The sequence below is a fragment of the Condylostylus longicornis genome, unplaced genomic scaffold (assembly GCF_029603195.1).
Source record: "Condylostylus longicornis isolate FDR11 unplaced genomic scaffold, ASM2960319v2 ptg000077l, whole genome shotgun sequence".
Lineage (NCBI taxonomy): Eukaryota > Metazoa > Arthropoda > Insecta > Diptera > Dolichopodidae > Condylostylus > Condylostylus longicornis.
The window spans coordinates 956,519-1,492,345 of record NW_026578045.1 but is presented as its reverse complement, the minus strand read 5'-3'; the positions used below and the strand labels follow the sequence as shown (position 1 = coordinate 1,492,345).

Genomic DNA, 535,827 nt, shown 5'->3' with positions numbered 1-535,827 from the left:
GCTATTTTTGTTATATAATACTAAATATATATACTGTTATTTTTATTGAGATATAATTGTTGTTGTTATTGCCATTTTATACATACATAGATTTTATAGTAAATGAATATAGGTCTTGTATTATCCTTTAATTCCTATAATATATTTTTCTATACATTGAAAAATTGAATAATGTACAACAATATATTCCAGTTGTTTTTTTTAAAAAAAACTATGAATCAATGATCTAAAAATAAAATTAAATTCTGGGGCTAAATATACTTAATTTAGTAAAATAGTTGGAAAAATATTTTTGTTCCAGGAGAAAACATTTTAGCGTCAGGAATATTCTATTAATAACGCTAATTTTAATTGATTTACTCCCTATTGATGATAACGTTAGTATTACAATTAGTTTTGTAACAAATACTGTTAATGATGCGGTAGTAAATTTTATTTATTGGCGATAGTAAATAATATTGTATTATAATTTTATATTTGAGAGAGAAATGTACTGCTATAAAAAATTTAAAATAATTTCTCTCATATTATAAAATAATATTGGTGTATTATATTAATGTGTTAATAATTAAATTGAGAGATAAGAGAATAGTAATGTTTTCAAAATAATATTGTTTAGACATTTAGTATGCGAAAGAGCATTAGCTTTGATTAGATACTAAAACTAAATTAGTATTGTTAGACATTGCATCAATAATAATTTCGTAATGAGGGTAGTTCCACTATAAAAATTAGAAATACTATTATTAACACAACGAAATTGAGGCTGTCATTCACATAATCGCTTAAAAATTCTAATATTTTTTGCCTACATTATTAATTTTATTCTACAAAATATAAAAAATTTAAATAACACTCTTCTAACAGGTGCTGATTATCGTTGAGATCATATACCACTTCATCTGTCTATTTTAGAATTTATATTTCTAAATCACCTCATTTATTTATCTAATTAAATTATTATAGACTTCAAAAGTGTTAACAGTTTAACCAGCAAAACTGAAAAATTCTAAAAATCCTGAATTTCCGATATTCTAGCAGAAATTTGTGAATAACTCAAAATAAACAAGAAATCTCTGAACATTAACCTATACAAAAAAAAAATTTTAAAAGGAAAAGGAAACCCTTTAATTTTTTTTTTTGCTGTTTTTTGATCCCATGTCGCTGTTTTCTTTGTTGAAAGTGCGCGGTTAGGCTTTCAATAATTTTCACTTTTTCCTCTTCTTCACTATATCTAGGACATATCTAATACATGTATAAAGACATATTCCGTTTTATCAGCTCAAATTCTAAAAAAAAAAAGAAAAAAAAGATCAGAATTTTTTTTTTTTTTGAATCACAGTTCACTTGATTTAAATAGTGCTTTTATTTTTTATCCTCTATATATTTTTGGTTCAATGACGTACCTATATTCTACCTATATACCTATATATGTACATACATCTATTTATATGATATTCGATGATTCGATCTGGTATATTTTGATATACTTTTCATACTCTTGTTGTTTTTATGTTTCATTTATAGTTTTTTTTTTGCCCTGACTGACACAAATGTTCATCGTCATGAAGGTTTTTACATTCCTCTCTTCAGCATTTCCTTCATTCCATCGATGTCATAATATTATCTGTTCTCTTCTTTTATGTTATATAGGAATAGGAAGAATGATTATACAAAAACAAGAAAAAAAAAAGAAAACAAAAATATTTCTAGTTTTCTCGTGGAATTTTTTTCAAAGAAAAAAATTGATATTCAATTTTTTTTTTTGGATTTTGTTTTCTTCTTCTTCTTTTACTAATTAGAAAAACGGTCCAATAAAGTTGAAAAGAAAAAAAAAAAACAACAAAACAAAAAATATATTTTTTTTTTCATTTTCGAAAATTTTTTTTATTTTCTTATTTTGTTTTATTTTATTTTACGAAAAATTCCTGATATGCCGATGATAATTCCAATGTTTTTGAATGTAACAAGAAAAATAATAACAAAAAAAATATTAAAAATCGTTAGATTATTCGATTTACAAGAAAAAGAAAAATTAAAAAATATTCAAACCATGTTATCCAAATTTTTTTTTTTGTTTTTTCTTAATTTCAAACTGAAAAATTATCATATAAAAATGCTATAAATGAAATTTAATTGGTACATACATATATTTTAATTTAAAGAGATTTGAATGGCGAACTTAAAGGTCTAGCAAGATTAGGATTTTTTTTTAAAGTTGATTTTTAAATTATATTAAGAAATTTTCATGATTACGTTAAATAATATAATTTCAATATTGATACAATTAAAGTAAAATAAAAATTTTCAATTACTCAAATTTGCTATTACGTACTTTACTCTCAAACTTTTCATTCTCTCTTTATTTAACTGTTTAATATTGTTTCTGTTCGAGTTTTTTATCATTTTAAAGCTTATTCCCGATTTAAATAACAATCGCGTGGAGTTGTGGGTAATTACCCACAGTATGGGTAATTACAATCTCGTTTTACCCACATCAGCAAAAGTCCCATTTAAGAAAAATAATTACTCTTGGTATAATTTTACACAAAAAAGTAATTAGATTAGGGTAATTACACTAAAAAGGAGTAGAAAATGAAACGCTAAGAATTTGAAGTTAAAATTACTACGAACACAATATTAATACGAGTAAATAAAATAATTTGATAATTCATGCTTTTCTGTAAAAAACTATTTTGACAAATAAAACCAAACATTGTATTTGATATAAGAATCTCTAAATTTTGTTTTGAAAGCATAAGAGAAAAGAGGGCTATTTCCTTCAAATTTGAGAATGATTTTGTTCCTTGACTATATACATTTAATCTATGATTAAGACACAACAAATTCTATAAATAATAAAGATCACAAAAATTTTGAAATTAAAATTTTAAACCCAAAATTCGTAAATTTTGACTAATATTAGTATTCATATCTGAAAACAAATTCAAATATAGCATATGTTCTAATTAAATGACTATGTTCTAATCTTTCTCACATGAAAGCTCATATAAAAATATAGGTAATCATGAATTAAAACTGACTTACATATTCTTGAATATAAAATAATTAAATAAATATCTTTAAACTGTACAAAATTCCAATAATCGTAAATAATAAGGAAATTAAATAATAATTTTTGATTTTAATTTCTACAAACACACATTTGTAGACATACAATTTTAATTTTTGAATATCAAAGAATAAAAATAATAAAGAATTCAATTTGTAAAATAAATATTCAACCGTAAATTTTAGAATCAAAATTTTTGATATCAAAAAGAAGAATATTTTATTTAACTTAAGGCTAATAATTGATCAAAAATTTTTTTTGTAATATGATGTAGGTAATAATACATACGTGCGTACATACATTCAAAGTTAAAATTTTAGGATCATTATTTTAATAAGAAGAAGAAAACAAGAGAAATATAAAAATTTTTTTTCATCCCTTATCTATTTAAGATATGGAAATCAAGAGAAGTCATGCTGACAAAATAATATTTCTATTTTTAAAAAATCAAAACTATTCATACCCAAATTGCTTTCATATTTTACATTATATACTTTTTATTCATGTAAGTATAAGTATGCATATTTTGTATAGATGATAATGTACGAGTATATAGTTATGTACACATTTGCACATGTGAGCATATTAAATTTATTTCATTGGAATAGTTTCATATCAATTTTTGGAAAAATCTATGAAAATTTTGTTTTAATGATTCAATAAAATGATGTTGTATACATACAAATTTATACATATAGTTCTATAATATAATCATATATAACATGTAATATCTACTTATTTGCTTAATAGTTAAAAATATATGTATAGGTAATTTATTTATATGGCAAAATACATAAAAAGTATTATAAAAAACATTGACTTTACAGAAGTTTATAATAAGATTTTAATATTTAATTTTAATATAACAGTGGTGTGATCTATAGAAAATATTTAACATCATGTTAATATTTTTAATTTAAAATTAAAAATAATTTGGAAATATTGAAATATGCTTGTTATATCTATTAAGATTAAATTATTCATAATAAAATTATGCATGTATTCGAAATTTTAGGCAAGTTCAAATTTTAAAAATTTACAAAAAGGACATTATTACAAGGTTCAATTATACTGCTATTATATTGCTATTCTTACAATAATTGTTAGTTGTCTTGAGAGTTTTTATAGTGTTATAGCAAATCGTAAAAATATTCAACTCAAATACAGTCAGTGAGCTGACATTGCCACTATATGTCCCTCAACCTAATCCTAATATTAATTTTGTAATATTTTAAATAATATATTTTACGCGAATATAAAATACACAATATGACAAATTATGAATAAAATTTTATTGACTTAAGCAGGTGTTCCCACTATATTCGGCAGAGGATTCAAGTAAATAATATTCTTATTTCGCTCTTTAATCATAAATGAATCTAAAAGTGAATTAAAATTTAAGAAAATATCTAAATGTAGCTAAGGAACTGTAGATAGCTAATTAAATTTTTAAAATAAAATTTTCATTACAAAATTATTGGAGAAAAAAAAGTAACTTTTATTTTGCAACCCCTGAAATTGAAGTTAATGTGAAATATAATAGTATACACACACACATATATATACATACATAAATATTTATATGCATAAGGATATTTTACATGTTAAGAAGAAAGGATAAACGTTTTATGGTCTAAAATTATTATTTTTTTTTTTTTGTATTTATTTTTTTGTTATTAACTGTTGTTACTTTGATATTTTTTTCCCCTAAAGTAAAAACTGTAATGGAGAGATTTTCTAATAAAGATGAGAATATTATTATTGGATATTCATCATCATCATTATCTATCTCTTTCTCTCTCTTAGTGAATATATATCGAAAAGTACCAGAAAAGAAGAAGAACGAAAAAAAAAAAAAAAAATTATAAAAAAACAAAAATTACACAAAATAAGTTTTGAAAATATCCTTTGGCACAATATACTTAATAACAATCAAAGGATGAAGACCTTTTTCTTTCCTCCCTTCCAATCTCTCTCTCTCTCTCCCCCACTCTCTCTCACTGATTCTCTGAAATTTTTTTTCATATTATTACAACGTTGTTATATAAAATATTTTCTGAAATATTTATATACTTGTACAGTATGTACAATTATTGTGTATAAAAAATTCATGTGCATAATATTGTTATGTTTGTGTGTACGTTTATGTGAGGTATATGTAAGAGTACTTTCATTAATCGAAAAAATATACAAAATATTTATGTACTCAAAATATTGAACTGAGATTTGTTGTATATAAACTTGTATCGAACTATATTGGTTAATATTTTTAATAAGTTGTCTAAAATTTAAGGATACGATTATAACAATGCCATTTGTTTATGGCAAAAGTAATATTAGAATGCAATTATTTTATTATTTTCTAAATATTTTTAAAGAACTATTATTGTATTTGAGATATTTGTTCTATTTAATGGAGCTTGTTATGAAAATACAAGGTCTCTGTAGAATTATACATGTCTATAATTGCCGCGCTTATTACTTAGTAATTTATTGTTCATATTCACATTAAATAATACCATAACTCACGTACGCCCGATTATTGAAATATATTCCACCTTATCATCTATTTAATTACCTATTTAATTAATTTGTAGGTTTATAAATGTTATTTTGAAATTAAATTTTGGAAGAAGAGGTATAGTATTATAGGACAGGCATAATAGTCATAATTATTTTAAGCTGCAACAACATTTTTCATTATTATTGAAATTTTAGAATTTAAATTATATCTTTCATTAATTACTAACTGTTGCGTCGAATATTATGGCGAGCAGTACAACTTTAAACACCCCACTTTTCCTAGAAGATAACACGAATAATATCAATTTCACTATTGATACAAGCACTAATTTGTTAATAAATTCCAATGCCTCAGGTTCTGTTGTTATCATAAGGACTTACAGTTCTAAAATTGTACAACAAAATTTGAGATTTTGTCGGAATTTATTGAAATTTATTTTATTAAAAAAGTTATGTCTCTGGTATGGTATTGCAAAAAATAAACATCTCATTTAAAGATTTACGCTGTCATTCAGTGTTAATTTGAGCTGTATACAAAAATTCTATTTATTTTCAATTCTGGAGCTCTTGATTCGTAAATTATTGTGCAAAATATTTTACCAATTTTTAATTAGAATTTAATTTTTACCATTATTCTTGCTCCCATAAGACATTTCCAAAAGATTTCTTTTAGCTAGCCAGACGAAAACAAAATATTTTCTACATTGCGCCTTAAAGTTGGCAATATTCTTAATTTTTTTTTCATATCATCAAATTAACAAATACAAAAACATAATAAATATTTTATATTGGAAATAAGTGTGAGTGAATATTACCAAAAGAAAAAAAATAAAAAAAGAAACAAAAAATTAAAGAAAAACAAAAAAAAAAAAAAAAGAAAAACAAAAGATTTATGTATTTAGAAAATTTTTGCTTAATTTTAATTTTTTTTTCTTGTTTTTCTTTTCTTAAATTCTCTAATTTGAAAAAGAGAAAAATTCCTAAATATATTAAACAAATTGTTTTAAAAGGAGCTGCTGATTCCTTGGAAAAACTTGTACCAAAAAAAAAAATTTTTTTTTTGCAGAATTTTTTATTTTTGTTTTCTGTCTTTTTGTAAAAGGCAAAATTGTATTATTAATAATTTTGTAATAAATTACAAACAAAACAAAAAAAATAAGAAAAAAAATTATAACAAAAAAAAAATGAATACTTTTTTCAAGTTTTTCAAGTATTTAAAAGATTTTTATTTACGGTAGATTAAATTATTATAAAAAAGAAAAAGAAAAACAAAAAAAAAACAAAAAATACTTAAAAATCAGTACAATAAATAAGAAAAACAAAAAACTTATCAAATATGAATTTATTGACTAAAAACAAAAAAAAAACAAAATAGAAGAAAATTTATTGAAAAAATTGTTTGGAAAAAGTTTAAAAGTTTCTCTCCTTAGACTTTGATTGGATTTTGTAATTTTTTTTTTTCCAAAAATTTATAAAACAAAATATTTTTTTTTAATAAAAAGAAAAAACCATTTTATTTTTTAGTCTAATAAAATAATATTGAAAAGAATAAATTAAATTATTGCATATTTTTAGGGAAAAATTAATTTTGATTTTCATATTAATTTTTAATATTAAATTCCTTACAAATATTCCATTTTGTTACAAAGGATAATTAATTGTATCGCTTACATTTATTGGTTAAGTGAGTAAAGAAAATTATTTATTGAGGGAAATTAATTACAGTAAAACTTTCATTTAATTAAACGTTTAAATCCTAATAATTTTTTTGTAATATAGAAAGGCTCGTAGAGTAAAAAATTAAATTAAGAAGCCAATTTTTCTGATGACACAATAATATTGTTCTATAAATAAAAAAATTTGTATTAAAATAAATACATAGGGGTTAATTTAATGGAAGTTTTACTGTATTAATTGTATTGTAAAAATTTCGCCAAGAAAAATTATATAAAATACTACGAATGCTCATAAAATTGAAATTGTGAGGGGTGAAATTGAAAGAATAGTTAAATTTTTGGACATTTTTAGTGAAATAAGATTTACTGTTCACGTTTAACGATTTTCATTAACTGTTCTTGACTGGTTTTAAATTATCTTGGGTTAAAATTATAAATACTGGTTTTGTTTTGTCATTTTGAAAATATAAGAAATTTCCATTTAATTATTAATATTTTTCTTATAATTTTATTTTATTTGCATACTTTTAGGGAAGTAATTATCATATCATATTGCTTGATACGCTGTAACTAAATATTTATAAATTTAATACTGCTAAGAAAGAATTACGTAGTCTCTGACATTGCATACATATAGATCTGATAATCATTTTCTCATCGTATATAATTATCTAATCGCAATTCTTACCAATTATAATCCCGAAAATTAGCATTAGTAGCCAACAATCCTGTGTTCCAAAATTTCTATTGTGAATATATTAAATTAAATTTTTGCAGTTTTCTTAACCAATTTTTTTTTTGAAAATTAATAGACGAGCTACATGTTATTATCTATTAATAATATATACACTTATCTATTAATAATATTATTCAAGCTTAACGTTTTATAATTTAATTTTTTCTTGTGTCTAAAACAAAAAACAAAAATTGAAAGGGAAATAAAAATATACGAGCGAGACGAAGTTAAAAAATCTCTCTAAAAATTAATTTTAAAATTTAATAAAATGATATCATCTGCAATTTAATTTTTTTGCTCCTTGTAAAAATAAATATTTTCTTACATTTGCACAATAAAAAACAAAAAACCAAGAAAACCCCAAAAGAATCACAATTCACCTTCAAAATCGTATTGTGTGCCATTATGTTCAGACAAAAGCAATTACTTTATTTCTTTATTTTTTACATTTTTCAGTAATAGCAATAAATTTTTTTTTTTACTTTTAACTCTACTCACATTGTAGGTATGCTTTTTTTTTCTAACATTAATTTTTTTTTCTTCTCTCTATTTTTACATATTTTCACGATCTCTCAATTCTTTTATACCACCATTTTAGTTCTGGTTTGGGAATATTTTTTCTTCTTAAATATTTTTTCAAATTGTTTGAACAGCATGAATTTTTTATACTAAGTTAAAATCTTGTAACGGATAAGCAATCTGAAGATCTAAAAATAAATTATTACCTTTTTTTTTAACATATTCAATTTAATAATCTCTTGGTATACTATAAATAAAAGTTAAATCTTTCATTATCCTTTTGGATATCTAGAATGAGAAATTTTTGGGTAAAAGAAGAAAACTGCAAGGTTTTCTATGAAGAAAAAATTTTATTTTATTTACGACCGGGATCTCGAAAAATTTGCAAATTTAATTCCAAAATTTGTGTGACCAATAAGTGAGTAACTAATTAGTTTTTTGCTTTTTGAAACATCAAGTGTCATATAGCTGTTGGTTGCAATTAAATTTCCTGAAAATTTTGCATTTGCATATTAGTATATTAGAATACAGTATATTTTTAGTACTCTTGGAAATATTGTGGTACTTGGAAATATTGTGGGTGCACAAGAAAAGTAATTTATCCCCAAAATATCCAAATACATTTAATATTTAAAATTTCAAATAAAGTTTCTTTTTATTAAAATTTTCAGATTTGATTAGATGAAAATGATTTGGTATGCCCTGTATGTTTTCAATATGTTCCACAATTGTTTAATTAAAGGCCAGTATTTCTAATGTTTTTTTCATCTATTTTTGAAATTTTAATTTTATAGAATATTTTCATATTCAACGAACATTGCAATATCTTTGAAAACAGTATAGAGGAATAAGTTTTTTAATTGTAAAATAAAAATTATGAAAATAATTTTAAAAAAAAAAATTTGACCAAATTTTAGAATATTTCACATTTTCTTTTCATTATCTTTCAAAATCATCGTCAATCTTACGAAATTTCGAATAAAACTAAAAAAAATTGGTAAAGCTATTTATTCCAATTGCATTGATATTTGTATGAGATGAAATTTTTTTAAACGATACAATCAAATAACCACAAAATTAACTGGAAACTCAAGATAAGAAATTAGAAAGAAATATTGAAAAAAAAATTATATTAATGATAATAGAAGACAGATTAATGTCAAAATGTTAACAAGGATTAGAGAACACAATAATAAAAATTAGGTATGGGACGACGAAGAGAATGAAATTAATTTATTGTAATTAATTACAAGAGAGGAAAACGGGTTGCAGCAACGACTATACCTTTTAAAAATTATAATGATCAGCATATTTATGGGTGGCAAGATTTATAAATTTTAATGATTTTAATTTAATTTACCAATATCAAATTAAATTAAAATAAATTTTAATAATATTCAGAAGCTTGAAAATATCAGTCCCTAAAAGTATGCAATTTTTTTTTAATAAATATATTCTTTTCTTTAATTTTATTTCGATTACTAAAATATGCTTCATATTCAAACTTATTGGATACCAAAATGATCAATTAAGTTACAAATAATGTCTTAATAACTATTTTAAACAATTTCTTGCAATAATTAAATGAAAACTCATTCAAACAAATAAAAATTTAATATTTTATTTTATTATAAAATATTCAATTAAATTTTGTTATATTTTTCCATTTTTAAGATTCAATGCTCTTTTTTTAACATTTTTTTAGACAATTAATCAAAACATTTTACGGTAGTTTCGTCTTCTACTTAGTAAACGTATTAACGAACAAAACTGGTTCATGATTATCTATGATATCGTGCATTAGATCTATTCTCTTCCCAGGAGCGAAGTAGGATAAATCAAAAATACCAAAAAATTTGCAACTTTTCTATTATATCAAGAGACAAAAACAAATAAAAGAAAGTAATTTTTTTTTAAAAAATTCAAAAGTAAAAGCAAAATTAAGGGAATTTGGTACAGTATGGCCCAGATGTTATCAAAATTTTTCATAACACTTAATTAAATTTTAAGTAATAAAAAATACAAAATTAATATAATATAAATTTTTTTGAATAGCAATACCTTTGAGACTATTTTAACACCCATAAACAATAATAATCGTTTTTTTATACCAAATAGACATATGAAAAGGATGCCATTAAACATCTATAGGCAATAATTTTCTTTAAACTGAATTTTGCTATTTTGTAGTTTCTTTCTAAAAATATTCTAAAATAAAAATAATACAAAAAATTAGAAAAGGGCAATAAAGCAAAAATTGCAAAAAAAAAATAGCAAAGCACTAATAAACTAATTTGAAAGAAAAAGGAGAAAAAGAAAGAGAAATTCAAAAAAAAAACAAGAATAATAGAACAAAATTCTTTTAAAAATAGTTTTGCCCTAAAAAATGAGTTTTGCCTTATGATAAGAATTTTTTCTTTTATTTTTGAATATTTCGTTTTTGTGTTTTTTTTTCTTCATTTCTGTTACAAGGTCACCATCATAATAATGGTGTATAATATAACACATAACAATAATTTATGCATATATACTATTAACACTTACACATACATAATACGTTTAAAATATTTCATAAGAACGACACTAACTGAATATATAAAACAAAAAAAAAAATAAAAGACAGAAGATCCTGAATTTTCTTTTAATATTACATGTGTACTCCTGTCTTCTTATAAAAAATATCCTTAGATGACAGAATCAGAAAAACAATAAAAAAAACTTAAACATAAATTAAAATAACAAAAAAGAAAAACGGAGAATAAGCACGACAAATATATGAAATTCAACCTAAAAATAACAGTAATTTTATTTTTTTTTTTTTAAGAGAGCGAGAACAATAAAGAAGAAATCAAACCGTTAACAATTACGTGACATTTTTTTTGTCGTTCTATTAATATTTTCCTCTTTTCTTCCTATTTTCATCTTTAATTTTCTTATTCGCACTATTCTTTTTTATGTTGTATATATATCAAATGTTAAATGGCGCCCGATCTTGGACCTGCATGTATCAGCACTTTTGTTTGCCTGTTTTTTTTTTTATATTACACCAACTATTTTATATATCCGTTCTTTTTAGTTTACCGTTTATTTTTAGTTTTGTTTTATTATTTTTTCTTATGTTTTTTTTTCATTTTCCTTTTTCATTCTATTACTAATGCACCGTTATAATTTGACATTTTAACATTTCCAGGGTCATCAAAAAATATAATTTTTTCTTCTTTTCTTTTGTTCTCCTTTTTACTTTCTTATTTCTTCATATTTGGCACAAAAATATCAAGAAAAGAAGAATAAGACGAAAAAAAAAGAAGCAGAGAAGCAAACAATATTAAAACCGTATAATAATATCCTAACGGTCCACTTAATTTCAACAAAGAAAGATTTTCTACCTAAGCATAAAATAAAACGGGATCAAATAAAAAAAAAATCATACAAATGTCGTGTACATGTATGTGTTTATATAATTTGTTTTTTTTTTTTGTAAAAAATATAAGAGAATCACGAAAGACCAAAAATACAAAAAACAAAAAAAGAAATGGTGGCTAAACTGAAAACAAAATAACAATAAAATTTTAGCAATTTTATTTTATTTTATAATGTTCGTCACCATCTCTCCTCTCACTTTTCTCAAAAAACGAGAAAAAATTAAAAAAAAAACAAAGAGAGATTTGTTCAATCACCCATACTTTGTTAATCGTTCTCCATATTTGTTTTTTTTTTTTTTCATTTCAACACTATATTCGCCTACAACCGCATTCAATTCAACATTTCTTTTTCTTCTCCTCTCTTGCTCTCTCTCTCACTCTGTTTTCCGTTTTAGTAATGCGATAATATTTTTCTACTGTTTTCTCTTCTTTTTTTTATTATAATATTTTTTTTTTTTTGGATTTGTTTGTAATTTTATTTTTAATATTTTTTATTTAGGTTTTTTTTTTTGTTTTATTTGTTATTGTTAGCAGCAATAATTTTTTATATTGTTATAACATCCTGTTATCCTGTTAAAGTCCTTAATCTGGTTAACAATTTTTAAATCATAATGAAAGAGATAAAAGAAACTGATAAATAGAGTAGAATTAAATAAAGGAATGAGTGAGGCAAACAAAATACAAGAGAAGAGACAGAAAGAGGAAAAATAATAATAATAATAATAAGATGAAAATAAAAAAATAATATAAAAATTAAAATAAAATATGAAAGAAAAAAATATTAATGAGATAACGAACATGATAACGGTAAAAAAATTACGAAAAAAAAATTTTATTTTTATTATTTTTCCTAAATGTTGGTTTTTTATTTTTTTTATTTTTTATATTGTCATTACAAAAAAATGAAAAAAAAAATAGACCAAAAATAATAACAATAATGAATAAAGAAAAGAAAAACTATACAGAAGTTGGTAGAATAGAGAAGAAATAAAGAGAGAGAGGCAGAAACGGAGACAAAAATGGGGGGGTGGATAGGTAATGTAAGAAGTAAAAAACTTATAGAATTAAAGATTATCTTAAGATTTTGGGCCGAAAGGATAAATTATAGAATATCCTTAAAGCATAGTATAATAAAATTTTGTTTTTGCAATAAACAAGATTTTGGTACCTAAAATTCTTTATGAAAGAATATTATTATAAGGTATAGAGGAATAAAAACAAATTATTAAAAAAAAATTGCTTACCTATAATCACAAAAAATACAATAAATAATATTGTTTTCCAATTTTAAGAATTTCTTTAACAAAATATTATTATTATTGTTATACCAAAGAAAAGGAAACCAAATGAATGGCATAAGTTTTGAATTATTATAGAAAATTTAAAAGAAAATCATAAGAAAAATTTAAAGAAAGGATCGAAAGGATTTGTCTTTATTTTCCTTTTATTTTTATTTTTAAAATAATTTGCGAGCAGAACTGGCAGGAACTTTTATATTAGAGTACAAATTTATTTATTAAGCACCATTTATATTAAAATTTTTTGCTACCAATTTTGTAGGTTCCTGTTTCTTAAAAAAATTAAATTATTAATGATAACCAAAACAATACAAATAATCTGAATTTCAGAATTTAATTAAATTTTTTGAGATATTCCCGAGAGTCATACATTAAATATAAGGTTGCTAATCAAAACTGCTTAAGTCAATTTTTTGTTCTTTTTGAGTTTATTTCAAATTCGAATTCTTCATAGTTTAATCTATGTCCTGTTAAAATTTCATTAATCTATCTCGATTATTTACCCCAAAATTATTAGAAAAATTGTTGAGATTTTCAATACAAAAATTCTATAAAAAGCGAAATTTTAATTTGAAATTTGATTTGCTGAAATTTAATTTGAAAATTGTTTTTTTTTTTTTCTAGATGAATCAATATTAACAAAAACACTATTTTATTTAATGAATTGTTATGAATTTCTTATTGAAAGGCAAACATTCATAAGCTCTATTATTTTAATGTACTTAGGCATTATCGAATTAATTTTCAGAACAAAATCAAATATCAAAAACTAAAACTTCTTTTAAATTTTTTTTTTATGTTAACAATGTATAGAATTTACAAAAAAAAAGGAAATATCAATAGTTTAAGGGATAAAAAAAGGGGTAAAGGATAAAATTTCAAAAAGGATAATATTTCTATTGAAATTAATTTTTTTTTTCTCCTCTTAACCTATTATGCATATACGGTTGAAAATTATACTTCCGGAAAGGAAAATTAAATTTTTAATTTGAAATCATACAAAGAATCAAAAAAAATAACAACAAAAATAACTTTCCTTGTTATTTGACATTATCCCTTTTTTCCTTTTTAAAGAAAATTGAGAAATTATTTTGCAGAATAAGAAAAAAAATTGTTAATAGGAAAGGTTTTTTTTTAAATTGATTATAATTTTCGATTTCCTTTATAGTGTCGCCAATATTAGAAGGAACATAAAGAATTTTTCAATAAAAAGTCTATTATTTCACAAAACAAATTTATAATATTATAATGTGTAGGTTAATATAATTGGTATTTAATCCTAAAAATCGATGGAAATTTAATATTAATATTATTGTATTCCGTTTTTTAAATTTTATTATTAGTAGCAAAAATTAAAGTTTTTAATATTATTTCAATTCATTTAATAAATATTAGGTTTCAAATATTAAATATCACATACCCAATTCCAAATGTTAACATTTTAAGTCTATCTCTGACATTTTGAGCGTTGAAAATTCATTTTAATAAAATTTGCTTTTAATAAATTAATAGCTCTTCACTAGAATTAGGTAATTTCATTAAAATTCATTAGATAATTTTAAGCGAGAGATCAGATTTAAAAAATTTCGAAAATTTAAGATTGCTTTATTAATTTGATCATAAAAATTTTGTGATGACAAGGCAAACAATTTAATAATTCAGTCTGTTATATTCAACAGGCAAATCAAAAAGCTTGTTATGATTTTTATGGAAATTGCCATTTCAATTTATAAAATTCAGATTGCATTATTTTTATATAGCTTTGTTAGATCGTATCATTATTTTCCTAAGAAAATTTCAAAGAAGGATGAATATGATTTTGTAATAAATTGCTATGAACAATATTGTACAAGATTTTAAATCTTAAAAGTAAATCTTGAAATAAATTTATTAAGAAAAAGAAACAAGCATTTTAAGAAGGATTTTAAATATTTTCTCTTTTTTAATTTGCAATTTAATTAAAATCTCAAATTAAATTTTCAAACTCACAATTTGAAAATTTTTTGAAAAATTCTTAATTACCACAACATTTACCACAATATTTTTTAAAAATTAAATTTAAGTGTTTAAAATTTCATAATTTTTTTTTTTTAAATTAATAATTTTCCAAAATCCTTAATATTCGAAACCATGCAACAAAATTCAATTTGATTTTTAATTTTTTAAAAATGAATAATTTTTTTGAAAATTTTCACAGATTTTTCTTTAATTGTTTTTTTTTAAAGACGATTTTTAATGAATTTTTTTTGAAAATTTAATAATTTTTTGATACCAATAATTTAATTTTGCAATACCAGTAGAATTTTCAATTCACATTTTTTTCTAAAATTTTATGTGAAAATAATTTTCATTGGTCAACGTTGCATATTTTTATTAATTGGTATAATTTTTATTAATTACATGGTATGTCTTAAAAATTCTAAAATATTTTGCATTTATTGTACTCGTAATTTAAATAAATAATATGCTTATTTTTTGTAAAATTTTTAAGAATAATTTAGGAACAAAAAATATGATTTCAAACCGGATTTTAATTTGTGGGAGAACATTTAATTTTTTTTTTATGTTTTTTTCGAAAAATAAATCATTTCTTTCCTACTCTTTTCATAATATTTTCAATATTTTTGTTGAAGTCTTTTCCGTTTCCATACGGAAATTAAAATACATATTGCATGTATGCCTATGATTTCAAGGAATAATATGCATAATTTTGAAAAATCTCTATAGTAAATATTGTCATAATTTTCATAAAATTATAGAAACATTGGAAAAATATGAAACAATAAGAGTTTTTGAAAAAAAAACAAAAATTGTGTATTTAAATAAAAATGTCCTTAAACATTGTTATGCGGTAAATTGGAAACCACAAAAATTACGAAAATTTTACAAAATGTATTTTGGAAAGGAAGTAATTAAAAAATTTTTTGAAAATTTTTTATATAATTTTCCATTTTTTTAGAAAATATTAAAAGGACATTTATGTATGTTAATGAAGGATATTTTGTAATTTGAAAATATGAAATTTAATTTTTTTTTTGATTAATATTTTTTTAAAAATTATTATTGGTTATAAGTGTTAGGATATAATTTAAAATTCTATAAGATAGAAGAATGGCATATAGATAAGTTGTTATAATTAAAATAATATTCTACAGAAGAAAAAGCTTTAAGACTATTAAATAAGGAAGTAAATAACAAAGGAAATTATATAGGACTTATGGAAATTGTCCGAAAAATATGAAAGACCATATTGAAATGCTCATAGTTTTCTTGAAAAAACATTGCTGGTTTATATTCATCTTACAATCTGCTCATAGAGGCCAAGGAGTTTTGAAATATCTGTAAGTAAAAGCAATAATTAACTAGAATATTTAGAGACAAAAAGATAATTATTTAAAAGATTGGAAATATATTTAACAGTAAACATTTACGGGACTTGTAGATTCCTTAAGTTACTCAAATTAAATAAAATCTGTAAATCTCAACGAGTAGTTCACCAGCAATTTTTTATTTAATGGAAAATCGTCTTTCCATAATTATTTGGTTTACAGGCCGATAGAATGATATTATTACCAAAAACATTTACGTAAAATTTAAGTATGCTTTACTGTTTTTGAGAAATAACCAAACAAATATTGAGTTATTTTCGGATTTTGGTCAGTTATTAGAATGAATGCTTCTATAACACCCAAAATCAATAGAGTTCATGCCAAACTATATGTAATAGAATATTTGAAAATTTGATTCGGTCAGTTTAATGCATTTTTATATCACCACTAGAACGGACAGGCTGATAAATGGGCAAGAAAATGGTTAAGTCAGTTTCAAATTCGGACTCAGATTATATTGATTATTTTCTTAATAAATCGCCTTAGTTTTAAACTTCATTAATAATCATGTCAAATTCTCTTATATTCATGAAAAATTCTAAAATATTGATTAAATTTGAATCAAAAATTTTCTCTTAAAGCTCATATTTTCGAATAATATTTAATATTTTTAAAACAGCATTTAATTATATAACAAAACTCACATCGAAATTACGTCATTCTAAAAAAAAAAAAATCTACTCTTCCTTAAATTTCACAAAGAAATTTTAAATTCTTTAAAAAGAACAAGAAGAAAAAAAAAATCACTTTAAAACTGTTATATTATTTTCTCTTCAATGTAATACGTAATGAGAATTGATTCATTACTTTTGATATAATATTTTCATTAAAAAAACAAAAATTTTTTTTCTATTTTTTTCCCATTGCATACAACTAGGAGTAACTATACATAATATAGTTTAAAATAAAAAAACCCACGTACCAATTATAAGTATTCATTTGAGTATTGTATAAAATTGAAGTTATTATATGAGAAAAAAGAAAAAAAAAAAACAACAAAATCTGAATAAATATGTACTTGATGTTATTCTGGAGTACTCTTAGAAAAATTCTCAAACGTACATACATACATACGTACGTACATTTATTTTGTATCAATTTAACCAATTCCATATGGTAGAAATTTTCCGATTTTGTTTTTTTGTTATTTTCACTTTATTTTTATGAAGAGGCAACCAGCAGAGGAGAAAAAAAAAATATTGTTAGAGAAAACCAACCAAACCAAAAAGTAAAAATGGATAAAATTGTGGATAGAAATGTTCTTTTTTTTTTTCTAATTTGGTTAATGTTTTTTTTTCTCTTTTTTTTTTTTTAAATTATCTGATTATTTTTATTTTAATAATTTTGTTGTTGTTGCTTCTATTTTGTTTTTCTTTTCCTATTTTTTTATTCTAAAGAATCCTGTTACGGAAACTAACACACTAACATATTTACATAATATTTTTTTTTTATATAATATTTTTTAACCACATATAAGAATGTGCATACACAGTCTAACATATTATATGTCATATTTACAATAAAAATACAAACTAAATAGAAAAAAAAAAAATTTCTATACTGCGTATAGAATTTTTATATTATATAATATATAGGATAAATAAAATGGGGCAAAAAAATGTTATAATAAAAAAGTATAAAATAAGATTTTATTTTATATCTATCTCTTTTACTCTAATTCATAATCTTAATAAAGAAAATATCCTGGAAAAATTATAATGGTATATATGTATATAGAAAAATAATAATAATGACAATATGTTACATTTATCAAAATAATAATAATAATAACATTATTATAAATGTACTTATGTATCGTATCTAGGTAATGAGTGACTCTTAAATTAATCGGAATTAAATGAAAAGTACAATTATGATTTTAAGAATTTTAATGTGAATTTTAATGCAAATAATAGTTCATTATGTATTAATTAAACTGAAACTAAAATGAATATTGTAAAATTTGCGATTTATTAACTGGAAAATACACTTGATAATATTTTGTAATCAAAGTATATAGGTTTATTGGGAATCTGACTATACCAATAGGCTTATTGTGAATATACACGAATTTGAGATACACTTACGGCAAATGTTAGGGCTGCTCAATGTTGAACAGCATATAAAATGACATCTCTTCCTTTTGTTGAAAAAATATACAAAAATTACTAGCACTAAACATTACAACGTTTGCAAATGACTGTTGATCCAATGTAGAAAAGCGAAAATCAGATCGACAATATTTGTGCATTCTAAAATGCACCTACATGCTTTAAAATTTAATTCAATAACTTAACTCATATCTCATTACTGAATTTAGTTTAGACACAAACCTTTTAATTTCCATAAAATTCCCATTAGATCTTTTGCATTTCCTAATTTATTCTGATTTATTAACAATTTCAATAATTTCTTCTTAATTTTTCCCATAAATCCAGGAGAAATTGTTACCCTTTTTCTCATGAAAAAATTGTAAAATTAAAATGTGACACCTTATTTTTTAATATTAATGAATAACACATTTGATATTTTAACCCTATTATGCTTTATTGGAGTTCCTATGTTATAATACTCTGCTTATAGTTTGACATTTCTATATTAAAGAAAATCTAAATGTATAAAGAAAATAGGGAAATTTTTGATTTTTTTTTCTTTTCTCATAATGAAATAACTGACTGACTGACATACATTCTCACATTATTACTTATAATAATAATATCTGCCTATTATTTTATTCCTAGTTTTTTTTTTTTTGTCATATTATTTTTTTCCACCTAGCTATACAATATTGTTTTTCCTAACAAATTTTAAAGAGATTTGAGAGAGATAGAGAGTAAAGACAAAAAAAAAGCAAAATTAAAATGACATAACGAAAGGAAGAGCACAAAAAAAAAAAACAATAATAGCAAGAACAGGAAAGGGAATATAAGATTATCAGAGAATAGGATTCTTGTTAAAGAGCACATAAGAGGAGCACATACATAAACAGTAAAATTCACAATAGAACAAAAAAAACAAGCGATTTGTGTATGAACGAAACATAAAATATCATTATAATTATATAGAATGTAGGTTACCTAAATAATACGTCCTATGTAAATATTATAATGCGTATGTATGTGTGTGCATATATGTATATTTGTGGATACGCGAACGTATGAACGTAATATTATTATTCAAAATATCATTATTATAATATGAGTGAATCTAAAATATAACAACAAAAATTTTATCCTAATAATTTTAATATATAACAATCATAAGGATAATGTTATATTTTTTTTTTATTTTATATTGTTGTTGAAATAAAATTCTTGCGTTTATACACATATATGCATAATAATATTTTCTTTGTTTAAAATATTTTTATGACTCTATTACAATATAACTTAGAATATTTCAAGAGTTACCATTACAATTAGAGTGATTTCAAATGATTGTTAACCTTAAAAATATTGATTGTAGCGAATATTATAGTATGCTATTATAATTCATATGTTTTATTAGATTTAAACAAATTATTCAAACAAATATTATTTATTTAACAAACAGTTTAATTGAAATTTTATTAGTTTTCTGAAGAAATTATTAATTTATAAAATAAGAAATTTATTTCTGAAATAAATTATTTTATGCCGCCAGTTTTATTACCGCCAATTCTTAAATTTTTTTTATATTGGAACGATAGGAAACACATTGTGAATTCTAAGAAAATTCTCACTAAACTCTGAAATATATTATTTATTTCAAATTTAGTAGGAATTAAATTAAAAATTACTTACGAATAAATTAACAATTTTTGGGATCTTCCTAATCTAATAAAGAGTTTCTGAAAAATACATATCTTGTATAGCTTGGAAATAAAATTTTTTAGAAATTTTTTTATATGAAAATTAAAGTTTTTATTTTACCTAGGCACTATTACCATTTAAGTGATGTCCCAATAGATATACACGATATTAAATGTGTTTATTATGCTACTAAATGTAGGTACTTCATATTTTCGAATTTCTAACATATTAACACCATATACATTTTCAATTAGAATTTAAAATATAATAAAGTACACTGAAATAAGAATATTACATAGTAAACTTCCAACTCAGTGAAAACTAAAATTATTTCAATCGAATTTGAATTCGATTGTTGCAAGCATTTTCAAGCAAGAATTTATCACCATAATTTCTGAAATTATTAAAAATTTCGAGCTACATTTCCTCTTGAATTTAATTTAATTAAAAAAAAAGCATAACAGTATTTATAGTAATTAAAATTTTACAAAGAAACAAATAAGAATTATTATAAAATTTTAATTAATTAAAGAAACAGACAAAATCCATTTTCATTAATTTTAAATTTCATTTATGCGGTAACTCTTAATCCACTTATGGATTATATAATATATATATCATGCAATATAATTGTATAATATGTATGTAAATATTATATTCATATATTTTAATGATATAAATGATGATGGTGTCTATTGAATATTCCACTTCTCTTCATATATTATTATTTGGAATTTTGCTGGGTTTCTACATCGGAAATATTTTTTTAAAATAATATTCCTTTCGTATATATGTATGTAGCTATTTTCTCCTTTAATTTATAAAAATAAAAATAAAAACAAAATCAAGTATTTTTACACATATTCCCATACATGGGTATCAAGGATATATGTATATATCTACGTGCACATAGGTCTATATAGATTTGAAATTTAAAATTTTATTTTATATTTTTTACACGTGTTTTCATGTTGTACTCGTAGTCTCTTTTCTCTTATATCACAAAAATAAAATACAATTATAAGAATTTTTTCGAATAAATATTTTTTGTGTTCGCATATGCCAACGAAAGTGGTGATAATTAAATAATATTTTTGTTTTTTTTTTTTGTATTTTTTGTATGGTAATAATTACAACTGTTTAATTTAAAAGTAAATGAAAATTTTATTCAAAATTTTTTTTTATTTTAATCAGGATTAAGCAGACAATATTTTTATTTTTTTGATAATATTTGTTTCATCCCCTCCATATTTATTGTTGTTTGGTAAACGTGACCGGTGTAACATGTTAATCGCAAACCAATTAGTGCAGAAATATGCCGTTTTGATACCACTACCCAGTGATCACCAAGTCGCCATTATTTTCGTGTACTATTGCATGCCAATCATTAATATCTTTCAATTACACTTGCTCTACCCTACGTGACCAGTCTGGCCCGGCCAAAACTAGGATACTCGCCAAAATAGTGAAAAATAATCTTCATCTTGTTCATTTTCCGGTACCTCTGACACATCGTATTGAAAGACAATCCAAGCCTATCTGTATGCCTCCCAATGAAATTTCCAGTGTAGACTACTATTAGAGGAGACAGTGAAAAAGAATGTATCTTATAGTATTCAAAATTTTTTTTTGGAAAACGTAGGAGAATCAAATCCAAAATTTTATTTACGTTCAAAATTATTAGTTCATTGTTAAGAAAGAAATGCAAATATCCAAATCAAAATTCAAAAAATTTATTTCAAAATATAATTTATATACCCTTCTATTGTAATTTAAATTACTCATATTACATACAGGAATAGTTACAGAAGAAAACAAGAAAAAAAAAGTCCAAGGACATTTTAACATTATATGAAAAATATATTTTGTAATTGAGTGACCTAAAAAAAAAAAATTTTCATGTATAAAAAGTAAAATTTCTACAAAAATCTATTCTTATACGGAGAAAAAAACTAAAATAAAAATTGTGATCCTTTTCTTTTAAAATAGTATCCTTGTTATATTTCCTCTAATTTGTACTTAGTCACAATAACATATTATTACAAACAGTATGTATGTGTATAATGTAGGACGCAGGCAGGACGCATTTTATTAAAATATTCTCTAAAAGTGAACAAAAAGAAAGTAAAAAGGAAGCAAAAAACATGAAGTTTTTTCCCTCTATTATTTTTATTCGCTTTACTTTTTATGTCCTATTTTCATGTTTGTTTGTTTGTTTGTTTGTTTCCTCAAAAACTGTAATTTGAATCATCTGTGTTCTTCGAAAATCTTCTTCATATATTCTTCAATTTTTATGCCCGAATTCTCATTTTTCCTATTTTTTGTTAACATTTCAAAAAAGAACTTCTTATAATATTCTTGCTCTAAAAAATTATTCCTGCGAAAATTTTATTATAAAAGATAATAATAAAATAAAAATTAGCAGAAACAAAAAATAAAAATAAAAGACACTAATAAAAACATGAAGGCGGGTATCAAATTATCAAGGATTTTCAACTTTATTTTTATTATATTTCTTTCTGCCTTTCTTTACATTTTTATTACAAACTTAAAAATTATTCTGTCATCTTTAGGACGGACGTCTATGCAATATGGAACAAAATCTTAAATCATAATGGCGTTTATATTGCTTTGTTGGATATTGCATCATTGCTTGTTTTTAAATTTTTACAAATTATAGAATTTCAACTTGAATTTAAACGTCTTAGGGTAGTTATCGAGGGTTAAAGAGAAAATCATATTGAAAAAATTCTGTCTGATAATTTTCCATAATAGCTTCAACAAAAGCATTAAAGTTAGAGCAGTGTCTTGCACGTAACTTTGTTTTTTTAGTTAGTAGATCTCTAACAATGGTAAGATCAATAGGTCATATTAGTCTTACCGTTATTAAATGCTTGAAATCATTTTGAATTCGTAGATAGAAAATTTCTTATTTTTTTTATAAAAACGCTATTTTGATCCCAGGAAACTGCGCTTTAATTTTTCTTTTCAATGCTCTAAAATATGCCTGCACAAAATTTCTATATTTTACATACGGTTTGACAGTTCATTTGATCGTAAAGCCGTAAGCTTTTTGAGAATTTACAGAGATTTATAAAATTTTCAATTGATTATTAATTAATTTTGTAAAATCCTTCTTAACATTTTTTTTTATTAAAAGTTCAGCTTAAAAGGTCTAGCGTAACCAGAATTTAAAGAATTTCATAAAGTTCTCATTTTATGATGTAATATTAAGAGTATAATAATATTAAGAGAAATAATCATAATATTAAGAGTATCTATTCCCTCGTGTAGCCTGTACTCTCGCAATTTTTATACGTAAATTGCAAAAAACGGGAATTACTCCATAAACAATCTCAACATTACAAAAAAATTATAACACTTCAAAATTAATTATTTAATATAATTTTATATGCATATACTTTGTATTAAAATTAATTTTAATTCATTTATGAAATTAATTTCATTTACAAGAACAAATATAAAATATTTTCTTCATATCATTTACAATTTAATTTTCTCTGCTATAATTGTCATTTTGATTGCTACTAAATGTAAAATGTTAAAGCTATAATAATTTTGTTATCACAATATTTACAATGACAATATCACACATATTAACATAATAAAATCCATACAACCTATTAGAGTACAATAATTTACAATAACGTATAATCCTTAAAAAATACAAAAAAAAAATAATAAACGCAAAGACGAAAAATATTTTCGTATTTTTTCGTGAAAATGAAAAACAATTTTTTTTTTGTTCCATACTCTTGATGTCTTTCTTTTCTTTTTTTTTTTTTATGAAACATATCAGGTGTTTTTTATTATATTAAGAGAAGATATTAAAATGTTAGCATATAATAAAAATGTAGGTGAAAAGAAGATGTTAATAATAATAGGTGTTAAAGATTTGATAATAAACAGAAAAATGAGGATAATATTGTGCTCTAAGGGGGTTAGAGGAAAATAGAAAATGTTCATAGAATTTAAACATTATAAAAAGCAAAAAAATAAAATAAAAAAGAAAAATGTTTTAATCAAAATGATCTCAAATTCATTGTAAAAGTTGTTAAAGATTTTATATTAGTAACACTTACGTATATAGATGATAATATCCTTGGCATTTTACCCTCCTTATTTTTTTTTTTCTGGAAATTACTATAATTATGTTAAAATGTGATAAAACGTGCATTGAATACACTATTATTAATGGTTATATAATAAGATAATATAGAAGATTTTCTCTTTATTGTAAATATTTTATTAATATTTTTGATAATAAAAAAAAAATATTTATGTAATTAAAATATGAAAATCATTGGAAAAATTTATTTGATTTTTTTTAATAAAATTTGATTGTAATCAAAAAATTTTTATTATTTTTTATTTGTATATTTTTGTAATTCTTAGAATATTTGTCTAGATTTTAGTTAACAATAATTATTTATTTTGTACACAAATTGCTAAGAAATAACAACAAACAAAAATTCTATCTGCAAATATAAATTCAATTGACTTGTGTATTAAGCAAATGTAGGGTAATTTGTGTAGGGTAATTAATTACAACTCCAATGCTATAAAAAAATATTATTTGCAGTGAAATGCAGTGTCAAACACATAAATTGAAAACTTACTAGCTTCAAAATCCAAAATCACTATTTAAAATGTGAACTTCATTAAAAAATTGGAATAGCAAAAAATTTAAAAATTTTTGTACAAAATACTTTACTCGTATATTTTATATAGAAGCTTTTAAACCATTACAGGTCTTACATTAAAAACTTCAATTTCCACTAATACCCCAAACTCATTTCCCTGAAATCTTCTAAAATCTTATATTTATTTTGGTTTTTGAATAAATTCAAGTGACTTTATGTAATTTCATTTTAATTTCAAAGAATTTATTTCATTTCGTAAATAAAATCTTAATTCTTCACGCAATACATTTACAATTTTACGCACTGATTTTATTAATTCGACTACCCATATCCTTAAGAAGAAAAAAAATTATAATCAAAAATGGGACATAAAACAGAAAAGTACTAGAAAACACAACAGATCCCCACAATTATAACTTATAAAAGATAATCGAAAAAAATAAATAAAAAAAAAAGAGAGTACAAGAACAAAAAACCAAAAAAACTCTCTTTTAATAGTTTATCCACAACTTGATATTAACAACATTTTCTTATGAAAATACCAGATTTTTATTATTATTATTTTTTTCTCTCTCTTTTTTTTCTCTTATATAAAAATTACCGTATAGGAAATATTGTTACGTTCAAATGTCGTTTCTTAATTACTAAAATAAAGTGTACCAGTATACAAAACCAGCATGCATACCCCTAAAAGTATGCAATATAATTTTTTTTTCCAAAAGAATAAATTATTCGGAAAAAAATTCTTATAATACTCAAACACAACATAGAATAAAGAATACTCTTGCCAGATGTTAACAACTTCAAAAACGAAATAATAGTTTCAGTAGGTATGGCTAATAACATTGAAAATCCATTCATGATTCTATTCATAATTACCATATGGCACGCCATAGTTCAAAATTTTATAAATTAGTAACATTATTGCACACATTAAAACTAACCTATGAACACAAACTATTACAGAAAAGAATAATTCTTAACAATCTGAATTTTCTTTAAATTTTAGTCCTTCCTCCAATGTCTTTAAAACTATTTATTTAAAACATATTTTTCGTTCTTTATTTTCACAATATTTCCAAGAATATTTTACTCAAATATGAATAACAGTCCCATTTCTTGTTATATTATGCGTCGGACGACAATTGTCATATTAATTCTATCCTATATTTACAATAAAAATATGACCTAATTTTAGTTTCTTAGCTTACACTTTCATTTTCTTCAAATTAGATGCTATCATTTTTAGTATAAAATAAGAAAAAAAAAAATTCTTTTCTAATTTTTTTTTCTCTTTGTCATATATAATATGTCTTGTATTTATTCCATTCTCCTGTTTTCATTTTACGCAAGGACACAATATAAATTGAGTACAAAAAAAAAATATAAGAAAATTTATTTTTTTTTTTTTTAAGATTATGAATTTCCGCACAATAGAATGAGACAAATCGTATTTATTGTTATAATGTATAATAAGTAAAAAAGAAAAATAAAACAAAACGCAAAGGATATTCAGAATAAGAAGAAAAATAATAAGAAGAAAATTATATTCTCCTGTTAACATGGAGGATAACCGAACATTTAAAAATAAGATTATTTTCCTTTCACATAGCTTTTATACAAAAAAAAAAAAACAAAAAACGATTAGGAAAATTTTCTATAATTTCTATATGTATCTATTTTTGTCCTGCTTCATAGTCCCGTTTCGTATTTTTATTTTGTCTTATTAAAAACTTAAGCATTTGAAAAGCAAAAGAAAAAAAAAGAAGAAAGAGAATATTAACAGTACACAAATAAAAAAAAAATCCTATCTTTATTATTCTCAGTTTTTTTTTTGTTTCTCTTATTTTTATTATAATTTTCTTTTTTTCATAATTAAGGATAGAGAGAAGTTGTAAAAATAAAAAGGAATATGAAAATAACATGAGAAATAAAAAAGAACTGTCGGAAAAGATGAAAACTTAAATATGAAACTAGAAATTTGTTTTTGGGGTGACCACTGATGGGATTTATTTGTCTTTATACTTAACATAATATTCTAAATAATATAAAAAGGAATAAAATAATAATTTCTGTATGCAATTAATTGAAATGAAAATTTAAAAGGAAAATTGAACACAGGCATTAAATATTATAAAGGAATGTAAAAATATGATAATTATTCTCTTTGCAAATTCTTAAATCGGTTAATGCATTAGAAACGAGCCATAAATATGAAAGTATTTGCCCATAAGTATGCAATTAAATTTTCTTTGTTATGTAGAAATAATTCGATTTTAAGTCATAAGGTCTTGTCATCAACATTTGTATAATTAAATGAAAATTTAAATAAAATTTATTAATATGAAATTTATGTCATTTCTCCTAAACGTATGCAATGAGGTTTTATATTTTTTTAAATGTTTATTGCAATTTATATGGTAATTTATCATTTTTGTTTTGAAATATTTGCAACGATTTTCGTGCTAAGTTGTAAATTCTCTAATATGGAATAAATATACAGGAATTTCCTTTTGAGGAAAGGTTTAGGGTCTTAGGAGACTATTTTATTGATGAATCTCTAGTTTATATCACAAAAAGTTTAGAGAAAAAAATTATATGAATTTTTAGTTTTTCTTTTTTTCTGTTTTACGAGTATTTAATTAAAATAAATTATTTCTGTATAATTTTTTTTTTCCTGAAACAAATGAATAAAATCTTCAGAGCAATGCTTGCAGAAATTATAGAATGACTTGTCTATTAAAAATGAACATTATGATTTTTTTTTTCAAAGTTCAATAATTGAAAATATTTTTACGATAATAGGAATTCTAATTTTATTTGAAGATGAATGATGTAAAAAATTTTGAATAAATAATATTGCATACTTTTAGGGGTATTCATATTGGTATTGTACACTGATACACTTTATTTCAGCAATTAAAACGCATCTTCAAATAAAATTAGAATTACTTAAACGAATTTTATTTTTAAAGAACTTTTTGTTTTTACTGAAATAAGGTGTAGAAACTGTAGGAATTGAAATTTAGAATATATCGCTATTATTTAATTTCCCTAAAAGTATGCAACGAAATTTTCCTTCTCATCAAATTATTGCCTTTCCACTCGTACTTAAAAATTTAATGTTTTCTCTGTAAATAATTTGATTAAACCCCTATATGAATACAAGTTGAATAAATTGTTTTCACCACGGTATTAATCATCACGATTAAATACAAATGACTAACACTAGTCAGAGAACTCATTTTATCTCATATTTTTTTTGGTTAATGTAGTGTTACCTACCCTATAGAAGTGAAATAATTAAGACTATTTAAAAAAATATTAATTAAATTTGATTTCTTCTAAAAAAAAAATCTACTTTTTGTACCGAATTTACCATTTTGTTTTTTTACTTTTTATTATTAATTCAAGAATTTTCCATATTTTAAATTTTATGCTTCAAACATATTATTTTTAAATATAAATTTAAAAAATAAAATATTGAAAACAAATAAAAATGAATAATAAATTTTAGAAATAATATAAAAAATATTTTGAAGTGGAAAACTTGACAATATTTTTTTTTTCTTTTGATTCAAAGAATTTATTTTTCAATTTAAAAGAGATACTGTTAACTTTTATGTTAAAATTTTTTTTTATATCGTAAATTGAAAAGAAATTCTCTTTCTCTTTTTGATTTTAATAGTATTTACTATTGCTGTGTTCTAATGAGAAAAAATAAAAATGAAAAATGAAAATAAAAAAATTTTATAAAGTGAAACGAGAATAATTTCTTTTATGTTCGTTTTTTTTTTATAAATAGAAAGAGTATTTTTTGCATTGCATATAATAAAACTGAAGATAAAAGATAAAAATTATCTAGAATAATAAAAAGATCTCATATAATTTCAAGTAAATTTTATTGTAGTTTTTGTTTAAATATTTTTTAAAATAAATTTTTAACCAAAAATTTTACATTCAAGCCTTAATAAGAAGATCCTTACGTATATCTATAGCATATATCCTTATATATATCCCACACAAATAAAAAATATTCAAACCCTTATTACTCTATATACATTGACTACATTTTAGGTCACTGTTTTTTAATGTAATTGAAGTTTTTATTACTATAGTATGAAAATTATAAACCAAAATGTCGCCTTATTTATTATTATACTCCAAAGGATTCAATGAAATAAAACAAAAATTAACAGTAAATTTTCTTAAAATACACAAATATAGTATAACTGGTAGTATTCAAAAACAAAGAGAAAATTAAATTTAATTTGATGAATTGAAAATGGTGTTAAAGAAAATAACATTCTAGCCAGATATATAAAAATTTTTTTCATTACAATTTTTATATCATTAAATTTTATAAATCAAGAAAAACAAAAATAATAGAGTTCTGGGCTTAATTTAATATACCAATTCGCTTTAAATTAAATGAAACCAAATTAGAAAAGTTTTATTGTATTTTCTTATTTACTAGAGATTTAAAAAAATTTTACATATTTTCGGAATAAAATGATACTTTTGTGACCAAACGTAAAATTTTTATAATTGCAGGACTAACACGAAATAATATGAAAAATTACAATTATTCAAAATAAAATTAAATTTTGTGGAGTTCTGATTAAGTATGACGAAAATTTCGATAATATTCATAAGGAAATTATAATTACTATGCATAGATTTTATTTTGTTATACTCATAAATATTTTTGATTAATTTCGAATGTGAACAGAATAAAAAATATTGATCAGAACGTGATTTTCATTATGTATGATACTAGAGCCCTATTTACACATTTACTCATAGCGCAAACTATGATTTTTTAACAATACGGAGTTGTGTTAATCGACAAATGACTTTTGATATTCAAGCAGTTGAGTGTAGTAAATCTGTAATACAAAGAGAAGACTACTTTATAATGGTTTATGAAAATCAAATTATAATTTCGGGATAATATTAAAATTAAGTTAAATAATTAATAAATTAAGCTTGATTATGGATGGCAATTTTTGGAATTTATTAAAGCTATTTGGGTAAATCACCTAAAAACTTTAAAATAACAGTTTCCTTATAGTTTTCAGTAAAATATTGTTATAAAAATTTTATGTTAAGGTAATATTAATATTTCTGTTGATTATTCTGTTGATTACTCTAAAAATTAAATATTCATATAAAAAATTCTTACACTCCTGTACCTATATTTTCAATTTACCTTTATCGAATATCATACAATTTAGTTGCATAGTAAATAAGAATATTTACATTTAAAATATTTTTAGTACATGAATTCTATTATATTTTAATTAAAATATCAAATATGGAGACTTTAATTTCTAATTAAGAAACTAAGCATTTATTTCGAAACTAAATGATATCCAATTACTATTTAAATGGACATTCAAATTAAATATAGAAAATGTTTGATTTAAAAATTAAATGTTTAAAAATTAAAGGTACTCGTATGTACACAATATTCTCGTTTGTTTTTTTTTTTTTTTTTTTTTTCCTTTGTTCACTCCTAGAAGGAGCATAGGGCTAGTGCATGATTTCTCATGCAATAGTTTCATAGCGTCATAGAGTTTAACTAGGTAGGTGACTAGCCTGCCGTAGTTTTTTATTTATATTAATTATTTGAGGTTATTAATATTTACTGTTTATTTTTCTTAGTCTTTAGTATCGAATATTATGAATATTTGAAAATTACTTGTATAATATTTATTAGTATTGCATATTAAGTTATAATAATATTGAATATAATTTTTATAGTGACCTGACCGGGGTTTGAACCCGAGACCCTTCGGTTAAAGGACCCGTGCCACAACCACTGCACCAATGGTCAGATATTCTCGTTTGTTTACTTAAATAAAAAATTTTTTTTATATCTTCCAAAAAAAAATTCTCTGCACTTCTTTCTCTCCCTTCTCTCTCCTCCCTTCTTTCTCCTCCTTTCTCTTTCCCGCCTTCTCTCATCTCATGAATTCTTTTTCTACTTATTTTTAGCTTCTTCTCTTTTCTTTTTGTTTTACTATTATCCTTCTTTATTTCATTGTCCTAATAATTACCATCATAATTATGATAAAATATTGTATTTTCTAATAAATGTCTTCATCATCTTTTGTTCAAATAATCTTCAATGACGTAAAGTTATTATGTTTGTATGCATGTATTTAGAATGTTTATTTATGAACCTGTGTAATTACTGTATACATAAGCTAATATATATGTATATACATAAGATTGAAAATGACGCACAAGATAAAAGGACTTAAAATGAAAAAAAATTACATAGAATAAATTGCATAAATTTCTTTTTTACAAACATATACATACATACATTTAGCTTGTAGGTACGTAGGTACGTTATGTAAAAGTGTAGATACTAAAAGTGGAGTGATTATTTTATATTATTAACAAAAAAAAGTAGAAAAATTTTTTTGTAAAATGTTGTTAATGCACGAAATCCTTTTAAAGTCTTACTTAAAAAAAAAAAAAACCAACCAAGAAATGAAAAATGTGAAAATAAAAATTTTCTAAGAAAAAAAAAAAGAGAGTGTTCTGTTTCACTCTGGACCAGAATGGATGAAATATTTTTCAAAATGAAGATTTTGATCCTAATATCTTTTCGAGGGTTTTAAGAATGCTCTTGCAATTTTAATTGAATATAAGGTAATTGAAGAGAATATTTAAAAATTTTTGGTGGTTAAAAAAAAAAATGTCTAACTCGAATTTTGTAGTTTTCTAGTTTATTGTTAATTCGAATTTTAAATAGTCGCCTCTATAGTCAGACGAATTTTGGATAGTATATTTCAATTAGATTCGAAGTTATGGGCAAAAATTTATAAGAACATTGCATTTATTTCGGAAAATAAAAGTTTTAATTTTAAATTCTGTTTTAATTAAATTTTAATAAAAGTTTTAATTGAGAAATTCATTATAAATCTACTCAAATAATAGTTTCGTATTGATCACCCTATAATCCGAGAAAATTTGATAGTTTTACCTAATTTAGTTTAGAAGCTATAATAGAAAAATATAGAAAAACTTCAGTCTTATTTTAAAATTTAACTTTAACTTTAACATTAATTCATTGAAAACACGTTGATTCGTCTTAGCAAATTTTATTCTTAAAATCTCTTAGTATTTGTAATTCTTGACCCAATAGCATTAAAATTCTTATTTAAAAAATTTCAATTGCAAAATTTTACTGAGATACTTTGTATATAAGACGTGGCTAAATATTTTTCTTTTCTTTTTTTTCAAAAACAAAAAAATTAGATGAAAAATAAAAAAAAAAAAACAAATATTAAAAGTATAATTGAAAGTCTAGAGTAATAAAACACTTGAAATTTACGTCATTGAAAACAAAAATAAAAAGAGAAACATAAAATAAAAAGAAAAACATAAGGACAAGATAAAGAAAGCAGTAAGAATAAAGAGAAGGGAAGGGACGAGATTACATAGGTATAGAAAGATTCACCTAATGTAGAGGGATAAAAGAGGGCAGAAAGTGAGCAAGAATAATAAAAAAAAAATTAAGAAAATGTACACGTTTTTTTTTTTCAAAATGAAAAATTTTTGTGCATGAAAAATTGAAAATATCATTAGAGTTTTCAATTTTCCTTACTTAAAAGGAAAAATTAAAAAAAAAAATTTTTTCATAATAGTGAACAATTTTATTTTATGAAGGTTTTTTTTTTTTCTATGACAATAACAATGTGGTCAAAATACATTACAAATTTTGTTCAACATAGTTCTAAATTTTAATATTTTTGTAATACTAAAAAAACTTAAAAACACAAAGAAATTATCAGTTCGAATTGAGCGCTTTTTTATTTTACGAGCATTTTCAAAATATTGAATAGAAATGGAATATAGCCATCTTATTGCTGTGTACAGCAATAAAACCAGCTTTTTCTTATGAAAAATATTATTTTTTCCAAGTTTCCTTTTAAGATTTAGTAAATTAAATTCTTTTTTAAGAATTCTGAACAACGCAATAATATTTTGATTTTCAACAAATATGGAGAGCGTGAAGGGTAGAATTAAAATAATTTAATAAATTAGGATTTGAACTAAATATCGAAAATTAAATTTTACTAAAATTTTGTTCAAATTTTAATAAAATTTTACGAATATATAAAAAATTATCTGTTGTACAAACTCAGTTGTAAAATTCTTTAGGAGACAGGCTTTTTAAAAAAAATTATTTAAAACTTTCGTTTTTCTCATATAAAAAAATTTTTTTTTGTCCCAATATTTTTAAACTCATGGTTCTTTCATTCCAGTTTTCCTAAAAAGAATAAGAATTTTATAAACTGTTGTAGGCATTATAAAATTATGTAATACGAATTAATACATTGGTACCCCTAAAATTATGCAATATAAATATAAATATTATTTTGTAATTAGCTCTATAAATGTATGAGAGAGAAATTTTGTATTTGTGTAAATTTTAAATTTTTTTCTCACAAAATCATTTCTTCAGAATAACTCTCTTCATTAGTTATACAGATTGTGTGTTGTGCAAACTTCTATTCAGCAATAAATATTGTCAGCTATCAACCAACATGGGATACAAATTTCATTTATTACAACTTTAAAATGGAAAATATAACAGTAAAACTATTACGATAAAACAAAAACCAATTTATTATTTTATTTTATGATAATGAAATTCAAACTCTATTTTTAATGAATAATTAAAATATTTTAATGTTATAATTGCTATATTTAAATATTTGATGAAAATATGGTAGAGTTTTTCTAATACACAAATTATATTGTTATACATCTCAAAATATTTTCCACATAAAATTAATATTAATATGGAAACGTTGAATTTTTTCCTCCCTATTATAACCTCGCAGCAATACTCATATAAAATAATTTTTTAACACGAATTCAATGTTTTTGAAATACGTCGTAAATTTTTATGGTTAAAATTTTTTTTTTGGTATGTTATACCAATTACATTCATAATAATATGTAAGAATATAATATATTAAAATGCACAAACAACAAAAACCAAAAAAAAAATAAACCCTAAACACACAGAATCATCAACATAACCTTGAACAAAAATAAACATACAAAAGGAATCTTTTTTAAAATATCATAAAAATCATAATAACAACAACAACAATAGCAATAATAATAACAACAATAATAATAATAAAAGTAGTAAAGCAGTAGTAGTTGAATAACAATTACAATAACAATAACAACAACAAAAAAATATCACATAAATAAAAGGATTCTTCTTAGATTTTCATTTGAACGATTCTATGCTCTTCTCAATGTTTTCTCCTTTTTTCTTGTTATTATATTTTTTTTTTTACCGTTAACATTTTTATTTCTTTTAAATTTTTTCTCTTTTTCTACTTTTTCATCTTAACTTTTTTCAATTCTTTTTTTTTTATTATTGTTGCTTTTCTTACTCTTTTTCTCTTGTTAAAAAAAAAAAAAAAGAACTTGTATTTCGAATTTTCTCAGATTTTCACTTCTTTTGTTTTGTTTTTTTGCCTTTTTTTTTATAAATTGTAGTTTTGTTTCTTTCTTTCTTTTGTTTACCTTAAATTTTTTTTCTCTCACTCTCTCTTCATTTATTTTCTTTTCTTTTATTTTCATTTCTATTGTTTTTCATGGCTGCATTTTAATGCAACACTTACGATAATTTCTTGTTTTTAAAGTGAGAACAATTGAAATTAGGGAGCACAAGAATACACAATTGAAAATGAAACAAAAAGAAATGACACAAAAGTAAAATGTAAAAAAAAAAAATGAAAAGACAAAAAAAAAAGACTTCAATAATAAAAATATTAAAATAATTGTAAAAGAAAAACAAGAAACGCATATAAGAACAAAAGTTTTTTGTATCTTAAATTAAAAAAAAAAGAAATTGTTAAAAATTGTTGTAGAATTGAAAAAACTTAAGCAGAGCATTAAAATAACAAATAGAAACAAGAAAGAGAAGAGAAGAGAAGAAGAAATCACAACAAAGAAAGAACTCATTGACTAAAGTATTACATTATTGTTGTTGTTATTATTGTTATTGTTATTATTGTTATTATTGTTATAAATTTTTTTTTTTACTAAATGATTTCAGGCTGAGTTCGCATTTTTAATGGGCCTCTATATGCTTAACAATATCTATATATATATATATATATACATATATCATAATAATAATTATTAATTGTCTTTAAGGATAGGACAACCTTGAAATGAACTATAAGAACTTTAGAAATATTATATATCCGCCATGTACGTATAAGTTAAATATTATTTTCATTGAAGGGGTGGATGATATTTTTATATGATTTATATAATTCCATATAAATCATATCACGATTATATGGTACAGTCTATATAAAAATATCTACTATTCGAGTAATAAAGTTTTAAAAAATTTTTTTCAACTACAAATATAATATTCAATTGCAAATCTGAGAAATAGATGACGAGAATTTCATATTCTGTCTCGGTTTTTAATTAAAAAACAAAACCAATTCTATATCAACTCCAAACTTTTAATATACATGAATTTTAAAGTATAGAGCACATTAGTTTTAATTTAAATTTGCATCATAATTTCTTTGTAATCTCCAGTATATTAGATGGTATTTAAAAATATTTGAATTGAAAAAATCTTAAAGTCATTAGTAATAAAATTATTCCTTAGCGGAAGCTTTAATAAAAATATTCTATTTTTTTTTTCATACTAATTTTTTTTTGTAATTTATTCTTGTTACATTTTGGCAATCACTAATCTTCCGTTATTAACAATTAAAAAGAAAATTAACAATTTTATTAAACCTACTATTTTTCTTTAATTGTAATAATTTAAACTCTTGGTGAAAGTTCTTAGTGAAAGTTCTAAAAAAATTTTTATTTATTTAATGCAAAAAAAGAAATAACAAAGAGAAATTCAGTATCAAAAAAAAAATCGGTCAAATTTAGGTTAAACTCAAAGCAATCAACTATAAAAAAAAACCCACAAGAGAATACCAAAGAAAAACAGAAATTGCATTCACAATTTTCATTCTATATTTAATGGTAAGGTTTTGTTATTCTCTTACTAAAACTCAAATGAAAACAATTGAAAAAGACTAAGTACATTTTGCTCTTGCTTTTTCTTGTTGCCCTTTTTTTTTGTTATATTTAGTATTAATGCCAAACCATTCATTTTAATAGTTACATTTCATTTAGATATGAAAAACAAGAAAATATAAAAATAATAAAGGAAATTTTTACTTTACAAAGATATCAAAAAAAAAAAAAAACATAAAACTTATCTACTTTGTGTAAAAGTGAAAGTAAAATACTCTTATAAAAATTACTTAAATTAATCCCCCCTCTCTAGCCATTTTAAAATAATCTGGCAAGATTTATTATGAGTAGTGGTAAATAATTTAGCTTTGACTTATAATTATTGTTAGTCTCTTACAAATATGTCCGATTTTTCCTGTCTCAAAATCATATTGCAAGTAATTTGCTCTTCTCTTATAAAAAAATCATAAAATTTATTATAATATGAAATTAAATATTATAATAATTTTTAATTAATTAAAATTTTCATTTTTTTTTTCTATTTTCAGGTATGTCTCATTAATATTATTCAACTTTTTTGACATAGATGACTGGGTAAAGCAAATATTTTTTAAAAATTATTTCTAATTTCAACTATTTATAATTAATATTTTAACTCTATTAATAAAATAATGGTATCTGACCATTGGTGCAGTGGTTATGGCACCGGTCCTTTAACCGAAGGGTCTCGGGTTCAAACCCCGGTCAGGTCACTATAAAAATTATATTCAATATTATTATAACTTAATATACAATACTAATAAAAATATTATACAAGTATTTTTCAAATATTCCTAATATTCGATATTAAAAAAAAACTAAGAAAATTAAATAGTAAATATTAATAACCTTAAATAATTAATATATAAATAAAAACTACGGCAGGCTAGTCACCTACCTAGTTAAACCCTATGACGCTATGAAACTAGTGCATGAAAAATCATGCACTAGCCCTATGCTTCTTCTAGGAGTGAACAAAGGAAAAAAAAAAAAATAAATAAAATAATGGTATAAGAGTTATCAATAATATTATATAAATTATTTTAGGAGAATTCTATAATTTAAGAATAATATGGGAATTAAAAATTCTAATTAATAAGAGAAATTAAATTGTAATATTACATTTGTGTTAAGTAAGAGATTTTGATAATGCAGAGAAAATTAAAAATTTTGTTAATGAAGAGAAGATTAAGAACATTATTTTTAACGAGACATATAAGTTCTCTTTTTATAGTAAAAACAAAAAGAATTTGTTAAGAGATGTTTTTGACTGATCTTATTTCTCTGAAATTTCCTTTTCTAATGGTTTTCTCACATTATAATTATTACCGTTGGTTTTTCTGTACTGAATCACTCAAATATATGAGAACAAAGTTAATATATCATTTATATCTTTGTTATATCATGTAGTATAAAATTAATTTAATTAACTACAATTAAAAATATTTTCATTAATTAAAATTTTTTATTATTCTCACTAATTTTTGCTTGAGTAGTAGTAAAATAACGCGATTAAAGCAAAAATATTTCCTTATAATTTTCTTGTAATTATCAAAAATCACAAATTTAATGTAAAACTGAAGCATAAAATTTAAATCAAAAATTTTATTATTATTTTATTCTTCTTCTTATTATTACGTACCTACGTTTTATAACCAAAATGAAAATAAACAAAAAAAAAAACATATTTTTAATCTCTCAAAATAACATTTCCCACGACATAAACCAAAAAAAAAAAAAACGTGTTGAATTAAAAAAAAAAAATGTAACACAAATTTAATTTATCATTTTAGTAAATTTTCTCTGGGATTTTAATAGGTTTACCTCTACTCTATGCTATATTTAACCTTTCTGGCACTCTCAAAAAAATATTTTTTTTTATATTGTGTTGTTGTTGTATCGTGTTGTAACCAAATATATAGAATTTTATAAATAATCTCATTTTATTATATACAACAACACAATACACATTCATAAATATATTTATTTATTAAAATAAAAATGCAAATAATATCGGGTTTTTTTTTTAAATTTGAGAAAAAAGAACCGAGAAACAACAACAAAACAAAAATCCAGTTACCCCAAATGAAATTCTCATGGGTCAAAATGTTGACAAAACTTTTTATTGGTTATAATTTTACAGAGAGTGTACACAAAAACCGAGCGAAACAAAAGACAAAGTTTCAAAATACAAAAAAAAAAAATATTTTTGTTCAGAACTTTTTTCGTTTATTTATTTGTAACTCCATTTTTCGATCTCAATTATTGCTAACATCCACACAAAACACAAAGAAAAAAAAAAAATTTTTTAACCTTTTCTTTTTCACCCTTACCTTCATCATTGATGTTAGCATAACGAAAAAATAAAAAAAAATTACAACAACATAAAATGGCTGCTGTTACCCATAAATAATTTAAACTTATGAAAAATTTTTACCATTTTAACGATGTCACGGGTATAATTTTTTGATATTGTTTAAATTAAACAACAGTGTAAATTACTCAATGTAACAGTTTAACAGTTTTCTCTTTTTTGTACTAGATTATGTTTAAATATTTTTATTTTTGTCTATATACAATAAAGTCGCGATTACTGGCACAACAAAAAAAATTTCAAATAATTTTTTTACTATTACTTAGGAGTAATTGGCATTATTAATTGGTAGTAAGCCAATTATTTTCAATATTCTAGAAGAAACAGAGTATTGCACCAAAAAATATTCAATTGATCTTATAACTATGCAATCTGATTTTTTAATTCATTTTTGCTCTGATAAAAGCTAAATCCCATTAAAAATGAATGATTTCACTCAATTAATATTAAATAATAAAATGTTAAATTAAAAATTTTAGTACTTAGGTCAAAACAATTACAAATTTATTCCATATTATTTTTATACAAAAATGAATTCTAAATTCGTAATATTTTTTCTAAAAAAGGTAGCTAATACATTATTTCTAACTCGGAATGCTTTTTTAATGGGAAAACAAGAAATCCGAATATGCAATCAAATCAAGTCAGGACAACAGACTAGACTGTAGATTGTAGATTTTTAAGGGAACCGAATGAGACACAAAGATTTTGAATCACCGCATTCATTCACGGGGTTATCTACCGCAGCCCATGCTGCCTATAAAATCCCCGTGCCCTCTGCCTATGCTTCTGCCTATAATATTCCCGTTCAAAGAATAAACCTTGAGATATCTCCAAACGAATTGGACAGCAGTTTCCGAACGCATAAGAAACCTCGTCCAAAACGAATTGCGAAGCCGGACAGGTGCGCATGGTGGTTTCGTCTTTATCTCCGCAAAATCTGTTACAGCGAGGAATCCGATTTTCCAAGCCTATTCACGGTGGAAAGGCAGGACAGCCTAACTTTTTATTTTTGTTTTAATAATCATTTTTCTTATAACAACCTTAAATATGACATATTATTTTTTAGTTAGTAAATAGAATCATAGACCTAGAAATATGTTCGGAGAATACAAAAAGGAATTCTAATAATTTCATTTCTGTTTTTCTGTTTTTTTTTTTATTAGCGCACGTTCTTCATTTTGTTAATTAACCATAAAGTGTTTTCAAGGGAGATTTTTTATTCTTTTTCTCTTTTTCTCCTTTTGTTCTTTCTTATTTTCCTGTTATAGTTATTTTTATTATTATTATTTCTTCTGTTGTTTTTGTTGTTATTGTTGAAAATTTTAGATAACAAGGAAGTTTTTATAATTCCCGTCATTATTTCAGAATAAAGATATAAAATGAAATAATAATCATCAGGAAGAAAAAAAAATATAAGAAAATTGTAACAAAAAAAAAAGGAGATGTACATGAAAATTTTAGAGGAATTCCCAAAGGAAGAAATTTTCTCTTATTACGACTTTATTTTCATTTTGTCGTTTTACTTTAATTTTATTTTTTTTTTTTTTGTCTTCAGTATTTTATTGTTGTTGTTTTGGGAACAAACCCTAATTAGCAATATTTTTACACGAAAATAAAAATTAAATAGAAACTTTTTCAAATGTTTTTTAGGTATTTATTTTTATTGGTATTTTTTTTTGAAACACAATAGTAATGATATCAAAAATGAAAGCAAAAAAAAAACAAGAAAACATTTATATTTTTAAAGTTTTTAATAATTACTTGTCAACAATAAAATAAAAGAGAGACACAAAGAAAATTTTAAATAAATTTTGGAACCTATTTGACTTTTCAAAATATAATTTTAAAAATTTATCTGTAATAGAGGCTTAAAATAAGATTATGAAGTTAGTAGAACTCAAAATTTCAGTGGAATGACCTTGTTTATTTTTTTTTGGGAAATTTCTCATTTTTTTAATAGTATTTTATGATTTTCAGTATTGAATATTAATTTCGCGCGAAATAATGTCTTAGCAATCAATATCATATTTCTTTTTTTTGTTTAAATGATGTAGGTAGTGTTCTTTAATAAGAATTCTTAAATATAGTTAAAATTATGGAAAATTTTAGAAATAATGTGAAAAATAATATTTTCGTGTTAAAAACTTTGAATAAGCTTCTATTGGAATTATACACAATTAAACTACATTTAATAATTTAAATTGAAAAGAGAAATTAGCTATTTGAAATAATTAAATTAAAAATTGCCTTCTTCTAGGCTTAAATGCAAGCATATTAATTTTCAATAAAAAATTAAATTTTTTTAAAATACACGCTTACAATTCTATTCAAACTTTGGAGCTAGAATATTACTTAGCGTTATAAAACTGAATTCAATTTTTAGTTATCAATCAATTGAACATCTAAAATTTTATTGAATAATTTGTGCTCTTTTCATTTTCCTTAATAAAAAATCAACAATTCAAATGAAGGACACCATTCTTCTCATTCTTCAAAACTTATTCCCATATAATTGGGCTCGTTTCTGCTACTTCTGAGAATCTCCTGTCCTTGGTTGTTGTTTCTTCTATGTTCGTTCTTTCATGTGCCTGTTAACTATGCTTTGGCATGTCGATGTTGGTCTTCCTCTTTTCTTTTCTGGACGGTAATATTAACGGACTACTGGACAATGTGGTTTTCATTTCTTCTCATGACGTGAACATACCACTTTAATCCTTTTTCAACAAGTTTTTCCCGGATGAGGGTACCGCGTAGATGTTCGTTTTTAACTTTGTCCATTTCTGTTACACCATACCCGCCTATCTTAACATTTTGATTTCGGAAACGTGTAATTTTTGTTGGTGCGACTTGCTTGATGTCCAACATTTTTCGCCGGTCTTCTGCACTTTTGTATATTTTTCTCTTGAATTTTGCTGGGATCTTCTTAAAAAATTAAGAACACCATTATAATTAATATAATTTCAATTTTTATATTGCTTCACTACTTCATCCATTATTATTTTAACAATATTTTATAATAAATTTCTATTATATAATAAATTATACAAAATATTAATATAATAATGGATTTGTCTGAAGGAAACTATATATTTCAACTTTTATACGCTTTCATTTCTCTTAATTTTGAAGAATGATAAAATATACTGTTGACTTCTTCTTAATTATTTAGTAATAAAATTCTTTCTATTGTTACGTTAAAAAGTTTATATAAATAAAAAGAAATAAATATTCAAAAAAGTATAGAAAATTCAAAGGATCTAAAATATGCTCCTTAATGGGTCATTCAACATTCTTAAAAGGTCATTTCTAATATATACTTAATTTTATTATCAAAGAATATTTATTATTATTATTTTTTTTTTTTCTGTTCTTCTTCTCTTCTGTCTCCTTATATAAATATTTTATTAAATGCCCTTTTTATATTCAAGTATTTTATTATTAAATTAATATAAAGTGAAAAAAAAAAAATGGAGAAGAGAGAAAAAAAAATATTATTACAACCCTAATTGTGTTGATTTGACAAAACAAAATCTTCTCTCTCTTCTCTTGTCCTGGTATTCTCTCTCTTTAATAATTACTATCACCGCTATTATTATTTCTTTTATATTCAGAAGGTACTCTTTTTTTTTGTATTATCGGACAAAGAGAAAATTGTATTTATAAGCTGGTAACTTTTGATATTTTATAAGTGTTGGTTTGGAATTACTTTTAATAATTTATTGTTGAGAAGAATATTTATTTGACGTAATCCATCCAGTTATAGGTAATTTGAGCTGTAGATCGAAATGTTTTATAATTTAATATTTAATAAAAGAGAAATTGAATAACCTTATAGCAGTACAAAATTCATATTCATTGGAATATTTTTCAAATTGTTATTGTGCTCAGTTAAGTTTTCTTTAAAAAGTTAACTACATTTGCGGAGAATAAGTAAAATTTCCACTCATACAGAGAATTATATTGCTACTTGTTATGGAGAGATTTTTAAATAACAGAGAGATTTCCATGTTTTAGGAATGGATTTATTGTTAATAGGAATAGATTCATATAGTTAAACTTGATTCATTTACGCTAGAAATCCATTCTCTACTCTTATTACATTATTTATCAAAATATTTCACTATTCTAACATATTATTTCTAAATTTTTTACTTGTTCATGTTAACGAAACTTCACTGTATCTATACAATATTCTTTCTTTACAGACTATATTAATAAAAATATATATTCAATAATAAATTAATGCTGCACGATCGTTGTAAAAAAAAAAAATAATCAACTATAAAACAATAAAGCAAGCAATAAAATAAAAATAATGTACAATTTTGAACACATGTATGAACACTTAAATAACACAAAATAATAGTATATTTAACATTATACTTTGTATGTATGTTTATATACTATAAGAAATCCATCTAAGTGAAATATTATTATGTACAACAATGTGTACGTTTAACAAGTCAAAAAAAAAATTTTTTTTTTGTTTTTTTCCCAAAAAAATTATTGGAATATTACTTGGACGTGTACAAACTATACAACACCAATATAACATTTATATAAAAATAATAAAAGGACGCGACTTGTTTATTTAAAGATTATATAAAAATTACTTTATATAACACAATATTAATAACATCGACACAACATGCTATATAAACATTTGATTAAAAAAAAAAAACAAAAAAGGACAAACACAGAAGATAATCAGTAAAAATAAAAAAAAAAACCAAATAAGAAAGGAGAAAGTAACAAATTAATTTACCCATTTAAGTAAGTTAAGAATTATAACGTTTAGGCAATAGGGGTCAGTTCTTGAATAATAATTTTTTCCAATTATTTTCTTTATTCTTCTCTTTATATTTTTTTATTAAATAAAATGTATTCTCTTATAATTTTTCACACATGTTTGTTTGTACATACATATATGAGACTTTGTAAAGAATAAAAATCATAAAAAGTATTAAAAAGGAAATTATTTACAAAAATTTCCTTCTGAAGAAAAAGAAAACGTTAAAGATTTTTAATGAAAAAACGTGAGTTAATTCAACAGTAAAATTACCGAATAAATTCTTTTAATATAACATTAAAAATGTACTCGTATAACATTATGTAAATACCAAATATAACCCCAACTACATTATATCTGTAATGTAGAAAAGAATATTCCTTTAACTGTAGAAAGAAATGAAATATGAATTTGTTTATAAAATTTAATTAGTTTAATTAATGTTAAAATATCACTCACTAAATTCAATATTCAAAAGAAGGACTCTAAGAAAAATAAAATAATAACAGTTTTAAAGTTTGTTTACTAAACTCTCTTTTCTCTTTTCCTGTTATTACAGAAATACCCAGCAAATTGTAATACTTTCTCAACGAAGAAAGTACTTCGAAGACAGCACATATACAATCCACACAATCAAACATTTCATAGCTTTAAATGAATTCAAACATGTTGGACATAGTTCGATTTAAAAAAAGGAATTCGTTTAAGCTGTCCAAGTCCAAGGACAAAGTTAATTTCCAAGGAATTAGTGCAAGAGTTGTGAGACTGTACTAAAAGAGACCACCTTTCTTATTTCGAAAACGATTAATTAATTTTATTGCTCCATATACTTAATTGTATAATATTAGAAAGATATTCGATTTGTTTTCATATTTTTCAAACAATTCATAGACTCCAACTAACAACAGTTGTAAGTCGTTTTCAGTCATATAAAATTCTCATATTTTCAAATATTACACCTTGGTAATTTTTTTTCTAAAATATAATGATTATTGTGGTGAATTGATATATACTATACCACAACCATAATAATATTTCTATTCATAATATAAAATTTTTCGTTCTAAAAAAAAAAAACAGCCTAAGTCCATTTTTCAGAAAAATAGAGTTTTTACCATATTTAAATTCTTCATACTTAAAACTATATTCATGCAAAATTTGATTCAATTCGGGTAATGCTAGAATGGTCAAATTAAATTTTTATTTACAGTTTACATAAATCTCATTTTTGAGTAGATATACATGTACTAGTCTTAACAAGACTTAAGTCGTAGTTGACAACAATTTTTATTACAAATTAAAAACCTTCGTAATTTTTAAGAAGGAAAATTTAAAAATCCTTTAATAACCAATAAAAATATTTTAATCTGACACTAAAATTTTCTCTTTAAATTTTTTTTTCTATATATTCTACTAATCATCTTTAAAATGGTAATCAAAACATTAAATATCCTTTTTTCTTTAAAATTTATTTTTATAACATTGCCCTTTCTTTTATTACACTCATTCATTTTTTTTTTGGTGTACATTTCTTTTTTATCTTTAACTTAATTTTAATAAGATTTTCTCTTTTATAAAATCTTTATTATTATTGTCCTTTGAATAATATTTATGGTATAATCTGATGACCATACCCCCATTGTAGCTAACGTATATGAAAAAATATTATTTCTTTCTTAAGATGTTCAATGTTTTTTTCTGCAATATTTTTTATTGGTATTTATCCTTAAAAGAATCTAATTATATTTCAATGTATAGGGTCTCTATACTATATGATTTTGATTCTTTATAAAACTCAAAATTATTCAAAATTGTACAATTTACCTTATTATTATAACAATTATTTAAATAAATTAGCGCATTATAGTTCACTTTAATTGAAGTTGGGCAATATCTGATTTTCCAAATATTATTTAAGAATACTTACCGTTTAGTATAATATTGCTTAAAAATCTCGTTTACATCTCTCTCGGAAATGGATTATAACAACTAAGCCAGCTCTGAATATAACAGTTTTTATTGTATGAAATATACGAATGAGGTAGTCAACTGGATCCAAGAAAAATACACTACAAACAATATTATTTTAAATATTTTTAATTTTTTTTTATTCCACTTAAAAAATAAATTACCGAACTTAACTAAAATAATACCAAAATCTTTAATAATATAAAATGTATTTTTGATACACATTTAAACACATACACGAAATACAGAGAATAAAAATAAAAAACTAAAAGGATATTATCTCTGTTACTAAAAGGATATTGAAGACAACAAAAAACCATACTAAGAATTTTAAAAGTAAAATAAAAATAAGAATGTATTTATAAAGAAAAATATCTTCTACGGTTGGGGAGAAAAGATCATAAAACTAGACAAAGGTTTGATTTAAATTTAGTTTAAGATTGCAGTCTTAGAGAGAAAAAAAAACCAGCGAATCAATATAAAAAGGGGAGCAGATACTTAAGAAATTCAACCAATTTATGTACTCTTTCTTTTTAAGAAACATTTTATTTTTTCATTTCATATTCTTTTATTTTACTATAAACTCGAGAGAAGAGTGGGAAATTTAAGAAAATTTTATTTTTGGAAAGTAGAATATGAAATGAAGTGTAAAATGTTCTTCATAAGAAATTATTCAAACCTCCCGCCTTGAATTAGAAGTGAGGAATAGGAATGAGAATGAGCCAAAAAATATCTCCAATCTTACACAGCTACAATAAGATTTACATTTAATACGAACATTTACACACACATTTGTGTTAAAGTCATAAAAAACTCTTAAGCATCTGAGACTAACATAAAAAATAAGAAAAGGAAAATTTTTTATTTTCGCATTTTTTGTTTTTTTTTTTTTTTTGTTGTTTCTTGATTCCCAATAAATTGAAATTAAACACAAGGGAGAAAAATATTAAGTTGAGTTGAAATTTTCTACAAAATAACCAAATAAGAGAAAGCAAAATAAAAAAAAAAAACAACAAAATTTCTTTATGTTATTTATTAAGTATACAAACAGATAATATTATCCACATTGTATCTAAGTACATACATACATTCATACAAGTATTGAATATAAAATAGACCACCAATAATAATTTAAATAATATCAAAGAAGAAATCCCATTTTGTTGAAAGCTCTTTTCTACAAAATGAATACAATGCGAAAAAAAAGAGAAACAACAATAAACAAAAAAAAATTACTCAAACATCTCTCTTAATTTATTGCTCTTACTAAAAGGATCGGTTCAATGTTGATTTTGTTTTTTTTTTTGTTTCTTTTGATTTTCTTTATTTATGTTATTGCAATATATTTTTAATAGGTTCCATTTTTAGCACAATATTGTTCAATTTTTTTTTATTCTATGGGAATATTATTTTTCTTTTATTGCTTTTCAGTAGAAATACTCACAAATATTTTTTCCCCACTGTGGGTTATACATTATTAAAAGGCTGGTCTATACGTAAATAATTTTCTCTTATTTGACAGAATTTCTCTTTTTGCTGTTCGAAAATTTTAAATAATAATTTATTAATAGTAATCAAATTACATAATGAACAATATTATAAATTTATAGTGAATTGTAGATTAAAAATTTTTTATTAATTTCAAAAATCTTTTTCGTAATTTCAAATCGTAGAAGCTAAATTTAAATTTGAACAAACTACAATATTCATCAGACTAAAATAAGAAAAATTAAATTTTTGAATAATCCCGCTGATTTTTGTTATGATTTTAATCAATAAAAATTAAAATATTTAGAATGAATTGCCTGTAATATTATTCATTACCGAATAACAGAGTACAATGTATAGGATTTTCCTCACGAATTTTTTAATATATTGAACTTAGCAAGCTACATTATGAAGAGCAATCATAAAATTAGGACTATAATTGCTTAAGTTGCTTAAATATTAATTTTATTATTGAATATTTACTCTTACTTGAATTTATTTAAATTCTTCCTGAATCTTGAATCAATTTTAGTACTTTAATACAAATTAAGAGCATAAATTAGTTGATAATATTCGTACAATACACACTTTTAATAATTTTACTCAAATCAAGTTAATATAGTAAATTTTTTTATAAAAACACTAGCGGAAAATTCATTCAAATTGTTATACGCCCTTGCCGCACTGTTAAAGCTTTAATACACTGTATTATTTTTGTAATAATTTTTCAAAGATTTCAAAAAGAGAAATCAAATGAGTTTTCAACAAACAAGTTTTTCCAATTAATTAACATTAAATAAAGTTTTCATATTTTTACTTTAATTAAACCTTAAAAATAATCTCAAGTTATTTATTTTTATAACTCATTAATAAAATGCTATTAATTACGATATTTCAATTCAAAAATAATATTTTTTTCGGTTTTTACAATTCTTTAATTTTCTCTTTCAATTTTAATAAAATAGAAATGTATTGATAGCTCTAAGTTGTATAATAGTTTCTTTTTTTTTGTTTTAATGTAATACAAAAAATGGGATTCATAGTGTTAAAGAACCTATGGAAAAGTATATTTTTTAATCCAATTCTGTTTTATACTCTTATCAGTTCTTTTTTTGTTCATTTGTTATGTTTTATTCTTTACCACAAAATTATATTTTCCTTTCAAAACAATGTAATTCAAACGATGAAAATGTAAGAAAAATATATTCGAATCAATTCAATGGTTTGGAAAGTAGCACTTTTTCTTTAAGCATTTTTTTTTTTTTGTAAAACAACGCTCCATTTTTTCTGAAAATTTTGTTTTTTATTTAGCTAGCTAGCTGGCAAGAATATAAAAAATATTTGAATTTTTAAAAAAATTGCATACTTGTGGGGGAAGAACAATCATTTAAAAAATTTTACATGTTGGTAGAATTCAGTGAGTAAAAATTAATAATTATATTTTTGAATGACAAATATTTACCATTAGCTTCTTACTTTTATAGAAATTCAGAAAAATTGTATTTGTGATTTGGAAATATCAGATAATAATTAAAAAATAAACCTTCCAAAAAGAATAGGCTTTTTGCAAAGGTTTATTTTTGTATGAAATTTCTGCTTTTAATCTAAAAGGGCGAAATTTTGTAAATTGATACATGAGCAGGCGGGCTGAGTGAAATTAAAAAGCATTTCTTTTTTCAATTGCACTGGAAAAGAGCTTAAAATTAAAATAAAATTGAGGAAGAAAGAAATGATTTTTGTTTCTCAATTTTTTTTTTTTAATCAATAAAAGTAATTTTTGTATAAAAGGATATATTCGAATACAATAATAATTTTTTATGAAAAACTCTATTTAAAATGAGTTTTTGTTTAAAAAAAAAAAAAAATAGGAAAGAAAAAGAGAATCTCCGATTAAAGCATTCAAATTCAACTAAAAACAAAATAAAAACAAAGATCTCAAAACCAGACATAAAACTGTGAATTGTCTCAGGGCGCTCTTTATTCTTCCACATTTTTAATTTTCTTTTGTTTTTCTCTTCAATTTTAATTCAAATTGTTTTTCTTTTTTTTTGTATTTTCTTTCTCCAAGAGTGTTTATAATAAGAGTGCAATCTGCAATTGATTGAAGGAAAAAATTTTCTGTTTTTTTTTTTCTATTTCTCATTTTGTCTTTCCAGTATAATTAATTTTCATTTCCTCCATAGAATTCAAGAACATGAATAATTTCTGTTTAAAATATCTTGATTAAATTTGAATAATTTTTTATACAAAATTATGACAATTTTTTAAAATCTTTAAAATAGAAAATATTTACGAGTACTAAAAAAAATTAATATAATTTTGAGGACTTATAATGTTAAAAAGTTATAATGTTAAAAATTAATTTGGTTTTCTTACGAACTGTAAACATGTTGCTCGGAATTTAAAAAAAAATTCTCTTATATACTCTGTTTCAGCGTATAGTCCACTTTACTCTTTCACTCACTCTGTTATTTCGCTCTTTTATTTTAAAATAAAAATTTCAGAGAATATTGTTATTATTAATAATAAATATGCAATTAAAATATTAAAAATTTTCAAATTTAAAAATAATCATTAAATTTTTCTAATTTATTTTTAATTAACAAAATATTAAGATGAACAAATTGGTACTATAAATAATACTTTTAAAATTTTTTATATTTTAAATTAATTTAAACCTAAAACAAGTCAGAAAATTATTAAAAATAGAAAATTTTCACATATATTAAATATTATATAGAAATTCCTTGAAATTCCGCATTAGAAATGCGAAAACCAATAATTCTAATGTAGTATAAATTACAATAATAAATGCACTGGTTGTAAGTAAGAGTTGAATACGTATAACTGCGAAATACTAAATTTTAAAGAATATGCCAAATTATATTATACCCCTATGAAATTCTTCCCGAACTCAAATATTATATATATATCATATTTCTTTTAAAAATTGTGCTGATCTATTCATATACAACATTTATAAGCAAAAATATTATTCTATCTCATCTCTATTTTAACCATATTTACAAATTTTTAGAAAATTCATTGTTATCCTCTTACCGTTTTATTTCCCAATTTTTGTTATTTTATTATTCTTGTAAATATTATTATAATATATAAGGAAAGTATATCCTACCATATAAACTGTAATACTGCATATAAAATCACAAAAAACTTGTGTTGCAATATCAGTAAATTGATACGCAATGAAATGAAAAAAAAAAGAGGAAAAATGAAAATATTTGTGCGTCTACATTAATCTTCTTGCAAGCATAACATTATTACAGCAGTATATATTATGCATATGTGTACAAAATATACTCACATATATAATAGCTATAATGCCATGAATGTAACTATACTGATTTTTCCATATTTTGTGTGAAATTTTTCATATTTTTTCAACAAAGAACACATTTAACAATATCTAAGTATATTCATTTGGCGTATATGTATGTATAATAAATGAATTATTTTCTAAGCCACAATATATGCTTTGTACTATGTACATATAATGTACATACTTTATGCGTTTTAAAAAAAAGTACTTATGCAGATATAAAAAAAAAAAAATTCTGGGATCTTAAAAGTAAATATAAAAGTATGGTAAAAGAAAACAAACACTTAAAATAAATTTTTGATTTTAAAAAAGGATTTTTTTTTTGTTCTGTTTTTTCTGATTATATCTTTGTTCTTTTCAGCGTTTTTAGATACTAGAATATTGTACTTAAACTATGCAAACATACTTGTATTGAAATAAAAATTTTTTTTTCTTCTTGTGGTATACAGCAATTATTAGTGCATATACAGAAAAATACAAATAATTTTATAACAAAATTTTATAAAATTGCATACTTATAGGAGTACCTCCTAACCTTCTGATACTATTATACAAAAATGTTGAGTACTTTGAATAGCATTAAAAAAGAAATGCATTTTTGTTTTTGAAAAATGTTTGAAAAGAAAAACTCAAAGTTGATTTTTAAAAGTTGGGAAAAGAGAAAAAAAATTATAATAATATTGACAAAGTTTTATTTACAATTTATTTTAGCTCTTGAAAAAGAAAATCTTTATTCTATAACTTTGAGAATACAACGTCATTTTATAAACAAAATTGGATAGCTTAATTCAGAAAAATTGTTTTTCTCTTTTTGCTGTTTTTGTTAATTTACTTGCTTTTGTGAGCCAATATGTTAAAATTAAACAATTAAAAACTCATTTACTGAACTTGCAAATAATAAAAATAATATTGGACATAAATAACATATAACCGCAAATAAATAGACGACCTAATTGAAGGAAAAATTTTAAGCAGAAAAATGTAGTTAACATTTTTTTTCATGTCAAATTGAAATAAAACCAAATCGTTTCCTTCAAACCTCTGTAGCTCAGTTGGTAGAGTGTCTGCCGGTAGAGAAAACAGTAAGTCAGTAGTTTGTGTCCAGTTCGATAAGAGAAACCAACAGCAAACCAACAGTTCCGCAGTTGCGTGAAGGAATTTCGATTATTATTCAGAGGAAAACTTTTATTCCCCATATTTTTCCAATAAAAACTTGTCTTGTAATATTAAAGAGAAAATTTCCCCTTTTTTTTGGACTAAGATTAATATTTTACATATTATTATTCATTTTTTAGTTAAAAAAAATGTGCTTCAATTTCAAACTTGCTTTTTTTTTGCAAGTTTTTGAAAAATTTTATACAATTTTTGTTAGAACTTTAATGAGCAACTATAATTTTAACAAGTAAATAATAAATTGCATATTTATATAATGGGAAAATTTTCATTTAAATTAATAATAAATTTACTTGTATGCCAGGTTAATAAAATATTCTTAAAGAATTTATGTAAAATTCACATTTATAGAAAATAAATTTATGGAATTAAAAAAATAAGATTTTTTGAAAAATTTTTTTTAAAAAATTATTTTGCATTTAAATGCAATTGAATTTTCAAAAATTAGAAAATAAATGAAAATTCTTACAGAACAGCTGAAATTCTTATTAAAAACTACTGAAATTTTTCAAAGATTTTTGAGAACTAGGCACCATATTCCTATCACTATATATAAGATTGTTTATTAAAAATTTTTGATTTAAATCATATTACTTTTAAGAAATTTCATTTTAGTTCCCCATTTTTTACAAAAGAAAAATAAAAATTTTTACTGAATTATCGAAATCTTGCTCTTATTTTTACTCTTAGCGTATTTCTTAGCAATCTTATGAAATTTAAGTATGTACCTTCAAAATAAAAATTTTTTTTTTTAAATCAGTATCATCTATATTATTATAAGAAAACCACTTATCTTCTATGACTTCATACACAAATCAATAATCATCAATTTTCCTTTGACTTTATATAGAGAATAAGGATAAAATATTAAATAGGAAAATAAAATTTTCATTTTAATATTATAAAAATAAATAAGTAAATATTTTCTTTTACTGTCATTATGTTTGCAATTTAACAAAACTATATTGTCAATTTATAAATAATAAGTATTGGAATGTGTACAAGGAAGAAATATTATATTGGATATGAGATTGAAAAAAATTATTTAAGAAAACTTTATATTCTATTTATAATAATTTCCAATTTATGGGGTAGTTTTTCTTTTCAAATAGAATTTACTTTATATTAAATAAATACATACAATTTAAATATTATTTTATTTATCAATAAATAATATCTTAACCTAAATTTTCTAATAGAGCATGTTTATAATATAAAGAGAAATAATTTTGTTCCATTTCTGAAAGAATTCCTTCAATTCAAAGTGTAATATTGTATAAGAAAGTCAAATATTATTTGTGTCATTTACTTAAAAATTATTGATAGACTCATTCATCATAATATTATTTCGATTATATTATTGAATTCTTTTCTTATTTATTTTGGAAAATTTTTTTGAAATTTTTGAGTTGATTTACAAAATTTTAGTATAATTTTTTTCAGTTTATATAGAAATTCTATAAGAAATTTTCAATTAAAATTACGTGTAAGAATTAATTCATAAAATTTCCAAATTTTTCCTGAATCTGTCATAATATTTTTTTAAATTATTGAGCTCTTGAGCAACATTTAAAAAATATAGATGTATAACAGTTTTAAAATTATTGCAATTCAAAATGGTATTTTAAATTAATAAAATATAGAAATATTTTTACATGTCAGTTGCTAAAATGTAACAAATTTTATGTTTTTAATATTAAAATGCCATCGACAAAACAATAAAATATTTTTAATATTTTTGACAGATTTTTTGAATATTACAACTTTTTCCCTAAAAATATCAAATATAAGTTATGTCAAAAATTTTCAATTAGAATTATTTGAATAAAATATAATATTTTAGTCAGCCTCCTCTCTTGTACATAATATTATTGCCTTTCATACATTTCATAAATTGCCTTTCATACATTTTGTTGTATTCTCTATAATATACTCATATCAAACATGTACAATACAAAAATAATACAACATGTTTCATTAACAGACATTTCTGTTTTGTGAACTTTTGTCAAAAAATTTTTAACTTTCAAACTTTTAAAATTTTTTTGTTTTTTGATTTTTCAAAAATTAAAAGATGGCAAAGTTTTCTCAAAAATATTTTGCTTTACACATTTCTGACACATTTTCCACTTCAACTTATGAAAATAATAATACAAAAAAAAAAAACAATATTTAGAAATTTATTAAGAAGTTTTGAATGTCCTTTATAAAACGTGTACTTTTGTTTTATTTCAACTTATCATTTTTGGAAAATTCTGAAAATGTGCAATATGGTACCCCTCCCCCACTCTATGTCTAAATTGATATTAAACTATTTTTTTAATACAAAAATATTAAAGAAGTTTTGAAGTAGCTGTAATCTTCATGACCTTTTTATAATTTTTGCAACTACAAGATTTTACGTGCCTAAACCGTAAAATAATGGATTTATCGTAATTTTATAATGATTCGCAATTGTACTTTTGCGTGCGATTCGCTTCCTATCTAATACTGAAACATATTTCAAGAGGTACATGTTATGAGGAATTGCAAAACTCAAATATTCGTCTGTCTAAATCTAAAATACAAAAAAAAAAGCATAAAACTTTAATAACTTAAACTGTTTAGAACTCAAAAAATATTAAGATTATGAAAAAAATCTGATAAAAGCCGAGTTACCAGTTTTGTAACACTATTTATATATGAAAAATTACTATGAAATGGGGATGTTTCAGTTTGAAAATTAAAATGGCCAAAATAAAATGTCTATTTTGAATAAAAATTCAAATTATTTGATATAGAATCAAAAATACCTGCTTGGAACTCAAATATTTTACAAAAAAAATTATCAAATAAAGGATATGCGTCTTTCGAGAACATAAGCTTGTGAAAAATTCTCTGAGAGCAGTTTAAAAATGTCTAAGATGCAAGATATGCGGAAAGTGAACACACAAATAAATAAATTTTGATTTCAAACACAAAATATACTAACCATAGGCAGCACATAATTACCTCATAATGCAAATAAGGTATAATTATTAAATAAATTAAAAATTTAACAATTGAATTTACAAAATAAACAAAAATTATATTATTTTTTGAAAATTAATTTAATTATAGCAAAAATCCCACCTTTCAGTTTGAATTAAGAAAGGAAAAATTCCATTAATTTTAAAAATTCCATCTTTTTCATAATATCAAATATTGCTACTTCTGTTTCCTTTTTAATAGAAAATCTCGTTGGACACGCGTTCAAAATTTCACTTTTTCTTTTCTTTGAAATTTTTACTAACACTTTTCATTATTCGATATTATGAAAAAAATATTTTTTATTAATTTTCTATTAAAAAGGAGTGTTCAATGTTTAATTTCTCGTTAAAAAAAGAAAGTGATCACATCCTGACATTTAAAATATTTATTAATATTTTTACAATAATAAATTTTTATAAGTAAAAATATGTATGTATATCTATATAGTGTCAAATTAAAAATATATACATACATACACACAATCGTTTAATAATATTTTTATTTAATAAAAAAAAAAAATCTTTTTTTTCTTTATCAAACCACCCGAATATTCACAAAATATTTTTATTTTATTTTGGAAAAATAATAATAATTTTAATAAAAGAATAAAAAAAAAATAACAGCAAAATATCACAGCGAATATGAGATGAAGACACAGGATAAAAATGGTAAAAGAAAAAAAGGATTTCAGTTTTTTTTTTTTCAATATTCAATTTTTCTATAAGTAATTTTTTTTTTTCAATTATATTCTTGTATATTCATTCGTTCTATTATTTAAATGGAGTCCTTATAGAGTACATATATTGGTACATAACATAATATGTAGGTATAAATAGAGAGATCCTTTTATTGAGTACAATTTTTTTTTTTTTTTTGCGTTTCTCTCTTTTTTTTTTTATTATTATTTTTGATTTGAAATTTATTTATTTATTTAGATTTCTTTATGTTTTTTTTTTCTTCTCTTTTATTTTTTTTTTTTTGTTCTTATTTTTTTATTTTTTCTGAATTGTATAATAATAAAAATATAAAGTTAGTAAAAAAAAAATAATAGAAGTAAAAGAGCAGAGAGTATAGAGCAATATAATATCGTCAAAAAAAGAAAAAAGAAACAAGAACAAGAAGACGAGAATGAGGAAGAAAAAACACAATAACGAAAATAAAAGCAAGAGAGAAAAAAAAAATCCCATAAATAACTCACAATAGAAAAAGGCAATTTTTATTTATTTTCATTTTATTTTTCCCCAATTTTTTTTTTTTTTTGCGAAGATAAAAATTAGTTAGGTAATTTATTACATATATGCATATATAATTATATACATATTATAAATGCATGTATGTACATATGTGATGAAAATGTATAAATAAATATTCGGAATTTTTATAATATTAGCGGTGGTGAATTGTGTTAATTTGATTACCAACCTGTATAGTTAACAAAAAATATTTTATTAGTAATCAAAATTATGGTACTTAATATAAGTAAAAATTTATTGCATCCTTAACATATGCAATTGGTTAAAATTTTTGATGGATGTAATTTTCAAATAAATTTTGCAATTTTAAAGAATAAAGAGCAAAAGTAAAATTTTAATAATAATATTCGTGTTCCTAGAATGCACAGAAAAAATAAACCATGTTGTATGAATAGAATAAAACCGCTACAAATGAAAAATATGTTAAAAATGTGATGTTAAATGGTAGTATTGATGAATGTCAGTGATGTTAAAATTTTCATTTGTTATATTTTGAACTAATTAGGCCAATTTTGCTATAGTATTTGTACATATTTATAAAACTAGTGTTCAATATAAGATTAATTTTAAGTTTTAATTGAAAACTTCTTAATCGCCAAGAAATTTGTTCCTTATTTTGAATAATTCAATAATCTATAATTTCCTTAAATTACCATATATCTTAAAATAAAGATTTCTGTAATCAAAATATACTTAATATCGTAAAAAAATTTGAATTTTTAATATCGTAAAATATTTTAAATTAAAAATTATATAATATACGAGTACGATATTAGATAAACGACAGTGTTATTTTTTTTTTTTTTGGCATAATAATATTTTGATTAAGAATTTTTCTAAATTTAAATAAAAATTTGCGAGGCATTTAAATCGATTAATTCATGTAAAATTGTTGTTGAAATTATTAATTTGAAAATATTTATATAAGTGTACGAAATATACAAGAAAAATCAACAAAAACTGGAAAAATATTGCTGCTAAGCAAATTAAAATTATACAAGTACTAATTATTATATTTTTCTGGAAAAATTTTTAAGGAGAATCAAAAAATCAAGTGAACTCAATATTAATTATTTTTTCACTAATCTTTAAAAGATTATTTATTTTCACTCTAGGCCCTATAATACCATTCTGATTACATAACATTTAAAATTTCCATAAATTTGGCAACTCTATATAAATATTTTTAAAAATAAGAATAACAATATACCATAATTTATATATATATATACACATAGTACATATAAATAACAACAATAGATTGTGGGTTAAAACATTATTAAAATTAGATTTTTATTCAATAGAAGATATTGATGGGCGATTCAAAAGTACAAAAATTGATTATAACTACTACTATTACTACTACTATCATAATAAAATTGAAAATATCAGAAATTCAACAACAATAATAACAACTACTACATATAATAAAAATAAAATTCCCTGCCCCAATATATACATATATATATCACATACATATACACACTCAAATTTGTATAGTGAAACAAAACTTTGAATGATATATTTTATATTTTATATGAAAAAAAAAAAAAACAAAAATAAATTTAGAGGAACCGGATGTATTATTAGTACAGTAGGATAAATAATACCAAATTCATATTAAATACAAATATAATCAAATATATATCAATGTATACATATATATATAGAAAATATAGCAAAGTTTTATTATGTAAGCGAATATAAATCTTGATTTGATCTATAATAGGAAACACATTTATTTTCAATCTATTGATATTTATAAAAGAAATAAAAAATAAAACAAAATTTATTTATGAGAAAATTGTTTGAAATAAATAAATATTAAAAAAAAAAAAATAAAAATAACAAAAAAAAAAAGCAATCCAAATTCATTTTGAATTGAATTTAATAGTTTTATACGGAATAACCAAACAATTACACCCCGAATAATATACAGATTTTTTTTTCTCCCATAATAAATATAATTTATTGTATAGTGAAGTAAAGAACCGGAAGGATATGCCTTTGTTATGAATCCTTAATGAAAATTTTATCTATATTTACAATATAAATTGATATTTTAGTGGTGGGGAGGAAGGAAGAAAACAGAAATTATAATTTATTTATAATTTCAAATATATTTTCAATTTAGTTTTTCAGATATTTTTGTTATATTTTCTGCACCCTTCCTAAAATTGGGAAAAAATCAAAAATGAGATTATTGATATTATTATATTTGTGCGTCTCTTGCTGCTGCGGCATTCAAGTAAGGCAATTGAAATAATGCTCGCAAATATATTAAATCAAAAACGTAATTTCTATATTATAACAAAAATAATATTCATATTATGGTTCCTGCAATAATCACTCTCTTATCCATTCTTAATCTATTTAAAAATTATTTAGAATAAAGATTGAATTATATAAGAGTGTATTCTAGATTGAATAAAGATTGAATTATATAAGAGTGTATTCTTATATAATTCAATCTTTATGAATAGTATGAATAATATAAAATGAAAATCATTACTTTACTAAAAATATTAGATATCCCCTAAAAGTATGCAAAATTATAAATTTATGATAAGAAAACAATATCAACACATCTTGAAAATGATAACATTATTTTCATTTTTTCAACTTAAAACTAAAGTTCGATACTTAAAATTATTAAAAGGAAATGTGCTTTTCTACAATATTCTATGGGTTTGGGTATTTGATATAAAATTTTTAGTTTTATATAAAACTTTCGCAATATTTTCATTCTAAATTTAATTCTAAATTCGATTAGATTCCATAAATTTTTGAAAATAAATTGATTTTAAAATTCAAAATTTTTCCTATATATAGCCTAGCTAGCTACTTATTCATTTTATTAATTTTTTTATTTTATATTTTAAACTTGATTTATTATCCATTAATTTTAAAGTTCTGTTAAAAAAAAAAATTTTTCTTTTTTTGATTTTGAAAAATTATTTTAATAAAATTATGTCAATAAATCAAATTTAATAAATCAAAAAATAATTAGTTCTATAGTAATTTTTCGAAATTTTTTTATATAAATTTGTGTACTATATTGAGAGGATTTAAATTTAAGAACTTGTTTAAGAATTTAAGAAACTTTTACAATCAAAATATTAGCTGCACAAAAATCTTAAACAAATGGTAAAACTAAAAAGAGTGAATAAGAGAGTTGCCTGACAACAATGTAATTTTTTAGAGACCACTGTCATGATATTGCGGTTTTTACTTTAGCGATTAATATTTATCGAAATCTATACAGGGTAGTTGTGTGAGATTGCAATTATTTAAAATTTATATAGAATAAATTTGATTTGTTTTTGATGAAAATTTTAATATACTAAATGTTTTTTAACAATCCTTACAACACGCAAATTAATCGTAAATATTTTACATCGAATTTTCTCCCAGTTATTTCAAAAATAAATTGCGCTCAGATTCTCGCTCAATATTAAAATTTTACAACTTTTTCAGTAAAACCAATTGAATATCGGAACAAGAGTTTTATTTGGCTGAAAAACACAAAATTTTAATAAATCATACTATTTCTATACAAGTAAATAACAGACAAAAAGAAAATTCTCTGAAATCGAAAAAAAATTTTTGAGTGTAGACTATGGTGAGACGCCATATATATACATCTTACCCCAAATACAATTTGCCATTACAAAATCATCCTGCACACTTCACAAAGAATATTAGATATTTTTAATCTTTAAACTTATTCAATTATACACTTTATGTATGTATCCATTTCGCACAAAATATTTCAAATTCATTCCATATCAATCAAAATATTTACTGATTACCATAGGAAACCAATAATTATTTTTATACATTTTTATCTTACATTATACAAAATGTGAGCAATATCATTAATAAAATTCTCTAAATTATATAAATAACATGTATATATATATATAATAATAATCATGTGTTTCTCAATTCAAATTCGTCCATATCATCTTTATCTCTAAGGACAATAATTATAAAATAGAATACAATAAAGAAAAAAAAAAAACAAAAATTGTAATAATAAAAGTCAAAGAGGCGTAAAATTTCAAGAGTTCTACATTACATAATATTATTATTATTTTTATTATTATACATACATAATAATAACATTATGTTATCATCTATTTAAAATATTATCTATATATACATACTATATACGTAGGCATATCACATATGTCTATATAATTACGAGTATATTGGTTATATAAATTTTTTATATAGAGTTGATAAAGTCAAGTATAAAAGTCAGTAATTAAATCAAGAGATAGAAATAATTTTATAAAAAAAAAATTTATATATCTACGTATATATAAATAAAATATAATGTGCCTACATTATGTATGTATGTATGTATGATATAAAAATTCTAATGATAAAGTCCTGTAAACCATTTACTTTATTAAAAACTTTTTACCATATAATTGAGATAAGTGATAAAACTCGTGCTAAAATTATATATTCCATGTCCTTTACAGGATTCTACTATATATTTTTATTCTATAAAATATGGGGTGTTAAAATTGTTTGAAATTTGAAACAAAAATTTTCGGAAAATAATACTCGTAATACAGAGATACGAAATTTCCAAATCTCTTGAGATTTTCTAAATTTTTTCTTATTACGTAAAGGTTCGCATTCTTCTAACCGAATTACATATTAATCAATATAATAAAGTAATATCCTTGCTCAATATAATTTCACGCACTATTTTGGTCTTACTTTCTGCTAAAGTTTTTAGAAATAAATTATTTTAGAAGTACCCTTCATTTTATACCAATTTATATATAAAGTACTCATTATGCTATGCCATACATATAATATTTCGAGATTAATATTTCAAAATTGTATATTTGTAAAGCAAAGTCAAATATCTCAACGAAATTTTGGACAAATATATGAAATTTATAGCCTGTGCACTAATTCTAGTCACCAATGCAATTTTCGAAGCCTATCGCACATGGAAAATGTTTTCTTATTATATACTATGTCAGTTACAATATCAAAATGTAGATATATTAATGGCATGGATGACAATAATAGAGATAGTTATACCTAATACACAGTTATACTACGTATAATAACCACCAATTTTCAATATTAAATCTTTTAAAACACCCTATACATATTCTTAAAATATTACAATATTAAAATAACTGTTATACATATTATATGATATCTAAATGTAAATATACTAAAAATTAATGTATAATAAAAATTGAATAGGTTAATATAGCTATACTAGAAAAATAATCATAATATTATTCATTAAAATTAAATATTATTGTTTGAATATAAAAAGAATAAAATTTATTTTAATATTGCATATTTATAGGATTAAATTATATAGGAGAAAAATAAAAACAAAAAATTACAAATTGTATAACAGAAAATAAAAACAAAAATTGATTTAATATGAAAAAATAACAAAAAATTTTTATTTTTCCTTTTGTTATAGAGAGAAAATAAATTCAATATAATTAAATTAACTTTTAACAAAATGAAGAGAAAAAGCAAAAAGAATACGAAATAAAATAAAATAAAATTTATTTTATTTACTATAATGGTTACCACAGAATAAAACATGTTTAGATGTTCACGTAAAATAAATTATATTCTCTATATAGATAGTTGTACATACAGCCATTTTTATATAATAAAGAATTAATTAGAAAATTAACTAAAATTACTTTCCATTTTCATAATGGTTTTTAATACCACAAGAGGGTATTAAAAATACCCTCTTCATACAAAATATTATATTTGTATATATAACTTTATATACCATGTGTATAACACATAAAATTAAATAAAACTCATAATAAAATTTTCATCTCAAGTGATTATTTTATTGAAATAAATTTTTAGGATCTTATACATGCGGCAAATATTATGTATAATGCTTATAATTTTTATTATACATATAGTGTTATTCGTATACCAATTTATATAAAATATTATTTATGTATTTAGATTTTAATATTTTAATAATTATAGACCACTCATGAGATTATTATAAAAATATTAATAAAATTTATTTTTATTTCACAAAAAAAAAATTTATCATGAAAATATTTCTATAATAATTTTATTATATTTAATTTGAAGAGAATTTTCTTAATTAAAATAAACTTGAAGAAAATTATTTAATTATTTTTATTTTATAACAATATTCTGCGTAAATAATTATTTTTATTTAATTTATTAATAATTAATGGACAAGAAGTTAATTTTAGAAAATTAAATTTAAATATATGACCAAATACAATTATATTAATAAAGTAAAGATTTTTAATTTATTGTAGCGTTGTAGCACTTAATTTATTATTAAGAGTTTGCTTATTATAATTATTATTATAGAAATAAATTCCCAAAACAATCTCTCGTAATTAATTACCTACAGAAATAATATAAAATTTTTGAGAGATTAATAATAATAATGAACTAACAGAAATAATATAAAATTGAGAGATCAATAATAATAATAATAAACTCAGAGAGAGAGAGTAATAATATTATGTAAATGTAGAACAGTAGTTCTGTAAATGTACTATAATTAATTTTATGACAGTACTATGTATTTTTTTAATAAAATTCAGGAAATACGAAAATATTATTAATAATTAAATTAAATGGAGGAGTCCTTGACATGACTTTTATATTTTTTATTGGAACAAGCATATTTTGTTGTAATTTTCTTCTGTATTAAAAATTATTTTTGTGTTTTGATTTGCAGCATAATAATTTCAGTATGCAATTGAATACTATAGTTACTACTTGAACCTTATTAAACCATGATAGTACCATATATAAACAGATTACAAGGCAATGTAAGTGTTGTGTATTAAAAATTTTTTTTGCATAATACTTTTATTAATTTATATTTATTGATTTTACTAGATTGTTCGTAATTTTGAAAACCTTTAAAAATTAAAAAATTATCCAGGAACTTTATTGTACTGTTCAAAAACTATTTAAAGCTAAAAAATTATGTACAAAAGTACTTGAAAAAAATAATATTTAAATAATTTGTAATCTTTTTCAAATACATCAAAAACTTTAAATCGGATTTAAACTTTATAAAATAGAAATAAAATTTTATTTAAATAGGTACAAACTAATTTTTATTAAAAATTTCAATATTCAAGTGTATAAATTCATTATTTAAATTTTAGATTATATACCAAACAAAATTTTAAAATCTTGTAATTCTTTTAAAATTATTTTAAAAATTCATCAATATTTTATTAAATTTATTATAAAAATCTGATCAATATTGAATTAATTTAAAATATAAAATAACTTCATAATCGGATAATCAATAAATTTTGTTCTAATTCTTAATTTTTATTTTAATATCTTATTATAAGCTTATTATTATTTATTTTTTTATAAATTTAATTAAAACATATAAGTGGTGTAAGTAATTTATTAAAATTTTGGCTTCTATAGGACAATAGGACTTTTTTTCATAATGATTTCGGTGTATACAATGTAGATATCCTTATTTTAATACACTAGAATAAAAATCAAAAATCACAACTGATGATGTCGTGTATAATTCTTTATTAATGTGTAAAATATCCCCTATTTTTCCAAAACTCCAAAGTATTGTATTTCTCCAACACATTTTTTATACAATATTCAATTAGAAATTAAAATGATAAATTAAATAGTATCCCGGCCCGCGTATATAAGCAAATCAAATTAAAATAAGTAAATTATAATTGTACATGTAGAACTAGATTAATATTGCATATACTTAGTATAAAATTTAGAATAAGATTATTAAAATTTTACTTGTCAGATTAAAATAGGATTTCGATATTTTAAATATTCTATTTTTTTTTTTTTTTTGCATAATTACATCCATTCTCTCTCTCTCTCTCTCTTTCACACTCTTTCTCTATTCTAATCAGATTGATTTCTATATAGATTGGAAATGAAAAAAGGATTTTTAAATATACTTAGCATTTTTGTTTTTGTTACTTTACATTAAAAATGTATAAAAGAAAATCAGTGTAAAAATTCATGTAAGAAATAATAATTAATGCAAATCTATATAAACTGTTATACAATAATATGCAAAATAAATGAATGTAAAATATTTTTTTTAATTTTTTTTTAGCTCTATGTCAATTTCAATTAAGGACATTTTCTTTATTTATTTTGAAAAACTTTAATTAAGACAATTTTAATTAAAATAAAAATAAATTTGAATAATAGCTTTGATTTTTAATGATTATATCGATGTAATTTTTAATTAATTTGAAATTTAAATGAAATTTTTGAATTCAATGCAGTGTGCAAATAATTTTATATAGGTGTATATCGTACTTACAAACTGTATTAGTAAGAAATATTGAAAATTTTAAATATTTACATTTTCAAAGTCTTTATTAATTCGATTTTGTTTCACTAAAATATGAATATGAAGGTATCTTTAGTAGCAAATTAATAGACAGTAATTTTATTAAAATCTTTATTAATTATTATATATAATGTACAATATACGAGTATGTATTATGGTGAGAGAAATTAATGCTATGTGGTGAATATGATGTTGCACCGTTAAATAGAAAGAGAATTCTCATATCTATCATTCTATCATATCCGGTGTATCATCTTATTCTGTATAACACATTCAATTTTTTACTTTAAATATATAAATGCTACAAATAACAAAATATAAATACCAAAAATTTGCGTTTTACGATTTTTAAAATTTTTCATGTAATCTGTACTCAGCTTATTAAATTTTTTAATTAAACTTTTAAAAAATCACTTAAAAACGCTCTACGTATTTTTAATAGTTTAATCACAAAATACGTCAACATTTACGAAATATTTAATTAACCTTTCGAGTTCATACTTATTTTTTTGGAGATGTTGAATGCACATATGTAACATTTTGGTTTCTTGCCGTTAAATTTGCATAAAAAGCGCTTAATTTTTTATTTTTTAATAGATCTGTGTAATAAAAACACTTACAGTTTCTTCTATTCTCAAATTTTTTGCATTTACTCTTGAGAGTTGAAAGTAAACTAATTATGTAATTTACAAACGACCTCATTTTTAAAATATTGCTGGACAAAAGTGGAATTTGTGTGAACTCAAAAAGTTAATAGCCTACAATAATTCTCTTTTAAAATCATTATAGTATACAGTATGGTAATACCTATTATAAAATTAAATTCTGTTACACTATTGTTATTAAAGACCTTCATTATAAAACACATAGATTAATAATTTATTAATAAATATTTTTTTCATAATTGTGATCCTTATTAAATATTAAAATTTTATTTATTGTTATTGTTATTATTATTGTTATTGCTTAATAACAAATTATTCTAATAATTAAATTATTAATCAATTAAAATTTTGTAATAATTATTTTTATTACCATTATTATATTTCTGTTTCATTTTTGTTGTAATTCCCTGTGTTGATAATATTTTATCGCATCCTAGAGATTTAATTTCCAAAATTAATATCATACACAATTATTATTATTATTCAAGGGACAACAGAATTAAAAATTTTAAATTATGCTAATTGAATATTGACTATTTTAAATGAATTATTTTTATTTTTAATTGAAAATAATATACAAAAAAAAAATTTTTAATAATTTAATTAACATTTTTGATTTTCTGATTATTTTTTTTTTTTTTGCTTAATAATTCATAAAATAATTGTTGAAAAAAAAACATAGAGAACAGATATGATCTCAAAATTTATTTTTATTTATTTAATTTTATTTTATTATCTACTTGTTTTCAATTAAAATCATCATAAAAAATTAATAATATTATGCGATGAAAAAATATTCAAGTGTAAGCAAATTAAAAAAAAAAAAACATAAACAAGAAAATTTATTTTAGTATTTCTGTTTTTTATTAGGTACAATTTCCATCTACCCACAGTCACAAATATAAAAGGATATTTCAGTTTTAAACCAAATATTTTTGGTAATTTGGTAATTTTCGGAAATTGTTTTTAATGGAAACTTAAAATATTTTGAAATTAAATTGTTATTACTTAAATTACTGACTTGTGGTTTGATATGAGCTGAAAAAACTCATATTATTCTTTCAGTAATTTTGAATATAGTAAAAATTGACATTTTCCTAAGTAAAACAGTTTCAAATTGGTTCTAGATTAAAAAAAATACCATTTTGAAATCTCATTGAACAGAACAGTCTTAATTTTTATTCTCTCTTCTATCTGTTGGAGCCAGTGTTTGTCACCTTTTCTTGCTCAATTTACAATTAATTGTTCAAAAATTCCCATTTTCAAATTCTCGTTTCAAATCTTTTTTTTCTCATATAATTTCCCTTTAAGAAATTTAATTGGTCACAAATAAAAAAGGAAATTAAATAAAGTAAATTGGAGAAATTAAAATTTCAATTTAATTTCCCAAAATTTTTGGCCTTTTTCCCATTTTCTCTTCACAATTTCAAAATTCCCTCAAAATGGGAAATTTCCCACAATTTGGCAATACTGGTTGAGGCATCATTAAACTTTTTATGACGAATATTTTCTAGAGAAATTTCAGCACAAAAATTTTTTTTTCTCCATAATTTTATTTTTTTTTAGTTTTTGTGTTTCCCTGCAGTTTGAAAGCTAATGTATAGTTTTATGTACTAATCTTAGAATTTGGTAAACTTTGTGAAACTATTAATGCTTAAGTTACAATAGTTATAGTTCACTTTCATTCTAAGGTTATAGCAGAGCAAACTTTCTAACAGTATAAACTTAATTTTCTTGTATAAACTTAAAAAAATTTACCAATTTTCAATTCTTCAAATGGACAAACCCCTTCTTCCTCTTTAGTGCTTCTATTTGTTTGTTTTTTGTAAGTATAGAAAAAGGATATACGTGTTTGTTATCCGCACCCAAATAGATTTATAATAAAAAAAATACTTTTCTAGAGCTATCTGTATATACGCATATTATATTTGTATAGAAGTAATAGCAATAAAAATAAAGAGACAATGAACTTAAATTGTCTGTCAACAATTTGTATTTGCACATAAATAAAGTAAAAAAAAACAAAAACATACAAATAAATCTAAAAAAGAGTAAATAGAAATTTTGCCCATATTTTATTAAAATGGGAGTGGTTTCCTGAATATAGTTCAATACCGTAATAAATGGTTATTGAATTCAATTCAGAAATTAATCTTTAAGTTTAAATCGGCTGCCTTTATTTTTAAAAGGTGGATTCGATTATTTATATACATGAAGCTTATTGTATCACATTTAGTGCAACAGCATTTAATATATTAAAAATCATCATTTACTACCTCTATTCTGTGATCATTACGCCATCATTAGGCGCATAATTACAAGTGGAATATTTAAGCCACCCGGTTCTCTTGTGGAATCTATCTAAATCCACAATCTACGAATCTTCAATATCACCTCCAATCTTCTCAAATTTCCTCTGTCCAACGTGACCACTCTGACCCTGACCTGAGCTACACACTCGGAGTTATATTGAAAAATAGTCGCCTTCATGTCCATTTTCCGGAAATTATGATAGTTCAGCGTTATAAAGAGCACTCTCCCATGCAGACTCTCGTCAGGCAGACAATACCTCCTCGAGACAATGAAAGGGTTAATTTTTATAATAAATTCACCTTTTTTATTTTTTCCTTCAGGTTATCGCTCTAACATTTTGTGTAACAACTTTATTACCAGTGAAAATTTATAATTTTTTTTATTACCTACTATTAAAATCAGTTATTAAAAATCTAGTACCTACAAAATATTTCCATCAAAAATATGAATACGAAACTATCAAAATAAAAAAATCTTTTAACAATAATTTTTTTCCATTTTATTGGTTTTCAATTCTGTAAAGAAAAGAATTCGTTTTCAATCGTTTCAATTACACTGAAATTTTTCAATGCCTAGGAGCACATGCACACACAATTACATTATTGAACAAAATGTAATGGATAGCAATAAAAAAAAAAAGAGAAACACAAAACGAAAACAAAAAAAGAGAAGTTTTAAAAATTTTTAATGTTATCGCTACTTTTTTCTCTTTATTTATTTTTTAAGCCTAATTTTCTCTTTCACCAAACCAATTTGTTTTCATATCTTTTCAGTCTTGTCGTCGTCCCAAATAAAAAAAAAAACAAAAATTTTTTCTGCTGATTTGAAAAATTTAGAAAGACGCAAACCAATTATGAAATTTTTTTTTTTTTTTTTGTTTTAATAATTTTTATCTTTTAGTCTGCTTTTATCATAATTGAAACAAAAGAAGAAAAAAGAGGAGAAAATGAAAAATGTTAAAAAGCAAAAAAAAAATTATTATTGGAAAATTTTTAAAAACATTACAAAAATCAAGGAAAGGAAGACGTTTTTGGTAGGGTGGTGGGTGCGAGAGGGTGGACGGGGATCAATGAATCGATATTTTGAGTTTGGGAGTAACGAAACATCTATGATTTTAAAACAAATATAATTTAGAAAAGAACACCCAAAAAAATAATACAAAAATCAGAGCGAAAAAAAAATATTCTTATGTAGAAACCTATAAAATTTAAAAGGTTTTGACAGTCTTGTTAATCGATTTTAGCAATTTTTTTTTTTTCAATTTTTCACGTTGTTTTTTCCCTAATATTTTTTTCTTTATGATTGTGTTGCTGATTTTTCCTTTTCTTTTTTTTTACTTATTCTATTATGTACATATTTTTTTTTTAATTTTTTAAGGTAGCCAATGAATATTACTAAAAAATTATCAGTTCAATCGAAAGTTCCTAGAGTGGTCCTTAACTTACGCTTAAAATTCAAGACATTCCAAAGCAATTTTATAGTACAAATCTGTGATATAACTAAAAATAGCTTGATTTATAGAATTGATCCTAAGAAAAATTAAAAATTATGTGAGTTCTAATTAAAATAATCCCAAAATTTTCAATTTCCCGAGAGAATAATATTAAACAGAATAAATTTTTGAGAAACTGAAATTCAAATTATCAAAAAAATAATCGGGCCCTATCGGAAACAATGTGTATTAAGAAAATTACTCTCCCATCCATTACTGGGAAATATTTTAGAAATTTTCAATTACAATTTTGTTACTTTTTCAAATATAATTCTTCTATATGTGCAATCAAATTGTATTTAATCAAAGCTTCTAGCTAAACAACATTGCCAAGCTTCAAGTGAAAACTTCAAATAATATTATTTTCACTCACATAATGCACTCAAATAATAGATTTTTGTGATACCTAAAAATTGCTCCATACACTTTGCATAATTCAAGTAACAGAATTTCTAATCCAACTATAAATGTACTCCCACCTCCTTATACGTAATACGGCAACCTTATTATATTGTTAAAAATTTTTTTCCCTTTTTTCCTTTTATCTATATTCCGCAGGATATCACGTTGTTTATACCGTTTAGTTAAAAGAAAAAGGAAAAAAAGGATAAATTAAATTGAGGAAAAATATTATAGAGAATGAATGAATATTGAAATCGAAAAATAATAGAAAATAATAAGGAAAAGAAAAGCATAAAAAAAAAAGTTTCACGACACGTCACAAAATATTCTAAGGTTTTGTGGAAACGAAAGAAAAACGGGCAACAAAAACATGAAAAAGTGGCAAAAACAATAAAGTAAACTTTTCTTGTTCAAACAACAGAAAGAGAAAAAAAAAATTTCCACTTTTAGTTCCAGTTTTTCCAATTTTCAATTTTTTTTTTTCTTTTAACAATACATAAATTTTTCGTGTGCCAATTGTACGAGTGAAACTTTTCCTGGCAAGCCAGTAAAATTGTAAATACTAGGGATTGCTAAAGTAAAGTGAAAATTTTTTTTTCTTTGCAATTTTCCTTAATTTTTTTTTTTTAAATATTTTTTTCTCTGATTAAATATTCCACACTAATTCAGTGTGTTCTTCTTGATTTTTTTTTCCCCCTAACTTCAAATTAAATTTTCAATGTTTTTGTCTAATTTTTTTGTTTGTTTTCTTATTTTTATCAGGTTGTTCTCTTCATTTCATTGTTTTTTTTGCTCTTAACTTCAATTATAAAGTTTCTTTTTTTTTTCCTGTTTTAATTTAACGAAAGAAAATTTAATAAAAAGAAAAGAATATCAAATTAAGTGCTGCAAATTTTTCGTGTTCATTGAAGAACCTGAACTATTGTCTAAATATGGGGGGAGAGGTTCTATGCAAATCGCTAATGCGCCAAGGGTAATGTTGGTAATTAATGGAATATTAAAATTATATAGAGTTTTTATATACTAAACAATAATTTTGGAGTCCTAGTTTCAAAAATTGTTTTTAAAAACTCAAAACTGATATTTACATTATTATAGTAGCATTTTAAAGTAATACGGTTTGGTATGTCAAAATCACACATAATACGAATATTATAAGCTCATATTCGAACAGTTTTAAATAATTTTCTAGCACAATTTATTAAAATTAAACTAGATTCAATTAATCAATCTAAAATTTCAATCCAAATATTAAGGTTAAACTCCTTAATGATAAGGCAGAAATGAAATAGAGTTCGATGTAAAGAGAGTATAGGATTAGAAGAGAGCGATTTAAAGTTCAAAGAGAATATAGAATGCTTTAGAAAGAGCCTTAAGTTGCCACACAAAAACTGCTGTTTTTAAAAACTTAAAATTAAACAAAATCTATATTTTACCGCAGGTTCTTATGAAATAGAAGATCAACGAACACATAAAAAATTTGAAAACAAAAAAAAAATTCTCAAAGTCTAATTATTTTTAGTATTCGATAAAAATTTTTTTACTCTTTATAATGAAAATATATATCAATAGTGTACGTTAGCCTTTCATAAAATGATTAGACGAAAAAAAAAAAACAAAAAATTTTTATTACTTCATAAAAAACCAAAAAAAAAAAAATTTCTGAATTTTTTCAAAAATGTTTGTATAAAAAGATAAAAGTACTTTTTAAATTAATTTGAAATCGGGTACCTAGCTGTAATAGTTTTGAGAAAATGCAAATAAAAAAAAAAGTAAGAGAGTAAAAGTAATTTTTAAAAAAATTTCCGTGATTTTTCTCTACCGATTTCTTCCCTCAATTCTCTGTTTTGGTACATCATTTCTCCTGCTTCTTCCGAGTAAAGGAAGAGAAGAAATTTCAATATAGTCAAATATTTAAATAGAGTAAAAACACCATATTTACATAAAATTTTGATTACTTAAAGAGAAAAATTAAAGAGAAAATATTTAATATTGTGATTTCTTTTTTCCCTTAATTTTTAGTTTTTCTTTAAATCAATCAAAAAAAACTATTCAAATGTTTGAGTTTAAAATTATTTTTTTATTGAAAAATTTAATTTAAAATCGGGAACATCAATTAATTTTTAGAATATTTAAAACTAATCTAAGAATATATGAACAAAAATAATTTTTCAAAATTAAAATCAAGAAATTAAATATTATTCTTTCGCACATTATTTAAAAGAGAGTATTTTGGTTAATTTCAGTAACTGCAATAATAATAATTAATTTGACCAATTTTATAAGCGAAATTATACTTCAAGGCTGTAACATAAAAGTAGGCGAATAAAGGACTATATTACACGTGTTTGAAAATTTGAAATTGTTTATAACTTCCAAATCAAGGATTATTTAAATATCACCTACATTATAATAATTATCCTGAAAAATTTTCTTCTGAATAACAACGAACAGCAGAAAGTTTCTTGAACTTACACAGTAAAAAAATATCACGGTAACAAAATTCACAGTAATAATAATTTAAAAATTAATTCGACGGTGAAAATTCTATAATGTCTTCTTATTATTCTACTTATTCTAATTAATTACCATAATCGATTTTTTTTAGCATAATTGATTTCTATAATAAAATTCAATGAAAAGCCTAAGCTTCTTTGTCAAAATTTCCAAGAACTCATTTATAAAATATTTTTCTTTAAAAATTCTTTAAAAATTATTAATAAAAAATATTCAATAAATTTTTAAGAAAAATTTTTTTTGAAAAATAAATTTAAAACAATTCGCAATTTCCAAAATAAAAAAAGTAAAAACAATAAAAAAGGAAAATTTTTAAAAACAATAAAATAAAACAATTTTTTGCTTTCAAAACTTTTTTTATTTTAAAAGAAGTCGCGAGGCACTTTAGAGTGTAAAATAAAATTAAGAAATGAAAATAAAATTTGTATATTCCTTGTTTGTAATGAAAATGTGTACTTAAAAAATTTGGCTAGCCATTTAAATTTAAAATTTTCTTTTATTTTGCCAAAATTTTTTTTAAAATACAAAATTTTCTATATGAAAATTTCTAAAATAAATAAGAATCTTGTCAAAAAAATTAATGAAGACAATATATTTAATCAAATTACGAAACTCATCGTAAGCGAGGACATAAACCAAAACGGACAAGAAATAAGAGAGCAGGCATTTTCTAGAATTCGTAATTTATTTCAACCTGTTTCAGCCTTGAATAATATTAAGACGTAAATTAAATATACACAATAGAATATACTGTAATAATAAATATAATAATTCTATAGAAAACTCCTCATAACAGGGAACAGCAACTCTTGAGCTGTGGAAAAATTAATTTATAGTACAGTACAAATATATTTTTGGTCTACAAATACTCTAATGCAAAATTTATGTGATTTTTAGTGTTTATAACACGAAATGTATGACTTTCTTTCAGTTATGGATCCCTCGGGAATTCCATTAAATAATTTTAAATAGATTTCCATTAAATTCTAGGAACATTTTAGAGCAGAGATAACATTTGAGGGAGAACATATTTTGTAAATTACAAATTATAAGACAACATTCGCAGCAAGAAACTAAGCCTAAAACTTGTTGTATAAAATATTAATAATTAGATTTAAATTGTGAACATTCTCAGAAACTGTGCAAGATTTGTTTTATTCTTATCATAATTTATTTTCTCTTTAACTCCATTTCCTACCTACTTCTTTTACAACCTCATTATTCTTTATTCTCTATATACGATTTCCTTTTAATTTTATTTTTTTAAAGAAAAGTTTCTTAAAAAATTCCATTTAAAATTTCGTGCTCAAAGATAACATTAAAAAAAAATACAAAGTTTCGGGTAGACACCAAAAACCAATGAAAAACTAACCAAAAGGGTGGCAAACAAACGATTAAAGCACTCAATACACAGTATAAGGTAGAAGTTTTTCACTCAAGATCAAACTTATATTCCACTCAAAAACAAAAGTATTATTATTAAAAGGGTGGTGAAAAAAATTATTAACCGGACGTAGTTAATTATTATATAATGTATGCTTAAGGATTCATTCTGTTAAAAAGTCCTTACAGCAAAAAACAAAAAAAAACCCTTATATAAATTCAAAGGAAAAATTTTTTTGTTTTGTTTTGTTTTGTTTTTCGAATTTTACGCAATATAAAAGAAAAATATTACAGAAACATCAAAGGATAAAGTAATAAAACAAAAATAAAGAACAAAAATATTTTTGATTCCAATAATATTCAAGGTAACTTTAACCCCAGGTGTTATATCTTAAGTTAAGAAAATTATAAGGAATACATAGCTATTAAAAATTAAGAAATTCTTAAAGGAGTAAAGTTTTTTAAAAGTTTTTTTTTTCTTTTAATTATTAAAATTTCCCTTTTGAGACAGTAAATAATTTTTCTTTTTTTTTTTAATTTGAGAAAAATTTTTAAAACCTATTTATAACTACTTATAAACCAAACACCAACGCACTTATAGGTTTAGGCACATTTCCAAAAAAATAAAAAAAACAACAAGTGCTTATCAATTCTAAATTATTTAACTGTTTGTCCGTCAGTTCACTTGTTTTTAAAATCTTCAAATCATTGTAGGCAGATAGATCTTAGTCCACACGTTATGAGGCGCTAGAACAATACTCTTACTATTATCCTTTATTTCATTCAAGTTATAGCTTCTTTGAATACTTTGGAAATTTAAATTTCGGGCAGGTTAGTGAGCTCATATATGATTAAATTTAAATCTAAAGCAAAAATTTTAGATTTATTCCTCATATAGTAAAACATTTCAAATTAATTTCAGGCTGCTAATTTAAATCTTGGAGTTAAAAGTTATTTTATAATTATTCGCTATATTTGGAAGAGATATTTTTCCAACAAAGTGACTCGAGTTACTCTTAAATTCTTTAAATTCAAAGATACCAATAAATATTTTATTTAATGAAAATAATATTTTTTTGTAACTCCAGCTCTGCCAGGTTTAATTACCTTATATAACTTGTAATATGACAATTTTTTGTCCCTAATATTTTTCCGACACCATAATCTTCATCAAAGCAAAATTTCAATAACAATCGTCTTCTTATCAAAAAGTATACTGTTTAACCTTTTCAGAAATTTCATTTTTATGTTACCCCTAAATTTATGCAATTTTTTATGATAATAAGAAAATGTTTTTCGTTATTTAAACGACTTAAAAAATAAAATGTGCTGTTTTGCATTCCAAATTTTATAGATCGGCTACATTTTTAAATTAAGAACTTTTAATTTTCCTACCAAAACAACAATTTTAAATTTTTTTTTTTATTAAATTACTAAAAAAGAATTTTTATTATTTGAAGTTTAATTTTCATAATATATTTCAAAGGTGATTTGCCAAAATGCCCAGAATTATCCTTTAAAAATACCACAATTATTAAAAGTTTAACAAGTTTTAAAAGCAGAATTTTAACCTCAAGTTATGGTTTTTTTTTCTACTTTAGCAAATATTTTATTTTTGTATATTTAGTTATTTACAGATTATCATATCTAGATATAGACCTATGTCGATTAGGTTAAATTCAATAAAAAAAATTATTTCTACAAGGCCTGTTTAGGCGTTTGTATAACATGTACAATACTTAACCGCGTATTTATTTTTAAAAACAAAAATTCAATTAAAGACTATAATTTCAAAATTGTTAGTTAAAATATATCTAAGACATACATATATACCTATAGACATAAGTTTTATACTTGAATAGAAATTTGATTAAAAAAAAAAAAAATTTGTATATTGCCTTTTGATGTTTTTAATATACAATAAAATTTTTGATTAAAATATTAAGTAGCTAGCCTAGTCCTTGAAATTTTTTAATTAAATATTTTATTTAAACAAAAATGTATATTAGTAATCAGACTACATAAAAATATTAAATTACAAATTGATACTTGAAGTTCTGATTCAAATTTTTTAATTAAAACTAAATTAATATTAATAATATCACCTAGAGTATACGAAAATAGAAAGTCGAAAACAGAAAATATTAGTAAAAATTATATTGCTGTTTAATTTTGAAACAAAAGTTATTCAATATTATTAAATATAATCATAAAAATTCTCTATAATTCTTGAATAACATAGATAACAAAAGCACAATCATGGTAATTAAATACTTTGTAATGCAAACTTTAAGGTGAGATACCCTTCTCTATAGATTTTATATTAGGAAAATAATGGGACGAACTTTATTGAATGTTGGAATGTCTACGAGTAGAACACAAATTCCGGTGGCGAAATAAATCAGTTTGTATAATATTTTTAATACAATTCCTTAAGAAATGTCACCGGATTCTTGCTTAGTATGATATAATTGTAAGTGTATTAGTTTGGGGCTCAATAATAAATAATTTGCCTCCGTTTAGGGCCGATTAATTAAAAATACAAAGAAATATACAAAGAAATCAAAGAAATCTCACCTTTATTGTGAAAATAGAACCAAAACGGTGAGCGGTAACGGCACACGATTTCCTTCTTTAAGTAAGAACAAGAGCGGAACAGCAAAAACAAATGAATAGTATTTTGAATATAATGTCACACACACATGGAAACACATAATGTCAAAAAAAAAACCAGCAGCCGTGAAATAGAAAAATTTAGGCTATAATTTATCTTGATTCTGGATAGCCCAATTTAAATATGTGTATTCTATACATAATTCTGACATTTCTCTGCGAAAAATCGCTCTTATTCTGTTTTCAATTTTAAGAGGAAAAATATGTTCAAGAAAATTTAGGAAACAATAGGAAAATTATATAAAATTGATATTAGCCTTGTTTTTTTATATTAACCCTTCGTAAAATGGTGGTTTTTGTTTTCAAATAAACAAAATATGTTAAATTAGATCAATGCAATCTGGTCTGTTAATATAAATACTAAAAGCGCTGTAATTTTATTCCAAACATTAAAATTCATTCATATAACATTAAAAAATTACACGATTATTTTTTTGTTAATTAAAAAGAAAATTATTGAAACCATGTTGTTATAAATCCCTATTATTATTTTAATAACAATTTGTTTCTTCAATTAATTTTAATTAAAGGTTTTTAAATTACATTATTTTGAATAAATTATCAGCAACATTTCCAACTATTATGAAAAACTATAAAATATTTTTTGTTATTTCTGAGTAACAATAACAATTTTTCATTACTAAATATTCAAAATTTAAAAATAATAAAATATTTTGCATACTTTTAGGGGAATGATAAATTTTACTATCGAATTTTATTTTCGTAATAATTATTTTACATGTAATTTAGAAAACAATGCTTAATAGGGGGGGAAATTTTTTGAAATAACCAGCAATAAGTTGTTTTTTTTCCTCCTTTCTTTTTATTTGTGCTCATAAATTCCAATAACCATACAATAATGCTTTGAAAAAAAAAATTTGGCTCATTAATTTGAAAATAAATTCTATGAAATTTCTTCTATTAAAAATTATTTGTTTTTTCCTTTTCATGCAATCGTATGAGCGTGCAATGTAAATTTCTTCTTAATTCCCAAATGTTTTTCTATATCCCATTGTATATTTGACCATCATATGTGATTTCATGTAATAAAATTCTATTCTTTATAAAAATTTTACTTCGTATACAAATGCAATATAATTTCTCTGTAATATAAGTAAAAACATATATGATGGATACAAGACTATGCAATGAACAAAATGCTGTGGCAGCGAAATATTTCGGAAATTTTCTAATGGCATAACAGCAAAATATTTTTATATTCATTATGCGAAACGCATATCTATTATCTACGCATAGATATGCGGTCAAAAAATTATCTTTAGAGTGTAGAATACGAGTGAGTATACTTACATATTTTGTTTTGTTATTTTTGTATATCCAGGATACACACAATAATTTGAAATCATTAAACATTAGAAAAAGGAGCATAAAATCTATATATTGTGTGCAACTAATCGGTCTGCGTATATATGTTTTTCCTAAACATATTGCCTATTTTTGGTGTAGAATTTTAAACTTTGTAAACAAATACAATATTTATAATTATATTTACTTATATTTATGCGATGCCATTATTATTTTAACTTAAAAACAAATTTTGGAATTTTGTTTTTGTAATAATTTGAAAGGAAATAAAATGATTTCAGAATAATAATGTAAAATCATAATAATAAATTTACAAAAAAAAAGAACAAAATGTATGCATATTCTACATTACAATACTTAAGTTCTCATATATTGTTTAAGAGGTTAAATTTTAAAATCCAGAACAGTGAAACATCTTTTACTCAAACTCTCTCTATCTTTGACTTAAAATTTAAAGGGTTTAAGTTGAAAATTCACACGACAAAAATTTTGTATTTAATTTTCTCTTGAAATATTTTATATGGGGGATATCAGAAGCAAAATGGCCTAACCGTCACTACCAATATTTTTGGTTTTTTGTTAGAAATTTATATAAATTTAGGTCCCAAATTTCATTTTATAGACAAAAAAAATACTGCTAGTTGGCCTACCCAAAATTTAATTTTTTCTAGTGAAAAATTCGGCCTAACCCACATATAGTGGAAAAAATTTTGAAAGTGAGGCTTAGGGCTCTTTGCTTCTGAGCCCCTCATATATAGTTTCGTCTTTTTAATATTTTGATATCTAAGATATAAAACAGCCTATCGGATAAACAGTTGTATTAGTCGCGGAAAGAAAATTGTTTTCATATATGTATAACAACTAGTGGAAATAAAAAAATAAAATGGAGAAAATGTCAAAAAAATGTTAAAATTTTTAAATACGTTTGAATTGAATGACAAGCTGTTTTTCTCAAAAATTTAATAGAGAGAACAAAAGAGTTTATTGGAAAGTGAGAATTTAGAATTTATAAAAAATTTGTAGTAATCTCTTCATACATAGCTAAAATATTTTTTACTTAAATATTTTTGTGTTTAATTTCGAACTAATTTTGAGTACTTATTACAATTTGATTGTTAGAGATCACTGTAGTTTTACTGTACCATATTGTATCCAGATTTCTTAAAATAACAATATGTTTATATTGATCGGCAAAAATTCTCAATTTATTGCTATTATTATTTAAAATACACAAATACGTACATAGTATACAATACAAAATGTAAATTATCGTCGCGTATTAAAATCTTATTGTTTATCCATCCATACTCGTATAATAACAATGATAAACATAATAATAACAATAATAATAATAATAAAAATTAGAATGATTTCAAATTTATTGTTATTGCACATTGATTGCACTAAATTTCATATATCTAGTTGGTAAGTAATACCATCGTACAATAAACTTATATTGTGCCACAATAATAATTGTAACTACATAAAATATTATAAAAGAAAATTAGAATTCTCTTTGTTAAATAACAACAATAAAAACAAAAAATTTCGAAAATTTTGGGGTGTTTTCATTAAAAATTTTACTTCTTTTGAAATGTAAATTTTTATATGTTTTTCAATTTCATAAGAAAGATAATCCTGTACTTAATATCTATTTACAATAGTTTATTATATACGATTAATTTATGCATAATATACGGAGTGTTTCAATTTTAAATAAATTCTTAAATTAAACCTAATGATTAAGAAATATTTTTGCATTATTTTTATATTACAATACTAATAGTGTAGCGGATTTCAAGATATTAGAATCTATTCAGTTCATTATAACACATCTGATGTATATTGTAAAAAATTTGAAAAAAATTTTCGACTATACAACCGTACAAAAGATGGTCCCGATAATTTAAACCAAATACTGTGTAAAAATTGTAAAAGGTCGATAGATAGATTACACTTGCCCTTCTTTTTCAATACATTAGATATTGCAGCTTTGACTGCTTTTATAATTAATTTAGAATCAAAAAAATAAATTATCACCGTAAATTAATTCAAAACCTTTCAGACATGTTATCCAGATGGACACGAATCTGCTAGGTTTCGGCACAAAGATATTGCTGTTTATTCTAAAAACATCATTCCAGTAGGAAAAGATACGGAAAATGCTATAAGCCTTTTCGCAGTCAGCATTATTCAGTTTAAAATTCGTATTGCAGAAGCTAAATAGAACAAATTAATATTAAATCTTACCAGAGAATTTATAATATTATTTATTTTTAAGCAAAATATAAATTCATTGAAAATTTTCAGGCGCTTTCAATAATACACTTAATATAGAATTGCAATTCACTTAGATCGGAAATGCCTTGTAAACAAATCAAATTATGGTATAATCCAATAAATATTTTTAAAGAATTTATATAATTTTCAATTGTATTTTCTAAAATTCTTTGAAAAATAAATTTACATTATTACTTTGAATTGAGATTTACATTATATATGAGATTTAAGTGCTATATGTATAGTAGGACCAGGAATAATTGAATTTTTATTAAACTTTTGGTAAAAATATTGCTTTTTATATGAAGAATATGTTAAATAAAATTTATATTGCATACAGTAATTTTGCACCATTATATTTGAATAATTATGCAGTAAGACATATAAATAATTATATAGCTAATCAAATAAACCTTAAAAACATTTTTTTAATTTAAATTATTAATTAAAAATTTATTGTTTATTTCGAATCTAAAAATTCCTATGATTATTATTACTATCATAATTCTTACCATTATAATTCTTAACTTAATTATTATAGGTTAATATAATTACAAAATTTATAATAACTATTATACTTACTTACATATTTTTTTTTAATTAAATTTAATTAAAAATCGTGTAGCTGTAGACGATTTCAAAACAAAAATACTTTACCATATATGATTTTATTAGATTAATGATAATGTTCTTATATAACTTAAGAATGAATGAAAATAATTATAAAAATGTTAAAATGGATTTATGCAATCTGCAAGTGTATATTTTGTATGTAGTCTTTATTAGATTGAGAGTTGAATATAATAAGGATTTCGTTTTCATATAAAAATAATAAATTTCATTATAAGTAGTGGTAAATGCATAGTGATACTATGTGATTATTTCCTTAAATAGGTAGCCTTCTGAATAGGAAAATTTAAATAACTGTTATACGTAAGACATGTAAATTTGATTTCAATTTCAATTTTCCATTTTAATTTTAAATTTTTAAATACCCTTCATCAGTAAGGAATTAAGTTTTATCACAATTATTATAATTCTGTCTATGCAATTTGAATTTTGCAATTTGAATTGAAACTATGAATTTTCTAAATTTTGTAAATTGGAATCAGTTTTTTTCACTTATAAAATTAAAAATATTGAATTGGTACTGTTGATTTGAATTCTATGAAATAAAATTTTTTTGAAATTTTTGAAAAAAATAAGCCATAATTATTAATTTTTTAATCCTACAAATTAATAAACAATAAAGAAAGTGTTAAATAATTAGAGCCCATAATTAATTTTTGTAATTTGTAAATACTTGAAAAACGTTATTACAATGGTGGTGTCAATAAATTATACCCAATTTTCAGAGGGTCTATAGTTGTACCCGCTATGCTATTATTTAATATTTCACCAAAAAAAAAACTCTTTCATCATGAACTAAATTTATAAAAATATTGCCTATTTTTAGGCTTAACTATTAAAATCAATTTCCAATATCATGTGATATCAAATAATTTTTGAATTACTACACTCAAAGAAAAATTTAAAATAACAAATAAATTTCAAATTATTTCCTTAAAATATAAAAAAAAAAAGACAAAAAAATCAAAGCAAAATTATTTTGTGAGAAACATAAAAAAAATTTAATATTAAAGCAACAATAAAACTCATAAAACGCCTTAATCAACTCAAAATTTAATTGAAAGAAAAAAAAATTTCTATGCGTAATAAAATAAAGAAGAAGCCGACGAAGAAATTGAAGTTGGTTTGAATTGTAGAAGACAAGAACGAAAATTTATGTTCAATATTACTAAAAAGACAATAATAAAATTCACAATAAATAAAAAGAAAATAATTCAGAATTTCTTCTTTTTTTTATTAAGGATAATAATTTTGTGTGCTCTATTAAAAATAAAGAAAATAAGAAAACTTTTCCAACTGTTTCTCATTTATTATTGAAACAAAAAATTTTTATTATATTAGAGAATAAAAGATGCAACGCATAAAGCATATTGGTATTCGCTATGCCTACAGTTATCATCAATTACAAAAAAAAAAACATAACAACAGAACGCATTAAAATCGAAAAAAAAAATAAACAGGAACAATATTTTTTCATTGCCAATAAAATCATTACCATAATATTTGACTTTTTGTGCGATAATATCGAAAAAATTGCGTTTACGACTTTTAACCTAATTTTCAAGTATGTTGTCTTGTTTTCTTTAACATTTCTGCAGGATTTCTGCCTCTTTTTTGTTAATTTTATCTCTTCTTGAATTTATTTATATACTTTAATCCTTTTGAATATTATAGATTTTTGTTGAGTTTTCCAATACATAAAAAAAAAATTTTATAATATGATTGCATCCTTTTCATTCATTCATTCAATTTTATATGGTCCATACTTCCGAATTATCTAAAATTTTGAGTTTCTTTTTTATTTTTAAGGAGTAAACTCTGGAAAGAAAATAAGAACAATAAATTTTATAATAATTTTATTTATTTGCATGTGTGTGTATGCTCTTAAAGAAGAAAGACTTTCGTTTTATTTATTTGAATTTGTTTTGTTTTCCTTTTGTTTCTTATGTTATTTTTCATCCTATCCCATCATTATTATCATTTTCATAATAATCATCATCATTATCATCACCATCATCAATACCATTATTTTTTTTACAAGGATATAAATCGAAAAGGACTCTCTATATATATTGTACTTTATTTTTAGATTTTATGATCTGAAATAATTTCGTGAATTGCAATTGAAGCAAAAAAATGTATGTATAAAAAAAATAATAATAAGGAATAGTCAAAGGATAAATAAAATAAGGAATAGTCAAAGGATATGTATGGAACGTATCTATTTATTATATGTAAAGTCAATTTGACTCTTTACAATATTCTCACATACAATACATACAGTATAGTTTTTGGAAAATAGTTACTGAAATTTATTTCCAAAATTTTATTTCGACCCGGACTTATAATTCAATGAAATGTCATTTTCATGCAATATCGTTTTAAATTTTTTTTTTGAAATAAAAAATTCCCAAAGTCATTTTTCAAATCAAAATTTTTTGACTGTTTTTGATTCATTTTGAAATTTTTATTTGAATTCGATTTAAAAATTTACTAAACACATATAAGTGTACTAAACACATATAAGAGCAATAATTAATGTTATATTGTTAGTTACTAAAATTAAAAAGGTTCTCGTTTACATATTGTATTTGGATAATAATATAATTATGAATTCACAAAGAAATTTCATTCCATATTGCGATCTCGAGGATGTTCAACACTAAATGGTACACTCGAAAATTTGATTTTGCACAAAAATATGTATGAAACTTAAAAACAGTATTTAACACCAATGATGATCATATTATAAATTTCATTAGTTCTTTGTAATGAGTACACTATATTGGCACTGTCAGTCATTATGACCAAGCATTTGCAGTTATAAGCAAAAATATAAACATTTTATTAATAATTCAAGTATAAGGGATAATAACTCAAGAAGGAGGGCCGAAAAACCAAAATGTCATCAAGTATTAAATTGTACATTTAGACTCATTATATCACAACATTGTATTGGGAGTACCATCGAGTCTCCTTTACCTTATTTACATTTTATATAATTTTAATTGTTTCTTAATTTCGGAATTCTAACTCCATTTTTGTCTAATTTTATTTTTAATGATATAAATTCAATTCAAATTATTGAATCTTTACTGTGCGCCAAAATTACCTATTATTTTCTTAAAATTAAATTTTTTTTAAGATTCTTTTCAAAAATATTCAAATTTTTAAACTGAATGAAGAATACATATAATTTCATTATAGAAGAACAGCTATAAAATTTGGTTTCCTTGAGGCCATTAGTGCATCTATTCAAAATTTCATTTCAGAAAAATTTAGTTGACCTCATCTTAAAAACCAAATGTTATATTGCTTGTATTCTTCAACACCTTCTCCTTATTAATTCAATAGAAACCTACAATAATTCATTTATTACCTCAGGTTTGAATGGAAAAATTAAAATTTATTTGGAAAATTCTGCCCCATATACAACTCATATATATTAAAAATTTTCACCACTACTAATCAATTTCACAAATTTTCCATCATAATAATAAAATGACAATTTAATTTTCATTCTATTTTAATATTTTAAAATATTCTATGTAAATTGTATTTTTATATTGTATTTATTATTTATTTAATTTTATTGTACAAATTTAAATACATATAAGTTTATTTTATTGCAAATAAAATAATTTTTATAGTAAGTAAGTAAATATGTAAGTACCTAAAGCTATTTATGATGATTATAAAAAAAACGATGAGTTAAAATACCTCATAAATGTGGGTGATCTCTAACTTATATGTATATGAAATGACATAATTTATTAAATAAATATTTTAATTTTAAGGGTTGCCATGTATATTAAAATTAAAAATAATATATTGTGTAAATTAGAGCAAATGAAAGCTGTAGGTGGTTTAGAATCGACATTAATAATGTAAAAATTGAGTAAAAAATTGTATTTCTTGAAAATTTTATTAAAACACAATAATATTGTTTTGCATATGGCTATACATAATTCGGCAAGGAATATGTATTCAAAATTACGAAAATTACTGAATCAAGTTAGAAATTTTAAACGAGTTAAAATCATAATTAAATTTAACGAAAAATTTTCCATTTACTAACAATTTCGATAAAATAATTTTTGCATTGCATTTTTCGGTATAGTCAAACAAAATATTTTCAAACTTTATTTCTTCTATCAATCACTGTTTAATTAATTTTTTTGATGACAATTTGTATAACAGTTTCATATTTGCCATTATACATTGAATCTAAACGCTTTAACACACCAAATTCTAATCATATCAGAAAAAAAAACTAGATAATAATGATTTCCATTGCTCAAATGTTAATATTTCAACCTTTGCACCAGGTATTAGGATCAATCGTGAGGGACAATTTATTATGATTCATATAATTAAAATTCTGGCATGTAAATTTTTTCGCAGCTATTCTTTTTTACTGCGACATATCGGAATTCTCGATTTATTATCAAATATTTCAGATATCATAATTCTAAATTTTTTTTTTTATGCATATTATTTCATTTTCTAGCAATAAGTACTGGAACTGGCAGACCAGGATATGAATGAAATTTTAAATATGATAATATAAAAAACCACATATATGCATAAATATGTGGAAATTCATGAATTTTACAAAAATAAAAATGTGGGAGACACAAGAGAGAAAAGTCAGGAGAAAATAATATAGGAATTTAAAAGGGTGTGATAAAATTTTATAAATAAAGTCATGAAATATAGTAAAATTTTTAAAATATTTTTTAAATAACACTCAAAAAAAAATTCAAAGTACATATGAACGTAGTACGTACTAAATTATTATGAAAAAAAAATTGGAAAAAACGGGAAGCAAAATTTTCTTCATATTTTCATCTTTTTTATTTTCCATAGGGAAAACGTGATATTTTTATTTTTATTTACAGAAAAAAAAATTTTTTTAAATTGTAAATAAAATATTACATTAAAAATTTATGAATATTATTTGTAAAAACAAAAAATAACAAAAAAAAATAATACAAAAAGACCAACAACCCTTTCAATTTTTTGTAAAAGAAGAGAAAAAAAACAACATAACAAAATTCACTTTATTAAAATATACGAAATGCCATAGGGCAAAACATTTAACACGCTTGTACATTATAAAACTGATTCCAACCCCCCTCTTTGTTATACCTCTCTAAACCAAAAATTCTAATATGATTTTTTGTATGCTATCATATAACATTAATGTAGAGGCTCTCTATTAAATTTATAATAATGTTCTCCTTTTATTTTATTTGATTTTACAATAAATAATGTGTTTTGTTCTACTATTTTAATATACTTAAAAAAAGTTTATGTCATAGGGTGATTCAATATTTTTAATTGAATATCTTCTTCACAATAAATTACAAAGAAGATTTTGTTTACTTTTCCTGCAGCAGTAACTATATTAGTGGTGAATTTACCAATTTAAGACGGCATTACAGGCAATATTTCTGTTGAAGTAAGAGACACACGGCTTCAAAATTTTCTATTTCCATTTCAATGTAAACTCCCAATTATATTACAATTTATTGTAATTCGTTGGATACATTTAATGAAATCTTTCCAAATTTAGCGAAAAGAGTAAATTTCCCTAAGGAAATATTGGTATTCATTAATAATATTAACCAGCCAATTATCACATAAGCTAGTAATTTTTTAATTATTAGATGTAATTTTTTGGCTGTAACACGGGAAATTTCAGCTAAATTTTAAATTTTAATTTATTTTAAGTAATTTTTTTGAATAATTTTATCGAATCACCTTGGACATTATGAAAATACGACGAAATTTAAGCAATTTTTTAAAGGCTTTATAATGGGATTTCCAGTTAGAAAGTCAAAGAATATTGCTTAATCTTAAAATTTAGAGGTTTTTTTATGAAATTTTCTTAATGTCCTGGAATTTCAAAAGAGAAACTTATTTTAAAATAATGAAAATATCAAAATTTTCTTAATTGCCCAATAAAATCATTCTTTTATTTTAAATATAAGGAACCTGTAAAAACGCATAGGGTAACAGCAACATATCCAAAATATGTTTAAATGTTTTTATAATTTCAAATAAGGGCCATAATTTTAGACTATTTCAATATCATATCAAATAATTTCAATTATAAAAATTGAATAACATTGTTTTTATTTTCGCCACATGTTCATAAAAATATTATTTAATATTGTAATATAAATACATCATATACACACATATGTATATACATATATAATTTGGAAACAATAAATTTTAATAAATAAAAATATATTTGTCATAATTTTCTAAAATATTCGAACGTGATATTTTGAAATAGTCGGTAATAATTTATTTATAAAATTCGTTTCATCTCATTTTTTTCTTTTTTACTAAAATACCATTGGGAACATTGTATACATTATTGTAATTTAGAAAATGTTATACATATATATATATACATGAATAAAATATGTATAAGTATATGGAAAAATTTATAATATTTTCGCGGAAATAAAAGAAGCATATAGGCAGGCAGCTAAATGTTATATAATACGAAATATGGTACGGGTATATGCAAGGAAATTTTCATTTATTATGAGAAATATTATTTCAAACATATTATAAAATCTGTTAGATGTATGATTAAGTGTGACAAGGAAATAAGGGAAATGACCAATTTTTCATAAATATTTAATGTTCATAATATATATTTATAAATAAATATTCATATGTAGGGTTGTAAGTGAAAGTTTATGAAAATTTCCCCCATATTTCAAATATTTTATAATTTATGTTTAACATACACAAGTTTTACATATTATATTAAAGAGTAAAAAAAAATGAATTTTTTTAGGATAACAGCATAGTAACATATTGAGCTTAAAATGCTTATGTTATTAAATTTAAATTCCTGAAAAGTTTAGACTTCGGAAAACCCTTACCAATAACAATATTAAAATAACTAGAATTAGAATTTTTAGTGCGGCCAATAATTCACTGATCACTATGTTTGTTGATTTTAATAAAAAAATATTTTAAAATTGTAAACATTTTGGAAAACAATTAAGTACAATGAACAAAACAATTTGCTTGTTATTGAAAATAGCTTCTTCGCTGTAAGTGTAGTAAAATATTTGAAACTTAATGATATTTTAAAAAAAGTTCTTCTTCTTAATTTCTTCATTTTGAAAATTTTTTACATAATGTTATATTAACCCTTTCGTTACGGCCTTCTAGCAAGTACTTTCCGATTTAACAAAACATTTTAAAATATTTCAGCTCCGAATAAGGGATTAGAGTGAATACCCTGGTAGAAATATGCACATATATGTACCCCAGCAGTGCGTACCAAAATTGAAAATAAATTGGCAATAAATTCCCTATGACAAAAAACTCAAATAAATTCTTTATTATTTTCTCAGTTAATATAAAAACTTATCAGTTATCAGTAAGTTTCGGTGGCTCATACAAATCATCACTTGCATCTGAAAAACAACTTAAGTTTGTTCCATCATTATCATCTTCACATATATCACTCACAAATTTATTCACATTCATAATAGTAAAATTATTAGTAAAATTACTAGTAAAATATTGCTGATACGCACATGTACTACGAGTAAATTAACACAATTATTCGTAGAAAAAACAGTAATTTTTATAATTGCCCTAACTGGAATATAAAAAAAAAAATATTTACCAATAATAAACGACGTTCATATATTATTTTGCACTCTTGAAATACTTTATTTTAATATTATTTATTTTATTATTGATAAAAATGAGTAATGTTCAACCTCTTCAAGATATACACTATACAACTTTTATGATTTCAAGGCAACTTGCCTTTACAGCTGTTTATTAAATGGGGAATTCACTTCATATTTGATTTGACTTAAATTTCAAAAAGTTATGGTAAACATTCCTGTCAGCTGTACGGAAAGGGTTAAATTTATTTATATGTAACTTCATTTTTCTATAGAAGATTACATATAGTGAGTAACATATAATAAATGTAAATATACATTTAAAAATAATTACATATAATGCATTATAATATAATGTGCCTAAAGAATTTTATAAAACTTTTTCCTTTAAAACTCTTTTCGTTTTATTTTTTTTATTTTAAAAAATATGGTTATTGTATATAATATCATATGATTATTATTATATTATATACATTACAAATATATTATATATAAGTATAATGTATACATGATAGCAATTAACATTATTATATATAGTATTAATTAATTCACTTCTTATACACTAATCCTTTAATTGTTGAAAATAAATGCATATGCTTTTACTTAAATTTCATATAATGTAATCCATACATGTTACATACATACATATATATGTACGCATATACTATATAGAAAAATTTACTTTATAAAAATGTAAAAAAAAAATTAATTCATGTATATAATAATGTAGATAATGTTCTAAGTAATTGTATAAGAATTAAAATGAAAAAGAAAAAAAAAATTAATCTTTATTAAAGTAATAAAAAAAAAAAAAGAATTTTTTAAGCCTATTTTATTCAAGGATCTTTTATATTCATTTTAGATATCCTTATAATTAAAAAAAAAAAATTAATTTTCCACTGTTTTTTTTTCACTTATTTTTATTTAATGTTTCTGATGCAAAACATATGCTTATATTCGAAAGGCATATTTTCTTACAAATTTAATATTAAAGAGAAAAATTATTAAAAAATCTTTAAACTCAAAAATTAAATATTTTCATATTGAATATTTTTCGTTAACATTTTAAAATTATAATATTTTCCAGAAATAAATCATTTCACAATTTGTAAATCAAAAGGGTAGCCATTTATTTTTTATTACAATAAAATTCAATTAATCTCAATAACTACTTTCATCACATAAAATTACCGACTACCGTTGAATTTTTGAAATTAATTTTCTCTCTCTAAAAAAAAAAAATTGGAATAAAATTACTTTGACCATTAATTCTCTGTAATATTGTGAGAGCATTCTTATAATTTTCTCCATAGTCTTTTCACTTTTAACAAAAATGATAAATTTAAAATATTATGTAGTTTTGAGTTTTTCATAATAGTGTTACTGTTAATACTTATTGCTTACTCAATTTTTTTCCAAAATATTCTTACTCATTTTACCAGTTTTTGATGATGTTTTTATCATACTTGAAATAATCAATTTTTGAGAAATTTCCCATATATATTACACTACCAACATAATATTCTTCTCTATTATTATATTTTTCTCTCATTTATTAATATAATATATTATAATTTCCTGATTAAATTGAATTAATTTTTAAATAAAATCTGTAAACAAAAAATAATATTAATTAAATTTTAAATATTAATTAATTTTTTTTGTTTTGTTGGAATTTATTTACAGATATCTGATGATGATCGAATGAGTTTAACGACTGCCGTCTCTGACGAAGATGACGGGGAAAGTGTCATGGCGTCACCATATAAAGCAAAAGCAACCGGAACAGCTGCATCATCATTTAATTGTACTGGTGCTGTACGTAAAGCTGGGTAAGTTATTTCATATACATATATAATTTCTTCGTAATTACCAGTCCAATTTATTGTGACATTTTTGCGAAAAAACATAATTATAATTTTGGATTTTTTTAAATTTCAAAAAATTTAATGAATTTTATATTAAATTTAAAAGAAAATTTAATATAGATCCTATATATACCACAACAAAAATTACAATTCAATTTACAGAAGATATTTATTTGTATTATTGTATACCCTTCAAGAGATTTGTTATTAAAAATTCTTATTAACAATATTGCTCATTTCCGCTAAAAGAAAATCGAATTTTCTTCGCTAAAATGCCTTATACACAAATTATCTACCAGAATCTTGAAAATTTTTTTGCTCTTAAATTAAAATTAAAAAAAAATTTCATTAACAATTTTTAAAAATGCCAAGATTTAAGGACTATACTCTGATATTTAAAATTTTGTTTTTTAAAAAACCACAATAATTCATCATTCTACACAAGTGATTAGAAGCTCATTTTTAATTAAATTTAATTATTTTCATACTCTATCTTTTAAATACACTTGTGTACTTGTAATAGTTATGGCAGGAGCATGATCACAATGCTTGCGATAATGTCTTTTGTACACTTGTGCTTTCCACGTATAATTTTGCTTTTTTCATAATTACATAACATGAAAAAAATCTAAAACCTTTCCCCTCTTCCAGAATAATAAATTAATGTTGCTCTTTTTGTTATTTATGAAATAAAAAATTTAATTAAATAAAAAAAAATTTTTTTTTTTTAATTTTAAAAGATTTTTTAAATTGAAAGGACAATATAAAACTTTCTTCTTACATAATATTTATGCATGCGTATATTCGCAATGTTTAAAAAAAATGAAAGATGAAACAAAAAAAAAAAAGAAAAATCTTAAATTAAATAAATTAATTAATTTTCTTTTTAGTTCCTTATTAAAACTCGTTACTTACAATTATTTTGAATATAATTTATAATATACAGTGGTGGAATATGAAAATTTTACATTATCAAAATTTTTTTTTTATATGAAAAATTTAGTTGATATCCCCTAGGACTACTAGAGCAACTAAAAATATGCAAAATGCATTTATTAATGTTATCTGACCAAAATTGGAAATTAAATTGAACAATTCAAAGCAATTAAAACAATTTTACTCACAATATTTTAATTAACTTCTTCGAAAACACCCTAAAAATTTTAAGTAATTTTCATTTGATATTTCTTTTATTAAAACTCAGTGCTTTGCGTCAAATTTAACATAATTCGGCAATTTGAAAAAATGAAGAAATTTTTGCTTTCCAACATGTGCCATGGAAAAATTTCCTCAGAATACAACCAAAAACTTCTAAGCAAACTATAATTAATAATCTAAGTAAAAAAATAATTAATCCATGTTATAACATGGAATCTTGAAGAAGATCTGGAATATTTATGAAACTGCTTGTAATTGAATTCAATAATGAATTTTGTGCTTTGGCAAAGTCCGTTTCAAATGATCACACAAAAGTTCAGTCTCTTAAATAAAAACGCCTCCCTCCAAAATGTCTCACAACTATCATGCTCAGAAGAATCGAACCCTAAACTCTTCTTTCACAATACATAAACTGTCTCTATAACATCACAATTCCTCATTCGTAATTATTTAACATTACTGTATATCATACTATTCTTATGATAAAATCAAAGGCAAAAAAAAATTATTAAATTTCATTCATAAGAAAAAGAAAACAAAACAAGAAAAAAAATAATAATATATTGCCATACAAATTATCCTTCGCTCCCGATTTCTAGCTATCAAAAAAAAAATTTTTTTTTTTAAACAAATAGAGAAAATAATAAAGGAAAAACACAAGAAAAACCAAAAAATAAACAAAAACAAAATTCAAAATCAGCAATTAAATTGGGTTAAAATAAATATTTTAATTTATATGTGTGTTTGTATGTAAATGACGTTTTCTTAACAAAAAATTTTTCACAAAGCAAAAGAAACAAATAACAGAATAAAATCCTTTCTAAACAAGAAGGATAATAATAACAAAAATAACAAGAAAATTCTCTTTATTTCTCACAATTTTACTTTATTTTTTTCTCATTTTTCTTCTTTTTTATTTTAAATTTTCATTCTTGTTTAATTAAAAATTTTCAATTTCCATAAAACAAGAAGAATAACGAAAAAAATAACAATAATAACTATAAAAGTATAAGTAATCTTCTTTTTTTTTGCCTGTTTTTTTTCCTGTTCGTCTTATTTTTTTTTTATCCCTTTAATCCTTATAAATATATTTTTTACGCGCCTTTTGATATCTTAAATATAATAATAAAAAAAAAACAAAAATCCTTTGAAAAACAAAAAGAAAACAATGTTTTTTTTTTCATAATTTTCTTGTCTTTTCACCATTTTATCCTTTTTGTACAGGATATTTGGAAAAATAAAGCAGAAACTTAACACCTCTTGTATATAGAGAGAGAAAATAGCTAAGAAAATATTAACAATTATACACAACTACACAACCAAAAATTATAATAATATTAAATTTATAAAAACTAAATACCGAAAAGGACCTTACGTATTCCAGCATCATAAAAAATATTTCTACTTTAAGGACCTTACGTATTCCACCATCACAAAAATAATATTTCTACTTTAAAATTTTGTTTTGTTCTCTTTGTTTAATATTATTGTTGTTGTGTTGTGAACCTTTAAGACCCTCAATTAGCAAATAAAGCACACCCTCTTCGTTTTTAAAATGTTTTAAATTTTTTTTCGTTTTAATTTTTATTTTATAAATTTACTTTGGTATTAAAAAATCGAGTTCTCTTGGTTTTAAAACAAAAGTTTTTTTAAAGGATTTTTGGGAAAATTTGTGTTCTTCATTTTTATATAAAAATACTAAAAATATCCCCGTACGGGTATATTCAACAATTTGTGTATTAAAGGCAATAACAAAAATTTCTTCAATTTCATTTAAATCCAAAATTAATAACCAAGAAATTAAATAAATATCGTGAGCGTCTTAAACATGATTGCTAAGATTTTCTTTACAATATTATAAAGAGGTTTTGATCAGTTTTCAATTTACAGAGGAAATTCTCTCAGAAATTTTTGAACATGTGTAGTATCAAATTAAGCCCCAGCAAAATGCTTTCAATTCTGTTAATAATTTTGTTCAATAAAAATATTATTAATTTTATTGTTAGGCAGAGCGTTAATGCTGTCTTGTAAAGAAACATTCAAGGAAGAGAAAATGTTTTGCTTTGATTTTTTGTAATTGAGAATATTAAAAAATATTTTCATTTATTATGAGAGATCGTTCTTAATATCTCCATTAAATTTTCTCAAATACTTGAGAATTTTATGATTAAAATTAAAATTCTAGTCGTAATCAGAAAAACAAAATATTACTCCTGTTAGTTCTAGATTATTTGAGTAATTTAATTTTTTGAAATCCAAAATACAATTGAAATGTTTTAGTATAATTCAAATGAAATATAAAAAATTTCTTAATCAAATTTACTGTTTACCACAATTAATATATTGAGTTCACTATTATATCAAAATATCTACTCTAAAACTCAAATTATTTATAGCTTCAAAGCCATAGATTTTTTTCCATTTCACACCATGTTAATTAACTGAAACTTAAATCAAATAGTAACTTTCATAACACAAGTCATCATAAATATTCATGAAAAAAATTTTTAATAGAGAATTCTTAAATGTAAGAAACTTGTATGAATTAAGAGCTCGACTAATTCATACACTAATGAGTTGCATATATTAAGCATAAGAATTAATTTGAATACAAAAATTTTTCAAAAACATTTTATTTAATTAAACTTTTTGCTCTTGAATTTAACCATCTTCTTTATGATTTTTCAAAAAATCAAATCTAGTTATAAATATTATACAATATAGTTTATGTTATGTACAAAATATTATAAGTATACATACATGCATATTCCATATATCCTGTAAAAGGAAAATGGAAAAACGGGAAAATCGTAACTTTCATTTCTTATTATAAAACTTAATCATTTTTTTTTGTTTTCCTTTTCATTTTATTTTTATTATTATTTTTCTTTATTCAATGTTATTTTTTCCTTACATATATTTTGGTTATGTTTTTTGAAAAAAAGAAATTTTACTGACTTATTTAAATTAACTTTTGGACTTTATTAAACAAAACAGAAAAAGAAAAGGAAGTACAATAATTTACGCTCATATAAATCGAGAACAATTCCCGTATCTCCTTTGAATTCATTTTATTTTTTCTCTTCTTTTATTTTTCATTTTTGCCCCTTTTAAAAAGTTCCCTATTAATTTTCTGCACAGTATTATTATAAGATTTTTATTAAGACCTTTTAGTTAGTATACTCGTATTTAAATGTTTTCGCTCTTTTACATCATGAAAACTCTATTATCTTTTTTCCCTCTTATTTTATTTTTATACTTCTCTTTTCATTCTCCTAAAATCATCTCATTATAATTATAGTGATTTTAGAATACTGTTATATATTATTATACATTTATACAGTTCGGCAGATCAGAGTCGCTCGCAGAGTAAAAATTACATCTGTAAAAAAGGTTATAGAGAAGGGAATCACTTAAAAATTCATATAAGAGTGAGATAGTTTATATACATTTATTAATAATAAATTAATAGTTAGATATCAGCTGATATTCAGTTGATGAGATATAATTGCTGAGACAAATTATTACCCTTATTGTGCGTATAACTAGTACCCTAGATATTAAAAAGAACATAAAAAGAATTGAATATGACCGTTTTTAAAATGAATTTGCATTGAATGATATGGAGTTTAAGTGGCTTCCTTTGAATAAGAGTTTGATCTTTTCAATATCGACGCTTTCACGAGAGGGGCGCAAACACACCTCTTCTTGGGCAAGAGCCCTTTTGCGAAATTCGACCACACATGATTCGAGGAAAATTAATGAAAGATATGGGAAGATGGCGTTCAGAGCTCTGGGGGGATCTTCCAGGGCTTCGACAGGCTAAGGAGCTTCTTGGAAATTATGACCAGGGACGGTTCGGGAAAATAATAAGGCTCACATTAGAAGGCTTGGCCTAGAAAGTGAAGATGTCCATTCCATATTCTAAGGAATCCTTTATGAAATTCATTTTTCTGGTAGTCGTATTTTGTCCATTATCGGAATATAAAAACCACGTCTGTCTCGATATTGTTTGTAAATTCTACTATCTATTTCTATTTAAAACATGGCACGGATTTCATCTGGAGGCATCTTTATACTTACCTACAACTCTTTTAATATCTTTTTTTTAGATCTCAAAATTCTTATATTTTAAACAACTTTCTAAGTTTTTGTTTTTTATTTTATATTTTTTAACACAGTCTCTCCTTAAATATCATAAAGTATAACATTTATTTACTGCAAGAGTAAAAACAAGAAAAAAAAAATTAAATATATTTTTTAACTTTTCCTTTTTGAAAAATTATTATAAACTTTTGTTTTATTTATTCATTTTTGTGTTTGTTTTGTTTTAATATTCTCCACCTGTTTGTATCCTGCAACCTGTTTATAAAATGAAAAGGATTCATACATTTTTTTTTTAGTTTCTTCCTTTCATTTAACATTTTTATTTACTTTACTTTAGTATTTACACTTTTACTTCTATAATATTATAAAAATTATATAATTTACATATATTATTAAAATTTTTGTTATATAACTTATTGTATATTTTAAATTTTCTATTATTTTTTTTTTTTTTTGTTTCTTGTGTTCCAGATTTTTATCAGTTAAAAAATGGTTATTGCGTAAAAAACATCAAATTGAATTGGCTAGAAAACGTGGCTGGAAAGGTTATTGGGTATGTTTAAAAGGTACAACATTATTATTTTATCCATGCGATTCACGTGAAGGTAGATCTGTTGAAGCAGCACCAAAACATTTAATTATTGTTGATGGTGCTATTATGCAACCAATACCAGAGCATCCAAAACGTGATTATATATTTTGTTTAAGTACAGCATTCGGTGATGCATACCTATTTCAAGCACCATGTCAGGTAAGTGTTATATTTAAATATAAGTGTTATACACATATATAAAAAATATTATAATTGAATGCATTTAAATTGAATTATAAATTAAAAATAAAAATATTATGTAATTTTTATTTTTAAATGCATATAGGTATTTTTATTTTTATAAATATTTATATATAGAGAATTATATAACACATATAATTAAAAAAAAAATTTAATTAAAAATTTATTATTAAAAAAAAAAGAGAGGAAAACCTTGATAAAAGTTGGTAATAACGAAAATATTAAAATTTATACAAGTGTATAAAGGAAATTGAAAACTTTATTTAAAATTTTCAACAATATTGGTGATAGATTTTGTTTTTGTATAGGTACTGTAGATTTTTAAGTGATTATTAATTTATTTTTTGTTATACAGATTTAATAAAAATTTTTTTTTTATAATTTCTAAAAGGTACTTAATAAAAAATATACTTGGAGTTTACAATTATTTTTTAAGTTTTTAAAATTTATTTTTTGTATGGAAAAAATTGGAAATTCTGCTTTTAGCTGCGACTATGAGTGAATTTGGAGAAGGTTTTTCCAAAAAAAATTGTATAAAATTCAATATGCAGGAATAGGCAGAGCAAATGTAAAAAATTTTTTAATACTAAGAGTTGGTCTAGGGGTGTAGTAATAATTTTCATTTATATTAAATTGCAAATATAGTGAAAAGTCTATGTTGTAGCACGAGCTTTCTTAGATTTATAGATATTTTATCAAACGGTTATACTCTTAGCGAAAATATATTCTGTTTCTGGCATTTTTTGTAATTTATTTGTGCTAACAAATTGTTCTAATAAATTTTTCGGACGAATTGAAATCTTTGTCTTTCTGTACTCCACATAGACTTTAAGATAAGACTTAATTTTTAAGATTTTCGGGAGCCTTAAAAACTCCTATTTTAACCACAAATGACCATTTAATAAATGTCTTCTTAAACTTACTAAAATTTTAAATATTTTTTTCGGAATCCCTTCATTTCTGGATCTATGACAGAGAAGTGATTTGAGAAAATACTTCCGGAATAAATTTTCACCAAAGACTTTACAACAATGGGGTTCAACAACGTCCCAATTACCTGGTTATCACATGTTTTGACTCTTAATACAAGTATTTTTTTTCTTTGCTTTGCAAAAGATTGAAAATTTGTTTTTTTTTCGTTACACCTTCCAAACTGACAAGCCTTTTGATTATTTTTCAATAAAATTTATGCCACATTTCATTTAGTTATTGTAATTACACGACATATTTAGTGTTAATTCATTATAAGCTTGCTTATCTACTTTTAATTCTATTATTTGAGTTAAAAAATAAGAAATAAATTGCTGGGAATAATTTAAGCGATGTATTGAGCCAAACTGAGAACAATAAGGCATCCATTATAATTCAGCATTAACTACATATTCCCCCTGCCCCCCCCCCCCCCCCCCTCACCCTAAAAAATTTCATTATAAGCAGCTTTCAAATTTCATTATAATACATATTTTGTATATACATATAAAATGTAGACATAATAATATTATATAACAAATATAATATATTCTGCATACATACATGCATTTTACTGTTCTGCACGGAGTACAAAAAAATGTCCTTCATAAAACTACACGTTTATTATTATTTTTTTTTTGGTTCAAACAGCTATGTAGCTAAAGTCATTGTATTAAAATATTTTGCTTTAAAAATTATTTGAGTAAGATTTGAAAAAGGAAAGGCAAAAAAATTATAATATAAATATCATATTTTTTTAAAATATAAAACACACTCACCTATACATACAACCGTATATGTATAAAAAATATTGCATTCTTCTGAATTTCAGCATCTTATTCTTTTTATCCAATACATACAATTCTTGAATTTGCCTTCCCTTTTTAACTCTCGCTATATAAAATACCATGCAGAATTTTTCTGTGTGACAAAAAATTTGCTATACAAATAATTCTAAACCAATTATTAAAAAGGACGAAAAAAAAATTGAAATTATTATTCCATAATAAATACAGTTATTTAAAATATTATGTTTTTTTTATATTTTGTTTTTTTTTTTTTATTCGAAAAAGGACATTTTTGCATTTTACAATGCCAACATTTTTTTCTTCTTTTTTTTTTAAATAAATGCATATAAATTTAATAAAAATAAAATTTAAATATAATAAATGTGTGTGTGTATGGCTGTGTTTTTGTTGATAAAAATTTATGAAATATTATCAAGGATATTTTTTTTTCAAGAATTTTTGGGTTTTTTTTTTTAATTGGTGTGTGTAGGTAGGTAGGTATTGGTTGAATTGGTATTGCATTTAAAAAATGTGTCGGTATCTGCGATAATGTAGTGAAAAATTGAAAGAAATATGAATTGGTAAAATTTACCGTTAATCCAAATGCCAATTGATAAAATATTATATATAGAGGAAGAATCAGCTTTTTATTTACTTCTGAGGAGGATTAAATATTTACATTTTTCTTAATTTAATGAAAACTCTCATTCTAGAGCAAACAAAATCTCTCCTTAACACAGCAAATGTAATCCGAAAATTATATTTAGTATGCGAAATACTTATTTTGGGGGAAATTCAATATTCTTTGAAAAAAAAAAATTTCCAACTACTTTTTCTTAACCTTTACTTAATTTATAATTACATGTTACCAACCAATTACATATGTTTATTTCATGTGAAGTAGAAACTCTATTCCTGATCATAAATATTTAGGAAGACCAAGTTTACGCCGCCAAAACTTTGTTGTAAATTGACAAATCTTTTATTTTCAATATACAAATATTTTAAATTCAAAACTTCAACTGTAATCATAGCAAAATCATGATATTATTTAAGGTGTGCCCCTAAAAGTATGCAAAATTAAAATTAATTATAATTATATATTACTAAAAAATTTAACGAGTTTTATGTCATACACATACATATTCGGCTCACACAATATATTTTATCAAAATAATTTGATATTCTCACAAATTACATAAAAAAAATATATAATACATAAATATGCATATGCACGTATATACGTAATACCAGAGCCCTAAACTTGCATATTCATATCTGCATAATATGTATGTACAACAAACTAATAATAACAAAAAAAAAAAATAAAAATAAAAATGAATTCGTAGGGGTATAGCCTTCAAAGTAAGGATAAATTTATTCTATAGCAAAATACGAAAGAAAGCAAAAATGAAAAAAAAAAATCAAAAAATAAAAAGAAATCTGAAAAGGTCTCTCTAGTCTAAATTATTATATTGCATAATTTTTCCCTTAAGTTATCTTTATTCAGTGGCATTTTTATGTATATTCGTTCACATGTATATATAGAAGTATGCACATTATATGTGTGCTTATAATGCAAGGTATTGCAAAAGAAAATATAGGTAAAACTTATAGTATTTAGTTATTCAGTTGCATATTTTAAATAGCTGCACTCATAACATACATATAAATAAGAAAAATGAACATATGTTTCAAGTTTAGACTTTAAAAAAAATTTTTTTCTATAATATTAAGAGTATATAGCTACATACATTAAGAATTATAACAGATAGGGTGAATAATATTGGCGCACAGTTAAACAAATATTTTTTTATATCCATGTAAATCGTGCACATTGTACCTATATGGATGTACTAAGAATTAATATGGTAGTAAAAAAAATATATGGGTTAAAATAATTTGTTTGGAAAAAATTTTTGATTTTTTGAATTTATAAAATATAGGAAAAGAAATATGGGAATAAGAAGGGGTTAAAACAATCCATAGCTGGTTGCAGTTACCACGAGGGAGATGATTCCCTGCTCATATCTCTTTTTGGAAATCCACAATGTACAATCAGGGTTCAAATGTTAATATACTAAAAAAAACATGGTAGTAGAGTTCTATTAGGACAATAATAATAAAGCCAGTGATTATTATTGAATTTATTATTTTAAATAGTTTAAATTATTTGAAAATATAATATTTTTCAATAGAATATCAATTACTTAAAATGCAAACTAAAAAATCTACTGCGTGCCTTCGTCACCTATTGAATATTCACAAATATTTGTCAGGAATGCTATGATATCAAGATGAAGAAGCATGTGGGTCATGCCAACTGCGAAATCCACGCTTTGGTTTCGACAAGGAGACATACTTTGAGAAGATTGCGAGAGCCCTAGAAGAGGTGTGCTGTGACTTATCCCAAATTCAATAACTATATAATTTATATAGTATGTGGTTCCCTGTCTATAGTACTCTATACCCATATATTTATTCCTTTATGGTGGTTCTTGAACAAGCTGACTTATTTTTTTTAAAATCAATTACTTTATGTTCTTAATTATAGCTAAATAATTTTTGGATATTATAATTTGAGTGTTATAAATTGCAGTTGGATTTTATAAATTACGTTTTTGGGTACATGTTCGTTTATAGCATTGCTATAAAATTTTTAACCTTTGATCGAATTTTTGTATAGTTATACCAATTAATATAATTTGATTTAATCCTCATCATTCACTCACAATTTATTTTAGAATATTTTATACATATATATATATTATATAGGATTTTAGATAAATTTTAATGTAAATTAAAAATTTTTATTTCTAAATCTTAAAAAAATGTAATGCAGATATACGGCAAGATTTACATATACCAATTTTTTTATTAAATATATTAGAAATTATTTTTCAATTTTTTATTCGTATAGTTATTTGGATTATTTAACCAATAACAGTATCCTTGCCTTTGTACATAATCATAAATTTATATATGATTGTATATTTATATTGTACATACATGTATACACAAAATAATAATAATAACAACATAATCTTAAATATATTCAACATTCATTGTCATATACATTACAAATTTGTATGCAATTCAAAAATAATATGCATTACCTATATAATATTGTGTAGTATATGAAAGCGTATATGACAAGGATAAAAATATAAAGAAAAAAGTAGAACATTGCCCGCAGATATTAAAGCGTTTTTGAAAAAAAAAACATCCAGCATGTTAGTTTTTCTTTTCTTTTTTCTCTATCCAGTTGCTCTGCTCTATTCATTCATTCATTTTTAAATTTTTTAAGGCTTAAACATATTAATATAAATAAAAATACGTGTAAAGAAAACCTCGCCCTTCAGGATACGAAAAACAAAAAAGAAAGCAAAAACAAAAAATAAACAAGCAATGAATTTTCCTTTCTCTTGTTGTTTTTTTGGGGGGTTCAAAACTCATATACAAAACTATAATATTACGGTTATGTAAAAAAATTTTGTAAGCCTGTGATATAAAACAAGAAAAATTTCAATAGATAGATAGATGAAATTAAAAAAAAAAAAAAAATCATAATGCCCTCTGGTTACCATGTACAAGCATATTATTATGCTCTCATACATGTAAGTGAAAAAATATTGAACTGAAAAAATAATGACAAAATATGAAATGAGCTATACACAAAAACAAGTTGAAAAAGCTAAAAGTAAAACGAGGAAAAAAAGGACACACAAGAATCAAAAGTAATGGTTTAAAAAATTTGTATTTTTGTAATTATCGCATATAACACAAAACATTGGACATTGAACAAAACAAAATTCAATCAAAATAAAATAGAGAAAACAAAAATAAGAAAAATAGAGCAAAAATGTGTTACAAAAGACTTCCTTCGCAGTTATACAATATGTCAGTAGTTTTCCTTTTTCCCATTTTTTATTTTTGTTTTATTTTTTTGGAAAATGTTGTATGAAATATTTTTTTCCCCCAACCAAGCATTCATAGAGTTTTCAATGTTTTTTATTTTGTTTACAATTACTAAAACAAGAAAATAATAAATGTGTGTGTGTTTATGCTTGCGAATATTTAATCTAAATTAATCTGATTTTTAGTACAAGCAGAAGTAAAAGCGTTAAAATTAGAGAATTATAATATTGAAAGGCAGATATATTTAAAGTTATTCGTTCAGATATTTTATTCTCTTAATTATTATTCAAAGTAGGAGTCAACATGAATAGATTTGACTCTTACTAAAAAATCTAAATCACCAGACCTCACAATTTATCAACAAAAATTAGGCTTATATGTACATTTTATATTCGCTGTACATAAAAATCTGAAATTTTCCAAAAATTTTCACAATATTCACAACCCACATATTCATAATTTTAAAATTGTTGTCGTTTTCCCAAATTATTATTTAGAAACGGAATGACAGTCTACGAAATGAGAAACAAGGAGATCGATCATATTCCTACATTAGTTAAGCTACCAAATTCCTGACCTACTGTCCGAAAATATTATATGTTATATGAGCGCTTATGATTTTTGTTACATTTTTTCTTGTGTACATTCAAAAAAATATGCTGGGTAAATATAAAAATCGCTACCATTTAACATGGCATTTTTTTCTCTTATCTTATTGGAATACTCAAGGGAAACCCTGTATTCAATTGAAATGCCCTAAAAAATTCAAGAAAGCAAGAAGATAATATTTAAAATTCTCAATGTAAATGCTTTTAATATTACTAAATATAAACTATGATAAATATTTTTTTAAATTTTTACTAAATTAAGTGAATTGCTAAATGTCTTTGTTCTGCTCTTTGAAAAAAAATTAACTAGTGTTCTTTTCCAGTTCTAAGAATTGACAACCAAATTTAGAGGACATAAAATTTTGCAACTAAAATTTATATACGATATTCTAATGAAGACACTCTAAAAAAATTCGTTCTAAGAAACACAGAAACAAAAAACTTTTTCACTAACTTTTCAAGCCAAAATTTATTTATTAAGATTTTTAAAAGTTTATTAATAATGTTTAATTGGTGGTTGATTTTGTAACCTTCATTTTGTTATATAGTATTTGTATACTACGTATATAATATTTGTATGTGATCGCAAGGATACAAAATACAAATTGCACAAAAGATAAAATTTTTTACTAATTGCACAAAGCAGTTAGTACACACAGAAAATATTAAAACATGAGAGAAAATATAAAAACAAAGTCAAAAAAAAAAAAATGTAGGTTAAATGAAAAGCAGAAAAAAAAAAGAGAACGGCATAAAAAGAAGAGAAAGATTGCATTCTTTTGATTAATTTTTTTTTTCTGTGTTTTCTCTTTTTTGCAAAAATAAAAGCATAGCCGGTCAACAAAATAAAAAAGTAAAATAATAATAAATAATTTTTATATTATTAAAAAAAAAAACAAAAAAAAAGAGGTTCTAATTAAAAGAGCGAATTTTTTTTTTTTTCATTAATCACAGGATCACAAGACTCAAAAAAAGTAAAATAGCGATAATAATGCTTTAAAATTAATGATGAGTAAATTTCGTTTAATTAAATAATGCTTACCTATATCGTACACTCAGCAATAGTGCTGAAAATATGGTACCGAAAGATCTCTAATTCAAATTTTGGCAGGGCTGAGAGAAAATTTATCCAATATTGTTTGGTTTATTATCAAAACTTAGAAATATAGGTGAAAGTTAATAATATTTTAAAAAATAAATACAAAATAAGAAATTTCCCACCATAAATGCCCACAATATTTAAAATTACATTAAGCGTTCTTCCGAAAACTACATATTATATCCACTCAGATCAGTGACTGCAAAAAGCCATAGACGACTCATGTCCTATAATTACGTGATTCTCATTTTCACATAAAAAAAACTGCACAATTCTACAGAATGTGTTCAATAATAAAATTATTTTTTAAATAGAAAATCTTAATGTAAACAAAATATCAAAAAAAAATAATTTTTTTACGTATAAAATTTAGGTGTGTATGATAATACAAGCTGGAGACCTTACTATATAATTCGATTTTTTTAAAATGATTTTCAGAATGATTTGCAGAAATGGAAACGTTTTTTACCATACAAATTGATTATTGCTTTAATACCGAACATGAAGATCAAATTACATAATAAAGCCCCAGGAAAAAATATTTCTAATTTAATAATTTTTAAGATCTATAACCCATAACATTGTAATAGAGTAAACTCAATTAAAAAACATTCTAGTTCTTAATCATTTGAATTATAATCAATCATATTATAAGGCTACAATTAGAATTATGGTTTCAATAATGAAATTTCACTACTATAGGACACTACAATTTATATATTATGTCGCGCTTATAAGTTTTAAATAAATAGAAGAACGTTTTCTCTCTCTTATATATACGAGATTTTATTGCTTCCGAATAAAACTTGTATACAATTGTATAACTTTTCTAATTATAATAACGAATTTATCTTTTTTATAATTTAAAGTCCTTAAAGGATATACGGTTTACATCATAAATAATAAAAATATTATATATGTATATTTATATTATAATTTTCTAGAGTTTAACTTTTATTAGATTTTTACTTTTATTGCTTTTTTTTTTGTCATTTTTGTAACTCTTTTCCACCTAATTCTAGGTAGATAATTTAGTTTTCTAATAAATTTATTCAAGTCACACACCTAGTTTTCTATATTATTCTAATTTTGTACCTGTAAATTAATGTACGTATACCTGTAAACTTTATGATATAATGCGCCTTGTTTCCGTTTTTAATAATAAAAACAAAAAGAGGCGAAAAAAAAATCAAATGAAAAAAACTTATGAGTAAATTAGAAATGAGCTATGAAAATACCCGTATGAATAACAATTTTTTTTTTTTAACACAACAAAAAATAAATTGCTTTATTAAGGAAAATGATAGTAGTGTTTTAGAGAAGAGAAAAAAATTTAACATTGTCTTGCCATAAATTTGATTAGAATTTAAAGTAATTAATTTTAACCCTTTAAGCCCTAAAAATGTATATATTGTGTTCAAAATTATCGAAATTTTTTTGGTATAAATTAAAATGAGTCAGCTAACACTACAAAACTGCTTGAAATAAAACATAATTGCGATATTTAGGGCGAAACAATGTAGGAAACAGCAAATTTTCTACATTTTATATTGTAAAATGTAATGTAAATGTACAATATAAAATGTAAACAATGAAAATAAAGAACGTCAACAATCACTTTCCTTAATAAAACAATTAAAGACAACCGAACAACAATATCAAAACGATGACATAGTGTGGAGCTATTATTTCATTCTCATTTCTGTTTACACAATCAAAACTTACTCAACTCGTTCCTCTCTTAATACTTTTATTGCTATTATTAATTTTTCTCTCTTTTGTTTCATTCTCTTAGAATTCTCTTAGAACTTTTAATTACCTTCTATTACTTTTTATTCTTAAAAATTTTTAATTATTTTAAAATTTTCGAAATTTCTTTAATTTCGCGTTTGGTCACTCCTCATCACAAATATTTTTAGTACATCTATAGGAACTTCAGCACAAACGTGTTTAAATTGACTAAATTAACTTTAAAAGCTCGACCCTGAGCATAAATGATACAATATCCTAATATCATTTTTATGTAGGTAACATATAAGTGTGAGACCAAATTTGTGACATGGCAGTGCAGAAATAAATTTTATGTAATGTATACAAAATAATGGTATACACAAATTCTTAACAGGAAGGAAAAATTATATTTTTCTTTTTAACACCAAATTTAAATTTTATACTAAATGTTATCTAAGTAGTTAGTAGAAGGAACCGGAACTAAAATAATAAATGAAAAGAACAAAATGGTCTAAAATAAAAATAAAGGACACAATATTTTTTTTCCTTCTGTTTTTGTTCTTTTGTTTGTTTTGTTATATAATAAAACTAAATTGAAAATTTTATGTAGTTTTTCCTCGTTTTCCTTATAATTTTTTGTATCTTTTAATTTCCTGTAATGTAAACAATAATTTTCTGATTTTATTTTTATTTTTGCCTCCATAAAATGTATGTATTCGAAATTTTCAGGATATTCATGATAACAGCATAGTAGAAGAAAATTTGAAAGAAATTTTAATCAAATTGTCATTTTTTTCTGTGTATGTTTTTCTTATTATACAACAATAATTTTCGTTTCCTTATTTTTCTATAATTTGTAACTTTAACGTATACGTGTTAATTTATTAGGCTAGTAAAATGTATGTATGAAATTTCGAAAAGGATATCATAAATAAGTAGGTAGACATGTTTTTAGTAATCATAACAATTAAGACAACCCTCTTAAATTGATAAACTACAGCAGCCTTTTAAATTAACAAGATTTAAAATATACAAAATTTATAATTTAGTTTAAAAAATAATTAAATATCCTTGAAAATTTTTAAAATCTCACAAATACGTTATGTACGTAGATTAATAATTATAACAAAATTTTCTTTAGTTATACTAGAATTTTTGGAGCCAAAAATGAATTTGAAATTTAAAGGATTTGCGTATTACAATAGGTGTCATAGTTTTGAGATTTTATAAGCCAATATCACAACACATTGGTCACAAAATAAAATGCTTTATATTTATGTATAAATAAATAGAGATTGATCCTAATATTGTTTTGCCAGTTTGGTTGACAACTCTTTTGTTTGACCATTCCAAATAAGATCCTTGTCATTAATAAATTATCCCTAAATACTTCAATTCATCTATTTTTTCCAATATTTCTCCATTATACTTGACAGTTACTTTTACCTTATTTAACAAAACTATTGTTTTCTTTTCATTAACACTTACCGTTAATTTATGTGAATTCATCCCAGGTTTTTATCATTTCCATATCACTATTGAAATTTTTTTTTAAATTTGTAGAAAATTATCTACATTATGGTATAGACCATAAATATGTCATAAATATAGACAAATTGTTTTTCTATAATAACTTGTATTTTGTAGAAGCTGTTGGCATTGCACGAAAACAAAGAAGGACCATCTTCTTTGTATAACATTTTATTCCAAATTATTTCTTGAACTTGTATACTTTCCACACTAGGTATACTATTGCTTATTTGCGAAGTGAGTTTGAAACCAATTTTACTCCCTGCCTTCAACTCGACATCCAAATAGCATTCTCACCAAAATACTCTTAAATCAAAGAATCAAAAGCTCTCGCTAGATTAAAGAATACTATATCAACTTTCTCTTTTTTGCTTACATCTCTATTATTGAAATATTATAACACTTCCCATTATTACGAAAAAAAATTTTCTTACCTTTAAAGTTAAAAATTCTCCTTCCCATTGGCAACATTTAAATTTTTTTTTTTTAAATTTCAAAAATATTTCATATGATTTTTAAATGATTACACATTTCTAACATATTATAGATTCAAGCAAAAAATAAAATTATCCTTTAAGGTAGGAAAAAAAAATTTCTTTACACAAAATGTCAATTCAAATACATAGAAAAGCCGCAATAATACAGGAAAAAAATAACATTTATGCATGTATTCTTTAACATGTTTATCTTGAAGATTATATTTTTGTACATACTTGTTTTTTTTTTTTCAAATAAAAATTACATTACCCAAAAAAAAAAATTTAATCCTGTATAGCTATATAGAATATTTTTCCTTAAAAAATTTTAATATTCTTGCATTTTTCCTCTTCCAAAAAAAAAAAACAAAATATTTTTACATTTGTAAAATTTTTTGTTATATTTTTTTTTTTATTCAAGTCTCAGTATCATGTACCTAACATGTACTTATATTTTTCGTTTACATAGAAAACATTATTATTGAGTTGTTAACTGATAAAATATTCATATAAAATGGTATACCACATACATATACATACATACATGCAAATATATTAACTACTAAAAATCTATTACAAAAATTGTATAACATATACAACATAATTTTAAGCTTAACACAACACTAACAATTTACATTACATTACAATAACATAGGATTTCTTCATTACATCTTACTCTCCATCACAAAATCACAACTCTACTCACTCTCTCTCCAACTTTTCAGAGCAAATATTATGCATGTAAATGAGTTTAAAGATTGATAATAATATGAGAACGAGAATTTCTCAATCCCAATAAAATATTAGCGCAATAAAATTTACAAAAAAAAAATTTCAGAATTGAAAATGATTTTTAAATATAACAACAACAAAATAAATAGAAAGAAAAACAAAAAAATGAAATGAACAACTTATTTTACTATTAGCATAATATTAAAAGTCTATTGTCATTAATATATTTCTCTAGAAACACTACAAAATATATGCATACGTATACATAGGTTAGGTAATGGCAATACCATAACCATCCGGTACCATAAAAATCCGGTCTTTTCCTATTCCGACTTTTTCAACCTGGCTCTAATGGATGGGAATTTCCCGGCCAAGGCTCTTAGTATTTACACTAAGAAAGTCAGTAGCTAGCCGGACATGATCACAGCGCACATGCTACAACAGTTTTCTCCATTTTTTCGTCACAGCAACTCTTACCGACATCGTTTGCAAGGTGGCTCATTCTCCTGGTGTATTTATCAATAAAACTGTGTCCGTTTATCGTCTAAATTTACGCCCAGCTTATTCATTTAATTTTACACCTTATAACCATTCTTAAAATTTCGCACACAAACGAACATAATTACTAATATTCTGTTAATTTGATTATGTGGTTACGAGTATACAGTATTATTGAAAAGTATTTTTATTATGGAATGTAAAATTTCGGAATAGATTGTAATATTCAGAAAATTAGAAAATTTTGAAAAAATAATCCATTATGTCAAGCAACACGACTGACAGTTTCTATACACTTTAATGGGATACTTTTGCCCGCATCAAGCAAATATTTTACTAAAAATTAACCAGATTTAATACAAAATTATTAAGTATGTACCACTAAAATAAAATCACAATGCAATCAAATAATGTGCTGACATCAAATTTTTCATAATTCAATTTTGAATTCATTCAATTCTATTATAAAAATTTTCTTAATCCTTAATTTTTCATATACACATTGACATAGGTGTATGATTATCATGTTATAAATGATGATGAATAAATTTACAATTTATATACATATTATGTATATCAGAAAAAACAAAATGGTATATAGGCACCTTATTTTTTTTTTTTTTTTGGAATATATGCGAAATCTATAATTTTACAAAATAAGAAAAATTTTTTTTACACAACATTTATCATAGCATGTAAATTTTTTTGCTCTTCTTTTATTATATTTATTCTTGTTCTTTTTCTTCTACTACTTAGATTTTTTTTAACAAAAAAGAAAAACAATAACAAGTTTTCAAGGTATACGCATACAATATGTCTTCACATTTCAATATACGTACATAAACATACTTACGTTATGTTATAATAATATTATTGTACACATATCCTTTTTATTAGAAATGAAAATTCTTAATTCTTTTTCATTACTCTTAGATATATGTTAGGTATATTGAATGAGTATACTGAGCAAAAACAGAAAAAACAGAAATGGAGTAAAAATAAGCTTAAGGCACACCGGGTTATTTCACAAAAAAAAAAAAACACACACACAATATTTCTCACATTATTTGAATATATAACAGGATTTTTACATAAATTTTAAAAGTATATCTAGTATATTGCATATATTAATACAAAAATGTATATACAATATAATAATATTGCATAATAGGTATATATATATATACGTGTATATCCTATATATACATATATAGGATAACATTGACATGTGGAAATGTTTACAAATTTCTTTTTTGTATTTGCACATTTTATAAATGTACAGAGGCGCAATACTCTCTGTATATACCCCTCTATAATATATTCATATATTTTACGAAAATTTTAACATTCTTACCTAAAACTACAATATTGGATTTATATAAGTTTGGTATATAATGTAGGTATGTACGTATATGAAAAAAAAAATTTTAGATTTTTAAAACCTTAGATTTTTTATTTTTTAAAAATAGAAGTAGGATTTTTTTTTTTTTTTTGTATTTTCCATTTTTCAGTAACAACATGCTGATTTTTAACAATTTTGTTTATTGTGCTCACTCTTTCTCTCACATAATTTTTATATACTAACTTGTAACTTTCAAGTTTTTTTTTTTTTTCTATTTTTGTTATTTTTTATGCTTTTTCTCTGCTTTTTAGTTCAAGGATAATACGACATATACTAGTAAAGGATTAAAATTTTGTTCTTGTTATTGTTTTTTTTTTTTTTGATACAAGAGATATACACAAAAATTTAAAAATAATAAAAGAAACATGAAAAAATACAATATTATATTTTGTTTGTTTGTATGTATGTGTATATATATACAGTGTATATTCATTATCCTTGATACCTTCCAGCATTTTTAGCGCTGTTTTACTTATAATATTTATTGAGGTTAGTTTTTTTTTTTTTCAAAAGACAAAAAAAAAAATGAAAACTAAAATGTTGTATGTAAAAATCCGACGGAATAATACAACGTGAGAAGAAAAATAACAAAACAAAAAATAACAAAAAAAAACAGAAAATCAAAATGCAGAGAAAATTATAACAGAAAAGGATTTTTGTTTTTTCTTGTTATTTTTTTTTTTTTTTTGAAAATATTTTTACAATAACAATGATTATAACAAAGCTATACTACTGCTACAAAAAAAAAAAATAAATTTATATCTGAAAAGAATAATAATGTTTTGACATATTTTGTTTTTTTTTGTTCTGATTTTTAATTTTTTTTGTAACACAATATCCTAGAATGTTGTTTTCATTTTATTTTTTCTGATTTTTACTAAGAATTCTAAAAATATAAATCAGGTTTTGTTTTTGTTATTGTTTTTTTATTTCTTTTTCTCTCTTACTCTACTCTCTACTAGTAACTACTACTACTAACTACTATATTACTGCTTGCTCTATATTAATTTAAATGCTCTTTGTTAATTCGTGTGACTTCTCTTATTTAGATAAAAAAAAAAATTTGGAGTACGAGTATAACAACGAAAACACAAAAAAAAAATTAATTTAAAAACCAGGACATTTGTAATAACAAAAGCATAAATATAATATTGTTTTTGTTATTGTTCGTATATACGTGAGTATGTTTGTGTTTTAAAGGATATTTTGATTCAAAAAACATATACTTAGTATGAATGTATATGTATATTATTTTTAAGCCAACACCCGTTTTATTATTTTAATATTATAATAGATTTTAAAGGAATTTTTTTCAAAAATAATATTTTATCTATAATATTTTTACAATATTGAATTGAAAATTGGAAAAAAAAAAACATGTTGCGTAAAACAAAAAATTAAAAAAAAAAAAATATTCGTGTGCAAACAGTGTTGCTAAGGTCTCTCAATAATAGCAGTTTAATTTGATAATTTTCTAACCTAAAAACTATTAATAATGGCCATAATTTAAAAACCAAACCAAATAATTTCTTTCAATATTTTAAATCAATTAAGAATAAAGTTGGGTCATACTTCAAGCAATCTTCCACATTATTTATTTAAATTAAATTTATTTATGATAGACCAAATTATATATAAAAATATTGCATATATTTAGGATGAGAAGAAAAAAACTGTTGAAAGAAGCATTAATATATTGATTGAATTGAACAGATAAGCAAGTGAATTATGAAAAATTATTACATATTTGGATTTTCACAATATTTACCGTTAGCATTCTGCATTTATAGAAATTTGGAAATATAAGCTATACTGCGGTAGAAGAAATTCATTACTACTTTTATGCATAGTGCTTTCATTAAAATAAATAGTAAAAAAAAAGTAACATTTTTTTGATTTTTTCAAGTGCTATAGTTTTTAAAATGGCGAACAGATACATAAAAAATTTTCTTCTGCGGAAATAAAGTTGAAGCAGAGATCTATTTATATATAAAATGCGTTCACGAATGAAAGGACTGACAAGCGGACTAACAGATAGAAGAACGGAATAAACCCTTTTTTTTTAAATTGGAAAAAACGTGATTGGACCAAAAAATTTAATTTTTATTAAATTTAAAGTTATACAGCTGAGTATTTTTTTTTTTAAATAATTTAGAATTATCTAAGATCACTTATTTTTACTCAAAATATTATGATTTGCAAACTACAAATCAGATTATTGAGAAGTACCTATTATATAATACTGCTCATACGATTAATATTAGCATTGAATTTCATTTAAATTATAGGCCAATATTTTGTTATTACCAGCTCATTATATTATTACAATAAACAATGAATCAATAAAATAACAAAAAATTACCCTATTATTTTATTTAAACCAATTTAAATAATTTACCTTTAGTTTCCCTTAAAAATTGATAGTTCGCTTTCCAGATTTGTATTAAACTATAATTTTAAATTTAAAAGTTACTAATATAATAATATAATTCTCTCTATAATTCCATTTATTTTATTCAAATTAGAAATAAAATGTAGAAAAAAAAATAAATAAAATTTACCCTATTGATTCCATTCAAATAATATACACCCTTTTTGTTTTTACAGGTTGAATTAGAAAATTGGGTAAATAGTATTCATAGTGCTTGTGCAGCAGCATTTGCTCGACATCGTGGTAAAACTGGTACATTACATCTGTTACAAGAGGAAATATTTCGATTGGAAAAAGCTATTGAATCGGTAAGTCGGAAAAATAATTTTTTTAAAATATTTTTTTTTTTCAATCAAAAAAAAATCCTTTCGTATTAAATATTAATATTTTTTAAATTTTCTACATATGCTTACTGTATAATATTTTGAACATCATTATGTTATTATACACATATAAAAAATATTGAAAAATACTAAAAATATTGATAAATCTTGTAATATAATTATATTACAAAAACTACAAATATTGTGTTGCAATTTGTTTTTTAATAAAAATAAAAGGAGAACAAACAGAGTTTATCCTGTTAACTTTGTGTGATACCCGTACGAATAAAATAATTTTAAGAGTTGTATTTTAATTACCATACTGTTTCGTCTGATCTTCTTTCCATATATGTTATATAGTGCTATTATAATCATCATATGTTGCAGTTTCCACAAAAACTCATATTATTTGAAAGATATTAACTGAAAATAATATCTATTTTATGCAAATTTTATACTGCACTATAATTTCAATAGTTTTCTGTAAGATGTGATCAAATGAATATTGAACTTGTAGGGTAGCTACCACAAGGAATCAAAAAATTTTTAACAACTTCTATCATACACAACAGATTCAATAATATATTTGCTTGCGGAAAGTTTCTGTATTATATCTTCAATAATTTCTGGAAAAATATAGTCAAATAACATTTAAAATTATAAGGCAGATACCTACCAAACCACTATCGCAATCACATCCAATTCAAATAAAATTTCGAGCATTTACTATTACAAATCATTTTTGAAAATTTTATTGAACGTAACACAATTAATTTTTGAATTATCGTTGGAACGGACGAATAGACAGGTAGACATGATTAAATCAATTTTATTCTTAGTTTTACAAACAATAAGGTAAATTAATAATACCCTTCATATACACGTTCGTATGCGTATAAAAATGGGGTTAAAATTTTTTATACTACGCAATTGAATTGAATCCCAATTATAAAATTTGTAAAAATAATCTGAATAAATTAAATAATATTATGCACTTATATCTATTATATAATATTATATAATTATTAAAAAAAAAATAACATAATATTTTTATAAAATAATTAAATTAAATAAAATAATTTTAATATTATTACAAATTTATTTCCTAAAAACCACTTTAATATTGAAATAAAAAGCAAGAAAAATACGAACAAATTACTGAAAAAATCCTCTTATAAAACACCCATTTAATATTTTAATAAAATAAAAATTATTTTATTATTATTGAATTTGTAATAATATTATATAAAATATATATATATATATATATATATATATATATATACTATATAATACTTGTATGTCGCGATTGTTTATATTTCAATTACTTAAAATTCTAAATTTGTATTGAAATAGTGAACATTATAGTCTATTCAATATTTTCAATATATTGCTAAATTTAATATTATTATAGATATCAGAAAAAAAATATATATAAAAATATAAAAATAAATTGAAAAACACTTAATAAAATCGATTTTTCATTAATGTTATTTAATATTATTTTCCGGATATATTCCAATAAAATAGTAATGTAATATTTTTTTTTTCCTTGAATTAATATTGACAATATCTATACACTTAAATACCTATACACTTAAAGTGGAGTAGATTTTATAATTTTAGTGTTACCAGATTATCTAAGTAATTGAAAATTTTCTATTTTTAATGTTATTTAATTAAATTTACGATATTTTATTGTAAAAGCATAATTTAATAAATTTTTATTATAATTTATTTTAAATTTATTACTATTGAAGTCCAGTCCCTCCTACAGAGTTTATTTGAGCCCAGTCGCTGCGCCCAGTTTATTTGAGCGACTCACAATTAAACTATATAATTGTTAGTTTAGTAATTCAATTGGATTTGGATTGGATGAATTGTTAGTACTCGTAGTAATTAGAACTGGACAAAAATAAAATTTAAATTTAAAAAGAAAAAAAAAAAATTCTTCTATTATTCTAGACACAAGTAATTTGAATGTTAATTTTTAATTATAGCAATCCACTCTAACCTATACTTAAATAAAATTCATAATTTGTTTTTCAAAATTTGTAAATGTTATTCAAATGTTATTAAATCCTGTATACGAGCAGGTCGAACCCACCAAAAAATACTGTAGAAGAATTAATTCTGATATTTATTGCACCATAATAGTTAGGTAGTTATGCAGATTATTATTACGCACAATGTTAAAATTTGATGTTAATATTATTGCTTGTGGTTAAAAGCCAATCTACTATTTATCAGAAGTTCGATGAGGTTATTGGTTAAGAAAGTAGTTTTAGCCGGTTAGCATTATTAATATACTTATAGCAATAATCTGTAAGCATTTAAGTAACTATAAGTGTGGCAACAAATTTTTTGCTATGTAAGGCGTATAAAAAAATATTGTTTGATTAAAAATTAATTCCTAAAATAAATTAGTAAAAAATACTTTAAATTTACTTAAATTTTTAAACTTTACACGGCCCATAAATTGTACTTAATGCAATATGTAAAATTGAAAAATAAACATGTTTTATAAAAATCTTCTATCTGCCACCACATAACTATCGTATGGGTCGGCATCTAAATTTTGTACCTTTAAGTACAATTTTTAAATTTCATATTTTATAACCAACATTCAGAATTTTTTTTAATAATTTTAAATATATAAGCTATATTGTAAATATATACTGGATCGAATATTTTCTTTTCCACATTATCCTCTCCAAAAATTTTATAACATCACTAGAAGCTTCGTGTGCCTCTTATCCTTTCAACCCCCGCTTATTATTCTTACTTTTTTTAGAAGAAATTTAATATTTCTTCTTCTTCTTATTCTTCTTCTTCTTTCATCTTTGATATTCATTTCAATTTATATTTTTATTTTTTTCTGTTTTGCTTTTTGTTTTTCCTCTTTCGTAATCATTTTCATTTCGACCTTTAAGGTCATTGGAGCTAAAAGAAAAAAAAACAACAAAAAAATTATACAAAAATTAAAAAAAAAAAATCTCAGAATATCTAAAAACAAAAAAAAAATATTGGAAACAAAAAAGGGAGAAAAAATTAAAAGAAGCAAAAAATAATAAAATATCAAATTCTCACCTTTTACCTTTTAAGACATAAGTATAGTTAATGGGTATGCCTATTTATAATAAAAAAAAAAAATAAAACAAAATGAAAGAAAAAAAAAAATTTATAAATATGACCTTGCTCATTTAAATGTGCCTACACCTTAAGACACCTACTAAATGAAATGACAATACAAAAATATTATAATAAAAGATGGTATACTCAAATGATTCTCTAAAAATCTGTATAATACCCTATGTATAATATTAATTGATTAGCTAAGTACTGCTAAGTTGAAAAAGTGCCTATAATACAATTATATAAACGTACACCTATATTAAAAGTTCTTTCATATATTAAAAAATAATTTTATCATCTTGAAATTATTTAAATTGAAATATATGGCAATTGATAGTTGAATTGTTATACGAGTATTCAAATTATTATGACTCACAGCTTATAGTCTTAAAAATAATTAAAAATTAACTAACGCCGAAAGGAATTGATTCAGTATAAGGTTATATTGAAGAAAATCTGTATATCCTAAGAGAGAAAATAATGACGATACTAAAGTGGTATATAAATACTATAACCAACTCCAAAATAGAATTTCTTACTTTATAACATCTTTAACAATATTAATGCTTTCCCACCGAAATTTTCATAATGAAATCGCCTTATCGTACTTGTACAGCAATACTCAACACATTTTGTCGCATAAGTTCCATTAAATCCAGTTCACATTTCCCAATTAAATTTCTTAAATTCTTTATAACGTCCTGACACATCATAAACTTTTTTAAATCCAGTTCAATTTCTTCAATTAAATTACAAATCTTCTGCTACAACAACGACTATCAGTAATAAAACAAGTCCATGAATGAGTATCCTATGTAGATTAACAAAAATATTTTTAAAACATTTTAGTTATTACAATTGGAATAACAAATACGATACAAATTTGATCCACTGAATTCTGCAAAAAACAAGAAAACAAGAAAAATAAATAAGAATAAATATTCATAAGGTTAAAGGAAGCAGTATAGAGAACAAAATGAAAACAGGTGTATATACATCAAAACCTTATTTCTTCCGGTATATGAGTTAACAAAAATTTTATATACAAAAAAAAAGAAAAAAACAACGTGGAAAGCACAAAAATCAATAAAAGAAAATTACATTCCAATAATTTTTATTCCTTTAAGGATCTTCTATATATATGTATAAAAAAAAAAATTGAATTTTTTAAGAAAGGAAGATGAAAAATAAAAACAAAAAAAAAATCCAAACCTTTTAGTAAAATTATTAAGAATTGAAACGCACCTAAGTTACCCATCTTCATTTTGATTCTCTCATTTTACTTCCTCTTAACAGATTTCGGAATTTTATGATGTGAAAAATTTTCCTCAAAAAAAAAACAACAAAAAAAGAATAATAAAACAAAGTAATACATTTAGAAAAATTTCAAAAAGGGTGATTCAATTTAATTTTTTTGTTTTACCTTAAAAACTTAGCCTATACCTAGCTAACACAGTTTGTCAAATTTTTGGCTCTATTGTATGATATTTGAATTAGAATTGCAAATTTGGAGACTTGGTTTCAAATTTTTTCCAAGATTATCAAAATTGCTATAAACAGAATCGGTATTAAAATTAAACAATTCTAAAGTAATCTAATGCGCATACAAAGAGTCGAAATACGATCCCGGGGGAGAAAAATTTTTAACATAATCTTTTTATACAGTATTCGACCAGGATAATATTTAGCTAAATTTCAGCTGTAATTATAAGTAATTAAATTTCAATTGAAAATTTTTTTAATTGAATTTGACTACCACTGGTCATTCCATTAAACGGTAAGACCTGAAAACGTTAATTATTTAAAATAAGTTACGAAAACGACCGAATTTGAAATAATCTCGTTCTGCTGCACTAAATAATTTTAATCTAAATCAATTAAAATGTTCATGTATGTGAAATTAAAAAAAAAATGGTCTTATTCATTATTTTTTTCTATCAAAAAATTTTCTTCATTACGGTACTTACTAAAATAATCCAATTTTTTTCTTGTTTTCATTCATAACTTTTCCTGTAGATGTCATACAGTCATGAAATTTCGTCCGAATTCAGTTTTCAGCTTCAGCTATATGAAGCGTTCAAAAACTCATTTCTTTTAAATTTGTCGCTTTGTACATTTTCTCTGCTAGATAACCGATAATATTTTTTATGGATTTTATATTTTTTATATTCTAGCCATTATACTTAAAACTATATACTTAAGATATTGTAGGCTGACAGTGGCAATATGATCATAACTAGAATTAGAATAAGAAAGAATAAAAACAAAATATGAAAAATATTTTATGAATTCTGTGACATATTCTTAATGATCTGCTAAGAGAAAAGCAAATCTATATATACAAATATATATATATAAGTATAAAATATTATAAAATTACAGGAATTTAATGTAGTCATGCATGAAAAACTTGAAATTATCATAAATTTTCAAAAAAAAAAAAAAAATTTGCTACGTCTGATATCAAAATATACAAAAATACTTACAAAAATTCTCAAGAACTTTTGTCCCAATTTATTTTAGATTTCTTTCTTGATTTTGTTATCATTATTATTATTATTGTTTATTATTATGATTTTGTGTTTTTTTTTTTAATAATTCTAGAAGGAAAATTAAACGAAGCGGAAAACATGCCATGTGAAGGAAATTTTCTTGATTTTCTTCTCTTTTTTTTTTTTGTGTATTTTCATTTGTTTGTTCCTTTATTTGTTTGCATTTCACCTATTTTAGAAAATGAGTAGAAAATGTACTTAAAAATTGAATATAAAATTCGAAAAAATAAGTAATTCAGGAGGAGAAAGAAAAAAAAATCTTACCTATCTCACAAATTACTAAGATACGTTTCCTATTTCCTCTTAAATGACGATGAAGACGAAAAATGAGTAGATAAGAAAATATAGAAGAAACAAAAATAAGGTTTCCATTTTTTTTTTATTTTATTTATGTTTCCGTTTTGTTTCTTTTTTTTGTTTTATGATGATTTTCGTAAATTCATTTAATAATTTGATTGCACCACATTAATTTTTCGATTTAAGAATATCATTTTTGTTTTGTTTTTTTTTTTTCATTTTATTATTACTGCCATACCATTAATTTGATATAGAAGCAAACATTGTTTTTGGACAAATAATTATGTATACAGGGTGAAAATGTAATGTGATATAATCACTTGGGGGGCGGAAAAGTGAAATAATTTTATTGAAAAAATCGTTCCTAGTGGGGAAAGCCACAATTGAATTAACCCAGTTGAAAATTGTTGGCTTCGACAAAACGTGTATGGAAGGCAATTTAATGAAAAAAATTGTTCCTCGTGAGGAAGCCCGCAATTGAATAATTAACCCCAAAATTTTCAGTTGAAAATTTTTGGTTCTGACAAAAAGTGTATGGAAGTCGAAACAAAAAAATTTCAACCGAAAAATTTTGGATTTTCTAGGATAAATTTAGTTTGCGGCCACGGCCCCCCCACAGTAACGATATTTTTCCTAAAATAGACCCACTTTCCTGCCCCTAAGAAATTGTACCATGTTACAGATTTAACCTGCATATAGGCATGTAGCTATTGTAACTGTTCCCATTAAAAAATTTTGGAAATCTTAACATAAAAGCGTATAACAGTTGCATATTCTTATACAATTTTCAAAAAATAATATTCTTTTCGTTGTTTAAACCCATTTCCTTATAAACTAAAAGGGAAATCTGTAGAATCATTTATAAAAATAAGTAAATAGAATCGCTTTGGATAAATAATTTTATTCAATTTTTATTTTAAATGAATAATTTTTGTCTAAAAATTGAAATGAGAAAGTAAATTCTTCTTTTTAATATATTAAATTTTTCCTCCTAATGTTTATCATACATATATTCCTAATATTCTTAATTCAAAATTTTCGTTATTCTAATTTCCTAGTAATAATTTACTCTTTTCAATTTAACAAGTGTTATTCTCCATTCTTATTTCAATTTTATAGCTTACTCCTAAGCTTAAAATATAAAAATTCAAAAATATTGGATATATTATATTAGTTTTCTCCAAATAGCAATATATGAAATTCAGTCAACATCTGAAGGGAATAATGATAAGATTACCTAAATTATCTAAATACTCCTAGGGCAGGCTAGTCATCTACCTAATTAAACCTCTATGGCACAATGAAATTGTGGCATGACTGTCTATAATTCCATGCATTAGCCCCATGCTCCTCCTAAGATAAAGAAGAAAAAAATTTAATGCTATATTTTAAACTCTTTATAAAATCCAAAATATTTTGTATTCTGAATGTTACAGATAATAAATAATCTAAAAGGCACTCTTACGACAAACAAATAAAAATACAACAAATAAAAAAAACATGATTTCTTAATTTTAAATTTAATGAACAATATATTACTCGTGTTACACTTACAAAAATCTTATGTAACTAAGAATTAAAGAAGATTATTTCTATATTATCGCATGTAAGTTTTATTTGACAAATAATAAAATATAAGAATGAAGATATTTTTTTAAACTAATTTAAAACAAAGTTTTGAAATCCTACTAAATATAACTACTTACATGAATTTCAAAATATAAAACTTTTTACAGCATATATGAACTTTAATTCTTACAGCATATGAACTTTAATACTTTCCCTATCTCATAATTTCATATAGTTTAAATATGCAAAATACGAGTATTATTTAAAAAGAAGAATTTAACTTATAAATTTTTGTTAATTCCGCAAAACAAAAATGAATCTGACGCTATAATCAACGCAAACAAATATTTTGCTTCCAAAATTTAAATGTGTTATATGTGCACGATGCAATATCACCTTATAATTATCATTATTTAAAATTTTAATACACCTGCTATTGGGGCAAATTTTTATTTCTAGAGTTTTTACCATATATATACGCAATTTTTTAAATAACTTTTTCATAAAATTCATATACTCGTAAAATATTTTGCATTTTAGAACTCTTTAAAAATTAATTTGCATTTAATATTAAATAAAGTGTGACACCTCTTATGACACACATACATAAAATTCACTTTGTTCTCACTGGTGTAAATGAGGAATTATTCTAAAAAAAAATATTTATAATATTGCGTAAGTGTAATTTTTAATGTCTAGGGAAATATTATAGTATTTTTTTTTATGATCATATATATTTCAGACTCAATAAATTAAAAAAAAAATAAAGGGAAAAAAGGCAAATTCCTCAAGTATTTCTTTAAATAAAATAAAAATATTTTCGATTAAATAAATTAAATTCTTAAAAATATAATATTATTTATTTTTACAAATTGGAAGTGTATTTCATGTATTAAAATTATTAAAATATAATTGTTGGGGTCGCAGTATATTACATTTTTATTTATACACTTTTTGCAATAGTTATCAATCGTGCATTTCTCACACTGTTGTCATTTTCGGCTACAAATTACAAAATCAGAAATATTTTCAAAGTTAGAATAAATTGAGTATCTCAAGGTAAAATAAAGTGTGAAACAATTTTGAAACAAACTACAAATGTGTTATTTATAGCAACTGAATTTCTCTATCTCTTACGGCACTGCGATAGGTTGTTGTCCGATAGACACAAATGTGTCCATTATATAACCGTTCAAAATTTTCTAACTCCTGTAGGCTATTGTCTCGAGTGATTCTGAGCCTGTTCTATCAATTTTTTTTCATTTTTTTACTTTTTCATAATAAAATTAAATTGATTCTATATCAATGCCATTTTTAATGGTCATTCTTTTTGTTTAAATTGCTATTATAATTGCCGAGACAAATAATATTCTTTACATCATTTTCCTGAATCATCTGAAGTTCTTTATTTACATGATTTCTTCCAATTTCAAAATATAATCAATATTATGCTAAGTGGTATTCCAATACCTCTTGTGTTATAAAAATATTATTTTCTCATTGATAGCCTTAAATTCTCTCGATTACCTAAGCTTCCCAATATCTAATTAAAAAAATTAATACTAAGAATTAGAATTAAAATCAAATTAATTGAGAATATTAAAATAATGGGATTATGCTGTACCATGGACTTAAATTCATGTTATATACCTATATATTTTTATAATTATTAGAACATTCGTGTTATATTTTTGTATTTGCAACATTTATCCACAATAATTCCGAAAAATTAATTGAATAATAAATTTTAATACTTGATATTAAATGAAATTTTCAGAATAGAGCAATTTCTGGTTGGCAGAATTTTGCACCGCATACAGCAATAATAACCCTCATTAAAGAACACTACGAGTACAATAAAAATAAACTAAAACTATTGAAATTGTAAAAATGAATTTAATGATACTCGTATTATAAAACATAAGCTTATGACTCAAATTTAGTAAAATTTTCAGAATTGATCTATGAATAAGCTTGGCTTAATCCACCTTAATCTAAATCGCATATGTAGCGATAATAGTTCCCATCAACTCCACTCACGACAAAACTATATATTGAATTTATGAAAACTAAATAGAATTTTAATCAAATCTAAATAAAAATCTTTGAAAAAATCATTAAATTTATTTTGTTTTATTTCGAAATTTTGAAAAAAATAGAAAAACTTCATTTAATATTTTTTTCTCTATATTTTATTTAACCTTAATTTTTTCTTTTGTTTTTATTATTTTTTTGTTTTCATATATGTATTCCATATAATAAATAATATACGTTTTTTTTTTAATAGTTATTCAAGTACTTTTTATGCTATTCGTGTTCTCATGAGAATTGCATTTTCATTCTTTTCTTAATAATAAAAAAAAAACAAAACAAACACACACACAAACAAACAAAAAGCGAAAACAAAGAAAATTCCTAAGATAAAAACAGTTACCTCCACTTACCATTATTTTTTCTTATATTTTTTTTTTTTATTTTAAAAACTTTTAAGTAAAATGAAAATCTTAAATTATGATTGCAATCATAATTTTCAAAATATACAAGGGAAAATAGTAGTAGAGAACAAAAAATAAACAGTAAGGATTAAAGAAAATGAGAAAATACAAAAACAAAAACAAAAATAACAAAAAATTCAGTAGCGTGTATAACATCAACATAATCACAATACACACATTTATTATTTTAAAATGCATATAATGAACAGCATACTTACCTATATCATACAATAAATATGAATACAAACAATATTATTTCATCCACTCCTTTTTTATATACAGCTGATGTCAACTTTTACACATATGTACATAACGTATATTAAGAATATGTTATGTATAAAATATCATTATTATAAATGCATATTATTATTTTTTGAGACCCCAAACAAATAATTTTACCCAGAAACAAAAAAAAAATGCATGTCCTTTTTAAATGCATATGTACATTATGATACGGAAATTTATGAATCTTATAATATATAAGTATAAATCAAGGATTCTCAAATAGGCGACCACGACCCCATGTATGAAGAGAATAAAAATGGTCATTTTTAGTATGATAAATTCAATAGTATAGGTAAGAGTAAATATTAAATATTAACACAAAAATTTTACAATCAAACAAGAAGGGGAGAGGGTGAATCACGAAATCATTTCCTATTAATTATTTTTGTGGTCGCATTATCATGAATTTTGGAGAAACGCTGACACAAATTATAAGTGGTGTTACTATATCATAACAGTTTATATAAATAGTAGCTGAAATAAAAGAGAGAAAATGAAATATAAACAAAAAAAAAAAATATTGTTAACATAGTTATTTATTATTATTATTGTTATTATTATTATTATATTCTGTATATTGTCCTTTTTAATTTTTGGAGCGAACAAAAATATTTTAAGTAGCATTTTATATTACGAGCATTATGACATATATTCTTTGTTTTCTCTTTTTTTTTTGTAAATTTTAGTTAAACGCATTTCTAATTGAAATTTACAGAATATGCTTACGTAATAAAATGTCCTTTTGAAAGAAAACGTATAGCTATTCTTAAAATGTTTTTTTTTTTTTTGTAATAAATAGTTAGGCAATGAAGAATAGAAAAAAAATTTTCTTTAAATATATTTTTTTCTCTGTTCTTAAGAACAAAATGTTAGTAGCGTTACACTCCTTTTCGCTGTTAATTCAACTGTTAGCTGTTAATATTTGAATGTTAAGACAATAATTCTAAAAATAATAATAATTCATTAAATTCTGTTGTAAAACGACCATTTTTGATTAAAAATCATTCTGAACATAAGGGTCTGATATCTAAGATCGTCTTCAGTTAAACTTATATAAATGGTGTTTATTAAAAATATGCAGATCTAACATAAATCTAAATTTTCCCAGCAGTACAATATTTTACTTATTGGATTAATACCATCAGTTTTATTAGAAATAAATGATTCAATAACAGTTATTAATAATAAATAATTAATTTTAAATTAATAATATATGAGTTTATTGACTCCAGACTAATTTTTAGTTGTGAAATCGTATACTCAATAAAGTAATAAGAGAAATAGTACTATTTGATTTCTTAAATCGCTATTAATTTGTAATACAGAGTAAAATCTTCGTATTGTTGTTTAAATTGGTTTAACTTGTATGAACTAAAGGATTAGATCCTTTTGCAATTTATTAATGTTGTGGATGCTTATTAAATTTAATTACAAATGCCATTACAAAACTGCTAAATTATATCACATTAAGTATATGGAAATTCAGCTAATTTTGAAATTTAAGTAATATAAACAATATAATTTAAACTCATTACATTTATAATCAATTTTAATAGCATATTTTCATTCATAAATAATATTATTTAAATTAGATTTTAATCATATTACAATTCTAAATAATCACAATAAATATTGTAATCCTAAACTAGGTAATATAAAACTTCAACCACAATATTATAATAATTCTAATTCGGAGAATTGTTAAATACAATTAAAAGAATTTAGAAACTTATAATTATAAAAGGTGTTTAAATAATAGCATTACGAGTATGACACTATTTTTTATTTCCATATTTAATTGCTATAGAATTTATTAATATCACACGATATATTCTAAAATTTGACATATGACAGTCTTATTGGTTGAATTTATAAAATAATGGTTACATGAACTGTAATAAAATAAATTTTCATGATAATAATATGTTATTGCATTCATATAATATAATTAATAGAACACTTATTTTTTATTATAACCTGATTTAATGTAATAAAATCGTGAATATTATTAAAATGTAAATATTTATAATAATTTATATAGGTTATATTTTAATAATAGTTTAACATAAAATTTTATTTTAATTGGATTTGAATTTTATTATAAATTATAATAGAATTTTTTCATTTAAAAATATGGGCTCATAATACCTAATTCGCACCTTAAGAATAATACCACTAAAATTCTAAATTTATATAGTTTAGAGTAAAATGCGTTGAAAATTACGATATTTTTATGTATGGGAAATAGAAAATCGAAGAAATTAATTATTTTGTTTTATATTGGTATTTGTTCTTAAAGTTCCATTGCAATATTCAGTAATAAAAATAATATAATTTATTTTAATAAATGTATGATTACAAAATTTTGAACTATTGCAGTTTAAATCTCAATTTCTTTCAACAAAATTCGTGTAAATCGAAATTTTGTTACAACTAACTTAAGAAAACCGTGTACTATTTCAATATGTCACAGTATTTAATTAAAATATTTTTTAAATTAGGATGATATGGTAAAATATCGAGATATTGAATTTAATAAAAAACATATACTCTTAAAAAAATGCATAAAAACTGAACTCGGCAAATTTTGAATAAAAGTGGTAATTTTTTATAATATTCTTACGTGATTTTCAGTTATTAGTTAAAAAAATTAACAAAATTTGCATCCAAATATGGAATCGAACTAAAAATTTAACAATTTTGAGATATTACGTTATTATTCTCAAGGTGTGCTATGTACATTAACGTATATGTATAGTAAATAAAAAAAATTAAATTTCTTTTGCGTGACTTTTGCAATAAAATGCATTTCATCTAATTGTTATAGCAAATATGCACGCAAAAATCCTTTCATTTCAAAAGAAATTATTTAAATACTTTGGTTTTTAGGTTAAATATTAGATTGTATTTTATTTTAACATTTTAATTATATAAAATTATCATAATATTAAGATTAGAACGAAAACATGATATTTAAGATTAAAATATTAAAAAAAATTGAAATAAATTATTATTACAATATAGAAGCAAGCGCTCACATGCAATAGAAATTTTTTTTACATACTAAACTTTTGTTTTACATACTAAACTAGATTGTATTGAATTAAAATATTAAATTTTAAATTTAATATTCGTACAATAATAATTCTTAATGTTCATGCGTTTTTAAAAAAAATTATAGAAAATAAAAAATTATGAGTACAAAACACCACAAAGACTAACAAGAAAATCTGAAGGACTTTTTAGAAAATTTTTTATTTATTTGTTTTTTTTTGTTATTATTCAAATATAATTTTAAAATTTAATATTTTACATAAATAATTTTTAGGCCACAATTTTCTTTTTGTTTAATGTTCTTTTCTAAGAACAATTTAAAAAAAAAATAAAGGAAAATGCTGTTTACATGTGCTTTAAATATAACCATACGTATACCTTTAGTAAATCTATTTTTTTCCCAAATTTTAGTATGAAATATTATAAAAATTCTTAAAAATCTTAAACGTTTTTCATTGGTCTAACCTTTTGTGTTTATTTAGAATTTAGATGATTTTCCAAATTGTAAGCGAAATATGGGATTTTCTGAATAATCGCATTAATGAAATTCATTTTTTACTCACAAATATCACTTTAATTTTCTTGTGGGAAGTTACTTCATGTGGGAATACAAAAAATAAATCGGTAGTAAGTAAATTTTAAGCAGAAACAATATTTTAAGTTTTTTAAAAAATCCAAGTTTCTACCCTTTAAATTTAGTACCCGTATTTTCTGAAGAAAAATTTATTACTGCCTTAAAATCAGAATTATTTTATAATATCGTTGACTGAGTTCTGAAACGGCTCATACGCCAAAAATTTAAAGCCGAGAAAATACAATTTTAATTTCAGATCAATTAAAAAATTCTTAAATATTCAATTATATTAGAGCAATTAATTCCTAATTTTTAATTAATAGAAAAATAGAAATTTATGAAATCGAAAGAATATATTTTGGGAAATATGCAAATTATGACCAATATTGTTTAATTTTTTAATTTCGCAAAACGAAAATTTTTATAATGTAAAAACTTTAAAAATTAAATATTTCTTTATAACAAAAAAAAACAAAATTAACTCATACAATAGCGAAATAGTAACATAACATGATACCTTCACAAAAATTATATTAATATAATTAAATTTTTTAACTATATTTATGTAAGTTAAGTAAAGCTCTAAAACTTAATATAAATTTGCAAAATCAAAAATATGAGATGAGGAATTCAAATATCTCAATTATAAAAAGACGTAGAAGGCTATGGGTTGGATCGAAAGAAAGAGAATTTTTCAAAACGAATGAATGTATTAATAAGCAAAAAATAGAGAAAATGGCGTATGACTACTTTCAGAACTCAGTCGACGATAATTTAGTTAATCATTTGAAAAAAAAAAAAATAATTAAATGACTATATAAAACAATAAAATTCTTGAATTTCGTGATCTTATTTTCTTAAATATTTTCAATTATTATGCACATATGCGCCTAGTAGGTATGCAATACAAACTTTAGTACTTTAAGTACCTATAAACATAAAAATTCTATTTTTCTTTTGCGATTACAATTAAAATTATTTCTCTTGAATTTTCAAATTAAACTCTTGTGAAAAAGCTAAAATTTTAGTGCTAAATTCTTTAAGAAATAATTGACTCAATTTTTTGATAAAAAAAAAGAAAAGAAAAATATTTTATATAGTTATGAATTACATTTCTAAATTAAAATTAAAATAAACTGAAACCCATAAAATTCACTTGAAAATTTAAAATTAATTTTTTTACTCTTTTTTTACTTTTATGAATTAAAGAGAATACTTATTTTTCTTTACTCAAATATTGCTCTCAGAGATCAAAATATTCCACATTTTTTTTTTCTAAATTATACCAGCAAAAAATATAAGAACGTTATCCCGTGAAAAACCTTAGAAAAAATAAAAATGAAAAAATTTTTTAAATTTAATTAATGTTACTTGTTTAGTTTTTTTTTTTTCATTATTATTATTTTTACAAAAGTTTATTAAACAACCCATATAAACTAAAATCAAACAATCAACTAGCCAACTATTCAACCAATTAAAACTAAATGTGAATACATACATAGTGTAAGTATAAAGAAACGAGAAGTAAATAAATACACAGAGAGAGACAGAGTGAGAGAGAGAGAGAAAACAAAAAGCATGGAATAAAAACAAAATGAGCAATAAACGATTTGATTAATTTCTTTTGAAACAACTTCAATAACTAATTTTCTCCTTATAAACATACAAACATACTCACATATACAAGTATAAATTATTTTGTTTAAGGACTTTTTATAGTTATTAAACAATATTTTTCATTATATTGTTTTGTTTTTACTTTATATGCGGTTGGATAAGAATTTCAAAAGAAATCGAAAGTCTCTCTCCCTTATATAAGACAAAAAAACAAAAAATTACAAAAGAAAAAGGAAAAATTTGAAATATAAGAAAATGGGAAACTTTTTTTTTTTTTTTTAAGAAATGAAACAGATGCCAACATAATAAATAAAATTTTCATTTGAAATAATCTGAAAATAATTTCAAGTTGAACAAGAGTGAAGGAAAAAGAGAAAAACTTAAGAGTTTTTATATACAACCATTGTATTTAATTTTTTTTCTCTTCCTTTTTTTTTTTGCAATTTAACGAATAATATTTATAGTTTTTTTTTTTTTTTTTGTATATAATGCGATAATTTCTCCTATATATCCTTTTGTATATTATTGTAGAAATTAATCATTAATGTTGTGTATAAGAATATAATGAGAATTATTTTTTTTTGTGTGCTCAGAAGATAAATCAAATTAAAAAACTTTATATAAGAATAAAAATTAAAAGAAATTGTACTTTTTATAATTTCTTTTTTATATTATAAGAGTAAGAGCACTAAAATACAAAATAATTTCCAATAAATATAAAAAGGAACAAAACAATAATAAGATTATAATTGTTATACTTTATTCAAGACCATTGACTAAATCAAATTAAATGCTTAATATTAAAGAAAATCAAAAATAAAAAAAAAAAACCCAAAACAAAATGTAAGAATAAATTAAAAAGAAAACATGCAGCGGTCACATAATTTTCTCTTATTAACTGTTAAATATTTAATGTTTAAAGTAAAAGGAATCATCTGTTACCTCTAATAAAATAAAAAGTTCAAAAACCGAGAATGGCAAAAAAAAAAAAAAAGAAATCAAAAATAAATGTTAAAATTCTTCAATCACCATTAACAATTGAAATTGTTTAAGAACTCATAAAAATGAATAAAACCCTAATATATCACAAACTATAGTAATCAGCTCAGTGATAAAATACAAAAAGAATTGGTACACCATATAACAGAATTCCAAATGGCAAATTGAAACTCCTATGTATACGTTTATGGTGCTGATTTCAATGCTAATCTAAAACTATTGTTTTACTCACACATTTTACCTACAATTTGAGAAAATTTTGATGTGAAAACGATTTCAATTTCATTGAAAATTTAAAATGAATTAAATTAAATGAAATCTATTTGTCATGAGGCAAAATCCATGAACAATAAGCTTGTTTATATAATTAGGTAGTAAAGTATAGTTGACACAAATATTGCAATTTAATTTTCATATCATACTCATTTATGGGTTGCTTATAATTGTATCTTGAATTGTAAGACACAATTTTTCAAGAAAATTATGAAATGACAAGTAAAATGTATTTGATTAGTTTCTTTAAGCACTTCGAATTAAGAATTTATTTGAAGGACATTAATAACACTTCTGATATGTTATGGAAACGGACATTATTGTAAATATTAAAATCCGTAAATGCAACTTACTATAGAGCAAAGGGTAATAATAATAATATGTGAAGAATCTTTTATTTAATACAAAAATATTAATTATGATTTAAATGAGAGACTTAATTCGAAATAGAACAGTTTCTGAACAATTTTATGTTATTTTAAATTGTTGCCAAAAAATTACAAAAAATTTTTTTTTTTTTGAATAACTAAAATTTTTCGTACAATGAACTTAAATATTAATAAAAAAATCGATATGCTTTTCTACTTTATGATTTAAAATCATTTTATTAATAATTTCTTTAAATATTTAATACAGTATTTCCCTTAAATTATTTTTCTTCTAAACGACTCACTTACTCGCACTTATATAAGATTTATTTTATAATGAAAAATTTTATTTTTTTCGTTTTTTTGTTGTTGTGCGTTTTATTTATATTCAGTCGCGTTTTATAGTGCATAACAAAACAAGAATAATATACCATATTTAACATTTGAGTAAGTAAGCAAGTAAGCAGAACAAAACCAAAGTATATAAAAGCAAGTAAACAAAATTAAGAGAAAAACAAAAACTATATAAGAAAAAAAAATAAAATAATGTTTTTTTTTTTTCTTAAAAAACTTTATAAAAATTTTTGTTTTTGTAAAAAAAAGATGCAATAGAGTAGCGCACATACAACAACAAAAATATTAGAAAATTTCTATAGTTTACAATAATAAACAAAACTATATTATGGTTGGTAAGCGAACAGAACGATGGTATAAAGGACGAAGGGAAATGTAAGAGAAGAGAGAAGAAGAATACGCCGAAAGTAATACACAAAATAAGCAAAAAAAAAATTATTTTTATTAGAAAACTTTAGGTTTTCTTAACATTTTTTTTTTGCTTTCTTTCTTCACTCATTTTGTTATAATATCATTATAAAAGTTTTTTTTTCTTGTTTTTGGGTAAGAAGAAAATTAAAACTAAAAATAAGCTAAAAAGAAGCTCTATCGCACTTTTCTCTTATTTTATTCACTAGTTTTATAATACCATGTATAATATTATGTTTGTTACTATATCGGTTCATTATTATAAAAATGTATTTTATAAACATTTGTGTAACATAATAGTATACACTCACATATACATAGACAATAAAAATGTTGTAAAGTCAACAAAACAAGTTGAAATAAACTTTTGATAAGAAATAGTTTTTTTTTTTTGTTTTTACCCTTCATCTGATAATATATTACCGTATACATGTATGTTAATATATAATTACCTATACAAAAGCAATATACAGCGCTTCAAACTCAAACACATTTCTATTAGAAATTAAATCCTTTATTTTAATAGATTATAGTCCATAATAGTTTGTCTTCGGAAAACTCATTCATTGAACCTTAAATTTTATAAATTTGGGAAAAAAATTTAAATGAAAATTTTTAATAAATTTAGAATTGGAAGGCACTCTGCTCAATATTAATAATTATAATGAGAATATGTATCAAGTACGTTATCATAATAATGATAATATGAATCTGTAATAAGAAATTAAAGAAATAATATCGTATATGTTAAGAATTACTAATTTTTTGACTGATTATTCGTCGAATAAATTATGGTTCCCTCCCAGTTTTTATAGCCTAACTCCCAGCCATTTTATAGCCTAAGACTAAAGGAATAAATAATCAATACTTACCAGTATTTTTTCCTAATAAATGACCATAACATTTTTATAATGAAAAAAAAAACACTTGATTAAATTTTAGTCTGCAGCAGCAAAATTAATACTCAGTTTACAAAACTACTTTAAACTTTTCTGTTCTAATAATTTTGGGCTAATATCGTAGTAAAATAATCATTTATTGGAATTATTTGAATAGCACTCATGTTATTGTAACGGCAATCCTTTAATATCTTGTATTAAATTACCAGTTTTCTTATACCCCGCATGCATACAACAATATTAGAAAGTATTTAATATGTTATGCATTTTCCAAAATATGTGTAAATTAAAAATTTTACCAAACAACGTAATTTAACAAACCAGAAAAAAAAAATATTTTAAAACTAAAAACATTAAAAATAATAATAAAAACAATAAAAAAATTAAAATACGAAAGGAAGAGAAAAATGAAATTTTTTTTTCCACGAAAAACGTTTCTACTTACAAAACTCAGACAGTTTTCAAAATTAATTTAGCTATAATAACATGACGTAAGGATATATGTAGGTATATACAAAGGTACATACAACTATGTACTTATAAACTAAATTCTTTTTTTTATACAAAACATGAATTTGATGAAGAAACTAAAGTTTTACTAACTAAAAAAAAAAATAGCAGTCAAACGAGAAGAAAATTAAACAAAAAAAAAAAAACAGAGCAAAATAAAAATAGCTTTAACGGTAAAAGAGAAAGCAAAATAGCGGATAATTTTTTAAAAGAAATTTTTTTTAATATTTTTTTGGATTTCTTATTTTTCTTCTCAACGGAATAACTCTTTTGGAAACAAAAATCTAAGTGTTGATTAAGGATTAAGATTTTTTATTTGTTCAATAAAATTATTAATGTTTTTTGTTTTATTTATTAAACAACAAAATTACAGAAGAAATGAATTGAATTTTAACACCCCACAAACGGGGAAATTTATTCTATAACGAGAGTTTAATTAGAGGTTTCTAAATATATTCGATTAAATTGAATTAAAAGTGGTCATTAAAAAGGTGCTGTTTTAAGGACACAAAAAAAAAATTGATTTCTTTATGCAATAGTATAAGTAAACTAAATCCTAAAATAATTTCTAACTACTTTAAACAATTTTCAATACGGATAAACGGACACCCTCACATTTACAGCTTACACATCACATAGTCTTTATGTAGTTTAACTAAATGACAAAAATGAAAAACAAAAACCAAAATATTAAGATGTGTTGGTACTCAAATTTTCTTTCACAAATTTTTACAAAGTTATAAAAATTATTTTTATTCTTTAAAAAGAAAATTTTATTAAAGAATTGCCATAAAAATTTTAATACTTTCAAGTACAGAAACTACAACATTTTTATTATAAATTCTCATGAATATTGTCATCAGAAAATTTAACTTTATAAAATTAATTTGTTTTTTTATTTCTAAAACTATCAAGCCAGCTATCCACATTATTTATAGTAAATTTATTATAGGATCTTAAATAGAATAATTTTACTTACGAAAATTTACTTTAATAAAAAAAATAAAGAGAATTTTTCAAGAGTATCAGCAATAAAATTTTAATAACAAAAATTTATTTAGAAGACTATATCATTATTTTTTAACGGCTATGCAAATCAAAATCAAAAATATACTAAATAAGAGAAATTGGACTCTGACATTTTTTATTTAAGAGTAAATTTTATTAGTATCAATTTATTTAACTGTACACTAATCTTATTAAGTCATCTATTTAAGTACATATAGTTCGACAAAATTTCTATTGAGTTTAAACAATTTTCAGTAAAAATTCTGGTTGCAGGAAAATTACTTTCGCAAAATATCGAAATATGAAAACAATAAAGTTGGGTCTTTGGTTTTGGTAATGTAAAGTTGAGTCTATAGTTTTTAATTCAGAATTTTTCCCTTAAATAAATAAAAATACAGTTTTTAAAAACAATCTAGCTACGTACTCCATTACTAAAATTACTTTCATTCATATACGAATATATTTAAAAAAATTGCATACCTTTAGGATAATCAATGTACTCAATTTTTGAAATAAAACATGAAAAAAAATATTTAAAAAATTGTTAACATAATGTTCAATTTTAAAGGTTAATTGTGTGGCTTAAAAAAAATTTAATATTCTGCATTTATAAAAATTTATAGAAAAGCTTGCAGCTTTGGAAATGTGAGGTAGTAAAAATTCAAATTTTGCAAATTTCGAGAGACAATAACTTGAAAGGCAAAAAAATTTTTATTTAACGAAACGAAGTATTCTTTATTATCTAAGAGCTACTGCTAAATTTAAAAAACAGATTTTTTTACAGTTCAAAACTGGTATGCCACAACAGAGGAACTGAGCCACTACTTTGCTGGATTTACAAAATTTGAAAAATGCTTATGATTTCACTGCAATAAATAATTAATAAATTCAATTTTTCGGGTTTTTTGGGGCTATAACTTTTACAGGGGAGGGGCCGGTAGATAGGTAAAAATTTTTTCCCACGTGAATAAATTTCTAATAAAGATCTATGTATATATGAAGTTTCAGCTTTCTATCTTTAAGGGTGCAGAAATATTGCAAACATGTCCTCGGACGGACAGACAGAATGCAACTAATAAGCATTTTTTTCCAAAAATTTTTTGAAAAAATGCTAAACAGAACTAAACTTTTACTCTTTAAACTGTTCATATATTCTACGTATAATTTAAATACAAAAACACAGACTTATCAATTAAAATAGTTATACCATATAATAGTAATGTCCTTCATACTTTAATTTACATACACACACACAAAATATTATTCATACCCCATACTCATTATTATTGTAATAAAATTTATATATTTTACTTTTATTAAAGCATTTTTTTTTTTTTAATTTAATTTTTTTCGATTTTTTTTTTTTTTTTTTGCAAATAAAGTGTTATTCAAGGACAATATTCTTAGCTCAAGTGATTATACTCCAAGGATATGGAAAAAAAAAATTGGTTTTACTCTTGCTTTTTAAAAAAGTTTTTTTTTTTTTAAATGTTTCTGCTTCGTGTAAACAAAAACAAAAAAAAAAATGCTTTTAATAATAATTTACGCGTGAAAAAGTGCCGTTATATAATAAAATATAAAAGGAATTGTTATATTATGTATAAAAAAAGTAAAAAAAAAATAACAAATTGTTAGAGTGCATGAATTTCAAAAGTTATCCTGAATTTCTTTGATTATAAGGATTATCTGAATAAGAATTTAAAGGAAATAATCTCTTTGTCTCTCAATTTATAATAAAATAACTGTTATACATAAAAGAATTCATTAGCTACTCATATTGCTACAGAATTTGAATCGATGAAATCTATTTTTAAAACTGTTCTATTTGATGTTTTAATTACTTTGAAATGACTTATACTATTTCAAGTTTTAGTATGAACCTTTATATATACGATTATCTTCGAGCAATTTCGTTCATTTTTTCGAATATCTCCTTGCAGAAATCCTCTCTTCCTTAAAACTGTATTTTTAGATTTGCAGGTTTCTAAATTTTTATAATTATGGTAACAGTGCTCAGCGATCACGTATAAAAATCTATTCTGCCCCAACCAGCGCCCCGTCTCTGAGTATGAGACATGCCCTACAACACTTTCCAAAAAATTAATTCAAAAATTTAATTAAATATTTTTATATACAATTAATAACAATCATATAAAAAATATTATTAATTTTCTTACTATTATATAATAAATTTAATATTTTACAATAAAAAAAAAAATTGAATATGAATTCTGCGAAATTATTAATTGTTTATAATATCAAAAGTAATAATAATAAAGGCAAAAAAATATATATATAGAAAATAATAAATTATTAAGAAAAAATTTAATTATCTACGTATAAGAAAATAAAAATAGCCGCGATCATATTTTTTAACATAGTTAATTAATTTTCTTTTTTTTTATTAAAATAGAAATTTTTCTATAACACTTACAAATTTTATTACGATTTAATTAATATTCTCTATATTATAAATTATAATATAATATTTAATATTATACAATTATATTTATATTTGTATAAAAATATTATACAAGTATGTTGTATAATAAATTTTATTCAAATAAATTGCTTCATTTAAATTATTCTTAGAATTTTATTTAATATTACAACGTGTACGTAATGAGTTCTAAGAATAACAATTAAATAGTAATATTATTTAATTTTAATTAAAATTAATTTTTATTAAAAAAAAAAAGAGTAATAAATTGAGGACCTTAATTTACGTAATTGCAGCAAATAAAAATATTAAAATTCTTTTCATATAATTTTAATAATTTATTTTAGTTTTCACATAATTTTTAAGATTTTTTTTTTTAATAATTTCTTATACAATGTTATAATAATTTACTATGAATGCTATTCAAGTATTTTATTAACAACTTAATTAAATTAATTGTAATTACTCTGTACTCTGTAGTGCCTACTCTGTAATACTAGTATGAATGAATGGTTTTAAGTGCTGTGTGTTAATTGGTAAACCTTTTCCACAACTATTCCTGGTTTTTGTATTTGTTTATGCAAAATTTCAGAACTGTATATAATATACGCCGACATGAATTTCGAAGCTGTGTGGCACCTTTAATATAACCGGTTATAATTTCTTAACAGCTTTTACTGAAAATTAATAATTGCCATTTTAAAGTATTTGTTTTTGCAAAATTTCAGTAGCGTTGCTTCAGCAATTTTTGTTATGATCAAGTTACTTTTGAAGTTGTATTAAAATGTGTTGCAGCATTTACTATTTTAAATTATTTGTGAAAATTTGGTGAGCATAGAGATTTAGTTTATTTATTTATTCGAACAAACGTTCGTAGGTGTATAAAAACAGGTCAATATATTAAATAATAAAAAATTTGCCAAATCAATTTTTCGCCAATTTCAGATATATCAAATACGATATAGGATAGAAGCAAATGATATTTAGAACTTAGTAATATTTAGATTATTACTTATTATTATTTAAATAGTCCCAAAATCTGACTCTCAACACATAATTATGAATTTTATCAGTAAAAACTAATTTATATAATATAAAAATAAAATTTTTGCTAAATTTAGGGGCAATATTATTATTAATGAAATAAAATTATATAAACTTAAAATAAAAAATTCGAGTAAATAATTGGATTCCACAATAACCACAACAACAACCGTACTAAGAATGTTGCAATTCCACTACTGAAAATGTTAAGATAAATTGTTATTTTATTTTTTTATGATGTGACACTTATAATATGACAATAATTTTTATAACTTAACCTCTAAATGCAAAAATATCATAATGAAAAGCAAATATTTTAATTACAAAGCGTGTAAATCTTATTACTTTGTTCTGTACAATTCTCCTTGGAAAAAAAATAAATTTGTACTAGATATATTAAAGTTGACTATTCTTATTTTCTATATAAATTTAAAGTAGTTATTTTAATATTTTATACTGTCTAATTAAATTAATCATAATTTTATTAACAAATTATTTTTTATTAAAATTTTTCATTTCAAAAACTTTTATTCTAAAAGCAAAAACAATAAATTTAAAAAAAAAAATTGTTAGTTTTTCAACTATACTATAAATATATTTACTTCGGAGCATTTGGAATATTTCCAATTAAATGAGACTAGAATTGATGAAATTGCTTTCTGACATTAGTTATTACACCTACTATAATTTAAATTACAGATTCTTACATTACTAACGTAAGTTATTACAAAAATCTTCTAATATGATTTCATTCCAACAATTTCAAAATAATATAAATTTCATTTTTTAAATAAACGTACTTATGCAGTGCCGGATCTACCATATATTCAAAGTATGCATTTGTATGGGGCACAGAAAAACACGGGCGGCATTGAATATTTAAAAAGAAAAACTAAATATATACTGTTTTCCAAGAAAAAATTTTTTTTTCTATTTGCAGCGAGATTTTATTGATAAAATATATCTATATACAAATATTGTAAAAAAAAAAGCTGAAAATTTAATTACGCAGGCTCTTATTCTACCACTAATCTTTTATTCAGAACAAATGATGAATTTGTATGATCAAGTTTCAAAAAAATTATTTATTCGGCACAATTTTCAGTGCTTATTGCATTTTGTTCATTGCTTTGAAACCGTATAGATAGTGGATCGCAATTCGTGTAAATCAAACGCGTAAGAGGCACAAATAAAGTCGGAACCAAATCTGTACTTATGAATATATTTCTCATTTTATATTTTTCCTTCTTCTAAACTCTAATTTTGATTTAATTTCTTTAAAAAACAATTTAATAATATAAGATTACACTACTACATGTTACAAAACAAACCCACCTTATTTTGTATTACAAACATATACCTTATAAACTACTTGTATTACAATCATGTAGTTTTATTAAAATCAAAATGAAAATTGTAAAGAAATATTTTAAGAACATTTCAAATTAATTTTCTTATATTTTTCTTTTACATTTTTCTTATTTTTAATAAGTATATTATATTTCTAACATTGTTAACAGAAATAAATTGTATTGTACAAGAAGAAAAAAAAAATCTATTTAATTAAAATGATTTCCATGTTTTTTTTTCTCATTTTTTCTATACCTCCTATCTTGTTGATGAAAACATAGAAAACAGCACTAATTCCTTACCATTTTCAAAAACAAAAAAAAAGAAAAATATCGCCTTAAAATTCTCATGAGTATATTTTCTTGTATATGCATATGTAGTAAGGAAACAAGTGAAGAAATATGGTATAAGAAAATAAAAAAATAAAAAACCAAAAATTACAAGCATCTTAGCATCCTTTTACAATTCAAATTCATTGCCTTTTATATCAAAAACATATACAGTACACCTGAAATATTTTGTGGCATAATAAAGTATAAAGGTTTTTTCTCTATTTTTTTATTTTTCAACTATTAAATTTTCTATATATTTATTTATTTAAATGAATATATTTATAAAATATGAGTATATATGCACAATATGTTCTTACATGTTCATGCATTCAAGTGGATATACAAATGTAGATATAAAATATTTTATTCATTATGTAATGAATTCTTAAGTATTAAAATCATTACTTCCATTATAATTATAGACAGTCTATATAATATTATGTAAGAAAGAATATTATTAGAAATGTTTAAGAAATAAAATGAAATATTTTCTTCCTTTTTCCTTTAATATAACCGTAATATAACTTAATATAGAGGTATAGCTACATTACCCCATAAAGAACGTATATATAGTACCCATTTTTAATATAATTTGTATATGATACGATGACATGGATTTTAAATGAAAATTACTGATATATATAAGTAAATCTATGAATAGTATATAGTAGGTACCTAGTATATTCATATGGGATTTAAATAATGTATAGATACTTAAGTATTCATATATGGGAGATATATAAAAGAATTTCTTATTTTAGATTTCAACTTATGTATACACGATATGTAAAGGAAATCATATTATTATTATTGTATATCAGCTGGTATATGGTGATGTAGAAGAATTTTATAATTACAAATATTGTATATATCACATTATATAACTGTTATAAATATCATTTCTACCTATACATGCTATATACATCGTTGCATAAAGTATAGAACGAATTGTATTTCAATATTTTTTTTTAACTTACATGATTACTACAATGCAATAAAAGTACTTGTACTCTTCTTCCTTTTCTTTTTTAAAAAACAAAAGAAATAGTTTTGATTTTTTAGAAATTTTAAGATAAAGGTATTTAGATGAGGAGACAGACATAGGTACACAGGTATTACGAGACACAGGAATTTTTGAAGAAATATATCACCTACATTTTATGTAATGCAGTTGACTTCAGTTTGTTGATTGGTTGGAGTATGTCTTAATTTTAGCTACGTTTATGAAATTTTCACACACTCATTATTCATTTTGAATTTTAAAGATTGTCATCCGAGATAGTACACTGCTGGTTTCTATTTTACGCAAAATTTTGCTTGTATTTGTGCATTCACATAAACTCAAAACAAATGACTGTGGTGATTTCGAAGAACATTAACGAATATATATATATGATTAGAAATTGGATAGGAAGGCAGCTTCGTAGACAGTACAATCTATACAAGTTGTTTTTTTTTTATAAATTTTCGGAACCGAGACCCCTGACAAATACCAGTAAAACAAGCCACCTCAAGTTGCGAAATATCCATCGGAGTCACCCAGCCCCTTCTCAAACATTTCGTTGTCTTCCAGCCAAAAACGGAAGACTTCGTCCTTCATTTTAGCTATCATTTTCAGATAACCAATAGAGAGGAAATGTCCAGTGAGTACAAACCAAACGATAGCCTCAAATCTGGTAGCCTGTTCCATAAATCAAGGCATAAGTAGCCCGATCCATAAAGCTCCACGTAAATTTTATATATTATAAAGTTTTAACTTTTAAACTGAAAATTTAGAAATATTCATTTATGAATTTATATATGCAAGTATGCATGTACATGCACATGTAATTCTTATTGCTCTTACTCTTAAGTAAAATCATCTATTAACCTGAATCAACATAATATTAGGTACTAATTTAAGTTAAGGTAGGAACTGTTAATTTCTTTTGCATGCTGTCAGACAAAGTCTAATGTCAAACATGGATTTCATATACGACTTTCATCAGACTCATATTAAATCACAGATTTTGTCGAATATGTAAGCATATAAAAATATTTATATAATATTTATGTAAGTATTTCATGCTATTTTAAAAAAAATTAAAAATCTTGGAAAAATTAAATTTTACTAAAATATTGAATTTTAGCTTTATGAAAATTTAAAGAATATTAACAGTACAGAAAAATAGTAAAGATATAGAATTGGAAAATTTAAGTTGAATAGGAAAAAATATAGGTAATATATACCATACCTTACAGGTATATAACTACCTACCTACTTACCAACAATATTTTATTGTCTTATGTAAGTTAAGAGGGAGCACAAATATAGCATAAAATAAAACTAAGGTAAGAACATAAAAATTCTACTTATAAATTCTAATATTTATATAACTAAATATATATATATACAGTTAGTTGTATATATAAAATCATATAAATATGAATATGAGCAAATATAAATTTCATTTGGTTTAAAGTCTCATAGGAAAATTGAAGACAAAAACAATACAAAACCAAAATATTATTTTCATCCTTATTAAGTACCTACAGGAATGTATATAGTACACACATATCACGAAACATAATATGTGTAACTATATTTCTAGGAAAGAAAACCTATAATAGCATTAAAGGATATACAAAAATGAAGATGTGTAAAAAAAATTCATACAGGATGTCGTAAAGTTAAAAATGTTATTGAATTATAACGTGCGACAATTTAGTCTAATCAACAACCTGCCTTTGGCTCCACTTTCAAAATTATATCACTCGCGTGGATCTATGTCACGGAATGTTGAACTCCACCAATATCGTAATTAACAAACTGTTTTTAAATTTAAGTAATAATGTAGGCCTTTTTACTTTTTGCATTTTAGAAATTTCTTAAACGAGTTGCATTTTAGAAATTTCTCAAAATTTTTTCTAACCCCAGATTCACATATTAAAAACATATAATATTATTTTTATTCAACATTCCAATTGTACATCCTGTACGTTAGAAGGGATTTCTTTTCTAGCAATAATATTATTTTTTTCTTTTCATGCATACCTTCCCTGTTTTACATTTGTTTTATTTTCTTCTCTTTCTTTTTTTGTTCTCTGTAACTTTTATTGTTGTCATCAGCATTTATATTGCACTATTTTAAGTATAATATCTGTCAGTTGTATTATTTTTATAATCTGACATTAGTACATATGTACATGATTGTGTGTTCGTGAACATAAATAGTTTAGGTTGGTAAGTAGCTACTCCTTCTTAAATTGGTACCAACATGAATATCTTAAAATATGTTATATAAATGGGGGCTGTCAATAAGAAAAAAAAATAACACAGTATGTGAGATGTTATATGAATATATATGTATGTGTATCACTTACATATTTTAAGTGAATGCCGGGGATCGAAAAGCTTTTGTTTTATTATGTTTAATATAGAAACGAAATAGAAAAGAAAAATTTATGTCGCGACATTATTAGTGTTTGTTTAATTTTAACATCTGTATTTATTTTATTGCGGTTTTCATTTTTACGGTATTAAAAAAAATATACAAGATATTAAGTATAACATATAGAGTAAATTTAATTCATTAATATAGACTTTTAGTTATAATACTTAAATTTACGAGTTTCGCAACAGTTTTGACAGAATGTGATTTCCAATTTTTCATGTGATCATGTTAACCTTCTAGCCACTTACCTAACAAATTAAGAATATTAACGTAAAAAATCATGGAAGAAAGAAATAAAAAATAATCGTTCACTTTTAATTCAAAATTAATTGAAATTTTCGTAATTGTAATTTAATCAAAAGAAAAGGGGTACATAAGGAAAAGAACAATACAACAAACAAAGAAATGCGAATAAATCCGTGTTACATAGTATAGAATTTTTCATTTATCGTTTGCTTCCTTCTTCCTTTCACCTTTTCGTTTCAATTCTTTTCAATTTAATTAATTTAGAAAATTTTCGAATAAAATAAGATCGCTGGAATTCATTTAAAAAATTAATTTTTTAAAATTTTTTTTAATGGATGGGTATAGGTAAATCTGATAGCTGCAAAAGAGAATTTTGTTTCTTTTCCCAATTTTTAAGTGCCAACCTACCACACTTCTTGTAGTATTTATTTGTGTGCTCATATTATTATTAAAAAAAATGTTACAAACGAAATAATTGAATTTTGCCAATTCTAATTGCACACAGATATTTTGCATTCCATTCCTTTCATTCTACCTTTGACATGGATAAATACGTCTGGAATATTCTTAATTTTTATACGAATAAAAAAACACTGAACGTACCTTCGGAATATTTCAGATAAAACAAATTTTGACGTATGCGTTTAGAAAATTCTGAATAGTCGGAATGAATAAACAAAAAAACTCTGACAATGTTGTTTCTTTAACTTGACATATTGACTTGAAATTTTATTCAATTTGACATTTTAGATTTTTATGACATCTTTTAAAAATTTATTGAAGGCACATTAATAAAAATATAATTTCTCATATTGAAAATTAATTTAAATCCAAAAAAAAGTATACATATATAAAAAAATGTATGTAAATTGCCTATTTTATTCTATTTATGGAATCCCTAAAGGTACCCCACGCTTTATTAAATCTGAAAGACATTTCATTTTTGTTAATTTTGATGATGATTTTTTTTACGTTAATATAAATGTCATTTATAATTAAATTAAAACAAAAAATCTAAAATTAGAAATTTTTAAAATAAAATATTTTCCTTTATTCATAAATTTATTTCAAGCTTATTTTTTTTTGTATTCGTCATTTATGTATATACGTACATTAATCTACATATTTCAAAAATTTTTAATATTTTTGACATAAATTGTTTCTTAAAATCATTTTTAAAAGGAATTTAAGTCATGTAAATGTTGTGTCAATTTCACATTACACCGGGATAATTTAAGGCTGTTGATTTTACTGACATCTGTTTAAAAACTAAAAATTACCATAAATTTTATTTTCTAAAATGTTAATATGTCAATGTCAATTTTTACAAAAAAGAAGTGTTCAGATACTTTCTAGCACTTCAAATGAGAAAATTAATGAGATATATTAAAACAAACAAAATTCGAATTCCCACTCAATGCCAGGACGTTCAGAATTTTTTACAATATTATTAACTTGCCAGTAACACTAAAAGTTCTGATCTATTAATAATTTTGTTCGGAAATCTAAACATCGAGTGGAAACACACCTTTACAGTTGATGTCAAAATTTTTTAGTTCAATAGGTAATTGACTTTTTGATTGAAATTGAAAATCAAATTCAAATGATCATTAGGGGTTTTAAAAATATTGTTACAATATTAATTTGTATGGTACTCAAATCTAGTTCTCGTATAATATTCAATTAATTTATACAAATACGAGTACCTCAAGCAAAATCGAATATATTCTAATTAAATAATATACTGAATAGCTATTGACATTTTAATAAATATTTTGCAACATCAAAATTCGATTATTTTTAAATTTAAAATATTTTCCTCATTCACAATTTTTAAAAAATTTGAATTTTTCCAATACAGTTATTTCTACTTTTATGTAATTTGATTTTTGATCATTTCATGTCAAACAAATTTAGGTCCTCTTTACAACATATTATTTCGCATTTTTTTTTTTTTGGGGAATACGTCAGCATATAAAAATTTCATTATTAAAATTATATTGAATCCTTATTAAATAAAAATAAAATTTAAATGGCGTATAATATTTAAAAAAAAAAAATACAACACATACACACGTTTATACATAATATAAAATTGTCAAGGATTGCTTTTAACATATAAATCTGAAAATGATTTGAGAATGATTGAAAAACATTAAGTAGGTAGCTAAAAGTTTCTATAGTACTTAACAAGTTTAGTATAGGCGTGAACAGCATGAAGCATAAAAGGAAAAAAAAAATAAAATGGTTGAATAAAATTTTTGGAACGCATTTTTTCTTTTTCTAATTTTTCGTTTTAATTTTAATGAAATAATGAAAATTGGCACTTAAAATATATTTTGGGAAATTTTTTTTTTATTTGTGTCTATTAGGGTAAAATTAATTTAATGACTTTATCGTAGTTGTCCCAATATTTTTGATTTTAAACAATATTAAAGAACAATAAAAATAATATTTTTTTTTCTATTTTATATAAATAGAAAAATTTGGAAACGTAATTTCTGTATTTTCAAATTCACATGTGTTATAGACCTAGACATTCAATAAATCTCCTATAATATGCGACATATTTTATGTTATTCACGTTATAATTATCTGCCATCCAAAATGCAGTATTAATGTTGTACTAAATTGCATCTGAAATTAAAGAATAAAAATTTATACAAAAAGATGCAAATTACTAAAATTTCTTAAATTGTAGCCTAGATCTTAAACAGTAATTTCATTAGCTTATAATATTTTAAGTGTGCACCGCCGCCGAATGTATATTTACCCTTATTCTTTGCTATCATTATGATTTTATTCTTAAATCTAGTATATATACATATCTATACTCATATAAATTTGTTGTCAGCAACAAACATGCTAATTACGGTCCTGTCATTTAATTACATATTAACAAATTAAAATATACTTAATTTCAATTTCAAATGAATTCAAATTTAGAACAAAAAACAAAAAGAAAATTAAATTAAACGTTCTAGGAATTTTTATTTGAATTTTTATGACGTGTTTATCATGGAAATATAAAATCATTTCTAATTATATTAAAATTTTTAAAAATAAAATTTCCTTATGTATGTATGTATGTATATAAAAAATTGATTAATAATTTTCTTAAATATTACAACGTGACATTTTAACACTCCGATTAAATTTAGATTAGATTTAGAATTCATTTTAAAATTAATTTATAACATCAAGAAAAATATTTTTGTTTTATTATTTTATTTGGCATTATTGTATACATTTGTATATATATACATATTATATTGGCATAAGTTATAAACTTGCTGAATCTACTGGAATTGAAAATCTATAAGGAATCCCTATATAGCATTTTTTTTTCAAAATAAAAGTTGTAATCAAGTACATATTAAATAATCCAGAAGGCAACGGAAAATCACTAGAGTTTTACTAGCAAAATCATATGACAAGTACAATAGAAACACTACTCATAGTTTTTGGAAAAAAAGATGGTACTAAGAATCCACGGAGGTAAAATAAGAACAACAATTAATATAGATATTTGGAATATGAAGAGCTTATTTGATAGGGCTAAACTAACGAATACAGTACGATATATTTGCAACGTTTTAACATACATTAACAGTGAAACTTGTGTTAACAGTAAACATTTCGAAGAATGTTAAGAATTTCTTGGGTAAATTCGAACGAATCAGTCCTCAGAAAAATGAATACAAATAAGTAACTATTCCAGAGTATAAAACGCAGAAAATTCTCCCTCTTTATATTACAGAATTTATTAATAGCATGAAGAGTTGAAATTGGAATGCCTTAATATTTTTATTTACAATATCTTCTTTTAAAGTTATGCTAACTAGATATTCGATAATATAAATTATAAAATGCATAGCATGCCTGACTATACCATGTTTAAACACATGTACACATCGAATACCAAAATATAGGCTTTAATTAACACTAAGTCCTTAACGTATATATAAAATTCTATCTTTTCATCTAGGCGGTTTTTGATGAAAATTTTTGCAACAGAATTTTTGTCTGAGTATTTCGTAAGGCTAATAATTCAAAAAGATAATTAATACTTTCCCCATATTTTCTGTTTTATTTTTTGAAAAATGATACACGATGATTTTCAAGCTTTTATTCTTCAAAAAATTTATGTATTTAATATAGCTTTACCAGTTACCTATATAAATTTTATCATTGGATTTTATAACAACATTAGTTAAACTTTTTTGTTTTCTATATTATTGTTGTTGTGTTGGTGTAGTTGTTGACTCGGATCATGTTCCTATATAAATGGAATTTTATTGTTGTACAGACACAAAAACACATATGTATATACGCACATTACAAAAAATTTTCAACATTTTTTTTGGTACGTTATTCAAAACATATTTTTGGATTTTGGACGTATTTGACTTGACATTTTTTGCTCCTTTTTTTTTTCTCTGTTGGAAAAAAATTTTTGTTTTTCTTTTTTTTTCAACGAATGAATTTAGACCTTTTTTTTTTGTGTTGCCTTGCCTTATCCTGTTAGGATATGTGACCCTTTTTATTTGACAAATTACTTTTTCATTAGGATTTTCAATTCAGTGATTTTTTTTTTTCTTATTCTTTCTGTTTTGTATTTTAGTTTTGTTGTGTGTTACTTATCTTCTTTCATAAAAGACTCAACATATTATAAATTGTATATGCGCGCGTAAATTGTATTTGGTTCGTATGAAGGTTCATGTATATAATGTGTTGTGTATAATATTGTATTATGAAAACTTTAATTCAGAGAAAAGAAAAAATAAATTAGAAAATATTGTGATTTTTTCAGGTTAAGGAAAAAATTTTTGTTACACAGACATTGGACATATTCATGTATTTATGTTAACCAACACAAGACCCCTTAAGACCCCTTGATCTCAATACGATTTTAGTCTTTATAGCTTCAGAAAAGTTGCAAAAGTTTTGCCACCCAGAAAAATTTTAAGATAGGTCTTCGGAAAATAGTTTAGGTACCATATCTGATACTAAATAGAGGGACACAATAGACTCAGTATTTATTTGGTGCAATATTGTGTGCTGCCGTCAAAAATCATGTCACTCATGCATCTCTATTTTATTATACATATGCTTTATTATTTTATAACGAACATGTATCGCTCATTACTGTGATAATAATATTTTGCTTATCACAATTGTTATGCAACATGTAAAACTACTTTATACCGTTGGACATTACTACCATCTGGTAGGAAGCAAGGCTAAATATAAAAAACTTTTCGATATTAATTTTATTATTTATTTGTATTTTAGAAAAAATTGTGGGACACACGCACATTTCATTTTTGAATATTTCAATTTTTTACTTTAACAAAATCATAGTGATTTTACAGCCTTGCCTTACAGACTCTCCTATTCAGTAAACATTCATTGACATAAAGAGGAAAAACTACGTAGTAGAAAAGTTGTAAACCAACCTACAATTACCCTAATTCATGACACTATTTGTGTATATTTTAGAACTGTTGAATCTTGAATTTTCAACTATTCATATAAGTTGTTCTTATATTCCTTTAACTATAACACTTTCCAATATTTTAATATATGCCCTTTTCATAGCAATGAAAAAAAAAAATAAAAGGATCAAAAAATAATTTATAATTTTTTTCTTTTTTGCAATTCTTATTTTTCTTAGATTTTATTTTTGTTGCTTTTGTTGAAAAAAATGTCCTTCTTTTGAAAAAAAAAAAAAAAACAGCATAAAAAACGTAAAATAGCTCAATTTTTTAATCAAATTTTTTTTTGGAGACTATAGAGAAGGTATTTATGACGAATTTTTTTTTTTTTTTTAATTTTTTTAAGATTTTTTTTTTCTTTTCTATTCAATATTCAAATATACTCGTAATTCATTCAACCGTTCATACTTTTGTGTGCATATATTATAATATATATGAATATATGAGTATACACGTATATATATATATATGTGTAATATGCGTATACTCACATATATGTCATATATATTTATATGTGTAAAATGTGTATTTTTCTATATAGATCATAAATTTGCAATGATAGTGTTATTTTTGCAAATTTAAGGAATATCGAAAGATAATATCCTTTACTGTTACTATAAAAATATATTATGTTAAATATTTTACAACACATATACATATAGGTCTAAAAATCAAAGGTCTTATATTGTGTTTCGAAATAGGTCCTAGTTGTTGTTGAAAACTTTTAATAAAAAGAGATTACACCAAGTTTAAAGGACATTGGAGTCTACATTTTCATGTTTCTGTATATGATACAAATTTTGACATTTTATCATAAGAAAATTTATCGTCTTCAAAAACTCTTGGATTCTGATTCAAAGTTCTGCTATAATTAAATTTATGGATTATATTTCTCATAAAAATTAAGGAAAATTTAAATAACCATATGTGGTATATAATTTACTTAATGTTATACACTTTATGTATAATGTTTCTTTTCAATTTCGATTCCAATGATTAAAGCTTAAAATTTTTATTCAATGTGTCTGCGTATTTTCAATATCTACGATTAGGTGCATATCAGCTTTTAAATTTGTCAATCAATATTAATCATTTGACATACTGGATTTTGGTTTATTTATTGTCATAAGAATAAAATTAGAATTATAGACCTCAAATATTCAATAACACTCTTTATTTCATGCCTAATAAACGCCATAATTACATATTATGAATCGTGACAGAACACTTCTATTAAAATATGGAGTGGCATCTATTTTTTTAGTAGTAAACATTAAATAGTAATATAGAAAGATTAATACTAATACGATGACATTTATTCAATCCGAGATCAATCCGAGATGTCAGGTTAAACAGAGACATAAAAAGTATTCTTTCAAAATTCAAATATCGTACATTAATCACAAAAATAAACAATAACAAAAAAACAAAATTTTTTTTTCCTCTTTCATATTATTTTTCCTGGTACTGTTCCTTTTGTTGATCCTACTTTATGTATTATCCTTGTTGTTCTTCTTGTTACTGTTACTCTTATAATACTGTTATTATTATTATTTGTTTTCATTTTGCCAATGCTTTCCCACTTCTTTTTATTGTTTTCCTTTTTTTTTTTTAGGACAAGTAATATGTGCGACATATGTATATCTCATGTATTCTTAAGCGCACTTATATTGTTGAATATATTATTCTTACCGAGCGCATTGCCTAAAATAAGGGAGACAATGTGATGGCATCAAATTTTGCATGTCGAAATTTCGGACAGAATAAATTTCCATTGCTTCTTTTGGCTGGGGAAGAATGCGTAAATTATAATTAGTGAGATACTGTATTGTTGTCTATAAGACTGCCTATGCGTGCGTATTCGTATATCTCAATTTTAGCTCAAATGATTTTGATGAAAATTTATATCTAAGTTTGTATTAACCTTGAACTGTGATATTTGACTAACTTCTAAACAAAATCACATTTTTGCAGATATATGAACTAAAAGCCAATTGATATAGTTTAAATCTGGAAGAAATGGTTAAATAATATTCTCACAGTCTCTTTCTATACTTCTTCCAATCCTGAAAATACACTCTTCGGCCGACTATATGTTGATCTCATCAAATTTTTTAGTATGTACGCATAAACGTGTATGATATGAGCACAAGTTTGAGTGTAAATTCATAATGAAAACAGAAAGCATCAAAGTGGAATCTTCTGTTGAGCTAGATTTATTGTGTAAATCTAAATTGTGTATGTATGCATGTGTGTATATTACATGATATGTATATTACATATCTATATATATTCCATTTTACTCTTAACATTTTTTTCCATTTCTTTTTTCTCTGAATCTAGGAACAACTATAAGTCTAAAAATGAAATATCAGGAAAGGTTACATTGGGTTTTCACAGTTTTCCACAAGTTTTTCTCTTTTTTTATAATTTTTTGTTTTCTTTCTCCTTATATATTTAATTTTTATTTAATGCAGATGATGAAATATTTTCACTCGGTTGAATGTTACAAATTCACAATTTACAGCTATATAAGAAAAAAGAAGAGATAAGAAAATAAAAAGAGAAAACACTAGCTAAAAAATAAAATAATTTTTGAGAAGAAAAAAGTGTGATATGAATAAGATGGGCGGATGATATATAAGTAATGTTTAGTGTGTTATAATGGATTATTCTAAATTTTAGTTGTAATTAAAATAGTAGACCCCAATCATGTAGAAAAACAGGAGGAAAAATGTTTAATTCTAGAGGAATAGAAGCAAATCGTTTGTAGTGTATAAAAAAATATTGTAAAAAAATATTTTTAATGATTTTAGTGCTTTCAACTCTAGCAATTAAAACGCTTGGAAAAGAAAACTTTGATTTCATCCTATTGTTGTTTAGTTACGGGTGGATATAATAAAATAGCAAGCAAATTACCCATTTTAATTCAGTTTCATATAGTTGATATCCTATGATTAATCAAACTCGAAATTTTTTTAATATTATTAAAATCACAAATTTTAATACCGTAAAGAAAAAATTAGTATTTACTGTTAAGAACCTGTACTTGGAAATTTCAAAATTTAAAAATTTTCAACCCGATGCCAACTTCTGCTACCTTTTATATTTCAAAATCAACTTTGACTACCACATTCATTTAAAATTCTTTTCTCTAATTTTATTTCTCATTCTATAATTCCAATTCTGACTCTAGACACTTAAACACTTGTAAAATTTCGAAACTCCGAAATTCTGACAAAAATAAAATTTTTTTTTATTACAGAAAACAACCTCAACTTATACGCTTTGAACTTACTTTAGCAAAAGCTTCATTTTAGTTCCACTTATTTGTGAATTTCCACATACAGGAACCTTTATTTTTGAAAGTCTCTAGTTAGAGTTATACACATAAATTCCCAATATGCACACACATTTTATAATTCATTTCGTAACTATCAATTCCTTCCATCTTTCTGAATACATATGTATGTCAAAATATCACATATAGTGTAAAATAGAATATAGTGGCTTACTGCTATCAGAACCAATATTAAACATTGAATATCAGAAAAACAAAAAAATAATAGTAAAAAAAATAGGATGTAAACTAACAGAAAAAAAAAATCAAAAAAAATATTTTAACTTCAGGCTATACAAGAATATCAGGATTTCTCCAAGTATATAAAAGTATGAATGAAATTACAATAAGTCTGGGGAATAATGTAAACCACACATACACACTAAAACACACAGCACAACATGTTTTTTATTTCTCACTCTTATTTTTTTTTTCTTTTTTCATACAATTGATTGATTGATTTTTAATAATAAACATTGTCAGAATATTTTTTATAAAAAAAAAAAAAGTAAAAAGTATTTCTTAAGGATAACGTCATTTTTTTTTTTTTTGCTGCTGCTAAAAGGAAAAAGGATATTATTTTAATCTATCCACTACCATTTATAATATTATATTCCCATATGCATGTACATCTGTATATATATAAAATTATAATCGTATATATGTATATATACGACAATAATTCATTGTATTCCGAATATTTTTTATAATGTTGATTATAATAAAGGAAAAAAGGATGCGTGCATATATTCCCACACATAATACTCTCTCTTATTTTATTGTAAAGAGAACGAGTGAAAGAAAAAAACAAATTATTAAGAATGAGAAAAAGAAAAAAAAATTAAAAAAATAAAAACCGAATTGAGGTTAGGAAGAAAATGATAATAGGTGACATTATGTCAAGAATAAAATGAAATCGTGTATACATTAACAGAGAAAGAGAATAGAATATACAAGTAATATATAGAGAAGTGATGATAACTCTGAAGTGATGGGGTGAAATTTAAGGTGAAATTAATAATAATTACATCAACTGAGTATACAAATATATTATATATAATATTTTCTCTATATTTTTAAAAATAAATTCAACTTTACAAGAAAACTTGCAAAAATTTTAAATTCCTTGTATCAACAATATTTATCCGCGTTTAATGCTCTAAAAATCAAGTTATAAATCAGGAACACAAACACTTGAATTAAACTTGCACTTTGAGAATGCGCCAGTTTATAAATATTAAAATTATGCTAGTCTAGACACGAACCTTAAACAATAACAAAATTCGATTTTATATTTAATTTTCGATTATAATTATTATCAGTCGCATGAAAATTTAATAAAATAAGTATATTCGGGCGCATTGAAGTTCTACAAAGAATGTAAGTCATTTTACGGCCGAATCGTTTATGATTTCCACAGACCAAAACCAAAATTCCAGTAATAGAGACCAGTATAACTAAAAAGATATTTCAGCTACTACAAATCTTATACTAAATGAAACACCTTGTATATTTAAATTCAATAATTTATTAATACATATATATTGTATATATATGTACATATATAATATACTAATATATTATAATATTGAGATTTTCAGGAAATTGATAAGAATGTAATTTGTAATCATAAAATAAAATCTTAAAGTATTATTAGTGTATATATATAGATAAACCTCTAAGTAAATTTATAGGCATATTTTTATCATACATTATACACATTAATATTTACATATTGTTTATTTATACTTATATATATATATATTCGTGTATATAATATAAACAAAATGTTCACTTTATCTTTGAATAAAATTAAATATATTTCCAATTTTAACGAATATATTCTTACAAAATTATATAATATATATATATATATAATATATATATATATTTACTGTGGAAACAAAAAATTTACCCCTCCAATATATTTGAAAGGAGCTTGCGAAGAATTTTCACTGTATAAGTTATTAAGAATAAAAAATAAATTAAGAGTTTTCTATAAATAATTTAATTGAACGATGACAACGTAAAGGAGCTCAATTTTTTCTATAATAATTTAATTTTAATAAATTATATACTCGTTTATTATGTACAATGTATTTAATTTAATGATGATTATTTTGTCAAATTGTCTGATTATTATCTTAATCGCAAAAGCTGTATATGATTAGCATATTTTTTAAAGATATTAATTTTAGACGTTCTTCTCTTCAATTTGTAAATGTGACAGAATACAGAAGTATTTATCCCCATTCTACAAGTATATATAGATAAAACTTTGTATTTAATAACAAAAATTTACGAAAAATATTCTAATTATATGTACAGACTGTTACCAATTAAATTAATTATTAGTCTTATTCTAAAAAATAATTTTAAATGTAAAGTTTTTGATCTTTAAAATTAAAAATATGGAAGTAACACTATTAAAATACAGATAATTTCACTATTGATTCCCATTCCTATTTTTAAATTTTAGACACAATTTCTAATAAATTTTTTAAAAATCATGTACTAATTTATATTTATGTACCTCCTAAGAGGGAGCTACTATACCTCCTCTTTCTAATCTTAATTCACATGAAAATTATATTTTTTTTTTGGCAAAATTTTGTTGTATCCACTTGCATCTCGAATTTTCACCTTTTAAAGCATAAATAAAATTTTACTTAAATTAAACTTCGCTCCCGTTCACATATTCTAAAACCAATATTATCCGTCTTTACGGCTACAATATTTCTCCACATATTTTTATATTCTAATGCCAACATACACAGTTTAAAATTTTTCAAGTTTTAAGACTTGAAATCTGCTATAATTAATTGTTATTCGATTTTTTTGTGCAATTTAATATTCGGGTATAATTTTATGTGAAATAATATTGGGTTGCCTTGAAAACTAGTTCGAAATCTGACTCATATCGGAGCTAGTTTTATTTTCATATAAATGAGGCTTGTGATAAAGTTTTTTCCCTGGTATATGCAGGTCAGATCAAAGGTTATCTAATTTCGTATCATTAATTTTTTTTTGTTTTCCTCCAAGAAGTATGCAAAAACACTAGTTAATTTTTATTAGCACGATTATTTCATTGAATTGAGGACTTTAAATATTTTTATTCTTCCTCAAATTCTCAAACCCTTCTCCATATGCAAACTCAAAATTTTTTTAATAACATTTTATCATATAGAAATAAATTTTAAATTTTCTTAAATTTTAATTAAAAATTCATTTTTTATATAAAAACCAAATTTGATGACAACATACCAAAAATTATAATCAAAAATTTTAATTTACGGATTATAAATAATAATGTTAAATGTCAACTCTATTTGTTCAAAATTTTGAAATCAAAATTTATTATTTTACATACATACATTTAAAGGAAAAGGATATCAAATATCTTATACTATGTATACTATAACCAAATCATAATATTAAAATTTTCCGAAAAATTAGAAATTATTTTTAATCTTTATGAATAACATAATGAAATATTATATAATCATTAAAAGATACTTACGTATATTTATATATATACATGACAACATAAATATTTAAATTTGTTTCCGTATCAATTAATTTACAATTAATATTCTTTGCCTCATTAATAATGAAATTTATTTTGGTATATGTTATTTAAAATATATTAAAAAATATTATATAGGGTGTTGAGTTGAAAAATTTTGTTTGTCTGTTGAAAAAAACCTATTGGAATTAAAACTGAATTATGGAGCCATATCAATAAAAGATTGCGGTTGATTTATACCGGGCTTCCAATTTTTTACAAATACTTAAGAATAATTGTTTGTAATCGGAGCGGACATATCCTTAATAACACGATTATTGACACCATTGTCATTACTTGTTTGAAAATTTTTCATATCATTGAAAAGAAAAAATTTGCTATATAAAATAATACCTACGATAGAGTTTTCCAAAATCATATATATTCATGTAAGGCTATCTTAACCGTAATCGAATCAAAAATCACAAAAAATGATAGAACAAAGCTCTCAATTGATTTTAAGCTCTTGTATATAGGAGAACCTATTGAGTTGCGTACATTGCCTTAATGCAAAATTTTCAATTATTCTTATAAGCTACTATCGAACAGCATACAACAGTACACCTTAGAAAACCAATACCCTGTATATATATGAGTATAACTGTATGTATAGTTAATGAGATTTCATGCCATTAAACTTTTGATTTAGGAAAAATTTAAGAAATTTTTTTTTTTTTACTTTTTTTTTTTGATTTTTATTGAAATTTTCATTATTATTTTTGAATTGATTTTCAAACGAGAAATTTTATTGACATAATCAAATTTTCAAGCAAATAAATAATTTTATCTATGTTATATTATATATATAACATACTATATGTACTCGTATATACCATATTCATATTTGTTTATACATCATATATGAATATGTACAGAGGTGTATACTATGCCTAAATATCCTTGATATATACTTTTATAGACATTTATATACAGCATATATACCATTTATATTAAATTACTTTCCGGCTTTTCGACTGATTAATAATTTACAAGGATAAAAGGGCAAAAAGGAAATCAATTCAATATTACAATTTTATATATATATATATATATTGTTATTTAAGCATATATACTACATATATATGTATATTGAAAAGGAGTAAAATTCAAAATATTTTAAGTATTAAAAAATAAGAAGAAATCAAAAAATTTCCTTAACATTTTATTATTTGTATGTATGTATATAATGTAGGTATGAATCGAAAATTTACATTGTATATTTTATTTTCATATTGAAAAATAAATAAAAAAAAAAAACATGAGAAGATGTACATCTTGTTAAACATTTTATCTATATACTTACATAATATATTGTATTAATCTACTGTTATACAATATAATGTATAGCTAGCTATGTGTGCATTGAAAAGAAATTGATGGATGACAGAATATTGAAAGTCATTTTATTGAATACTAACTAATCAATTTTATTACTTCCTTTCTGTTTTTTGCTTTTTTTCTTTTTGTTCGTTCTTTATTTTTTGTTTCCTTTTTTTTTCTTCTTGTTATTATTATTTTGCTCTAGCCCCATTAGCTTTACATATACATATATAATATGAAATTCCTCAAAAATTTTTCAAATTGAAAACACTTTTTGATTCAAATTCTTATATAACAAAAAAGATTTATAAGAAAAAAGGATTTTCCACACTTACGTGTTATATTGTAAAATGTTATATGTGCTTTGAGGTTATATTTTATTATATGTTCAAAATATTATAATAGCTGAATTGTTTTATAACAGTTGTAGTACATATGTGATACTAAGTACATGGTATTTAGTAGGAAGATTTAGGAATATTTTCTGTTTGAATATTGTACTATTAATATTAATAAATTATTATTTTGAGAAATTTTCGGAAATAAAGCATAAATTGCTTAGGTTAGAATTTTTAAGTTTCAAAATAAATCAAATTGAAATTGAAATTATCTATATACTGAAAATCATAAGCATCGCGATAAATTAAATCGTAGTCTTCTCGGAGAAAAGAATGAAGGTCATTATAATTTCTCCAAATTTAAATTAAATATCTTTAAAATTTTTCAAGGCGAAAGAAATGCTTGGATAATTGTCGATTAATGTAAGTGCTAAAATTGTGGTAAATTGAGCTAAAGGTCATTATTACCCCGGAGTTAAAGTTTTGCTTTATTATATAACATAATAGACTATTATTAACAGTTATTTAAACGCTGTGGGATTGATATGTACCATATTTTAATATTATCTAGATTTTTTGATTTAATTATATTCCAATAGGCAATTCTAAGTTTAATTACAAAAATTTTTAATTTTTTTTTTAATTATACTTAAAAATTCTTTTGAAATTAAATTTTAATACAAGCACTCAAACGAGTATTAGTGAAATTATATTTTACACTATTAGGTATTTTAAAGGACGAAATTTTGAAATTTCAAATTTTTCAATAAGCTTTTATATTTGGTCAAAAAATTCAGAATTTCGTTCTTTCATTGAATGAACTCGAAATATTCAACAATATTTCTATTTCTATTTTTCAACAATATTTCTATAAGAATTCAATTAAAATAAATTATGAGCTATCTACAACTAAAAATATATAGTCACCGAAAATATAACATACAAACTTGTGTTATTGTATTTTTGGGAATGACTCTTTACTCATTGTCTCAGTGGGCAGCTATGAACTTACGACAAATAAGTTATAGAGGATCAATTTTAATAGTATGCAAACATATACCGATAATAAGGGTTTGAAAATAATGTTTTAATCATGAAATCCCCTTTTTGGGTTGTACATAGTGCATTTTCCAAACCATATCTTCCAGTCTGTTGCTCTAATTTAAACAGAAAAATATCACAATTATTTTTAATCAATTATTCAATAATTTTTTAAGAGATTTTAAATTAAAATAATATTATTTTTTTCCAGTGTATAAAGCAAAGAAGGCATTGCTTTTTACCTTTTTCTCTTTTGACTAATGCACACAGACTCGCGTGCAGGGAGAAATTTATACATTTTTCTTCCTCCTTCCAACCCGTATTTGCTTTTTTTTTTTAATAATAATTTAATTTTTCTTTTAAAATTTTAAAACCACAAAAATTGTGTGATTAAAACCGAAAAAAAAAATCTTCTTATTTATTATCTTCTGTTTTTCCTTTTTAATTTTTTATTTTTCTTTATTTTCTTTATTATTTTATCTTTTTTATACTTCCTTTCACATTTTCATTATTTTTAATGAATAAATGTATATTTCAAATAAAATAACAACCAAAATTTATACACCAAAAACAAACAGAAAAAGAAGAGAAAAGACAGAAGCGAAATTTTTTTTTTTTTGTAATTTTTCTCTTCTTTTTCTCTCTTGTAAATTACAAGGACTTTATATATTTTTGTTTTACATCAAAGGAAAAATTTAACAGAAAGGAAAATTGGTATAATGAATAATGAACATGTGTATATTGTGTGTATGTATGCATATATGTAACAAAATCTGCTTCCGCTTTGTTTTCTTGTTTTATTTGTGTTTTATTTTTCCTTCAGTTTCAATAAAGAAAACACCGTCAGAGAAATCAGGTATAATTCTACCATAAATTTGAATTTTATAAGCATAAAGTGAGTAAAAATTTTTTTTTTCTAAAATAAATTTAAAATTAGAACAAATGCCAGTTTTAATATTCAATTTTATTTTATATATAATTTATGTAAAATTAGAATAGAAACGAGAAAAAATGGAGTTGACCGTGTTAACTCTATGGTACCCGTACGAATTTGGTATCGTATTAGAAGTCAAGAAAATCTAACAATTTTTATCACACATAACAGCCCTAATAATACACTTGTTTAAACGAAATTTCTATAGCCCTAGAGATATTTCTATAGCTCCAACAATTATTGTTGAGATAATGTTAAACAACTTTTGGATTATCACAAGTGCTCATGAGATCTCAACAATTTTTAATGAATATAGCTGCCATTTTACCATATTTTATTTTGCAAAATTTTAGCTGAACTTAAAGCTGAACAATTTTTAAGATATAACCGAATAAATTTTGAAGTTTTATGGCAGTTACCCGAACCAGTACCTCGATCACATTCAATTTAAATAGAGTTCTGGCATTTTATTATAATAAATCAATTTGTGAAAATTTATCGAATTTTATCACTTGTGAAAATTCGGGGAAGGCAAAAGTAAATCGACTCATAATTCGACGCTGATCGAAAATCGTTACAAGCGGTCAGGCAAATTTAGTATACCCTTCGAACATACGTTCGTACAAGTATAAAAAATAATGTAAGAAGAAATTGTTCAAATTATAAATGTTATAATATTATAAGAGACAACAGCGTATATTGTAGTACTATATACATACCTAAGTGGAATTTAAATTAGAATGTTCTTTTTATAATTCTTTTCTTTTCTTATTATTATAATAATGAAAAGGAAATTCAAATTCTGTGTTAAAAAACACACTTGCATTTTCTAATCTTATATTAAATTGATAAAGATTTCTTTTAAACAACATATTATAGTTGGTATATGCTTTGATCAAAGACCAGGACGTGACAAAAATTAAAACAGAAAAACAAAAATTTTGTTATGACTTAGAATTTTGTTAATTTAACATTGCATATAGAAAATATACACAAATCCACATTTGTAGTTGATGTTGTAGCATTAAATTAAATAATATTTTAATAGAAATTTTTAAAAAAAAATTGAGTACACGTGATATTAGTATTAATGTAGAGATGAATTTGAAAAAATATTTAATAATAAAATAAGATGTTCAGAAAAATTTTACATTAAAAGCAAAATTAGTTTAGAAAACGTGCAAATTTTTCTTTTGCTAGGGTCCATCTTACTCTCCCTTTATTCTGCGTCTAATTGGTTCTTATAGAATACACCTAACAGTTTAAAGCCTTAAAACGTTCGCTTTATGTTTTACATTTAAGTTTGAAGCTGGAAAAGGATTGATCGGTTATCATTTAATTGCAGGCACAAGTTCTTCTGAAAAAATTATATGAAATGATAATTTGTGACTAAAATTGTACTCTAAATCATTTGCCTTTTTTTTTGTAAATCTCGCCCCAATTTTCATTCAAAACAATTTAAATTAACATCAAATGCAATCGCTGCAACTATTATAATTAATTTCTATAAATAACATTATAAAATGATAGTTTGTCATTTATCTATCACTCACAAACAACCATTTATATTTACACAGAAAATAATCATTAAAGCAATTTAAAAATATTTTATTAATATCAATTAATTTCAAAAAGAAAAAAAATAAATAAAAATAAATTAAAACTTAATTCAATTACAACACCTTTTTTATTTATTTAAATTTAATTTTTTTTTTGCCATTTTTTTTAACCGCATATCATTACTCGCGTGTGTACACAATAATATTATACTTACACATTTTCAATTATGTATATTAATATTTTTTTTTTGAAATTTTAAATTTTCTCTTTTTAAAAATTCCCTTTAAAATTTTCAATTATCAACACATTAATGATAATTTAAGAGAAAAAAAAATTTATAGTTGACTTTGTAAAATTTGTAAAATAATTTTATAAATACTAAGTGTAATATTTTCTTTTTGATACTAGAGCTTTGTGTAGGAAATGATACGAGATAGTACTTGCATAATGGTTCACTAAAAATTTTCCAAAATTTTGAAAAATTATCACAAATTTCAAAATTCACTTACAAGTAAATAATTGAAAATAGAAAAATTGAATTCTGTGGCACTAGTACGTGGACTTTTACTGTTACGGTATACTATTACTGGTACGGATCATTACTGTTACGACTATTACTGTTACGACTTACTACCACTGTAACGGACTATTACTGTTACTACTATTACTCACAAATTTCAAAATTCACTCACAAGTAAATAATTGGAAATAGAAAAATTGAACTCTGTGGCACTAGTACGTGGACTTTTACTGTTGCAGGCTACTACTACTCTTTCGGACTACTACTGTTGCGGAATATTGAAAACAAATTTTTGAAAATATTCATAAATTAATTTAAAATTGGGAGAAAATATGAAGTATAACTATTTTCGAACAAAAACTATTAAGAATAGATTTCACACCCTAAAAGTATGCAATCAACTAGAAAAATTTGAAATGATTAATATCTTAATTTAAATTTTGATATTTTATAGTTTATACCATTTTTATAGCAGAATATTTTCTACGTCATTCCATTTAAGTAGCTAGAGAACTGCTTTTTTAAAAGAGAAAATTCTATTTTAAACTACTCTACTAATTGACTATGAAAGCATTTTTAATTTACAGTATCTTCTTGGTAATATTGAAATCAAAATTTTTTACAATAAACAAATAATCACTTTGCGTATATTTAAAAAAATTTTTGTATTTAATAGTAAATATTTTACATACTTTATTTGTTTTAATAAATATAGTGATATTTCGTGATGGATTTCATTTAATAAATAGTAGCCCAGATATTTAATACAAAAATTTTTTTTTTAATTTTAACCAATCATAATAATTAATTATTATGAATAATCATTGATATTATTTAACAATTTTCTTTTTTTCTTTTAAATTAAATACAAAATATTTATAATTGCTTATAATCATTATTATTGAATTTTTAACCCATTTATTACCAATTTTCAAATATTTTCCATTTTTTGATTCGTTTTAAAAATAATAGTGGCAATTTTAAGAGATATTAATAAAATAATGAATAACAGTATGGTTTTTAAAACTGTTTTCAATAAATCGTCTCCCAAATTTAAGACTATGGTAGATAATGAGTTAATAATGAACATTAATTAAAAGATATTATTATTTTTCAACTCAAAACTATTAATATTAATTGATATCGTTATAAATAATGAAAATTAAAAAAAAAATTGTTAAATTTTTTTTTAATTCACAACTAAAAAAAAAAGTCTATTATTTTTAAAGAAACATAATTCTCACATATTATAATATACAGGAAAGCCTTCATTCCGTTATTATTGTATTTCATATGTGTACACCAAAAATCAAAAATAATATTGGTGCTTTTCATTTAACACACAATGAAAAAACAAAATGATAATTTGAATGGATGTGGTAATAATTGTACGTACTTATATTATATTAAATTAAATTGAGAGAATTTAAATGGAAAAATTATAGGAAAATGAAGATGAAAACAAAAAAAACCTTCATTAACGACACAGAGTTTATTAAATTTTTTTGCAATTATTCAAAAAACAAAAATAAATAAATAAATAAATAAATTGTAATAAATTAAGAATATGATTGATTTTTATTGACATTAATTGTCAATTTATAGTAAATAAATATGAATTATTGGCTTTTAATTAAATTTTTTCTGGTATATTATAAAAAAAATAATTAAATAAAATGCAAAATAAGAGGAAAAACAAAATGAAATAAAATTTCGATGAAAAATACAAAAATATTAATTTCAAATTATTATTAATTATTTTAAAAATATAATTATATATTTTATATTTTTGGATTTTATTCAAATTACAACTAAAATAATGAAAATTAAATGAAAATTTTTTAAATTGAATAAAAATTTAAATTGTACAAAATTTATTGCGAAAAATTTTTATTTTTAAAATTATTTTATTGTATTTTATATTAATAAATTTAATTTTTAAAAAATACTATAGATGGAGCAAATAGTTTTTACAAACTACGTTATCAGAGAGAAAAATACGTCATCTTTATTTGAATTATTCTATTGCAGTAAATTTTTGTCGAAAAATAAAAATAATTTAGATTTTAGCAACATGTAACTTGTTATATTATCTTTAGCAACATTTAAAGTCTGAGGTAGCTTAAATTTTAAATGTAATTCGTTCTGTCACATAAATATTCTATATTCCCTTTTCAAATGGACGCAAAAGAATTTAGTAAAATGAAAGTAATTAAGGGAATTTGAAGGTATTCGCTTAGACCTAATTTAATTTGAAAGCATTTATCTTATGTATCCGTTTTTTTAAAGGATGTATAGCTTTATAGTGTTGATTTTCCACAAAATTCTTAAACAAAATATTCTAAAAGAGTTTTGAAATTTTTCGTAATGATATATACCCTTTACTAATATTACATAACACAAGATGCAGTTGTTTATAATTCATTATTGATTCTTATAAGAAATAACAAATTAAAATTTCTTTATACAACTACAGAACGGATGGATAACGTAATCAAAGGAATGAGTTAAAACAGAAAAATTTTATTAAAAAAATTTCTCTTCTCGACCTGGACTCGAAATAATGACATACAGCTTTATAGGCGGATGTTCTTGGCCATATATATACCCTATTTGTATTTTATTATATTTATCGAATTTCATATAAGACTGCCTTATTTTTATTAACTTTTTTCTTCGAAGTTGAAATAAAACTCGAAAATTTCCTATATCAAAGGGAATAATTATGTCTTATCAATCGGAAACAAACGGTTACTTATGTAATGTTGCTCAATTAACAGGGAAAAATTAAAGAATCTTAAAAATTCTAAAAATAAATCTAAAATTTGCGATATTTTGTGTGGTTATAACTACAATTTAAATTACAAATAATTATTTAAGACAAAGAAAAAAAAAAATATTTAAATTAAAAATTTGTGTATTTTATTCCGAAATTTCAGCAACAACATAAATAAATTATTCAACTCTTTTCGATACTATTTTTTAATAAAATAGTATAACAAATTTCTCATAACTCAATAAGAAGCATGTATAATACTTAAATATTATTATAAAAATGTAAATGAAATAAATAAAATTAATATATAAACTTAGAATATTTTATTAAAAAATACAATCTTCAAACTATATAATAAATTGTTATACAAAAAAAAAAAACATTGTATTTGTTTAATATAATAAAATCTATAAATATAAAATATATCAAATAAATAAATAAGGATGTGACACAAATTTCTCATCAAATAAAATAAAATCAAACAAATAAAGTTGAATTATATAAGAATCAAAAAGCAAAAAAAAAGCAAAGAAAAAGGAAAAAATTTCGTCGCCAAAGTGAAATTTTATATCCTCTTTTCCTCTTTCTGCCTTTTTCCACTATTTCTATTTTCTTTTTTTTATATCCTCCGGGAAAAGAAGACACTATACATATATGAGTTACAATAAAATTTATTCACTATAGAGAATAAAATAGTTTTGTAATATTTCGTTCATAATACCCGACTGCGTTTTCATTTTAAATAATAAAAACATACTCGCAAAGAGCAATGTCACAAAGGAATTGTGAAAATTTTTATAAAATTCTCAATTGAGTAATTATTATAATATTGAGTATTTTTAGAATAATATGTTAGCCTAGGTCTCCAAAATTATGGAAACACTTACAAATCACACTTGAAATTCTTTTGTTTTTTTCAAATTTTTTCAAAGGTCTATTTCATATTTTAATGGTCAAATTTGTATATTATATTTCAAAAATGTTTACTGATATTAATAACCTTATAATAAAATAAATCAAACCGGGAGACCTTGAGAATGTTATTGTTAAATAGTAAAATAAAAAACTCTCAAGTCTCAATTCTTACATATACTGCATTGTGAGAGGCGAGAGAAATCTTGAATTAATTTTTTAAACTCCTATATGACAGCAATATATTTTGATTGGAGACTATTAATTATTTTATAAATGAAAAGTTGTTTTCTTTGTCAAAATGTTATACTTATAATTGGCATTAATAAGAAAAATCTAGATTTAAAATTGAGCTTTTATTTATGTTTATTTAACATTTAATTTATTTCCCACGTCTTATGGTTTATTCTCTGTCCCTTCGTTTCTCTCTCTATCTTCGTTCCCTCTCTCTTTATTTTGCGTTGTGTTCTTTTATTTATTTATAGTTATTTTTTCACTTTTTTTTTCTGTTTTAGATTGAAGTTGGCATTTTCGTATTTTGGTTTTTTTTTTTTCGTTCGTTCGTGATGTTGTACAATTTATTGTTTTCTATCTATTTTGTTTCCTGTTTCTACTTTTTCGTATTTTTCGTTTTTCCCGTCAACATTATTTTTATGTTTTTCTCTTATCATTTTTCTATTTTTTTTGTTTTTTTTGGGGGGATCTTCCCGCATTTCATCAATGAACGAAGGTTAATATATTGAGGAAAAAATTATTTGGAATTTTCTATATAGGGTTCTCCCTATAGTATAACTAAGTGTTTTATATGTTAGAAGAAAAAAGTGAGATAGAGAAGTGAGATGAGAAAATATAGGTGACAAGGACATGTTAATAGAAAAAAAAAATATAAGAAAAAATGTAAAATGTTTTTATTCTTTCTCTGTGCAGTTTTTTTTTTTGCTTTCATTTTTGCGGTTTTTTTTTCTAAAACGTTATTGTTGTTATACTTGTATAACAGTTATATACGAGTATATATATATATATATATATATTGATGCCCTCACATATATACTTTTGCCTTTTTATTTCTGCTGCCTGTTTTCATATCCGGTTAACATTTTTAGTTTTTAGTTACATTTACGACGTGTGTTCTTAATTTTCTATGTTTCTTTATCACTATATATATACACTTTGGTATATACCATTCCCTCGCCTCCGCGCACTTCTAATTCACTAAAATTCTTTTGTGTTTTCAATTAACATATATACTATATCGTATACCGTATACTTTACCTCTCTATTATATTCAAAGTCTGCTTATTCCAAAGGATTTTATTTTACAGTGTTACATGTTTTTTTTTTTGTTGTGTGTGATGTTGGGTGAGAATATGGGAGATACAGAGTTTCTATTCCTAAAAATGTTGTTACTATTATTGTATATAATATTCATAGTTATTTGCTGTTAAATTTAATTTTAACATCATATACAAAAAAAAAAAAATTTCATTAATATTTTATTCATTTCTATGCTGAAAACCAAAGTTTATTTCTTGTTCTAAGCATAAAAAATAAATTTTTTTTTTGTGGTTATACATCCTTTTATATGTATATTTTAGGTGTTATATGTGTATGTTGTATATACACGTATATTATATGCATACATACACTTTGCTTTTTTATTCAACATTATTTTATGTCTTTGATAATCCCCAAGGTATTCAATCGTGTAATCGTTCTAGGCTCTTATAACATTTATTATGTTATACACTTTGAAATGAAGAAATCATGTTTGTGAAATGTATGCATCATATATGTAAAAGAAATTCAGTTCAATTCAATTCAGTTTTAAAATTTCATTTATTTTCATTTTTAAATTATAATTAATTCTGTAGTATTCTCATAAATAAGTTCCTTTTAATGATTAGTGGGAATTTTCGATGTTTCCCTAGTTCTTCAGGCCTCTGTAAGGCTCAATAAATTCGATAATCAGATACCTTATAATATTTAACAGCTTTCCCTAACTTGTAAGCTAAGAAGGCAAATAAAATATTCTGGTTAATCATATTATTCTAAAATTTTAGCTCAACCAGAAATTTTTAAGTAAATTTTTTAAAAAATTTCCAATTTAAAACTTTTTTGGAAATTTCTTTTCTCTTAAATCCTTTACTTTTCACCAAATTCTTTAATGATTAAATTTTTCAAAGAAACTGGAATCCAATTTTAAATTCTCATTTGTATTCCTTAAAAAATCACATAAATTATAATCTAGCATAGAATTTTACATTTGTTCAATGATAAATGATAATAGGATCTGTAAGGAATCAAATTGATATGCAAAAAAAAAATCGTTATTAAATTATTTATCGTCACGAAATTTTTTATTTTTCAAATTTTATTTAATTTTTCTTGCCTATAATTTTACATACTTGGGGAAATTTTCAATGGAGGCTCCCTGGTCTTCTCAGCAAAATATTTTGTTATATTAATTAAATTTATCATGTAGGAGACTTCGATGAACCTTCCTCACAAGATACTCGTAATTGTTAGAAGGATTGGTTACGAGGGAGTGGTTCAAGCGTATTAGGTGAGGTGTGGCCGCAATAGTTCCACCTCTTAGAGTATCTATTCCTAAAACTGTAACATTTAAAGAAGATTCAAATATTTTTTCAGTGGAAAAATAAATTGCGGAAATATTAAAATATGTTCGAAAAAATAAATAAATTTTATATTGTTTGGGAACAAGTTTAGTACTTTACTATATCGGTACTAATAAGGACTTCATTATTCAGCCAGAGAATGTGAAAATATCTTAAAAAAAAAAAACCAGACAAAACGCAGAATATTTTGCATTCAACCACACATATACATAAGAATTTCGAATAATATCACAATTTATTTAACAAACTTAGAAACACACATAATGTTAGTTACGTGCATGATATCCACGTAATCTCGTTATATTAAGGTAGATTAAGTCATAGACTCAAATATCACAAATAAAAACACAGTCGTAGTTGTGGTGTGCAGGCATTTGAATTGCACATAAATGAAAATCTTTCTCATAAAAACATTTTTTTTATTAACATAAACTTTTGTTTTCTTACACCATTAAATATGGTCAATATTAAGTCACCATTTGGTTCTTTTTCATTGTGTTATAATAAAAAAGCCCTTTTTTATAGTATTTCTAATACTTTTTTTATGTTACTAAATCTTAGATTATTTTCTAGTAAACTCCTAAGTAAATTTATTGCAATTTTTTACTGAAAAGAATCCTTGAAACAATTTTTCTTTAAACATTATAAGTTTACTAATGAAGAATTCTCGACCATACAGAAAGTAAAATTTCAATAATCAAAATCACTAATATTATGATTCTTTTAATTAAAATTCTACGTGAACACAAGTAAAAATGATTAATTTATGGTTAAAGCAGTCCTTAATTTTGCAATGAGAGGTAAATTTTTTTCGACTCAACCAATTTTTGTTAAATTTTAATTAAAAGGACTTCGTCTTCTTCCGAAATTATGCAATAAAAATTTACTCATGAAACTTTCCTGATGCTAAGAGAACTCGTGATTAATGACTTATTGTATAGTAAGCCAATATTGTTGGCAATTAGGCCACAACAATATCTATAAATTTTTTAAATAAATTTTAAAATTTTGAAATATATCTCAATCATAGTCTAACTTCGTCAATCTACACATAATGTGGGCCCGTTTAAGAATTCTTTTACACAATAGTTTTATTTTTCACAAAATAATTTCGTTACAGCAGGACACTTTCGTTACAGCTACATATAATTTGTATCTATAACGTTTAAAATACAAAACTGAAATTTTTTTTTTGTTATTTTCATAATTTTTTTTTTTAGTTTATTTTTTTGTCTATATTTTTTTTTTTTTGTTTTTGTTACTTACTAATAACGTGACTAAAATCAAATATTAGCACACTAATGACTTCAAAAAACAAAAAAGAGACACAAAAACAATGGAATGGTACAGTAGCGAATAGACAAAAAGAGATGGAGAGAGGTGAAAAATTTAAAACAAAACAAGAGAAAAAGAAAATTTTATTTGTATTTCTCGTTTGTTTTTTGCTTGCCCTTGTTTTTTTGTTCGGGTTTTCTTTCTATTACTCTTATTCTTAAACAAATTTTGACGTGTTTGTTTTACTAACACTTTCTTTGAGCTCAAATTTTTCTTTAGCTCTTCTTCCTCTCTTAATATTCCAAGAAAAAATATTAACAGAATATTATAAAAAAAAATATAATGACATGAGCTTAACAGATATATTACAGTTGCGAAAAATTGCGAAAATGGCAAAAATCTATTTCAAAATGATAGCACTGTTATTTCCGTTAAGAAAAACTAATCTTATATACACACGTACATATATTCTATATAAAAATGTAGATACATACGTACTGAAATAAAAAAAAAATTCTTCATTGGAAATTATGAAAAACTATAAAAGCAAAAAAAAAAATGGCTAAATAAATCTATAGTCAAGCGATTTTTGAAAAAAATTGAAATAAAAATAATATTGAATATTTTTTTATTTTTATTTTTTACATAAGGATCTATACAATGCTACATTACATATTAACTTGCTATAATACCAGAATGCTAATGATAATATTAAAGGTATTATATAAAAAATAGCAGAAGAAAAACATGATAGGAAAAACGTATAGGAAAATTACAAAACAGAACAGAGTCTGACCGGAAAATTCTGAAAATAAATTTAATTCAAATTTGAAGAATGTATAAAGAACTACTGAAAATAGTATCAGAATTGAAATTGTGGTGAATTAAACACCTTTTTTCATAATTATGCGTATTTTGTTTCAATAATTTAAATTTTTGAATATCTGAAATAATAATCTATAAAATGTACGAAAATGGTGTTCTGCTCAATTAATTCTCTAATTACTATATAATATTGCATACTTTTGGGGGAAAATTTTAAAGTTACATTTTTTAAATATTTTTTACTAACGTTACAACTGAAGTTTCCAACTGGTTCTAGTAACGTAGATTTCTATTGAATGTGAAGATGATCGCTATTACAGTTATTCCTTTTTCAGAAGTAGAATACTTAATTCAAGATAAAAATATTCCAAAATTTTGGAATTTATTGCAACTAATTAAGTCTATAAGAGAACTAACTTGTAGAAAGTTGCTTGAGAGAATGTGAAAGTAGAAAAAAAATTGATTCCAATAATTTTAAAAATTTATCAATGTCTAGAAAATTTTACATTTTTCGGAATTGTCTTTAAGAAGGAGCACAATATTCTTCCAAAAATTAAAGAAAAGCTTGTTTAAAACTGTAGGAGTAAATTTGAACGTTTTTATTCAATATGTTGGTTATGCACTAGTTTATCAATCGAAATTTGCCTATAAATGGAAAAAAATTTTTGTGGTAGAACTTTGCTACCATCCCAACTATATACATAAAATTTATTATGTTAAACTGATAAAGATATAATCATCAAAATGAATGATTTTGTATATTTATTCGGCTTTTTTTTTTCTTTTTTATTATATTCAAAGATTTTCATGCTTTTTTAAATATTTTTATTATGTATTTGCGTTATTGTTCTGACCAATAAACTAATTTAAACTTTAACATTATAATACCGCACACATCTACCCATATTTTACATATTATATATACAGTCATTATTCCTTATATTCATATAATATTATGCATAACATTATTTCATCTTTTTGTCTACGTAAATTCAACCATACATATACTTACTTTACTCATATCATAAATAGCTCTATATAACATTTTTGTTTCTATATGTACATATATATATTGATGATAGGGATTTCTATAATATTGCCAAATCTAAACGCGCTTCATCTATTGATTTCAAATGAGATAATGATAAAAGCGTGATTGCAATTTTAAATTACCATTTCCAATATATTGTATATTATATACCTAATACGAGTTTATTATGTAATAACATAATACATAAAAAAAATTCCCCATATATAAATGTATTCGCATTTAAACCAAAATAAAATTGTTGTTGATAAAAAAAAAATAGAGAAATTTACTGAATGATGGTATATATATGGAGAGTCCAAAATAAAGCATTGCGTATTACTTACATTCGTAGCAGAAATTCAAAAAAAAAGGAAGTAAAATGTTATATAAATAGAATTGTAAAGATTAAAACGTGAGATATTTTCAATATATAAGTAGTATTCAAATTCTTCTTTGTATTCAAAATTCTTCTGGGGAATATATCCGAAATAGTATATTTTGTGTTATACTGGTGCTAGTATGTATTCGAAGCATAAAAATGCTTAAAATAAAAAAAATAATCGAATATTTTTTCTCTTGTTTCTTACATCTTAATAATATTATTGTAAATAAAATAACAAAATAATTGAATAAAATTAAAATAAAATTGTAACGATTATGTGCAAGGACCGCATACAAAAGTCAAAAGTTTTTGGTCTAACAAAAAAAATAATATAAATTAAAAGAATATAATTAAATATTTTTATATAATTAATTAAATAGAATAAATTTTGAAGATTATTATATAACTTTAATTTAAGAATTAAGAGACGTTCACTTTAACGTAGAAAAAATAAAAAGAGAAATCGGATTGAAAATTTCATAAAAATTTCACTTTTAATGTAATTTATTTTTTAGTGGGTAATTACCCTCAAAATTACCCACGGTGGGTAAAATCAGTATAATGGTAATTACTCGGAAAAAATGAGTAATTAGTCCGTTAAATGTAATTTACTCACATAAATTTCATTAAATTATTGTAATTTTTTGTAATTTAAAATTTTAAATGAAAATCTAATATCAAGTTGTATAACTGTTATAAACGCTAATGAAATCCTTAATACTAAAACAACAACAATTTTCTTCAATAATTCGAATACATAATATTATAATGAGATTTTTTTAGCTTTAAACGAAAATTTTCCTGCAAATTGAACATAAATTTTCATTCAATTAAAACAATGTAAGATCACACTTTTGTTTTTCTAAATCAATTAATTCTCATACTTAAATTTTCATCTACATAAAATACACGTTCTTATATATTCAACGAATTGGCATTGCACACATTTTTGTTTTCTAATTCAAAATTTTACAAATAAATATTAATCTTTTACTTAACAGAAAATCAGCAAATTTGCTCTTACACAAACAATATTGTAACGTTACACTTTTGTTTTTCGAAATTTTATTTCCATAAACATCGATTGTCGAATAATCAATTAGAAGCACATATAAATAAGGCAGAATTAATTTAAAAACAAAATCTGTTGATTCGGGTTTTGAAGTGACCACACGAAACCCATAGGTTCGAACGTGAAAATAATGAAAGTAATAAATTATATTGCAAATATGATTTAAGTGTATTTTAATTAAATACAATCTAAATAAAATTCCAATTGAATTTTGATAATAGCACCTGCATTCCAAAACTAATAATAATTATTAAAATATTTTAAAAGATTTCAAAAAAATCCTTTCATTCTGCTATATTGATATTTCTTTATCCTTTCATTTCCTAATACAACAATTTATTTACTATTTAAACATTTACTGTCATAATAATAATTTTCATTCATTTTGATATTGTGAATAAGTATTGGATAAAATAGTATAGGAAAATTTATAATCAATTCTCCTAATTAACATAATTACAGTTCACAAAAATAAAAAATAATTAAAAAATTTCCAAAAAAAAAAATATATTTTTAGTTTATTAAGCATAAAATAATATTATTATACAATAATAATAATAATAACAATTATTATTTATGAATTAATAATTAATGTGCAATAATATTAATAAACAAAAAATATTCATAATGAAATTTATATGTGCATACATATTATTATATATTAAATGTTCTGTATATGAAAATAATTAAATTTAAATATTATTATTAATTACTTACCAATACTTATAATTAATTTTTTTTTTATCGTGAATTTTCAGTAATATCAATATAGTTATTCATAACTAAAATAAATAATAAACTAATAATTATAGCTCTAGATATTTCAATTTCAAATAAAATAGTTGAATTTATTTAATTACAATATAAATAATAATTATTACAATAATATTTATATTATAATATTAATTGCCATTAGTTTATTATCATATTATTAATTTTTTTTAATAATAATATGGTTAATTATTATTCATTGATTTCTATATTCAAAAAAAAGATATTTTTATCTAAATAAAATAATAAAAAAAAAAATTAATTACTTTTTATGATTTTATATTTGATTATTACATAATGTAATCATTATTTTTATATTCAATATTTAGAATTATAACAAAATTAAGTATATTTTTCTGACTGCATTAGATAAAACTGGCTAAGTCAATTTTTCGCGAAATTGAGCTACTACAATATTTGAATTCCTTGTATTCAAATTTATAATTCAGCAAAATTTAGTTGAAATCGGGCCATTCAGGCATAATAGTCTGCCTTCAGATACATCAACTATTAATTAATTTTAAAAAAGCTAGAAGAAACGTTAATTAAATATTTAAATAATTAATAATAGCTACATTTCAAGAATAAGAATACTATCTATAAGCTTGATGTTCAAGAATACTAGCTAAATAAATTAAAATATTATAATAAAATTATAAAGAACAATATTAACTCTTTAAGATATTTGCACAAATTAATTAAAATTTCTGACTCGGTTATAATAATAAATATTCAAAGTCATCATTATTAAAATTCCTTTTTCATAATTTTTAAAATTCCCTTAGTATATTAAAGTGATTTTATAAATTTTTTAATATAAATTTATAACACACAATTTCCGGCTTTTGTTTCGGGCTATATGCAATATATTGAGATTATATTTACTTGACCGTATAAATTTTCACCCAACATTAATTGATTAAATTTATAGATTTATAATTTTCTCATTAACTAACTCCAAATTATTATAAATTATTGAAAAATAAATTAATAGCAAATATAAATTTAAAAAATTATGCATTATTTTTTTTGTAAAATTTTTTGTAAAATGTTTTCAAAAATTAAATAAATAATAAATTTATATTTTATAATTCAATTTAAAACTAAATCTTATTCAATAGAATAAATTTATGTGATATGCAAGTCATAATTTTTATTTAAAAAAAAAAAAATAAAATATTAGAATGCAATGATTGCAAAAATAAAAATTAAATTAATGACAATATTAAATAATATTAACAGAACATTAATTTTTAAATTACTTATACGATATTAATTAATATGAATTTAAAAATAATATATTTTATGAATTTAATTTTAAAATCGATATTAAATGTAATACGGTGTTTTATAGAAAGTTAAATAGAAAGCGGGTAAAGGATTGAAGGGAAATAATTATTTACTCGAATGCCCTGTAAAATAACTTACGAGAGCGCCCTGTAATTAAAGTAGATTGTAATTCATATGATTATTTTAATCTTAGCAGCTGTTTTTAATTAAGTTAATCAAATAATTTAATTTCGGAACTGGAAAGTGTGAGAAAATTATAGTAAATCTCAGGTCTTGATCAATAATCGTTATTATTACAATAATGGTGAAAAAACATAAATAGAAATAGTCAATAAATTAAAGTTATTTAAATTTTTCAAGCAAATTACACTATATTAATTAAAATGTTAAAACTAAACTCTCTTGATTATAAAATATTTTAAATTTTATTCACAAATCAATAAATTGTAAAAATTTTTAATTTTAAAATTATCCGATATTACTGACCACGATATTCCAAACCATAATATTTTTCTCTTAATACTTTAATTGTAATATGATGTAAAAAATTCGAAATAAAAAAAAAATCGAGTATATAATAAATCTATTATAATATTATAAAAATTAACAAAATATTTTATTATTTATTTATTAATGTGGTTAGTAAAATTCAATCCTTGTTTTTTTTAATTTGAAATATTCCAAGCATACATTCTGTATTATCATATTTAGTAATACAAAACTAATGAATATCAAATTATATACATCAAAATATTTGCATTTAAAAATTAATGTGTCATTGGTGTATATTCGAATCTACATATAGAGAGTAATAATAATGATTGTGGTCAATAAATTTTATATAAAATGCAACAGTTTTGTTTTTTAAATAATTTAATTAAATTTGTATATGAAATGTATATTTTACATGTAAAATTTTACATGTTCCACTTTAATAAATTTGAAAGGCGAGAATGCAGCAGTAAACAGGAGAGAAATTAATTTTAATTTTAAATTCATGTTGACAATTTTTTTCGATAAGTGTTTCGATAATTAATTTTTTTCATGTTTTAATTATTTAAAATTATTTAATGAACAAACAAGAGCCCCTCATGATTTACATTCGAAATAATTAAAACTTGGATAATTTGACTTGCTAGACATTTTGATTTAAACTAATTCTAAAATGGAAAATTGTAAACAATAATTTTTTCAAATAATTTTTAGTTTTAATAAAATAATTCCAAAAATTCATGACAAATTCAATAATCCTTACAGCAGAACTGAAATTTTAAAATCGTAAAATATATTTCAGGAACTTCTATCCGCTCACCATTATTATATAGATTTTAATTTACTCTATAAATATTTTTATTAATATTACCTAATTTCAATACTAGACAATATTGAATATTATCTCAAGACTCTTGATTTTTAAGCTCTAAAATATTAATCATAATGTAGACAGCATGGAAAATCACCAACAATGAAATCACCACAAATTATCAAGCTTAGAATAATAATCAACACATTCACAATATTATTGTAAATTATAAATTTTAGTAATTACTTTTTAAGATTAAAATTTTAAGTAATTATTTGTAAGATTAAAATTTATAAAACAAATCAGTCAATCATATTTAAAAATTTTTAATATATGAATAAATTTTAAAAAAATAATAAAGAGTTTTTTTGAATAATTAAATTCAATATTTTATAATTATTATAAAATATCAAAAATCAAACAATTTTTACATTTAAATTCAATGTCCAAAATAATGTTGTCAAAAAAAAATGTATTATGTTTCAAGAGTATTACATACATCATATATAGATCGAGACCTATAGCAAATTTAATATTTCAATATTTTCTAAATTAAATACAAAAATAAAAATTTTTATTGTTAAATATTGCAATCCTTTATAATTTCTTCCTTTTATTTTTCTGTTTATTTTGAGAGAAAATTATTTATGAATATTTTCATTATAGAGAGCAAAAAAAAGAAAAGGATATTGTTTTTTTCCAAAATTTTGAGAAATTTTTTATTTAATCTTAAAAATTTTTAATTATTATAAATATTATTCTCTTTATATACAGTGTATGTATATTGTATACAAAATATATTGTACATGTAATTGAAAAAAAAAGATGTTTTAATTAAAAATTTTTGTCTTCTTATATAAATCAGGAAAATGTAATTAAAATAAAATTTAATTTAAGAATTGAAATTTTTGTTCAATAGAAAATTTTTAATATTAAATAAAATTTTTTATTACAAATTTTCTCATATACAAGAACATTGTTAAATTTATACAAGTGAAATAAATTTTGTTAACAATCGATGTAAAATAATTTGTGATAAATTATTAAGTTTTCAATTTAGAAACTTAAAATTGTTGCATAAAAGTTATCATTTTATGGAAAAATCTGAAAAATAATATCAAAATTTAATTTCTGAATTTTGAACGGAGACGGAAGACAAATTAGAATTTAAATAGAAATTCAAAAATGATCCCTTATTAAGGACTCATTTTTAAATTACATTATCAAAAATAGAAAATCAAAGAATATGTCTTCAGTGTAATGCCGTATCCAATCTAATAATTTTTTAGTAACAATTACTCAATAATAACTCGTGACACTGTGCCTTCTTATCATAACACGTAATCTCAGTCTTAATCATAAAATGAGGTTTAAAATGAGTATGTATACATACATTGTGGTCCTTAATAAATTTTCTAAATGGAATAAAAATACTTGCATATAAATTTACCAACAGAATTGAAATATTTTGTAAAAAACAAAAAAAAAGGAAACAAATTTTTTAATAATTAATTTAAATTGAATTTTAAAATGAAAAAAATCTCGAATTTCATTCAGATTTCAAAGCACATTTTAAGTGGAAAGAATATTAACATTTCTACTCATAATTCTACTTACAAAAAAAAATTTAATATTCTTAAAAACAAAAAGAAATTCCAAGAAAAATTTTTTTTCTATCTCTCCTATTTTTTCTATGTTTAAAGTAGAAAATAAGAAAAAATTTAACAAAATAGTTAAAAATTTTTTTAAATTTTTCATAAAAAATTGGTGCAAAAAAAAAAAGAAATCAATTTAGAGGAAATCTAGAGGAAATTGAAAACCTTTTATATTCCAATTTTTTTTTAAATCTTAGAATTCTTAAATTTCATTCCTAGGCTGCATACAAATATCACACACATTAAAATTCTATTAAAGCAATATTAAGAACAACAGAATATCGTGAATTATTCTGGGCTGATTAGTTGTAAGGCCATGAATTTTTATTCGAAAATCAGATTTATCAGGTTATTTTCAATTCAATTCAAGTTTTTCTATATTTTATATGTGTATTTTCTTTAAGAGTCTTGTAAATCTTCAAATATTTTGAAACCATAAATATAAATTGAAAATTGTAAATTGAAAAATTGCAATTATTTTTTTAATTAAACAAAATATTAGCCTTAGATTAATAATTTATAACTATTTATGAATTTCTAAAATTACTCACATACACCTTGACATTAAAATATTTATAGTGTCAGAAATTAAAATTATGGTATTTCAATTTTCAAAACAAAATTTTGTACAAGAAATAAGTAAAATTTTTAATATTTTACAAATTTACCAAAAATTTTTGTAAAAGAAATTAAGAATAGCTATGTATTTAAATATTTAAAAATAATATTTTTTAACTAAAGAAGTGAGTAAAACTTTTGCCTTTGAAGATATTTTAGAACCATTGGCAATTTTAAACTTCCTATTAAAAATTTCTTATTAAATTATTGTTATTTCTTCTGTTTAATAAATAAATAGAACAAAAAATTTTTATTAAAATTTTCAATAAAATTGTAAAAGTCAAGAGAAGGTCAAAAAAGAAATAGCAACTATGAAAATTTTTACATATACCCGTATCCTAAAAGTATGCAATTTTTCATATTATTTAGTAATAGTTAAATTTTGTGAATATTTTTTAATTAATTTGAAATAACTAAACATAAAATAGCTAATACTGGTTTCCTATGACATCCAAGTAATTTGAGTTAGAATTAAATAGCCCTCTCGTCTATATAAAAAATTATTTTGATATCTGCTCAGGCAACATTTTGGTCCATATCCAAAATTGATGGCGTATGCATCAAAATGCCTAATATTTTTCTGAAAAAAAATTTCTAATACTAGAGTAATGCACATCCATTGCCGCATTATATGCAGACCGCGTTTAGAAAACTAATTTTAATAAAACTAGTTGAAATGTTTGGACTTGAGTTGATAGTTGATTACAGTACTCAAATTTTTGCATTAACGAATGAATAACCAGAAGTGTAAGTATGGAATATAGTGGCAAATTAATATATAGCACTTGAAATCACTCATTCGTTCGGTTATCACAAAATTAATACGATCAACTTTACCTACTCCCGTTCTTTCTTAATATTAAACTTATCAATATTAAATTATCAAATATAACAAAATTGAAAATTATTGGCAATTTAATTATTAATTATTATTTTATTATTATTTTTCATTATGGTGCATATTATAATTTCAAAATGGTTTCTTCCCCATAATATTTAATCGAATACATAAAAAAATAAACTGTTTTATTAAAAAAAAAATTTTGTCAATATTTTTAATTTGTTCTTTACACTTTTCTTTTCATAATTTTCACCTTTCTTTTCATTTTACACAATTTTCATTTCTTTATTATTACATTATTTGACTCGGACTTCCTTTTACTATTCACTCCCTATTTTTTTATTGCATTTTTTTTATTTCTCGTCAATATTATCACAGAAGCATATTTTTTTTTTTTGCTACTTTTTATTTTTTTTTCTTCTTTTATACATTTTTAATATTTTACCATTATTGTTATTACCTTTGAATTGTTTTCTTCGGGTTTTTTTTCTTTGTTACAAAACTTTTTATTGAATCATTTTTATAGTCATTATTTCAGAAAGAAATTAAATGAAAACTATAGGAAATAAATGAAAGAAAAAGTCCTTTCCTTCTTATTTTAATATCACCTCGTCTCTTTTTGTAAACTCTTTGTACGAGTATTTGTGTATTTGCAATAAAAAATGTTATTCCGTTCTTAATATTTTTATTTTTTTTATAATTTAAACTCTATGTCAGTAAAAGAAAATCTTCAATTATTATTTTATACTTTGTATTGTGAATTTTCCGGTTAAGTGAGACAAAATATCGATGTTACAATCAATGAATGTACCTTTGATTCACCTTGCATTCATTTATAGTTTAAAATTCAATATTTTTAAAAGAAACTCGGACTCTAACGAAATACAATACAGACAACAATTACACTAAGACTCTCATACAAAATATTTAATGCTTTACATGCGATTTAATTGAACTCCTACGCTTAAATGATATAACTTGAATAGTTATATTATTTCCAAATTACTGTTGGCAACTAAATCCATAAATTCATATAACATGCAGTAGAAAATTCCACTGTTCAAATATTCGGATAATTTTGAATCTTCTTTGTTCCAAATTTCATACCCCACTGTATATAATATATAAAATATCGTACTTAATTTTAGGACAAAAATTTCGTTTTAGTACATATTCAAATTTAAAACTATTGAAATTTAATTTTTATTTAGTCATTTAATTCAGTTACCATAATCCTTGAAAGAAAATGAAATGGCCGAGCATCTGCTTGTAAGTGTGAGGCTGTGGTTAGTTTAATGTTGGAGAGTTTGGGACGCGGCTTTGTAACCGCTTCGAAAGTCTCACGACTCCAAATGAACGTAATACTGAAATTCGTCAGGGGTCTAGAAATAGTACTCATGTAACTGAAAATCCCGATGTACTCTTTGAAGATAAAACTAACTGAATAATGAGTTTTCTGTTTTAATTATTAGGAAAATTTTAAATATAATAAAACTAATACTAAAATGTAGTCAATTTTTTAATTGAATAATAAATCCGTGCGTATTTTATACAGTGGCACAAAAACTGATCTGAATGTGACAATTTAATAGTATTTAAAAAAAAAAAATAGTACGATTTTTATTCATTTTTAAGAATTAAAAAATATTATAGTAATTTTCTTTTTAGTACAAAATTTTATAAGGCACCACAAGAAATCTTACAATTGAAAATGGGCGACAATATCAATAAAAAATATGTTTATTTTTCTCTTTTCTCTTTTTCTCAGGAAAAAATTTTTTTTTCCATTCCATGTTTCCTATTTTTAACGAGAGATGTCTATATAAATAGTATATTTTACAGTTAACATTTTTATGTTGTAATTTTGTTATTAAAATGTTACGATTTTGTACAATTCTGTTTGTACTCTGCAAATAGTAAAAAAAAAAATAATAATGGTAATAGAAAACTAATGACATGCCTGGTAAGGCAACAACATTAATTGGCACAGATTTAATTTAATTTTTTTTTATATTTCAAAAGGTGTGACCAAAACTTGTAATAAAATTAATAGGATATTTTGCTTTCATTGTAAAATTTAGATGTTATAAGAAGCATGAGAACAATAATACTTCGGAACAAATCGTAATCTCGTAATAGTTCGGGAAATGTTTCATCGTATATGATACGAATTTAATTTAACAATTAATATTTTGGATGTGCTTTTGGGTATTTCCATTATATATAATGGAACTAATGCATATTTATCTCGAATTTTTTAAAATGACTCTTGTGAATAATATAGAATACCATACTTCACGCATTCATAGAAAATACTCAATAAAATTGTTCAAATAAACTCAATAAGTTGTTGGTGTTGTTACATGAGAAACTTTTTAGAATAAAATAAAAAATAAACTAGTTAAAAATTCTGATTTAGAGTAGAATTACTATTCTAAACTAGATGATATTTCCAGAAATTCTGAGATTAAATTTCAGGACCGAAGGAAACGAACTGTTTGTTCATTGGGCTGCTGTAGCTGCAAATACTTAATAGTATTAGAAAAATAGTTGAAGTACTTTTACACGCTTATAAAATCAAATATTGAAATTAATGCAAAAACCAAATTTTAACCCAAAATAGAAATTGTAGCCATCCTGTACTTTAAAAGTATAGCAGAAAATTCCCTGTTCACACACCTAAATATACCGTTTTAACAGTATGAAATTATCCAAAGACAGAGTATTCTAAGTGTGTTTTAATGTTTTTGAAAGAATTAAAATACTTATGTAAAAACAACTAAAGAAAACAAATTCATAGGGAGTGTTTAAGCATTTCTGCTATTTTTATTTTTTTGATAATACTCGTAAAAGAAAAATTAAAATTTCTTCAAGGATAAATGCAATAATAAATTTACGATTATTTTCTATTTCTATTAATATACAATATTGCAAATTAATATACTAAATTTTGAACTACTAAGTAGCATTACTGTTGCTATTTTAATGAAATTTCACTATTCAAGATATTTGCTACCTAATAAAATTTTAATTCTTTTGAAAATTAAATAAATTTATTTGAAATTACAATTTAATTCAAAATTTTCTGTATTATGAATTTTTCAAAATTTCAGACTCTAATATTATAGTTTAAATTATATTCAAAATAAATTGAAATTAATTAAGAATGGTGATTGGTAATTCAAGCCTTAATTATAGAATTGAAATTCTATAAAATTAAATTTTAATGAAACTATTGAAAAATCAGGAACATACGCACCACGGATTTTTATTAAATTTAACTTTAAGGACTGAATTTCCAGAAAAATATTCAAAAGTTCGACCTTACCAATTATTTCTGTTAACAACAAAAAAATTGTATAACAATATAAATATTCCTTATAAAATCACCAATAATTTCAATAAAATTACCCTTTGAAATTGGAATGACAAAAATATTATAATAATATTTATTATGTTATTATTATAATATTAAAATTAGAATTTTAAACGCAAAACCTTCCGGACAACAAATAATAACATTACTAAATTTATTTGTAAACCATATAATTAAAATATTATTTATATTTAATAGAAGAAAATAATTACCAAAGTTCATAAAAATAATTATGGTTTTGTAATTTTGAACAGAAAGACCTCCTTCCGTTAATTTACGTAAAATGTAAATTATAAGCCTATGTATATAATATGGAAGAGTAGTACACACTTATACACAGTATGTGTATGACTGAAAATACACAATAATAACAATTTAAAATTACAATTATTAAAAGTGTGTATAATAACACCAAAACCGTATATCACAGTGTTTAAAATTATACCTTATAGCAATATTTTATAAATCAAATGCATTTGCATTTTAAAATATTCATAAAATTTTATTAATTATGAAGTGAATTTTTTTTTTTTTATTTTATTTTTTGAATGTCGATATTATTTAAAATTTAAATAACTTTATGCTTTTAACAACTCAACTTCTCTATACACACACACACATTTATTCATTTTATACACGATATTATATGTGCATATTTTCATGTATTACAATGTTATAATATATATATATAGATTTATATATGTATGTGGTATGTCAGTTATTTAATTGAAAATTATTACCTCGAGGAATTCACGGAATTTAATGAATTCCATTTATTATATACATGCCATTATTTATTTATTTATTTGTTTATTTTTTTTTGTTTTAAGAAAAACAAAATAAATAAATAATATTATAAACAGGGTATCTCATGTATATACACCGCTATTTACTATTAGATGTATAGAGCCTCTTGAATCAATAAAACTCCTATATAACAAAAATTTGAAGTCAATATTGTCTCGTGTTTTTTTCTTTTTAAAGGCTTATAGAATTTGGCCCTAAGGCAAAAGGAATTCTCATGAATATTAACATTAGCTAAAAATTTTTCTAAATTTTGGAGTCAAATGACTATTAATTTGGAAAAATTTGAATGTTTGACTTTTCGTTTTTGATATTTTTTATGTGTAACGTTATATTGCAATTTTCTCTAGTTTTCTGGCAACCCTGAACATTAATTCGGTATATTAGACATCTTCTTGCCTATTCTAAGTTATGAGTTGAAGAAAAACAAAAGAGAATATGCAAATCTTTTTTGAATGCTAATTATAAAATCATTAACAATTGCAAATATTGATGGCCCGAAGAATATCATATGGCATTCTTATTATTGATACAGTATATACACTTAATTTTAACTGCAACAATATTTCAATTTTGACTGTACGCTACCGTATCTTGAAATCTGTTGAACTGTAAATATATTGTACCCTCATAAAAGTTTTAAATCTTCATCAGACTCTATAAAACATTGTTTATAATATAGTGGATTAACATAATATGAGATACTCTGTAATTTGTAAATAATAATAAAAAAATATTACCTATGCTTAGGTAATAATTCATTAAATTGTATATTTACAATGTTTTACATATATCCGCACTAGTATTTACATACATACATATGTTATGTAGGTATAGTTACATAATACTCAAATATTTATTATTTGTTAAGGACGAAGCAAAGTTGTTGTATGATACTTTAAAATTTAAATTTATTTAATTTTGTCAGAAAATAATTTCTCCCAGTGTAAGCAGCGGAAGGGGGGGGGGGGGGAAATACATATGTTATAGGAGATTTTTAATAAATTTTCAATTGTATAAAATAATCCAATTATAAAATTCAATTATATTGACGAATTTAATATGCTTGTTACATTTTCTTTAGGAAATTGAATGATTCTATTTTTGAAAAATGATATGAGTTGTATAATTATATCCTTAAGTTCTCATATTAAGATCATAGTGTTAATGATATCCCTGAAAATTTCGAAGACATAGCTAAACAACAATGGAAATTGAATTTGAAGGAAAGCTATAATTGAAATGTTCGTACGAGCTAAATATGTTCGATGTTGTACTGTAAATAATTTAAATTCCGCTTCTCTTAAATCATTAATCTTCCTTGGCTTGTACAAATTTATTTAACTTTCGTATAACGTCTAAGTGATATATATAGTGTAGATAATTTTGTAACTCTTCCTAAATTTATATACATAAAGCAAAAATTTGAATCTAAACTGATAATCAGATATCAAATCTATTGATATTCAGATAATTTTCTAAAATTTTCACCCAATATTCAATTTTAATTCAATCTTCTTATTTTAATATTTTAACTGACTCATTTTTGACAGTCCAACTATATCATTTAGAATAGATCAAAGGCGAAAATTGAATATTCAATATACTGAAATTATATACGATTAATATGTAAATAAATCGGAAGTAATTTATACAATTTGGAAAATTTTTAGAAAAAATTACAAAATAATTTGTTATATAAAATTTTTACATTAAAATTTTTCATTATTAAAAGTTTCATTTACTCACAGTTAGTATAGCTATTGCTTTACTAAGTTACCCATCATAAATTTGTTTTCAGATGCACTTTGTATATGTACATATAAAATATTCAATTTAAAATTATTATAAAAGTAATTATCATTAAATTTTATACTGTACATGTGTATACTTACACTTTATTCTCTCATATATCAAAAAAATTTTATTAATTTTTCCTCTCATAATAATGCCCACAATACCAGATTATTAAAAAATATGATCAAAAACAAAAAATTTCAAAGAATTTCAAAATTATTCAAAAGTTCAAAACTTATTATAATAAAGTTAACATATTTTGTATAACATTATAATTGACATGTCTATTAAAATTTAAAAACTATATAAAACGGAAAAAAGAATAAAAATCAAAAAATATTTTGGAATTATTTTATCATCAAAAATTTTTCACAACTCTGTCATTCAGGATGAATCATTATTAAATTTTTGTTTTAAAAAAGTTGTTGAAGGTTAATGTAGGGTGCGAGGTGAATATTGTAAAGAATTTCATTAAACTCACATCATATATAAGTATATACAAAAAGAATTTTTAATAAATATTTTAAAAATATTTTCCATTTTGCATTTTGTTTTTCCAAATAAAATTTTTTAAATGCACTGACTGATTCACTAACCAACACTGTATTTGTTTATGATGACATTCATTATTCGAAAATTATTATTGATTTATAGGGTAAAATATTTTATGAAATAATCATTTAATTAAGTTTCTCATTAATATTTAGATACGAGTATAATAGGATTAATAGTACCATAAAATTCATTGTAATAGAATAGTGCATATAATAGAATATGTACACATTTTAATTGATCCCGTAGTTAATATGGGGACAGCTAGCTACCGTTCTAAGCTTTACATCTACTAATGATTAAAATTTTCACAATTCTCTTTCCAAATTCTAAGTTCAAGCAATTCTGTTTAGCATCACAATAGATAACAGAAGAAGTTCGAAGTCACAAGCCGTAAATAAAAGTGGCAAATATTCAATTGTATTAAATAATTATTTTCAAATTTAAATAGCAAGCAAAAATAAAATAATTTCTAAGTTAAAATTTGCAAATTAAATTATATACATAGTACCTTAATAATTATATGAAGTCAATCACAATTCAAGGAGGCGACTGTTTACTTTAACATTATATTGTTTTATGTTCGGGTATAACGTAATAAAATGCGTTAAATACAATCGCCAATAGCCCAATTTAATGTGTAATTAAATTATATATTCTCCATTTTTATATTTTTTTTTTTTTTTTAAATTGAGAAAATTATTAAAATTATTGATATTTTGTTTGATTTATTTGAAAATTTTCAATAAAAAAATCTACATGGTATATGTACATATATGACAATTTAATAAAAGCTCACTAAATAAACAAAATTATTATTATTTATATTTCAACAAAAAATACAATATACTAACATATACATCTATACCATGTATACATAAGACGCATTTTATTTTATTGGAAATGTAGATATGTAAGGATTTAAATATAAAAATCTCATTTACATAATAATTATTGCTACTCGTATTATATAATTTCTATTCCAATAATATTATGCGTTTCGCACTTTTTTTTTTAATTAAAGTAAAATGAAATAAAATGAAAGGTTTATACAATAAACAATTAATATAGGTATGTAACTAAAAAATAACAAATTGCATATTGTTATCCTTGCCATAACAATATAAACGCATTATAGTAGGTATTCTCGTAAATGAACGGAAATAGCTAGATTTGATGCATATCAAAATCCTATAAGCACAGATCTAAAATGGAATACAAACATTGATTTGAAATTGTTGAGAAAATTTCCGCATTTATTATAAAAAAGATTTCCGTTTTAAAAAGTACAAAATCATGTAATTTTTTTTTTTTTTTTATTTTAAGATTATAAAAATTATTTCTCGTCATAATATTGTAATTCTTTACAATGTTTTGTATATATGTATGATATTTTGTGTATGTGTGTGTTTGTGTCATTTCCTGTATTTTATTCCGTGAGTAATAAATTCCATTATCTTCTTGAATTTTATATTTTGTCTTTTTGTTTGCAATTTTATATACGGGTATATGAGTATTTTGTATAAATTTTTTGCAATTTCAAAAAATATGATTAAAAATTTTAAATTTAATTTGTAACACAATTATTAATGGTAATACAACAATATTTTGTATTCCGCTAAGATATAAGTGGTTTTGTTTAAATGTTTATTCCATCGAAAATTTACATCAGGATTTAGATCGAAAATATGCATGGGAAAATGAAAGTAATATTGGTAAAAAGCCGAACCAGGAAATATTTGGAATATTATAATAAAAAAAACTTCTTAACAATAATTAGATTTGCAATGAAAGTCTCGTATTTTGACTCCCACCTAATATGTGATCTAACAGGGTAATGTAATTTAACAGGCTGTGTAGCTAATATTGGCTATTACAATAGGCTAATATTGAACCATTAATAACATATACACGTTTTTGGTGAAAATATTTTACAGTTGAAGGCATCACATTTTCATTTTATCATTTAATATTTTGTCTGGCATTTTGATTTCAACTATAGAAATTTTAAGTCACGGAAACAGTTTTTAAATAAATAAAAATACACGAAAAATAATGCAAAAATGCGGCGTTTGAAGATACTTGCGAATTACTAACCTTAACACTAAATTTCCTTTTATTATTATACACAAGGTATACACAAATCTTAACATATTTCTCCTAGGGGAGTCATCTGAAGCTATTCCAAGTCAAAACATTTTTATTCCCTAAATAATTTCATGTCTTTCGCGTTAAACATTGATACTCCCTATCCTTGTTCCCCCCTCACCATGTTTCCACAATTGTTTATTTGTTTTTCATTTCTCTGCCTCCAATGAAGAAATATATCATAGAAAAAACCTCTGCATTACTCTATCTTGCTTCCATCGCTTCTATTTAAGAATAATTCGTATACGTTTTAATTTTTATTGTTTTTTAGTAGAAGAATAAATTGGACATTATTATTTTAATATCACATTTAAAAGCTTTAAAACAAAATAAAAAAAAAATTATTTCAATTGTGTCGCTCATATAAAACTCTATTGTCTCTTTTATCTATGAATATAAAGAGAATATAAATTTACATACATGAATGAGTATATTTTTTTAAATAAATAATAATGAAAACAAAACATAATTTATAAACATAGTAAACAATAAGAGAAAAGTCTATGTTGTAATTTTCTTCAATTTTAAATCTCTTTTGAAAATCATATTATTATTAAAAATTAAAAAGTATGTCCTTGACATTATATTCAATATCATTTAATACTTACATTAAAATAAATAATAAATTATTGTGATTATATATACAAAATATGAATAAATTAAAAATTTTAATATAATTGTTTTTTTTATAATATAGATAAAGAAAAAAATTAATATTTTAAAAGTGAGAAAAAAATAATTAATATAAGAATTGATTTCTCTTAATTTAAATAAAATATTCAAAATAGGCAAAATTTAATTAAATACCAGAGCAGCTTACGAATGTACTGTGTCTCGATCCAGAGAATAGAGAGAAAATATTTACGCTTAACAAATAAGTTTATAGACAAGAATGCAAATAATATCCAAGATATTTAGATGAGAAATATTTAGATAAAGAGAAAAACATGCTTGTATACAAAAAGAGTAAATACTCCTGGCTCTTTATACAGTGATACGCAAGTTTCGAATCACTGTATAAAGAGCCGGAATAGAAATATTGCGAAAAATTAATTACAAGAGTATTAGAAATTATCTATAAGCAAAATAAATATCTGTCGCTGGATTTGCTGTTAGTGGACAGCAATTGCATTAAGAAAACAAAATATTAAATGAAAAATTTAATTTTTATTTGATTTATTTTAATAATATAATTATGTATACCAAATTGATTTATTACAAAAAAAAAATCTTATTAAAAATTAAATCTTGCTGCTTTATTATAATAAATTCAAATTTCTGCATTATTTATGATTACAAAAAGAACTGGTGCGTATTAATTACTAAGTGTATAAAATATTTAACAGAGTCAAATGTAAATAAAATTGGACTTCAAATATTTACAAGTAATCCTACATATACACAAAGAAATAAAATATAAGAGCATATAATATTTATTAAAGGTCTTCAGAAAAAGTTGTAATATCCTCACTGTTTTTTATTTATTATTGTGTACCATGACGACGTAATAGTATGTAATATTATTGTCTATATCAATTAATTTGCTAAAACTCGTGCATTTGCCTTTATTTCATATTAATAATTATTAATCAAGGCATTAATCAAGGACATCCTGAAATTATGTAGCCTTTTCAACTATTCTTTTGATATTTTAAAAATCTTGTAATTATTAATTAATAATGAAATTTGAATGAAATAGTAATAAATTAAGATATTTATGTAAATATCTACATGGAAAATGTCGTAACCACCAATATTTATAATATTATCCTTTTTAATCCTTAAAATATTTGGATAGATTGAAAAATTTTCTGAACATAATTTAAATAACAACATTAAAGGAAAATTAATATTATTGTTAAAACACTATACTCCTGAATATTGCAAGAATAATTTTTTCTTATATCAAGACAGAATCCAAGGTAGCTTTACTGGATCTTATATGCAAAAATTATGTAAATTGCTACTAATCAATTAATGTTCATAATTTCAAGAACGTATCGGACCGGAAGTTTCAATTGTTTTAATGTGAATTTGAAATAATTCTAATATATTGAATATTCACTTTCTTAATCAACTTCTGTTAATAATTATGAGAATAATACAATAGGAGGGCATCTAACCCATACATGAATTGGTTTGTAATTGATGGTACATACCATATCACACTGACTGTACCTTAGTAAGTGACCCATCATGTATTAAGACTAAAACTTTTATATTTAAAATTTTTATTTTAAATGAGATTTTAATAGTTTTTTTTTTTTCAAAAAATTTATATTGAAAATTTTCAAAAAAAAAAAGAATAAGAAACAAAAAATAATTTTTAAATCCAAATACTTGACGATTACGTTACATGTGTGTATTTGTGTATTCGTTTCTTTTATTTAAAAGCTACTTAAATATTTTTTTTCCTTTTTATTTTTTGAAATTTTCACTAAAGTGTATTAACATGTTTTTAAAAAACTTTTGTAAAAAAAAATAAAGTTTTCATTTTAAAAAATACTTTTTCACTCTTTATTCATGTTAAAATTTTAAAATTTTCTAAAATAGAATTATTCAAGGTATTTATTTTTCACAAAAAAAAAAAACCCTTTTCAACTAAATTTTTTAATTACAATTTTTAAATTTTTTTGTATATAGGATTTATAAAAGATGCTTTAGAAAATAATGTATTTCATTTGATGATTATTACCTTAATAACATACGATCAAGATAACATACAGACAAATAGAGAGAGAGAGAGAGAGAGAGAGTAAAATTTTAAAGCGATTAATTTTATAATATCGTACATTGTTGCAAAAATGTTATTTATTTTACATTAGGGAAAAATTGAATTAAAACTTTATTTTATTTGTACAATATTTTGAATAAGCAATGTAAAATATTTGGTAATTTTAACAAATTACCATGGGAATCGTATAAAAGCGTATTAAAGAACTTTAGAATTAGAAACAGAATCAAATAAATGATTAAGAGAAATTAAGAATCGAGGATTTAAGTTTCAAATCGGAATCATAGAGAAGATTGAGAGATTTCAGGATAGAAGAGTAGAATGAGAGAAACCAAATTCGAAGAATCGGACTCGTAGATTTATATAATAGAAATGTCAGACTAAATTAATCCAAAAATTAGAGGGAAAATTGTCAGAGTCGTGGTTTTTGGAATCGAATATGGGGAAAAAGAAGAAGAGATTTTCAAACTGAAAAATAACTGTTTCATGATTTTATATTCATAAATATTTTGTGTTTTAAAATTTATATTCAAAAGAAAGTGAGGGTCTAACGATTGAGGTTAGAGTCACTTTATTGTAATCAAAAAAATAATGCAATCGACATGAAAACCGTACAATTTTAGCAACGACTCCTAATTTTTAATATATGGTGATTAATATGCAGTAGTACAGATATTTTGCACATTCAACCAAACCATAATATTACTTGTATTCAATCAATCTAAGATTTATTCAGAAAATTTTACATCTTCCTCTTCGATAACACATAAATTACTGTTATATAAGTTAAATTTCATTTATTATTTTTATTCCACTAAATTGTTAATAAAATTTATTGCTCATTTTATATGAAATTATAATTTTATTTCTTTTTATATATTTCAGGATCATAAATTAAAACATATGGCTGAATTACAGCAAAGTGTTGTTACTGATCAAGATACACGTCATCAAATTCAAACACAAATCCTTCAATGGGAGGAAAATTTAGAACGTTTACATTGCGAACAATTTCGACTTAGATGTTATATGGCCTCATTGCAAAGTGGTGAACTTCCTAATCCTAAGGTATGTTTGTAAAATTTTCTTAAATTTTATATTAACTTTAATATTCACTTTATTGAATTTTTGTAAGTAAAATAAACCTTTTAAAAATATGGTTTCTTATAAAAAAATTAATAATATCACATTCCAAGTATGCGCATAATGTGCTTGTGTCTGAAAAATAAATATTTGATACTTGCAATTCGAATATTTCATATTCATATTCAATTTTTCACTCTTTCTAACATTAATAGTACTCGTATATCCTTCATAGCAACAAAAAATACTGAATCAATTTCTGTTCATATACAAATTGTTATGTCAGTGCTTCTACTCATATGAGAATTACAATGTAAAATAATTGATGTTGAAGTATGCAATATACAATTTCCAAGAATACAAAATCATTTATTAGACCAAATAATACACGATTTTTGCATTATCTAAAATTATTGATTTTTTCTATAAATCTACATATATATATATATGTACTAATAATAATTATATACATATATGCGATAGTTTAAAGGTGTAATTATAACAGATCACATTATTATGGTTTTACATCGCCACAAAAAAAAAAAAAAAACATTTTCCAATATAAACTGAAATGAAAATGAATCTGAATTCTTTGAATTCTGTATAGGACCATGTATGAAAGGAAAACAAACCCCAATAACAAAAAATTATCCAAATATTTCTACAAAATATATGCAATATACATACATACATACATTTATACTTTCATTTTCATATTAAAATAGTTATATCCGATAATAATGGCATCACATTATATAAGTATGCTAACTAATCAAAAAAAAAACAAAGAAAAAAACTAAACAAAATTGAACATTTTCAGAAAATTCCTATTGGTTTTAATGTTAGTAATCAAAAGAAATTAGTTTTCATATTTTTTTTTTTGTTGTTGCTAAACTTATACAACTAAAACATGCAAATTCATAGAATATTCATTATACATGCCAATATACATGAATATCGCGCGGTTATTCACATAATGTTGTCATTATACGAATGTTATTAAAAATAAGCGAATGAAAGCATTAATAACATATTCGAATATACTATAAAGAGTAAGTTTTACCCATTAAATTTAGTATATGTACGTATATTAAGGTAAATATACACTCTTTCTAATTTTATGAATTTTGAGCATAATGTATATTGCATGTGGGCAGAGTGTCTCAGACATAATCGGAATAGAAATGCTTTTATTTTATAAAGCAGATGTGCCTTATTTAAATTTGGAAAGGTTGCTTACTATTTAAAACTGTTTGGTCAACTGGACACACAATTAATGCATATTACGTTCCAATAATTGAAATATAAACCCAAATTTTTAGTGAAATATAAAAAATACAATGAGGTCTCTAAAATATTGCGAACATTAAGTATTACGAAAATTCTCCACGGTAATTTCATAGCAGAGATTTATTATATGATTTCAATATGTGAAATCCCTAAAAACAAACACTTATCAAGGGACTTTCTGTATATCTAAAGTTCTACTATTGCTCATGAAATATTCAATAATGATTGTAATTCAAAATATATCGTTTAAAATTTTAAAACAATAAGAATCTCTCATTAAGCTGGAATTTGCTGTGATTCCAAATTGTTCCAAAATTTCGCGTAATCGAAATTTTAGAACAATATCGAAAAAAAATTTAATATTAAACAGTGAAACAACCGGTATAGATTTTAATATTTAACTAAAAAACTTAAATATTATACAATCCATTTGATATTAGAAAAATTGCAAAATATATAATATTCTGCCATTATAAGGTTCATTTTTTCATATATATGTTTTTTTAATGTCGATACTAGAAAATTAGGTATTAGAAAATTTAACTTACATTTTATGTATTGTTATTTTATAAGCTATTAGACATTTTGTAATAGAGCAATTATTATTGTTTTAATTCCTTATAATATGGAACACTGAAAAAAAAATAAAACACTAATATTATGGTTAGTTATTAAAGTGTTTGTAATTGTAACCATTTTAATGGTAACTTGCATTATATTGACACCATTTATTGTATGATTCTATAATGATATACAGGTACCTAATGCATATGCAATATAATATTTTTATGCTTAAAAATAGTGAATGTATAGAGGAAAATGGCTTCCACTAACATAATAATTTTTCTGTATTTTATTTCAAAATTATTTTCAATTTTATTTCAATTGAAATTAAAATGAATATATTTGAGGAATAATATTGTCGTATGTTTTTGGAGAAATGTGCAGTATAATATACTTTTGTGTAGAACATAAAAAGTTGTAATTGAAAATAGTAAAAATTTTAAATTAAATTTTTTTGTTTTTGAATAAAATTTTATAATTATAATTTAATCCAATTTAATAATTGAATTTTATTCATATTTTATTTTTTATTTTAAAAAAAAATATGGGATTATGACTTTGAAAATTACAGCAGAAAATAAAATTGTTACCCCTAAAAATATGCAATTTTATGATTTTTATTGTAAACAATATAAAATTGATTTACGATTATTAATTTAATATATTTTCAATTTTAATATTTGCGACAAAATATTTAAGCCCCAATTTCTTTCTTTAATTTCGAACACTGTTAAACTATACAATAAATTCGGATTTTGAATAAATTATAGGTTAAATATTGAATTTTTATAATAAAGTACATTAATCACATAGTATTACACAAATTAATTAAAAAAAAATCACCTGAAAACTCAGTTTAGTAAATTAAGTTTAAAATGAAGGTTAATTTTTGGAAAAGAATTTTTTTAAATATCCTCAATTCCATTAATTTCACGAAACAAGAATATTTGCATTATTTCTAAAAAATTTAAAACAATTCTTAAAATTCAATTATAATAAGATTATATTCCAATCTGGTTGTTTTACTTAAATTTCAGAATAAGAACAATGCAATATAAATTTAATAATATTTCAAATATAACACTTTAAATACCACTATACAATATTTTTATTTAATAGGATAGGATTGAAATGAATATTGTCCTAATTTTATTTATTGTCATAACAACCATGTTTTCTTTCTATACTATAGTAAATTCCATATATGTACTTCAATTTTCTTAAATTTATTTTTTTTTAAATTTTAATGACTTATTAATAATTTTATATAGTTCATGATCTTTCTTAATATTATATATATAATATTCTACTCTTATAATACGTATATATTAATAATAAAATAACATTGTCTTTTGTGTCAAATATACATATTTTTTAATTCTGGGTTATGTAAACGTATATATAACTTATAAGAATTTGATCAAAAAAGAAATGTCATACTAAATTTATAACACAAAATGAAAAACAAAATAAAATAAATATTTTATTTAGACATTTTTCATTTTATAAATAAAATTTTTTAAAAAATTTAGTACAATATTTTATATTATATACAATATAATAAATTTAAAATTTACATAATCTTTTGACATGTTATATGTTTATCGTATATATGTATAATTAAACTGATATATTTGAGAGATTCTCAACAAGTATATTAAAAATAATAAATTATTTTTATAATAAATTATTTATCAATAACTTTTATACCGATATCTATATATCTACATACCTGCATTTTCTGATATACTCGAAAATAATTCTGTCTATAATATGAGTATTGAATGGCAATTAAAATTTAATAGAGAAAAAAAATTGAAACTCATAGAGCTATTGTGTATTTTAATAAAAATTTAAAACTTTTATATTTTACCCTATTTTCATATTATATTAATATTTTAATAGAGAATTTTTATTAAATTTTTATTAAATTAATAATTACATTTTTAAAATAAAATACAGATATTTTAATTTTATTACACACACATGTAGTATAATCTATATTATGTAGTCTCTCAATTAAAATAAATTTTCCAGGAGAATCGAAAGAAAATTGATTTTATCAATTTATTATAGATGTAACAAATAATAATAATAATATAACCCAATATTTCTTAATAATAGTATAACAGATTTTTTATATATAATAAAACAAAACAAAATCCTTAATCCCAGTTTAAGAGAGTGAGAAAGTTGACAAGAAAATTTAAATAAGTGGATTAATAGTAATCGTCTCTTAAATTTTATTGACTCATTTAATTTGCTCACTAAAATAGAGCTGACAAAACAATGACAAAAAGGAATAAAATTATTGGAAAATGAGCTCCCTAAACTGACATATTATGTTATAATCAATAGTAGTAAGTGATATAAGTTCTGAAAATCACTAACTTATCAAAAAAATTATTCATAAATTAAAGGCAAAACGAACTACAAACTATGAACTATGTTAATCTCTCATAATTCTTTAATAAATAAAATATATAGTTCATTAGCGTACATTTGGTCTACTCTCATATTTTAATAAATGAATGTGAGAATAAATGAGAATTTTTTAATTAATTAAACCTAAAACTAAAGAGTTGCTTGTGAAGAATATTCACTGCAACAATAGTATTTTATTATTTTCAACTAGATATTCTAATTCAACTAGATTTTATATAATGTACTTAATAATAAATCAACTCTTCTTTTAAATTTTTTTCTATATTTACTTAAATAAATAATATAATATACAAAATTTTATTATAATACGTTATATTAGTCCTAATCTACAAAATAAATTTAAATATTTCTGAAGGACATATTATAGGTACTATAAAAATAACAAAAAAATAAAGAAACTAGCCTGCATATTATATTGTGTTTAAAAAAAAAATCATGAAAAATGACAATATTTTTCAAAAATAATATTATATATATATATAGGTAAATGTTATATATCTACAAGAAGATATATAATCTTATAAATATTTTCTATATACACGTGCTCCTATGTACCTATGTATAATATGTAATTTAATATCTTGACAACTAATATTTTTTTTTTCTCAAAAATAAAATAATATAAAAACAAAATCTACAAAACACTATTTATAATCTTCATTTTGAAAAAGAATATACTAGATAAACATTAAAATATTCATGAATATTATAATAAATGAGGTATACATAGGTAAAAAGATAAGAAAATTTGTCAAATTGTACTAGGTTGAATAACATCCTTTTATAAAATAACAAATTATTATTTTGTATATGTATGTTTTATATGATGATAGAGTTAATAAATATAAAGTGTATTTTATTAACTTTTATTTAAATTTTAGTCGAAAATAATGTGAAAGAAATTTTATGACAAAAAACCGATTTTTCTTATTTCTTGCTCTTATTTGTATTTCCAAATTGTCATAGTGCAGAATTTGTGTGAATTTACGCCTCAAATTTAGAAAAATTAAAATACTTCAAATGATTCATAGCCAGAATAATAATTTTAGTCTAGAATTTTAACTTATTGCTAAGTATTTGTGAAAATCTAAAAAAAATCCTTCCTCCCTATCTCGCCGTATTACTAATCGTAGTACAATACTAGCAATATTTGATTGAATAGTTCCCAATACTTTCCAATTACAAAATATGAAATCAGCAATAATTGGAATGCAAATAGCCCTGAAATGGCAATAAATTTTCTATATTAAAATATTATAAATAATATAACAAAAATCTTATATGAAATCCAAACTATCATAAATCCAGTTCTATTACGTAATGAAACAATGCCTTGGATTGGCATATGTTAAGTGACTTTCACTTACTCCACTATTGTTCTACTATTCAATCAATATAATAGGGTAATAAAATAATTTTATGCAATTGTCTTTGTAGCATAATAAGAAAATTTATTTGACATTTCTTGTAAGTTACACTTTACATACTCGCCTTACAAGTATTCCATTCCAAAATGTGTCATTGAATTTAAACTACTCAATGTTATTGATTGAAAATAACTTTAAATGCTATATAATTTTTTGAAAATGAGAATTTTATTATATTAAATATAAACTTATAGTCTAGTTTTTGTAATAAAATATTTTATTCATTTTATTAATAGAAAATTTGTGCCCAGATAGTATAAATAAAAATTAATTCATCTTGACACATTATTTTCACTCACTCTCTTTCTATCATTCTCTGTTTATATGATAAAATTCAAACTGCATGGTATGTTGTTGCCGATGACACTATTTTTTGTTTATATTAATATTGATTTGATACACCACTCAGTCACTTGTCTCTGTCTCTCTCTCTCTCTCTCTTCTCTCTCATTCAATATTTAACAGTCTCATTCTTAGATGCGTTTAAGGTGCTTCTTTCAATCTCTTTAATTTTCTTTATAACATCAAAAAGATATCTAAGATAATATGGAACGAAGACTTCTCACCTGTTTTCTTTCTTATGTTTTTTCTTTATTTTTCTCATATAAATAAGCTTTACATATTAAATTAGATTTTTATAATATTAATGATATCAACTTGAATAAAAAAAAAACAAGAGGACACATTTCCAATTCTAAATATAAAATATGTAGACCCATGTATACAATCTATAAAATTAAGTCTTATAAATTATATAATTGTTATATAAGTTCGTATAATAATTTTTTTATGTAAATAAAAAAAAATAGTCTATATATTATATTTAAAAGAATTGTATACCTGACTTTATTAACAGACCAAGACTTAATAATAGAAATGGTTTAATTATATAATATGTACATTATATATACGAATAGATGGTAAAGCAAAAAAAAAATTAATATAAACAAGAAAAATCAACAAAAACTAAGAAAAAAAAATAGCATTCAAGTCCTTGAGAGAAAATTCAGACAAGAAAAATTACTTGAATATCATCATACATACAATCATATACAGAGGTGACCCACCACGGCAACACGCACATATTAAAAAGAGAAGAAAAAAAATATGACACTTTATTGATGACACTTTTTATTCACCTCTTCAGTCCTATTTCTTCTTAGTCTTATTATTTTTCTTTTCAAATATTAATATATGTACAAGGATCTATTCATTTATATAAATGCATATATATTTATATATATATATATATATATATATATATATTATATCCAAACCTAGAAATATTAATATAAATATAAAAATTTATTTTGTTGCTAGAATCTAGAGCATAATAATATCAAATAATAATAATGATAAGAACAACTAAATATAATAAGAAAATGATTAAGAAGAAGAAGCAAAAAAAAGGATAATACTATAATATCCTTTACATTTTTATTAATACATTGTACTCTATACGACATATTTCTTAATACCTTTAATATATAAAAAATTTAATTATAATTTTAGCTTTAATAAAAGTAGTATATTTTATTAGAGGCAAAAAAAAAATCACTCAGTCACAAAGCAAAAACATTCGTTCAATATTATCCAACATAAATTAAAAATTTAATAAGTTTATAAGAAAAATATACGTTTTTAAAATTAAAATAAAATCCTCATTTTATATCATTATAATTATAATCCATATAGATAATAAAGAAATTATGATAACCGCATATAAAGTAGACTTTCTAATTCCCGGAATCCTATATACAGCTCTTAAGAAAATATAAGGTGACACAGAAGAGAATTAAAATTAATTTTAAAATTAATTTCAATTTTAAATTATAATGGCAGTATAGTATGAAATATTTTTATTATCTAAAGTGGCATATGATACAGGTGAAACCATGTGCTGTATAACAATTAAAAAATATTTTCATGTGCTACAATGCATAATAAGCGACAGTGCTAAATCAATATTTTAATTGAAATAGAAGAGAAAAATCATTAAGTAGGGAGAGAATATATTAGGATTTAGGAATGAAAAAGAGATTTTTAAATAAAAAAAATATTGTAATTGAAATCAGTTTTAAAACAGAATTGAATTTGAAAAATTTTTTTCATTATTTTTTAATCGAAAATAAATAGAAAATGAGATTATGTCGAATAGAAACACTAGAAAACTCAAGAGAAAAGAATACTCGCTCTCAATTATTATACAAATCTTTTTCCTAACTTCTATACTCTTATAAGAGAAATGATAATGCTCATCTCTCTCTCATCTATTATATTTATTTTTAAGCCAGAGTTTCCAAATCGTTGGAAATTTTCCATTTTGTAGGAATTCTGAAATCTTGCAAGGGAAAATTAAATGAACTTTTTTGAACTAAAGATGGTAAATTGAGCGAAAAAGAGTTGACAGGACATTGAAAATTATATAATAATATTGTGAATTAAAAACTTTATTCTCTTATAATAATTTTAAAAAATTTTGATACTCTCAATTTTACTGAAATTTTATTCAAAAACTATTCTCAATTTGAAAAATTGCAATTCTCATTCCAAAATTTAACTGAAAATTTGAAATAATACGAAAGTGATTCTTTATTAGGTCTATCATAATACAAGGATAATAAATTTTTCTTGAATTTTCCAATATCTCAAATAAAATAATTTCCAAATTCAATAAAACATAAAATAAAATTTTAAAGAAAAATTTAAAAAAATTTTAATTTTAATTTTCAACATTACAGATTTCATTTTTTAAAATTAAAATTTGAAAAAAAAAATATTATCGTCCCTTTTGAATTTTATACCGTAAAAGATGATTGTTTTATTGCAGTATAGAGAACAGCAAAATATAGAAAGGACACTAATCTAAACCAAAAAAAAAATGATTTCGAATTCAAAGAAAATAAATAATTTTTGTATATATTATTCGGTACTAAAGCTACTAGTTCTTCTTTTTGTTCTTTCTAAAAAAAAAATAAAATATCAGTTTCATTGCAATAAATAACCGACACAGAACAAAAAAAAAGCAATCCTTAACTGATACTTAAATAGGATAAAGATTGAATATTATTATCTAGGAATTAAAGTAGAAAAAATAAATTTTCTCCTTATTTTTTTTGTGTGTTTGAATTCCACAAAATTGCAACACATAAATTTTCCAAAAATAAAAACTTATCATTTGTTTTTTTTTTGTGTAATCGTTTTTGCTGCTGCTCTTGTAATGCTCATACTCGTATGTAAACATTAATTCTTATATGAATCCCCTGTAATATGATGGTAATTCTTAAGGATAAGTGAAACCTTATATACATACAATCATATGTACATGCAAAGAAGAAGAACATTAAATTTTTAAATTTTTTAAATCGAATTCAATATCAATTGCATAGAAATGCTATAAAAAACATACAAGTGTAATAAGATTTACTACATGAAAATAGAATAAAAACGAAATTAAAGAATTTTAAAGAATTATTTATAAAACATAGAATATTGAATAGAATTGTACTCGTACCATTTTATTTTTCTTTTGATATTTATAGAGAATTTATATATTATTATCTTATAGTAGAGTATATAAGCTGCAATTCGATAAATCCTTCGTACAGCTTATTGTATTTAAATTAAAAACTTTTTCCGTTTTTACAATAATCTACCATTCAGTAAAATCTTATAACCATGAAAAAGAAGTGAAAATAATTTTAATCGTAATCACTTTAAAAATGCATTCAATTTTAACACTATGATTAAGAAAATATTGGAATATACTATAATTATTTTGGTATTATTCTAAAATAATTATAAAAGAAAATCAATTAATTTTGTGAATTTGTTATGGCTAAACTATAGTTTCTGTCATAGCATTAATTCTAGAGTATTATACAATACTTTCTAGCCATTATTCTGGGCATATACTTTTTCTAACCAATTCTTTTTAGATATTCCAAAGTGTTATACAATATTTTCTACGAATAAACACTAGAAATCCGAATATATTTTAAATACAAATATTTTGTTACTCTCAAATTTAAGGATTACTTAAATATTTTCACTTGTAAATCTAAGCTGGAGGAAGTGATTAACAGCTGATATAAGAAAATTATTTTAGTTATATTTAAATTTTTTACTAATTTTTAATAATATTGCAAAAATTTTTGAAAAAATTTTCCATTTTTCAAAAGTTAAATTCGGATTTTCCCGATCTAGATTTCGACTCTCTTTAAGTTTTCCATCTTATTTTTAAATTCTAAAACAAGTTGATTGAATTCCAAATCTAAAGTAAAACTATAATTACAAATATTTCGATAACTTTGGCATTTTAAATTGAAAATAACTTTGAAAATCTCACTCTAAATTATTCAATTTATTTTTGCAAGGATTTCGTATTAAAAATTTTACAACCACATTTTTTTTTTTCAATTTATCAAATAAGTACTCTACTCTATTTTTACAGAATATTCTTCCGAATCTTGGTAATAAAAAAAACGAGTACTTTCAAATTAAATATTTTATTTTTCATCTCAGATCATCCAAATGTAACCAACCAAAATAAGGAAAACAAAAAAACAGGAAAATTTTATTAGAAAATTATAAGAGAGAAAAAAAACTAAAGACATCAATAAACCTTTATCTACATATATACATACTATATTGCATACTTACATATTTTATTAGAAAATCCTGTTATATTTTTCACCTTTTTACCTTTCTTTTTTTTTATATCCTTTTTTTTATACCGTATTTTTTTTCTGTTTTTTATTCTCATATCTCTTTTATATCTTTACCACTTTATTTTCTTTTTTTTTTATATTTTCTTTATAATAATGATATAGAATATAAATTCAAGATACTCTCAGAAACATTCAATTGAATATTCAATAAACGATGGTAAATTATTTTATGCAATGTACAATACACAAGAAAAAAAAATATATAAAATAAACAAACAAGACAAAGGGAGAAAAAAAAAGTGAGCATATGCAGTTTTTATTCCTCTCTTTTTCTCTTTTAGTGTTGCCCGATTTTTATTATCCTTTATCTTTCTTTATTTCTATTGCAGCAATCATTCATGATTCACAATACAACTTATATATTATATAGAGCAATAATAACCAAAAGAGTTTATTTAAAAAATAAAGCAAGAAAAATATACTTGCCATATGTGCATGCACCCCTACAAAAGAGCCGACAAAAAGCTAACAAAAATGAAGTATTCTAATAATATAGAAATACCCTTTAAAAGAAAAAAGTAACAGGACCTCTATTTTCTTTATTTACATAAATAATTATGTAGGGGTGTTAAAATAGTTTGAGTGTTACTTAGTCACACTCTCCCTCTTTTTCTCTTTCTGTCCCTCTCTCTTATACTCTTATACTTCATTCATAGATTTAGTTCAATTTATTTTTATTACTAGCTAACTGCATAAATACTGCACTTAAATTTATTTTAAAGGTTATCTTATACCGTATTAGATATGTAAGGCCGTCCCTATGTTGAATATTTTATTATACTTTTAGATTTTATGGTCCATTCAAAGTACACATACATGTATTTCTATAATTATTAAGTAGGATTTTAAAGGATATAGTAACAATATTATTATTTGCAAAAAAAATTTGTGTTTTTAAGTTTTAAAATTTAAGATTGAAGCTCAATTAAAGCATGATTATAGAGAAAATTATGAATAAATTACTAAAATAATATAAAAATTCTGTTGAAATTGAAAAATACGAAGAAGACTTCCCTGTAATTAAGTCAGAAAACTTATTCAATAAAATATTTTAAAAAATTTTAATAATTTTTTTTATTTTTCATTTATTTTCAGTCCCTGTTAACTCATGTTTCTCGCCCAACTAAAAATACATTAAATAAATTGGGTGTATTCACGGTTTCTTCGTTCCATGCATTCATATGTGCCAGATCACCATCTTTGCTTAATAATTTATTAGCTGGACGTGGTGCTACAAAACGTCGTCCACCATTATTATCAAGATCGAATAGCGGTTCAAGTAGAAGATCAATGCAGGTAAGTCTTTAATTTTTATATAATTATTATATTTTAATTTTTGGAATTTTTTAAATTAAATGTGCATTCAAATTAAAGATTTCTGAAAGTTTTGCAAAATTTGAATAATTTTGTAAAATTATATTTTTCAGAAATTTTGAAAATAACAATTTTTCATTGGAAATTTGAAAAAAAAAACATAAATAAATCGTAAAATATAATACCTTTAACACAATTGTGAAAAGGCAGGATGTTGAATAGAAATCAAGCCTATGAACGGGATAATAATAATAGATCGTATTGTAGGCGGTGGTCGAACTTATACGTATATAAATATGGTGCTCAATTTTAATTGGTTACAGTATATAGATAAAATTATAAGCAGTTGTGGTTTTGTATTATGGATGGTTGTGGGAAACTACGGCGGTTATAGTTTTGTCTAATTATAGACGGGTGTGTTTATACTTCGGTATTGAATCATCACCTCCGAATTTACAATATATTGTATGCACAAATCACTTATTTTAAAAATTTGAAATTTAAAATATTTTTTTGTAGAAATTCAATTTAATTTGCTATTAAATTTGCATACTAATAATTAATATTAAACAAGTCTTTAATATCTTATTTAAATCAAATGTTAATCCCTTTTAATATTATCTTATCTTATGTCTGTAATTGAGTTATCACTTTTTTTTTAAGGGTCATAATGCTATACAACATAATCATCTTAATGACAATATCAAATATCTTAACTGTATATTGAAGAAATAGTACTAAATATTCCAAATATACAAGAGTATAACTACATTATACTTGCATCTGTTTAAATTCAGTCCTTTTTATTATACTCGAGGCAATATCATGTTCGGTAGAATTTAATTTTTACTTAAATTATAATATAATTAATTGTGACATAATAATATATACATACTTGTTATTTTATATACAGTATAACAAAATATTTATATGGTATATAGATAAGTATAAGTAAAAAGGACATTATACCCTGTAATTATTAAAAGACGACGAAAAGTAATATTTTTTTTTTCACTTATATATAAGTAGTTAAAGAACTTGAATATGATAACTATTTATTTAAAATTATATATGTATGTATATATACAATTATATTAAATATATAAATTTAATAAAATATTATACAATTTAATTGTCGTCCATTTTTAAGTTCAAATAAATTTAAATGAAACCAAAGGTTTATAAAAAAGCACATTTAATTTGAACAAATGAGATTATTATTCTCTTCTATTGATATTATTTTCTTTACATCACAAAATATTATCTCATAGCATAACTTTAGGAGAAAATTGCATAAGTTTAACATTTAATTAATTACCGAGGAAAAATAATAGAATTTTGCAAAAGAGAGGCCATTTCGTAGAAAATTCAATTCATATAGAAATTTTGCAATTGTCCATTGTAAAAGGTATAGAATTTGGCTGAAAAAAATTCACAATCGAAGAAGCGAACAAATGGACAGAGTAAAACTTTTCTTTTGAAATTTTCTTGAAAATGTGATAAAAAAGAGAAAAGGATTAAATTTTGATAGTCTATGATTTTGCAATTGTAAGCAAAAATTTGTTATATTTTTGCATAACGATTAAAGTTTTGTAAGTATTAACAGATACTGCTTACTTATACATACATTCATATACATCTGATATAATATTTAGATAGTTAATATTGTCTTTAACTGTGTATAATAATTCAAGGATCATTTCAAAATATGAATACCAGACATAATTACTATTTGGTATACACATACATAGTAATTTTCTTATAAAGTTTAATAACATTTATATATAGTATAAGAATAAGGTCAAAAAAATTTTAATAAAGATTGTTGACATTCTATATTAGTGCTATAATATTATAATCACCTATAAACTCTTCTAGACGACATCTTTCTTAATAATATCATTTTCATTTAATTTATAAATTTATTATCCTAGCTATTTAGCTCGTTTTTTTTTTTTGTTAACTGTTCTATGTAATTATTTGAGTGCTTTTATAAAATATATTATACATTTATGCAATTAAATTATATATTTAATATATATTTACTTAAATTACACAGTTATTATATATAAGATATCAGTTTAATAGTACGTATAGTTTCTTATATATAAATGTAAAATTTAAATTACAGTCTTTAAATTTTAATTAGGAATTAATTAAAAGAATAGAGAAAATGTTGCTATTTTCACAAAAAAAAAATATTACGTTTGGTAGTTTTAGGATTTTTACTCACATCTTCGAACTTTAAAATTAATTATTTTATTGACTAGCCCCTCAGGAATACAAATTTTGAAAAAAAGAAATATTGTTCTATGAATTTTCCAGCAGCAGTCATTAATTTACAATGAACGTTCGTACACTTGAACATTGTTCCAACGTATTCTTGTAGGCCCATTGCAATTGTTAAACAATTCAAATTAGAGATAACAAGAGAATATTCAATAGATTCTGCAGTCAATGGAGCTAATGTCTTATAATCGATAGGAGAATTGAAGGTTGTATTAGATTTAACACCAAGCACATCGTCAAATTAATTTTTATTTTGACTGAAATTAAACAGGCGTGATATTTCCCATAGTTGATGATATTTTCTTTACTAAATGAACTATGACTAGCCGACTGGTTGGTCTAAGCTCAAGCGTTAAAGTAATCACATAAAATTTATTAAAATCGAAGTCCAAGCAAAAGATTCCTAAATGATTGGTAAGTCCGTTTAAGTCTAGGCTTCAATAGAATTTCGATTAATATAAGTTTAGTTATATTGAATGACATGCCCAAGCTGACGTCAACTTTGCTACAAATATTGACTTTACCTCCATAATTATAACTGCAAGATTATTATCTCCACTCCTGTTGTTAATTTCCGATTGATGACATCACGATGATTTTTTGGGAAAATCAGAATGAGTGAAAATATTATTTATATCTTAGGACATATCTCGGTATCTCGGCACAGATTTGATTCGAAAATAGTTTTATTCCTGACATTTTGCCATTTGGGGATTGAAGCCATTTTGTGATTGTTTTACTTGTTCCCGGGCTATTTCTAATATTTTGATGTTGATTTTTTAAACTCACAAACTATTATTTAAGAAAAAATTTTTTTACCAATCATTTCTGTAAAAAAAAAACTAAAAGCAATATCAAGATTTTAGTTCGCGTGTACTCAACAAAAAAACACATTGATTTTATCTTTATTTATTTCATGTCTATCAAACTGTTCTCCCACTATAAGAGATTAAAATTTTCAATAAAATGTACTTTATATAATGCGTTTTTAATACTGTATAAGCTTAAGTAGTCAGTCTTATATTTTAAGACCATCAAAATAATTTTTTAAGATTAAAATTATCTACTTCTGATGTTTGTTTTTTTTTTTTCAAATCCCTTAGGCTGATGTTACCTTTTATCTTTAAAATAATTATGGCTTTTTGAAAATCACTCACTTTATATTATTTATAAAGATTCCAATTATTTTCGATATTAATTTTAATACTCGGGTCCTCTTTGAAGAATGAAAAGGCCAAGGTTGAAATAAGCGTTGTCACTGAAAACTTTGCTGCTTTTTTATTTTTCTGATTCAGTTTGCTCCTTTTTTCTCTTTTTTTTTTATTTTACGATTATTAATAAATTTTTTTTTCATATTTTATATTTCAAATTTACCACAATGATTTTTAAAATACTCTTTTGCAATTTCTCTATACATTTTTTTTCGTTATGGCTATGTTATATGCAATTTAAATAAATTTTTTAAAAAAATATCAAAGAATGTTAAAACTATTGACAAAATGGAATATTTATATACATATACAGGGTGTTTTGGAAAAGATGGCAAATACTTTCAAGGATGATTCTTTAATCAATTTCCAACAAAAATTTGGTTGAAATAGAAGAGGGGGAAGGTGATGCAGATATACTCGAAAACTGTAGAACAAATCAAATTGATTTTTAGACCAAAAATAGAGAGCAATCAATTCTTTTGTGAAATCAGTCCCAATACCTACTATACGTCGCTTGGTTCTGAAGTTATAAACATTTATTTGTATGTAGGAAAAATCGGGTACCTTTTTAACAGACAATTCGCCCTCACACTCACTTTAATTAAATGGAATTTGCTGGAATTCGATAAAAGAATCATCGACAAAATTATTTGCCACCTTATGCGAAATATCCTATATAAAATATATTTTGAGAATCTTTGAATTATTCTTAATAGATTGTTAATTTAAAAAAAAAAAAAAAAAATAGTCAATTGATTCTCTTTTTGAAAAAAAAGGAAGTACATTTGAACGGAAATTAAAATTTAACATCAAAGGAATTGATGATGATACTTTGAAGGTTCTTCTGTCCATCTGAAAAGTATGAGGAAAAGAAAAAAGTTTGCCTCAAAATTTGAGTCTTTTTTTTTTTCCTTTTTTTATTTATTTTTCATTCATTAAAAATTTAATTATGACTTTTCTTCTATTTTTTTTTTCTGATGTTATTTGACCGGAAAATTTTTTTTTCATAAAAATTTCTTTGAAAAAGTTTAAAGAAAAACTTTATTGTTGGTAGTGTGAATTTTTTTCATTATACCGTTGTATCTTTATTTTATGTTGCACTCAAACTACAAATAAGAAGAAAGTTTTGAAATTCACTCAAAATTTATTGTCAATAATAACTTTGTTTTGGAATTAATGACTGTACAGTACAGTCATTTGAAATAAAAAGAAAAAATTTTAATTTCCTATTTTTCTTGATTTTAATTTTTAAAATAAAATTTATTTTTAAATTTATCGATAATTTTCTGAGATTTTCTGGAAATATACAATTAAAAATTTGATTTCTAAATTAAAATTAAATATTCGAACAGTTGTTAAATTCGCTTAAAAATCTTTTACTTTTTATGATTTAATCAGAAAATTTAATTAAAAATTTTCAAAATTTTTCATACAAACTCATAATTTTTTTTTATATTACGAGTTGAATTGATTTTATCAGAAATCATCTGAAATAGAATTAATGTAAAAATTTTGTTAAAAATTACGTATCTCATATAGTTTAGCCAGAAAGCTTCATTATAGATTTTCAAAATTTTGATTTATTTAATAATGAATAATGAATTTAGTATCATAGTTTATCCACAATATGCTACTAAACGTTTTCAAAATTTTTCATATAACAACGTAAAATGTTTTCTGATATTAAAGGTGTTGTCACTATTATTTCAAAATTTCAAAAATTCTAGTTAAGAACCCCATAATTTAGCCAGGAAAAAATTCTTAAAGATTTTCAATATTTTTTTTAAAATTCAACACTATACGAAACTTTGATAGTCATCAAATGAATTAAATTATTTTTAATTACTTCATAAACAATTTATGCCCATATATACATACTAATTTTAACATACATTATTATATATAGAAATAGAAAATAAATTTTAAATATTTACACTTCAAAAATCATCTACGTCAATCTACACTTGTATAATAAAATTTAAATTAAATTTGCTAATAATATCCACATCTACTACTTACATACATAATATGCATAAATGACTTTCTCTAATTAAATACTCATAAATATATTATTCAAACACACATAACTACTATTTATATTATATAAAAAAAAAAATTATATGAAAATAATTATGTCTATGTCAACATTTTCTTCTCTCTCAATTATATAAATTGTTCATTAGTAAACTATTATAGAATCTCTTATACAATATATATATATAATATTGTCAAAAAATAAATATAAGAGAAAAAAAAATGAGAAAAGAGAACAACAAAAAAAAATTTTTTTTTAATTTTTTTTATCGCTTCAAATATTACAACAATTGTACTCATAATATTCTTAATAACATTTTATGCTTGTAATATTTTTAGTAATAAGTTATACAATACACATATGTATACTATACGTGTACACAGTACTAATATAATATTTTAACAAATAAAAATCAAAAAATCAAAAAACAAAAAATTTTGAGAATAAAAATGCCGTAAAATCTCGTATTTCATTTCGAAAATATTCGTTTTATATTTGCTTAAATTTTTTTGTCCTTTTTTTTTTGGAATAAGGATATAACAAATAATATAATGTCTTTTTTCATGTACATATGTATATATATATATATTATATATAAAATTTCTGATATAAAATATAACTGTCAAATAAAACGACACCAATAAAATGAAATCATTTTGTCCTTAAATTATAATTTTTGTCATGTTTCAAGGATATTTAATATTTTAAATACATACATATATATATACATTATATTATATAATATATGCAATATTATATTATTTGCTAAAATAAGAAAAAATTAAAAAAAAAATTTTTTTTTTTTTTATTTTCTTTATTGAAATTAAAATGAAATTTCATAAAATCTAGAAATAATTTATTAAAAAAAAAAAAATTACGATCTCTTGATTCTAGCTTAATATTTTTAACAATTAAATTAAGTAAAATTTTTTTTTTTAGTTTTGGTTTACGAAATTTTTCCTTCTTCTTGGTGATGATGTCCTTTGAAAGAGAACATTTATTGTTGTATAAAATAAATTAGAAAAAAATTAATTTCCGGTGTTCATATTTTTTGTGTTAATATTAATATTTTTGAGGACGAATAAATAAGGGAGAAGAATTAAATATCTTTATTATTTCGTAATTATATTTTAATTTAGAAAAATATTTAATAAAAAAATAAATTTCTCAAAAAAATATTAATATTAAAATTTTTTCTTATTAAGTAGTTTTTTTTGTTTCGTATAACAGTTAGAGTGCCGAAAATTAGTAAATTGTTGGTAGAGAAATTTAAAACTCTCTTACAATCTTCTTGTATTACAATGGAAATAATGGTTTAAATAGGGTCTGCGCTGCCAAAAGTGAAGATTTATCTTCAAAATGAAGGTTTTTTGGTGACATTTTTTGTGTAATACTTCAAAATAAGATTTTTAAAATTTTTATATTTTTCATATAACAAAATCTTCAAAATTAAGGCTTTTTAATGCTACTGGAATTTTTCAAAATTGGAATTTTTTACACCCTTTTTGAATTTTTTTTTAAAGTTCACAAAAAAAATTTTTTGAACATAAAGTTAATTTAATAGGCAACGCCTGGTAAGATTATTTTTTATGACAGAAAATTTCTGATATTCTCCGCTTTATTTATTTCTATATTGATCGATTTGGTGCAATAACTAGATGCGCATACGGTTTAAAACATAAAATGTCATTGTGCACGTTATAATTTCTTCTCTTTAAATTGAAATCATTATATTTTGGTTTCCTACTTTTTTCAATTTAACTTCAATTGAAGATCTCAAAGGATACGTGAAGATTTTTTTTTATTGAATCTTCAAAATGAAGATATTATTTTAAAAATATGAAGATATTCGACCTAATCTATTTGGCTGCACTGAATAGGGTAATCATTATTGATTTGATTTGCATATCTTCACTCATTCTAAATTTGACTCGCTTTTTCTCTTTCATTGTCATCAAATTTTAATTGTTTGATAGCTAATCAAATACAAAAACTCTTGTATCATCTCTTATTATTATAAATACAAATTTAGAAAAAAAAAAAATTTCAATTGTCATCATCATATTACAAACTTGAACTCTTATATAATTACTTTTCTCAATATTAAACTGTATACATTTTTTATATAAAAACCAATTGAAATTTTTGCAATTTAAGCAATTAAGTATAATTAAATTTTTTTTTTTTTTAATAATTTACTTTTAAATCTTTTCAAAATTACCATTTTCATTTCTACTATTATTAGATAAGTACATATATACTTTTATTATGAATGACCTCGTAATAAGCTCGTTTATTTACTTAAACTTCCTTCTTCTCTATTATTCTCTTTTATTTTTTTAAATTTTTCTCTCTTTTTTGTTTTTCTGATATTTAACATTAATTCTCAACTTTTTAACTTCCTCTTTTTTTTTTGTCATATATGTATTATACCAGTATATGTGCAGTATAATATTATAGTAAAGTACTTTGCATGATTGCATGTTATAACAATTTAATTAATTTAAAAAAAAAAAAAAAAAATAAAAATAATAAAGAGAGAAATAGAGCCACTGCACAATTCAGAAAAGAAATATAATTGTAAACTGAGTTTTTTTTAACAAGAGTATAATAGTGTTAAGTAAACGGAAAGTAAAAAAAAAAAAATTCCTCTCTTCTTATTACGAGTATATTGCCTAGCTATATAGTGTTATATATGACATATAATATATATAACGTATATAATACATTAATAAATTGTAGATTCTGGATGTTTTAATGCGAGAAAAATACCCACTTAAAAAATAAATTACTTCTCTTAAGTACTATATTTTGCATATATTATTATTATAATACTTTAGTACTTTACATACGAGTATATTATACTAAAGTATATTTCAACCAAAAAAAAAAAAATAGACATGAAGAAAATAAAAGCAAAAATACAAACAAAAAAATTGTTCAACTTAATATCAAATTATAATAATAACATAACAGTAACATTATAACAACAATAACAGTAACAACAATAACCACTATATTATAATACGAGTATACAGGAATGTTTATAAAGTATATACATGAATTATACTACTTAAATCTCTCTTTATTTTTTGCTGTTTTTTTTTCTTCTGCTTTTCTCATTTCTTTCTCTCATCTCATCCTATACGAATTAATCGTCGTAATTCTGATTGTCCTCTTCTACTCAAAAATGAAAATAAAATAACAAAAAAAAAAATAAAATAAAAATAATGTTTTTATTGTTCGAGGACATTTTATCAGTACTAACTACTGAGCAGTGTAATAGACAACAGTAAAATATTCTCTTGTTGTCTTTCCAAATCTCTTTATGGATTTCTAATTTAATTTTTTTTTTATTTTATTCTCATTTTAGTGCTCTTTTTTGTTTTATTTATTGTATAATATTTTGAATAACGCTGCCGCCAACAATATAACAAAAAATAAAAAATTTTAAAAAAGTAAAGTCATCTGAAATCACTTAATTTTAAAAGAAATAAAAAATTATTATGGTGAGTTGAGTTTGTGTTTTTATTGATTTTGAGTTGAAAATGTACTTACCTTCTACCTTGCCTCTTCTCTTTAATATTTTAATAAAAATAACTGTAATATTTTTTATTTTTTTACTTTAAAATCCAATATTCTCACATATTGAGGTATCCAACTGTTTAAAATTCCTTTCCGGTATTAAAACACAGTTAGAAGAAGTAGTTAAATCTTTTTATATATGTGTTCCTAAAGAATATTTAAGTACATATGTATATACTATCTCATTATTCTTTGTTCCATTACAATAATTTATTTATATGTATATATATATATATATATATATAATAAAAGATTATTATGCTATTCCAACTTTTCGCCTCTTTTCTTCTTATTTTGCTTTTCATTTTCTGGTTTTCTTTTTTTTGGATAAAGAAAAACTCTTCGCTTTACCATGATTTTCATCTCTTATACCCATATTTTTATCGAATTAATTTCTTTATACTTGAAATGCTTCTATATGTAGTTCATTGCTGCTTGTTCGGTACGATTAATGAAATTGTTCGATGGTGTATGTTTGTGTTGGCTCTGGTGATGGTGTTGATGGTGGGATCTTTTTTAATGGTCATTAAAAACTCATTATGTTAATAATAAATTTGTATGCAAAAAACAAAAAAAAAAATTTCATATTAAATGCTATCTCTTTCTAACACGAAAAATTACATTATGTTTATGAAGTTATTGGATTATTTTTTTTAAGTGAATTTTTTTTTTGTTTTAGAGGGAAAAAAGTATAATATGTGTTATGTACACTTTAGGATTTAAGAATGTTACTCGTATATAACTATATCATAATTTTATAATCATATTAATATTTTTGGTCATGTTGATTTTACCTAAATTGTACCCCATATAGGTAAGTACCTAAAAATACCATATTATTTGCATACATTACATTCTAAATTTGATAGAATGGGTAAAAAAAAAAGGAATTTTCATTATAGAAATAAATCAAAAATAACATGAAATATGATGAAATTTTCATCACGACGGGAAAGAAAAAATTCTTTATAGCCATATACGGGGAAAAATTTTGTTTTATGATCAATTACAAAGAATTTATATAGTGACTTAATTGACCTTGAGTGAGAAAAATATTATTCATTTTCTCTTTTTGGAAAAGATTAAAAATTAAGTATTTAATTTTATAATTTAGTAAGAAGAAATTTAAAAATATCACTAAAAATCTGATATAATTTTAATATGGGTTATGTAATTAGTAAAACATGGTATATGGGCTCTATAATTCCAATAAAAAATGAAATACACAAAACCATAAGCAGTTATTAATAAATTCAATTTAAATGAGCTATTCAAATAAGTAAAATGAATGAAATAAAAATAATTTTAATATGACACTTGATTGATTTAATTGATTAAGCAATTTTACATAATTTTCTCTCTATATATAATGTACAACCGAAACGTAGTAAATATTTAAACAATAATAATTCGGTGGTCATACAAGACTAAACAATCCAAATCAAATTTTTCCGGTTTTTAAGTTCAATTTAAAATTCAAATTTGTTATATTGTTTTTTTCATATTCTGTTAAAATTTGGAAATTGTGAATGAAAATTTTAAAATTTAATTAAGAAATATTTCAAAATTTCAAAGTTTCTAAGCCTAGGTTAGGTAAAGGCTCTCAATAGGCTTATATGATAAGCCACTTAGGCCCATTGACGTACGACGGGATATTTCGTTTTCCGCCTCTCATTCGAATCAGCCCGAGCTGATCAGTACACAAGCTTTATGCTTTCTAAATCTACCTTCTTTTAAAATTTGATTAATTCAGTTCAGTACACAATCTGTTTCGAAACCAATATGGATAAAAATACAGAAAATAAAAAGAACAAAAAAAATTATTCGTAAAAATTAATTTGAAATTTTGAAAATAACTTTCTCAAATAACAATTTTTTAATTTATTGTGTTTCTGCTAAAATTCTCCTAGAAATATGTAAGTCTCTAATTATCTAAATTTGCCATTATATGATTTAACAGCCTCTATTATAGTCTTTTATTAAATAAATTGCAAGTTATACAGTGACATTATCCTATAATCATCTTCTAATTCACAGAGACACGTTACACACAATTAAAATTCGAAAATTTAATGGATTTTTTTTTTTAATTGAAATTCTTTCTCAAAACACACTTAATGAAATTTTGAATGAAATCTGAAAGAAAATACAAGAAATCTGAGAATATTTAAAGAAACACAAATTACAAAAATTATACAAATTTTTTTAAAGATTACCTCAGTTATAGGTAACAAAAAATTGAATATAAATCACTCGCTTATTCATAGAGGAGCGTTAAAATTTCACTATCGTACCTCGCTCTATTCTATGAAAATTATGCTGTCATCATTATTATTAGCAACTCATTTCACGTTTTTTCATTTAATTATTTTTTTTCCTGCTTTTTCTTTATTATTTCTTTTGATTTTTATTATTTTAATGCCATACAAGCCAGACAAATTACCCCAACTCCTATAAAAATAGAGAGCGGATAATATTTTGTCTCCAACTTCTTTTCCTCTTAACAATATATATTTTTTTTTTTCATTTTTTTTTTCTTGTTTTGCCTTTCCTGTAAAATTTTTTTTATTGTTATTTTAGTTGTTAATAACGTCTTCTCCACTTTATGTTTTTTTTTGTAATGTTATTACATTGGTTCATTTTGTACTCCAAAGGTGTATAGTTATTATTAGTGTTCTTATTCTTCTTCTTATATTATTATTATTGTTGTTATTTTTATGTTACAATGTTTATAACACAGTACCTGTAATATCCTGATGTATTGTATACAGGCGCGGTTCTGATGTATTCGTCGCCCTAAGCGGTTCCTAAAAAGTGCGCCCCCCCCCCCCTTCAACCTTTTCACCTATTTTATTACTGTGAGCAAAATTTAATAGGCATTGCACATTGTGCATCATAAAGCAGTTTCTTGTAACCTTATTGTGCTGAATTATAGAATTAAAGTCTGGAACTAAACTTTCAATTTTTTGTTTTATAAATTCAAAAACAAGGTAATTTATTTAACTGTACGTTTTTTTATGAAGTTATGATCAGATTTATATCAATCACTTAAACTTGATTTTTTGATTTTAACAACCAAAAAATTTACTTTTTGACGTAAGTGAAACTTATTGTAAAAGGTTCTATGAAAATTATATCAAATGAACTTTTTCACAGCTTATTTGAATATGAAAAAAAGTAAAAAATTATTTTTATTTTTATTCGTAATTTTATTTTTATTTTTATAATTATTTTTATTTTTATTCGTAAAATTTGGCTTTTTATTTCACAAATCGCCTGAGAAATGAAGGAGCGTATAAAAAAAGTTTCGACTTGCATTCAAAAATTTAAGAAAAATCAAAGTTTCGTTCTAAAATTTGTGACTTAAAAACTAAGCTTTTCATGTACATAGCTATAAGCTTTTATACTGTTCATTATATTTTTTAGATTTTATTAAAATAAATGCATTTACTGGTATTTATAGGCTCGTGGTTTTGAAATTTCAGAATGTCGTTTTGCTTAACTGTTTTAATTTTGGAGATAAATGTGTGAAGCAAATTATGCGCCATTTCATTTTACTCTTATTTTTTGGATGACTTACACTACATCAATTCAGCATAAAAATTCTTAACATTCACTTGATTATTAAACAACATTTTTTCAATTCAATACTCGTATAAGTAGTAGATTTTATCAATTAAAATTTAATTCTGTGATTGATAACAGTTTTTTCAAAAACGAAAGCAGAACATAGTAATAGAAATTCATAACGATCATGTAATTTTAAAATTCATTCAAAGTTTTTTGTTGTTAAACAAAAACAAAATATTGGTATACACAATCTCAATATCAAGCTATGCTTTCCATCATTTAAGAATATTGCTCTCATTCTCTTTTTCTAATTTCTTTCTATTCTCATTCTTAATTTGTGTTTTTTTTGTTTTGTTCTTGTTGTTTACTAATGCAATAGTATACAGAAAAAGTAATACATTATAATAATGTGTTTGTTTGTTTGGTGAGTGGGCGCCAACTAAGCAAAAATAAAATTTTGCATGTATGAAACAATTTAAATATAATGTGTACGAACGAGTGTAGCCACTAAGCATAATAAAAACATTGCTTTGTGATATAATTATATGTGTACGAGCGAGTGTTGATAGGGAGCAATCTCAGCAAAATAAAAATTTTGCTTTATGAGATAATTATATGTGTACGCATGAGTGTTGATCTTATTCATATTAGACAATATAAATTATGTGTGCATGTGTATTTTTGAATATTTTTATTTGTTGCGTACATTGCTTCTATATATGTATGTATATTATATGAGACGATTTGACTTATATATGAACGTTTGAATGTATACAGCTGTGTGAAATAATATTCTGTGTTTATAGGCATATACAGTACATAAAAAATAAGAATGAAAGAGTAGTGTAGAGTAAAGAAATGTATGAGTAATTTTAATTCTATGAACATTTTTTGTTATATGGTGCAAATAGAAAATATGTGTAGGAACAAAATATTATGTTTGCATGTAGGTAGATTTTATTAAGTTAATTTCGCTATAAATTGATGTATAAAAAAAAACTTATAATCCTTTTTTTTGGGGTGAAAATTTTTTTTTTTTAAATTTAGGGGTTTTTTAAGTTTTCAATGGCGCCCCTATTTTTTATCGCCCATTGCAAATGCATACTTTGCATGTATGATGAATCCGGGGCTGATTGTATACGATATATATATATATATACGATTATAATAAATTACACTGAATTATGGTTAAAAAATATTGTAAATGAAATATTATTATAAAATTTCTGGTATACATATAGTGTAATTCATGCATCTGTGTGTACGTTGTAATAATAGTATAAAAATGCATACATACCAATGTAATAATATTGTACAGTAATGTAATAATATTGTATGCTATAAAAATATTTATAAAATTTTCACCATGTAGTGCAATAAAACGGTTCAAAAAATATTGTTGTTAAACATGAGAAAAAACAGTAGGTGGAAAAATTGAAAAATGGTTTTCAACATTTTTTTTTTCTTAACTTTTTTTTTATTGTTATATGGTTATGTTTTTTTTTTTCAATTTTGTTGGTTAGATTAATATTGTTTTTGAATTGTTGCTTATTTCATTCTTATTTATATGAAAAAAAAATGTTAACGTGTTCTATAATAAAATAAGTGAAAAAAAAATTTAATTTTTAATCCTGTTTTTGCATTGTTATAATGCAATTTCAATTACAGAAAGTTACAATCAATATTGAAAATCATGTACTAAAGATATTAGTCAGATTTATAATAGTTTTCGTGACTTAATCTAATTGAATTTTCATTGAAAAAGCATTAAAATAATTTCTTTTACAAATTTCATTATAGAGGATTTTCCAGTACACAATATTGAATTTTGGAATTTTACTATTACAATTAAAAATTATTCAACAATATTTTACTATATGTAAAGAAATTCTTATTCTAATTTAAAGAAATTCTTAAATTGTACGAAATTCTTTTCTAATTAAAAATTTTTTAGTTTTACAAAAATATTTTTCCGGGAAATTCATATTAGGTGTTATTATTATTATATTTTCATACATTTGCCCTAATTATTACATTGTTCATAATTACAATATTTTTTTTAAGAATTTTCTAAATCTAAAATTAAATGAAATCTAAAATTAAAATGAAACTCCTTGTAGTAAAAAAATGTACCAATTACTTCTAAAAGATTTTATGTAAAATTGTAATTATCATTTATTAATAATCATTTTAAATTTTCCTAATCAATCATAGTCCATAGTTCTTAATAATTTTTATTAATATTACAGCTCTGTATATTTCACGACAGAATAATCTGTTGCATAACTCTGTGACTGCATAATATGTTCGAAAAGAAAAACTTTACTTCACGACTTCAGTGTTTCTGCAATCAAAAATTCAATTTTTAACTTTTTGACTCTAATTCCATCGCGTGTGAATAACATTTAAATTTTGATACTTTGAATAAAAATTCTGGAGTTGAATGCCAGACTTCTGAACTTTTACTCTTCCGTTCTTATTAATTCTGACTCATTAATTCTAACTCTTCAACTCTGACTCTTCGACTCCGACTCTCCCGTTACGACTTAGAATCTTTGGCTTCAACTTTTCCACAAAACAAGACTGACTCATCGACTCTGACTCTTCAACTCTTCCATTCTCACTCTGACTCTTCAAATGCAATTTTTAGGTTCTGATTACGGCATTTTTGGTTCGACTATGTTCCTTCCTTAATTCAGTTCTACCTCTTCGAGTTCTATTCTGAATCATTGATTTTGACTCATTGATTCTAAATTATAAGAATTTAGTTTACTCTATAATTGCCTCAAAATGATATCGTAAATTAATAATCACAAACTGTTCTATAATAATAAAATTAAAACCTCATTCCGAGATAATGAGAACTTATGTTATAATTACTTTTAAATAAAAATAATAAATATTAATCACAAGGGAATGATAACCATTATAAATAAATTTTATTTTCAAAAATTTTATCATAAAATTATGGTAGAAACTTCTTATGTCCTGATATATAGTTGGTAGAATTTTATATCATACAAATTTTTAATTATTATAATTTTCAAATTTGAACACATTTATATAACCTTAACTGTTACTAAAAAAATAAAATTTCGTTCTCTTAATGTAACTTTATAATTTATTCATACATACTCCTAATAATCCTGTAATATAGTTAAACAGATTTCTGTACCTAAATACATATTACATGGTTTTGTTCATTGTTAATGTAAACATTACCTTTAATATCTTATTAGTGTAGTACAGAGAGAGAGAGAAAGAGAGAGAGAGAGAGAAAAAAAGGATAATAAATTTGTCTGTTCACAAGTCTCTAAGTAAATTCATTTATCCCATGTTAACAATTAAACAATGTTTTCTGTGTATGTATAACCACCATTTTTTTTGTGTTCATGTTTTTTTATTATTTTTATTATTTTTGATAGCACGTTCTCTAAAGTTCCTTTTCTCATTTTAGTTTTTTTTTTCTCCTTGTTTTCTATTTGTTTATTTTTTTTTTAATTTGTTCTAGGTTTTTACCTACATGTCACAAAGAACATTTTATTTTATTGTATTATGGTATGTCCTTTTTTCAGCTTCAGACTCCTTTTTTTTCCACTCAAAATTTAAACAAACTATTTTTAATATGAAGGGTATAGGTATAGGTATACATTAACAACAACAAAACAAAATATGCATAGTTACAAGGGTAAAATTAAAGTCTCTTGATAGTAATTTTTTCCAGGATACAAAAATAATAATAAAAAAAAAATGAAAATAATAATGAAAAAAAAAATATTCTTAATTGTTCTGTATACCTGGAAAATAAAAATAGAATAAAAAAAAATCAAAACAAATTTTAATTTTTTATTATTTTTTTTTTCTATATTTTCCTGTTTTACGTTTAAGGATATAATTTAAAGTTTAAAAAATATTATGTAATAATTACATTGTTATAAATTACAAACTGTTTTAAATTTACATTTTTTTTTATTTTAGTTTAAAAAATAAAAATAATAATAACAATAACAATAAAAATAGAAAATAAAAATAGAATTTTTTTTCTTTACTTTCATTGTTATAAGAGAAATGCTTTTATTTGTATTTCTTTCTCTCTTTATCGCTCTCTTTATCAATAATTATACTACAGTTAAAATTGCATAATTTAAGGGGATTTAAAGAGAACAAAAAAGAAATTAGCATGAGCAAAATTTAATTTAATAAAAGTAAAAATGAATAAAATGGGGAATAATTTATAATTTTTTTTTTTTGCATTATTTTTTTCACTTAATTGTTAACAAATTAATTTTTATAGTTGCGCTGTGGCGTAGGGTGCATTTTCAGGGAAATTAAAAAATAAAAAAAAAACCATCATTTTTTTTCTATTCCCTTCTGTTCTTTTTAATTTTAAATTTAATAAAAAAGAAATTTTTTTAATTGTTATTTTAAATTTATAATAAAGCTTGGCACTTTGGGGTTCATTTTAAAATTCAATTAAAAATAAAGATAAAATTAAAGGGTAAAAAGAATTTTTAAATTAATTGGAAAATAAAATGAAAAATGTTTTTTTGTAATTGAAAATTATGATTTTTATGAAATAATAGAATTTAATATTAGTAGCCTAGCTATTTAATATAAAAATTTATTTAATAAAATATTTTTGAAAATATTGTTTAAAATATTCTAGTAGATTATTAAAATATGTTGCTTAAAATTTTAAAAAGTGCATTCTCCTATATGAGCGTCACGTGCATATCCTATATAATCGTTCTATTTGATCTAATGTCAAATTAACTCTATTGATTAACATAATTTTAATTGCTGAATAAACAAACAATGATTGAATTAATTTGTAAAAAATTTCAAGGATTATTTAAATCAATTTCTAAAAGTTCATTCTATTTAAACCGTAGAAGGTTTGAAGTCCAATTATAATAATTTCAAAAGCATTTTTTGAAAAAAACATCAGAAATTTTATTCCAAAAAATATTATTTCCTTTTTGTTAAAATTGTATAACAGTTTAAATTATGCCCTACATCAGACATTAATATTGACAAAACACTGAAAAATTTGTCACTGACTTAAAAAATGCAGTAAATATTGCATTATAACACAATTATTCATTATTTACTATTCATATACTGAATTATGCACTAGATCTCATATATTTTCAATATTCTGATCTCATTCATATTTTACCAACACCAGAGTCAACCATAACTTGTTTAAATATTAAGCGTTGTCATCATTCATTCTAAATTACTTTAAACGAATTGTGCATTAAGTGTCAGAGGCAATAGTACCCATTTAATTTTAGTCATTTTAATTGAGTGAAAATTAACGGTATTTTTTCGGAAATATCAATTAAGGGAAAATTACTAAAGTAATAAACGACGAATTATTGTATTAAATAATCAATAAATTTAAAATCTACCCTAATATAGAATTCCTCAAAATCTAACTAACTCTTTAAATTCTCCTTCAGATATGAAAATTTAGAGTGCCTACATTTACCATTTCAATTTGAATTGCAATAATTTTAAATATATAATTTTCAATTTTAATTTCTGCATAATTTTGTATTTAATTAAGCCTCATATATTTTATTTTGTATATTAATATTTTTATCTCTATTTTTTTCATTTTGTCAAAGTGCAATTTAATATTACTTTCAGAAATTATAATTTTATATCAATAATGTAGGTTAATGACTATATAAAAAATTTGTTAAGTTTTTATTATAACTTATCAACATAGTTTTCTTTTATTTTCAGTTCATTAATGAGATTCAAAGCAATTACAAAAAAAAATATTTTTATATTTTTTATATTATAATTTTTTTTTCAACTGAACTAAATATTTAATGTCAAATAACATAAATTTTGCACAAAAAATAAGAAAAAATATCAGTTAATTTTAATAAAGGCAACGTAATTAAATGAGAAAAATATAAAATAATTCCATATTAATTATACAATGTGTGCTTAAATTCAAAATTACTATAAACAAAATAGAGTATATTTTGCAATTTTTAAGATGTCCTGTTTCTTTTGAACATTATTAAACAATTTATTAAATGACAACTATGCTCTAAATTTTCACTGTCATGTCATTTTCACCGGCAAATTTAATCAATTTTAAAAACTTCATGTCATATTACTCATATTAATTACATTATTATTTCCGTATTCCACGTATATTGAGGAATAGATTACAGGTGAAGAAAGTTGTGTGAACTTCCGGTAAAGATTGTTGAGTTATTTGATGAACTTGCCTAATAAATTGTTGTATTTGAAAGTTTTTGAATACACCGGTATCGGGATCTTGCCGAAATTTCATTGAGAAGCAGTTAGTTGTAAATCCAGGTCAAGTAAATTTCGTTGAGCAAGTTTCTTATCTTCTTTTAATAAACTTCACCGAATTTGTTTATTAAAATATGATAACATGAATTCGTTGATCTTGAAAAATTTCTGTTGGCGACCATGTCAGGTATACATACTTAGAATGCCTTATGTTTATATTTTAATATAACAGGCAATCAGAAATAACACAAAGCAATAAGAGTAAAATTTTTCTTCTACATTGGTTTTCAGCTTAGTAAAGAAAAAACGAGAGTTCTACTTAGTAATCTGTGAAACACGTTGTATCCAACATTTCAATTATTGAATATATATATAAAAAAAAACTAATAAAATAAAAAAAAATGCATGTAAAAATGCCTGATCTCATTAAATTTAATAAAAAAAAAATTGCAAATATTTTTTCTGTGTTTTTAGACTTTTGAAACAGCAATGAATAAAATTTTAAAATAAGGACGAAAAAAAAATTTTTTTATCGTTCCACATTTTTTTCCCATACTTCTTTATAAATTTCTTTTTTGTCTGTGTAACTCGATTTTTTTTTTAATTAATATGATTACTCTAAATTATTTTCTCTTTTTTTTTTTTTTACTTTATAAAAATTTCTCTTTTGATTTCATTTTCATTTACTGAGAGAAAAAAAAAAACACGAGAAATCAACAGGAATTCGAAAAAAAAAAATTTCCCTTACAAAATAATAATATATGAGGGGTCCCTAATATATTGCAGCACCCTCTATGCATATATTTTTATTTTCACCGATTTTTCTTAATTAAAAAAAATTAATTTTTGTTTAATTATTGTTGGTTTTGTTATTATTTTCTTAAGTAAATCACTTCATTCACCTAAAATGTGCAATTTATGCTTATAAATGAAGTAAATGAGGCAACCTTAAAACATATTTTTATGCTTATGATGAACGCTTTAAAATTATTAAATAAAACATTCAGAGAATTTGCAATAATTTTAATGATTTACAAATCATTTGGTATATCTAGTTGAAATTTTTTGTAATATTCGATAATTCATTACTGGTATTACATACTATTAATTTAAGAAAATCTCCAAAGATTTATAATATTGATTGAATATTTTAAAGGAGTGGGATTCAATTTAAAAATAATTATAATTTCGGAAACAAATACAAAGCATTTCAAATGAAATTAATTTAAAATTTTAATAAAATTTTATTAAAATATGTAAAGAATTTTCGATTTCTTTCAAATATAAAATTTTATTTTTAATATTTTCAACAATTAATTTACTAACAAATTTTGTTTCAGTAATATTGCTACCTATTGGATATTTTAAATTTTTGAATTTTATTGAAAATAAAAATTACAAAATTGTTAAAAAATTTTATCAATTTAATTTTGTAACACACATTTTCGTGTAATCATCTAAACATTAATCCGAACAGTAAAATAAATTTAAATAACATCAAAAATGTTATACAAAATTACCAAACAACAACCCCTCTCACCCTCCCTTCCCATTCACGACACTTTTACAAAACCAGCAAAAAATGTTTATGTCGAAATTTTTTTTTGCTGTGTATTGTTTTAAGCTCATCAACTTTTAATAGTTCGTCATTGACTATTAAATTTTATTTTATTAAACAAAAATACGTCACACTATAAGAAAAAAACCGAGATTTCAATTAAAAAAAAAATTTTTTTTTTATAATTTAATACCATCACAAAATACATCCATAAAATCCTAAAATACAAAAAACAAATTTTCAATATATTGAAATTTCCCACTTGCATCACAAATTATTTTGACCAAAAACTAAAAACAACAAAAAAAAAAACAAAACAACAGCGAAAAATGAATAACATAACGGCAGGCGACGAATAAACAACAAAATCACCAAAAAAAATCTATAAATTTATTTAAATCCTTAAAAAAAATGGTTTAATACATTAATACATACAATACAATTATAATATATTGGTGCTTTAAAATAAAATAGAAGCATAGGATTTTTAGCCTTCAAAAAAATTTAAAACGGGAACAAAACAAGAAAATACGAAAATGCGCCTAAAAGTATATCTAGTAAAAATATTAATAGAAAATTTTGTATTTACATATAAAAATAAATTACATAAAAAACTTTGACCGCCATTTTTAAAAATAAACATATTAAATTTACGGGATCACACAATGTTTTGTATGTATTTAATAATAATAAATGACTGAGTGTGTTGTTGGTTTTAATTTAACTTATTTGTAGTATGAATGATTTATATGCAGGAATTTTTGGTTAAACTTGTGGTTATGCTAAGCAATCATTTCACACATTTTGCTTGAATTTGAACGAGTTTTGGTTCATATCGTGATTAATTATAAAAATTTTTTCAATACTCATGATTATTTGAGGACTTAATTAATTTATTGCCTTCTAATTTGTTATCATGCAATCATGTAATACTTTGTCAACTTACTTAATAAGCTCAATATCACTTACACAGAGCCTAATTTAAAATTTTCTTCTATCGACTCGGCCTTAAACAATATGATATGTATAATTTTTTTAAATGTAAAGTAATTCCAATTTTCCAACAAAAGTGTTGCATATTAATCACACAAAATTCGATATAAAGAATAAATTTCAGCTTTACAATAGTAAAAGATCATAAGTTTAAAATTTTATCCGCCCTCTGACCGAAAATTCACTTGTAATTTGTTTAATTATTACAATGTAATTTTAATGAAACTTGTAAAAACCCATGGCTGACACACCTTATATTCATATATAAATTTAGTTAAAGTTAAAAAATTTTTGGGGTTAAAAACCAAACGAAAAAATTCAAAAAGCAAGTAAAATGAAATTTCATTTTTAATCTATTGTTTTTCTATTTTTTTTGCTATTTTCTTCTAATTTTTTGTTGTTCTTGTTTTATCTAAAATAAACGCCTCGCATAATAAAATATGTAAATTCCATAAATAAAGATCAGAAATTGCAAAACAAAAAAAAAATTTTTTTTTTTTTGGTTGGTTATAAAATACTAGAGTAACAACAAACGTATAAATAAACAAAAACAATAAATACAATAACAACAAAAACAAAAAACTAAAATTATAAACCATTCAATTCAATTTAATCTTTTCGAAACGTAAACATATGGACAGCAACAGCAAAAAAAAGGATTAGAATAAATTTATTAGATAAAAACGGAGACCCAGAACAAGCATTATAGTTTTAGATGCTCAGAATCAAATAAATCTGGCCGAAAAAAAAGGAAAAACAAAAATTTGAATTTTTTGTAGTTAAAGAATTTTCCTAGCAATACTTTTCTGTTTTTCTCTGATTTTTATTTTTTTTACTTTTTCCGCAATTTTAATCCCATTTACATTTGACAATTCCGTTATGTTCTTTTACATAATTATTCATACACCGAAAAAATAAACTCAAAATACCACCGACCTTAAAAAAAAATAAAAGAGAAAAAGAAAATAATTTTTAAAATAAAAATTTTCACCCTAGAAGGCGGCAATTTTACGTTTAAAACAGATGACATATTTTGTTTTTAAAGGGGAAATAGCTATTTGGTATATTTTGGAGTTAAAAGTTAATAAAATAGAGATTTATTTGTTTTCTCCCTCTCTTTCTCTCTCTCTTTTTCTCTCTCTGTTTCTCTGAAAAAATTCCCATTAAATTCTTATATTTTGCTACAAAATAATAAACTGGAATAAAATTCGATTTTTTTTTTTGTGTGAAAATTGAGTAAGAAATTGAGTGTTAGTTGTGAATTAAGTTTTAAAAAATTTAATATTTGTTTTCAAAAAATCTCAGTAATGAATAATCGGGATTTTTCTCTGAATTTATCTCGAGTTTTATTTTATTATAGAAGCAATTTTTGTTTAATTAAAAAACCTTGAGATTTAGTCACAATTATTCATATGTAGCATTAGATCTAATTGTGATAAAATTCATTTTCCTTATTCTAAATTCTGATTGTGTTATACAAGATTTGTGTTAGGAATGTCCCTGTAAAACATAAAAATAATAAAATTTTAAAAGTGCTAAACGCAAAAAAACTAAATTATATTGCATATTTTTAGGGGCATTTATATTGAATATTTTTAATTTCATAAAATAAAAATTTTTTACTGTACCTTAATACAAGACTCTTACATAAATCTTAGATCCTCTGTCTAAAATTTTAGCACAACAAAAATACTACTGACTTATTTCTTTTATAACCATTTATTTGAGGAAAAAATTGAATAATATGCCCTTCCGCACTATTTAAGAAATAAAAAGATAAAAAGAAATGAATAAAAAAAAATATTTCCAATAAAATTCAATTAAATACAAAAATTCCTTTGTCCCTAATTGAAGAAATCGTAAAAATCCAGGCATTTAAATTGTAATAAAAATTTCTTTTCCAATAAAATAACAAACAGAAAGTATCAAAAAATATACAAATATAAAACCTTATACGCGTAGATTTAAATTAACATAGTAAAATAATATAAAGGATTTATAAGCCTTTAAATCTTGACATTTAAAAAGTTATCTGTTTACACCAATTTTCCAAAAAAAAAAAAAAATATATAAGCATAAAGAGGCAAAGAAAGGGCGCCTCGACGAAATTATTTGATTGGCAACACAAGGAAAAATATTAATGCCGTTATTCTTCATCGATTATATTTTACGATCGTCCTTTTTTTTTTTTTTCTTCCTATCAACTTTTTTTATACATTTTTATTGCAAAAAAAAAAAGAAAGTAGAAATAAAAAGAAATAGAAAACAAATAAAAAAAGAAAAACTACTATCATAAGAAAATTTTTTAGGGAATCAGAAGAAAAATCGGATTAAATTTTCTTGAAAGGAAATAAAAAATAAATTGAAACAAAAACAAGACTTAGAAAAAATAAATCAAAGGAGAGACAAACAATAAAAGTGAAAACATGTTTTAAATGTTTTTCCAAGATTTTCATATTATTTTTTATTAAGAGTGTTTAAAAGTAAAATTTTTCAGATTATTTCCAATTATTATCGTAATTAAGTAAACCTATCTTATTTATTATCTGTTGAAATCCGTTTTCTGATTAAGAGCGAATAGTTTTTCAATATTATAAAAATGCTAATTAAGGCCCAAAACTGAATACATTGCGCTACAAGAAAATTCTTATAAATCCGCCTATTTCATAGAATTTTTGAAATTTATTTAGATATTTGTGTGTGCAACCTTTTTTCTTTATATAGTGTTGGCGTTGATTTATTGACAGTCAAATCACTAAAAATTCATAATCAAATGAATTGTTACTCGAATATTATTATTATGAGCTAGCCATAACTTAAATACAATAAATTGTGAAAATAAATCTGTTCATCCTAAAAATATGCAATTTTCGTAAATATGCAAATATGATTCATTTGTCAAATTTTATTGTTTTTTGCAGAGCTTTTCAAAATTTTTAATTTTTTTTTTATTATTACGTGTTCTCTCCTTGTCTTTTATGTACAAATTCGCAATTGGTATCAATTTAAATAAAAGTTGGATCTGTTTTTGAATTTAGTGCTCGTTAGTGATTTTGCAATTTTTCTCTTATAATAACTTTTCCAGAACATGATAGAGTTAAGGGTTTCGAATTTTTCGGTTATTCATAAATAACTTTATTCAAACATTATTCCATTATGTGCTGAGCCGCATACAATTATTACAATATACTAAAATATATTATTCGATTTAATAGTCTTTCCACAATTTATTTCAGTATTTTATTTTCATTTCCTTGAAATAATAATCATAATAAACTGAAAGACAGCATTTTTTTTTTCATCTTATTGATTAATTGCAATTACTTTTAATTACATTAATCTGATTAATAGTAAATCGTAAAATTCAATATATAAAAAGTATTTCATCTAAAGATTTATATGTTTCGATAAAATGGAAAAACACTTCAGTTATTGCCAGTTTATATAGTTAAAACTAAAAAGCATTTTTACATCTCTACCTACCTACCAAACTGTATTTTATTCGAAAATTGTTGACCATAAATAAACTGCTATTTATTTTACTATACCAAACCACACACATACACACCATTATTGTTTTCTTTTACGATATTGTGGATTTTTTTACATTTTGTTTTCTCATCTTTCTTGTTTTTCCTATTGGAATTTATTATTGCTATTTTCTATTTTATTTCTTTCATTTTTCTTAAGCGATTTAATCCGCCCTTAAAGTAAAACCTTTAAACTACAAAAATATTATGTAAAGCTTTCGAAAAAGGTTTATTCCTTTTTGATTTTCTTCTCATTTTTATCCTAATTTTTTTTTTTTGTTGTATTTTTTTATAGGTTTTTCTCCTTGATCTTCTTGATTTTTTATTCATTTCAATTTGAACTTGAAAGAAATGCAAAAAAAAAATAATAATAATAATAAATAGAAAAAGAAGAAGAACAGAAAAACAAGTAAAAAATAAAAATAAAATAAATGTAAAAATATGCGAGAAAATCCCATAATTCATAGATTTTTCGTACATGAAAAGAGGAAGAGAAGGCAAAAAAACAGCAACTAAACTGGGCAGAAATAAAATCAGGAAAAATACAACTCTCCGTTATTCTCTGTGCGTCTCATAAACAACAAAAACAAATCAACAAAAAAATTTGTGAAACAAAAATCAAAACAAAATGGTCATAAACAATGTTTTTTTTTTCTTGTTTTCTTGCAAATTTTCTTCTTTTTTTTCAAAAAGGATAAGCAAACATTTTCTCGTTGATTTTTTCATTCTTTCTTGTTACTTCTCTTTCTTTTTATTATTTTTTATTTTTTTTATATTCTTGTTATGTGTCCTTTCAAATTATTTTGTTATTTTGGTAAAATTTTTCATTTCATTTTCATTTTACGTGTTATTTTTTGTTGTGTGTTTGTTTTTTAATATTTTGTTTCTGTCGTCTCATTATCCTTTGGGAATAATAGAAAAAGGTAAAAAGCAATCAGTAAGGATAATAGGCTAATACAAACAGGATGTTGTTTAATAATTTTTTGTTTTTTTTTTTTGTAACCAAAAAAAAAAATTTTTATTTAGTTTTTCTTTTATTCTAAAAATATTTTGGATAATCCAAAATGAGGCAAGAAAGAAAATATTTTTATAAAATTTTCTTAGATCCTAAGAAACTATTATTATGAAAGGAATTAAGGGTGAAATAAATTTAAAAAAAAATTAAAACTAAAAGTAAAAGAAGAAGAAATTTTCATGATTTTTGAAGTGAAATGACTTTTTGTTTTGTGGTGTATTCTCTTAAACTCGTGGTTATATTAAAAGTGTGGATATGTCTTGGGTATTTTAGTGCTAAAATGCAATAACTTTGATATTAATTTGCATAAACCCCTACAGTTAGTAATTTTTATTCCGCATAAAGTGTTTCTTAAATTTTATTTTGTTTACTTGAATCCTCTTTCCTTTAGTAGCAAATTTCAAGCAATTTTAATTTAATTTTTAGTTTCAGTAATTTAATTCGCTAATTTTGAAATATTTTCCATTAAAATCTTAATAACTTTTTCTTATAAAAAATTACTGGAATAGTTATTAAGAAAAAAAAAAATAGTCAGTTGACTATAATAAATCAATATATGGTCATATTTACTCTGGAATCAGAATTACTACAAATATTAAATTCTTTACACCCTTGACGACATCCAATACACATTCATTTTAACTCAATATACTTGTTGGAAAATAACAATCATTAACTCCCCTTAAAATATGCAATTCACATAGAGCGAAATATCTATAAAATTAATTTTATTGCAATGAAAATAATCAATACCCCTGAAAATATGCAATATTTGAAGAATTTAATATTATTTATGTACACTTTATTAATTTATATCAGTGCTCAAGTATATAATATGTTCAAGTTACAAAAGATTTTTCTTCTAAAAAAAAATTTAGATTATCTACGGAATAACCTAAAATATTCTAGTAAATTTAGATATTTTTGCTTTTTGTGAAAATTTACACATAGCTTTTTTATCACAATTTATTTTAAGATTTCTCCTTTCTTTTTTCAACTGCCTATTATTTTCAACAATAAAAAATAAAACTAAAAAATTATTTGTCAAACTTGGTATAGGTAAATTTTTAGTCCTTAATAACCTATTTATAGCCAATTATGAGAAAAATAAAATGAGAGTAAATATTTTCTGCATTATGATTTTTATTATCTCGTTTCATTTATGATTTTTTTTAAAATATTAAATTTTATTATGCGTTATTGTCATTGTAATAAAAAAAGTCTTTGAAAAGTAAATAGTTTAGTTTTAATTTTATATTTTTGTTACAGAAAATTTTCCATATTTTCTTTTCATTTTAATTGAAATATGAAAATATAAGTAGTGACTTCAGAAATTTTTTATAGTTTTCAGCTTACAGAGTAAATTTTTCTCAAATTCTGAACCTTAATAGCTATTTTAATTCATATTTCTTACAGAGATTTTATATTTTTTTTTAAAAATTCTTCAAAAACTTTAATTTTCAAAAGATTTAAAATTTTAATAAAATAAATTGTAAATATTTTTTTTAAAATTATTTAATGATAATAAATTATTGAGTGGGGACTGTACTCAATCATATTCTATAAATGTGAATCTTTGAACATATAAGCTGTATATTTACACACTCGTATAAAAAACATAATTTGAATAACTTAATTTTCATTTACATTCTTTATAATATTTTAACGATAAATTTCTAATATCGCAATTATTTTAATAGTTCTCATAATTTCATTTATTTAATAACTTATTCCATCATATTTTACTTAAAAATATTCATCAGGACATAATCATATTCCCAGACTTCATACACATACTGCAACGCTTATTAACGAAAATCTCATACTATGAATATCCTTTTTAAAAACGAAACTGATAAAAAATTAAAAAATATATAACAAAGCTAATATTTATTTAATAATCATAAAGTTACCTTTTAATACACTTATATACACAATTTCCAATCACACAATATATATTCAAAAAAAAAAAATTATGATCAAAAATCGTTTTATCATGAAATTGTTAAAATAAAAAAGCAAAAATGTCTCAAATAAAAATCATATACAGTTTAACTACTAATATTTGCCATAAAGGGAACAAAAAACCCATAATAAGAAAATTTCCTTTAAAAAAACAAAAGAGAATAAAAGAAAATTTCGATCACGATATTTTTTTTTGCTTTTCTTCATATTTCAATTCAAAAGACGAATAAAAAAAAAGAAAGCAGCTAGAAAAATTTAAAGAGTAAAGCAAAGAAATATTTGAATTTGAAGAGAATAAAAAATATAACAGGAATAATAGCACAAGACACATATATACATATTCAGGATAAAACAGGATAATAAGAAATGCAAAGTGGTTGACTGGCTGGTTGATTGGTTGGTTGGTTATCGCTTTGATATATTATAAAGTCTAGAAAAGTATAACGAATGTAAAAAATGGGTAAAAAAATCAAAAAATTAGAATTCCTTTTTCCCTTTATCTCTTGTGTATTTTTCTTTTTCTTGTTTGAACATTTTCTACTTCAATAAATAAGCGATTTGCATCAGCGTTTTAATAGATAATTTTGCATATACTCGTAGTTATGATGTACATAATATAAAAAACCAATCTAACATATTAACATCGTGATCACATAAGATGTAAAATAAGAAGAGGAAATTAATTTGAATTTCTTTAGCATACCTTTGTGGAAATTCGTGATATTATCATATAGTACAGGTGTTTCCACAACTGAACGACTTACTTTTTTTGTAATAAATGTCATTCGGAATTATGTTAGTCAAAAATATTTGATAATGAATTAGAAATTCAATTCAATGCAATACTAACAACAGTTTTCGGTTTCGCTTTTATTTATGTAATAAAGGCTAAAATTCAGAAACAAATATTTGATCTTTTTTATAACTAAATAAGCGAATCTATAATAATACAAGGAAATTTTTAAAAATTTTGAAAATTTTTAGTAATAATATTCGTAATACCGTGTACAAATGTTTTACATGTACGTTTCAATTCTATATTGTGACACTACGATTGTTCATAATAATTCAAAAATGTTATGTTTAATCTGAATTCAACAATGTACGTCACATATAATTAAATTGTACGGAAAAATCGTAATCATCTCGTTCTAATATCGATAGATTTACGAAATATCGTAAATCTAGGCTTCAATATAATCTTTTTACGTTTTATCCAAAGGATGTCTGTACAACATGTGAAAATATTTTCAAAAATAACACAAGATTATATTCTGTTTTGTTTTTTCTTTAGTTTTTTATCAATTCGATAAATTTTTTATCATAAAAAAAAAAATGCATTCTTATTCAATCAATTTATACATGATATCCAATTGAATATTAAATTTTTTTTTTAAGGTGAAAATATGAATTGAGAAAAATCAATTTAAAAAATAACTGTATTATAGGGGGTTCTATTATGACAAGATCATTGGATTGTACAATATTTATTGTGATTACATGAATTAGCTTTTTTAAGAATTCAAGAATGTAAACTTCAAAATTAAATTGATTGCTTGTGAAAACTTAAATAATTTTCCATATATTAAATAATCAATCTTAGACAGGCTGTTATAAGTGCGAATTGATCATTAATTTTGGATTCCACCTTATATTATTAGTTTAATAATTACATTAAATGAAAAGAAGATCAATGTAAACTATATGAATAATTATGAATCCGTTCTATACTCTAAAATTTTCGAATTTCACATTTGAAATAATAAGAATTAAATAAATTTCGTTTATCAATTCTTTTCGTTTAACATTTTTTCAAATTTCCAGTGAATATTCCCATAATTTCAAATTACATCTTGTTACATAATAAATCTTTTCTTCCTTTAAATTGAATTCCTTGTAAGTTGAGCACGTATTTCTTATTCGAAAAAAAAATTACATTAACAATAGAATTCCTTCAAAATTACTTAAATATTTTAATGCACTTTATATCAAGGATATCCTTTATATATATATATATATATATATATATATATATATATATATATAGTATATGTACGATAAGAATAGAAACTATAAATGATGTAAATGCACATTATTACAATCTAAGTTAAAAAAAAAAAAAAAACTTTCTTTTTTACAATTTTTTTTAGATGAGCTCACGTGATGAACCTGAAAAAACTTTCAAAGTAGCTATGCCGGATAATAGTTATGCGACAGTTTATCTTCGTGATGCGATGTCAGTTGAAGAATTTTTGGCAAATGCATGTGCCAGAAAAAATTTAAATCCAATGGAACATTTTGTTAGAGTTAAAAAACGACGTGACATGGAGGACCACAATTATTTTGTACCACATCGAAATGATTTGATTGAAAATTATGTAAGTACAATTTTTTTTTATTATATTATTCTATTTTTAAATTATATATTTAAAATGTCAGAAAATAATAAAATTTCATAAGAGAGTATGTATATAAGTACAAATTTATATTCATGTACATATTTGTATATGTGAATAGAAGGTTAAATTTATGGTCTAAATTTAAAAAGAGAGAAAATATGAGAGAAAATTTTAAAGTTTTTTTCACCAACAGCATTTTGATAACAGTAACAGTTGACGGTAGATGGTTTACTGTTGACAGGTGACGGCTGATTGTTGACAAGTGACATGCGACAGATGACAGATGACAGGTGACATTTGACAGATAACAGGTGACAGTTGACAGGTGACAGTTGACAGGAGAAAATTGGCATTTGACATCTGACATTTGACAGTTGACATTTGACTTTTAATATTTTAAATTCCATTATCCCGATTCAAATTCAATCTCTAATTCAACTTTTTTTTCTTAAATATCTTCTATTTTTAAGCTTAATTATCCTCAATTATTAAATGTTAGATGCAGAACAAAATATTTTATATAATTAAATTATTTTTAAAGCATGTTATATATATAAATTTATTATTTACACAAAAAATTTCTGTCAAACATCAAGATTATTAAACAAAATTACTAAAAACATAGCTAGTATGAGAAATAACTTTAAATTATAAAATATTTCATTAAAGGAAAACCTATAGAAAATCCTTATTAAAAATGAAAAATTTATATCCTTGGAATTTTATATTAATAAGATGCAAACAACATGGCAAGGTTCGAGTTATTCTTCAAATGTGATTTAATTATATGTCAAAATAGATGACATCAAACCGTAATTTTTTGTATATAATCCCGTTATTGTTAATATTATTTAAAATAATCCTTATTTTCTCAGTCAATTTGAAATTTTTGTTAACATTTTTTTTAAATTCTTTCCTATTTTCTCTTTAAGCCTACTAAATTATCCTTACCATATTTATTACTTTATTTCCACCTCAGCTCAACTCAACAATATTTTCGATTTAATAATCCTTATCGTACTCTATAATAACAAAAATTCAAATCACCAAGAAAAATCACCAACAAAAACGAAATAAATAAATTAATGAGAAAAAAGGATTTTTCTCTTAATAATTTTAGTTTCTCATTTTTTCTCTATAAAATGCTTATTATTGTAACCCAAAAATTTTTTTTATATAAGTAATAAGTAATATAATCGTTATAACAGTAACACACATAACAGTATTAACAACAAATGTAAAAACCAAAGTAAAATATAGCCAAAAAATTTAGATTTTCTGATTTTCACCCTTCATCCTGAAAAAAAAAACACAAACTAAAACAACAAGAAAAAATTAAGTTATAAATAAATCAAATAATTTTATTTCTAATATTAAGGTATAAAAAACCTAAAAACCAACACTTAAATCCACACCACTTAATTTATCCTTATCAAAAAAAAAGGAGTTATACAAGAAAAATAACTATAAAAAAACTATAAAAACAAAAACACAAATTTTCAAAATTGGATCTAAAAACCTTTCCCTCTTAATCCTTTATCCTTTATATTGTTATTATTATTATTACCGAAAAATCAACCTACACCCTCTTTATAACATAATTTTATTATTAATTTACAAATACACACATACATAATACAAATATTTATATAATTTAAATATTTAAGAGATTTTTGTCTATATTTGCATACATGAATTTAAAAATAGAATTGCTTATTAAAAGAGAAAGAACCAGAATAACAACAACTAGAAGAAGCAATAATAAAATTATGGATTATAATTTTAAAAGTTTAAATTTTTTTTTTTGTAATTTCGAACTCATAATATTGCGAACAACTCATTATTTTGAAAGAAAGAAAACTTAATTTCATACAGTAGTTATGAGCTGCTTTGAACAGGAACGATAATTTGCTGGGTGCACGATGATCACAACCCAAATATTGATCGTCAACCTTGAAAATTCTTGTTATTAAATATTTTTGCATTGAAGAAAATTTAATCACAAATGTTTTATTAATTAATTTGGTTAGTATGTGGCTTAATATAAGCAAGACGACACTTTATCTAATACAAATATGCTGTTTTGGTACCAATTTCTGCCAGACATCGCTTTTCATTATGATTTCTGATACCAATATACTTTCATATTTTTGGCAACATATTAGCCAAATTACATAAGAATTTTTCTGCCTTTTCTTATAATATTATTTTGGAAAATTTTAGAGTTAGTACAAAATATATTCCCTTTTATCCGACAGTGGGTAATCATACAATATTAATAATAACAATAACAACAATAATGATAATAACAGCATATAAACACAAGCAAAAATATAAGATAAAAATAAATGTCCTATGTAAACATAAAAAACAAGTAAACTTATCTTCACCACATATTTTATAAACACAAAAATAATAGACAGCTATGTAAAAAAAAAGTAATATAAAGGATTTTGTAAAAGTTGGTAATTTTATAATTCAAAAATTTTCTATTTTTACATTTTTTTTATGTAAGGAGTGTGTAATCAATTTTAATATTTTAATATTGAAGAAAAATTTATATTGTAGGTAATAAAAGATTATGGAAAAAGGTTATTATCAAATACAAAATAGTGTTCAGATTTAAATTGCTTATATGCAAGGCATATTGGCAATAATTTTTCATTTAATAAAGACTAAATTAAAGATGTGTTAATAATATTCAGTCAATTTATCAAAGAGTCATTATTATTGTATAAAAATTTTTATTATTTAAGTTTTTCAACCTTATTTTCAATGAATTATTATAATTTTTGTATCACTTTTGAAGCCTCTTAAAAAATCTTGAAGTAACTCATACTCATAATAAATATACATGCAATAAAAATCATCTTACTGGAAACATTTCCTGTTTTAATAGTAATTCGTTGAATGCATTAAAATTTCTTTGTTTTATTCAGTATTTTTAACACTATTTTCAATTAAAATTTGATTCCATTGCTTCATTTTTTTTCCACATTCTTAATAAATTTTATTCCATAATGATTATTCATAGAAAATTATAAGTGGAGTTTCAAATAATAATTAATGAAAAGATAAGAATACATACCTTAAAATATATTCAATAATTAAAACATAATTTCTTCAATAATTTCAAAATTGATTGAGATACATATAACAAATTTTTACAGTAGATAGTCTATACTATTTAGAATTTGAATTTTGAATAAACTCACAAAGTACAAAAATTAACTTAGACGATTTTATTACAGACAATTATAAAATGAGAAGAAAATTAATATTTTCATATAAATTCTTGCTTATATTTTCAAATAATTTACTAATATTTGTTAAATTGAAAATTATTTAAATAAAAGAGTTCAATTAATCTATTAATAAATTTTTGTCTACAACTTCATAATTAATTATGCTACGAGAATCAAATTTCGCCAGAACATACATTGAATTATGTAGAAATCAAATTTTAAATAAACTGAAAAAGTACAAAATTTGACTTAAGCCGTTTTTGATTTTAGCCTCAAAACTTTAAGTTCAAATGCAAATCATTTGGACTATTATGATAAACTCAAAAAATTTTAATTTTGACCTAGTCAGTTTTTAAATTTCAAACACAAAATTCAATAAAAATAGACAATATTATTTTTACATGTGCTATTCCCACAAAATTCTAGAATATACGCCAATATTATATTCATTCTAATATTAATTAAAATTCTCTACAATCTAATAAATCCCTTTTACACAAAATTAGCATTTACTTGCATATAAAAATTTCATCATTCCTTAAAAATATCAGATTAAATATTCTTTCAAAATTATCCTTTTAAAAATTCTTATTTAAAAAATTGTTTTTTGAACATTATTATATACACCCACATGAAATGTGTATTAAGATGAATCTAATATAAAAGTTTTCTTAAAAAATTTCCATAACTCATTGACATACTCTAAGAGTAACACAAAAAACAAAATGAATACTCCAACTATAAATCTCCCTCTTCATCTTATTACTTCATTATAATATTTGTTAACTTCTTCATAAGGGTTATAAATTGCATACTATACTCGTAAAATCATGCATTAAATCCTACCAAATATTTTATTGTTTTTGTAAATCTTTTAGAGCAAACTACTTCTTCTTTTAATGCTCGTATACTATCATAAATTGTTCCAAATTTTTCCTCTATTTTTTACCATTTTTTACCCATTTAATATTAAGAAAGACAAAAAAGAGCCTTGAATTTATTCCTTTGATATACTAAAAATAAAACGACAATAAAATAGTAGTAGAATGAGAAGAGGAAAAAGAAGAAGAACATTTCAAAAATAACAATTCTAATTATGTTTCTGTGTTAATAATCCCATAAAAATTGAATCACAAAGCTAATAATTTTAAAAATTAGTTTTCCATTAAAGAAACATTTCTAATTTTCATTGTGTACCTTTCTACTATGTACAAACATATGCACTGTATACAACTATAGTACAACTACTATTATTGTTATATGCAACCATACCCCATAATAATAATAACTGTTTTCAATTACTACTTTAAATTCAGAAAAATTTTCTTTTCATTTTTTGTAGTTCTTTGTTTGTATAATGCTTTTGTTTTAAGTATAAAATGCAAAGAAATTTTGCTTTACTACTCTTACTATACTACGTACTTTTTATTCCTTTTTTACTCGTTTAATATATGAAAAATCACAATTATAAAGAAAATAAAAAAAGGATAAGAATTTTTAAACGTTTATAGGATTTTTTTTTGTTTTATATATGTACTAAGTACATGTAAATCCAATATATACAAACATGTTATAGTAAGTAAGAATTCTTTGATTATAATTTAATCAAGGATTTGCTTTTTAAACTCCATAGCTTAAAAAATATCACAAAAAAAAGCAAAAAATTTCATTGTAGCTCTACTCTATTTTCTATTTTTTTTTTCTGCTGCATCCTTGTTATTTGTTTGTTTTCTATTTTCATAATTTTTCTTGCTTCTTAAGAGAGAAGAGCGCATATAAGTATGCAATTCAAGAATTTTTTTTTTCATTGAAAGATAAAAGAATTTTTTTACTGTAAATTATTTTTCAAATTTTTTAATATAAAAATTATCCTAGAAGTCTCTATACATAACAAGTTATTAATATCCTGTTTTTTTTTTCTAAAAATAGCATATATCCTTTTGGATATGTTATTTTCAAAAAAGTAATCGACTTACTCTATATTCAGTTAAATAATTTCCAATTATAGAAGGAATTTGAGGCTTTAAATAGAATGTTGAGGATTCTTTAAAAAAATTTCAATTAATTTTTATAAACTTAGAGTGATCTGCTAATCAGACTTGGAATGATTATGATGCAATAGTGTCATACCACAACTAAAATATTGTGTTTAAATAATTGAGTAAAGATATTTAATAATTAAATATTAAAAATTGCTTTAAAATACTTTCACCAATAGTCTGAATTTGGCCGAAATTTTCATCTTTTCCGATTTTAATACAGTCTCTTGCGTCAACTCTTATAGCATCATTCTCCTCGATATTGAGGTCCTCATCATCCTTATTGATTGATGGCTTATTGTACTACATTTAATGATTATTACTTAATTTTAATTAATTTTATTCAGTCAATTTTTTTTTAATATAAATTTTAATATTGAAAATTTATAATTTCCAAATATTGAAATTATTAATATTTTATAATAAATTTTTGTAAAGAATTGTATAAGTCCTTGTGATTTAAACGGGCGCGGACAATGTAACTGTTTGATAATCTCAATATTAAATAAGCTTTTATGATAATATTCTAGAACGTACAAATATAAGTTTTCTGATAAAATTTCCCATAAACAGAACTTAATTTTATAGGTTTTCTGATATACAAATAAGTGACCAGCAATCTTATCCAAAAATATGAAAAACACTAAAAATTATACTTTGAAATTTTATTTTTAATTCATATAAAATTTGCCTTAACAAATTTTTAAAACGATTCACAGAATATCAATATTGCATACATATAGGCGTGAATATTATTAAACATTCAGTATATTTAATGTTTATAATCCTTTTTTAACAAGCTTAACAAAAATTTTGTTTGTATACACAAAACAAAAAAATTTTACATTGTTTCCAAAAAAACGGAAGTATAAAGTTTATACAAAAAGGTAGACGACGTTTATACAACTACATTGCGCCTTCCTTTAAAAATGGATAAAAAAGAGAAAATCGTTTTGATGTTTATTTATATTTGAATAAAAATGAACAAACATTATAAAAAACATAAAAATTTTGCAAACTATGCAATTGAAAAAAAAAGGGGTTTAAATACAAACATTTTTTTCATTCAGAAAAAACAAAAAAAAAGTGCTAATTGATGTCGATTTCCTCTGAAAATTAAAATATTTTTAACACTTTAACTAAATGAAACAAATTTATTTATGTTAAAAAGAAGATTCGATTTCTTTGGACTCCTAAAACTACTCGAATTCATTTGACTAGTGTAATTCATGACTTAAATTGATTTTGCAGTTGAAAGCCTCAGTCTTAATTCTTTCTCATCTTAGTCTAGCATTTACTCTGGTAAAATTTGTAAAATTTATAAATCATGTTCTGACTAAATTAAAAATTTAAATTTATTTCCAAAAAAAATATAAAAAATCGTAACTTTTAATTGTTTTGTCCATAAGTATGGAATTAGTAAATATAGATTAATGAAATTTTTGTTAGATATAGACTGAACTACTAGGAATATGAATTTCAAATAAACTCAAAAAGAATAAAATTTGACTTAGGCGGTTTCAACTCCTCACTCATAAAATTATAATTATATCATTCGTCTATTTCCCGAATTAACTTTAATAATAATTTCGTCAAAATACTTATACTCGTAATACAAAATATTTTTTAAAATAATTTTATATTTAGAATGGGTCGGATTGTAAGGATTATGAGTGCAATTTAATTATAAACGGAACAATTAAGACTAAAAATTTTTTGTACTTTTAAAAGCTTTAATCGAAAAATATTATTCTTTCCAAAATTTTATCTGTTTAGTCACTGCCAAACTTAGAACTTCCATAAATCTATACCAAAAGTAAATATTTTGCAACATGTCACATGGATTGACAAAATTAAAGTTGTAAGCCTTATATTTTTTTATCCGAAAATTTTGCCAAATTTTGCTAAAAATGAGGTAAAATAAATATAAAATTTTAAATTTATATTATGAGATTCAAAAATTACCGCCTTTATGTTTCCCGCATATTACACAAATTTTTGGGTTTTTTGTTTTTTGGATTTTCTAGGTAAAATCCAATAATAAAGGATTTATTCGAAATAATTTTTCCATTTTTGCTTGACAAAATATCACAAAAAAAGAAAAGTGCTTCACTTTTAAAAATTTTTGTTTTTTTTTTTTTTTGCGGAACAGAAAAAATTTTCCGATTTTTTGTTTTTCATGGTTCATTGATAGAGCAATAGAGTGATGACGGCGACAGTAGCAGCAGTATAGGGTCATTCATTTCAATATTAAAAATAGAATTGGATAAGGTATACAGGATAAATTTTTAATAGGGTATAAATAGTTGGAAAAAAAATCTAGTTGAATAAAATTCTTTTTGGTTTTATTTTAAGCAAAATTTCTTTGAAATATTTGAAGTTTTTGTTTTTTTATTAAAAGCAAAAACAGAAGAAAAAAAATAAAATTCATTTTATTTTTAAAAGCGCCGCTAAAACAAAAACGAAACGAAACGAAAAATAAAAAAAAAAATCCTTAATCCTTTTTAACTATTAAAAAACATTGTAATACTTCACTTTGAATACTTTAAATAGTTAGAGCTATATATTTTGGTGGTATCGGAAAAAAGGATAATTGGAAATAAATTTCAGTGAAAAATGTGAAATCAATTTTCTTCTCTCTTTTATTTCTTTCCTTTTTAGCTACCTTTTTATTTGCTTAAAAAATACAAAATTAAATATCTAAGGTAACCATCATAGAACTTTTGAGAATTTATTGAACATCGAAAAGTTTATAAATTGATTAAAATATCTTGGATGAGGAAATCTTGTCAAATTCATGTTAACAAGAAATTTGAGATGAAAAAACTAAATGAATTTCATTTTAAATTAACAATAATTGCTGAAAATTTAAAGGAAATTTTGTATTTCTTGGATTTTTTTTTTTTGAAAATTCTAATGAAATTCTTTCAGATCAAAATTTGTATCAAAGGCAAATATTACGGTACTTAGGGCAATATAGTGAAATTATTGAATTTTATTATAAAATTTCCTAAATCTAAACTAAAATAAAATCAAGTCTTGGTAATATTATTTTAAAAACAAATCGCAATTTTTTAGTTAATTTGGCAATTTCGCTCCAAAGATACTCACTTGAAAATGATTTGAAACAGGTCGAATTAATTATAACTCGCACATATTTCATTCAAAAGTAAAATTTTAATCAAGTTTCATACGATTATTGAACTTTTCCTATATAACATGAAATGAAGCTATACGCAAGAAGTTTCCGTCGTTTGTTAAAGATCGATTTGTTGGAATCAGTTATTCAGAGTCAAATAGTCAGAGTCAATGAATTGGAGTAATTTATTCAGAATCGAGTAGTCAAAGTTGTGTAGTCAGAGTCGGTTATTCGGAGTCGAATAATTAGAGTCTATGAGTCGGAGTAAATTATTCAGAATCGAGTAAACAGCGTCAATGAGTGAGAGTCGGTTATTCAGAGTCGAATAATCAGAGTCAATGATTTGGAGTAAATTATTAAGAGGGACGTAATCAAAGTCGATGAGCCAGAGCCGGTTATTCAAAGCCGAATAATCAGAGTCAATAATTTGGAGTAAATTATTCAGAGGCGAATAGTAAAATGTTTATCAATCAGAGTCGAGTGGTTTTTTTAATTGGTGCAATTAAAGTTAAAATTTATTTTCGAAAATTTAAAAAAAAAACTTGCTTTGTTAATTTATATACAGAGGTTGTAGTTGAAATCATCGCCAAAATCGAATTTCAAATTCATAGCAAACGAGCCAGGGTTAAATCTAGGTTGGATTCTTGAATTCTTTCTTATATGACACTTTTATTTGTTATATTTGGATATTATTTCATTTAAATGAATGATAATATGGTCACCTTAACACACGAAAAAAAATTAATTAAATTACCATTTTTTTTTTATTTTTTTTATAATTCATGCCTGCAACAACTCTGACAGTCTTGTATATACAATCGTATAACAAATAATCATCATCACTGTATACTCGTGTAAAAGAGAATTTATATATGGGGGAGCCGCTATAAACAAACCTTTCAAATAATAAAAAAAAAAATTGTTGTTTTAAAAAATTTTTATTTTTTTATAAAATTTTTTACCATTTTTATTTTATTTTGTTTTTTTTTTGTTCTTTTATTTATTTTTTTATTTTTTTGATAACTCAAGCGCTCATGCTTAAAATTATAATGCGTTATTAAAGTAGAACCTTTGATAAAGACGAGAATAAAAACAAGAAAAAAAACTGTATATTTTTTAACGTTCTGTTCCTCCAACCAACTTCCAGCGAATATTATGGTGTACAGCGTTTAAAACAGAAAAATTTATTCCTAAAAGGTTAATGACATTAAAATATGAAATTTTTTGTTTTCGTTTCGTTATAATATGGTTAGCTAGTTAATTTACCTAGTTATCTACAAAAAAAAAAAAAATTAAAATAAAATTAAAATAAAGGTTATTAAGTCTATGAATTTTGTCAAAGTGCATTTTACTACACAGTTACTATTTAATTAATTTTTTTTTGTCATCCTGTACAATGTAAAATGTATATATGTATACATACAATATGGTCTGAACATAAAGTAGGTCTCTATTTAAAATGCTATTTAAAATTTAAATAAAAAAAATTTTTTTTTCTTTGCAAAATAGTGAATGCGACTGTAGTATTGAAGTATTGAAGCTCTCTATATCTCTATCTCTTTGAATCAGTTGAAAATTTTTTTAGACAATTCAAAATATTCATTAACTTTAAAATAAGCATAGGCTCATACAGGCACCTCAACGCTTAGAACGGAATTTTTATTAAAATAGTGCTACTTCCAACTTATCCACGTCAAATCATCCTTATAGTGTCAAAAAATAATCGGAAAACTTTCAGGAATTTTAAAAGTGAATAAAAATTTCAAAATAAAAACAATCAAAAAACAAATAATTTAAGATTAAAATTAAGGAGAATTTAATGATTTTGTAAGATAAGTATTGGGCCAATTCTTTCCTTAATTACTGCTAATAGCTGAGCAAAACACGTTTTTCCAAATAATTTTAAATCCAGATATAAAATTTAATTACCTGCTCATATATAACTTCAGAATAGACACCATTTTTAAGTTAGCCATAGCTTTAGAAAATTTTGGGCCGATTTGTGGTTTTTTCCGGGATAATAATAGTTTCTTATGAATTTTCAGCAATTTTTGTTGTAGCTTATAGATATACAAAACAATGTGAAGAAACTCAAATATATACTAAAGATTTCTTAACTAAAGACTTCCAAGAAAATTGGACCAGTTCATAGATAACTCAAATTTTAATATCAAAAACAGATCTCAAGGAAATTAATAAATTTCTTACATAAAATCACTGCAAAATCAGATATTTACTCCTTAATATGCTAACTGGAAATTTATAAAACGCTATAATGAATAGCCAGATACTAATGAGCTTAAAATCAATTTAAAAATAAAGTCTTACTTTGCATTCCTTATTGGACTCATACTTTCAAAATATTATAATTTTAAAGAGCTCGAATTGAAACAATACTTTGTATTTAAATTATTTTATGCTTAAAAATTTTATTTTAAATAAAAAAATATTATAAATTTTTCAATTTTTTATGGAATACCATTTTGCAAGCAACCATAAAGTATAATACGAATCATTAATTTTTATTAAGAATTAAAGTTAAATATTGATTTTGTTCTGAAATTATATTTTTTTTAAACTAAAATTTTATTCCCATTATAAATATTGTGAAAATTCCTTTTGAAATATAATTTTAATTTTCTCCTTTTTTTTTCTCTGATAAACCTTATCCTCGTATATTTGAAATAATGATAAAAAAAAGGAAGAAAAATGATAAAAATACAACGCCCTCATGCTTCTTGAAACTTTTGACATATTGAATTTTTTAAACTTTAATATTAACTATATAAAAAAAACCCATTTTATATACAAATATACTTATATATGAATATAAAATTGATCCTTAAATATATTATGTAGTAGATTGTAATATTGGCTCCATTTTTTACAACTACTATCATCGATTCTTATAGGTACCATTTACTATATTGGTGTATGTACATTTTAATGGTATAAAAATCATTCAATCATTTCAATTTCAAAAAGCCCACGTTTCACTTAAATATCCTTTCCATTTTTTCTATCTTTTCAACATTATATCTCATGTTATAATAAAAATATTGAAAGAATTATATTGGATTTGTGTAAAAATTATAAATATGTAGCTAGGCAAGAATTCTTAAGAGAATTCTAAAAGTAATATTAGCCATGTGAAAGAAAATTGATATTGTTATTCAGCTAAATTTTAAAACTTCTATTATAATAATGAAGAATAGCATATAAATATGAAAACCTTTCAGTCTTAATTAACTCATAAATCTGATGTTTTTCCAGTAGTCGTTTATTGATCAAAGCTTTCTAAATTATTTTCTATACCTAGTATAATACTCCAACATACTCATATTGCCTGAATTCAATGATTTTACGATTTATCTGCTAATATTACTTATATTAATATTATTAATAATGATAATATTAATAATAACACTATGATGTACTCTGTAAAAAATATTTATGTAAAATTTCTAAAATATATTGAAATAATCCGAGTACATTTACTCACATTCAAGTAAGACGACAATAAAAGCTACCCAGAATTTATTGAATAAAAAATTTTTAATTGATTTTTTTGGAAATTTTTTTTAAAAGCATTCATTATAAAAATCGCTCGTCCAATTAAACTTGTTCTATAAAAGTGCAAATTTACAATACATAAAACAAGCAAAATTACCACAACTTTTGATTTCATAAATAAAATCGGAATAAATGTATGGGCACGATGAAGTAATAAAAAAATTAGAAAAAAATTTCATTTAACTTAATTTTAGACAAACATTCACCACAAAAACCGCAATTTTGTCAATTAAATTTACACCATAAAAGTGTAATTTTACAACATGAATAAGCAAACCTACTCTCACCATGCAAATTTCGATAATGCGCAATTATTTTATATTAGTCACTATGTATGTGTCAATTTACGTTTATATTGACTAGCACACATTATTCCAGTTAATTTGAAACCACATGCAACATTTAATAATTTTACCGGACCGATTCTAATATTTAACATAAATTGACCGTATACAAAAAAAAAAATATTATATTTTGAACTCATTACTCTTTTCAACTTTAATTTATTTATGTTATATTTTACTACTACTGCTGCTGCTGCTTTCTCTTCATTTGTCTGTAATTTTTTTCTCTTTTTATAATCTACATTTTTTCAATTTTTATTTTTAATTTTCTACACTCCATGGTGTTTTTTATTCTTATTTTTTTTTTTTAATTTTCTTTTCATTTTTTTTTTTTTTGAGCAATTTTCCTCCTTTATTTTTATTTTGTTCTGAGTTTCATTTAATTACTATTGGGCACGGATGCTGATATTTACTGCATAAATTTACAATACCATATACATGTACAATATAAATAAGGTACATAAATGTACTTATATGTTAAAGAAACACCTATAAGGTCGTAACATATAATAATAACACCTGATATAGAAAACAAACAAAATCAAAAATCCATTAAAGTGTAATATACAACCAGAAAACTAAATACACACAATACACAAAAAAAAAATGTTAAAAAAAAAATATTGAGGTACTCAGACTTAAAAAATAAAAAATTAAAAATAGAAAATAGAAAATTCTTGAAATGATGATGGAATCACAGGATCCCGTAAAAAAAATAAAGGTTAACACTGAAACTATAATTTATCTACCATTTTCTATATATATACATGTGTAAAACCTACATATACGTGTACACAATAGCACATCCTGTCGAGCCACATGAACTTAAAAATCTTTTCTATTTCATACCGTATACCCAAACGACTACACATAATATATTTGCTTTACCTGTCTACATTCAATTAACATGGAAGAGTATCCTTTAACTTTGTGTTATGTAATATACAAAACATTATACAGATATTTATATTTACTATTTATATGTAAGCATATGTGTGGAGGTGTACGTGCGTATATGCATTCACATATCCGATTACCGGTTATTTTATGTTGTCCAATATAAAGAACTTAAAAATAAAGAGAGATTGAGGCAATGGAAAAATTAAATCAAAAAAACCAAAATAATAAAGAAAAAAAAAATTTTTTCCATAGTTAAAATCCTCTTTTATAGTTAAAGGGCACAAACCTATAAAATAAAACAAAAATATAATCATAAAACCCAAAAAAAAAATTTACGGTATATAATGCATAATACTTTGTATTACACTGAGAGAAAATTTAATGTTAAAGTAAAAACAATAATTGTATTCACGTTTTCTGTATACTCTTTAATTTTATAAAGTTCTGTAAAGTCATTTTACAAAGCATTTAAGCAGAAAGTTTTAACATTTACTTTAAATTAAATAAATAAATTATTTTATGTTATTAAACATTCGAAATATAAAATATAAGAAGAATAGGAATCCCAAAAAGACAACAATTTCACCTGTATTAGGTAATTTATAATTCAAAAATTTCTGTGCGAAATGATTTTCTCTCTCATTTTCTATTATTTTTTCTCTCTGTGTAGAATATATGAAAAATTTTATAATTATATAATACACTCTGATATAGTATACACATCTAACGAAAACAATTTATTCAAAAAAAACCAAAAAAAAAACAAAAAGGAAATAAATCATGATTGGTTTCTGGCAATTTTATTCGAATTTTGACTAATTGGCTATACTATTCATTCATGTATGACCAACTGGTCTCTAATTTTATTTTTGAAAAAATACAAATATTGGTAAACTCAAAAATTGAAATTAAAAATTGTTATATGAATTAAATATAAAGTAGTTATGAACTACACATACATATATAAAGTAATTATAAATAAAATTGAATTTTAAATTTAAAATTAATGAAAACTTTTCAAAGTTAAAATTTTTATAAATCAGATTTATTGTATTCACTAAGTCTGTTAAGGCTAAATAAGTTCAGATTTTAATATTCAATATCATTATTTTAAGGATATGCAAGAATCTTACTTAATAATCTGCGCTAAGAAAATTTTGAGCCATAACTTTCGCTTTTGTTATTTCTTAATTACAAAATCATAATAAATCGTATTATGTGACCAAATTTCCTGACCCTGAAAGAAGTAGAATTATTAATTATTATAAAAATAATTTTTAATTAACCCAAATTAATAATTTAATTTAATTTAATAAACCAAATTTTTTTTACATTATTTTTGACAAATAAACATGAAAATTGCTAATTTTTTTTAAATATTTTTTTTTTAAAATTAATTGAAAAATATTATTTTAGAATTAATTTAATAAATATTATTATTTTAATAATAAATTTTATATATAGTTAAAATAGTTCCTAGAATTTTATATTACGAGTATTTTAATTTATTTTGTTTGAACGTACGTGATAATTTTAGATTTCATACGGTCAAAAAATAAAAATTATATAATATAATTTCTATAATAAAATATATTATTGAAAATATAAAATATCCTTATTATCCTTAATACGAGTATAAATTTTCATATGAACTAAAAAATTGCATTTACGACTATACGCAGTAAAAAGCTTCTTATGCCAAATTTTTATTGATTTCAATATTATTGACTTTGCAATAGCACTAAATGCTTTTGATACCGTTGCGATGTCTTATAAGAAATGATTATTCATAATATTCAAATATTATCAGAGAGTACAAGTAAGACCATTAATATATTATCAGACACTATAACATCCTAAAATAAATTTGGTATATATGAAGAGAATTTTGAAATTAAAATTATTTGAAATTCAATTATTAAACTACTATATAGGACACAAATTGTTTAAATTTATTCTCTTCACAAAATAAATTACATTTTTACAAAATTACAAATGGCATAAATGATTCATTCATAATTTTAAATTTAATTAAATTGATTAAATTCATAATTTCTCTGACTCTCTTCATCTTTCAAAATTTTGGATTTCATTTATCCTTAATTTTATTATTCGCTTAAAACTGGACATTTGAAAAAATTCATTTGGAATGTGAAAGAAATTCAAAGTTTGTGTTTAATGTCATGCCATTCCTCTCTCTCGATTCACATCGTATTAAGAAAAATATGAGTACAATACCAACAATCTCTCTTTGATAACATTTTATCGATTACTTAATACAGTTACAATTTTAAAACACAAAGCTGTAATTATTGTAAAAACAAAAAATTTCCTTAAAAAATAAATTTTTCAACAAATTTTCAAATTTCTTAAAATTAATTCCAAAAATAAGAAAATGACGTATAAAAAATATTATAAATGAATGACGTATAAAAAATATTATAAAACATTTTTGTCTTTTTAAATTCTATTAGAAAACAATTATTTTATTCTTTTTAAGTTTTCATCATGACTAAATACACATTTAAAATTTATAAATGAATGCTTACTTTGCCATTTTTTTTTTTGGATTTTGTTCTTTCGGAAATTAAATTTAAAAATTTAAGTGTAAATGTGTATTTGTATATATATAAGTGTGACGTATACGCTTTTAAGTATAAACGCATATACGCGTAAAAATAATAATTCAATTCCCATTATTTTTATATTTCTTTTGATTTTTATTCTATTTTTTTTTTTTCTATATAAAATATTTTCCACCGTCTTCTATAAGTAATAATCTTTAAAAGGAACACCAAAAAAGAAAAAAAAAATTAAAATTCCGAAAAGAATAAACCATTAACTGTATATAGATATTAAATTACATTTAATATTTCATAAGTATATTTGTATGTATTGGATGTATAATGAAATATAAATCAGGGCTGTAATGAGTGCTGATTTTCATTCCAACAATAATTTCATATCATTCTTTAATATTAAATTTAGTCAAATAACTCCATATTTTACCGAAATTCATTATTATAATCTAATAAAGAATAGAAGATTAAAAACAGTCAGAGGCAATCTTGCAAGACCTCGAGCTTTGGCTTTGAAATTTTTGAGTGATATTGCAAAAATGGAACAGGAGTATGAAATGAAACGCAAGTATATTGAGTGTCAATCGTCTGTTAATAGCATATTGTCGAATAATAAGCCTTATAACGAAATTTTGAAAAAAGACGTTCTAGAATATATAGGGAAATAGGAGAGACTTTGGTTTAACTTCTTAAGGGAGTTTCTTAAAGTAAATTGTGTATTTCTAGCAAAAAGTGATCAACTACCAAATAAAAACTTTATTTATATTAAACATATTTTATTTCGTAAATTTTACGACAAAATTTCTCCCAATATATTCATATAAAGTTCAGATAGAGTTCAATAGACGCATGTGTCATTTATTTAACTTATTATTTTTATTTTATCCATATTCCATTTTTATTTAAAGCTATAAATTTTTATTAAAATGGTGGCAATTTTATCATTTGTTTGTACATATATAAATGAAAAGAGAAAAAATAAATTATAAATCTACGACATCATATTAATTTTTATCTCTATCTCTTTCTTCTTTCCATCTTTTCCTCTTCACCATCTTGCACATTTCCATTTATTATTTTTATTTTTATTATTCTTAATTTAATACTCTCTTCGTATATGAATGACAACGGTATATATTGTTGTAAATATTGTTGTATAATTCACCAATACAAAATGTTATGATAATAAGGATCACTTAAAGAAAAAGAAAAAAAAAATCACAATATATAAAAAGAGAATTATATTTCCTAAAATAATTTGATTTCCTATTTTTTTACTTCTTTTACTATAAAAATAGCTTTAACATTTTTATATATTTTTCAATCATCAATTTTTTTTGAAATATTATGAATAGTTGAAAATATAATTTAGGCTCAATATTCTTGACTGACTCTAGAATCTCAAGTACAAGAAAAAGTGACCCATATTTAATTCCGTAGTTTAGTGATTCACATTATTTTTCAATATTTTTGTGATGTCGCAAGTAAACTACTGTAGGCATAATTATTCGCATAAATAGTGAGAGTTCATTTAATGTACAAGAATTTTTCCTTAATTTCTCATAATTTTCCATATTTCTCATCCCATACTCGATCTTATTACCAACTTTTAAAATATTTTAATACAAATTTTCACGATATTAATCCCCAGAATCACACGTTATCAAAACAAGAAGGGACACATAAATAATACCGGATTAAACAGGCTAATTAAATTTTCTAAAGGATTTTCTGTACGATAATAAAACCAAAAACTTAAAAATTAGTTAGCATATTTAATAAATAAAAGCCATTCCATTGAATCTATAGTCAAATATTAAAAAATTCTATTTTACTTTGATCAAAAAATAATAATTTAAATATAAAATGAATACATACAAACATACCATAAATAACACTTATATATTGCATACAAATAGGCGTATTCTATATAAAAAAACATATTTGACGTCATCATCTCTATTTAGAGGGCGGTATCTCTCAAAAAAATTTTGTTTTTTTTTATTTTCTCATCCTTTTTTTTCCCTATTTTTCTTCTATTCAATTGAACGGTTGTTGTAAACATGGTTTTTAAGAATTTTTTTATTATTTAATTTTTTTCTATCTCCTTTTTTCCTTTTTTTTTTGATACTCAAATTATATAATATAAAAATTACATTTTTTATACACATAGCCTAGCAATATAAAATCGAACATCCTTATAAAATTTTTGATAAAAATAAATATAAAATAAAAATAGCAGAATTAAATAAAAGAAATATAAAAAGGAATCCACAAAAAAAATAAAGAAAAAAAAGGAAAAAAATACTCAAAACACACGTTTATCAAACATAAATAAAGCGTAAAATTGTATATGAATGTCATGTCGCGCGTTTCGATATCTTGATAATAACAATGCATTAATTTTTAGCACTCATTTCCTGATCCTTTTTATTTTTTGTTTTTATTTTTTCTCTCTTCCATTACTGCTTTCATCGAAATATATTTTTCCTGCAATAATATTTTAGTAATAGTAAATTACACGTTTAGTTATAATAAATTTTCTTTTTTTTTATAGCTATTTGTTAGGGTCGAAAAATATTAAAATATTGCATAAATTTAGGGGATTCGGACAATTTTAAAAATTTCAATCTTGTTTCTGTTAGCCAAATTCGAATTTAAAACTATTGGAAATAAAATTTTACGTTTAAAAATTCGAAAACATAGTCCCAAACAGAAACTGGGCCCTAAGTGTGAGATTTTAAAAAAAGATTTGGCCATATTTCTTATTAATTGAAATTTTTCTCCATTATTAACTTTATATTATGAACGGAAGTTTTATAAATGTTACACAGCTTTCCGAAATATGCATTCACATTATTAAATTTTCGGTAAGAGTTATTCAAGCTTTAAATTATTTCAAATTTGAAGAAGTTGAAATGCAATTTAAGAATGTGCTGCTAGTCCCTTCAACTAAAAAACTTCCATTGGAATAAAAAAATATTTTAAAGCTCAGAAACTTTGAATAATATCTAAAGCCTAATTAATATAACTGATTGTTTAACACTTTAACAATCTTTGAACTCCTATGATTACAGAAATCATAACGACTTTTAATATATTAAAAAGGCAAGAAAAGTTACGCGGCACACGTCCATATTTTTATTATTGATGTTAAACTCTACCTCTTAACAAGTGAAATAAAAAAAATGACTAAATAGAAAAATCATGGAATCTGGGTATGATAAATTGTAAAAGATTAAAAAAAAGAATTGAGAAAAAATATTGTTAGTATGGTACAATCAATACATACATATATAATAATATAGGAAGGAATGTGTGTATGTTATAAAAAATCATTGACTCATTTTAGTGTTACAATATTTTGCTGTGTTGATTTTTGGGTTCATGAAAACAGAGGGCAAAAAAATTGAAAAATACAAAAAAAAATAATAATAATAAACGATTTTGGTGCCATAACATTTAACAATGCTGACTTTTATAGAATAATTTTTTTTTTCTTTTTTTGGGTTTTTTCTTCCTTCTCTCTCTTATGCTCTTTATATTTTACACCGCTTTAAAAATGATAAAATGTAAATCATTTTTTTTCTCACTATTTATTTTGTAAGCCAAATTACAAGGTACCACAGTTGTAATCGTCAATATTTTTAAAATTGAAACCAAAATGTCAAATAAAATTTGAAATAGATCAGCATTTAACAGTAATTTTCAAAAATTTCCCAAATAAGAGAGCAAATCTTTCTAATAATATTCAGTTCCTTATTCTACTTCTCCTTCTTTCTTGTTATTTGTTACTCATTGCAATTAATTGCTACTGTTTTTTTTTAATTTAAGAAACTATGAGTAATAATTAATTTTCTGAGTAATTTTCATTTCTTCTGCTCAATATAGTTATAAGAGAACTGTTTTAAAAATATTATAAAATTATTTTAATAGCAAGAATTTATACTAGTCATAAACGAAATACAAAGTACTGTGCTCATCCCATATTTCAAATTTATCCCAGTTAAATTCTATAACCATAATATCCTTTTACTCTTTTGACTCACTCTGTATAAAATCCTTATAGTTTATTGTATAATAAGGTTATACAGATAATTTTACAGTTGTCACCAATATAAATTTATAATGGAAATGTAAGTAATAAAAAATCAATTTTTCGAAAGAAAAACAAAAATCATAATCAAAAAAATGAAAAAAACAGGAATATAAGTTTCGAAATGGAAAATTCATCGAAAATAAATTATTATAGAAATTTTCCAGGAAATATTTTTCTATTTGAAAACAACAAAAAAAAAACAAGAAATATAAAATGAGCTCAAATGAAAATTCAAAGAAAATACAAAAATATAGTATATATATAAATATATATTTATTAGTCTGGCACCACTAAATTTTTTATTATGAAAAATTATTTTCATAAAATTTGGAAAGATTCATAATACGTATAAAAAAATAATATTTTGTTGCTTTGAAATTTTCGACATAAAATTTAATTTTGGAAAATTTTCAATGGATTTAAAATTTATCAGAAAGGAAAACCTTATTTAACATTTTATAATTAATGCAGTAAAATCAAATAGCAGTAAAAAAAAAATAATTTTATTTAAAAATGGCAATCAAAAATTATTTTTCAAGTGTTAATATTAGTATTTATGCCAAAAAGACACATTTCATTGTTCTTACTTTAGCTAAAGAAAATACTAGTACTTAGTAGTGATAGAACAAAAATTAATAATTATAGTTCAATCAGGAATCAAATTCATTTTTAAGAATATTAAAATTATCAAATTTTAAATAAAATTTATTTTCCCTAAAAGTATGCAATTTTTTCTTAAATTCAGTTCAGCATTATTTCAAAAAATATTATTAAAAATTCAAATAAATATGACAAATAATGTTAAAAATAATTAATAAATATTTTAAAATATCCAATTTTAAAGTTTTTAATTACAAAGTATAATCTCATTTACTTCTTCCCATTTTATGAGTTTAAAATTTTGTTCAATTTCTTGAAAAGAACTTCAATCAGTTTATAATTTTTATTTTTATTTTCTCCCATTTCAATATTAATATTTACTTAATAAAATACATGGAAAATTTCACATTTATTATTTACACTTTAAAAATCAACTCACAACTGGAAAATAAACCTTATTTTCCTCTTTTATACAAACTTTTTACTTTTTACATTTTTTACCAAAAGAATGTAAACTTAAAATTTAACATACACATTTCCGTTTTCTTTTTTTTTTTTAATTTCTTCCAGATTCCTTTATTATGAATTACGCATATTTGCATACAATGTACGTTTACCTCTTTATGTACTTTAACATTATAAAAACGAAAAAAGAAGCCATAATTTCCTCCAACCAGAACTTTTCTTTTCTGTATTTGCCTTCATTTTTAATGTTTTTATTTTTTTTAACATAGTCATCTGAAAATATCCTGTCAAAGGAAATGAATAAAAAACAGAAATTGTAAATCGCGTAATAAAGAATTTACAATAAAATTTTACATTTTTTTTTTTGCAAATTTAAAATAAGAAATTGTTTTACAATTTTTATATCGTAAAAAACAACACGACTCTTAACTGCCATTTATCGTGAACGTAAAAAACAATGTAAATTTTTTCAAAGGAAAATTCTTAGAAATTAAAATGGATTTCTTGTAATGGAATAAAAATAGGAGTTTGTTTATTTTTGTTTTGCTTATTTATAATAAGGAATTCATGTTAAAACAATGACAATAAAAGTAGACAATTAAATTTTTTTAAATAAAATTTTTATTAAAATTTGATTGACATATCACAGCTATATTGTGATATTATTTATGAAAAGGTGTCCATAATTATGGAGAATTTTCAATAAGGAAAATATTTACAAACTGTTATTTTAGTAATTCACTTATTCGTGCCTGTTTCGATTTTTTTATAGCAATCTTTCATCACAAAATTAAATATATTTTTATTAAATGTTTAATATTTTCAAATTAAGGATGAAAGAGCATATTACTGATAATAGAGCATATTCCAAAAACAAAAGGAAATAATAACGCTGAAGAAATTCCTTTCGTCCTTTCGTGTTCTTTACGAACTCATCTAACGTCAAATTTTTCAGATTCCTTTTTCATAATTTTCTTATTACTTAACTATGGATTAGTGCATATTTCAAGAAAATATTTTTTTTTTTAATTTCCTTGTCCCTCTTCTATTTTACATTTTAATTTCATCCAGAAATTAAATATCAAAAACCATATACGTGTATGCATGTTTTTAACTTAAATATCGAGTAATTACTTTCAAAATTTTTAAAATATTAAAATAAGAACAATAATTTAATAAAATCGACACATTTCCGTATTTTGAAAAAAAAAACTGCCTAAGTCAAATTTTTCACTTTTTGAGTTGATTTCATATTCGAATTACAGTGAAAATCTTCATTCTTCATATTCTACAGTGAAATCTTCATTCTGACAAAATTTCATCAACGTACCACACTTAGTTCCAAAATTATTAAAGAAAGAAAATTTGAAAAGGTCATAATATTTTTCAAAATGTTGTGGGTAATTTTAGTATTGTTGTGGGTAATTTTAGTAATGTTGTGGGTAATTTTATTAATGTTGTGGGTAACGACTCTTATCCAATTTTCCATCGATTAATTTATGTTTTTAATTAAAAATTAAAATTTAAAAAGAGAAAAGTGCTTATATGTCACAAGGATTTGTTCAAATTGAAATTGTAACTACTTAGAATGTTTTCCTTTCAATCCTTTAGAAATATATAAATATTTCCCAAAAATATAAACTTTAAATTTAATTTTAATTGAAATTTCATTTGAATTTTATCGAAACAAGTATCTTAATCCTATTTTGTTATTTTACAATTTTTGCAATTTTTAATAATAGGGTTGTTTTTTTTAATTTGTAGTAAAAGTTTTCGATTATTTCCCTATAATTCATATCCTTTCCATTTTCTCAAAAAGCATATAAATATTATACGAAATTAAAATTAATTTTTTTTAAATAATAAAGAAATTTAATTTCCAATATATGTAGTGTACGAAGCACGAAAAGAAAGTTCATATAGCTGCTAAGAAATTAATTTAATGGTAGCCTAAAGGTATGCAAAAAATAGTTTTAAGTAAAAACTGTTATAGTCACTTACGTAAAAAATGACATTGTACTTGGTATAAGTAATTAAACAATAAAATATTAAAAGAGAACGAAAATTTTAGACACCAACAAAAGTTAAATTTTACTCAATTTTTTCATAATGTCAGGTGATTCCGTTTCAATATAATATGTAATTTTACTTTCTGTTCTAAATGAAATTAGAAATTTTTCTCAAGACTTTGGAAAAATACAAAATAATTCAAATATATACCAAAATTTATGGTAATTTTCAAAAATATCTCCCGATTGCTACGTAGAAATTTAAGTTTGGAAAATTAGATTTACATCTTGAGACAAAAACTTAATATTTAAAATTTTTTCTCCATAACTTAGGAATCAATTGAAGTACACTTGTAAAATTTGGACACAATGTTAATTAAATTATAAGAAATTTAAATATGAAATAAACTGAAAATTGATTATTTTTGACTTATATGGTTTTTGCTTGTAACCGCACTCATACTAAAAAAAACTTAGCAAGAATTACTCATCGGTATTCAAGGCATTTCTTGATTTCATTTTTTTTTCTCATTTCTTCTTGTTTTTTAAATTTTTCTAATGTTTATTGAATACAACAAAAAAAGGAATTTGTTTATCTTTTAATTTACTTAAGTATAACAAAAGATGAAAACAAACATAAAGATAAATTTACATTCATACTGTATATGTATGAGGAAAAGAGATGGAAAAAAACAAACGATTCGAGACGTTATATGCAGAAAATTATGAAAGCATTGCAAACATTAAAAAAAATAAGAGAGAAAAAAAACAAAATATTTTTTCTTTTTATGTATGCTTTTGAAAGCGACATCTGTAGGGAGTCTTTTTAGTTTACAATTTCCTCTTTCTCTTTTTTGCTTCTCATTTCTCAATTCATATTAATATTAAAATTCATATTTATCTTATATTTTTTTACATTATGTAAAAAAAATAAAAACTTCTCAAAACAGGATATGACATTCGCTGTACATAACATTATGTACAATGATTTTTTACCTTATGATTCTAAATTTTGTTATCATGCGGTTTTTTTCTTGCTCCCATTCAATATACAAATAAAAATGTTGATTTTAAAATATTTATGGATGTATGCGCGTACAAAAATTAATGTATGCTTATGTAAACATATTAAGTTACAAGAAGAATATATTTACGCTTTTTTCCTATTTTCTTTTAAAGCGTAAAATAATTTGCGTAATTTTCTTGCATTTTAAAAGGAAAAAGAGAACTATTTTAAAAAGTTTTTAAATTTTTTACCCTATACAAATTTTTGTTCAAAAAACAAAAAGCTAGGTTTTCTAATCTTTTAAAATTTTGTTTTAATTGAATTTAAATTAAATTAATAGATTTTATTAAGAAAATTTTTTAAAATGGCATAAAATAGAAAATAATTATTGTTATACATGCTTCTAAATGGTTGTATTTTTCCATTATATTTCTATATACTCAGCCTCTTGTGGGAAGTATTTGCCTTCTAACTGAAAGGATTTAATAGAATTACCCAGAATGAAAATTTCATTAATTAAAATTCTAATTTTTCATATAAAAATTTAAATAGATTTAAATTTATTTTTATATTAATTTATTGTAAAACATATATTATACAAAATTTTATTATAACATTCCACACTGTCGTTTACAAGAATAGAATTTTTAAAAAATCAGATTAATATCATATAATAACCGTTCAGTTATATTTTAATATCCTGGCCTAAATTTCTGTAAATAATATACAATAAATGTAATAATGATGAAAGATATTAAAACAAAAATACACAAATTATTTTCATGCCTAAATATTTTTTAACCCTTTAACACAATTCGTGTTTAAACGTCCTTGTTTAAAAAAAATTTTTATTACACTAAAAATTAGTCAATATAATTCGAAATAATTCCCTATTTACCATTAAATTCTAAAATACTTATAAAATACTTAAAATATTATTAAAAAGTGAAGAGTTGACCATTCTTAATAAACGTTCCACCAAATAATTAAATTCACCACTCCTTCAACACACCTACCTAACCACCATAATTATAAAACAATTAAAATTTTATAATATTTCGTAATACTTTAAAATTTTTTAATTAATAATTTAATTAACATTAAATTTATTAATATTTCAAACACCCTCAATAGAAAAAATTCTTGCCCCCCTACAATTTAACATTGTGTGGGGGGGAAAATTAAAATAATCTTTTTTTCTTATTATTTCTCTTTTTCAATTATTTTAACAATTAAATGACACCTATCATTATTATTCTTAATAATCAAACTTTTTATTTTCATCATCATTTTCATTTAACCACAATTTAACAATCTCATTATTATTATTATTATAAATAATTACAAACCCACAAATTGTAATGGTTTTTGCTTTTTTCTTCCTGTTTAAAAAAAAAAAGTATAATATGAGGGTGTTTGCATATGAGCGTGTGTGTATGTGAGTATTGTAGAATATTAATAGATGTTGTATATGTACATATACATTTGCTCCGCATACATTCCATCATACATATATGTATGTATGTGAAATTTCAATTAAGAACTCCATTTAATTAACAACATCACTCATTAAAATATAAAAATCTATTATACATACAATTATATAATATTAATTATTTAGCAGCATATATATGTATGCATATAGCATTTAATATAATTTATAATTGATTATAGGAATATATATATACATATAGAACTTCACCAATAAGTATACCAGGATATACACTCATTCACACTACTCGTTATTATAATACACGAATATATAAAAGTATATAAGTAAAATTTTAATTTTTTTTATTCCTAAAAATAAACTCTGATCTTTTTTAATATAAAAAGTTGAAGTTTGTTCTTTTATTCTTAAAGTACTCGAGAAAAAAAAAAAATTGAGAGTAATGGGCGAATTCTCTTAATAAAATTATATGCATCCTTTAAAATAATAACAAAAATAATAATAAGAACAACAACATCACAGTAACCTAACAAACATAAAACATAAATTTTTTTTGTTCTTCTTATAAAAATAAGCAAACATAATTCACTACCACTAAATATTCGTAAAGCAAAAACATAAGAAAAAAAAATAAATAAATAAATAAAAAATATTTGCTTTTTTTTCTCTTTTTTTACTTTTATTATTCCTTTTTAACCTTACATTAAAAATGAACTCATGAAATTATAATATAGTTAAATTCCATCAAAAAAACAGTAGTATAGAATAGAAGCAAAGAGAAAATTATGACCGCCAAGCTAATAAAAAATAAAAGAAAAAACAAGCAAAACTAAAAAGTCTTATCCTTAAATATGGTAATATATTTATATATATATTTATACATAATATACTAAAATAAAGTCCTTTTATAATCATCATCATTTTCTTTAAGGATTTCTCTTCTTCTTCTACTTATTATAATTTTTTTTTTATTAACATCCTTTATTTAAACAAAAAACACAGCCCATAGCCATATTCTGCTTAATATATCAAATATTATGTATAGTATATTATGTCTGTATATATGTATATCAACGAAATTATGTATATATATATGTACATTATTATTATTATTGCCTTCACCTTTCCTTGAATCAACTTTCGTATTTTTGCTTTATAGTTTTTCTTTAACATTTTTTTTTAACTTTCTCTTATTATTTTTTTTTTAAGATCAACATTATAAATTTTTCTCTCTTTAATATACTCCCCTGCATTCCTTCATCCATCCATCATATTTTCTTAAGAGGCAACGAAAAAAAAAGCAAATTAAAACGAACAAGAAAAAAATTATTTCAATTTAAATTCATCTTCCACCTTCATTATTGGCTCTCAACTTTCTGACAATATCCTATACTCTCTATAATAAATCTCATGCTTCTCCTCTTTAATAATGTTTTTTTTTATGGTTATAATATCCAGTGTAGGTATTAGTGTTGGGTTCTCCCACCACAATCTTCTAAATATATATATATATATATAAAATAATTGGACCACCTTCAATCGCAACTTCTTATTATTTTCTTTATTTTGTTTGTTTTTTTTTTTATAACCCTGAGAATTTTTTGATGTTTAATTTCCGCTCTCACTCTCACTTTCTCTTTTTCTTTTGTCCTCCCGTTGCTATTAAATTTTTAAATTTTTCTTTTTTTTTTATTCTGATTTTTTTTTTCTCATCTTAAATATTATAAATACAAACAGCCATGTGAATAATTTATTCGAATAATAAAAAAAAAATAATCAAGAGAAAAAAACGGAAAACTCTCATTGTTTCTTATAATAATATAGTACAAAAACGAAAAATTTTAGAAGATAAAATTTACTGGGAAGGGGGAGAAAGAGAACACCAGAGAAAAAAAATATGGCAAAAGCAATGAAATATTGTGGTATGGTGTACACTGTACTGAACTGCAAAAAATAATATCATGTAAGCCAATAAAGATATTTTCATCAAACAAAATAAAAAAAAAAAAAATGTACAAAAAAGGATAAGAAAGGGAGAGAAAGGAAGAAAATAAATAAAACGATAAAGCACCAAGAAAGAAAACAAAAACAAGAAGAGAAAAAAAATTCCATAGCGACTATAATCATTAAAATAATAATGTTATCTAATTCCTTGACTTTGTTTAAAGGAATTTTTCCTAAACATAATTTTCTTTTCATATATTTTTTAATATATATACACATACATAAATTTTATCAGTATATACATATATAGTATATTTAGTAGATAAGTCCTTTACTTAACTGTACTTAAAATTTATACTTTCCTATACAATTATCCCTCCAGGTTAATCTCTTTTCAAATATTCCTTCATAAATTATAAGATACATAATATATATATATATATTTAGTTTAATATTTATGCCTGTACAAAATTATTGTATACTACAAGGTGTTTCATTTTATTAACAAATAATTGTTATTATGATCAAAATTAGATAAATCCGCCTCCCAAGTGCAATTTTTGTATTAAAATCCTCTAGATTAATATTAAAATTTCTTATTGTCAAAACAAAGTGGAAAAATTATTGCAAGTATTCAAGACTAAATTAACAATTTTTGAAAATATTTGGCATTTTAGTGATATCTACCGAAATAATTGGCCTTTAGCTATTAAACAAATTTTATATAACCGAATATTATAGTACCAATAAAAATAACCATTATATAATACAATTTACAATTGCAAGAGTCCTTTTATTAAAAAAAGTATTAAAATCAATTAAAATTTAATGAAATACTCATTAATTCATAAATCTAAAGCGAATCCAATCACACTCAGATTAAAAATTGATTAGCTCGGAAGTTTTATTTTGGGAACAACAACCTCAAGAAAAAAACAACAGAGCAAATATTATTTTCACTCATTCTATGCGAAATACTCAAACTAAAGTAATAATTTTTTAAGAGTATAATAAGAGGAGTATTCAATTCCCTGCATTCTCAACAATATTCATAAAGAGAGGAGTAAAACAAGGACTAACTCATATATTATAAATTTTATGTAATATATAGCAATCACTTAATTAATATTATAAGAAATGAGTTCAAATTTTTAAAATTTTTTTAAGTGATTTTGATTTGGGACACATTTTAACTGAGACAACGTTCTCATATTTAGTAAAGCAAACAAATAATATTTTATACGATAATGTTTATTTTGACTATAAAATACGAGTATAACAAAAAAAAATATCTACATAGTTAGCTATATTATGCTTCTTTCAAAATTTTTATTTATTTCAATTTTATTTTATAGGTTACAGTGTATATCTTTTATATTAACCATTATAATAAAGGAATTGCTTTTGTTCTTTTAGCCTCTTGTTTTTTTTTTTTGTGAATTAAAACATTTTGATAGATTTACTTATTTTGTTTTATCTACTCTGTACATACAAACCTTATAGTTAATATTATAATGACTTCATAAAATTAAGGAAATGTTTAAGAAATAGATTATAAAAATGAAATTTAGGAAATAAAACCAAAAAAAAAAAGCAATTAAAAATTAATTGTTAAGGAAAACATTAGTGAATTAAAGAATATTTACAATAAGGATTATTCTGGGAATAATTTTTAATAGATAAAAATATCTTATTGATTCAAATAATAGAAAAAATAATTTAAAAGCAATAATGTGCATTAATACCAGGGTTAACACTAATTAATAATTATTTAATTAAATTCCAAGTCAAATCAATCAGTTTTTTTTACACTTCAAATGGTGTAATGGAAAATTTAATAAATCAGCTTGTAAATTATATTACTAATTCAACCCATTTTTTCTTAAAAACGAATTGTGGTACATATCTTAAGATGAAATCTTTAAATTTTTAAAACATCCATTCTAAAAATCAGTTATTGAATGTATTGGATATTAAAATTTTGTACCCATATTGGTATACTGAGAAAAAATTTACGTTCTTCAAAAATTATTGTTGTTTTACAGCTTCAAATTTAATTTACTAAATTAAAATATAAAAACTAATAATTACATATATAAAATAAATGAGAAATCAACAAGTTTATTCAATAATCAAACCTATTAATGTAATTAAGTTGGTTAAATATCCACCAACAATTTAACAATAGTTTACAGTAAATATTAACAGTATTTAAATAAATATTCCCTTTTTGTTTGGTCTCAAAGTAATTTAATCGACTAAATCCCTTAAGTATTTCGAAATAAATTAATTTTCTAATTTATTATTTTCAATAAAATAAATACAATTAATTTCAAACCATTTCGTTTTTTTATTTCCCTTCTATATCCTGCATATAAAGGATAAAATTTAAAGTGACATTATACTATATACAATTATATTATATTTATATCACAATTATTAATTAAAATTTATTAAAATTAATAACATTATTAATTATAAGTATATAATAAATAAATAATTAAAATTTAAATAAATATTGAAATGATTTAATAAAAAATATTGTTGATAAAGATATTTAAACCCTCATTTAACAAATTTTTTTTATTTTATTAATTAATCGTTTATTTAATTAAAATATAGATTTTTAATTTGAAAATATCAATTACTGTATATATATTGTAATATATAATTATATTTGCTTATTAAATTTAAAATAATAATATTTTAATCCCATATGTAGATTAACTAATTCATTAGTTTTGTTATTTTAATAAGCATTTCATTTAAATTTAAAATCAATTAATATGAAAAATATCTTAATTATTCCAGTATCCGATTGATTAAATTGTTGAATTTGATGATTGAATAATGAAGATTATTAAATGCTTGAAAATGCTTTCAAAATATTTTAATATTAATGAAGTCTTAAAAATTTTCATAGTGTAAAAAAAAAATTAAAAAACAAATTCGAATTTGTTAATAAGTTCCTAAATTTTTTTAATGAAATCATAAAATCCTTTATATTATCCTTTATATTCTCTTATCTTGAGTAATAATGAGAAAGGTATTTCAACTTAAAATTGTTGAAAATTTGAATTCTTTTGAAATAAATTAAAATTAACCGGTTACTGCAAAGAAAATCGCAGTAAGTATTAAAACAAAATTCGCGAAAAATTTATTAAATTTCGAAAATTATTAAAATTTTTTTGGAATCAAGCCGTGTACTTTAATTTATTTTTTAAACAAACAGTGTTTCATTTATTTCGAGTCACAATTATTTTAAATCTTAGCTCTTTTCACCACCTATAATTGAATATTGCAGATCGAAAATAACATTCTACAGTGGAGCATTTTAACAATAATAAGATTTTAAATTTTTGTTTTTGATTTGTTCCTCGATTATTTTTATAGGCATAAATCTAGTGTTACATTGACATGAAGTTAAATTGAATAAATTTTTAAAGTTATCGTAATGCTTTGAAATTTTTGTAAAATTTCAGTATATGTTGTTAATTTTTTCCATATTTACTCAACATTCAGCATATACATTACCTAAGTCTAAGGCTTGAACAGGACATGTTTCTCGAGAACACATACATTTGAAATAGTATAAAATGCATGATGTACGATTTCCACATTAAAAAAATATAATTGCATAATTTTATAATCTTTTATAAAAAATAATTTATTTGAAATATTCAAGGAATAATTTAAATTCTTTTTTGTTTAAAAATAATAATTCTTTATGAAATATTAAAAAAGTTATAAGAATTAATTTTAATGTACAATAATTTCTCGATTAATAAATTAAAATTTCTAAATTCATATTTTCTAACATACAATTTTCCTAAATTGTACGAAAATATAAAATAGTCCTTGTCTTAAAAGAGAAGAAATTTTCTCATAATTTAATAAAAAAAAACAAATAATTTATTCTTAATTCTACAGAAGAACGATGTTCAGGAGTACATAAATAGCCTCCAAATTTCTATAAAAAAAAAACAACAAAAAATAAATATGAAAAATTATTTTTTATTTAAACTTCCGGACAAAAAAGATACATAAATATCCTTTAAGGCCTTTTTTTTATTTCTTTTTTTTATTTCTTTATCGTAATTTATATGTTGTACACTAAACATGTGAAAATAAACTCGAATAAAGCTTAGAATTAGTAAAGAAGCACATTTTTCTTTGCTATTAGTGAAGGGACACATTCTAAAAACCAATTGTCCTTTTAAATTATTCAATTTAATTAACCAAATTACGATAAGCAGGCTGCCTGTAGTATATACATTTTACGATATCAACAAAAATTAAACTATAAGCATTACAATATTGGTCAAATTAGACGGCTCGCTTCAGACGACGGAAGATGATTTGCTTTTTGAAAACAGAGATTCATAAAATTTTCCTCGTGATTCGGAGATGACAGAACTCAAAAATTCAAATTTTACCAATTTAAAAGAATGTGAACTAGAAAGCGCAAAGAGGTGGAAAAAAATTCGTTTTCTAACAAGATAAAAAATCTATTAATCAACAAACTTTTAAAACCTTTAACATTTATAAACCATATAGCTTTTCCAGGGAAAAGAAACAGGAGGTTGATAAAACTTTTTCTTCTATAGATGAAATTTCTCGCACAAAATAATTTTGATATGAAATTTCAACTTCCCATTTTTAATGGTCTTGTAAACAAAGGCGCAGTTAGAGCAACTGTTTGAAATAAAACTAATAAGCATATTTTCCCTCTTATTGTTTTGAAAATGTGCTATAAAAATGAAGAAACCAAATATTATTTACATTATTCTTTTTGTTGTTTTTTTTTTTTTTTCAAAAATTATAACTTTAATATTGAAGTAGGTTACATTAAAAGAATAAATATTTCAAGTCTCTTTATTTATCATTGATGTAGAAAATTTTATGAAGAACAAAGAAAGCTATAAAACTCCCTAAATAAATATGTGTACTTTAGAACCTTTGTTTATTATGTTATGTACACAAACATTTTCAATATACAATCCCATATAAATATAAATAAATGTATATTGTGCACTCCCATGTAAACATATTACGTTTACGTGAATTATTTATTATAGATGGCACCCTTATCATAAATGACTGTGGCTTATATTACAGTTTTTGTTCCTTTCATTTTTTTTTTTTTTTTTTGAATTATTTAAGAAAATAGAATTATGTAGGTGTATATAAGAATGATTATAACACTCTTTTAATCCCACTTAATAGATGAGAAAAGTGTTTAATACGCTTCTTATTTTCATGAGAATTTAAATTTTAACTGCGTGGTATTGGAAAATGGTAAAAAAAAATTGTTTTTTATTTATTTAATATTGCAATTATATTATTAAAATGAAAATTATTAATATTAATTAATTTCGGATACCACAATATTAAAGTGGATTATAGTGCAATTTTTGACATGATTTTGTATAACAGATTTAAATTTATAAGAATAACTTTAAAGTTTCAGGAGAAGATATTGAATAATTCTAATACGAAGTTATCTGTATAAAAATTTCATAAGAGATACCTAACCACGTTGACACATTTCATATAGAGACCTGTGAAAAAATTCTCAAACTCGACATACTTAAATATTTTTATATTTTGGAGAAGTTCTAAAATAATGACTCTTGATCCTCTACTTTTGTCACTAAATTTAATACTACTTCTACTAAAATAAGAAATTTTACTAACCAACCTAATAATAAAATTAATTAATCTAAAAATCTGGTCAAATTGAAATTTAAATAACAATAATTTTGAAGGGATTTTCAAAGATATCGAAAATTCGGTAAATCAGGCATTTTAGTAGATACGGAAAAATTGCAGAGTTTTTTATTAATATACTTTTTTTCATAAACAATTAAATAAAAAAGTAAATATTTCGTATTTAAGTATTACAATAATTATATTAATATTTCTCCTGGAAGTATGCAATTTTCATATAAAATAGCATCTCTCTCAAAATAATATTTCCCCTTACAACATTAATGTTAATGTAAAAAGAATTTACTTTTAGTACAAAACAATAATTAAAAACTTTTTCTTTCAATGCATTTTTCATTACTTTAATGAAAATATTACACTTTTTTCAAGTACAGGTGTCGTACATGTGTGTGTGCACTACTCATATATATATATTCATGTGTGTATTCTTTGTTTAAGCATTTAAGCTTTATGAAAATTGATATGACCTTTCTCTGAAGAAAATTTTTTTTTCCAGATCAGAGATTTTCTTTAAATGAAACCGAAAAAACTATTTACACAATTTTTTGTATATATTTTTTTGCATTTGAAATAAAAACAGAAAATATTTGTAAATAATTTTTTTTTTTAATTTTTATTCTTTTTTTGCTTTATACGAGTGTTACGCTCTGAAAACTTCTTAATTTATTATATGAAAAGTGAAGAAATTCATTTTCTTTAATAACTTTTCCAAAAAGTGTTATACTTACAATAAAATACTGAAAAAAAAAAAATAAAATGTTTGTAAAACTTTAAATGGAAAAAAATAATTTTCAAATTTTCAATGTCTATTTTTTTTTTCATTTCTTATGAATTTTCTTGAGATTTTGTATTTGAAACCGCATTTTAAAAAAATGAATCTAAATTTGGTATGTATTCTATCTTGTTCTCCTTCTTCTTCTTCTTCAAATTTACTAAGGAATGAATAAAAACACTTGTACAAAATTAATAGATTTTCTCTAATACAAAAAAATTAAAATGTAATACACGTGTAGATTACACACGTACATTGGAACACCCACACATGCATGTACAATTAAAAGAAAAAAAAATTGCATACCATAAAGGCTGATTTAACAAACCTGTGAGATTTAAAGAATACTTTCTTCTCACAAGTTTATATTGATCGAATATAATTAGGCTTTTCGGAGTGTTGTTTAGTTAATATGACAATTTAATTGAATTTAATTTTTGAAAAATGTATGAATAAAGCTCTTACTGCCAATAATAATATTATCAGATTACCATAACATTTAGTAACAAGAGAGTCTCCGCAACTCGAATCCAATTAATATGAAATCCATTTACAAATAATTATACCATAAATTAAATATTAGCCAATAAGCCAGAAAATTCAAATAAATTTTATAAAACATATCAGATAGCTGACGATTTAAGCATCTTAAAATGAATTCTCTTTAAGATTTTCTCTCGCTAACACCAAAAAAATATAAAGACGCACATCAGTCAAATCAATTGTTAAGTGACTAATATGACAATTAAAAATGTGAAAACCAGCAATTCCTTTAAGAATAATTTCATTAAAATCTATACAAATTAAACTGTTACAAATAAGAACATTTTACTGTTCATTACATGATTACGTCATTTAAAAAAATGAGAAATCAATTAAAAGAAAGATTAAAAATCTTCTTTCAACTTTTAAATATTTTGATCTTAATTCTTAATATGAACTCAATTTCAATTGAAAATTTTATTCAAATCCAAATTTAAAATGAAAAAAAAAATTCTTTTCATACAAGAGCACTTGTTTTTCATACCTTATTATCATATACACATATAACATAGACCTATAATTAATTTTAATTCAATTAAATTTTTACATATATCTAAAATTCACACATTTTTTGAAAAGAATTCATATTTTCAGTATTTATGTGTGGTTAAAAGGAAATTATTAAAAGAAAAATGTCGGTAGTAAAATTTTCTTTTCTATTTTATGAATTTCTTAAGAGTTATTAAAATATTTAAAAAAAATATATATGTATAAAAGATTTATAGAAGCAAATAATTTTTTTCATTTATGATCTCTTAAGTCTTATTTTTTTATTAAGTATATTTAAATTTTTCTTTTTTGTCTAAAATCTTATCCTTACACAAGTGTAATTCTTCAAATTATTAAATATATTTTTCAATTATTTTCTTAAATTTATTATTAAAAGTCAATTTATGATATAAAAAGTGTGTATATGTATTTTATAGTTCTTTTAAGTAAATTTGTAGGTTTTTCTAGTGTTATTTTAAGATATTGCTTGAGTACAGTAGAAAATCTATGAAGCAAATATATACAAAATTCTTTAAGTAGTACAGAAATTTTGTAATATAGAGAATCTTTACCATAAAATACATATTTTACTAAAAACACAAAATAGCAAGTTCGTGACAATTAATATATTGTTCGTGAAATATAAATTTCAGAATGTCATACACAATATTCATTATAAAGAGATTTCACTGTAAATTCATACATTTATTAAGTCACACATTTTATTTATTAAGAAAATACAAAAAATTTTGGAAATTTTCAAATAAATCAAACCCTTAGACGATATTTTTTGTCATTTTTCGATTCTTTCATAAAATAAAAGAATCCTGCAATGGAAAAATACCAACTTAAATAAATTAAATTTTCGATTTTTCATGTTTAAATTTTTTATCTTGCTAGCATTTGTTATTTATTAATTTTATTTTAAACTTAATTAAGAAAGCCTTATTTTCGCCATTTATTAGTATTTTTGTTAATTTGAAATAGGTTTTCGAAATTATAAACTATACCAAAATAAAATAATGTAGTTACGTTCATTTAATTACTAAGATTTTTTAAATATTAGAATTTGTCTTTTAGTGATTCTAAAATAAAATAAAAATTCCAAGTTATTACAGCTGAGATTTAAAAAATTATTAGTATTTTTTATTGGGGGTAATTACCCTTTTTAGAAAATAAAAATTACCCTCAGATAAGAAGAATTAGTAGTAAACCTAAAGTAAATGAACTTACCGGGTAATTACTCCTGTATTAAAGGGAAAAATAAGTAATTACAATATAGAAAACAAATAAATTGTTACTAGATAAAATTTTATTCTCCGTCCCGTGTTATCGTCTGTTGGCATTGGTAATATTTTTATTTTCAATAACTGTTATTTCCGAATCTTTATGCTTTTCCAAATTTCAAAATGATAACAGAAAATTCATCAAAAAATATATCTATTTATTTTAATTCAATTACTTAATCCAATTCAATCATTACGTTACGTTGTTTTTCAATATTAGTATTCCGCTCATCCTAAATGTATGCAATAATTTAAAAAAAATCAGTATTTTCGCTTGTTCAAGAGAAAAGTGCTACATTATAAACAATTGGTTTGATTCATCTTTATTGAATGATAAATGTACTCAAATGTAAAATTTTTCAACAAGATATAAGTACTCCCTTGACAATAATAATCATATTATTACTTTTAATAATAATTATAAAGTGCCCTAATTATATTGTTCTGTGTAGCAAAATTGTTTAAAAATTCATTAATTTCTATTATACATATAAATATATATATGTATGTGATATCAATTTTGTACTTATAGTTATTTTGCAAAAGTGTAATTTTCCATTTTTCTTAATCGAATACATAATACTAAAGAATGATTTCAAAATGTTCACAAATTAATTATTTTTCTTTAATTGTAATTTGGCATTTAACTATATGTTTTACCTTTATACCTTTATAAATAATTCAATTTACTTCTTTCATTTTATCTTTTATCAAAATATAGAGATGTGAAGAATAATTGAAGAGTATTGAAAATTTTTTTATTGAAGAACAAAATACAAAAACAAAGAAATAGAAAATCCTTTAAAAATCACTTGTATTACTAAAATTGATTTTAAAGAAGTTAATTAAAAAGTTCATTTCATTTAAAATGGATAATTATTATTGGAAATTGAAACAAGAGTTCAATATAATTTTTTGTAATTAAAAATCTATTATATTTTTGACTGGACAATTATAGTGTATGTGAAGACACCATTTGTGTGCAAGAATAGAATGAATTTGCAATTAAAAGTGATTTTAAGGAGATTTAATTAATTTTCAGGTTGTAATTTAGACGAGTGATTAAATTTTATTGAAATATGAGCCAATTACTCTTCTCGAATATGCTACTTTTAGGACTCATTTCCAAAATATTCAAAATTAATCTGATAAAATCAAAATTTTTAAATTAATTAATTAAAACAATTATTATTAATTCATTTCAAAAATATTCAATATTTTTAATTTTTATCCATTTCGAATTTTCTATTCATTACAGTTACACAATCATGAATTTGTTGAAGTTTGTATGAAAATATTATATCAAGTTGAATTACAACGTACAACATTAGAACAAATGTGGGGTTTCTCAGTTGAAGCTGAATTAATTGAAAATGCTGAACGACAAGATGAACTTTGCTGTTATGTTAGTCGTGTTGAAGATAAAAGTGTAGCTATGCATAATGGTAAGTTTTAAATTTAAAAAAAAAAGAAACATTTAATTTTTATTATAAAATATTTAAATTAATAAAAATAATTATGTTTGTTACACTCAGAAAAAATTTATTTAAATTTTAATTAATTGAAATATAGAAATTTTAAATTTTTATTTTTAACACTATTACTTATAACAAGTCGATATTAATTAAGCAATGGAATCACCATTAATATGATTCCATGGTGCTCAAACAGGGTGCTATACCCTAAATATTATATACTTATAATTTTAATTTAAAGAAAATTTGACAGAAAAGAAAATTGTCCTTTACGGCTAAATTCTTAATTTAAAAATATTTTTTTTAAAATACAATTTGATCCTTTTAAATTTATTATTTTCTTTCCCATTAGTTTCTTTAAATTTTTAGTTAAATTTTTTTTTTTTTTGTTACTAAGAAAAAACTCATGTATTTATCTTGATTATTTTTCAATTAGATATATATACATACATTATATTGTATGTAAAGGATATTTTACGTATGTCATATGTGCATGTGTTAACTAACAAAATAAAAATATGACATTTACGTGAACATTTTAGCTATGGAAAATTTATTTTTTCTCAAACAAGAAACAAAAAAATTGCAAAAAAAATAAAAAAAAAATTGTTATCACAGCCAGAAGTAAAATTAAATAAAAAAAAATACAGAAATACAAAAAAAATTGAAAATGAAAATAATAGGTTTTCTCATATTATATTGAGTGCTTCACTCACACAATGCATGAGAAATATCAAGTTTCCGATATCATTTTATTGCGAGTATATTTCTAATATCTATTAAGAAAATCCGGATTTTTTTTTTTATATTCGCATGAGGACTACAATTAAGAATTTTCTACCATATTTTAAGCACCAAATATTTGTCTCCTTACAAAATTAATAAATATTGTAAGCGAAATTGTTCTAAAATTCAAATTTCTGTCAATTCAAACTGTTCTCTGTTCAAATTTTTAAAATTATTATACTAAAAATTTACATAGAAATTCAATACCCTTACTTGAACACTGAATATATTCAAAATGCCTTTAAATCAATCAATTATAATGTAGTGTAAAGCATATGAATTGAAATTATTATTTATTTTTTCAATTACATCCTTTCATTCATAAAACATAACACAAAAAGTTGACATTGAACTATAAAACCGCCACTTATATCAGAATATTCTCTTAACCCAAACTTATTACGCTATCCAGTTGCTTTCAATACCTTTGGTATAATCCTTTCTGAACAAAAAATTTACTCTCATCTCGTTTATTCATTAAAGAAATTCGATTATTCTATATATAAAATCCAAGAAAACACCATGTAAAAAAACTCTTGTAAGTATATATGTATTTTTATTCATACAGGTAATATATAGAGTCCTTGATATAAAATTGTATATATACATTATGTACAATATGTGTACATAGGTGAAGTAAATGTAGAATAAAAAAAAATAAAATTTTAAAAACTTCAAAGCAATTTTTATTATTATTTTTTTTTTCATTATTGTTTTCTTTCTTTTTCTGTTTTATCGTTATTCGCGCAAATAAATATCGTAAAAAAAAGAAAAGTAAATTTTTCAATTCAATATTTTTTCTCTTTTTTCTATTTTAGTTATCGTTTTTCAATAATATTTTTTGTATCTTCAATTGCAATTTTTTTTTATACTTACTTTATACGTTTAGGTACTTCGATTTATTTTTAGAATTGAAAACTTGACTAGTCTGATAAATAAATCAGTAGTAAAAATGTTAGAGACAAAAAAAAAAGAAGTGTACCAAAAGTACAAGATTTAGAAGGAAAATAAAAAATAAAGATTTCAAATTATTTTCTATGTTTTCTAAAATTTTGAAAAATTTTAAAAAAAAGAAAATGTAGATTTTTGTTTTTTTCTTCGAAAAGCTTATACATACTTATTTTATGTGACAAAATTACTATACTTACATTTACATATATTAAGAAAAATTGAAATTGAAAATAATTCGACATTTTAAGTTTATAAAATTTTAATGTACATAATATAATACGGGAATATTTTTCTCTTTCAATTTGTGAAGGTCTTTAAAGGAAGAAAATTTAATTTTAAAGACACCATTTAAAATAAGTTTTAAATTTAATTTAAAATTTAAATTAAAGCTGCCATTATTAATGTTAAATTACAAATTAAATGTCTGTAAATATGAAAATTAAGAGAAATTTAATAACCTTTAAATGTAAAAAGAGAATTTTTTTGAGCGAAACAAGCAACAAAAGCGACATTTTATCTCTCATTTTTTATATAAAAATATGACAAAATTTAGTGTGCTACTGTAGCTTTTTCACAATGTTACTTAAATAGTAGCAAAATTGCTATTTTTTTTTGTGTTCAATTGGAATTTCTACTTAGTTTTCGGAGTTATTACTTTTTTACTATTTTCAAATAAAATATTCAGTTCATATTTATATTTCACATTTGCATAATCATTTCTTTTGCACATTTTTTAAAGTTTTAATGCTCCAGCTCAATGTTATGTATTGAAGCTACTGTTCTTTCAATTTTGCTATAAATATTTTTAGTTTGCCACATGGTTCTGATCCGGCTGAATGCGTTACTTCATAATTAAGTTTAATCAAAAATAATTTATCAAATAAATATAAAATAGAAATAGTAAAAGCAATAATGTTCGCTCAAAGAACTTAATTATGAGTTATTCTTAAGAAAATAAACTAATTTATTATATAAATATATGTGCATACTCGTAAGTTCGAAAATTTAGAGGCAAAGTCGAGAAAATTCACTGAAATGAAATATTCTTAAGTTTGACTTTGAAACGAGATGGATGAAATGAAATATGCTACGTTTATGCTATTTTTTCTAATTTAATTTTTGCTAGTATGCTACCCCTTTTTTCCAAAATTTTGCTACTTTTGTGTTATTTCAAGCGGCGACCCTGTGTACTAGTGGTGATCCATTTCGTTAATTCTCTTTATTATTAATAATGTTTGTTATTTTACTATACATACAGCGTAGTATACCATAATAAACCGAATACTTTCCTTTCAATTAACCGGTACAGACAGAATGCTTTACTCTCAATTTTACTCTCAATACTCAAAAAAGTTTTCTTACAGTTTTACTCTTCTGAAAAGAAAAATACTCTTAATTACTGTGAGAACGAACAAAAATTACAATGAATTTCTTACAGGAAAAAGTAAATTATTTTAAATACAAATTTTATTTAACAAATATTTTCTTTTATACTTGTAAACTGCAATTCCACTCTATACAGAATTCAATTTTAAGTTCTCTAATATTTATTATAAATTATTGAAAATAGAGTCTTTAAACAAAAAATTTCTCTTAGAAATTTCTCTTTTTCTATGAAAAATATTTCAAATATAAAAATATTAATATTAAAAAATCAATTTACTTGATTCGTAAAACTTTGAAAAAAAAAAAATCTTTTACTTTTACCATGACAATTTTTTAAATTATTTTTCAAATTTAATATGACAACTCCTTTATTTTACGATGTCATCTTACTAAAAGTGTCAAAGTATGATTTTTAACTTTTTTAAGGAGAATAGCTAGCTTTCTATTTCTTTTTTACTTATTATAGTAAAATGTCACTTTTAAAAATAATTTTTATGTTACTTATATTTTAAAATTATTAGAAAAAAAAATATCAATTGAAATAAATGCACTCAGAAAAATTATAATGTAAAAGTAATCAATATAGTCAATGTACATTGAAAGTTATACGAAAAATATACCAGTGAAATCAAGGCAAGAGTTCACTTACTTGTAAATGAAAACGTGATCTCTACTTGGTTAACGGTCCCTCTCTCTTCTTGTTTTTAAATTTTTGAGTACAAATAGAGTAATGTTTCTATAGGTATATTCTGAAAAATGCTGAGTATTGAAAATATTCGAAGTTAAAATTTAAAATGTAGAAATTTTTAATTTACAATTTTATCATAATTGTAACAAAATTGCCTGTAATGACTACCATTAAATACATAGTAAATTGGGGTATAAAATACTAAAAAAAAATGAAAATCACCCACATATTCAATTCGAATCAAAATGAAGAGTTTTACAAACTATTAAGGTCAAATAACCATCGTTCTGACCTTTTCAAAACAAAAAAACCACACATTTGATTTCTTCTTCTGCATGATTGGTTTTTTTTTTTAACAATTTTTTTGTATTCTCTCATTTTATTCATATGCATACTAGTCGTTCACACTGAGTTCATATTTATAAATAACTACCCACTTATACACTAAATATACATATACGATATATGTGATTTCTAAAAATATTTCAAATTATGTAATTCTTGTAAAAATCATTTACCATTTTCTTTCCACTTTTTTTTTTATTTTGATCTCGGAATGTAATTTCAATTTTCTATTTGAATGGAAAAGAATACCGCCATTTTTTTATTATTTTATTCTCATTTTATTTTTTGCCCTTCTGTTCTCGGTAAGAATAATTTAGGAGAAAAAAAATTCAATGTAAGAAATAAAAAAAAAAATTAAAATTGTAACAGTATAAAATTTCAATTTTTTTGTAAAAATAAAATTACATACTTTCTGTAAATGGAAAGAAGTTTACTACAGTCGCCAAATCATAGTCAAAGGCGAATTTAAATCAAAGAGAAGCGAATTTGTTGATACCACGTTGATAACCCAATCAAGCTACACACGTAAGCTATGCAGCAAATTTTAATTTCAAAATTTGACAAGTTAGACTTCATTTTGAATTTAACATTGTTTACAATATTATGAAAAGTTACAGAGGCCACATATTCTTGAATATACTCAATTAATTTTTTAAATTTCACTGATAATTTAGATATATATTTATAACGATAACCACCTGAATTCAGATATTTTTAGCCGTATACGACCGCTTTCATATTTCAGTGTGAATGATCCAAATCGAACTGCAAGCCCTAATAATAATTCTGAACAATACATCTGTGCTTTTTGTAACAGTTAATCAAAAGAGTTTAAGCCCAATTAGAATCAATTCCAAAACTTAGAAATATTTTCCTAGATAATATGGTAATCCTTTTTTCTTCATGCATAAAATCTAGTTATTATTCAAAAAAAAAAAAAAAAATAAAAATTCTATTTCCATAAAGAATCTATTTATTCAAGATCTTAAAGTACATAAAAACAAGAAGAGTAAAAAAGCAAAAAATGAATAAAATAAAAATAAAATACATTGTTGATATTTAATAAATGTGCATATGTGTGTAACAAATCATTCTGTATAACACATTAGCTAAAGTCACAATAAAAATGAAAAAGAAAAACAAGAGAAAACTTGAAGAAATGAACATAAAAGGTAATAGTGGCGGCACCAATATTTTAAATCTTTCGTTACATAATATTACAGATTTTCTCGTATTAGACATACAAAAATATAAATTTATTTTATATATCATTTTCTATATTTTATATACGAGTACAGCATCTACATTTGAATATGTTAAAAGAAGGAAGAAAACAATAATATTTTATATGCCTATTTATTTTCTCTTTCTCATTAACTCACAACGAATACGAAAAAGAAAAAAAAAACAAATATTTACCTATGATCATCGTTTATCTCCTCTCATCGTCTCTCTCTCTCTCATTCTATTCATTTCTTTCGTGTTTTTTTTTCTTGTTACTTGTATCTTTTACAAAATATTCTAAAATCTCATCTCTTCATCATGTACCACCACAACCACCATCACTACCATTCTATATCTCTCACTCTCTTCTCTATTATTCTTTCTCTTCATTCAAATTTTTTCAAGCATGCATAATATAATACTTTTCTATTCAAAAAAGGTACACTTGAGAATATAAAGGTTAATTGAAAATGTATACAAGAGTAGGAGTTAAATTCAATCAAATTCAATTTTCATATCTACATATTTCAACACACAATTTACATACTTATATATTATGTTAAATATATACTGACTAAAATATGTTATACATATTGTGTTATATTATTATGAAATATTTACATTATATACCTAAGAATCCTATTTATTATGTACACCTTTATAATAGGTACCTATACAATTTTAGAAATTTTTTTTTTTTATCTCATAACAAAACAATGTTGAAAACCAAATCACATATGTAAATATATTTAACCTTCTAGATTAAATTAGGTTGTATATATGTATAAGATGAACTCATAATTTTCTCACAGTTCATAAAATTATAACAGTTATGCAATATTGTATGTTACTTTAATATATTTCTGTTTATATATACAGATTATTATATGAAACTATATTAATGTAGATTTTAGGAAAAGTAATTAATATTTATTTTTAATATCAGTTTTTTTTTGGATTTTGTGAACAGAATGTTATAAAATTATTCAAATATTTTATTTTCTTTGTAAATTTCATCATATTTTTTCTCTTCTTTTTTTGTTCTCAAAATAATGAATTGTTGTCCTGAACAAAATTATACTTTGTCCTGTAATTTTAATAACAGATTAAGTAAATAGTGAAATATTGATTAATTAATTAATAATCTTTTGAAGAGTAATATATGTATATGAACTCTAAAGCAATTATAACAGGAAAATGAAATCTTTCGAGCAAAAACAAAATTCTTAAATTTACACTTTATTCACACTCAAATTGTAGAACACAAAATAGTAACACTGTCTGTCCATCTTCCTGCATCATAATGAATATAACTGTTTCAGTTTTCAAATAAAATTCTATTCATTTACTTATACATATATTATAATAATTATGAATCAAATGCATTTACTAATAATTCATAAATCCTAAATCTATTCAAAAAAAAAAAAAAAATTTATACACCCTATATATTCCATATATGCATATAATATACATTTTGTATAAAATTAATATTGATTATTATTATTACTATGATTATATAAGATATGGGGAAAGGTAATAAAATGGAATATATTATATAATAATAATAATATAGATATAAAGCTATTAACATAATTATTATGATTCTGATGGTTATTATTTACTATATTATCAAATATTATAAAAATTATCTCAAAATATTTTTTTTAAGGTTTTGTATTCCATAAACTTATAACACATATATATATATATATATATATATATATATCCAGTTTAAAACTATGAATAACATTAACTATAATATACACAAACATAATACATATTATTGCAAATATAAGCATAATATTAATGTTTACGTATCATAGAGATTATTATATCGTATAATTTATTTAATATACACAAACATATATTTATATATAAACATAAAATATACCTAATTATTTCAAGTTGTTTATCCTGAATATGAAGTGAAAATCTTTTCAATCGAGTGAAAATCATTAAAATATTAGCTATAGAATTTCATACAATATTATTAGAGTTGTATATAGTCATATACTGTTATACATTTTTGTGTGAAATATTAAAGATATAAAATGAAAATAAATTTAATGTTATTGAAATAGACAAGTAAATGACAGGATATGTATGTATATATATAACAAGTAAATTATTTAATACAAATATAAAAATGAAAAAATAAAAGTAAAAATTATTTTTTATTATTTTTTTTTATTTTTTGTCTAATTGATGATCGATGACATCATTGATTATCATTGATCTCATTGAGCTTTCAAAACAATCATTCAAAATAATAATAGTTGTTATGTAATTGAAACATTCATATATACCCTTATATATATATATAATACATATATATAGTATACATATTTTAAGATAAACATGTTATATAACATTATAATTATATCCTGCCTATATTTATAAACAATGAATAAATTTAATAATAATTGTTTTGGTGTTGAAATGATGTAGATTTAATGGATTAATTCTAAAAGTAAATTGTATACTCTTGCTCTTATTTAAGAAATTAATTTATCTGTATATATGTATATATATATACATGCATAATTAGAGTAAAAGAATTGAAAAATATAATTAATTAAAGCTATACTAAAAACTTAATTTGTATGATTGATTATTTGAAGGTGAGCTGGTGAATTCTATTAAAAATCTGTTACAATTTTTGAATTGGAAGAAATTTTATGAATTTTATATAGAAAAATTTAAAATAATTGAACTCGAAAAAGTGACCATTTTTGCTTTTTACCCTGGAAGAGTGTTTACTCTGTCTTGACTCGTTCCTTTGATTACGACATCCATCTGTTCTGCAATTGTATGAAGCAATTTCCATTAGTTTATCTCATAAGAAATATTAATAATAAAGATAAACAACTACACGTTGTGTTTAAAAGTTAAATTTTTAAAGTTTACAACAATTCGGTAATATGAAAAAATTGCTAACGTCAAAAATGTACTAGTTTCATGTTAATCAAATTTAAGGGGCCTAAGATGTTTCAGGAATAAATTTAAAAGACTACTGCATCTATTGTTATACTCTTTCATTTCTAATGTATCTAATAGATCTTAAAAAATCTTTTTATCTAATTTAACAAAAAAATTTTAGAATTAAATAAAGTTTTGTGGAATTAAATTCAATTTCGAAATTGCACTGTAAAATCAGAGAACTTGCTAAATTTTGATTACATCCTAAGCCCATAAATTGTTTCAAACTAGCAATTAGAATTAAAAGCCAAAATTTTTTATTCAAATTTATTTATTTTGCCCCTAAAAATATGCAAAATTTAACAAAATCAATCAAACTGATTAAAATGTTCTAAATTTAAATTAATTCATTATTAATTGATTCGAATTCAAATTTATAGGGATTCCAATATTTTTTCCAGTAAAAACCCGAAAATAAATTGTTCAACCTTCAATTTAATATTTCTAATTTATTTAAATTAAAAAAATTATGAAATAAAAAATTACAAATTCCTCATATAGAAAATATTTTAAATACCACTTTAAAATTTTATTGAAAAAAAAAGAATAAATTAATGCAATGCCCCAAAAATTTTAAAATTATTTTGTCCTTCCATAAAATTTTCAAAAACTATAAATCTAATGAAAACAATTAACACTTCTTTTATTCACCATATTTTGTTCCCCCATTTTTAACACAATTTATTTATGATTTTCAATTCAATTATAGAAATTTTAATAGCCCCTTTAAATCTTTTTATTAATATTCTCTTCCTATCTCCCTCTCACTTCTACTCTTTCTCTGTATGTACAATAAATCACTTTACTTAACATTATAATCTAATAAAATGTATTTATTTATGCACTCGCACTAAAATAGTTTAAATGAATAACAATAAAATTTAATTTATTTTTTTTATTTTTAAAAGCAGAATTTTCCATTTTTGGAATTTATTTTATAAATTTCTAAAATATCTGCAATATTTTTTTTTATAATAATATACTGCCTCAAAATTTTGTTTTATTTTTTTACTAAAATTTTTGCTTAAAATAACTATATGAATATTTTATTTATTTTTAGCTTATTTGACCTCATATGTCCATTTGTGTATTGTTTAAAAGTGCTTACAGTATTATTTCGGGACCAAAAACGAAAAGAGAAACAAAAAAAAAACAAAACAGAATCTTCATTTAACCATAAAATAAAATTTTTTTTTTATTTATTTTCTTCTCAATTTTTATCCACCCAGTATTTTTTTTTTATTTTCGGGGTGGCAAAGAGTTATAATTAATGTAAAAGTCAACCTTTTAAAGTTAAATCAACAAAATAAAAGAGAAAAACAAAATAAAAATGTGGAAATAAAATAAATTTTATATTTTTTTGTTATCTGAATTAAAATATATAAAGGTCATTTTATGGGTGTTGCCGTTTTTTGTTTTTTATTTTTCACTTTTTCGCCTTCTTCATCAAATCTTTCATAAATTTTTTTTTTTTCATTTTTCCATTTCATTCCTCTTTTATTTAAGGTTTGTTTATTTGTATTATATTTTTTTAGAAAAATTTTTAATTTATTTAAAAATTTCTCAAAAAAATTTTTGAAAGGAATAGTTTTGCCCCGCTGGACTACATAAAAAGCTATCCATTTAATTAAGTTAATACTTCTGTTACTGAAATTAAATTAATTTTGTATTACTGAATTCGACTTATTGCGAAGCTGTAGATTCGGATTGAAAAGCTGTAGATTGCTGTTAGCATTCAGATTTATTTTATTTAATTTCTTCAATCGGCTCCAGCTTACACGGGTTATTCTGATGAATTCTTTTTTTTTCCTGAATAAAAATTCCTTATTATACAGATAAATATTCAATATTTCCTGAAAGTGCCCAAACGCGATTTCATAGATTGGCAGAATCCGTGAGTTCTTAATAAATATAGAAAACACTTAGAATCACTCTACCTCTTCTCGTTTAGCCAGAAAACGAAAATTTCCAAAAAAAATTTTTGCTACAGCTCAATATGACATATTGTGAGTTCCTAGTGTTTAGTGAATTCAAAATCATGAATCAATTGATTGGCGATTAGTTTAAAATTTATTTCAATTTTGTTCAATTCTATTAAAAATTTTTTAAATACTCTCGGCCAATACGAATTTCTGACTACTATAATCTCACTCTCCTTGTTTTCGTACCCAACAAATTCTCAATAATTAATAATGTCCACATTTGGTATCAACAAAAAACATAAAATAACTCCAATAATATTGAAATTAATAAATAATGGCAACACACAAAAATATGAAAAGAATGAAAAATAATCAGAAAAAAAAACAAAGAGAGAGAGAGAGAGAGAGAGAGAAAAAAACCAACTCTCTAATAAAATCTGCTTTTGTCACTTGAATTATATTTTTTGTTTTTCGTTTTTATTTAGTGTTTTTTTTTTCATTACTAAAATAATTTTGTTCCCTTAATAAAATGAAAAAAAAAACAAAATAAAAATATTTATTCTGTCATAAAAGAGGTGCTTAAAATGGGGTGATAACAATCAACAACAGAAAATTTGAAAGAAAAAAAAATTAAAAGCAAAATATCAAAAGGACACTACAAATTTAAAAAAAAAAAACCGCTATTTAAACTAAATTAAAAATAAAAATGTATTAAAAGGTATTTTAATTCTGGGCTAAATTTTTTTCTATATCTTCATACCTACAAATCTACGAGTACATACATGATGCATCCCTCACTTTAATGTGTGTTAAAAAAAAATGGAAAAATTCAATTTAATTTTTTTTTTTTATTCACTGTTTCTTTACTAATGAATTCATTGAAGTTTAAAAATAAAATCCGCTGATATTATTACCAATTTTCACAATAATGTCAAAAATAGAATGCTACACAAATAAATTTGGAAAATATGCAATACTGCAATATTTTGAAATATTTTTAATGAAATAAAAATATACGAAATAATTCTAGATCCTTGGAAATGAATTACAAATTTAGCACAGACTATACAAAATAATTGAAATCGTTCAAACATCTTTGATTTGGTCATAAATTTCATTTCAAGATTTTCAAAATTTTTTTCAAACTGCAGCATGATGGTTTTCCCTTATTGCCATACAACAACTATGTGTTATAGTTTAAAATTTCCAAAAATTCGACTTAAAAAAAATCCTACATCTCCTTGCTTGGTCAGAAAATGCAGTTGAAAATATTTAAAACTTTTTTTTCGTCATATTGATCCTTTTAAGACCAAGATATAATTATTTTTGATTAAAATATTTCATAAAGATTTCACGAATATAATATTATGAATAAATGAAAATAAATTAAAAATTAATAATAAATTTATATTTATACTTGAATTTCATATGAAAAAGCAACATCCAAATGAAATTATTGCCCGTACACAACAGAATATTGCCAATAATAAAATGTTGACGAGTAAGTAAGGAGATTTTATAAATTTTTTAATAAAATTTTCAATGAAAACTTTTTTTTCTCTCTATCAACATTTTTGATTATATACCAGCAATAACACAGAATTCACATTCATTACGTGTCAATTTTATTATAATATTTTAAATTTGCAATTTATATGAATGCAAAAAAAAAAAGAAAAATTCACACTAATTGGAATAAAAAATGAAAATTTTGTTAAATAAAAAATTTTCATATCGCCCCTAACACATCAAGATCAAAATAATCAGATACTATACAGTTTATCTACTCGCAAAATTCTACTTACTTGACAACTGAATTTAAAATTTTGACAATTTCAATAAAAAAAATTAAATTTAGGAAATTTTTTTTTTTTATAATTCAACCCGAATAAATTTTTTGTTGTATGAAAACTAAATTAAATTTTTGTTTTAGTGAAAATTAAATTTTAATATTTTTGAAAATTTTTATCATTGCATAAATTGGCTTAAATTTTCTCAATTCATTTTTATTAAATTTTATAGTAAAATAAATGAGAGTTCATTAAGAGTCAATTGAATTACGTGTCAAATTTCGTTTCCATATAGCAATCCTTTATTTTCGTTTTAAATTTAATAAAAATGAAAATTTCCTAATAAATGAGCTTAAATTTTTTAGCTGTAATTTTGATTCAGATTTTGGAGGCAATATTCAAAAAATGAAAATTTCGTTTCCATATAGCAATCCTTTATTTTCGTTTTAAATTTAATAAAAATGAAAATTTTAAATATTCAATTGCATTTTTAGTTATCTACCGAAAGCATGTATTAATTTTTTCCTATGGTTCCAATATTGTATATGATTAGTCGCATCATTTTTCTACGTTTGGTAAGACGAATTTCGGCAAATTTTTGTTTGATATATCAAGAGATACAGCTCATAACAAATACAATAGAATTATATATGCCAATAGGAAATATATGCCTTATAATGGTGGTCATATACCTATATGGGTCTGAAAATTCTGCCCGTAATTTTTTTGTTTTTAAAAATAACAACAATTATAAACTTTCCTAATAAATGAGCTTAAATTTTTTAGCTGTATTTTTGATTCAGATTAAGATTTTGGAGCCAATATTCAAAATTTTTCAAAAACAAAAATTCTCTTGATGTAGATTTTATTGTTCTTTTAAATAAAAAAAGTTTTAAACAAAAAAAGCTTAAAATAGCTACGGGTTCTGGTCTTAGCTAGGAAGCTCGAAATTAAATAGTGAGTGGATTTTCTCGAAATTTTCCACATGTCATTATCGTAATGTTTCTTATGATAATAGCGTGATGTTTGCATAACAAAAATTTTTAAATAAAAAGCAATCATGCTCTAACATATTGATTGTTTTTTGGAATTACATTGCAAATAATTACATTTTATAACACAAAATGTTATTCACAGTTACCCATGTATAATCCAATTATATTTTGTAATTAAAAAATTCTTTCAAACATTTATTTGATTTTCTATTTATTCTAAAAATAATTTATTTTAAAAAAAAAATTAATTTTTTTTTTTTCGCTGTTACGTCATACAAATTAGAATAACTTTTATACCAATTATTTATTTTTCCAAAAAAACAATTAAAATAATTACATATATAAATAAATCAAAAAACTAATACTTATTGCATACGTATATATAATAAAGTGAACAATGCATACATATACAGTAATTTCCGGTTGTTATTTAAAGGATCAATCACCATTGCAAAACACAATGTAAATTTGAATAGGAAATTTATATGAAAAGAAAACAAAAAGTAAAATAAAAAATGCAAATGATTTCCTAGAAATTAAATAATATTATGTAAATTATTATATAGACCTATAGACTCTTTCCAAAACGAGTGCTCAACAAATAGTGCCGGATTTAGTCTTAAGTTAAAGAAGTTGCAGCCTAGAGTTCCTAATCAAATATTAAATTTCAATTACAAGCATAAAATTTTAGTAAATTAATAAGGCACTCGACAACATTAGAACGCCAACGAAATACCATTGAAACATTTAAAAAAATGCGCTACTTAAAGAAAACCACCTTGGCTTAGAATACTTCTTAGACCACTTCGCTCGAATAAAAATCGTCAAAAAAAATATGAAAAAATCCTGACTCAACTGACTCTTTCTTTTAAAATATTAAAAAATTCTGAAAATTTACCGTTCAATATGCAATCACCAATTTCAGTAAGAATTTGAAGTCTTAATATGTGCCTGTTGCTGTAAAATTGACGTTCTCTCATTTCGGGTTTACAGCTTGTTTCATAAAATTTACAATAACAGACCTTATTCGAAAATACCTACTATTTGTTGATATGTAAACCATTTATGGTGTACTGCTGCAACTGTATACATTTTCGTACATCCCAGAAATTGAGCCCCTGTACAAACCAAATCCGACTCTGGCTATACCAAGAAAAAAACATTATTGTTACAAATTTTAACTGGCATTTTTCCATTATTTTATTTTGGTTTTTATAATTTATTATTACTTTATTTTGTTCGGGCTAATGTAAAAAAATTACAATGGATTTCAAATTTTTTTTTTGTTTTTAATGCTTCTGAAGCATTACAGTTGAATGATTTTTGATCGTTACTATTTTCTGTGGTTATCTCTATATTGTATGCAATTTTATAATTTTATAAAAATTTTGGTTTTTAACATGAAAAGTCGAAAAAATATAGAAAATTTTCAAATTTATGAATAGAACAAATAATATACTTTATTAGCAATTTATTTTAAATATTACTATATTTAAAATAATATAATAATGAATTGTTTTAGAGTGATAACAATAATAAAATTATTTGGCATTGAGGTTAAATCCGGGAGAGAAAAAAATTTGAAATCGATTTAAATAACTAATAGCTTAATATTGTTCTTACTTATGGCCATAAAATTATTTTTAGTTTATTAATTTAAAAAAAAAAATAAATTTATATGGTCACCATATAGCCACAAGTGATGTGCGTTTCTTGAATGATAATTTAAAAATTCCAATAAGAGTGTTTGTTCATCATTAATGTGATGTTAATTTTCAAATTCAAAGAAAATTAATAAGCTTCTTATTCAAATTGGTAGATTAAATAATAATGCTCAAAAATTGTGTTAAGTGTGGTTCTGCTTATTTCTTCAATATTTAATAACACAAATTTCTTCCATACCCCTTTAATATCCCTTTTATACCCTTTGCAACACGACAGTCGAACATTTAAAACAGCTTTTTGAATTTGAATAGACAAATTTGAACAATTTTTCCTCTTTACAATTCAATCAAATTTTAAAAATTCAGAAACTGCAGTATAGAATTCTGAAAATATTTCTGATATAATTCCACAAAATATTAATTAAATTACAATTTTCTTTAATTTTGTATTTTATATTTCATCTTCTATTCATTCATCAAAATATTGTGGTTTTTTCATTTTACGCTCTAAAAACCTTATAATCAAATATTTTTCTGGTTTCCTTATACACACTTACACACTTTCATTTTCTTAACGAATTCTTTAACTAAATTTCAACGAAAATATTCAATTATAATTAAGAAATAGACCTTCTTCAACAACAAATTATAAGTACCAACAAATTTTATAAATTTAAAATAATTTTAAGGGAAAATGCATAACATAAAAATCTTGGTAAAATTAATAATCACTTCATTTAATTATTGATGCTGATGAACGCTATATCGAATTGAAACCAAATTATTCATTCATAAAAATTCATTGCGGTTGTATAGGTTTTATTTTTTGTGTTCTTTTCTGAATATAATTCGTGACAAAATTGTCATATTCACCTATATAATTAAAATTTTATGTTATGTATATAAATGAATTTTAAATTTTCTTCTTTTTTGCTACAAAAAAAAATGCAAATTTTCAATTTCATTAATTAAATTTTGTAAATATCGAACTATTGGAATATTACAAATATAAATAGAATGAAAATACAAGTATTTTATTTTCCCCTAAAAATATGCAACATAATTTTTTTATTTTTTTTTCATCAATATTGCAATTATAATTATTCACCTTATACAACAAATCAATGGGTAGAAATGTACATACATATATATATATATATTGCAATCTAGAAAATAATATCCTTGAAATATAGGTTCTATTTATTCTGAGAATTTCATTCAAAATGATATAATAACATAATTTAATACATAGAAACGTAATTTTAATTAACAAACACGAAATTCAAAATTAATTTTATTTTCTCATTACTAGGGTATATTATAAAAATATTGAAGTTATAAAATGTTGCGATATATAGTCTTAAAATGGAAGATGTTTTAATAAATTATTCCTTGGCAAATCTTAAATTGTCTATATGAAATTTCAACCTCATTTATACAGCATTAGAATTTCAATTACTTCATAAAGTAAATTAACGTTAAATCTACATTAAGATGAAATTCTCAATTAAAGTTAAAATTGCATTCGAAAATTAAATTCAATACTGAATCCTAATATTATAATAACTTTCGAAATTATGACGAGTAATATGAGAAGCACATTAATAATATTGGAATATCATAAACAAAATCGAAAATTTATAATAATATTTCAAATTTTCTCTAAATTTCTATTCATATATAATGAATTTTATTCATATATAATGAAGAAATAGAACACTGAATAAAATTTCTTATGCTTCAATACCAAATACAATTTAGAATTATGAATTTTAAAATGTGGTATTTGAAAAAAAAAAAATTCAACTTAAAATCTAATTTAAAAATTTTTAAAAAAAAATTTTTTTTCCTACAAGATTCTGTTTTTTCTTTTTTATTCATTTCATCACATAGATATGAGTGGAAGATACTAGAATTAAAATGAAAAATTTATTATTTTAGTTCTATCCTTTTTTTAAGAAATAAATTCTACTTTAATTCAGAATTCAAAAACTTTCAATAAATTTTAATGAAATATTTTCAAAAGCAGTTGGAAAATTGGAAAATAAAAATAGAATGGAAAGTAAATTATGAATGTTTTACAATTATAAATCAAATAATTTTTATAACAGGGTATTAGAATTTGAAATTCTAAAACTAAAAATTCTTGAATTACTCTTTTTGGTAATTTTGGCAATAAAATATACCTAGAGTTATTGACGACCAATATGTGTGGTTTTAGCTTGTAGTGCTTTTTCAACACTGTTGAGATTTGAAATGAGAAAATGCAGTATGGAAGCAGAAAAGGTCCAATCTACTCATTGTTATTTTATCATTATCTGATCAACCTCTCTGTTAATAAAGTTTCACCTCAATCGCCTCCTAGCATTTTCCACGTTGCTTTTGTAATTACATTAATGTCAACACCATTTTCCATTGTCATCGGGAAACGATGGCTGTATATCACAAAATTTAAATACAATTTCTCAAAATTTCCTTTTTTTTCTCCAAAAATTTATTAAATTTTTATAATAATTTTCCTTCAACATACTATATACAGCTATTTTGCTACTAAACTTAAATTCTAATCAAATTTAAAATGTTATTTACCTCTCTAATTATTAAAAAACAAAAAAAAAAAAAAAAAAACGAAAAACCATAAAAATTTTTCATTTTATTTTTTTTTAAAGATGAAAATTATTTTTAAATTCTTTCATCGTTTACAATATAAACTTTTTTCTTTTATTTTTACCCAGACAATAAAATAAAACAACAACAATATCAAGAACAACAAATACAATTATATCCCTCTTCAAAACAAAAACAAAATGAAAAAAAAAAAAAAATAGAAGAAAGACAACTTCAAAAATTAACAGAGTCCTTTTCAATGAAAAAACAAAAATTTTTTTTTTACAAAATCAAAAAAAAAATGAAGAAAATGGAGAAATAGAAAACCATTTTCAATTTTATTTTTGTTTTTTTTTTTTGTTTTTTCTTTTGCAAACTTCATACCACTTAAGCTATTATATTTTAACATCCTGTCTAAGACACTGACATCCAACAGAGAGTTCTAACTCTGGTATATTACATTATTAATAGAATAAATCTTTTGAATAAAGTTATCCCAAGTACCTATAACAGAAATATGAAACATACACAAAAAAAACGAAGAAGAAGAAGAAGAGCAAAACAGCAAAAATATAAAATTTTCTATATATTTCTGTTTTTGTGCTCCTAAGTCAGTAAGATTTCTTATTATTTTTATTACTTTGTATTATAATGCTATTTTAGAACAGTGATGGAGAACATGTTGTACAAAAATATTAATTCAGAGATTATAAAATAATCTACCAATATATAAATCATAATATAAAATTTCAGAAAATCATATAGCAAACAATTTATAGCTACAAAATATTCACATTAAGTGATGTATAGAACAGTTATGCGCGTAATAACTAACGGCTGCGTGTAGTCTTTGTAGATTTAATCATAAAATATTTTTATTCATTCATTAAATAAATCTGTTTCTAAACTAAATAGGAATTAAAAAAGAGAAAGTACATGCATAGGCGCCAGTAAATTTTTTTTTTCAAGAAATTTCAAGCGAAGTAAAAATTATTCAAGTTACTGATATTCAAGTTATAAAAAAATTACTGGCGCCCATTCAAGTACCTTCTATATAAAATAGTAATTCTTTTTCCAACAAATTTCAAGCAAAGCAATACTTATTCAAGAATATAGTTGGGAAACGCAAAACGTTTAACTAAATTTAACCGGTTTATTTTACCAGATTTATAAGAAATTTGAAATTTTGATTTCTTATACCCTTAAAGAGCAAAAATATTTATAGCATCATCTTACTTTTATTCACGTAATAAAATTTTTCGAACATGTGGGCCACATTAATAAAATATTTAAAGTACAATATATGCCGAACCTGAAGGAAATTTCAATTTTGCTTTATACAACGTAAAGAAAAACTCCTATGAAATTTAAGAAATTTTTAATTAACTGTAAGAAAATTTAAAAAATATTTTTTCAAAATTATATCTCAAAACTTTTCTTGTATAAAAACGGTAGAAATTAATTTCATATTCGTTATTATAGATAAATTTAAAAAGAAAAAAATAATTTGCTAACATTGACTATGCATCAACGATTTTTCGACAAAATGACGTGCTTGTTTCAAAAAAGTTTCAAAAAATATTTTCAATTAAATGAAAATTTCTAAAAAACAAAACAAAAAAACAAGAAAACTTTTCATTATATTTAATAAGTCTGGGTTCGTTAAACAACAAAATGTTATGCACAATGCAATATAATGTTACCCTCTACCATTTGTGTTTGATTGTGTATGAGAGAAACATTTCAAAATTTTTTCTTTTTTTTACCCTATATGATTTTATATAATAATAAATACAGCTTAAAATTTCTTAATAATAATAAACATACATAACAACACACATAATACTTACAAACTATTAAACATAATATAAACCCTTAACAGAAAAACAAATTGAACCCAACAAACTTTAGAAAAATATAAAAATAACAAAATAGAGAGAAAAAAAACGCAAAACAAGAAATAACTAAATAAAAATTTAAAAAATTTTTTTCAGAAAACTGTTGGAATCCTGTAAACTAATAAACAAAAACAGAAAAAAAAATTTTTCTTTTTCTTTTGCTTAACTTACTTTAGTAGTTAAGTTAAAACCAACTAATATTATCATTAATAATATTCAACTACTAGTTGATACAGTGAAAAAAGTATAACAGATATAAAATACATATACACCATTTATTATAGACAACTTTATTTAGAACATTTAAAATAAATAATAACAAATTAGTAGACAAGAAATATTAAAGTAAATTAAGATTAAAATGAGCTTCTGCTCGGGCGCCAGTAATGTTTTTTCAAGTAGATACAATCTTTCAAGAAAAAATTATTGAAAGAAATCAATTAAAATTTATAAAATAATTAAAATTGAATAAAATAATGCAAAAATGTAACAAACAGCATAAAAATATTATATTGTTCTGCCAGGGCGCCAGGTATTTTTTAAATGAAATAAACCAAAAAAAAAACAAAAAACAAATATTATTTACATTAAAAAATTTTGTAAACTCTTTCACAACCATTGAATTTTGTGTTATTCTCAAATATCAACTCATGCACTCAAACTCCTTAAATAAGAACTCTTGTAAGACGAAATTGTTGCTAACACGATTTAGTTTTTTTTGCAATTTGCCTTAAATATATCTTTAATATATTTTTCATACCCCCGATCGGAAGCTCTCTCTTATACCCTAACTAATTTTTTTGTAAAATTATGATCCGTATTATAGAGATCCGACTGTAATACATCTTCTAACTACTAGTTATACGTCATACTAATATTATAAATTTGTTACAAATGCAATAAAACTTCTTCTCTAATACACAGATGAAAAAAAAAAAAAACAGGTTATGATGTTATTCAACTAAAAACAATTTTCATGAATTTATGAATAAAAATTAAGAAAAAGTTATTTCTCTTTCCTTTTCCCCCTTTTCTTCTCTCGTTCTCGTTCTTTTTGAAAATAAAACCTTTTCTTTTTTTTTTGGGTGTATTCATAAGAAGACGCATATAATATGCGTTTAATTTTTTTTTATAAAATGCCAAAAATAAAAAAAGGAAAATATAAAATATAAGCCAAAACCAAAAAAAAAAAAAGTGAACAATCTAATATCCCATAGAGACACAAAAAAAAATCACAAGAAAAATAAGGAAAAGTAAAATAAACAAGCAACCCAAGAACAGCAACAGCAACAACAACAACAAAATTTCAGTATGAGTTGAATTAACTAAAATAAGGATAATAACATGCTTGAGGCCATCATTAAAAATGACAAATTAATTAGAAAAGTTTTCTTTCCATCTCTTTCTCTTTTTTTGTTTTTGCTTTTTTTTTTACTATTTTTTGTTTATTTTATAATATTCTCCTATTTATTTATTTATTTTTGTTTTTATTTTTTTTCTCCCATTTTCCCATTAACTTTAAGTTAAATTGCTTAATGTCTATATTTATTTTCGGTATAACTTTTTGTTTTTTTAATGTTATTCAAATATTTTCATTAATATTTTTTATGTATATATGAATATGATATGTAAAATTAGGCAAAAAAAAGGATATTCGTACATAGACATACTATAAAATTCAAAAAAAAAAAGTATAAAGACATAAGGGTATAGACATGTAATGTTCTCCATATTTGTTATTTAAGCAAATATGATTATTAAACTTTTTCGCCATCACATAAGAGGTAAAATTTTTGTTCCAGTCTCCATTTAAATGTAAATAAAATTAACTATGACCCTAATTTTCAATCAGTCTTCAAACAAAACCTATATACTTCAATATATTTAAAATAAAACGTTCAAAACATCGAATAGGAAACTGTAAATTTTAACAGATTTAAAGACTAAAACTATAGCTTTAGACTAAAAGCCTTAGACTAAAAACTATAAACCATTCCGTTCAATTTTGTAAGATTTTATTCCAAACCTCTCATTTGATTTTAAATAAGACTAGCTAAAGCAAAATTAAATTATTTGCATTTTTCCTACTAAAATTGCACCTTGTTTTATTTGAAATTTAAAAATTTAAATTTTACAATTTTTATTTTTATAATTAAAATTTTTGATTATTTGTTAACAATCGTTCAAAATTTGTGCTAGGATTTTTGATTAATAAAATTCACAATATTAAAAATCACAACCACATGCCAATTAAGAGTTTATACTGTTAAATATACAATAATTTATTTACAATACTGTTTTTATTATTAATGTAGTAGCTACTGTTAAAATAAATCAGAAATTTAAATTTACTAAAAGAAGGAATTCTTAAAATTAAATAATGGTATTTTGGGGTTTCTAACGCTTGAATCATAGATTATCTACTCTTCCTTACAAGTAAATTAATTCTGTAATATCTTTATCTTGGTCAGCTCTTTTAAAATCTTAATGTTTCGCACATGACACTAATTGAATTAGCTTGTTTACTGAAGATTTTCAAAATAATATTTACTTAAGTCGCAGTAAATTTGATATATGAAAATGCATCATAGTTAACTGCAGTAAATTAAAGATCCTGAATTTTTTTTTTATGAAAAAAAAGCTGAAAATTTATATTCATTTTCAACTTTGGAAAAAAAAAAAAATTTTTTTTTTAAACAATTGCTATTTTCGTCGTCCTCTTTTTTTTTTTTTTTGTTTTCTCACTTTTTCATTCTATTCTCAATTTAGCATTTTCTTTTTTAACTGTTTTCTTTCATAGTAATGGAAAAAGTACAGTGACTTTTCATTTTATAAGAAAACAAAAATTAAAACTGAAAAAAAACTGAAATTGCTGAAAAGAAAAAGAGAATAGAAAATAGAAGCAAAAATTACAAAGAAAAACTATTTATCCTGAAAATTTATTTTAAGGATTCACTTTAAAAAATAATCCAGTACTTATTACAAAGTAAGTATATAAAAATAAAAAAAGTATAAAGAAAACAATAAGAAAATAAAAAAAAAAAATATCCATTTCATCTCCCTGACGGCCTTATAATTAAAATACGCTGTTAGTATCTTCAACATTCTTGTATTACTTCTGAATATTAAAGGATAATTTTCAGTTATAACATAGAGAATTTCCTCTAATTTCGTTTATATAGTAATTTAAGTTAATAGTAATGTCACTGTTTTGCACAATATCCGTGAAAAATTTAATATACAACATAAAAAATTGAACAGAAAACTGGGTTTTTTAAGAAATTTGAAACCTTAAAATTAATTTCGATTAAATCTAAATTCAAGTATACTATTAAAAATTTTGTAAAATTAAAGGAATCTCAAAAGTCACACCCAGTAATAATAATAAAAATCATACTTAAAATTTCACTCTGAAAGTTTTTCCTACTTGCATACCAAATAATTAATCATTATTCAATGTCATTAGGTCAATACAATACCTGCCACAATAATATGTTCGAACAAGAATTATCCTCCATATTGTTATGAATGTATTGCTTTGAATAGCAAATCTTATTCACAAATAGTATAAATGTTTTAAGTATTCGTATCTGTTCTGAATAACGTCTACAATATACCCAACTAACTTAATCTCAAATTACATATAATTTTCATTCAATGGAAATAAAATTTTATTAATTTAATTTTAATTTTTGAATTATTCTCATGAAATTTAAAACTCAGACTCCAATTTAACAAATGTATAACATTTTCTATTGCAATACTTGTAAAATCATTTCTTTGCTTTTATTTAAAAATTCAGTTGACGACAGAGGCAATTAATTTGTACACCACATTTTAATTTTCATTTCAAATAACTTTGAAAAACTTAAAACTGAATAAAATTCTTTTTGAAATTTAATTTTTTTGAAATTATTTTTGTATAACAATTATATATTTTATAATAAAGAAATATTTAATTCAAAAACTACTTTCATCTCTTATATACACCTTAACTCTTTAACATTTATAAATTCAAATAAAATCAAGGATAAATTCAATAATTGAAAAATTTTTGGTAATTTTTAACTTTTTAACATTTTATTCTGTTCTCTCTTTTTCTCTGCAACCAATTTTCTTCACTTTTATTTTAATTAAATATGAAAATGTCTTCATAAGAATTATAATAATTCATTATTACCATATATATGTATAATTAAATGAAATTAAACATGAAGGATAATTACCAAAAAAAAAAAATTTATTTTTAAATTTCGTATATTGTTATACACATATAATGCTTAATATATCATAATATTAAGTGTTATAAGAGCACCTATTCAGAATAAAACAAAAAATGGATGAAAATAAAGGATAATCTTTTTTTTTCAGCTAATATTCTTCTCGTAAATTTCCTTTATATACAATAATATCGGCTCACTTATTTTTTATAATATATTAATAATATTATAATGTACTTATTATATCCTTACTGTATAATACAAAAGTGTCATCCTGTTTTAAAATTAAAAAAGAAGGATTTCATATGAAAAGTGATTATTATTATGTTATATAACAATTTGTAATATATAAAAGTAGAAAAGTAGTGTATATTATTCTATATCAGACCTTGAATTGAAGCATACGCGATTAAAAAAAAAAAAAGAAAAAAAAATTATCAATTATCGTCAATGTTAAAATTTATAAAAATTTGTGAAAAAAATTTTCTGATTTTTTTTTCAAATTTATCCTTTTAAATTTTTATTTTAAAAATTATCGTTATAGCTACTTTTATTCGGTAATTAAATTAGAATTTTTTATTTGGAATAAATGTCATGGAAATTTTTAAAATACAGAAATTATCCCCACTACATATAGAGGGAGAATTTAAGATAAAATTTTGCTGAGTATAACATAATTATTTTCTGAAATTTTTTTTACCACATAATTTAACTATATAGGTTGTAGTAGAAGCGGTAGAATATTATGAATAAACAATAATTTAATCATTATGATTTCATCCTCTCTATTTTAGCTATCTGATATATTTAAAATTTATGTACATATAGAACAATAAGTAATATTTTTGGAAAAATTTTTAATTAACATTTTATTTATATGAAATTTTTCTAGTAAATTTTTATAATATATTATTGTATTAGTATACTAAATGATGATATGCGACTGTTAATATAGTTTTACGTATACCCAAAATTCAAGAATAAGCATAAGCCCACCCACACAGAATGAAATATCAGATGCACTTAAAAGATTGAAACAAGGTAGGGCAGAAGGTCCTGATGGCATCCCTGCAGAGTTGCTGCAAGCCGATACCAGGAGTGCAGTAGCAATACTTCACCCAATTCTGCAGAGTGTGTGGGAAGACGAAATAATACCAACCTCATGGAAACAGGGTATAATTATGAAGTTGCCGAAAAAGGGTGACCTCAGAGAGTGTTCTAACTGGAGGGGAATCACCGTGCAGAACTCAGTAAATAAGGTTCTGGCACTTGTAATCCTCGCAAGAATTGAGGACAAGCTAAAAGAAACATTACGAGAAGAACAGGCCGGATTTAGAAGGCAAAGAGGCTGCATTGACCAGTCAAACACTCTCAGACTAATAGTGGAACAATCAGTAGAATGGAGGTCACCCCTATTCATAACATTCGTCGATTTCGAGAGGGCATTTGACACTGTTAGACGCGCAAGCATTTGGGGGGCATTAGCTAACAGAGGAGTACCACAAAAAATCATCAAGATCATACGGGCTCTGTACGATGAGTCAGTAGTCAGAATCCTGCACAATAATGAACTCAGTGATCCATTCGAAATAGAAACTGGAGTAAAGCAGGGATGCCCTCTCTCCCCCCTACTGTTCAATGTGGTTCTGGACGAAGTTATGCGTAAAGTAACATCCACCCCTAAAGGCATACAATGGAACCTAATGACCCGTCTTGAGGCCCTAGAATATGCAGATGACATTGCCCTGTTGGCCCACACATATACAGACATGCAAACTAAACTCAACAATTTGTGTAGTAAGGCAACAGAAGTGGGGCTCAAAATAAATGTCAATAAAACCAAATCGCTCCGCATAAACACAACGAATATAGTCCCGTTTGACGTCAACTCAAGACCAATAGACGATGTAGCAAGTTTCAACTATCTTGGCAGCATAATAACCACATCAGGAGGCGCCAAAGAAGACATAGAAAATAGGTTGAAACTGGCAAGGATGGCGTTTGGTAGATTATGGGCGATTTGGAGGTCATCACATATAACAAGGGCAACAAAGTTGGCAATATTCAACGCCTGTGTGAAATCGGTCCTCTTATATGGCTCAGAAACCTGGCTGGCCCAGAAAGACACAACAAACAAACTTCAGGTCTTCGTAAACAGGTGTTTAAGGGCCATTTGCAAGATATACTGGCCCCAACGTATAAGTAATACCGACTTGTGGGCCCTAACCAAACAAGAGGATATAGCGACGGCCATAAAGAGAAGAAAATGGGGTTGGATTGGGCATACCTTGAGGCGTCCACCTGAAGCAATTGCCAGACAAGCACTAGAATGGAACCCTCAAGGAAAAAGAGGTGTTGGGCGCCCCAAAAATACATGGCGCAGAACCGTCGACAAAGAAACAAGTTACACATGGGCAGAAATCAAGAACATGGCCCACAACAGAGTGCGATGGCGAAGCTTTGTAGCGGCCCTATGCTCCCGCGAGGAGTGAAGAAGGAAAAAAAAAAAAAAAAAAAAATATAGTTTTAAGATACAATTTATCTATGAATTTTAACCGCATTTCCCGTGTTATACGAATGTGTGCCACTATATTTAGAGAGACTGTCATATTCGTTTTTATATTGTCTCTGCATAATGAATACACTTTTATTGCCAACTTACAATTTATTATTAGATTTGAATGTAAATCTCGTATGACGGTTATTATGACTATATATTAATACCCAAATAAATTTTTGATCGCCTTAGTTTATACAGTTTGCATTAGTGTTATGTCTCTATTACATACATTTCTCCACACATGTACATCGTATGTAATCGCTGGGTGAAACATGCTAAAATATTGCAAACGTTTTAATTTAGGCAGTACTCTACGAGTATCTCTTATCAATTTGAACAATCCAAGAACTCTTCTGGCTTTAGTTAGTTGTTCTCTGACTTGCCTCTCCGAGACGAGATCTTCATCTAGTATCAAGATCATCAAATCTTATTAGCAAATGATGAGTAATTTCACGATTTTATTTTATTAATATATTAAGTTCGATTCTAACACACTTTCCAACTGATTATTTATATTCAAGTTTATTTTCATCAAATGTATTTAATTATTATTTTAACTACTAATAAACATAGGACACAATATTTACAACTATACGTTAGCTACTGCCGCTCGTTCTCAAAATGCTTTCGAAATAATATCTCCTGCTCCTACAGACGACACATTTATCTTTTGCCGCAAAAAAAATTCTGCCATAGTAAATTTTTTCTTAATTGTGCCCAAATTTTTTGCTTTCTAGATAGTTTCAATCATTTATAAGTTTACAATTGCTGTAATATTGTTTTTAAATTCTATTTTACTGAAGCATAAAGTGCTGAATTCAATGTAAACATAAATTTTGGATTTAAATTTAAAAAACGCATAACTCCATTGCAAAACATTAATGATAAACTGCTTTTTTCATTTTATGAAACACACCTTAAAATTTTAGAATTTTTTATATTTACAATTTTAAATTAATAAATAGAGTAAAAAATTTTTTAACTGTTATACTATTAATATCTATTTTAATACATTTCTACTTTGCATATATTGTTACAAATATGACAAGAAACAAAAATATAAAAACAAAACCCAAAAAAAAAAAAAATTCAACAATTTTCCAGTTTTTTTTTCTTTTTTGTAAAGAGTCAAAGAGGAAGTGGAGTTTTTCACTCAAAACTCAATTTTTGATACATTGAAATTCAATAAAAGGAAAAAATTTCACTTCAAATTCTACACACTTAACTTCCACTTAAACCAGCTTTTCTCTCTACTTTTTTTTTTATTATTTTTATTTTCTCTTTTTTATTCTCTTTATATATGTGTTTTTTTTTTTTTGCATAAATAATGTCAACTTAAAACTCATGACACTCAAAATTTCTTATATGCTTTTCATTTTGTGTTTTTGTTGCCTTCTCTTTTTATTGTCACTCTTTTTTCGTTGTTTTGTTTTTATTTATTTCTTTGACAGTGCCCTGCTATACACGTCAAATGTATATAATAATATAGTATTGCCGGCTATGTTTAATGTTTAAAAAAAAAAAATACTCACATGAGTATAATACGTATATAAGAGGAGTTGAGTTGAGAGTTCCAAAATAAAAGAATTTTGCACTTCTTCACTTTGTTTTTCTCGTTTTTTTCGCTCTTTTATTACCTATCTTTTTTTAGTTTTGTGCTGTTGCTTTATTGTAATTTTTGTTTTTGTTTTACTAGCTAGTGTTCATTATATATTGAAATAAAGTTAATAATAATCTATATATGTACATATATAATTAAAATATCTTTATATAGAGAAAGAGTAGAGCATTATTGTATGTTGTATACAGTCAATTGAAAACTCTTCACCTTTATTATTGTCATTTTATATGTAATTTCAACTCTATTTTCCACCTAAAAGATTTTATAAAAACACAAAAAAATAAAAAAAAAAATAATGAAATAGAGAAATTAAAATGAAAGCTAAAAGAGGTTTTGTGTTGTGTTTTAAGAGCATTTTCGCTAAATAATTTTCAACTTTTTGTTTTTTCTTTTTTTTTTATAAAATGAAATGAGAAGATTCTTTTACATAACCTTTTTTTTTCGTTTTAGTTTTTCAATTCATATTATTGTTATTTTTTTTATTTTACTGTATTTTATTCTGTATATTTGTGCATTCATTTGAGTAGACAGTGAAATAAAGCATCCCTGAAGGATTCTTCAACTTATACACTATAATAATATAAAAATAATAAATAAAAAATAGAATAAAATAAAATGTTTGAAAGAGAGAGAGAAAAGAATTCAAGTATTCAAGCATTTTTGTTTTCTATTTTTCTTTTTTTGTTTTGTTCTTATATATGCAATTTGTATACACAAAATATTTATAGGTATGCAATGAAATATAGTACAGTGTCACTCTTTTAATAATATAACAATTATATTTTACTCTTTATATATGTATGTATATATACATATATTATATATACCATGTGGAAACTACAAACACATTTTTTTTTTTGCTTTTTAGTTTTTTTTTACCTAAAATTTTCTATATTTAATTTTTACCTTGTTACATATATTTAGAATTCTGTTTGTATTATGTTATTCGTATGTTATTAATACATATAATATTAATACATATAATATGTACATAATGTAAATAATAAATTGCATAAATTGGAATTTCTCTAAAAAAGAAAAGTAGCAGATATGCTACTTTTAATAATAACAATTATATTTGTTTATTTACGGCAAGATAATGAAGAGTTTCAGTAAGCAGATATTACAATCATTAATCATAAAATGGCAATAATATTTACTTGATTGGGCTGTGAGAATATAAAGCCTTATATTATAATGTTGTAACTGCGTATAAAGCAGCCTCATATCAGAATTACTATACCTTAGTTCAAATGATTGTAAGAATGATTTGCGAATTATTGTAAAATAAAGACTCAATGTGGGGTGCCAGTCATTATTTTTTATATGGTTGCTTATATAATTTTTTAACTATATATAAGACAGGCTCGATTTAGACTTATAGCTTGATTCGCAGTGGAAAATAAACGAGTATAAAATAAGAACCCATAGTGGGGCGTAAGTTAATTTTTCAAATGTGGCTAGGACTAGGCTATGTGGAATTATTTACACTATGAAATTAAAGGAACATAGATAATTTTATGTTATTCCGAAAATTTCGAAAAAAATTTAAACAGGTTTTTATACGATTGGAGCCAAACAAAGAATACCGAATTTTTTAAGAATTCTTTCCAATATTCTCATCTCTACATTACTCTTTACTATTCTATTTTAATTGTGGGACAAGGTGAATATGATCACTTTTTAAACATAAATTGAATACTATCTACCATTCAACTATAAAGTACTTATATTATATGAAAAGAGTAATACAAAAAAAAAGGAGAAATTAAATTATTGGAAAAAAAAAAGGTTTTAATCCTTGAAGTAATAAGAACATATGAGAATAATTTCATAAATAAATTTTCCCCATTAGCATTAAAATTTATTTTGTACTGTAAAAATGAATATTAAATCTTAAAGTACAAGATTGAATCATTTCCATTTTACTTGAAATAATTGTAAATATTCAAATATAAATTCGTTCGATATGGCAAACATGTAAAACGAATACTTAGTATCTATACCTATTATTCCAAAGAAACTCCTCCACTATTGTGATATTTGTATTATTCTACTATTATCCTTAATATTACACCAATAGAATATACAGAAATAAAACACATTATAAACATTAAAATTACCATTATTAAACGGTGTTCACTTCTATGCTTTCCTTTTTTAAACATTTTATTCCCATTTTATTTTGTAAAGATGCAATTGTAAAGATAGTTTAAGTGCATTTCCTGGTTTAAATGCTTTCAAAGAGGTGGAAATGAAATAAAAATGTTGTAATGTTTTATTGTTGTTGCATTTGTTTTTTCTTTGTTTTAAAAGGTTGTCCTTAAATTCATTTCTTTTTCTATAGTTGTTGTTGAGCATTTTTTTTTACAATTTAAAATAAACAAAAAAGAAAACACGTTTTGTAATTTTACGCTTTTACGATTTCATTCTTTCTTCGTTGTCCTTTCTTCAGCTCATCTATGTCATCTTATTACTCTTTTACTTTATTGTGTCCTTTTATTTTTTTAGTAAATTTTTCTATTTTTATTTGAAAAAAAAAATAGTTTCTTTTTTTTTCCCTTACAATTTAAATTAAATATTTCTTTTTAATAAAAAACGTGATTTTCTACTATTTTAGTATTTACTATTAAAAAACTTGAAAATTATTTAAAAAAAAAATTATAATAAAGTTTCATTACTTCCCTTATAGGTTCCCTTACGTTGTCCTTGGCGACTATTCAAAAATTTATATAAAAATTCTCTTAATAAAATTTTATTGGCATCCCAAAATTTTTTACTTTTACTCTTTCAATTGTTTCATAGCATTTCTACCGTATGTGGTAATATTCTTCTTTATGAAATAAATTTAAATTGTGCTAATAATCTGGCTAGAGATCTCCAAACAAGATCATTTGCGAATTAAATAAAATTTTCCAAAAACTTATTGTTGCATTGAGATTTTTTAGGTTTATAATCTGTGATCATCAGCAACCGTATATAATCTGTGAGGAGAATTAATATTAAAAGTTATTTTACAGCTATTTTTACAGCTACAGAAAAGAACTGAACAAAAATATATAATTTTTTCGCATATCATTGATGAAATCTCATAAGCCTTAAATCCAATTATTGTTCCAACATGTTCTTGAAAATTATACTCATGAGTGGGAATGAAATAAAACACCAGGTCGCCTAAACAGAACTAAAATAAAAATTTTTGAAATATAATATTCTTACATATCGTTTACTTATTCCTATACAAATTTTTTAATATTTAGTCCTTATTTGTCACACAAAAAATTTATAATATCTTACAATTTTTGGAAAAGCTAAAAAGGCTTAAATTGAGGGGAATATCGTAGATAGTATACCGCTTAAATAACATGGAGATTTTTTATCTGATTTAAACATTACCCTTCATATCTTTTTTTCAAATTTTTAGAATAAAACTACTCACTTTTTTACCATATCCTTTACTATTATTTTTGTAAATTTTATTTAATTCCAATTAAATATCAAAATATTCACATAAGTCAAAACCCAAAGAAAAATTTTATTATAAATAATTTCCTTAACAGAAATTTAAAAAAAAAAAAACTTTAAGAATAACCATTTGACGTCTTTTCTAGAATTTATAAAATTCTGCCCCAAAAGATATGCAAATTTATTTTAATTATGAATATATTGAAAATTTTACTTTATTTTTAAAAATAGATTAAGCTCTAGCTAGATAAACTACCACATGAATAATTTTATGAAAAAAAATACAAAATCTCAATTTGCAAATTTTTTTCATTTTCCAAAAGAATATTTTCTTTATTTCATTAGAACTTTGATAAATTGTGTATTTGCCAATTTTGCTGAAGAGGAAAAACAACAAATTTTTTTTAATTCTAAAAAGAATGAAGTGGTTGAAATTTTCTTTAAATTCTTTTTTCTACTTTTTAGAATTTTGAATAATTATAGCACTTTGCCAGCAAAAAAAAAAAAAAATAGAAAAATTCCATTCTAATGAATAATTTTTTAATCTTTATCAGGTGAATATTTTCCTTCATCATTCGTATATAGCTACTATAGGTTGCTTCACCAAAATGAAATTCTTGAATTTTCTTTTCTTTTTTTTGCTTTTTCTTTCGTTTCTAAAGTAGCTTTGAATCAGCTAATTACTAAAAGAAAACAAAAAAAAAAATCTAAAATTTTTTTATTTCATTTTGTTTTTTAAGTTTAAGTCACAAAAAAAAAAATAATTTAATGGTCCTCATTAGCTTGAAAAATGAAAAATGAACTTTTCATTTCAATTGCAAAGCAAAAAGAAAGAATAAAATTTTCTATTTTTACTGCAATTTGCATTTCTTCGTTTTTTTTTTTTTCGTTGTCACAATGAATTTAAAAACGAAAAATATTATTTTTTTTTTTTTGTTATATTTAAAATGAAAAACGTTTTTATATTTGATGGCGGTACCTACCTAATTAACTAACCTAGTTTAGATTAATACAAACACACAACATACAATATTTGTATAAGGTGTTATTAGAAAAATCTATATTTAAATCTCAAAATGCTATAGTTGTATGTTAATAATAAAATTTAGTTGTGATTTTTTTCAATGATTTAATTAGATCTTTTAATACTTTTTTACCTTTTTACGTGTTTTGACAAAGGGAGATCAATTTTTTTTTTCGTACCATCTGCACCCTAAGGTTCATGCAATTAAATGAAAAATCGAAATTTAAGTTTTCTAAAACCAAATTTTGAGATTCGATACAAGAAAAAAAACAGAAATTGTAATGCAAACTCAAAGAATTTGTGTAAATTCTCCAACTCTTTATAGTTATTGATTCCCATATAACTTAGGAGTTACGAAAGTTAATTCATTTCATGTTGCTTTAACAACAATTATAATAATATAGATTTTAATATCGATTTATTCAAACTAAGTTAATGAGAGAGAATGTGATTTCTAGTGATTAGAATTTCGCTACGAATGTACCAAATTGTATAATTTTAAAATTAATTAATCATCACATAATGGATATTACACCTAATTCTTAATTTTAGCTGAACTCTAATAGCACAAAAACTAATTTCATCCGTCATTTACAATTGTTTCGTAAATAATTTTTGTACGCCTTAAAATATGCAATTTTATTCGTAGAAACGTAAAAATTTCAAATTATTTCCACTTTACTTATATTTTCCATTAAATCCACTTTAATAAATTTTTTTATTGAAATAAAAAAAAAAACTTAGTAACAACTTAAAATTTATTTGTATCAAATAAAGGATAATTAATTGACTTTGTGAAATAAACGATGATCTTAAGTGTTCATGGTCAAGTATCTATATTTTTTTTCTTTTGTATTGTTAAGCTCTTTGAATCTCATTTAATTAAGAAATTAATTTGTAATAAGAAAATTTATTACAAATTAATTATTCTTAATTAATATACATATATATATATTTTTAATTAGTTTTGCCAATTTTATAAATTTAATTGCAAAATTTCATTCAATAAATTATAAATTTATTGTTTTACGATTATAATTTTAATTAATGAATTGTTATGGGAATTGAAAATACAAAAATTTATTATTAAAATAATTTACAAGCTATTGTGAATAGTTATGAACAATGAGATTTGATTTTAACTTTTATAATAAGCAAAAAAGAAAATTTATTAAAATAATTAATTAAATTCAAGGATAATTTAATTAAATTTTGTGTAGCATTGTATAAAGCAAATTTTTAGAATTTTTAATATTTGAAGCTAAAGATAAGAAAATTTCAATACTTCAATAGATGACACGTTGTAAAATATAAACGTTCTGAAGATTTGTTCAATTTCTGCAAAATTTGAAGGAAACTACAAACTAGCCGGAAACTGAAACTATTAGTATTAAATTAAACATATTTTTTCACATAAATCTAAAAAAAAATTTAAAATATTTGAGTGTAACAAAAAACCTTCACCTAGATATTTTTTTTATTTTATTTATTTTATTTAAAAATTTTCAATGGTAATATCATTTTTATTCATCCGATTAAAAATTTCATTTTTTTTTTCGTTCTAATTCTCATAGGTATTATCAAAGGAGATGAAATAATGGTTATCAATGGTGCAATTGTTTCTGATTTGGATATGATGTATTTAGAAAGTGTATTACAAGAGGAACAATCATTATCTATGATGATGCGGTAAGTGAATGAATACCAAAAATATTTTACAATAGAAATTTATTATTCTAAATAAATATAGATATTATTTAATTTGCAGTATTTTGTGAAAGGAATTTTATTATCCAATAGGTTTTGATTTACTATAATATAATTTTATTTTTTTATTAATTTTTCGTGTATCGTGAAATATATGAAATTTGAAATTTATGACAAAATTTTTAAAAAGTGAAGCAGTTTAATAAAAATTTTAACAGAATACATATACCTTGAACTCTAGAGAATTCTTAATTTATAAATTGTTCAAAAACTCTCAAAGGTGGCTTAATAAGTCTGAAGTTTAGGTTTTACGAAAGAATTGTAATTGTTTACATATTTGCTCATAAATTCGAAACATGTCAAGATAAATTAATCAAATTTATACAAAATGTTGATTAAACTATGCGGAATCTGAATTAAAAATAAATTCAAAAATTTCAAATTTTAACTTAGACGGTTTTTAATTTTCAAGTAAATATTTCTTTTTTTAACGGTTAGAGATCGGAGCTTTCATATGTTTTATACAACTTTGTGTTTTTTACTCGTATTCACATGTTCTTCAGACGCCTGATTAGCTTTAGTACTATTTTTTTTTTTTTTTTTTTCCTTTGTTCACTCCTAGAAGGAGCATAGGGCTAGTGCATGATTTCTCATGCACTAGTTTCATAGCGTGATAGAGTTTAACTAGGTAGGTGACTAACCTGCCGTAGTTTTATTTATATTAATTATTTGAGGTTATTAATATTTACTGTTTATTTTTCTTAGTTTTTTTTTAATATGGAATATTACGAATATTTGAAAATTACTTGTATAATATTTATTAGTATTGTATATTAAGTTATAATAATATTGAATATAGTGACCTGACCGGGGTTTGAACCCGAGACCCTTCGGTTAAAGGACCGGTGCCATAACCACTGCACCAATGGTCAGATTAGCTTTACGAGTAGTACTATACGAGCATGGAATCGAGAAACACCATGACGTTTCACATTAACAATTTTCAAAAGTGTCCGCCTAAACCGAGTTTCTGTTAAGCTTAGTTTAATTCTTCATTGCCTGTATTTCATTATATTATAATTTTTGCTTCCAGTTCGCAACACTCCCAAACTTAATCAACTGTGAGATATTGAACATAAATTTTACCATAAAAATATTAAAATTAAAGCAACATTATTAATAAATAATTTTTCTCGCTTTTGAAATTAAATTTTCTACATTTAAAGCTTTTTTCATAATTAAATTGTTAACACAATCAAAAACATAATGTTTCTTTTTTATAACAAATGATTCTAGAGCAACCACTATCCAGTGACAGTATCCTTTAATTTCGTAAATAATTGGATAATAAAAAATTAATCTAATATTTCAATCTCTGAATTCCATTTAAAACAAACAAAATATAATTTTATTTTTTTTTAATTTTTAGACCGTTAACTGATTGTTATTTTTTCTCTTTTCTAAAAAAAAATCGTATTATATTTTGCCGCTAAAATTTTTATCATTTATTTAATAAATGACAAATATAATAATAGTAAATGAACTAAATTAAAATATATGAAAAAAATTTCTGTTTACACTTTTTTACTTTTTTAATATTTGTACATGAAGCAAAAAAAATTCTTTATTTAAACTAAAATGAATTGTACAGGTTGTCTCTTATTGTGTCAAGTGATTTATAATCAATTTTAGTAAAATAATAGACAAAAACGTTAACTTACCGTTAAATTTCACCTCTTATCAAAAATGTCTTTAACTGTAATTATAGTACTATTGTAAATTTAAATCGTATGACAGTTGGCAACACGAAATTCATTTGACAATAAGTTTAGAACAATTCATATTTTACTTAATTGTCAAACATATTTCAAACTTAATTTCAAGAATAGAACTGCACTATTAAAAATTATTCTCTGTGTGTTTACAATTTTTTCAATTTCAGTCTCATCTTGTCAATATTTTTGTAAATTTTTTATGTAAATTATATCTTCAAATCTACCAATTCATTATGTAAGCAATATATCTTTCTATATTGATCCTATTGTATATGGCATTTTCATTCACAATAAGCAAATACATTTCATATTCAACTATCTTATCTTACTCATAACAAATGAGTAATGATAAGATGGTTGAATATGAAATATGAAATATGTTTTAGTAATTTTACAATGATTTGTAAAAAAAATTCACATTTTTGTAAAAATATTATACGGTCTTGCAATATCCAATTCAGAAAGCAAATACAGCTCACGCCTACTCTATACTCGACCACAACAGTTCGTATATGCTCCTTAGTAGAACTGACTTAGAATTAGGAGTAGTCATTTTCAAAGTGGGAAATCATACAAAGTTCTTCTGTATTTCAACCCGTTAAACAATTCTTATATATACTTAATATTTACCAATAAATTAAAATATCAATAATTTTATATAATATGTGTGTATGTAAGGCAATCTGTACATTTTTACCGACCGTATTGTGTAAACAATAGGTAGGTTATGTGATGGCAACAAATTTTGCATATCGAGTTTTCGGTGGGAACGTACTTCTCCATAGTAGGGAAGTGTAAATAAACTATTTTTAGCAACCTGTCGGTCTGTCGGTCTGTCGGTCTGTCGGTCTGTCGGTCTGTCGGTCTGTCGGTCTGTCCGTCTGTCGGTCTGTGTGTGCACGCGTCTATCTCAAGTTCGGCTGAACCGATTTTGATGAAATTTTATATGTAAGTTTGTTTCCACCATGGCACGGATCGATCAACTTTTGGTATATATCAGGCCTCGGGAACTGCACTTTTTAGCGGGCCTGTTTTACATTTTTGAGCATATTGAAGAACATATTTAACCGATTTACTTGAAATTTCATATATAAGTTTTGCTCTACCGGCGATGAAACCTCCTAACTTTTGGAAGAAATCAGATGTCAGCAACTGGACGTTTACTACGGGCCAAATATACATTTTTGTGTATATAAAGAGAAATAATCAACCGATTTCATTGAAATTTAATATATAAATTCCTCGTATGAAAACTATAAACATATAAATTTTTTGGAAAGATCAGGGCTCGAGAACTGATTTGCGGGCCGATTTTACGTTTTTCACCATATCTACGGAACGAATTTATGGAGTTTCTTGAAATTTGATATTTGAGTTCTGGTTGTTACCGAAACTAACTGGCGAGCATTTCAGGGAATTCGGGTAGCACAAAGCGAAACTCTACTAAGAGCCAAATTTACATTTTTCTAGGTATGTTAACTATAAGCTTACTAATGTCCTAAAAATTGGAAAGAAGTATTTAACGGACATATTTATAATATTCTGTAACACTTTCACTTAACTAGACAATACACATTGCGGTCGGTTATGTGCTGACCACATCAGATTTTTTTATATGTACATGTATGTATAAAAATATGTATGTTATTCATGGTATAGAATATATGAAAAATATGACTGTCCTTTTTTTTCTATTATTAGTTGCAGTTATTCCCTTGAACAATAATATTTTAATTGATAATAGAGATAAAAAGAATAGAGAAAAAAAGTTCATAATAAAAATGGAAAATTACAAAAAAAAAAAAAAACAAAATAGCAAAAAAAAAAAATTATTGAAATAAAAAATATTTTAAAAAGTATACAATAATAAATTCTCTCTCAATTTTAAGAGAGATAGAGAGACTGTGTGAAGGGAAATGATGTCGGAGTGCCAATATACAAGCTGCACAAGTAAAATGTTAGAAAATGATATTCAACTTTTATTGTTTTATTTCCAAAAGAAAAAAATTCTTTTTTTTGTGTGTACCTTGATTTCTAAATAAATTGACATTTTGTTTTTTTGTTTCTCTTTTATTTTATTTGTTTCTCTATTTTAGTTCCATCTATTGAGCTAAATAATAGTGACATTTAACTAGAAATCATTGTCTTTATATTTATGAAATAAAGTTATAAACATTTCAGGTGTACATTTTTAAAAATAAATTTTTTTTTTTTTTTAATATTTTTTTTTATAACATATGTTTGTTTTTTGCAGTATTTGCACATTTCTAAAAAAAAAAGTATATATAATTTTTTTTTTTATTTTTAACAATAACAATAGAAAATAAATATGAATTATGAATAGAGACTTTTTCATTATTGTTCTTCTCATACGAAGCAAATAAATAAAAAACAAAAAAAATATAAATAAAGGAAGACTATCTCTCTATATTTGCTACTCGTCTATTATTTTTCTCTATCGTTTTACATTATTATCTATTGTTCATCTTTAAACATAAAAATATATTTATCTCTTTTTTTGTACGATATAAAATAATAATATAAGAACTAGTCCGAATCAAATCAAAGGTATGAGCAAAAAGCACATTTTTAATAAAAATCTAATATCAAACCAATGTTTTACATATTAAGTTTTAATACCGAAACACTTACCCATTATATATTCAGCCATCAGGATTAATAATGTAAATTATCACCATTTATCAAAGGAAAATAAAGGAAGAACGGCCAGACTTATGGAAATATTAAAAGAAAAATTTCACTAATACCTAATGAATTTAAATTACCCTCCTGCAACTTTCATGTAACTAGCTTAAACCTAGTATAACTCGGGTTATAATGGAAAATATTAAAATTTACAAGTTTAAAATTTAAAACATACCTCTTTAATTATGTCCTTTAATAAATCAAAGCTCTAGCTCAAGATTCCAAGTTAATTAGGACATAATGTACAAAGAACAATATAAACCACCCTAAAGCATTTCTGAATCTCAGAGCAAAACGGTTTATGATATCAAGTGCACATACAGTATGAATGCAAAACGCTTTTGGCTTTTTATTAAAAAAAAAATTTTAGCATAAATCAACCAAACTAACCGACTGTAATTTACTTAGTCCTCAAATAATAAAATGTGCTTAAAATCATACAAATACAGTATTATATTGTTATAATAATTAATAAATCTTTTATATATTTTCTTTTCAAACATATTCTCTATACACACATTCACAATACCATGATGATATATTATATATATAATATTACATAATATTTTCTATTTCCTTCCGTATATCAGAAATCAGAAATCATATAGAAATATAGATAGGATCTCATATATTTATTTATTATGAATTTTTATTGTTTCTAACAGTTCTATTCATTATTAATGCAGTAATAAAGAACTTTTAGCCATATATATGTAAGCTATTTGCATACTGTATACTAATATTATGCGAAAGAAAAAATATTAAATTTTACTGGAAATAAAGTATTTTTTTCCTCTTAAAGTCGAAAAATTTAAAAAAAAAAACCTACGATCGAACAAGTTTGATTCAAACAATACATCGAACAGGTTCGATTGTAGTTTTTTGCAACTTGTATGAATGATGCTTCCATGATAAAAGTATGATTTATGAATGGAAGGAATAACGATATTGAATGAAAATTTTAAGTGCTTAAAAATTAAATTAAATAAAAACTAATTTTGTAGCTTTCATACAATATTGAAGTATAATATTGGAGAGAATGTTTCAATCATTGAAAAAATGGTTTAATCGTATTTTAAAATATAACCGTAAATATTTAGAGATAGAAAAATATTCGTGAAATTTTCAAATTATATGAAACATTCTCCAAAGAGTTCTGCATTTTCCTCAAACATTATAACATTAAATTTTAGTTTATCATCATAAATTTTATCATAGATCTTGTTTAAATTTGAATATAAAACATAAAATTCTCTATTGCGCTATTAGCTCAATAACCTTAATTTATATTATACGATTAATTTCTGTATTCATATATTTCACTCTATTTATTTAACTCTATTTTAACCAACCATAACTAGGAAATTAAAAAAAAAAATTACCTACATAATTACGCTTTTTACTATAGTAACAACACACAATTCAATGATTTAATTATAGCAATTTTTTACCCTCTTTAAAGTAAATTTTTTTTAAATTAACCTAACAAGTATACAGTAGGCCTACAAATAATAATGTTGTTGTAATTTCAGTAGTTCATTGCACTAAATAATAAATAATTATTGCAAAAAACAGAAATAGAACTTTACTTGCTTCATTAACCGTTTGAGATATACTACTTTTAATACAACATGTTTGTAGATCAAAAAGTACATACTTAAATAATAAAAATACAACTATGTAAAGAGTAAAATAAAATGTTCAATGTTCTGTTTTTTATTCTCTTTATCCTGTAAATTATCCTAGGCTCCAATTTTTTTTTTCTATTTTTGTATTTTATAATAAATTTCTGTTGTGATTTTACACAAGTCTATAACTACTAAAGTGAATAGTTTACCATTTTTTCAAAAATAAATGTCTATTAATAAGATTACTTGACGATTGTTATGTTGTAACAAAAAGAGGTAGAAAAAACCAATTAATACCAACTAATTACTTTTGACATTATTTTAAAATAGAAACTAAAATATGTTAATAATTATTATTTTAGACTTTATTACCTTACTCAAAGATTCAAAGTGCAATTCAATTCTTTGAGAATTCAGTCGTGTTTTATACATAAAAACCACGTAAAACATTTGCAGCTAATTTCTTTTGAATAAAAGATTTAAAAGCCTTATACAAGGTATTGAGTAATTTTATTAATTTTTAAAGACTTGAAATTTTTTTTTTTGATTTTACGATAAAGAATACTTTGTAAATAATTATAGCCTGATTTTGTAACATTATAACAATGACTAAAGTGAATTTTTGGTAACTTGAATTTATGCTATTTATACTGTAAAGATTTCAGGTTAAGTATTATAACGGTTATAGTTATAAAGCTTTATATATGATCCTAAGGCATGACATCCTTTGTTTTTGAACAAAAACATTCTTTGTGCTCACTTTTAATAAGAGCTATAGTCAAATGTATTTCGATAATTTTTGAATCAAAACCCAATAAATGGCATATGAACCCCTGAAAGTATGCAAAATTTATAGAATTTTTAAAAATAAATGAATAAAGTTTTAATTGTTCATTATTACAAGATATGCAGTTAACTACTATCACTATTCATAATAATTTATTCAATTATTTAATTTTTTTAGAATTCTCAGATTTTAGCAAATTATTTGAGGATATGCTATAATAAAATTATTCAAATTTATTTCACTACTTTAATTACACATTAATTAAGCATTTTATTGGCAGACCAATATTTCAAACCATTTTGTACTGTTCAGTTTCCACACAGATTTTATTCTAAGCTTGAAAATTCAATATTATTTCTCATCTCATCTAGAATCATTTTATTGGCAAATAGACTTGAAATTTTTTATTTAACGATAAAGTTTACTAATAATTAAAGACCTGTTAGAATAATTTTCTTAATATAGCAAAAACTTAATGCCAACATAAGTGAATTTCATATTTTCAAGCGACTTTCTACTTAAAGTATATAAAACGAATCTATATAGATATTCTATTCAACATCTTGTATTTTCTTATATATAATATTTATTCCGTGCGATATAAGGTAATAAAATAAAATATTAATGTATATGTATCCTTTATATTTACTTTAAAAAATAGAAGCCACAGCTGCTTCAAAAAAAAAAAAACTGAAAAATTATAAAGAAATAATAAAAGTTATATAAAATGTAATTTGACTCCTTCTATACTATACATATGTACATACATGCTTGGTAATCGTTGGTATATAGCAAATATTACCATTCTTGTAAATTTTTAAAATATTCACATATACAAAACCATAGACCTACTTATATTTGTATTTAGGTACTTATAAAGTATTCTTTTAAAAATTATTAACAGATTTCTTATGATATTTTGTGTATTATAATATTTAACACCCAATTTCCACTTTATTTTTTTTTGAGATTTTTATTGTTTACTCAAAGATATCAAAATATTTAAGAATAAAATGGAAAGGAAATTATTCTCTTTCCAAATAGGATATTATATTTTAACTTTATTATTAATTGAATGACAATCTTATCGTTTTTTACATAATATTTGGTGAGAGAAAGTCATGTTCTTGATTAAAAATTTGCTCTCATTTTGCCTGTCTCCATAAGTCAAATTACAGAAAATTAAAAATTATAAGAAGACCTTGTAATTTTTATAGTAATATAAAATGAAGTTGAAAATTTTGAATGAAATCGTAAACACGGGCCTGCAAATTAATATGACTTCAACATATCCAAGAAAAGGGTTAATAATTCATATAAATTCGATATAATTTCAAAAATGTTATAATCGAATCCCTAAATAAGTTAAATAAAGCTGAAACAATAATTTTTCGATTCAATTTTGCCATAGGTCATATGCTACCCTCCAAACAATATATTGCCTTTTAGGCAACTCTAAAATTTTATAAAAAACACTCTTGTTATATCACCTACCACATTTTCCTTTTTTCCCATTTTTTTTCATATTTTTATTAAAAAAATAATTTCATATTTTAAAGACATTATAAAAAATTTTATTATTATTTTTATTATTCAACTTTATTAACACCCAATATACCTATATAATTATATATATATATTAAAATTTATACCTTAAAATATACCTAGCTACTTAATATATTTTAATATTCAAGTATATAATTTTATGTCACATATCCCTATAAGTATGCAATCTATATATATATTTTTTATATATTCATTATTATAGCTACTTTCATATTATATTAAAAACTTCAAATATCCTTAATATTATTTTAATATAATAAAAAAATAATAATAATAATTGTAAAAATTTTATTGAATTTTTTTTTTTTAATAATCTCACCATTCTTATACACCATTATTCACCATTTTATAAGAATTTTTTCTCTTCTATTTTTTACAAGATTGTTTAACATTTGAGTTTTATATTCAGAAAAAAAAAATTTCATTTCAATATTAATAATATGAGAATAATAACGATAAGCATAATAAAATAATATTATATACATGTATGTATGTATATATGTATGTTAAATATATTTACTTAATATTAAAATGTTTGAAAAGGAAAAAAAAATATTTTATGAAAGAACTTAATTTACTTATATACAAAAAAGTTAGAACATCTTTAACATGACATCTTAAAAAGGTAATAATAAAGAGCGAGTTGAAAAAGTCGAGGAGAAAAAAAAAACATCATTAAAATTTCAGAAAAGAAAAGAGAGAAAAAAAAATGAAATTAAAATGTTCAAATAAAAATGTTTCCCTTTCCTTTCTTTTTTTTTTTTTGGGCTTTTATGGAAATTTAGTGAAAAAAAAAAAATTTTTTTTTTTAGTATTATTATGTTTTTTGACATTTTGACATAAAACATTTTGTTTTCATGTAGTTTAGTTATTATAAAAATATGAGAAGAGTAAATGCAAAATTTGACAGAAATGTCAATTTCTTAACGTTACTTGTCAAAGAGTAAATAAAATGAATCTTTTTTTTTTTGTGTTGAAGTTGTTTTTTTTCTTTTTGTTCTCCCAATTCGCAATTTTTTCAAAAAAAAAATTTGAAAAACACAAAATTTTATTCTAGCTTCACTCGCTCCTTCGGTCATTCCTAAAAAATCATTCTTCCGTCCGGCCAAAACCTTGAAGAAAAATAAATACTTATCAATTTCACTCTTTCAGTCCATTCGTCCGTCTATTAGTGTTCACAAAACTATTCACAATTGTGTGTCTATTCACAATTTTATTAGCAATAGGATTTTTATTACTTTATTAGAAATTTATTTCTCTAGAAGAATTTTTATTAACCTCATCATCCCCGATACCCTTCCTTTGAAACTTGTATTTAAAAATTAAATCCTTCAAATATTAATAATTTGAATTAATTTTAAGGTAGTTTCATATTCCAAAATATAATCAGTTTAAAACAAAAATTAAAGAAGAAATTGAATAATTTCCAATTTAAAGAATTTATTAAAAAATTTCAATTAAAAAATGTGTTTAAAATTAACAAATAAAATATTTTGAAATTTCACATTTAATATTTTTATTAAGAGTATAAGCAAAATAAGTCCAAAAATTTTAAACTTTAATTATTTAAGATTATTAAATGATTGAGCATTGATAACAATATGAAATTACGAAATAGCACAAGATCCTTACAATTAAAATTTTTAGTAAAAAAATGTATTTTGTAATTCAAAAATATCATTTTAAAATTTGAGGATATTAATTTTTAATACTGAATCTGCATATTATTAATGTTACATATTATGATGTCCTTTTTAGCACTTTTCCAAAAAATTTTTTGAAAAAAGTGCTTATTAGTTTCACTCTGTCCGTCCGTCCGTCCGTCCGTCCGTCCGTCCGTCCGTCTGTCCGTCCGTCCGTCCGTCCGTCCGTCCGTCCGTCCGTCCGTCCGTCCGTCCGTCCGTCCGTGTGTCTGTTTACAAAACTTCTACACCCTTGAAGATAGAAAGCTGAAATTTTATATGTACATAGATCTTTACTAGAAACTTATTTTCGTAGAACAAAATTTTTACCTATCTCCCCCCCTCTAGAAGTTATACCCCCCCAAAACCCTAAAAATGGCCTTTTTTAAATATTTGTTGCAATGAAACCATAAGTATTTTTGAAATTTTGCAAACGCAGAAAGGCAGCGGCTTGCTTCCCCTAGCGCGGTATACTATAGTTAAACTTTAGAAAAACAAAATGGCCGTTGAAATTTACCGTTATCTAAAGTCCTTTTTTTCCAAATTTTTGATGTCGTTTTTCTTCTAGATCCTATATTCTAGAACTTTGAAATTTTAGGGGCTTTTAGACATTAACAAATAGTTCATTTCGTTAGAAGAAATTTTTTTTCCATCTCCACCCCCTCTCAAGTTATCACCTCTTGAAAATCGTAAAATCTGAATTTTTGACACCCTATATTTCCGAAACCGCAAGCTTTTCCAAATTTTTATAAACGCAAAAACCTAACGGTAAATTTCGTGACACTAAAAAATATAATTATTTTTCTTAACTCACACAATTAACCCTTAAAATCGAGCATAATGTTAACCCTTTTTTATGTTAATTTTTGCTTTATTTCAAAGACTGCATATATGCGTCATCCTAAATATATGCAATCCTAGTAATAGTTTTGTATATGAATGAAAATAATTTTTATAGTGTGATAGGTATACATAGACTGTATTTAAAAGCAGAATTTTCACTTGTTGAAGGGAAAAGTGCTACAATACAAACCATTGGTTTGACCCAACTTTATTTCATATTTATATAGAACACATAATATTGCCTGCAAATTAATATTGTAATCCAAGATTTACAAAATGCAAAATCATTCAATTTAACACAAAAAAAAAAATTATTCAATTTATAATTAAGTTTTATACTCAATTTAAAATTTATCGTTTTTTTTTGTAATGCATGTTTTACAATTTTAAAATTAAAAAAAAAAAAGGATAATGAAAATTTCATATTTTTTTCATTCTATTTTTTCTCGTATCTTTTTTTTTCCTATATTTTTTTAATAATTTTACAAAAATTTTTATTCCAATCAATCAATTGTAATTAAAAAATATAGCTATGGAAGAGCAACAAAAAAAAAAAAAAAAACAAAAATTTGTGAAGCGGAATTTAATTTTTCAATTTTTAATCAGATCCTTCAAAAACAATAAAAAATTATTTTTATATACACACCATAATAATATATATATAACAAAAAACACAACAAAAAAATCAATAAAATGAAAATTATATTTTTTTTTTTACAATTTACAAAAATATGGTCAATGCATACAATTAATTTTTATATTCCTGATTCGAAATCCCTAAAATCATTTAAAGTACATTGTGTACATATACATATACACATGTATACTAATATGTATAACGTATTTTAATATTTAATAGCATAAAATTTTAATTTTTATTTTATTTTTTTATTAATTTTTAAAATACTTTTTAAAATCTACTTTTAAAAATAATTATATAAATAGTGTACATATATGAGATATTTAATCTTATATGCCCCAGTTGGTATGAAATTTTATTTTTTTCTGAAAATAAATACATTATGTATTTCGCATATTTTCAATATTATATTATGTAATATTAAATAATAAATAACATGGAAATTGAAACGGAGACAAACGAATGTGATGTAAATTTTATACCAAAAGTAATGAAATACAAAAAATATAAAATTATCAGTGTTTTACAATAATTTTTTTAAATGAAAATATTTTTCCTGTACTCCTTTAATGCAATAGTTAACCACTTTAATAAACCAATTTAAAAAAAAATATTTTATATGTCACAGACGCTAAGAGTATCGAACTACAGTCGAGCACTAAAGAATTTTACATTATTTTAAAATGCTAGGATTCGGATGTGATTCTGAAATAAACAGATTAAAAATTTAATATGTGTTTATGGAGAACTCCGCAAGTCATTCTTAAATTAAAAAAAAAATCTGAGATAGCATTATAAAAAAGTACATTGTAAAGACATTATGCTAACTTTCAGTTAGGCTCAAATGTAAGAAAATTAGTAAAATTATCGAAAATAATATGAAAGTAACTAAAAAATATTAATGGTTTTGAAAATATTTAAAGAAGAAATTGAAATTCTTTATTTCTCAACAATCCAATCATGGAAGGCGATCTACAGCTTTATTATTATAACAATAAATTCTTGCTCATATTTTCGAATACCCGAAACTATTCTAGTTCCGATTTCTAATAAAATCGACTTAATATGTATAAAAACAACTGCAGCTTGATTTAAAATCGTGGTGATTTCTGATTACATCTATTTTTGAACACTATATTATGACTTTGAGCATAGGGCTTACAAAATAGTGCTCAAAGTCACAAAATTCTGTTACAGAATCTATGAACATGATTTTATTATGGATACATTTAATAAATTCTGGTTTTATCATACAACTTTCTTAATAAATCATAACCATATAAGATTCTAATATCATAAATTATATAAATAAAAAATTCACAATTTAAAATCAAATAGCCAATGAGATGACTCAAATTTTTTGACTCATCTGTCACTTGAATAATTATTCAATCATAAATATCGATATTATTTCAAATATTATTTACAATTAAAAAATTTTATTCTATAATTTTAAAAGGCTTTATCTTAAATTTTTCAGTTTTGAGTGTAATATAATCCACCACTATTAAAATTTTGTACAGTCAATTAAAAAATTAAAAATGTCTTCAAAGTAATCATAATGTCACGAAAATTTCCTTATTTTTACCATATAAATTTTTAAAGAGAAAATATTTTTCACTCAGCTACACTAATAATTTCCACCACGTTTTCTAATACCTTCAAATGTTTTACAATAAATGTCATGTTTATTATAGTTCAACAGTTGAAAAACATTTGGTTGATCTGAAATTTTTTTTTTTATGTAATTGTAAACACCAATTAGATGACAGACATTTTTATATTATGCATAACATATGTTTAATTTATAAATATACATGTACATACAAATAATGTATGTTATGTAATATACATACAAACATACCAAGATTTAAATAATGCATTTGAGCTTAATATGATGACAATTCAAGAGAAAGCAAAAATAAAAATAAAAAAACAACATACAAGAACAATAATAAAAAAAGGAAGTAGGTACTATGTATCAGCACCGAAAAAAAATCAACAACAACAACACCAACAATAATAGTAACAACCATAAAATTGACATTTAAAATTTAATCGTTTCAGGAATGTCAATTTTATGTCGTGTAGAGTTATTCATGCGTTATAAATAATCAATTTATACCAAATAAAGATTTACGTATACATAAATACACATGTAGATAAATTATATGCATTATAATATATTATGTATATAATGTACATATATATATATGTTTTATAAACGTATTCGCATATTATTTACATAACATTTTATATTCCTATACAAATATACAAATAGAGTAAAATTTTATAAACATTTTGTTCACTTATTGATTTTACAGAAATAATATATATATATATAGTGCTTTTGACATACAAATATTTGCAAACACATACGTACACACATACAGAGAAAATTTAAAATTTACAAAAAAAAAAGGTATGTGCATGGTAGGGTTAATGAGTGTTAAGAAATTGTATTGGAAAAATACTTATTTTAAGAGTTTGTTGAAAATTATGAAAATTTTATTCATTTCATTCTTAGAGTAGAATTTTATTGATTTTTAATTAATAAATAAATTTAAATTCAATTAATAAATATAACACTTAAATTTCATAATAATATTATATGAATCTTCAAATTTTAACCTTTGGAAATTTGTTCAAATACACTGTTATATTATGCCAAAATTTGTATATTTTAATATTAATTATACTGGAAATTAATTTAAAATTTTCAATTTACTTATACCTATTAAAGCTTTCTCTATAAATAGAAAATGCTCATTAATTAGTGATGGAATATCTGAATACATCCATAAGACAATATCTAGAAACACGAAAAAAATATCTAAATTCTATTCAGTTACCTAAATTAAACCTAATAACTCACGAAACTAAGATATTGCTCTCTATGATATCATTCAATCCCACTAAGGATTGAACAAGGAGAAAAAACTACACAACCCCTTGTGATCGTCTGAAATCTGCTGAATTATATAGATTAAAATACTGCAAGTCTAAGAGTGGAAAATTTTGATTGTGTTCTAGATTTCAATTATAGGTAATTTTGCTTTATTTCATTCTGCGCTGGTAGCCTAATTTAATACATAGTTTAAACACCTTGTATATAAAATATTCTCTGTTTTAATATATTTGTAGGAAACGTAAATAAAATTTCTCTATATAATATGTACTTATAATATGTGGTACATTTTATACATAGAATACAATTTCTTACAAGCATGTTGATGTTAAAATCGCTGATGATAATATTGATGTTCATTTATAATATTGATGATAAATTTTTTTTTTTTTGATGATGATAATGGTAAATGCATTACGTGAGTTCTGAAATTTCGTATAATAAAATTATTTTCTTGTACATACTATAATTTTATTTTATATGTACATAATGTACATGACCATGCATACATATGTTTGGTAAAATTTAAAACGTCCCTTTAGCATTTTAGCAACAACAGAAAAAAACCAGAAAGAAAACACAACCAAGTAATAAAATTACAAATACAACAGGCGCAAAAAAGCAAAAAAAAAAACACAAAAATAAAGAAGAAAAAGGACAACAGGCGAGAAAAAATAATTTTTTTTTTTTTTATTACCGCTTGATTTCTTCTTGTTTCAGGCTATTGCATAAAGTATTCCTGTTTCGTAACTTGTTGTAATTCAAATGTAATTTTCCCTTATAGGTTTTATTCATATCAAGTTTTAATATTATTCTGGAATTTTTTTCTGGGGATTGTTTGGTTGTTTTCTGTTCTGTTAACAGTGTAGTCAAAAATCCTATAATATAAAAATTTTAAAAATTCTAAATTATTTCCTTTTCGTTCAATTTCAATTTTGCATAATTTATGATATTTCGTGTATTTTGTTCATGGTTTGATTATATAAGCATTATTGCATTAAATTTTCATCATTTATTTTATTACAATATATACGATATGAATTTTATGTTTAATTTAACTGAGTAGTCGGAAAATTGATTTTGATATAAACCCGATTAATGTTTTGTATGAATACCGAAATATGAATAATATTATGTATTACTTACCCATTATAGTTTTCTCTTTCATTGTCATTGTATCATTGAATTGAATAATTACTTTTGAATTTCTTAATGTCCCTAAATCTTTGGCGTAGTTTGAAAATAATTTTAATAATGTGCAACTATTTTTGGAGACAATAACTATTGAATGAAACTATAGTGCAGAAGCTTATTATTCGAATACTATGATGATAATGATGTGGTACACTGCAAAAACTGTATCGTAAATTGGTATAATAATTGATAGACTACTTCTACTGCTGAAATTTTGCTATATCACAATAAATATCCAAAAATTTAAGAAAAATATTAAAATTGAAAGGACTAGGCAACCGTCGGCTAACTTTTATGGATTTTCAGCAAATATGTACTACCTCGTATGAGTATGGGCCATTCGAATTTCTTACATCATCTATTCACAAGAGAAAATGACATTTTCAACTGGCTTTATTGAAAAGTCTGACAAATAATAAATTAGTATGAAATTGTATGTACCTATGTATGTCTATTATTTATGATTGAGATCCCAAAAATTTTTTCAAAAATACTTGTAATGGAATATATTTTTTCTTGCAAGAATTTTGAAGTTGAATGCTTTAAGAAAGGCTGAATGCCGTCGCAATGGCTGGTCTAGAATTTTAATTTATTTTAAAATCGTGAATATTTGATTTTAATATTTAAGATAATATTTTATTTTATGATGTATTGACTTTAATCAGCCGCGATATGACCGGAAAATTATCTCATTTCTTAAAATATTTGCAGCTTTTTCAGCCATGTACACACATTTTAAGCAATATTCTGCAATCTGAATTATTATATTCTTGATCCGCGTCAACACTACAATTGAAACTCTGCATATTTAATTTTTCTTATATATAAAAATTCCAACTTAAATTTTTTTCTGATTCTGTAAATATTTTTATACAAAATTATAATAAAATTTTCAATTTTAACGCAACATAAATAAATAATTAAATTTTATTTTTTTACAGGTCATCACGTACAGAACCACCAGAATTGGTTGGTATTATGCGTGTTACAGATGATATGATTGATTCACTTGTATGTCCACCACCACCATCAGATCCACCAATAATGAGTGAAGAAATGATATCAGGTTTAATTGTACCAGCACCTGGTTGGAGTAAGTTTATATATAATTATCCCTAATAAAAAAAAAAATGTTTTTTTGCTCCTTTTTTTTTGCTGTTTTTCTTATTTTCGTTTAATATTTTTCACAGGTAAACATATTTAATATATGAAAAAAAAAGAGAGGAAAAAATCCTTTAAAAAAAATTATTAATTTTTTTTATCGTTTGAAAATGCGTGTATGCAAGTGATCCTTTGATATTTTTTTACTTTTATTTTTATTTAATTTTTTTTTGTTTCTGAAATTTTTCATTTTGAAATATTATTTATGATTTTATGTATATAATAATGTTTCTGAAGTAGGTACAATATTATGTGTTTGTGTATACATATATAATATGTATATATTGATTAAATAACAGTTAGTATATCCTTTAGTTAGTCTTAAAAACGAAATTCATGAATATTATGTGCAATAAACAACATTTTACGATGAACATATTTTTTTTTTTATCACAAGGTTAATAAAATTATAAAATTTGATATGGAGATTTTTTTTTCCCCATAATTGAATTATGATTAAAGAGAAAATTTTATTCACTTGAATTAAAAAAAAAAAAATTATAAATATCTAAAAAATTAATTTTTTTTTTTACTTATTGTGTGTTTTTAAACATTTTTAATTAAATTTTAATGAATAATAATTAATTATTTAAAAAAAAAAAATTGTTCGAACAAAATTAGAAATAAATGAAACTATTTAATAAATAAAATATTGTGATGATGATGATGATGTTGATGATAATGGTATTAGTGATGATGATGATGATGTTGATGATAATGGTATTAGTGATGATGATGATAGTTAAATGATAATTGTTTTATTTGTTTATGCTCTAAATTACTTTAAATTTCTTGTACGATTCTACATAAATAAATGAGCTACTTTTGTTAAGTATTCGAAATTTAATCAACAAATTAATTCTCACTTTAATAATATTTAAATTTTCAAGCTTCTTCAATAAAAAGTATTATATAAAAATTATTTTACTACTAAAATATTAAGAGTTAAAAGTATTTTTACACTAAAGATGAAATAGCAAATGATAATTAATAAAATTTATCCTGAGAAACGATTCAATTGCCGATATATGTGGAATTTTTCGTATATAAATGCAAACCATTACATTTAATCATAATTTATGTATAGGAATATATAACAGAAAAATTAAAATTTTTATCTAAAGTCGAGATCAAATTTAAATCTAAAATGAAGATTTAATTTGCAATATAATATATTATATATATATTTCTAATATAATTTTAATACATGACTCTTCAATAAGGTCTAGCTTGTATTCTTATAATAATTCAGTAAAACTTTTAAATAGGCTTATATTTAATAATTTTAAAGGAATATGAACATTTCATTTAAAATTCATTTAAAAATATAACAGATTTCAGCCAGACAATCAAATGTAGTGGGCTCCATTGTACTGTTACTTCATTGTTTTTAATTGCACATCTTACATCAGATGACTAGAATACCTGGAAGCATGGCAATTCTCTTGACTTGCTCCCAAAAAATTAAATAAATAAATAATTCTTCAAACCGAAAATTTACATTAAATAATTGTTTGCTTGATTTAAAAATAAAAATTCGTAAATTTAAAATCTAAACTTCTATTAAATCACATAAAATCTAATAAAAATTAAAATATAATGTACAACATATTTTTTTAAAATTGAAATAATTGTAAATTTAAAATTAAAATTTACCATAAAAATAATTTAAAAAATTCATATAAAATCATTAAAATCCAAGAGAAATTTTTTTTTTTTATAAATATTGAATATAGACTTTCAGAAATCTACAAACAAAAAAAATCAACAGATAAAATGAATAGCCTTGAATGCAATTTCCATACAATTTATGATTTAAGTAAGAAAAAAATTATTAATTTCAATTATAATTCATATGTTTACAAGGTGATTCACTATAATAATTAGCTTTTCATATACAATTCCATTTGAAGCATTTGAAAAGAATAAAAAATTTTATTGAGAACAAAGTATAAAATCTCCTAAAAGGTTCGATAATTCCTTCTGTTTCACAGTATACCAGAGGAAGTAAAAAATTATAAGGAAAACAAATTTGAGTAAATGATAATTTTGTGAAAATTTTTAAAATTTCTAATTCTCGGTATACTTATTACAATAATTTGGGTTTCTAGTTCTAATAAAAAATTTTAAAATTATTCAAAATGGCAAAGCATTACTTAATAAATCACCTAGTATACGAATTTAATTTCATATACTAGTACTATTGATTCTTGATAAATTCAATTTAATAAAACTAAAAATTACAAAAAAAAAAAAAAAAAAAAAGTATTTTTTTTTGTTGCAATGTAGTTACAGTAACAACATTTACATATTTTTTGTGAATAATTTTTGAAGTACACTCTTCAATTTAATTACAAAGAAAAAAAAACAACAACAAGACTTTCTCTATCTATAAAAATAAAAAAATGTGTAGAGACTTTTCAGTTTATATCAATAAAAAAAATTTTTCTACTTTATTTTATCCCTGTAAGCTCTTTCAAAATAATAAAAGAAAAAAAAATTATTTTTATGTATTTTTTCAAAAACATAAAATATTTTTATCAATAGCTCTAGATTTGAAATAAAAAAAAAATATACAAAATATTTTTAATTTATTTATTATATAACATGAAATTTGTATACCCTTGAACAGAATTATTTGTAAAATAGAAAAACGAGAAGACAAAGTATTACATTTGTTCCATAGTTTAGTTTTAACTAACATAGCCATAATACAGAAAATAGGCTTAATTGGATAACTTGTTTAGTTAAAAATTTTAACTATCAACTTAAAAAATTCAAATAAAAAGTTGTTTAATTTGGAAAAGTTTTATAATTAAATTTCGAATTTTTCTGATACATTAATAATATTAAATTTTCAACGTTCTGATTTACTGTTACTGGCCGAATTTTAATATTTAAACCCAACATGGTATATTGCTCTTCAGTTCAAGATTAGAAATTCAAAATGATTTATAATTACGATTGCTTGCATTACTGACATCTTAATATAGAATTTTATGTAAAATTAAAATTTTATGTACGGTTTCCTTCGGAAAAAATATTGTTAGTGGTAAAATTTTCAATTAACCATATTCTGACCCAAAAACTTTTAATACGTCCAGCATAATTTTAATTTGCGTTAAAAAAATAAAACCCATTTGATGTTAAACAGACTTTTTGTGATCATTAAGGTAGTTGTGATTTTTGAATCCCCTAAAAGTATGCTATAAAAAATATTAAAATTCTCAAAATTCGCAACTAATTAAAATCCGCTCTCAAAACTGGCTCATATTTTCTATCTCATTTTTAAACTGAATAATTAAAAGGCACTAATGTTCAGATAACATACTAGAATTCCTACTAAAATAATTATTTTTATTAATAAATTTCCTCCTACTACATTCTCTTTAGCTCGGGAGAATTTTAACATTTCATTTACTTTCTGCATTATGATTTGTATTCAATTGAAATCGAAAAAATTCAAATTAAATTTGAACTATCTATATTTAATATCAATTTCGTTGTTATTTTATTCAGACATATTCAATAACTCATACATACAAGCAAATACAAAATATAATCATAAAATATAACTTTTAAATAAAATAAAATTAAATTATAAAATTCAAATAAAATTTATTTAATATCTAGTCTTTAGCCATAAACTAAATAAAAACTTTAATATTTCGAATAAATTTCAAAAATATTTTTATTTTTAAATATTTTTGAAATAACAGCATCATATCCTTAAATATATCCTTACAGAATATATAAAAATTTTTTATAATATTACAAAAAAAAATTTATTTTTGTATCGTCAGTAAAAGTTTCTCATCACATATAGCGATATTGAGAAGAAAAAATTATAACCAAATAATTTAAAATATAAAAAAATTCGAAATATAAAAGTGGTATTAAAAATTATCAAGTTGCATAAAAGGATATTGAATAAAATTCAAATATAACATAATTTAAAAAAAAAATAAAAATAAATTTTATACTTATTTTTAGACTAAAACATCCAATATAAAGCAATAATGAATGTCTAATAAACATTCTTCCCCAATTGATTCCCCTAAAAGTATGCAAAAAAAATGGTTTTTATTCATTTTCATTTTATTGATAAAAAAATTTTTTCCAATAAATTTTTATTATTTTTTTCCTCTTATATGATAACTAAAAATGTTAAATTCTGAAAATAGAATGCACATAGGTGCATAAATAATCGAAAAAAAAAATGAACTGAAATTATTTGAAAATTTTATAATTTTTGAGAGAAAAAATTATAAAAATGCAACAGAAATGCAAAAGTTAAAGTTGAAATAAAAATAATTTTTGATAAAAATAAATGGGATTTTGGTTATTCCAAAAAAGAAAAATAAAACGTAAAAATTGATTCGAAATTCCCATCGAAAATATGACTTTATGTGTGAAAGTTATAAAATATAACCAACATTAATTTGAGACTTAGTATTGCAATCATTTTTATTAGGACACTTCAATTTATTATCTATTTTAATTTAAGCAAGAGAAAATAAAACTCAAAAGGGAATAGAGTTACAACAAAAGCGTTTTAACACAGAAAATATATAATGATATTTTAGCCTAAACTCTTCGACAAACTTAATAAATCCTAATCTGACTATTTAAATTTATTAAAGTGGAATACATACCGGTATTACGGCAACGGATAGGTTATAATAACCTATAGTGTATGACAAATTTCCGTCCTGCTATACGTACAAATTTTAATATGATTGCCAAAAGGTATTTTGTGGTACAATTCTATTGACGACATTTTACTCGATAAATACCATAAAATTTAACATTTAGTTTTTGGAAATGTACTTTCTGAATAGAGTAGAATAATGAAAATAAAATGATATTTATGATTGTGTGCCATGAAACTGAATATGATCCTGTGTATCGCAAAAGTAAAATCAAATTTTATAATCATATAGCAAGAATCCTTATTATTACACAACATCATTTCTTTCCCTTTTCTTTGAATTCTTTTATTTTTTTTTTCTTATTCCTAATTAAAAAGCAACTTTTCATTACAAAAAATTCTTTACATAACTTGTATTTTAAGTTTATAATTCCTATTTTATACGCATATATTTTTTGTTTTTGTTTTTTTTTTTCTATATATTTTATTAATTAAACCAGTTTCTCTGTAAAAGCATAGATAATATCATAAATGTACGAACAAACAAAATAATACATATATGAATTTTTTATGGTATTTTCCCGGTTATATGTGAATAATAATTTTATTTTTTAAAAAACAAACCCTGAATTTATAGCAGTCCTATAAATTGAATCATTATTCCGGCAGGATCAAGTATGCAATTTTTAAGGAGAAACATGTGATTAAATTAAGGGATGTCTTATTGGCAAAAGGCCATATATCAAAAATAATATAATATCAATATAGTCCTCTAAGGTTGTTAAGTATTAGCGGTTTACCCTGTAAAAATTAGAATTATTATAAAAATAAGAATTCATTCACAATCCTCGTAATATTGAAATCACCTAACAAGAAATAATCAAATAATAGCTAATTAGTCGTCAATGGTCCTATGTATTTGTCTATAAGTTTAAAAATTGTTAGTCGACATATTTTTTTGAATCAGAAAATATAAATCTTGTATGCCGATCCCTTGGGCAGAAAATACCTGCATTTCGAGAAAACAAAATGTAAATTAGAAATTCGTTATTCATTCTAACACAATATGTATATATAGATATGCAGATTTTATTACATACCATTTCTTGGAAATATACAAAAATGTATATCATTTTCGAATGTAATATAACATTATAGTGTATTTATACATAAAATGATTATAAAAGATTATACTTCCATCACTATTATACTTCAGTCAGTATGAAAAAAAAAAACATAATAAACCCAAACACAATTTTAGGCATAACATAAATTTCAAGATAATTAATTATATACAATGTAATTTACAACTCCTTGACGTAAACTTGATGCTATTTTCATCCATCCAGAAACTGACATGACATATTCATCTTCTTTTTTTTTATATATATACGTTTTTCTCCTACTACATACTTTTACTTATTCTCATATCATACGTTATATTACTTCAGCCTTTCTCTCTCTCTCTCCTATTCTATTCCTATCAGTGTTCCTTATTTATTCCTTATAATTCAAATCTGCAATGTATACATATTATGTTTTCATGTATGTAAGTATATTTTTCTTATTCTAATGTGCGGTATCAAATTATGTGAATGTAATTAATTATAGAATGAAATTTTTTTGCATTCAACTTTCATTTCTAACCAATTATTATGGAAATTTTACGATTTAATAATAAAATGAGAAAAAGAAAAAGAGAAAATAGAAAAATTAGAATAAAAATAAGATAAATAGAAGAAAACAAAAATTATAAAGAATTTTCTGTTTTAAGTGGAAAATAATTTGCATTGCAATCTTTTTGTTGTTGGTTTTTTTTTTATGTTTTTCTTATTTTTTTCCCATTTTTTATTTAATCTTTCAAAATAATACATATTGCATAATAAATGTATTTTAAAATAATTGGGTTCCTTCAGCATTTATTTTCATTTTTATTTCTAGATTTCTTTCTTTTTTTTTTTGTGTTAAAATTTCTTATTCATTAATCGTCGTCCTTTGATCATATGCGCAAATTGTAATACTGGAATTATAGTAGTGATTTGTATAACATTTTCTAGTTAATATATCAAAATTGCTTATACTTTTTATCTGACTGGTCACAGTCAGATAACAAGCCCGATAATATTTAACTGTAACTGAATTAGAATTGGAGATCTCTCGCTTTTTAGATGTGCGTTATACCAACAGAACTACGGATTTTATTTAAATTTAAGTCCAGTAAGAGGAATGAAAAGTTTTATATAGGAAAATTTTATTTAGGATAATCTTCCTAGTTGAACGTGATAAAAATTTCATAGATTTCTACTATAAAGGTCAATCGACGATCAAAAGAAAGTGAACTTCTCACTACCTAATGCTTTCTCTTTATTGTTCTAATATAAATCTAAAGCTTAAGAAACTGAATGCCACTTTCTATATAGTGAGGGTAGCTTGCTCAAAACTTTTATATATTTGGTGCCAAGTGCCGGAAAATTTTCAATACTTGATTAGGTTATGCACAATGAAGCACAACTCTTTCCAGATGAATATATTATGCAATGAAAGAAAAATTCGAATTTTTTTAATTCACTCTTTCCCACCGAAGTTCTGATTCTGCTATAACCCCTTAATTTTTTTTTGTTTTTTGAGAATTTTAGGGCATTTTTACTTTTTAGGGTGAAAACTTTGTTTATTATAATTATGTGCGAGGGTTAGTAAGAAAATAAAACAAAATGAAAAAAAAGAAAAACAAATCAAATTTCCTTGCCAATAAACCCACAACAATAAAAGAAAAAAAAAACTTTTTTTAATTTTTCAATTTTTTTAAATTTTTCTAAATTTTTTTTTTATTTTGTAATTTAGACTCACCCGACTTCAATACGCTTTGTTATATACGCTTTTCTAATAATTCTAATTCTTTCCTTAAATGGGCATTTGGTAAGTATGTAAAATATAATATCACCCAGTACATTATTGAAGTACATTATTGTTGCTTCATTCCCTTCTCCCCTATATACAAATAAATCGAGTTTTTGACTTCTTTCATAATAATGTATACCGTTAAAGATTTCATATAATATCGTAATCATAAGTCAAATGATATTATCAATAGATTGTTTTATCGTTTATTATTTTATATCTTTATTACTAACTTAGTTAGCATAACAATAAAAAAAAATTTTTGATCTATTGTCCTTCACCGTTTTACACTGATTACTACATATATTAAAAGTTTTATACATCATATGGCCCCAACACTACATTTTTTTCAATAAACTCAAAGAAAGATAAATTTTTTTTAATGAATTCAAAGAACTCTAAAAGACCCAAATATGCTAAGAAATTTTCCAATCTACCCACGTGCCTACATATTACATACAAATACAACACTATATACTTATATCATGGCGAAAATTATTGTGTTTTAATAGGAAAAATATGGATTTCCTACAATATTATGAAAGCAATATAGGAAAAAATCGCAGAATCGTTACTAAAGAATAATATACATAAAAAACTTTAACCAAAACCAATTGTTTGAGGTGAGATTTATAGAACACAGTAAAGGATAACAGAACAGAAATATATACATTTTGAATTTGAATTCACCCAAAATATATTCCAAACTGCTGTAATCTTAAGGCTTTAATTTAGTTAATCTTCAAGTTTCAAAAATGCTGTAACAATCTAAGTAGGCTGTGCATTTGACGAAACATTATCAGCCTAACTGAACAAAGATAATTAGTTATATTGCGGCTTGTAGGGGATCGAGTTTTTTATTTCTACTAATTCGCCTAGAAAGAGTATGTTATAATATTTTGTAAATTATATGAGATTTAATTAAATATCAGGGACGTAGATAAATCTCTGAAATGCACTGGCTCACTAAATTAAACAAATCAACGACTGGCATGCAATTCAATGTATCTATTGTTTTCATATTTCTATGACAATAGAAATTTTGTTGCAATAACCCAGTACCAAAAGAAATAATGCTTCTTGAAATATCGAACAATCTAGGCATCCTCATCGGTCTAATCAACCAAGTAATGAAATATTATTAAGCTAAATGGAAAATTTCGGAAATATAGAGGTAAATGAGAGGTTTCCTTTAGAAAAACCAAATTCGAATCGCAATGTATGCGGAATATTAAACTACTCAATTAAAAAACATGTCACATATTTTAACACAATTCCAAATAATTACAATATTCTGAAACACTTTGATTCTGTTTGGCACTAATACTATTATTAGGATACATAATTTAAAAAATCTTTAAACATTGATATGATTCCATAAATATCTACATCTTTTTTATTTCAATTAATTTTTAATACAATATAAAAGATCTCAAACTCATTAGATATACGCACACACCAAAGTACCACTTATTAACATAAATTATTCGAAACTAGAAAAGATTTTAGACCACCTTTATGTTAAAAATAAAATAAAATCCTTTTACATTTAATGAAAATATTTATAGGATATTATACGTAAAGCATGTATATTAATTCACCTAGTCACAATTATGTAAAAATTTAAAAAAAAAAAAATTTAAATATAATAATATCAAAAAAAATAAAAATAGCATTTTATTAATATAGAAAAAATATAAATTTTAATTAAAATTAATTTTAAACTGCAGTATTATTGTATCACACATACACACGCGCACCATCTGAAATGACCATCATCTCTTAGATTGTTTTTTTTTTTTTTTTGCTTATGCTTTGTTCTTTCACCTGGACGTAAACCGCATTCTAGTTAAAATTTAATCATAATTATTTTATATTATCATTTATAGCAACACCTATACATATACTTAAAAATAAAAGTTGAATTTTCTTTTCCCTCATATAATAATAATTATTATAATTCTGTGATCTTGATGTTAAAACTTGTTAAGTCGAATTATTGTATTTTGAGAAAATTAAATTTTAAGTTTAAAAATATTTTTGAACATTTTATTTTGTATATTTTATTAAAAAATTTTTTTAACATTTAATCGCTTAAATTAAAGCCTAAATAACGGGAAAAAATTCTTTTAAAAAATTTTTTATAATTTCCAGAAATTTCATACGCAATTGTGGTATTAAAGAAAACTAAAAACGTAATAAAAACGGGTAATTTAGAATTTTTTTAATACTTGAATAATGGCTAATCCTAGAGTAGATAATATACAAAAATCCTTTTATTAGACCGTCCAAAAATTATTTCTTTGAAACTTTTATATTTTTGATAACGGGAGTTATAAACACAACATTATTCGTGGACAAGTAAAACTTTTTGTAAAAAATCCCAATATTTCGAAAATCGATTAGGATTATAGAACTAGTTCCAAGCAATGTTACCCATTTTTAATGCATTAAAATGGGTAAAATTGCTTGGAACAATTTGGTGATGCGTAAAATTGCTTGGCTCATTGGTGGTTTATATTAAAACACTAAATACCGAATCATCCTTATGAATTAAGATAAAACTACGAGGAATTCAATTTGATTTTTATTTAAAAAAAAATCTAAATTTTTATTTTTTTCCGTTCTTATAGTAACTTCAAGACAAATTGTGGTCCACAAACCAAATTTCAGATCATTCTTTAGAAAAAACTATAAAAAAAATTCGAATCTAAAATGAAATCTAAATATATAAAATTCGGACTTAGTCAATTTTTAATGGTAATAATCACAGAATTTTTAAATGCATAAAAATACAATGCATTTTATAAATAAAAAATTAAAATTCATATTTTCTCATTATAATAAAAAAAAAAAATAATACACCACATATACTATATTATAACAGTTACGTAAAGACATGAAATAAAAATAAAAATTCACACTTTTCTCAAAAGCATCTTCTTTCTTTTTATAACACTGCACACAAACAGTACAAACAAAATAAAAAAAAAAACAAAAACGCAAATGAAAAAAAATGCATAACCTAAACCTAAATAAGTCAATCTTTCTTATTTCTTATTTTTATATAATAAAAAAAAATGTGTTATACAACTTATATATTACATGCATATCACATATAAAGTGGAAAAAAATTAAAGGCATTAAGTTAAAGAATTTTTATTTATAAATACAAATTCATTTGAAATAAAAAAAATGTATGAAACTATATTTAATGACATTAAAATGTTTATATACTTATATACATACGTAAATAAATGGTATACTTATATACACGCACGTCAACACACAACATAAATATAACACTTAACATTATTATTTTTAATTTTTTATTATTATTATTTTTTATTATTATTCTTATTATATAAAGAGAACGAATAAAAAAAAAATAAGAAAAAAAAAATGAGAAAAAAAAAATAACTGTGAAAATTTTCATCATCATCATCACACATTTTTACTTAATTTCGAAATGAAGAAAAAGAAAATTAAAATAAAAATAAAATAATAATCAAAAAGAAAATGAAAAAAAAAAGGAAAAAAAAAGAGAGAAATTTTATATATTTTTATTCAACCTGCCTCTCTCCTCTTTTACCACTCTTCAAAATATTTATTCTCCCTTCTATATTACAATCATAATACTATACCAGTTCCACTCTCCGATATTTCCTTAGCATCATACCATCACTCTCTAATTTACTCAAATATTATTTTTATAATCATAATTTCTTTTTTTGTATGATACTGTTGTTTTTTTGTTTGTATAATTGTTACAAACGTAACGCAACAAATTCTTACCCTTTATATTCTTCTTCTCATCCATATATCGTACGAGTATATTATTTTTGTATGTGTATATACTTTACACCTTTAACATAATAATATTAATTCTTTTTCTTATTTTTAATTTTTATTTTTTATTTTTATCTTTCTTACATTTGTTATATAATGTTATATTATATTTTATTTGTATACATACCATATAATATAAAAAAAAAAAAATATAATATATGTTTGTATTTATTTCCTTCAAGGTAAAGATATGTATTCACCTGAAGCAGAAAGTTCTCCAGCTCCATCATCAGTTGAACCACAGGTGACTAGCACTCAGGGTACTAAACAAACTTCAAGGACTAACAGCTTTGAAATTGAGAATCTTCTTAAAACAGCTGAACAGGTAACATTAAAATATTTTTATAATAAATGTTATATACATTAAAATGTATATATACAAAAAAAATTATATATATATTATTTACATATATTATATATTATACATATATTATTTACCCCATATAAGATTTTATTCAACATACCATAATTATACATATTTACATTATTTTTATATTATACTCGTATTTACATTAATACATACATAAAAATAGCCATAATATATATAGTATAACATTATTCTATATAATGATTTAGTATATATGAAAGTATATTTATATAAACAGGGTGTCTGAAATTTGATAGTAATGCCGAAGATGGGTAATAAAATAAGTCCAGACTAACGAAAAAATAATATAAAAAATGCCCTTTTTCTCTTGATTTATTAGACCTTAAAATTGAGGTGTTAAAGGAAAATTTCTAATTTGTATTGTTGGGTATAATTAATTTGGAAATACTATTTAGAAAATAATGAAAATTTTTGCTCATCTGGGTATATTCTATTGCTTTACATCCGAAAGTATATCATCGACTCTCACACACTCTGTATATGTATAACAATTATATACTTATATGTATATATAAATTGTATATAAAACAAAAAATATAAAAAAAAAAAACATTTCTCTGGCATCTTAATTAAGAACGAAAAAATGAAAAAAAATGAATTATGAAAAAAAAAAAATAGAAGAAAATGAAAAGAAAAAAAAATTATTTTTTATTTCATTTAATTTTATTTTCTCACTTTTTTTTAGTATTTTCTTATACATTTAGTTTATTTAATAATAGTGCAATTCATTAGTGATAAAATTAAAAAAAAAAAAAATAAAAGTGCGAAAATATACATAATACATATGCTTTATATAATACATAATATTTGTATATAGATATATGTCCACACATGCGTCCATAGAAATATAATATAATGTAAGATATACACGAGTTATACAATCTAAGGCAAGAAAAGAAAAGTATATTTTGTAATTATATTTTTTTTCGCTTTATTATTTTCATATTAATATATAAATCCTTTTATACATACATTTATATAGATAATTTGTTATATAATAATTTGTATGTAAATAATTTTAATTATACAAAATATAACCTTTGTATATAATAAGTATAATTAATTGTACGGGAAATACCACAAATTAAGTACCATTTATATATACGTTTGTACACGTGTTATGAGAAGTATGTCAACTACAATAAAATTATGACAGCTCACCTTTATTTCTTTTATTATATATACAGGTACATTTTTTATAACAAAAATCTAAGGATTATATTATTTATAACAGAATACTCTATATACGTCATTTTATTTATTTTGTACTCCTTTTTAATTACATAACACTATAACTATTAATGTGCGTAAATATTTTCCATTTTTTTTTTTCATAAAAATTATGAAACTACTATTAATTTTATTATAATTAAATTGTATAACAATTATTCTATTTTGTTTTTGTTATATACATCAATTCTTTGTGATTTAAATGTTTTCTAAATTACAAAAAACAAATTCACCATTTTACAATTTTTAATTTGTTTTCTTTTATTTCAACGTAATTTTTCTAAAATTTTTCCTTTTTATGAATGTCCTTTTTTAAAAATTTCCTTTCTTTGAAAGAAATTTCAAAAGAAAACAAAAGATTTTCGAAATAATTTGCGAATGCGTAAAGTTTTTGTCTTTTTTAACATATATGAAATTTTTATATATTTTTTAAATTCTTTAAAACATAATGGAATTTTTATGGCATAATTTTTCAAAAATTTCAATAGTTTCATAATTTTACCTACATTAATAACGCTTAGTTGGTGATTTTAATTAAAAATTGAAAGGAGTTTGCCTGAGTAAAGAATAAATTTTAATTTTAAATTAAAAATTTTCGTTATAATAAATTTCCAATATTCTGTAGCAGTTTCTGACCATATTGTTGGGTTAAATCATACTTAATCATAAATATAAAATAATTTTTCTCATAATAATGTGAAAAACAATTGAATAATAAGGAGAGCCCTAGGATTTCTTTTTTTAATCATCTCAGAAGAAATTTTAATTTTATCTAATTTTTTCTACAATATTTATTAATATTTTAAAGAATTTTATTTAATAAGTCTGTGATCCCAATCAAAAAATAGATAATTCGAATTTCAGTTCTTTGGTTTTTCTTCAATTTTATTTCATACATAGGAGTCTTCAATTTTATTTCATACATTCGCAGTTAAAAGATCAAAATTAATATAGTCTACGTTATTTAGTTCAGAAAATATTATTTAAAATTTAATTATGGCTCAGCGGAATTTCCTAATTTTTAAAAATTTAACTTAAATTCGAACTCCATATTATTTTATCCGTACAAATTTATTCAAAATAGCACAAAAATGTAAAAAGCTACAAAATTATGGTTTATCCAAATTAATTAAGTTTGTTTTGAAATTAATTTTCTCAAAACATATGCATCTTCTATTCATATGACTTAGAAGGTTAGATTTTTTCTTAAAACTTCGTAAATTGAAAAATAAATGATATATGTAGGTAATTGTTATTTAAATTTCAATTTCAATCTAAAGTCGAAGCAATCCAAAGGTGAGATACACTTAATTTTTGTTACAGAGTGTATAGATCATATAAAATATTAAATTTTCAAAACATCCCCTTTTAAGGACCTATTTTAATATACATATTATAACACAGATTAAAATCCTACATACATACATACATACATATAATTGTAATATTCATTTTGAAATGTTTATTAAAAAGTTAAACATAAGTAAGATAGAAAAACTAAAAAAGAAAAAAAAGGGAAAAAAATTTGTATTTTAAGTAAAAGTATAAAAGTTTTAGTTTTTACTCTATCGGACATTTTATTTACTTTTAAAAATACAGTAATTACTTTGACTTTTCACTTTTTATAATTTTTAGTTTCCTCACTTTTTTTTTTATATATATAATTTTATTTTTGTTTTCATTTCTATTATAAGTTTTAATTAAAAAATTTTCACTAAAGCTTCTTTTCTTTTTTTAATTTTTCATTTTTTTTCTCACTTCGTTACTAGCTACGTAGCTATTGCTTATAAAAATTTAATTCGTACCCTCGCTTTTCTCTTTTATACTTAATTTCAAATAAAAATTATGTAATGAAATTTTTAAAATAATTGTAAAATTATATTTTTCGAACGGCAGATTATTAAAAATAAATTATTTTTTGTATCATAACATAAATTCTATTTACGATATAGCCATATTATATCATAATTAATATAAAATAAATTCAATAAATTTCTTATTTATTTTTGTAATAATTAAATATGAAAAGAGAAAATTACGTAAGTAAAAGAAAAGTAGAACAATTTCTCGATCTAAAGGTGTATATATTTTCATTAAATTAGAACTTTTATATGCACCTTGTCTAGCATTTTTGGGCACTAAATTAGAGCTTAATAAAATGTGAATGTATATATTTGAAAAAAATTGCATACCTTACGGGGAACATTTTATTTTACAAATTATTTGGATTTTAGTCTTAATTTTTAATAGTTATATAAATTTGATTTTAATATTAACTTTGATATACAACAATTGTTTACTAAAACTTTTCTGATATTTAAAAAATATTAAAATTTTGCTGGAAAAGGAAATTATTTTCTTTTAAAAATTGTATTATTTAAGAATTTGAAAATGAATCGTAACCCTAACGAATGAATATATCGTAACCAATTGTAACAGTTGCAGGAGCTAAAATATAATTAGTCAAAAAATGTGTAGAAGAGATAGCTAGAGATACTAAACTTTCTGAATTTTGCTTAATCTATTTTGGTTTTATCTAACAATTTTATTAAATTTGTTCTTCAAATGTAAAACAATCGAATGTATTGAATTAAATATTTATTAAGAATGAATAGAATGAATAAATCTTCTTTATGAAACGAAAAATTTAAGATTTAGAAGAAATGCTAGATTTTAAAATTTTAGGAAGAATGCAAATTTTAACGGGTACCAGATCTGATATTGATGCCAGAGCAAAATACATATATATATATTTAAGTACAACTATTAAATATAATAAAATATTTATTATTATGCTTATACATTCACATATACATATTATATTCAAATACACAATAATTATTATTAAATTAAAGAAAAATTGTAGGTCTTTTTTGTTTTAAGTTTTAAAAATATCAAATAAAATACAATTATTTTGCACAGATTTATTTATATAATTATTGTAATTATAGCACAATATTTTTTTTTTATTTATTTATTTATTATATAGCATATAATATGAAAAATAAAGATTTTATAAATAAAGTTTTAATAATTATTTTATTGATTTCAATTTTTCATTAATTATAACATTATTTTTGCATTTAATTTTAAATTTTAGCACTAATAAAGCAAAAAAGAAAATTTTTATTTTTGCACTTGAAAATTTTTTTTTAATACAATAATTTTGTATATTTTTTGTTTTTTTTTTTATTTACATGCAATTTAAATGCAATATGTCCAGCCTCAAAGAAATTTTATTTTTAGTGAAAAAATTCTTTATTTTATTTAATTGTAAATTTTATTATCCTTTGTATCAGTCATAAAATATTAGAATAGCTAGAAAAATTTTTAAAATTATTATGTTGTAGAGCTAATGCATATGTTTTAAATAATACCTAATATATAAATATTTCTGCACATTCCAAATATTTTTTAATTATATTACCGTATTAAGTAAATAGTTTTATTTAATACCTTAAAAATATAATAAATAATTACTGCTAAATTTTTAAAAAAAATATAAAGTTAATGCTGATATTCTGTTTAATATGAATTTAATAGGATTTGTATGAAAGAATATGAGCTTATCTTATATTTTACTCAAGAAAATTTAATTAAAATTATTTTTAAGTCAAAAATTTTTAAACCAATACAGCGATTATGACTTTAAAAATTTTGATAAAATTTCATAAAAAATTGCATATATTCCGGGGCAAGAAAATTTTATTTTCGCTTATTTTCCTAAATAATTTATATTTTACTATAATTGTTCACAAATCTATTAATTTCATTACTAAAAATTTAAAATATGAAAATTTAATTTAAAATTGTAAGGATACACAAAAATCCTCTTTTATAAAAGAGCTTGTGAGAGAATGTTAAAAAATAGACAAATTTCTCTTCGCATAGATTTTCGTCGAATAAATATTCTTGGCCTTACAAATTTTATTACTATTCTATTCTGAATATTTGTTGTTATGCAGTATCTCTACATTTTTCTTCTAAGTGTCAAAGACTATTCAATGGGCACGAGTTTAAGGCCAGTGCTGCAGTTCATAAAATTCCTTTCATGTGGATGTCACAGAATTAATATGGTCAAATCCATATTGTCTTATCTTTTTTTTTAGACTTTTCAATAAATGTTCTGATCAACAAGAATAATTTCCATAAAAACCTTTGTTTTTAATAAATTCTTTGTTATACTATTGCTTCAATTCTATTTATTTATTTAAAATAATATTTCCTATTATAGATTTTTATAAATATTTAAACTTAATTTCAAATTGCTTATGCAAATATTCCAAAATAAAATTATAATTAGATTTAAAATAAAATATTAAAATTTTTGCAATGTTGCTTTACAATTTAAAAATAAATAAGTCTGTGTAATAAAATCATTTTTGAAATTTTTTTTAATTTTTTTTATTTATTTTTTATTTTATTTTTTTTATTTGAATATGCAAATGTAATTTTACTTACTACATGAAGCAAAAATTATGTATTGAAATATTTGAATAAAAATTTATAATTTACGAAAATGCAAATAGAATTTTTAAAAATAATTTAGAGCAACTTAATTTGTTCAATTTATTTTCTATATATATACATAAACAGTTTTCATAATTATTAAATATTAAACAAGTACAATAGTTTAAGAATTACCTTCAATTAGCAATTTGCAAATACAAACTAAATATCTCCAAGATTTTAATTTTTTAAATATAATCAGAATTTAAATTTATTATTTATTTTTTCAATTATAATAATTCATAAAATTATGCGTGGTAGAGGTACGTAATAATCTAATTTAAAAAATATTTATGTTTTAAGATATTATTGCAAATTTAATGAACTTTCGAAAAATTCTCTATCCGACATTTTTAAAATATTTCAAGCAATTGATGGAGGTAATTGAAGAAATAACAAATTTCCGAAAACTAAAAGAAAAAGTTTCATTTTGAAAAAAAAATATTTTCAAAATATTTCTCTATGTTAAATAGCAGCTGAATTGTAATTAAATAGAAAATCGAATTATAAATATGATTTATATGCAATTAATTTGAATTTAGAATAAAATTTGCAAATATTTTGCAGTATAACAACCAATCTAATGATTATTAATTAGTTTTAAATAGTGAAATAAATTAACTGTTATATAAATTATATTAATAAAACTGCTATATATATTAATTGTTATATAAATTAACTGTTATACAAAATTTCCAAAAAAAAATCGTTAAGTGATTTAAATTAATATTACAATGCATAATATTTTTGTAATCATAATAATTAAAATAATTAATTCGAAATAAATTTTTTTTTTAATTTTCATTTTTAAGCATATACTTTTCATATTTCATATACTCATACCTTAAATTACTAAAACTTGCATTGATACCCATATGACATTTTAAATATTTTTTTAATTTTTAATTCATATATTTCACATTTAACTCACTAATAATAATCACTTATTTTTTTAATAAATATGAAAATTTAATCTGTGAAAATTTTCAAAAACTGCAAAAAATTTCTGAAATTGCAATTTTTCAGAATGATGGTTTTGAAATTTTGGGACAAAATCTTGAATACTTTGCAAACACTATTCTAATTTTGTTTTATGAAAAGAAAATTTTCAAGTTAGTCCCACCAGGTTTTCAAACAATAAAAATTTGAAAATTTGCTTTCATTATATGAACTAGAATTGGCCAAATACATGAGGGTTATATGTGGGATTTTGGAAATTTTCACAGATATACATTCAACTATTTTTCGTAATTTTTTTTTTCTTAAATGAATGCAAAATATTTAATATTTTATTAATTGTTAGAAAATTTATTGTTTATTATTTGTATCTTTTTTTTTTGTATTTTTATATCTTTTTTCCTATATCTAATTGTGGCATAAAATGAATAATAAAAAAAAAATATTAACAAAACAAAAATTAACATGTTATGCATAAATTCCTCCATATATACCTTGTTATAAATAAATTTTACCTTTTACAAACAACAAAAAAAAAAAACAATATTGTAAATGTAAAAATCAATCGACAAAAAAAAAATTCGAAAAAAAAAACAACAATGATATTTACGAAATAAAACACACACAAAAATAAATCTAACCTCAAAAAAAAAAAAAAAAACTATGCAAAAAAAAAAAATATAACAAAAAAGGTGACTGGTTTCTGTCGTTCACCACAGGAGACAAGAAAATCTAGCCCAACTGGTTCTGTGGCATCATCGGTTTCAAATGCAATGCTAACGCCTTCAAGACAATTAACAGATGCTGAAAAATTACGTAAAGTTATTTTAGAATTGGTTGATACAGAACGAACATATGTTAAGGTAAGTTTATATTAAATTTTTAAATTAATTACTTTATTATTAGCAATATGCAAAAAATAATTGTTGGGCTTTGAATGAAAACCAGCCAAATTCGAAAAACTTTTCTTAAATTCGCTTAAAACCCTCTATCTGTTCTCATCTGCCGAAAAACGTATTCAAAAATTTTTCGTGTAACGCAATTGTTTTCACATATTAAGCATCTCAAAACCTATTTAGTGAAATTTTCAAAAATTCGCTTAATATTAATTTAGGTTTTTTTGCTTGACCGGAAAATGGTTTGAAATTGTTAATAAATCATATTTTCTTAAATTATGTAATCCAAAACATCCTTTACTGGTAAAACGTATTTCGACTCAAACCTCATACTAAATTTTATATGAAAAATAATTATTTCTTAATTTCATGGAATGTACTTTGTAAAAAAAAAGAATAACACAAGAGCCTACAAATTTTTTTTTTTACCCTTAAGGATCAATAAAAACATTGTCCTTTTAATCATATTCTTTGAAGTTTTGTTCAATTTATATTTTAATTTTTATAACAAAGAAAAAGAAAATATTTTTGATATATTTTTTTCTTGTTTTTCTTTTTTAATTGTAAATGACACATTGAAAACAAATATTTTCCATAAAATATATAAAATGAATATAAGAAATATAAGGATATTTAAGGAAAAATCTTTACAATAAATAAAATATTTCAAATTCATTAAAATATTTGTAAAGATTTTCTAAACAATTTTTAGACTTAATTAGTAAATATCCTTAAGCAATTCAATTTTATTTTATTTAACATATTAAATACACATACATGCATACATTCATATGCAGGAAGAATGAAATTTTACATAAATATTTCAAACATGTATTTAGAAAATTATATTATTTCTCTTACAAATTTCAAAAGTAATTATCACAAGGATTTGATATTTAAGAGATTTGATTAAGATTTTTAAAGTAATTTAAATTTTGAATAGTAAGTTTCTCAATAGAGTGTATTTACAATTTAACTGTAAACTTCGATTTGAAGTGAAAGCATTAACATATTGTATTCCAACAAAAATTTGAATATGATGTTCCAACACAAATTCCAATAATTTATATTTTAAGTATTCTAAAACTTTGTATATAATATTCCAAATAAACAACCATTTTTTAATTTAATTATTAATGGTACATGAAATATCCTTCAATAATTATTATTATTGTTTATGATTATTATTATACATACAATAAAGACATCAATTATCAAGATTAATAACACGCTTTATAATCAATATAAGTGCCAATTACCGAGATTAATATACTTGTATGATATATAAATTTGTAATTTATATCTTATATCGTATATACATTTGAATATTATACTTGTATAGGAAAAGGATTCTGTTCAATCACAATTCCCAAATATTTTGGTTATATACGCTATTATATTATTTATTATCAATTTTTGAAAATTACCAATAAAGATTTTTCAAAATTATCAAACTACTTATAATACACCATTGTTACATTCCCTTATAATTTTAATTGAAATTCTATTTGTGTGCGTGTGCATGATAAAAACAAAAAGATTTAATTTACATTAGAAATATTTTTGGTTCCATTCTTTTAGGCTTTTTATTCATTTCGTTGAAAGTTATATTGGTTATGATAACTTGTCATGCAAGTTCATCATGCAACTTGAAGTTTATTATGCAAATTGTTCATGAACATTGAACATGTTGATCACGCAAATTAATCATAAAATTTTACTATATTGGTAATCCCAATTGGTCATGTATGTCGATCTGAAGTTGGTCGTACAGGTTGGTCATGCAAGTTGGTCATGCAAGTCGGTCATGCAAGTTGATCATGCAAGTAGTTTATGCAAGTTGATCATGCAAGTTGGTCATGCAAGTTGGTCATGCAAATTGGTCAAGCAAGTTTGTCATGCAAATTTGTCATAAAAGACATTATCATTGGATTTGGTCTTGCAAGTTGGTCACGCAAATTGTGATCATACAAATTGAACAGACATGTTAATCATTCAAATTTGTAATATACTCCTACACTATTACTCCTACACTACTAATCCTATCACTCTCAAATTTTTAGAAGTTGTTTATAAAATTCATGTGATGAATTAATTTGGAAAAACTCATCACGTCGGAATTATAGACGAACCTTATAATTTATTCGTATTATTATTATATTTCAATTATTTTTGAACATTAATAATGAATAAATTCCGAAACCTTATTTTGTTATACACTATGTCACAAATATGTTATATAATATAAAAGAAAATATATTTTATTATTTATACTTAATAAGTATGTGAATTTGTTTAAATACTTAAAATTTCTTCTTTATCTATTTCAATATTGTTATTATAAAATTTTTAAATACAAAGAATTAGAAATTTATTATTTATTTTTTTGTATAGATAAAATACAATTTTTTTTCTATTGAAAAACATTATTTTTTTTTCTTATATTCGATATTTTATTTATTATGTTTGAAAATAATATTTTTTAAAATATTTACCGATATTTTCTATTTTTTCCTTTTCGTTTTTAAGAATTTTTCTATATATTATTAAATAAATATTTACAAATTCCTGTTAAAATATAAATACACAGTAAAAAAAATGAATTGCAAAATTATAACCAAAAAAAAATATTAAAAAATTTGTTGAATATTCAATCGATATTGTGTGATTGTAATTTTTTTCTAAGTAAATTTCGGAAAAATTATTAAAAAAAAAATATAAAATTGAACACTAAATACACAAATGTTTTAAATTAAATATAAAATATTTAAAATTTTAATATTTACACGAATTTTTCCCACAAATATTAATGAAAAATTCTTAAAATATTTGTTTAAAAATACTTGAAATTTTTTACAGTGTAGATATAAATAGAAAATATTATTTTGTATATAGATTTTATTTAAAAATTAAAAGTTAGATTTTCAAAAGAAATGAATTTTTAGAAACCCAATATTAAATTTCTTTTTAATTTTAGAAACAAAAAAAAAAATAAGAAAATATTGACAATGTCCAAATATTTACAAAATTTCATAAAAGATAAAAACTAAAAATTAAATTGAAAATTAGTTATTTTCCCTACCCGCTCCCTTCAAAAAATATCCTTTTTAAGAATATTATGGTAATGATAGTTGGATTTTATTTATTAAAAATTTATTTCTAATAAATTCTATCTATTTATGTTTAGGCTCTTATAATAGAAAAATTTATACGAATTTACATATTTTGGGGGTGTGTGTGTGTTAAATAAATAATCTGAAGTAAAAGTCTCATATACGATATTTCAACAATATGAAAAAAATATTTAATATCAGAAATTGATATTTTATTACTATAATCAAATATACAATCTTATGTTTTATTAAAAAAAAAATAAAAAAAAACTTCAATTTTGAATTTATTGAAAATTTTTCTAATATTTACAATTTTTCATTTTTGGTCCTACTTTTACCAGAGACAAATATAAATGAAAATTTTCTTTGCTATTATGACAAATACTAAAACTCAGCCTTATGGCTAATACTAAAATTTAATATATTTTAAAATTTGAAATGAAATCGAGTTAATTTCTTCAAATTTCATTTACAAGTACAAATAATCAAAAATTTTGTTAAGAATCTCAGCTCGTAATCTCAATAACTAAGAAAAAGTGAATCTTTAAGAAATTTGCTACTTTTCAATTAAAAACACAACGAAATCAATTTTTTTTTTAAATAAATTCTTTAAGGCAATTTATTCTTTATTAATTTTATTTAATTTTTAAATTTTATATTAAAAGATATTTATTCAAAGTTTGTTGTACTTAAAAATTTTAAATACTTGAAATATTTTTCTTTTTTAAAGTTAAAACTTATATAGTAACTTGCATAACCGTTACCTAAAACCGTTACCTAAAAGAGAAAATAAAAATAGAATAATTTAATAAAATTTTATGTAAATTTTACTATCTACTTCTAAATTATTCAAGTTTATTCTAAGTTAAAGTTAAAGCCGAGAAAAATCCTAGTCAATAATTTTTTTTTTCTGAAGAAAAGTAAAAACAAAAAATGAATGAAAAGTTTAAAACTGAAAACTTTAAAATTTAATATAACAGTTTTGCATTTAAGTTTTTTTTTTCTCAACATTAAATTAAAATAATATCCTAGACCTTATAGAAAACAAAAACAACAACAAAAAAGTAAGGAAGAAAGAAAACTTTTCATCAACTTTCCTATAAATCTTTTCAAGGATATTATTAAGAATATTTTAAAATACATATATTTAATGTATATATAGTAAAATTTTTTAGTAATGAAAAGGAAGACGGCCTAAAATTTTTTTTTTCATATATAATAGGATTCAAAATGAAAACTTTAATAATGAAATAATTATATAAATAAAACTTTTCCCTATAATATCTAATATTCTACTGCGAAATGAAAAATTAAGGGAAGAAAAAGATTTCAAGAATAGCAAAATATATAAAAATTATATAAAAAGAAAAAAATAAAATAAATAATCTGATCCTTAGCTGGAAAATTCTTCTATTAAATTAAAAATTTTAGAACAAACAATATAAGAATGTTAAGGATGACAAGCAAAAAAAAATGTTCGCATTAAATTTTTTGTTGTTGTTCAAATGTAAGAATTTATTGTAATTAAATTATTTTATAAGAGTCACGTTCATGTATTATATTTTCTTCTTCTTACTCTAGTTGGGAGGATAAAACTTCTATTCAAATTTAGAGCCATGGTTCAGTTTTATTAAGTCGTTGCGTTAACTGTAGGTGAGCGATTAGCCTTACTGTGTACTGACTAGCCTTATAATCTTTACTTTGTATAGACTAGCCTTATTATAAAAAATCACATAAAACAACCATTTAAAAATCAATTATTTTATGAAAATTTCATATCTAACAAATATTTTATTTAAGATTACAAATTACCACTATAATTTTATAATTTTACCAATTATAATTTTATTTTTCCAAGAACGTAATTTTATGCTTAAACAAAAATTACCTACTCGTTGTTATACTTTAATCAGTTAAACACAAGTATAAAGATACTTGATTCCCACAAATGAAAACTCTTTAAAAATTATCTGTCCATAGATTGCACCCAGAAAATGGTTGCCTTTTAAACTTATGTAAATATTTGTCTTGATCGCCTGATATCATAAATTTTCTTGAATACCAAATGAATGATAATACAAAAATTAATTGTTTACATATACTTACTTTAAGGCCACCTATTCATCTCCATTTTCTTAAATTTGGTTTCATCTCATTTATTCTTTTATATTTTGTTTTCTGTTTGTTATTTTTTATCTCTCTTCTTCTTCTCTTTTATTATTATTATAATTTTTATAATACTTTGTTCAGTAGATTTTTTTTTGTTGATAAATGAGTATTTCTCTTTTCTTCAGCAACATTTTCATGTTGCGAAAATATAATAAGAGATTTGCATAAAAAATTAAAAATAACAAGCATTAAAATTTTGTAAAAGAAAAAAAGAGAGAATGAGAAAACACAAAATAAAAAGGAAAAAAACGAAACAAAAGATTATTTATTTTCTTTGTTACTTCTGTCAGTTTTCTTTTCTTCCTTTCTTGATTTTTCTTTTAATTCTATTCTTTAAAAAAAAAGGAAATTATTATTTAAATCTTAATCTGTACAAAAAAGTTAATTCGACTTTCCTCTCATTTATTTTTTTTTGTTTTTTGTTAATAGAATTTAGAAAAGAAAAGGAGAAAACTATACGAAAGAACATTAAGAAAAAGAAATGTGCCCATAAGTATGCAATATTACCGATTTATTATTATTAAATGGTATTAACTACAATATTTCAACACAATTGCTCTAATATAGTATTAGAGTATTGGATATTACCCACCACATGGTAGGGATCATAAAGGATTAAATTTTTACTTAGCGAAACTTTCTTATACACTTGGTAGCTTTGCTTTGAATTGTCTGTATATTAAACTCGAATTTTTCTCTAATTTATGAAAAATCTTCTTGTAGTTTAATTTAATTCGAAATATATGGAAACCCCTATATTAAATTTCTCTTCAGTAAATTACAATTTATTATGATTATAAATTACAAAAAAATATATTTATATTGATTTGAAAAAAAAAAAAATTAATTTTCAACTCTTTTTCATTGTTTTGTTTTTTAGCATTTAAATAATGTCATGGAACATTATTTAGAACCATTAAAACGTGAGACATTCCTATCAAATGCAGAAATTACAGCTTTATTTGGTAATATACAGGAAATTTTCACATTCCAAAGGCAATTCTTACAAAATTTGGAAGAAGCACTTGAATTAGAACCTGATTTTCATAAATTTGAACATTCAAGTCAATTTAAGGTAAGAATAATATAAAAATGAAATATATATATTTTTAAACATTTTACTGAAACTTTTTATTGTATTTGAAAGAATATAACCACTATTGTTAAGTAAAAGTCACCACATGAATTATTAAAGGGTGTACTTGTTACTTTAGCAAACTCAATACGCCAAATCAATTCAAAAATCGTGTATTTGAATACAAAAGTCTTAAGAAAATTTTGAATCTGAATTTTTCTGTGGTGTGAGCGTTGTTCGTTGAACGTTGCTTTTCATACTTCTTATACTCATACTTAAATTTTTAATAATGCAATATTAATGGTATATCGCGTTTTTTTTCTGCTCCACCTTAAAATATATTTTTCTTTATACAAATATTTTTTTTTGTATAATAAAATAAATTTTATATTTTTCAATTTAAAATTTATATTTTTATTTTTTCTATTTTTAATCATTTTTATACTTTTTCTTGCATTACATTGTAAGGTGTAGGTATACATTTTTCACCTACGAATATACAAAAACTACCAAAATGTCAAAAGTTATTATAAATTTTTCATTCCGTTTTTGTAAATTTCCAAAAAAAAAGTATTATGAACATGAATATGCAATCATAATACCTGCACATAAATGCGTCATTAGGGTAAACCTCAGATAGCATATCTAACCATCCAAATTGTATTTTAATATCAAATTTTCACACAATTTATATAATTTAATTAAATTAGCAATTCCAATTACTGAAATATGTAGGAATAGAAGCATTAAGCATTAGAACGATTGACAAATTTTAAAATATTTTTGATTTCCGACAAGAAAACAAGTGTTTTCTATTAATTAGATACCCAAACAGATATTTGTTTACCCAAATTCCTATTTCGGAATTCTTTCAAATTTTACTATTTCTGGAAATTGCTACACGTATATTTAGCTTGAATTATTAACAGAACTTTTATACTATTCATGTCTGTCACTTGTTATCAATATTCATTTGATTTTCAGTCTGTATTTATTCTGGATTTCTTATTATTTGTTCCTTTAAAATCATCTTTTATATCATAAAAAATTTTATATAACTATTTATTAAAGAAAATAATAACAACAACAATAATAATAAAAAAAAATGACAAAAAATTCGTCAAATTTAAATTGAAAAGTATGAACTTAAGGATTTTTTTTCTCAAAAAGAAAAAAAAAAATGAAAAGTAAAAAATTGCAAAAAAAGGATAAAAATGGTATAAATTCAGATTTTATTTCAATTTATTTAATTTTTTTTTTCTTTCTTTATCAATTTGCTATTCTATTTCTATCTGACTTATTTGAAGTGAGAAATTTAAAAAGATGAAGTATTTTACCTATATATAGCACCTATATATATACACATTAATATTTTTTCAACAATAAATTGAATGCAATTTTTTTTTTATTAATCACAAATTGTTGCCAAAAAAGAAAAATGTAAAATTTTATAAAAATTGAAATAAGGTGGTAAATAAATCGTTTTTCATTCGAATATTTCAATTTTTCATGAAAAATTTCATTTAATTTTATTGAATAAAATATAAATGAACAGGAAAATATTTATTTAATGTCCTTGATAAAATGGGTAAAAAAAATGGATATATGAAGTTTTTTATTGTTGTAATTATTAAAGAGAGGAAAAAAATAAATAAATTGATTTAATTTAAATTGAATTTTCATCGTATAATTTTATTTGATTAAATATTGTAAAAAATATGTCGAAGAACGAGCCCGAGTTATAGCACGTAAGAAATGCTGTGTGCACTCCAAAATTGCACAATTTTTCAAACGAAAACCGCAATTGTCACGCGCTTAAAAATTCCAACAATTCTTCAAGAGTACGAAACTGGAAATATTTAATGAGAATAAAGTTCCGAATATCACTAATAAAAATCATTTTAACTGTTACCTATTGATTTACCATACTTATTACGAACTACAGTCTTAATGAAAATTGGATAAGTGAGATTAGTACGAAATCGAAATATTGAATTTTCTGTGTTTGAATTTTCCGTTTTCAGAGCAATAATTCAGCAAAATTTTGCATGCTTCGGATAACTTAAAGGACAAAAACAAAATAATTAACAAAAGTGAAAGAAAATTAATGTAAATTTTTCTCTTCTAAGTTGAATTCAAATTATAGACATTATGGGCACAAACTGCCAATTGTAATGAAAAAATCAAATTTCCTCCAAACATAATTTTTCGTGAGAATTCGAAATATGCAATTTTCAACTTTATCATATGAGTGACAGTAGTCTTTTTTAAAAGGTGCCTGTATATATTAAATTCATCGTTGAAAATTAAGCATTATCAAAATTTTCATTGAGAAATCAAGAACAAAAACTTCTACCATACTTAAAAAAAATATAATTTTTTTTTTTGCTCTGCTTCAAATTTTCAATTTTTGTTCTTCCTTTCTCTTTTCTTCCACCATAAAAATTATGAAATTAATATTGAAAAAATTATTTTTTATTTTACTCTTTTGATTGAAAATGAAAAATTGATCTAATAAAAATCTTTTTCTAATTTAATAAAATTAAAAATAAAAACAAAAAAGAAAAAGAAAATTTCTGACAAATTTCCAAAGAAAAGTTTAACTTTTCCAATTTTTTTCCAATTTATAATTTAATAGAAAAATAAAAAATTTTTACCTTTATTTTTATTTTTATGACTTAAAATGAATTTATTTTTAAGAATTATTAATTTTATTGTTCGTCATTATTAATAAGAATATAAAAAATTTTATATAATTATATTATGTATATGTATACGAAGTAATAAATTCTTAGAAGAATGTGTTACTAAAATTAAATGCCATTAAAATAATTAATTTTGAGCAATTTCGAGAAAAATTTAAAAAAAATTGTATACATTAGGAAAATTAAATTGTTGCAACATTTAAGAACATTTTGGAAAATTTCGATTCAACATTAAATACGCGAGTTCTAATCTAAGTTCATATTTTTATGAAATATTGTGGACGAATAAAGAAACATATAACAAATTTTAAATTATATTATACTTTCGAAAAGTAGTAGGTTGCATAACAACCAGTTGAAAGCGAAATATATCAATTACGGTACAGAAATTTGCCTATGAACTGAAATAATGCCCATAATTTAAAACAAAAATTGCAGTTTAATAAGCTTCAAATTTTAAGTTTTAGGAAACTGACCAAATTTCTGACGGAATGACGCATCTGATTGTAAGCGACATTTATTTATCTTGATGTTATTTATTATTAGGACTTAAAATTGTTAAACAATACTATGATACAATATAGTTTGTTGTATTTCCTAGTACTTACTAATAAAATTTTGAAATTATTAACAATAGCAATTAAATGTATTCTTTCAAAAATTAAAAAATTTCTATAAAATTTAAATTGGATTTTTCATTTTTCTTATTTGTTTTGTATTTTTTATTTTCAGAATGTCCTTTTTGCTATCGGATCTGCTTTTCTGTATTATGTTAATCATTTTAAATTATATTCATCATTTTGTGCTAGTCATAGTAAAGCACAAAAAGTTTTACATCCAAGTAAGTAATTTTTAAAATAATTATTTTAATAATAGATATTTAAAAATAATTAGAATAAGAATAATTTAAAATCGGAAATAAGCTTAAAAAAACCTATGATTATAACATAAAAAAAGAACAATCATACTATTCTAATCATACATGTTTATCATACCATACAAGAATTGTGTTATACAACAATTATTATTTCTTGCGTTAGCACAATACAATCATCTCCTTGATCATATTACAAATAATTAATAAAAAAATTTATTACACAATTCTTAGAATACAAAATACAAAAAATTTTAGAATTTTTAATATAAATTTGTAATTTATTTTAAAATTTAATTTTTGTATAGGTATGTATCATATGCACACAATCCGAATTTCATTAATTTTCTTTAAATTAAAGATAAATCCTTATATTGTCTTTCTTTTTCAAAATTAAATAAAATTATTATTTTAATTTAATTAATAAATACTATTTTAACATTTTTATAATAATTCAAATTATGTACATGTGAAAATTTTAAATTCTCAATTGAGAAATTTCATTGGTCCTCATGCCAAAGAATATTTTATATTTAACATTATCAAATACAGGCGTTTATTAAATTAATTTTAACATTTTTTTAACATTCTTTTCTAAAGAAGAATCGAATAATTAAAATATTCCAAATTTAAAAATATTTTAAAAGAAAACTAAAAAATATTTTAAAAATTTTAAAATTTGATATACTTTTGATTTATGTATGTCTACACATGTATAATTATAATTATATGTATTGCGTGCCAAATTTGAATATTCAGGATAATTTTGAAATTAATATTAAAATTAAAAGAACAAAAATTTATAAGCATTATTAATTTATTTTTGGAATTACCAAGAAATGTGCATTACAAGAGTAAGAATAATTTAATTTTTTTTTAATTTTTCCTTTTTTATGTTAATTGTTTCAATAATATTTAAAAGTGAATCCTTGAATTTTTTCTATACTCGTATATTATGTAAAATACTTTAAATTCATTTTTATATAAAATTGCTTACACGTGTATAAGAGCGAATAAATTGTGCTAAAATCAAAATTACACAAGAATTTGTATAACCAAAAATTGTAAACTTTGAATTAAATATAATTTATGTGCATAGCAGCATATACGTGTTTTTTTGGTTTTTTAATTAAATATTAAAATAATATTTTTTTTTGTGAATTTCCTTACCCCATTCCTGTTTCTAATTTTGTACCTTAATTAATAATTTTCATATTTTCCCAAATTTCATAAAATAATTGAAAGTAATACTACTAAATAATAAAAAATTATTAAAACAAATATGTTAGAGCAGATGAAAAGAATGTTTTTACATTCGTATAATTATGATGTACTCATTGCTCTTTAATTTTTTTAACCCATTCAATTATTAAACCATAGATATTCATTCAAAAACATATGCTCATCCAAATATGAAGTAAATTTTGAATATTTCCGATAAATAAATGAAATCGATTAAGCCAAATTTGAACAAAATTATAAAACTTGTTTGAATTCTGAAAAAGAAAGTTTCAAATTTTTAATAATTTTATATAAATACATAATTCAGCAATTAAACCTCTTAAGCTGAATTATGTATTAATACTCTTATTCTTGGAATTTTAATGTTAGAGATCATTTCATTAATTTAAATTTAATTACAATATTTCATTAAATAATTAAAAAAAAATTGAAATTTTTTTTAATTGTAGATGAAGGTAATCAGGCATTACAAGAATTTCTAGCAGCTAGAAATCCGAAACAACAGCATAGTTGTACATTGGAATCATATTTGATAAAACCAATTCAAAGGATACTAAAATATCCGTTATTACTACAGCAATTGAGAAATTTAACTGATTCTCGTGCTGAAGAACATTTGCATTTAGTAGGCAAGTATACGTTATTTTTTTTTGTGATTTTATTAATAACTCAAAAAATTTGGAGAAATTATTATGCCGTAACAGGGTTTTAAAATTCAATTTAGCTAAGACAAACGAATTTCCCAATAATTTTTTGAAATCGTCTTATTTTTTAATTAAAACGAGAAAAAAATAGAGTTGACCTTGTCAACTCTGTGATACCCGTACGAATTTGTTATCCTATGTGCGAATAACTAATGTGCCATAACTAAATATGGGGCAGACTATGACTTAAAGTTGCCGTATTACCATATTAATTTATGCAAAATTTCAGTACTATGTGTTTTTCCAAATTCCGGTTGTGCCAAACTACTATTGAAGTTGTATGGCAGCTACCCGAACCGGTACCCCGATCACGTCCAATTTAAATAGGGTTCTGGCAATTACTACAATAAATCATCTGTGAAAATTTGGTGAACTTGGCTCAATTAGTTTTTGAGTTATCGTTCGGACGGACGGACGGACGGACGGACGGACGGACAGACAAAGCTAAATCAACTCAGAATTTGACGCTGATCAAAAACATACACTTGAGTCTATATCTAACACAGTTATTTCTTAGCGTTACAAACGGTAAGGCAAATTTAGTATACCCTTCGAACATACGTTCGTACAGGTATAATCAGTGATTTTTCACTTATTATTTTATTTTATAGAATAATATTAAACAATATTTTTATAATTGTAAAAAATTTTAGAAGCCCTAAAAGGTATGGAAAAGGTAGCTGAACATATTAATGAAATGCAACGAATTCATGAAGAATATGGTGCTATATTTGATCATTTATTCCGACAACATCAAAAATCATGTAAACAACCTATTGATCTTAGTCCAGGTAAATAAAATTATAATATCATTACAAAAATCTATTAATATTAACATAATTATTATTGTAATTTTTTTCTAAAGGTGATCTTTTATATTATGGTGGTGTTGAGTGGTTAAATATATCAGATTTCTTGGGTAAAATCAAAAAAGGTTTAGAATTACATGCAATGTGCTTTGTATTTAAATCAGCGGTTGTGTTCCTTTGTAAAGAACGTTTAAGACAAAAGAAAAAATTAATGGTAATTTAAAATTTTAATAATAGTTGGTGGAATTTTTGAATTGAATTCAAACTATCTTGTGATTTGATATATTCAGCAATTAAAAGAATGTTGCTGAATAAGTGAAATTTTTTTTTTTTGCTAATTGTTCATATTTTGATATATGTTTTAGGGCGTATCGAGTAAAAACGCTCCAAATGAAGTTGAAATAATACGTTATCAAGTTTTAATACCAGTTACTGAAGTTCAAGTTCGTGCATCATCAGCTAAAGATATGGATTCACATTTTCTATGGGAATTGATACATTTACGTTCACAATTACAACGTCGTTCTGAAAAAGTTTATGTATTATCAAATAGTACAGCTGATTTTCGTAATGCATTCTTAAAAACGATACGTCAAATAATACGTGAAAGTGTTAGAAATATGTCAATTCCAATGAAATCATTTGGTGGTAGTGTAAGTTCGGTATCAGGTATGGGTACACAAAGTTCGGGTTCTGGTAATTCACAAACATTAGAGCGACCTAAACAACAGGTATTTAAAAATTTATTTATATTTAAAAGTTTTTCAATTTTATTAATTTTATATTGTATTTTATTCAAGATTACAATTATACAAGGGTCTCAAACATTGGGTAAAACAAAGAAAAAATCTGGTTCTCAAAGACATTCAGCTGGTAATATCGATTATGACAATCTATCAGGAAGTCAAGAAGCTGATGATGTTCCTCAAACTACTACATTTAGAAGTAGAAGTAAAACTGTTGGTGATGCTGCTGGTAATTGCTTTTTTCCTCCTGGTTATACTTAGTTCTTTCAATCATTTACAAATAACAATTAAACTTTATTACAATTTTAACAATTTTTTAAATAAAATTTATAAAAATGATTTCTTTTTTGTTAAATAGATGCTCCGCCAAAACATATTCATGTTATTGAACAACAAGATCGTTCGGATCCTGGTACAAAATCGGAAGGTGAGGAAGATTCACAACATGGTACTATTAAAACTAAAGCAACTTTAGGGAAAACACCAAATCACTTAACATTAAGGTAACTGTCAATCTGGTTTAAATTTCACTCCTAACCTGGAAAAATTATCATACTTATTAAACTATTATCTTTTGTTTTTTTTGTACGCTAACGATCATGCATTTTATGTAACAATTACTAATATCAATAACTATTCAATTACTTTGCTTCACTAATTTGTTCCGGATTGTGTTTTATTAAAATCAACCTAACAATAATGTTTGTTGGAAAAAAAAATTATTGAATTTGTAGCACAACATCAACATTATCAGTTGGAAGTACTGGTAGCCAGGCGCGATTGATACAATCATCTCATCCACCATCAACTTATCAACCAGTTTTAATGAAAGATTTAGGTAAGCAAAGATCATCACCTTCAATATTAACTTCAACAGCAACTAAACATAGCAGTACATGTAGTCATAGTCAATATAATAATAACAATAATAATCATATTAATAATAATATAAATGGTAGTAGTGATAATGGTAGTCGAATTATAAAATCACCTAAACAGTCACCAACACAAGATATTCAAATAATTGAAATATTTAGTCAAGCAGAAGATGAACTTAGTAATAATACAGTTAAATTAGTTAAAAATGGTGATGAAGAGCAATCAAATCGTTTTATGGATAAACAATTAAGTGATTTAGAAAGAGAAAATTTAACTGAAACCGTTGATATTGCCGAATATATGGCAGATTTAAGACAAAAAACTTTAGAATCACAAGAGTTACATGATTTAAAAATAGCTAATGGTGAAGAATCACCAAACCAACAAGTAATGGATTCAAGTTTATCACCAGAACCTGAAACTGTAGTTGAAAGCACAGTTGCTGCTTGCCAAACTACAATAGTTGCAGAAATTTCATCACCACCTCGTAGTGGTGGTGTAATTAATACAACTATGGATAGCGATACTAGCAGCGATCGTGGTATCGGCTCTGCTTCAGGTACTTGTACAGAAAAATCAGAAGATTCTGAAGAAGGTGGACATCATATTATATCACGTAGTAGTCCACCAATAGTGATTGATAAAAAAGTTGATAAAGTATTTAAATCAAAATCATCTAGTGATAAGTCAAGTAAATCTAGTAATGGTAGTAATGGTAGTAATAATAAGAAAGGGACTAAATCACCTCGCCAAAGTATTTATGTATCTCCTGATCGTTCGAAATCTCAAGGTAGTAGTCCAATAAGAATAATTAAAGTAAAATCTCCTCGTGCTAGTATAGATCAAGGTAAACAACATCAACGTTTAAGTTTAAGTCGCGATAGTTCACAAGATCGTTTATCAGCTGGTAGACGTACTCCAAGTCCACGCCGGCAATCCGAAAGTGGTTCGGGTATACTAAAACGTAGCCAAAGTCCTTGTAATATTATTAATCAATCCGTTAGCATTTTGAAACCATCTTCAAGCCCACATAAAGGTCGTTCACCAGATCGAAGTTGTTTAAAGAAACAATTGCACGCACCTTCTTTATCCTCTCATGAATGTAGCATTGAATCACGTAGTTCACCGCACTTATCCCCCCGGAGTAGTATTGAACATTTATCACCAGATCGTAGTGGTCAATGTAGTAGACACCTTTCGCCACGTAGCAGTTTTGATAATCGTAATTACTACGATAATCAAATTCTTGAAGCTCATCATTGTCCACTGCGTTGTAGCCCTCGCGGTAGCTTTGAATCCCGTTCACCTGAACGTAATGGTAGAAAACGTAGCGCTAGCGCTCATGGTAATATTGATACACAAAAAATTACTGTAAGTAGTAGCATCGAACCATATTATCACTATTATCCTATATATGATAATCGTACGTCAAGTGATCATTATGTTGCAATACGTACTGGATCTGGTAGCTCACATCATATTAACGGAAGTAATGATAATGGTAAACAACGTTTAAGTAAATCACTTGAACGTTCTACCTCACGCGAAAGTACAACAAGCAGTTCCTGCTATCGTTATGGTATTTCACCGGAACGTATTTATACAATTAATACATTCGAACAACAACAACAAGTCGGACCTATCCGTTCTAAGTCAGCTGAAAATCCATTCGCAAGTTATCATAGTGCAATGGGCGGTTATGAATCGTCTGGATCACGTTGTACTGATACTATACATCGTGCTATGGAAAATCAAGCATGCGTTGAATGTCTTTATCAACGCAAACCCTCCTAGCAGAGAGCCCGCGTACGACAAAGTCGTACGCGGAGAAAAGTACCACGCGGATTATCAAATTCATCGGCTGAGAGTTTTGAAACTGGTTCATTTGATATGGGTGGTGGCGGTGGTAACGGGACATGTGCTAGTGGTCATGGCGGTGGTGGTCACCAAAGACGTCCAAGTGGTGGTTGTATTGACTGTCATGATTTTTATGAAATACATTGTTAAAATTTTAATCTTCATTTCTAAGTCTTTAGTTTTACTTCCGCTTTGTAAACCCTTAGGGTCCTTGAAACACTCAAAATAAAATATTTTCATGAACATATCCATCTATTTAAATGATATTCGATAAAGTTACAAAAAACTTCATTGAAATCCCATTTAAATTTTAATCTTTTCAATCAAGTTCACCACTCCAAACTCTGTGACCACTCTCTTGATCCACTTTCAAAAAATGAATCGCAATATGCACGTACACATACGCTCTCTAAAATAAAATCTTCCTGCACACCTAAAATATTTTACACAATATTCAAAACTAATTAAGAATTTAAAAAAAAGCCATATTAAACACAACACTACTAAAAAATATCACAAATACGATGCTTTCAAAATTTAAAAAAAGAACCGTTATCACTCTCAACCACCAAAAGATAACATTAAAACAAAAAAGAAACGCTTACAGTTTGCTAAGAGTTTTATTCCGACAGTTTGAGTTTAGTGTTTATTTTTTTTTTTTTAATAATCGTTGTTATCTTAAACGTTACCCAAACGCACGTAAAATTCCCTTGCACATACAAATATGAAATTAAAGTGATTGTTAAAGTTGATTCAATCGATATCTATATTTCCTAAATCTCACAACTTATATTATTATAAAACATCGAAAACGTATCGACTTTTCTTTTAAAATTCATATCCCCATTATATCATAAAATTCTCGCGCCTAAATAAATTTCTAAAAAATAAATATATATTTTTTATAAAAATCAAAAGAAAAAAAAAACAAAAAGAATGCATATTTTATCTTCAACTTTATTTTTTCATTTTTCGTTTACTGTAATACTACAAAACGGAATGCGTTGATTAATATTTAGCCAAAGCATAAAATTTATTAACTTAACGAAAAATTATCGAAGCGAAATACGAAAATTTGAATATAAAAAAGAACTCATAGTAATTATTTTTATATACAATTTGTATAACAGTTTTCTAATTATATGTATAACAGTTTTCTAATTATGTGTATAACAGTTATAACAATTTTAATACTAATTTTTTTTTTAAGACAATACCAAACTTTTTATATATTTTTCCTATTTATATATCAAATAATTGTTTTTCTTTCTGCTTTCGTTTTTTTTTTATTATACAAAACAAAACTTATCGTTCATAAGTAGGTTTCTTAAAACAATCAAAACCGATTTATATAACAAATTTTTAAGATAATATGTACTTATACATGTTAATTTTTTTATATTCATAGAATATATTAAATTTGAGTAAAATTAGAAGAATTCAAAAAAACCAAAAAAAGGGTTATTTTATATAGAGGTTAATTTTAATACAAGAAACATTAATAATTATTATGTGTAATAAATTAAATTTATTTAAAATATAAATACAAATTATAAACATAAAACTTTTCTTACTTATGAACAATTTTATGAAGCAAAACAAAAAATTCAAAATATTGTTCAATAATATTTTTATAACAAAATATTAACAATTTGTGAATAATTTAAATGAGTTTATCATTTCTTCTAATTCATTTACTTTGAAATAAAAATATAATACTTATAATTTCAAAAAGAGCTATAAATTATTTTATCTAATATGAAATTCTACATAAGAAATTGAAAGAATTACAAAATTCATTATTTTTATCTCATAATTTTCATAACTTAAAAAACCCATTTTACAATTAAAAATCATAAAATTTTATTTTTATAGCTTTAAACAATATAATTATATATTTTTCAAATTCCTACATATTATAAAAAATATTATAATGTACCTACATATATGTATTGAAAACTTTCAACATTTCAATGAAATTATAATACAAAACAAAAAAAGAAATTACTTTAATTATTTACATAATATAAATTAAAATTGTTCCTTAAAATTTCTATTATATCTATATATAATAAAACAAATAATTCCAATCTTGAAAACAATATCTCCATATTAAATATAAACCAAAAACAAAAATTAAAACAAACATACAGGCTTCTTTATCATTAAAATTAAAATAATATACCAAAAAAAACACAAAACAGAAAACCATCTTAAATCAACAAAAAAAACTCATTCCCGCCAACAAACATCATTTTCACCAATTGAAATATTATGTATTTCGAAATCTTTCGAAAATAAATTAAAGCAAAATATAAACCTTAACATACTATTTTTCTAAAAATTAAAAAATAAATAAATAAATTATAAATAAAAATGGACGTTTCTAAACCAAAATTATAACGAATAAAATAACCAGATGAATTTAATTTAAAACGAAATTTATTTAATATATAAGAACGATAAGTAAAACAAACGATATATGAAAACACACTGGAATATATAATATAGAATAAGTAAACGCAAACAACACATAAAATTGAACAACAGAAATTTAAAAAACGCAAATCAAAGATAAACATTAAAGAAAATAATAATTACGTATAACTATATTATTTAAAATAAAAACACTATAGATACAAAATACATATACGTAAAATATAAAAACTAAAACAATTAATTAATAAAACAATATATTGCATAAATATAGGCGTTATTTTGCAAAAACATTTTAAAAAATTCCAAAAAAAAAAAAACAATACAAAAATCAAAGCAAATATAAAAACAGGTTATTCATTTAAATGTTGTTAAAGTTTATTATATAATAGTTACACACTTTCAATAAAAAAAAAAACTTTAAAATAAAAAAAAAAACAAATTGTAATTAAACACTTAAATTTTATGAAACAATACATAACAAAATACATATTATACACATACATACAATATTAAAAATAAAAAATTTAATAATAAACATTTTTCGTTAAATATATATAGAGAGTTGTTAAAACAAAGAAAATAAAAAAAAATCTAATAAAATATAAAAATAATGACAAAAATCAAATTAATAACACCATATAAGCAGTTTAAATATTCAAGAAAATCAGAACGTAAAGAATATAAATTCATACAAGAACGGAACTATAAATTGAAAAGCATAAATATTAAAAAAAAAAATACTTAAATAGATGTTTAACTCTAAATTAATTAATATAAAATTATTATAATAATTATCAAAATATATAAATGTACCTCGTGTTTAAATCAAAAAAAAAAAAACGAAAATATATAATAATATGGTTTATATTAATTTTTATTTTTATTATATTGTTTTCCTTTAATAAAATTTAAAAAAAATCATATAATAATAACACTTATTGTAAAAATCAAAATCTACAATATTAAACAAATGAAATAGAAAATTTAATAAATAAATTCTTAAATTTTTTTGCAAAAGAAAATCAATAAAAACAATATACTTAATTAATTATAATTTTACAAAATATAACATTAAATGAAAATAGTCATACACAAAATATTACAATAAATTTGAAATTTAAGAGAAACCGGAAACCCAAATCATTGCAATAATAATATTATTTAAAAAAAACCCGAATACATACATATATACTTAAATACATGTATGTATTATATATTATATAATACATAAAAACTATAATAAATATTTAAAAAAAATATGGCTTAAAAGCATAAAATCAAAAAAAGAAAACAAATATACAGTCTCATACACTATAATAAACTATTATACTTTAAATAAAAAAATTTTTAAAAACTACATACTTAAATAATATACTACAAAACAGACATACAATAATTTAAAAAAAAAAAAAAACAAACCTATATTATATATAAAAATATAACATAAATATAACACTTATAATATATAAATAATATTATAAAATTAATATAAAACTGATTTATATAATTTAAGAATGCAATATAATAAAAACTAATTTTTTATCTTAATTATTATACATTATATTTTTAAAAATTTGTTTATTACTACCATACTACGAGATAATATCCATTAGAAAGAATTTAATTCCTATAACATATTCATCGAATAATAAAACTTGACGAAAATATTGAAATAAAATTATAAATATGCTATATGATTTTACAAAACCTTTAAAAACAAAATTTATTTCAATATACAAAAAGTAATTATAAATTCACGAAATGAGTTTTGATTTAAATATTTTTATTATTTTTAATTAATAATTATTATTAAATTGTATTTTGATTTTGTATAATATTTATTTAAAGTATATTAATAATATTAAAATAAATTTTAGTCTACGTATCGCTATATAGCCTAAAAATATGAAATAGATTATAGTAAAATTCACAATTTTAAATTTTTACTTTATGGTTATAGCAACATAATTTAATTACACAAGTATTTAGAAATTGTTTAAAAAAATAATTCACAATAAGTTTTTTTAAAAAAATATATTAAAAAGTAAAATTCTTTTCTTGAATAAACAAGTCAAATTAAATGAAAATTTGACAGAACTTTTATCATAAACTGATATTCTTGTACACATGTATATACACAAATTTTTTATAAATTATGTTTAATAATTATTAAACAAGCCAAAATAGTAAAACCACAAAAATTGAGATATTTTTTTTTTACAACGATAAAATATTCAAGAAAAATTTGTTTATAAATTTGAATTTTTATTTAATTTACAATATCTATACTGAAAAAATAGTTCCGGAAAATTCAAAATACTATAGATTCTATCGAAATAATTGAATCAAAATCAATTTTAACGAAAGCTTAACGAATGCTATTTTAAAAAATTGCTAAGAAAAACTTATTTTGACTTTTATTATAAATTCCAACAAAATATTTTTCTAATTTAAAATATTTATAATTTGTTTACGATAACCATAAAAATCATCTTCGTTAAAAAGTAAAATGTTACAAAATACCGCATATACATATGTATAGGTAAAATAATATATATTCTATTACAAATTGATTTGATTGCTCTTCCGAATTCATTCTTTTTGAAAAAATTTTAATTGCTTGCCATCAATTATTTTTTTATAATACGTAGATATACATAAAAAAAATCAAAATTTTTATTATCGTATATCTTTATAAATTATATATTTGTTAAAAATTACTATATAGAAAATAAAATAAAAACAAATATGTATGTATTAAATATAATGTAATTTATATTAATTATAAAAATTTTAAAAATAAAATCAAATGAAATATAAATCAAAAAAAAAAAGAATGAAAACTGCAAAGAATTAATCAATCGTATAAAATTACCATTTTTAACAGTTTAAAGGTTGTACTGTGTTATTTATTTATTATAGAATAATAATTCATTAAATATGATATATCTATAAACCATACTATATATATAGATATATATATAGATAAAAAAATTTGTGAAAAAATTTGAAATTTTCCAATTTAATAAATAATTAAAGAAAAAAATACAAAAAAAAAATGAAAAATATTATACAGAGCGCAATAATATTAGTAAATTATTTAATGTAGTGTTATATAAGAAAATAATTAACTAAAAAAATTTGTTAAAAAATAAAGAAAAATTCAAAAAAAAAATAATTATCAATTAAAAAATACTAAATTGAAAATATTAAAATTATGAACAAAGAAAAGGTAAGTAATTTTTTATGTTGGTTTTATTTTCATTTTTTTCGTGTTTTTCATAAGTATAAGTAGATATATATACATATATATCAATTAATATACATAATATATGTGCATACATATGTATTTGTTTGTTTTCGTAGATAGTTAAATCTAAAAAAATATAAAGTATAGATATAATAGAGCTATACGTATTTAATATACATACATACATATAAAAAGAAACATATACATACAGTTATTAAAGCATAATATTCTTTATATAAGTACATACATCAAAAATTTTTCTTATAAATAATTCGTTAAATATCGGGTCTCTTCGGAATCATCAATTGACAAAAATTGCACAATTTTGTGAAAATAGCAAAAAAATTAAATGTCAACTCTATTTTTCGATACATTGCATCTTTTTTGTTTTTAAACATATTAATTTAATTATTTGATATTTGGCAATTCATCATTCAATTTTGACATAGGTTTGATTAACACGTCTACCGTAAAGTACACAGGCAAGATTGGTCCATTGTGTTACTGTTAGATTCACATTTTGTTTTGACATAAAACTAAAAAAGAAATTTTAAATTGAAATTGAACTCGTGTGGGAATGAATGAAAAACAAGAAATTAATTCGTTATTTTTTCGCATGAACCTCTTTCCACAGCGTATATTTATTATCTTACTCTTTTTAAAGCAAAATCGGGTTCGTAAATGCATTCTTCACTTTTTTTGCTTTTCAAAAATTCCGCATTTGCCAACACCGATGCGGTGAACGGCAACGGTTTTCCATTGTTAACCTAGAGCAATAATACTAATTTTGTTTGATTTTATTCCTTTTATTTATGTGTATTCCATATTAATTCTGACATTTCGCCGAAGTAGTAAACTTTGTTCTGCTTTCAATTTAAAATATATGTCTGCATCGAAAGAAAATTCGGATACATGATTTGACAGATATTTCAGTGTTGACAACAATTACATCAAATAAATTCTGCCAAAAAGAAACAAATTTTCAAAGTTTTTTGTTGAAATTTCAGATGATAATTACAATATGTTTAATACGTTGTAGATGCAATTCCGAAGATACCCATTATAATTAATAAAACATAATATTATATAATTTTTTAATGTTATTTTATTTTATTTCTTTGTTTTCTTTATATCTTTTTTTTTCTTTATGTCTTTTTTGGATATTTTATTTTTTGATTGAATACACGTAACTGTTGTATTATATAAAAAAACAAGTTTCAAAAAAAAACAACTATGGATACCGAAATACTATTTAAGTTAAATATTTATATAATTTTATATATTTAAGTTGTTGATTTTTTTCTTAAGTATTAATATACACTTATATTTTCTTCTAGTTTTAATATTATTTTACTTAAATGTTACTTAAAATATTTTTTTTTTTTAAATATTATTGTCAAACTCTATATACATACATAGTTATAATTATATGTATCCAAAACAAAAATATGTTTGTAATTTAATTATTTTAAAAAATTCTAAAATTATTTATTTTATTAAATTCTCTATCACATTTAATATACCGCAAAAGCTGTAATTTTTCAATCACTTTCAATATTACTGTTTATACATGAGATTTTGTACAATATTACAACAAATTTAAAAATAAATCATTGTGAATTATTATTATCAATTTATCCAATTATTGAATAATTGATATTGTGAATTTTGAAAACGTATAATAACTTAAAGTATTTACCGCGAGGGGAGATTATGACGTACATATTTTGTTTTACTATAGCAGTAAGAATTTGAAATTGAATCTTTAGTAAATTAAACGTCAATGAAATAGAATTCCTTACTGGCTGCACTCGGAAGAAATTCAATTAAAAAATTTTAAAATTCTAATATTGTAACAATTGAATTTGGTACGTAGCTTGTTGGTTGCAATTGGAAGAAATTCAACTGAAAATTTTTAAAATTATGTGATGAAAATAAATAACTTGAATTTCATACATACAAATCTTGGTGGTTGCAATTGGAAGATATTCAATTTTAATAAAATTCTATAATGATGAAAGTAATTAATAATGACCTGCATTCCATTTCAAAAGGAGAATAAATGAAATATTTGAATTATAAAGTATAGATGGTAATCGGTAAGTATATTATTCAATAAATTACAAGAAAGGCCGAATTTTTATTTTTAGATTTTGATAAGCACTTTTTGCTACGCATAACGCAAATCAAAATAATTTATACCAAAAGAACATTATATACATAATATGTATGTGAATTTCAAGATTGCTACTCCAATTCATATTGTGTAACCCTGAACATTTTAGAACCAATTACTATCAGATCAGACCCCTTCAATTATATAATGTGTTATATAATTGTACAATTATATTGATTATATTATAATGTGTCGTATAATAATTGAATGAAAACCAAAAAATTTGCTGATAGAGAAAGCAATAAAATAAAAATTTTCTTATTCCTTTATTTTATTATTATAATTTTGTGAATGCAATTTTAATTTTGAATTATATTTTAGAATACACTATAAATTATAAATGTTTATTTAAATTAAATACAAATTGTAAATTCAAAATATGTTAAAACAAAAAACAATTTTCATATTTAATTTTATGTATACTAAACGTCATTAGTTTTAAAAAAAGAAATAAATGAAACACACATACATATATAATATATAAACAAGAATTGATAATGAAAAATTTGTATGTACCTACCAAGAAAATATTTAAAATTGATTTATAAATTAAATTAGGTATTAATTAAACACTTGAAAAAATTGAACACATAAATATATATATATATATGCACTCTATGTACGTGCATAGGTATTCCAGTAATTATTTATAATTTTTTTTTTAAAGCCATGTGTAAAATTACAATATTTTACAATAATAGAAGGGTTATAATAATAGCACATCAGCCAAATATATTTGTATGTACATATACATTATGTGTATATTGATAAATAAACAAATAAAAAAAAAACTAAATATATCAAAAGTAGTTAAAATTTTTAACCATATTAAATTAAAATCAAATATCTATTCTAAGAACGAAAAAAACCTTAATATTTATATATTTGTATAACAAAAAATGAAAATAAAACAAAAAAAAAATTAAAATAAATTTAAATTATTTTGTAAAACAAGAACAATATACTTTAATTTAATTATTTATTGTACTCTTTAAATTAATAAATGACTATAAAATATGTAGTATATACATATATGTTATATATATACATATATCTGATTATGAATTATATTTCTACAGTATATACATATCTTGTATTATGATATATGTAATTTATGATAAATGTAAAAATAAAGGAAATAAATAAATTTAATTTATTATTAATATAAATTATGTATGTATAATTATATTATAAAAATATAAATATAGTATTTATATTTTACATAATATTTTTATGTACCAAAACATAATATATTCATATACATATGTACATATATATAATTCATATATATATATACATATATATAGATATATATATATATATATATATATATATATATGTGTATATATATATAATATAAACCTAAAATTTATTTTTGTGATAATTATATTTTAGAAACGATGATAAATTTTTTGAAAAATTAATATAATGAAATTATCATCGTTTTTTTTTACTATTTAAAAAATCCTGTTATTTATATTAGCAAACTTATTTTATTAAAATATAAAAATTTTATTATATAAAAAACAACTATTAAAATAAAATAAAATATTAAAAAAGAAATTAGAATTACATATATAAAATTTAATAATTTGATTAAAATAACTAAAATAATGTAAAGAGAAAAATTTTCTTAACAAATATAGTTACATTTAAATATTAATTAAAATTAACTTACATAATTTAAGTTATGTTTGATAATGCAACTATGTTTTGTTTTTTTTTTTTTGGTAATGTTACAAAATACTTAATTAAATACTATTCCTATATATAAAAAAGAAGAAAAAATAAAATATTTTCCTTTATATTTAAATATATGTATAATATATATATATATATATATATATACATAAAAAGAAGAAATGTTATAATATATAAAAAATACTTGGCATCGCTTGAATACAACAATTTTTTTTGTTTTTCTTTTAATAAAAAATACAATGAATTAACTATGATGAAAAGTAGTAAAAATGAAAAAATAAAAAATGCATAGATTTCTGAATATAATTGTTATATTCAAAATAAATTTATTTATATATGTATTTATCTACATATTATATATGTTAAATTATTTTAGATACATATTTACTTTAATTCTTATGATTCTCCAACTGAATTTACGAAAATTTTAGATCGGTATACTAATGATGATTTTGCAGTTTTTTGTCAATAATTTTACTATATTTTTATATATTGTCCAGACTAGAATTTAAAAATTACAATTTATCTTATTTGATTAAAATTCAAGAACTTGATCTGAGCAAAGGAAAACCAATTTTACAAGTATGGTTATAAGAAAAATTTCAATATATCAAAAATGAAAAATTATTAAAAGGAAAAATAAAAGATAATAAATTCCTTTGTATTTAGTGTGTAATAGCACATTAATTATAATATCTTGATTGACATACGTCTTGTGGTTGCAATTATCTTATTTATGATGTTTTATCAAACTAAAATAATAATATACATAATGATTTATGCAATAATATAACAGATATCTATGCATATTAAGTGAAAAATAAATTACAAAAATATTTATTTAAATGTGAATGATGAAGTATAATATGAAGATACGAATATATATTTAACAACGATAATACGAAAAAATGTCTAATGGTTGACACACAACCCCTAAAAACTATTTAGCTGTCACAAAACAATAAAAAAATCATCATTTCATAAATTTTATCATGTTAGATTTTTCTTTTATTTTGCATATTATTTATTTATTTTAAATATTTTTTTATTAAGAATCAAGATTTTTAATTATAAAATATATACCTAATATTATTTTTATTTCTTAAAATAACCAAAATATATATATATATATAAATATTAATGAAATTCGATGAAAACCGTAATTTCGTTTCCTTTGAAGATTTCAAAAAATATTTGTTATTTTTAATTCAAGTAATTTTCCGCCGGCCTATTAATTTGAGAAAAAAATAAATTTTAGTAAATTTAAACATACGAGTAATAATTTCAAAACATTTTCGTAGTTATTATTTTTATTTATATACCTATAATAATAATGTATAAACTTTATATATATTGTAGTATAAAAAATTTTAAACAATAAGCCCGAATTTTATTTTGATGGCACTTGCGCGTATCAAATATTTTCAAAATTTACTATATATATGATATACATTTATATGATGAAAATATAATTTATATTTCAATTTAAATTGCATGAATATTATTGTGTATTATAAAACCGATTTTAAGTATTCAATTGCATTTCTTATAATGTTGAAAAAGAAATTAATAAATTAATTTTAGTTCAATCTAAAAAATGCTACTATATAAAAATAACAACGATAAAATTATAGAGCATGTATTTATATTACGTTATATATAATAATAATATATTCTAAAAATATAGAAATATTTATATATCATTTAAATTTTTTCGGTTTAAATTATTCTTTAAATAATTCTCTTGTTTTCTCTATTTAATTTCTATAATAGATAATTTATAATTTAATAGAAATTTTTTTTGAATTTGTAATTTTTTTATTTTTTTTTAAAATTACAAAATGTTATTGTTATATAGTCTATCAAGGTTAAATAATAATAAAAATTATTAAATAGAAATATATACCCAAAATATTTATATCACAGAAATTAATTTTATATTTTGCATTTCAAGCTATATTGCTCTACCTAAATTTAAATTAAACATATTAACTTAAAGCATTATTAATTTTATAAAATATTTTTAATAAAATTTATCATGGAAATTGATGTGTTATAATAATAATGCTGGTATCTTATAAACAGTTCAATTTATATAGAACTTAGAAAACACTTAGGCCTAAAATTTTCTTATAATATTTTCTAATTTCAATTAAGAAATTTATTAATATTAAATTTTTATTAAAATAAAAATTCTTTGTTTTTTTTTAATGATTCAAGTAACCGTTGGGTTAAAATAATTCTTTGTAAAAGTATATTATAAAAAAATAAAATCCTTATTTTTCCATATAATTTATTATTTTTCAGATTTAATTTATAATTTTAATTTGAACATGCATGCTATTTAAATTATTTTTTATGTTTTCATATCTTTTATATTTTTAATTTTTATATTTAATTTTTTTATCCTTTTTTTTTTTATATTATATATTTATTTTTGTAATTTGTATTAAAAATGTTGACAGTTTGAAATTATTTTCCAATAATATACTCTAAAAAAAGCAATTAAAATACAACCAACACAAATACAATTTTCGTTTATTTTATTCCTTCTGATTTTTTTCATTGTTTTTTGAATAAATACCAGCAATTCTACATTAAATTTTCTCTATATAAGTTAAAAATCAAAATACATAAGTTAAATTAAGTAATGTCGGTTCAATATAATTTTCCAAAAGAAAATTTGTTTATTTTAATTTAATGATAATCAAGCGATGTCAACATTTTTAATACAATTTTCTTAATTTAAAAAAAAATTAAATATATAAGCTTATTTTTAATTTATTTTTAATAATATTAAATATAAAAAAAAAAATTAATTATTTTTTTTTTGTATAATTTTATTTTTACACATTACATATAACGCATTTCATTCTATTTCCTACCTCCCGCTCCCATCCTATAAAATTATTATACTAATTCGATTTTATAATTGAGCTTAACAATTATTTTTAATTTTTAGTTTAATTTATTTTTTTTCACTCTAATTTTTGTATTTAGATAAATTAATAACTTTAAATTAGAAAAATTTAAATCAGTAATTAACAAAAAAAAAAACAATAACAAAATTAATATTTTCCCCTATTAAATTAAAAAAAGAATTTTTATTTATTCATAATTTTTATTTTTAATTTATTTTTAATTTTTTAAACATTAGAATTGCGTTTTTTTTTCTGTATTTCAAAAATTCAAAAGTTAAAAAAAAAAACAAAAAAAAATCTAATTTGGCCATTTTCATATTTTTTAATTGTAGGGTCCCCAGTGTGGAAACCACGAGACATGATTAATTTAGGCGATGCACAGTCTTCAACACGCAAAGATGACTCTAATAAGTAAAAATAAAAAAGAAAAAAATTATTAAGAAAAATTAAAGAAAAAGAAAAACAAAACATTTAATAAACAATTAATTTTATTAAATTGAGAAAAATTTTGCAATAATTACAAAAATTAATTTTCAAATTGAATATAAAAAGAAACTTAACTAAAGAAATTATTCAAAAAAAATAAGTAACAAAACTACAACTAACGAAAAATAAAAAAAATCAATACAAAATCGAAAATAAAAAAACACAATTTATAAATTACATCATTATTTATATATATAAATATATTAATATATATATTTATAATTAGAAGGAAAATTAACAAAAAAAAAAAGCAAAAATGAAAAACTTATCCTTTTTTCGTTATAAGAAAGGCACACACATACACAAAACATTTAGAAAATTTAATATATTATTATAATGATAAATAGAAATACATAAAAAATTTAAATAAACAAAAACATATTTATATATAAAAATAAAATTCAAAAAAAAAAAAACAAAAATTAATCAAAAATACATAAATAGTTTTTTGAAAAAATTGCAAAAAAAACAAAAAGAAAACAAAATATTTTTAAAAAATTTTGAATAATTGTAAAAAAAAAACAAAAAAAAAAATGATAAAATTATTAAAATATAAAATTAAAATAATTATTAGATTTATTTATTATAATTGAATTTTTAATATTTAAAAACTATAATTGTATTTTATTATTTGAAAAATAATTTAAATTATTTTAAAATATTGTTAAATAGCTACCTTTTTTTTTGTTTCACTATTATGTACGTATAATTGTACTTTAATTGTAATATTTGAATAAAATTTTAATATTTATATATACATATATTGTATTGTATTTTTTGTTTATATTTAAAAAAAAATTAATTAATTTTTAAGAAAAATAAAATATATATGTATTTACGAAATAGTTTTTGTAATTATTGTTTATAAGTTTTCTTTTTGTGTTTATAATTTATATAGGGCAATAGGGCAATAGGGCAATACTTATATTGTATAAGTACTTAAATTTATATTTATTTTTAAAAATATTTAAATTATAATTATTTTTAAAAATAAAATTAATATTTAAATTTATAATACACACATGTGAAAAATTTCAATTACGAAAAATGAAAAAAAAATAAAATAACAACAAAATAATATTTTAAATAAGAAATAATTTTAATAAAAAATCCTGTTTTTATTTTTAATCATTTTTTTTTGTTTAATTACAATATGATTTATAATTTATATTATAATAAAAATCAGTTTTGATTTATTAATAATATTTGTTAAATTTAAATTAATAATCACTTTTAATCAATTAATTAAAAAAACTTGCAAAATTTCTGTTGCATTTCTTTTAAAAAGCTAAAAAGTAAAATAGGACTTGTTGCAATAAGACACCGGTTTGCTTAATTATTTCTTATTTTTATCAAATTACCCGACATACATAATTTTATTAAGAACTCCAAATGCTTTTTATTTATTTTTTTTTTTTTCTATTTTTATTTTAAAATAATTTATTTAACATAATTTAATATTAATTAAAATATTATTTATTTCAATAACTATATATATTTTTTTATATAAATAAATTTAATATTTGATACATATGTAATAATTAATTAAATGAAAATATAAAATATTATATAATAATTTAATTGATGTGGTCAGCTATTTTTTAAATGATTCAAACAAATTTTTTTATTCAGCAAATTAATATTTTATATAGCTTATAACAGTTATAAAGCAATATGTATTTGAAATGTAGTTTGATATTATCATTATATTGAGTTATTTTGTTTATATTTGCCAAATATGCATTAAAAATCAAAGATAATTCAAATGTATGAATTTTCAAAAACTTAATTAATATTTTGTTATATAAATCTAAAAACAATATTGATACAAAATTAAATAAAATAATTTGTATTTTAGCTGACATAATCAGTAAAATATATTATAATACTGTCATACTATATAATATATATATTATATACCATATATAAAATTAAATTACATTCTTCTTTAAAAGTTACTAAAATTACTATTATGCATATGAATATAATATTTTTTTTTTACTGTAAAATTATTTTCTTATTTCTATTATCATTTTAAAATATTTAAAATTAACTTACACACACAAAAAAAAAAAACAAAATTAAACCAAAATTAAATAAAATTTTAATAATTAAAAATTTAAAAAACACGAAAAAAATTCCATAAATTTAAATGATCAAACATAATAAAAATGTTATATTTGTTTAAAAGAAATAATATTGAAACATAATTAAAAATTATTAAATTAAATAAATATAAAAACAAAACAGCAACTTAATTAAAGCATAAAAAACAAACAAAAATTCACAAGAAAAAACAAAATATTTTTCAAAAAAAACCAAAAAGAAAAAAAAACAAAAAAGAGTTAAAAATTTTTAATCACGCAAAAAGTAAACCCAAAAATATAAAAAAACTATATAAATAAATTTAATTAAATTAAAAACAAAAAACATTTCAAAACACTGACGGCTTATGAAAAAATTCAAAATAACAAACATTAACAATTTCATATGCTATAAGCAAATATATATATACAACAAAATAATACCAAATTATTATATAAAAAAAATTATTGGTTAAAAATAAAAAATCCAAATTAAAATAACAAAAACACATAAATACATACATATATACCAACAAAAAGCAGCGCGAAAGGCTAAAAAATAAAAATAATTTAATTTTCAAAATTACACACTATAATAAAACTTTATTAAATAATAATAAATAAATAGAATTAAAGACAAGAAAATATTAGTAAAACTAAACAAAAGAATTATCGAATTTAGTTTAATTATATAATTATGTTTATGTTTAAATATATTTATATATTTATAAATATATATGCATATATATATTTATATATATATATATATATATATATATATATATATATATATATACATAAAATCAAATATATAAGCCGGGATAAATTTTATAGTAATGTAAAGATTATCATCTACATTCTGTTAGTCGGGTTGTCCTTTAAAAAATTTTTAATTTTCCTAATAAAATTAATTTCGAAATTTTGAATTGTATAACGGAAAACAAAATATTTGTCAATAATACCACATTACTTGAATTTAGGCGGCTAACAGCATAAGGGTGAATATGTTTAAAAAAAAAACTTCAAAACTTTCTCAATATTCAATAACGTTGCAATGATTGAAATGCAATGAAGCTCGCACATATGTCAAATTAAAATTCAATTAATTGAATATAAAAATTATCAAAAACTATGTTTTTCATAATAAAATAATGCATTTAAAATAATTGAACATTTTAAAATTGAAATATAATTTAATTAATTTAATAAAATTAAATTAAAAATTTTAAATTTTAAATATTCAGTTATTGTATAATATTTGACAATTCAGTATTGCCAAATATTATTTTCTTAAAAATATTCTTGGTACATTCTTAAAATTTATTAAATATTTTCATTCATTTTAAATTTATTCAATTAACGACGATTAAATTATTAAATGGAAGATATAATTTTAGAATTTAACAATTAAATTCGAAATATTGAAAAACCAAAAATATAGTAAAAACCAAAACTTCACCTTATTTATGACATTTCACCATATACAAACCAAAAATTTATCAATGGACATATATTATATACATAAATATATATTTCTATAATTATATACATATACATTTACAACAACAACAAAAAATTAAAAATAATTAAATAATATTACAATTTTTAAATATTTCAATTATTATAATTTATATTTAACCAAAAAAAAAAAGGCATTCATTGTTAAAACCAATTATTATATAACAACATTTTCCAAAAAAAACGAACCAAATTATAACGTACACAACGCTCATATGCTGTAACAATGGAATAACTCCAAAATTCAGTTTCTGACTTGTAAATTGTCACTTATGATAAATTATAAAATAATACTCTCAGATGTGCAAATTTTGTCATTTTTATCTTTTAATAATCCCAACAAAACACAGATAACAAAACACGAAATAAAAACAAGAGAATGTTTTTCAAAACATTTTATAATCTATATAGCAAAACAAAATTCATTATTACCATTATGAAAATTTAAAAAGTCCTTATAGCTATTTAAAAAAAAAACTTAAATAAAATTTACTAAAGTAAAATTGTTGGTATATAATAATAAAAACAATGAAATTTAAATTGAATTTTGACAACAAAAAATTTTTAAAGTAAAAGAAAAGTTAAAACGAAACTAATCACCTATATTCGTTTGTCGCATCCCTTTATGGGTTGTTATTCAAAAATTTTTGTAATTTTTTGAATAAAATCAATTATGAAACTTCGAATTCTATAATGAAAACCAAAATAGGTTTAAAGAATATCCAATCATTTCAAGTGAAATGCGACTAGCAGTATATAGGTGAACACAAAAATTGTAATAAATCTTTTATCAAAATTTTTCATTCGTTTTTTCTTCACATTATTTTCAGTTACTTATTCAATTATTTTCATTTATTAAATTTGTTTTTTTTTTTAATAATAAATAATTATTATAATTATTACTTAATATTATAAAAATTTAAAAATTTACTAATTAAAATAAAAAGCAAAATTTGCTATATTTTATTTATTAAAATTTAAAATTATTAAAAAAAACAAAAAACCACGAAATAGCAAAAAATACAAGAAAAAAAAACTATTATTAAATTTTGAATAACAAGAATTATATAAACAAATAACATTCATATATATAAAACAAACAACACTATAAAAACTATTAACAAACAAAATACAATTTTAATATGCAAATAAAAACAAAATTAAAAATTCCTTCTTTGTAGTTTGTTTTTTAAATTAATTAATTAATTAAACAAAAAAAATAGAGAAAAACAAGCAAACAAATAAAAAGAGAAGAAGGAAAACAAGAAATATTAATTTAAAAAATAAATATATAAGTATATAATATAACAAAACAAAGTATATTGTATAACAGAAAAACGAAATTGTATAACAGAGAAAAAAGTGAAACTTATTATCAAAGAAAAAAAAAAACAACAAAAGAAAAAAATTTAAACAATTATTTAAAAAAATAAAAACACAAAAAAAAACAGAAACCTTAAAAACCTTAAAAGAAAATTACCTATGTAAATTAAAAAAAGAGAAAACAAAAAAAAAAATAAATAAATCATTTAATAAAAACAAAATTAATTAAAAAATAAAAAATTAAATAATTATTATAAAAAAAAATGTTTATTATAAATATATAGAAAAAAAACCAAAAAAAAAAAATTATTATTATTATTAAAATAATTAAATAAAAAATAATTCATACACATTTTGTACCTTTTAAATAAAAGTAAAACAAAAAAAAAAGAAAAAAATTTAAAAAATATTTTATCAAATTTTTTCGTGTGCGTTTTCTTTTTTTGTACCATTTAAATAAAACGCAAAACAATTTTTTTATGATATTATAATTATGATTAATTAATTAAATTAAATTAAAAAAAAACAAAGCATATATATAATTAATATGTGTAAAAATATATATATATATATATATATATATATATATATATATATATATATATATGCATGTATATGAAATATATGTATTTATTTATTTAAAAATATATGTGTATGTAAAAAAAGGCGTATATACTTAAATATTAAAAAACATTTATTACATATATATATAACTATGCATATATATATGAATATATATATATATATAAATATGCATATATATATACATATATATAATTAATTTATAAATTAACAATAAGTATAATGTTAAATTAATAAAAATGAGAAAACAAAAAAAAATATAAGAAAAAAGAGAAAAAAAAAAATTAATTAAATTAAAATTTAAATTTTTGTAAAATTCTTTAATTTAACATTTAAAAAAAAAATTAATGAACAAAATTAAATATCAAATATTTTAATATTTTTTAAAACTATAAGAAAAAAAAAACAAAAAAAATTAATTCAATTTTCTCATACCACTAGAATTATTTAATCCTAATTTTAAAACCAAATTTTTCTTTTTCCCCCTTATTTTAAAATTTTATTTAATTATTATATATTTAGTATAATTAACAATATTTAATTTTATTAAATTAAATTTAATAAATATTAATTTAATATTTTTTTAAAATTTAATATTTATTTATTATTATTATTTTTTCTCAATATTTATTTTAATTTTTGAATAAATATGAATACAAATAATATTTTCTATATTAAAAAGAATAAGAAAAACTAAAACAAGTAGATAAATAAATTCACCACGTGGTGGTAGTATCAAAACGATACATTTGTCTTAATTCAGTTGTGGTAAACCTGCCGCATCGATAATAGGGCAATCAACTAACCAGATAAATAAATATTAAATTTTGTTATTTATAAATATTTATATGTGTATATACATATGTAATGTATACTAATATTATGAATATATGCGTATACATACAGTTGAACTTTCATAATACGAATAAAAATTTTTCTATCATTATTAAGTAATTTATGTTAGAGAGCGTTATGTTAAAATCTATGTTATGATAATTCATGCTATAGAAGAGAATATCTTCTTAAAAAAGTTCGTATTATAAAGGTTTGACTGTACATACGAAATATTTATAAAATAATATTTAGTATTACATTTTCAAAATCTTAATAATAATACTAATGTATAAATATACATATTTATGATTATAATTATATAGTAATAAAAATACTTAAAATCAATGACTTCAAAAATGTAATATAATATTGTACTTCTAAACAATACAACAATTAGACAATTCATAAATTGAATTTTTGTATTAATAACATATTGCAATTTTTAAATCAGAAAATTTTTGTTTTTTTTTTTTATTTTAATGATTTACTTGTTTGCATTTCTTATTTACTACAAAAAAAATATATATATAATTTGAACTTTATAATATATTATTGATTATTTAATTATACCGTAGAGGTATAATTAACATCATACCTCTATGTCGTGTAAAAAAACAACTACACACAAAAATAATAAGATAAAGTAACAAAGTGCTATAATAATAATTTTAGCGACCGTATAACATGCAATGTGGGAAATAATTTTATTCTAAGATAACAGTAAGATTTATAAAGATATTGAATGCACTAAATATCAAATTTTCCTTGTCTTCAAAATTTTCACTAATGCGATATAAATATATAACAGATTATTGTTTGCTACGGTATATAATGGTTTGAGTACATAAATAATATTGTATTGCAGTATTTTTGAAGTCACGATTTTTACACAAAAAAAAAAAAATATGAAAAATAAAACAATAAAAATATTGCCAAATTTTAAATGACACTTAATAATATTTAAATTATAAAATAAATAAAACAAATATAATGTGTGTATATTTATACATGAATTTATTAGATAAATTACATAAATATAATATTTATATAAATTAAATTATTATTTAAAATTTTTATTCAAATTAATTAATAATATATAAACAAATAAATTTTATTTAAGTTAATTTTATTTTGAAATTAAAAATCCATTTTCTATTTTTAATTAAACTTATTTTTTTTTTTTATTAAAATATTCCTAAATTTATTTATTAATTTTTTTCTTGAAAGTTTTCTAAGAAAATTTTTATAAACACTTAAATAAAAATTAAAAAAAAAAAATAAAAAAATTAACAAAACTGGAAAAAAAAATTATTTAATAATTTAATATTAAAATTTAAAAAGATGAAAAAAAAAAATAATAAAAAAAAAACCGACAGATATGAAATGTAAATGTAAAAAGAAAAAATTCAAAGAAATGAATAAAGAAAATTATATATAAAAAACTTATATTGAAATTAAAAAACATAATTAAGTTAAAACAGAAAGGAAAAAAATAAGATAAACAAATTAAATGAGAAAAAAAACAAAAGAAAATTAAAGTAATTAAATTACACCAGAAAAAAAATTATTATTAAAAAAAAAATGAAAATTGATGAAAGAAAAACTTAAACAAACCAAAAAAAAAGTAAAAAAATAAAAAAATTGAAAAATATTAAAAAAATTTTATTGTAAAATGTAAAGTAAAAAAAAAAACTTAAAAAAAAATTATAAAAAAAAAACTTATTAAAAAAAACTCAAAAAAAAAAAAAAGGTTATAAAAATTACGAGAATATTTAAATGATTTTTGTCAAAAATAAAAATAGACAAATAGACTGAAAAGTGAAAAAAAAATGATTTTATTGTGTTTTATTTCATGTAAAATGAATGTATATCCTTTATTTCGTAATATTCTGCTGCTTCTAAAGGAGTGCCGTATATGCCTCAGGTATTTTCCTTTTCTATACAATAATCAATCATATACGTTGATCTCATACATAATTTAACTTCTTGAATTTCGAAAATTCTACAAGAGCGCAAATAGAATGGTGAAGTTCTGAAATGCTAGTAGAATATCCAAATTAAATTTAAAAAGTTCTCTCAAACACAGATCTCTCCAAAGGTAACACACTTAGAACTTATATTTAAAAAGTTTTATGTAACTATTTATTATTTTAGGATTTAGATGCTTCTCAAACACGATTATGAAGAAAATGTCAAGCAAAAGTTTTAAATTTCAAGACCTCTGCCGTAAACTTACCTTAAACAAAAAATTTAAAATAATTTACCAAACCACTTACTACCGTCACATTCTAAACAAATACCAACTTGCACATCTACTAAAATCCATGTCATTAAACATTAATTATTTCATTAAGATAATTCTTATAGATCGAAAATATACTGAAGTTTTTACATTTTATCAAAAAGGATCAAGATATAATTCGAAAATTATATTTGGTACATGGTTTTGTTTGCAAAATAAAAATAAATTTTTATGCTTTATTTAACAGAAAAAAATGTTTACATTTTGAAAAAAAAAATATAAGTATGTAGGTACATAATTATTACACCAAATTGTGCGATATTTAAATATTTTCGCAACTGAGTTTCTTAATACTAATTGCACATAATAATTTGGGAATAATTCTTAAGCCAATTTATTTGTAACATTATCCCAATATTTTTCCATTTGAACTGGTATAAGCTTCTTCTCTTCAATTATCCATACTGAACCATTATCAGTTTTTTGTAATGCACCTATAATACCACGAGCTGCATCAGCTGAACTAAAATAAAATTATTAAAAAATTAAAATTTTAATGACTATTTAAGTAAATATGTATTTTTTAGAATGTTAAAATAATTCGAAAGGGCTTCAAAGCAATTAAAATTAATTTAATACACTAATACCTTTGCTTAGGCATTTTTTCTAATAAACGATATGATTCCGGTTCTAAATCTGGTATTAATACTTTATCTGGAGTATTATTAAATAATGGTGTAATTGTTGCACCTGGGCATACAATAGAAAATTTTATTCCAGTTTTCTCATAAAAATAACCATTCTAAAATAAAATAAAAATATAATTTCGTCTTTTAATGGCTAACACAATATTTTTTTTTTTTTAATTTATATAACAAAATGTATTATGTATATAGAATTATGGAAGTAGTTACTTACTGCTAAGGCTCTTGTAAAGCCAAGTATTGCACATTTAGTAGCTGAATAAACTGGTAATAAAAATAGTGGATCTAATGCAACAACTGATGACATATTACAAATGATACCTCCTTTACCACCATTCTCTTTAGACATATGCTGCATTGCTACAAATGTTGAATTAACAACACCACCCTATATTAAATTTTAATTTCATAAAATTTTTATAATTAATTTCTTATTTATGTGCATATTATGTTTATGTTAAGTAATGTAATATGTTGACAGACTATTGTCATACGATTGTCATTATGCATGTCACCACATAATTTATGACATCACATGCCATATTATCCAAAATATAATTATTGAAATTACGTACATAACAACAATGAATGAATATTACAAATATTACATATAAATGCCAATATATATTTTCAAGTAATACATACAACATTAACATCAATTGTACGTTTAACATCTTTATCATTAAATATTCCAGCAACATTTACAACAATATCCAATGTTTTAAAATTATTCATAATTTCTTTATAAGCATTTTCAATTCCATTTCTATTTGAAACATCCATTCTTATAAATATTAAAATTTGATTTTCGTATTGATTTCTTATATGACAAATTGCTTCTGGATTCTCTGCAATATCAATAATTGCAACTTTCTAAAATTACAAAAAAAAAACTTTTATTAGCTGTGAATTTTGAGAATAAAGCCATCGGTATGGTCAAAACTCAAAACTTTTGTTTAATATGATTTGTTAAATTATAAACTTTAATAAATTGGAGTTGACATTGAAGAGATTAAAATTTAAGTTGCCGTAAGATAGCGTTAGATTTTAATTTAAGTCAAATAAATATTTAAACATAAAAACATTCCTGAAAATTAATATTATTTTATAAATTACCTAAATACATGATTAATAAAATTCCAATATGTTTTTTTTATTGCTTACAAGATATAATATGCATAATATTTATGTATATTTTAAATTACTCTTTGTATATAACAGTAAGAATAATACAAATATTATAAAGAAATACAAAATTATTAAAAATTATATATGTAAAACTTTTTGTGCAATAATAACTAACGCAATATTTATTATAAATGTTTAAAATTATAAAAAAATTAATAATATATTTCATATTCAAAAATAATATCGAATAGAACAATGTATAACACATATTATATTTGATATATAAAACATATTCAAATAAAATTCTTATATTTAAATAAATATGTAGACAAATAAAATTTCTTATGCCAGTTTTTCAGCAATATGATCCCAATATTTATGCATTTTTATTGGATACAATTGTTTATTTTCGATTATCCAAACAGAACCATTTTGACTTTTTTCCAATGATACCATAATGCAACGTGCAACATCAGCTGAACTATAATATAAAATTCCATTTATATTATAAAGTAATGGCTATTCATATTTATATATTATAGTACACTTTAAAAATCAAGTGCATGAAATATCACTGCAAATATAAAATTCATCACATACCTTTGTTTATGTAATCGATCTAAAACACGATATGCTTCATCACCCATTTCTGGATCAATAATTTTTTCTGTAAAATTTGTAAACATTTGTGTAATTGTTGCACCGGGACAAACAACATAAAATTTTATTCCAGTTTTTTCAGTAAAATATCCATTCTAAAAGTAGAAGAAAAAATTAATTAGAACAGAAAAACTAATTATTATATTAAAAATAAAAAATAACTAACGGCTAAAGCTCGTGTAAAACCAAGTACAGCATGTTTAGTACCAGCATAGACTGGCATTAAAAACATTGGATCTAATCCAACAACTGATGACATATTACAAATTATACCACCTTTACCACCTTTTTCAAATGACATATGATCCATGGCTGCTAGTGTAGAATTAATTATACCACCCTATATAAACAAAACAAAATATTTAACTTCTGATATACAACCATAATAATACTCGTAATGATACAAGAAACTTACAATATTAACTTCAATTGTACGTTGTACATCTAAATCATTAAATATTCCAGCAATATTAATAACAATATCAATATGACCAATATTTTTAATTATTTCTTCATATGATGCTTCAATTCCTTTACGATTTGATACATCCATTTTAATAAAAATTAATGATTGAGCTGGATGTTCAGCTCTCATTTTACATAATTCTTCAAGATTTTCGGATATATCAATAATTGCAAGATGCTGAAAATTAATAATTAAATAAATAATTTGAATTAAATTTAAATTATATGTCATTTTTATTATATTTTCATTATATATAGAATTAAATACAAATTAATTATATTAGTTACAATTACATGTATTATATAATATACAGACAACTTAAATGTTAAGAATAAACGTGTACAAACTTAAATGTTAAGAATAAACGTGTAGACTTGCATTCATAAATATATGTATACAAACAATTGGAAACTTCAAAAAAGCACATTTTTGTTAAAAAAAACACACGAATAAATGTATAAGAGTAAGTATAAGTAAACTAAAAGTTTTACTTGAGATTCAATTGTAGAGCCAAGGTTATTTTGTGAAATATAAGAAAGTTTTAATAAGAATCAAATAACCGTAAAATTTCCTTGGTTATTTGATATTTTCTTCAAAGTTAATTCAAATCTAATTTTACATATGCATATAAGGTATAATACAAATAAATAACGTTATATACATGTATACGATTCGCACATTACAATTTTTAAACGTTAAGATCACATAATTTTTTTGATTATCCTAAAAATTCATTACTTTCTAATATTAATTATACATTAAATACAAGAACTTAAATTGTTAATGTATAAATATTAAATATATTTTTAGCCCAGAGTCCTTATTATTGATTTTAAAATATATACTCAAATAATATTTTTGATACAATTCATTCACTTCACGAATTAAATTGAATATTTTTCAATGCACTTTTGAATAAAAAAAAAAACACATTTTATTCAACATTTAGGTTATGTTGTTAATTAATTAATAATTGATGTTTCGTGGTATATTTAATTAATTACTTAAATATTTTTCAATTTTATATATCAAATTAAAATATTTTATAATTTCATGCACCACTTAAAATTAGAACATTTTTATAATCACTTTTAAAATTTTTTTTGTATATATTCAAAAATATAATTAATTTCAGATAAAAAACTCAAATATTATAAAAATTATTTAAATATTTTATATAACTATATTATTAAAACTGTAATTAATAAATAATATATACTTATGTAATTACTAATTATATATAAAAACACTTTAAACTTATTTGTTATTTGATTTAATAATAAAATTTTGGGATACGTGTACATTTGCACCCCAAAAACAATTAGTTTTTTTAATTAACCACAATGTAATCATAAATATACTCTACATATGTATGTATGTATATATTGTATAACAAAATAAAAATTCAAAAATAATTACAGAAGCACCATGATCCAATAATTGTTTTGCAACTTCTAATCCAATACCACTGGAACCACCAGTAACAACAGCATTTTTACCACGAAAAGCCATAGATAACAAACTGTTTTGTTTTTTATTTAAATATTTTAATTTAATATAAAATATGTTTAAAATTCAATTTAAAACTGAACTAAATTTATTGATGTAAAATCAATTTATATATGTATGTACATTGAATGAAATTGATATTTTTATATAAATAGATATTTATTACAATTCTATGTTTAATAATATTGTATATGCATTATATATGTACATAGTATTTGATACTATTATGATTAAAATTGCATTGAAATTAGGTACTTACTTATATATGTATGTGCCATGAAAATATTGTTAATTGCAGAATATATATACATAGGTATATGTATGCACATATACATACATATTATGCAAGTCTAAGACAGAAGTTTCAAATTTCAATATTATAATTTTTTATTTTATGATCCACTAAAATTTTTAAATACAAGTTTTATAGGTTCTATGCAAAACAGACACAATTTTCATTAATAGAATTTTAAAGATGCTTGCAATATTATAATAATTAATACAATGCTTCATTTACTTTACTAAAGATGCACAAATATACATACATATGTACAAAGTTATAATAACAAATATTATAATACAGTAGAAATCGGTTATAGCGAATACTCATATAGGACTAGAGAAAATGAATGTTATAACCGGTATACAAATAAATTATTAAAATATTTGTACATATGTATAACTTACTTTTCAATTTTTATTACTGTTTTATTTACTCTGCAATTTAAAATTTAAATAAAAATAAGATTTAAATTAAAATTACATTTAACACTTTGATAAAAAAAAATTTCTGAAAAAGCAAAAAATTTTTCATCAAAAACTATTTTAATTATTACATAAATAACCAGATGTCGCTGAAGCAAAATCATTTGTTCTTATGTAACCAGTCTCATTTTTATGTAAATAGAGATGTCGCTAAAGTTAAAATACTTGCTATCAATTTTTCCGAACTTCTTATAAAGAAAATTTTTCTATAAATTTAAAAACTTTAAGAATGTTCTAATTTATCGGTAATCAGTACACACCTGCTTACTTTTTATAAACACAAATAAGATTCTATTAAAATTTACATATATATACTCGCTTAACATTTAAAATAATTTTTAACATAATGTAATTTATAAGAAACAAATAATACTATATTGAATGTATTATGCTATGCCATTATACCAGGTGTTTTACATAGAAAATGCATTTGTTATAATATTAAATATGTATATATGTATTTTTATATTATTTATTTATGTTAATTTATATATGCATAGCTACTTATTATTTAGAAAACAAAATCATACATTTCGTTTGTATTCACACATGTATCTGAAAAAATAATTCATGTAATAAAATGTCAATATTAAGAAATTTGATACTAAACTAATATGGTTAGACAATAATGACAGTGACACAGTTACATATATGTATTTAATAAAATATTTAAATCAGTTGATCGAATTTCATATGCAATATAAATGAAATTAACATTATTTAACAAATTAAATATCATTCTCAATAATAATTATTTTAAGCTTTAAAATATTATGCAATTAAATTGTCACAATATCATTGCCATTAAATTGAAAAGCAAGTAATTTTAACATATTTAATAGCATTTTAAAATGTTATTCAGTTTATGTAACTTTAATTCTTTTTTCAATGATTATTTGGAAAAGTTGTGATTTTTCATATTATATATTATGTACATACATGCTTTACGAAAATATATGCATAATATATTAGAAAACGAATATCATTTTAAATATCACCTAGTGTCAAATATTATGTTTGTCTATAATTTTATTTACAAAATATTTTGCAAATTAATTTTATGTAATTCACTTTTTAGTTACACTAAGAATTAGAATAATAACTTATTACAAAATCTTTCATTAAAAGAAATCGGTTACTAAAAAATTTATAATTTAAATATTTAACAATAGATGGAATAAAAACAAAATGTCAAAAACAATTAATTTTGAAGTTTGCAAAATGTACTTAATTTTTAATTACTGGCAATTGGCATCGCGATTCCGGTGTTGATTTCAGTTTTTAGTATAAATTTGTAAATTGTCAGCATCCGATATTCTGTACAAAAATTTGTAAGATATTTATACTTTAAAAAATTAAATTTAAATACATAATAAATATAAGAACATATTCAAAATGCCACCGAATGAGTTAGGAAATGAAGAGGAAGTCGTTAATGAGTTTATGAAAATAATGATAGCGACTGATAATCATTTGGGTTATCTAGAAAGAGATGATATCAGAGGTAAAATTTATTTTTAAGAAATTGAATAGATAAAAAAATATTTAGAATATTCATATGTGCCATAATTTTTAAGGTGATGATAGTTTTGTGGCATTTGAAGAAATTCTTGAATTAGCTGTGGAAAATGATGTTGATTTTATATTACTTGGGGGTGATTTATTCCATGACGCAGTTCCTTCCCAAAACGCTTTATACAAGTATTTTGTTCTTTAAGTATGATTTAGTAAGTTTTCATTTATACTTTTGTAACTTTAAGGTGTATGAGACTTTTAAGGAGAGTAACATTTGGAGACAAACCAATTTCATTGGAATTTTTAAGCGATCAAAGTGTTAATTTCGTAGATGCTCTTAACCAAACTGTGAATTATGAAGATCCTAATTTAAATATATCCATTCCAATATTCTCAATTCATGGTAATCATGATGATCCTAGTGGTTTTGCTGGTTTAAGTTCATTGGATATATTATCTACAAATGGTCTAGTGAACTATTTTGGGAAATCTACTGATTCACAAAAAATTATAATTAACCCTATACTCTTAAAGAAAGGTGAAACACAATTAGCGTTGTACGGTTTAAGTCATATACGAGATGTTAGATTAGCCAGATTGTTTCGTGATTCAAAAGTTGTCATGGAAACTCCACCGGAATCAACCGGCAAATGGTTTAATTTGATGGTTTTACATCAAAATAGAGCAGATCGAGGACCGACAAATTATTTACCAGAAAATATTTTACCTAACTTTTTAGATCTTGTAATATGGGGTCATGAACATGATTGTCGAATTGTCCCAGAAGTTAACGATGAACAGGAATTTTATGTTTGTCAACCGGGATCATCAGTAGCAACTTCTTTATCAGAAGGCGAAGCTAGACCTAAACATTGCGCTATTTTAAAAATATATAAAAGCAAATTTGATATAGAAAGGTTGCCTTTGAAAACTGTTAGACCATTTATCTTTAAATCTATTGATCTCGCCGAGTATATTGAAGAGTATCATCTAGATGAAGGTGGGGCAGAAGAAAAAGTAACAAATTTAGCAAGAAAAATAATTGAAGAAATGATTAACGAATCTCAGGAACAAATTAGTGGCCATCCCAAACAACCTACTTTACCATTAATCAGATTAAGGATGGTGTATACAGATGAGCAACAAATGTTTAATACTATAAGATTTGGTCAGCAATATAATCAAAGAATTGCAAACTCCAATGATTGTGTTTTATTTAAAAGAGGATTCAAAAAATTAAAAGAAAATGATCCTGAATTTGATAAATCTGCTATGGAGAAAATTATGGAAACTGAGGTAAACCAAATTGTGTAAACTTTAAATTTGTTTGTTTTTATAGTGTGTATTTCATAGGACCTTGTTAAAGTTGAGGACATTGTTGAACGATATTTTGAGGAAGCTGATGACCAAAAGAAGCTCCAAATTTTTCCAACAAAAATATTGTCGGAAATGTGTTACAGATTAGCAGAAAGAAACGACATTGATGCTGCCGAGACCATTGTGAAGTAATTATCGTCTTATCTCCGACTTGTAAAATCATATTTTATTGATATGTTAAATTATAACTGTTACAGCCTTTACAAAGAAAAAGCATTATCTCATTTAATGGAAAAGCTTCCAAATGAAGAGGAAACTAAGCAAGAGTTAACTGATTTTAAGGAAAATAAAGCAAATGAAAATTATGAAAGTATTTTAAATTCCTTGGAACAAGGATTAACAAAAAAATTGAAAATTGCGGAAGAAGATGATGTAATCGATGATGATGAAGTTATGTTTGTAAGTGAAAGAGATCCATTAGATGAAACGGACTCTAAAAGAAATACCCGAGCATCTGCAAAAACTACCTCAACACGCGGGAAAGGACGTGGTAAAGCAGCCCCAGCAAGTAAGAAAATGGAGTTAGATGTTAGTACAGTTTCAAAAGTAAGTTATTGATTATTAAATCTTGTTCAATTTTCAAAATTTTTGATTGTTATTTCAGAAAACAACTAAGCCATCACCAAGATCAAAGCAACCCTCAATTAAGGATTCCTTTTCAGATATACCTGAACGTGTACAACCAACACAAAGTCGAACCAGTAGACGTCAACAAGCTAAAAGAGTCATATATGAAATAGAAGATTCTGATTAAGATTTTAAAAATCTTCAAAAAAATTTATATAAAAATATAAGGTCAAAATTTGAATCTTTTATAAATACATACAATAAAAATATACAAACAATAATAAAAGAACATAATATATTAAGAATTCTATTAATTTTTCAATCTTTTCTCCATGTAACTAGAACTTCATCTGTTCTGTATCTTTGCGTAATTGTTGCATGATCCCAATTCATTTTGGTACCGGAACGAAACATTTCTAAACCAGCTTGTGCAATCATTAATCCATTATCGATACAAAAAGATTCATCAGTTGCAAAAAGTTTTCCGCCTCTTTCTTCACACATGATTCGCATCATTTCTTGGAGACGTTCGTTACATCCAACTCCACCAACAATCAAAACCTTTTTTTATTGTTTATTAAGAAATTAAATCTCAATTTTTTTTAATTCATTCAAAATTACCTCATTAGAATTGCAATGTGCCATTGCTCTTTCGGTAGTTTCCACTAACATTGCAAATATAGTTTCTTGTAAAGAAAAACATAGGTCTTCATCAGAATATTTTTCCTCAGACTCCGAAACTCGTTTTTGATTTTTCGGTTTAAACTTATCTGGTACAGCTTCTTTTTCAATAAATGATAATAAACCAGAAAAACTAACATCCATTCCTTTAACCACATATGGTAATTTCATATATTTTTTTCCTTTTTTCGCCATCTGCTCTATATTATAACCCGGACTAGGATCATTTGAAATTTTTATTGCCCTTGCAAACCGATCTAAGCAATTACCTACAGCTATATCAATAGTTTCTCCAAAAATTCTGTATCGTTGATTCGAATAAGCGATTATTTGCGTATTACCACCGCTAACATATAAAACAGTTGGATTGTCAGCTTTCGTAATATAACGCCCCATTTCAATATGCCCTATACAGTGATTTACTCCTAATATTGGTTTATTCCAAATTTGAGCAATTGTTCGTGCTACAATTGCTACAGTCAGTAAAGGTGGTGCCATTCCAGGACCCTTCGTATAACAAATCACATCAATTTCTTCTGGTTCAATGTTAGCAACTTTAAGAGCTTGTTTTATTAAGCCTAATATTTTAGATCTATGATGCTGTGCAGTTTCTTTTGGTAAGAAACCTTCACCCGGTGGTGTTATATACGTTTCTCTTACATTAGCTAATATATCACCGTCTTTCATAATACCAACACCAATTTTATTGGCACTTCCTTCAAGGCCCATTGCTATAACCATTTTTGTTTTTTTGTATTATATTTTAAGCTATATGATTACAATGTATATTTAAGAATAATTTTTAAAAATAAAAATATAAATAAGTTATTTTAATTTAAACTTCAAAAATGAATTGTAAACAAAGTTTTTAGGAATAACATAACCTTGAAAGGAAACGAGACTGATCTAATCTATATTCGAGTACATGGCACATACGAATTTCGATTACTTATAGTAGGTACTTGGTACCAAATGTAATTTAAGTTCTTATCAGCATGATTCCAAGTTTTTTACTAATTTTCTGAAACATTTCTTTTTTTATTTAAAAAAATTCACTGGAAAATAGTAATCATAAGTTATTGTAAACAGCAAAAATAATTGAAATTAAAACAGATCAATTACATAAGTTATAATGTATTGTGTAATGCCAACGAAATACTAAAAATAAAGAAACAAAAACTTTCTGAAAATTGATTTTTGAAATATTTTAATATGTCATGATTAGACAAAAATTGTTGCTTGTGCGGACACTGTATTATTTAATTTTTTGACAGTGAAGTGTATAGTATCTAATTTGTTAAGTCGTAAAAAATATTAAACAATATTTGTAGCAACCAACAATTTAACAATATTAAAAATTCTGTTCAATCAAAAAGTTAAACATTAGAAATTACTTTAATTATGGAAACTGAAGAATCTCATACTGATAGCCCACCAATGTCTCGTTTATTCATAATATGCGGGAAAAGGTAAAAACAAATACATATTGAATTTTTCATATTAAATTTGTTTTATATTTAGCACTACGGAAGAAGCAATTAGGAAGGAATTTTCAAAATTTGGTAATATTCATAATATATGGTTAGTTAAAGACAAGAACACTGGTGAAAATAAAGGAATAGCATATGTTAAATTCATAAAAACAAGTGATGCTGCTGGTAAAACATAAATACATATATTAAAAAATTATCAAAAGGGATTAATAATTTCAATTTAATTAAGCTGCTTTGGAAGAAATGAATGGAAAAACAATAGCAGAAAGTGAAAAACCTCTTAAAGTTTTTGTAGCATCAAGTCGGGGTTCAGGAACGTCGAGAAAAGATAATGATGAAGAAAGATATTTAAGACTGTTTATTTTAGTTGGAAAATCTGTTACAAAAAACGAAATAATTGAAGAATTCAGCAAACATGGTGAAATTGATTCAGTTGTCATAGTAAAAGATAAAAAAACAAAAGAGTCAAAAGGTGTAGCGTATGTTAAATACAAAAAGTTTGTTAAGAATTTTCTAAAAAAAATTATTTGAATATTAATATGGATTTTTGTGCAGGTTTCTTGGAGCTGCATTAGCTTTTGAAAACTCCCCACAAAAATATAAGGCTGTATTTGCCACACCAAGACCAACAGATGAAGAAAATTATAAAAGTCGTGATGAGTCGGTTAAAAGACCAAGAGTAGATGATAATTCAAGAGATATAAAAACTGGAATTAAAAAATTTGAAAATGTTGAACATCCCACCATCACTTTCGCTGATTTATTAAAATCAAAACAAAAAAATGCAAGCCCTGCAACTCTTGAAGTAATATCTAGTAATTTATTAAATCAAGATCAACTTTGGCGTTTATTCGATGTAATACCTGGCTTAGATTATTGTCAAATAGTGGAAGGATGTATAAAATTGAAATGTCTATAATTTTATAAAAATAATTATTTAATTGTTTTAATTAGGTGGACCAAAAGATCAAAGCGTAACAGTTGTTTATACAAATTCAGAGTCGGCGCAATATGCAAAAGAAAAATTACATGGTTTAGAATATCCACCAGGTCAACGATTGATTGTTCGTATTCTTTCAAAGGACTCCCATGATATAAAATCTTATGATAGTAAAAATATTTTATATTCTAAATTTATATTAAATTTTTTAATATTTAATAATCATTTTAGATCAACTTTCAAAAGATTGGTTTTGTAATGTAAAACTTCAATCACCTAAACCAATTCTAGATCCTGATGCATACTGTGCAGCACGTTGTTTTATAGTTTTATCTTCGGTAACATATTCAATACATATTTTATTTATTTATACATTTTCATACAAAATTAATTTCAGACCGTACCAATACCGATTTTAAAAAATGTTTTTTGTACGTTTGGATCTTTAATTAGTGTATATATGATACATAACAAAAACTGCGGTTATGTTAAGTATGGGAGTGCAAAAAGTGCTGAATTAGCTATTAAAACTTTAAATGATGCGGAAATATGTGGTGTTAAAATAAAAGTAAATTGTTAATAATATATGTAAATGAAATATTTTTTTAAATTAACTTTTTGGAAATTTTTTATTATTGTAGGTAATGGTAGCCGACGCACCTAGAGACTCAAATGTAGGTTTTAAAGGTAATTAAAAGATTACTGGAAGTTGAAGAATAAGATTTCTGGCATCAAAAGTTGTAAGTATATTTATATCTTATATAAAATAAAATTTTTTTATTTTTTTCTATTACTTTTTATTCATTGAAAACAAAATACGACAAATTTTCAAATTTTGATTTACTATATTCACAGAACAAAAACATAAACGATATAATTTAATTTACTTAAGACACAATGGAACTTTGACTTCAGCAACCGATTACAGAATATATAATGTATATATATGTACATGTAAAAAGAAATTTAATTGAAATAAACTATAGGACAGTACCTACTAAATAACTTAAGTTTAACTAAAAAATAAAAATTTGTGTACACATAATCAAACGAAAACAAAAACAAATAAGAATCGTTTAACAAAATAAAAAAAAAGTACAAAAATGATACTTTCTGAAACAGCACTGTTTTCCAAACTCGACAAGTGCACCAGATTTTACGACAGACAATTTTACATTTTTTACAAAGCATTTTTTTTATTACATACATTTTACTTTTAAGATTATTTATTTAAAATCAAATATTCTTTTATATTAATATTACACTAATTTCTTCATACTCTGGAAATATTCGTCTAATTGCAATTTGTATTAAAAAAATAAAAATTAATAAAAAATTAATTTTCTGAATTAAAACTTGAATGTATTTGTTTTTATTTCAAGAATTTTATAAAAATTATACTAGGTTTTTATTGTACAAAACAATAAAGTGTATTAAAAAATATACGAAAAATGTATATTTTAAACGTTTTTCTTTTCAATTATTTATTTATTTATTTATTAATATCATGCAACGATTACACAGTGTATTATGATTTTCTAAAGGAAATCTTCTACATCTAGGACATAAAGTTGAATCAATTTGTTTTAAAGTAAATTCCAAATTTCCACTTTTACTTAAATTTAAATTAATGCTTGACAATTGCAGAATTTCACATAATTCTGAAGAATTGTCAGGTTCACATAAAACTGGATGCAAACACTAAAAAAAACGAGTAAAAAATAATTATTATTATTCCAGGAATTTAATTTATTTAATTGAAAAAAAGTGAAATAAAATTTTCACCTGTATCAATTTTATTTCTTCAGCGTTACAAAACAATTCACATTGTAGGGTCCATGTATTAACATCTTTCACATGTTTATATATATTTTTTTTTAATTCAAATATAAAATTTATTAAATTTTCTATTTCGTTTGATTTCCATTCTTCTCTCATTATAATATTGTTTTCAAAAAATGATGTTTTATCTAACATGATAAATATAAAATATAATTAAGATAAAATCAGATGCTGTAAAAAGATTTTTTACCATAATAGCTCCAACTTTCTTCTATAGTAAATGGAATAATTGGCCATAACATTTTACATAATACTTCATAACATTGTTTTAGAACATATTTTATTTGATTACGATCATCATTTGTTCCACAATATAATCGATCTTTTATTATGTGCAAATAAATTGCTGACAATTGATTTGTTATAAAATATTGTAACGTTGCTATTACCCGATTATATTCATAGGCATTGTAATAACTTGTAACCTAAAAAAAATTAATTTATATTCATATTATTATAATTAATTCATACAAATAGGAATATTTCTATTTAAAATAATCTACGTACACATATAAATATATACAATTTTACTTACTTCATTACCAAATTTATGTAATTCATTTAACATAAATTTATCTAAATAGCAAAGCTTAGAATTGACATCAAGTTTAATATTATCAAGTGAAAATTTTGAATTATCACCTAAAGCACCATTTAAATATCTTAATATAGATCTAATTTTCGCAACATTTTCAGCAGAACTTTTAAGTAAAGTTTCGCTAACTGTTATTGATGTATTCTGTGTTCCATGCGAAGCCACCCACCATCTATTTAAATAATATATAAAATTCATTAAAAGTTCGTTATTTCTAAAACAAAAGAAATTACCTTAGAGTGTCTGTACCATATTTTGTTATAATATTTTTCGGAGAAATTATATTACCTAATGACTTAGACATTTTATGTCCTTTTTCATCAACTGTAAAGCCATGAACAAAAATTGATCTAGAAACGAAACTATTGTTGTGACACACAAAAAGAAGTTATATTTATAATTACTTATAAGGAGCATATTCTCTTAAGCCAACACTTGTTAAAAGAGATGATTGAAACCAACCAGTGAATTGATCATATCCTTCTAAATACATGTCAGCAATTTTGTTACCTTCTAGTGCACTAAACCAAGTAATACCAGAATCAAACCAAATATCAAATATATCGTGACTTTTTTCCAAATCGTCAGCATTTAAATTTAATTCTTTAAGTAATTGTTCACTCAAAATATCTTTAGTATCTTTTGTCCACCAAAAATCAATATTTTTATCTTTAGCAATTGTATCACATATTTTTCCGATAATTTTCCTATTCAGAAACATTTTATTTAAAAGTTGATAAAAAATCAGTTAAAAATTTTCTTACTCATTGATAATAATTTCTCCTGAATTTTTATTATAAAATACAGGTATGGGAACACCCCAAACCCTTTGTCGCGAAATACACCAATAGGGACGTTTCATAACTTGAGTTGTTAAAGCTCGTCTGTATTGTTCAGCGTTGATTTTTGGATAAAAATGCACTTTTTCGATCTACAATGAAATTATTTTTTTTTATTTTTTAAATAAAATGTATATATTTTTAGATATAGTAAGGCACCTCTTTTATGGCTTTTTCTTTTAATTTTTCTGTATTCATGAACCACTGCTCACTTGATTTAATAATAACTGGTTTTTTCGTTCTCCAATCGATGGGATATGAATGTATTATTTTTCCGCTAAATAATATATTCTCGTGTAAATAGTCAATTACCAATTTATCCCCTTCATCAAGAACATGTTTCCCTATAAGAAATTTTGGAGCTTCATCTGTATATTTTCCAGAGTCATCAATGAAATTTTTCTAATAATTTTTATTAGATAAGACAAACAAATTTTTCAAATTTTAATGGGGCGCTTACTATTTTGATTTGGTTTTGCAGTCCGATTAAGAAATCGTCATGTCCATGAGCTGGAGCAGTATGTACCAAACCTGTGCCTTTAAAGTCTGTTACATGTTCACCTGGTAAAAATGGTAGCTCGCAGTTTACTTCGACAGGATGAAAGTATGTACAGCCATTTAAAGCGCTTCCTTTTATAGTCAATTAATTATTATATTATATTTTTTAATAAAATTCAATTTAGGACAATGTTGACTGTTTATCTTACCTAGTATTTCATCTTTAATTTCCAAATTCAAACTTGTCATTATTTTGAATTGTTCTATCAAATTAGTTGCTATTAAATATAATTTATCTTCGCCGTCACTAAAGCTACATATACTATACTTCAAATTTGGATTGAAACAAATTGCTTGATTTGAAGGCAAAGTCCACGGAGTTGTTGTCCAAATTAAAGCAAACAAATTTTTAGACAATTTAACCTTAAGGTCTTTTGGCAACTCATTAACTTTTAAACTCAAAATTATTGATGGACTTTCGAAGTTTGAGTCATATTCTAGCTCCGCCTCTGCCAAAGCTGTTCTGAAAAAATAGGAAACAACTGAATGCATATTTATACTTATAATAATTAAGATAAATAATTTTTCAAATAAGTATAGTAATTTAGTACCTTGAAGAAGGCGACCAAAAAACTGGCTTCATATCACGAAAAACTAAATTTTTTTCATAGAATTTCAAAAACACTTTTAATTGATTTTCTATAAACTGAGGATTTAAAGTTTTATATAAGTTATTTGGATTATTCCAATCTGCCGTTACTCCCCAGGATTTAAATTCAGATTTTTGTTTCTCTATTGTCTGCAATGCAAATTTACGTGCTGAATAGAAAACAGTAACTTTAAATAATTATAATAAAAAATTAAAATAACTTTTTTTTTTTACAATTTTCTCTAATTTTAATTTGACTACATTTTGAATCTCCTTTAAGCGCTTTAAGCTCAATTGGCAGTCCATGACAATCCCACCCAGCTATATAATGAACAGATTTGTCATTACTTATATTTTGTTTAATTGTAATATCTTTCAATATCTAAAGAAAAACGAAATAATTTAGCAAAATATGGGAATAATATATGATTAAAATTTTAACCTTATTTACTGCATGCCCCATATGAAGATCTCCATTAGCATATGGTGGACCATCATGCAAAACAAAATTTGGTTTCGATTTGTGTTCTTGTTGGTAATTATATAATAGAGCGAGTTTTTTCTAAAAAGTAAAAATTAATATAAAAATTATTTTAATTTAAAATTTTTACCTCAATAATAGATTTTTCAACCTCGTTTCTAATAGCTGCCGATAACCTTGTTGGAAATTTAGTTTTTGGTAAGTTTATCGTATCTGTATATTTTACAACTTTTACGTTCTTAATAGATGAATAAAATTTTAAATTATTTTTATTTATAAATATTTTACTAAACTTAGAGAAAGTCATTTGTTTTGATATTTTGAATAATTTTAACCGGTTGAATAATATTACAATAAAAAATAACCAGATATTTTATTATAATTTGACATATCTCATCTGTTTATATTTTGTTTATAACATCAGTTTGTCTGCCTAGAGCAGAACTATCCTAAGTCCATTTTTTTTTTAAATTTGTTTTTTAAAATATATAATGTCAGTTGTGTTATTTTTTTCAAAGCAAAAATAACTGAATTCCAAAAAATAAAAAATAGTCGACCCATAGTTTATATAATTAGTCATAGCTTTTACACCTTTACATCACCGCTACATATTTTCTCGAACACAAAGCCATGTTACGAGACCGAATTAAATTTTAACTTGGTACAAAATAATAAAATCAAATATATCTAATTTAGTTATTTTTTAATTAAGCCATTTTAAAATAATAGCTTCCAGGCTTATTCTCAAATTTCACCGTGAAAGAACCTAAACATGTTAAAGATTCTTCTGAAAGTATCGAATTTTTTCTGTATCGTATCTTTTTTTGAAATATTTTTAATTGAATGTGCCCATCACTAGCCACTCACAGCTGATTTGTTTATATTTATTCTAAATTAGAAAATTTAATAATTTTTGGTTTTATGTTTAAAATTTTTAAATTAATAAGACAATTAGTGTTTATTAATTAAAAACCCTTTCAACTAATTGATTTTTTATACCTAAAATATTAATTAAATATTTACAAAAAAAAAAAAAATGAGTTGTTTCGTAAAAAATTGTGGAAATTATCCATATAAAAAGTCGATAAGAAATATGAGATTTTTTAGGTTTCCTTCGGACAAAAGTTTATTTAGAAAATGGGTAAAAGCATGTGGGATTGAAGTAAATGAACGTCAGGATAATATGCGCGTATGCCAAAATCATTTTGCAGATGAGGATTACAGATTACAGGATATTCTTTTAAAAACAGACTTAATGAAAAGGCGACTAAAACCGGGAGCCGTACCGTCGAAAAATTTACCACCTCGAATAAATAGTATTGAATCACGGGAGGAGTGTAATCATGAATTAAAAGGAGAAACAGAACACATAGCAATTGAATGTAAATTCTTATATTTTGATAAAATCCTAAAAGTAAAACTTCATTTTAATCTTAAACAAAATTATTTAAAAGAAAATTGATTTAAATACTTTTAATAGAACTCATCGTTTAAATGAACCCGAAAAACTTACATTTTACTTATTTATTTAAAGAAAATAGCAATTATCATACATAAATTTAAGGTATTTCATGAAAAATGAACAAATTTAAATTTCAATTACTTTTGTTTATATTTTGTTTTCATCTAAAATTCTTGTTGTCATGAGAAATATTTTTTGACATAGTGAAAAAAAATCATCAGAAATATGTCAAGGGTTGTGTTGATCAATTTTTTATTGAATAAAGTAAAAGTATTTCGCTTTGGTTAGTACAATTTACGAATAAAGTAGTTTACAAGTTGAGAACACAACAAGAGCGGCGCCGGTGGTAGGATATCCCAAATTCCTATTTCACCGTTGGTGGTTTTTTGACATATGTTTCAAAATGTGCATGACATTTAATGCAAATATAATAAAATTGTTTGCAAAATACTAAACACTTGGTTTTTCCGCTGTTGTTATATGTTAAAGGAAATCATCCACCGCTTCCGATAACGCAATTGTTGCTATGAGCACTTTAATTCTATTTTTACAACAATTATACATTCCGATCAAGAAATAAGAATAGGCTTTTCCAAGTCAAAAAAAAAACTACTTTTTATAAAATTGAAATTGTAGCATGAATTTATACTTCACACTTTTACAAATAATAAATATACATTTGCCTTTAAGATTTCAATATTTTTATATTTTTAGCAAATAGTTGTGAAACAATATGTTGTGTAAAATCTTGTTTTAGCACAAAAAAATGTGGAAAAATAAGTTTTTTTAAGTAATTAAATAAAAAGTGATACATTTTAAGAAATATATGTAATAAGTGATCTTTATTTTAACAGATTTCCTGAAGATGTAAATCGTAAGCAAGAATGGGAAAAATTATTGAAACTTGAAAATGATTTAGCTAACGAAATGGAAATATGTTCTATGCATTTCAAAAAAAAATATTTAATTGAAGAAGGGGAACATTTAACATTGTCAGAAGATGCAATACCTACAATACGCGTAGGTCCACCAGTAAGCCTACATACTTACATATATACTACAAGTAGAAAATTACAGTATATTATTTGAGAATTTTTTTTTTTTAATAATTAGATAACCGAAAAAATTGAGAAAGGTATTAAATTGCCGGAATCAAAGAAAAAAATTCAACAACCTTCTAAAATGCAAAAACCTTATAAAATGCCTATAATGTTTGTTTCTTGTTCAACTGTAAGTTTAAGTTAATATAGCACAAGTGTCTACCTACAAAAAAAAACTTAAATATAATTATTAATTTGAATAAATAGTTAGGTGAAGAAAATGACGAAGACGACGAAAATATTGGCTTGTTGTCATTGAAGAATAAAATTTTACAACAATCTGGAAAATTTAAAAATAGTAATGCACCATTAAAATTAAAGAAAACTTTGGAATTAACATCTGAAACAAAAACCAATTCTCCGCTAACAGAGTATATAACGTCTACAGCATTTGTTTTTGGTTCAAACGTAAGTTTCAAATTGCAAGGGGAAAAAAATTAAATCATTTACACATGAAAATTATCAATACTTAGCTATCCCACCGCCTCTGATTTTTTTTATGTCAATGAATACTGCAAAGCTTTAAAAACTATGAAAAATTAATGCCGAATTTATAAACGTTTGTAAATTTTTGGATTTAATTTTCGAAAATTTTTTGTATACAAAAATTATGTCAAAAAATTTAAATATTATTTTTATTCGAATGAATAGGTGGATGAAAATGATGAGAAACATATGAGTTGCCCTACGGCATCAGACGTGGAAACCCAGCCACTCTCCAAAAAATTCAAACCTAATCAAACCACATTAAAACAATGTTTGGAATCAAGTTCCGACACAGATGATTATTCCTCACCAATAAAAAATTCAAGGCGAAAAGCTAAATTAAAAGTTTTAAAAAAAGCTTTTTTAAAAATAACAAAATCTAACATGACATTACTGAAACTAGTTCGCAAAAGTAATGAAAGGACTCGCAAGAAAAATAAAAAAATTTTGAAATTAAAAAACAAAATTTCAGAGTTGAATGCACAGTCAAAAGAAGTAATTAAAGAAGGCTGTTCTTGGTGTTTATCGTGAAAATTCACGCAAGTGTGTCAATGGAATAAATGCGCATATATTTATATACGTAGATAGGTATACGTACTTATGTAAATATAGTAAATATCAAATGAAAATGCAAAATTTGTTTTACCGTGCCAGGTGGCGCAAAAACTAGCATTTTTTTTTTAAATATTGTATATAAATAAAATTCGAGTAATTCATATAAAAACTTGAATTTCATTTTGTCTAACTTTAAATTTAACAAATATGCATACATATAGTGTTTAACTTTGTAATTAAATTTTAAGTATCGTTCATTGAAAAAATTAATCATGTCTTTTAACCAAATATTTTTTTAACTTAGCACTTTTTAGAAAAGACTAAAAAACTTGTATCAACTAAAGTCGGATTTATATGACCCGGTAAACAAGGAAATTTCAGCAATGTGGAAGCGATCCTTTTCATGCACAATCAAGAAAAGAAAATTTCGAATATCATCCCTGTCTAATATAAAAATATTAAAATTTGACTTAGTGACAACGTTGTCACACTTTTATTTTTTGTAATTTGTTTTGAAGAAGTAACGCAAAAGTGCGAAAGAGTAACAACACAGCCTTTATTTTTGGATATTTGACATGAAAAAATTCCAAGGATGGCAATCCTCTTCGATAAATTAAGTGTGACATTGGCATCAAATATTTTCTTTGTTTTTTAATTCTTCTTTTCTTGTTGTTTAAACAACATTTTAAAATTTACAATTAGAATTTTAATATTTAGAACTAATATACTAAAATAATAAAAAAAAGTTGGATATTTTATGCATATGTGAAAATTAAATTTGAGTTTAAAAAAACATATAATATAGTTCAAATCAAATTACATTTGAACTTTAAACTAAAAAAATTTCTATAATGCAAAACAGTAAGACAATATTGATTTGTTTAAAAATATGTGTAAAGTTTCTCAAAGATTTTTAAAGAATATTTTAATTGTGCAAGTCTTTTAACAGTTTTAATTAATAAAATTTATTTATTTTTATATTTTCAGTAACTTTCAATTTCAAAAAAGATAATCCAATTACAATATTTGTTCTCCCAAGCGCTACATATCATGCCGGCGAAAATAAATATAGCTCTGAGTTGAAAAATGTAAAGCAAACATGGCATTTGATTACTATTTTTCATAATAATAGGCAATTCACGAAATTAAATATCCTTAATGCAATTTTTGAAGTCATTGAAGATAATGAATTTTTTCCTGTAGGTTACAAAGAAGGTGAAAGTGCGGATTCTTTTTTAGTTAGGGAGTGTTGGGAAGCGCTCGACAAATTATTTGAAAAGAAACTTATAATAAATGTTTCAGGCTTTAAATCTCCTATGAAATTAGAAATAAGTTTAAATGTGGCAAAGTATTCTTTTGGACAAATATCTCCAATTAATAAATTACATGAAACAATTGGTATTCAAGTAAAAAGAATTAAAAATCAAGATGGAGTACGTAACGTTTTGGATTTGGAAAGTCTAAATAATCATCCGCATTTAGAAGATATTTATGTTAATCTTGGGAATAAGAGTGTTTTCAAACACTTGATTACTTATTTAAAAAATTTAGATATACTATATTCAATAAATGGTCTTAATTTAAGTAATAATAACATCAAATATTTATCCGGATTTAGGACTATGGAAAGAACACGTTTTCAAATGTTAAATTTTAAAGAGAATGACATTCAAACTACGCAACAATTGAACTTCTTGACATGCATTCAATTTACAGAAATATATCTTGCTGGAAATCCAGTTTGTGATAGAAAAGATTTTGTTTCATTTATGAAAAAAACATTTCCGAACATTGAAAAATCGGTAAAAAATATTTTTTAAATATATCTAATTGAAATAGTGTAAAGCTTTTTAATATTTTAAGGATATAGAAACTGATAGAGTGGTTTCCTTTAAAAATTCCAATTTATTTAGTAAAAACTTGAGCGCTCGATCCTCAGATGCGTTATCAACAAATAGTTTTGGTGTATCAGTTGATAGTTATTCAGGCATGCAGAAGTATAGAGCAAGTAATGACTGGCATCAAATAACTGTATGTTGGATAAATAACTCATCTATATACATCTTACTTTTCTTTTTTTGAAATATTTTTCTTCAGGTAGTTCACAATGGTGGATATAAAAAAGAGGAAATAGCTGAGCAATTTTTTTCATTTTTTGCTTCTCAAGAAATTTCTAACGATTTTTATTTATGTTATTATAAAGTAAGTTTCAATTTTACATATAAATTTTTCTTTGAGTAATTGCTTTAATTTGAAGGAAGGTTCAAGTGAAGATACTTTTCTTGTTAGAAAATGTTTTGAACACTTGGAATTACTAATGAAGAATGAATTAAAACTTATTCACTTTGAAAGTTTAGAAGAAATTCAATTGAAAATCATTATGAATTTTGCTCCATATGAAAGTGATCAAGTTGATCCAGAAAAATTAATATTAGAAGTTGCCTCAAGTAAATCATATAATCTAATGGAACGCAGTTTAAATTTAGAAAATTTCAATGGAAAACCAGATATGAAAAACCTTTATATTGATTTTTCTGATCCAAAAGTTTATAGCTCAATTCTACAACAATGTGGACGCAAATTTTTATCCCAAATTGTCGAAGTTCGATTAGGGCATAATAATATTTCAAATTGCAAGGGGCTAAAAGCTTTGAATACTATGAGAAGTTTAAAAATATTGTGTTTAAATAATAATCGAATCAAAAGTTTTGATGATTTATCACCTATATCCCATATAACATTGAAAGAGATAAAATTAGATGGTAATCCATTATGCAAAAAATATGATTCAGCCACAAAATATATTCGTGATGCTCTCCAATTGAATCCCCATTTAACAGCACTGGTAATAGAATTAAAATAATATTAAAATATTTTTTAAATTTCAATTTTTGTATTTGTACTTCAATTTTAAAATTTATATATATTTAGGATGGAGTTCCAATCGAAAATAGTTCAAATATATTAAGTTATAGGAAAAATTTTCTTTGTACAATAAATGCTTATGATTTTACTGAACAATTTGTTGGAATTTATTTTCGTATATATGATTCTGATAAAAGATCAAATTTATCAGGTATACTAATTTTAAGATGAGCATCCAACACAGTATTTTAATTATTTTATTGTATTTTATTTAGAGATGTATCATGAAAAAGCAATTTTTACTATTTGTTTTACTTATAATCCCAGGAGATATGAGGATGAAAGAAGATTTGATATTTACAAAAGTTATGATAGGAATCTGCATATCTCAAGTAGCCATACGAAGAACGTTATTTATAACGTACAAAATATTACCAAAGTATTTGAGGATCTTCCAAAAACTGAACACGATTTATTCAGTTTTACAAGTGATACTACAATTTGCAATGTAAGAGATTATTTTTTGTTAAAATACATTCATTTTTATCGTTCAAATTTTCTTTTTTTATTATGGTTTCAGGAGAAAATGGTTGTAATAACACTTACTGGAGTTTTTAAGGACATACCAAAAGATAATGCTTTTGAACCGGAAATATTAATGGGTTTCTCGAGAACATTTACTTTATGTCCAACTGGTCCTAAAGTTGTAAGTGGAGCTAAGATTGTAAATAATTTAATTTTAAATAATAATAAATTATTTTAAAAATCAAATAGCAATTAAGTAGGGAAACTTTCAATTCAGTTTTGTGATTCAAATATTTGTGATTCCTCTTCTTTTTAGAACATTTTTAAGGGAACTGTTGAATACGAGATTATAAATGACCAATTAACAATATTTAACCCAACAGAAAACCACTTCAAAAACTCTTTTAAATTTGTTCCACCAAAAATTGATTTAACATGTACTGCAAGTGATGAAAATGAAAAGAAAGCTTATATAATAATGTTTCAAAAGTTAGCCAAGTTAAAGGAAGTGTGGGCAACAAAGTATAATTTTACTATTCTCATTATTAATAAGATATAAAAAGTGGATTTTAATTTTCCAGATATTTAGAAGAAGGTAAGTGGGATTTTGAAAACGCTTTAAAATATTTTGTTGAAAAGCTTGAAAATGGCGGTGTTCCAAAGGAAGCATTTTTGGAAGATTCATCTTAGATATTTTATTAGATATTGCATATTATATATTTACTTTAAAATAAAATAAAAGCATTATAGTTTTTATATAATAATTGTTCTAAAATAGTTATAAAATCACAGATTTTTAAGTTAAAAAGTAATTTTCCTTTTTTTTTTTTGTCTTTTGTTTTAAATAAATTTATAAAAAATATATTTTTTATCATATTTTAATAAACTTTTGGTTTTACTCATAAAAGTCCAACTGATGCCAAATTCTCTGATAAAATCATATTATGTACATCTGTAAAAACTTTTCTTATATTATTTGTATCTGTTGCTACTGTAAAATGATAATAACATTCTCTTGGTACATCATCTAATCCAAGACGTGATGGTCTTCTTAATGGCTGATTTGTTATATCCTAATTTTAACAATAAAAAAGAAAAAATATATATATTTTTTTTTAATATCAATTGAAATTTTGAATAAGCTTAATCAATCAAATAACTTACAATTAATTTTTGTTTAATAAAATTTTTCGTCCAATCACATTCATCAAAAAAATTTCCATTTTTTCCTGGTGATTTACGAAATTCTTCATATTCTGGAAAATAATCACCAATACGTTTACCAGCACGAATTTTTCTTTCCATAACATCTTGTTTATTTAAGAAAACGATAACACCAGCTGTTGATAAAAAACGATTATGCCATACACGATCAAATAATGTTAATGCTTCAACTAAACGATTTTGTTTACTATCTTCTCTAAGTACTTGATCAAAATCACCACATGATATTAAAAATAATACTGCTTGTATACCTTCAAAAACTTGAATCCATTTATTACGTTGATCTCTTTGTCCACCAACATCAAACATACGAAATTCTTGATAACCGCCTCCCATTCCTTTCGGAATCTATAAAATAAATCTTATTAGAAATTTTTAGAATAACAAATTTTTTGATTTTTTTTTTTTTTTTTATAAAAACTTACTTTCACTTTAAATTTTATTTGATGTATACCAGTTGTAACTTTACGGCTATGTAATATATCATCAGTTGATGGTGTATAACTTTGACTAGATATTCTTTCGAAATTATCAAAAAAACTAAATGAAACAAGATGAGAAAAATTTTAACATATTAGCTGTTTGTAGGTACATACATAAAAAAAAATTTATAACTTACTATTTAGCGCTATCACTCAAATGTAATTCATTTGATCGATATTTAAAAAAATTTCTAACATTTTGATTATTCCATAAATTAATAATATGATCTTTATATTCAGCATTTGAAAATACTTCAATATCTGGTTTATCACCTAAAGCTATTATATAATTAGCACTTTTCTTACAACTATTTGATTCGAAATCTAAATTTAATAAATTCATTTGTTGTACTAATACATAAATTGCCTCAAATATATTCCATCGGATTTCAGAAATTTTTTCTCTTCTTTCTCTATAACAAAAAAAGAAAAATAAACATAAAACATGTAAGTATATTAAAATAAAATTTTAATTTAATTAAATTTTACACTTACTCATCTGAAAATCCATTAATATGTAAAATTTTCATTTGTTTTATAATTGTTGTTTTACCAGATTCAGCTGTACCCAATAATAATATTTTAATAGCATTCTGAAATTCTTGATTCATTTTATGTAATTCTTGATCTAAACGGCGTGATCTTAATATATCATCATTCCGAGGACGAAGGCAACCTAACATCTTAAATAAAATAAATATGAAAATATGAAATTATTTTAATTCAAGAAATATAATAATTATTAATTTACAAGTTAAATACTATTGATAAAATTAATAAAATAATTATAAATCTAATTGGAAATTTATTATATAAATATATTGTTATTGAAATTAAATTTTATTGAAATTCTAATTCTTTAGGATGATATACGTATTATAGTCTAAATTGCCCTAATTTTTAAGAATAATATTAAGATTTTTTTTAATAAGAAAATCCCATTTTTGTATACGAGTATGAGAATTTAGTAAGTCACCTATATGTACTCGTAATCTATAATATTTTTAAATAATTTTTGCAAGTAATGTTGAATTTTTCGTATTACATTTGAAATTTTCCGATAGGAAAAAACCTAAATTATATATACATATATACTAGACTTTGTATTAAATTCTGATAATATAATTAATATATTTCTGTAATTAAAATATTAATATTGAATTTTTAAATTTCATAAAATATTATCAAGCATTAATAAATTAAAGTTGAGTATAGGATTAAAAATTATAAATATCTTAATTGAGTTCTGATTTTTCCTCTTTTCAAATAATTAAAATCAAAATTAATAAAAAGTATTAAAATTAAAATCCAAAAAAACTGAATTAAGTACATAATTTTAAGTAGACGGTAATAATTTTATTAAAAGTAAGGAATCCACCGTCAATTTTTTTTTTTTGTTCTTATAATTAATCGTATATTTTACCATTATTAATTAATATTATTACTAAAAATTTCTAAGTATAATGTGCTAATAATAATAATAATAGATAAGATTAATTCTGTTGAAATTCTATATACATACATACATATGTATATGTACATAAAATACATTTAAAATTTCAAAGTAAAATAGGAAAAGTATAGGAAAAGAGCGTGCTCAATATTTTGTGACGTAAAATATTTTGTATTTATTTTATTTTTTTATCTTATATTATGGAATTTCTCATTAGTCATATTATTTATTTTTAGTTTTACTTAAAAGATTTATCTGAAAATGTTTGTTATATGTATATGCAGATCGAGAATAGATATCTAATTAAAATTATCTAAGAATTGTAAATAAATGATGTTAGTCTGAACTAAGCAATTCTTGTAAATAATTTAAACATAAATTTGTAGTTAAAATTTCGTCATTTTCAAAAATTAGCGTAAAAACTTTTATTATTATAACCTAATATTGATTGGGTTATAAATTAGTGATTGTCATTACAAATGACGCTGTGAAGATAATTCATTTGGATTTAATAATTATAATGACATATGAAATGAGATAGTAATAACATTTAAGTATTTATGTGTGTGTAGTCAATGTTTACATTTATAGTAATATGTATACACATTATTAGGTTTCACGATGTTGTTGTACAAAGCTAAAATGTCATGGATTTAATCAAAATTTCGACAATATTCGTAAGCTTAATGTTACAATTAGATAACATGCAATTATTGTTTTAAACTTTTAAAGATTTAGCAATAACAAATATTTAAGAATATTTTTAGATTTAGATATTAGGTCGCAGATGAAATAGCATTCGATTTTATGATGCCTAGATTAATTATCTAAAAATATAAAATTTTCGTGTTATCTAATTGTAACATTAACCTCACAATATATATGTAGGTATTTTAAAAATTTATGTTTGATAATTAATTTTAGTGTAAAGCATTATTATTAATGTTATAGAATAATTATATTTTCTTTCAGATATAAAATATACATATATGTGTGTATATATATGTATGTATAATAGCTAGGAATGATATTTTAAATTCAATCTCTGAGAAACCTTTAGCATTTTAAAATAAAACTTTATTATTTGAGTACAATAAATTTAAATCTTGAGAAGTTGATCTTAATTTTTTAGCTCGTAATAGTTGCATTAAATTTTTTAGATAGAAAAAATTCTGACCGTATTGATAGTTTTTTGAATAATTGAAATGATTACATAATGTACCAATACTTATTGTACATATTTATGTATATTATTTTTAAAAAATTGATTTTGTATGCTAACCGGAAATTTATGAATGTTAATAACATTGCATTATTAAAAAGATTGTTTTTGAAATTTTGCTAAATACGATATATGAAATAAAAATATGCATAGGTGAATTCTCACACAAAATTATTCATAAACAATTGAATGAACTAAATGGAAATTCCCCTTATATTTCCATTTGTGTGTGACCATGTAAGTATATGCTGATTTATTAATATGTATTAAATTTCATAAAAAAATAATTTTACAATTATACTCTATATTAATTATATAACCAGAAATATTGAAATAATACACAATACTAAATATATTTTGTGAAATATACACTAAACTCCCCGTCATAAATATTATCAACTTATAAGTAACTTATATAATTTATGATAATTTTGTTTTGTAAACAAAGATGATTCATAATATTGTGCGTTTTATTGTCAAAACTATTTTTTAATTCAAAAATTTTAATTAAATTTAAAATTTATAATTAAATTTTATATTATTTTAATTATTATTTTTTTTAATTAATTTTAAATTTAGGATTTTTTTAATTAAATTAAAAATTTTCATAAAAACCATAATTTTATTTAAAAATTTCGATTATTATCTTGAAAATTTTAATTAATTCTAATTAAATTAATTATTAATATAAATAAGATAAGTATATTAAATATCATATAGTCTGGTAAAAATTTAATCGAAATATTTATATATTTCTTGTTTTGTTTTATTAATAAATTTTATTTTTAGAATGGCACATAAATTTTTCACATTCTATAAATAAAATATAAAAGATGCCTGTATAATGATAAATCACATATAATTAATAATAATATTGTTGATGATATGATAATGATAACGGTACTCACTACACATCATCACCAATAATACGATAAAAAACAAAATTAATTGGATATTTGTGTTTTTTTTTTTTGTTGAAATTTTGATAAAATAAAAATTGAGTTTTGCCGATTTTATAGCGAAAAATTACATCTTAATATTATGTATTTATAAAATAATACAGGCATCCTTCGGTTAGCACGTATTTTATTATTATAATTATAATTATTACTTAAATATTATTTAAATTTTAATTTTTTATGAAATAATTATGAATTATGACCCGTCCATTTTAATGATTGTAACATAGCGAGATTTTCAAATTAAAAATTACTTAATAATTGAATATATAACGATATTTATTATTTATATTAATAATATTCATTTTTTATTGTTACCAATTTGTACCCATTTTTGATAAAAATTCAATAATATTATCGTAAAATAGTACCAATATATGAAATCGTAAAATTATCGTAAAATAATACCAATCATATATGAAACACTGGATTTCGTACGTTATTTTCAATATCGTCGAATACGTTATCATTTAATATCGTAATTATCGAATAATATCGTTATTTTTACGATATTATACGATACTATATACATATATCTCGTTATTTATGTTATATATTTTGTTATTTGATAATATGGCATAATTGGCAATTTTTTTCTTTTTAAATGTAATATATAATAATACAGTATTAATGATTTATTAAAACAAAAAAAAAAAACAATTAAATTAGGCAAAATTCATAAAATTTGTTATAACGGTATGAGAACACCAATAGTCGCTTCACTTCAAAAATAGTTCGCTTATAATTAATAATTCAAAGATGGTTCAGTTGAAGACATCATTATTATAATTTTGAAAATCAGATTATATTTAACAAATAAATGTTAATAAAACATTTAAGCCAAGCAGAAAATCGAGATACATATGTAGTTTAAATATATTAGCTTAAATTCGAAAAAATCGTTTTTACTCAGAATTCTTGAAATTTTAAAATTTTTTACAAAAATGGCTTAAAATCTCTTAATTTGATCGAATATTTAATTAATTCAGAACTTAAGTAGTTTTGCGTTATTACCACAGATAGATTTGCATATATTCAACTATTTTTCGTACAGAGGTATGACAGATTATAAAATCAAATATACAAAAATATAAAAACAATTTCAATAAAATAGAAAATTCTAAAAAATTCACAATTTTAATTTATTTTAAATTTGATTTATTTTTTATATTTATTATTTATTAATTTAATAATCAAGAAATGTGTACAATAACAGGAAATATTTTGACAGTGATATTAAATGTAAACAGGTATGTAAATATACGCATATAAATTTTTTTTTATTCTTAATGATATAGTTCAAATAAATAGTATAGAACTTTAGTACTGATATGGTCAATAAGTCAATAAAGGCTTGATCTTATCTAAACTTAAATGACACATAAATTTTTTTTATGTATATAAAATAGGTAATCATTCAAAATTCATAAGTATATGCACGCAATTAATCTATATATTCAATATTATAAATATATTATGTACTTTGCACACTCTTATATATATGTATATTGTGTACACTTGCTATATATTATGATAAAAAATCCTAAAATTTAAATTGCAATTTTTTTAAAAATTTTTTTACAAAAAAAATTAGATTTTTTGAAATTGCAATTAATATATCCGAGATTTTTTCTTGAAAACAAAAATTTATCTTATATAATGATTTGTTTCTCTTCTTTATCATAAATTAGATAAATATAGGTATCTTATAATTTTAAAATTGAAAGAAAACAAAAATATCTGTTTGTCAATGTGTTGTCCTTGAATTTTAAGATTATTAATATGAGTTCATATAACAGATACGTGGGTGATATGTGATTTCAAAAACCAAAAATTGGATCAAAAATGGATTGGAATTTTGAATAAAATATAACAATTTAAAATAATAGCAATTCAATTGCATATAATAGCAATTAGAATTGAATTCATGATTTCTCTAGAATCTACTGCACACATTTCTATTATTTAATTATTATTTAATTATTAATTAATATTCATATTGATGTAGTGCTAATGCTAGTCCTGCCTTGATATTTATTTTATAAATCACATTTATTTAATTGATAATTTTTATTAATATAATATTTCAGAATTATCCAAGTAAAAGTACATATTTTATTCCACTCAATTACGATTAATTTAAAAAAAATTAAAATTATAAAAATATGTACCTTGATTTTATTTTTATTTATTTTTATTTTATTAACGATGAAATCTCTTTTATGATTAATTGAGCTTATATATATTTGAGATTTTAGAAAATTTTTAATAAATAGAAATTTTTAAATTTTTAAATTTAGGAACAAAAAGCAATATTTTTTTGAGGAACAACAATATTTTATTAGAAAATGAAAAAAATTACTAAAGAAATTTTAATCGATTCTTTTATATTTAAGAATTTTTTCTTTTCTCATAAATGTGTAAATAAATATTAATATAGAATTGTGTACGATAATGTTCCACATTTTTACGTACATACATACATATTGATATCGCAATTCATGAAAAAGAAAAAAAAAATTATTTTTTTATTTTCTTTATTTCAAACTAAGGTATAATTTAAGTTTAAAAAAAATTGATTAGATAAGAAATTGTCTTTTATCATAAATTTATTAACATTGATAGCATTACCATGTAAAAGTAATAAAAATACATCAAAAATTTGTTTTAGTTTAAATATCATTTTGAAATATATGTAGATACACGCGTATTTATGTACATATGTAATATTAGATAACAATTATTGGTACAAGTAATTGTTAAAAATGCTTCCTATCCAAAATATACATAATATATGAACGCACATATGTAGGTATAATTTTCTCTTAATGAAAATATTCAATTCCAACGTATTTATATGCAAAACATACGTGTACGTATGTACATGTGTGGTAAATTTAATGTTAATAGAAATTAATAGAAATTTTAGATCCGTCTTGGAAAAATTTTTTCTCAGTAATTTTTTTTTTTTATATTTATATTGGAGAATAAGATAGCATCTCTTAATACGATACGATTATCAGAATTTGAATGATAAATGTTATTAAATATGAATGTACATTTATGTTAATATATACAACAATATTGATTATTGAAACGTATTTGTAATTTTAGGCATTTTGGTATGATTGAGTAAATTAATAATTACGAGTCTGAAGATAGAATATCATCAATTGATAAGTTAATATTTTATTGAAAAATATGTAACTGCCTCATCTCGTCAATAAAGCACAATACTTTATTTTTGAAAAATGTACATGTTGTTAGGAATTGGTCTATAATAGTTAGTTACTATAATATTATTATTAAAATAACTAAACAAAATATGTCAGAAAATATTAAGTGAACATTTAGTAAAAAAAAAGGCTTATTAAATGGATAAATCGGGTATATTAAGTCAATTCAATAACATTTTACATTTAACCTTAAATAGGCCCCTACATGAAAACATTGAAATTTATACAAGTTCATATTCTAAACGAGCTCTTTCTTTTATCCTTGAAAATGAAGTTTGCCAAGTTATTGCATCAATTGGAAAGTAATATTGTTGCAAGTGGGAGAAGTTCATGTTTTATACTCTTGAAAATGTTTTATAATTTTTAAAAAAGTGAATACTTTAAACAAAATTTAGATATTGAATGTGTGTATACAGCGTACCACTTTTTAAATAGTACACAACATTAAAAAGTTGCAAAATATTTAAAAATGGCTTTAGAGGCAGACTAAATTTTTGAAATTACATTATTTATCTAAAAACAAGAAAAAACCAATTTAAAAATTATATAATTATTTTGTTAAATTATTTTTAACATTTGTTTTTTTTTTTTTTTAAATGCATTACAATTTTATTTCAATTTAAAATATTATTTTAATTTTTATTAGAATTTTCCAATATTAATATATTTTATTTTGTATTATTTGTTTCTTAACTAGAACATTTAAAATATTTATTTAAGTAAAGACCATTTCAGCTGTTCCCTCGCCGATTGTAAAACCTTCAAAAGAGAATTATAGAAAAAAAAAAATAATAATAATTAACAGAAAAATTTTATTTGTAAAATTTATTAACTCTAATAAGATATTCATTATTTTATATAACTAAATTGTTCATTTAAATAATATGAAATTATAAATTTATTTATGAAAATTATGTATGTACATATTTTTATAAACTTTTATAAATTGGTGAGCATGTTTTAATAGTTAGTAAAGTATAATATGTATATAAAATGTTTTCTTTTAAAGCTATATATTACAGAGAAGCAAAAAAAAAATATAATACTTAAAAAAATATAAAATAAAAAAAAAAGGTGGATTATCGTAAATTTAATTTTTGCAGGTTTGAAAAAAAATATACATATATTATTAAATATACTGTATAATAGTTTTAATGCTACCAAAATAGCCCATGAATTGCGTTCGTTACCTGAGCTACAGTTTGCTCTCCAATTGGAATGTCATCGTTTCTTAAATCAACACGTTTAATTACTGATGATGGATCAGCATTCAAAATGATTCTAAAAAACAAAAATTATTGAAAAATTAGATGAGTAGATATATATCCACACAGTTATGTACTTAAAAGAGTATGATTTCTAAATTTATAAAAATTTATTTACCCTCCATCACAAATTTCATCAAAAGTCAACATTATTATTTCTAAATTTTCCATTACTGTTCTCTTCTCAACATTTTTCTTTAATATAAGACAAATTGAATCAAAAAGACAATTTAATACCGACATTAAAATTAATTCATTCTCATATGCATTTCCCATTACGTAGAAAAATAAATCCACATTACTTTTATAGACACATGTTAAACCATCTAACATTATTATTTCTGTATTTGATCGGTGTGTTTTATTAAATAAATTCTTTTCGAATGCTTTTTGTTCTTTAACAGTTGGCAAAACATTCTTATCATAGTATTTTGCCAAAATTCTATTACCATCATTATCCATAATGCACATTCCTTTTATTATATTTAATGTTGGCTCCTAAAATTTACATATTTATTCATAAATTTATAAGCTACATATATCACATAATATATTTAATATTTACCATCATATTAACATCCATAATTTTATTTTGATATTTATTTATCTTACGTGTAACTTTTTTAGATTAAAATTTCTTGAGATAGTTAAATTTCTGGAGATGAAAATGACATTTAATTGACAACAAGTAAATGTCATATTATGAGTCAAATTAGAAAATGTGTTCACATGTGTAAAGTGTGTTTACATTGTTAAAATCTGATAAGTGTTTCCATTGTTGTAGAATTTTTCAGGAATTTGAATTTAATCGATTCGGAACAAGAAAATATATTTTTCCGTTTTTGGTTTATGTCATAATTTTTTTAATCACTTTTTTGACACTTATAAAATAGTTGTAGTCTTCGCTATTTTAGTTTTCAAATGGTTGTTGCTTTATATATGTAGTTTTTCATACTTAACACAATTTTTGTATCCAAATTTTTTTTTTAAATTTCATGCGAAAATTGTTTTTGAAAAAACCTGACTACATATTCCTTTTAATTTTTTTACAGTTTGTCTATATTTTAATTTATTGAACCATTTATTTTTGAATAAAAACAGTTTACATAAATTTACAAAGATGTAACGTCATGTATGTAAATATGTAATTAAATTACAAACTCCTTTATTATAATTGTATTACGCATTTACAAAAATTTAGATACATGCATGTAAGTTATTTTTTGTGCACACACACTCATGAGTATGTACGTCTTTTTTTACTTTTAAAGTGCAATGTTATGATATGTACATAAAATATCTTAGAATTAATTTACGAAAAAGAATCACAAACCAAACAAAAATTTCGAAAAGTGAAAAAAGTGTTAGGTACCTACAAAGTGAAAAATTATTTTTATTAAGAAAAAGTAATAAAGTATATATATGTATACAGGATAATTCAGAAAGATATACAACAACATATACTATTGCTTAGACGATCGAAAATGGGTAAAACTTTTGTTCCGCAATGGGTGCCAAATCTCAACTGTTTCTGATTTCCAGAGATTTTAACGAATTTTCACGAAATTTTTATTTATCCAGGTTTTTTTGAATATAATTTCAGTTCTGAAAAAGAGAGAAAGTTCAAACAAACAGTTTCTGAAAGGCCTTAAAATATTTCTCTGCATTAAATGTACCTCCGGAATACCAAGCATTCGATCTTTATGGAAAATCTAATTTTTCCCCTGTTTTATTTTTTCAGTTTTTTCTAAATAGATAGATAATTTCATAAGAAATTTTTACGTCAAAATCTATTTTGTTTAGTTACTAGATAAGTTGGTGTATGTGTATGTAGGGAATCGTATATGTTATAACTATATATTAGTTAAATAGAACACTACAATTATATCCTTGGGTAGAAAATGTACCCTAGCAGTTGCACTAATCAAAACTGTTTTATAATTTAATTTTAAATTTATCAGTACCTATTTACATACATATGTACCTGGATAGTTGGAGTAAATGTAATAATTTTAATAATCCTTGTTTTCTTCTTCTTCTCATTTTTATTTATTTAGTTTTTTTGTTGTTGTTTCTAGGCAAAAAAAAAATAATAAAAAGGAAGTCATTTAAAGTATCAGAAGTAAAAATACAGTAATAAAAGACAAAATAGAACGATTGTTGTTGTTGTTTTCTTTTTCTTCTTGTTTTTGTTTTTATTTCATTTTTTAGTTTTCCGCTCGTTTTATTGTAATGTTCATTGCTTTTTGATGAATAAAATGCTAAAATGCTTAAATGCAATATATAAAAAAACAACAAGAAAAAACAAAAAAAAAATATGTACAAAGACAACAGGATGAATGAAAAATTGTTTTCCAACATTTTATTTAGGTTTTCGGAACAATTAAAAAATTAATTAAATGTAAAAATAAAAAATATGTATAAATATGTATATTTATTTGTATGTTGGTAAAGGTGTATATACCTATATAAAATTTAACACAAAAGGATATGCCTTTAACAATTTTGTAATAGAACAAGCCTTTTGTTTTTTAACATTTTTCCTTATCTTGTATTAGAATTAAATAATAAAAACTGTGTAAAGAATATATATGTATGTACATACATATGTACGTAGAAGGAAAGACATTTTCAACCTGCAAGAATGTTGTTATTTTTAACAAGAAAAAAAAACAACAACATAAAAATGAAGTGGTATGCTTTTATTTTTGTTGATTTATAAAAGTTTGTCCACAATTTATAGGGCTTTAATTTGTAATATTAAGGTGATCACATTGGTGTCCAAAAAAAGTAAATAATTATTAAATTTTCGAATATATTGGCATAGTATTGTTGAAAAATCCATTTATTCTCTAACTGATGAAGTTTGAAATATTTTGTTTTAATCATATTACAAATAATTTTCTTACCGAACAATTCTCTTGTCTCTTACCTCAGAAATTCTTAGAAATTTTATACATAAAATGGTATACATATATACATAATATGTCCATATTATGTTCAGTTTCTAATTCAATAGAGCAATAATAATTATATAACTACAAAAATACTTATTACCGACCATACGAATTCTATAAGTCGAACTCCATAAGTCCAATTCCGGTCGAATTTACGTATCTACAAAATTTGATCCTATCTCAGGAATTAATTGACTGAATCTTTTGAAATTCAATATCTGATTTGCAGTTACTAAGAAAATTAACTGGGAAATTTATCAGGGAAATCTAATTACTAAAAATTAACAACTGTTAAGAGCCTAAATTTAACATTTTTTCCGATACATTAACTATAGAGCCTACTTTCTATCTCTCATAGAATTTCAAATAAAAATTTTTAAAGGAAATTTTCATAATCTTATGCAGTCGATGAAAATTGGGTTGATAAACTATAAAGAAATTCCAAACTTTATTTTTTCACTTGTTTTCAAATTGAATAAACCGAATAATAAAATTTTTACAAGATTATACGCATAAAATCTATATATTAAAAGTATGTACTATTTTTTATTTTAAATTTTAATTGTAAATATTAACTTCATTTTATTTATATAAGCAATTATACATAATGTAAATTTAAACAAAAAATAAGTAATTCACAAATTACGAGTATAGGCAAATGGGCAAAGAAAAAAGGAGAGCAGCATATTTTTGGCTAATAAAGCATTTTTTTTTTTTCAAAGTAAAAAATTTTTATACATAAGTAATTATTATATATTTATTTATGTATAAAAAAGAATATTAAAATATTTTCATAAGTAAATAAAATTAATTGAGGAGATATGAAACAAAACTATATAAAGAAAGCAAGGGAGAGAAACAGACAGAAGAGGAACGGGCATATTGTGAATGAAAAATTTAATGAAAATTTTAAGATTTCTCCATTTTTATATCTTACTATACGAATAAATATACATTTATGTATATACAAGAGTATGTGTGTATGTACTATATTAAATATGTTATATAAATAAAATAATTTTCGCAATGCGATGACTTAAATTTAAAATTATTTTTTTTTCCTTTTTTATAATGATATTTTTATGGTGCTTATGTAAAATATTTTTTGTTTTTTAAATTAATGAATAATGAATTTTTACAAAAAAAAAAAGGAGAATAGAGGACTACCTACATATATTTTTTTTTATGAATAGTAAAATTTGATTTAAGTGAAATTACAATGTTGCTTTTGCAATTTAAAAGCGATATAAAGGTTAACAATAGAATTTATTTTTAACTGGCACTCATAATAAGGCTTATGAAATATAAAAACTTGTAATTTTGTTTTTTTGTCTCAAAATATAAGAACTATTCAATTGTTAACGATTTTTTACTACAGATTTTGCTCAAAATTGAAAATATGCTAAAGATTACCACCTAATCAATAATGATATTGTAGTAACTTGCTATGTACGAGTATGTATCTTTCTGCAGACATTTTGTTGAACATTTAATTTAATATGTTCATTTGTATTTATTTTCTAAGCCAGTTATTGATATTCTTATTTACAAACCTTTTTTTTCTACCAATATTTCAATATTTCATGGTGAATTTAAGTTTCTAAATAATATCTTAGATTTTGTTGATTGTTCGCCACTTGTCCTGTGAATAATAGCCAAGCTCTATCAAAGGGGGACAAGAGTGGCATTTTCTCTGGGCCTCAAATTAACAACTCAATATTTCAAATAAATATATTTCAATTGCAGAATATGTTTTCAATGAAGAAAATGTTAAATATTTTTATTTGTATGCGTAAGTCACAATGAAACAATTAACAATAGAAAAATTTGAATTACTATAAAACCTTTGATCGAAAATTGATTAGTCGGACATAGTTATTAAATTTGCTAATATGAAAACGCGTAAAGCCCTTGTGCAATAATTAAATATCATAATAAATAAACTAAATATTGAAATATAGCTTTTATTCCGTTTTTTTTTTATGCATTGTATTTGAAAAATTTTGCATTGCTTTATTATATTATTTTTTTTAATTGTTATTTCTTAATATTTCTTAAATTATATTGTTATAACAGTTTTCTTAAGATTGAAATTAAGAATTATTATTAAAAAAAAATTTGATTTAGAATTAAACGATTTGAGGAGAGCTACATATTTCAAAAATTTTAATAAATTTTATTAAAATTTTCAATATTTTCCAATACATAATTAAATTATTATCTTTATATTACATATCTGCTCCCACAAACTATTAAATATTGATTATCGTATGTGAATTATATAGCTCACTTTCAATAAATATATACCTATATATATAACATTATATTATTATTTATCCTATAAATTAAATCAAGTAGCTTATACATATATATTTTAAGTATTCTAAAAACTTTAATGACTATTTAATCATATAGTATTAACCCACAAATAGAATATCATTGACTACATATTATCCCAACTATGTGATATAAATTTCAACTATATGTATATGTATATATACAAACAGGAGCAAATATCATTTAGGTCTTTATGCCCTTCACATTCATTCATATATTATATACCTTAAGGTTATGGTTTGATATATAAATAAATTAAATCAGACTTATGCAAAAAAAAAAAACAAAAAAAAATAATAACAAATTACATTTTCAGTTTGGAAGCTTCTGATCCATCCATCCATCTCAATGTATGTATATTATGTATTTTCAATTTAAATTTAAATTTTTTTTTTTATTTTTTAATTTTGTTTCTATACTATTTTGTATATTTTTTTTATATACAAGTCATTTTCTAATTTCAAAAGGATTTTAAAGGATTTAAATTTATATGATGTTTATATACATAATACGAGTATATATTTATAAAAAAAATTTTGTTTTCATGTTGCAGATTCTTCATGATCCTGAATCCTTTCATGAATTTCCAAAATGTTAACTGGGTTAATTATAATCCTTTCAAGGTATCCTTTATTTTGTTGCAATGTCAATTGGTTAAAAATTTTTTTGTTATATTTGAAATATTTGGGAATTATTAGGTAATTTATACATGTATATGGGATACACAGTATGTGAAATAAATTTTTGGAATTTATTTATAATAATTTAAATGCTTATTATATAAATAATCTATTAATAAGATAGGGTGGAAGTGAGACAAAGTATAGTATTAAATATATCGGATTAATTAATTAAAATTATTTGATTAATTATAATTGATTTGTTTATAATATATTTATAAATAATTTCAAATTTAAAATATTCAATTTATTTCTTTAGAACATTGGTGAAAAGTAGGTCTTTATTGGAAAAAAAAAACTGGGTGTTGTTATCTACTTAAAATAAATTAAAAATGCAATTGTTATTTATAAACAATTTCCTGTATCCGAATCTCCGAATTCTAACCATTTAAAACTGCCTGTTGTTCCTGAAATTCAAGAGAGCATTCTGCCTTAGTTATTTTAGCATAAATTACATTCTATATAGCGATGATCAGAAAAGAAATTTTCTTTGTGATACTTCTCAATTCGTAAACAAGCTAACAATAATTTGTGAGGCAAGAATTAAAACGATAACTTTACAACTTACCGATTTTTAGTAACGAAACTGGACTGTGAGCCCCAATTCTACATAATGTGAGGTTAGTGCTCAAGATAAACTAAAAAACTGACTCACCTTTCGTATTGGTATCCGACCTCCCTATAATCGTATTATATGCGAAAACATTGCTCGCAATGATAAAGCCCGTATCGAGAGACTGTTCATTCTCTACCAAGTCCTTCAGGTTATTGAGTGGAAGCATCACATTTAAATCGTAGGACAAGTATACTGAGGTCCACCAAGTGATTCTGCCACCACCATAGCATTGACTACAATTTATAAATAAAGAAATTATAAAAAATTTATGTCATTTTACTTTTTATACGAAAATTAAAAAAAAAGGGATGCAATTCGAAATTTTAAAGTCTCTAATTTGCAACAAAAGAAAAAACAAAGAAAATAAATGACAATTAATTTTTATAAAATTTCATATAATTGTCAGTTTGACATTTGCAAATTATTACTCACTCTGGCAGTTTGCTATTCTCAACAGAAAGAGAACAGAGAAAGGAAAAAAGAATTTTAGATTTTAATATTTTGGCGTCAGAGGGCGCATTTTATTGGGAAAGCTTTTAAATTGCTATATTATGTATGGGATCAAGAGGGTACTTTAGATTTGATGAAATAGAATAATTAGAGCAAAAGTACTCGTAAATTATATTTACAATAATTACAAAGCCACAAAATCGAACTTTCAACTATAATTAAAATATTAATAAGTTTTATAATTTTTTTAGAATTTATTGAGCAGACAAATTTTCTTTAAAAATATTTGTATTTTATTTAAAACAACATAATTTTTTTTTTGCATAAAAAGGAAATTTAAACCGAAAGTTAAATTTCTTTTTCTCTTTGGTCTTGTTTTCTGTTAAGGATTTCATGTAACCTACTTAATACTTATATACGTAGATATTCTTTTACTCTAAAAAATCAAACTTCCTTCCTCATCCTCTATCTCTCTCTCTCTCTTATGTTGATAATATTATTGTTAATTTTTGTTTTATTTTTGTTTTTTTTTTTTTATTTCATCTTTAAATAAACGAAATGAATGAACCATCAAACTGAAAAGTTTTTCTGAATCGCATAATTAGTGAATTATAGAAAGTTTTATCCTTTGTACCCTTAATATACATATATACAAATGTATATCTAAGAATGCATATACTCGAATACATACTATAATTTACCATGATATAAAAGTATATAAAATGGAAAACTTTTCGAATATCTAAACTTTATTAAGTTATTTTCTTTTAGTTTTATTTTTTCTCCATTTTTTTTTTTTTTTTGTTATTATTGTTGTCGTATTTTGGTTTTTCGATCTCATAAATAACAAGGAAAAAAGTACTTAAGGATTGCAATTCATTTATACATATAAGAAGGATTTAAGAAAAAGATTTTGATTTTGGTTAGAATATTTAGAATTGTTACAGAATTTCTCAAATAATAAGACGTATACAGGTTGATTTCAGGTTTAACCTTTTAAATACGAGATGAAATTTTTTAAACAATTCGTCGAGTTGATATTAATTATTACACCTCTCTTCCAACGTTTCCGTAAGTGATTTATCTACGATAACAGAATTAAGACTGAGTAAGAGAGCATAAAACATATGAAAATATACAGAGAGTGTGAAACGGTAAGAGAGAAATATAAGGAAGTAATTACAAACAAAAGAGCAGAAGGTGTAAAATTTACTACCACCTCATCGATTGAAGTTTAATAATAAAATTTAATTAATAAATTATTCGTATATAAAAAGAAAATCTAGTAAGAATATTTACTTTATTTTATTTTAAATTAGTTTTAAGACATTTTTCAAAATATTTGGAATAAATACTTACAATAGCTTCACTCTTTTTGCTCTTATATCTCGAAATAATGCGAACAAAGTATTTTCTTTAAAGTTCTGATCTCATCGAAGTCTTAAAGGATTAATACATCAAACAATGATTTTTGTTTAATCGAATGAGAATTTGATAAAAGTTGAGTTGTTCTGGCTTAATATAAAGGATAATGGTTAGTGCAGATAGAGTGAAACAAAAAACGAGTTCATTTCATTTAACTGAAAATGCCGAAGACAACACGTCTATATCTTCCTTCACAGAGTGTAAACATAATAACAAGATATATAGAGTAAGATTAATTGTTACTTCAAAAATTCATGTATAATGTACAGAGCTCCGTACAACAACTTATGACTATTATTTTAGGGAGTTATAACCATTCAGTTGCGTTTTATATCGGCTTAAATTCCTCCACTTTTTATATAGGTCTTCTGTGGGAGCACTTATTTGGATTTTTAAAATTAATTTTAAATTATGAAAATTATAAAAAAATTAATATTTAATTTTTTGGGAAACCCTGTTTCTTATATACTACAAATATATTTTGGAATTTTCTATAATTAAGTATATATATATATATATATATATATATAAAATAGCTCTTGAAATACATTCATTCACTTTATTCACTTTTCAATGTTAACAGGTAACAAAAGAAAATAAAAGAATAGAGAGAAAGAACCGAAAATAAAAAATACTTTCTAGAGAAGTACAAGTTTTTTTGTATTTTTTTTTTTGTATTTTTATATACAAGGAATTCACAAATTTACAGGTATAAACAATAGACACAGTTTATCATCATCTCTTAATACAAAAACAAAAAAAAAAACAAAATATCCTTATAAAATTTATCTACTTATATAATATTATTCTATTTAAGGACTAATTTATATACATGTGTTTGTATAGATAATTAAGTATTATATGAGTAAGTATATAAAATTTCACTTTGACTGAAAATTTTGAAAAGTACAACTGAGGTTATTGAATTTTATTAAAAAGAAAAATAATGGTTGTATATGAGAGAAAACTTTTTGCCAAATTCTTGATGATTAAATTACTTTATTGTTATACATATATATATAAAATTTATTAATTAGTTTTATATACTTATTTATTAATATTTTCTTAAATACTATTATTAATTTATTTTCTAATAATAGTATAACAGAAAAAAAAAATCTTAAACATATTATATAAGATTTATGAAGGTGGAAAACAATTTTTTCAACAAAGTTTTTATATAGGTTAAAAAGAGTTATACTCGTATAGAAAAATAACTGTTATACAAATCATATAGTAAATTAAATGGTGGATTATTTTGTATATGTATATATATATATATATATGTAATTTAAAAGGATTAATAGAGTGAATAATTTTATATTTTTATAGAAAAAAGTATTTATATAATAATATTGTTGACCTCTTCGAAAATTTTATTGTTGAAAAGGAAAGAGAAACTTTTATTTTTGTAGGTTTTAATTTCTTGTTAAATTATTTCATATACTCGTATATTGTGTGTACTCGTATAACAAATTATGTAGGATGAAGAAAAATAAAAAATTATTATATACTTTATAAATTGTTTTTAATTAAATTATCTTAAAAGTTTACTTTATACTGAAATTTTAAGAATAATAAAAAATAATCTTAAATATAATTTGAACTTTATATGAATATAAAAATTAAATTAACTAATATGCGAGAAACAAGTCTGAGAAATTATTTTTAATTTAGGTGAGAAATTATTTCTTCAGAAAAACTCTGCTCTTGGAACTCCGCTTATAAGAATAGCGAAAAGAGTAAATTTGATCGTATATACATATGTGGTTTTGTTGCATTGTAGCAATGAAATTTTATTTCTATATAAATTATATTTCTTGATTTACTTTGTAAGGGGAAATTATTTTCCACCAATTATTTCATTAATTCCTTAAACCACTTATTTCCATTGATTATACTATACTTATTTCTATTAATGTCTTATATTAATTTTACCTTAGTTATAAAATTAATTATATTGTATAAAATTTATAATTATATTTTGTTATAAGTGTAATTTCGCGATATTTTAAATTAACCTTTGTGAGTCAGGTTTTTTGTTACTGCTGTATGTAAAATATGAATTCCATATTTATTTGTTTAAATATCTGAATCCAGATTTATTTGTTTAAATATCTTAACATTTATAGCTAGAAATTTTTCCTCTCTATAGAGAAATTGAAATTTTTTTTCACAGTAGGTGCCCTTTTCACGTTGACTGATAGGATCTTTTGCGTGATTCCCTTAAAAACTGACCTCGATGAGTGTCATAAAGCACCTTTCAAAGTATGTCAGTAGCAGGAAAGCCACCGCCTCGAATTCACATAATAAATACTCCACCATTTCATTCTCTTCCAGGCAGAGACGCCAGATCTTTCGGGAGCAAATTTTGGGAGCATCTCATTTAAAAGCCTTAGCATAGTATATGATTCCAAATATCTACTATATACGTGGCAAATCTGTTTTTTATTTTTTTGTAAAATTTGTATCAATATTAAATATCCTTGAAATATCTATACTATACTTTAAATACTATACTTTAAATACCTTACGAGTACAATAAAAAAAATAGACTATATTGTTTTAAGGTAAAATATTTGGTATTTAGTTTTTACAATCCACAATTTACTTTTCCCCCCCTTGATAATAGAGAGTATGGAGGCTCTAAACAAGCTGCTCTAAATTTTATCTCAAAAAAACACAGAAAAATTAATATTTTCTCAACTTCTAAAAAATCTGATTTAAAATTATAAGAATATAGTATTAAAATTAATTGATTTCTTAAAATAATTAATTGATAAATATATTAAAATAATTAATAATCGATATAATTTTCTTTATATAATGGAAATGATGATATTGAATTTATTTATAAAGAAAAAAGAAAGGTAGAATTTTTTTTTTACCTTTTTCCATTTTGTATAAAGGTAAAAATTTCTCTTCAACCCTATACCCATAAATTAAATTTTTGAATAACAAAACAAAAATTCTTATCTTAAAAAAAAAAGCATTTGCAAACCTTTATCAAATAATTTTTGAATTTTTACAAAAAAAAAATATGATGATTTTTATACCAAAATGTTGTCCCAAAAATTTTATAAATAAAAGAAAAAGAAGAATAGAAAAAATAACCTTAAACAAGAAAGAAAATTTTCATTCTTTAAGTGAGAAATTCTTTACTCTCTTACAGAAAGTATAGGAAAAAGAAAATTATTGTGTCTCTAGAGGATCTATTGTGCGCCCCCCCCCCCCGCCCCCCCCCCCCCCCCCGCTTCTTGAGCCCTACAGCACTCGCTCGAGATTCACAGCCTTGATGTATTCGAGCAATGTTGAGTTCAATTGTTTAATTGCAAATTAATTTATTTCATTATCGTCTAGATGAACTTATAACAGTAATACTAATGTAAAATAGTTAATGCAACATAATATTAGTTAAGAGGGTGAAATGCTAATTTTCATGCCTTATCTGGTGCCTGATGGTAAAGTGTCTTGAGTTCAAGAATGTTATGTCTATACAACACATATATTTATAAATGCATATAGTTTTGTATTGCAGATTTTTAATTGTTCTGGAATATTTATAGTGACATCAACACTCCAAACAAGACTGTATCTAAGTACATGATACAGTCTTGTTTGGAGTGTTGGTGACACAGTTATCAATAATAAGAAATTTTATAGTTTTTAATAATAAATTTTTATTAAGAGTTTCTAAAATTTCTAAAATTTCATTCTAGTTAATTGTTATATTATAAACACTCCATATTTCACACCATATACGCCGTCTATATATATACATATATACACTCATAAATTATATTTTTATATATACAAAATATTTTAGTCATTGTTATTGAAAATCCCTTAAGGATAACAAAACGCACAACAAAAACGAAAAAAAAAAAATCAGGTAAAATCTCATATACAAAAGAGGATCAAAAAAAAATTTGAGACATGAGAAAAATTATTTTTTTTTCTTTTATTTTATTAAAGTATATAAAAAATAAGAAGGAGGATAAAAGAAACAAAAATATTTTACACGTGCACAAAAAAAAACCACAGTAATTATGACCAAAACAAACACATCATAATAACGGTATGGGTATACAACTGTACATAAAGGTAGGTTGACCAGGATATGGCTGTATATATAAAAAAATCTGATGTGGTCAGCACATAACCGACCGCATTGTGTATTGTCTAGTTAAATGAAAGTGTTACAGAATATTATAAAAATGTCTTTTAAATACTTCTTTCCAATTTTTAGGACATTAGTAAGCTTATAGTTAACATACTTAGAAAAATGTAAATTTGGCTCTTAGTAGAGTTTCGCTTTGTGCTACCCGAATTCCCTGAAATGCTCGCCAGTTAGTTTGGGTAACAACCGGAACTCAAATATCAAATTTCAAGAAATTCCATCAATTTGTTCTGTGGATATGGTGAAAAATGTAAAATCAGCCCGCAAATCCGTTTTCGAGCCCTGATCTTTCCAAAAAATTTATATGTTCATTGTTTTAATACGAGGAGTTCATATATTAAATTTCAATGAAATCGGTTGATTATTTCTCTTTATATACACAAAAATGTATATTTGGCCCGTAGTAAACGTCTAGTTGCCGATGCCTGATTTCTTCCAAAACATACGAATTTTTGCGGACGGTCGAGCTGAGCTTATATATAAAATTTCAAGTAAATCGGTTGAATACTTTCTTCAAAATGTTCAAAAATGTAAAACAGGCCCGCTAAAAAGTGCAGTTCCCGAGGCCTGATATATACCAAAAGTTGATCGATCCGTGCCATGGTGGAAACAAACTTACATATAAAATTTCATCAAAATCGGTTCAGCCGAACTTGAGATACACGCGTGCACACACAGACCGACAGACGGACAGACCGACAGACCGACAGACCGACAGGTTGCTAAAAATAGTTTATTTACACTTCCCTACTATGGAGAAGTACGTTCCCACCGAAAACTCGATATCAAAATTTGTTGCCATCACATAACCTACCTATTGTTTACACAATACGGTCGGTAAAAAAGTGGGAAATAAAAAAAATCTTTATCCTCGCAATTTTATATTTTTTATCCTCTATCGCCTCTTATTTTTTGTTGTTATTTTTCTGTTTTCTATCCTAAATTTTTTAAATATTTTTTTTTGCTTTGTATACCAGTTTTATTTTATTCTTATTGCTGGGTTCATGCTTATTATACACTTATTATATTGCATATTTATTTGCGTATAAGGGATTTATTAAGTATTTGGGGATTTATAGGTAAATTATAATTTATTATCAATAAAGATTTATATTTTATGCATAAATAAAGTGTTACCATATTATTATTATTAAAATTTTTTTTTATTTTATATATTAAACATTTTATATTACAGGCTATTCAGTAATTAAAATAAATTATTGAATTTCTTTGGTAACAAAAATTTCATTATTTAAAATAAAATTTAAAAATTGTTATACTTAAAGGATTTTTTCCGAGAGAATTGTTATGTAGCTAAATTTTTGCATAAAACAATATTAACATTAATGAAATTAAATTAATAATTGTAATAAATTATGGACATGAAGACGTTTTCATTTTGAAGTAGATTGTATAATTCAAAAAATGTGTAAAATATAAAATAAGGTAAAATCATGGTGACTGTTTGCAAAAACTTCACTATAAAACCCTCTAAATGACGAAAATTATAGAGTCCCGATTCTAAAAACCATGATATAATTTCTGAGATTTGTAGATTTCATTGTAATTAATCAAATAATATCTTTAATATGCTCTAATACTTTAATTCTAATTATATGTACTGAAAGCAGTAATTAAAAATTTTTCGTAAATTTTCATATTAAAATTAATTTCCTGTTTTAACATTCAACGATAAAAAAAACAATTCAATTACTTTAAATAATTTTTTTTTTTCTTCCTGATGAACGAAATGATTGTTAGACACAATAACAAGTAATATACTAAATTTTCTAGCAACCAACTGTTAATCAAGTATTTTGCCACAGAAATCTCCTTTTTATATGCTTTGATTCTTATATACGAGTATTCTGATCATATTAGAATTCAGATCAATCGTTAAACTATTTCAATATTAAAATTTTGTGAAGCTCCCGATTTCACTCTGAAACAAGACTTCTAAAAGGGTTCCAGATAACAAGAAGCCGAAAGGCTTTCATATATTTCATCAACTACCAATAAAGAATTTTTAAATTTCTATTCAAATTTTCATTTTGTATTGTAGATGCGGAATGATTTGAATTATGGAAATTCCACTTTAATTAAAAACCTTTACTTTAAAATTAATCACAAATTAATTGCTAGATATTTGAAATATGCTTACTGTTAATATTTTATGATTATCTCAACCATGTTAACTGGCAGGATAATAATATTTTGTTCTTATATTTAATATATAAATTTTGTTATAGAATATTTAATAATTATATTTTTATTTTAATACCAAAAAAACATTATTTTATATAAAAATTTTATCGATTAACATAAAATTGTAATTGAATACTTGGTATTATCCTTTTTTCAAATAAAATTATGAGTTATAATAATACATATATGCAATACACCCCAGTTATATTGTTACACACTTACATTAAAATGTTATATACAACTCAATAACTGTTTTTGCGATTCATTCGCCTTCTGATCCAAAATATTTTTGGGGGAAATGTATAACAAAAAAAAAAAAAAAAAAACAAAGAGAAAAAAAAAATCATTTTTAAAATTTTCTTATTTCTAGGAAATAAACATTTTATTTAAACATTAAAATATTATTAATGATTTGGAAAATTTATATATACATATATATATATATATATATACATATAAATAGGTATACATATAATATTTAGAAAATTAGAGATTAAATAATTTTATCCTCTAAAAATTTTTAATATTTAATTAAAAATGTTTAATAAAATACACAGCGATATCGTAATTTTGTTATATGATTATAAATGTGTGTATAAGTGAATGTGTATTAAAGCATATTTTTTATATATGTGTAGCTATTTGAATTTGATTTTATTGATTTTTAAGTGATTTTTCAGTTTATGAATTAAATTTTTTTTCATACTAGTAATCAAATTTCAAATTAAATTAACTAGAAAATTGATTATGTAATGATGGTTTATTTTGGTTCTATATATATACAAATTAAGTGTTTTTAATGTATAGGAAAATGGGAATAATAATATTATATATAAGCCTTTTTTATAAAGAAAATTTAGCAGTGATGTTTATTAACAGCCATGTCATATTTTGTAATTTACATTTACTTTTAGCTCAAAAGCTCAAGGCTATTTTATGTATATAACAAAATGTATAACAAAAATTTTCGAGAAATTTCGAGTTTTTTAGAAAAATATTAAAAAAAACTAATTTTTTGATTTTGACGAGCTGTATCTCGAAAACTATGGCTCAAATCAAATTGATTGTGGAACTGAAAATATAGAACAATGAACCGGCTGTAAAACAAGCTCCCAATGGTTGCTCTATCTTTCAGGGTTCCGAATTTATAAGCATTTAACTAGATGACATATAAATGTATGCAGGAAAAATCTGGTATTTTTTTTTCAGCAGCCTGTAGCTCAAAAGCCAGTATATATGACCCCATCCCCTTGCCCTTCATCTTACAATCCATACAATTTTTTGCTGAAAATTGATTAAAGAATCATTCTTGAAATTATTTGCCACCTTATGTGAAAGAAACTGTATAAGATTTGAGTGGAAGAAGTTTGGTTAGAATAATAATTAACTTCAATTCGCTATGTCCAGAACTTATGGAGAGAAAATCCTCTATCCCACATTTTAAAAATTCTAAAATACTACTTTACTAGGAAATTTATTAAAAATATTCAAACTTTAAATTAACATGAAGATGCTTTGTTTTCCAAAATAATTCTAGTACAATTGATATAGTTAGTGCGAATTTTTTATAATTCTTTTCTATTAATTCTGCAAAATATTTTAAAATTTTTCTAATGTTGTTTAGAGGATTGTTTCGTTAAGGTATCGATATCGTTTTTGAATTGGAGAACTTTTGGGCGCGAAATTCATACAAACCTTATGTTAATGCCAATTGTTAGGCTCAAATTAGATTTTATGATCTGGTGTCGAGATGAAATAGAGTATTGTCTCATAAAACTATAACGTACAATTCCTTAAATTCTGATCATCAATGGAATTGATGTAAGTTTAATTCATAAAATTGAAGTTAAAATATCTAAAGTAATAAAATTTTTGTTAATATTTTTCCTCTATATTTTCTTAAACAAAATTCCTATAGAGAATAACTATACCATGCATATATTACGTACATTAACTTTAAATATCCTTTTTTTTCTGTAATTATTCAATTTGATTTTTTTGGATTTTATTATTTATTTAATTTTCATAAGTAATCAACCAAAAAAATGTTTATTCTTTTAAAATCAAATATTTTATATGTAACCATTATGTTCAGTCGTATATTATAGGGTTTAAATGTAGGTTATACACACATTTATGTGTACTTTAAGATTAAAATATATACAAAATATTTTGTAACCTAATTCATAAATAAATATTATAGATTTTTGATGTACACATATGTATTCATAGATTATAATATGTATTTGATTCAATAAGATACATGAAACATAATAACATTCATAAAAATATTCTTATAATCCTTTTTGTTTTATACTAAAATAATATTTAATAAATTGATTTTGCTTTTGAATTTAATCAAAATAGTAGGAAAAATTGCCTAAAATTGAGTCAGTAGAACAAGAATTTAAATCCAAACAATTGAATAAAAATAAATATTTTTAAAATAAAAACAAAATATTTTTTAATCCTTTTGTTTGGAAAAGATGTAAGTACTTAGATAACAAGAAAACTCTTGTATATTTACCCCCATTTTCTTTTTGTATAATCCATTTTTATTTAATCGAAATCAATACGGCCCATATTATACCTCATAGATAATAATGAACAACTTTCAATGTCAAGTAATGAAATGGTACTGAAATTGAGCATAAAATAACTAGAAAATCATCAACATAAATTTTATTTAGGACTTTTTAGATGCTATAAAAATGAGATGGAAATTTTAGAAAAAAGGAAAAATTGCGTAGGTCTAGGACCTTTATAATATATTATATTATAAGGATTATTTTTTAAAAAGGAAATTTATAGAAAAATATAGAAAAAATATAAAGTTCTTCAAATAGTCGAAATAATAAGAGAAATGAATTTTTCTATTCTTTTCTTAAGGATATTATGATTTTTTCTCTTATATTGAATTACTTTTAATTAATGGATAGAGAAATTTTCTCTTTAAAAATTGGTGTGGTGAAAAGTTTTTCTATTAATATTAAAAAGCTTATATTTTGTTGCTCCCATATAAATTTCTCTTTAAATTGTATTTAAATTCTCTTTTGATTTCGTTCTCTTTTCTTATTATATTGAAATTATTATAATTTTCTCTTCGAAATATTTTAAAAATTTTTTTTTAAAAAAGCTTAGTTTTTTTTTATTATAATTTTATTAAGAATGAAAAATTTATTAATATCCTTATAATGGTAATCATATGGGGTTGTATTTTATTCGTGTACCTAAGTGAATTATAAAAAAAAGAAAAAAGGACACAAAAAAAATGAATTTTACAAATATATTCGAAAAACAAAAAAAAAAACAGGATAATTTTAGTTTTTTTTTTTTATATTTTCTTATGAATGAAATTCATAATTTCTTCTGTTTTTCTTGTTTTTGTTTTACTTATCGTTTTTTCATTTTTAAGCAGTTTTTTTGATATTTTTTGTTATAATGAATGATTATATATGTAGTAACATAATATCCTTTATATATTTTCATTGAGAAGAAAAATTTAATGAAAAATATACTATGAATTATTTGAAACTATATGATACTTAAATTTAAAAATACATGACTGGGCTGGTATTTTACAAAATGAAATATAAAGAAAATTTAAATTAATTTTGTAAAAAAAAGGAGTACACTGTTTCTTATTTTTCTAACTAAATGTACATAATAAAATTCATTGATATTATTGTAAATTTTTTTATTATTAGAGTACAACAGTTAGTTATGGCTTAATATGTAACCTACATCTCTTAAATCATATTATTGTATAATATATTTTGCAATTTATTTTAGAGATTAGACATCTGGTACTGATTGACGAAACATGGTAAAAAGTGTATTAATTTCTAAAGAATTTAAAATTTTTTCAAACCATAAATACTACTTTATCTACACAGAGGTCTCGTTTCAAAATTGAATGGGCACAATACATGTACAAATGTCTTAGATTTAGGCCTCTCATACTGCGATAAAAGAATCGGACAAAAAATGTTTATAAAAAGAAAATTATTGTGAATTATTGCCAAATTTTTTCGGATTTTGAATGCAGTGTTTAAAAAAATTCGAAAATTATTTGATATGTATATGAATTTTGACTTGAGACACTTAGTCCCAGTTTGTGGACTAGAAAAAACTAGATACGAATTAACTAAAAATGAATTTTTGCAAAATTTTTATTACCAGTTATATGCGAATGAATGAACAGGACATCTTTTAATAAAGGACATTCATCAATAATAAAAAACAATGAAGGACATGTATTAAATATCAATGAAAATTAATAAGAAATATGTTGATTAAATATTACTGGGAATTCGTTTACGAATAAGTGACTGATTTTTATATTTTCGAAAATAATGCAAAATAACTTAAAATATACATGGTAAAGAACTTGATATTAAAATATTTTAATATTATAAATTAATTTTTATTGTTAAATATTAAAAATAAAAAACAAATTTTTTCTCTATCATAAATATTTATTGACAATATTACATAATTATGCAAAAGAATTTTTCAATAAATGAAAATTATATCATATAAAAATGGTTATCCTTTATACTTATATAAAAAAATTCTACAAGTTACATATTACGCCAATAAAAATTAATATTTATTTACTTTTTATAAATATTTTCCCCATAATATATCATTTACACAAAAAATTTTTCTATGTAGAATATTTAAATGATAGAGGTGTCCTTATATAATGTATATAGAATATTTTGTAGGCGTATTTTGAATGTCATAAAACGATTATAAAACGTGATATCACGTTTGATTTTTAAATAAGAAATGTATGTGAAATATACACACACAATATAAACTTTGTAATTAAATGAAAAAAAAAAATAAATAAAAATCCTTGCGTTTTTATTAAGAAAATGTCCTTAAATAAGTAGGTGTCTGATAAAGGTTTATTTTCTTTTATTTCTACGCCTAAATTTTATTGTTAAATAAAAATTATATTAAAATTTTTTTACATAAAATAAAAATTAAAAATTGAAAATAAAAGTTAGGCATGATTATGTAAATGTTATACTAAGAGAATTTAGAAAACGGTACAGTTCATCCTAATGACATTGATCCTAAAGGCATAATTCTAAAATTAGATCCTAAAATTATGCAATTTGTTTTAAAAGTATATGTTTTTTTCATAATAGTTTGTTAATGACGTAGGAACTCATTTTATGCGACTTGATTTAGATTTAATAACCATAAAAATTTACTTAGAAAAAATAAAATAAAAGCAACTAAATATTAACTAACGGAAATAGTGGGTAAATGAGATAAAAAACTGACTTACAAGGAATAGTGCGGCTGATCTGATGAATGAGTCGGTGCTGTTTCAACTGGAGAAGTTCAGGAATATCATAGATAAAGAAGTTAAAGGAAAGGAACTAGGTCTTACAAACGAAATATAGCTGATGTTGGAATATAGCAGAGCAGATCTTAGCATATTTATGGGACCACTGATTGGGTATTCTTGAGACAAATGACAACAGATGTTTGTGAGGGGATGTCAGGACTACACAGAAATGGCGAACTTCGAACACGTTTATATGAATGGATCCGTTATATTATGTCCATGATATGGAAAAGGAGACGTTTCTTTGCGGTTTGGAGGAATTACTTGTGAAATATTTCGCGCAATTCTTGATATTCGTTAAAGGCATTGATTGGTTTCAGTAATTGATTTGATTGCTCTTGTTTCTCTCGGAAGGGTTGGTTGTCGAATGTTTAATCTATTCTGTCGCATTGTTAGCCAGGCGAACATTTAAATTTTAAATTAAAATTTAATGTAAAATTCAATTTCTATATGTCTATAAACGGATACTTAATAATGTAGCTTAGCTAATTAAATGATTTTTAATCCTTAAACAAAAAACTAAATAAAATGTTCCTTTGCATGTTGTATACTTGACATTATTACCTTTACTTTCCTCCCTTGTATAATATTGCATAATTCTCAATGCATAACAAAAGAAAAGGAAAATGTCCTTGAAGTTGAGGTATATTATTTATATAAATAAAATTGATTTAAAAATCGAAACAGTAAAAAAGGAAGAAATGAATTATTGCCTTTTTTTCTGCTTTTTAATTTTATAATATTTCAATTATACAAGAAAAAAAAAGCAAAAATTTTTGTAAATAAAAACGCAGTCAGCAATGCTATGTTTTTTAATACAATTATCCTTAAAAATTGTTGTCTCAAGGTTTTTTGTTTTTTCGATTATTATGCGGTTTTAATAATAGAATTGAATCAATATTGTATGTTTTTTTTAGACAAATTAATAAATTGAAAAATTTGTTTGATTTTAATTTAATTTTTTTTGTTAAACTTGTTTATTAGTTAAAATTGTAAAATCTTTACTTAACTTTACAAAGGAATGTCGTGAATTTTTCATAGAAAATTCTCAATAATTTTCATAGTTAATAATTTAAATTTTTGAAATAATTTTAATGTTGCTTTATTGAAGTTCCTTCATTTCCATTGAATTTTAATAATTATAATTATAAATATAAATATAAAATATTAAAGAATTAAATAGTATATGTTTTAGAAAAATTTATGAGCGCAGCACGAACTTAAATATCATAAGGCTACTATATACAAAATTGCAATATTCGAATTAAATTCTACAATACATTTTACTGTGATGCATTTCCTGCTCCTGATATACATATTTTTTATATAAAATTATTTATTATTTTTATAATTTTCTATACTTACATTATATTCATAGTTCTCTTTTATAGATCATAGATCTAGCATCTAGTTTATAGATCATCATTAAACTGGGATAGTGTAACAATTTATACATTATGTATATCCTTTATATTATTCGTACATATATTGTTCTTCTATAACGTTATGACAACGTATAAAACAAAAAAAAACATATTATAAATTCTAGGATGTTCATTCTAGTGTGTCCTAATATTGTTTTTAGTTTTCCACTTACATATAATGTATATGTACATATTTTGTAATCAAGCCAATTTTCCTATCATCAATGTTGAGGTTGAATAAACACAATTGATTTATTATGGATAATATGAATTGGAAATAAAGCAGAATTTAAATATAATTGGGAGTGCAATGTGGGAGTGCATATTTTATGTACATGCATATATTATAAGGTGAGTTGTCGTAAGGTGAAATTATTTTTTTTACTCATTAAATTTTTTTTGGAAACTTCTTCCATATTTAAATATTGTATATTAATATATTTTACAGTAATTATTTCAGGATACCGCAAATTCTTGATATTTAATTTTTTCAGGGAATAAAAAGAAAATAGAGATTATCTCGGTAGAAAATAGAGAAAGGATTCCATTCGTTCCTTGAAATTTTTATAAATTGTTCATGAATGCGTTTGAAACCGTTTTTTTCATTATGGGTTAAATATTGTATTGTATTTAATTATAAATTGTATGCAAGTTGCTCATATAATCTGGTCATGTAAGTTGGTCATGCAAGTTGGTCATGCAAGTTGGTCATACCAGCTGGTCATGCAAGTTCGTCAAGCAAGTTGGTCATGCAAGTTGGTCATGCAAGTCAATTATATAAGTTGGTCATACAAGTTGGTCATGCAATTACAAAACGATGATTATTCATGCCTGTTGATCATGATTGCACCTATCGCTCATACCTTTTAAATGATATGCCATTTTTACAACTTCATGTAAAAATATCCATTAACTTATGCCGATTATTCATGCCGTTTACGGTTGATAAACTTCAGTAAAATTATTTACAGTCATAGAGCAAAAAATGTTTACATCATGGATTATTAAAGTTTAGAAAACTTTTACATTCTACGTCTGTATTATGTATTGCATTATGTTTATATACATATACATGTATGTATTACTACATATAGGCAAGTCTCCAGGTCTGAAAAAGGAATTGAGAAAAAAACATATTTCAGAGCAGCTTTTACAAGTACGCTAGTTATAGATTTGAAAGATCTGTGCTTCTCAAATGAGCAACTAACACATGCATGGCAAATCTTCTGATTTATTCGTGTATGCACCAAAGGAAAGACAATAAACAAAATCAATATATCAATAATAACAAACAAAATAAAGAAAAATGACACTTCCTTTCATCTAAAATTCTTTGGATTCCTCAAGATTCTTTAAAATTTTGTTCTGATATTAAAATTGTCTAACAGGAAATTTTTCTAAAATCAAAATTAAAACATTTATATTTCTATATACGAGTATGTGTATATAAGCATGCATAAATTAATAATAATAAAATAATTCAATACTGTTATAATTTTTCATTTATTACAATATCAATTTTTATTATTATCCTTTTCGAATATTATTATTTATTTTCTTTTTCTCTTTATCCTTTTATTCATTTTATATATTTTTAACCTGTCCGTCATATAGGAGCCGTTATTATTATTGTGAACCTATTTTATATACCCTACACTTGGATATTTCACAGTCATATAGTTTTGAATACAATTTTCTAGCAATTTCGAAAAGGACTTCATAAAATAGGTTATTTTATTTGTTATCTATATACCATAATATGAAATGTAGGTGAACAGTGAGAATTTTAATTTAAATTTTTGGATATTTCCTTTAAAAACGTTATATCCTTTCATGGTTTATTCTGACAATCCCTTTTATCGTGTTTTAAGTAAATTAAGTCCATAGTATATCCAAAAATTTTCCACAAAATTCAATTGAAAATACCATCAATTTTTCCAATTTTCATTAAACTGAGTCTTAAAACTATTATTATAATATAAAATTTTCCTATTATTCTATTCGAAAAATTAATGTAGAATAAAAATTAACAAAAAAAATATTTGGGGTATAAAATTTTTTGAAGGACAAGATTTTAACAGGCAACTTTTGAATTTGTTTTTTTCCTAATAAAAAGTTGTATAGTTTTCGATTACCACAATTAATTTTCCAATATTTTATACAAATACTAGTATAAAATATTTATGTAGTTGTATATTATCCTAATCCTTGTACATATGTAATAGTTCGATTAAATAAAAAAATCAAAATCAAAAATTTTCTAGAATAATAGAAATGTAAAATTTTGTTTTTTCGCTTTGTCTTATTTTTGATTTTCTTTTCCTCTTCTTTTACGTTATAGTGCTTTTCTTTGATTGGAAAATTGCCAAAAACAAAAAAAAAAACAAAAATTTCTCAAGGGAGAAATGTTCTTTAAATTGGAAATGAAGAATATAAAAAAGGAAAACTAAAATTGGACAACAGGATATGTATTTGGTATTTAAAATGTTGAGGACACCAAAACAAACTCTAATATATTTAAAACAATAATAAGAAAAACAATAAAAAAAAAAGAAAACAAAGGCTCTTATGCAAGGACATCAAAATCTTAAATCATTTTTTCTTCAAAAACAAAATCAAAACGAAAAAATAATGAAAATTATTGAAAAGAAAAATCGGAAATATCCTTTTTGCCTCAAAATAACAAGAAGGAAGTAATAAATGGTTGAATGTCTTCAAATGAATATCCTCTTTCATTTTTCTCAAATGTGTGTAAAACTAAGCAATTGTACCGAATGAAAAATACAATCAAAAATAGAAGAAAATATTAAGAAAGAATTACAAAATGATTTTTTTCAAAATTGAAATTTTCATTCAAATAAATTTTGTTTTTTTGAAAAAATTGGAAATTTTCCTATATATGGTGTAACTAGCTTGTATATAGGAAAATTAAAGGAAATAAAATGTATAAGAATTTAATCAAATTCTATTTAGAAAAAAAGAATATTCAGAATTTATTTAAGTTTTCTTTATTGATTTAGCAGCTCAAAGAGAAAAAAAATAATTCTTTTGTTTATTTTATGAAATATCCTTTTTTTTGGTCTCTTACGTATTATGTACTAGCATTTATAACATTACTTTTATATTTTTTCAATAATCTTGAAAATTATTGCATATAGGATTTACAATGTTGTCCTTAAAATTTTGGATATAAATTTATCTAAATGTTCGATTAAAAATTTTTCAAATTTATTTTAGTTGCATTGTCTGTAAGTATATAGCAATTACATAAAATTACAACGATATTTTTAAATCTAAGTAATAAGAGTAATTTAGGCATGTTTAAAGTCTCATTAATAACTTAAAATTTTAGATTAATATTATGCATTTTAAAATAACTTTAAACGTAAAATTTTTGAAGATTAATGTGAATTTTTATTGCAGTTAAGAAAACAAAATATTGCTAGTCGGAGAATTTATACAAAATTACCTTATCTTGCATTATTTAATTACAAATTCATGCAAAATATCATTACAATTCATTTTAATATGATCCAAGGAATCTCTTGTATGAAAAAATGAAATTAGAAAAAAATGCATACTTTTAGGGGTCCAAATGTTTTTAAATAAATAATCTGAAATTCTACCCAGCTTGTTAGCTATACTTTTATATTATTTCAAACTTATGGAATTTTTAAAAATTTAACTAAAATTTTCCTAATTTCTAACATATTGCAAATGAAATAAATGGGAAAATTGCATATCTCTAGGTTTCGTTTAATTATTAAATAAAAATTTAAAATATTTAAATTTAAAAAAACCTATAAAATAGTAATTAGCATTTAAATAAAAATATTATTTTTCAGACAAGAAATATTTAATTTTAATTTTTAAATTCGATGGGAAATCCTTCAAAAGAATATGTTAATCCTTGTCACATTAATTTCTAATATCTTATTAGCTATTATATTATTTGGAACTTCTTAATGAATGTTAATTCTCAACATTATATAATAAAAGCATGAACGATTTTAAAGAAATTTATAAAATAAATTAAAATTAAACACGGTTTCATTGCGTTGTCATAAATTCTTCCTCACTTTTTCTATACGCCTATACTCATCGAATTTTGTATATGTAATTTATTTTATCACAAACCTCTAAAATTTTAGTTTAACATTCATGAATTTAATATGTATGATGTACTTTCAATGTTTACTTTTACATATATTTTTAATTGAAGGTTAAAAGTTTGTAAATTTAATATACTGTAGGTGGCGTACAAATATGTAAATTTCTCGATGTCATTTAAAGAGAAAGCAAAAGTCATGGCTGATAAATATGTCACATGACTGATTTTCTTTCAATTTTAATTACATGTTACATAATATATGTGTGTATATGTAATTTCTAATTTTAGACTTTTTGTTTAATAAAATTATTGAAAAACTTTAACTAATTTAAAAAATTATTGTAAGTGTGCTTATGGTTTTATCGTGGTATTTAATTGAAGTATGACATTGCGTGAATGTATGATTTTTTTTTCTAAAAAAAACATGAAAAATTTAAATGCATAGAATTGGTATTTAAAGTTTATTTCGCACCTTTACAATAATCAAATTGCATTTAAGAATTTAAATATTAAGTACATGAATGAATTGTATTTAGTGCATTATAGGTGATTCGGAGTGAAATAGTCCCCAGAGATGAGTGAAAACGAAAATAGCAATAATCCTTCTATATACAATTCTGAAAATATAGAAAAGAAGAACGACTGTCTTAAATCTGTCAGCAAATTATATGGACTGGCTATAATTAATAAATCATGCTAATATTTCAGTGCTTGCCGTACAAGAACTGATTAGAATTCTAATAAATAAATGCTATTAGTCATATGTTAGGGTAGCCGCTCAAAAATGGAAATTGAATTCGAATTACATAGAGAAATAAAACTGCGTACTTTTAAATGAGCGATGAATGAGGTGGAAGCTATAAAACAAACCTATACAACAACTTCATGGCGGCTACAAATGGAAAAAAATAAATTGCACTAATAGGATCTTATTGTGTGGGTGCGACATAGTTAAAATAACAATCCATGTATACATACTACTTGATAACCTTGAATTATATACAATACAAATAATGAATTAGGAAGTCATTTAAATTAAAAGCATTTTAAAATGCATAATATAAACAACAATAAATTAAAATTGGTCCAGGGACATTATCCTCACTGATTATTATTTAGAAATATGGTAATGTTAATTAATTATTATTCTACTGTTTTTTTGTTTTTTTTTTTTTAATATGTGAAAGTAAATATAAATTTTATATAGAGTGTATAATAAAATAATAAAATATTATATAGGTTTTTCGAATTTTACTAGGCTCTTACTAATATTTTGTTGTAAACGGCGTTTTGCGTGCACATAATTTATTCATATACGTTATGCACTGTAAAAAACATTGTTGAATTTTTCATAAATTGCAGTATAGAAAGCAAGTTTTTCTCTGGTATAACAGTTCTATATACAGCATTTTCTGATAAAGAAAAAAATTATTTATGTTAAGAAAACGAAATAAATTGAAACTTTTAATTTGATTGACATAGAAACAATGTTTATCTAAATTCCAGTGCATAAATAAATCTCCAAATAAGTTTTTGTGACAAGAATGTCAAATAATTCTCTCCATATTTGATATTTTTGACATATAATATTTGACATTTATTAATTTTTTAGCGTTCATTCCTATTTTATGCTAAGGAAATATTCCAAAGCCATGAATAATTCAAACATTTTTTTAAGTAATTTTTGCATTTCTCTTTATGTTATCCAATTTTTTGCATTATATAGTTATCCTGTTCTATATAAAAATAAAAGCTAATCCATATAAATTTAAATATTGCAGATCTTGAAGTTCCTTTTTCAATATTGGATCGGGAAGTCATATCTACCGGAATAAATATCAATATCAGTATTCTTATCTTACAACAACTTGTGCACTATTATAGAGAGTGTTATACACTCACAAATATTTTAAATTTAGACTTTTAAATGAATAGTGTTGAATTCAAACGATATATGTAATAATTATTTTAATTTTTTTCAGTGTACACATTTCGAATATTCTAGTTATACACTTTCTTTAAAGTATTATATTCTCCTAGTATTATTATCAGAATTATTATTTTTACCATACACTATTTTGGTTTCTTATATTCATTCTTTAAATTCCATTGTATATACAAGTATATTATATATGTATATACTTATATATATTTCAATACCTATTTAATAAACAACACATATATATGTATGTATATTACTTAATTTTTTATATTTTCACACATTTAATCCTTAAAGGCATAATATTATACAATATAGAAATTCAAAGAAAATAACAAAAATATTTTTAATAAAGAAAATTTTCAAGAAAAAATGCAAGTATAAATTTTATACAAAATATAAGAATAGAAAGTGTACGAGGCTCTTATCCTTAAAAAAAAAGTTTATTACGATTGTACAAAAAAAAGAAAGCGAAAGAGTAAGAGAAATTTTGTTTTTGTTTTACTTTGTTCGTTGATTTTTTTCTTGTGTATTACAATTATTGCTCTCTGTGTAATTTTGTTACTTTGTTCTTTGCGTGAGTTGAATTCTTTTTTTTTTTTCTTTTTATAATTTGAATTTTAACTTTTCTTGTACTTTTCTTTTTTTTCATATTTTCTTACCTTATTTTTAAAGAAAATTTTTTCTTTCCTTATAGAATAAAAGTAGAATTTTAGTAAAGAAAACAAAATGCTTGAAACTTTTCACGATATAGTTTGCAGAAATAGGCGAGAGAAAATATAAAATGTAGGATAATGAGGTAATTTTGTTTTTTTTTTTTTTTTTGTGTTTTCATTCTATATAATATATGAACGTGTGTTCGTATTAAGATAAAATATATTTGTATATTATGTGTATTATGTAAATATTTAGAATAAACTTTAATTTATCTAATGAAGCATATTATAAAAAGTGTATATAGAGGGCGTTTTACTATATAATATGAAGAAAACGCTTAAAGATGTCAAATGTTTTGAATGCTAATAATGCGTATGTATTTAAAAAATTCTAAAAAACTTTTATTTTAAGTTTTTTTGCTCGAACATGAAATATTAATGGAAATTGAGTGAAAATTGATTAGAAAATTTGCTAGAAAAATATTTCTCTATATAATCATTAATCTACAAAAAAACCACAATATTCTGATCGATCAAATTGATAGAATTGATTGGAAAGTTAGTGGGATACATTAACTATTATAATAAATGCCCTAATTTAGTTAATTAATAAGCCTTCCGCTTTCATTGTTACTAAAAAATTCTCGTAGTTAATGTATAGGAAGGAAATGTGGTATTATTCAAAACAATGTGGCCCGAAGCGAATCTTTGTTATAATTTTTTGAGTTGCGTCCCTCCGGTTCTGAGTCCATCAATTTAGGAAAATTAAACTAAATTTTAAATATTTTCTCACCTTTATTTTAGCAATTTTTTTTACATTCAAATTGTTTCGACACTATATCCAGAATATGTAGTATGAGATGAAAGACAATGAAAAAACTGTTCAGATCACAGGATTCATAGGAATTTGTAAAAACAGTAAGTTGTAGTATTTGCTGTTGAATTATTGAAACTTTTTGAATTCCTTAAACGTAGACCATATTTTTTATAATTGAATTAAGTTTTTATGCACTGAATACAACATTAGTAAACACATGCAATTTTTTTCTCTTCCAAACAGTATACATGAAAAAAATTCTTTTTAATATTTGAAATTTTCAAATATTAAAAAGAATTTGAATATTAATATTTGAATTTTAATATTTGAATTACTGTGTTGCATTGCCTTGCCTTACTTAATAAAAATAGTTAGTCAGGAAATCCGATTATAACTTTGCTTAAAATGAAAACGTTCATGCCATTTTTATTTCTGATACTGTTAAAGAGTAAAAAAAACAAAATAAAAAAAAAGTTTTTGTAATTCTTATGGTAGGATAACTAAAAAGGATGTCTAATTTTTTCTACTTTACTGCTTACTAATGAAAAAATTTCATTTAATGCTATTTTAAAAAGTTTGAGGTAGTTTTGAAACACTTGAGTGACTTGAGGGTAACAAAAAGAAAAAAAATACAAGAAAGTTTTTATATTTTTTAATTTTGTTCACATTTTTTTTTTTTTTTCCTTATTATAATTTCATTTCCAATGTTGAACCTTAGCTGTTGTATACCATTTCGGACTATCCAATAAGCTTTTTAAATTATTTACAAATAAATTTTGCAACAACAAAAAAAAAAGACAACAATCAATAGTTTTGTTCAACATTTTGACGAAGTAAAACTTTCTCTATGTTTTTTTTTTTTTGCTGTTCCTCGGAATTAAATGACTTAAAAGAAAAGTGTAAGCAAAATTTTTTTTGTGTTTTCAGGATAATATAAGAAAAATTTATGAAAAATAATATTATAAAATGAATATTATAAGGATATAAATTTGAAGTTATGAGATAATCAAAACTAAAACAGTATAGGAAAATTGGCTTTTTCAGTTCGTATTGTGGGCGACATACAAGTATTCTCTTTAAAAATGTTAATATAGAGAATATTCAAGGTTCCTTCACTGTTACTGGTACTGTTACCATAAATACCCACGTACACGTAAAAAGTTTCTCAATTCCTGGAAACTGTTTTGTTTATAAAATAAACTGATTAAGTAAATTTTTTTTAAAACTTTTAAATATGCGGCCTGACCTTCGTAATGTTAAAAAAGAAGATTTTTAACCGTCTTTAAATATCTTTTAAAATTGATGGTATTATTTTTGGATTATGGAACAAAATCGAAATTTGAATTTTCGGAATCGTGGCAAATTTTAATATAATTTTAACTTTAATATCCTAAGAAAAAGCAAACATATGGAATTTATGACTGAGAAATATAAATTGCACAAGGTGGCACTGTAAAATTATACCATAGCAATCTTTACAATTTTAATTTGTACAAAAAGGATTGAAATATTTTTAGATCTGCTCGAGCAATTTTGAACTATATCATGAGTTGTTCTTTGTAGGCGTATAAATAATTTCAGCAATTTGAGTAGCGGTATAAATCATTTTCAGTGCAATATAAATCGCTGTATATTTTCAGTAGGCCCTGAAAATGATGTGTACATCTATAGTATGTACTTTATGGCATAATCATTTTCATACAAAATTTTTAATATACGTTATTTTCAAATATCCTTATAATTATTAATTATTTTATTTGAATAATATTTATGTATATAGTCATACATTCACGCTCTAAATTTTTAAATATTTTGTTGATAATTTATAATTTTAATATTTTTAAATAATATTTTAAATTGCTAATTTAAATTTGTAACAATATGTATATGTGTTTACACACGCGAAATTTATCTCAATATATCAAAAATTTTAATATGTATTAAAAATTATGTATAATATGATTCCCATTTTGAAATTCTGTATAAAAAACTATTGCGTGTATTTTGAAGGCCATATATGGCCCTCCAAAATGTCCAATATTAATTCTTAAAAATTAACGCACTCATAAACTGACTGTTATATCACATATTGCTTTAGAGCTTTATACTCGTATTCCTTTTATAGCTGTTGTCACAGCTTACAACAGTTACTTGAACGCTGCCTTGTATACATTGAATTCCTTTTATATAAGGATTGAAAGTTATAATCTATAGGTTTAAATATTAAAGATTATATATGTAGGTTACTTTTTGGGAAAATATAAATAATCTACTGGAATAAATGTTTGTAAGCACTACTCTTATTCACTCTTTTGTATAGGTTAGTATAATTGAAACTGTTATACACTTAAAGTTATATACACAAAAACTGTTATACACAAAAACTGTTATACACAAAAAGTGTTATACGAACAAAGTGTTATATGCATTTAACAGAAACACAAAATTAAATGTTTAAAAAATTTATTAGGTCAAATATTATGCTATTTATTTCTTTATATCATACGCTTACACTCATTGACTAATTATATACTATTGTTTATTATGGGTATTTATTTTGTGTATAACCTACACCTATTTAGACGCATGTATGTATATGCAAAAATGCTTTAAATTTTTGAATAATTTGTAGTCATTTGCAATCCCTTTTTAAATAGGCTTTATGCTTTTATTTTAAATAAAAAATATTGTTTAAAATCCTTTATTAGCCCATTTAAATATTATAATATCATCATTATTTTGTAAATTATATGGTTGTCTATATACATATGTTTATTTATATATTGTATGTATATAAAAATATTATTATAATATAATTTCAGTTTTAATAATAAAAAAATTCTTTTAATACCAAAAATTTTGTTTCAAAATTATTTTTAATTTGGATAAAAAAATTTTCGTATATATATGGAATGCAGTTTTTTCATCCCTTTTATAAATATGAAATCAGATTTTTTTTTTGTATTTCGTTTTTCTTTATGCTAATATACAAGTCTTTTTGTGATTTAAACCTTTTAGATTATAATAATAATTATTTATACTCCTATATATATATATAAGCAATGTAATATAATAATAATTGTTATATTGTACATTAGGGAATTCACAAAGATAAAAAATTACAATTCCTCCATATTAAAAATAAGTAAAAACAAAAAATGAATAAATGTTATACAAGTCCCTTTCTTTTAATATAACGGATAAAATATGAGTTAAGTAAATAAATAACCCCTTTGTAATATTTCAATTTTTTTCTCTTAATTCTACTCTCATAACTATATATTTTTTATACTATATAGCTACTACTATGCAGAAATTTTTTAAAGAAAATTTAAATTAAATTATTTAAAAGATTTTTCTCTTCTTTTATGTGAAAAATTTAAAATTATTTAGTAATGTTATTAAGATTATATATTTTGATAATGTGAATTTGGAATATTGCAGTAATTTTGAATGTTTGTTGTATAATAAAAATTCAAGTTAAAGTTTAAAGTTGGATTTTTATTATTAATTGAAAATTTTGAGTAATAAAAATTTTATTGCAAATTACTATTTTTTGAATATAATTTATTTAATGATAAAGTTATTATTACTGTGAACGAGTGATTTATTTCATTTTAACGGCTCTAAACTTGTTTGGAATGGAATTGGTGGAATAGATGAAAATGTATGATTAACCCAATATTCAGGGTTAAATATATCACGTAAATTTGAATTGAAAATTTTGGAGACTCCGAATCAATTCCGAATTATCAATTCCGAAACGATTACGCAAAATAATTTGATTTAAGCGTATCAAACATTATAAAACACCCTATTTCGAACATGGTTACATTATTGTTGAAAAATCTTTATTATATCAAAAAATTATCTTTATATTATTTAAATTTTAATTTATAATAATTATAATCTTATCAATTAAATATTTTTAAATCGGATTAAATATATATGTACTTAAAATTATTGATAAAGCCATTTATTATCATACATTTTGTTGTTAACATGATTTTATTTCTCCCTCATTCGTATAAAATTCCAAAAATCTTTTACTTAAGTCTTATACATTACGTTTATATAGGTATATATAGATTTGTTATATATATTTATTATAACACTGTTATACTATATATACATTAATGCAATTTGTTAATATATTTAAAAACGTTCATGCATATAAGTTTTTGACCTCAAACCTTAATTTAAATTTAAATCATTATTCTAATAATGTAATATGGTAACTAACACACATATGTATGATAAAACTAAATAAAACCAATTCTATATAGCTATAGTATAGACACAAATATATGATAGAATTTAAGGTATAAAGAGAAAATTTTTTTAAACTCTAAGTTCATAGAAATTTTCATTTAAAAAAGTTTTTATATTTAAAATTAAATGTAATATAAAAATTTTTGCATACATTTACAGAGTGTAATAAAAATTAATTGTATGATTAGATTAAAACTATGTGATCTTTTAGTTAGGCATGATATGAAAACGTGTTCTGTATGATAAGAACGTAGTACGTTCTGTCTAACATAACAGAAAAATTATTCTGATGGCGTGTTAAAATAATCAATGCTGTTTTAATGTTGTGGAGGCGAAAAGAGTAACTGGAGTTATCATACAAAAAAATTGTTTATAAATACAAGACATTTATCATATTAAACAGACACAACACAAAATACTACCACACAACACTCTTATCATACTAAAATCAAATCATACTTAAAAATACCGATATTTTTAATGTTTGATTTTTACACCGATATTCTTTTAATGTTTGAAAGGGTTTGATTCCGTTTTATATTAAAATTAATTCAGTTTAATCCTGCCTATTAGAAATATTCAATTTGGCAGCGATATTACTTTGATGTTCGATAAGGTTTGATTTAATTTTATGCAAATTCAATTCACTTTAATCATTTTTTTAAAGGTTTAATTATTCGTATATTATTTCAAAATATGGTTGATTATTTTTCAACTGATTATGTCCCAAATTACAAACTTAAATCTACTCTACTTTATCAAAGAAAGGACTAAAGTATATATAATGTCATTTGTATATAAAAATATCTTTTGAAGTAATCATTTTCTATTTTTAATTAAATTAAATAATCATGCTTCATTAATAATTAAATTAAAGTTAATTTTTACTATTTGCTTACATCATTTTAAAAAAAAAAAACTCTAATTCAATTAATCCATCCGAAATTGTAATCATGGGGGATTTTGGGAAAAAGAAATGTTCTACTTTTTTTTTTGTTCTTCTTTGCATTTTGTTTTCAAAATATTTTTATTGAAATTTTCTATACAGCTATTTTATTTTTTTTTTATTCTTTTTCAATTGGAATTTTTAAGTTTTTTTAAGTGCTTTTTATAACATTATGCATTTATTTATATATATATATGTATGTATGTATGTATGTGTATATTACAAAATATATTTTTTCGAAAAAAGAAGTCTTACATCATAATATGATTGCATTACCGAATAATGTTACAATAATGGTACGGAATGGAATTTGAGAAATAAGTAGATATATTATGTAAATAGGTGCTTTGAATATTTAGAATGGCAGCGATGTTGGTTAATTTATTCTAATGTATATATTCAAATAGAGTAAATCACTAATTTGTAGTTTCTTAAAATAAGATGTAGTTGATTAAATACCCATAGCTCATAAAATTCAACCTCAAATTAATAAAGGATATGGATGAAGGATAAAATAAATTTCTTTGTATTGCATAAATTTAGGGGAAATCTTAGAGTAATAATTTTTGATACGTATTTGTATTGTTAGCTACAAAAAGTGAATATTATTACTACAAGTATGTATATATTTTGTATAAGAGGGCGATAAATGTAACGTTTTTGCTTTTACAGAAGTTCGAAGGAGCTTAAGGTGTTGAACTGAAAATTGACATTTTTCAAAATTTCAAGGAGAAACAAGCCAGTTGGAGATACAAGCACGAGGAAATTTTCTATTAAAGTAAATTTTTTTTTTAATTTATTCTATATACTACAAATCTTTGACTCTAATGTGTTTAAGAGTTGGCACATGTGCCTCACTCTGTAAGCTCCTAGAATCACTTTAATTTTCCACTCCTGCCTTTGTAATTATTTCGATTTAAATGGATTAATGATTAAAATATCTCATATGTAATTAAATTTCGACCCTTACAGTAGTAGAGTTGTTATACAAGTGCATAAAAGGCGTCGCACTAAATATGCATATTAAAGGAATGGAAAAACTTTAAATATCTTCCGTTAAGTTTTACCATATTTGTTCGCATACTATTGGAATTTTTTTAAGAATTTTCCTTAACAAAAAACAAAAAAAAAAAAAATAAAAAAAAAATTGAAACTTTTTTAATATTTTTCACCAGAGAAAAAAACGAAATTTTTTTTTTACATTTTTTTTTTCAATTTTTTACTCTTTTCACTTTTAGGTTTCAATTTTTACAATAAAAAGTCGTAGCAAGAAAAAAAAATAAAAGTAGAAAATAATTGTAAATGACTTTAAAAAAAAAATCAAAACCAAAAATTTGTCGCATTTAAACTTTAAACTAAAAAGGAAAAAAAAAAGTTATAAATAAAATAGAAAGTTGAAGTAATAAAAATGAAGGGGATTCAGTCGTAATGACACTAGTGGCTTCTACAGTGGCTCATTTTGCTTTAATAATTTCGACAACAGCAGCCAACATTTCCGTGTATTAAGTAAAATTTCTGCTTTTTCCTTTATCCGTTATTTCTGAATTTCAGTTTTAAAAATCAATTGCATGACAGACGTGATAAAAAATTATTCTTTTATTACCATAAAATATTGCATATATTTAGGAGTAATGTGAAAGGAATTGTAATGAAATTTCAATAAATTTAAGACATTTAATGATATTTCCACAACAGCAGTAGGAGAGAAGAAGTAAAATATTTTGCATCTAAAATCACAGGGAAAACAAGATATTGCACCGCAAAGAACAAGAATTTAAAGAGAAAACGAAAAGACAAACGAACAAATGAATAAATTCAAAACAATAAGCACATTTTTTCCTGAAAATTTGCAAAAAGACACAGAAATTCAAGGGAAGAATAGAAACAACAAAATATAAATAAAAACGAGAAATAAAAAGGATTATTCTTATATGCATTTTGAATACATCAGAGCATAAGAATCCTTTTCGTTTCAAAAGATAGAAAAAGGATATTCATTTTTGTTTCTATATTTTGTCTACTTTTTCTTATCTTTTTTTTACTTGTCTACTTCTATAATTTTTTCTCTTTGCACATATATATGCATAAGCTTATGAGCATAAAATGTTTTCCATAAAAAAAAAAGCAGAAAAAAAAATTACTTGAATTCTTGTTGAAAAGTGGAAATGCTTAACTTCTTGCTATTTTTTTCTCTCCATTTTACATTTTGTGTTAAGATTTTTTAAAAAGAATTGAAACTTTTTAAAATATTTTAAACCCCTTAAAATAAAAATCTTAACTTTTAACTTGGGTAAAAGTGAAAAAAGAACACATAAACGAAATAAAAATATTCTAAACTAATTAATGGTGACATAATGGTTTTGTGGTTGAAATTGACCAAATATTTTACATTTAATTGTTAATATTATTAAGAAAGTTTCTGAGTAGAGGAAACCATATGTTGGGTTGAAAATATTTAAATGGAATTGTAATGTATTAAGAATATGCTTGAATAAGGATTTTATTACAAGGATCTTTGACAATGTTGTTTTTGAATTAAAGATTTTCGAAACTATAATTTTTGGGTATTGAGAATAAATTTTTATTACAAAATATTCATGCAAATATTTCGATGGTTTTATTCAAAAGGTAAGATTTATATGGAGAAGCGATAGTAAGCATAAGTGGAACGTTGTGTACAATACTTGTAATTCCTCATGCAATTAATTTCAGAAATCGTTAAGATATGAGATACATGCTTATCTGAGACGCAACATATATGAAAAATGAGTGCAATATGAAAAAATGTCCGTCTGAAAAGATGCAAAATTAATGAACAAACACGATTTACTAGGAAAATTAGTAAAATATGAATAATGTTCTGTCTGGCACACAATTTTTTTGAAAAATGAATGAAATATGAAAATACATCTGTCTGGAATGCAATTTATGCCGAAAAATTTACCAGTTCCCCTATATATAATTTGGTGAAAACAGAAAATTAGACTTTTTGATAATTGAGTCCAGAAGATTTTATATCAAAAATATAATATTTTTAAAAATTCAAAATTTATATCATTCCTCCGCATATACCACATAAATTTATTTATTTTATTACTCTTTTTTATAGTGTTTATCTAGACACAAATTTTCAATTTATTTTCACTATCATATTACACATATTTACCTACATACAGTTATGATAAAGTCCCGGACATTAAAAATATTTTGGCATTATATATTTTATCTCATAAATCATAGTAACTAACACACACATTGTACAATATATTATTGATAGCATATAAAATATCGGTTTTAATGCAAATAAACTCGTCCTTTTCGTTACAAAGAAAAAAAAAAAATAAAATAACCTATAACAATAATATAAAAAAAAAAATGTTTGTATTTCCTGTTTTATATGCGCTATTAAATTTTCATCATTCAAAAACGGAAAATGTTGAAAAAAAAAATAGAATAAAAATTTAAATAGCGAAATGTCAATGATTAAAATAAACATCCTTTAAAATAAAAAAATTATAGAGAAAATAACACATGAATTCAAAAATGTGTGTAACACACGTAAATCTGTATATGTACAAGGATGCTTACACTATGAAAATGTTAAAATATTTTCATCGTCATAAATCGTGAATAATATTATTTTCCGTTTTTAATAGGAAATAGGAATGACTCTTTACAATGGCACTTCATATTTGGGCATGTAAACTATTCAATATATTATATCCTGGCATACATTTCGGGGGGTACATGTCCCGACAAACAATTTGTAAGTCACCATTTCATTGGATCAATTGGATTGAACATGACCTTAAATGAGAGAAAAACACAAGAAAAATCAAATGTCAAAAGGTTCGATCCAAAAATCGATCGTATGTTACAGTTTTACACGAAAAAAAACCGAAAAGTGAAAAATTAAAAATAAAGTAAAGAGAAAAAGTTTATCAGTGATCGCTATTTGAATAAGAGGTAAAGTTGATCAAGTAAAACATTTGAATTAACATGGAAGCAATTTTAATTTCGAGCATATTTCGCGCACTTTTCGAGATTTCAGAAGAAAAATACCTTGATATTAATTCTAGTATGCTTGATTCGAAGCAGGCCTGAAATGGTTCTGAATTAAATTTTATTAGGGAAAAAACAAGAAACATTTCAATTACATACCAGATGTTCATATATTACATATGTTTTACTCCAGGTAAAGTATGAGGCCCATTTTCAGGAATTTTATGGCATACCTTTACCACAGCCGAATGGTTCCACAGAAACATTCTATCAAGTTAACAACCATTTTACACAGCGCTGCTCTTCAATTACACATACATTCAAGATTTCTTTTTCATTACAAAATAATGGTTTTGTTTGTCGGGTATTATTAAATACACCGTATTTTACAATTACGGACAATTTTTATAATATAATTTTAACAAAATATTTATTTGAAGAGTAAATATTGTATAACAGAATTTTCTTCCTTTAATAAATTGGGGTATGTAATGATAGAACCAAATTCAATATAAAATGCAGAAAAAATATATAAAATTATTTTTAATATTAATACCTATAGTGTATATAGAATAAAGATTAACCCTATAGTGTAAAAATAAAAGAAACAAGTTATATTTTGCTTTAACATATTGTGTAATGTATATATACGTATATAATATGGTTAAAAACTGTTTTAATAACAAGCTATCATCATCAACACCTGTAAAATTGTATACGTATTAGTTAGAATTAAATTATATTATGTTTAAAACAATGTTGCTTTTTATATTTTCTTTTTAAATACACTTTCACATTAAGTTATAAGTATATATTATTTTAGGATGTATGTAATATCCACCATATGTGCTCTACATGTATAATTCATGCTCCAAAATAAGTGTAAATTTATAACATTTTCATTTTATGCTGAATGAATTAGATGCAAAGGAAAGGTGCAGCGAAAAAGAGTATTTATTATTATCGGAATTGAGGACTAAATTTATTTATTTTAATTATTATTAGGAATTTTTTGTTGAGTTATACAAATACAGAAAGAGATCGCAAGGATCCTTTTGGTTTAATTTTTCTCTTAAGCATAGAGTAGAATACGGCAAAATTTCTCTTCGATAAAAACGGGAAGAATTATAAAGTTAGAATATTTTACTAAACAATTTATTTGAAATTTAGTTGTCATTTCAATAAATGTCATAATTTGTAGCAAGCCTTTCATTTTGGGATATGTCAACTGTTATCTGTCAAAAAATTTGTATAAAACTAAAAATTTTAAAATTCAAAATAATGCTCAATTTACTTAAAGATTTTTTACAAATGTTAACAAACATCTATGCAAAAACAATAAGTAAAGTTTACTGACACATAGTTCTTGTATAATAGAAACAAAAAACAATAAAAAATATAATGCATTCTTATATAAAATAAATATAAAGAAAACAAGGATAATTAGATTTAATTTTAACTAGAAAAATTTTATATAATTCAAAGAGAATAAAAACAAAAGCAATACAAAACAAACAAGTTTAAATGAAAATATTGTTATGTGTGTATATACAGTGAAATTAAAACCGCATACCTGAAAAATAACTGTAAGGTAGAGGATTTCATTGAAAATGAAATGATAAAAAAGTGTTCTAAAATTCTACATTTATATTTTTTTCTCTTTATTGGTTTAAATTAAATTTTACATCATTATGAAATGAGATTTTGCCACTTCATCTTTCACTATTTTCCATGTTTTTTATGTTAAAATGAGAAAATATTTTGATATTAAAAAAAAAATTATTTTCAATTAAAAGAAAATATTTCTGTTTTTTTTTTTTTTTATTAGAAAAAGTTAAATTGTGTGTTAGGAAATTTTCTATTTCACAAAAACATATTTTTGTCGTGTATTAAAATAATAGCGTAAAAGTTTATCTTGTACATTGTGCTAATCGGGGAAATTGTTATCGGAAATAATTACAGTATCGCATTTACAGTATAATGATTAAATTAATAGCAGGAAAATTGTGTTGGAAAACATAATGCAGAGTTATATACAATATAATAATTAAACTAAAATAAATGAATTGAATTAATTGTTAATGAAATTGTGGAAAGTTGGCACTAAAATATAGAATTCCAAAAATAGTCCGATTTCCAAAAATAGTAGGACTTAATTTAGATGGAAAATTCATTTAAATTGAAATAATAGACAATTTTATAATATGAAAAGAAAGAACAACCGGGTTCCAGGAAATAGTGGTAACAAAATAGTGCTGGACATGAAATCATTCAGTTTGCGCCGGGTGAACCTCAATAACTAATAAACCAACCAAGTGAATGAATGTCAAGTTCTGTTAAGGTTTAGAGAGGATTCTATAACATGGAGGGGGAACAGAAGTTCTTTTGGTTTTAAGCAAGAAAGCTAACAGTACTGAGAGCTTTCACTGGGCACTGCCTTTTGGGTAAGACGGACAGAAGACTGATTGTAGGCCTATCGGATGTTCGGGAACACCTGAAAAGGTTGTGGTCTTAGGATTTTGAAAAACTGTCACAACCGTTTGTTGAACTGCTGCTGCATTTCATGAAGGATGCCGGCTTGATATAGGGGACGTGATGATAATGCCCGTATAACATGATTTTTAAAAGTTAAACACTTTGCTATTATATTTTTAGTTTTGCCAACCCTATATTGCAACAAATCCTACACCACTGTTGGAGAATTGTGTTTACAATTAATCATATTTCTCTCTATTGTTTATTTAAAAATTATATAAAATACGTGCAGTAATTCCGTGGAATATGGTACGAAAAAATTACAATATAGTAATTTATTTTTAATCCTTGAAAAAATATCAAAAACATATACCGAATATTTTAAAATTTTAATTTAAAAATAATGGTTTTAACAATAATAAAATCTTTTTTGGAAATTATTTTATGTAAATACATATTTTAATCATATAGGTGAAAAAAATAAAGGAAACAAGTTCGAAGTTCAAAGAATGTAACAAAATGTTGCATATTTTTCGGATGAAAAATTTTAATTTATTGCAAGTAATTGTAAAATTGTTGTTACCGCTGTATCAACACAATTATTATTAATTATAGCATTAGACAAAGATGCGGTTGACTAATTAAAACTAAAATTAATTCATGCTTTAAATTGAAAGCAAAATGTTATTTTATTCAATCTTAACTATGGTTAAGTTAAGTGGCGTATCAGTAATGAACATAGTTAAAAAATTTTATAAGCATGACCGCTTGCGACTTGTTTATTTTACCGAGCTGTAACATATTCTATATTTGACAGTTCCTTGTTGATGCTGACTCCTTTTTTGGAGAATTATGGAAAAAATTGAATTTATTTGAATCGTGAAAGTATTAATTAATGTGTTTGTACACTGTCAGGACAGGAGAATCAGAAAAATTAATTATTTTTGAGATTTAACTTTTAAGGGTGCATAACGTCAAAAATATTAGAACGAAATTCACAATATATGCTAGGGAGTACTCAATCGGATTGTATATACGAAATGCCCAATTTTATTACATATTTCCATAATTTAGCACACCTACATGTGCTTAATACATTTTAATATTGAAAACAGTGTAATAAAAATATTAAAAAATTAAAAATTTTCCCTTAAATTATTTAAAATAAAATAGAATAGATTTACCGTCTCTTTTTAATTATCTAAAAATTTTTGAATATAAACTAGAAAAACCTGCAAACCTTATTTTAAAATAGTTTCTCTATATACTTGTATGCATGTTTTGTACATGTCAAAGGAATAGCATCCTGGCTCGCTTATTATATTAACAAATTGCTTAAATTTCTAATTTAGAATATTTATACACTGAAAGTAAAAAATGCCTAAAATATTTAATAAGAGAGGAAGAGAAAATTAAATTTTTCTGATTCTTTAATAGGCTCTATATAATATAAGAATCATAATATGAAATAAGCAAACTATATTTTTGTTATTACTATTATTGAAAATCCTTTTAAATATTAATATATTCTATATGAAAAAGTCAAAAAAAAAATAGTAAACAAAATATTTTCCAAGTCCCACATTATTTCATTCTCCATCTATAATTTTGTCTCTTTTATTCAAATACGTTTACATTGTATTATTAATTTTTTTCTTTATATATATATATATATATATATATATATATTTGTATACATATTTAATCTTAAAAAATCTAGGATCAACAATATTGATTTTTATTAAAATTAATATTATATATAAACAATTTATCTATTATATATAATATATACGTATGTGTAATATATTAGTGTATACACGCATAAAATATGGTAATTATATTTTGAAAAAAAATAAATATTAATTTATACTTATGTGTATACGAGTATTAAATTAAACCGTATATAATACGAAGACACAAACCTCCTTATTTATACACAAAAAAGAAAAAAAATAATAATAATGAAAACAAAATAATGAATGAATTTATGGTTTACATACATGTGAACAAGCAAGCACAAATTTTTTTTCGGTTGGCTGGCTGGCATACTTTAGAGATGCTCTATATACTCACATTCATACCGTCATATACTCATATGTATATACATGTAAGAGAGGACAATAAGGCGCCAATATTTTTGTATTCAATCAGGCTTTTTTTTTCTCTCTCGCTCTCTTCTCTTTTCACTATTATTTTCATTATAGTTATTATTATTATTATTAAAAATATTTTCTTTTACTATATATATTTTATAAAAAAAAATATACATACATTTTATTCGGAAATATCAAGGACATTTTATTATTGTTAGTGTATAACCTACCTACGTATATATAGTGAGAAACAGAGTCAATTGCAGAAATAATATGTTATAAAATAGCACATTTCTCTTCCACAACAAATTTTCTTAAAGCCATAAAATAGTATAATAATGTTCTATGGTTCTATAGAAATGATTCTTTTATAACCATATTATATTTTATATACATAGCATATTTTTAGGAGGTTATTTGAAAAAAAAACTTTAAATAACAATCTAATATTTTTAATTTTACGGGAAGCGGTAACTGCTCTGTAGGGTAAATAGTCTGTATAAGTGCATACTCTAGGCTAGAGTTCAGACGGGATAATTATTCTGAATGGGTAATTACTTTAGAACAATTGGTAATTACTATAGAATGGGTAAATTGGAGGGGTCATTTTTCTTTTTCTTTCAAAATTTGAGATTTATTTGAATAACTATGTAAATTAAAATAATATGACTTTAAAAATGAGCGCACAACATCTTGATATAAATTTTCTCGGCACCCTGGTACCCGTCGATAACGAATGGGTGTAGGGGAAATAAATTGTCGCTTTTCCGCACAATTTGTTGATTTAATAACTTGCCTTCGATTTTGAAGCAACAAATTGACAAAATCTCGAATTTTAATAACTTTCAACAGCTTAAACTTGAGTAGAAGGAAGTACAAGTATGTATATAAATTTTATCTCCAAATCCTACTAAATTGATGACTATTTTAAACGGACGAGTAGACCAATGTACGAAACAAAAGTTGTAATCACATTTTTTTCAAAATTTTATTGAAAATTTACTAATAAGGAGAATTTAAATATATAAACATGGTATTTATAACAATGTTCATAAACTATAAGGATAAAAATGAATAAATAAATATTTTTTTTTCCTTTCGTAGTTAAAATTTATTGATAATACGAATAAATTTTAATATTTTACCTTAATGGTTATGACAAAATTAAATTAAAGAGAAAATTATTATGAATTTTCTGAAAAAAAAATAAAAATAACAAAAACGGAAAAGTGAACAACACAAAAAAGTATTAAATTTAATTTTAAGAAAAAATTACAAATTTAATGTTTTGTAAATTCCAGCCCGAATAAATTTAAATTAATAATAAAGGATATTTTAATTTTATTTTTGCACTTGTGTTCCGACAATCTTATAAATATTTCAAGGTAAACATTTTAATAATATTGTAAATAAATTTACTTTACCTAAACAACAAAAATAAACGAGGTAAAGTTAACCATGCTCAATCTTCGATTAACCCCAACGAATTTTTTATTTCGGGAATTCATCGGGGATAATTTTGTTCAATAACGACATCAATTAGAATTTTAACAATGGTGGAGAGCTCATTGAATTGGTTCATATAAAATTTAAATATTTTAACCCGACCAGATGGGGGAAGTCTACTCGGAGCAATTAGATGTTGATACTCCAATTGAATGTCTGCGCGGATAATTGGAGTTGGTTGTTTTTTCACTTAAAAGATCACTGAAGTGTGTTTCAGGCAATGGTGGAAGTAATATGGGAGACTCTGTCCTTGTAATGTTATCGTCAATGAAGATACATATATAGCCAAGCCTCGACAAGAACATTAAAGACCTCTAAGTCCAGAACGGTTGTAGGTCGTCTCTCAACGAGTTTGCGAGGTAGTTCGAGAAAAATTTGGTGTGAGTCCGCGACAACAGTGGTGTTCGAGAGAACTGTAAGGTGACTGAACTTAAGAGACATCGAAGGTCGTGAAACGACCGTCACGACTTTATTGGGAAAGGAGAATTTTAGACTGTTTTTGAAGTGGACTGCGCCAATCTAAGTAGTTTTCGGGACAATTTTCGATTAATATAGGTTTGATCGACTCATATAATCTTTACTTTTTTTTTGGGAAAATCAGTATTGTCCTCAATAGTTTTTGAAATATGACCAAATTATTTGAATTAAAAATATAACGGTAAGTTGGCAGCTTTCTGAACTATTTTTCTAGGATAAATAAATTCTCAAAATTTTGTAAATCTAAAGAAAATTCAAAACATTTTCATAATGTCCCTTAGCAAAAAGGAAAGACCGACCGACTGATTATGGCTATCTAATCAAATTTTAGATCTATAGATTTTTGTCTTGGGAACACAGTTTCTAAGAGCAAAATTTTAGGGTATGTATATGCATTTTGAAGATATTTTCATTACAGTCAATTAGCATTTGAAATATCACCTTGGACATAAATTTCTAATTATAAAAATAATCATTCAAGTAATTTAATTAATTTATATCTTAAGATAAAATGCCATAAAGTTTATACCAAGAGCTCAATATTTGAAATATTTTCTAATTTCTTGTAATTAATATGATCAATTACGTTAATTAGAATTTAAAGAAAATTAAAAAATTTTTTGTAGTACACGTTATTTAATTTTAAGCATCTCAAAACATCCCAAAGTGTATTGCATTTGTTTTGTTATCAATTGTTGCAATATCGTTAAAAAAGCAGTCAACAGTCACCAACAATTTATAAAATTTTAATCACGTAGACAAAATTTTGGGTTTTTCTTAAATTTTAGTTTTTTTTAATGAACATACAAGCATACTTTCTGATTTTCATTAAATTGTGATATGATAAGATAAAAAATTCTCACATTAATACGATAAAAAATTCTCGTAACAATGTGTAGGTACATGTAGGTCCATAGCTATAGATCCATACCTATATAGCAAATTTCATTGTTTATGCACCGCGAATTACTTTGATGCTTTTATGTAGTTAATTTTAGAATCAGAATTGTTTTTCTACAATTAATTAAATTGTCACCGGTTGCCGGTTACGTGTTTTGCTAACAATTTCCGAAGAATGGTTACTATCTCTATTATTTATCTAATCATTCAAGTTCAATATATTTATGTTTGATAAGAAATTGAAGAGAAAGTTTAAATTAGAAAAATCTTCAAAATTTTATTGGCGCCTAGATATGAAAAACTTTTGAATTTTTTATTTTTTTTTAAAATATAGTTTTATAAAATATAGTTTTTAAAAATACAGCCAAAAGGTGAATTTCTTGAAATTTTTATTTCAGTAAGTCATTGTTTGTGATCGCAGCACGGGAAATTGCGACATCTGTTGAGATAACATGATATTATCAACAGTAGAAATCATTGCCATACTATGATAGATTGATACTCTTTTTTCAAATTTTGACGAATTCCAGTGTATTACAATAAACAAAATCCCGAAATCAAAATTTGAAAATAAACTGGTTTGGAGAAATGCACCTATTTGTTGACCGCTAAATTCGTGTTATTAAACATTTCTGAACTGTTTCGGTCAAGATGACATAATGTAACAGATTTTTGTTAATAAACGATAGCACTTAACAGTTTGAATTACAAAAGCTACAATATTTGTTGTGATTTACGGTCTCCCAAAACCGAGCCGAAATTATCGTCCACAAACAACCTTTCTAAAAAGCAATCTCAGTCACAGTATACATTGATCCTTGTCAGGTTCAAGAAACAGCCCTCTGCAAATTTTTAAATTTTTTTTCAAACGCCGTCTATTCAAATGAAATATCTCGCTGTTTTGTTCTACCAAATTCAATTACTGTCAACCTCCCGAATAAGCTACTGACAATCGTATAACTTCATAAATTATATAACCTTTTTTTTTCCTTAGATATTACAAGAAAATCTCTAAATTTTTTTAAACAAAAAAAAAATTGACAAAAATTAATGGGTTAAATTTTAATAAATTAAAAGAAAATTATCTTAGAAATGTGCAATTAGTTTCTGTTGCAAAATGACCTCTTTTAATTCTATATACAATTCTTTCAATTTTATTTTAAATGTTAGCAGATGCATAAGTAATTTTTAGAAGTCGAAATTTTCTAGAATATCCTTGAATAAAATTATAAACAGTAAAAATTTTTCTCCATTCTTCAAAAACAGATTGGAATTTAAAAGAATATTTTTCACTTTACATTAATATTTTTTCGCGAAAATCGCTGAAGGATATTTCATTATAAGAAAAATTATATAGAATTTAGAAATGAAATTTTGCATCCAGATCAGAACGAGAATGGAATAGAACAGTTGCTACTATATAGAATTTTTCACATTAATTTCTTAATATACTATACTTAACATAGAAGATATTATAGAATTAACATTGGGAAATTTTTCCCATTATACTTATTATATAATTTATAAAATGAACGTAATATTTTTAATATCCTAATGCCTAATAAATTTTCAAAATAACATGTTTTTTACTTAAATCTTAAGAAATAATACGCGCACTATGAATAAAATAGTTCTAGAAATGAAATTATTGTAGTGAAATTGAATAAATGAGTTCATTTATTTGGAGATATTTAAAGGATTTCAGTGATATTATATGGATAAAGTCCTTGATTTGATATATTTGAATAATAGAGAAGAATTAGATTAAATATAATGCATGAACTAATAGCTATTGCCCGTGTATGATATTATAAAATTGTTTAGATTATTGCTTTTTTTATGTTATGGTTGGTCTGTCCATGTTGTAATATTAACCATCCCCTCCTTTTGTTATTGTATTCAGAAATTATTATCTACAATTACAAATACTAAAGAGATTGAATGCTTCTATTCATAGAAGGACAAGTTTTAAGATGATAATTCACAAATAAATTCATATGCCATTTTTACTTTATGATTGTGGTAAGAGCATTGAAATTTTTTTTTAAGAATTTAATGTAAATTGTTAAACTGGATTTATTCAACCTAAAGGACCATAAATTCATTACCTACCAATGTTAAATCGTCAATATCTGATTTCAAATCAATTACGAAACCGTTGGGAAGGAACCATGAGTATAAGAAACCTATATATGATTTTTGTATTGCAGGCTGCAGCATTTGTAAGACTACAAAATTTAAAATTTCATGTCCTTTTGATTATAAAACTCATCTTATAAACTAATCAAATATTCTAATTATTTTTCATTATAATAGTTTTTTTTTTCGTTATACTTCAAATAATCTTCCAAGTTATAATTAAGATTCAAAAATAATTAGAAATTTATGATTTTACTGAAATTTAAATGTACATATTAAAATTTTTATAATTTAACAAACTACAAAAAAAAAAATTGTTTAATTTTAAACATTGGAAAACTTTCTAACATTAAGGCCTTTTGAAATTAAAATCCTGAACTAATATAAAATACGAGAAAACTCTATAATACACATACATTCAATATTGTGTAACTGCTACCCATTTATGTACTCGGTGCGCGGAGAATAATCCTTTTAAATAAACCCTTAACTATAAAGTTATTAATATAAAAAAAGTTAAAATAAACGCCGAAACTACAAAAAAAAAAAACTTTTTTTTTTTGTTAATTTTCCAAAAAAATAAACCACAGAAGAGTTATTATTATCCTCGTTTACACAATAGATTTGTGGGTTTGTTTTTGAAAGATATTAATATATTCAAGATTTCTTTTATAATGTTATAGGGAATATGTGAACAGTACTATCACTGAAATAAAGAAAACATTAAAACAAGGAATTCGAATAGTAGTGCCGAATTTCAATTCTCTACCAGAACATATGAAATGGCTCTTTGGAAAGCTGAAGGAGCTGAAATTTTTATTTTATTAAAATAAAAGACAAGGAAAATAAGAAGAAGAGAATTGTATCTTTTTTAATGGGTAAAATTTTTCGAGAAAATGTGAGCTTTAATCATCAGTTTATGAAAACGTGCATTAATAGCATGAAAAAAAACGTTAATAATTTGGAGTCAGATATTGTAAAGAAAGACAATTGTGTAGGGAATTTTATAGAATGCTCGCAGTGCATTTGAAAGTGAAAAACAAAACAATTAAAAATAGTTGATCAAATCATTTAAAACCGTTTTGCAATACTGCCGAATTGCGAGAGTGAGACTAGGTTGAATTATCACTTTTTTCTAATCGTCGTAATCAAATGTAATATACTGTGTAACTAAGAATATGCCATGTTGGGTCTGAAATAGTATTATAACTCAATCAAAAACACGCAATTCTGTTATATCTGTTTTTGATAGTAAAGCAATAATTAAGTGTTATCTGTGACAGGTTAAGCTAATATTGGTCTTTAATACAGACAGGTTAAGCTAATATTGGTCTTTAATACATTTCGTCTCATCAACTTTAAATTTAAAAGAGGAGCAGATATTTTTTACAATAACTGCAAGAATCGTGAAAGTATCCTATATTGTATAAACGTTATCCTAAAAATGACGACAGTTACTCCTGCTTTTATGCTACACATAATAAATCAGTTACGATTACCTTATTTTTCTTCGTATCTAACGTTTTTTTTCTCTACTAATATATGTATATAAGAAGTGTAAATTCAATTGCAGCAATATATTTTCCTCTCATTTTTGAAGTTGAAAAAAAGTCAAAAACCTACACTGGTGTACCATTTAATAAAGATTCTACGTATAGAAATTTCTTTCTTTCTCTATATTAATTTTTAAATACAAGAGCTTTAACCAGTTTATCTGAATATTTTCCAAATCATAGTTTTAGCTGTTCTTTCTCCTCATTCTGCTAGAATACTCCAACCTCTCAACCCGCATTTATCCAGCATAGTTTTACATTGTTATCATTCGCACATCATAAATATTACGAAAAACAATGAATTAAGGGAAGAAGGAATAAAAATGAATAAAACTAAAAGTATAACAATTTTTAAAAATATGTCCTTTAGTTCTCTAAGGATAGTAAAAATAACCAAAATTAAAAAAAGGAAATTTTTTTTAATTAATTTTTTTTTTGTGAAATTGTTTCGGTTCTAGCAAAAAAAATTTTCCAAAAATAAGCAAAAATAAGCCTGCAAAAGTAATGGAAAATATAAAAAGAAAAAAATGGTAAAAATTCACGGTTTCAAATAGGAGCGTTAAATAAATTATGTTTTTTTAAAAGTGGAAAACAAAAAACACAAAAAAATATTGCAGAAAAAGTTAAAATGGCGCGAATATTAAATAAATAATATTCAGTGACTGTGACTTATTTTATTATTACCTACCAGAAATATTTTAATTTACTTACCGCAAACGTAGAAAAAAAAACGAGAAAGAAAACATAAAATAAGAAAAATTTTGTAATAAAAAATAGTTGTCAAACGTAAATCACAAAATGTATACATGCATTTTTTTAACCCACATAATATTCGTACTTTCTCTTATAATTTTAAAGGGAAATAAGTCACATTTTGTATTTGATTGTTGGTTACTTTCGTAAAGAGTTTTTTAAAATTTTTGATAAACTGTTGATGAAAGGCAATGATATTTGTTTAGGCAGAGCAGATTCAGTTATGTAAGTTAAAATTACATGTACTTGTCAAATTACGAGCATAATAATTCGTAGTTTAAAGAAACCTCCAAAAATTACAATATTTTTGGAAGTAGTGTGAAACACAAGAGTCGTGATGTCATAGATTTCCAAATTCTCTCGTTTCTATTTTGGAGATTTCCGGAATATATTATTTACATAAATGTCAAATTATATGATGTTAATAAGAAAAAAATTAACATAAAAACAAATTTCGAGAAAAAAGAGGCAGCTGAAGGAAGTTTTGCAAAGGAATTTTTGCCTTTTCCGGAATAGTTTCGGAGTTACAATTAACAGACGACTCGAACGCGTTGGGTGACATTTCCGTTAGCATGTAAATCATTTCCCCTAGGAACTGAATTCCCTATATAGATTTCTTACAGTCATTAGCCAGTTTTTCTTCAATCTAGTCCCAGCCAGTTAATTTGTATTTTCAATACAAACGTTTTATTCAATAGACAAGGTTAGACGTGTCTCTAAGGAGAGCCTGATGGACGTGATAAAACTGTTTCTGTATAGCTTGTTAATAGTTAGTATTAAATACAGACTATAACTAATAAAGACTACAATCACCTCTTTCTTTTATATCCTAGCATTGCGAAATTATATGATAATCGTTGCATTCAATTGATAGTGACTACAACGATTATCATATAATTTGGCTCGATCAAGGCGTCTGGGGTGTTCGTGTACTAATAATTCTGCTTCTTTCAACGGAAGTTCCTTTTCAACGTGGTGTGTCAAAGCAGCAAAACTATAATTTTTTTTTACATTGTCCGCCATCGAGTCTCTTGTATCTCTTATGTTTGGCATTTTAGTTCGTGGATAGGTTATCATCTACAAGTTGTCGTTTTACAGCCGTGGTTTTAGGTGATTTATTTTACTCTGCTGAAAGAAATTGAGTCAGAAACATCAAATTCCTTTCTTTTTTTTTTGTATTAAAAAAGTTTAAAGGACGAAATTTTTCATTTTTAAAAAAAATATTCTTCTGAAATTCTAAAAACGAAAGTATAACGGACTTGACTTAATGAAAAAAAAAAATTCTTCATTCAATTACTTCCCTAAAAGAAAAATAGTCAAAATTAATAATAAAAAAACTTTTTATATAATATAAAAATGAAAAAAACTTTAATTAAATTGAAAAGTTTAATAAGTATTTGAATTTAATTATCCTTTTCGGATATTTAAATTATATCGGAAAGACCACATATAAAATATTTTAATTTCCCTTGCATATTTTGTACAATTAATTGAAATTTCATTTTGTTATGTGATTTCCTTTATAACTTAAATTTATAACATTGTGAAAATGTATAACTTTTATTTTCATTAAAATTTGAGGGATCAAGTTTTATTTTTTGTTGTGGTGATTTTTGTGCAAAGATTTTCTGTTCTGTTTTTCCTATGAATCTTTTAAATTTAATTAATTATTTTATTATTTAATACGGTTAGGAAATTATTTTTTTATTACACTCGATATAAATATCAATAGTTATTAAATATTAAGAAGTTTAAACTCTCAAAGAAAATGAAAATTGAAACCACAAACTTTGGTTTAAACAACTCCCCCCGCACAGGAGATAGCATTAGATATTGCACACTCTCACAACCGAAATTTTAGAAATTACATTACTTATAATAATCTCAAGAATTACTTCTATTATATTCTATTATTTGCTACAATAGCCCCAGTCAGGCGGCAGTTACCATTCAGATTCAAAGTTTTAGCCGCCATTTATACAATGGATTCTTTTTATCAATAAATTTTTATATAAATAACAATTTGCATCAAGTGTAATAGGTATGCGATAAATTTATTCCTATTGTGGTAAATTGGTAAAAAAAAAGGATCAACAATTAATAAATATTTTATCAAATAATTTTCTATATTAAAAATGTTAAAATACGAGGAAACTATATACAATATATAAAATGAATATAGTTGCGGTTTTTCAACTCAAAACTCAAAAATAGATTATTTTAGTAATAATTGAACTATGGTTGAATAACTTGAATCTATATACTATATATAGCTGTATAATAAGTAAATAATAAAATCAACTATAAATTTTAATTAAAAATATAAAAGAAAAAATATACATTATTTTAATTGAAAATTCATAATAAATGTTTTTATTAAAAGGATCCACCAAATAAAACTAGAATTTATATTTAATATTACACACATATTATGAAAATTCACAATAATATTATTAAAATCTCATAACTATAATATTCTATAAAATTGAACGGAAAACAATTTTATTATACTAAAAATTTTCTATCTAATATTAAGGGTATTATACCAGAATATTACAGTATTCCCTATATTGATTACCTTATTTTTAGGATTTTGATATACATACATATACATATATGAAATTTGATATACACACTACAGTCAGGATATAAAATAGTTTAATACATCACGTGTATAAATGTAAGTATATTTACGTATAAATATGTATTATGTAATCATATACATATATATGTATACATATATACATATTATGTTCAAATAGAAATCTCATTTTAACAATATGTTTGTTATATATTTCCATTCAATTCATATATACAACATATACGGATATATATATATATATATTTTAGTTTAACAATCAGATTTTCAAATTGACATTTTTATGTTGACAATAATTTTTATTTTCCTTTAATATACATATACATATTATATTGTATATTATATAATATATAATCATCTATGTATTATACATGTGCATTATATATTACAGATATATATCTCAAATATATACTTATGTATAGGTTTTTTACAGATTTTAGAAAAATTTCAGTGCAATAGCTTTATATTCCTATATTATATAACCCTCATATATATTGAAGTGACAGTATAGAGAAAATATTGACTTATATAGGTGTAACGAAGGTACAATGGCTTAATAATAAAGTGGGTGATTTTTTAATTATAGGTGTCCTATTTTAAAGTTCTTGATTTGAAGTCATTTCTTCAGCTGAAATTACGCTTTCAGATGTTCACAATAAATTTATGTACCTCTACAGAAACTACTCTAATTTCTTTCGAATTGTATGATCTTTACGATAACCTGGTGGGTCTATAATTTGAATACAATTGCTCACCGTATAAGCATTATTAATTAGCATATTATGTTGGATACGTGATAATTTGAAATTATTGTTCCAAACTACTAAGGCATATTGACACAAACACGAGTTTTCACTAATCTTCAAATCAAATAATTTGAAAGTATTTATATCCGCATGATTTCGGCGGCCGATTGACTTTTCCAAAAATGTGGAAATTAGTTAATCACCAAACATTCGACAGCTTCATATTTAAAAAATGTTGCTCGGGCGCCAGTTTTTTCATAATGAAAAAGCTAATAAAATTGACATTGGCAGCTGCCATTGAATTATTTCAAACTGAAAACCATTTCAAAAATATGATATTAGTTTGTTTATTGTATGTTCGATAATTAAGTTAATTAAATAACTTAATAATTAAGAAGTTTTGCTCGGGCGCCAGTCTATTTGTGATGAAGAAAATGCTAAAAATTTTTAGTTAATTTGATATTGTTAGCTATCGACACAGAGTTACAAATTGGAATCACCCATTACATATTTCTCTTCATATTGTGGAGGCAATTGGAAAGGCAATGGTTTATACATGTGTAAAAATATATAGGTGAAATGTGGGAAAAAAAGAGAGTAAATGAATAAAATGTATTATAGAAGATAGGATCGTAAAAAACCAAGTATTTTCGTGTTAAATGTAGGTGCACACTTACATATATGTGTAAACATATGAATAGCCTATATATACCATATATATAGAAATTTTTTAACAAGATTTAGATTTCTTACTATACTACTGTTATTTCATTTTTATATCCTTTTTCTGGTGTTATGTTTTATTGGTGTTTTTTTTTTGTGTATTATTATTGTTGTTTTATTATTATTAAAGAATCAAATGTTGAGAGCAAATTTATTTTTCTTTGACATTTTTTGTTTTCTTTAACTTATATCCTCATGTGTTCCGATACATATAATGTTTTAGATATGCAATATATTTTTTCTTTTTTGATTTAAAGGATTTTATTGAGATGTAAGTAGGTATATTTACATTTTGTATTTCTTTTCTAATATTTGTTATTTTTTCATTCTATTTCTCTAAATATGTCAGTATACAATTTTTTTTTTCTCCCAATAATATTTCTTTTAGTTTGGTTAATATGTTATTATAACAAGATCCTTGCGTATAAAATTGATGATATCCTTTTTAAAGAGTTATTTATACGATAATAAGTGAAGATTTATTATTTTTGTTAACAAAAAAAAAATCCGAAAAAACACAAAATAAAAATAAATAATTTTTAGTTTAGGAAAAAAAAAATTATTAAAACGAGTGCTATAAGTGTAATAAATGAAGTGAAATAAAAATTTTTGATTCAATAGCTATGATTTAATTGGAATTATTTATTGTTTATATAAAGCGAAAATAAAAATTATTTGAAAATTCATAGGCAATTATTTTATTGCAAAAAAAAATATATTGTAGAGTACTTAATTGTATTTTTCCTATAAAGGATGTTCGAGGTTTTTAATAGTATATTATTCGGCCTATTTTAATAGGTTATTCTTTTTCAATAAAAGGAAATTTATTATTATTATTAATTTCATAATAATTCCGAATATTTCATATTTAATAGGTACTTATTGAATTACATTTTTTTATTATTAACATTTTATATAAGAATTTACTAAATTCAATTACAATTAATTACGTTATTTTCTAAAAACGTGTAAAATTTTGTAAATGGTTTCTGGAGTGTAAAAATTCTAAATTGACATACATACGTGTCCGTTATAATGTGATGAATACAGTAAATTATGTCATAAATTTCTTGTATGATGTAAAGATTTTGTATTAAAAATGAATTAATTAAATTCTAAAAATGTAATATAATATAATTACATATATTGTGGTAGTATAACAGTTACAAATACAACATGAGCATATAAACTCTAATTTATAATCGAAATTGGTGGTTTTAAATTACTCAAAAAAGTTTAAATTATTAAAATTTATAAATTTATTGGACAACCCCGAAATAAAATAGAAAAAAATAAAATAGGATTTCAATTTCACTATGCCTATAAGAGGTTCATATTGGAGCGGGTTTTTTTTCCATACAAAGTCCTGTTTACATTTTATTTACAAATTTAAAATGGCGGTCGCGCAAACTATTAGATCTAAATTAGGCTTTCAAAATTTAACTTTTTTGAAGAGATCTATGTAGAACTATGAGATTTGTTATATTTAGTCGATAAAAACGTATTTTATTAAAAATAGGCACCCATTGCAATTGAAGTAAAAATTAATATTTAAATTTTTTTATGGGCATGCGGGGGTGCTAACCTCGTAGACGGATCGGTATGTCTGTCGTTGAAGGAGTTTATTGACAACTTAGATAACGAAATTAAAAAAGAGAGGCTTACGAGTGCGGGCTGGCTAGAGCGGTGGTGCTTAATAGGGGTGAAAAGAAGACGAAGGCGCTGTTGGGATACGGTAGGACTGATTTCATCAAACTGATGGCGGTTCTGACGAGACAATGTCACTACGACGCATGTCAGGATATTGCGGAGATGGAGGAGGTGGAACACATTTTTTGTGCCTGTCTGTCTTTGATGTTTAGTATATGTTGCATTCTGTGAACCTTATTTATGATGGCCTGCGGGAAATTTCGGGGGAGTCTTTAACACAGCTCTAAAGATGTACCATGGAGGTTGATTAGTTCCCGTAGATGGTTGAGTTGTCGGGTGTTGACTGGAGAATTACTAATGAGCCTTTTCATTCGGGTAGTGCATGAGTTTCGCGTGGATGGCCCCTCGGGTTCTCTTACTGGTACTATATCCTTTTCGATAAAAGAAATATTTTGAAATTATTATAACACGATTCGTAAGATAAATTATGGTTATATAACCTAAGCCCGAATTAAATTAATAAATTTTGAAATTAATTTTTTGCTTAAGCATTTTCTAACATCTATCTGTAAAATCACATCCATACGTTATATTCTTTAAATTTTTATTAAATTCTTACTATGTATTTTAAAATTATTTTCAAAAAATTTTGTCACATTTTTCGAAATTAAATTTTGTTTTTAGTAGTTAAAAATTTTGTAAAAATTTCTATTTCCGGTTTTTACTTTACAAAATTAAAAACAGAAAAGTTTTTTTTCTACAAAAAAAGTTTTTTGCCCTTATTTTTTTAAAAAAAAATTATCAAAAACTTCTTTTATAACATTTTTTTGTCATAAAAAATATCAAACTTTTATAAATATAAAAATTCTTGTTTAAATATGGTGCTGTTCATATGTTATGTTTTAGAGAGTGAAAGAGATTTTGGGAAATGTGTTAATACATTTGACAAATTTGTGTTATATGGAGAGGACGGCCATATACAGGATTAGAAAACTATAAGAATTTCATTACGTAATTCATAAAAAGCCCATTTATTATATTTTATTTACTTTAAATTTATTAAAATTTCATATTTAAAGTGCGAGCACTACACTCTTTGGTATAATATTGATGTTAAAGATTTCCTTCGATGATTTTTTAATAAAATTTCATTTTGAATATTAATAAGAAAAGTTTATGTTAAAAATTTTCTTTTTTTGTTTACACAAAAATAAAATAATAAGAATATGAAGAAAATTTTGGAAAAAATACACGGAAGTAATAAAAAGAAAATAAAACAAACAAAAAATGAGGTCAACCGCGAATTATAACAAAAAATCTTCTGGTTTAATACCCCAAATCTTGTATAGATAAAGGTAATTGTGAATAATGTTAAAATTATGTAAAACTTACTCGTTCTATTAAAGCTATTCTGTTATTTTTTTGTTATTTGAATTTAAAATATTTTAATTTAATTTTCGATATTTTTGGGCATATTTTTCACATTCAGTATGGGTGTAAGATTTTCTATTCTTACATTTAAAAATCTGGTTTCAGTTCACATAAATTCAAATGTCAGATTCCTGTTTATCCTGTATATCTTTCTGCCGTTAATTTGTTAAATAGTTTGAAATGGTTTTATTTAATCAGCTACTGCCATAACGTTAAACTATTTAAAGGTAAATAAGTTAAAAGTATAACTAATAAATTTTTTTTTATCTGAAACGCAAAATATTCTAAATATATACAAGAGCTGATTTTATGTGGGTCTTGAACGCAAAATATTCAATAAATGTAGAAAAACTGAATTTTTATCTGTCTAGAAAACAGAATATGCAATAAATGTGCATAATCTGTATTTATGTCTGTTTGGGACGCAAAATATGCGAAAAAACAAATGTGCAGAACCTGAATTTTTGTCTATTTGGGACGCCAAATAAGCAACAAATGTGCTGGGACTAAATTAATGACTGTCTGGGACTCAATATATGTAAAAAATGTTCAGAAACTAATTTTATAGAGGTTTGGAACGCAAAATATGCCAGAAATGAGCAGGAACTGAATTTATGATGATTTGGAACGCAAAAAAAATCCAAAAATAGTGCACAAACTGTATTTATGTCGGTCTAGAATGTTAACTATCCTAGAAATGCACAAAAATTGAATTTATGTCGTCTGGAATGCAAAATATGTATGTAGGTAAGAAATGCATGAAAACTGAATTTTTGTCAGTCTCGAACCCAAAATATTTGCCGAAAATGTAGACAACGTGAAGACATAATAAATTTAGAGGTTGAGGAAGACTACTTCATATCTCATTTTCTAATTGGTTCCACGATCCTTTAAAATTATTGTGATCTTCCTCGTGTACACATACAAATATAAGAACAATCCAATTTTACAAAAATTCAATTACACAAAAAAAAAATCTGATGTGGTCAGCACATAACCGACCGCAATGTGTATTGTCTAGTTAAGTGAAAGTGTTACAGAATATTATAAAAATGTCTGTTAAATACTTCTTTACAATTTTTAGGACATTAGTAAGCTTATAGTTAACATACCTATAAAAATGTAAATTTGGCTCTTAGTACCCGAATTCCCTGAAATGTTCGCCAGTTAGTTTCGGTAACAACCAGAACTCAAATATCAAATTTCAAGAAACTCCATCAATTCGTTCCGTAGATATGGTGAAAAATGTAAAATCGGCCCGAAAATCAGTTTTCGAGTCCTGATCTTTCCAAAAAATTTACATGTTCATTGTTTTAATACAAGGAATTCAAATATTAAATTTCAATGAAATCGGTTGATTATTTCTCTTTATATACACAAAAGTGTATGTTTGGCCCGTAGTAAACGTCTAGTTGCCGATGCCTGATCTTTCCAAAAAATTTAAATGTTCATTGTTTTAATACGAGGAACTCAAATATTAAATTTCAATGAAATCGGTTGATTATTTCTCTTTATATACACAAAAATGTATATTTGGCCCGTAGTAAACGTCCAGTTGCCGATGCCTGATTTGTTCCAAAAGCTAGGAATTTTCACGGACGGTCAAACAAAGCTCATATATGAAATTTTAAGTAAATCGGTTGAATATTTTCTTCAAAATGGTGAAAAATGTAAAATCGGCCCGCAAATCAGTTTTCGAGCCCTGATCTTTCCAAAAAATTTATATGTTCATAGTTTTCATACGAGGAATTTATATATTAAATTTAAATGAAATCGGTTGATTATTTCTCTTTATATACACAAAAATGTATATTTGGCCCGTAGTAAACGTCCAGTTGCTGACGCCTGATTTCTTCCAAAAGTTAGGAGTTTTCATCGCCGGTAGAGCAAAACTTATATATGAAATTTCAAGTAAATCGGTTGAATATGTTCTTCAATATGCTCAAAAATGTAAAACAGGCCCGCTAAAAAGTGCAGTTCCCGAGGCCTGATATATACCAAAAGTTGATCGATCCGTGCCATGGTGGAAATAAACTTACATATAAAATTTCATCAAAATCGGTTCAGCCGAACTTGAGATACACGCGTGCACACACAGACCGACAGACGGACAGACCGACAGACCGACAGACCGACAGACCGACAGACCGACAGGTTGCTAAAAATAGTTTATTTACACTTCCCTACTATGGAGAAGTACGTTCCCACCGAAAACTCGATATGCAAAATTTGTTGCCATCACATAACCTACCTATTGTTTACACAATACGGTCGGTAAAAATGAACAATAATAATTTATTCAAATCAAGTATTTTTTGTACAATTTTGAAAACAGTTTAAGTAAAATGTACTTTTCATTTTTAATTTGCAAAATATTTTTTGTTTAGAACATTTTTTGAATTTTGATATTTTAAAATATTTTTTTTTTATGTGCACATTGTTATACACTTGAACTCCTGAAGTATTAAAATTAAAATACAAATCTCCTTGAATTTTTTGAATTCTTTTAGGAATTATTTAGAATTTTTTTTTGTTAATAAGCCATTTGTTTTTCTTTTATTTTTCATTCCATTTTCAATTAAATACAAGAAAATTATTTAGAAATTTCTTAAAAAAAAAAAAAATTGTGAGAGTATTCTAAGTAAAAATTAATATTCTAAGTAAATAAAATTTACTAAACAAGTGCCCAAATATTTTCGATTATAAATTCATTATTCGAATTTTGTTTAGAAATTCAATTTGGATGCCTATGAAGATTCACATATATAGGGAAAAATTTATATATTGTACTCATGATAATTGTAATATTTAATATGTACGTAAATATATGTATGCATACAAAATTACATTAAAAATTCAGAATTAAAATGATGTCCTTTTTTTTTGGTTTACGATATATACCTACATATATTTTGTTTTTACTTTCTTATATATAATGATTAATGTCTAAAGATATAAATGGGTGGTATTAAATTTAATAAATGGATACACGAGTTTATTTAAAATATATTTATGCAAATACGTACATACATACATATGTATACATATAATTTTATATATACAATATTATAAAATGTTAAAGGAAAAGAAAAAAAAACCTATTGTGAATACCGCAATCTCCCTAACATAAAATATAAAAAAAATATATTTAATATTATCCTATATGAATATAAAATAATTTATTTGGAAAAACAAACAATGTCCTTGTTACAATATTAATGGTTGTGTTTGTGTATAACAATACAAAAAAAAAATTAAATTAGATATGGTCTTTTTTTTTTAAATAAAATTTTTTTGAAAATATAAGGTAATGGAATAGAATTTTTAATATTATTTTTATATTTATTAACATTATATAACATTTAAAAAAAAAAAAAAGGAACATGCACCCACTCACTCCACTCATATCGGTATTTAGTCACTTTCTCTAATTTAGTATAATTCTAATGTATTATTAAATGAGTGTTGTACAAGTCCAATTTCAAAAATAATTAATACAAATATATAATAATACCTAGGGTTTTGAGATATAGAGTGTTATTTTCAAGGATATTATAATACAATATTTGTTTGTGTTCCAGGTGGACTTGAAAATATATATGTAATACTTAGAGGGTATATTTAAAAAAAAATATTTGTGTATAATTTGGTAAACTGGTAAAGATTACAACACTTCAAAATTTTTTTCAGGGATTATGTAAAATTATCGGAGTAACATTCTTACATTATACTGTAAGAAATACCACTAAAATATTACGTAAAATGTAAATTGAAATATAAATTTTAAATTTTATGTATAGTTCTTAATCCTTTCTAATATATTTTATTTCGTATAATTTAAATTTTGTAAATTATTTTATATCAATTTGAAGCTATATTAGAATACTGTATTAAAAATTTAATTTACAATATACAATTGATTAAATAAAAAACGTTTTTAACAAAATATACAAAATATAGCGTGTTATTGGAGTTATTGCTGCTTCATATTAAAAGAATAATCATTCTGAATTTCTTTTTAAATATGCTGGGTAGTGCGATAATTTTATAACAATATAATAATAATAAAAGTGAATTGTTTTAGTATTTGGCTTAGTAATAACTTTGAATTTTTATTTTTAAGTAATATTGCTTTATAGCATTCGCATCTAATTTTAAAATTACAGTTTTCTATTAACTATTTCTCATAGATTTAACATTTCATGTTATTTTTGAATTTATTATGGATTAAGATATATAATATTGTAAAAATTTATGAAAAATAAAGGAATAATAAATAAAATAAATAAAGTATTACATATAGCAATAATGAGAAACAATCTTCCGTAGTAGAGTGTACATTCGCCAGACTCCCAAAAAATTAATTCGACGTAAGGAAACTTCACCTTCCCTGTAACAAAGATAGACATGAACTCAGAAGATGAGTATGAGTAAAATTTAAATAATTAAGTAATAAAGTTTTACAGTCAGTCTCAGTTGTCTTTTCATTTCTCAGTTGTCTAACTAAAAATTAAATATTGGTACTAAATACAAAATAATCCACTGCCTTGGTTAGTACAACCAAAGCCACCGGGTAGAAGAGAGAGGAACTCTCATTTTCTTTTCAAATCTATGAGCAAAATTAATAAAAATTTTTGCTATAACAACAATTCATTAGTATCTAATTCGTTATAATATGAGTATAAGTTACTAAATTAATTTTTCATATGAAAAATAAAATAAAAAATATTTTTAATTTACATAGTTAGTTTTGGGATTTTTTTTTCTTCAATTTTAATTCAAGTAATTTGTTCAACATAAAATAAATTCTCCAAAAATATCTATAAGATAAAATAAATATCTTCAGAATTATTTTATTTTGTATACCCTAACAATTTCTACATAACCTTAAAATTTCTATATAACCTAACAATTTTATTGTTATGCGTGTATGTATTTTATTATTGGACAAAGATAAAAAAATTATGTTTCAATTTATTTTTTTTATTTTTACAATTATTAATATTTATATTATTATTGCATGTATAATTTTAATTACACGCATTTTAATTCCTATTAATAGTATAATAAACACTTGTAATTTGTAATAATAATAAACAATAATTGACTTATTCCAAAAACATGACATAAAAAAATAAATAAAAATTTTGTACAACAATTAAAATAAAATATTTTTGTTTTCTTTTTAAATTTTTCTATCTACTATATTATTTACAAAATTTATATGTATGAATATAAATTTTGAGGAAAATTCTTAAAATTATCAATTACAACAAAAGAACATTTAAAACATTTAAAGAGTGTGTTCCATTTAAAATAAATTTTGTGTGGCAGAAATTAGGTAAACGCCTAAATGTAAATATAGCGTTTGCTTTATTTTGTCTTTATTGGTAAGGCTTATTCAGCAAATAAAACAGTGTTAATACTCGTAGTAACTGTCAAGACAACTAATTCTATTTGTAACAAGAACTTTATTGATTTGATAAACTTTAAAAAGGAGCATTTTGGGTTTCAAGTGAACATAAAAGTGTTTTTGAATAAACGAAAGATGATTTGATAAAAGGATGCGCCAAAGAAGTGACTGGAATAAGAAACAATAAAATTGAAGAAAATTACCAAGACTCAATTCTAATTAATAAACTACTACATATAAATTAAAATTGAAAAGACATAATGTAGAAATATTCTGATTTTTTAATTAAATTGCAAGCTACTAAATTTACCCAAAAAAAAAAATATATATATATATATGTATCTTTCAGCTGCTGCTTCAAAAATTGAATGTAGTTAATAGGAGCAATCACTAGTCTGCTGTCATTTTGTTTTTATATGCTAACAAATCGATGTATTTTGTGCTTTTATTTTCTACTTCGCTGAACCCATATAATGAAAATAAAATAAATTACGATAATGATATGCGATATAATGGAGGAAAGTCAAATTACAATGATCATCCCGAATACAACCACATATGTAACATATATAATATCAAAATATACCGTGTAAAGTATTAAATATTTTCTAAATTGAAACACTGCATATATTAAACTCTATGTTATATTTACATATATGTATATATATATATATATATATATATAATCTACACATAAGGAAGATTTTTAAAATAAATATTATAAAATATATGTATGAATAAAATTATTTTAAGGAAATTTACAAATACAATATTTATAGAGAAAATTTTATTGCATAAACTATAGAACTATTTTAGAGATTGTGTATATGTACAGAAATATTTATTTATCTGTACAATAATTAAATATCTACATAAATTTAATGTAATTATTTTACTTGCAAAAATCTTAAAAATATTTCATATTCTTCTTTCTTTTTCATATAATATTTGCACATACAGTATGTGTGATTGTATATACATATATATGTACTGATTTCATTTCAGGATCAGTATATAAGAATTTTAGCCACAAATTGCAATTAAAGAATTTAACATTTGTTAAAAGTATAGAAACATTTACAAAATTATAATTAATTAGAAAATTTACATATAAATTTAAGATATTATAAGACATAAAGAAAATGTATATACATAAATATTTTATACTTACTGTTATCAATGAAAGTGGCCATTTCAAAATAAATATATGCATATGTATCAAAATTAATGTAAACAAATTGTGAACAGCAAATGTTCTTATTAAGGCATCCTTGTTCCTAGTTGTATCTGCAAGTATAAATATAAATATACATTTGTATATGTACATATATGTGATATAACTATTAAATTATAAATTGTTTAAATAAAATTTTTTTAATAAACACATGTATTGTAAAGCACTCGATCTTAAGACCTGAAACACGTTTAGTTTCCATCAAGAATTGCAATATATAGCAAATTATTCCGAATTTCTAATAGTTGTTTAAAGAAACTAAGATACTTGAAATTATAATCATAATTTTAAGCTTTTTCCAATTTGAATATTAAGTTAATTACAATTAAAATTTTTGAATAAGCCTACTCAAAAGGATGAATTGATTCTACTTCAATGCTAAACTATACCTATCTAACCTTTTAATATGCAAAAATTAGAATTGAAAGAGTAACATTCGATATAAAAATAAGAACACTTAATCTCTCCTTGTCATAAATGGTTCTGATTAATTATTTAGTGTAAATAATGGCGATTTTATTGTATATTGTATATACATATATACTTATAATAATTCAACACTCACTATCACTTGCCAATATTTCAAAACTTGCTACACATATATTTATGGCCTTATCTTTATTATTTCCGTAAATTTGCGTAAATTGTAAATACACAATTCCTAATACACGAAAAAGAAAGTAATAATAATAATTGGTTGTAAATTTTTTAATTTATTTGTATAATACAGAAATGAAAATGGAATATAATTTTCTTATTTTTTTTCTTCTTACCAAATTTTCAGTTGATTTTCTTTTTTTATTCAATAATAATAAAGAAAAATGAAGCCTTCACCTCGTTAGAATGTTTTTATTATTGTTATTGTTATTATCGCTGCATTATCAGGTTGTCATTATTAAATTTACTTATTTCATTCTAAGTACTATAATATCTATATACCGACGCTATAAAAATGAATGTAATTCTACACACTTTATTCTCGTACAGCTCCGTTAACAGTGGGACAGGTACAATATACTTGATTTCTTTGTAAAGGTATATAGGTAAAATATAAAATTATCATATTTTTAAGTGTCATTATTATGTTAACATTTCAAATTTGAATAAACATTTTTTGTCGAAAGCGTCACAAAGCGTGTCGAATTTATGAACTCGATTTGATGTAAATTTTTGATTATTATACAAATAAATCGAAAAAATATCGATATATAGAATTGTAATGTTAAGAGGAAGGCAAGTAAAACACAAAAATGACATTATGTGAGCAACAAATTTTTCTTCTTTAATATTACTAAACAAATTGAGTTAAAAAACAACTGACTATTCCAATATATTTTTCCATATTTACATTTTTGTACGAAAGAATAATGTGCACATTATATTATAGCAATTTGCTTTTATAAACTTTTTAAAAGTGGTTTGATTTCTTACATCCCAATACAAAAACCAAATTGAACCAACTATATGTTTACACTTTTTAAGTGCTGGTGAAACTATATACTTAAGATGTGTCATAGGGGAGCTATAATATAACTGATGAATAAATTTGAATTACCAGTCAAATTTCATCATGATATCAAAACTAAAATATTATCAAAAGAATTGAGTTAAATGAAAATTTTTATATTATTGATCATTACTTTTATCATTACATCAATTATAATCTGGAAACTAAATTAAATTTTTCTTTTATGAATTTTATATTAAAACGGTATACTACCTTTTAATAGGTATCAACTGCCTTTTAATAGGTATGTAAAATTTTTAAAAATTTATTGAATATTAATTGAAATTTACTGTATACATGTATACTGTACTATATTTTTTTAGCAAACAATTCGTTTAACATTCGCGATTTTTGTTCGTTTCGGAAAGCTAACAGTAAATGTCATGCCGTGAACTTTGAACTACCTTTGAATGAGACCATTATTGCTTTCCTTGTCTCATTCTAAATTAATGCAATATTTAAAATATTTTGTTATATGAATGTAATAGATTATTTTTAACAGAAGTTTTTTCAGAAGTTTGAAGGGAAAAGTGCTACTTTACAACTTGCGATTGGTTTGATCAAACTTTTTTTTTATTCTATACCTATACCATAATGATAAATTAAAAATTAAAGATTTATGCAAATAATATTCAAAGCAATTTATTTAATAAATATTCCAGACGATTTTTTATCTAAACAATAATTATTTTACAATTTAAATTACAAAAAAAAAAAATAAGTTGATAAAATTTCGAAAGAGCATAAATGACAAGACCATAAAATAAATTTCTTTAATTTATATTTACTTCGGCTACAAACCTGTTTTATCTATATCCCAATATCTTTTAATAGCTCCTAGTTACACAGTTATATAGCTACTTAGATATTTAATTTTTAATGAGTGTCAATTTAAAAGGAATGAACTCAATTAATCGTCTAATTTAAAATCATTAATTTAATCTAATTTAATACGTTCGTTTTTAATGTCGCCCTATTCTAAAGATGGCGCATAAAATGTAAGAAAAATCAGAAAAAAAAAAAACAAAAAATTTGTTATAAAACAATGTCATGAACAGATAATCAATTACTTTAATAAGAAGTCAGTTAATCTTACATATACTATAAACATATATAATTATAGTTAAGGCTTGTGTAGCATTGTTAATAGCTGACATATTCAAAATATTCACCTGGTTGACTTTTGTATACAAAATATTTTACCTATATTTATAATACAATATTTTCAATTTCATTATTGTTCAAAAAAATATAATAGATGCTTATACGAACGTATATAACATTTCCAGAATTTCTTTGAACCTTAATAGTAATTTGTGAACAAATAATGTATGAATAGTAATTAAATAATATTTTCAATAATTCTATAACTATATCTGAATACGTTTTATATATGTAAGTATTATTAAATGATTACTCGTGTATAATGAAATTTATGCTTATTCTATACATGCACACGTGGATATTTATATGTTAGACATTCTTATTTCAATATTGTCAGACAATGGTCTAGAAATAAATTAATTTCTTTATGTTTTATCTTCTCGTTTTTTTATAAATGATTAAGAATTTATGCATATACATATAACTCGATAAATTTTAAAGATAGTGGAATTATTACAAAATGGTAATCCGTAAAACAAATTACCATCAATAAATTGCCATAAAAATGTTAAAAACACGATTAACATCTTCTGAAATGAAGGTAATGAAAATTTTGTAAATATTTTGATTTACTAAATTCAGTATTTCTTTCTTCGGTGGTCACCTATTTAAACCTTCACCTTAAGGTCCACCTTCGGTGGTTCGCAATTTAAATTCGATTTCGAAATAAATTAAAAACTGATAACGATTTCAAATTTTATGACTAAACACGGCACCATCTATGGTTCAAATTTGCATTCATCCAAATTTGTTAAATCGAATTTAGTGGTATGTAAATTCGATTTTAAATTTTAACTTATTTAATTTAAATGTAGATATAAACTGCAATTCAATGTCACGTATTATACTAAATCATTAAATTATGCTCAAACCAAATGCAATACAATATATTATTCCAAAATATTTTTAATAATCTCAAAATTTAATCAATATTTTCGTTGAATTGTCAAATTACAATCGTTCATTTCATTCATCAATATCGAAAATTTTGTGTCCACTTATAATACTTTTACCATTTTGCGGTCAAAAATTAAGTAAAACGGTATTAATACAAATGAATAATATTTGTAATTGTGAAGCCATGATATTTAAGGATGTTGTCATCAGAATACAGTGACATCGAACAGCTTTTACAAAAAAAGCTTCGCAAAAACGATCTGCACTAAAATTATGTTGGCCTCATTTAATTTGTAATAGAAATATTTTTTATTTATTTTTACATCCTGTAAAGTTGATCAGCTTGAAAAGGAAATTCTATTGGCTTTTTTTTTGTTTATTCACTCAGTACTCGTACAAAACACAATATTGAATAATAATCGATAACTGATTGTACATTTTATTTTAAGCTAGGCTATTTTAAATTCGAAACAAATCCAAAAACAAGAAAGAGAGAAACTTTTAATTTTACTTTTTAATTTTCAATTTTCTTATTCTTCTCGTTACTCTTCTATTTTCATTGTTTTTTTTCTCCTTTTCTTATTTTTTTATATTTGTATTATTCTATTTCATTCACATTTCACAGACTTAACAGATTCTTTCTACCTGACCTAATTCAATTTGTATAAATATCTTTTTTTTTTTTCATTTTATTTGTAAAATACATAAAAGAAAAATGCTTACTACTTATCAAGAATAAAGAAAAGAAAATAAAAAAAAGGAGAAAGAAAGAATCAAAATCGAAAATAATGGAAACAACAATGAATGAACAAAAACGGCATCTATAATAAGAAAGAAAAAGAAGTAAAAACAAAATGAAAAAAAAAATCCTTATTGTAAAGAAATTTAGTGATCAGAATGTTAAAATTCGCTTTTAAGAAAATTTTCTAATAATTTTTCACCATAAATTCATTTTAGTATTAATACTTGTATATATATTGTATATTCAATTGCATTGAATACTCGTATACAACTCTAATTTTAGTTTAGTTATACATGGGTACATGCGAGTATATTTTTTGTATATAGCTTTGAATTTAGTTGAACCTAGGGTGTGTTAATAAGTTCTTAGAATTAAAAGTTAAAATTTCTACACTAACTACTTAATATTTATACCGCTTCATTAAAGAACGTATATAATACTTTAAATGAATAACAATTTCAGAGTATATCCACCTCCTAAAAAATAGTTAAGAATAATTACGCACATTTATATATTTCGTGATGACGGATCTTGCGAGATAGTTGCTGGCAAGGGCGAGAGAGCTGCTGGTATTGAACAGAAAGGATCTCGGTATTTCGGCGGGTATTTCGACGGGAGACTGTTTATTGAGAAATATGGCAAGGAGGCTGAGCATTTCCTCATCAGATTTTTGCCGAGGATGCCGAAACCTCACGTATTGTGCAAGTAACCCGTTCTGATGCAGAGGATAGAAAACGCTTTTTTTTTGAGGATATCGGTTTGATGGATTGGCGCAGCTTTCGTGTGCAGCTGTGGGCGATCTGCTGAACTATGTCAAGGGACTTCAATGGGCTTAGCTGGGAGAGGTGTGTTTTTTTAGGAATTCCCTAGTGCTAGGTGGCAGCGTTGAGAGTACCTTCTCTCTCTAAGTAACTAACTATCTAACTAATATAAATTAACTGGTATAATGTTATATATGTATGCAAACATAGTTCAGGAAATATACTGCACGGCCAGTTTTATTCTGCTAACCTCAGATTTCTTTTATCATTAAGAGAAAGGAATTGCAATTAATAGCTAATTTAAATTGAAATAAATAATTTTAATTAAATTTGCTCAACATATTTTATTGACCTGCCTATACTTACATCTTTAAATTAACAATTGTGATATATGATGATATATATACATATACTGATATATCTTTATTGAATGAAAACAATGCCAGTATTAATATCTTATTCACAGCATTTACAATGATGAAGTAAGCACTAATCATAAAAGGTTTCGAAATAAAGTAGAAGAAAGAAAAAAAAAACAAAAAAGAAAATTATATAAAAAGTAAAACGATTATTAGACTTATTAGAACATGAAATATAAGGGATAAATAAAGGTGTATAAAAAGCAACGATACCAATGATATTTTCACAATTAATACAAAACTAAATATAATCATAGTTACACATTGGCACATATAACAAATTGAAATATACATACATAACTTCCTATATATATAATAATAAGTATAAAATCTATTGTATATCCTTATATAATTAATTTATTTAAGAAGATATGAATTCTTAAAAATGATTTTCTTATAGAAAAATATTTATAGCTGATCTATTGCTGGATGATGGTAATGGTACCAGGAAAATAAAAGTATAAGTTTTATAGAAATAGAATAAAAGAAAAATAGTGGAATAAATGTTAAAAAAAGAGTAACGTTTCCACATAAAAAATTACTTAAAATTATAGAAATGTTAGATGATTAATTCGAAAATTACGTTTAGTCCATTAAAAAAAACTTTAAAATTTTTTTTTAAAATGACAAAGGATTGTGAGCAATTTATCTTATATAATATTTTTTATGTAGGAAATGATTTATAATATAAATTTTTTTTTTTTAAGAAATTTGAATTTTTAAATGAGAAAATAAAAAAATATCATTTACGTTACGTTTGTCAACGTAAAATACACAAGAATTTGTAAATATTTTTATTATTATTTATAGCAAATAACATAAAGAAGCAAGTGTTAGAAGCGTGAACTTCAAGGTCTACCATATCCCAAAATATTGTTAGTAGGTGTTAAGAAAGCCAATTAGTTTGGAAAGTAGGAAGCATCTGGGTCTAAAACTAAAAAATAAAGTAAGACCAAATTCAATACAATCAATACACAGTAGGCACAATAAATAAAGTAGTACAGTAGAGACAACAACCTAAAACTATCAGTAAGTTAGGGTACCATAAAAAATTAACGATTAGTACCAATAATTGTCAAAATTAGTGTGGTTAGTATTTAAGTCAAATAGGTTAAAACATTAAACATAAGAAAATAAGGAAAAAAATTGCAGAAAAGTGCAAAATTATAATTAGTTTTTTTCTTAAAAAAATAACAATTTTAAATTGAACACAAGTCCCCACAATTAAAGCAAAATATAAACGATTGCTAATGAACGAAGTTAAGATGACAAAACCACAATCCAATGAAAATTTAATCTTTATTATAAAAAATATTTTAAAAAATTATAAATAATTTTAACAAATCCACTTCTAATTTACAAAATATTGCTTCAAACAATTCTTATTTAAATATTTTAGGTACTTTTCTTAAGATATTTCACGAGCTCTCAAATTTTTTTTTTTAAAATCTGCCTGTAACCAAAATGTAAATAAAAGTTGTAAAATAAGAATTTTTTATTCATATTTTTCCCAAGACTTTTTTTAATAATATTTTAATATTTTTTTAATCTTTACTCAATTAAAACTTCTAAAAAATGAAAATAAGTATAAGAATATCACCTACACACATATGAGTTGTAATCCAAACACACGCATTTGCCATGACTATAGGCTAACAACATCAACAAGTTTTAAGTTATTTTTATAAAACTTTTTTATATTCAAAATCATTCTTATGTTTGTTTTAATACGCATTAAATTGAATTTGTATTCGGCATATACGAGTATATATTAGTTATCTTGGTTGTTGTTATTATAAAAATACAAAATTAAATGAAAAACATTTTTTATTTTCTTTAATTTCTTTTATAAAAACTTTTATTATAATATTATAAGAACATTTAAAGATAAAAATAAAAAGTAAAACAAAACAAAAATTTCATTCACAAATGTCATTATTTTTGTATAAGGTTACGTTACGTTACAATAGGTGAGCGTAATATTAAGACCTTTAGGGTTTTCAGTAATGAAATATGAATTCACAGTCGTAATATCAACTTAAATTCACAGTCAATGAAATATTTTATTTCAATATGATTGAATTTCGATTAAAAAAATTCTGATGTGTGCCCAAATGCAAATTTAATGTTGGTTTCAATCGAATCTCATTATCATTAGGTATGATATCTTAAACAGTTTATTTTTTTATATCAATTTTAAAGTAATTTTCATTTATAAAAAAAAAATTAAATTATAAAAATTCAAGAGTTTTCCATCAATTTTACATATACATCTTAAGAATTTTCCTTACCGAGTAACTTTTGGTGGATAAATTAATTCCTTATAATTAACTTTATTTTTATGGTGGCATTAATTCTCATTAGGCAAAAAATGAATTCTTAAGAATTCGATGTGTATATAAGAAGGTATATGCGTTTAGCGTAAAAACAAACTGAAATGACATTATTATCCTTAAAACAGCAAAATCTTTATGTTATTTATTTTCTAACTTTTTTAACTTTCTTAAAATTTCCTTTTCTGTTTTATTTTATTATTTTTATCTATATGTTCTATATTATTTTTTCTTGCTTTTATTTCTTCAGCATTTTTTTTTTTGATAATTTTAAATAGAATTTATGATGATCATCATGGTAATAATAACAATAACAATAATGATAATATTTATATAAAACAAAAAAAGAAATTATTAAATAAAATAAAATGATACATGAAAAAGGAAAGAATTAGAAATTTGTAAAATAAAATATTCCAAAAGAAACTTTCAAGGATATAGCTTTTACTTTTAATAAACAAACTCGATATATTTTTTAATTTGATTATTAAATGATTGTCTAACCACCTGTCAATATAATGACATTGACATGGTATTGACATTTTCATCATTATGCAGGAAAATTTTATGCTTACATTGTTATTTTTGTGAATATTTATTGCAATTTTCAATATTAATATTTCCTTTTCAATAATTATGTTTTTAATATTTTCATTTACTTTTACTTAATTTCTTTAATTTTTGACTTTATCTACCAATTAATTTACAATTTGCGTTTATAATGCTGTCATTCATAATATTCCTTGACCATAATACTGCACAATAATAAATGCGAAGCGTAATACTACAAAAATATAACGTGCTGATAAGTAAGTTTTCACTATATATCGCGATATACTGCGCTTATGAAAAGCCCCAATACCTTATTTCATACACTATTGGCGTCTATACGCAAAAACGCAAACTGATGTCATCTTGAATTATTCAGCAATATTATTTTAATTATGATAACTCAATTTAATGTTAAACGTTAGATCTGCATTCTGTACAGACGCCGCCGTCATCATTTGAATTAAATTTGGTCAAGAAATTCGGTATTTACAATAACAAGCATATTTTCTATTATCACAATTAATTAAAAACTCATTATTATCTCGGAATATTTATTGAATATTAAAGCCAATTTTATAAATCTGCTATATATCCAAATAAATATATATTCTCATATATATCATAGACGTAATAACGTATGTCTCTTTCATATTTTTCAGAAAAAAATTATTATATGAAAAATATTAAAGAATATTTTGCCTAAAAATTTTTGTATAATTATTTTCGTAAGTTTAAAGCGAAATAAATGCCAAATTAAATTCTTAATTCATTAAAAACTTAAACTATAAGATTTATAAAAAAAACTTATTTAACTACCATTATGATAACGGTAAAAATATTTTCCCTTTATTTTATATTTTTCTAAATAAACACAATAATATGTACATACAAAAAGGAAATAAACAAAAAAAAATTAAGAAATTGTTGTGAATTTGAAATTATTAAAGTTGAAAAGATAACAGGAAAAAAAAATATTGTTTTCTTTTTTCATTTGACATTAAAATAAATACGACGTAATAGATACGTAATATACAAACTTTACATAACACAGTAACATATGTGTATGTATGTATAATTGTATATAAAGTTTGAAACAATATATATGCATAGTATATATTAAAAATAGGTCTAAATTTATGAAAAACTCATATTTAAGCTAAATGAACAAAATAAATACAAAAACAAAAAAAATTTTTAAAATGATAATCAAATTTACGTGTGTAATAATGGGTGTGACAGATAAAGACAATATCAAAAACATAGAAATGCAAAAATAAAAATTTATGTTGTTTACAGAATGCATTTTTTTGCATTTATAAGTTCGTAATTATGATGATATTTCGAATTATTGAATGCAAATTTAATACAATTCATGACCTTTGCAAATTGCGTGCAAATTAGGGTTGACATTAGATTTCAATTTTTCGATATATTGTTCGCTTCGTCTCACACTTTTTAGTACGAAAATTTTGACTAATTCAAGAGCATAAGAAATAAGGTTCAATTAATTATATTTGCTGATAGTTCCGCAAAAAGATAAACAAAAACAAATATAGAACGGAGCAACATCCCTAACAAAAAAAAATAATATTAACCTCAATTAATGTGATTAACCTTTGTAATTTAGCAAGCTTAGCGTTCATCTAAGAAGCAATGAAGCTACTGCTTCTACTCAAATTTGGGAAGAAAAACTCAGTTTTATAAGGAACGGAATGAAATTTTCACCTTCTTTTGGGTAACCTCCTTTTTAAAAATCTCAAATAATTGGCACATTATATACACAACATCTTGTATACAATACAAACCAAAAAGAAAAACAATAAGGTTAAAAGGAATAAAATTATAAAAATTTTGAGGGAACGAAAAAAAAAAACAAAAGGGACATGAAAATAAAATTTTAATGTTTTTCCAAAATTTATGATTTTTTATTTTGATTTTTAAAATTTTTTATTCTTTTTGGTTACTTCCTTTTTGTCATTTATTTTGTCGTGTTTTTGTTATCCTTTTCGTATATTTTTGTTTTTTTTTTCAAAAACAAAAGCAAACTCTTAACTCTAGATACACAATTAATATTGTTGTGTGTGTTTTGTAGAAATATTTTTTGTATCCTTTATGTTTTAATTTTCCTTTTTTTTTTGTGTTTTTTGTTGTTATGCTTTTGATTTCTATAGAAAATATGGATAACATAATTTTTAAATTTTACAAAAATTTTTCGTTTATTTGTTTTTTTTTTTTTGATTTTTAAATGTAAGGACATAATCAAAATAAAAAGGATAACTTTAAAACACAAAAAAAAAACTTTTTTCCTTTTCTACAAGGATAAAAAATTTTATCTTATATAAAAAAAAATTTACAACAATATTTTGAAAATGCTTACATTCTTTCAAAAAAACAACAAAAAAACGAAAAAAGTCCTTCTCATTTAGATTTCCACTCAAAATGGAAAAGATTTATGTGAGTGAACGAAATATGATCTAAAATACGTAATCATTCAAGTTTCGCAATTTATATTATAGGTTATGCATTTGACATTTTCACGGTTTTTAAACACTTAATATTTTACTATATATGATTAAATGTCATTGTGTAGAATATTTAAGATTTTAAGAAAATATTCTTTTAAAGCATTTTGTTATTTTTAATCAAATAAAAAATATTGATGCCGTAGTATAAGTATTAGTAGCGGATTGAAAGCGTCATATATTTAAAAAAATAAAATTTGTTTCTAATGTAAATTTACTGCAAAAATGTATGCCACAAACGTCAATCATTCAATTATATTGCGGTTAACAGAAAAACTGGCGTTTTATTCTTGTTTGTATATTTAATACTCTTGCATTTAGAAAAAACTTGAAATCTACTGCCTAATACGATCTACTACGAAAATACTAAATATAAAAACTAAATAATTAAAATTTCCTTACTCCAGTCGAAAACTCTTTAGATAATATAATAGTTACTTCTTCTTTGTAATTTTAAACTTAATGCATTCTGGCATAGCATTTGATCACTTGATCATTTGAATAATTCCATCTGTATCTTAATTAACTTTTGAGGATTAAGACAAAATCTTTTTGAAATAATTATTCAGTTATCTTTGCATATCGCATTCTTTATTCCTTGTATAAAACGCAAAAAAATTTTTAAGTTGGCATTAAGGCTTGTACAGACTCACACACTAAACAAAGCAAAACACAAACAAATTCTATAATAACAAAACAACTGCGATATTTCAACGCTTATTAAATCGCAAAACATGAAAATAACGATAATCCTTTAGAGATTTTCTAACATTCTTAAAATAAAATAGGCATATTTGTATATATATAAATTTCACGGTGAATAAATTTATTTAACTTTTGCGATTTTCCATATTCTAAATTTTTTTTTTATTAAAGGATAATGAACTTGAATATATGTACAATATAGAAGAACTTTTTTTTATGAGTTCTTTTATATTTTTTTTTTCTTTCTTATTTAAAAAATTCATAAATTTTGAAATTATCTTAGAAAAAGAACACAAAATCATACACGATTCGCATAAGATTCGCAAATACGCCAGTTTTAAAATGAAAATAAATAAAAATAAAAGAATCGGTTTATGAGTTTAAAGTTCAAAAAAATTTTTTATCTGTTTTCACATATGGTTTACATTATTAATAAAAAGAACAAAAAAAAAATTGAATATTTAATAAAATTTTTTGAAGTTTATTTGCATAAAATGCGTTATGCTTTTTGACGAAAAAAAAACGAAATCTCATCAAATTATAAATTTTATGTAATGATGATTTTTATTCAAAATTTTATTTCATTTAAGACTCATAAATCCCAAAAATGATTTCATTTAATGTGCATACGTTACATACACATAATATGTAAGTATATGAAAAAATGGAAATATTTATTAAGATTTTAAATTTAAATTTAAGGAACCATGACTAAAATTTGAGCATATCTATGCTTGAAATTCAATTTTAATGGAATATTTTTAAGTTAAAAGTTCTTAAAATTTGAAATTTTTATTTATCATTTCAATTTTATTTATAATATAGAAAAAATACCAAATGTAGAATAAAATTACATTACGCCGAGAAATATGCAATAATTTCAATAAATAAGTATAAATAACAGTTTTAATTTTATTCTAAATTTTTTCTGGTACAACTACTACGAGTATTTTCTCTTGTTTGGCACCTCATGCATTCTACACGTGCACATGTCTTCTCACCCATTTGTACTCCAGAGGACACATAAGATGAGTTCAGTGCTCCAATAATAGTGGGATACTATCAACCCTTGACTCTTACAAAAATTGATTAATATAATACTATGCATTGCTCTTATAAAATTAGTGATAACAAATTGGTTCCTTTATGTGAATTTCATTTTTCTCATCTTTTAAGCACATAATTAAACCTTTTTTTTAATAACATTAAAATCATAATTTATTACAATTTAAGAAATATTGCAATATTACATTTTATTCTTTATAATGTAGTGTGTCCGAATATTTTTTTATAAAAATTTTATTAAAATTTATGTTAAAGTATAAAAAAAAAGCAAAAAATTTAAAAGATTTCTAACTAAAATACTTGATAATGTTATCATTTAAAACCCTCAGGTTAACCTTAAATTAAATTTCTTAATCTTTTAAAAAGCTATAATTACCCCATACTATACAGCTATTTGCAAGTTTTTACTAAACTTTTTTATTTCTATCTTATCTATAAGATAATTATTTAAAAAGAGAGAATTACCATCAAAGTCTTAAAGAATTTAAAAAAGAAAAAGCAACGAAAGAAAGTAAAAAAAATTAAAAACAAATGATTTGTTAATGGTTGAGAAAAGAACGGTGTACACTGTGCAACATTTATGAAGATTGTGGAACAATCTAAATAAATGTTGCACAGTAAATAATGCATACAATTTGTCAAACTTCATCTGTCATTTCAATTTATAAGCTATACAACATAAATAGTTTTTAAACTTGTTCTAATTTTCTCTCTTAATTATTTAAGTCTAAAAAAAATCAAATTTCAAAAAAACTTAAAATGTAAAGGCGGAACCAAAGCATCGGCAAAATCAGTAATCTGAATATTGTCAAACGCATATGAAAGAAGAAAATGATGTAAAACTTATCTAGCGAAAAATAACATTTTAGGCTATACATATTAGATCTGTGGTGTCAATTTCGTTTTGTCGTGGTGCTAATTTCTGGTCCTATATATATATATATATTTTATATAAGTGGTGACTTTTCGCCACGAAAAATTGATAAAAATTCGTTTTGTTCTGTTATCACCTTAAAGACGGTAATTTGCTATAATATAAAGTAAAGAACCCAAATAAGATTTCTGTTTTATAAAGTTATATTTAAGAGCATTTCAACATGTTTTTGCTTTTTCTAACAAAGATTTGATGGCAAATTATAACAGAATTTCAACAGTAGCTTTGAACAGATTATTCAGTTTAATTAGAATATTTCTATTATCTTGCAATTTATTAGCATGCTATAATTTTAGAAGAGACAACTTTATATTAAAGGTATGCATATAATTATAAATTTTAGTAATTTCTTAAATTATACTTAATAAAGCTATGCGCTGGACTTAAATGGAACAATGTTATATTGCATTTTTAATTTATTTAATACTCTACTGTCTTATCGCCTGTATAGGTGTTGGAATTTAATTTTATTTTTATTATAATTTTAATTTTTCTTATATTTTTCATTTAATTTTAATTGCGGTTTACCTTTAGGTGATTATTATTTTTTTTAAAGCGGAAAGCAAGAACGTGAATATATTTTTCACTATTTTCTTCCTTCATCTTCAAGGACTTTTAAAATTAAAAATAGGTCACTTCTCTGTTCAGAATTGTAAATTTTTTTTTATTTTTTTTCAGTTTTCTCAAAATCTTTTTAATTAGAGGAAAATCTTAATGTAGACTTGGATATTTTCTATTTTTTTCTTAGATACAAAATTTGCTTGTTCTATTAAATTTATTTTATTTTTTTTTCCTATTCCATTTTACTCTAATCATTTACTATAGAGAGTTTCTTTAATTTTAATTTTTTTACTCTTTTTTTATTACGTGTTTTTTTTCCTATTTAAAGGAATTTCAATAGAAAATTGAGTCATTTGTTTTTGTTTATTTTTAATTTTGTCGAAAAAACAAGGATTATATAATCCTTATTACATAGCGGTTAAAATGTAAATAAACTACTTGACCTCACTTTAATATCATTTTTAAATTTAAATTAACTTCACAAAAAAAAAAATTCGTAACCGGTAAATAATTAAAATGATGGAGAAAATTACGTGCACGGTATAATTATAGCAGTATATAATGAATAACGGTATATAATATATATTTGAAAAAATATCTTTAATTTCGGCATTTTGAATTTATTTTCTCCCTTTTTGAATTAATTTAAGTAAAAATATACCTAAAATGAATTTTTTTTTTAATTTTTTTAAAAAGTATGACTTATTTGAATTAAATTGTAAAATGTTGTGATTATAATTTAAACATATGACATTTTTAAAGTTTAAATTTATTTGCACCTAAAAAGAAACCCAAAAAAAATTTGGTAAGCTTTGCAATTGATAAATGAATAGCGAATTCAACAAGAAAATTTGGCGGACGTGACAATTTGCAATGTATGGAGCTTGTGTCTATGGAGGGTAATTAATATACGACAGCGAATTTCGTCTAAAGTTTAAAGAATTTTATTGTGATTGTTTAATTTAAAATACTAGCAATATTGTATATAATGATACTATTACATAATTAACCGATAAACCGATTCGTTTTACATAATAGTGAATGATAACGAATTCGCCATTTCAAGAGACTTCGCCTAATTGACCCTATTAATTGAATTCCGTATTGTTAAGTTTGTCTGATTTTCTTGTTATCAACCCAAATTTTGACTCTTTTATGTTCATTTCACAAAATCAAATACAGCATTTCGTAATGCTGTTGTGAGAGTAATATTGGAACATAAAGTGTAACTAAATAGAATCCGAATGAACTTTTTAAATCGCTTTTAATGCACTTTTCAATTTAACAAACATACTTATTCCTTTAATTTAAATTAATTTAAAATATAAGTTTTTCGTATATACTATTTAAGTCATTAACTTTCAGCTTCAGCAATAAAGCATTTACAGTACACGTTTGTCCTTGATCATCCAAATAAAAAATCAAAATTCAATTATTTTATTGGTTGATCCTCATTCTTCCTAATTTAGACTTGTTCTACATGTTTATATTTAATTTAAATTTTATATTTTTAATCATTTTCAGTATAAAATAATTTATTTTAAAATGATTATATTCAGTTCACACACCTGTTTCTGACCTTTAATTTTTCTGAAAAAAAAAAAACAGAAAGAGAAAACCGGTCCTCCATTAATTTACAACCTTATATTTACAAAATTCGATTTAAAATTTGTTTATTTATTCGAAAAGAAAAAATAAAATGTTAAACTAAATAAATAAATAAATAAGTAAATAATCCATAAAATCGAAATTTAAAATGAAATTTTACCGACCATGAAGAAATAAAATAGCAAATAAATGAAATTTTGTTTTTCTATTTTTCCTGTTTTTTTTTTTACTAAAATCGTAGGTAAGAAAAAAAAGTTTATAATTTAATTTTGTTTTTTTTTTTACAATACCAAAAAAAATCATATAAATCAACAGATTTTGATGTAAATGTATAAAATACTTTTCTATATGTAGAAGTAAATGTAAAATTAAATTAGAAAATTTAAAATTAAATAAAAATAAAATAACAAATAGTTTAATGCTTTCAGCAAAAATTAACATTTTTCAGGTGAATAGCAATCATATTATATAAAATATTTTCTTATAGTATGCAAACAACACCTTACCCTACTAGAAATAGAGATCAATTCCTCCGTGCCACAAGATTGCTGTTATTTGAGGTTACCCATAAGAGGTAGAACAAATGAAATATTATAAAATTTCATTAGCTTTCTTATTTTCTTTTCAAATTTTGCAAATCTTATGCAAAATAACTGAGTTTTTCTCACTCCTCCAAGTATTAAAAGCTTTCACTTCTAAGAAAAATAAATTGCTTTTAATTTTTTTTTTTAATATTTGCTTCTGAAACCGGTAGTAGCGCATTCTAAAATTAAAATTTTAGCTAAATTATAATATTAAATTTTTCAAAATTTGAATTTTTATTACCCAATTTAAATTTTTTAAACCAAAAATTTGAAATCAAATTTAATTTCAATAATTAATAACTTCATAATTTTTAACATATTTTTTATTTTTAAACGTCAGAAATGACAAAATATTGCCAGAGGTAATAAATTACTAATTAGGTATTGCGATATTATTGTTATTAAGTAGTGATAGGAACAGTGATTACATTATTTTTATTATAAGTACAAATCAATTCATACAAATGATTACTTTCCATAATAATGTTTTTATGGGTTTTACAATCAATATCACTATATTACTTATAGCTAGGATTCACACATTGAATCTCATTATTACATGAATAAAATTGACACAAAAAATGTCAAACTCTTTTCATTTTAATTTCAAAATATTTATTTACAATCATTTGATATTTTTACAGGAGTTCACATCATCTTAAGGTGAAAACAGAAAAAAAGCTAATTTCCGTGATGAAGTATATATAGAATATACATATATAAATAGGACTGCCCAGAATGAATTGAAATTCCCGAATTTAACCGACGGCGTTGAAATAGTCTAAAATCCATTTCCGCATTTGTTTTGTTTTTACACTTAATTATTTAATTGTTGTTTTAATTACTCAACATTATTCCACATCTCTCTTTATTTTTAATTTGAAAAATTATATGAGATTAGTCTAATGATATGCAAATTTTCAAGATAATAAAAAAAATTATAATATGGGATGACATTTTTATATTTAATATAATCGAATTTTACAAAAAACGAATTTAATTGAATTGGTTGTTGTTATGTAAGTAATTACATTTTTATTTTGGGTACATTTATATTATTTACTAAACTACAGAAGTGAATATCCTTTTTTCAAATCTATTATTAATGAAAGAAAAAGAAAAAATAAAAATGTGAAATGTTTTGAAACAAATTTGGACTTGCAATGAAAATTAATACAAAAAAAAATGTCCTTTCTTGGATCAATTCCAATTTTTTTTCAAATTTCTTTCAATTTTTTTTTAATCTTTATATTATTTTAAATGCAAACATTGAAATTTTTTCAAATATTGTCGAATTTATTATATATAAATTTTCTATTCATAAACTTTTCAATTTATATTTATTTAAAATCAAGTGGGTGTCGGCTCCAAAATGTCCATATTTTTGCAATAAACTTTTGAAAAATTTCGATTTTTTTTTTTGTGTTTCATACAATTTTTTTGTCCTTTACGAAAAAAAAACAAACTTTCTTTCATGATTTTTTTTTTAACGTCTTTCTATCGAAAAATTTTAACATGTTTAAAGCTAAATTTTGTTTTTTTTTCGATTTCAATACTTGCTGCACATAGAATAAAGAGTTTTGTGTTTTCTTTTTGTACAAACTCATTGAATTGTAACGGAAATTTTAGACAGTATAATGGAAATTTTAAATAAAAATTTGTTCTTCTACGAAAAAAAAGTAAAATTATTTTTCAAGGTATGAATATAAATAATAATTAACAAGCTGGGACTTAAAAATTTTTAGACCCATAAAAAGAAAATTTGATTTTTCAATAAAATAATTTCTCGAATTCGGAACCTTTTATTTGGGTTTATTGAAATTACTACACATATTGCAATTTTCTGAAAACTAACCATATTGTTCAACTAAAAAGTTAATAACATGTAAAATAATCCTCTTAGAGATCAAATCGAACTTGTTTTAGAATAAGTGAACATGTTCGATTTCAAATTTTTTAACGTGTTTGAATTTAGTAGTTTAATTCAATATGTTCGCTTAATCTAAAAATTTACAAAAATTAGGTTTTTACATATTATATAAAATAATTTAAAATATATATGTATGTATATACGTGAGTAAAGTTAAATACGGTACAAACCTACGATATTAAACATACTACATTTCTACTTAATTACGTCTTCGGCAAAAAACTTTTCCGAGAAATTGTGAACTTTGTGCATGTATGATTTTACATAGATAGACGAACGAAAACATATTTATAAATAAAAATTAATTCATTCAATTAAAATTAAATTTAAAAATATTCTAAAATTCAGTATAAAAGAAAAAAAATTTAAAAATTGAGAAAATTATTTTAAAATTTATAAGTACTTCAATTTCGTAAAAGTTTACTGAACTATAAATATTTTGACATTTCAATAGAATATTACAAATGAATTACAAAAAAAATATAATACCCATTTGAATTGAAGTAAAAAAAAAGTGAAATGAAAATTAATTGTAAGATTTGAATGGAATTAAAAAATTTCCATTTACACATGAATTTGAAATTTTTTGGTGTTTTTGTTAAAATTCACAATAGCTTAACTTATTCGAAATGTCAGAATTAATGTCAAAAAGTCTAAAATTTTAATCGCTAAATGTTTTTTCATATTTTATGTTATTTTTGCTTTTTTTTTTAAATTGTTGTAAAATTATTCAAGAATATAAAAATAAAAATATTTTTAATTAAAAAAAAGTAGAAATTGACATTGTCTTATACTCGTAAATGCGAAGAATATTTTAACACTTTTTCTTTAACAGTGAAAATGTACGGTTTATAATTAGTAAATTATTATTATAGCTATAAGTAAACAATAAAGGTTCTTTAATAAAAATATTCTGATAAAATTTTATATTCAAATACTTATTGTATTGTAGGTGAAGTCCCTCGAATCGATTTTAGTAATCGTTTCTGGATTCTTCAATATAATGGATAAATACTAACCGAAAATTTTGTTATTGAGAAAATGAGTGACTTGAAATATTGCAGAAGCCAAATTGTTTTGATATTTTCAATTAACATATATTATACTTTGGTCATTTTGTCATCAGTTTCATTTTGAAGAACAAGATATTTTGAAGAAAATGAAAAATATAAAACCCAAGCATAATGGTTCAAAAAAGGGTTGCTCTGAACTTTATCATTTAAGGAGAAAATATCCTCAAAAAATAGCATATCTCCAATAATTTAAAACTTAAGTGAAAATTTTGTAGAAATATCCAGAAAATACATCAATAAATCTATCAAAGCATCACACGGGGCATAGAAGAGAAGTTACAGTAAAATTTGGATACAAAAAATTCCAACGCAATAATTTTATTAAAATAAAATATTCCACACTCAAAATGATGGTTGTGAAGACGCTTGTTTCTCTTATATCCGTAAAAATGTTCTTATAATTAAAAGAGTAAAATTCTCAAAATTATATTTGAACTTTTATACGGAATACAAAGAAATTTTATTTTTCTAGGGAGTTTTCATTATAATCGAGGTAACTGCTATCCTGAGTTCGACTGTCTTACTAACCTAAAAAATTTTTGTATTATTCATGTTATAATATATCACATTTATAATACGTTGATACAATGTAAATAAAGGATTTTGGCCCTTAATACCACGGATATAATTGACCATATGCATAAAAATTACACATTAGATAAACATTAAACATAATTATATAAGATAAATGACAATTTAGTTTTTTTTTTCGGAAAATTTCATAAATATTATTATTCATAAGTATTAAAATTTTTGAATTGAATTATTATACGCTAAATACATAAGAGCGCACAAATATTTACATGCATAACTCGTAATTTATAGTAAATTTTAATAACAAATGCTATAATCTATGGGTTATAATCCTTTATTTTTCAATTAAATTTCCATAATATTAGGGTTATTTATTTAAAAATAAAAAAAACCAGGATATGTCATCTTTAAATTTTAAACTGAAAAATTATAAAAATTTATTACATACTTGCATAATACTCATTATTTTCATATTTTAAATCTACTATCATATTGTTATAAAAATGATTCATAATAAATTCTGTGATATGATGAAAATATTTAGTCTTCAACATACTATTATGATAAATTATCTTTTTAAATTGAATATTTAGGAATTATCATGGAATTTCCAAAAAAAACAATTTTAAATAATTATGTGGTAATATAAATGGACTATAATAATTTAAGATTTTTATAGTATATAATGAATATTCACTTTCTTTTATTGTATATAAGAATAAAATGGATCATTGGAAATTTGTTCCAGCAAAATAAAATCCTCAAAATTGATACTATCCTTAATAATAAACTATACACTTTAACAAGTTATACATATATACTTGAAGTAGTAATTGAAACCTTTTTATAATATTGTCTTAAATTAATCCTCTTAGTATATTTTTTAAGGGTTCCCTTATTTTTTGTAATATACTTTAGGATGCAAATTTATTTACAAATTTATTATAGAAATAATTTCTGTTTTATAATACTCATATAAAATCAGCACATAAAATTATTTTGACATTTTCTTTAATGTTCTCAAATTTCCCTGAATTATAATAATAAAGTATCCTTTTTTCTTTTTTGAAAAATATGAAGGAAATTTAATTTGTTGAAATAATTTTTAAAGATTTTTTGTTTTAATTAAATGCGATTTGAATGGCTATTTTATTACAGAATTTTATATAAATTTTTGAATATTATATTTTTGAATTTATAATTCTCAAATAGAAAATTTTTATTATATTGTAGGAGGAATGTACACCAAAATGGATATTGAAGAATATGAAGTGTAGAATCATACTAAACAATAAGCAAAATATATGTACGTATTGTACAATTCCAAAAATTTATGAAAAACAACTGAAAAGTTAAAAGACAAGTCAACTGAAAAAGACAACTCACTGTTAACAAAAATATTAAATTAATTAATTGCTGAGGACAACAATTATTATACAGGAATTACAGATCTTTTATCGTAAGTATATAATATAAAGAGTGTGCTACTGTTAAATTAATTAATTTTGCATTAAATTAATAAATTTTAAATACATAATTAATAAATTTTTGTAAAAAATTAACAAAAATTGAATTAAATATTTATTTATTTAACTTATAATTAAATAACATTCTAATAATATTGCATTTAATATCAAATTCCTATAGTGTTCATGAATTAATAAAAAAAATCCAGGATATATTAAAATAGGCTTATTATACAATAATTAAGTATTATATATAATGTATTCAATTTTTCTCATTTGTTACCTTTCTTTTAATTTTATTCATTAATAAAATATAATTGTCGCTTATCTTCTTTCCAATAAGCATGAAAACGTTTTCAATTTCAATAATACAGTGATAATAATAATGATAATTACTTAAATAAAATAATTAAATGAAATGAACATTTATCATAGCATTCACGACTTTATTATTACATAAATGTATTACAAATTCCTAGAAATGTAGATTTTATCGTCTACAAGTATAGACCAATCATTGATTTATACAGGAAAAATTTCTATGCTCGTAAACATTAAATGTGGGTTATAATAGTAGAAATTGAATTTTAATAACTCTGCAAATATTTGTGTATAAGACATAAACAAAAATTTAAAAAATATGTATACATGAATTTGAATTTAAAACCCCCAAAAACAACATTTAATTATTATCTTTAAAATATATACTTCAGAATATTCGTATATCCTTTAAAAAATATAAAACTTATTAAAGAATAATTCAATATCATATTTGTTATACAGAAATTTACCATATTTTCTTTTATACAATTAATTTTGTACGAATTATAACAAATGTAACTTGTTTCATTTAATCTTAACCACAAAACAAGGAAAAGTTTTTGCCTACCATTACCACCATATATTTTCTCCCCACTCCTCCAAAATATATTCTCATATCACAATATGTTCTCTTATTTTCTTCCCAATTTTTAAAACTTACAGAAAAACTACAAAACTCTCTTTTGTTATGTTTAACAATTTTTTTCTTGTTTCTCTTATTGTTTATTTTTCTTTTTATATACAATATAATTTTTCCAATTCATTTATAATACAGTAATTTTTTTGTTTATATTTTTTAATTTAATATTTAAAATAAGAATAAGAATAAAAACAAAAATAAAAAATTTTACTTAAAAAACTCAAAAAACAAAAAAAAAATTAAAATTTCAAAATAATTACAACTAAAACTAATAAAAACAAAAAAATAAAATTGTTGATCTTCCTCAATGTATTAACAGTTATCATTTTGATTAAATAAATACATATATACAATACTAAATAAGTATGAAGAGCAATTTAAAAATTTTAACAAAAATAGAAAATAAAAATTAAATGACTTTTCCATTAACTCTTTATTGTTTCTTAGAATTTTTATAAAGAAAAAGAAAACATTCAAAATTAATACACTCATAGTTCCATCTCACTTCTTACTCCAGTCCCATAACCATTTCTACTCTCTCACTTTGTACTGCGTAACTATTTCTTAAAGGTAGCGTTTATTTTCCCAGTAAAGAAATTCAAAAAAAAAATACTTAAGCTTATTTTCAAAAGAAAAATTGTTTAAATTAATAAAACTTTTTATTTTTTTTTTTATAAATGTTTATCCTTTTAATTTATTTATTTTTGTAATACACGCATAAACATATATAAAGATAAGTATATACATATACATACTTAAACATGAAATGTTAAATACCTATACCAATAATAATTCTGCTTAAGAGAGGATATATTAAGTTTTTATTAGAGAAAATTTAATGAGATACGAGCTGAAGTTCTTGGTTTTAGAATAGGAAAATGAAAAATTAACTTGATCAAGGGGTGTATGCGTTACATATGTGTTTAGAAAACAGCTCCAGATAGTTATAATAGTATATTGTTTTAATTATACAGCAAAAATGTCGGTAGTCGTGTATGTTTCCCGTGTTTTTAATTCGTTTATTTGTATATGTGTATTTGTATAACAGTTTTCATGATTTATAAAAACTTCTACACGAAAGTCAATTTATGAGCTCCGAATATTATTCAAAATCAAAAGACAAGTTTATTATACCTATAAGTTTTTTGAAATTTAGAACATAAAAGGAATTTAAGAAGAAGATAAGAATAAATGTGGTAGGTGTGCACGTGTTTATTCAATTTTTTTCCATTCTTACTTTTTTATTTTTCTTATTTTCATCTTTATAATCATGATTCGTATTTTAATTGACTAGAAAAGCATATGCCTCTTATCTTATAAATAATATTCTTTAATTCCAGAATTTTGTAACCCAAAAATTTTTAATATCACAGGACGTTGGTGTCTTCAGTGCACTGCAATAATCAGAAATTTGCTTTAATGAGAATTTGTTATATTTGTGCCATGAAATATTGTAAGTGTTCCTTTTACGAATCATGTCACGACTACGTGTTTTATATGTGTACATCCAGCTTATATAGAAGTGTAAACGATAGAAGTAGTAACAAACATATTTTCCCTGAGATGACTTCAAATTTTGATAAAGAAAATTAACTTTAAATTTTCAATATTAAGTTTATTAAATTCTCAAGATTATTTTTTACCCCTTAAACATATTGCACCATTCACGAATTACGCTCAGCTATGCTCAACTGGCAATTTTTGTTAAAAGAAATGCACGCATTCTCCTAAAAAATGAAATAAAAATTGTGGGATTAATTAGATTTAAAGATTAACTGAAGCTTGCAATTGGAACAAGGTAGAATTGTTTTTTGAAAAAAAAAAATTAATTTTTATAATTTGAACTAAAATTTAAAATCAAATTAATTTTCGTGTGAAAATTAAAATGGTTAACTAATACTGATATTCAATATCCTCAAGGATCATCACATAAATTAAAACTAATTTTTGGTTTTCTTCTAATTAATTTTTTATTTTTATTATATTTCTTTTTCTTTTGCAAGCTTAGAACTTAAACTTTTTAAAAATAGCTATTAGTGCAAAAAAATGCTTTCAGGTAATTTAATTTATTTTACCTATATTTTTTGTTACAAATTTATCCGAATGAATAATAAGAAAATCTATAAATTTATTAAGCATACAACAATTGATATTCAATACAAACGTACACACTCCAACATGAATTGTATAAGAATTGTATAAGAAAATTCAATATTTCTTATATGTGTGCAAACTTATGCATATCCCGTTATAATTATGTTCTTGTAAATATATAGTCACATGCTCTTAAATTTTATAAAAAACATGAACTTATTTTCATTCTATTGATATACTCACCAATAACACCTGTGTCAACACCGTCAGACACATTTAAGCCGACTACACTAAATGTCCAATTTAACCAGGTTCGATATTACAACTAGAACCACAGAATTTTTTTGTTCAAAATTATCAAATTGATTAGCTAAACCTTTGGCAAGAGACAATTATTATAGTAGGTAAATCCGATAAGAATAATACGAGTACATATTATTTACTAACTCATAGGATCTTCTTATCCTTTTTAAAAATTTAATTTGTACTTAAAAGGCTATAGAGCACAAAATTTATTTTCCTTTCTTCACTAAATCATGCATATTAATAAAAAAGGGAATTTAGTAAAGTCATAAACCTTTTTAAACTTTTTTTTCGTTATGAAACATACAAGTATGTAAAAATTTTTTCCCTGCGCTGAATCATTTCTAAAGGATGAAACGGTAAAATTTTTTTTTTTTTTTCAAATTAGGGGAAATATTTTGAGAAAAGTTAATTTTTTTTTCGTAAATACATATTAATCAAAGTTTCAATCCAATATCTGAAAATATTGGTTATGGTTACGACAAAATCTTCAAAAACATTTATTGTAATTATTATCCTTTCTCTGTTTTGGATAAAAAATTTTTTTGATGTTTTTGTTCACATAAGAAACATTTTTATGAAAAAATACTTTTTTATCTAAGATATGTATATAATTCACAATAATTTTAGCTTAGTTTTGATTTAAAGATTTTTGATTGTGAATGCCTTTTAAAATTATTCAAATTGTCAAAAGCAATGTCATTGTCAAACAGTCAACTTATTTATTTTTAAATTCATTTACTAAAAAAATTCTACAGTGTAATAAAAGTATTCAATTTAAATTAAAATGGATTTTAATATTTAAATAAATAGAAAATTTATCAATAATTTAGAATTGAAATTAGAATACTAAGAGATGTTTGTTTGAGAAGAAGAATTAAATGAAAACAAAAATGAATCATTGGAAGTGCTACATATCTAGCCAGCATTTGCTACATAGGAAGCCAGCAAACCAGCAAGGTACTGTGTAAATTTTAATAAAAATAAACATACATTATTAATTTAAATTAATTATTTATTATTTTTATTTCTAAAAAAAAATACAAAAATCATTAGAATTTCCTAAAAATTACAATTAATTTTTTTTTTTTTATTTTATATTTTAAAAATTTTTTTATCAACAAAACTTAAGTTTGAGTTTTAAAGCGAAAACAAATAAAGATTGGCAGTATTTTTTTGGCAATAACATTTTACAAAACTATTTATAATCGGCAATTATGTCAAATTTTACAAAATTCAAATGTCTTTATTAATACAATTATATTAGATATTATTATATTTTTATTGTAATATTCGCTCACAATGAACAAGAGTGTTGCTAATTCAAAATTGGTTAAGTTTATTTTCATATAAAAACTATTAATAATTTAATTTATTGTAAAATAATTTGGTATTCGCACAAAACACATAATTAACATATTAGAATCATCAATAATAATTATAATATCAGTGGCTAGCGAGCGTTCTTATTGATTCTGATAAATATTCTATCATTTTCGCCATAATGAGCGTATTGGTATACAAAATATTGGACCAAACTTATATAAAGCTTTGGCACATGCATCTTAAAACATGCTAGTACACCAAATTTTCCTTATTTATTTTGCAAATTGCTATATGGCACAAAATGTAATATGGTTTAATAATTTAAAAAATTTTAAAATTTAGTATTTTATGACAAATTCTCCAATTTGTTTTGCATCCTCTAGTACATGCTCTAGTATTTTTGTATTTTCTACATAGTTTTTAAGTAGAGTTATATTACAATTTTTATGGATGATTCAACATGTTAAAAATTATAATTTCTATTTCAATAACAAATCAATTACAAATATTTTGAATTAGCAACTAAAACCCTAGCTCAAAATTTACGTATATTGAATTTGAATTAATTTTTGGAAATAGCAAAAATTTACATAGTGAAATTTAGAAATTTTCTTTTATACACAATTTTCATTTAGTAATTTTAATTAGCAATTTCATTTAATAAGTAAGAATTTCATATACATATGTAGGTACTAAAAATTATTTTAAGAACATACAAAATAGAGTTATAAATTAAATTTCTTAATAAACAAATTATATAAAAAAAAAATAGTACAAATTCTATTACCATTACAATTACAAATTTTTTCTTTTAATAATAATATTATAAAAATATTTATTAATACATCTAACATTTACCATTATCTGGTTTCTTTGGTCTACATACTTTTGTTTTACCATTTGCACCATAAACTATATTACATGAGAATGTAAAATAACCGCATGTCGAGGATTTTGTATAATATGTTGATGAGAAATTTTTATTTTCACTTGGTGGGTTTTTACTATTATCTAAGCTACCAGTTACAGATTTTGTAACAGTAACAAAACTTTCTGGTTTAAGAATTTCATCAACACCACCATTACTATCGACACCATCAATTGGTTCATTCGGTTTCATATCATTATCATGTCTTGATGGTAAAAATTTTGTTATATATTTTTTTTCTGTACTAATTGTACCACGAAAACCATCTGGAATTTTATCTTTATTTAATCTTTTATTTTCATTTTCTTTTCTTAATCTATCATAAATAGGATGTGGTTTCATTGTTGTTTGTAAATGTGATTTTATTGTACTTTTTAATGGTATATGTATTGTTGATGATTCAATATCTGTTGATCTTGATGTTGATGTTGTTATCGGTATTTGTAATAATGAATCAGATTTTTTTGTTGATGTTTCAACTTTTTTACTTGATTTTGGTTCTAATGGTTTTATTGGTGGTGAATTATCTTCATATTCTTCTTCATTATATTCATCATCTTCATCTTCATCATCATATTCAGGCTCTTCATCAACTTTATCATTTTGTTTTTCTGCATTATTAAATTAAACAAAAAAAAAATTGTTTATTAATATTCGGAAATCCATGCATAAGTATATTATAATTCTAGAATTTATATAGAATTATAATTACCGACTACTGGTTTAGATTCTTTCAATTGACGATATGCACCTTGTTGTGGAAGATGTGGTCCAGTTATTGCATCAGTTCCTTGAATATTACTAGAAGTAAAATATTAAAAAATAAGTAAAGTCAACAAAAATCATAGCTGGAAAACATTTTTGTGAAAAATTTAAACTTAAAATAATTCAATGACTTCAAAGTTGCAGTAATACGGTAATTGAATCACAATTAATAAATTATCCGTTGTATTTGCTGAATTATTTAGCACTAAAATGTTACTGCAATTTCGAATTCACGGATTATTAACGTAGGTCAATAATAGTTTCTTTTAACTCTATAAGAGTTAAGATGATTGTTTCCATATATAAAGAAATCTTGAAAAATTTATAATTTGAGAAACGACATGTCACATTAACTCAAAATATCAAATCATTCGCAATATAATATTCCTTGTCTTGAATAAAAATTAAAAACTAAGACATTTAATTTTTATAAAATTTACTTATAATCTAAACTTGATTTCTTTAAAAGGTTGCATTATATAAGCATATGCAATTTTTATCAAAAATATTTACTTGCCCTGTTTATGTTCTCATTAACATTATTTTTTAATACATACAATGACAAATCATTCCAAAATTTGGAAACTCTTGGCTAAAAATTCATCCTGTATTTTGTATCCAATTCTCTATCAATTATTTGACAGAAAGGGAACTTAGTTGTTCTTTTTTGCATGCTGAAATGATAAATTTTTATATACGACGAAGAATTTATTTAAACTATTTTGTGTTAACAACTGAGTTTACACAATATCTTTAAGATAGAGAAAAATTGCCTTTCAAAATCGTGTATGTTACAATAATTATATCATTATAATATTCTTTAATTACACCACCATAAGTGCGATTGTTTATATTTTAAAAATACGTTGAAAATCTATTTACGTAAATTTAAGATTTAATTTAAAAATAAGATTTTATTTTTTTTTTATTTTAAATATATTAAACGTACCTGAGTCACTTGCACTTACTGCGCAAGTTTTAACCATTTAATTAAAACCGCCTTTAAACAAATAACTGCTTCCTTAATAAAAAACGATCTGCCATTGAACTAAAATGTTCAATTCAAATACAAGTAATTACAATAAAAAAATTTTAATTGATTTTCTTTTTTAAAGACTTTGAATAAAAAATTTGAACTTTTTAAGCCATACTCATTCAAAGTAGAAGTTTATTTTCTATCAGCTGAACAAATTTTTTTTTGTATTGATCTAACTGTTTTTGTATTAATCTAAAAAGAGCAATGAACGAAATAGAAAAAATTCGCAAAAAAAAAATAATGTAAAATTATCAGTGGACATTAATGAGTAATAAAAACCGATTATTTTTGAACTCATTTAACATCGATGACAAGACAAAACAGGAAATAACAACAGATTAATAATGAATTAATAATTAGTAGAATTGAAAAGTATGTCAAGGTCATTACAAGATATTTTTTTAATAAATTTAATACATTCATATATATATATATATGTATACAAATATTATTTTAACTTATAATTTAACGAAGAACACAAACTTAAAATAATTTAATAATACCTCGGTGATGACTCCATCTCGCTTATTTGTTGAAATAAAACTTTATTTTGCTCTCTATAAACATCTACTTGTTCTTTGGTTCCAGAAGCTGCTTGTGCTGCTCCATGGTACGATATTCCATATCTAAATTAACATAGATAAAAAAAATGCATAAAATTATATTTCAATATTTTATGCATTAAGATATTTTAAACTTACTTGAAGTTGCCATTTATTTGTGCCTGAGATTGACCGTTATATGCACCAGATTGAGCTGACGATTGTCCACCACCATTAAAAGTAGCACCATCATCACCGTTAGCTTGTGAATTTTGCGGCTTAAATCCTATTTGAGCTTGTGAAGAAGTTTGTCCGGGGCCGCTAGATTGAGCATCGGCTAGTCCACCTTTTTCATTTGCGGTGACCTTAATTAATTGAAATGAGGAATAAAATACTTTTAATAAGAAGTATTCATTTCATATTTTACCTCGCTTTGAGTTTGTTGAACAATACCGCTACTTTGAGCCGAAGAAGTAGTACTGCCTGTTTTTGAGTTCACTTGAACTTGTGATTGGGATTTTCCTGATCCTCCGCTACCTTGAGCTTGGCTTTGCGCTCCATCAGGACTTCCTTGTACTTGAGCACTTGCAGATCTGTCCGAATCTGCTGTCATTGCACTTGCGCTAAACGTTCCACCGTTGGAATAAGTACCAGATACTTGAGTTTGAGCTGTTCCGCCATTTTTTTTACCTTGCGCACTTGCACTAGCCTGCCCATCTTTAACAGAAGATTCAGCTTGAGAGAATTCATCACCGCCAATTCCACCAGCAAGTTGACCACCTGCCGTGAGACCGGCTGGTCCCATTCTGTATCCACCACCAGGAGATCCCCCATCATAGCCGTCAAATCCCCCAGCACCACTAATGACTCCACCTGGTCCGATTCCGCCAGGGCCAGCACCACCAGGCCTAAAACCGCTGCCACCAATACCACCTGGACCGGTACCAATACCACCATGACCAACACCACCAGGCCCAATTCCGCCAGCACCACCAGGCCCAATACCCCCACCGCCAATACCACCTGGACCAACACCACCAGGGCCAATTCCACCAGTGCCAACACCATCAGGCCCAAAACCACCACCGCCAATACCACCTGGGCCTGTACCAATACCGCCAACTCCTCCGACTCCTTGTCCAGCTCCACCTGGGCCAAAACCACCAGGCCCGAAACCGCCACCAATACCACCGGGACCTACACCTCCCGGTCCGAATCCGCCACCAGGTCCGAAACCTCCGCCGTCAGTGCTACCTGATCCAGTACCACCAACACCTCCAACTCCACCAGGCCCAAAACCGCCTCCAGTAGCACCAGGACCAACACCAGCCGAGCCTACACTGCCAGGCCCAAAACCGTTGCCAATACCACCAGGCCCAACACCACCTACACCGCCAGGCCCAACTCCGCCAGCTCCAGCACCACCAGGCCCAATACCTCCGCTGCTGATACCACCAGGACCAATACCACCGGGACCCATACCTCCAGAACCAATTCCACCAGGCCCAAAACCACCGCCGCCAATGCCACCTGGACCAGTACCAATACCACCAACTCCTCCCACGCCTTGTCCGGCTCCACCAGAGCCAATACCGCCAGGTCCAAAACCACCACCAATACCATTAGAACCAACTCCACCAGGCCCAAAACCGCCACCAATACCACCAGAACCAACACCACCAGGGCCTACACCACCAGGGCCTACACCACCAGGCCCAAAGCCGCCACTAATACCACCAGGACCGACACCACCCGGACCTACACCGCCAGGCCCAAAACCACCACTAATACCACCAGGGCCAGCACCACCAGAACCTACACCGCCGGGCCCGATTCCGCCAGCACCTAAACCACCAGACCCAATACTGCCACCGCCGATACCACCCGGACCTACACCACCGGGACCCACACCCCCAGAACCAATTCCACCAGGCCCAAAACCACCACCGCCAATTCCACCTGGACCAGTACCAGCACCACCAACTCCTCCAACCCCTTGTCCGACTCCACCAGGACCAACACCACCAGGCCCAAAACCGCCACTAATACCTCCGGGACCAGTACCACCAGTACCTCCGACTCCTCCTGGACTAACGCCGCCAGGTCCTATTCCGCCACCACCGATACCCCCGGGACCAATTCCACCAACTCCTCCTGGTCCAAAGCCGCCACCAATGCTACCAGAACCAATACCACCAGCACCCCCAGGTCCAAAACCACCACCACCGACGCCACCTGGACCTGCACCAATCCCGCCAACACCTCCAACACCTGATCCACCGGCACCACGGCCAACACCGCCTGGTCCGAAACCGCCACCAGAACCAACGCCACTCGGCCCACCAGGACCAATTCCACCAGTGCCGCCAGGTCCAAAACCTCCACCGCTGATGCCACCAGGGCCAATACCACCAGGACCAATACCACCAGAGCCAATACCACCAGGGCCAACACCGCCAGGGCCAACACCACCAGGTCCAAAACCACCACCAACTCCACCAGGACCAATACCACCAGAGCCAATACCACCAGGACCAACACCACCAGGGCCAACACCACCAGGTCCAAAACCACCACCAACTCCACCAGGACCAATACTACCAGGACCAACACCACCAGGACCTACACCGCCAGGTCCAATTCCGCCAGGACGTACACCACCAGGTCCAATTCCACCAGGACCTACACCACCAGGCCCAATTCCACCAGCACCTCCAGGTCCAAAACCTCCACCACTTGGCCCAATTCCACTGCCATCAATAGCACCAGTTCCACCACCTGATCCAGGATATTGTGTAAGACCAGAAGGTCCGTAACCGCCGCCTAATAATAAAAGATTAAAATAATGTAGTATTGCACTTAAAACGGCATTATACATAACATTTTGTTTTAAAAAGCCACACAATTCAAACAATCAAAAGTTGTCAAAAAGGTTTTATTTATTTAAAACCCTGAAAGAAATTATTTAAGACTATTGAAAAAATTTTGGATGATTTTTTTTTTAAATAAAGAATAGGACGTTTCAAAATGAGAATATTTTGTTTTAATATCCTATTAAATAATATGTAATATTTAATAACTACGTATGTATGTTTTAAATAACATATTCTTCAGCTGCTGAATTGTGAATTATGTTACTTTCTTTTAAAAGTCCCAAAGCATAAATTTGTAAATTTTATAGTTAAACAACATTTACTGTACCACTCTAGAATACTATATGCACAAACCCATTGAAAAAAATAATTTATATGCATCCCCAATATCGCAAGACAAATTCAAAATTATTAAAAACGTTAAATAGGAATCAAATGCAAATATGTTTTGAATATACATATGTATGTGCGAAACAATGCTAAAAATAGTGTTACACTTACCACCTACTTGGTGGACCGTTTGAGTAGGCCCGCCAGTGCCAATCAATACTGTAAGACCTTTTCCTGATGTATGCGCAGTTTGTTTGGCTGGACCTTCTGAGTGACCCGGAATAAAATGTAAACCACCTTGTGAAGGATGTCGATCTGTTATTACTGTTTGATGAGGTCCACCAGTTCCAACTAGCACGGTCAGTCCATCATGATCTTTATACATAGTTTGGTCTTTTCCTGGAACTGTTAAAATGTGTGTGCCATCTACAAAAGGGAGAACTTATTTGTTTGTCAACATATTACTTCATACAGAAAAAACTAACCTCCTCGTAATGAATGAGGATGTCCTGCGCCAGGGTAACTACCTGGATGCCCTAATAGCTGTCCACCTACACTAGAGCCTGAATGATCTACAATTCCAGTAGCACCATGTTGGCCAGCTCTTCCTCCGACACCCTGTTGACCATACAATCCGTTGTCAGATATAGTTCCTGGCCTTCCACTTATGCCTGATCCACCATAGCCATTAATTCCTTCTGCTCCTCCCCCAATTCCATGTGCACTTTGCCTTCCATTAGCTCCTGTTTGAGAATATAACCCCCCATTTTGGCCAGGTCTTCTCCCACCTATTCCCTGCTGCCCATAACCATTAGTAATTTGACCTGTTCCAACTCCAGGTTTTCCATATCCGTTGATCGTACCCGCGCCATCACCAATTTGACTTGCTCCACTAGTTCCTGGTTGACCATAACCGTTTGTATATTGACCTTCTCCCACCCCAGCACCTGGCTGCCCCGATATTCCCGTTGTTCCTGGTTGTCCTGATCTACTACCGGATCCTGGTTGCCCATATGAAACTCCATTTTGCCCAGGCCTCAAACCAACACCAGGCTGTACATGACCGTTGACTTGTTGACCTGCTCCATTTATTCCGCCATTACCAGTTCTACCACTTGACTGTCCATATCCATTTCCACCTCCTGCACCATTTTGACCATAAACGGTTCCATCGGTCCCAATACCTCCAAGACCAGGTCTTGAACCAGTTCCTGATTGCCCATAGCCGTTAACTTGGCCAGCTCCTCCACCGATTCCATTCTGGCCCGGTCTTCCACTAGCTGTTCCATATCCATTTTCCAATTGATTACTTCCAATGCCTGTACCAGTTTGCCCCGCTGTACCTTCTCCACCAGGTTGTCCGGGTCGCCCTCTTGCACCTGTTTGTCCATAAAAAACACCATTTGTTCCCGCTCCAGGACCTCCTGCTGAGGCAGGATAACCATATCCATTTGTTTGTTGATCTGATCCTGGCCTGCCACCGATTTGGCCATCTATACTTCCACTACCGAGTCCATTTTGACCGTGTAGTGTGCCATCCCGCCCAACACCATAACCATTAGTTTGTTGACCCGTCCCAGCTTGACCAGATAAGCCTCCAATTCCTCCTGGTCTTCCACTCAATCCATTCTGACCGTATATTGTACCTTCCTGGCCTGGTCTACCTCCTGTACCAATTTGTCCGTATCCGTTTATTGGCTGACCTGCACCATTTGCAATACCTTGTTGACCAGAACCAGGTTGGCCCGGTCTCGCTCCTGGTCTAATTTGACCATACCCGTCAACTATTTGTCCAGTTCCGGTTACAACACCAGGATGGCCTGATAGACCGGCTCCCTCAGGTTGACCAGATCTACCATCTGTTCCGATTTGACCATATCCATTACCACCTTGACCATATCCATTACCAGCTTGACCAATTCCATTGCTAGGATGACCTGACGTAGATCCAGCACCGGGCTGTCCAGCTCTTCCCCCAGTGCCTGTTTGTCCGTAAATACCACCATCTTGACCAGGACGGCCACCCCATTGATCAGAACCTATGCCGCTACCAGGTTGTCCTGTTACACCACTACCAGATTGACCAGGTCTCCCGCCAGTACCTGTCTGACCGTAAATACCGCCATCTTGACCCGGTCGAACACCCCACTGATCAGAACCTATGCCGCTACCAGGTTGTCCCGTCACACCACCAGCTCCTGGTTGACCATAAGCTCCTCCAGTTTGACCACTTCCTGTATGTAGTTGGCCAGGTTGTTGACCACCTTGTAATCCAGGAATTTGTTGCATTACGGAAGATGTTCCAGGTCTGCCACCTTCTCCTGGCCTTTGCATTGCCATACTCTGAGAACCAATACCATCCTGTCCAGTTCCACCAAGAGCAGTATACGGATCTGGTGAAGAATCTAAAATGACAGTGTAACACATATAAATTTTCAAATGTTGAATTTTAAAGTCAGTCTAAAAAAAATACCTAATCCGTAGGAACTTGGTCCACATCCACTACAATCTCCAGAAGAAAATTGACTTTGAGCCTGACCCATTCCATGTGTGCTTACTAAATAAAATAAATATTTAATAAAAAAAAACTGTTTTATGAATACATATTTCATCTACTTTTGTTTTGGTTCTATATCTTACCTACAAATGATCTGGATCCTGATTCTGAAGCTTCAGCTTCAGCTTTACCTTCTAATTCTGGATTGCCAAAATTTAAATACTGTGATTGGGTTTGTCCTCTGGCACTAAAGTAATTAAAATGTTATGAAACATATTCAAAATAATATTTCATATAATATAAAATTCATACCGTCCTCGTAAACTTCTTGCATTACGTTGTGTTCCAATAAGGTTTCCATCTTCGTCAAAAACTTCATTTACATTATCTACTTCCTGAAAAAATTAAAATAATTAATTTTAATTTATGGTCGAAATATAATTAAAAATTTTGCAAATCTATGATTGTGAATCAAATAAATGAGTAAACTAAACAAACGACCATAAGGTCGTTTATAAACCAATATTGTTTCTAATTTTAAAATCTTTTTAATTTGATAAACATGCAAAATGCTTTAAGCAAACTCGAAATTACCAAATACAAAATATAAAATGTATGTAAGAACCTATTCCAAGATTATTTCCTAAATTAATGAAAAGTCAATCAAGTGTCATTTATTTCATTTTTAGCACTTTTCCAAAAATTTTTTGAAAAAAGTGCTTATTAGTTTCACTCTGTCCGTCCGTCCGTCCGTGGACACTTTTTTTGTTTACAAAACTTTTACACCCTTGAAGATAGAAAGCTGAAATTTTGTATGTACATAGATCTTTACTAGAAACTTATTTCCGTAGAACAAAATTTTTACCTATCTCCCCCCCTCTAGAAGCTATACCCGCCCAAAACCCTAAAAATGGCCTTTTTTAACTATTTGCTGCAAATGGCCGTTCAAATTTACCGTTATCTAAAGTCCTTTTTTTCCAAATTTTTGATGTCGTTTTTCTTCTAGACCCCAGCCTGTAAGAGCCTGAAATTTTAGGAGCTTTTAGACATTAACAAATAGTTTATTTTGTTAGAAGAAAATTTTTCTCCCCCTCTCAAGTTATCGCCTCTTGAATTTTGTAAAATTTGAATTTTTGACACCTTATATTTCCGAAACCGCAAGCTTTTTCAAATTTCTATGAACGCAAAAAGCAAACGGTAAATTCCATGACATTAAAAAATATAATCATTTTTCTTAACTCACACAATTAACCCTTAAAATCGAGCAATATGTTAACCCCACTTTATATTAATTTTTGCTTTATTTCAAAGACTGCATAAATTGTTCATCCTACATATATGCAATCTCCGAAATAGTTTTGTATATGAATGAAAATAATTTTAATAGTGTGATAGCTATACATAGACTGTATTTAAAAGCAGAATTTTCACTTGTTGAAGGGAAAAGTGCTACAATACAAACCATTGGTTTGACTCAACTTTATTAACAACCACGCTTGATGACGTTTAATTAAATCTATGCTAAGGTGGGAACTCTATATACTCTTAATTTATTTTGTCAACTCACTGATAAATGATTACATCAATAAAGTTCTTTCTTTTTCCAAAAATTGATAATTATTGCAAGTTGTTTTTTTTTTTTTTATTATTGAAAATGTCAATGGTCAGTGATCAATGGTTGAATTTAAAAATGAAAGTTTTTAAAAGCTTGCCACTAAGCGATTAAAAATTTATTCAAAAATAAATTCATGGAAATGTAAAGAAAACAAACTATTTTTGGAGATGACTTACTTCCCTTATCAATTTCCGTTTTAAATATTATTTAACAATAAAAATCTTCTTTATTAAAAATTGCCCTACACTATAATAAATCTTTTTGCCGGGATCTATAAATGTCATATTTTGGAAAATGATAACATCAAATTGGATTTTTTTTTTTAAATAAAGTGAAAATATTTTTTTATTTTTTTCTTTATTGTTATACGTAAAAATTGGTAGAGAATGACTCTTACGTCATTCAAAAGAATATGTAAAAATTATAGATAAAAATTATAGTAATTGAGGTCAGGGAATAGGGATACTACTGAAAAAAGAACACGCCTAATGCATAATACAAAAAATAAATGAATGTAAAATAAAATTAAAAATTAAAACTAGAGTATAATAATATACAAGATAACAGTAATATTAAAAATAATCATTAAATGACTAAAACCAGAATAAATATAGGAGAGAGGGGGTTTGGACAAAAATACTGAAGCGAATGAGACCTCTCGAATTAGCCTAAAGTGCTGTGACAGCACTTGAATGCCTTCCTTTACGGAATATGGGTGCAAAAACACGATAGGGCAAGACTAATGGTTCGCCAGTTTGACTTTAGGATTTTTTAAACATCCAGGTGTGTTTTAGGTTGAGTTGAAATCCTTCTTGATAGGTCTGATGTCAATTTGGGTCCACCTATCTTTGTCTTTCGATAATTTTTAATACCTGTATTAAAAAAAAAAAAAATTTCACCAAAAGGTAAGCTGTGAAACAAATGTGAAGCGGTCTATAAATAAAAATGATCAAAGTTGATCATTTTTAGAGTAGTTAAATTACGATTCCATTATTTAAATTTATGGGTTAGTTTTAATTCTCGTATACAAATGCATTTGCAAGGTACTCCCGAGAACTCCGAAATAGTTTGAAAAGTTCAATTTAACGATATATAACAGTTTAGCATATACAAACAAGTATGTATAATTAAACCTGTTAAAAAAAAAATTTCCATATAATATTATTGTACCATGTAAAAGTGAGCACGTTAATAATATTTGGTACCATTAAGCGTATTTTTAAAACCATAATTTTCATTTTTAAAATTGGATATTTGAGAAAATAAATTTATAAAATTTAGTACCTACACAGATCAAAATAATTCATTTAATATGAAAATAAAAATCCTCCTTTGCTAATTCACATTGCTAATTCACAATCCTAAAGATTATTCACATACTTATTTCCGGTACAGGTGTACTGGCGATTTAATAAACATCTTAATATAGAAACATTCCTACTTTAAAACTAACGTTCCTTATAATATTATTCATTAATTTTATATAATATATAAATTTTTGCAATTGTACAGCATGTATTTTTATTTACGTATGCAAATTTTTAATTTTAAATATGTTCAAATTTATTATAGAAATAATTAACAATTGAATTAAAATATGGAGCAATCACATTATTAAAATCAATAAAAAATACTAATTTTTTATATATAAATAGACACAATTACATATATTATCAATTTTTATTATATTTTAAAATTAATTTCAATTAAATGAAATATGGAAAAACATAATGCAACTATAATTGAATAATATAAAAAATTTTTAAAATTGATTACTTGAATAGTAAAGAAAATTAAATGTTTATGTTTACATTTGTATTCGTATATACGGTTGGAAATGTTCCTATAAATAAAATGGTCTAAACAGAAATAAATAATGGACGAACGCAATTAATACATAACTCAGCCAACCTATAAGTCGAATTATATTTTGTGTCTTTATTTTTATTAATTAGACTAAAATTATTTTATAATTTAATGAAGACTGTCATAAATTTGATTACAATTTTATTCGAAATAAATTAACAAAATTCGAAAAAACAAGTTTAATAAATTGTAATAATAAATTTACCATTATTATTTATATTTAATTATATTATTTCCATATATACGATTCTCGTGGGTGCGTATATAATAATTAATTATTTACATATTCTCTTACATATCACTATATACATGTAGTAATTAAAAATTTATTAATTTATTTTTTCAACATATTGACTCCACTCCTCTTAAAGGGTATAAAATACTTCAAATTTTTCCTGGCAATAGTTTACAGTAAGTTACAAAAATCATTGTTCTCTATGACAATTTCATTATACAGCGTGTTTTGCATAAGGTGGCAAATAATTTCAGAGATGATTCTTTAGTCAAGTTTCAGCAAAAAAATTGTATGGTTGAGAGGGGGTTACAGATATACTCGTATTCGAACTACACCCTGTTGAAAAAAAAGATGCCAGACTTTTCATCCATATAAATAAATGCTTGTAACTATGGAATCATACGACATAGAAACACTAAAAATGTTATGTAAATAAGTTATGGAGCAGAAAGATAGCAATTAAAATTAAATAATAAAAATCTTTTAAAACACTCAATAAATTTAGTATAAAGTACGTACTTAGCTTGATTCACCTAATTCTGAAAGAAAAACTCTAAGAAAGAAAAAAAAGAAGAACGAAAATCAGAAATTTACGAATTCTAGAGGTGCACATAAATATATACATAATTATACATCCATATTTTTATTTGAAGTTTCATTTTTATATTTCAGGTTTTTGTTTTTGAAATTCATTTTTGAATAATCAAAGCAAAATTTATGGATTTTCCGAACTTGATGTTTATTAACTATTACCTACAGACATAAAATTAGGCAACTTATCGGACGCCCAATACCAAATTTTTTTTTCCAAAAATTTATAGTAAAACAAAAGATAGCATTAGTCCTAGTGTTAGTCACTTTTGGTTTTTTTATCAAAAAGCACAAATTGTATAAACCTTCTTTTATAAATAGTTATATATAATATATAATACACAAAAAAAATTCAAAACTTACCGCAATACTAGCACATTCAATATAATTGAATGATAACAATATTAGGAATGGAATTGCCCAATTTTTGGGCAGTAACATTTTTAAAAAAAAAAATTATATTTTTAATTCGTTAGCTATAAATTTTTTTTCAATAATCTTAATTATTTAATTTTTCATTAATTATAAGATTTTCCTTTTAAAAAATTTTTTTATGATAGCATTGTTCTCTAATATATTGCAAATTTTTATTTCACTATAAAAAATTTTTAGACTTTAAACTTTAATATTTTTATTTTTAATTTAATTTTTCCCCCCTATTTTACTTTTTTTTTTATTTTATTTCTCACTATAATTTCTACTTATTTTTTTTTTCGTAATTGTAATAATTTTTTTTTATTTCATTTATTTTCTTTAATCAATTTTATATCACAAAAATTATATATTGATCCGAGTTTATAAAATCGCTGAGAACCAAACGCGTAATCGTACGAAATCGAAATGAAGAAAAAAAATTTTTTACAAAAATATTCACGTTATGTTAAATTCAAAGAAGCCTAGCTCTTCTCTCAAATTTAAAATAAAATCGAGACAAACATAAATTTATAAATGTATAAGTTTGGTTTCTCGAACTATATAAAAAAAAAAAAATAAAAAATTAAAATTCAAAATAAAAAATTTTTTAAAATAAAAATTGGAGCTTCGAATTTTAAACCTTCCGTTCACGACAACGACTCCTTTGCAAATACTCAATTTTCGATCAGAACCAGAGATTATTGTTTTAAAGAAGTTGCTCTGAATATGACGCGTATTGACCCGTTTTGACCCAATTTAAACATTTTTATTTTATTTTATTTTTTGTTTGTTTTTTATTATACTCAATATATTTTTACATGACATTTAAATGTATACAAATAGAAAATGTTAATGCTCAAATTAAAGGGTATAATCAGAACTTCAGTTTTTCAAATCTTTAATGAAATGCGTGACGCTTACTTGTAAAAAATATGTATGTAAGTGTGAAATTTAATACATACATACATTGGCTTTATATTGTCATTTTTCATTTATAATTTTTCATATTTTTGTTGTTTTTTATTATTATTATTTCACTTTTAATTCATATAAATCGATTTTAAATTCAACACTGAGTATAAAATTGTATACGTTGAGTATTAAAATATTCAACATACTATGTCTATATATATTGAATTTATATGAATGGTTTATATTGTGAACAGTGAACTGTTAAAAATCATATGCAGTAAAAAATTAATGTAATACTCATTTTAATGTTAATATATTAGAAATTGCATTTATCATGTATTTGTTATACGCTATTAAGTAAAATTTGTCTGCGATGGTAACGGTAATATTGTCGAAGCCAACACTATTATACCGGCTTCAGCCGGAACAAAAATAATAGAAACATTTTTGAGTGAACAAAAATTGTCTGTTATACTCGCCTCTACAGCAACATATATGCTCTATGTAATTGTCAACATTAATCAATATAATTAATTTAAATAATAAATATTTCAAACTTGAAATTTGCTAAAAAAAATTACTTTTCAAATAATTAAAAAATAACACCCAGGATGTTTTTTTCTTACAATATGTATAACATAAGTAATTTAATACTGTATCAGCATGTATTACACTTTATTATGCATATAATAATATACAAAATACAATAATAAAATCTTACAAATTGTTTTAATTTTTGAATAGAGCATAAATAAATTACTTCTCATTTAATAATAACGATTCCCCTTTTCAATATTTATGCATATGACAGAAATAAAAGAAAAATATTTCAAATGCACATATACGCATATTTATATACAAACACTTATTCAAAAAATTTATAATTAAAGTGCGCTTATTCATTTAGTTATAATAATATTATGGCTTAATCATAATATTGTATGAGAAATATTATACATATACATATACATGCACGCAGAATATATATATAACAAAATTTTAATATAGTTGTAATATTATAATTATATATATAATCTTCTTTAAAATTTCATATCTTTAAAAACTTATAGGGTTCATTTGACAGGGTGATCTAAACACAATATTCTTTGTGATAATTAACATTTTTATTTATATTTTTATAGAAAATAAATTGAGTTTGAAACCCTTATACTTTAAATAAAAATTTATTTTCTTCTCTGACTATAATTTTCATAACATATAATTACAAACATAATATGTATAATTTTGTATAACAATTAATATTATGTATATGTATGTTACGTCTTCGCGTTATCAATCATATTGTTATATTGTATTTTATGATAATCACGTTTAATATATGTATATATATATATATATATAGTATAATAATATCTTGTTCTTCTTCTTGTTATAACAGAAAATTAAAAATTATTTTCAATTTTTTTGTTTTTAAAGAAAAACTATAATTAAATGGTCCATTAAATATGAAATTTTCTTTGAATTCTATAACACATGATTTGGCGTTTAAGGGGGAAACGATAGTGGTTTATGATTATTTAAGTATACATAAGGAAGATTTATTTCATTTAAAATAAATATTTAGTTAATTTTTTAAAAAATATAAAAATGCATCATTTAATATTGATTTTTAATTAATTTCTCGGGTAAAGATTATAAAATATTATAAATATTATATTATAAAGCCAATATTTTATATCAGTATCTGTAAAAACACCTGTTTAATTTTTTTGTGCGTTCATTTTTAGATTAATAGCTGTCTCAATTATAACATTTTATAATAGTTACGAAATATTAATTTTGTAATTTTTTCAATGTAAAGCTGAGCCCAAGGAATTCCAAAAGGAGTTGGGGCTCTTAGACTTTATTGTTAATAAATAAATAAATAATAACATTTTATACACATACATACATAGGAGAACAAGTAATTAAAAGAAATGGTTGTGTTCACTTTTGTACTTCTTTATTGTAGTCGTTTTATTACTGAACTACAAAAACCGTTTTAGTTTGTAGTTCTGCCACAGATTTTGCAGCAAAAAATTAATACCTATACTTTAGAGCAGCTTTTTTTTTATTTTGACAATATTTGCCTTATTTGTTGCAAATAGATGTTTTTCTTGTCCTGATTAATATTTTTTTTACTTTAATAGCGGTCTAGTTTGAAGTATATAAAGACCTTAGTTGGTAAGGGCTACAAACATAAGCTCAACCTATACTTGAATGTGAACTAATTCCGGTAGACGGCTTAAAATTTTTATGTGCAGTAAATCAACATAAAGAAAAAAGGACAGTTTTAAAATTTTCTTTATCGAAAATTATACGTCACTCAAATGAACAAAAATTAAGTGTTTCTTTATTTTTATCATAATTCAGCTTATTTAATATAATATTAACAGGTAATGAGGCAAGTAATATAAAAATAATAGTATATAGCTGCGGTATAATTATTCTACTAAACAACATCTTATCAGTCACGTATATTAGAAAAGAGTGGAGATAATTTGTGCATGTATTTCTATTTTCTGTTTTTTTTTTGACAATCAAGGCTCAAAATTAAATCATCAATCTAAAATTATAATATTATAATCAAATGCCCTAATTTTTTTTCAAAATTCAAAAAATATACAAAGTTTAGCAAACATAGTTTAACATACATAGTTTAAATTTGAACATTGACCATCAAAATATAAGCTGTCCTTATACAATATTAATAAATGTAATAATGACAAATTATAATTAAGAATACATTACACAGATATTTTGAATATATTTTTATAATTAAGAATAATGTTGAATATATTATTACATTTTAAATGAAACACGAGTATTTTTCAAGGACACTCTATATAAGTGATCATTTTACATACATACTATTAATTTCATTTGCATACTATTTGTTGCCGTATGTGAAAACAAATGCTCTAATTTTTTTTTTTGTGGGTTTTTCGGTGACTATTAAAATTGTGTCACCTAAATTTTATTGATTAAGTACAAAATAATTTTCAAAAAAAATAAATAATCTATGTTGCCTTTAATATTTTTTTTTGTTAAATGATGCGGCCTCGAATTTTTAACCCTTTTAACCCTAAAGTCTATCTAATTAATTATTTTAGTTTTTTTTTTGTAAAAATTTTTACCCGTAAATTTTACACATAATTTATTTTTTTTTTATTATTTCTATTTTCCATTTTGGTAGTATATTAAATTTCAAATATTCAAGCCCATATTATAAGAATGACATATGAAGGTTTCTATATGATTTAAGAATGTATTTATATACATTGTATTTAATATAAATAATTTGAGAATAAAAATTAAATATCAAAAACATGACAAAAATCTATAAACATGAAGAGGCATCTTTAAAATTTATTAAAATATCAAAATATTCGAATATGTATGTATAAAAGAAAAAACATAAAAACAAAGCCAGAATATAATAATATAAAAATAAAATTGAATGTTCTTGACCTATTATTTTACAATAATTGTTACAATATTTTCATTTCAATATTTTATTAATTCAAAATAATCAAAACTCTATAATAAAAAATTTTTGCTGTAAAATTCTTCTCTGTTTTACACGCACAATAAGAATAAAATATTTTAATTTAGTTCAATTTTTTTTCGTTTTATTTACTTCAATAATATAAAACATATGATTTCCCTTTTTTCTTCATTTAAATGAAATTATAAAATGTATAACAGATATACAACATTACTTTTTATTAGATACTTTAAAAAATTTATCACCAATATTGCATCATTTAATTACAATATTTTTTATGTGATGAGCTCGTGTAAATAGATTTTTCTTTAAAATTTCTCAATAAACATGTTGCCACTTTTGTATAACTTAAAATCAAAATACAATTAATTGTTAACACACATAAACATTATATATTTCATGTACAAATAAGATTTTCATTAAGATATAAAATAAAAGTCATAAATATATAATAAGAAATGGTCAGATTAAATATATAATACTTTCTACTGTAGGATTATCATAGTATAATCAAAGAATGCATAGATTTATTAACACTCTTGTACTCAGATTTAAGGTAATTCCTTAATTAATACTCAGTTAGTTATACTTAGTTAATTCAGCTTGTGTGAATAGTGTCGAAACTAATTCTTTCATTATGCACTTTTGTTATAAGACTATTAGTTGATATTTTCACAAGCAGTCAGTGTAAAAATTGATTATTAAAGAAAAAATAGCCTACAACAAATATTATTCATTATAAAAGGACGATCTAGACCTAGGCTATTGTAATTTGTAAATACCTAGAGCAATGTATTATGTGACAGATCGTTGAGAATGAAATTTAGAGAAATTAAATTTACAATCTAATTTCTTCTTAAGACTGTCGGAAAAAAAGTAAATTACAAACGACAATTAGGTGACTGGGCATTTCCTCATCGGATACTTGCCGGGGATGCCAAGATCCCGATGGGTGATAGAGGATGTGCATCATATGCTGTGTGAGTGCCCCGCTCTGATGCGGAGGAGGATATCGGTTCGACGGATTGGAGGAGCTCTCAGAGGTGTCTCTGAGTGATCTGCTAAGCTTTTTCAAGGGACCTCAATGGACTTAGGAAGTTGGTGTGTACCGTGGAAAGACGCCGATGAGCCTTCTACTGGCCTAGTGCTGAGTGACAGCGCTGGGGCTGCCGTCTTCCCTCTCTAAACTAAACTAAACGACAATCAACGTCAAATTCTTGATATTTAAAGTTTATGTATGTATGTATAAAAGTTAGTTTATAATCTTTATTATGATTTTTGCAAAATTATATTTCATTAATAGAGAAGCATATTTAAAATACGCTTAAAATTTTAAATCCAAAATTTTTTAATTCAAAATTTTCTTTTTTGAATTAAACTTGAATAATATGTAGGACAATCAAAAAACATTATAATCAAATTCAAGAATTCTATTTTATAGACAATTATTCCACATTTGCGTATTTTGTAGATCAAGATTAATTAAATTAAATTTAGAAATTATTGTAATTATTTTTTTTTTTGTAGTGCGAACAATATGTTGTATAAATAAAACGTAAAATTTGATTTTACTACAATAATGATATTTATTAATCGTATTTATACAATAAAATAGTGAATGAACTTATATTTATATTTTTGGAAATATTATACAAAAACTTAAGGATTTGTAGTACTAATCAAGTAAATCCGTTATTTCATGAACTATTGTAATTTGTAACCTACCTACTAAAATAGTATTTTAGTAAAAACAAATTGCTAATCCTTTTAAAAATTTTAAAACAAATTTAACGAAAAAATCGGCCATGTTCTCTTCTTTGACAAATAGTGGATTTAATTTAGCCTTATTCTCTTAAACTTGAATTTCATCAATATTCGGAATACATGCTAGATCTAGTAATGATACTAAATTATTAAAATATACACATGTTATATACAAAACTGTTTGAACTACACCTAACTCACTCTACACTTATCTAAACAAAGGAGTAGTTGGGGAGTACATAAGAAAGCTTTATTCGAAAGTGAATATATAGTTAAATTACATTCCTATATTTTAAAATTAGCCTTTTATTTACAAAACCACTTGTTAACTACTTTATTCCACTCCTTTTACAAAGTTAAAATAAAAATTCATTCAAAACGAAAACTGTTATACATAACAAAAATAATGATAAAAATATTTTTTTCTTTTTTTACATTTTAAATGATCTGAGCATGGAGAAATAAGCCTACATTACTCAACTTCTTCATAATAAACACATTATAATATATTTATTTATTTATACATACATACATATATTTATAAAACATTAATAATATATTCTTGATGGGCAACATTAAAATGAAGTGTTCTTTAAGTGTTTTGTACAATGACAGTAATTATTTAAATTGAAAAGTTACAAATTGTGTGGTTGCATAAATAAATTCTTCACTTTGTTTTTTATTTTATTTTTTTTTTTGTTTTTTTTCTCACATTTAATAGTTAATTAAGTTTTATATAATATGTGGACAACTAAGTATATATTTTTAGTTTCGTTTCTTTTGGTTCTGATTTTGTTATTTTTTTATATACTTACATATTTTTATTTTCAATTAATTTGAATTAATGTTTTTTTATTATTGTGAAGTGATTCGTTAAAGAATTAGTTATCTATATTTTTCTTTTATAATAAAATTCTCAAATGGATTCAACTTGTCGTAATATTATGGACACCAAAATATATTTGAAAATATAGATAGAATTATGAAGCTTGTAGTAAGAGTATCTCTCTGTATTTCAACACCAAATAAATTACTTTTGTCCCAATTCAAAAATTATAATACATATTTGCATTCTAAGCTAAAAAAAAAACTGCATTTCTATTTTATATCGCATTTGCCTTTTTAAGAAAAACCTAGTATATAAGTGCCTACAAGTGATTGAGTGTTAAGAGAATATCTTAGAATTTTTATTGAAAAAATTCAACATTAAAAGATTCTTTTTAATGAAAAAATATTTAGATACGCTGCATATTGAAAATAGTTTAAGGAAATTATCCCGGAAGATAGTTTTTAAGTTGGAACTATGAAACGCAAAAAAAATATAAAATTTTATTAATGGGGTCCATATTAACAAATATGTTGTTTCCAATTGTTCATTTATGATTAAGTATCCGCTTGTTTGTAGAGATTTAAAGTAAATTTATACAAGAGAAAATTAAACTATAATGGAAATGGAAAAAATTGAAATAATACGCAAAAATCTTTACAATTTCATAATTAATATTGTGCGTTTATCTAACATTTGGTATTTTGTTTTTTTAATACGAATTACATACATACTTTTAATTACCCCCAAAAACCCACTGAACTTGATAATAGCATTATAAATTTTAAGTGGCTGTTAAGGATATTTTTGAAAATAGACCTTTATATTATATTTTTTAAATAAAACCTAGTATTTTAGATAATAATATGAGTTTAATTTCAGATTGATATACTATAAACGATTGATTTGGTAAAATGACGGATTACTACAACATAGTCTGATGTATTAAAATCACATATAACAAACGTTTATAAGAATTTTTAAATTTGTTACTGCAGATTTGAATGGAAACAAATTACTATCATTATTAATTTGTTTTAATATGTAAGCTATTCTAAATTTTCCTATTTATTCCGTAAATTTATTAACTATTTTTAATGTTTTTAAAAAAACTGATAATATTTAACTTAGTCATGATCATAAAGGGTTTCATAAACTAATAACAAAAACTTGTTTTTTTTTCTTAAAATTATTTATTTAAAATTTATATAATATATATTTGTTTATTTTACAAAATCGTCTTTGGTATAAGCTGTATTTAAAAAAAAAATAATTATACACATTATTTTTTTTTATCAAATTTATAACTATAAAAATTATTCAAAATTCATAAATTGTAAAGAAAAACCAAAATAAGAAAAATCAAAAATTTTAAATATTCTTTCTACTACAAAATTTAGTTAGGTAATAATGAAGAACAGTGAATATTCTAATTTTATATAACTATTAAATAATACTTAAAATCATACATGATAAATTATAATTAAAATAAAAAACTCATATTCTAAATAATATTATATTTAATACATATATAACTATAATTATCATTCTTATTTATTATAAATTGCACCATTTTCGGCCATATATTTAATGCTTATTTTTTTTTTAACTTTTTATTATTTTATTGTTTTTTATTTTGGTATACTAAATTTTTTAATTATAAACTAAATAAATATAATACAAAAGTAATTTTTTAAATTTTATATATATAAAAAAAAATTACAATTAATTATACAATAAAGACTAGAAAATCTCGTCCAATCCAGTAAAAAAATCAAATAAAACCAAAAAAAAAAAAGAAAAGCAAAAATTTGTTCAACTGAAATAATTATTTTACTTTGATTTTTTATATAAACTTATATACAGTTTTAACTTATATTAAATTAAAAAATAAAAATCTTTAATTATTCAATTTATAAAGTACATGTTTATTATACGGCTAAATTACTGCAAAAATTCAATAGCTTTTCTGCTGTCTTCTGTTTTGTCAGACAAAACTCATATTTTTCTAAAATTATTAGGTTTTTCAACCCATTATGTTTTTTATTTGATATATTCTAATCTATGATTTATAATTAATTCTTTTGCAATTCGAATTTAAAAAGGAAAATGATAACACTTTAAAACGTTAATATGAAAAATAAGAAATTTTGAGTCGTCAAAATTATGCAGTAATTAAGTAATATCCTGCTGTTAAAATGCATCAAAAATTTGAACAGATTTTGGAAAATATTTTATAATGTATAACAGTTAACAAAAATTTTTACTTTAAAGTTAATTTGAAGAGATTACTTTCGAATTTTACAAAAAATAACAAATTCGTAATCAAACAATACTAAAAATTAATGTAATTATTTTGAACAATAAATATTTTTTGATGCACTTGAAACAGCACTTGTTATAATTATGTACTTTTATTTGAATAAAATAATTTTTTTTATCATACATTTAATTTACTTAAATATATGTACAAGCATACCTCGAACAGTACATTACAGTGCTTTTTAATTATACGAAGAAAAAAACCATATTTTAAATTCGAATTTGTTTTTTACAATTTTTTTATTTGATAACAGTTATTAGTTATAATACTATTATGAAATATAATAATACGCTTCCTAGTAAAAAAAAATGTATTTCAAGGGATGTCTGCACATACTCGTATATTTCTAATTTAAAAATTTCCTATATAATTACAATTTAATTTTTTTTTTTTGAAATTTCATTGCACCAATTCAGCTTTAAAACAGATTTTAATTAAATATTAAATTTACAATTGTAAAACCTAAAACACTTAATTTAAGAAAAAATTAAAAAAAAAAAACAAAATGTAAATTGATATTTAATAAATGAAAAATATAAAAAAATAATCTTAAATAATAATAAAAAAAAAATACAAATTAAGTGCGAATTATACTAGTATTAAAATTTAAAAGCAAAATTCTTAATTATAAAATATTATAAAAATTTAATATAATAATTAATTAATGCTGTGAATACTTATAGAGTTTTTCCATTTTATTTTAAAACCATGAATACTGAATAAATATAACAATTTATTTTCAACTGTTATACTTTATTAAATTTAAAATTATTATTGCACTTTAAATATATTATAATATATATAATGTTTTTATATAAATTTTAATGTAATTACTATACTTAATTAAAAGAAAAAAAAAGAATATGCGTACAATAATTTCTTTTACAATAAAATCAATTCTATTTGTGCTTTATTAGTTTAATCGTTTTTTTTCGAAATAATTTGAATTATTATTATTATTGTAAATTACACAAATCTATTTAGTAATACTGAATGAATTTAATAAAAATATTACAAAAAAAATTGATTGAAAATAATTTTATATTAAACTGATTGATTGATGATTCTATCGCATTTATTTTTCTATTGCTATATTTGCAAAATATAGCAATAGTAATTAAATTTCATCACAAACTTTAAAAAAAAAAATCATAAAATATATTATAAAATAATTTTATATACATACTTAATTATTTTGAATTAATTTATAATATTATACAAAAATTAAATTCATTTAAATTTAATTAATATTAATTGAAATTCATAATCATATTTTATATTATGTGGGAAAATGAAAAATTTTGCACGGTGAACATATAATTTTAATAGAATCAATTTAAGTAGAATTCTTAATAATTGAAATTGTAAATTGAATATTTGATTCTACATATTATTATATGTATGACATTTTTATAAATATGTTATACATAGAAAAGTTTTTTATGCAGTTGTACTGTTACAAAATTAATTATTAATATCATTAATAATGATTGGAGAACAAAAATGTTACATGAGAAAAAAAGTATTATTTTTGTAAAAAGAAAATACATAAAAATATAAAAAATTAAGATTTTACGTCCTTTCGAATTGAAAATTTATAAGATTAATTACAATAATATAATATTGTACGAATTATATTAATATTTTCATATAATATAACAATATCAAATACCTTATATATAAATACTATACAGGACTTTAAAATGCAGTGGTTACATTTGATCAGAGATATAAAATTTTGTTAATTTTTAATAAATAATAATTATTTATTATAATATTAATATTTACATAATATATTATTTTATATAAAATTAATTAAATTGATTGTTCATCAATATTTATTATAGAATTTAAAATTTTACTGATATTGTATTATGTATAAATATTAATATGAATTTATTTATTAAATAAATTTTTTTATATACAATAGCTATTATTTTAATTTTAAATTTTATTTGTTTTAATTTACCGTGTAAAAAATTTATTGTTAAAAATTTATTTCGTCAAAATTAACATTTCGGGTTTAATTTCGTTTATTATAATATTTAACTCATTTCTCGTAATATAACAATATCGACACAATTTTAAAATTATGTCTGTAACACACTGAGAGACAAAATAAATTTTTTGAAAAGTTGATTAAATTTTGAAAATTTTATTACTCGTAGTTTAGTTAAATTTTTGAAAATATTATTTTTGCTTTATTATTTTTTTCTTAATTTGAATTAATTATTGCAAATTTGATATTATGTATGTATATGATTTATTACTTCTTTATTTATTTTATGTGAAATAGTTAAATTTTATTATGATATGAAATAGTTAAACAGAAATTGGAAGGAAAAATGTGTTAAATTAAAATAACAGAGATTAAAGAAAAATGTAGAAAAAAGTATAAAATGAAATAGAAAATATGAAAACAAAAAATAAATTATGTATGAATAATAATGAAATATAGATAGTGATGAATAGTTTTATTTCGTGTTAAAATAATTAAAAATGACAGAATTTTAAATCTATTAAATATAAATGAGGAATAAAAGGGAAGTATTAGTAAAATAATTTTTTAAATTCAATTTTTTTAATGTAAATTAATAAAAACATAATTTTTAAATTCCAGGAATTTACGGAAGATTTCTTGAGAAGAAAATAGAAACTAAAAAAAAGAAAGTAGAAAAACGAACAGAGATTTATGTGAATTAAAAAAGAAATTTAATGAACAAATAAAAAAATGTTAATAAACTGTGAATAAGTATGAAGATTTGATTTTTCGATTTTGAAATAAATGTAAATGGAAACGAAACTAGAACTGCAACTATTTAATGTAAAATGAAATACGATAAATGAAAAATGAAAAAAATAAAATTGAAATGAAAATTTAATACAAAATGTAGTTTTAATTTAAAAGCTAGGGAATGTAAAATGGTGCTTTAATTGAATGTAATATAAACAATTTATAATTTGAATTTAAAATAGAGTTTTGAAATAAATGAATGAATAAATGAAGAACTGAGAAACTTCAAAATATTATATAAAGTATAGGAAATCAAATTTTTGTTTTGTTGAATAGCAAAAAATAAAATCAATAATCAAATAATATGAAAAGTGAAATTAATAATGAAAAGAAGTTGTGAAGTGTTTACCCATGAAAATTAACTAAAAAAATAAAAATAAGTTTTAATAATTTAATAAAGTGACTAAAAAATGAGAAATATGAGGAGTGAAAATGAAAAAATGGAAAATAAAATGATGAGGGATGAAATAATGAAATAAAATAAAATAAAAATTAAAAACAAGAAAGATAAGAATAATTATGGTTAAAAGAAATAAATAAAAAATGAAAGTTAAAATGTGATGCGATAAGAGAAATTTAAAGAAAAATTTTACAAATAGAATATTAAATTCAATAATTAAGATAAGAATCGCAAAGAATACTAATAAAGAAGAAATAAGAAATGAAAATATGATTAGAAACAACGAAATGTAATGATAAATTATGCAAAATGAAAAACGAAATGTGTAAGTATATAAACACTAACGAAATGTCACAAAAAATAGAATGTGAAATATTAATAGATAAAGCAAAAGAAGATAGAATAGAATAAAAACAATAAAATGGAAAGTAAGAATAATAGTGAAAAAAAATATAAATATGATTAAAGAGAAAATACATGAAAAATATGAATTAAAATCAAAAGGGCGAAAATTAATGATTATGATTTATTAAATTGTAATCATGATCATTACTTTTAAAAAAGAATTATGATGAAAATACTAAAGTGCATAATTAATGAACGTATGAAATGGCAAAAAGTATAAACTTTTCAAAAAATCTTATATGTACATAACATGTAAGTATTACAATATCATTACAATATTTTAATTAAATTATATTGCAAATGACTTAATATCAACCCTACTTCTATTTTTATTTATTTTTTAAAAAGCCATTGCATAACTACGAGTCAATTCAAAAGGACTTGTCTTTGTTGAATGTGTAAATTGATTTTTTGGTGAATAATCAACTGGATTCTCTTGATTATGAAAATAATTAATTTGATGTTGATCAGTTGTTGATGAAGATGTTGTAGCAGCTATAATAATATGTTCTAAATTTGTTGACGTAATAAGTGATGATGATGATATTGGTGCACGAATAACACTAATACGACTATTATAACGGCTATAATCATCATTACTTAAATGTAAACTTTGTGATGCAGCAACTGTTGGTGTTGTTAAAGTTACATAAGATTTATGATTATCTTCTAAAGACATTGCTGCTGTTCCTGCTAATGCTGCTGCTGTTGATGGTGATGATGAACATGTTGATGATGATGATGAAACTGATGAAATATAATTATTTGTATCATTTCGATAATCATATGTTGATGTATGATGACAATCTGGCCATGTATTATTTGTTAAAATATGTTTTTCCATTGAAAATTGTTTTTCTGGGTAATTATGATGATGTGTTAAAATATTATTTTCATTATTTTCATTATTCATTGGAATCAAATTTGATGATAAGTGCTGTTGTTGAACATATTGATGTTGCGGTTGATGTTGTTGTTGATGTTGATTTTGTTGAATTTTATATTGTAATTGCTCTTGTATACGTTTATTTTGTAATTCTTTTTGTAATATTTTTGTTGCTAATGTTGATTTTGTTGTATTATTTTTACTAGATTTTTGATGTTCAGTTTTTGATTGTTTCTCTTGTTTCAAATGATTTCTCATACACGATGATTCTTCATGTTTATAAAGATATGATTTCAAAGCGAATGATTTACCACATCGTCGACATGAATGTGGTTTTGTATTCGAATGTGTTTGTATATGTGCACGAAGATTTGACTTATCGGCGAATGCTTTAGAACAAATACCGCAATGAAATGGTTTCTCACCTAAAAATATAAGAATTGAATTTTACAAGATAATCACATGATATTCAAAAAAAAAATATAAAAAAAGTATTTACCGGTATGTGTTCTTATATGACCTTGCAGCAACCATGGCCGAGAAAAACATTTGCCACAATGTTCACATTTACAACCTTGATTATGTGTTCGAACATGCATAGAAAATGCTGGCATTGAAACATAAACTTTTTCACAAAATGGACATTTTCTAGCTTTTTTATCTGAGATTGATCTGAAAGTAAAAGGAAAACATTATATTATTAGCTGCGTATAAAAATTCAGAAATAATGTAATTATTAAATTTAATTCTTTAATTCTTAAATATATGATATTCTTACAACTAAATGGATATTGCCCATGTAAATTACCTATGCGTTTGCCTATGTCTTGCTAAATTTGATGATGTTGAATATTTTTTACCACATTCTGGACAAATATGTTCGTCTTCACTACTACTAGTCAGTATTGAATTAGATTCAGATGTATTTAATAAATTGCCTTGTTCAAATTCTTTATTAATACTATTATTATTACTATTACACGCAGCATTATTGTTTTCAAAATGATTAATATTATTATTATTATTTAAATTAATACCATCATTTATAATCATTTGTTGATTATTACTAGTAGTAGTTCTAATGTTATTACAATTATTATCATTGCTGTTGCAATTGCTATTATTATTGTTATTATTACTACAATTTGTATGAAAATATTTTTTATTAATATTATATTTATTATTGTTATTGTCTTTTTTAGGTATATCATCATTACTATTTGTACTGCTACATGATATTGAATCATCATATCGTATTAAATCAGAAAGTGTTGATCTTCTAGATGCTTTTCGATCAAATATTTTATGACTGTAATGTGAAGAAGTTTCATCATCTGACAATGATGACGATGATGATAATGATGATGATGAAGATTGTAATAATGGAGGTGTTGAAAATGTATTTATATTCTGATTATCTATTGATTGTGATAGTAATAATGAAGTTGATGAAGATGATGATGATAAAGATAATGTATTTGTTATATTATCTTTATTTTCAGATAATGGAAATGAATAGAAATTTGTTATTCTTGCATCATTGTTATTATTATTATTATTATTATTATTATTATTGTTAATATTATTATAATTTGTATTCATATTGTCTTTGTCATTATTATTTATTTTAATATTATGTTCATTATTAATATTACTTATATTTAAATTACCATTAATATTTTGATTACAATTTTTATTATATATATTAAAATTATTATAGTTAATTATATTATTCTTATGAAATTGATTATTTGTATGATTATTTAAATAATTTGTATCAATCATTGGTGTTTGATTGCTTTCTTGCCGCAAATCATCATAATTATTTTTTTTATATTTAAATTCTTTAAAATTTTTATTAATTTCTATTGAATTTATTGGATATTTTTGTTGATATGTTGTTAATGTATTCATTGAATTGATTTCATCTTTAGATTTATCTTTGTTTATATAACCAGCTGCCAATGTTACTTCAGCTAATTGTGTTAAATTATATAATTCTTCTGGTATCATTTGATTGGAATTATGATGATCATATTGTTCATGTTGTTGATTTTGATGGTGTTGAGATTGTTTAATATCAGTCATATTTAACTAGAAATAAAAAAAACAGTTTGAATTATGTTATATATATTCAGTTCAAATATAATTTTAGGGTAATTAATTAAATTAAACTAAAAGCAGACTTAAATGATTTAATTTATTCCGAAACTAAATAGATGAATTATTTGAACTTAAAATAAGATATTTTTGTTTTGATTTGAAATACTTTTAAGTGGAATATAGCGTAGTTATCGATAAATTCTCTGATTTATATTTAAACAAAATGTGAATCAATACTAAATCACATATTTTATTTTTTTTTGACAAACCCTGTCAACCACTGTCATCTTAATTTAATAAATAATGAATCTATTCAAACAAATAATAGGTTCCAGTCGACAAATTATATTTATAAAACCAATTAGAAAATTTTTTCTAAATACATACTTTTAGTCTAACTAGTGTGACATTTCATAAATAATTCGTATACGTTATTCTAATATATGAAATCACAAAATTAGAACTGTTTTTGATTTTTTGAAATTTTAATGATTGATCTACTCTATTATCCTATAAAATTTAAATTTAAATAAATTACAAAAAAAAAAAAAAAAGCAAAAAGAAAACCTCATTGAAGAAAACAAATATTTTTACCACCTCGCTATAGTTTTTATAGCTAGTTTAGCCTTTAATTTTTTTAGTGTCTCACCTATTTGTTAAATATAGTTTTGCAAAAATTGTTTTTTTTTTTTTTTTTTCTTACGTACATTAATAAATACATATACATTTATTATAATATACTACTCCCTATGAATATATAGTGATATGGAATTATAAAAATAAATTCCAAAATATACTTTGACATACATTAAAAAAAAAATTAAAAATTTAGTACAAGCGGAAGTTAAGAAACTTCTAATCATTAAATAGAAAATATCACAAATTGAAAAACAAGAAAAAACAAAAATTAAAACAAAGAGCTTTTTAAGTTGAAAATACGCGCAAAAAATGAATTATAAATAATCACTTAATCGCTAATTCTATCCAACTTAAATAATATTTAAATATTAACATAATTATTTATTTATGTGTTTATATAGAAAATATACAATGTTAATATAATGAAATTGTTAAATTTAAATGAGGAATATTATATAAAATTTCCATTAAATTTGTATACATTAAAGAGAAATTCAATTGGCAATAATATTAAATTTTAAGATTAATTTGAATTTCGTACATTATAACATTAAAATGAATAAATTAATGGCATTTTCTTTAAAAAAAAAATCAAAAATACAATTGTTATCAACAAATTAATTATTATTTGCTGTTAATTTTTATTTAAATTCTAATAATAGTATTAATTAATTTAAAAATAAATTTAAAAAATCCCTGTAAATTCAATTAACTTAAAAATAAATTCACAATTTTATTTTGAATTGATTTAAATTATATATATATATATATATATATATATATATATAAGTAAGGTACCAAATCATTTAATGAAAAAATGGTGCAATACCACAATTGCTACAATATAATATTAAAGGTAATTTATTTGCTTTTTTTAAATTCTAATACGCCTTGACCAAAAATTAGTTCATATTTTGTTTTCATTTACTAATTCGAGTAACATGCATAAATATATAAAAAGCGCCACACTTAATGTTTACCTAAAATACAAAAAATATGTGTTAAGTGAAAATTAAATAATATATGTATATTTTTTATAAATATTTTATCATTTAAATAAATATAACAAAAGATTTTCTATTATAAAATGGCATGTGCGAACAATAAAACGAAAAACTACATAATAATATAAAAAATGACATTAAAATACTTTAAAAAAATAAAATTAAATGTTTTGTTTAACAACAAAATAATATAAAAAATATTTTTTTTATATCCGAACACAGTAATACCTCAGTCAAAATGTTTCACTAAAAATTAAATATTTTTTTTTTTATTTTATGATAATTAAAGATAACTTTCATGAAAAATAGCTGATTAAAATATTTTTAAATTACCACAACACATTACAATAATGACGTCCTCAAAATGTTGAAAAATTAACTACTAAATTAAGTTACGTTGTTAATAAACATTTAACCCATGATTTATAATTACTCAGCTATATATTTAAATCGTTGCTTATAGCACGATATAATGAAGAGTCGGGAGCGCGATTGCAATTGAAATATTTTCAGAGGAACTTTGTAACTTTGTGAATCTCGCTCCTTGACATGGTTGCAGAGCTGCAGTTTACCAAGAACCTAGGTATAGGACTACTGTAGGCGACATTCGAAGATCCTCCGCGCGAAGTAAAAAGAAACTCTTTTGCTTGATTTAAGCTACGATACAGACGCCTTATTGTTAAACAATCTTTTTTTATCTAAGTATTACTGTTCATATATATCAAAATATAAAAAATAAATATTTATTACAGTAATATAGAATTAATAAATTAAAAATTAACAAGAAATAAAGAAATGATCCAAAAACAAAAAAAAAACAAAAATTTTATTTTTAAGAACAAAAAAATCATTGAAAATATTGGAAAAAATAAAAATTTACTTTAGAACAAAAGTAAAAAAAAACTTTTTATTTTTTGTTTTTGTTTCCAAAATCAGAACATCTGTAAAATTTATTAAACATTTTTATAAATACAAAACAACATAGAACAATATAAGTGGTGGGAAAACAATAAATAAAAAGAAGACGACGAAAAAAAACCACCTAAACTTCCTCATCATCATAATTTCATTTTTCACAAAAAAAAAACCCACACACAAAATTTTCATTTACCAGGAAGAGAAATAATAACAATGTATAATTTGTATATGTATTTATCCAAATTCATATATTTATATGTAGATATTCCACACATCTACATTTAAATATGGGTAATTTTACGTGGAATTTTTTTTCGTTTTTTTTTTTTAATTTAATTTGTGTATAATTTTTTGTGAGAAAAATTGCGTTTTTGTTTTTTGGGAAATTTTCATCTAAATTATTAATTCAGAAATAAAATTAATTATAATTTATTTTTATTTTATAATTTAATTTATGTATTAATTTCTGTTAAAACCAACCTTTACTTTAGAATTTTAAAGCGTTTGTATATGAGAAAAGTTCGTTCTAATGAGTCAAGTCAATCTTGCTAATTTGCAACAAAAGTTTGCGTGCAAAAAAATTGGCATCTATTTACGTGATTGAGTATACAAGTATGTAAATATGTAGCAAAAAATAATTCAAATTATACTTTATTCTTGTTCCAAAAAATTAATTTATCCAAAAAATCAAAATAGGATTTCATTTTGATTTTCCATTAAAAAAAAAACAAGAACAATACCATTATTAAATCAACGAATTCTTGAAGGCTACACGTGTATATAAAATATCTGTGTTATTTTTAATTTAGAATATATACATATAATATATGTATATGACTATATACATTTATACCAAATATGTATGTCAAAAGTATGTACATTAATAATAATTATATCCTGTAGTTTTTTTTGTTTTTCCTATTTTTCCTTATTCATACGTACGTACATACAATGTATATAATAGACTAGCAGTCAATGAACATCACAACGAAATTAGCACAAGTTCGTTGAACGTGATTACTTTTTACTTATATTTTTGTTTTCTTTCTCTCTACATACATAATATGTATGAAAATAAATTAAAAAAAATTTTTAAATTTTCATAAATTTTGAGTGAAATTTTTCTTTTCTTAAAATATTAAAAAAAAAATGTATAATGTATAAACGTATGCATATGTTTACGTGTAAACGAATGAATAAACAAAAAAAAATGTTAGGAAGATTTTAAATAAAGAGATTCTTCGAAATTAGAGAGATTGTTTTTGAATTTATATTTTTTGGAAGAGAAAATTTACTTCTCCAAATTAATAATTTTATAACAAAGAAATTTAATTTAATAATTTCTTAATTTAAATTTGAAATTTATTTTCTTATTACTTGATATTTTTATTAATATTTTAAATGAAGATTTAATTTTTTGTTTTTTTTTTTTATTTTTGATTATTTTAGTTAAACTAAAACCAGACTGAAAGAAAAACTATAAGAAATATCAAGGGTTTTTAAAAAACAAACAAAATGTAATATAAAATTTAAGGATGAAATCAATTCATTCATCGTTGGTTTGAACGAATCACGTCATATAATGCATAGAAAAGTAAAATGAATAAAACCGGAGAAACATACCGAGGAAGCAGATCGATCGTGCAAAATTCTCATCCTGAAGAAGACTATGCAAGAAAAAATCAATTAACTTCTGGAATAGAAGAAAAAAAAGAGATCTTATAAATTTATAAATATAAATAGCTTCACTATTGAATTTTTAAGATAATTTTGTTTTAAAAGAATTTGTAATTCAAATTATTAATTGCGCGAAATATTGTAAATTTCAAGATATTCAATACATACACATTAAGCACATTATGTATATAGAATATGTACATATGTACATTAAATGATTTATTTGTTGTTCCTTATTCTAAAATATAAAAATATTTTTTTTTTGAAAAAACGTAAAACGTAAAAAAAAAACAAATTATTATTTTGTTTCCGCATTTTTAAAATCATAATGTAAAAAAAAATTATCGTGTTCTCTTTATGTTAAAAATTGTTCTTAATTTAAATAATGTATGTATATATATAATTCTATATTTATTTTAAAATAGATATAAAAAAAAAAGAATAATAAGTAATTAAGCATAAATGAATGACGTTAAAATATTTATATTAATGGTATATTATACATGTATGTACATAATTTATATGTTCTAAAACTAAATAGAAAATATTAAATAAAAAAAATAGAAATTAATTATTTTATTTCATTTTCATATAATACATATATGTACATAAAAATAATTACAATTTAAAAAAAAAAACACCAAAAATTAAAAACAATATGACACTTTGCGGTCACAATTAATTTTTTCTTTTAAAATTAATTAAAAAATTTCTTATTGTTCTATTAAAATATTTTAATTATTTCTGATATACATACAATATTTATAATAATTAATGTACAAGTATAATAATAAAATAATATTAATTTAAAAAAATGTATAAATTAATCATAATATTTTTAACTTCAAATTTGATCTAAATTTGTTGATGATTTTTAATATTTTGTTTTTTTTTTGTGAAAAATTTTGTTTTCTAAAAATTTAAAATGCGCATAAAAATAATATTATTTTTTGTATAAGTACGCATTAAAAATTATATTTATATTACACCTTGTTCGAAAAATTATTTTCCAAATTATATTAGTATAACAATACTACAAAATTAAAAACCTACACTCTTTTTGTTTTCATTAAAAATCAAATCATCAAATTTGAAAAATAATATTTATTAAATATATTGAATAAACAAAGTAATTTTGTTATTTTAAAAAAAAATGATTTTATATTTAAATTAAATAAAATGAATACAAATTGGTTTTGCACGGTAATTATTTTTTAACATGTTAATTTAAAGTTTAGAAAAAAATATTTTTTATTTGCTTTGAACTAGATAAGTTGCAAATTCAATTTAACTTCTTTTGATAAAATTGTAAGATTCATTAAAAACTACGTCTATAAATTGCCATTATTAATTTCAATAATGCTATCCTAGTAATACTATAATTGCCTTAGATATAATGTTTTAAATCTTATTTTTAAAATTTTAAATTTTGATACTCGTATTATAATTGAAATATAGTAAATATTTTCTAGAAATATTAATTTTTGAATTATAATAGAAAAGGAAATACAATAATAAATGATTCTCTAAATAATTAATTATACTTAATACATTACTTAAATATATTTTGGAAGAAAATTCATGGAAATAATTTAATTGTATAAA

General features: G+C 23.0%; 12 protein-coding genes across 20 annotated transcripts in view; 5 read left to right on the top strand and 7 right to left on the bottom strand.

Moving 5' to 3' along the window:
* The first annotated feature begins 88,999 nt into the window (after positions 1-88,999).
* LOC129612790 (protein still life, isoforms C/SIF type 2) lies at positions 89,000-368,579 on the top strand. Of its 2 annotated transcripts, XM_055526563.1 has the most exons (22): positions 89,000-89,151; positions 94,924-95,203; positions 111,604-111,735; positions 188,792-188,974; positions 200,541-200,741; positions 230,943-231,170; positions 268,662-268,848; positions 302,581-302,695; positions 319,384-319,535; positions 327,096-327,170; positions 331,184-331,326; positions 338,778-338,948; positions 345,144-345,338; positions 348,776-348,884; positions 350,609-350,788; positions 351,517-351,654; positions 351,729-351,886; positions 352,038-352,403; positions 352,473-352,647; positions 352,777-352,921; positions 353,153-353,256; positions 367,974-368,579. In XM_055526563.1, the coding sequence occupies exons 1-22, from the start codon at positions 89,024-89,026 to the stop codon at positions 368,054-368,056; spliced, it is 3,648 nt and encodes a 1,215-aa protein (XP_055382538.1). In that variant the 5' UTR covers positions 89,000-89,023; the 3' UTR covers positions 368,057-368,579. The 2 variants fall into 2 exon arrangements, with proteins under 2 accessions (XP_055382538.1, XP_055382537.1); XM_055526562.1 differs by lacking the exon at positions 367,974-368,579 and having other exon boundaries at positions 353,153-356,585.
* Positions 368,580-376,895: 8,316 nt separating this feature from the next.
* LOC129612741 (fat body protein 2) lies at positions 376,896-381,275 on the bottom strand. The gene is made up of 9 exons (XM_055526501.1): positions 381,088-381,275; positions 379,618-379,845; positions 379,369-379,542; positions 379,143-379,297; positions 378,891-379,023; positions 378,060-378,287; positions 377,629-377,802; positions 377,358-377,512; positions 376,896-377,233 (listed from the first exon to the last, which is right to left on the bottom strand). Exons 1-9 carry the CDS (start codon positions 381,178-381,180, stop codon positions 377,095-377,097), a joined length of 1,479 nt encoding a protein of 492 aa, XP_055382476.1. The 5' UTR covers positions 381,181-381,275; the 3' UTR covers positions 376,896-377,094.
* A 1,883-nt stretch (positions 381,276-383,158) lies between these two features.
* On the top strand, positions 383,159-385,719 carry LOC129612901 (double-strand break repair protein MRE11). The gene is made up of 6 exons (XM_055526727.1): positions 383,159-383,446; positions 383,520-383,643; positions 383,703-384,753; positions 384,811-384,962; positions 385,032-385,380; positions 385,439-385,719. The coding sequence occupies exons 1-6, from the start codon at positions 383,338-383,340 to the stop codon at positions 385,586-385,588; spliced, it is 1,935 nt and encodes a 644-aa protein (XP_055382702.1). The 5' UTR covers positions 383,159-383,337; the 3' UTR covers positions 385,589-385,719.
* LOC129612902 (probable tRNA N6-adenosine threonylcarbamoyltransferase) lies at positions 385,626-386,960 on the bottom strand. The gene is made up of 2 exons (XM_055526729.1): positions 386,023-386,960; positions 385,626-385,962 (listed from the first exon to the last, which is right to left on the bottom strand). The coding sequence occupies exons 1-2, from the start codon at positions 386,821-386,823 to the stop codon at positions 385,720-385,722; spliced, it is 1,044 nt and encodes a 347-aa protein (XP_055382704.1). The 5' UTR covers positions 386,824-386,960; the 3' UTR covers positions 385,626-385,719.
* A 402-nt stretch (positions 386,961-387,362) lies between these two features.
* Positions 387,363-389,255, top strand: LOC129612862 (RNA-binding protein 45). The gene is made up of 8 exons (XM_055526654.1): positions 387,363-387,551; positions 387,604-387,740; positions 387,805-388,072; positions 388,131-388,471; positions 388,530-388,685; positions 388,747-388,853; positions 388,913-389,083; positions 389,157-389,255. Exons 1-8 carry the CDS (start codon positions 387,484-387,486, stop codon positions 389,208-389,210), a joined length of 1,302 nt encoding a protein of 433 aa, XP_055382629.1. The 5' UTR covers positions 387,363-387,483; the 3' UTR covers positions 389,211-389,255.
* Positions 389,256-389,925: 670 nt separating this feature from the next.
* On the bottom strand, positions 389,926-393,773 carry LOC129612857 (isoleucine--tRNA ligase, mitochondrial). Of its 3 annotated transcripts, none has more exons than XM_055526643.1 (14): positions 393,550-393,773; positions 393,381-393,500; positions 393,173-393,320; positions 392,901-393,108; positions 392,499-392,812; positions 392,252-392,421; positions 391,951-392,193; positions 391,717-391,883; positions 391,357-391,659; positions 391,186-391,302; positions 390,893-391,124; positions 390,548-390,782; positions 390,301-390,485; positions 389,926-390,216 (listed from the first exon to the last, which is right to left on the bottom strand). In XM_055526643.1, the coding sequence occupies exons 1-14, from the start codon at positions 393,724-393,726 to the stop codon at positions 390,004-390,006; spliced, it is 2,832 nt and encodes a 943-aa protein (XP_055382618.1). In that variant the 5' UTR covers positions 393,727-393,773; the 3' UTR covers positions 389,926-390,003. The 3 variants fall into 3 exon arrangements, with proteins under 3 accessions (XP_055382618.1, XP_055382619.1, XP_055382620.1); XM_055526644.1 differs by having other exon boundaries at positions 392,901-393,126; positions 393,200-393,320; XM_055526645.1 differs by lacking the exon at positions 393,550-393,773 and having other exon boundaries at positions 392,901-393,088; positions 393,200-393,320.
* Positions 393,774-394,386: 613 nt separating this feature from the next.
* On the top strand, positions 394,387-396,741 carry LOC129612781 (uncharacterized). Of its 2 annotated transcripts, XR_008697275.1 has the most exons (6): positions 394,387-394,801; positions 395,596-395,671; positions 395,736-395,913; positions 395,995-396,111; positions 396,189-396,540; positions 396,633-396,724. XR_008697275.1 is itself a non-coding variant. In XM_055526546.1 (5 exons), exons 1-5 carry the CDS (start codon positions 394,456-394,458, stop codon positions 396,420-396,422), a joined length of 951 nt encoding a protein of 316 aa, XP_055382521.1. In that variant the 5' UTR covers positions 394,387-394,455; the 3' UTR covers positions 396,423-396,741. The 2 variants fall into 2 exon arrangements, 1 of the variants encoding a protein (XP_055382521.1); XM_055526546.1 differs by having other exon boundaries at positions 396,189-396,741.
* Positions 396,742-397,001: 260 nt separating this feature from the next.
* Positions 397,002-401,216, top strand: LOC129612779 (nuclear RNA export factor 2). Of its 2 annotated transcripts, XM_055526543.1 has the most exons (11): positions 397,002-397,641; positions 398,010-398,110; positions 398,226-398,824; positions 398,886-399,053; positions 399,120-399,224; positions 399,280-399,867; positions 399,954-400,098; positions 400,163-400,395; positions 400,468-400,593; positions 400,729-400,934; positions 400,994-401,216. In XM_055526543.1, the coding sequence occupies exons 3-11, from the start codon at positions 398,339-398,341 to the stop codon at positions 401,100-401,102; spliced, it is 2,166 nt and encodes a 721-aa protein (XP_055382518.1). In that variant the 5' UTR covers positions 397,002-397,641; positions 398,010-398,110; positions 398,226-398,338; the 3' UTR covers positions 401,103-401,216. The 2 variants fall into 2 exon arrangements, with proteins under 2 accessions (XP_055382518.1, XP_055382517.1); XM_055526542.1 differs by lacking the exon at positions 397,002-397,641 and adding an exon at positions 397,714-397,883 and having other exon boundaries at positions 398,010-398,824.
* A 95-nt stretch (positions 401,217-401,311) lies between these two features.
* Positions 401,312-408,064, bottom strand: LOC129612780 (guanine nucleotide-binding protein G(f) subunit alpha). Of its 2 annotated transcripts, XM_055526545.1 has the most exons (7): positions 407,924-408,064; positions 402,614-402,801; positions 402,256-402,531; positions 402,062-402,176; positions 401,888-401,984; positions 401,577-401,752; positions 401,312-401,485 (listed from the first exon to the last, which is right to left on the bottom strand). In XM_055526545.1, the coding sequence occupies exons 2-7, from the start codon at positions 402,799-402,801 to the stop codon at positions 401,312-401,314; spliced, it is 1,026 nt and encodes a 341-aa protein (XP_055382520.1). In that variant the 5' UTR covers positions 407,924-408,064. The 2 variants fall into 2 exon arrangements, with proteins under 2 accessions (XP_055382520.1, XP_055382519.1); XM_055526544.1 differs by having other exon boundaries at positions 401,577-401,984.
* A 1,487-nt stretch (positions 408,065-409,551) lies between these two features.
* Positions 409,552-410,936, bottom strand: LOC129612866 (coatomer subunit zeta-1). The gene is made up of 4 exons (XM_055526662.1): positions 410,819-410,936; positions 410,372-410,751; positions 410,179-410,269; positions 409,552-409,747 (listed from the first exon to the last, which is right to left on the bottom strand). Exons 1-4 carry the CDS (start codon positions 410,834-410,836, stop codon positions 409,700-409,702), a joined length of 537 nt encoding a protein of 178 aa, XP_055382637.1. The 5' UTR covers positions 410,837-410,936; the 3' UTR covers positions 409,552-409,699.
* Positions 410,937-500,074: 89,138 nt separating this feature from the next.
* LOC129612775 (uncharacterized PE-PGRS family protein PE_PGRS54) lies at positions 500,075-514,772 on the bottom strand. Of its 2 annotated transcripts, XM_055526536.1 has the most exons (12): positions 514,704-514,772; positions 514,013-514,620; positions 509,655-509,737; positions 509,486-509,589; positions 509,319-509,402; positions 507,331-509,250; positions 507,017-507,271; positions 504,070-506,465; positions 503,802-504,007; positions 503,604-503,726; positions 502,012-502,100; positions 500,076-501,910 (listed from the first exon to the last, which is right to left on the bottom strand). In XM_055526536.1, exons 2-12 carry the CDS (start codon positions 514,088-514,090, stop codon positions 501,219-501,221), a joined length of 6,030 nt encoding a protein of 2,009 aa, XP_055382511.1. In that variant the 5' UTR covers positions 514,091-514,620; positions 514,704-514,772; the 3' UTR covers positions 500,076-501,218. The 2 variants fall into 2 exon arrangements, with proteins under 2 accessions (XP_055382512.1, XP_055382511.1); XM_055526537.1 differs by having other exon boundaries at positions 500,075-501,910; positions 502,051-502,100; positions 514,013-514,728.
* A 12,372-nt stretch (positions 514,773-527,144) lies between these two features.
* LOC129612854 (hybrid signal transduction histidine kinase M-like) overlaps positions 527,145-535,827 on the bottom strand; it is a 17,450-nt gene continuing 8,767 nt past the window's right edge. Inside the window, exons 1-5 of one of the 2 annotated variants that reach the window (XM_055526642.1) lie at positions 535,779-535,827; positions 531,961-532,335; positions 528,690-529,975; positions 528,381-528,553; positions 527,145-528,306 (exon numbers count right to left, since the gene is read on the bottom strand). The exon at positions 535,779-535,827 is cut by the window's right edge and continues 11 nt beyond it. In XM_055526642.1, the coding sequence (XP_055382617.1) occupies positions 527,336-528,306; positions 528,381-528,553; positions 528,690-529,969 (2,424 nt within the window). In that variant the 5' untranslated portion in view covers positions 529,970-529,975; positions 531,961-532,335; positions 535,779-535,827 and the 3' untranslated portion in view covers positions 527,145-527,335. The remainder of the gene's footprint in view (positions 528,307-528,380; positions 528,554-528,689; positions 529,976-531,960; positions 532,336-535,778) is intronic. The other variant, XM_055526641.1, reaches the window with a different exon arrangement.

Bases quoted from the DNA above. Each gene is read 5' to 3' on its own strand.
- LOC129612790 (XM_055526562.1), top strand. From the start codon at position 89,024: ATGAGTTTAACGACTGCCGTCTCTGACGAAGATGACGGGGAAAGTGTC. The intron at 348,885-350,608 runs GTAAGTAATTTT...TTTTAATTGTAG, and splicing joins ACAAAAAGTTTTACATCCAA to ATGAAGGTAATCAGGCATTA. The intron at 351,887-352,037 runs GTAATTTAAAAT...TATATGTTTTAG, and splicing joins GACAAAAGAAAAAATTAATG to GGCGTATCGAGTAAAAACGC.
- LOC129612780 (XM_055526544.1), bottom strand. From the start codon at position 402,801: ATGTTAGGTTGCCTTCGTCCTCGGAATGATGATATATTAAGATCACGC. The intron at 402,532-402,613 runs GTAAGTGTAAAA...TTTTTGTTATAG, and splicing joins ATTAATGGATTTTCAGATGA to AGAAAGAAGAGAAAAAATTT. The intron at 401,486-401,576 runs GTAAGTTATTTG...TGTTAAAATTAG, and splicing joins TTATTAAACAAAAATTAATT to GATATAACAAATCAGCCATT.
- LOC129612901 (XM_055526727.1), top strand. From the start codon at position 383,338: ATGCCACCGAATGAGTTAGGAAATGAAGAGGAAGTCGTTAATGAGTTT. The intron at 383,447-383,519 runs GTAAAATTTATT...ATAATTTTTAAG, and splicing joins AGAAAGAGATGATATCAGAG to GTGATGATAGTTTTGTGGCA. The intron at 384,963-385,031 runs GTAATTATCGTC...TAACTGTTACAG, and splicing joins GCTGCCGAGACCATTGTGAA to CCTTTACAAAGAAAAAGCAT.
- LOC129612862 (XM_055526654.1), top strand. From the start codon at position 387,484: ATGGAAACTGAAGAATCTCATACTGATAGCCCACCAATGTCTCGTTTA. The intron at 388,472-388,529 runs GTATAAAATTGA...TGTTTTAATTAG, and splicing joins TTGTCAAATAGTGGAAGGAT to GTGGACCAAAAGATCAAAGC. The intron at 388,854-388,912 runs GTAACATATTCA...AATTAATTTCAG, and splicing joins GTTTTATAGTTTTATCTTCG to ACCGTACCAATACCGATTTT.
- LOC129612902 (XM_055526729.1), bottom strand. From the start codon at position 386,823: ATGGTTATAGCAATGGGCCTTGAAGGAAGTGCCAATAAAATTGGTGTT. The intron at 385,963-386,022 runs GTAATTTTGAAT...CAATAAAAAAAG, and splicing joins CACATTGCAATTCTAATGAG to GTTTTGATTGTTGGTGGAGT.
- LOC129612775 (XM_055526536.1), bottom strand. From the start codon at position 514,090: ATGTTACTGCCCAAAAATTGGGCAATTCCATTCCTAATATTGTTATCA. The intron at 509,590-509,654 runs GTATGAATTTTA...TAATTACTTTAG, and splicing joins GCAAGAAGTTTACGAGGACG to TGCCAGAGGACAAACCCAAT. The intron at 507,272-507,330 runs GTTAGTTTTTTC...TCCCTTTTGTAG, and splicing joins TCCTCATTCATTACGAGGAG to ATGGCACACACATTTTAACA.
- LOC129612741 (XM_055526501.1), bottom strand. From the start codon at position 381,180: ATGGCTTTTCGTGGTAAAAATGCTGTTGTTACTGGTGGTTCCAGTGGT. The intron at 377,803-378,059 runs GTATGTATTACT...AATTTAATATAG, and splicing joins GTACAATTGATGTTAATGTT to GGTGGTGTTGTTAATTCAAC. The intron at 377,513-377,628 runs GTAAGTAACTAC...ATTTTATTTTAG, and splicing joins GCTTTACAAGAGCCTTAGCA to AATGGTTATTTTTATGAGAA.
- LOC129612866 (XM_055526662.1), bottom strand. The intron at 410,270-410,371 runs GTAAATAAATTT...TTTGTTTTTTAG, and splicing joins GATGAAATTTGTGATGGAGG to AATCATTTTGAATGCTGATC. The intron at 409,748-410,178 runs GTAACGAACGCA...TCTCTTTTGAAG, and splicing joins GAGAGCAAACTGTAGCTCAG to GTTTTACAATCGGCGAGGGA.
- LOC129612779 (XM_055526542.1), top strand. The intron at 400,594-400,728 runs GTAAGTGGAGCT...TCTTCTTTTTAG, and splicing joins GTCCAACTGGTCCTAAAGTT to AACATTTTTAAGGGAACTGT. The intron at 400,935-400,993 runs GTATAATTTTAC...TTAATTTTCCAG, and splicing joins AAGGAAGTGTGGGCAACAAA to ATATTTAGAAGAAGGTAAGT.
- LOC129612857 (XM_055526643.1), bottom strand. From the start codon at position 393,726: ATGACTTTCTCTAAGTTTAGTAAAATATTTATAAATAAAAATAATTTA. The intron at 392,422-392,498 runs GTAAGATAAACA...TGACTATAAAAG, and splicing joins AATTAAAGATGAAATACTAG to GAAGCGCTTTAAATGGCTGT. The intron at 391,125-391,185 runs GTAATTTCTTTT...TTATTTAAATAG, and splicing joins TATGGTACAGACACTCTAAG to ATGGTGGGTGGCTTCGCATG.
- LOC129612781 (XM_055526546.1), top strand. From the start codon at position 394,456: ATGAGTTGTTTCGTAAAAAATTGTGGAAATTATCCATATAAAAAGTCG. The intron at 394,802-395,595 runs GTAAATTCTTAT...TTATATTTTTAG, and splicing joins AGAACACATAGCAATTGAAT to CAAATAGTTGTGAAACAATA. The intron at 395,672-395,735 runs GTAATTAAATAA...TTATTTTAACAG, and splicing joins GGAAAAATAAGTTTTTTTAA to ATTTCCTGAAGATGTAAATC.